Source organism: Cygnus olor, chromosome 1 (genome assembly GCF_009769625.2).
Source record: "Cygnus olor isolate bCygOlo1 chromosome 1, bCygOlo1.pri.v2, whole genome shotgun sequence".
Classification (NCBI taxonomy): domain Eukaryota; kingdom Metazoa; phylum Chordata; class Aves; order Anseriformes; family Anatidae; genus Cygnus; species Cygnus olor.
The window spans coordinates 60,006,349-60,495,772 of record NC_049169.1 but is presented as its reverse complement, the minus strand read 5'-3'; the positions used below and the strand labels follow the sequence as shown (position 1 = coordinate 60,495,772).

Genomic DNA, 489,424 nt, shown 5'->3' with positions numbered 1-489,424 from the left:
CTGATGATATTTTTGCCTTTAGGGGATGGTATTTATCAGGGAGAGAGAGATTTTATTCTCCTGCTCTTTTGCTGTTGCTGAAATATGTGAGGAAACAGATCTATTTATTTATTTATTTATTGTGCATGTCTCCAATTTGATGAACCACACATTGAAAAAAGAATTCAAAGGTAGTGTTCTAGCTTAGCTTAGTGAGGACCTTCAGACATCTACTTTTCTTATCAACACTTGTGTCTAATGGAGGGAGCAGAGACTGTTTTTATTCATGATGGCTTTTCTTTTACTCTCTGCAAAGCTGCACGCTGCAGAAAGCCACATGGTAAGTGACATAAAAAAGACCCAAAGCATTCCCAGATCAATATGGTCTAGTCTTATTGTGCACTTCTTCCTCAGAATGGTTACGCTGATTGCCTCCTCTGACTCCTTCACTTCCACCACATGCCAAAATCCTCTGCCTCAAATTCCTGTCTCTTAAGTTCTGCAGCAATGTGTTAGCTTAAATGGACTTAGTGGTGTTCTTCCAGTGGAGAGGTATGTCACTCTCTGATGCTAGAGTCTTCTTTTCTTCATATCTGCAAACAATCATGACCTTCATTATCCCATTTTGTTCTAAAAATGCAATTTTATAACGCACAGACATACCATATACAGAAATGGCACTGCAGACATGTTTTGTACCGTCAAACTGTCCTCCATCCTTATACACTGAGCTACAGAAAATAATTCCATATATACTTTGCTAACTTTCCCTGTTAAAATTAATGCATTTCAAGGTACAATAGTATTGATCATGACAACAATTACATTATTTCTCTCTGTTACAGGACAACGCACAAAGCTGAGCAAGCCAAGTCTTGTCTATAGTAAATTTGGAACTTAAGTAAGTTTCAAGTACAGTGACTTTGTTATAAATTATCCTTGGTAATCACATCTTAAACAGAGTGCTCAGTAAAAAGGTCCATTATGTTCACATCCATTAAAGTCCTCCCACAAAACAGAATCAACAAACCTTCCTGCCTTTTTATGCAATGTCAATAAACACTTCTAAAAAAATATCCAGACTTTGCAAAATCCTCCCCCACATCTGTTTCCAATCATCACTTCATAATTGAGGGTGCATCTCCCATTCCGAAAACCATTTGGGCTTCATTTAAAAAGATAAGGCTTCCTCCTGTCTGGCCCAGATATAGATTATACCAAAGATTAATCAAATGCTATCCTAATTTACATAACGAAGAAGGCAGATCAATAGATTTTGCAGACTCAGGGATCAGTGGTTTTGGAAAGTAAAAATAACTAAGCCAAATAGTCAATGAGTAGATGCTTTGCTAGATTTCAGCAGGAGCAGCTGGAATGAATACTTTTAAAATCTAGCCCATGCCATTCACCTCTAGAGAGCTTTTCCTCCTGCTGATAGATGATAGTAGCTTGACCTTCCTAAGATAAAAGCTGCAAGAGCCCTTCTTCCTTATAAAAGCTGTGAGAACCCTTCTTCAAGTCTACTTTGGTTTCCTACTGCTAATGGTTTCTGGTCCCTCCAGAAGTTACAACCCCAGGCTCCCTCCCATTCAATACCTGCCACAAAATACCCCTGCTTCTGTTGTCTATTCTTTTCTTTATTCACATTCGTCTTCCTACAGTCTTCCTGTCTGTATGTCACTGTTAAGACCTTTTCTTCCCACTTTGCTGCCCCATCTCTCAGCAAAATGTCACCACCCAGATATCTGTATAGCAAGAAACTTACCTTATATGACTACGTTTGAGGCCCAAATTGCGTGATTCCTACACCATATTTCGCATTATTGTCCTCAAACAGCATTATCCCTCCCCAATCACCCTTGTTCGGCACTGAACACTGCAGTCAGAGCTACGTACAGCTTTCTCCTACTTTCATCACTCCTCTCCTTTTCTGAATGCAAAGCTTACAAACCCTGCTCACAAACCAGGACCTCATTGTATTGAGCTGAACAGACACCAAATGGAGCAAGCCAGAAAAGATGGCCCTTGTCTCGCTGCACTAAATAGCCAACGCCTCAATCCCAATTTCGGAGCCGGCTCATTCAGCTTTGCCTCAGGGAAACATGCACCACGGTGCGTCGCAGTGCAGCCGTGCCCCAAGGAAGCTCTCAAAGACCATTGTACAGTCTTGTGACAGGCAGACGTAATAAAGAGACATAAAACGCTTGAAAAGCCTTAATTGTCAAGAAAAGAAGAGCTTGTTAAGGGCAATGTTTGAAACAGAAAGAATTTAATCCAAAAAAAAGGAAAACTTGAGTCTGGATCTCCACATACAATTTCTGCCAGTGGGATACACCAGCACGGTAATGGACTGTTGAGGACATCAGCAAAAATCCCCTCTTTTGGAGTTTTAAGGCTCACATAGACAGGACACAAAGCGGGATCCAGGGAGCTACATCAGATGACATGAAAGGCTTACCCCACTGCTAAATTTAGTGACAGAGAAATGAATCGGAACTAAGGGACTTTTTTCAGGACTCGACCGCCTTTTACACTTCCATTCGTTACAGGATGCTGACAGGGTGCTGTCTTCTGTACTCTGATGCAGAGTTAAAGCTGAAAAACACAAGTAAAGAAATTGAATTACTGACCACAGGTACCCGAATTGATTGTTTGATATCATATTCTCTGATCATCACAAACGTAATTAAAATTATTTCCCTTAAAATTATTCCCTATAAAATTATTTGAAAACAGGAGAGAAGAGGCAGGCAACTCGGAAGTTGCTTCCAAACCCCACAGAGATGTTAGTGACACGGGCATTCCCCTTGGCAGCCCAGCCAGTCATGTGGCTGGCACATGCTCCTGAGCATCCAAGTATTCAATAAAGATAAAAGCATAATTAATTGCAGTCCTCCTGCTCAGGTACCACGGCAGTAGGCATTAGCCAGACTGAGCTCAAAGCATTAGGATAATTAGCCCGGGTCAGCGGTGAGCCAGCATTTCTCTGCTTGGATGACTCGAACGTGCTGAAGCTGTGCTTACAAAAGCCACCTCTGAAACCATCCTCTGCAGATGCTCATTCCAGACGCTGAGTTCGAGTCACAGGGGTGAGTGCAGGGTAAAAAATAAAGGCTACGAAATTAAGACAAGGGAGGATTTGGGACATCTCTGCTGATAACCTTTTTTCTTAGCTAGGGGAAAGCCACAGGACTGAATAGTCCTATGCCACGGAGGAAGCTGAAAAGGCACGAGCTGCAGCTACTGCTGACATTCAGTCAGGAGAGCTGCTGGAGCGAGCAGCTGGAGCCAGAAAGTCCTTCCTTCTCCAGTTCTTAGTGATATTTCATGCAACGTTATTCTAAGGTCAGCTAAAGGACATGTTAGTAACGTCCTTGCCAGTGAAAACCAGCACTATTACATTATGTTTGTTTACTTACGATTTTATGAAAAGAGTTTCCCTTTGAAAGTCCATTTGAGTAACCTGTGAGATTGAGAGCAGTATTTGGACAGAGCTGGATTTGGACAGAGAATGGGAGTCCTCTGTGCTCTGTCTGAAACCAGTTGTCATTCCCTTTTTAGCGCATTAGTTGAATGTGTACAGTGGGAATATTTTACTTTGTTTTATGTTACTGCAATTTGCAAAAATTACACTAATAGCCCAATTTCATGCAATTATCTGAATGCAGAACATTGTTCAGTTGAATTCCCGTAGCCTAAACCTACTACTTCCCTTGGCTGTCTCACTATCAATTATGATCCAAGGTCTGCACATCAGATGAAGTGCTGCCATTGTAAAAACAGATCCTTTCTTTAAAAGTTATTTTCAGTGGTCTTTTGCCATACAAGTTGTTGTTATTGTCTGCAACCAAAGGCACTTTAAGGAAGTCTGGTTTTAACATCACAGGCCTGCAATACACATACTTTAGCTAGAGCGGTTTGTTGTGTTCTTGTGGTAATAACCCTGTTACGTTTGCACCATAATTGTATCTCTGAATGTCTCTTGAGCTGCAGTACGGGGCAAAGTGTGGCTTTATGAATACACGGGGGATAGGGAAGAAAAGAGGAAGGCCATTCAGAGAAGTACATTCTTTTTTCCTTCCATCTGTACCAGAGCTGACACAGTGTTGGAAGGCAGGCAATGCAAGATGTTAACACTATGTTAATGCCAGCTTGGTGGTCAAGTCTGAGTATTCAGAAATCATAAGGCTGGCTAACGGATCACTAACATCTGTTTTTGTGTCTGCTTTTCCTTTTTTGGAGCCTTTACAGTTCACATCTTCAAGTCTTAGTCCACAATCTAGAAAAACACAGAACTTTTTTAAAGTCTGAATTTTTATTAAATGACGTGACTCCAGGATCTAGGACTTAAAGATAAACAACGAAGATGTTGTGACTTATATAAGTTGGTGATAGCATGCTAGTTTCCCTAAATCAAGTTAATGAATTAGCCCAGCCAACTGACCTGCCTCTCTGTAAGGAAGCACATTTAGTACATCTTAAAAAGGTTGGATAATGTCACACTGGGAATATTCTTCCTTTAACCTCCAGAAGGCTTGACTCCTACTCTGGGACGTCCCTCTCTGTTTCTGTTCCTCTGAAATACTTATCCAGCATTTCCTCATTTTGGCTTAATGTTCCACATCCTTGACGGCTTAAAGACCTCTCATTTTCAGTGGGATGAAACCATTCCTACATCTGCTTTGGAAAGAACTTGCATTCCTTAACTCAGCCAGGACAAACGTAGTAGATCTTTTTAAACTGAAGTTACGTGCATACATTTCTTTGAAACTCAGTCTCTATGTTATATTTCTTTGTTGTGAATGGAAAGAAATGATATGCATAATATGCATTTCATGATAAGATAGGCAAAGCCAAAGGCCGATATCTGACCTATCTCTCTCCTTTGTCTGTAGAGGAAGGCTTTGATAACTAGTTTTGTTCTTTTAGATGGATAACATTAGATGAAATGAATCCCAAGCTTGATGTCTCATTTTGGGTATCCATGAATCAAAATAACAGAATTAAATTCCTTTTTCATTTTATTTCCCTTAAGTTTCTTCCATCTTTTTTTTGCCCTAAAGGAATAGCTACCTCTCAGGGAAGTGAAATTATAAAAACTGCACATTCAACTGACATCACTATTCAGGTCTCCAAATGACATTCATCAAAGAAAAGGATATTTTGGATATTAATAGGGTGAAAAAATAAGCAGTAAAAGATGAAAAAAAAAAAGCCACAAGATTTTAAAAAGGAGAGCAGTAAAGAACTAACGCACTGTTTTTAACTTTGCATCCTACATTTTACATGCTAATTATACGGTCACACACCCAGATACACACACATATATACCCCATTCCTAATTGCCTTTAAGAAATATGTCAGACAGGAAGGCAGGATTCTTCCGTCTTATTTTGGCTGGCATGCTTTGTAGTAGCCCCCTCTCACTGCGCTCCAGAACATGGCCATACTGACACATTACCGACACAGTATCTTACTCATGAGTACTCAGTGCCAGCCCAGAAGAAAGTCTCAGGGAACATAAATTTCGTTTTGTGCTCTACACCATCCTTCTCCATCACAGAGAGCAAAGAGTAAAAAAAAATATATACCGGCTCTCTAAGGATCCTTTCATTTTTTGCTTTCTCAGAACTGCCACAGCCACTAGCTCCTTGCGGAGAATCAGACAGACACATGTAACAGCTCTACTCATTCGTACAGGGAATCACTCACAGAGCTGGTTTCCTATCATTAAGCTACTCTGAGAAGTAAGTGGTAGTGATGCAGGCATCGGCAATTATTTAACATCATGATCAGACAGAAATAAATGGACCAGCTGCCTTGATGCTGCAGTGCTTCTTTCCAACATGACTGTCTGGAAATTCTGCTGCTCCAAATCTATAGTTTCTACTCCAGGTATAGTAATGTGCCAGCATCTTGCCTGGGGATGCCTTTCACAGGCATGGAGCAGTACATTACGCTCTCCAGCATTTATGCATCAAATATACAGGTGTCACAAAAGTTTACATTGGAACTGACAAGGTTGTGTATTTATTACAATTCTGATTTAACCTTCATATGTCTTTTGTGACTTTGCAACACCCGTGTTTATAAATAAATATATATATTCATGTATACATTTATAGATATACAAGCATTTGATGATGCTCTATTTTTGGAGCAGAAATCAATACTAGCTGCCCACTGCCAAGTGGCTCACCAGAATGCATGGCCATGAAATTCTGCATTAACAAATACTGGTATATGGGACATAGAGGAGAAGGAAAAAAAAAAAAAAAGAAGTGTTCAAATGAAAGCATATTTCCATTTCATGCTTGCAAAGCATTATATAAACAGAAAATTGGAAAGGATCAAAATCCACATTCTTAATGCCCTTAAAGTTATGTATCACGTTATATTTCATTATACATTTTTTAAAAGGCTCCACCTACTCTCTGGGACCAGAAATCTTTTAATAGCATGAAGTTAGTCAATCTTGCTTTCATTAATATTCATATCTATGCCCCAGTTCTTACATGAAAATCCCCTCATGGAGGCTCACTGCTGCTGCAGCAGAGCACTGCGCAGGACGGGGACCCTTTCTGCTGGTGTTGCCTGCGGAGCACAGCCCTGCGTGGTGGGCAGACGGCACTCATTGCACAGCGCCTGCTTCGCCTGCTTCTCACTCCCTTTGCCATTCTGCTACCTCCTTGTGCACCATCTTCAGCACACCCTCAGCTGAGGGGGATGTGGTCCCACTCCAGTGATGAGAGGGACAGGCAGAGACTGGTAACGTGCTTGCCCTCCGCATTGCCAAAGACATTTAATAATCTTTGCCAGGTTATTCAATCTTCTCATCTTTTGCTTTAAAAAAAAAATCCTCATTTTATAAAAGGGAGACAATGGGGCTTCTCTTCCCAAGGGTCTCTTACAGCCATACAGCTTCTGGTTTCCATTTAGCACTGACTCGATCTCTTTATGCAGCACCACGCTGTGATGTGTAAACCTAGCCTGCAACAGTCTGAAGGCAGAAGAGACCATTGTGATCATCTCGCCCAGCTTCCTCTAGGATTTCTGTCAGGGATTCCTGCATGAGGCTCCACGGTTTCAGTTGCCAAGGAAACAATTATTAATCTTTCCCATCCCTCGCCACCCCTATCCTTCCTTTCCATTTTGTCATTCCTTCTCACAATGAAAAATCTTGTCAAACGTCCTAGCCCCTTGCTCTAGCATCCTCACCTCCACCCCAAAGACAGAAGGGAAAGGGTGGAGAGGATTCTTGGCCGGGAGGTCAGCCCAAAGCTTACCTCTTATCCGTGGATTCTGTACTGCAGGTGGATGACCCTTTGAAAACGATCCTCTCAGCAGTGCACAGCTTATCAAATGCTCTATTGTTTGGCTAACACAAGACATATTAGTTTTTAAATTACCCAACAGTGTACCTCTTGATATATTTTTAGTATCTTTCCTTTCACCACAGCCCAAGCTCCAGCACAGCCTCATGTGGAAACACGTTAGAAAAGCACACTTTATTGTAACATGCAGCTAAAAAGTAAAAGCAATAATGAGGAAAAGAAAGGAAGATGCAAAGAGATGGAAAATCGTGCAGAGGGAAGATAGAAAGCAAGAAACTTGCAACCACTAGAAAATAAATTAGATGCAGTCAGAGCAGCTGGAGATAAACTTTTGGAGTCTCAGGAGATTCAACTCAGGTATCTTCAGGCAAGTTACAGGAGAGCTGCTTGATTCCCTGAGGTCTAATGAGTCCCACCTCCATAATTCATAGCTTCTGACAGTTACACTGATTTTACACCCTGAAATACAACAGTGGTCAGGGCAACTGATCGAAGGACAGAAGGGTGACTCACCAGTATAATTCGGAAAATAATCCCCTCAAATTCAGTGGAATTATATCAGTGTAATCAGTTAGTGCACACAGGAGAGAGGATAAGCACAGCAACTACAAGGAAAAAAAAAAAAAAAAGAACCAAGTACTGACAAAAAGCTAATGGGGAGGAGGGCTGCTGTTTGGCATGTTTTGATAATTCACCACTTTGGGTAATTATCCCCCTTCATAAGTAAGCCGACAATAGCGCACATACAGGAAAGCAGAGTTACCTTGCCAGCCTAAGGAATATCAGTGATCAAGAAAAGCCAGGGGTATGTAGAATCTGAAACATTCCGCTGGGTGAGCCACTGTGGGGAGAGAAACAAGGTAGGCCACATCAACAAGGCAACCCCTGCTTATGATGAGGGAGCGATGCTTCAGCCCTTCCTGAAATCCCAGATAGTTTCCTATGGAAGCCACTTGCTGATGGTTTAAGGTGGTTTTAACAGAAGCAATAAGGTAAATCTGTCTGTGAAAAATGATGGAGAAAACAAGTTATTTTTATGAATGTCGATGATATCTCAGTTTTCCTGTTGGCTATTTTCCTGCCTGGCTGTACAGAAGAATGTTGGAGAAAGGAAATAGGAAGCAAACAGTGACCACATACCAATGCCATTTCAAATAGCACAGAGCTGTTAAAAAGCTATATCAGGAAACATCTACCCAGATACCTTCGTGCAGGCAAGTGTTAATTTCTTATAAGTCCAGGGAGAATCCAGAAAGCCCTGAACTGCTAAAAACCACAGATGAAACAAAAGAAATGGATGAAAAGCAGTGTTGGAACAAGCTAGAGAAAACCAACCTTTGAGAGAGAGCTGGGTTTTCCACTTGACCTTGAACAGGTGTCTATGTTCAATGGAAGTTATTGAAAACAACTGTGCTTTCTGGTAAGACTTAATGCACAAGAGCTTTTTTTTTTAATTATTTTTCTAAATTTTGTTTCATCTTACATTTCATCTTTGATTTTCTTCCTTTGACTGAAAAAAACATCTTTTGCTCAAAAAAAAAAAATGTTCTTGAGTCCCCCCGATCAGCGGCTGGCTGGGTTATTACGCGTTACTGGGTCATTATGGTGTAGAGCAGGGGCTACTGGAAAAGAAACTCTGTCACCTGAATGCTACTCTCAGGGCTTAGCAAAAGGTACCTTTACAATAGGCCACACTGTCCAGATGTAGCCTGGGCACTAGGGGAAAAAAATCATAGCAATGGCATCTATTCACATTTTGAGTGCTGGCCTCAACTGTCTTGGAGAAGACTATGGTGGAGGTGAAAAAATGTCCAATGTCCCTGTTTGGCATGGAGGTACAGGGACTGAACATGTGGGCTGCCTCAGAAGCCCGTGCTTTCCCCGCTCGGCAGTGGTACAGAAACGTGAGAACTCATTATTCCCAGATAAGAGAAGCAACAACAACCAACAGCCATAACAAACCCCAGGTAAACCTGAGAAGGGCGCTGTCACTTGACCCTGCTGTTTCTCCCCTGGGATGCACAGAGCAGTCCCCAGGCAACGCTCCCCTGCTGCTGCCTGCCCGTGCCAGGCTGGTGGCGGGGCAGGGGGGATCGGCTTGCAGAAAGAGCGTGATCCTGCTCGAGCACACACAGTGCAGTCTTCCTTTGCAGCAGACCTGAGTACGTCAGTAGAGCAAATGGTACCAGGAGGCTGAATCCACTGACTACGTCTTCTGTTCCTCACGTGGACTTTAAGCTACTCAGTGCCCATTCGCATTATAGGGCTGCTGGCTGTGGGGTGTCCTCTCCACAGCCTGGGCTGGAGGTGCTCCTGGTTAGCTGAGCTGGGGAGAAAAAGGCTCTCTGCTTCCCAGGACAGGGAGCCAGGAGGGTGCTGATCTTGGAGGTCTTATGTCCTGGAGAGCCTCTGCTGCTTGCCTCTGGGTCCAGGACAGGTCTTCTGTGCCCTCAGAATCCCCAGTATTTAATGTCTCCAAATCTCTAGGAGCTGGGATGTTTCAGACTTGCCAACATCACCCACAAAGCTACAACTTTTCAATCTACTCCCGGTTGCAAACTCTACCTTTCCAAGAGTAAGCAGCCCTTTGCTATCGGGCATGCCACTCTGCACAGCTGACTTCGTTACGCTCTTCTGTCCTCCTAGTCATTGCCAGCCCTGGGTGTTATCAATAGAGATTTCATATTCATTTAGATCATAGATTAAATTGATACATTAATAGATTAAGCAGCTTCCAGCATAGTCCTGATCCCACAAGCCTCTCGTGGAGTCCTCATTGACTCTGAGGTCTGTCAGTTGGCCTCCTGCTGGTGCAGCTCACACAAGTTGTATTGATGCTGCAGAGTGTTAATTTTTAGAATCAAAATGCACTGCACTACTGACTAATGTGCCCAGCACAGTTTCATGTACATTATCACTATGCAATTACCTTTGTCAACCAAATACATCGTCTCATAAAAGCACAAATCAGGTTTGACAAGTTTGCTTGTAGTTACCATATAACTATGTCAGTGGCATTAATCATGTTCTTTTCTGCAGTTCTTTCTCAGCTGAATCCCATGCAGGTCTTCCTTTGTTTTCCCTGAAACTGAGCCAAGGCTACCCAGCCTGCAGTTACTGGGCTCATTCTTCTGGGAAAAAATAATATTAGTCTTTGGCTCTGCTTTGTACCACCTTTTTTGGGTCCTGACTCCACTTTTCTCTGACCATCTCTGCCCTGATCACCTGCACAGAATAGGGCATCCCTCTTTTCTCCAGGAGAGGCTTAGGGGCAGGGCTTAACCCGTGCCATGTCCCTTCCCTCTCCCTCGATGTGCTTTTTCCTCTCACTTGCAGAGCACTGCAGAGCTACCACACGTATGAAACTCGGTTCTGGGAGGGCAGTGGGCAAGAGAGGGCTGTGAGGGTCTGCGTGCCCAGAGTACCACCTGAGTACCTCCACCGTGTGTTGTTCTGCCCCGCAGAGACAATCCCTGGCCACCAGAGAGACCAGGCTGCCCGAGAAGTTAGGGATGAGTGAGGGGGACCAAGCTGGAGAGTTCTCCTGACCTTTGTCCAAAAGGTTTGGCTACTGCCATGATTGATGACAACATAACATCGTCCTTCTGGTTGTTATCAGCAGTGATGTTCAAACGGTATCATTTCTCCTTACCTGCGGGTCTACTCAAAAGTCTGCTGGAGCCTTTTCATTAGCATCAATTAGCACCAGATCAGAGATTATGATTGCATTTCCCTGGAGGTACGAAAGATGCGTCACACTCGTTCTCTTCCTCGTTGGGATGCTCAGCATGATCAGAGGGTCTCCTCTGCAGGAGAGCAGTAGCAGTGCATTCGTTTCTCCAGAGGAGTTTCAAGGTTTCCTTGCACTCGACCAGCCCCTTTCACACAGCCTGCAGCTTCAGAGCGACTTGCGGGGCTCCTTCACTTTAGGATCCTTCACAGACTCTCCAATTGCAGGATTTCCCAGAAAATTAAAATGGATTTTCCCATGTGTCAATGCTTACTCACCAGGAAACCAGCAGAGTTAAGATCATATGGCTCTCCTGCCAGGGTAACCTGTTGCATAAAGAGCACACGGCAGGCCACAGAGAGCAGAGGAGAAACACGTGTTTCACTGCTCAGGAGGAAAGGATCACCCTCAGACAATTGTTGTTGTATTCAGAAATGTACTTCGAGTTCCCTTTGCTGGGGTTTCTCTGTAAATAAATGGAGACACGGGCCATAATAAAGAACAACTGCTTCACAGTTCAGGGAGTAAATGCAGTGCCCTGGGCAAGCAAATGGGGTGGCTCAGTAACAGAGAGCTCAGCACAGACTGGTCAGGACCATTGTTAACTCTGCTCATATGTAAAATCAAGAGGATGGGAGAAAATAAAGAAAAGAAGGAAGAAGAAAAGGGAGAGAGAAGGTGGCCAGAGAAAGCTGAGCTTCTTAGTAAGTGTGCGCACTGCTCTGTGACCCCATCTGCCCGCAGTCAGAGGGCAAGGAGGCACGCACCCTATTGAAATCTCTTGAAAAAACACATCCGTTCTGTGTAACCTCTGCTCGTAGTGAAGAAAGGTCATAAATGACAAAGCTGGTCCAGGAGCATTATGAAACATTAAGAAAGGAGCCAAGCTGCTTACGTTGTAAACTGCACGCACTTCACTTGTCAGAAATTACTTACCAGCTATTCTTTCCCCACGCAGCAGATCATTGGCTTCTCCAGTGTCTGCACATAGCTGAAAACCTTGCAGTATTTCCTGGTGAAAGCCCCGTCCCCTATGAAAGCTCTGAAACTGATAATGAGGAGAGACAAAACAGACACCCTTCTCCGCTCAGTTTTCTTCTCATGGGGCTGAAATCTGGATGCTGACTTAGCATACTGAGGTGGAGTATTCTGGGGGACGAGGACAAAATACCAATCTGAACAGCCCCTCACCTTCCTGAGAAGTGATATGCTTCATCTTCCTTACCATAGCCAGGAGCAGTTGGGCAGCATGGGTTTAAGAAGCCAGAGGACTCCCAATTCCGACCAAGGGAAGGGCAATGGGATGGATGAGCAGACCCCCATGCCCTTTCATCCAGATTTTCAGCCCTTTTCAGCCAGATTTTGCATTCAGGTATCTCCATCGATTTGTAGGGAATCTCAGAGGCAATGGTTCCAGCACTGGATGTGTCAGCGCTGTTAACACTCGGCATCCAACTGCGGCATTACAAACCCCTCTGCGCAGGCACAGCACCGTTCCCTGCCATCAAAGGCAAGCCCTGCGATCAAAGGCAGGTATTTGAGGATCTTTGACTCCTAGAGGAAAGCACCAGTGATATCCTCACTTGACTGTTGAATGAATATTCCGCTAACTTTTGCTTTCCCAATAGTACCAACTATTTTTTTTAAACTGAAATCTTTGAATATATATCTAGATATATATTTAATTATTATTAATATTTTTCTTTTTGTAGTTGTCTCTGCATCCTCTGGATTCCTCTGCTACCACCGCTTATTGCAGCGTCTCCAAGGTTCCCAGCCGCACCAGGGCTGGCTGGGATGAAGTCGATTTTCTTCACAGCAGAGCTGCGTTTTGGACTTGCGACCAAGGTGAGGAGGGGGGAGGATTTTTGGCCAAGCTGCCATTGCATACACAGGTCGGCGAGCCGAGCCGAGCCGAGCCGGGCCGAGACGAGGCGCGGGCAGCGGTCGCCCTCTGCCGGCCGCAGGGAGCGCATGGCTCCGGGGCGCCCATGGGTGCGGTGGTGGGCCCGCTGTCGGGGCGGCTGAGCGGCAGCAGCCCCCAGCAGCGGCTTCCGACCTCTTCTGGAAAGGTCAACTTTGAGGATGCAGCCCCGATAGATGTGTTTTTATTTATTTGTGGGTTATATGCATGTAACACTGTATATGATGCACTTTATAAAATGTGAACAAACCCAGAAATTATATTAAAAAAAATCATAAAGATGAAATCTACTCTATTTTAAAAATATTTTTGTTTTACTTATTAATGGTGCAAGGAATATTTTCTCCCTGTATCCCAAAGAACTGTCTTGTGTACACCCCACCTTGGAGTTAACTGCTGTCGAGGCTGGCTCGAAAAATCTGGTTGAGAAAGGACCCGATTTTTTGAGGGGTTGACACCCTCTCTGTGCCCTCTGTACTTTGGTTACAGCACTGGAAAGTCATTGTTTCTGAAAATCTCCTCTTCTGTGGAAGATCATGTCTACATCACCACTTTCTTCTCTTGCTCTTCAACCTGGTGCCCAGTTTCTGCCCAGTTCTTTTTTGTTCCCTCTTGTGTCTGGTCTCGGGACACTTCCCCCTTCCCAGTGGCACCAGACCCTCTCCCACTCTTTGCTGCCCACCACCTCTTTGCTCAGGCTTTTTTACTTCCCTCGGGTTATAAGTCTGTGCTGTGCGCCTCCATCTCCGTACTTCAGCAGGCAGCACCAAGGTCTGCTGGTGGAGAGGACAGTGACAGAGCTGGGGGATTGCACGGCTGCAGGGAAAGGGCTCCGGCCTCTTTGTTTCTTCCTTTCACAATGCTATTTTAAAGCTTAAAACAAACAAACAAAACAAAACAAAACAAACAAACAAACAAAACCCACCACTAATAGGATTTGCTTTTCCCATCACACTCCACTACAGGCTGTTGCCTGTCACAAGCCATGCCTGCTCTCCCCGCACCCCCCAGCTTTCATGCACCCTGCTAAATTATGCACACACATGCTGGGGTCAAACCAATACGGAGAGGAAATAAAGGAGGCAAGGGGAGAGGTGAGGAAATGGGGTCATGCAGGACAGGGGTCATTAACAACTAGAAGGGGATGTTTTGAGAGGGGGGAAGGTAGGATGAAGAGATCCAAGCAGCAAGGGAGCCCTGACATGCTGACACAGCGGCGAGCAGAGCTCTGGAGTCTGAGGACCGTGCGGCATGGGAGGGTTTTACCGACAGTGGGTCAAATGGCTGGTGTGTGCAGGTGAAGTGCTGCTGTCACAGTGTTTTGAATTAAGGTAAGTCCTTCTTTTTAACCACACATTATTACAAGCTTTATATATATCTTTTAAACAAGCTTGGAACAGCAGAAGGGGAATAAAGTGACTTTTAAAAATCTTCCTCCACAAGACCCCAAGGGGATGGAGCTGGCCTGGAGTCCCCACTCGTGGCCCTGTCAGCGCGGGCCTGGAGCTCCCGCCATGCTGCCGCCCCGTGAGCATGAGCCCCAAGAGGCAGAGTCCTCCCTATGTAGTGCAGGGGCCTTCAACGCTCGTTGTCTGCACAACCACCTTGTGGTAGAAAACAAAGGAAAACAGCATGAGAGGAAACGCTGATGTGGGCATGTTTGCCCTAGCCTGGCTGGCATGGCGAGGGTGAGTGGCTTCAGAGATAAAGAAGTGAAGAAAGGAGAAATGCTGAGGCGCAGGCCCACAGCTGCAGCCTGGGCGTGCTGTGTTGAGCTGACACACGTACACAGGGACGGAGGGCGGTGGTCTGAGGTGCCTGGAGCAGCACCGATTCCCTCCTCTCCCTGCCTAAACTTCCAGTTTTGTTGGAAGTGAATAGTGACCAGAAGGGCTGAGCAGCGCTGGAGATCAGAGAAGTTCTCCTCATAGATATAAATACAAACTTAGGAGCCAGACTTCAGACACCAAAGATACGTGTATGCCACGTCCATGTACCTACCACCGTCTCAATTTTAAGCAAGAGCCATCCCCACCTGGAATGAACCGGTTTTGCTGAGGCAACCACTTCCAGAGCAGCAAGAGGGATTCCTTCTGGCCCAGAAAGAGCTGGCGTGACCCAAAGCTGGTGGTGCTCATTGGTACCAGCTGCTCAGGCTCATGCTCTCCAGGTGCTGGTGTTCCTGAGGCCCCAGCAACTCACCAACTTTAGTTTTAAACAAACTCAGGAGTATTTGCAAGTGAATGTGTGGATAAATGATCAATGGAGAAACCCGGGAAATGGCTGCACCTTCAGAGTGTGGGAAGTCTGGAGGCCAGATTTGGGTCACTGGTGGCGTGTCTGATTCTCCAAGATGGTTCTCACCTTTTCATCTGCTGGCTGAAAATCCTCATTTCCTCCTGTGAGACATCACAGGTTCCATCAGAAGCAGCCCTGCTCAAACTGAGAAAGTATTTTCCTCTCCTGTGGATAAATGGTCAGAAATAACATTGTCCAACTGCAATGCAGTTTTAATCTGTTCTGGTCTTGGACAACGGAATGACAAACATTTTTTTTTTTTACAGTTTTGTAGATGCGTTACCAAACAAACAACAAAACAAGATAGCGTAACACAATGCAAACATGGAGAAACTCTACCATTTATTCTAGCTCTTTATGATTTATAGGTGTTTCTGAGATTAGACCGTTCACCAATGTCTCCTCCTTATACCATAACCCAGTAAACTCCTCATTTCCAGTAAAGCACCTACCTATGCAATTACCTGCTAGTATATGATTAAAAGCTTGACGTTTATTAGGATACACAATTTTAAATTAAACACAAACTTAAGTGGCTTGTTAAATAGGCACCGGCAGTACAGCTTTAATTGCTTTTGCTGAATTGGGGGTCTAAGCCGGTTTAAGGCAGCTAGGTCTTGGGTCCTCTTGTTACCAAAGGTTTCAGCATCTGCCTAGAAATCCAAAGCAACGCTTATCTGATGTTTCATATAGCAGGCAACCCAGTATAAACCACTGTGAATCTCACTGGCCACCCATGGGAAGGCAGAGGGCAAATTAAGAAGCTGAATCCTGCATGCCAAGAGACTTGGCAGTTCACACACAAGTCCCTGTGCTGGACAACGTCAGCAACAAAAAGGAGGAGGTCTTGCTCTCCCTCTGGCACAGGGAGTAGGTGAGGGCCCACTCATCTCCTGCAGGGTGGCACTGAGTAATGAGGGATCTTCCACAGGTATCCCGCCTGAGTGAGTTTATCAGTGCAAATGGGGCACTGCCCAAAGGGCAGGCACTGCTGGTGGCAGCGTGTGGCTGTTGAAGCGTTTTGGTGTCTGAGTAAACTTCTCAAAGGTCAGCTGGGGCTTGGCAAAGAGATGAAAGGGAACAAATGAAACAGGGGCTCAGGCATAATGCAAAGAAAAACCAGGCTAATATTTGCAGCTGGTGCCCGCACCTCTGTCAGCATGCCAGGGAGCTCCAAATGGATGTGTAAGTTGCAACCCTGCTGTGCTTCGGTGAAGCTCCAAATGAATATCCGACCATAAACACACACTTTTGCAATAAGAACAAACCGCTAGTCTCACACGTGTAAAAATTCCACCTCAAAGGGAAAACTATTTACTTATTATTAATGATACTGTTAGCGATGTTTTCCAAATAGACTTGGGAGATTAAATAAAAGTAACTGAAAACTAACCAAACATTCAGACCAAACTTTAACTAGCGATAAGACATACAGACACACAAACTTTGCAGTGACTTAAAACAGTTTAATGTAATTCCAAGACAAAGTGTGATTACATTTCTACACATATACAATATGCATATGTGAGTTTACAAATTCTGATTAATAACTCGTTTCACCTCAGAGACCGAAAAAATGATCAAAAAGAAACCGTGAATAACAAGCTATAACATAGTTCACCACAACGGGACCTCCTTTCTCACCCTACAGTTAGTAATATTACAATTAAAATAACTATATTCTTCTATAATGTATTTTCTGTTAAAATCATCTCATAAATTTACAATGCTATTATTAGTTTCCAAGACTAATATAAATTCACTCCATTTTTCTACAACGAAAATGATTATTAATTAGAAGCACACAACGTCATGATGAAAAACACAAGCATTTTTTTTTTTTTAGTAGCAAGAACTTGATTGGTTAAGAATTAATTTTCTTGTAAAACATTCTAAAGCCAAGTAAAATATCCATTCTTATAACATACCTATAATATGAGACTAAGGAATAGGTTACATAGAGGTCTACAACACATCAGTTTTTTTTGTTGTTTTTTGTTTTTTTTTTTTTTAAATAAGAAAGACATATTTTCCAAAAGAAAAAAAAAAGGGGGAAAAAGAAAAGAAATGAAGAAAAAAAGGGACAATTCACATAGGAAAAAAAAAGCAGTACACAAGAAAATACTGTTGCACACAATAATTTTCACAAAGATTAACATGGATTAACACTCTTATTACAGAAACCGTACAGTGAAGGAACACAACGGCTCAGGGCTTTCATGGGGTATCTGGGCTGAGATGATGCTGTAGAGAAAGAACCATTTGAGATCCAGAGCTGGGGCAGGGGCATCTTTTCCCTTGCAGTGGTGATAGCATTTCACAGCTTTTCCTCCCATCTCTCCCCCTCAAGAATTTTGGTTCAGTGTACGTTAACTTCCACTTTCCATCCAGGGTGTGCTGGGCTTGTGGGCAGTCGAAAGGTATAAAATGCTCCCTCCACTTCCCCCTTCCTGATTTTAAAAGGATTTTACTGTTTGTAAATAATGTTTCACCTCTTGGTTCATTTTTAACTACCCGAAGTCTAGCCTTGTCAACTTCCTAGATGCCCCTCTTTCTTCTCGCCATCTCGCTCCCTCTCTTACTCTCTCTCTCTCTCACACTCCTTTAATAAAGCTATTAATTACACTTCCGCTCCTTTCAGAAATTTGGTTTGGTATGAAAGATACAGGCTACATTCTGATTCTGCCCAAGTAGAATCGGTACCCAAAAAGCCTTGGTTTCTTGGTTGGTGAAACAGGGGATGAGGAGATCCTTTTTACACCTGAAATGGTTGTGCCCTGGGATATCCATGGAAGTTTCATTTTGAAAAGAATACAGAGCAAAAAATAAAATTAAATAAAACACAAAATCGAACACAGAAGGAATAAAGGTGGGGGAGAAGGGGAGCCAGAAGTGTCGTATGTAACCATGTGACATGGAAGTATGGCAGAAGCCTGTTTTTTCCTTTCCGAGGGCAGCGGTGCTATACATAACCATTCGGATTCTATGGGATGTGCGTTGCCAGTGGCCAAAACCCCTTCTTGCCTGACAAGTTGCAAGCCAAAGAATTCGAAAGGACTGTCTCCTTCGCTTGAGTGTGCTGGTGTTTGTGGGTCTGACCCCCCCTTAAGAACAAAAGGTCGTGCAAGTGCTGAGGGCAGCAAAAGGCAATGAAAGGGGGGATGATCCCCGCCAGCCCCAGCGCTGCTTGTGGGCTGCCGCGCGATGCGTTGTCGCTTTGGTTCCGTGGGTTACGGGGTGGGCACAGCAGCCCCAGGCTGCACTGGGGGATTGTATCAGCAGCCAGTGGCACCACGAGCATCTCCAATGCTCCTCTGCAACACCGCTGACCCTGGGGTCGCTGGGACCAGTGCCTCAGGCATGGGGCAGAAATGTAAGGGGCCCCCCTAGGGCACCCAGGCTCCTCCACAGAAGCTCGGTTCTTCAGACAGACACAGATTTATGTTTTTAAATGCCAGTTCCTGTGCTTCCATGACCTAGCAGTACCATTTTGCCCAGCAGACATTTATACCATGTTCATTGGTTACTCAAGTGACAGAACACAAAAGAGCAAGCTAGACAGCTAGGCGAGACTGGGGAGGGGGTAGTGTGACATACCCAAATGCAAAGTACACCGTAACAGCAGCAGGGAGACAGCACTGATGGGAACTGACGCTGGCTAAGAAAACAAAGTTGACAACGAGATGGTCAATGAACTTTGTATTTAGTTTACTGGTTCAAAAAGTTTCTGCGGTGGTAAGCACCGTTTGTAATAACGGGGTGAACAGACGAAAGCCAAATTACAGCATTGCCTCTGAGTGGCTGTCATACACCACACACATACACACACACACACACGCACAAAACCAAAATAAAACAGGCAATCACTAAACTCAGGAATTAATCATTTGGCTAAAGATTTATCAAAAGTACAATACAATCCTTCCTTTGAATATCCTTCATTCTCTTACATGGGTATCTTCATCCAGATGAGGATCCTACACAGAACAGTGAATTTGGAAGTACTGCGCTCCCTGCTTCAACCCAAGGAGTTTGATAAAGTATGGTATTAAACGAGCACACAAACAAATAGCTTATCTGTTGGACTAGAGGTGCTAAATCCACAAAGTGGGTGGAGTGTTTTTCAACCAGACTTTGGAATACAGTGGATTACTTGATCTCTGGACTGACTTTCCAACACTATGTTATATCTCAGAACAGAATATACATATTAAAGACACACTTGTACTTTTCCATTTGTAAAGGGCAAAATTAAAAAGAGGCAGCTGTATTGAGTTTTTGAAGGTGTCACTTACAAACACAAGATTTCCCTTAAAAAGTACCAGTTTAAATGTAAACTATAAAACACTGTAATAACTATAAAATGTAGCCAGAAAACTGTTTAAGTAGCCACGGTCTATTATTCAGTTCATATTGGTTTAAAATGTGACTCATTAAATATCTTCTAGAAGGCCAAAGCATTTTACAGTAGCTATAAACATATATACTTACATGTGCATTTAACATCACAATTGATTAAAATACATAAAAGAGTAATCTATTCCTTGGTTTAACTTTTTTCTCTTTAAAGATTCACTGTCTTCAGAATTCACTCAAGCAACAATGACCAGGGTGGGCATTTATCGCTATTCCGCCCATACAGAGTTTAGAGTCTTTGAATCAAAGTTCAAGCTGGCTACATGTTTTCAGAAAGGCTAAAACCAGGATGAATGCCCACATTTGAGGTAATTATTGCCATTAGGTCACAGTTTGCGTAATATAAGTGTATCTAAATCCTTCTGTAAAAAACCCGAGGATACCCCTAAGTCTGCTGGCATACCCTCTGTCGCCGTCAGGATCCAGAATCCTGACCGGCGGCGGGTTTGCTTCCAAAGGAGTCGGCGGTCCCTGAGCACCAGGCGCCTGGCGCAGCCGCCGACTGACCTAGAGCCCAGGCCAGCAAGCCTGCAGCAAGCCAGTTTTGGAAAAGAAAGGAAAAACAAAAATCAGAGGTGCCATAAAAGAGACAAATAACATTTCTGATCAGAATTCCAGACCAAAGCTTTTCTGTCTTATTCCTTTCCAAACAATTTGCTGGAAAAAAAATATATCAAAACACATTGGCATTAAATATTAACTCTATGCCAGCACTGCAAAAACTCCTTGGCTATGTTCTGAAAATGGGATAAGCTTTGCTTTTGCTCTGAGCATTGTTGCCCCATTGCTTTCTGTTTCAAAGAGGAAACCTTGTTTTAAAGAAAGAAAAAAATTAAAAAAAAAAATCCCTGGCTGTCAGAAGTACACGCAAGTATTTACAAGGTTTGTGTGAGTCTGCACACGGTTCCCCTCACAGCGAAAGAGTTAAGAACAGAGATGTCACAATATTTATCAGTGCAGTAAAAAATATCATTTTTGGAAAAAAATATACCTTTAGTATTGCCTTTCTTAGATTAACTATGATAAGCAAAAGATTAAAAACAAAAACTTTATCCTCAAACACACATGAATAGTCTGTTATAGCAGCACTGCTAAAACTGGAAGGACAAAGCTAACCCGTAAATGAGAAACAGGAGTTTCAAACTAGAAATGCAGAAAGCCAACCCTCCTAGCATGCTTCATGAGACCTCTGAGGAACCGAGCTCGTTAGCCATTCGAGCCCCACTCCTGACGCATGCCAGCGCTGTAATGCATGGCCGGTAACCCACGGAGCCTGGCGCCTGCAGGGCCTAGCCCGGCCGCCCGCAGTGGCCTGCCCTGCCTGTCCTGCAGGCCGTCACACGTGCCAGCAGCTTTTAACAGACTGCCGGGGTCATCCCCAGACACTCAGGGAAAAGCCACCTCTGTCACAGAGCCCTGGCTGGTGGCTCTCGCCTCACACTGCCCCGGCGGACAGCGGTGCCACCTGTGGGACGGGGACCCACCAGGAGAGGCTGGTGCCATGCTCCTGCCAGCTGCCCCAGCACCGCCATGCCACAGGACCAACGCACCAGCTCCAGGCGCTGCCGGGGTAGATGTGGGGATCCCCGCAGTGGAGACCCCCACCTCCTCCTCCCCACATGCAGGGGATGAGCAACAGGCCACGAGAGGCCAGTGGGGGCCAGCACGTGCTTTGGGCATGGGCTCTCCTCACAGGAGAGCCAGGGAGGTTCGGGGACCAGGAGGGTGATGGGGGCAGGTGTCCAGGATTGGGGACCAACTGCTTTGACGTTCCTGTGGGACAGGCAGGGCTACGTCAGCAGGAAGGGGGAAAGCCTTCCCGTCCCACACTTTTCCTGTCTGCGTTGCCCACCCTGAGCAAAGATCAGTTATGTGGACTTTGCGTACAGCTATCCCGAAACTGGCAGACCTCTCCGATGGGCTGATTGCCAAGCCATGGAAGAGCACACCGGTAAGTCCAACACCCTCGCCCAGCCGCACAAAGGCCTGATGCTGCAGTGCTCTTTAGGGTCTGACGCTCGGAACAAAACCAGCATCCCAAATCCCGAGAAGGAGGTGCTACAGAAGCATGCAGAACACACAGAAGCTTATCCCCACCACACAGCTCACAAGTTCAACATCGCATTGTTGCCACTGATGCATCTTAATCAAGGTGAACAGTAATGAGAGAAGAATAACGTTTTTGACATCCCCTAAAGTTTAGGATAGCAGCAATATTTAGTGTGAGTTTCTCTGCTCATCAAGCTAGCTACTTGAGACAATGATAGAAACTTGAGAGAGAAAAAAAAAAAGACAAAAGAGGCAATTCCACAGTTTATCACTGCTGCCTGGCAGCCGTGACTTGTGGCTTGGTTTAATTTCTGTAGTGGGTGGGGGTCTCTTTCTCTCTCTTTTAAAAAATAAAGTTTCTTTGGTTAAAGAAAAAGCTGGGTTTATCGCCCTTCAAGTTTGCAGATGGAATTTCCTTCAAACCAAATTGCAAGACATAATCCCTTGAAAATATAAAAAAGGAAAAATGTCAGATAGAAGTGTCCCTTCCTTGGAATGTTTTCAGGTATTATGACAAAACCACAGAACAAAGAGAGAGAAAGAGATCTGACAAGGCCTGATTTGTTGGGTGCAAGCAGGTACAACTGCTGAGGACGATGCAATTGCTTGTGCTCTCTCAAATTACTGGATTTGTTCCAGTCTGTAGTGGGAAGTGCTTCCATTCAGGTCTTCCATTCTGATCATGTCAACTGTTTTCTCCACTCCCTTCTACAGTCTGGTTTCACAGCAGTAGTCTGACGATCCACCCCTAAGGAGAGGCAATGTCCGTGCTTCTTTCTGCTTCCCACATGAGAAGGAAGCAAGATGAGTTGATGGCGAAAGGGACCGCCTTCTTGCCATGCCAGCCACAAGCCACCCAAAACACTTCCAGTATCTAAACATTCGCCTCCTCTCTCAAGTTTCCACACAGTTTACTCCACATACTCAAAGAGCACCAACCCAACGCAAACACGTCAATCCTCTTTCCTCCCCAAAGGACTTTGCAAGCAAAACAAGCTGGCTGTTATTATCTATGTGGCACCGACAGCATGCAAAACTTTTGCTTCCTCTGCTAATCTGATCAGGTTTCCCCTGTGACTACCAGCACCACACTTTCCCATACCATGCCTTTGTACAGGTGTGAGGGAGGAGGTGTTGCTCAGTTCCCCCGTACCCACCAGAAAACACAGCCCTCACTCGGTGTCGCAATACCACAGCAATTCAACAGCCACGCTGCCCATCCCTTGCCACCAGCGTCCCATCACCGTGATCATCTGGCCACCTCCAGCTGGCAGGTCAGCGACTCCAGCATGGACAACGTGAAAGGCCACCTCCTCCAACACGCAACGCATCGCTCCTCACTGCCAGCATGTGCCGCTCTACCAGCTCTGCTGCCAAACGCCCCCGAAATCAGATTCAAGCCTGCGTGGGAGAGCAGGTCAGATGGGTACACAGGGAAAACACAATTAATATAACTAAAACACATTTGTGATTGAGATTACAGCCTTCCATGCTTCAACAGTCCTAGGCCAGAGAAGCATATAAACAAGTAATTAACTTGAAGGGTTTAAGTCTATTCTTCAGTAAAGCACTCAAGTGCATGATTAAGTCTCTGCTAAGTCCTATCATTTTTTTATGGAGTTTCAATTCAGCCACTGCTTCCCCCCATTCTAACAGAGCAGGTGATGCAAATCGAAAACATAAATACCTACATTCTAGAGACTAGAATAGCTTAATTAATTTTCACAACAAATAATTATAAAAGAAAGGAAAATCTACATCAGGGACAAAAAAAAAAAAAAAAAAAAGGCAAACCAAGCATCCTGGCCCTGTGGACACCTGACTAATCTTCAGTGAGAGTGGAAGAACAGGTGAGGAACCTGCTCTTTCTGCTGCTGTGTTTTACCTAGCTAATGCCTGCTGTGTGCACCAGCACTGTTTATCCCATCCGTGACAGGACTGAGAACCACGTGCACTCTTCTACTGCAGTTCCTCCGTTAGCCCTGTTTCTGGAGAACCACGTATCTGCTTTCTCTTTCAGGAAAACCCAACCCTTACAACATCGTGTGGCCTTGGATTAGTCAAAAAGGCCAAATAATCATGGCCTGGAGCACAAATAGGGCTTGATCTCAAATAAATGTCCTATCAAAGTGATAGTGAGCCAGATCCTAAGGCCCCAAGGTCCTCATCTGCCTTTAATCCTACTCTCCTGATAGATCATTGTTAGCTGGTGTTTGGTTTTGGCCTCTGAGTGAATGTTTCTGGACTTACTCTGAAATGCAGATGGGACATGGAGGAACACTGTCCCTCAAGACTGTCTCCCATAGCCACCCCACTCCTCCTAGGTTCTCATTCTCAGGACAACCTTGTTTCCCCTTTCTTCTGCAGTGTTCACAAACACAGCAACCCTTCCGATGCCACTGATGAAGAGAAATAAAATTAATAACAACAACAACAATACTAAGAGAAAAAAAAAGATTAAGGAATGCGTGTGCAATTAAAACCCAGAGTAAAATATAATAATAATAAAATAATAATCATAATCATAACAATCATACAATAAAATAACATTATCTTTCCTTTTCATGACACAAGCAGCATGACGCTCTCATTCCTGAACTGGTGGGACAGGAGAGGAATGCACCAGAATTTTACAGTGAGAATGGGGAATTATTTTCCTGCCCCAGATGAGAGGGGATGTGTTGTATTTCCAAAGGGAGGGGTAAGGTGCACAGACTGCTGGGAGATCACATCTTCATCTACAGTATATTGAGCTGGAATGAAGGACAGGCAGGAAAAGAAAACTGTGCAAGGATAGCCCAGGAATCAGAGCTGGCAACCAGGAGGTTATTTGGTGGTTTGCCAGAAGACAACAGTCTTGTTGAACCATCTTGTTGAATCTGACATAGCAGGATCCCTTTCTCTTCCAGGCTAGCCAAGTGCTCACCACAAGAAAATGTATTTGTGCTTGTCTTTTTGTCATCTTTTCCTACTTGAGAGAACCTCCTTCCTTATCACCACCCAGGGAACCCATCCCTCGCCACTCTGTCAACGAACCTGCTATTTTCCAGCATCTTGTGAAACACTTAAATACTTCATGCTCTAGTTACAAGGAATCGTGGAGTGGAGCTGAGCAGCCATGTAGACTTCATGGAAACTTTCTGTCAAACTTTCTTCTTTCTCCCAAGCCCGACCATTTACATGGGTACTCTAGAGACACTTCTAAATATTGATGCAGCAGTGCAACTGCTGTTACTAGCAAAACTTCCCTCCTAACCAAACCCAACTGTAGGGAAGGCTCTCTTCAGAAACCTTCAGAAAACAAGACCACGTAGTGCTCCTCAGTGTGGAGGACCCACAGTACCAACATGCTCCCCCAGTCAAGGGGCGCTACACCACTGCAGGAAATCTTTCACAGAATAGGTGTGAGAGGAGGAAGGGAAACTCATACTGCCACAACCGTGTTGGAGTGGGTAAGGCCCAATGTCTCGCAATACTGTCTTTCATTTAAGAAACCTGAGTTTGACTCTCTCAACTGGATTTTCCCATGCTTGCTTTGGGACTGCGTTTAGCCCTTTCCCAACTCCCTCCCACTGACAGATGTAGTGAGAGATGATGGCAATGGCTAGTGTTTCCCCCTCCCATGGGCTAAAGTTTTGTTCCCCTTTCAGATGTACAACTGAGACAACCTGACTACTTGGGAGGACTCCGTCCTCCTACTCCACCGAGAACGTCGGCAAGCAGCAACATGAGAATTCAGTTTCTGAGGAGGAAAGCTGTTACTTCAACAGGAAAGAAACAGACCAATCCACAAACACACCTTCAGACCCTTTGGGAGTCATGCTGGGTCTCACAACCAACCTGGTCACTTCCAGCCCATCCAGTGCTAGAGAAAACACCCAGATATACACATTTCTAACCCCTACAAGCCTCCCCAACACCTTGCCAAGTGAGCTAAGATTGACAACGTGGGGAAAAAAAAAATAACACCACCATCACCAGAAGAAGAAAATCAGCAATAACAACCTGAAAAGAAAAAGAGCTGAGATTAAATTCCGACTAGCCTCAGTCAGTTTCTAGGAGTACCAGTGGAAGTAAACCCTTAAACCGCGTCTGTAGTTCGGTAAGGCACTACGAGGGAATGATGTAAAACTAAGACTGTGACAGTTGTAATGGCTGTGCCGAGGAACACACCACAGAGAGAAGGCAGCATCTGCATACACACACACGCACACACACACATACATACCTGGACAATCACATTTGTTACATGCCTATGTTATATCACTTTTCTTTGTGCAATCACATTGAGGAATAGTCTATTGGTATCGTTGAAGTTCAACACAAAATAGTAAAAAGGGTGTATGACCTGTATAGTGCTACATTCTACCAGGGGCAGCTAAAATGTCTCCTCCTATACTAAAACGGCTAGGGATTAAAAGGAAAAACTCCAAATAAAACAAAATAAAATGAAACTGAAATCCGACATACATTATTAGAGATCTCATTTAGGAATAGCATTTCTCAGGGATTTATCCAGTGTGTTTGAGGAAAGGGAAAAACAACCCCATTGCTTCTGATCTCAACCAGTGCTGCGTGGCCTGTTTTGCCCTGTTATGTTTAAGCAGATCAGTGCTAATCAGAATTTAGAGCACTGGGACAACATTTCCTCCTCCTCCCTCCTCCTCCCTTACCCACTTTCTATTTCCAGAAAAATCCCAAAGCCCCACGTGTGCTTTGGGATACAGAGACCACAGCAAGGATGGGGCATAAACCTTTTGAAATGCTGGATAAATCCCTAATTCATATACCTATTGGATTAAAAACCTAATGGATTTCATTTTAGGTGTTCTGGACAACAAATTTCTAAATGTAGCTCACTATTGGATGAAAATAACCTTTAAAAGTCTATTGGTGAAGTTCTTCAAAACACAGGACCCGCTGGAGGGTCCTTCTGCTTCTCTCTCTCTCTCTAGTTTGGTGTAGAATGGTTGTTTTTTTGTGGTTTTATTTTTTTCTGTTCTTTTTTTCCATTTTCTTTATTTTTTTTTTAAATAAAAATTGTAGAATTGGTTCTCCCCCTTCTTTCCTCTTTCTCGTTTCTTCCTGAAAGTCTCCTTCGTTCAAGTTTCACGTGAGCCTCCCATTGCATTGTTAGTTTGTCATGTTCTTCAGTACAAAAGCAGCCGCCTCACTCCCCCGTTGCGGGTGTGTCTCTCGCTCCTTATTCCAGTGTTTAGATGTAAGGGTACTGGTTGACCTTGGTGGGGCTCAGTGGGTATCCAGTGTAGACTGTGGAGGCTGGAGAAGCACTGATATAGGTCTGATGGGCAAACTGAGCCTGGTACTGACTCGGGTGGATGGTGGGCGAGGGCAGAACCCGCGGGCCCATGCTGACAGGGACCTGGTGGACGATGCTGGCGGGGTAGGTGGTGTGCTGCACGGCGTGCCGCGCAGACCCTTGGGAGGCCACCAGGTGCGCGACGGTGCCCGTGGAGCCCAGGGCGGCAGGGGCGGTGTATGTGTAGAGGTGGGGTTGGGTGGGCAGGTGAGCAGCGGCAGCCGCGGCCAAGTGAGGATGAACTGTACCATGGCTGGGACTATTGTGCGGGAAAGAGTACGGGGCCTGAGCTATCGTTGGAGTGATGTAGGCTTGCTGTCTCCGGTGACTCCCTGTGCGATCGGTCGTGATGTGCTGCTGGGCCTGGATAAAGACAGCAATAGTGATAAGTGGTTACAAGACAAGAGACGACGGCTCTTTACTTCCTCAGCCGTGCCTGGGAACCTCCCTATGAAACCAGGTTGGCCTCAGGAAAGTCCCTCGTGCTCCTCCTGAAACCCTCAGCATCACCACGACCTTCCCTCGGAAACAGGCGATGGCAAAGGGTCCCTCCCAAGCCTAGCAAGACCTTGTAGCTTCATACATTCACCTAAATGGCCCCCAGAAGGAGAGCAGAGCCCCCCACTTTGAGCAACGACCTGCTGACGCAGCTACTATGAAGATCCAACCTTGGATGCTCGGGTCCTAAAAACGTCTTCCACAAGTCCAGTCACCTGCACAACGCCCAGCTTCTGCTACTGAGCTCTCTGCTGATGAAATATAGCGCACTGATAGCTCAGGGGAATGAAGTCACTTAGCTATGCCTGGAACAGGCAATTTATTTTTGTTCAGTTTGGGTCTTTGAGGTTATCATGTCTGCAGTAAGTAGAATAACTACTTTATTTTTTAAAGATAAAACCCTCAACTCAATCAGATCTTGCAGGTGCCTGGTAGCCTCGTGCAATCAACTATAATTACTTTAGCACAGGCAACTTCTTGCAGTGGGACAGGAACAATGTACTTTTTCAGGGATTTTCTAAGTTGTTTTTCTGCATTGCACAATAATGTCAAGGAGCTTTCCCAGTCATTTGTAATTATGGTGTAGTCAGAGCATTAAATAACCAATAAAGTAGGAATTAGCAGGCAGGAAGTACAATGCTCCATGTTATTTCCTTCTATTTTTCCAATTCTTTTCATCCTTTTGAGCACTCCCTGTGCTGTCATTGTGGTCTAAAACATGGCAGCCACACTCCTCCCCCACTCTTGGAAACAGCATTTTACCCATTTCGTCTATTTTCGCTCACTTTTATTTCAAGTTATTTAAATTTTTAAATTTCAACTAAATTTTGAGGAGGGGGAGTGTTTTTCTCCTACAGAGTATTTCTCTTAAACCAGTTCTGCTTATATCCAGCTCTGGATGCAAAATGGCACTGTCCTCTGTGCTCTCCACATGGTCTCCTCTGGAAATGGTGGTAGCTGCTCTAACTTCCCCACTCTCATCACCTCACCTCAGGGAAGAGAAAGGCTCCAGGTGCAGCCCATGAAAAGGGCATTATTTAAGAAGGGAATCCCCTGGGTGTTTTGGTCACAGACTATGAAACATCTTGGGAACTGCATGATGCCAGGTAACAGTATTTTGCTCAGATCTCAGCCCAGATTTATCATGGAATGGATCAAACTCATTACATGACAAGAGGTAACGTATGCACACAGAGGCTCAATTTTGCTTTGTCACATCTGACGGGGACTTATCTCCGACTCCTGCAGCTGGACTGATGCACTCCATTCACCTGAAGGATACTCCCCCCATGGTTACCTACAGCTACAGAGAATTCAGGCCTTCCTGCATGGTCCTGTCCCACTCCTTTGTGTCTGAGCCACAACACCTCCTCTCTTACATTATTCCCACTCACACTGTTAGATCATCTGACCCCAAAACACGCAGTAAGAGTACTGCCAGCCCACTCAGGGGCAGGATCTGTGCTGCCTTTACTGCCTGAGCTAGAAGATCAAGGTCTGCAGTGATGCTGAAACAAGTCGATCTAACTCAAATGGGGCCCAACTATCATTAGGCTAGAACAGTACAGCCCACGCTGGAGGAGCAGTGGGTTGCAGCTGGATGACACACCACCAAAATCTGTCTCAGTTGACTTACCTGGCTTAGATTAAGAGGCTGCTGCTGCTGGAAATGTGCTCCTGGTCGCTGCTGCCTATAGGCAACGGCTCCAGACGAGCTCCCTGAAGAGTGACCGCTGGTGGAGGTCACGGTGCTGGAGGACTTGGACTTGTAGGAGGATGAGTGGTGACTGGTGGTGACTGTGCCAGGAAAGGAAACACATTTGTAGCTTATATCACATTCTTTAATCGCTCACCCTACCTTTTCCTCACTGCATCTCCTCCAGAGTGGCTTTTGGGAGGAGATACACAACAGAAGCAGGATAAGAAAATGGTTTCTCTTACTTAAGAGAATATCTCAGCAGTGCTTCATATACACAGGCCAGCCTGTTATCCTAGAGGCAGACAAGCAGACCTGACACCTGGACCCCAAACTGGGCCCAGAGGAGGTTTTATAGATACTTCAGAAGTGTGAGAAACTGTTCTGCCAGCAGAACTGTATGATGCAGGTACAAATCCCAAAGAGAGGAAGGAAAGTATAGTGTGCACAGCATATAAAAGCCCTGGCTTGGCTGACCTCATGGTGAGTAGGAAGGGAGGGAGAAGGAGCTAGCGGGAAGCTCACCCTCTGAGCCTTCGTGTTCACCAGCATTGTGTCAAAAGAAAGGACTGCCAAGTAGCTCAAAGCCAATTGCTTTGGGCCAGACTTCCACATAAGCCCCTTTTCAACACATTGTACTATCTAACATTGCAGAGGCTCTGGATGAGCAAACCTCATCAGTCCATAATGAAGATGCTGAGGAAATGTTCTTCCCAGAAACGTCAACAAGTTTGGATGAAAATGCACGTGTTTTCAATCTCTTACCCATTTTAAAGTAAACCTATGGAAAGGCAAGGAAGCAAAGGTTCACACTTGCATTTGGGAGCCTTTCATGTCAAATGTTGAGCTACAGGCTGCATTCTGCTCTTGGGTTTGCACAGAAGTAACTAGGAATAACACTTGCCCCCGTGACTCCTGAGTGTACCAGGACACATAAATAATGCAATATGGCTCCCAAGAACAGATGTGTCACTTGAGAGAAGGGCAGGAGCACGGTTTCTTTGAAAAACAAAACAAACAAACAAACAAATGAAACCGAACAATGAGATTCTTCCAAGATAAATCATTTATTTCTTACTAATTTTCTTGACGGAAGAGGTGCAATTTACCTGGTGCCAGGCTATCGCACTCTACCAACACCTCACTGGCCTGGGTTTTCAGTGGTGGCACGATGATTGTTCGGGGGTTCCCACTGCAGTGAGTCTCTGGAACCCCTTTGGTGTCGTAGGTGTTCCCGTTATTCTGCCCTGCGCGATGCTGCACGGCGTAAGGACTGTTGTTGCTGGACGAATCGGAGTAGGGGGAATCATGCACGGTGACGCAGCTGATGACATTCTTCCTCTGCTTGGACAAGGTGCTGAAACACAAGCACACGAATGGAAAGAGTGAATGGGGAACGATCGACTGGGAAGCCACCAGAAGAATCTGCCCACGACAGCCTAGCTCTGCAAAGGCAAAGCGCACCCTCGGTCCTTAGACAGAGGCTGCTTAAGCCAAATCCTAGGCTTCAAAACTCACATATTGCTATTCCAGGAAAGACTTTGTGGAGGTCAAGGAGTGAGTAAGGCATTGTGGATAGATCTTACATTCACACCGCTTAGAATAGCACTGAACCAGACTGCCAGATTTATTTTCAGACTGCTTTTTATATATGTGTGCAGTAGAGGCCCAGCAGTTATACTATGCTTTGTTGCAAGTCTCACCACCCACACAAAAATGTGGCGGTTTCTTCCAGCCTTCCAGCAATGATTTAATAATAGATGTTACGAATTTTCATGATTTAATCCCAGGAATCTACAAAATACACTCTGTTCTATTTACTAATATTGCTACAGTGGGCATATATTCTCAAGAAGCATTTGAAACTGAGGAATGAATGAAGAGAAAATGAGCTACGTATCGCCATACGGAAGTTTTTTGTTTTCTTTTTCCAAATAAGCATTGAATCTCTTGACTCTTGTGCAGATTATCAAGGTCCTGCTGCAGCTAATCTATCTATGACATCAAAAAAGTGATTAAAAAAGTAACATCAACACTTCCAAGATTAGTGCTAGAAGTTCATTAGACTAGACTGCATGAGTACGATTGGGATTTGCTCTGCTATTGTGTCTAATTATTCCTGATGGTTTCTCCTTCCTGTTACGAGCTTGTTTAGGGAGAGAAAGAGAGAGCAAAAAGAGGAGGGAGGAAGGGGGATGGTGAAGATTTGCTTAAATGGCTCACATCCTTGACAGTGCACAGACCTTGACTACAGAAAATAGCTGCTATGTTTCACTGATTGCATTATGTTGTTATGGCAACTCAAGTTTTTAAAATGATGAAAAGAAATTGATAGCACATAAAAAGCTAAGTAATTAGGCTTAATGGTGGAAACAGCCCCAACAGGAACAGAAATGCCACGGAGAAAAAGGATTCCAACTCTTAACTTTTTGAGTGCACACTTTAGAGAGACAGAGATCCTTTTCCCACTGAGTCTCATCTCTGTTCTCTCACTCTGGCAGGTCCAGTCCAGGAGAGAGCTGGTGAACCTGGTCTTAGCCTGTGACATGGCTGTTTGTCCTCTAGTCTCAGCATTGCTTCATATCCAGGGAAAGGTTGAGCAGATGCTGAGAACAGTTTCTTTGCAAGGACTTTTTTGCCTTGTTTCTCACAGTGGTAAAGGAGCGCTGGTGGGTTCCCTTCAACTTGTCCATCCCAAAGCCTCTCCAACAGCATTCACAAGCTGCAACTCACTGCTTAACTCCCAGGACTTGTATCTGAAAGCTGTCTTTTCCATTAGAGAGTGCTTTGGAGTGCTGCATTCACAAAAAAGTTTCCATCACCGACTTTTCCTGGGCTATCATCACAGGGGCCTGGCATACCCCAAAGACAGTACAAGACCACGTTGACATTCTAGGCACTGTGAAAAATACCTCAAGAGAGGCCCCTGCTATCCAAAAGTATTGACACTTGCAACAGGGAGACAGAGAAGGAGGGGAATTTGAGGAACAAGCATCTGGAAACTGAAAGAAATCCTTGCAGGGGCTGGGATCTTTCAGATGGGGAAGGTGTATAACAACAAGTCCTCGTACTCTAGCATTCCACGAGGAGCTGGGTTAGGAATGAAAACAGCAACAGCGTATCTTAGATGGACAGCTACTGTATGTGAAGAAGGATACAGCAGTTTGGATATGGTGCTACAGAAGAAGAATATTAAACCAATAAAAATGACTAATATTGCATCAATATTCCTCTCCCCTTCAGTAGAAATGCCTCTAATAACACATTTATGAGTATCCACACTGCCTGCCCTTTGCAGCTACCCTTGGCTGCCAGTTGGGAAGAGATATATATTCTCTACCTTTGACAGTTATTACATTTTATAAAGAAAAATCAAGTCACTAAAGAGTTTTCTGACAACTGATAAGGTCTAGCTATTCTTTTACAGTCCCTTCCTTACATAAGGGGCTGAGCTGCTCAACTGGAAATACTTGCTGTTGGCTGATACTTGACATGGGAAAGGTTGAGCTGTAGAACTGGAAGCGTATTTTTTTTGTGAAATCTGTGCTATTTATTGTTTTAGACTGGGCATATTTTTCAACAACTTGACTTAAGGTTTGCCAAAGCAGGCTCCATGAGGAGTCTTCTCCTTCAAAATGTTATAGCTCTTTGGTCACAGCAAGAAAATCAAGTAAATCTGTTTGGTTAAACAAGTAAGTGACCCCAAACCCAAACCTTTCCAGAGAAAGGGACCTTAGCAGGGTATTAAATCAATTTCGTGGATGAGAAACTGAGAAGGACCTGAGCTATGGTTCTGCCAGACCCTACAGAAGTGGTTAGTCCAACTAATACGTGTCATTCCACTGAAGTCAGCTGGACTATTCCCAGTAACGGAGCTAAAGCACATAGGTAAATATTTGCAGGATTAGGGCCCAAGTGATTAGCCTTTTGATTTAGCAGGCTGCATCATTTCAAGTGCACGAGGAGTCCCATTGAAAGCAGCCAGATTTTCTTCTTTAGAAAAGGTAACAACTGCAGTTAATGCTAGAGAATGCAGAGAAGTCAATTGGGACTGTTCACACGCTTAAGAGTTAGGTACCTGCTGCACCGCAGCCTGCCTGAGAGATTAAGGGTGGGAATTTCAAAAGCATCAAAGGCCCAACTCACGCTGAAAATCAGTTGATTCACAGGCTTAAAGACACACGTTAAGCTGAAATGGGGGCTTTTGAAAATTCAGCCCAGAAGAGCTAGCGTTCCCTCTTCTCAAAGCCTTCTTGCTAGCCAGCACCTGCCCTCCTTCCAGCTCCCTCTGAAGACTCAGCTGCTTTCCCCACCATACAGAAATGCAGGAGTTATCTGTGTGGGGTCCAGGCTGATGTATCGCCTTCCCTGCTCACAAACTATCAGGGCTGAGGGCTTTTACCTGTTGACACAGCACTTGCCTACTCAGCAAGCTTACTGTATTCCTATAACTCAGCAACAGCTTTTGGGGATGTTTGTGCTTACACAGAAAAATACTATTAAAGTCTTGCCCCCTTCCTATTAAGCTCGCTCCAACCCTGGTAATTGCTTTCCCTCCTGCAAGCACAGTAGCAGCAGCATACGTGATTTAGTAGCATTGGGAGCCAGTGTGTGTTCCTGGTCAGCTCGTGTGCCTGCCTGCATTACACGGGTAGGTGTATTTTAATTCTCCAGAAGAAGGAGGAGGGAAAGATTACCAAAGTGGCACCAAATCCATCTACACAGACTGAAAAGCAGGAAGTCAGGAAGGCTTTTTTAACCCTTAGTGGCTGGAGCTGTGTCCTCCCTTTCAGCAGCTGGAAAAAATAAGCATTGCTTTGTAAGCTTGTTATTTGTTCCTGAAGGGCTTGTGCTCAAGCTCAGATACAAAACAATTCACGTCCATCCAATGTGCAGGCACAGAGCAGCCTCAAATATGCAGGAGCAGCTCTCAGAGACAGCTCTCTAACATATATCACCCTCGTGAGCACACAGTGGAGAGAAGGATGTGGGTCCCTATCCCCACAGCAAGGCAGGATTTCAAAGGAAAACCTGACGGAGGAAACAGAAGATACTTTGTGCAAAGGCACAGGGCAAGGAACTAAGGTAGGCATCCGGGATGCTGTTAATGGAAAGGTGCCAAAGGCAAATGTTGAGAATGAAACTTGAGAGGAAATTAAGGAAAAGAAGATGCTGAGTTAGGTGCTAAAAAACACCAAAGCCATCTAACCACAGACAAGGACAAGGGACAACAGCACTTGTAACAGCGCAGCTCAAGAGGAGATGATTTCTAGTTGCTGAAGGCTCAGCCAAAAAGCTTGGTAATTGATAGCATTGCATGAACAAGATCTTTCTTCCCTGAATACCTCAAGTTCCACCAGAATCCCAGAAAGAACAAATGGAGTCTAGTGGGGGCAAGTCTTCAGTGTTCAGTTTACCTGCAGAGATGCAAACCCTTCAGGGTGGCTGAAGCTATGGCAACAGAGGCTTCCAGCTCTCAAGGTCACCAAGATGGCCCTCCAGTTTGGGGAAAGAAGGCAGCTGTCCGCCAGCCCTGCCTCTGAACTGGTGGGCATGTACACCACAGTATGTTAACTTCACATCACAAGAATTTTGTTCCAGGTCTCTGAAAACTCATTAAGATGAAACTTTTGAGTTTGCTGCTTCAGAATAATTCACCTATTCTAAGAAAGCATAGAGTCAGCCAACAAAAACTCGCACTGCCACTGCAATCTCTCTCTTCACATTGAAATCCTATGCCACGCATTGCTCAGTGCTGAGAACATACCCCTCTCTGTACAGCTCAAACTCTGTCCTGACCTGTTAATCTGCTCTTACCTTCTCTGTGAGTATGTGACGGTAAGAAGTATTTATCAAGTACTACACTGAGGCCATTTTATTAGGCTACACAGCACGTGCTGTAGCTATTTAAGTCATTATACTGAATTGCTCAGCAGGTTGTAAAGGTCCTGCTGCTGAAGGCTAGCTGAGAGAGCTACTGTCTATCTCTGTTATTTTAAGTATTAGCTGCATGTTGGTGTGTCTTCTGGAGATGGAAGGCACTCATCTTTTTACCAGATGACTGTGGTTAGTCAACGTATTGCTATGCAGAGTCATGCCATTATTATGCACAGCATAACACAGCCACAATAGGCTAGGTGTCAACAGAGAATTACAAACCATATTTTGACCCGCACATACACACCAGCTAGTTGGCAAAAACACCTGGTTTGTGGCTGCTAGCAATTTGTGTGTGTAAGGGGAATGAATGCCCTCTGAAGTAGGCTCTACTGCCATTGCAAAATAACATGAATAAGGTAAATACGTGGAACTCACACAGAGACTTCACTGTATAGCTTAGCATCTTAAGGAAAAGGGAAAAAATCCCAACCCTGCAAGAATTTTGTGCCCATTAAGATGGGCAAGGAGGCAGGTACTCAAGTCTGTTTTCATGATAGCTACGGTCAGTCTTTCTTTCTTTCTTGCCCAGGAAGACAGTGATTACCGCAATGGGAAACCAAGCTAGAGGAGTGTTACTTATGATACTAGTGACAGAGCAGACAGTAGAAAAGTGAGAGGCTCTGCTGTGTCTTTGGGTTGGAAAGCAGGTAAAAAAGGTTTCATTCAGTCAAAGTGTTCCTTTTTTATTTGACCTTTTCAAAACTTTCCTATTGCTTAGTTTGAAAGAAGAAAAAATTCCATTAAACCAGAAAACAAAAGTCTTAGCCTTAATTAGTTAATCCCCTAACATTTTATTCCCCTTAAAAAAAGTCAAAAACAAAGCAATTTTGAAGCTTCCCTCCCTAGACTACACTGCGTGTGTGATATTACAAAAAAAACCACCTCAGTGTATCCTGTAAAAAGTCTTGGTTTTGACAAATTGACTGTTTAATCAGGAGTTTGACTCTGAATCTCTGACCATGCCTCAAGATGGTTCCTGTGGAATTGTCTCTGAGGTCCCTCCTCTGTAATTTCACCCCCGGCACAGGGACGGGGCCCAGTAGATGGCCCCCTTTGACAAGGCTCCATCGAGCAGCTCTTCCAGAGCCTACCTCAACGCCACCTCCCCAGCACCTTCACCCAACAGGACCACAAAATTTTTAGATGACAACTGATTTTTAAAAGATTGCACCAAACTACTCTCATCCTCAGGGCAAAATACATGTGAACGAAGAACGAGCGAAATGCTGGCCTGCCTGCTCTGTCAGCTGGTATTGCATAAACATCCTACTTGAACATCTGTGTTTTTCATTAGCTAAAGGGAAGTTCTGCCTGTATCACACAGAATTCTTCACATTTTTCTCTTGACAATAAAAGAGTTGCATCTCCTGTACTAGAAAAGCTCTCTTTGCTACTCTGCTAAGACTGAAAGGCTCTTCTGTCTGAGTAAATCCAAACTGCTACAGCAGTATCATGTTTTATCAGTATCACCAGTCTTTTTCAAACTGAGACTTATGAACTCTTGCATCTTTGAAGGATCTACTACTTCTCACAACCACAAGTAACTTTAATCTCTCTTCACCGAACAATCAGTAAAGCAAACATTTTAGTCTCATGGGTCAAAGAGAAATTTGTAACCCCATAGGAAATAAGTGAAGGAGGTGGCGTAGCCAATTCAGGAGCTGATCCAACCTCAATGAAGTTAATCCAAAGACACCACTGGTATCAAAAAGATGGAATCAGGAAGTTAACTGTGACTGATCCACTGCCATATTGTTTCTCTATTCTAATCTTGAAAAAGATTATTAGTCTAAAATTATTAGGCTGTCACTCACAGCATGTTTCAAATTATTCCTTATTTTTCACCCTCCCACCACAACCACTGCCCAATATTTGCATAAATATGGGCAAGACAACACATTCTGCACAGTTTCATTTTAGACTCAGTCGTGGATCCTGAACATTTCAGCACCAATTACGACAAAGCACAGACCCCACTGCCACTCCTATTTTTCTTGGAGACAAAAAATACATGAGTAAGAAAACTAGGAGATACTTTCCTAAATGTGATGCGCTTTCAATAAAACAAACAAACAAATTCATCTTTGGCAGGGGCAAAGTTTATTGGCATTAAATGCTGATACAGCTTCCGTGACTGAAAGCGAGACTCTTACTCTGAGAATCTGGTCTTGTATCTACCAGGTCAAAAGGCTCTGAGCAGGCCGATTTTGCTCTCCCGGAGACTTTAACCAAAAATTCCCATTCTGACATACTGTTTTCCATCTGTGTCCCTACCCCTACTTCTCCAGTAGCTCTGGTTATATCTGCACGGACAATTTAACTCACTCTGGAGTTCCAAAAAGTGCCTTAGAGCAGCCCGTGTCCATGCAAAATGTCTCTACATTGCTTAGAAATTAAATCTAGCTCTTAAGCTTCGGCCTTCCAGGAATGCTGTAGTCCTGGCACTCTGTATAGGTATGCCATATGGATACAAAAAGTAGCCAGGGATCTGATCCCAGGCAGGAACGTGTCCTGAATATGCTTTAGTTATATGAAAGCCAGTTCATTTATGTAAGTCTGGCTCCTGGGACTACTTTCCTAACCCCTCGGCAGACCTTGCCCAAACATTTAAACACACCAAACTCCCAACTTGATTTCCAGACATTTTCCAGAACTTTGTTCTGCCTGTCTCCCTGGAGAGGTGCTGAGTGAAGAAGATGGTCAGATGGCAGCCAAGGTGAGGCAGAGGAGACAACTGTTAGATGAAATGGCCACGGGATCACAGCCCTTCCTTCCATCCGACTTTGGGTTCAAGATGATACCCAGACAGTAAGTTTAAGTACTTGCACATGATTTCTCAAAGCTTGGGACCAGCACCATGGAGCTACAGATAGCTCCCATGACCCTCGAGATAGATGTCTGCCTCCTTCTTGCTGCCCAGCTTCAAAACCTTAGTCCTTAGTTTTCAGCAACAATTCTGTATTGACCTCCTTTTCCTTTAAAAGCCCTGGAAAAGGGGACTCTCTATTCTAGTCCTGATTTCCACTCTGACCTTTACCCCACCCTTTCTGGAAATATACTTTCTTCTGCCTGCCAAACTAAGGAATACTGCAGCAATTATTATTTTTTAAGGTGAATTGTGTGATGCTGTCCTGTGATCAGTTCCCCATGATAATGATTTCATTCATGGTGAACTTGAATTTGGGAGGCACTGAGCTCACTCCGCCTGGTGGAGTTCACTGGTAGGGGGAAGGGGAACGAAAGCAGAGGTGGTCGGTGGGAGGCAGGCTGAAATCACAGTCCTAGACACCTGAATCAAATGGCTCTACTTTACAGGTTTTTAGCTCCTGGAGGCCAAATGCATCTCATCTGTTCTGTGCACATTTGCAGCATTCCACTTTTTACTGCAGCACAGAGATGCAGAGATAAAGATAACACCAATGATAAAAGTAAAATCTGCCATGGAGCATGTCCTAAATAAGAAATAATAATAACTCTCTCCTGACAGTACTGGAAGGATAAGGTTAAAAAATTCCTAGCTCAGTTACCCGCATAAAGATAGTATAATTATTCAGCTGTTTGCACAGCTACTTCTCCGCAACTTAGAAAACTGAGTGATATCTTGTGACTGGCATCAGATGGGAAACCTAGAGCGCCTGCATGTGATGAAAGGTGCTGAAAAGACAGTCCTGGAAAATGAAGTCCTGTCTCATGCACAGCAGATGATCAGCAGTGGCAGCTGTCCTGTGCCGCACTGCTTACTTGGGAGAGCTAATTCTCTGAGGAGCAAACTCCTCACCACAGTCTTTATAGCCTCATCTATGCCTCTCTGCAGAGTCAGTCAAAAAGCCATCAGTTTCTGCCACTTAGATGACAATGGTTCTGGGATGTTTTGAAAACACGATCAGAGCTGAGCAACCCTCATGCAAATGTGTTTACTCTTATTGAGCATTTATACCACAAAGTTTAAGTGTTTTCAGGACCTTTTTATAGAAAATACCATGTATTGAAGGTGTCATTTAATGCTCTTTACAGATGCTTTGATCACATAGAAAGAGAAAAGGCCATTTTAAACTACCTTCCTTTCAAGCCCCTCTTATTGTCTTTGCTTTAAATAGCTATCTGACTTAAAGGGGATCATTACCATAGAACTTCTAAAATAGCCTTTGAATAGTGCTGTGAAATAGAAAAAATATTATTTGCTCTTAGAGATGAGAAACCATGGCACAGGGAGACTATGACAGTTCTCCAGGGTCACAGAACAAATGTATGGTGTGGTAGGGAACACCAACTAGATCTGCAGGCTCCCCAGCTAGTATGGTGCCGTCCTCATTATCTTTCCCCCCAGATGAGACTACCTGGGTGCTAGGATGCAACCATAACTCCTGGGACCCTACAGCACTTCTCTGTCTCTTTTTCTCATCAACAGAGAGAAGAGCAGAGCTGCTGCTCACCTGGTGGGTGCATGCTTCTGCTCCTCCTCTTCATCGGTGTCGCTGCTGATAGTGATGACACTCACTGCGGGGCTAGGGGTGTCGGGAATGATTATCGTCTGCCGCTGCCGCTCCCGCGTGGTGCTGGTGGCCACGTCGCCCCAGCCGCAGGTGACGGAGGTGCTGCAGGCAGGGCTGTTGTGCACCATGGCACAGCGAGGAGGCGTGTTTTCCTTCACTCGTTTCGACCGCTGAGGCGAGCTGATGGACTGAGAGGATGAAACTTCGTAGGTGGATGCATTTCTGGAAATGGGAAAGGCCGTTAGTTGGTTAAATCTCAGCTTGCTCAGTTGCCTGTTTCCACAGCTTTTGATTCCTGGCCTCTCATTCTCTCACATTGATTTACGGAGTCTGGGAAAACTGCAAAATTGGCATGGTCGCCTCTTCAAAGGTCAGAGTGCCTCACATGACTTATTGTTATAACTGGCTGAAAAGTACCTTCTTTTAGTAAAAAACTCAATTTTGTGTTCCCCATAAATTTCCAAATGAGAAATGCTGCCTCCCAGGAGTCCCTGGCTACAGCTTGTGCTGGGAAGTAGAGGCTGCTCACACAGCCCAGACGTACAAAACACAGGCAGGCATAGAATGCCTGTCACAGCAGGAAAGAGTACACAAATGATAGATAATTCCTTTCTCCCGTACCTGATGAACTGCAAGGATGCATTGTGACCAGATATTTGTTTCTGGCCAGAACAAGCTAAAGGTAAAATTAGAATTTATTGTGGAAAACAACAATCATTTATCAGGAAAACTGATTTTCTTAGTTGAAAATTTAAATTTCCATTTAAGATTTTTTTTCAACAAACGTTTCCTGCCCAGTGCTTCATCCTCTAAAGTAGTGGAGTCCCATGGATTAGAGTACCCAGATGGGAAGGCAGACACTCAGTTTCATTTCATTCCCATGTGAGGCAGCAGATACAGCACATATAAATCAGAAAAAAAAAAGAACAACCTTTTCGTTAACACAGTGAAAAAAAACCTCAAGCCCTGTTTTTTTCCCATTCATCCTACTTCAGCATCCCTGCCTGAAAGTTGTAAAGGACCCACCTAGGTAAGAGATCTAAGCACAGAATCTGTCCACCAAACAGTGCAGCATAGGTTTGCAGATGTATTTACCAAAGCCCAGTGACTAAAGCTCATTTCACTAATTTCCCACAGTTTCTTTCTTCCTTTTTTTGCCTTTTTTTTTAAACTTGTATTTATTCTGCTCATTGCAGAGCATTTGCAGATTCAAAAAAAAAAAGGAAAAAAAACAAAAAAACAAAAACAAAAAAACAAAGTTCTTGTTTTGTTCTACAGTCAGGTCTGGGTTGCATTTTCAGTGTGGCCTGAAAGCTAACAAAAGGAATAGGTAGCATCTATCACAAGGAAGTCATTATGGACATATCGCACTACACCAACTTACACAGGGTCTTTTGCATAACAAATGACTGCACAGTAGCATTTGCAGTGCCTTCTGAATACCAATGAGCAGCGAGGAGCACCCTCCGCTCCAAAGGAGCACGTTCCTCATTTGGCTACAAAAGCTCCATAATTAATGAAAACGTACAGCCGTAGAAATCCACTGCTCCGTAAGTGTCCGACTCCTCCTGGACACAGGCACCCTGCCCCAGCAGAGGGAAGGAAGAGGGGAGGCCCTGCACAGGCACGTTTGTTGCAACAGGCGCGTTCTTTTACTGGCTTGCTGGGGCTATAGCTGCCTCTGCTCTACATTACGAATGGACTAAGACAGCTGGAGCCCACCCAAAGTAAATGCAACATTAGAGAGCAGATAAATGAGAAGGATTTAAATAGTGGCCTCTTAACTAGAGTCAAATTGGTTGTGAACTCCAAGCTCTTCTGGCCCCAGTCCAGTCACCCAGGAAAACCACAAGCTCCTGTTTTGCCACTGCATGAGTTGTGACCCATTTTGGTTCTCTCCCCTGCACTGTTTCTTTTTTGCTTTTTTTGAAAACAGGAATCTAGCTCAGTAGAGGTGCTAGTTTCACAGCCCGGAAGACTTTCCCCTGAACAGTTGCACGTAACTCTTAAATGGCCTTGTCCTCTAAGCAAGACCACATGGCTGTGATAGGCACTGCAGTCATCCCACCATTTTAGTTGTACCACATAACGTAACGTGAACAAACACCCACCCTCCTTCTTGCAGAGCCAAACGCTCCTACCTACAATTGAGAGACCCCAGCATCAAAGGACCGCCCCTGCATGAGATGCCCTTATAAAATGATCTCTGTTTTATCACAGAATCATCTAGGTTGGAAGAGACCTCCAAGATCACCGAGTCCAACCTCTGACCTAACACTAACAAGTCCTCCACTAAACCATATCACTAAGCTCTACATCTAAACGTCTTTTCAAGCCCTCCAGGGATGGTGACTCAACCACTTCCCTGGGCAGCCCAGTCCAATGCCTAACAACCCTTTCGGTAAAGAGGTTCTTCCTAACACCCAACCTAAACATCCCCTGACGCAACTTTAGCCCATTCCCCCTCATCCTATCCCCAGGCACGTGGGAGAATAGACCAATCCCCACCTTGCCAGAGCCTCCTTTAAGGTACCTGTAAAGAGCGATAAGGTCGCCCTTGAGCCTCCTCTTCTCTCTTACGGTGCCATGATTAGAAAATGGCCACTGTGGGTGCCCACTGCTGCAATGCGCTGTTGTTGGTAGGGACCAGCCAGCTAAGCAGCTAGAGAGCTTGAAGGCAGCCTACAGCCACCCCAGTCCTCTGCTCTATAGGGTATCAAACTCAGAAGATAGATTACAATCCAATTATTTTTGAAAGGGCAGATCTTACGTGCAGACATTAGGTACGTGTTCCTGGAGTTGCAGTCCCTGCAAGTACACTGCCCCATGGACTGGTCGTCACAAAAATAACTTGTGGGCAGTGGAACGAGCTGTATTTTGCCTCATAGGCATCAGTACGCACCACCCCTGTTAGCACGCCTGCCTTTTGGGGCTGTAACCAGAACCAGGTGGGCAGAGCCTCCCACCTTCTGCCCCCTGAGGACCAGCCTCCCTCCCGCTGCCCACCCAGGGCACACTCACCGTGGCGCCGACTGGTGCTGCTTACTCTTCCTGGTGGAGGTGGCGGCAGCGGCGGGCGGCTGGCGCATGACGTGAGCGACACCCACGTTGACGGGCTGGGCTGCGGGGAGAGTCACATGGCTAGCTAACAGCGCGGGCTGCTGCATGATGGGGTTATAATGGCTGCCGTGAGCGTGGGTGTTTCTGCAAAGGGGGGAGACAGGGACATGTTTAAAATGCGACCGGCGGCTCTTCAGCAGGCTCTCTCGCAGGCTCCCACTACCTTCACTGAGGCCCTGCCTCGGGGCTCTCCAGTCCCAAGGGTTTTCCCCAGAAAGGAGTGTTTCCCCCCCAAGGAAGCGCCATGGCACAGCGCTGGGCTGCAAGGATGGAGGACAGAGAAGCTGTCCGCAGCTCTGACTGGGGAGGTCACAATTTGCTGTATGGTTGTGGAGTGCTGAGGGCACAGACTGAAGCCCCCATCCCTTCCCCTCCTGCTCCGCAGCCTCACAAGGCCATGGCCAGTGGTGTTCTCCAGCACTGGTGACTGCTGCACAGAGCCCTGAGGTCTGACTCAGGTATCTAAGCAAAACCAAACAGACCCAGGGCAGGTTACTCCATGTACAGCTTTTCACAAAGGCCATGAGGAGTAGGAGAAGGCTGGAGAGGATGGCAGGGCCGGGAGCAGGCTGCTTAGCTTGCTGCTAGAGCAGCCTGGGAGATAATTTAGTCCTACAGTGCACTCTTATTTGTCCACACAGGATACCCAAGAGCACTACATGACAGCAAATAAGCTGCTGAATCTCCACTGTCAGAGACAACCCTCACACCCTCAATACCAGCTCCTGAACGCAGCCGCTACCAGAAGCTGGCCCAGTCCGGAGGCCACCGCTCACACACACGCACACGCTGGCTGTCTCACGGGCACATACGCACGTCCTCCACGTGCCTCCGGTTTACCTCCAGTCTGCCAGCGGCTGGGTGCCTGCCATGGACTCCGGGATGACGGTCGCGTGCTGGACAGAAGTGTGGGTGGCCACCCCGGTCAGCTGCTGCCAGGCGGGGGGGAGCAGGATCTGCTGCGTGCCGCTGGGCCATGCTTGCTGTTGGCCAGAGGAAAAAGTATTTCTTAACAAGATTCGCCATACGCTGCACGTAAGTGATCATCCATACCCAGCTGGGGCTCCTCGCAATAATCATGATCATAATACCTAGCTCTTAGTGCTTTTCAGTCATAGATCAAGAATACTTTTATGAAACATGACAAAACAGTAAAGTTATCAATACAGAGAGCACAAGAGACAGAAAATTCCCCTGCCTTCCAAAGCAGCAGCTGTGTTTCAGGGTAAACTAGGAATGGGAGGGACTGAAACTGCATTTCAACCCAAACATCCAACACATTAGCACCTTTTAATTTTGACGGTTTGGATCAGCTGGGCACTACAGTCTCACTAAATGCCACTTTCACCTCTTGCTCCATCCAATTTCCCTTTTCACCCCGACAGACCCTAAAGGACTTCAGGAACCTAAAGCAGCTAAAAACAAGAAAACTTTCAGGGATCAGAGAATAAGGGGTTGCAAGGCTTGGAGGCTGCTAGGAGGAAAAGAAGAGGAATTTGGGAGTACTGAAAGGGGGGGCATATCGGCCACCAAGCACTCCACAAAAGGGACATCTTGCTGCATGGGCTAAGGCACCCAGTCACCTGGTGCAGCTCACCAGGACCCGTGGCCAAAGGAGAGTAGAGCTGTGCACAGCTACCATGTCACATGCCTGTCCTCTCCATGCACTCTCTGGCTTTTTCTTAGCGGGTGCCCTCCTTGCAGGGTGGAGATCTCTGCCCTGAGAGGTGAGCCATCGCTCTGCTATGCCATCATCCCTCTTGTCATCCCACTCCAGTGACTCCACACGCGAGTCGAGTTGTTTTTTGGCTTGGTCACATTCCGGTTCCTTCAGAGCGAAACTATCTTTGCTGTGTGCTGCCAGGGCTGGGGAACGCAGGGGCACTGGCTACAACCCTCCTTAGCCCATGTTGTATAACCTCCTGAGGAGGCCAGATTTTAATGAGGGGAGTCTTTGTCCAGGCATGCATGCGTTTGTCCTCATCTCCATCCTCACAAGAATCCTGTAACTTATCCTCCTAATCCCCCTCTGCCACCCTCTGTAAAAAAAAAAAAAAAAAAACTTTTCCCAGTTCTGCTCCAAAGTTTGACCATCTTGTAATTATCCATGTTGCTAAGTTAGACAAAAAGGCTGCTGTGATGAGGCTTCTCTGTAATACCTAAAAAGAAAGGGCTGTCGCAGGGCTCCTGAGTGCTCTGCAGCTCAGACACTACAGCCACAGACTGACAGACTGGTGCTGGTCAGAGCAAGTAGGAGGAAATGGCAGAGAGGCAAAAGATCAGGAAGAAAAAAAAGCTTTTTTTTTTTTTTTAATCCAGCTTTGATTTAAAAATAGAGACTCAGCTACTGTTGTGCTCAGTCCCAAGGGGCTACCTGGATCTACCTGCAGAGAAAAGTGCTTCCTCCCTTTTCAGGAAGAGAACTGAACATATCTAAACTCCTTTCCCTCCTGCAGAGCATAGATTTAGATTCAGTGTCAGGGTCCAGGCACAAATTCCTCACTTATTAGGTAAGGACCACTGAATCATTTAATCTGCAGATAAGACTTGTCTAGGCTGATCCACCAGCACGGCGCGTGGTGCTTACACACGGGAGGCTTGTGCCTGCAGCCTCAATCTGTTCCCAGTTACTGCATTATTGTGAAATTGTGCTGCCGTGGCGGAGTGCAGCGCTGGCCCCTGCTCTCCGGAGGTGGTACGTCCCCTGGTGCGACTGAGCTCCCGCTCCTGGTGTAAACAAGAACAACTAATGGAATAAACGTGTTTGTTCTGAAAGCTGGTGGTAGGACCTCCATGGGAAGAAGCATCGCTGGGAAGGAGTTAAAACACGAGAAACTCAAGAATTCAGGGCACTATTCAAGGACAGGGGACAGTTCTGGGTCACATCATGGAAGCCTGCCAAAAAATTGTATGGCTTTGTCCCTTTTGAGATCTGAAGCTGCAGAGAAGTACTAGTAAAGACAGGATCAGTCCTCTTTCACTAGTCTTTGTGCATACAGTATTTGGATAAACTTGCTTGGGAGGCTGGAAACAAACCCAGAGAAGTAACGAGTTACTTTCACCACTGGCTCAGCACCTTGCAGGCTGCTTGCTTTGTCTAACTCCACATCACAGGCTGCACACATGCAGCTGCCAGAGACAGTGCTCAAGATCCATCACTGCCTCTGCCGTGGGTCCATCCAGCTGCTGGAACCCCTTCCCCTGCCCTGCCTCCAGGACTGCCAGCCTCACACAAAACACACAGGGAGCTCTGGATGCCAGCTGCACTGGGATGTGGCAAGGCTTTGCCAGCCGCAGCCATCGTGATGTGGGCGAGCAGAGCAACCCACGTCGCATGCTGGCTGGTGGGCAGCAGAGGAGGGCCTGATGGCACCGCACAGTGCTAAGGCACAAGGAGCGTGTGGAAGGACAGAAGTGGGCTCTGGAGGCAACAGGCTCTTTGCTGGGGACTGTCTCTCTACTAGTTGAAGCAAATGCACAGTCCGGGCTGAACAGCGTTAGATAAGCAGCTGTGCATGAGAGGAATAGCTCTCAGCTGAGAGAGAGACGCACAGCCATCCAGAGATCAGATGTGACTACAATGCATTACAAAGGAGCTGTGTTTTTCCATTCAGGAAACTGGAATTGGGTACAGATTTGTTTATCAGCCCAGCTGCTCAGCCCAAACCGAGTGAGGCCTGCGGACACCAGATGCCACCAGCATCAATCAGAGTGCCTTGCCATCAGAGCAGAAGCTAGTGTTTCTCATCGCTTGAGACAGACAGATATATCAACAGACAGACTGCCTCTCTTCTAGTAAATGAAAAATAAAATCTATGCGAGTGATGAGCATTTCTCAGAAACAGCTTAAATTCCATTGTCTAAGTGACAGTGCATAAAATGTCAATATAAAGTACCAGAGGGCAGCCCAAGCAACCAGAGTTGCTGTAACTGGGGCAGGGCAGCGATCCGTAGCAAAGCTTCTCCTGAGCTTCTCCCAGACTGAGCGGTGACCCAAACAAGGCCACCTTGAGGAGAAAAAGGAACTGCAGGGCACAAGATCTTTCAGGATCCTGCTGTCTTCACCGTGCTTCAGATCTGACCCTCCCCTCTGTAACCATGCACACCAACGCCACGACAGGCCAGACTCTTGCAGCCCTCAGGTCAACTGCCTCTTAGGCCCTCCATTCCCACCAAACAAGAGAGATGGTCCATGTAGGCTGTTATGACAGGCTTCAACCGAGGTAGATTCAATGTTTCAGCAGCCTTATGTCGAACAGACAGCCCTCTGACAAAGACTCTTTTCTTGGGAGCAGGCAGGGCATGTTAGCTAATGGAAATTATGGAGGCTGCAAGCCGGGTTCTGATCTGTCTTCACCAGATAAGTGCAGTTGGTGGCTGGTGAATAATCACAATTCCAAGTCTTATCCTGGCAGCCCAGCACATGGACATAAACCTTGAAATCTGCTGGTACCTGACTGCATATGCTGGCATTAATGACAGCATGGCAGATGAACTAATCCCGAGGCATGCATTTTGACTTGTAGGTGATCTTTTCCAGGCCACACAACTTAATGCTAAATACAAGTTGTTTTTTATTTGTTTGTTCGTTTTTTTCTCCCAGAAACACTTATTATTCTGCCTGATATTGGCAGAACTACCATGGCACCAGCTGAAAAGCAGTAAGGACAGATGCACTGAAGGCAGCACAAGAAGTGATAAACTACTCCTCCTTTTTGAGGAGCTTGGGTTTCTTTTGAGAAAGTGTACGTGAACAGTGATACCTATTCCCATTTGGGTGTCTTCCTGGGAAGAACCATGCTTTTTCTGTGAGGGCAGTCTGGGGAATTGTGCCAACAGGTGCTGATGACAAGATGAGCTCCTTGGCTGTCAGGCCCTTGCCTCTGCACCCTAAGTCTCTCTCATAACTTAAAAATAGAGGCACAATTCATAAAAGGCTGAAAAATTAAAGCATGGGAGATGTTTTTCAGTGGCATACAATTCACCAGCACAACTCCTGGCCACAAACTGCCACTGAGACCACAAGTTCGGGATGAAGGAAGGTTCCTACTGATTCTTCCTCAGTAGAGGCCTGACATAGCTTTCTCTGAGGTTTCCACTGATTTCAGTGGAGAAGCAGAAGTAAAGACAGTCTTTCCAGAGACTTTTGCAACTGTGATGCAGCTTTTGAGCAGAACAATGAATTGGGTGAGGTTTGGACATATCAGATAAAGCTGAAGGCTCTTTATGGCTGCACAAGTCTCCAAACTGCATCATGGAAGACCCTCAGAAAAAGCTACTCTCCTCATCTTCCAAGAGCTCTGTAACACAAAAGATACTTGCTCTGCTTGGTGTCTTCAGAGCTCATTACCTGTGCGAGAAGTCCTGGCTGGATCTGCAGAGGCTGGGCCCCAGGAGCCTGAGTGACAATGGGAACGGCGTTCTCCATCCGAACTGAATACCCAGCATGCTTCGAAGGGGAGGCTTGTAACCCTGTTGCATGAGCACAGAAAGTACAGCATTAGCCATCAACAGCATTGCTAGGAGTGGGAGTCTGGTTTTCAGAGGCACCTAAAGGCACCCACTGATGTGCATTTATATCACAGTACATAGTCCCTCTGAAAAATTGGTCTCTAGAGTCCCACATATTCCACCCCAGTCCAAAAATATCCATCAGATGCTAATAAACATGGTACATGCATGAAGGTACAGAAAAGACATTTTCAAAGATGTTAAGGGAGTAACGTATTTCATATTTTTAGTTTATCTCAAATCCAGGGGAAACAACTGAATACGATGAGAACAAGGAGAAAAGGAAGAGAAGGGATGGAGTGGTTTCTCTTACCTGATGTTTCTCTGGTTTGACAACAGAAAATGGTCATTGTCAGCCAAAAAACATTGCTATGTGAGAATGTTCTCTTGTGACCAAAGTGGGACAGTGGGATGGGAATCCAGAACTGTGCAATAACTCAGTCTTGTCTGGGATGAGTGGTTTTATCTTGCACAGCTTCCCAGGAGTTATATTCAGAAGGCTCTTATTTGGCTGTGTTTGACCTAGTGCAACTCAAACTCCAACCGTTCCTGACTTAGCTGGGCTTTAGCCTGAGCTGGGGAAAGCTCCCTAACTCTACCACCCTCGTGCACGGCACAGCCTATGCTACCTCCTCTCTTTTAGAGCTTTCTCAAGACAGCAAGCTGAAGATGTTAGCTTACATGTTCTGGCAATACGTTTCTGAAGTCAAACCCCTGAGATGCATTTTAACTATGTAGAAGAGGTCTAACTAAACTCCCCCAGTTCAAAAGAGCTTTGATAATCTTGCAGAACATTTAACAAGTGCCTAGAGACAGATGTACAGAGAGGCTTGGAAAAATGAATAGCAAAATTTGCACCAGCTGAACTGAGGTCTATTTAGACCACGTCCTACAGATAGCCAGCTAGTTTTACAAAATTACTATAGCGTGTAGTCAAGAGAAGGACAAGCGGCTACGACTGGTCATCAACCAATTTGTCTGACGGGGGGGGGTCTGTACACTGGGAGTACAGAGGCATGATATATCAGTTAGTTGACGCTAGCTGGTACTCTTAGTGAACATGCTAGTACTCCTAAATCAAAGCAGTAACCCATCTACAGAATTGCTCCTGTACAGTTATTGGAGTCACTACCCGTGCATGTGTCTAGTCCAGAAAGGAACATCTGGTATGCAAACCAAGATCTTCAGTCTGAGAGTGAACAGCAGTACCTTCCACTGGTATACACAGGCAGAGCTGTGTGCAGCAGGGAAGTGTCTGTCATGGGTGCAAGCCCTCATCCCTACCAGCACCATGCTCTGCACTGCATTAACTTCCTGCGTTTCCCTTTTAACATCTGAATTAATGAGAAATGATGAAGCAGTTATCTATGTCCTAATTAATTGTTATTGTGGGGGAAACTTTTCAAGTTCACCAAGGTAAGGCAGAAGATCCTCAAAATTTCTGTTCAGGGCAAAGGATGACAAATATTACAAGTTCTCCCTCACTCCCTACCCCTCCCACTGGAGATACCAGTGCCTGCCCCATTGTTTTAGACCAGCCACCTCCAACCCATGAGGTGAAGGCAACATATTGCTTGCAAAATCCTCTGCTGTTGCAGACATTTCACCCTGTTGACATCCAAGTAACCTGCAACAACCTCAATGCTCATTTTTTCTTCCATATGATCTGCACTAAGGAAGCTTGTTTCAAACAAGAGCTAAATAAACGAGCAGTGGGGACAGGGCAGGGGGTGGCCAAGACCTGGTGAAGCTGTTACTTACCTTGGAAGCCTGGTGGGCAGACGATGAGAGCTTGCTGGAAGGGGTCAGGCCGGGCACAGATCTGCGCTGTTCCTGTCTGCAGGGGCATGCTCCGCTGGGCCACCGCAGCCATGGACGCTGCTGAGGGCTGGTAGAGTGCAGATTGGTAATTTAGTATGGAGACTTCGGGGTTGGCTAAGGAAATAGTGGCACTGGAGGAGGTGGGAGCCAGGTTGGTGGTCTAAAGGAATGATGGGAATTAAACAAAAACAAACAAAAAAATGAGGGAGATGGGAAAAAGCAAAATCCAAAACTAAAATAAGAAAGTAAAATAGTGTAAGATAAAGTAAAAAAAAATCTAAATAAAAAAACAGCAAACTGAAAACAAACAAAGGGTAGAGCAGGACACTGAGGAGCACAGAGGTGAGGGCAGCAAGGGGGAAAGGAGCATGGTTTACCTGAATAATAGCAGCTGTACCATGCCATGGGACCCATGGCTACACAGCGCTGTTGTGGACTGCTCAGAGACATAGCATGTTCTCCAAAGCAGAGCTGTAGCCCCAGCCAGCCCCCAACTGGCTCTGATTTGCAGCATGAAGAAGATGTGTTCAGAAAATGCTACTACCCTCAAATCACGTTGTTCTCTCATCATGCACGCTGCTCAACAAGAAGCTCACGCTGCTGAAGTAAAAGAAACTCGGCACCTCCGTACCCTGTAAAGCCTCACCCTAAGAGGCGGATTACAGCCTTTCCTCTACCTTGTATCTAAGCTGGTACATGCCCCTCAAATTATGTTTGAATCTGGAGGAATCAAAGTATAACATTAGATAGCAATAATACTTTCAAAGTCCAAATTTTGCTTGGCTTGACTTTAAAACCTCTCAGAGCAGAAATTCCAGCAGGGGATGTTGCACAGTCACAAAAATCAGCACGATGTTCTGCAAAACGTTTAGAAATCTTATGGTGACTTGTGTATTATTTGGACTGAGTCTGCAGCAGTTGCATACAAACAACCCCTAAACAGCTTTGCCACCGCTCTGTAAAAATATGCCCTTAGCATTCAGGTCCATGCAAATAGGATCTACCACAACAGAGCGCATCTTTCTCCTCCCTGCTACCCCTCCCATCCAAACACAGCAGCACCACTGCTGGCGACGGGTCAGACAACACTTATCTTGTAGTGAATGTATGAAGAAGACCGAGATGAAGCCTTGATCCCGGTTGTAGGAGGCAGCAGGCCCAGCACTATGCACTGCCCTGTTTGCCACTGGGCTGGGCAGGGGTACCCATGCTGCACGGCCACAAGAGACGCTATGGTGAAACATTTCTTCTTCCTCCTCCTTTCCGCTCTGTGCAGAGGCAGAGAAGTGCGATCTGTTCCCCTGTGCAACACACCCAGCAGCAACCACAACAGCTCCCAGCTGATCTGGGGAGTCACAACCAGAAGGAGGCAAAATCCAGAGATTTTGCAGAGACAAGGATCACTGGGGAGCCAAGACGAGTGGTGTGTTGAAGAGGATGGTAAAAGGTTTGGAGCTTGTTCAAATCAGAACGCCCTTCCTGGAAACATTTTTACTACTTCTTCCAGGAACACTGGAGATACCAGTTCTGCTCACAAAGCACATCCCTTATGAAAATTGAGATTACCACAGACCTCCCCAGCTCACAACCGATCTGAACATCAAGTGAGCTGTGAGGAAATGAAAGCAAGTCTGCATTTCCTACTAGCAACTGTGGTACAAATGGTGTCTCTGCCCTGCAGCTGGGGCCTAGCAGAGCATGTAGCATGAATTTCTGTAGTCAGCATCTCAGAAATAGTCAAGAATGGGAACTAGTGTTTGTAACTAATACTCTTTCACACTGAACCATGACCTATCTCTGTGTGCATCTGCTTAATGAATTGCTCCAAAAGACCTTCTGTGATCACATGCATCGAGAACTGAGGCATGAAGTCTGGCTTTCTGAGTGACACAGGAACACCCTGAACATCCGCACAGAATCCTTTAGTTCCTTTGCTTTTGAAATGCCAAGCGCCATTTCCGCAATACCACCTGCAATCTCTAGAGCGAATCTCAAGCAGCCTGTTCCAGAAGGGCTTAAAGGATAGCTGCTATTTCGTCAGCATCAGTCTCCTAGAGTGCTGTCCCTGAAGAGTTTCCTTTTGCTGTTGTAATACAGCCCCACAGTAAACAACTTAGCTTGCTAGTCATAGCAGATTTGTCGGCATGGCACTGCCCAACACTGGGGTATGTAAAACTAATGCAGGAGTCCAAAGTGTGATTACAAAGCCAGAGCCCACCAGTGTGGTTTGCAGTGCGTTCTCTAACACGGTGCCCGTGTCTGCTGTGGCACCTGGAGTGAAACCAATGAGAGAGAAGAATAAACATTACTCCTAAAATCTTCCTTCCTGTTGAGCTGTTACAGTGCCATGTCTGTTATAGAAGGGTTTAAATTCTTTTTGCCTAATGCCAATTTGAAGGAGTGCTGTAAGATTACAAATACTTCTGCCTGATCCACTGAGTGCAGTCCTGCCTGCTTGCTGCATTAAGGAACTAATGAGCTTTTCCCCATAGCAACTTCCCAGGTAAGCAGGATTTATCACCCCCAACAACAACGTAAACAACAAGGGCAACATTTCACAATCACATGAAAGGTCATGAAATTAATGCTTGCCTGAAGAAAAGAATGAGGAAGAGCTGAGGAAGGACAGTAGAAAAGTATCAGCTTTTTGCTTGGAGAATGAGATGCTGCCTTTGCGTTTCATCTTTTAGGCCCCAACTACATAAGCGTTTCAAGCACTGGCTGCTACTGACCAATGCTCTTACCTGGTTGTGCACTGTGTTCAGCTGGTTGTTAAAAGTCATGGTCAAGTTGGTGGATGTGCTCGGGGCTACGTGGGTGATGAATGGCGTCTTGCTCTGGTTCACGGTGTCATACATATTCACCCGCCGCTTGCAGATCTCCATATTCTGGAAGCAGGACTTGACACTGTGCAAGGAAAGGGGAGACAAGGAGAAGAGAGAAAATCACCCAACCAACCAACCAACCAGCAGAGGCAACAGCTCACCACAGCAGCCCTGCATTTGCTCTTTTATGCAGGTCTCTTAACCAGTGAGAGTCAGACTAACCCTCCCTGCACTGAAGAGGGCCAAATGGGTGTCAGGATGAGAGCGGCTGCTTGGGGACTCCTGAGTGCCCCCATGGAACTGAGCATAAGTCACAGAAAGCAAGCAAATCTGTCAGTCTTCGGACATCAGGAGGAAAAAAACAAAACAGCTAGTTTGGAAGAGTGAAAGAGACTGAAGCAAGCAAGTGAGACACTGCCTTTATTCTGATCTGATTGAGCCTGAGAGGAAAAGACAACTAATGCTTCCTGTTCAGGTGTATGCCTAAAGGTATTTTTAGAAGTCTTTAGCAAGGAAGAATTTTACTGTTCTTGGTCATTGAGACCCCTGAAAAGTCTTACTCTTTCCTTTTAAAAAGTAGCTCCTGATGGCTCAGTCCAGACAAGCGGATAAAACATTGCCCCTGTCTGGCTAAACACTTCCGCAGATGCTTATCTTAAAACGCACAAGCTGTCCTCTTGCAGTGAATGGGACGATTCATATGCCAAAAGGTTATGCCAAAACCAGATTCATCAATACCCTAAGGGAATCAGGTTCTGAGGTTATCCTGAGCTGAGAATCAGATCTCTTGGGAGAAAGATTACAGCCTCTTCCTCTATACAGACCTCACTTGAAATGTTATTGATAAGGCAACAGAAATTTTGAGAAGCACCATATTTCGTACCCTCAATAAAGCAGATGAAATACTCTCTGCATTGCTAGAGCACTCTAGGTGTCTGGTACATGAAACTGTCAATACTTCTCTTTTATAATTGCCATACCAAGACGTACAGGGGTTTAAGAGATAACAATACAGTGGTCTTGAGCAAAACTATTTTTAATAAAATCTAATTTTTCTAAGGCCTATGCATGATTTCCACAACTCTTTCACAATAATTGTGTTTATTACAAATGTGTCCTCAGAGTCTGAAATACAACTTAAAAAAAATAGGAAGGGTTTTATTTCATTTCCACTATCCCAACCAAGAAAAATATAAAATACAAGCAGTGAAAATCAGCTGTAGCTGTAAAAATTCAGCCATGTGCATAACCTCCTTTGTAATGATCTAAGTTGTTAAAGGCAGGGCAAGTAAAGACAACTTCATGTCACATTCTTCTTTAGGAAAAAAAAAGTCCCTTCAAAAGGAACAAACTCATATGATTGCTAGGATTGTTCAGGAAGAAGACCTGGATCTTTTTATCCCTGTCTCATCTCTTACTCACATGATCATCTTTCCTCTCTTACAGGTAATTTCTTGATTACTGTATCTGTTCCATAACCACTTCCAGACAAGGGAGACTCGACACTGTGCATAGCTGCTCATTATGTGCACTCTTTTAAAGAACTATGAAATACCTGTAAGTTGCAGAACATTTAGAGAAGTCAAACACTTTTATCAAATGAAGGTAGAAGACTACTCGATTGACTTTTCCCAGTCAAGTATGAATCTAACTCCCCATCCAAAAAGCAGAACGCACTGAGAAGAGTACATTTTCTGTACATGGTAAATTGCATGTTACCAAAAGGTTTTATGTAAAACGGTATAATCTCTACTAATGTGATACTGTATTCTGCGTCTCAAAAAAAAAGAAAAAAAAAAAGGTTAGAAAGAAAGGCACAGAGCAAAACAGGACAGAAAGTACCCCCAAATTTTTAAGAGCCACACAGTCAAATATGTTTGACAGGGAACTAAACTCGCTTTCCTGCTTGCTTGGAAGTAAGCAGAACAGCCCCTTATGTGCTGCTCAAACTTACAGCCTCTCTGAAGCGTGCCACAACACTGATTCCTTCCAGAAGCTACATCTTCCATATATTTTCACTTTCTTTGCTGCCTGATTTACTTTCAAGAGAGATTACAAGTCCCTGCACCTCTAGAGGCTTTGAAGTTTCTATTCTCAAAACCGCAGGCAATCACAGACAAAATTTCCATCAACCTGCCACGCTGGTTACAGCTTATTGCTCTCTTTACCAATCACCAGTTCCAGCATGGAGGGGCTATGGAGGGTTATGCACCCAGCTGGCACATTTAATATTCAGAGACCCGATGCTGAATTTTTTATTCAGATAAAATTCTCACTGATACTGGTCCCAATGACATTTTAAGCATTTCTGGGGCTTTGCCTGAGCAGCCATGAGTGAGAACTTCAAAACTGAAGACCTGCCTGTGGTGTTAGCAGAAAGATTTCTAAGGGCAACGTATTATGCCACAAATCTCTCCTTCTTACACAATCAGCTGTTGCAAATGAGAAGACTTTTGTATATGATACTAATGCTGTTAGAAAAGACTGTCATTTTTAATGTTTTTATATGAAACTCACTTTTTCTCTGTTTAGCACAACAAACCTCCTGCCTTGTTTTCATTACCTTTATCACTTAGTATTTACTTATAGATAATAACACTCAGAGATGTCTAAGCAGAGCAAATCTGGGTCTACACAGATCATGAACCCACTATCTTCTGGTACACAGCTGCTCTTGTGATAAATGCAAGAAAAAAGCAGCTACCTCTCCTTCACAGAGAGAAAAATACCTTAAATGAGCTTGAAGTACTGAAGGTACATAAGAGCACAGATATGGGCAGGAGAGCTGATGCACCGTAACTTTTTGCTCTGCAGTATGCGCACAAACATCTTCTAAAGTATTTATGCAGCCCTCATTACTTTTGTACCCAAGCTCTTCATGGCCTTTAAGCACCCATGCACCTAGCACCCAAGGAAGCATGGTGCTGTGCCAGTAACTAAAGGGACAGCCTCTAAAACCACTTTGAACTGCAAAGAGCCATAGAGCAGGATGTTCAAAGGTAGGTGTTTTGAATGCTTTGGAAAACTCCCACTGTGCGCCTGCCTTTTGCACCTCAGAAATCTGGCCCTATTTAAATTTCCCAGGTGGAAGACTATGATGGGCTGGGTGCAGGTTTCCTGCATTTTAGGCTGCTACACTCCCTGATACAGCATTACGAGAATGGAGAGTCAGGCTTGAAGGTATGATGCTTCTTCTCATCTCCATCAGGCAGAGAAGTCCACCTCCATTATACAAATGCTGCAGCTGAGAGCAACGTGTTTAAAGTTTCACAGGTAGGCAACAACAAATCCAAAAACTGAACTTTTTTTCCTGCTGCCTGTTCCCGTAAACCAGACTGCTGCAGAAAAAGCTCTTCCCTTAAAAGGCAAACAGCCCCAGATTGACCCCTGCAAGATGGGAAGGTTCTGGGAGGAAGGGTCGGCTCCCGCTGCAGATAAGGTTGATTACTGCACTAACAATCAGGGCTATATTACTTGGAGATATACTGATACATTCAGCACTAATTGCATAATTTCTTCTGCATTTTAATGCAAACATATGTAATTATTGAATATTTACATAATGAATGTAGTACACTCTGCTGTGTTTTAAATGCCAAGCACCTACAACACAATTCTTACAACCTTAGATTTGGCAATCATCTTTTTTTCTTGACCAGAAAAAGATTAAAACTCAGGGTTTAATTTTTTTAAAAAATATCCCTCAGACACATTTGGTTTCAGTAACAACCAATTCTTTACCCCTCAATTCAAAACCCAAGGGAAATGAAAGCCACATACTGTGTGCTGTGAGGGAAATCAAGCAAGTGTGTCATGGTGACAAAAGGATGGTTCAGAGTTTCAATTGGTGTTATTCTCTTATCGGCATCTATCGTCAACATCTTCTTTAACAGATCTATAAACTCCCGTCGGTCCGCCTTTTCCACCAACATATCACTTCCTTCCAAATCTGTTGTCATATTCACCTGAAACAGAAAGGACAAGGATGAGCACCAAGGGGAAAAAACAGATGGCCAGCTCCTCAGCAAACTGTGTTTACTTCTCATTGGAGCACAAGCCCTTTGAGCCTCTCCATATCTGCAGAAGGAGTTGCTGAAGTCGCATGGCAGACTCTGGGGTGGCTAGTCACGCTGTCATCTGGCTTGTGCATGTCAGATCTCCAGACAGACTGTTAAGTGTTCAGCTGGCTTGGGTCAATGGCTAATGAAACACTTAGTCACCCTCCACTGAAGATGAACAGCTTCCATGTGGTAGCAGGCAAGCTCTGGCCATCAGTATATTTGTCATATAAAGGACTGTGCTATCAGATATTTTACTATGTGTACTGTGAGCAAAATATATATATAAAATAAATAAAAATTGACAGTAAGTTTATGGGAAATATTCCACTCAGGTATCATTAAAAAAAATTTATGTTAATGAAGTCTTTCCTGATTTCATTCCTCAATTTCTGAACGTTTGCTTGTGAATGCTACAATGTCTAGCCTTTGATAGCACCAACTCCAGACATACAGTTGCAGGAGTGGTTATGCTGGAATTAACTTTCACAACCACATGGAATTGACGCAGTGAATTAGTACTCCTCATTCCCCAAAACAGTCACACTTCACAGAGCTCTGTTACAGCCAGGCTATTTCCAACGTCACTGTTTTACAAATGGAAATATTAAAGCACAGAGAAGTGAAGTGATTTGCCAGTAGTCACATGGAGGGGCAGTGGAGAGACAAGAGAAAACGCAGGACTTTGACACTCAGCCATGTGATTTAGCCATTTTCCAAGGCTGCTTTACTACAGCACATTGAAGACACGTGCCCCTGTTCATGTGTCCCCCTCCAAAGCAGTACATAATGAGCTGATTTGGTAGGTAAAATCTTTTTTTTTTTTTTTCCTCAGAAGCTGGCACAAGAATGGGGTACATGCAGAAAACATGTAGTTCCTCTTTCCTGGTGTTGTCCAAAAGCATGCAAAATGGCCTTGCTTGTTACTCACCAATGTTCTTACCTGTGCCATATCATCCAAACAGTTGAAAATATACTTCCTTGCTTCCTTCGACTTAATCCCCGTCTCTGCCTCATGATCATCTGGTGTCTGCTCAAAACAGGAGAAAGGCTTTGACCAGAACTGCCCAGCAATCAGCTACGAATTATGTGCTACTTCCAGCTCATGCCTCATCCTGCCCTCGTTAGAGACCACTACATGTCTCTTGCCTGAGCAGACACCATTTACGCTTTCTCCACTCTGATTACATGACAGATGTTGCATCATTTGGAGATCTCTCTCCTCTTTTTCACTTCAGAGGATGCTCCTCTGAAGGAGGACCATCTCCCAAATAAGGTTGGTGTCCCAAAGGTCTTCTACACCCTCCCCCACTGTGAGGCTCAGCATCTCATCCTTACAGCCAGATGCCCACTGCCTCTCTCCTTAGGGAGCGAATACAGCAAACATGCTGGTACAAGAGATTCAAGGCCCACTTGCATTACAAATGGATATGACTGTCAGAAGTAAAATCCCTTCTGTTTTTTTTTTCCTTCTTTTTTTCCTTTTTTTCCTCAATGCAGTAGATATTAGAGCAAAGTCTGCCTGGGGCATGTTTCATTTAAATTACACATTAATTCATTGAGTACTTCGAGGGAGATTTCCAGGTGAACTCTGGACTTGGATTTCCCACAGAGCGGTGCCAAGCAGGTGAGCTAAGGGCTGCAGACTTCTGTGATGGCAGCTTTACCTCAGGCCATACCCACCCCAGTGTCTGTGGTGCATCACAAAAAGCATACACCTAGGCTCTGAGGTGACCCAGTTGTCTCCCCACTTCCAACCAACAACTGCAAGGTAAAAGAAACGAGGGAACGTCTTCCTACCTTCAGCCTCCACAAAGGATACGGTGAGTCTGTATCCCTGTTGAAAAACCTTGTAGTCTTTGTCCCTGCACTTAACAAATATTCTGCTGGTAAGCCCTGTGTCTGTGAGATATAGCGAATCTGTAAGAGAAGGATGAGAGGTCACTGTTCATCCTGTGAAGATCTCTGGAGGTCTTCCTTGAAGGAGGGCAGGAGGCATTTAAAACAATGGAACAAAGAAAGAAAGAGAAAACGTAGTGCACTGTTAGACTTCACCAAAAAATAAAAAAAATTAAACAACCCACACTGAAAGGAATGACAGGAAAGAGAATTCCCATACGGCATTCCTCCATTTATCATTTACATCTATGGAAACTTACCCTTGCGATATGCTGCCACAGAGTTTGTGGATGAAGGAAAGTCCCTAGGTTTTAGAGGTCAGAGGGGAAGACCAACACAGAGATTTCAGTGGTGAGTTTCAATGATTTGCACCTTTTTATGTCACACTCTCCTCTCCAGGAGGTAATTTCAATAATTTGATATTTGCACTCTGATTTTTGCTGTTTTTATCCCCAGCTGAGCACACAGCCTTTCCTAGGAGCAGTTTGAAGTTCAAAAAAGAAAACTATGAAGTGACTATCTTTGAACTTAGATGAAATATACACTCAAACACATTGACACCCTCACGGTGTGTAAAATACTTCATCTCTGTTGCCTACATGACTTCATTTGCTATTTGGGTTACTTCCATGATTATGACCTCGCTGGCATTCAGACAGCTATAAGATGCTACACATGTGTTTTCAGAATCCCAGACTTAAATTTATTTATTCAAAGGAGAAAGGGTATGTGATTACATAATTAAAGACTGATATAACACACGCCTGGGGTGGCACATGAAACCTGAACTTTGGCATTTCCTGACTTCTGAATGTTTCACTCTGCAAAATTACTGCAGACTCTGCAAAATGCATAAAATGTTCATCTACTCTAGAAATTATATGGAAAAATGGAAAACTTTATTGAGAGAAGAGACAGAGAAGAGTAAAAAAAAACAAACACAGAATAGAGGCATAAAAAGCAGCTGTGGTTCCAACATCTTTCAAACACTCACGACCCCGGCCCATTGAGCGTGCCTTGCTTGGCTCAGCAGCTCCTTACTTCCGTGGGAGCTCGAGCACCTGAGAAGCTGCAGGAGCCTTCCTGCAGCCCAGCACCAGAGCTGCAAGGCAGCACACGCTGCAGTGAGGGGCCAGGCTTAGCCCCTGCCCCTTCCCAGCTCCCCAGGAGCCTTCACGGCACTTCAGCAGAGGAAACTTTGCACTGTGCAGTTAAGCTGGGCAGGTACATATGGTGATTTCTTTTTCAGCTGTGTGTTTTACGACTTTTTGGCAGGGGGTGGGGGGAGGAGAAAGAAATCTGCTCTTCATGCTTGGTATGTGATTTTCAAACGCTTCGAAGTTTTTCAGCTACATCTGATTTCCTTTGGAATCACTAATGGCCCATCTCTTCACTGCGGGATATTTCCCCTGCCAAATACCACTCAGGCTAAAAAATACTGTTTGTGAAAGATGAGTCAAAGAAACATTTTCATATACGAAAAAGTTATTTACTTATCACCCTCTTTTTTTTCCTCATTTTTTTCTAAAAGTAAAAAGACCCTTTTCAGGCTACATTTGCAGAAAGCTAAGATCATCTGGAAGAAGACTATCAGAATGGAGATTGTTCTGCAGCCCTGACTCTAGAAGCCGCTGTGCTATCTGTTTTAGGAGTACAAAAGAAGCATAAAAGCCTATAGGGAGAGAACCACGACAACTTATATTAACTAGAAACCTACACCACTGTGAACATTCTCTTTCTTGTCATTGCTTTTAATATACACCCTCATAAAAGGGATTATGAAATGCAGTAGAGTTCATGCAGTTTCTTCTAACAAATAAACCTTTATTTAATACTTGCTGTTACAGCAGAGAAAGGGTGCCTGCTCTGTTCAATGATTAGAGGCATGTACAGAGCTCTCTAGCCAACGGGAACGTTTACTCTTGATTGAGAATTCACTTAGGCAGTCAGTTCTTAATAGTCAGCATGCTGAATAGCACACTGGCTACCTAGAGTACTCCGGGTGGATAATGAAAAAGTTGACTTAGGAGGGTAAGAATCACATGCAAATATCTCCTGTTAGCAAAACAGAAAAAGTTGGCATCTGTTCACTGTGAAAAAAGGGGAAAAAAAAGCCACGAACATTTTGGCTCTTATCAATAGCCAGGGCGACATCAATACCAACCTGATCATACTCTGAAGCTCCTGGGTACAAAGGCCAGCCCAAGAACAGCTCTGCAATGACACATCCCAATGACCACATATCGATTGCTTCACAAAATGGTAAACCAAGGATGATTTCAGGGGCTCTGCAAAGGAATAGGTTAGAAAACATTAGCCACCGGAACAGATCCACTCACACTCAAGATGCTGCTTGCTGTCAACAAGTGTTCCTGCTCCTACTGTAGGGCTCCACTGCCTGCTGACAAAGTACCTGCTAACCAAGTATTAGTTGGTGAATATTTATCTTTGCCTAAGTCCTCTGGCACCATTTAGTCAAGAGACAGCCCTGCTGAGGCCTTATGTTTCACAGCAGTTTAAGAAGGAGAGAGCTGCCATTATTTTCCTTCGACAGGAGGAAAGATGAAGCACCAACAAGGACGTCACACGTTCCAGGCCACTCAGCTAAGATCCCCACTGGAGGCTCCGAGGCCCAGCTTGCTGAGGAACCACGCTGACTCTCTGCTACAAAACAGCCTCCATTCACTGAGCTCGGAGGGCTTCACAAACAGCCAGACATTAAATAATCATTATAGGACTGGTATAAAAGGATTACTGACTTTTTAAACAAATGGATGCAACCATAAAACAGAGATATAACCTAATTAGATCTATTAGATCTAAGTCTGTTCCTCAGGAGGAAGTAGCCAAGAAGCCTTTGCTTTCCAATCTGTCCCAGACACCTGATTAAATTTCCTCTTCTCTTTCAGCTGAAACGGGCAAAAAGCGGCGGCAGTCCCACCACATAGTTACTGTCTGCTTCAGAGGATGGCCACCGAAACACCTCTGCTCAGCCGGTCTCGGCGTTAGCTAGCCCCACTGAGGAAACCAAGGAGGTAAAAGCTTTAGCTCCCTCTCTTCATGAGGATGAGGCCGCAGCAGGCAGAGCAGCTTTCGTATTGTAGTGGCAGGGACGTCCGCATTGTCACGGAGAACCCAGCTAAGCCACTGCAGTCTCTTAGCTCAGACTTCCCCAAGTCGCTTTTCTTACTTTCCCCACCTCGGCTCAGATTTCCGCATGCAGTTCAATGCTATAATTCCTGTTTTACACAGGGACCGCCTAAGGCTTCTCTCCTGCTCTTCTTGCAGATCTTGCAATGCTGTCTTTTAAAGCCTCACCTCCTGGAGTCAGAAGATGCACAACAGGGAAACTTACTTTCCCATCCTCCTCTAACTATTAAAAAAAAAAAAAAGACAGATAAGAGAAAGAAACACACATTGCTTTAAAACTTTCATCATTTTAAAAATAGCCTTAGGATTTCTTGGGCCCTGATGCATATTTTGGGAATGTCTGAGGTTGACTACTGAGCTAATCAAGTGCCACCATCCAGAACCAGAAACAGGACCCATGGTTCCTAGTTTCCCATCTGTCATCAGGATAAGATCTGACACCAGTGAGATCATACTAAGGATTACCGATTGCAGTGGAAAATATTATGTTTTAATCGTGCTATTACACAGTCATGTGAAGACAAGTCTTTAGCTAAAGAAACCAAGCAAAATGGTATTTTTTTTTCCAAAGAAACAAGCAAAGGCCACGTAACAAGAATCTATGCCTTATCTTTAGTACACAAACTTCCCCAATTTTGGGGTGACCTGTAATGATAAAAGCCCCAAAATATTTGTTCTCAAACTAGTGACACGGAATGTAAGAATTAAGGGAATTTCTAGGGTTTTAAGGCTAGTCTGCTTTGTGCCATTCCCAAAACAAACAAACAAAAAACCAACAGCCACATGCCAGCAACTTAAAAAGCAGCTACCTTTAGCCCTTCTTATTTCAGCTTTGATTGCCGTTCTCATATCCCACTGCTCTTTAGCCTATCACGACAAACTTTTTATTCTAACACCAATTTCTACTTAGGAGCAAGGGGTTAATTTTCTTCCTTTCCTTCCTATTCTGTCATCCCTGCACACTAGTCGACACCTAGACAAAATGCAGAGAGAAAAGACAGCTATGGTGACCTGAATCTCATTACTATGTAAATCCTGCATTCAAAGCCATCTGCCTCTCCCTGTCTGCCTTCCACATTGTGAACGAAATGTCCCTGGTCACTAATGAGAGCTCAGCCTCTCGTCGCCTGAACTTCAGATCCCTCCCACTAACTCAAGTGGAGGGAGCAGAGGGGTGGACTAGCGGTGGGATATTCCCAACGTGATATTGTCTAGAAACCTCCCTGTTCATAAAAAACACTTGCACTGCTGTCATATGCAGCACACACCTCCTCCCCTCTCTCCCTACACTTATGCTGCCAACACCTCCAGACCCCTGCAAGAAGGGATGACCTAGAATTTGAGGTTCCAAAATTTCTCATTTTTTATTGCGAGTCTTCAGCTGTCCAGTTGGTTTTCCATAAAGCTCCTGCTTTTGGAGTGTAGCAATTAGATAAGAATTTATTTTTCACTTAAAAAAACTTTTGCATCTCCACTGCTGGGAAGTAAAACAGAAGGCCAGCATCCATACCATTTCATCCATACCATTTAGACACATAAAAGGCAACTTAAGATAATGCCATTCATTATATTAAACCAGACGTATCATTGTGGAGAGGGGAGGTGGTGATGTATTTTTACTTTATTTTCCCTGTTTGAAAGCTGGTATTTGTAGTACTCTATCAAGCCTAAACATTACTTTCAATCAAAGCCCAAACAGAAGAATGCCGACGACAAATTTGGAACAGTGGTGAGAACCCCTGCGTGAACAGGGCCAGACCCAAGTGCCGCGGGGCCATGCGTACACCGATGCCAGCGTTTGTGTTACAGCTTTCTCACAGCCCTGCCTCCGTTTCCTGACTGCAACTCTTCCACAGAGAGGGAGCAGCCCAAAGACAAAAGACCTTGTTAAGTTAATTAACCAGTCATTAGGACACCAAGAGAAGGACAGGTATCGTGCACCAAGCGGGCTTCCTGACTTTCCGCTAGCAGACTCCTCCCGTTTGTCACACGTAAGGGAGAGCTGGAGTCACCCCAAAGGAAGCAACGCCTGTCTGTCCGTCCACCCAGCAGTGGCTGCTGGCACTCCCTGCTGACAGCCAAAACCAACTTTGTAGTGAAGATGCTACAGGTTCTGCACAGGAACAGCTCGTCCTCTGATAAAATCTCCTCCGAACCTCTGGCAGGTGGAGATTGGTTTGCATGCAGAGATCCTTCTGCATATGCACCTTTATCGAACACACAGAACTCCTCCCTTTCTTAGCAAAAGCACATGCCAGCTTTTTAAGACGAGGTGAGATCTTGGCTTCAATCACACATCGTGGCACGGAGTTCCAGAGACAACTTTTTGCTTTAATTAACATCTCAAGTCTGTTGTTTAAAGCCTGATTTTCCTTTATCAGGTTTAAATTTGTCACCTCTCACTTCATGCTCACATGAATTGGCCTAAAGGTGAAAACCTAAGATCTTGAATCACCTTTCCTTTTAGCGCAAAGTATTTTTATCTCTCTGCTTTGTTCTCCCTTGCTTGTCTTCCTTCTGAATGAAGCAACTTCTGGCTTCTCAGCTTTCCATCCTGTGGATGTTTCAGTCCCCCTCCCCTGAATCTACAGCTCCTCTTCCTGACATGACTGCCTGGAGACAGGCTGAGCACATCTATAAACAGTCTTAAACGCAAGGATATTCCCCAGACTTATTTTGTGCTATTTGCAGAATGCTTTGGCATTCCAGTCTTCCCTGAACCTAGTATTTTGTTTGCTTTTGGAGTGACGCTAGGCATTTCAGCAGATGTTTTATCTGGGAGATCCTCTGAGATGCACAGTCCTTTCTCCAAGGGAGTTACAGTTAATTTAAGACGTAGAATTATGTAGAAATAATTCAGTTTTCCTCTTCAAATGTTTACTGTGCTGATCTGGAATAAAGTTGTTTGTAATCCAGATCAAATCCCTTAAATGTTCCTGCAGCATAACTTAAACAGTTCTGTGGTATCTGCACACTTGGGCACTTCACTGCTGACCCATCATTTTTTACAGATAATTAATATATTAAGTAACTCTGTCCTAAAATGCGTATGCAGGCCGTTCCACAACTGACCCTTTTATTCCTAAAAGCACTCAGATTTAGCTCAGCTGCTCTAAGAATGTTGTAATTTTCTTTTCCAAGGGGAAAGAAAACATTTTCATGTCTTAGCCAGTTGTTATGTGGGATTTCTCCATTCTGCAGCTCGTAACACTATATAACAGGGTAAAATACTCTATTAAAGTGTGCACATCACAGTATTGTAATTATAAACCCAAGTTCACGTGGCGGCAGGTTCTCCCAGAACAGCAACGTGTGATTTACACTGTCTTCAACAAATCTCTTCATGGCTGCCCAGTGAAGTGTTTTCCATCCCAATAATACCGCTTGTTTTAAACACAAACTCACCAAACCTTTCAATTTTGGCGGTGACCTCGTTTCAGACCACGCAAAGGCAGCTCGCTGCCAGATACCTTGGTATGTGCAGGCTGTGCATCTGCAGTGCCCTCAGCACAGTAATTCCAGCCTCCAGTACAAGGCACACAGAGGGAAACCAGAAAACTTCACCCTCCCGTCCTTCCTTTGCCATGAGCTGCCTTTGGTGACTCTCAACAAAACGTGCTCCTGTTCAGCACACAGGCACAACAGCCTGGTCTACAGCTCATGCATATCTCACCAATACAGACCAAAGATTTAAGGAACACTTGCAACCAACCTGGGAGAGACTTAAACAGCCCCCACGAGAGGCCCATATCTTAGAATCACAGAATCTTTTAGGTTGAAAGGGACCTCTGGAGGCCATCTGGTCCAACCCTAGGGCCACCTAGAGCAGGTTGCCCAGGAGTGCATCCAGACAGCTTTTGAATATCTCCAAGGATGGAGACTCCACAACCTCTCTGGACAACTTCTGCCAGTGCTTAGTCACCCGCACAGTGTTTCCTGATGCTCAGACTTCCTGTGTTTCAGTTTGTGCCCATTGCCTCTTGTCGTGTCACTAGGCACCACAGAAGAGAGCTTGGCTCCATGCACTTTGTGCCCTCTCTTCAGGTTCCACCCACACACCTCCAAGAGAGAAGCAGCTAGCCCATCCCCAGTTCCCACATCTCCTGTCCCTTTCCCAGACAGAATCACTGCCCTGGCCAACGAAGGATGACCTGCTCCTTGGCTCAGCGCTGGGTCCACCAAGTGCCCCGGTACCTTGGAGCAGAGCCTGAAGGCACCTGTGTCCTGCAGAGAGCTGCTGGCACTGGTGTGGGACCACACATCTCCTCTCTGTCCATACTCAGGGCATGAGGGTCCCTGCAGGTTCCCAAAGACAGAAGCACCATCTCATCATTTGCTTGCACCTCACATATGACCCTGTCCTACTTGCAGGCCTTCCGCTGGCAGAGTATTTACTTTAGCAACCCGGCTTTGTGGCAGTGTAATTTCATTGTCTGGTGTTTCTGTCAGCAAAATTAATTACCAGTCTAGCTCACCGGCTTTTTCACCCACACATCACAGGACATTAAAAACAAATGCCAAAAAAAATCATTTCCACAGACTTGGGCTCAGAGAGCTGGGCTCTTTCTGAATTTTAAAACAGACCCCCTTGGGAATAATTCTCCGCCTCTGGGAGGGCCCTGTAGCTGAGCATCACTGTCTCAGCATAGTCCTTCATGGGCAAGTATACAGATCAGGCAAAAACACAACTTAAAACTTGATGCTGGCTGGCACCTTCAGCACAGAGTGTGCCTGCTCCTTGCCTTTAGGTGATGGTTGTTGAAGGAGGCTGTAGGCAGCTGTTGGTAGTAGAAACTGCTCGCTCACCATCTCCACACAACGGGCCTCTAAAGCTCACATTAACATGCTCCCTGTTTTGCACGTCATACACAGATGCACCCAGTTTCTGGAAAGGACTCGGGGTAGCCAGTCATTTCCCAGGCCATCAGACCACCAGCACAACCACCACTAGAGGGTAGCTCCAACACTGCGTTGCTCACACTGCCCTCTCCCATCCCTGAAGATTAGTTTGCAACACACCAAAAAATATCTGTATCTGCTCAGAGGACTGGAAGCTGTATCCACTCAGCCTTCGGTGATGGTTTATGTTACAGGACATAAATATAAACTGGAGGCCGGTAGTAAGTGAGGTACTGCAGGGGTTTATCCTGGGACCCTTCTTGTTTAATACCTTTATCACTGGCCTGGGGCAGGAGGCAGAGTGCACCCTCAGCCAGTCTGCAGATGACACCAAACTGGGGGGACCTTGCCACAAGGACACACTGCCACCCAGACGGATCCGGGCAGGCAGGAGGCATCGGCCAACGGGGACTTTGTGACACTCAGCCAGGACAAACGCTGAGTCCCACACCTGGGATGGGTGAACCTGGGTGATGATAGCTGGGGAGAGCTCGGATGGAAACGCCATGAGCTTCCTGGCTTGGGGGGCAGTGGGATGAATGCAGGCCCAGGTAGCAGCAGGGCCAAAGGCCTCACAGGCCGTGCGGTGAGCAGTAGGGCCAGCAGATGGCAGGTGGTGGTTACCCACCTCCAGCCATGCTTGTGAGACCGTATCTGGTATCACTTGCCCCAGCAAGACAAGCTCAGGCTCTGATCTCAGAGCTGACCATACCCGGAGCAGCAGGCAGAACTCAGTGGCCTCCCTCTCGGGCCCCCTCCCACCTCAACCACTCCGACTCCATGCAGTACGGTAAGTACACACTTGTCAATAGCAAGGTCACCCTGATCCTCCTATATATCCAGGCAAAACACTGCGTAGCAGGGAGCATCTTGGGGAGTTCACGTGTAGGTCCCAGGGCATTTTTATCAAGTGCACACACAGTTCTTTTTGTCTTCTCAAAACAGAGCAAGTTACACCAGAATTACTTCTGGACTTGAGCAGTATAATTATCAAACAAGCTTCAGGAACCTATCATTACTAAGGGTACTTAGTAGCAAATAAATCACAGAAGCAGACCAAACCACCCATCCCTTGACACTGCTCAGGTTCCACCAGTGCTGACTGTTATGGGTGAAAATACGCCAGAGGATCGTGCCAGAGACTCCCTGGGCTAGACCGGACCCCAGGAAGCCACCCGCTGCCTCCCTGTCCCAATATAGGGCCATCCATGCCTACGTCCCTCCTGGCAAGCACTCAGCCAGCTTGTCTTACAGACCTCCCATGGTGGAGAGACCATAAACCTCACTGTGCCCCAAAGGACTTCACCCCTTGTAATTTTAAGGAATAATACAGCTGTGCATAGCTGACTTGATGTCATGCTTAATTACAACTTGTCAATCGGACGTTTATGTAATATATATGGAAAAAGAAAACTTGATACATCTAATTTGACTTTGCTTATACCCAGTTTTCTGCCAGGCTGTACTTCTTTCCCCTCTTCCTCCTCCCTTTGCCTGAACACAGATTTGGTACCTATAAACTTGTCTCTTCTTCTCTCCTTTTGCTTACTTCTGTCACCTCTTCTGCTCTCTTCATGCACTTCTCATGGATAGACAGAGATGGGTATCATGCACAGAATTTAGGAGAGCTAAAACTTGTGGAGGGATGCACGCCACGTGCCACAAACACAGCCCTGTGCTGCTGCAGGGGTGAGCTGGGTGAGTACAGGTCATGTGCACCCATCTTCAAAAATAGGGTTTCATGCAGATACCTATACACTAGGCACCCAAATGGGGTCCTGACACCTGCCATGACTGTCAGCACGAGGCTACTGTGAAAAGGAATTTGCATGGGTTAATCCTGGAAGAGCTTCAAGCACACCGCAGCAGCATGCCCCAAGCACATGCCATCGCTACCCACCTTTCCTGGGATTAAGAAGGCTGGATTCAGCCAGGAACGCAGAAGCCTTTAACGCAGGGTTTAAGTGGGGAAGGAGGGGTGACTGCTGGGAGGATGTGCACCGCTCTGCTCTCATACATACATTGCACATATACATTCCGTTTAGGTTAGGGCTGGAGAGAAAACCTCCAGCTCCCTTCAGCAAGAGCAAATGACTGAAGCCCTGAGCTGGAGAAAGCAGCGCAGCTGTTTGTGGAAACAAGACAAAAGATTTAGAAACAGTTGCTTTTTTCTCCTCTCCCATGTCAGGCTGTTTACAGAAACCAAGGGATGAAATTTTGCAGACAAAAACACTGAGAGCAGCCTGTCAGTCTTGGAGGGAGGGAGAAGGAGAGGGAGGGGAGCGTAGGCTTCTTTCAGGATTATGGATCATTGCTAAATTGCTCTATCAATTATTAAACCCATCACTCAAAGCGCAGTAACCAAAATAAAGCAGATAAAGCCTTTCTCATCCACTCTCCACCAGCTGCTCTCCTCCTCCTAAAGCCAGAGGGGAATGAAAATTCCCGTACTTTGTGTTTTATAAACATCATTTTCCCTGTGCCTTGAAAATAAAAGCTTTTTCGGACAAGGTACAAAAGAACCAAGGTCAGGCCAGGAAAATATTAAAGGAGGACTTGCCCTTTCAATTATCAGACCCAAAGAAAAAAACACAATCAATATGATTTCCTAGCGCCAATAGGTGAAACCATTTGCCTGTGGATAAATCAAGAGGCACACAGCCATCAGTAGCTGTTAGCTGCCATTTGCCTTTGCCCTTGGGTGGACCACGGCAGGGTGACTACCATCCCAGGAGAGGACGTGGCACGGCTGAGAGCTCTGCCTTTGGTCTGGCCAGTGGCAATGCGGAGCGATCATGGATCAGAGAGGGGGCACTCTGACTGGCCATGCTGACACAGAGCAAAGCCTCACAGACTAAAGAAGAGGTTCAGGCTGGACATTAGGAAAAATTTCTGTACTGCGAGGGTGGTCAAACACTGGAGCAGGCTTCCTAGCGAGGTGGTTGATGCCCTGTGCCTTTCAATATTCAAAAGGCATTTGGGCAATGCCCACAATAATATGCTCTAACTTTTGGTTAGCCCTGAAGTGGTCAGGCAGTTGGACTCGATCTCTGTGGGTTCCTTCAGCTCAACTATTCTAATTCTAAAGCAGAGAGGGGAACAGGACCGATCTGCAGATGGCAAGGCTGTCACGTGGCTGCTGCTGTCTGACCGACATAACTTTCCAGCAGCACTATATGCGCTTGCTGGAGGCTGCGGCTCCAGTTCAGCAAAGCCCTTTACCATATGGGTAACCTGAAGCAAATACTTGCTGGAGTCCCCCAGAGGGCACTGGATACAGTTAAAGTTAAGCACACATTTAAGTGCTTTGCTGAATCTGAATCCACTGGCAAGTCTTTGTTGCACTTGAGCTGGAAATCTTAAGAGGCAAGAAAAGCTATTAAGCCCAATAATGGAAAAGAAAGCCGGGTCCTGGTTCAGCCAAGAGACACACTAAGCTTGTCCCAGCCAGGCGTGCATCTTTGTACATCCCCAGAGAAAGCCCGGCTGGATGGATCACGAACACGCTCGTCAGCTTGAGCTCTGAAACGCAGGGCTCTGTGCACTTCAGAGAAGGGGCTTCACCAGCATCACCCTGAGGCACAGCAGCTTCATGCTGACCCCGAAGTGCAGAAACATGCATGTGGGGTGGTGCAACAGCACACTGTGACCTCTGGTTGTTCCCTCAGACAAAGGGTAACGCATGGCAGGGCGAGCTGGGGTTTTCCCAGGTTATGGAAGAAAGCAGAGAATAGAAAAATCGTAATTTGAAAACAAAAGCCCTATCCATGCCAGGCAGCGAATGGATGAGCCGCAGGGTGCTGGGTGCAGAGATCCCCTGAAGGAGGCATCTGATCAAGAGGGGAAGAATGCCAGTTATGTGCTTCCATTCATGCCACTGCAATGCAAGCATAATTCTGACTGCTTTCTGACCCACAGTATGCAATTTATGCAAATCCAAGCTGTTCTCGCTTCCCTCAGAGCCAAATGTCCACCAATGCCAGAGTTGGCTTGAACTTTTTGTTTTCCTTTTCGAATCTATTGTTTTCATTGCTGAATATTTAAGACCTTTAGTTGTTGCTGTTGCACTTCTTTGGAAATGAAATAATCATTAAAAAATCCCGCAGCACACAGATGCAGTCAGGAGTTGACTTCTTGCCTCCAATGGCCTCCCATCCAGCCACTCGCAGCTCCAGCCCAGTCCCTTATCATTCCAGACCAGAGCCCTGTCACGTATCGGCCAAGCGAAGCTCCTTGGGCCTGATCTGTAATGTTCCCCGAGACTTCTGTTCGCAGCAAATACCCAAAGTTGCACCAAGCTGTATGGCGGTTTTATGGGATTAGGCTGACTACCAAGCCAACTGCCAATATAAGGCTTCAAACAATTTCTACCCTGGCAAACAGGGATACAAACCAGGCTCTGGCCATGATCCTAAGACTGGCTTCACAGAGCAAGTAGCAGGTCTGAGGCTAAAAGTGTCAAATTTCTGCAGCTTTCCTTTATTTTTTTTCCCTTTTAATCATGTCCACTGGCTGCTTTTTTTAATTAAAAAAAGACAAAGACAAAAATAAAGTACTTATCCTGCTTGCCTCTCAGAGAAAGGAGCACTGCCCTTCACTTATCGCTGAAGAGCCACACAGATTTAATATTATTATTAGTAGCAACTATTTGTATTTCTGTAGCACGCAGAAGTCCCAGTGGAGACTGGAGCCCCATAACGCTAGACATTAAAAGATGACGTGCTAAAAGACTGTGTCTGTTCCAGAGAATTTATGATCTAAAACGACGTGTGGTGACAATGGAACAGATTGGGGAAGCAATTTGCCCAAGATCATATGGAGAGAGTGTAGCAGCGCCAAGAAAAGAAGCGGGGTCCTTGAGAACAGCGTGCCATCGCTACTAGACCACCGTGTCTTCTATTTATGACATTCGGGAATCACATTAATAATACATGGTTTTGTAGGGTCGTTCAAAAGAAATGGTATTACTGATGCAAGGCAGGTTTTAAGGTGAAATGACCTGTAAATACCATCTAGCCAGGTAGTAGGGGGCTGTGTCAGGAACCGTTCACAAAATTCAATGCCCAGCTCAGTGAGTCGCAGCACCTGACCTCTGCTGGGAAGACCTGCCCGGTCTACAAAGTCATTTTGGGAAGGGCCTGGGCATGCCAGCCCACCCGCTGACCCAACCCGTGGAAGTACCCAGAGCACACTGAAATTGGCTATTTCTGCAGCAGAGAGCTGAAAATTTCCAAATTTAACTCGAGCTCTACGAGGATAAACACACGCCACGAAGCAAAACGTAGAGCATGTGATAAAAGCTCCCTGTACAAATAGCAGGGCACAGCGCTGAGAAAAATCAAAAAAAAAAAAAAAAAAAAAAAACACCACTGCTCTTTCACAGAATTAGGGAAACATGAATCCACTCAGAATTTAACTTTTTATTGTACTGATATTTGGGCTAACATCTGGAAGGGTGAAGCTGGGCCCTACCATACTAGGTGCTGTAAAAAATAAAAAATAAAAAAATAAAAGAAGAAAACAGTCCCTGACCTAAAAGACTTGCAAGCTGGCTACAAATCCCTGATCACCCTGGAATTACAGACTCTGGGACTTGCTGCTCAGCATCCGCTAAGCCAGGACCTGCAACCAGGCCGCAGCCAGTGGCCCAGTGGGGTACCCACTCGCAGCCTGGGCCCCGCAGGCCATGATGGGACCTGCTGGGACGTGCTGCTACCCCACTGCCGGGTATCAGAGGGACACAAGGCAGGAAGGTTTCAGCAGATCTTCAGGAAGGGCGAAGGATCATCCCTAAAATCTCAGGCTGATGTTGCACACGGCTCCCCTGAGCAAGATAACACATTAACATCCCTCCAACATACACAAGGGCCTGAGGCTTTCCAGCCCAAACCCGATTACCACGGGGTCACCGGGTCCCTCTGCTCTACACGGAGAACCCAGCTCAGGGCATAGCGATGGAGACGAGGAGGGATCCTGACGTCCCCTGGCCACATCTCCCACACCAGCTCCCCCATCCCTGCCCTTCTTGCTCCCCTATCAGCCCCTGCCCGCTCCAACCACTGGTTTGTTTCCTCCTCAGCTCTGGCTTTACCCGTTGATGCCATGCATCTCACAGGAACCGGACAGAAGAGCAGGATATCAGCAAGAATGCATGTGTGCGCGAACAGTTCAGAAGGAATCGCAGTGCTTGTGGAAGGGCAACAGAAGGGAGACTTTTAAAATAAAAGTCTTCTGCAAAGTAAGTTCATTCTTCATTTAAAATCATTACATGGAAAATTCAATTGTTCTCCAGCGCATCTCTGTACCAAATCAGGAGACTAAATTCAATCATTAAAGTGTGAAGCAGATGAATTTAAATCCATAGTAAGTGCAAATTTCAACACAATTTTAAGTAAGGAGTCGCTCCCAACACCTTCATAACATGTCAACACATAGTCATATATTTGTTTCTGGGACTCTTCAAATGTCTCCTTTTACAGTTTCAATTTTTTCTTGCCAAAACAAATCCTTAAAGCTACCCTGATCTTCTGAAAAAATATAAACATTTTCTACATGTTAAAACTTTAGGTAGCCCACGAGAGAGACTTTGGAGAGACAAAGCCTGCAGAAAAAATGTCATACAAAAGAAACTTTTCCTCCTCTTTGCTACACAAGAGTAGAATTTGGAATGATTCCCGTCTGATTAATTTTAACTTTTAATTTGTCCTTGGATCTCACTGCAGTATGGACGTCATTTCTTAATTTGACTGTTTTGCAAGTAGCTCGGACTGTCCTTGTAAAGGGCGAAGAAATCCCCATATATCAGGAACAGTTTTGGCTGAGGGGAAGTTTGGTAATTACTCCAGAGGAATGAACACAACAATCAGAAGTACTTCCCAGGACATGAAGACAAAGATCCACCCTTTCTTGAAAGAAAGGGCTCCCTTATGTACACATTCATATCTTCAGTTATCATGACTGCTTGTAACCATTTAGCCCTCTAAGTCAACTGCACAGTTCAAGAACATTTCCTGGCATTCTTCACATTTTTTACGTGTCGCAATTTTATCTGGTGTATATCATATGCTTTCCTCTGAATTGCCTCAACCAAGCTATCTTCCTCCTGACAAAAGAGTTTGAGGTTTATAAACTTCAGAACTGCAACTCTAAGAAACCCGATCACTCGAAGGCTGCGTTGGAAATTATTGAAAACAGAGCAAGTTTGGGTTTGATAGGTAAAACCGGAGCATGTTCCAGCAGCCGGGGGATGCAGATGGACCGACCTCTTCCCTTAAAGGGGCTTTTACCTAGGCCTGTGCCACCAGTAACAGTGTAAGCACACAAATTCATCGTCCCAGCATCTTGGTGTCCATAGCAAATCTTAGGTCTTGTCAACTCCTTTGCTGCCCCTTTCCCCATCGCTGTCCCCAGTGCTCCACCTGCATCAATTTCAGCCGTAGAAATTGCAGTGCTCGGTTCACCCAGCATGGCAGCAAAGTGGGCACTGTTTCCAGCAGCAGTACCTGGCCAGGTGGGCAGCCCGAGCACACAGAGGATGCTAGCAGGGGCAGGACGGTGATGTCCCTGCACGAGGTGTAACTAATTACCTGAAATATGATGTACTGCCTGCACATGGCAAGACTTAGGGTGCAAGAACACGGCTGGACATGAGCGCTTTCCTAACAAACAAGACAGGGAAGGGAATAACTATATTTCCCCTGTTATTCTAAGGGAAGGTTCATGGAAAGGTTAGAGGGAAAACAATGCAGGCCATCGATCACGCAGACGGCTAACCTAGAAAGGTTACCGCACGTTCCTGCCTCATTTTTCACATCTGTAATTACCCCGCGGCCTCCTCCCACCCGCCTCTCCCCGCATCCCACCCACCGCCCAGCACCAGATACAAACCACCGCCGCTTTATTAATTATGGATTTTGTTTACTCTGCCTGTTGCTGCCCTGTTGGAGGATTCAGCAGCATAGCTCCTGCCATCCCCGCAGAGCAGCGCAGCTGGGACAGGGGAGCTCGACGTGTTTCCTGCTTCGTGAGGAGCTCCCACCTCTCCGCACAGGTCGAGGTGGGATGGAGGTGGGAGGGATGCGGGTCTTTGCGCTTGCAGCGTGATGCAGGGAAGCAAAGTAGGGGTGTGTGAGGGAAGACTGTTTCCATTCATGAAAGGCTCAGATTTGCTCTCGGATCTTCATCCAACCGAAACAAAATGCCAATATTGCTGAACATACTTAGCACCTCCTGAAGTGCAATCCTACTCCGAACAGTGCCTTGTCTAAAAACAGCATCGCCGGGCTCCTTGTTTACTGCGTTCCCTCCGATGCCTGAACAGTATTTCTCAGTCTAAAAGAAAAATTACACTTTTTTCCCCTATCTACCAGACCTGCAGACTCAACCAAGGCTTTGAGAGCCACTCTGGACCCATTTCTCGTGCATTTATGCATGCATTTACGGGCAGCCAAATTAGAGTTATGTGGAGATGGGCAGGGGAAGCACAAGGCAATGATTTGAAGACAGTGAATTTGCAGGGGACTCGCTATGTTTCTACTCAAAGTACAGCATCACATTTCAGATGCAGGGAACCCTGAGGGTCTTTATATTCTTTATTATTTTACTTTTTTTTTTTTTAAACTATGGGGGAAACCCAAAATAGTTTCCTTTGAGAACTTGCTCTCTGTAATCACCGTTTCTTCCTTCTGCAGTATTTTTGGAACCAGGACTTTCAGTTGTAGAATAGTAGTAAATGTGTAAGGAAAGAAAAACTGCTGCTGCAGCAACAATAGTGAGAAATACTTTAAGCCATCGATCTGAGAACTATTTTCTGGTTTTGCTCTTTTTCTATCCCACCAGAAATTATAATTAATTCATCCTCTAACAATACTAAAAACCATTATTTTCTAATTGCGACCAAATCTGTAACAGAACACTGTGCTGATGCAAAGCGGGGAAAAAAAAATATGCTGACGAGTGAAAATCCTGCACAACAAATGTCACTCATTGATACAAAGGTGCATGAACTTCCTGGTTTGGACCCCAGAAAACTTCACACACAATTGATGTTTGTGAAGAAAGAATCACACTGGAAAAGCCGGCACTAGTAGTCTCAAGAGGAAATGAAATATGGAATTGCTTTTGAAAAAGAATCCTAGAAAGGGGAGAACCTTTGCAATTCCTTTGAGGCTGATCCTGATGGAAAACAAGGTACCGGGAGGATCCAGGAAAATCAAGGAGCTGTAGACATCCTCCACAAAAAGTCGGAGAACCAAAAGCACGGCGCTGCTCCCCTCTGAGACTAACTCACTGTATCGACCGCAACCACATCCAACCGCACCAAAATACTCCGAGGCGTTTCCAAATGTTTGCCATGGGGACAAAACCACAGAGCATCAACCGCCCCTAAAGCTTTACTTCTGAGCTGGATTCGCAATGGACGTTGGAGAGGATGCTGTAGAAAACCTACAGTGGACATTGGTTTTCACGTCCCAAAGGTGCCATGCAAAATCTCTCCTCCTAACACAGAGTGCCAAATCCTTTCTCAGCCAAACTCCCCACTTCCCAACGCTTAGGAGCACCTGCTGCATTCAGATGAGGCTTCCCTTAGCCAAGACCTGAGGAAAGCAGCATGGGATGGCTGTAGCAGTGACCTGCCACCTTGATACTGACCGTGACACAGATATTCCAGCTACAGGCACCTCCAGTCGAGCTCTCACATCAGCAGCAAGACTGACAACGCACCCTAGTACAGCTTGCCGGACCAACGGGGGAGATCTGGACCAGATGTCTAAAACTTCTGGTTTTGAAAATGCCCACAAGATCCTGAGGGACATTAGAACAGAAGAGCTCTAAATGCTTTCAAGGTAATTTCTAAGAAAATTTGAGGATCTAATGTGTACGGGTTCAACAATGGGAATTTTCTTCCCCTCCCAATTAAGTCAATTTACAGCTTTTTCAGGTCGATGAGTTACCCATAAGCTGTGCAATATGTGTTGGGGGACATCTCTCGGTTGCTTCTAAATTCCATTATTTATTTACTTGCTAGAGAAACAAAGCACAAACGGCGACGCGGTACGGAGCCGTGCGCTCTGGCGTGGAGCAGCAGGCGCAGACCCATCAGGACTCCGATGGGCCCTCTGAGAATCCAGCTCACTCGCTTTCAGAAAAAAATAATCCTGCTTTCCCACTCTTCCTTGAAGCAGCCAACTAGATGAGGGAACGGTTAATTAGCTGATGTTTGTAAAGCCCTTTGAAGATGAAAAGTGTTATTTTTATTTTCAAGTCTCAAAGAAAAACAAAAACAAAAAAAAATAAAAGGGAAAAAAAGGCCACGGGAAGACTCATGCTTTAACTGAGTGGTGAGCAGCAGAACGAAAGGAGCCTGGTTCCCTGCGGAGTGGGGCCTCAGACCAGAGCTCAGAGCTCCCGCACGGAGCGGCTCCCGCAGCAGTACATTAAGTGGCAAGCTGACACTGCAGCCTTTCCCCCGGGGCGTGCATTAACAGGGGCTCTGCCCAGCTGCTGATTTTCATGAAACATGTAGGACTCAGTGCCATTGAGACCCCTCCCCCTGCATCAAATTTGCTTGAATTCGTCCACTGGATTTGAAAGCTAAGGGGAACGTAGAGGCAGTGTGATCACACACGTCTCATTTCCTTAGAAAAGCAGGCTAAAAGCGAAATGAGGAAGGCCCCTGAACACAAAAAGGTGCAGTGTCTGGCTAGCCAGAACCCAGGTGGGCTATTTTTTTTTCCTTCAAGTGCAAACTAAGGAAGTGGTTTACCTATTTTAAACACTTTGCATCTATGGTTGGAATTTCTGCATCTCCCTTTTGTTTTTTGTGCTTTATTTTGTTTATTTCCCGTGTCCTTGGCACCCCGAGGATGCGCTCGCAGCAGAGGCACGTTGTGGTGCAGCACAAGGACTCCCTGGCAGCTGGGGAGCAACAAGAAGCTTACAGGTGGGTGCCCTGCCCTGGGTGGACACGAATAGCAAGAAGGCAGATGAGGATTGCAGTGTATTAGCAAAGCTGTGCTTAGCACCTGAGACAAGAAGGACAACAAGCTGTGACAGGTCAGGCCTGAAGTGACCCGGCAGCACAGATGGGGAAGACTTTACTTTGGTGTACCCCATTAGAGTTCCTTCATCACCGTCTTCTCATCAAAATCCCACGGCCATCAAAAATAAACAGGACGCTCGCTTTGAGTTTCCCTGTTAGATAACATCTAAATATTCATCCTGATGACGATACCTCATGTCTCGCTCCAGATAGGTTTGTTCCCCCAAGACCGGGACGAGCAGCCCTGTCCTGAGCCTCCTTCCACCTGTAATTCCTCCTCCTGCTCTCAGATCAGCCGTGCACCAGAGCTGCAAGGTCCCGCTGAAAAACAGCCATCTGGTGAAGGGGCAGGAAGAACCAGTTAAAAACAGAGTAGCTCCACCATATGGAGAAAATAATTCTGTTGGGCAGTGTAGGAAGAAGCAAACCCTATTATAATAATTGTGTTGCCAAGCAATGTTGCAGGCTTGTTTTTCCCCTCACGGCTTTGGCACTGACGAAGAACAGAGCTTCCCCCGTACCATCCCCACGGAAAGACGATGCCGTTCCCCGTGTGTGCTGTGGGATTACCAGGTTACACCACCAAACCTCCACAGCGTGAGCCAAGCACGGGGATGGGAGCACCGCATGCTCTGCTTCCCTCTACCCCTTCCATTTTGGGCAGAAGCACCAGGAATTTGGGAAAAGGTGATCCACTTCAGCTGCATTGCACCCCAAGAAAGGCGGCTGAGGCCTCAGAGCTACCGCAGGAGAAAATTTCACTAGAGACAAGCTCAGATTTGAAGGATGGCCTGCCATTCCCAATGCCAGGCAATGCACGCCTTCTTGGGCTAAAACGTATCTGAACATGGGAATCCTGGCCCTCCTGTCCTCCCCAAAACAACCTGGACAGTGCAACCTGGTAAATTAAAAAACAAAAAAAGCTGCAATCAGGTCCTTCCAGAACAACTCCCCTTGCTTAGACGTTTCTGGGCTGTCATTAGGGGGGTACCTGGTGTGCCAGCCCCAGACACGCTCCTGGCTGCCTGCAGCACGATGGCAATCCCTCCGTGGAGGTCATGCTGGGCAGTTCCCCCACGCCAGCCATCCGTTCTTGGCCTCCTAGGGTCCTGTAATCCCATTATCGTCACGAGGAGCTAACGACACACACCACGGTGAGCTAACCCAGGGCATAAGGAAGGACCTGAACTTTGCCACCACCCAGATCGATGGCAGGTACCTGCAGCCCTCAGCCTCCGAGGGATGTCCCTCCTGCTGAGCCACGTGTGGCAGGCGTGCTCTTCCAAGCACAAGGCTCCTGCTTTCTCTGCATAAAGACCTTGCTCTTTTCCCCTTTTTCCTTTGTTCCCCCGCCCTGTCTCCCTCTCATCCACTCCCGTGCTCTGCCTTCACACAAAGCTACGTTTATTTCCAATGACAGCCCTGCAGCCGAAGGTGGACAAACCCTCTCCCGTCTCCAGCAGCGTGCAAGGTGGAGCGGGCTGCACAGCCTCTGCTGCAGACACCGTTCCCAGGCAAGCACAATCCCACTCTGAGGCCAGTTAACGTATTAGTCATTAATTCTGGATAAAAGGAAGTTATTTGCACGGCCTTGCTTAGACAAGACTGAAATCGTCACGTGTCCCTCCCCCTCCCTCTGCTCTCCTTTAATACCTTATTAATATTGTACGCCAGCACCAGCCAATATGCAAATGGAGCTCTATGCAAATACAGCTCCGCGTAAAGACAGCTGCACTTAGCTCAGTGCGTCCTAACGCGACTCCAGAGGAATAGCTGGGGGGAAAATAAATCATACAGATGATGGAGAAAGCATGTCCTAACTTCCAAACTTCTGGGGAGAAAGCTGTGCTTGTGCATCTATCTGAGCAGAGTTTTTATGAAGTTTTGTCGAGGAGATAAGGTCATTAATACTCTGCTAAATTACGGGCTACAATGCTTTTTCTTTTTTTTCCAGTACACCAAAAGGATTGCCCTCCTAAGTATCTAAGGCTCTGTCTTGGAAAACCTACTTCTCAAGTGGACGTAAAAGTGCAGCTCTGCTCTGCAGAAATGGTATTGTCAACTTTCCTGTTCATTGTTTCTCTGTAACTCCACATCAGATATGCTTAGTTTCAAGCCAGAAACCTTTTTACAGGTTTTCCCCTAAGCACAGCCCTGCAAACAACAGCCCTGAATCTGAAAGTCAATCGCTTCCTCTCCTTCCCAAGCACTGCTACCTGCATTGCATTAAATGCTGTTGGCAATCAAGAGGTCCCCAGATATGGCATGATGAGGGGCAGAAGTATTTCTGCTGAGAGCTTGGAAGAGAGACCTAACAGAATGAAAACTTTACCTTGATGCATACGCTGCATGGTCCTTGGGGTAGGGTTTGGTCAAGAAAGTCCACAAGAGCTGCTGCTAACTACGGTACTTGGCTGCAACCAGAACAAACTTTTATTGGACTCTTGCTGCAACAAGCCAGACAACAGGTCAGCCATTTGGGCCAGACCCAAGCACTTTGTATTCCTATAATTTCTATAGAGAAATTTCTATAGAGAAATCTGTTGGCTTTTCATAAACTTTAATATCCCTGGCTAAGGAAAGCACAGTTTATTACTCCCATTTTATAGCTGGGAAGACTAAGCTGTAGAAGACAAATAATTTAGACAAGATCACACAAGTAAACAAGAAAATAACTTCCTTTCTCCCAAGTTTGTACGTTAGCCACAAGCCCATCTTTAGATAAAAGGGCCAAGTTTATTAGTAATACATTTCATTGCAATTGGTGACCCTGCCTTCAGAAATAGTTAGCTGTAAAAGACAGCCGAGAACGTGTTAAGGTCACTTGGAGCACTTTTAGAGAACAAGGAGCCCAAGGAATGTCATCTTTGTTGAAGAACTATTTGGAACGAGGTTCCCATCTGGAAAGCTCATCTGCTAGAAGTGACAGAGGAAACAGGGCATCTGCCTTGCCCAATAAATACAGAAACAACATGTCCCTGCTCTTGGCATAGGAATCATGAGTCTCCAAGGAGCCACAGTTCAGGAAAATTAAAGCCCAAGGCAGAGCAGGAGCACCTTGCACCACTCACCAGCACCTCTTCCTGCTGACACTGCTCCAGCGGTGAGCTGGGGGAAGGATTAAGTCATCTTTCCAGATTCAGCAAGAGAAAAGGGGACATCCAGAAGGAACACAGACAATCCCCTTGTCCTCAAACAAAGCCACTGGGCCGAACTTGTGCAAGTTATCTCTGCACGTTTCCTCCATGCAACGAGCTTTAGATTTTAATATAAATGCTAACTTTAAAATGAGGGAGAGGGGAAGGCTACAAAACAATATAACAAATTAAATCTTTACGAAGCACTGTACTACCTTCAGCAATCTTTGATTCAAGCCCAAGATGCATTATTTTCAACTGTACTCTGTACTATTACCTGATATTCAGCTCACTATTGCAGATAACATTATAGATCCACACCTGCCACCTGGCAGTGCTTTTATTTGGAAATAACCATCGGCAGACATCTGGCATGTAGCAACACATCAGAAAGGGCCTTAACTCTCAACTTTTTTTTTTTTTTTTTTAAATTTAAGCGTGGCCACTCTTTTAGCGCTTTTCCTTCTTTATGTAACTGGGAAAGGGCTGAGGTGAGAAGGATCCCACACAGAAAAAGAGCTGGCTGCAATGCAGAAGAATGAAGGCACTGCTAGGAAAATAAGAAGACAGCTGGCTTCCACAAAGGGTGCCAGACCTTGTGTCTAAAATTAAAGAATCTTATGTTCTGAGGAAAGCACCTAGTTTCGCCCTTAAGTAGAAAATTAAAAAGCAAGAACTGGAACACACCATGTGATTATTAGTGCCCTATAAAAACCTTACACAGGTTGGGAGCCAGATTAAATCCTACGCATGTCGGTAGTACCTCATGGGTTTTATTTTTCGGTGGTTTGTTTCAAGGGCTGAATGAATGGAGTTCAGAAACTGTTGGTCAGCAGCCAGGAGCTGGACCCACCTTTCAAAAATAGCTGCATTTGGTAGCGCAGTTACGCAGCACTAAAGAAGCCAAAGACTGAAGTAGTCATGAGGCTGGTTTAGCCCTTTACCTAGATGTGATCTCTCCACACCATACAAGAAGGGAAAGAAAAAGGGAAACAGGCATTTCACCCCTGTTTCAACACAGGTCATGCTACCACGCTGCCCACCTTCCCCATCTAGCTCCCCACCACATGCCCACCTTTCTTGATCGGAGACAGACACCCTGATTAATGAAGATGGGAAACAAACTGGGTACACGTAGGGGTGACTTCTGCATTGCTGCAGGCCAATGTCAAAAACAGGCACCGGAGTCCCACCTGCACAGGGCTAAGGGGGTAGCAAACCCTGTGTGCTGTTCTGGAGGCTGTGCTCTCCAGGTACATCTCCTGGTGGCAGTGCGGGTTTAGCCCTGAACCCCGGTTCCCAGCCCTGCGCTCTCGCTCAGGACACGCAGGCACAAATGCTCACCGGGCTGAGAGGAGCACCGGATCGGATGCACCATGTTGAGAGGGAGGCAGCACTGCTTAAGCGGCCACCGTCACCGAAGGAGACATACGTGAGCGTGCCCCCAGAAGGTAACCGCTGCCTCGGTGAGCACAAGGACAAGTTATCACACACAGATATACACAAAGCAAGCCAGAGCAATGAGCAGAATGAGAGAGATCAAGGTGGGGGAACACACCGCCGGCCTACAACTCATTTCTCCTATGTTCCCTGCAACATAATCTTTCAGGTGGCACTAGGTGGTTTGGACATTAATCGCACATGAAGGCTATTTTCACTCAGATGAAAGCAGCAACCCCCCAGCAAGCCCACCCACTGCTGCAGTCACTGACTTGCTCGGCAAGGCAAGGGGGGGCTGGCAAAGGCAGCACCTCGTAGAGGACCACGGACTTTACCCCCGCCTTGGCCCTCCTCTGCGGAGCCGTACTGGGATGCGCTTTGCTTTTCGTATTACCACACACTAAATTAATCTCCTTCTTTTAAGAAGGGAGAGGGAAATCGCATCACCTCCTCAGTTTCCCAGCGCTCCACTTCCCACCAACACTACAAGCCAAGTATCTCACGTCCAGAAGGCAGAGAACAGCACAGGCAAGAAAACGGAGAATTTATCACTCCCAGTCAGGTAACAAACGCAGGAGAACAACATCCCTGGCAAACAGCTACAGGACTTGGGAGCAAATCTCTTCTGTTTTACCAACCCTTTCTCAGATTGCCTCCGTTTAAGGAAAAAACAAACAAACCACCATTGTCTTTGAAGTAATTTTGAAAAATTAGTTTTGCACCAAGCCTTCCTGCACTGCTGTTGTGCTTGCTAAGGAGACCGTCATGCCACTTCAGTCTTTGTAGATTTTCGTTTCTCTTTAAGACACACATTTTCTCCCTGGCTTTGGGCCAAGCCTTGGTATTCCTTTAACTTGGGGGAACTCCTCAGGGAAGTCTGTCACAGTTTTGTCTAGAATTGTGGGTCTTTGCCTGTAAAGATTCATCTCTTCCCATCACTGACTAACACATGAAAACAATCCAGAGCTGGTTCTCGGGAGTTTGGTAGGATTACAGAAATTTCTAGCTGCGGGAACCTTGGCTCAAACAGGCTGTGGAAATACCCTTCATGCTTGATGGGTTGAGCTACGAGAAGCCACCTGAGAATTAATGTATGCTGTTATAGATATTAATATGGGAATCCAACATTTATTTCCCATGCTCCTACTTCCCAGGAAGCTAGCTGTGGAGACAAGGCCCTGTACATCTTCGTGTGCCTGCTTGGTGGGCGACCGGCAGAAGGTGGGTGCAGACCCTCTCCCTCGCTCCCCATCCCGCCGTGCCCCTGCCCAGCCACCCCCCAGTTCAAAGTCGCTCGAGGCCTTGGTTCTTATCATGAAATGTTCTGCCAAATCAAATGTAAACAAATGACATGCACAGTTGACATGGCAACAAAGCAGCCCTGCACGCAACGACGGCAGCAGCATTTAACTCTGCCGGGCTGGGCACAAATTTGCACGAAAGACCAGAGCAGCAAGGTAGAAGATAGAATCTCCTCTTCTTTCCCCAGGTGCCCAGAGAAATAAATACACAGTTCAGCGCCCAGAGGCTTGCTGAGAAAACAGGTGATCCACCTCCTGCAAGACGTCTTCAAATTTCTGGGCGGTTTTGGGCAGCATGAGAGGAGCATCTGCTTATACATCCTTACAAAGCAGTTCAGCATCTTAGACTAATCTTTCCTAGTGAAGACTGAAGGCCTATCTCTCTTTCCATGTGGAAGTGGAAGGACCCACCCTTGTGCAAGGGTCATTTGCAGGAGCAGAGCCCAGGCTTCCACCATATGCACAAGAGTGATAAAAAAGCAGCACAGAGAATGAAAGGGGTCAGGGATGGGACACAGCAGTACACCAGAACGGTCAAGTGTTATACAAAATTGTGCTATTTGCCTCTTTCGCAGACGCCACACCAAAATACAGCCCTAGGCATATATATATATTTAATAAAAGCAGCCAGAATAAAAGTCACAACTGCATTTTGGCTCACACTGGCTTGTGCAGTTTCATCAGCTCTCATATAGTAAGTTGGATTCAACAAGAGCTTAGGACAAAGGTAGATATTTAACTGCAAGCACTTTGGGGCAGGGATTGCAACTGCATGACTTGACGTTGCTTTTCCCAACAGACTTCATCATCTTCTAATTTTAGATGCCCAGGATAGCTTTCATGCTCTGACCTATTAAACTATACTGGGTGCTGGCAAAGAGCATCGTTTTACCATGGTGGCAGCACTGTTTCAGGGATGGGGGTAGGAACCCCTGTGAAGCCTGCGTAGGGTGTAAATTCACTGGGAGACTCAGCACTGGGAAGCACCGTATCTGAAGCACAATATTTGATTTTCTTCTCTCTGAGGAATGCGGGTGATCTCTGAGCACCCATCCAGGACAGCCTAGCAAAGAGCATCAAGTCTGCAAGGCAAAGGCCCTTTAAATAAAAGCGGCTGCTGATGTTAAGATAAGCATCCAAGCAGTAAAAATAATGAAGCTGGCTCTTAAATAATGAGTGCTGATGGCCCCCTCTGCTTGCATTCCTAGCCTAATTACTTACATGGTTAGCTCAGCCCTATATGCCTTTCAAATGCTGGCATTTGAAAATAAAAGTTAAATCCACTTGGAGCGAACACGAACTAATGGAAACTACCGTGCATGCACACTGCTGCCAGAGGTGAGGGTCTTGACACAGGGGCCTTTCCCCTCGGTCTGTGCTTTCAGCAAGAAAACAAAATTAAAAAAATAAAGTCAAGTAAATAGCCAGCCTACAGATGGAAGAATAGCTCTTTAAGATGGAGGAACCTGCAGCTTGTAAGCTTGGGAATTGAAAGCACTGCTGGTGGGCGAGACATTAGCAGGCCCAGGTTGTGGTGCTAATACTGGGAAAGGCAGGAGGAGAAGTTCCTGCTGAAAGAACCCCAGACTCAGGGAAGAAACAGGACTGTGACCCCCTTGTCGGTACCTTGTTCAGCTCTGTCCATTGCCAGGGAAGCACCCGTGGCAGTCCTCGCACCACGCAGCCACACGGACAGGCCACCCACTGCGTACACAGGGGTATAGCGGTCCCACCAGCGAACCTCTCGGGTTCCTCACACAGCTTCCGAGATCGAATGACCGGAATAAGATGGGAACGAGCACACTGAACGTGGCCAGGAAGTGGTAGGAAGGAAGACGGCCAGATAATGGCTTTGGTGAAGAGGTCAGGGCCCGGAGCACAGCACCACCCATCGCCACACCACTACAAGAGGGGAGCCACCAGCAGGAAGGCCACAACCGCAGCCCCATGGGGTCGCTCCCTTACGTGTCTCTCCAACGCGCTCTTCCCGTTTAGCTTGGCACCAACGGTTTGGCTCCAGAAGCTATCCTGGCAACAAATTCTTTCCTGAAAATTTATCACATGCCTTTATACAAAGCTGCCAGAATCATTTATAGCCACTTATCTAACAATATCTGCTTTCGCTTCAGTCATTAAGGAAATAAACAGAGGCTGGAAAAGAGTCAGTGTGAGAAAGGGGCCTCTGCTTTGGAGAAACAACAGCCTAGGACTATCGGAGATTAGAAAATGCCGCCCTGCCTCAGGAATATGCTAGCATGACAATAATGATGGATTACAGAAAGGAATTGCTTCTCAAAATGACGTCCAATTACTCTTCATGCCCAATCAAATCGGTTTTTAGTTGTCCCTCAAGTGAAAGAAGCATTCCTGCCCTGCAAGGGAAGGCAAGGGTTATGCATGTAAATAAATAATTAGAAATAACCATAGGCTGATGGTGCAGTCTGTGAGAAGAAAAGAGAAAAAGCAGCAGTAATGGATTGCTTTCTGTCTGAGATCTGTGAGGATTTTTTCAAGATCTGCAGTTTATGATAGATTGTTTTTATGAACCAGCACACAGTGATTTATAACATTAATAAGCAGTGATGGGTAAGGCCCCAAATAAGATTCCCTTGCGTACTTCTCCACGATGAGGACAGAAAATATTTTCCTTTAGAATATGACGGCCGAGCCTCACGAAAACACGAGCAAGATGGTCACTTGGTTGCAAGACCTGGTTGCAGGCTGCCTCCGTCCCCATCCACAAGCATTCACCCTGAGATGCGAGGAGGGAAACTAGGGCTCAGCTCAGCCATGCACGAAGTCTGCAGGACGAGGGCTCCTGGACTGCAAGGTGTTTGGGGCTGCGCTAAGCCTTTTGTAAGCGGAGCACCGGCTATACATCCATGTCCAGGGATAAGTAATGAGCTCGTTGAACGCACTGCCTATCTCTAGCTCCAGTTTTCCTGAATGCCTTCCTCCAGAATGCCTCTGCCCATTGCAAGAACAGATACCACACCTGACCTGAAATTTATTTTTCTTTTACAACCTAGCTTTAGAATAAATGGCTTGGTGGAATCCAGATCAACTCCCCCAGCCCTTTTCTCACAACTCCTCACAAATTTCGTACCTCAGTAAAGCCCCTGTGACCGACTGGAAGTTCAGACATGAAACGCAGTCGATAATGAAGATGTGCCTCTACTTCCAGCATGCAATTCGTTAGGACAGGAGCGAAGGGGTGGACAAAGAGGGGGAAATCAAACACAGCTCACACAATGTTCAAAATTACTCCACTGAACCAGGAGTCCGGTTCTGGGGAATATGAGCAGTAAATTGCTGAGTGGCTTTCTAATCTAATTATTTCCCTTGCAATTCAAATTATTTTCCAATTAAAACCAAGCTAATACATTCTGAAATGTAAATCAGACTCCATTACCTTTTTTAATTGCAATGCCTATACTATTCCCCTTTTCCCTTTAATTGATAAAAGTCAGGCAGAGATTTCCATACATTCTTCTGAAGTCCTTTAGGGTTATTTCACACAGGCCTTACTGGTCTCATCATCCTTCACCCTTGTCTCCACCACAGAGGAGGCTGATGCCCTCTGCTTAAGGAAAGCACAAAGCCTCCAGAACAAGGCAGGGGAACAGCTCTTTGCTCTTTACACAGCAGCAAAGCCTCACCATTGCAGCAGCACAAAGGCAGGGACAAAAGGAGCCCATCAGGTGCCAGCTCTTGTCCTAGAAACATGGTGTTTGTCCCTGCAATGGTGTGGAGTGGCTAACCCCGGTGAGGTACACACCATGAGTTCCTGCAGCTTCAGTTCTCCTGCACTCAATGATTGCATTCTTCCGAAAAAAGAAGAGGAAATAAGTACAGAACATTTTGTCCATCAAGCCTCCCCAGGTCAGACATAAATATATAAAGAACAAGCAAGGAAGCCTCTTCCGCAAAGGGAAGCTATTTTCAATTTAGGCAGGGCGCTTTCCAGACTGACAACTTCTGAATAAACTTGCAGCGTCTATATTACTTCCCTTTTCTTCCTTATTGACCAAACTCAAGGGCAGATGTAGTCTGCAGGATTAATTTATCTCACATCCTACGCTCTCCTCCTTCTTCCTGAGTTGCTTGCAAGGACCGATTCCACTTCTTTTACCTCCACAGGGGATAGCGAGGCACCCCGTACCCCTATGCCAAACTGGGGCAGAGCTCAGCCCCGTGGAAACCCATGAGTACCTCTTGCTCGAGGCTGCAGTGTCTGCCAGACCCGGAGCCCTGCTGGTGACCTCTGCTGGAGCAGGGCCACCAGACCCAATGCGGGGAAGTGGCTGCTCACAGCACACCCCTGCCCGTCTTCCTGTAGTGCTCAGGGCAAACTGTTTGTTTGCTCCTGTTACTTTATCTGCACAGACATCCTGTTACTTTATCTGTTCATCATCTGCTTTGAGATCCCCAACACTAGACCATGTCTTCTACCTTTTTCACCTTGTAGGACCAGGAAAGCTTCAGGGTATCTTCCCCGGGAGGACCAGGAGCAAAGCATCCCCTGGCCCACCAGCTGCCACCCCACGTGACACAGCTTCCACCATAATAAATTTCTGGTCCATAAATAAAGATTTTTTTAAAAAAAAAAAAAAGGGAAAAAAAAAGAAATAATAAGCATTCGATCTATTATTATTCTCACAAATGCTAGAGATTATTCCACCACTAACAGAATAAGCTAACAGTGACTGCAGATGTGAAAAGGCTCGTCACAAATCCAAAAGGCTCCTAATCCAAATTCTGTGTGGATTTGTACTTTGCACAGTCACATCAGCTTCAGCAGGGTCAATGGAGATATGTAGAAGATATCTACACTCCTCTTTGGTGCAAATATTTTCTCTTCTGTTGTCTAAATTTCCAGCATTACTTCTACCATGCTCTGGAAAGTCTCAAAATTCACCTTCATTCAGCAAACATCCATTCTTTACCTGTGCTTTTCCTACGGCTCGATATAAACATCTTAATTCTTTTTAGTTTATGTCACTGCAACATACTATAAGCCGTTCTGAGAATACAATCTATAATTGCCCTTGCACAGACAAAAGTCCATGGCTGTGATTTGAATCACCATCCCTGGAGGTCTTCAAGAAACATGTAGATTTAAAACTTACTAGCGTGGTTTAGTGGTGGACGTTAGTACTGGGTTAAAGGTTGGGCTAGATCATCTTAGAGGTCTTTTCCAACCTGAATGATTTATGATTTTTTTCTACATTTGCACTCAAATGAAGTTTTATCTGAAAAAAATAATCTCTAAAGTATTTAATATATTCGATAAAACATTTAAACTATATATTATGCATGTACATTAAGGGAGAACTAGCCAGGCAGTTAAAAGGGAAGATACCTTTTGTCTGAACTACCAACATCCTTTAAAAAAATTACGTGGAGATGCTTTAAAAACCTGGCTACAACGTACAGTTTTCTATAAACTGTATCATCAGGCTGCTGTTGATCTTTTATTCCAATAGAAACTTTTTCAGACTTCAATTATACTGTTTAAGAGAGACACAGAACAGATCCAAATCTTAGATGTGGAAATCCGGTCTTAAAGTACTAGGGGAAAAGAAGAGAGACAAACATCCAACAGGAGGATTTTTTTTTTTGAAGTGTCAAACCTAACATTTTCTTTACTTACAAATTCATGTTATTTGGAGTAGATTCATCTCCAGCAGAGCACTGACAATTCTAGTAACCTGTCACACTTCAGAGACTAGAATGATTTTTTTATGTTTTTATTAACTCAATGGTAATCCCTTAATCATTCAGTTGACAATAATCTAGCGTTTCCCTCTCAAAAAAAGAGGCTAGCTGCAGCTCTCAAAGACAGCCCTCAAAGCAGCTACACTCCACTTTGCTTTTATTGTCCTCAGTTCAAAACCTTGAGTTGCCTGGTGCTGGCCAACCAGGAGATGAAATAAAACCACGTTTACCCGAATCCCTCCTCTCCAGCCAGCAGGCAGAGCGGGGTGGCTTTGCGCTTGCCGTCCCTCCCTGGTACCGGTACGTTCTGCATTTTCTTGCTGTGATCTCTGCAAAACCCTCTTACTACAAGCAGGTTTCCAGCAGCACGACGAAGCAGAAGCACGTGGGTGTGCTGGCGGGGAGGGTCACCTTCGTTCTCAGCGCCTAGGGGCAGCTCTTGGCTCCTCAGGGCAGTGGGCTGCGCACATACACCATAACCCCTCCGGCAGGGGATGTCCCCAAGGACCACTCAAAGGAAGAGGTGTCAAAAGGACACTGGCCCCAGAGGAAGCCTGAGTGCAGGCTGGGCCTGTAAAGTTAGAAAAGTCCGGGGCGGGGGGGGGGGGGGGAAGTCTGGACTTCTTTGGCAGCTCCACGTCACAATTTGGGGAAACTGTGGAAGCAGATTTCCAAGAGCTGTCGCCGCAGTGACCTTAAACCACAAGTAACTCCACAGCTGTTGCACCAGAGAGGCAATGATTTAAACCAAAAGAGGCTCAGCTCCTCTGACTTCAGTATCAGAGACACAGAGGTATTCTCCTCCCACCAAGACTGCTCCTGCAGGCTTTCTCCTGGGAAGGGACAACCTAAGAAGTCACTCGCCAACCTCCAAAATCATGAGGTCTTCTTTTTTCTTTTTAAAAACTATATATTTAAAACTATATTCAGTTTAAGTTTAGCTTTCATTCACGTTCATTCTTGAAATAACATTGAAGTCTAGAAATCCCCCTCCTCACCCCATTCCATCCCCCACTTTTTTAGTTACAAAACAGATCCTCCTACAAAGGTAGGATATCAGGAGCTGGCACTTAAAAGAAATATATATATTATACAAAGTGTAAGGAACTAACAAGACTGGGTACAAATAAACCACTGCTTCAGTTTCAGCCCTTTCAAGGCAAACTTCTCTGTTGTTCCCATTGTTGCATGTTCACATTGCAGGGCGGTTTCAGAGTATTAGCAGCTATTCACCCACTGAACAAGACCTAGTCCAAAAGAGCCCTCACCCAGGCCAAAAATATGGGTGTCAGGTCCCTGGCACCAAGTATTTTGCTGTATAGCTCCTCTCCCACTGGGTCATACTAATTGCTAATGTGCACAGAGCCTGCATCTTCTGGGCTCTTGCACCTTCAGCTTGACCTCTGCTGTCATCCCTGGAGAGTGATTTTATGGTTTGCATCTCTGTGTTGACTTCTGGAGCAGTGCAACTTTCATCACACATTCCTTTAAATAAGGAGGATAAAAGCACAGGGCTAATTTATCACAGGACCATTTGTTAAGCCAATTAAAGTGTTAAGAAAATTAATTGAAAGGGTTAATACACATCTGTAACAGGCTATTCTGGTTATGACATTTACCTTCACAGCCACAACCAAGTTATCTGGTCTCTTCTCTGGAGTAAAGATAAATGTCAGCAGAGATCAACAATCATGTATTATAAATATACAATGCATAATTTTTTCTCCTGCTGTTTTGAAGCACTGAAACTGCTTTAGATGACAGGCATGAAATATTTAGAAACCGTTGGAAGAGAATGTTCTGAATCCTCCTAAACTTTTAATAACTTGCAAATCGTGATGTCACCCACAGGACAGCACCAGGAAGGTATCTGCCAAGCAACCACTGCCAAAAACCAGCCCCGCTTGCACCGCACCTAGTGGGTAGTGTTTCCTACAAAGCAGGCTTTGTAGCCGCTGGATGTTGGCTTGTTATGCCCGGACAGTGGGGTGTTAAATGCAGAAGAAAGTTTGCAGAATAACTGCCTGCACTCAGTGAAATCCTGCCGGGAGCTCTCAGCTCAGCGGCAGTAACTCCTCACGGCCCGGAGAAGCACAGCCCGTGCGGGAAGGATCTGCTTTACGGTAGGCACACATGTGCTCGATAGCTGTTGTTTACTAGGTCATGTTGATTTTGCTTTCAGCTATGTTTTCTTAGGCACCCACGTCTCTTCATGTAGGAGTGCCTTAGAAATTACAAAATATTACTCCCACTCAACATACACGCGTACGTATACACTGGGTTTGTGTGTACATAGCTAGAGAGATGCCCACCACAAACAAACATTTGCATCCATCGCCAACCTGCAGGAAAGCCAAGGTACTTTCGCAGCCCTGTGCAGCAAAGCTCCGCAGCCAAGCCAAGGGAGAGCTACAGCCTCACCGTCCCCTTGTCCCTTCGGGATCCACATGGCTACGGCTCCTCCAGCCTCCTTCACACAGGGACCAGGCTCAGCACAGCCCTGGTGGCCACCTCTCTCCTGGGCGGACCGAGGAGCAAAGTGGGGTCTTACAGCCTTTTCCTGCAACGTAACTTGCTTGCAACTCAGCATTTCCCCACAGAGGGGCCTCCAAACGCATGGATAATTTCGCTCTTCTCCTTCCCTCGCCTCCAAAGCATCTCTCCTGCTAGCCCAGTTTCTTGGAAAGCAGCAGGTTCTTGCTTCGCAGAGGAATTCCTGCTAAGGAAGCTGAGCACACTTGAGCCCTTCCCCTCTGTCCCGACCTCCACCCTGGTTTAGGAAGCTCACCTTCCTGGAAATACCTCGGCCAGAAACACAGCCCCACGACATTTCGCCCTCACAGCACAACCCTCGCGCTTGCAGCAGCCACCCCAACAAGACCCACACCAGGACCTAAGCCATTAAAAGTGCATTTTACTGAGAATGGGGGCTGGCAGAGGCACGGGTCCGCAGGCAGACAACCAGCACACATCCCTACACCAGGCTGTAACACAAACCACCCCAACGAGTCCCCCTGCCCACGTTGCCCCTTCCTTCCCCTGCATGCCGCAGAGCTGCCATCACGCCAGGTTTGTTTTCTTCGGTAAGCAATGGCTTGCAGAAGCCACTCGGCGGAAGTTATTAAAGCTGCTTTGGTATGGGGAAAAATCTCATTAACGTCAGCAAAAGGAGGAAGAGTTCTGAAAAGCTCCCAGCTAATTTGCTTTCTTTTAATTTTCTTGCAATTACAGTAAGCAGCGTAGCGCTCTCCCAATAAATGAGTCTTTAGCGCTGTGACAGGAGGTTTCTCCCCGAGTCACTTCACGCTCCAACTTTTAACCCTTCAATAGGTTAAAGACAGAAGTGACTGCACGGTGCACCTTCCTAGAACAAATGGATTTCAGGCATTTCCAGTAATTTATCTCCACAGTGGAAAATCCCTGTTTTGTCTGTACAGCTTTTTTTTTTTTTTCTTAATTTTTGCTTTGCAGTCATCGCAGCAGTACTGAGCTGGTACTTCCCACATCCTTTACTTGCTATAAATTCAGTTTCTCTTACAGTAAACACAGCTCCTAAAGGCTGCAATCCAGTTCTTTTCTGAAAAGAGGCTCAGTGTAGCATATCCCACACACTGGCTGATTTTTAAAACTCACTATGTATGTAATCTATTTTCCCTTACTGCTTTGGAAAGTTGAAGAGCAACAATTCTATTTCAGACTTCAGCTTATTATTTTTACTCTGCCGTAAAAAAAAGAAGGGAAAAAATGTTGAAGAATGTTTAAGAATGCAGTCTGGAGATTAGTAAGGGGACAGGATATATATATTTAAGAAAAAAGGAAAACATGTCCTCTATATGAAGTAAAATTGGATTGGTTTTTCATCTGCCAGAAATGTTACATTAATGCCTAACACCAAAATTTCATAGTGGCAGGTTTTTAATTAGAGTAAAAAGAGGTTATTTTTTGCTAAAAAAATTGGAGAAGTGCATTGTGGAGGGAAATTTTGTTCTGATTAGACCAAAATGGAGCCTTTATATCACTTACCCACACCAAAAGAACTCAGGGTAGTCCAAATACCCTTATTATTTGACAAGTCTTTAAATCATTAATACTTTTTTTTTTCTTTATTCTCAGCTGCAGATTCAACTAACAATGTTAGCTTTCTATTTTGGTTAAGTTCCTAATTGCCAGAGCTCCAATCAAAATCTTTACAGTATCAACCCTAAAACCTCAAAAAAATACCCCCAAATAAATCAGAATTTCCTGTTATTTTTTTTTTCCAGCAGTCTCACCAATGTTTTCTACGTGTTCCCATGCTACCAGGCAGGGCCAGCTGGAACACCTGGGACTTTGCATAACTCCTATGGGGACATTTGGATCTTTCAGCCCATTTCTGAACGAACACCTCAAAGGTCTAGCATCCCCAGCAGAGCACACTGCTGATCCTGTAGTGGAGAGAAATGGTGCATCAAGCTGTGTGAAAAGCTCCCTGCCCTCGCAGCTATGAGAGTCCCCTCCACAACAAATGGCTTGCTTTGTGAAGTCCCCAGCACAAGCAAGAGGAAAAAAGCCTCTCCTGGTACATGCTACAATACACTGAATTATTTTTTTCTTCCCGAATTCTAATAATCTCAGCAGTACATATTGAAAAAAAGGCTGTATTGATTAAAAATTGCATTACATGTGGAAATTAGGTGATTGGTAAACTGGTGTTTGACTGGACCCTTTGCTGAATACATTTCAGCCAAAGGAAGCTTCTTGCACTGATTTGCAAATTGCAGAAAACCCCACTGCTGGCAACATTTGAAAATAATTAAGAAGGACCTTTGTTGTCTGAGGAAAGAAAAGAGGCCAATAAAGACATTTTTCACTTCTTTAACGGGTATGTGATGATCACAAGCTTCTTGCATTGGTAAGACAGCATCTGCACAATGAAGAAGGGTGCCCACCAGGACGTACTTACACATACCAAGCACTGTACTGCGAAATGATTCTTGCATCATTTATAGCTACTCTACATACTTTATAATGTATGCATGGATGAGCCATACTGATTATAGGATACTGAAACTGTCTCATTTGTCCAGGCCAGTCACAATCTCATAATTAAATGATAGCCATAAAGAAATCCTTACTCAAACTGGGACAGCACGAGAAGGTTAATTTCCTTGTTTGTTAGAAGCTTTCCCATGCCATGTGCAAATGGAATCCAGTGGTGATGGAGATTTTGAGCACTTAGAAATCAAGAGACCTGAAGTGGGTCACAAAAACCGAAATCGGAGAACTTCTCTGGGAAGTCGCACAGCCAAATCCATGAGCAGCACCACAGCAGAAGTTGCTGTCAGGAACCAAACGCCAGCTCAGGCTTTCCTCCCGGCTACGGAGACATGAATCCATCATAAACACAACTCTTCCTTTCCACTCATCAGGCTCCATACTCAGCTGACAGAATCTTAAAGCTAACCCTGTTTGGCCAGAAGAACACAGGACACTGAACAAGCACGCCTTTCTGTAGGAAAGTCCCCTTCTTGCCACCCCTTCCTTTTCGGGGCAGAGCTTCTCAGCTGATGGGAACGTTAGAAAACCCATTCTGTCATACAGCCAGAAATTTCTGCTCTCATTCAAAACACTGAGCTCGCTGTGCTCCAACAAAGCAGTGTTCAAAACAAGTGTTGGCATGTGCATTTATGCGAAATGACTGAATGGCCCTGCAGGTTGATAAAAGGTTCTGGAGTCTTTCACATAAAACTAAAGCCACTGGTTTGAACCTGACCCGTATCAGTAGTGTCTGAAACTGGCTACAGCTGGAAGGCTGTTGGCATCCCGTCTAACAGGGCTGGTAGTATCAATCTGATTCCTGGAAGACAAATACACTCGCTGCGTTGGTAGTTTGCACAGGGACATCAAGACTCAACAAGGAACGAATTTTGAACTTCCTTTCCGTACGTGCTCTTTGTCCTGCCAACACAGCCGGCGGCAGTGGTTGGTAGGCTCTAAAGGCCAGCAAGTACAAGGTACTTTTTCATGGATCGTGATAAACCTACTCAGCTAGGTTTTAATTGAGAATATTCTGTATCATTTAATCCACTTTCACAAGCCATCTTCCACAGCCTTGTAAAACCAGGGCTTACAGATGACACTGGTGTCTCCAAGAGAACATGCTAGAAGAGTCCATCCCTCCCACACCATACAATAGAATATTAAATCTGATGATTATTCCTGAAGAAGTAGGAAAAAAAACACCAAAACCATCCATCTGTAATCTGCCCTCCCCCCATCTCCCTAGGCCATAAACAATTCTGTCAGTTGAGTTTCCCAGACAGCTCAGCATTAGTGAACGCATTCCCCCACAAAAGAAAAAACACGGGTACACAAATTCCCCATCCCCTTTGTTTGGGTACAAACACTTAGCTTGGGCAAGGCAAGAACTCATCCCTGATGCTACACCTCCCTCTGAAACTCAGCTCAGAGACAAAAGGTCTCTGACCAGGCCACAGCAGGAGCAAAATGAGGTGGGGAAAACCCAGTTTTTAACTGATATCAAACTAAAGCATGGTTCAGATCAAATCTAATTTTACTGGGATGTTCAAACCTCCTGCCAGCACTCAAACTGCTCTGGCTTTAGTCCATTGTACAGCAGCATGCTGATCACCTTAAAAATCTTATTAATCTGATGAAGAGTGCTCCCTAGACCTTACTTTCTGCAAAGTGCTGAGCTGCTCATCAGCCCTTACCAAAAAATCACAGAAATAAAGCCTGATCCTCCCAGTGCGATTTACAAGCTTTGCCCCTTCCTCACTGAGGCAGCAAACTCTGCTGGCTTGCTCCTGTTCACACAGCCCTGCACATGCTCAATAACACCATTGATTTTGTTTGTGCAGGCAGAGAGAATCCAATTTTAAAAAGCCACATTGATTCCCACCCATTAAAAACAGAGCAAGCTGCAGTATTCGCTAAATGGATAGAAAAAGACTGAGGTCAGGGTGGAGGGGTGGGAATAATGTCATTACTACAAGCTCGTTCTGAAGGACAGTTGCAGAAACAGACAATAAAATAGTAACCGTTTGACTTCACATTATTTGTCGTAGTTTCTAAATTACAAAAATAGTAATTCAACAACCTGGGAGTGCCCCAGCACGGAGAAGGAGATGCAAAACTGAAGGCATCCAAGAGCACGTAGCTGTGATTAGTTGATTTGGAGCATGAAAACACACACACACGCAGCAAGAGAGGGCACAGATAACAGGAACTGAGACAGCAGCAGTATCTGCAAGGGCCCTGTCTGCTTTTCAGTTCTTTGTTTTCATACATTAAACAAACACAGCCATTGCACAGGTCACTGAGGACCTTCCTTCTGCATCCGTGGCCCCAGCTGCACCACAGACAAAAACTATTATTATTCTCTAATGGCTGCACCTTTTTGGACAATGATTCAGTGTTTTTTTCCCCTCTTCTGTGCAGTGCCACTTAGTCTTTTGCTTCATTTTATGTTTTATTCGCACACTCTTGAAATCTTCATGTAGCAACTAAGCATCGATGAGGAAGCTGTGAGTGGGAGCTCCTGCTTTTCGATGCAGCTGCTCGCTGTGGGAAGGTCCTGGGAATGGATGGATGCTGCTGCAGCAGCGGCGAGGGGCTGGGAGAAACTGCCGAGTAGGGAGGGAGGTGGTGGTGCAGCCCACCCCAAAGCTGGGAGCACGAGCTACAGACAGCCCCGATGCAGAGAGCCATGGCTGGTCAGTGACCAGCAGATGCAGCCCAGAGCGTGCACGCATCCCATGCTCGATGTGGTGGCTGAACTTCAGTCAAACACCGCACGCCACCAGGCTGTGAGGCTGCCCACATGTTGCAGAGCAGTCACTCGTCTTCCCAACTTAGTCGGAGGATGTGAGCAGGCAGGCGCTTGCTAGCACCACTGAGGCTTTCGTAATTGGTCCCAGCTGGTTAGTCGTAACATGCCTTGTTGTTGAGCAACCACCTACTAACGCTGTCAGACATTCCCTGGTTGCATAAGGAGGGTTAGTTATCGTTATTAATTACGCGCTGCCGTGGGCCTGTGCCACACCGCACAGATAAGAAAGCCCTTAAGCTCCCAGCCAGTCATGTCCTCATCGTGCAGGCTCCCACCAGCATCAAGGGAAGCAAGCTCAGGCCTTGCAGCAGCCATGACCATCTCCTACCCTTTGTACCACACCATGGTTCTGAAGCAACTTGGTCCTCCCTCCCCTCCTGGTGGCCAGCATGGGCCAGGCCAGCTAGGCCACCGCACCGGCCATCTTGTGGAAGCCATGGCACGCTGTAGGGTTGTGTGGGCACGCAACCAAGAGCACCGCCGCCATTTCAAAGCATCGTGAAGGGATATACCCCACTGCCTGGCCGCACCACTGACAGAAGACACGACAGCAGAAAGCACGAGAGTGCAGCACAGCCTGAAGCCTAACCTTAAACCTACATGAGGTAACGACATAGAAATGTGCTATTCCTGGTGTGGAAGGGAAAGACCCAACAATGTGGATCCCTCTCAGGAGGGAAAATGAGGCAGAAGCATGGGGGAAACGCAATGGAAGTGGCTATTTTACAAGCTGCCTGAGCATACCAACAGCTTGGAAGATTTAAGTCAGCATTTGCAAGCCTCCCTGCTTCCCCAGCTCTAGGTCCTCACTCACCATTCAATTTGAACTGTGCAAGACAAAAAAAAAAATCACAGGCATTTTGTGCAGGAAAAACAAGCATCTTTTTTCTGCTCTGTCAGTGGGCTGCCTTGACATCCCCCTTGCAAAACTGAGGACTGTAGTTATGTGCTGCACACAAGGTTCTTACATGACTTAAAATGCCATTTTGAGGGCAGTAATCAGTTACTGTAGCCACAGGCTAAGGTGAAAGCTGTGAGTGTGTCTAGGAGCTGGAGCTCCAGGGCTGCTTGAAAGCACACACCTTGAGCTGGAAATTAATCTCTTCAAATCCCACGTAAAACCACACGGCAGAATTGGGCTGAGAGGAGCAGTTCACGTTGCTATATCAGCTGCCTCAAGCAACTCTGACCTTTACCATCCATGGCTTTCATCAGAACCAACCTCTCTTGCCCTGGGTTTGCTCCTGCTGCTTCTCTCCCAACTTCCGTATTTGCTGCCCTCCAGACCCAAGAAGAGCATCGAGGCTGTTAGGAAAATTCCCTGACCACTTACAGGTAGGACAGGCACTGTTGCACTTCTCCAGCTGCTGTGGAGAAGCAGCTGGGGAGATTTCTTCAACTCTCTCTGAGGAGGAGGCTGAAGGCTTGGACTCGTTCAAGGTCCCCATGGCAGGACACCCACCACCAAGGTCAGAGGTTGGCAACCGTGTCACAACACCGTGCTGCCAAATGCTGCAGGTTGATCCTTCAGCTTCAACGCGAGCTATCTCCCTTTGCATGCACAATGCCTCCGATTGCCACACAGGAACGCTTCACACCCGTTTACCACCACTGCTCGCTTTAACACCAGTTCAGATCATGCTTTAATGTTACCCATGCCTTTGGAAGCCAAGAGGGCAATTTGTAAAAGCTTAAGTTCAGTTTCTTTTGTGCTAGATCATAGGTACTGATGCTGGAAGGTAATTCTCTAAATCTAACATAAACGCTTAAAGTTTATTCTCAGTGGATTTATATAGATATAAATATACAGATTAAAAACAAGTAAGACTTTGGGGGCTTTTTATTACCTTCTAAAGTAGCCAGGAACATGGGCATTTTCCCTCTCTTTTGTGTCTGCTTTCTTCCAACTGCACAGTTCAGAGACTTCATACAGATCAGAGGCAAAGTTCAAACTAGCACTGACAATTTCATTTAAAAAAAATTGTGTTTTCTTATGTTCTTTACTCTTTTACTGCTATTTTCAAAATGAAGAACAGACCCTATCAAAGTGCTAAGGGCTGAAAACATAACTCTAAACCTGTCTCTAAATGATACACGAAACTCAACTTCGTGCCAATCCATTTTTATCATCTCTTTGTGGCCATAACAAAGCTGAGAACAAGAGCTAAACAATAGAGAAAAAAGAATAATTTCAACATATTTTTTTTCTGAAAGTAACAATCGGTGACAATAACAAGAACCCATTCAAAAGACAAAATGTTATCTTCCAACCCAGTTAGCATGTCTTTCTTCCTCTCACTCATTATATATCTTGCACATCACACTATATTTTGACCTCACTTACAAAGGAATACGCTTGGAACCGACATCTCCATACGCGTATCAGCACAGCTACATAGACTCCAGCCCATGCTACCTCTCCCTTCCTGGGTCCCTCACACACCTGCTACGAGGAGATAGGTGTTATCAAAGAAGCCTCCAGAAGAGCTTTACAGGAACAGCGACATGGCTAGCTTATCCTTTTGTTTGTACTCATGCAGCCCTCCTGAACCACTAATTTACATTGCTAACAATGGCAGGAGCTGTATTTTTGACAGCTACGGGGACGAGATCTCTTAGGTAAACTTTATTTATTTCGTTTTAGATACAGGCCTGCACCATTACTTCCTTTTACCTGCCGAAACAACTGGCAGCATTTCATCACTAACTTTTTTAGTGTAGTAACCAGGAAATTCAGCTAGCCTCAGCTGAATCTGTTTACCTTTTAGATTTCATCTGTCCCTCTTAATATTGTTTTGAGAGTCAGGGAAATATTCCATTACCCTCTTGGATGACTATCCTATTTGCAGCCTCCCACTGGCAAATAAAACATTCTTTGGGGGAAAAAAAAAAAAAGTTTCCATTTATTTTGTCTAAGACATCAAATCCTCCTTCTACCCCTACCACCCTGGACTTTCTTCTGAGTGCCCAGCTCCGTGTGGAAGCAACTGGTTGAAGCAGGAGCTCTGACCGTGGTGGACAGGAGGAAGGTCAGCAGCTCTCCTCCTGCACGTCAGCTGTCATGTAAATGTGCGTGCTAACGCCTGCAGTCACGCGTACCAGCACTACCTTTCTGTTTGTACTCTGCTACCCTTCTGTTTGAGGGCCTCAGCCACAAAAATGGTTGTGTGTTAGGTGCTGTAAACACAGCCGCCGCTGCAGAAAACACAGCTTCTGGGGAACACAGCCTAAGGTAAACAGCAACAGACACCTACGGGTGGACGGGGAGAAAATGTGGTATTGCTCAGCAGTACTAGCACAAGTGATCTCATCCTAAGACTTCCAGTTAAAGACACCAACTCATTGCAGTACCGCTCCTGTTACCAGGCTAACCGAAACCTTGCTAACTTTTTGTTGCCTGCCTCTACGTGAGCACCAGCTGCTGGAACAGTTAGTTTTCCCAATTCTCCAATGCTTCAGGTGGTGAACGTCCTGGGTCTGGGAGCTGAGCAAGTCACCAAAGTCATCCAAGACTGTTCCAAGCCTTCTGCAAAGGGAGCAGCTCAGTGGTGACACTAAGAAACTTTCAGCACTTCTTACGTCTCATCAGGCCCACTGCACTGTGCTTATGCCTGAGAGGTTCTACTTGGAACCTGCTACAAATTGCAGTGGCTGGCAAAAATAAAAAGAAAAAAGAAAATATGAGGAAGAGTTAACCCAAATTCTTCGTTCAAATTCTCTTCAGTCAGACCCAGGTCAAACCCCACGTACCTTACCCTGCATCCACCCTCCAAATGGAGCCTTTCAAGGGGTACAACAGGTTTTGAAGTAGGTAGAAGTCTGCCACACCAGGTTAATACTAATGCAAATCAGCAGATGCAAGGATGGAGGGAACAGGATCTGAACGTGCCCCTAAACAACAATACAATATAGTCATAGCAAAATATAGGCAAAACCTGTCAGCGCAACGTAACTTGTGTCTGTGCAAGTAAAACAATAACTGAAATTACTTCTGTCCTTCAGTCAGGGGAAGGCAGAGGTCAAGCTGCCACTCAGAGACTCACAGTTTATTTTCCAGCTTGTCACAGAAGAAGCACACTGTTCTGTTTGGAAATCAGCTATCCTGTTTTTAAAGCCTTCAGAGAGCAAGGAGGGTGAAACCTCATCTTCTTTCCTCCTACGCCTTTCCATACACAGGGAATAGTGACCCCCAGGTAACCATCATCTGTAACCGGATTTCTCCCCTCTCTGCCCACACCATCTCCAGGTTCCTAGAGCCACCTCCCTTTTATTTACTCTCTTAGAACTGAGGCTCTCTCTCGGTATATATGCATACCTCTCTTCTCTTTTTTTTTTTCTTCTCCCCATTGTAAAGTACTGAAGAATAGCCTTTTTTATGATCTGGCCTAAAAGGAAGAGGATATCGAGCCTGCCAGAGTTTGAGAAGCATTTGGACAATGCTCTCAGACATATGGTCTGATTTTTGGGTGGCCCCACGTGGAGCCAGGAGTTGGACTCAGTGATCCTTGTTGGTCCCTGCCAACTCAGGATATTCTGTGATTTTCTTAAGCTTCCTACTTAAACAGGTAACAGCTGTGGCTGTACCTCAGCTTAAGCCAGGCCACAAGACTAGTGTTTTTCGAGCAAGATAACAACTCTCGGGTGCTTGAGAGGTGCTCGTTTTCCCCAGAAGGACCTGGAGAAAGAGAATTACTGAGCCCCACCTGAAAATCAGTTGCATTTACATCACTTAGGCTAATTTGAAGTACCACCAGTGCAGCAGCTGGCTCAGGAAGTTAAGACACAAACTTTGGGGACTGAAATGACAGCGTTAAGGGATCTGACACTGGGGAACCCACTGCAATTGAAGCATCTTTAGGTCATTTCTCTCTTCTTGTAATGACTCGTTCATGTATAAACCATCGTCAGTCACTTTCCTAACTTCACAGCCCATACAGCAGAGCAGAAACGCTTTCCAATCAGAAAATGCTCTTCGGTGTAATACAGCTTCTCAGGGTCACCATGCTGTGGCCTAAAACTTGTGACCCTAGTGAATGCACAGATGTACTCAGCCAGCTTCCTCTGTGATACACACAAATCTCTTGCCTGCAGTGAGCAAACGTACAGGGGAGATGTTACAGATGCTAAAGCCTGATAGGATTTAAGTATGTGGTACCTGAGCAAAGCATCCCTGAAAGCCTGTGCAAATTGTGTTGCTAATGCCCCTTTCATATTTGCATGTGTGGGTGATGAATCTTCTACTAATTCTACTTATTTTTGCTCTGGGAGCACTGATGGCAAGCCAACTGCCCGTCACCTCTTTCTGCTTCTCATCAACCAGTGCTGCTGTGAGCCAGGCAGTGCATGGGCCCCAACAGGCCCCGACACAAGTGCAGAGGGACACAGGAAATCATACCACAGTGTGCAACCACAGTGCTTTCTCCTTCGCTGACCACTGTGAGTGGAGCGGGTGCCCGGCCAGCCCAAGTGAAGAGCAGGGCACCTTCTGCCCCACTGCGCTTCCTTTGCGTTCGGTGAGGAAGCGGCGTGGGTGGGAGAAGAGAAAGGAGAGTGAACCCAAGCCACAGAAGGAAGCAACTCGGGGCAGAGACCAACCTGTAGGTCTTTAGCACACACAGCTGACACCGATGGCAGCCGGTCCCTGCTCCAGCCCTGCTCACCGTGCTGTCACTCGCAAGCACCACTGCAGGAGCAGCAGCTTGTCACCGCACAGAGCCAGGGTACTTCCCAGCCCGTGGCCTGAGCGCAGGTGTCTTTACCAACAGACGGTGTGCCTTTTATGTGGCACACAGATGGCGGCTCATGCGCTACGGCCAATCGCTGCGGCAGGAGGGTTGTCTTTTCTCTTAGGTAAATAGCTCTTCCCCAGTAAAACAAGCTGGCCATTTGTAGCCATTGCAGGTCTGCCGTGGTACAGTAAATAGGAGTGACCTTTATTTTTCACATCATTTCACCAGGATGCAGCCTAAAAGGGCCTTACAGTGCTTTTACAGCTTGCAAGGAGAAAAATAGAAGGCAGGAAATCCTGTGACAGTCTTGTTTCGGTGATGATGTGAGAGACGCAGCAGCAGGAGACAACAACAAAACAAAAACCCTCTAACCCCCAGAGCACACATGGGCAACCTCCAGTGGGGAGCCTGGCACTTCCCAGCCCCTCGCTGCTCCTCCTGGGGCTACCAAAACGCCTCTGGCAGCGGGTGCAGAGAAGGCAGGGATCAGTCCAGGAGTCAACGCTGGGTTAATCAGAAAGGCTCGTGGAGGGCTGCGGCAGGAGCTCTGGGATTGCTTCAGGTGGAAGCACGCAGATTGGTAAGGGAGTGTGTTTGCACACTGCCTCCTTCTCGCAAGCCCTCTCGAAAGCTGGAGCTCAAACGTGGCCACGTTTGAAGTGATATTTCCACACCAGAAAGTGCCACTTTTGGGGGTCAGCCCCAGGCCTGGGCCTGTGTTGCCGTGTGGATGCCCAGAGGGAAGGGAACGGCACGGGAGAGGGGTGGAGGGCAGGAGGAAGAGCTGCTCCCCAAAATCGTGTCCTTCCGGGGCTGATGTGGAAGGAACCTGTGCCAGGGCTGAGCCCTGGTCAGCAGCCCTGCCACCAAAGGTCTGCTCCTGCTCCCTGCCTGCCCCACGGTGCCTGGGCTGTGGGGTGCCTGCACCCAGCGGGTGGAGCACCGACATGCTTAAAAAGTGGCGCTGACCTTAGGAAAAAGTTCCTTTCTTTAGAAGCACATTTGCATTTACCTTCTTTACCCTGTGTTTTGTTTGGTCTTTTGTAAAACTGCCGTTTTCATAAAAGAGGGATCTTTGCTCAGCGGCTCACCTGCTCCTGGTGCTTATCCCTGCACCCAAGGCCATAATCTATCCTTTCCTGTATCTGCTGTTAATGGAGATTGTAATTTCAGGTGGGGAAGATAAACAGCTGGAAACGAGGAACTCCTCAGAAACAAACACTCTTCTCAATGCAAATCTCTCTAGCAATGATGAACAAGGGAAAAGAAATGTGGGAAGGGCAGGGTATGGTTAACAGGTGGCCTGTAGCCCAGATTTCAGGGTGCTCTTAGGGTCTCTGGCTGTTCCAGCAATTACCGGTGATTGTGGCAGCCCAAAATCTTTTTATTTAATTTTTTCTTTTGATCTGTGCTTAGCAGGACATTGCCAACCTTTTCCTTGTGCCTTTGAGCTGTGGTGTTTCCTCTTGCTGGATGAAGGCAGAGGTTTTGAACCTGCAGCTGACTTGTCAGGAACTGGTCCCTCACCCATGGGCTGGCACAAGCTGATGCCAAACTGGACCCTCTGAGCTGCTTCTGGCTGCCACTCGGGCCCCTGTCCCTCACCTACAGCCACTAATGGTCCCTGCCTATGGACACACAGGTTCCTTTCCTTCCAGCCACCACCATGAGGCTGAGATCTGCAGGAGAAATCATTACTGTCACTCGCCCGTCTTTGCTGTATAGGAGCTGGATTGAGGGAGAGCAGTGGGGACAAAAGGAACCAGCCCAGCACTCAGATGAAATATTTGAATTTTCCACTGTTCAGACATGGATGAGCCAAAAGGGAGCAGCACAAGACTTCTCCCTCTCCTCAGCCCATCCACAAAGGGGACGGTGGCTTCGCTTTGCTTGGGAAAGCCTCCCAGTCGTGTCCCTTGCAAACAACCCTTTGTTACAAATATTCTTGGGCCTGGCAGTCAATAACTGGGCCTACTTCATAACTTGATTAAAAAAATAACAAAGCCCCCTTGAGACAACTGCTCTGACTCGGGGCTCCTCTCAAGCACTGTCAGCATCACGAGCAGAAGAGGCAGGGGCAGAGAGGGGCAGAGAGGGGCAGATCGGTAACGTGGACAGGACAAAGGGGCAGCTGCGGTATCTGCTCGGAGCAAAAAGCCTAGGGAAACTGTTCGAAGGTTTCAGCAGGGAAAACCCTGGGGACGCTCCAGTCTGAAGAGATTGTTTAGGCTGAAGCATAGGCTTTTCTGTTTTAAATTAGACCCCAGAAAGGGAGTTATTTTGGAATACACACTGCGTATCTTCTGCTGCATGCATCATGGGCACAGCACCTGTTCACCATCCCTGCTCTGGGGTGATTTATACACAAAGGAACTTGGCAACGAACTATCTTGCTTCACTTTTGTAAAACCAAAAACCAACCTGGCCTGACTATCACAGAGATGGGACAAAGCCAAAAGCTTTCAGCTGAGTGTCTGTTCCCTTCCAAGACTTGGTGGTCTGGATACAAAGAAACCGAGATTCAATTAATCCTGGTGTTGGTTTCGCAAAAAAAAAAAAAATCTGCTGGATTTTGGTTCCGAAAGAAACAACTCCAAACTCCGGCGTCCTTGGGAAAGAAATGAAAGACTGCTTAAAATAGTACAGTTGGAAGGCTTCTTTCCTTCACAAAGCCTTCCACAGTGTTCTGCAAGCCTGTAACCCTAACAGGCATATCACCACTGAGTGAAACCGAGTCTCCGCTGCTGAAAGAGTATGAGTCTGTGTGCTGTCAGATGCTCTCATGCAAAGTGTTGTCATACTTCGGTCAGGAATCTTCGCAATGCAGTAAGAAATTAGAAGGAAGAGGGGAACTGCCTGTGTCAGTGCATTTTCAGTCCTCCCCTACATACAAGCGGGGAGAGGTCAGCTCGAGGGGCTGGGCAGGTGCTTGGTGCTGGAGAGCCGTAGCCCTGTGCCTACCATCCGTCCATTGGACACACCTCTTGGCCAAGACATGGAGTCAGCAATGAGATGTGCAACTCCTTCATGATCCTTTTGGACCAGCAGAAATGACTGCGAGATTCTCAGCCCTGGAAATGTGCAGCTGAACTAGACATACATGAGGGAACTCAGCGCTGCAGCAGTGAGGGCCAGGCAGCACCCAGGGTGCAGTGACCACAGACACTGTGCCCGCAGTCTGGAGCTCGAGCTTCAGCAATCAACCTGGTGGGTTCCTTCCAGTCCCCAGAGGGAGCTTCCTCCCTAAAACCATCTTGCTATCCTGCTCTTTACCCTGGAGAGACAGAGCCAGCAAAGCGGTGAATGCTGCAGGTAGGATTGAAGCAGACTGGCACAGCAACAAAGCTCCCACAGTCACATATGCAGTCAAGCCTTAAACAGAGATGATTTTGCAAGTCCAGAACGGCAGAAGATTTTGAAATTTAAGTGCATTAGCACTGTTATACAAGGACTTAACAGATGCCAGCTCACTGACTAACCTAATAAGCACAGCCTATCCCTGCTGCCATTACTGCTGCCTCACTGGAAGGGCAGTTTTGGCCAGAACGACGTGTGCTCTGAGTCACACGGTGGGGAGGAGGTGGTGACGTTGCTCAGGAATCCACCTTGCTGTGTGCGGCTGGAGGATGATACCTGAAGCGCACGTGCGGCAGGACAGAGAGGACACAGCTTAGCGCCTTGCATTCCTCAGGACCAGTGCTCACCTGACGAAGCATGCACAGCTATAACCCACCCGCACAGCCTCACCATTTACTACACAAGGCACTCAACAGCTGACGCCATGCACAGAGCACTTCATGCCTGTGTATCTTCTTGCAGTGTCTGAAATGAGACCAACAGAGATAACCACCTCCTCAAACTGACACTCAGCTTCTTTCTCTGTTATCAAGCCATCTGATCAAAGGCCACTTACCTACACTGCAGACGTCTCAACCCATGGCCAGACACGCCACATACCAAAGCCTTTGGAGAACAAGGCATCAAAACTACACTTACCCATTAACAGTGCAGGGGTGACAGCCACTATTTACTTCGCAAATTCTGAAAGACTTAAATCTCATAAGGTGATTATGCCATTAATTAGTGAAACGCAGTCATCTCTGGGGTGTAGCACAGCAGCTGCTTCAGCTGAGCAGCAAAGAAAAAACAAGCAGGCAACGTAACATGGTGGTAGTGCCCCAAAGAGAAGTCATCCCCTCTCCCAGAAGGTATCCCTCTTTTCATGGTAGTGTGTGAATGTTGACTCCAATGTCTGGGGGCATCTGTGGAAGCCTGAGCTGTGTATTTTGCAGGGTATGAGTTTTCCTGGGAAGCTATCCATGCAGGGATTATAAGACCAGAAGGCGTCTCTGGTTATTCATACCTCTAACCTCCTGAAAAACAGATCACAGAGCCTACCTGAATGATTTCCCCTTCAGACTGTGTCATTTTTTAGGAAAGAATAAAATCCCATGAAGACAGCCCATGATGCAAGCACTATCGCTGCCTTTTGACCTGTTGCACTGTGAGAACAGCACACCATTTCTAGCCTAACCATGCCTGGCTAAACCCCCTGCTGCAAAGCTCTGCTCCTGCACTGCTAGCTGGGCAGAGCAGCCATCCAACAGCAACTTCTGCCTCCGTGCAGGTACTTCCAGACCATGTCTGAGCTGCCACTTACTCATCTCCTCCAAGAGTCACTGATCAGACCCAGACCAACTTGGCTGGAGATACGTGACAAGAAGAAGAACTACAGTGACCTGGAGGCAGGCTGAGACCACTGTCCTTTGGACATCTGAATGGCCACCAGCCACGTCCTATATGCAGGCAAGAGCACTACATGACAAATGCAGGTCTGAAGAAGGCACGTTTGTACCATGGCAAATTTACAGACTGAAGATGCACAGGAGGAAGGAGGCTGCTTCCCGAGGAAGCCCATCTCCTTTGGCTGAAGCCTTCAGCCTGCGAACGGTCCCTTGTCATTTAGGTGCGGAGTCAGTGCCAGCGCTGCTCCAGCCAGGTGCTGGCTGGTGCTCATCACCCTTCACCAAGCACGGGTCTGGGGCAGGCACTGGGGATCCGGCGTTCCCAGAGGAGGATTCTCAGAGGCGAGGGCGTTCATGCGAGGCACACATTAGTCCAGCACGGACCGCCTCTCAGGTCCCCTACAGTCAGCAGAGAGAGAGGAAAATCTCCAGAGTATCAATTAGGGCAGCAGATCTAGCCTGGAGGAGGCTATGTCCTCTGAGAGGGACGGGAGAGAAGTTTTGCTAACCTACAGACATTTTGCTGACCTTTTCTGATACCTTCTGTTTTGTCATGCCACCTCACAACATCACTGCGATCCTTCTGGAGAGAACAGGCCTAACCCGATAGAAATATTCCTGATGTGACAGAAATGTTCCTGATGCGGGAGCACTCAGTGAGGGCTCTCGAGCTGCTCCAGCAGTGCCATACACCATCTCCCCACTGTCCTGCTCACAGGAAATCTGCCTGGGGATCTCAGCGTATCTTCAGAGCATGTTACATGGCAGCAATGGCAAATCACTCCTGTACTATCTGCAAGTAAAGGAGAGAGCAGCCCTGGGACTGTTTTAGTGTATGCTGGAACGCACAGATTCTGGTCAAGAAAGAACACAAAGTTTGTTTTAAGTCCCTTCTGTCTTCCACCTCAGGGAGAAGGAAGCATGCCTGTCATTTATAGGAGCAGGAAATGTCTTACACTGCTGTGAGAATTAACAGGGTTCCACAGAACTTTACTCACTTGAAAGGAGTTGGCCATCACATTCCTGAAAGTAGTGTTAAAAAAAATAGAGGGGAAGTAAAAATTTGTTACTAAAATATGGGGGATGATCTGGGAATTTGCTCCCAAAAGCTCATAATAAAAAACCTCCAGCTAAGAACCAACCTCTGTTCTATTTCTTAGAGCTCTGCCTAGTTTTTCCTTAAATGTGCAAGTCACTTCTCTGGCATGTCTGCTTAGAGTGTAAAAGGTTTTACTCTCAGGAAGCTTTTCCTTCACATTCAGCTTAAATGTGCCATTTCTGGAAGTCATCCCCTTGTCTTTTACACTCTAGCAAGCAAAACAAGTGTAAATTAAATGGAAGACACATGAAATCTTTATAAAGTCCTGTGTTTCCCCTAGCATGAAAGTTCCTTCTCTTTGGAGTAGAATAGGTCTTTATTCTGTGCTGTATTTTTCCCCATCAGAAAATGAAGAATATAAATTTTCCTCATTACTTGAATTTAGCTTCATCAGCAGCCCCCTGCCGATGCAATTCATCCCAACAAGATTCTTTTTTTTTTTTTTTTTTTTTTTTTTTTTTTTTCCCCAGTGAGCCGCTGCCCCTTCTCCCCCTCCTCCCAACAATTCAGGCATGGAAAACAAGAGAGGAATTAGACAGACAGAACTTATTATCTAACAAGCTGCAACTTCAGACCAGGCAGGAATAACATTTAAAATATAAAAAGCAAATTTTTATCAAGCCTTTTCCTCCCCAGAGACTGCCACAAAAATATTCCTTGTTTGTCACTGAGAATGAACCATTTTTCTCTTTCATTTCTGCTTTCTGTCACATATTTCATTTTGGCTGCCCCTTCTGTCTTTCAGCTTGGGACCTAGGCTGCTAATGCAGAATCACAGATAACTCAACAACAAAATGCCTGTATTATCTTTTTTTTTTTTTTTTCTACTAGTCTGCCAGGTAATTGCAACCGTAAAAGCTTTTGCATATTTACCACAGAAACATGTCTCTCCTGGAGGATGGGACTGTCATCAGGTAGAATATTTCATTTAATAAGCCTCTTCTGAGGTACAAACTAGGGCTGGGGATTTTTTTCTGGCCTCCTTCAGAGTAAAGGACAAGCAGATAAAAATCAGCTGCTGCAGTGCTACATTGTCAAAGTTCCTGTTCCTGTGAAAATTAACTCTTACTAAGCTCAGAGCTCTGCAAGGCTTTGTCGGTGGGATGTTTATGAAGCAGGAAAAGGGTCTGATATCAACTCGTACTATATTTTTCCCCCGTCCTCCCCAAGCATAAGACAGAGTTCTTTCCTATTTACAAAGAGAGCAACTACCCTGCTTTTCTGTAACCCGGCTGATGAGCTGTGCACTATGCCAGGACAAATTTTCATTAAATCGGTTCATCAAGAAGGATTACATTTTCCCTATTTGCCCCTGTTTCACAGAATTACAATAACAAAAACACGGCCTAAACATTTCTAAATTCAGCTGTCCTTTAAAGACAAATACATTTTTTTCCCCTACTTTTTCCCACCCAAGCCTGACCTAGCAGTAGAATTGCTTTTCTCAGTCCTTGGGATGCTAAATCAAGCCGAGTAGTACCAAAAGGAAGGTCTGAGGAGAACATCTATGAAAGGAATTTGTGTCTTGGAGTCGAGATGATGACCTTCCAGGCTTATGAGAAGAGACTCGTTTGCTGAAATGTTTAACAGACTGAAGGGGAATACAGCTGGTTCACACATTTGCTTTGCATGCACCTATGCAGAAGTCATAAACTCTATCCTAGCATGACATACTTGTAGTTAAAATCACCACGAGTGGGAATCAGCAGTCTCTGACAGGCCCTCAGTCCAACCGCAAATTACTGACAATACTCATTCATCCCTACCAACAGCATCCCGCGTGGAGAAAAAGTGTGTTTGGCCAACCTTGTTTTTGAAAAATCCCTGCTTTCACTTACAAGCAAAAGCTGGAAGATACAGCTAACATATGAATTAACTGTTTAGGTTAAGGCCTTTCTGAAACCAAGAACCTACTTGTATTGACTTGGAAAGGAAATGTGGGCTCCCCAGATCCAGTCCCTCTTCTGGAAACAGTCTCAGAGAGAAGGAAGCACAGACAATGGTGAAAGGCTTTCTAAATTGTAAATAGCAAATTCTTTTTTTCCAACAGTAAGTATTTTATGGTTATTTACAAATTGACTATGGTTTTCAATGCAAGTAAACTCCAAGAGCTAAGAACACCATTTTTTTCCTATCACTAACAAGCCTTTCTAAGAGCCATCCCAGTTAAGGATTAAGGGATGACTCTCAGCCATTTGCAGCAAAGAAGGAAAACTCCCATAGGTAAAATACTTCTAGTAATGCTACTTGAGCCCAGTGTCTTACCTGTAATATCTGGATTGAAGGTAGGTAGAACACACAGCTTTAGACACATGGCTAGCTGAACCGAAGTCTATGACCTTGACCCTATATGGCTGTCGGGATGGATCTACCAACATGATGTTCTCTGGTTTGAGGTCAGCATGAATCAGTCCCAGGCTTTTCAACTTCATTAGGGCAGTTGCTACCTGCTGGAGAATTGGTCGAATGTACTTAAGGGGCAAAGGACTGAATTTGTTTTGTTTTAGGAAATCATAGAGGTTCTGCTCCAACATTTCAAAGACCAAGCACGTGTGATTTTTGTGCTGGAAGCACTCGTACGCGCGGACAAAGTTGTAGTCATCCGCACTTTCAGTGCTCAGCCGAGCCAGGATGCTCACTTCAATCTGGCCTTGCCGGGCATAGGAAGGATGGTTCTTTAGGATCTTGATGGCCACAATCTCGTTAGTGCCACGTTTCCAGCATTTGACTACTTGTCCGAAGGTCCCCCGGCCAAGAAACTCTAACACTTCATACGTGTTGGTCATGGAACAGAGCACCTCATGTTGCACCAGTTGGTAATCCCCTTCACTGTTGGAGCCACTGTTTTTGGAGGTGGCCGTGGAGGTGGTGGCGGTGGCTACGGTGGCCCCACTGGCATTGTTCTGAATCATTGGTGGATGCTCTTCGATGATCTGCACGCTGCTTGTGTTCTCTATCTCCTCACTCTTCCGCTTAAGTCCACATTTTTGGTAGGTGTCCAGAAGGCTCACAGTGCTGCGACGCATCAGGTTGTGTGGCCCACCCAGTGTTTGCCCAGACACTGCAACCACACCAGAAGTGCTGTTGGCGGACGTCACCACGATGTGCCCCGTGCTTGCTGGGAAGATGATGGTCTGTTCGTAAGGGATGCTTGGATTGGGGATCTGGAGGGAGGCGTTGACGGCTGCTGCGGCGGCTGCTTGGGAGGACTGCACGTTCTTGCTCTGGCTGTAGACTTTGCTGCGTGTGCCGTACCCAGTCATATCCCAGTTTGAACTCGGCTCCACTTTCAGTTTCTTCACGCTACAGAAGGCACTTGACTGAAGGGTGTGAGGAGAGAAAACTTGCACATGCGAGGCCATACCTGCAATAAAACATCAGAGTGAAACCACAGTGTCAAGATGCCTTCCCCAGCTTTTTCCATTTGTTCAGTGGCAATAAGGGAGAATGGGATACAGACTTCAGATACAGCACATGCACAAAAATCAAGTTCTTCCAGAAATATGTATTCAACACAAATAAAAAATTATGCTCTAAAATAAATCATTACTCCCAGCTGAACTATACTAACAAACACTGAGACTTCTGCTCTCTTGCTCTTCCCCTTCTCATTTTTAATAATGAGAATGTAAATGTTATTTTTACCTCCTTTGCCTAAGGAGACTCCTATTCCCATTGTCTCCAGGAATATACCTAGATCTCTTTTGCTGATATAAAATACTGCAAAGCATTCTGCCTCTGGAGGCCAAATCTCAAATCCTCAGGCTCATCCTGTATTAACAAGTTTGGCAGATATGGCTTAAGACCTCCGTTTACCCCCATAAAACCACTGCGTAGCTGCTGGCTTGCAGAGAGCCAGGATGGGACCAGGAGATGACACACCATGACAAGTGGAGGTGCACTGACAAAGCTGAAGAGCCAGGACAGAAGCAGCAGATGATGTCTCAGGTTGCTTGCCAAGTCTGTGTGTGGGAATCGTGCACAATGCTTGTCTCTGCTCAGGGACACTGATGATGGGAGTTAGACAACACGAGCTTCACCGTGTGCTCTTAGTTGTCTCAGATTTGTAAAACTGTGTTCATCTAATCTTATTCACAGTGACAACACTGTCACTGCAAAGCAGATCCCCTGGAAATGAACGGCATTGTTAACGATACAAGGTACAAATTAGCATGTGGTGGAATCAAGTCCTAATATAATTTATTTTTTAAGAAAAGAAAAAAAAAACTATTTTACTGCAAGCTTCTTTGCCCGTAGGAGAGCTAATGATCTTCTACACCGTTATTCAAAAAAAAAAAAAAAAAAAAAGAAACCCACAACCTCATAATCAAAGTCAAAATAAAGCATCATTGAGACAGGCTGACTGAGGAATCTGGGTAACATCCCACTGAAACAGAAAATGTTCCTGTTCAGAAGGTGGTCCATGGAGAAGAGGACGCCTAGGTCCCAGCTTTCTGCTGCCTCTCCCTTCCCAGGGCAGGGATGGTACCGCTGGGGCAAAGGTACCAAGAACCCCACAAGTCTACTGGGATTCCTACGGAAAAAGCCAGTGCCCGGCAAGAGTTAAAGCAGAAAGGCACACGCTCCTTCAACCCTTCTGTCTGTCGTCAGTGTTTCCTTTTAATAAACCAGAATGACTAGGGAAGAAAAAGACAATATGCTGAGCTGGCACCGCTGCTGAATTATTGAGCACAAACATAACCTTGACTTGTTTGCAACTTTAAGAAGTTAAAAGCTGAATGAATGCTTCAGCAACAACAACACAACAAACTCGGCAATGCACATGGATGACTCCTTCACGTGGAGACCTGGGAGTACCACACACCCAGCTCCCTTTCCTAAAAGAAGCCCATTCTCCACTGGTCCCTGTTGTCCTTCTGAAAATGTTCTGGAGTCCGTACGCACACAGGTGCACTTACACACATGCACACGTACACATACACACCCACATCGAAAAACACGAGCGTTACTCCTCACTGCCAGAGCCCTGCAAACCACAATGTGCCCTCCATCAAACACCTTTAATGTCATTTTTGATGCCGTTTGCTGTGATTCATGTTAATTCCCCCCCAGAGCCTACTGGGCAGCAATTTCCAAGGTCCTTGCAACTCGGTCCTCATCCCCAAGCCCCTCTAAGAGCTTTCTCTCCTCTCCTTTCCACAGGGTGACGACGTGGCCACAGACGCTGTAGCACACAGCGGGCTCGGAGAACCGCAGCAGTATTACTCAGCTTGTCATCCCGGACACAAATGTCGTGTGTGAGTGAGCTGAAGCTGTGTTTGTTTTTCCACTGATTAAGAAGAGTCACGGTGTTCTTTCTAGTACAGTACCAACCTTTCTGGAGAGTGGGGTTGGCTTGATGTATGTTTTCCCCCTGGACGCGAATAATAAAGCAGATGTAATTGGTAACATATTGTGGAGCTAGCCGAGGTGTAATTTATAGCTTTATGGCTTTCATTTCGTGGTGTGCTTGAGCAATATCTCTTCAAATAAAATAAAAAGGGGGAAAAAGGATTGACGCAGAAGAAGGAGAGAGGTTCTTCTCACATGCTCCCCTGGAAATAACCCCAGAAGATTCAGTCTCCCCCAAATTAAAGTCTTGGATGTGGAGCACAGCAGCTGCAACTTTCTCAATGCTGCTGTAAAAACCAGGATAATCACCACCATTAAGAGCCAGACTTTCAACTGGTGCAAACTGGCAGAGCTCCAGTCGATATCAGCTGACGCTAAAAACAAGGTCAGCAGTCACTCAACATTGTCAACGTCAGATGGCTGTCTGTGCCCCTTGGTGAAACGAGTTGTTGTTAGGGCTTGGTTTCCACATCAACAAGCCCCTTGCTGTCCCTGCAACACTGTTCACGCAGGAACAGGACACCCTGTTACCCCAAAAACGTGGGAGTGGAGGAAGCAGGGCTGTCTGGTGGCTGACAGGAGGACTTTGGACTCCACTGCTGCCACTGCCACCCTTCTCAGAGGTTGTACTCCATTGTAAGAGAAAGATTTTTTTTTTCTTCCTGTATGAAATCCTCTTCCTTCCATCCAAAATGATTTTTTTCACATCTGAGGTTTTAGGGGCACATGTTGTAGGAGAATAGCTCGGCTAGCTCTTCAGCATAGTCCGATACCAAGAAATTACAGTCTGACTGACAGCTTGGTGATGGGAAAGGAAGGCTTCTGCAGCAAAGTCATTTTTATTGCAAATTTGCCTGTGCAGCTAACGTGAGAAAAACACAACCTCAAATTTCCTGAGGACATTTTCAATTCGTGCTGGTGGCATATTCTTTTCTTAAAAAAAGATCTTTACCCCACAGCAATGGCAGAAATAGTAGTAAACGTGCATAGGAGTTGGAGGGCTTGTTACAGGGATCAAATTCCACCTTGCAGCCTGCGATACGATTTACACCTTCAGCCTTTTGATTACTGGCGACGACGCCAGTGAAGAGACAAGCTGGCTGCGGCATGGTGATTCACGCCAGCCCAGCCCCGTGGCCGCGATGCCCTCGAGCATCCCCCAGAGCCAGCCTCTGGGGAAGGAGCATCCTCCTCCTGGGCTTTGGAGAGCATGGGGCTCATTTTGATATCGCCCCCACGCTCGCCTGGCGAGTTTCTGGGCTGGGAGCTGAATCAAGGCTGGGTGCATTGCATTAAATAAAATTGATAGTTCCTTTCTTTAATAATGAGTTTTAGTGTGGCCATTTAAAGCTCTCACACAATTGATAGTAACTGGATTTAATGGGGCCTTCCCTGCCCTTGATATGACTTAGGTAACTCCCTGCAGCATCCACATGAGCTGAAGTATGTAGTGTGCAGCAAGGGGGCAATATTAAAACGGACTGAATGACTTTTATTAAAAGACTCGACTTTTTTTTTTTGTCTTTCCCAAGAACTCCTCCCACGTCGGTTTTCACTTAATAATAATTTAGCAGGTGCTATTTACAATTCAGATGGCCCTCTTCTGCATGCGTGCACAAATCACGCAGCCGCCTCACCACAATTTCCAGCAGGTTTCGGGGAAGCGAATGAGGTAAAGTTCCCTATCCACCCACCTCAGCCCAGAGGGCAAAAAATACACTTTGGGGACTAAAGACGGAACAGTTTGAAAGTCACTGATGTTTTCTTCTGTTTCATTCACAGCACTTAGTGCTGATTTATAAACGTGGCCTTTGCAGTGGCAGGAGACCAAGCCCCTGCCCTGTATTAAGTAGGCAGTAAGACCTTCTGCAGTACCTGCAGAGCTGCCAGTGCGCTGTAACCAGAGGCTGCTTGCTGACTGCTGGGAGAACGACAGAGCCTGCTTGAAAAATACTGTAGAAAGCACACGGCATGTGTTCAGCATATAAATGATGCGCACAAGACACTCCTGAAATAAATATCTTCCACTTCTCCCCAGAGAGGCACAGGCCTGAAAACTCATATACACACCCGGGTTAAGAAGGCAATGAAAAGGGGATCTGCCAGGTATGTCTAATGTATTGCACTTTCAAAATAGCTGTGTCTAAAGCACAGCACTCTTTGTCAAGGTGGCCTCTGTGAGGCCTCTTTTGAGGCATTGTCCCCGGTACCACACGCTTCTGGAACCTCCTTAAAACTGACGTCCCTGGAGGCTACACAAATTCCTTCCCCTGTGCTACCAAGTGTCTGGAGACAACCTCAAAGAAGAGTTCAGACCTCAACAGCCTCGGCTCCTTCCTGTCTTTGGTGAGCAGAAGATGTCAAGAGGGCCTCCGTTCCCCGTGAAAATCCCTCTACCTTCCTGCTCTGCTTTTCCTGTCCTGCTACTAAAACTGTCTCGTCCTAATTAGTAGTTTCTTAAATGCTTCAGCAGAGCATGGCAGCTCTCAGGGAAGTGACAGAGCCTGCCTCCTGCACTGCTCCAGACCTGGCTTCATGCAGCTCTAAGCTGCCTTGCTGGATCCACGTCCCACAGCCAGGGGAAGAACACTTTCCAACACACAGAGTAGCCATACATAAAACCAAATGAACAAAGTCGAACAACCCTCACCCCCACCTCCCTCCCACCCAAAAAGCATGTCTCGCCACAACGAGACAGCGGGAACCTCTAACAGCCACCATCTTCACACCCCCTGTCCCCCAGCCACCTTTACTGCCCTCCTACAGAGGTTGTGAGGTGGGTGAGCCATCCACCTGGGGGCTGGTCCCTGCCACCCCAGGTGGGAGCCGTGGTGAGCAGCTCCAGGGGAGCTGGGTGAGTCGGAGCCACCACACGTCCCGCACAGAGGGACAAGGCGGCAGGCCCCACGCTGCTGATGGAAACCTGGAGGCTGCGCCAGCCCCGTCCACCCACAGCCACCACATCTGGTGGGTCGCTAGACGGTGCCATGAGAGCTGGCTTCAGACTGTGGGCAACGGCTTAAATAAGCCTGCTATACATCTGAAACACCATACTCCAAGGAATTAGTGAACAGAAGCCACTGCCAGCCACAGCCCTCCCTCTGAACCATCTGTGCCGTCTTTTATTTTGTCTCTGTAGACCAAAGTCAAGTCCCTGCAATACGGAGCCTTCCCTTCAGAACTCAGTGACCACAATCCCACTTCTCACCACTACAAAACTCCACTCTCCCGTATCCACTCTAAGCCACAAGACCCTACTATTAGACATCTTCTTTTATCTAGAAACATCGTGATTCCTATTCATCTTTTTAATGTGGGTTCAGGTGCCCATGAACCTGAGTAACAAGTTGTGGGCTCTTTGACATGTTTCTGGTTTTAGGCACATGAAGCAAAATCTCAGAGACAAACATATACACTATATTTAAGTCCTTAATTACACCTCAGTGAAGGATTCTTTCAGGGTCACCTCCGTCTCCCACTTTAATGAATTGCAGTAATGACAAGAGATATTATAGATTTCCTCCGTAAATCCTGTGGCTAGTTTATGTTTCACATTACAGTTCATTAATGATGCAACACCTGAGAACGCAGGTTAAAATATTCCTCACCGGAGGCTCGGCGGCCTCATTATTTCCCTGCAGATGCTGCAGCCACCAGACCGGACACTGACTTTAGGCCTCGATGTGAGAGGGGCCAGCAGTCATGCTGCCCTGAGCTGGTGGGGGCTAAGACATTGGATACGCTCCTGGAGGAAAACCCAGCACAATGTGAACAGTGGAAAACTTTCTCTTCAGGACCTAAGCATGGGAATGGAAACGAGGGCAGCATGTGAATACATGTTTGTTTTGACAAAATTGAGCTACACCCCAGTAAATAAACTCCCTTCAGCACACCTGTCAAAAGGGACAGGAATACTGCCACCTCTACGGGTATCGTGCAATAACGCTGCAAAAGCTCTGCCAGGATATCTCCAGACATACTGTAAGAAAGCTGGGAGTCAGCAGTGCCTGAGGCGGGTCCCAGCAGCTCGAGACGGCAGCTGAATAGCCCTGCCTTGCGAACCTTACTGAGCGAAAGCCCTCCCGAGCCAGGGAGAGAAGTCTCCAGCTCCTGTGAGGACTGCTGGAGTCCCAGCAGCAAAATGAGGTGACAAGCGATAAGGACAGAGGTGACAGCAGCACCTGCAAGCCTTCGAGATCTGCCTGAGAGTGTGAAGAAACTTATGCACAATCTCAATGCAAAGACAATTTAGGAAAGTAGGTGTCAATGAAGTCAGGAACAAGTTTCACAAACAAACACTCAGTACTCCCAAGAGAAGCAACCCTCCTCTGGAGACAGAGGGGGGATGAGAAAGAAAGAACAAGGCCACACCGGGCAGGTGGGATTGAGAGCAGCCCTGCTTTGAAGCTCTGTCCTCTAAGGCACTGATGACTGTCTAACAACGCTCTGCCAAAGAAGTCCCTCTTCCCGGTTTCTCCCAGACAGGCAGGCAGAGGAGAGGCTGGTGCCCAGCTGGGGGCTGTGGGCAGGGTGCTGGGAGAACCATCAGCCCAGCTGCCGGAGGAGCAGACCATGGTGACACTGCAGCGCCGTACCGAATGAGGCACGGCACACATCTATAATGCCATGCTTCAGCCAGCTCCTCAAGTGATGGGGATGGCCAGAGGAGATGGGAAAGAATGCTACCAAGGAGTGTTCTGTGGCTGTCCCACCGTGAAGCCAACGTGGTGCCAGATGAACCTACAAGTGCTGATTTACATCCATGCGCCAGGTAGGACTGTTTGGCAACAGCACGTGTTCTGGGCAGCCTCCTCCCCGCCATCATACATCCTCCACGGAGGGTGAGTGGAGCACATGGTAACCACAGCATTTCTACAGAACCCGAAGCTTCCTTTGGAGATCTGTACAAGATAGACTGAGCAGTAAATATGACTCCGGCCAGGGCTTGCCCCGCACTGCAGCTTAGCACGTGTGTGGGTCCATACGTCCAACCTCCAAACAGATCTGTAACATGAGAGTCTCTGGGCTCCCACCAGCTCCGTCTCTGATTACTACTTGCTGACAGAGTTGCATCCTGGAAGCAGAACTGAAAATAAGAAGGCTCTCTCTCAGTGTGACTCTGCTTTCCAGGCAGTGTGGGTCACGTCACTCAGCTGGGTCACTTCAGCTTCCTTCTTCCAAATAGGGGGGACAACAGTATCCCCATATTACCAGGGAAAGAGAGGATTTGTGTCATTTCCAACCCCATATCCCACAGACTTCACTAGCTGCCCTATTTGGCCATCAGTGATATTAGTTCCCAGAAAAGGGCTCCAGGGGCTCTGGAAAATGGACCAAAATGAACCAGCATTTGCCTCTGCTGCCCTGCCTGTGCCCCCATCACCCACACAGCGCTGGCACACTTGTGGAAAGGATGTTTGGGCTTTTTCCACCACTGCTGCCTCTCCACCTGGATGCCTTCCCACCTGTAAATATTAGCTTTGTAATGTCAGTGACTCCAACTCGCCCGCAAGTGCAGTGAAACCACAGGGAATGGCTGGCACCTCGCATACTTCACTCGTCAGAAGCAACCCTACCTGTGAAGGCAGGACATGGGCAAGGCTTGTTGGAGTCTCAGGCTGAGCCTCTCACTCCCACAGGATTTTTTCATAAGTGTTTCATTTGCAAAGAGGCAATTGCATGACATTCAGCGCTTGCTTTGTTTACGAAATCTGAAACTCAGATCAAGCACTAGCTGGGCTGAAAAGGTCAGCTTGCCTGTTCGCAAAGTCCCTCCCTTCATTTCATTTCCGTCAGGATACAGACATGTTGGAGAGAAACAAGCCTCTGGTGAGGTTTGGATGAAATACACAGGATCTGAGCTGCAAAGGAAGATGAAGATGCGAGGAGAAAGGTGGGGAAGCCGGGCAGGGAGCTCTGCCGGATCAGGAAATTGAGATAGACTGATTTGGTGACCTCCTGACTATCCCAAAGCCAGGGTTAACTACATCACCTCGCTTCTGCAGCAATATCTCCCTTTCAAATAAGAATGACCAAAGACACGATTTACAGCACCCTACATCGAGAGCTATGGGTTGTTCCAAAAAATTGAAAAAAAAAGGCTACTTCAGGTTGATTGTTTGACCTTCACTTTAAGTAGTTAAAACAATTGTGTAAATAACCTGTCTTCCACAGGCACAGAAACACACACCTACACAGAGAAAAGCCCTTCAGTTGTGGAAGGACAACACATCTTGAGCATGAGTTTTTCACCCTGCCTTCCTGACTTTAGCCTTCCCATTGCTCAGGGCCAAGAAAAGTTCCAAAAGTGAAAATGGTGGCCGAACAGTCACAGTTGTTACTGTTATCCACAGCTCTTGATTTGTATTCTGAAGTGAGTATAAAACCAAAGATGTATGAAATGCGAATGGCTGGGGCCTCCAGCACAGCTCAGAACTAGGACAGGCAGAGGTACACGATGGGATGGGGAGGCACTGGGTTTAGGGTTTGGATGTGGATGCATTTCTCGTCAAAAATCCCAACTCAGTCATCTCTCTATTTCGCAGGCAGCATCTGAAAAGAGTGGCCCTGCAGGAAAGTGCCACGTTACAAATCTGTCTTGATCCCTTCTTCTTTGAGAATGCCAAGTAGTTTGGAGCGAACCAAAGTGACAGCAAACCACAGTGCTCCCCATGAGAGCACCTAGCACTATCACGAGTATCCTTGGGAACCCTTGTAACTGTGATCGTCCAGAAACCCCAATGATTTTTTTTTTTTTAATCTGAGGTTGCATTGATCTCTGTCACACAAAACACATGACCACACTCAGACACACATGCACATGCTTGTACTTGCACAGCCACAGAACGACCCAATGAATCTCTCCTCCAAACGAAACAAGTGAAGTTATTCAGGTACCCCACGCAATCCTTCAGTAGTGCTTCCGGACACCGCTCTGCCCCACACCGCTGGCTTGCTGTGGGCGATGGGGTCTGGCAGCACCTGCCTGGTCTCCCATTGTCTTCACAACAACTCTCTTTTTAAGCAAGGTCCCATAGGACAGGGGGCCAGTTCAGTGTGCAGAGAAGAAGCCTGGTTAGCCAAGGATGGGCAGCCTAGGTGATGCTCGAAGCTCTTGTTAACAGAAAAAGAAAACCTGGTTTAGGCATGGGGATAAACTACATGAAAGATTTCAGAGCCCTGAAGAGTAAACATCCAAGAGCTCAGGAAAGGATATCTGACTTGAGAAGGAGGGATATAAGGCCCTTGTGTGTGATGAAGAAGCTGAGGGACACCAGTAACTGCCTACTCCCCCTCAAAGCTCTAAAACAGAAGAAATCAGAGGAAGTCATTAAGAGAAAAAAAAAACAATAAAAACCTCCACGTGTACCGGCAGAACTCCCTATCTACCATCAGTCTCTCCCCCAGGTTTCTCTTTTGTGCAGGATATGATTATTTATTGACATATTTACTTACTCAGCTCTACACTGCTTAATGCCATGGCTTCAAGGCTTCTTGCACTAGCAAGACTAAAGAATGACAGAAGAGGAACAAAGCTGAACCTGAAGATCCAGCACAATACATACCAAATGCCTTCTGTGGTTCCTTCCACTGCTGTGATGGGCTAGAGCTTCAAAAGCAGGGCCCTCAGCTGAGACAGCCCCACCATCAGACCTGCTGTACATGCTCCTCTTCAACCAAGAAAGCGCAAGCACGTGACAGCCTTGGTGGGGTGTGCAGAGAAAGATAACCCTTGGTGCAACTTTGCTCCCGTCCGCCTGTGCTTTAGAGATGACAGACAGTGCCCTGAATGGTACCTTGCAGAGACAAAGGCACCTGAGCACACCTCAAGCCATGTACGACTGCCTTCATTTGTCACTGCCAGTAACATCTCTGTGGTACTCATGGGCACGGCACAGTAGCTGAAGCAAAACCTACCGAATCAAAAATCCATATTAGAAAGGATAGTTAGCTACAGACCACAGGCTAGCCAAATAAAGGTGCTGTCAGGCCTCCTTCTCATCCATGGTCCTACATTTGTGACCTGATGTGTCACTATACACTTTTAACAGGTTGCAGCCACTTACCTAATCTCTTCCGTAAGCATCTTCTTGGCACTAATACAGCTGTTTTGCAGCCATGTCCTTTAAACCCACAACACACAGCTCCTTCCTTTCCATACAGCAAAGAAGTTAGAGAATTCAGGCTAGATGATACAATGGGACGAGTTCAGCATCATCAATGCATCAGTGACAGCACAGCCAAGCTGTCCAGTCTCACCTACTGTTTTTGACCAACGATGAAAACAAAGTCAGGCCAAATGGAGTCAAGGGGAAAGAAGAGATTCTGGGAAAGTAAGCTCTGTATGATTTCTCACAAGAAGCAAATACACTTCTGTTTCCACAGGATCCAGAAAAACAAATCAGTAACATCTTGTAGTCAATCACAAGAGCTTTTGATAGCTCTATGAGAACCTTGGACACCTTATGTCTAACATAAGAATGTCTGGAGAGAAAAGCTGCCTGAGGTGGGCCTATGGTTGTTGCTATAGTGATTATGAGAATCCCAGTAAATGATGAGAGGGGGAAACTGCCAAAAAAACAAACCCAAAAACAGCTAAAGGAATTTAGTACCAAAAGCCCCGTGAGCATTCATGAGGCCTTCTGCACTCAAAACTCATGCAGAGCTTTCAGAAACTTTCCCAAAACAAATATCCCTGTGGATGAAGAGGCTGGAAACTAGACTCAGCAGAAGTACAGTAACTGGGGAAAGAATTTCAGTGGGAAGGGGGCCAGTTTACACCCCATATAAACACACAATTAATTCAAAGTTTGCAGCACTCCTTTGTGGACATAGTCCCCGGGTTTGGTCATTATTCATATCTGAAAATAGCCACGCTTCCCTCTTTAGTCCTTCCTGGGCTCATGGGAGATTGAAATGAGTCACCAGAGGACCAGCTGAGTCATCCAGCCAAAGCTTGGGAAGAGATGCAAAATTGGTCATCACATCCATGATTAAAATGTGGATGACGGCAGCTGTCCTAGCAACCAGCCATGCACGAAGCAGCACGGGCTGGAGACCGCTACCAGACGTTTCCTGAAGCCAGATGGAAAGAGGCCTTATATGAAACTAGTACAAGGCTGAACAAGCACTGACCACCGGTTCTGCACCTGACACAAAGCCCTTCTCCTCCCGTTTCCCCACCCTGGACACATTAGGGAAAAGGGGGTTCCTTCTCTCAGAAATGCCCTCCTCCATCTTCCTGATCGCTGGCAATTTAGAGCTGCTTTTCCAACTTCTACGAACCAAAGTCCCAATTTGTTCCGTTTCCTTAGTGTATCATCAAATCTTAACAAAACCTGTTTCAATATACAACCTACCTGAGGGCCAACAACTATGACCTTTGAAGAATACAGCTCTGTATTTCATTTCGATGTCTATTGTTTTCAGAACAAAAGGGAGCGGGGCGATTGCTTTTGAGCACAGAAAATGTATTTACCTCACAGTTTTTTTTATGGCGATTGCGGAAGTTTTGTGAGCGAGTTAGTTCGGTGTTCAGGACTGTGGGAGACTGCTAGGCCCAGCCTGGGTCAGGCAGGCTGTGAGCAGATGCAGTGCAAGCTGCCTCGGCCTGGACGATGCAGTACAACCTCGCATTTCGGCACCCAGCACACGGTGCTGATCCTGACCTACTGCCAGCCCGGCTGAATGTGGTATCACACTGAGCACACACACACCACCACGCACGTCTCTGGCTCACCAGGATGGGTGAGAAGTACAGGGTGGGACCTCAGTCCTACAAAAGTCAGTCACGTGCATAAAGTTTAAAATGGACACGTTCATACCAGCGCCTACAAAATCAGCGCCCTGCAACACGGAGTTTGTCTTAATCTCTGTTCACATTTATGGTATTCTGGCAAAAGTAGAAAAAAATAGATGTAGCTGAGTGACAAAAAATCACTGGGGGCTATGGAAAGCCCTAATATTAACTATTATGGAAATATTTACTTCACAGAGGAGACAAATAAAAGGGAGAAGATGTAGCTCTACAGCAAAATGAATAATAGGTAGATCTCCAGGGAACATCTGTTCTCCCCGTGTTGTCATGGAAGAATAACATTGACTTGAAAGGACTGGAGCACATTTCACAGCTGCTCAGGGAAACCCATCTCGTACGGCTCACCATCGCCCTCTGAAACGCACTGCCACAAGCCCCCACCGAACCAGCAGCCTGCGGGACTCCAAAGCAGTTATGGGGACAACTCATGGGGCAGACAAACAGTGCAGGTTCCTGTGGCCCCCCTTGAAAACCTACTCTCAGCTGCCCCTAGCAGCAGCGGTGCGTGGCACCGAGGGACAAGAGGTGAGATGGCACAGGACAGGTTTCCACAGAACTGCTCCGTATTTCCCAACTACTGATGCCACTCTTGTTTTTTTCTCAATCCTTCCCTCCAGCCTGTTCCTGGGTTTCAGTCTGGCCGCCATGCATCTGTGCCTCTGCTCCCAGCCCTCTGCACCTTCTCTCCTTTTTCCTGTACCAAAAAAGAAAGAAAAGGGAAGGAGAGCCGAGAGGTTTGGATGGGCACCCGCGAGTGAAGGCCCAACCAGCCAGTGCAATGTCGGAGCCCTACGGAAGACAGGTGTCAAACAGAAGCAGGTGTGATGGACATGGTCTTTTAAAGACTCAGCAGTAGAGACTCCGAGCTGTTAAAAAGAAATGATAACACAGCCCACGCTCTGCAGGGACAGAAAATAAATATGAAATTGGATCCTGGCAGCACCGCTAGATCCCCAAACTGACCCTCCCACTCCTTGCTCTGCCTGCTCCAAGGAACAGGCTATTCCTGGAGGTGTTTTAAAAAATAAAGTCCAGGCAAGTGTTCTGATGTCCCCTCCACTTCCCAAAGCCGACACGAGCAGCTCACTGGAGCAACCCCTGCACCCAGAGCCCTCCGGGTCCTGGCACAAGGGGCTGTGCCCGTACCAGCCGCGAGTGGTACAGCAAAGGGAGAGTGTGGCTCGGCACACGCGAGCTACAGAAAACTTGTCAGACTGTGCAAGACATGAATCATATGGATTGCCACAACAGCAACAGAGTGTGTGCAGCCCTGTAAAACAAACAAACAAACAAAAGAATCCAAAGACATCCCAAAACACAGATTTAAGGAAATGGGCACTCTCCTGAGGCTGCCAGTATAGTTATGCCACAGGGCTTGCCTGAAAAATATAGATACCTTCCTGGCTTGTGACACTTTAGAAATGCTTCTGCATGGGGAAAAGCAAGAGTAACACTCAGGCTCTTCCCACTGGGCACCTGGACCCTGACCAAGTAGACGCCTGGGTTGCCTGGGATGCTGGAAGTGGGTAAATAGTTGCAGCAAAGGCTGCTCATTAGTCACTGGGGGCTGTGGCTGCAGAGGCTGCTCAGGATCTTTTGGAAAACACACCTCTGAGTGCACTTAGCCAGCTGGTCGTAGGTGCTGGCTGCCTTATACCACTCCTGCAGCCTGTGTTTGGATGTAGGCAGGAAAGCTATGGTGGAGAAACAGCAACAGCTCTTCTGCTCATGGAAGTCCTCTTCCTCCTGGAGCCCTCGGTGCAGTCAGAAGACACGCCTCACCTTCTAACCAGCGACTGCGAGACTGTGACCCAAGAAATGAATTAAGCTGGCAAACGTAAAGGTTCAAGGCCAGTTTGTTTGTTTTTCCTGGAGGACCCAGGCCAACAACTCCAGCTTTTCCAGGTCAAGCCAGTGTCTGCATTAGAAAATATTCAATAAATTCTTTATTTAACTGTTCCCCTAGGGCAGCCAGCTAGACCCTCATGCTCCAGGCACGTGGGTCTGTGTCTGAGTTTAAGCACATGAATTCTTAACTGACTTCAGCAGGATAACTCACACATTTAAAGCTAACCACATGTGTAAGCGTTTGCAGGATCAGCGCATTAGTCATCTTCCCTTGTTTTCTGCAAGGGGTTTTGTGTAGAAAAAGCAGAAAAAAAAAGCAAAAACCCCCACAAAACTTGCAGATACAGTTTAGGTACCCGAGTCATACTTGAAGCTAAATTAAATCCCTCTCTCCCACTCTCCCTTTCTTTAAACTAAGTCATTTTCTACCAGTTAAGTATTTGGTCTGCTGAAGCATTTAACTGATTTAAAAAAAAATCCTGGGGAAGGTTTGGTCTAGAGAACCGATGCTGACTCTGTGAGTTACACGCCTGCAGAAGACCCGCACAGGCATTCAGCAGGTGTCCTTATCCCGCAACATCTTGTGGATTTTCCCTTTCCTTCATTCCCCATGACTGGTGCCGTGCACATTCAAACAGGCTCCCTGGTCTGGCAGAGCTCATCTGCTCCTGCTGCGCACTCTCCACCTGGAGTGAAAAATCCTCTTTGTGACACAGCGCTGTCACTGCGGCCAACGGTGAGGTCACAGACCGAGTATTGTGACTTCAGCTGGGAAAAGAAGCAGCAGGAACAGATGAACTCTAAAAACAAAGATACTGTTTTGATGTAAACAGCCTTCACAGCAAAAAAAAAAAAAAAAAAGTATTAATAAATATATGATAGTTTTTTCTAGGCAGACCTCTCAAAGTCCCAACGAGGTACTGAAAGGTTTTTCATTTTATTTCTGTTTTGCTAAAAAATGCAGCTCTATTAGGTTTTGAAATAAACATCTTCTATCCTTTTTATTTTTTTTTATTTTAATACCTTCATGTCTCATCATTGTCCCAGAATAAGCAAACACCATTGCTGTGTAAAGAAACAGGTCTCAGGAAATAATGTACTGCATGTTTCCAAAACGCTCCATAAATCCACAGGCAGCTTGCAAATACCACCTGGACTCCTGTGTGAGGGTTGTTGTTTTTCATAGAAGTCACGTATTAATGCATTTTGAAAAAGACCTTAGCCCCATTCAATCACAACCCTTCCACCTTCACATTGAAAACCAGAGGTTATAATTACACCCAGGAGCAGGAATAAATTAAAACAAGTGCTGGCGCCACCTTGTACTCTTTTTCTGAAAGCAAGGTGATCCCTTCTACCACGGCAGATGTGCTCTGGCCCAACGCAGAACAGCTCAGGCTGGTGCGAAGGGGCAAAGAACAGATTTTCAAGAAACTTTTTCAGAGGTCAGAAATGGAAGAATGCACTCCGTGTCCTAGCACGTATCAGGTCTTTGGAGGGGGACAATACCTTCACCACCTTTCCTTCTGCCACCCAGGATCTCTAAACTCTGGTGCTCTGCAAGCTCTGTAGCAGGGAGGTAGGGCATACAAGTGTCATGGGTCAGACACTTTCCACCCCTTAGTAATGGGTATTCGGGAAGCAGCAAATCGTGACAAAGTCAACACCCTGCAGTTAGGTTGTGGAGTACAGGAGGTGAGGACAACAGACGGATGAAATGCAGTGGACTCCCAAAGGGCTATGTTCAAGTACTCAGCCTCTTCATGCAGGTACACGCCACATGAAGCAACATCACGGGACCACAGTCTCCTTGTTCCTCGCTCACAGGGTCCTCAGGTTGAGCAGGATCACCTGCTCCACCCCAACTTCACCAGCACGGTTTCAAAAGAGCTGAGTAGGGCTGAGAGATCTCACCCAGATCTCTTCTGCCATCAAAACGTTTGGGGTGAAAAGGCATCCTGCAAAAGAGCAACAGCAGACCTGCTGAAATGAGCACTAAAATAAAAGAAATTCAGTTTCAAATAAATTGATGTTCCTTCTGCAGTACTGGGCTGTGCCACCAACAGTTGCACAGCGGTCAGACAGAAGCCCTGCGGGGTGAAGGCTACACGCTGCTCCCCAGCTCCATACTCCCTTCCAGTACACAAGCCCCTGAGAAGTGCCTGAGATGCCAAGGGGTCCTCAGGTGCCCAGGGAAAACAGAGTGCTGGACGCCTTATTCCATGAGCAACAACAGGCCCACCACTCACTTTTAAATTATATTAAGTCATTTTTAAAGTTATACACTTAAGAGATGTCAGTCCAAATGCGTGCCTCCTTCTGGATGAGTCAATAGCAGGGAATGTGAAAGGCATTTGCTATTAAAAAAAAAAAAAGAGCAAGATAGAGAAATAGAAAGAGAAACTATGATTGCTTTAAAAAATTGCCTAATGCTTGAAGAAATATAACAACTGGCCACTGCTGGCAGACCAACCCGTAACAACCCTTTGTGAAAGCTCACGGATAGAAGGGGAAACATTGGCAGGACCTCAGTTATCAGCTTCTCGGGGGACATCACAAATAATAAGCAGTTCCCTCCCCAAAGTACCCTTTCGGCATCCTATCTTTACAAAAAACGATGTCTAAATATTCTTTCTAAAATATAAACTTGCCACGTGTAGTCAAAATTAAAAAGAAATACAGGGCATTTTTAAAAGAAACTCCATGGGGAAAAGCAACCGTGGAATAACCAAACATCAATTATGGAAGCCACATCAAGAAGAGGCTCTTGTGCAAAGGTTTTAGGGTTTAGGGATTTGAAGAAAATGTACGTTCTGGTTTGACTCATACGGTAGGCAGAGAACAAAACAAGTTTCCCCAACTTGCACAGCTCAGTGATTTGCTCCTGTGCTGAACGGTAACCCTTTAAAGTCAGAGTACCTATACAACTCTTGTCACATCCAGCTCCTGAGTCACTGCAATCTTTGCTCTCCGTTCCCACCTGCTCTGCAGCATCAAAGCGACCAGCTCCCTCCCACCCAAAGTCAGTGCAGAAGCAGCAGCAAATACCACTGTGGCACGGGCAGACTCCTGCCGCAGCATGCATCCCAGCCTCCCAGTAGCTTGGTCATCTGTAGCATGATCATGATTTGAACTTAAAACCCTCACCCAGGGCATCCTCCTCCCCTGCAATTGCCCACACACGACTCTGAACTCGTAACAGGCTGTGGGCAGCGCTACTTCATTCTACCTGAGGAAACACATATGGGCGGAAAAGCAAAATGTAAGAAAATAAGCAAAAGCAGAGGGATTTGGGATGATTCTGCCTATGAGTCAGGGCAGGGTCATTTTCCTAAGTGTAACAATGCCAGTCTCATGTGTGTATGAGAATTTCCCCAGGGCAGGACCTGGAAGAGGGAAAAACCAGAACTGTGAATACCCAGGGTAAAACAAGGAAGCGCCTTCCCACAAGACCCACAGCAAAAAGCAACAGGATGATCTTGTCCCAATTTAAAACAACTTTCAAGTCTGTTGGTTTGTGGCATTACTGTTTAATGGTACACAGAGTTACTGTAGCAAAACAGCATAAACTGAGTAGTTGTCATAAGGGAAAAAAAAAAGACATCTTGGTCTGTTTGCTTTTGTACCATCCCTGACTTCTCTCTACCTTGAGGGTCACACATGCTCCGATACGCAATGTCTGGACAGAAGACTTCGCCAAGAATATTCTTCACTGATGACCGATGGCACAAGATGTTTCTGTCTTTTCTTCCAAAAGCAACAGCTGCTTATTATTCCTCATGCCCGCTCCATGTGACAGACAATTACACAGAAAACAAAACAGGTGAAAGCAAGATTATTTAAAGCTGCGAATCAAGATGCAAGGCTTAGGAAACTTCATGTTTATGACTGCCCGTGCGATCTTCCTTCACCCCCTTTTGCCTGGCTACGGTGATAGAGCTGTTAATTGCATAATAACAGGCTATTTTTCTACAGGACCTCGGCCTCACCCGGTACACAGGATACACGGTGCTCATTTCGTGAGCAACTATTCAGTATTTCACCCCCTCCGCATTGGTCGAGGTGTGGCCCCAAGCCTTGTTTACTAGGTACCCGTCAAACTGTTCGGCAGACGGAATTAGTAATTTACTCATGGGCTTTCCTACCATATGCATCATTAGAGTAACTGAATGTTTCACAAACATAAAGGAATGTATTTTCACAATTGCCCTCATAAAGTGAGACACTGCATTATCCATATGGCATGGGCAGGGAATTGAGGCACTGAGAGATTAACATGAAAAGCTTCCACTAATTTTAACTGCCTAATTGAAACTCTTAGGTCCCAATTCTTCAGAGATTTGTTTTGTCTGCTGAGAATGTGACAACAACAATTTTTTGTAAAGCTTAAAACTTGGCCAAGTTTGGGCTGATGCTCTCAAAGACAGCAGAAGGGGTGCATCTGACATATATACTATGTGAATTTCCATGGGGCTGTTAAGGTGGGGGGTTGTTTTCTCATTTATTTGTACACTTTTTATTTTTAACGTTCAGCAAAAACTTCAGTAGGTGTAGCAGAGAGCTGTTTTCTAACTATTCAGTCTGAGGCAGGTAACTGGGATGGAAAATTTTAGCCTGGAGAATTTCGGTTTGAAAAAGTGGTTAACAATCCAAAAGAGGGTTTTATACCACCGCCATAACATGTACTTTTCTTTCTCATGGATTATCTTATCCAGCTGCTGAAGAAACCACACGGGGCAGATATTACACTAACAAAACCAAGTCCAACTTAAATGCAAACTAACTATTCTGGTTCTGTTCACATAAACAAGATTCATTTATTTTTTTTAATCTTAATGCACAATAAAGTCCTGGTACTCAGTTCTAAATAGCAACTTTTGCTTAGAGCATAAGCCCCAACTTTCCTCCTGTTCTCCCTGTAAGAGGAAGGAAGTTGAGTATCAGGCATTGTAGGCTGCAGTGGTCATAAGCTGGATAAAGGACAGACAGACAAACTACTTAGAGGCAGGGACTCTTACATTGCTACCAACCAATCCTTCCCCTGATTATTTACAAGGAGATTTAGAAAATCCTAAAAAAGAACCATCTGAAAATTTCAGGCAGAGATTCATCTGTGTTAATAGCAGCAAAGAAAGACAGAGAGACAGACAGATAAGGGGGGAAAAATCAATCAATACATGGTGCCAGCCTTCTTCAGAGCAGTAAATTATTTTCAGAGAGACTTTTGTAGCAGTGTTAGATCCAGCCTTGAAACTGTCCACTGACTTGGGTGGAAACTGTGTGAGACTGCATGCGAGCTGGCAGGAGAATTGGTTGCTCCATCACCTTGTGAGCATGCAAGGACAGCCCTGGGATAATTCTGATGATTCCTCTCTGCCACCCAAGCTGTATTCCTGGTGAATGATGTTATAAGCTGTCCCTCCCCCTCAACACATAACACACACACACAGGGATGAACACAGACCCAGTTTCTCTGTCCTGCACTGAAACTCTTGCCATATATTCCTGCTTTCCAGCTAGTAACGTCTCCTGACTGCATTAACATCGACTAATTTAGTGTTTTTAATTACAGAGGGATTTACAGCACTGCACTACAGTGCTCTCCTTTATTATACCCACTGTTTCTACTGGATCTAGGTACACTCTACATACAAAGTTGCACATTAGACAAATTACACTGCACATTAAGTAAATCTCTCTCTGGAAACAGGATTAGATGAAGAGGCAAATCTTCCTCATTCCTAGTGCATAAATTAATATCTCTGAAATCAGTATCAAGAAAGAGTTCCGCACCAATTTATGAAAAGCAAAAGATTGTTTAAACTTTCTCCACAAGGAATCAAGTTTATGTAGGAGATGCAGTCTTTTTCTCCTATTTTGCTTAATAAATAAAACAGCTGGTCCGAGGAATCAGGTCAATCAGTGTCTGGAAAAAGCCCCATTAAAGCTGCTATATAACCTAGTTTCTCAAGCTGTACGAGGCATTCTAATATTGGAGAGCCAGGAGTCCATGAAGAGATATCCCTTATGCCTCTGCTTCTGGCCCTTCAGGATTATGCAGTATATTTACCACAAAATACGGCAGTAATTGAGGTATCTCGTGAAAAGATAAGGAGCTGGGCTCTGAAGGAGCACAACACAGACAACCTGATGCATCCAGACCTATACATCAAATATAGATTTGGAGTGAGCCATGGCCTCGTGAGCAATTCCCACACTGCTCTCCCCTCACCACCACCACCTTTCTTAGGAGGGCTGCAGGCCTTCATGGCCATGAGGCCAAACACCTGCAACAGGTCTCTCTTTTAACCACAGGAGAGAAAAGATGGCACCAAGGAGAACCGTCCACTGGGTATACTGCAAGTACCCTCCTTGAAGAGCCCTGGTCGCTTTGGAAAACGTAGCCTTTCCTTTCATCCACAGCTTTGAAAATGCTCTCCAAAAAGTATCACAATCCCCACCCCACAGAGACAAAGATGGAACCAAAAAGAAAGTAAAGCGACTTACCCAAGCTTACACAGCAAGGGAGCAGAACAACTGGGAAATGAAACCTCCTGACCCACAACCCAAGGTTTTAGCCTCTTAAATAAGGAATCTCCTTCCTCATTAAAAAACTAAGAATGGGAAGAGAAAGAGGAATATTCTGAAGATACAATGAACTTGGCCCTTAGAGGGCTAATGACCTGAAATACTTTTCTTTTTTTTCCTTCTCACCTCCATTTCCCCTGGTAAAGTTACTGTAACTTCAAGGACTGTCATCCTTTACTGGTCTATTTTCACTTAATGTGTCGACTTGACATCATTTTCCCAGCCTTCTGCAGCCAGAGACTGATCTTCCCAGGGAAGAAGTTACCTCCTCTCTTCCAGCCTATCTGGATGTCCTCTCAACACCCTGGACGGAGACCACTCCGCTTTCTGTATCACGTCGAGGGGCACCAAAGCCCCATCCGCTGGTCTCGGCCTGCATAAGTGGCAGCCTAAAAGGGCACCCTGGAGGTAAAACCTGGTTGTTCTCTATTAATTTTTAATTTCAGTAATGGCCCCAGGGAAAGGAGGGAGATATAGGTCAGAGACTTAGGGGGCTGAGGAGTAACTCGATGTCTTCTTTCTCTTTCTCTTCCTCCCTTTTTTTTTTTTTTTAAATCTTCCAAATTCAGAAACAGAGGGGTTTCCCTCTGTATTTCTCATTTACTCCTCGAACATTACAGGCATTAGTCAGCAAACTCCTGCTCTTCCTTCAGTGAGTCCCTGACACCTGCAGAGTGACTAACCCTCCTCTCTGCACACTTCAGCTCAACAGTTGCATCTGTTTTTTCCTCACGAAGAAGGGACCTCCACGTTACACGTGTGGTGGTCGCTGCAAGGCTCACCCCTACCGCCCCACAGACCACACTCACACACACAGCTGAAGAGCCAGGAGGTCATGGTAAGGCCTGCGTGCAGGTCACTTCTTAGCTTTCCAAAACTGGCAAGCAGTTCTTGCCCTAAGCACTGGGATGTGGAGAATACCACAGAAGCAGACCCAAGCAGCCAGGGATCTCTGGGGACAGCCTGGCCTGCGTAGGTCACTTTGCCTCCAGGTGCCTTCCCGTCCCAGGACTGAGACCCTCTGGCCTCGCTTAGGCCTAACACAGCACACCCAAGTTGGGCTGCTGAGGCAGGAAGGCAGGGAAAGTGAAAACGCAGCTCCTTGTGACTCAAGGCCACCTCATCAGAGCATGACAGAAGGCTCCTCACGGCCAGGTGGGCTTGCACAAAATGTCCACCCACAGCCACCCTCACGGGGGACCTCGCAGGCAACTCAGGCTGGTGTAAGCACATCCGCAGACCTGCCCACACCTTGCCCTCGGCTCTGTGCTCCAGCAGACAGCGGGTTTGTTACATCCACCTTTCCAAGGAGATGCCGAGACCTCCCCTAGGTCCAGCACCCAAAGAGTGCCCCCAGGGCCAGCCCATGCCCAGGGGCTGCAGCAGGCGACCAGTCCCACCACCCCTGACGGGCACGACATGCATCCAGAGCAGAGCACGGCAGCGAGGGTCAGTCGGAAGGCTTGCCAACTTGGTGCCGGAGAAGCCCGCTCCCCGTTCGGTCCTGGCACCCCCGCCACCCACCCCACTCCCCCCGGTACCTCGGCGCCCATTCTAGGAGGGTCTTCTGCATCGCCGCGTAGGGAGGCATGAAAACAAATCGCCGGCTCCAGTGCCACACTCCCTCCTGGCAGATCTGTTTCTCTCTTCTTAACTGTTTCCAAGTGCCTGGCTGTTTTATAATCCCCACTGAGCAGTCCCTTAACTCCTTCCTCGCTGAGTCCTTCCCACCCTCCCTCGCCTGCTCTCTCTTTAGAGGCAGAAAAAGCCAAGCTGAGGTAGGGGGTACAGAAAGTGGTGGTGGGGGGTGAATCAAAGGAAGAACAACTGAATCAAACTGCATGTACAACAGAACCAGTAAATTAGTCATTTCCCCAGCCTTTGCTTACGCAGACAACTGAGTCTTATATTAAGTTTTTTTTTTTTCTTCTGTGGACATTTGTGTACAGTAGAAGCTTACTTCTTTGCTAATCTCCTCCTGCTTATTCATACCATGAGGTCATATGTTTCTGCTGGTAACACAATTTTAAATCACACAGCAGCTTGCTCTTTGAGGTCTGAACTGAAAACGCTTTCTTAGATCACAAGTAAATATGAGTCGATGGCTTCACACCCAGCGTCACCACCACCCCATTTCGGCATATTGCAAAATCCTAGCAGGATCAAGCGCAGGTATCGCTTCTCCATCAAAAAGACCTTGGACATCTCAGTGAGGGTGGCAAGGAGGAGCTCAGGCAGGACACGGGACTTTGAAATGGTCCTGAAGTGAACCAGTGCAAGCCACACGTGCTATCGGTGCTACAGGTTGTGTACTGCATGTCTGTGTGTGTGCACATGTGTAAGACAGTGCAGACGAGGAGGAGAGGGAGATTCTTGGCCTGAGACATTTAGCAGGCCCACGGGACAGGGCCGCAATAACCACAAAAGTCTTGCAGGTTGCCCTGCGCTGAGCTATGCCGGCAACACGGTGTGAGCGGGATGAGCACAGCGATCCAGCAGCTTTGGATTTCACAACCCTGATTACGTGCAAAACAACGTCACAGAAAACTCTTCTGAGAGAATGAATAAAGAAAACGGGGGAAAAAAGACATGGCTTTAACACGTCCCCTACCAGGTGGGAACATGGCACCTGCAGCTGGCTTCTGCTCTTCTCTCAAAGCCCACGGCTGCTTCTTCCAGAGTCTTGAGGTTACCCTGACAGCTAATGCTCAAAAGTTTGCCAAGGTATCTCTTTCCCTGACAAAATGAGCTATTCTGTCACACAAGGCTGGGCTGCAGGGCTTTTAAAAATGGTTCTGCTGATGTTCAAAGGGAGCAGCTTGCTGTGCAGAGGAGTGGTAGAGTTAATAGTAGTAGGATCAGCACAAGCTCCTACCCTGCCATCTGCCTTCAGCTCAGCCAGGCCTTCTGCTGAACAGCCAACACGGGCTGGGGCCACTGGAGTGAGAAGCAACTCAGCGACATGAAAGCCTGCCTGGGTTAGTTGATTAAGAATAAGATTCAGAGCACAGGAATTCTGTACAGTGCTGATACTGACTCAGTCCAGGGATTTCATGGGGGTTATTTAAGCCTGTTTTTTCCTAAGAAGTCTTTTATTTCGAGCAGGTGGGTGTTCGCATGCCTGCTTAAACTGGCCCCAGGAACCAATGATCCCAGAAACAGGGGTCATTTCTGAAACTGCTATGCTTTCTTCTTCAGTCACCCCCTGGTAGAAAGTACGGATAAATAATACTTAACTGCCTCATTCCCCTGTCATGTTCAACTCCTTCACATTTATAAAAGTACACAGAAAATGCAGTATAGCCCACTGGAACGCATGGGCATCCCCTCGCAGCTGTGGGTCACAGATCTCCCCCTGCTTTCTCTGTGGACTTCTCCTTTTAAGCACTGGACCCTGCTATGGGCTGCTCAGCTCTCTTCCTGCACCTCCAGATTGACAGCTGCCTCAAGAGCTTTCCTTTTTTTTTTTTTTTAATAAATAATAATACTACAAGAGTCATATAAGGCTTGCAGATTGCCTCGAAGTACTAAACTGCTGTCCCGTCCCCATATTCTTACTTGCCAGTGCAACCACAAAGAGGAGGGCTTTCCGTGAGGGACAGTGGGGCAGAATGGTTTTGCAGACCTGTAACAAAATGCTATGGTCCTCTCTGATGTCCTATCACTCTGTGGTGATTTCCTACAAAAATCTAACAAACTGCTCTGGCTGACTTCCAAACCTAGACCCTGTCATCCACCTTCTCCCTGAAGACAGGCAGGACGAGAAGTGGGAGGGTGCAGGTGTGGAAGGGGACAGAGGAGCGGGGATGAGAGAAGGCAAAATGCAAGGAACAGAGAGGCCCCTCCTCCCACAGACGGAGGATGGGAAAAAAAGACAGGAGCAGAAAGCCTGGACTTAATCATGAAAAACAATAGCTCATCATTTATTTTCATATCCCCTCGCTAATGCTGGAATAATGCTAACAGTGGAATTCTTATGGCATGCATGTCATGTCTACAAATACCAAGTGAATTACTTCTCGGCAAGGCTATGGGCTATGGCACTGAGCAGCACATTCGTTACAAGTGATTGGATGATGAACAACAGTTCCCAAATTCCTCCTTCACAATGCTACTTGCATTAGTTGTAATTTAATGAGAGAGAGAGAGAGAGGCAGAGAAAGTTTTGGCTCAAACCACTGAAATAACACTGCCTGCCGCTGCTTCCCACTGGGTCTTGTATTAACTCACACCACTGCCATCATCTCCACCTTCTCCACCTCCTCCCTTTTCACACCTATCCTCAGGTGCTAAAAGAGGTGTCATGAAACCCATCAGCATGGCGAGAGAGCATGGCAGGAAGCCCCAGCCACAGTGATCACAAGCACACCACATTCTTTCCAGCTGAAAGGCAGAAGAGGACACAAAACTCTCCCTCACCCCTACAGACGGTAATGGAGGGGTTGAGGGGGGTCCTCCAACAGCCAGTCTCTACGTGGAAGAGCCTTCAGCTCTGTTTTTTCCCTCCAAGAGAGTCTGTGCAGGTGAAAGATACTTAACTGACAGCTCTGGAAATAGAGGCATCTCTCCAGTAAGCACACACAGCACAGTCTGTGTCCGTGCAGAGCTCCCACCGTGTGTCCTCGCCAGCATTTTCCTACGGCCTCCTGCAGGGAGCTGCAGCAGGGTAGTCCAGCCCCAGCCCAGCCCTGCAGGCCGTCTTAGCTGGCTTGCTGCTCTTTGTAATGATTTAGAGGTCTGGTAAACAAGCAGCAAATGTGAACAAAAACTTTGTTATAGGTAAGACATCCAGTGGTATAAATGTGCCGTTGCTGCTGAGCCCAAACGAACCTGGGAACCACTGCTTCAGGTAGGTTTGGACAGAAACGAACCCCATCTACTTTGCTCCATGTGCCCCCTTGAATAAGGGCTGGCCTCTTCCAAGAGGCAGGGGCACCTTGGAGGCTTCTGTGCTGGAAGAAGCCCAGCTAGCCAGCATCGGCTCCCTCTCCTGTGGCAACCTCGCCACATAGCCTGTCCCCTATCACTTGACAGGACATTTATCCACCTCATGACCCTACGCTTGGGTTCACCCCTGTAACACGACCCAGTGTGTGGGGTCTCACAGGCTGGGCCAGAAGAAAGCTGAGAGGTCTGATCTGAGCAGCAGACCTACAAGTAAGAAGCCGCAAATGTCATTACTGCTCTCCTGGTGTAGCCAGTCTCTCCAGTGTGCCCCTCTGACAGGGCATAAATGATAAACATCCACCAGTTCCTGCCCCTTGGAGCATCCCGAATCCTCTTCATCCCCTCTACGCCAAATGCACTTTAAAAGCCCCCACCCCTGGCCATATTTTGTGGTGATTTGAAGGAACAAATCCCAACTAAATTTACATGTCTCTAAAACTAAGGCATAGGCAGGGGAAGGCAAAACGCCCCGAGGATTGGAACCGCATGTATTTGTGCAAATGAGAGCTAGGATTTATGGTTACCTCCCAGCCTCCAGTCTGTGCTACACTTGTAGCTGCGGTTTAGAAACAATCTGTTTCCTTGTAAAGGTTGACAAACACCACCGGACGTTTCCCCAGCGTGCTGGCCAAAGTGCCGTGGACCTGACTGGTTAGGAAGGTAGGCAGGACACCAGAGGATGCTCCCAGGCCCTTGGCACATCGGCAGGCACAGGTCTGTGTGGGCACACTGGTACCTGTGTGGGCTTCACAGAAATACAGCAGGCACGCTGCTGGGGGCCATCTTCAGGAGCCATCCGAAACCAAATCTGCCCCTCACCAAAGTGCCCCATACAAGCCCAGGGGTAGCCTGGCAGCCTCTGTGGCTTTCCTAAAACTACAGCTGTGTTTTACACACTGACAGGGCTCTGAAATAAATGAAAGCACCCAGTGCTGAAGTCACCCAAGTGAATGCAACAACAATTATTACCGATTAACAAACAAGGATCAAGGCCTCAACAGCAGGAAGAAATCATGAGTCTCGGCCTGCCGCGACTACCTGTGCTTGGGGTGTCTCGCCCCCTTCAGCAGCCTGCAGAGCCTGGCAGCCCCAGGAAAGGGGCGGCTGCGTGGGGAGCTGGGGGGCACAGGCAGGCAAGGGAAGCAAGGGGCTCCCCCAAATCATGCCTCCCCAGTGGCTAAGCGGCCTTTAGGAGAGAGCCCGCTGCCCTGGGCGAAGCAACAGGGGGTGATCTGTTGCCCGCCACAAGCCGAGCCCGGCTGCTCGGGGACAGAACTCCAGGGGTGAAGGTACGTAACCAGATGTACGAAGGCCAGCTGGCTTGCAGGCAGAACGAGCCCGGTTCTTCCGCTTTGGGCATCCAGCGAAAACCACATAGGTCAGAATCGCTAGCCACAATTAATCACACCTAGAGTTTAAGAGCTGACCAAATCTAACGCTTTTGCTGGGACAAGAGGCTTTGCTGGGGCCTCCTGCCCAGGGCCGGCCTCGCAGCCTCCACAGCCCCTCGATCTCCTCTCCATGCAGGCCGTCCTGGTGTACCACGGGTGAAATCCAGCCCCAACACAGGGTTAGGTCTCACACCTCCACACACGCTGCTGGCTTGTCACCCATGACCCTACACGGGATGACCATCCCGCAGGCCGGCCCACCCTGAGCAGGGGATTGAGGGCCTGCCCTCCCTGCACCCCCAGTGGGCACAACGGGGACCGCCACGAGAGCCTCCCGCTTCCTTTGCCCGGCTTAGCCGAACCACTCCGATATCTGCCTTTTTAGCAAGCGTTTCACGGTAACCATGGAGTGTTTTTGCCACGCCTGCACTCCCACTCCCCCACACACCCACTGCCCCACGGGCCGGGAGGCCGTGGTGGGGGATTCGGCTCCCACAGAAAGCCAGCATGTTCCCAGCACTTGGCTCGCCGCGTCCTCAGCCACGAAAGCCTCAGGTGGGCTGGTAACCTTCAGCCAAGCGTGACCGAACACGACAGGGTTGTGGTAGGGAGGGGGCGGCAGAGGAGCACAGGCTGGCAGGGAGGGAAGAGAGGACAAAATATGAAAGCCCAAACCCCTTTGCAAGTCCTACAGTGACAGCGAGTGAGGCAGACAAGAGAACCAACTGCAGCTGCAATGCATTTGGGGAAACTTTCCATTTGTTGATGGCTGCTGCGGAGAAATAATGAAACCCAAATGAAAATCTATGACCTGCAACTTGTTCCAGTGATGCCAAATGACATAAGCACGTTCCTAGCTCACCCCCAGTGCTGCCACAAACATCTGTTTTATCGCGCCCACTATCAAAAGCATCAGGCACCCCCACCTGAAACCCTGCCCTGCCTTGCCATTCACCCACATCCCATCTTCTTCTCTCCCACCTTATTTTCTACAGGCAGGGGCTTTTTGGCAGGAGACTTGGTATCTGTTTGTGACAGGGTACTACAAGGGAAAGCAGACATCTCCTTGCAAAGCATCCTCTTCCTGAAACCCCTTCAAATCCTTCCTGGCTGAGAGGAAATGCAGGGACTGATAATGACTCAAGTGCTCCTCTGGGAAACAGCGATGATTTTGGAGGCGCACAAAAGCCAAACCCATTCCTAAAGAGACGAACTCCACAGCTTGTAGCATGAGTTCCCGTCTGAGTAAGAGCAAAACCAAGGCTCAGACACCTACCTACAGGGATGGAGAGAAAGCCACAGCTACTTTACTGGTCTCACCTACATGAGAGACTCTGAGTGGTATGGTCAACACATCTAAATGGGTACAGATTACCTAGGAGATACTGCATTTGCATGAAGGTGCCAGCTACATTGTAGGACCAGCCCACTACTGAAATAACTGAGGCTACAGCAGGCAGGACCTTAGAGGTATCAGCAGAGCTGCAAGGATAACCCAGGAAGCGGGCCAGTAGAGCCACCAAAACCTGGTGCCGGGAGAGGTGTGTAAAAGATGCCAGGCATGCAGCTGTTCTGGCTCAGGATGGAGATGAGCTGGTAGATGTGGATTACAGATCACTCCCAGTCAAAATGTCTTGGATTATATTTTATTCCAGCTCGTATTTCTAGTAACCCTTTTCTTCAGCCTGAAAGAGTCACATTGCTTCAAAATCTTTCCCTGCCTTGTACAGGCAGAGTGGCAGTGTCCCCTCCTGAACACGCCGTGATTTACAGCCTTCCACGCTCACACAGGCTGCACAGCCCCTTATGCAGAGACTGCAGACAGCGCTCCTGCCAACACACACGCTGCCACGGCATCGCTCTACGTAAAGACCCTGCATTCACCTTGTATATAGTTCCTCCTGTAGAGGCTGAGACAGCTCACAAACACACAGAAGGCCTAATTTATACTTACGATAAATCTCCCTTCTTTATTCCTTGCAGTGAAGAAAAGCCTTGGTGCAAACGCAGTTTGCTGGGAGGCTGGTGTAACAGCTCTACGGAGAATCAAACCCACATGGCCTTCAATAGACACAGCCACATGTGTGCTCCTACACATGCCTGCAAACATGGGAAGAGTCCCACACGTATGCACATACCTATATACTCTCCCATTTGTATTCTCGCACACACAGCTCTGTAACAGCATCCACTGTCCCTTCCGCCTCACATGAGCTTTCAGACAGCGCAGGCATCTGGAAGCTGCACTTTCATTATCCAGGTGCTCACAGCCTCAGATAAGGGATGAGAAAATGACACTGCAAGAAAAGTATTGTCAGCATCAATGGGATATGCCTGTGTCTGGGTTTCACATGTCCTTGTCAGGTGGCGCAGCTATTTTAAATGGGGTTTGCAACGTGTTTCTTATCCCCGCTTGCTAAATACATACATCCTCTGATGTTGAGAGAATGCAGAGGGGGAGTTTGATGGGAAGGCAGGTTTCTGTTAGAGCCAGTGATAGTGCCAGAAGAGATGAAGGAATTTATACTTGTACTCATGACTAAATGCGATCCCCACTTGCTCTGCAGGCACATGCCTTGGGGGAGTTATGAAGGCTTGGGTTTCTCCACGGTGCCCACAAACTGGCTGTAGGCAAGAACTGTCCTTTTTAAAATCTGGGTTCAGAGAAAAGGTTGCGATCTCCCCTCCCTCTGCAGAGGACTTGTTCGAGTCCCCGCTGCCCCACCACCACGAGCCCTGGCGGTGGAAGCGCGTTCCCCGCAGGGCGACACTGTCAGCCGGCTCAGAAACGGGGCTAGCCTCCAGCGCTGGAGCCTGTCATTACATGGAGCTGCGCACGGGAAGCACACCAAACCAGTTCTCTGTGGTCTGGACTGGTTTCCAGTACGCTTCCATGAAGGTGACCTAACTATTAATTCCTGTTGAGGTGCTCTGCGCGCGCCCGTGTTGTAACTTTAACCCCTGACAGCATTACCGAGTTTGAGCACTTTGTGCGATTCCTCCCCCTTGCCAACATCTCCCCAGCCTGGCTGCACTAAGCCAGACCAAAAACTCTTCACTCAACACGGCCACAAAGCCCGCCGGCAGCCTGCCCAGAGCCAGAGAGCTGCTGTGCACCGCTCTTCTGCCGCCCCAGGGCACGTCCCGTGCAAGGCACCAAGTCACCCTCACGGAACCAGGCACGTTACGTACCCTCCTGCCCCATCGCATGGCTAAGGTGAGCTGGTATGTTACATCTTCCTACCTGCTTCTTCCGCTGACAGCTAGCCAAGTGACCTTCCAGCAGGCTGGTGGCATATCTGAAGGAGAAAACTAGAAGGATACCCTTTGTTTGGGAGCCAGCAGCACTGATGGCTCTAAGTGGAGGCAGCCACACCTCGTTCTGCCCTGCTCAGGTCCCTACCCGGCGTTTCTCCCCGTGGCATTAGAGTGCCTAAGCGCAGGATCAGTACAAAGTGTCACTGCTCAGGTGCTCGACAGCACCACAAGGCATTTGCCATGTTAGACCAGACCTACTCTGGCTATTTTGAAGGCTAGCACCAAAGAACCACGCAGACGGTCACAAGCCAGGCCCCCAGGCCGCTGTCAGCACGGCTCTCCCAGAGGCACCACTGCAAAACGCCAACACGGGGGCAAGACTCAGCCCACCTCTGCCACGACCACTCTGGGGGCAGGCTGGAGCTTTTTCCAGGGATCACACTTCTGCCACCATTCTTCTTTTGCTTCCCTTCCCCTGCTCTCCTCACGCCAGACGTGGTGGATTTGACCACCTGTTGCATCCTTTCTCAAATACAGGTTGTGAGCAACCTGGGGCACTGCTGTGCCGCGTTTGTCCATCTTTTGGAAAATTTGCAGCGCAGGGATCCTAGACTTGGGATCCCAGCAGATCCCATCCCAGTGGATATGAATAATTCGTAATTAAAATAAAAGTGGAGCCGCGCCAGGGGATTGTTGTGCTTCCAAGTTTTTTCCAGACTAGATGACTCTCAGGGGACAGGGGAGAGCTACCACTGAGATAAAAAAAAATAAATCTCAGCCTACTAGGTTTACATAGAGACGATCAAAAATATGTGTCCGTATTATTCTGACCTCTAGCTCGTCTTTATTTTTTTTTTAGCTTTTTCCTAACCTTTAAAAGGCACATAAGATAAACAGAGAAGAAACTAGGCAGACAACATCCTCGGAAGAGATGTAGGAATATAATCAAGCCCTCAGCCACACGCACACAAACACCATAATTTATCTCTTCCTCCTCCTGTTTGATATTATCCTCTGTTCTAGTATCATAATCTGTTGCCGTGGAAACTGCTATGATGTCACCACGAGAGGTTTATGGATGCCTTCAACAGGAAGGAAAGGTACATGGCGATGGGAGAGGAAAAAAAAAAACCACCTCCAAACAGCTGCCGAGCAGGAGATGTTCCAGGAACAGCAAGTGTTAAAAGGAAAGAGATAAATACATCGACGGCGCTGGCGCTGCTGCAGACAAGAGCAGAATATAAACCGTGTTTTAAAAATAAAGAACACTTACCAATTTTGCCTACAAAGTAAAGATATTCTGGGAAAGCTATGGGAGCTTCCTGAAAAACTAAACTTTCTCTGAAATGTTCTGCAAGTTTTCTGGGACTGGATGTTTTCTGAGCCTTGCTCCCAGAGTCCAAGTCTCCATCATCCCAGTCCGTCGTCTGCTGTAAAATTCCCTCCAGAAGCGTTAGCCTAACACCCCACCAATGCAGCTGACAGATAGGGAGCTCGCTGGCTACCTGCCAGCCCGTGTACCTTTACGACCTTTGACTAGGAAAAAAAGTCATGTCTTTAAGCAAAAATAAACAGAGACACGCTGAACCCACTGGATCGCATCCAGTAGCAAATAAACGCCCTAACGCCCAGCTATAAGCAAGAAATAGCTTTTCTTGCTCTCTTCGCCCAGGAGAAAACCCATAATCTTACGGACTCACTGCCAAACATCCTGAAATACCTGGCCTGCTACTGGAGAGAACAGTACGTGGACCCACACACTCAAAGCACACCCAGCCTCAGGGCCACACACACACACACACGAGTAGGGCACGATGCCGGTGTGATAGAGGTTCACCGCTGGCAGCTGCCCTCCGTGTTTGCAGCCGTTCCAGTCACCTGGGCTGACCACGAGAGGACAGACACAGGGACAGAGGATGACAGCCACGCACGCCCTTAAAGCCATCGTGTGCAGGCGCCCGACTGCAGGAGCACCCAGCACGCAGGGTCTGCCGGGGAGGAGTGAGGACGGCGAGATCAAATTCTTCCTGCATAGCTGCTGTCATCATGGAAAGGGCAGCGGCAGAGAGGGAGGAAACCACAGGAATCTCAGATCAATGAAAAGTACTGGTATTTCAGCTAACCTCTGCCAGATCAGGATTTCCCCAGCATGGAGAGCAGGATCAGAGATCTTCTGGGAATGTTACAGCATCATTTTTGCCTCCAGTCTCAGCTCCAGCAGGGGAATCCCTACGCAGACTCTCCTTCCTGCCTATAAGTGTTAGGATATAGGCAGTACCTCCCATCCTCGCCTGCCTTCCCTTCCAAAGATGCTAGAAACAACTGCAGGGAAAAGAAGTGGGAGAGACTGAAGTCAGTAAGAGCAGCTGCAAAAACAGCCCAAGCAGGAACCTTCAGCAATTCACTGAACTTTCTGTTCCTGACGGCCTTGGCTGTGACAGCCTCAGACCTTAAACTTTGCAGGGATCTTCTCCCTCTCCCGTTACAGTCATTTGCCATCATCTTTCTTCCCCACCTGTCTCTCTCATCCTCTTCTGTCTTGTCCCTGACCTACTTCCTTCCTTCCTCTCTCCCTTCAGCTCACCCTTCCCTTCCCTGAATGAGCCCCCATTAGAGACGTTTAGGCAAATCCATACATTGTGATTTCCTATCTCCACAGAATTCATCCTGTTTGCATTATCCACTATCCTGTGTCTGCAGCTACAAAAAAAAATAAAATAAAGAAGTAAATTCTTTAGGATGGGAACTATCTGTCACTTCATGTCAACATCATGTGCAATAAGGTCCTGCTTTTCTTTGGCACTGGTGCTATAACAGCAAATACAACTGTTGTTGTTAATACTTTAAAAGCACCAAAGAACAGGAGGTGTGAAAAAATGCCAAGTGTTTTGTGATTTTTTTTTTCCATTTCTTCTATATTTGGGGGGCAAGGCTTTTTTATGAAATAACTTCTCTTTTTCTGCGCTTTGTATTTGGGACACTGCAGAGTGGAAAACAAAGCTTGGTGAATAAACAGAGACTGTGCTTTTTTAAAATTGGCAGGTGGCACCGAGCAGGAAGGGGCTGCAAAGTCAGTGGAATTAGATTAGAACTCCAAACAGTCCTGACAAACGGGAAGGTGCAGGATGGAATTCAGACAGGACAAATAAAAGAACCGTACGCTTAGGTAGGAGAGGCTAGCTCCGCGCACACGGGATGGAAAACAGCTCACGGGGCATCGGACTTCTGGGCACGAGCCGGGAGCCACGGCACATCACAAGCTAAACACAGGCGAACGATGCTGCGGTGCACAAGGCAGACCAAACAGGAGCACTGTCTGTAAGGCACAAGGAGGGATATTTCTGCTCTACGTGGCCAGCGTAAGACCCCGGGTAAAGCACTGTGCTCTAACAGCGCCATTCAGGAGGCGTGGGCTAGCTGAAGGGAACGCAGGGAACAAGAAGAACGGCCAGAGCAGCAGCAAACAAGACACAGCCAAAGAGCTGAAGGATGGGTTTGAGAAAGGATTCAACCTAGGGAAGACAAGACCAATGAGAGACGTGACAAAGAAAAAGGAAGAACTTTCCACATCCGCTGTCAATAGAACAAGGAATCACAGCAAGCAAAGCGCAGCCAAGTCACAGAGGAGGTAAAATCTTTACATTGACAAAGATAGCTAAGGGCAGGGATCGGCCGGGCAGGCTGCGAACCCTCCATACATGGGCAATATGCTAGACAAAGTTGTTATGGAACAAGCTGGACAAGCACACGCTTGGTACAGCACATACTGTTTTGACGGAGGGGGAAGAACCTCTTGAAATCTTTGCTGTGCCCACTTCCTACGATCTCTATGATTTTGCTGAGAGCTAAGTTTCTCTGGCATTTCAGCATAGCTCACAGAGTAAGATAAACCTGTCAGCCTTCAGAACTGAAGGAGACGTTAGCCTGCAGGTTAGCTCAGTGTAAGACTCTCGTTCCAGGTCTTGCTGATGCCTTTCAGGTTTAAAGGTTACAACGAACAGGGAACACGGCTGCCCTTCTGAGCTTCCCAAGTACCTCTGGCAAATATCACTGCCTCGTGGGGTGACCTTTCCCACTTGTCATGGTAGGAACTCTAAGTGATTGTTCTCACTTCATCCTTCCAGAGACAGATGTCAGTACGGGCACTGGAAGGTGAGCAGGACCAGGCATGAGGCATGAACGAAGAGCGAGCTTCTGCTTATCCAACCAACATCCCATTCAGCGGGAACTGCTGGAGAAAAAGGAGTGAATTACACCATCCCTCACCCAGCACGGAACCCCTTCTTGCTCCAGAACATGACCGAGACACCGCTAAATGCACGGCCACGGCATCGCTGGCACTGCCACTGGTCCGTGCTGCGCTGCCGTCAGGCCCCAGCCCGGGGGCAGCGTCAGGGGCTGGCATCTGAGGACGCCTGTCTCCTGCTGGCTGTTTTGTGCCCCCACTGTGAATAAGTAAAAGACTCCATTCTTCGGCATGCTGTCAGTGGCTTTATCAGACAGCCACTCTTTATACACTACTTTGAAAATACGCAGCTCTGTATAAACACACAGTATTACGGATTATTATTACTTCCATTAGATAAATAAATTCTAATGGCATGGCTTTTTAATTCTTTTAGCCCTGACCCTGGACTCTCCATGGTATTTTGTGATGTGGCAATGCCCTTGCTGGCCTAGGAGGACTGGGCCTGCTCCTCCTCTCATTTGCCCTGGAAGTCTTATAAGACTGCAAGTCTCAGAGGAGCGATTTCTGCTGTAGAAATTACCTTACTCAGAAGGCTATGTGAATCTGAGAGCGATCCCAAAATACATGCCCTTGTGCTTTCCAGAGGAAGGATCTCAGCTCTTGTTGTGGCCAGACGAAAGAGGATTCAGATGCACTCGCTGCCTCCGTGTTGTAAGCAGGTGGAAGCGGTACCGTGCCTCTGCTCTCCCCACACCACAAATAGACAAATTGCTAAATGCCCTATCTGGAGCGAAATTATCACCTGGGCTTGTTTTCAAAACAAAAGCTGAACTCTGTACTGCTGGGGGGAATAGTTTCAAAACAGAAGGCCTCACTTTAAATACCTAGGTCCACATTAGGGTATGTAAATAGCTGATGAGAAAACCCATTCTCCAAACAGTGTTTAATTCTTGCTTCTTGTTTTCCACTAGCTAACCTTCCAAAAGTCAGAAGAAAACATATAAACAATATTTCACATTCAGAGGGCAGAGATTTCCTAGTAAGGGTGAGGAAACAGCCTCATTTTTATAAATGGACTGATTAAGCTATAGAGGCCGTGAGTCAGAAAGGTACTTAAGCGTGTGGCCAGCTTTAAAGACATAAACAATTCTAATGAAGTCAGCCGCACCGCCTGTGAGCTTAAATTTAGGCACAGGCCTTAAAATATCTTTTTAAATTGGGATCAGAGAGGAAAAGGGTGGAACTTACAAAAATACCCAGCCTCACCTCTCATCCATCTTGTCCTCTATGGATACAGGGATGGGGACACACCAAGTGCCTTTGCCAAACTCCCTTTCTCAGCTGTCCCACCCAAAGGTACGCTCTATCCCAGCTGCCTCGACACCCGTGCCTAAGAGAACTGGTCTAATCTGCCTCGCACTGGTGTCTCAGCCCAGCCCGAGCAGACCACATCTGAACGTGCCTCTGACCTTGCTGCCTGGCAGGACTGCTCTAACACCACCGCCTGGGGCCCACTTGGTGAGGACCACAGCTGGGACGAGGATTGGCCTCCGCTCCAAAGTCACCAACCCTTCCGTGATTTGGCTTCCCAGAACCTTCCTCCTGAACAAACATCCACATGCCATCGCTGGGATGTGCCCAAAACTTAGGCTTATTCCATTAGCCACCTAAGTGCATTACTTGCCTCTGAGTAAATGGTTTAACTTCCAGTGGGTGCCAGGAGTTCAAAACCGTGACAGGCACCAAGGAGTGCTCCAGGCTGTCCCCCATCAGCGGAGTACCTGCTCCCCTGCCAGCTCTTATCCAGTCTGCTCATCTCGAGCTTTCAAAGCACCACATCCAAGTGGGCAGTAAATAGCAACCACTTGGTAAATGGGAAAACGACTCTCACAAACCCTCAGGCCTTGTCCTAGCAGCCAGCGGGATTTTTCACACGGGGGCTCGCTCCCACAAGCGGTGAGGGAAGGGCTTCGCCCCCTGCAGACCAGCTGAGGTGTCCAGCAACTGGGTTTCCACACCTGCTACAGCCACATAGGAGCTCGTCCTGCTCCGGGTCCGAGGGCTGTGGCTGGTAACTGCAAACTCCTCTCTTTGTCCTGGCGCGCTGTTTGTCTGCTTGCCCCTGGTCGCGGCAGTGCTGTTTCCGCTTCCAAAAATAAAACGGCATTTTTCACCCATCACTCCTAAAAAACATTTAATCGCTAGATGCTGCAGCATGATAAGAACAATAATTATAACTGGAGGGGGCTTCCTGTTATCTTGGCGATAGCCATATCCTGAGCTAATAAAAACTTAGGCTTTTGGTCCCAGCATTGATTTAGCTGAAGTTATGGTTATGGCTTCATAAACAGGAAGCGCCTCCTAGTTATCATCGCAGTGCACAAACTTTGGGGTAAGGACCTTTCCTCAGTGTCACTGGAGCCGCTTCCCCGCTGGGAAAGCTCTGCGCGCTTTAACGAGATCTGATGACCCCCTCGAAAACGAGCAGGGCTTGCCTGTTCCTGCAGCCCTGGGAGAGAGCCCTGGCCCTGAGCAGGACCTGAGCTGTGACACGGCCGGGATCAGAGCTTCAGGCCTCCAAAACCCACGCGCACGATCCAGCACGGAGCCGAGCACAGGCAGCTCCCCGCCAGCACGTAGCTCCAGCAGTGGCACCAGTGGCGAGGTGCAATTTACAAATATTACAGATATTAATTCCATAAGCCACCCACATATAAAGCTACCGACGCTGCTGCTAAAAATACGCTGCAAGTTGCAACAAAGTTGTCAGGAATAAGAAGCAAAGCAAAAAGGAACAAAACCAAAACAGAGGTAATCACAGTTTAGAAAATAAAGGTTAAGGCACATAACCACCTCCTAAAGACCCAATTCCGAAGGATGCCAGGTAGGAGCCATCCAGGAAATTGCTGGAGACATCCACCTAGGGCAGACAGCTGCTCAGAGGCCATTCTCTGGTGGTGCCTGGTGGCAAGCCCTCTTACAACAGGGTCTCAGTTGGTCCGCAGGCCCTGGATCTGTCCTCTGCACAGGAGGAAACCATGCACATCAAGTGCACTGAGGATGATTCTGCACAGCAAGGGCAACATGGCTTAGAGGAGGGTCCGAAGAACCAGATTCTCACCCGTCTCAGGCCGTTCGCTCCCTCTGAGGCCAGCACAGCCGCCCCTGACCAAGCTGCGTTTCCAGCGCTCAGCAGGCCGGCCGTGCTTCACCTGCCCAACCTCAGGCCGTGCAGAATTACACCTGATGAGGCCTGCTTTCCAGCCCAGTACATTTCCCTGTACAGCTCACAACTAAAACTAAAATCCAGGTCAAGTACTGCGCAGCAGTGTTATTTCTGTTTTATTTTACTTGGAAGGTTTTTATGTCCTTCATTTTACCGCTCAGCTCTGCAACACTTGGAAAAGATGGAATGAGAAAAAACGGTAGGGAAGAACACGACAGCAAAACCTCTAAATTCCTTAAAAAGGATAGTAAAATTCTCCTAGCACGGAGGAGGAAGGAGGATTTAACACCAGATATTTATTTATTCATCATGCCTCGCCTATTAATATCAGGTGAGGCACCGTTCTACTTCCCAGAACTGGTATTTAAGCCAGCTGCGAGGTACATGCAGGCACAAAGCTCGCCTAAACACCAAGAATCGCCAGGGATGCTGTGCGTGTGCTCTGTGTTATCACTCACCTAAAGTTCCACTGGAACCATTTTATAAGGCCTCCGAGGTGTCACATTTCCTCCTGGGTCACCTTTTCCGCAAAAGAGCCTATGTTCCGAAGCCTGCACGGCAGATACATTGTTTCACGTACCCCTGCCTTCCTTGCGGTGGCGGTGGGCGTGCATATGTGCCACAAGAGATCCCTCCATCCCTCGCAGCGCCGGCAGGAACACAGCAGCTGCCCGCCGCAGCGCTGAGCCAGCCGCTCGGCTCTCCTCTCGCGCTCTCCTCAGCGGCCTAAATGTCGCCGATGCTCCAGAGGAGGGCCACAGACCAAGCTGCTACACACACGTTACGCTCCTGAGGGAGGATAGCAGTCCTCATCTCCTTCCAAGGAGGAAATTGCATCCCCTGCGATAAGTTTTTATCGATGCGCTGCGATATTTCAGGGATTTCTAAGGACCTCTCACGGCAACTCGGAGGCGAGTAACATTCATTAACCCCTCCTCCGCCTCCCTATATCCTATCCAGAAGCAACTTAACCCGCAACCACACTGCAACGCAAGACACACAGCACAATCCCTATCCACCTTCACGCTATTTTTTGGCTCCTGGGGACTGGCGCAGTCACCTACTTCAAGGCTCGAGGCGTGCGGGCAGAGTCCGGCTGCAGACCCTGGGGGTTTTTCCACAGTGTTTCCAGGGAATCTGTTTTTACAGGTTGCTTTTCAGAGCGTTATTTTTTCCCCCTATACACACACGCCTGGTTTCCTCTCCCAACCAGGCTGCTGCCGCAGAAGTTCGGGTGCTCCCGGGCACCGCCAAACTTCCAGCGCGCGCTGCGGCACCACCGCCACCACCTCCCCGGGACCCACCGAGGCCTCGCTCCCCGAGCTGAGGGGAGAAAGGCCGCCGGATCCCCCCGGCTCGCCCACGGGCACGGCAGCGCCCGGAGCTCCGCAGGCCGGGCCTAACCAGCCTCGGGGGCCGGGCAGGTGGGCTCCGGCGGCGGCGCAGCGGCCGCGGCCTCCCGCTGGAGGCGGCCCGGGCTCCGGGGGGCTGCCGGGGCCCGGGGCCGCCGGGGGCGGCGCGGCCAGCAGAGGGCGCCGCCGGAGGGCCGGCACCGAGCGGCACCCCGGGCCCGCCGCCGGCACCGGCCCGCCGCCGTCACCGCCGTGCTGGGCCCCGCCGCCGCGGCCCCTCCGCGCCCCCCGGCGGCGCCGGGCTCCGGCAGACGGGGAGGGAAGGAAGGGAAGGGAAGGAAGGGAGGGGAGGGGAGGGGAGGAGAGGGCCGGCCGGCCTCCCTCCGCTGCCGAAAACGCTCCGTCTTTGTCTCCCGCGGGGTCCCGGCCGTGCGGGGCTGCCCAGGAATAACCCGGCGGGGCGGTAACTTTACACCGCCCTCGTCCCGGGCGCCGCAGCCCGGAGTCGGTTTTCCCCTCGGATTAAGTTTTGCCGAGCCTCGCCGCGCAGCCCCGGTCCCGCTGCCGGCCCCCCCCAGCACCGGCACCGGGCGAAGGGAAGGCGGGGTGGGCTTCCCCCCGCTTTATGTAATGCTCCCCCGGCACCCTCCCGTAAACGCACCGCCAGGGGATTTAAACCGAGCCGTTCACACGCACACTGACAGACGCACACCTAATTTATTATTTTTTTACCCCAAAACGTGCACCACCACCCCCCCCCCGAGCCCCAAAGAACTAAGTTAGGGCACTTGGGCTTCGCCCCGCAGGGCTCCGGCACAAGCCGGGGAGCTGACAGGAGGCTGCCGGCAGCCCCGTGCCCCCTGCCCGCTGCCACCGGGGTCCCTGCTCCCCCGGGGGGGGGGCAACTCCGTGCAGACAGGCGAAAGGAGCCGGCAGCGAGAGCCACGCCGAGGCGCAGGGCAAGCTCCGGCCACCTCATTGTTCTGCTCGGCACCGGCACGGACTTCGCCCGCCGCCCCCCGCCGGGGCCCGAGAGCCCCGAACCGCAGGACCGGGGGGTAAAGGGGGTGCCCGGGGCGGGGGGCAACCGGGCGGCGACCCCCGTCCGTCCTCGCCGCGGTCCCCCCGCGGGGCGCCGGGCAGGGCTGGGGTGCCCCGGCGGCAGCCTCCCCGGGGCACGGCGAGCTGCGGGCGGCGGGGGACCCCCGGTCCCGCGGGGAGGGCGAGGGGAGCCGTGCCGAGCCGTGCCGGGCTGGGGGTGGGGGGGCTTACCTTCGTACATGGGGGCCATCGGTGCAAGGACGCCTGTTATTCATGGCAACGCCGCCACGAACGACGCGAGATCGCAGCCCCCCAAACTCAACACACATCTGCCATCTTGAGCGGGTGTCTCTCGGCGGAGGCGAAGCTGCCGCCTGCCTTCTGCATCGCCGCCCGCCTCAGCGCGGGGGGAGCCGGGCACATCCAGCCCCGCTGCCGGCCCTCCGACGCGGCCGGGGCGGGCGGGCGAGCGGGCGGGGGGCGGCGGCGCCGGGCCGGGCCGGGCCGGGCCGGGGCCGGGGCGAGGCGCGGCGCGGGGCCGGGCAGGGGCGGCGGGCGGCGGGGCCCCCCCGGCTCGGGACGGCGGCGCTGGGGAGGGAGGGAGGGAGGGAGGGAAGGAGGGAGGGAGAGGGAGGAGGGAGGGAGGGAGAGGGAGGGAGGGAGGGAGGGAAGGAGGGGGGCTGGCGCGGTGCCCCCGCTCTCAGCGCGGCATGGCTGCGTGTGCCGGGGCGCCTGCAAAAGTTGCGCTGGGGGCGAGAGGAAGGGGGAGAGAGAGAGAGAGACGGAGGGAGAGAGAGGGGAGACGGAGAGGGAGAGGAGGAAAAAAAAAAAAAAAAAGGGCAAAAAAAAAAAAAAAGCGAGCGAAGGGAGTTTGCAAATAATCAAGCGCCGATGGCACTGATCGCGGCTTCCCAGAAGGAGAGGGAGCGAGCGAGCGAGAGAAACCCTCTGCTGAGATTATGTGGGATCTTGTTTAACAACACATTTCAATCAGGAGAAAAAAGGAACAGTCAACAGAAGTTGGTGAAACACTTCTGTCTTCCCCCCCTCCTCTTTATAGAAAAGAGAGGAAGGGAGAAAAAAAAATAAAAAAGGCAGCTGATTGAAGCTTTGCAATTCACTGGCTGTGGGGATCATATAATTTGAGCTCATGTTTTACAATAGCATGGAAAATTCCTACCTCTCCCCCTCTCCCCAAATAAATCTTCTATTCCCTCAAGGCATTTCACAATCTGGTTCACTGACAAAAGTTCCAGTTTTTCCTTTTTTTTTTCGTTTAGCTTGCTTTCAGTGTAAATATTTAGCGGATGCATTTAAAATAAACATACGATGTTGCTTTTAGGATTTGGGTTATTGTTTTTTTTCTTTTTTTAAAGAACCACATCAAAGAAGTGTTTACTTATTGAGATTGACAGCCACTGCTACCCCTCCCCCCGTTTTTATTTTGAAGGATCCATCTCCCTCATTCAGCTCTTGCTGTAAGAGCACCAACCCGACCGGCATCGTTTTTGTCGATTCATACGGTAAAGCTATAGGCAAAGCCACGTTATCCAGAACCCTTTTTTTTTTTTTCCCAAAAGTGGCTTTACAAAGGAAGTTAAGTCACCAGGTACCATGACACAAGCAAGGAAGCCGAGACCCATGCAAGACACACAGCGGCAAAGCCTCTGGCAAAGGTGGAAACAAAACCTCGGGCTGCGATCCTGCATTAGCTGCGTCTGGATCTGCCCGCCTGGAGCTCCTAACTGGTGAGCAGTCTGGGACCAGACTGGGAACGACGAACTTGCTTCATGCCTGCTGTTACGGCCAGTCCTAAAAACGCTGCCGCTAGCTGCTGCTGGTGCCAGCCCAAACCTCTCCTACTGCAGCACTGGGTCACGGCGGGGCTGGACACCCGGCTGCCGCCTTTGGATGTCTTGAGGAGGAGGAGGAGGTACACAGTAACTTTTATTGAGGGATTTCAGTGAGGTTCAAGCTGTCCTGACAGCCTTGTGGCGCTCAGAGCATGCCGATAGCAGCAGACAGATGCAGGCCGGGGGGCAAACGGCGCTGATCACCCTACAGAGCCTGATGGCCGTGCCCACACTGCGGAGGTCTTGACCCCCGGCTCCTGTGGGCCCCACTGTGTGTAAGGTATCCTCTGCATTTTGCATGATTTTTCCCGCTCTTAAAAATGCCTGAACCACCATGGGGGCTGCCTCCTGTTTGCATTATGTTTACGACACGAAGGTGAGGATGCGTGCAGACCACATTGGGGCTGGGGAGCAGCCAACAGGGCAGGTGGAGGTGTTGGAGGCAGCTGGGGCAGCACTGGAGGACTGTGTACAGCAGAGGGAGCAAAACCTGTTGCAGTCTCATCTGTGCTTCATTTTGAGAGTGATCCCCAGACCAGACACCACCAAACCTGGGGAAGAAACGGAGATGTCTCCAGCTGGACCAGTGGAAAGTCTAGGCCAAAGCTGGAGGGCGAGTGGTGCCAAAGGCAGCAGTGCAGTCCTTGAGCTTGCTTCTTGCCCCTCTTTTCTCGAGCTGTGCAGACCCTCAGTGTTTGGCTCACGTCACAAAGCCAATAACCTCACATGTTCCCAAAACACGTTTCTGGTCATTGTAATTCTGCGCCTCTCTCTTCTCCTGTGATTGAGGATATTTTCTATTTTTCGAGGCCACTGATGCTTGTGATCCCGGCCTGTCTCCTTGCCCTTGATCAGAGCAGCAGCTGTGGAGCTCCGTTTCAGAGCCATGAAGGAGAGGCAGAAAAGTATCAGAGAACAGCAGAGGACAAAAACACAGTAGAGGAGTAAGAGAATAAAGTGCCTGGCTTCCTTCCTCGTCATTGCATTTTGCTGCAGCATGGCTTCAGGTTTGCCACATCAACCTTGCTTTCCTCAGCTGTAAAATGGGGGCAGCGGTCTCCGCTGCATGAAGGTGCACTGATGGTTTCTTCTCTCTGCCCTATCTGTTTTACCCTGAGCTATCCTGTAGCCATTGGGCCTGCGTTAAACTGCACTTCCATCAAAGCTAGCGTGACACCAGAGCTTAAAACATAAAACAAATCCACACCCCAGCAGAACAAAAGAGGAAGGGGTTGGCAGAGGGCTTCTTGGGACTCACTTTGTGTTGCCTGGGCATGGAAATGGCAACTGTGGCTGGCTGGTGGAGCATGGAGGGGGATGCTGGAGCAGCCATGTTTAAACCTGTGTGTGATGTACCTACACAGCTGCTAAAGCTGCCTGGCTCCATAGCACAGGTTATTCTGCCTCTTTTAGGGCAAAGTGCTGAACTTGATGGGCAATGTGGCTGGCCTAGGACAGCAATTCCCATTTGCCTTCAGGTTCAGTAATGCCACAAAAATTATAGATGCTTACCTGCTGGTAACGATAAGAAAGCCAACTGAGATATTTTCACTGACTAAGGCCATTCTCTATGTGCGTTAAAATGCCGAGTGAGGTCGTGGCACATGTGGGTAAATAAAACCAGCCCCAACAGGTCCTGACCTCGGCCCAGACCGGCTGCTGAAGCCCGGTGCAGGGAGGAAGCTCACAGAGTGTGGGCATGCAGAAGGAGCATGCCTTCACCCTCCTGGGCACAGCCTTCCTCCTCAGCTCACCCAGGGGCCTCCCTGTGAGAGCCTCCTTCTGGGGGAGACTTGAGGCTTGTGGTTTGGAGCTGGGGGTGCAATCCCTTGCTGCCCTTTGCCATTGCTGTGCACAGATAGTGATATATTCAGGAGGTGGCCCAGCTCTACCACCTGCTTTCTGTTCTCCCCCAGGCTGAGCAACCACATAAGGACGTTTGCATTGGTCATCTGCACCCAACCTGGGTCAGACCATGCAGAGGCTGTCTTACTGGCATGGGAGAGAGACATTGTCTGCTCTGTGAATGCACGCGACCAACAGGGCACAATGCTAAAATTTTGAATCCACGGAGGTTTTCCCACCCCAGCAGAGTATTTCTTCTCTTTAGCCCCTTCCCCCAGGAGAGGATGGCGAGCTGGTGCTGGAGAAGCACATTTCAATGTGTCATCACACGATTTTTCACTTCTCCATTCGCCTGCCATAAACACACTCGTGGTCAGCAGGCAAGCACGCAGCCTGCTCGTAAGCAGCACAGCCCCGTCAGGGAACGCTGTGCACCTCCGGGGCAGCGGCACCAGCAGCTATGTCCTCCGTGAGCATCGGGCAGCAGTGGCCAAGAGCGAGCCTGGGACAGGAGGGGTGGCCTTTGTGCAGCACCGGGCCGTGGCCCAGGGGCACTTGCTTCTGTTTCTGCCCCACACGGGCAAATCTTGGTGATCTCGGACATGTTACTCACTTCTCCAGAAAGGTGCATGGTGCTCGGCTGGCATGGAAGACTGAGAGGGTCTATGGCTCCCAGCTTTCTCAGCTCATTGCCATAGTCAAGTCTGTCCACTGCATTTTCTTCTTTGGAAAGATTCAGCATTAAAAATGTACTAATAAAAGACTGTAATGTACACTAAAATAATAATAATAATAATAAATAAAGCACAAGAAAAAGGCTGTAAGCACACAGGGTGTGCAAGTCCCTGTCAGTAAGAACCCTTAATACCTGTTTGCCTTCATGAAGGAGCTGGAAGGCATCATTTTGTTAACGAGAATCAGGTCCCAAATCTTTCACATTAAGCAAAGCAAAATATTTTTGTAAACACCAGGGGAAGGTTTCCCAGTGAAATACACACAGATGTTTTCTTTTTAAATGTAAATCAGCACGGGAATGGACAGTTTAATTAAAAGCAAAATTATTAGGTAAGTGCTGAGGGAATCTACTTTATTTGCTGGGTACACTCACATATTTTGAATGGTGAGTCAATGGCAATTTTTAATTTCATTCCTCCTAGTACAATCAGCTCAGAGACCAGCCGTTGTGATGTGGAGTATTTGGGGGAGGATTTTTTCCATGGATGGCAGGAATGTCTGCTCTGTATGCAAGCTGTGGGCACTCAGGCAGCCTGCTATGGTATGTCCATTCCCAGCCTTGTGTCTCTGCTCATCCTTAGGTAACGCTTGGTGGAGGCTGCCTCTGTGGAGGCATCACCTGGCGAAAATCCTGACCCTTGTGACTGGGATCTGGTGTCACTGCTGGCAACCCACTTGTGCTTGCCGCTAGCTGGGGTACTGAAGTGGGGTTGGGGACTGATGGCCCCGTCATAGCTGGTGTTCAAAATAATACCACAGAAACCTACAGCGAAATTACCGCATGCACCAGAGAGTGTGACTGTACAACAACGTGGATATTTTTACTCTGAACGTCAGTGGCATCCTCACTGCGGCTGGCGTGATGCAAATGCCTCGTGCGGGGGGCAGCAGCTGGATTTATGGTGCAGGCAGACAGCTCCAGCAACAGGGAGAAACGAGACTGCATTCCCACCACGAAACCAGATGATGCTGGTGTAACTTCAGCGGCTTAAATGTACGTACCTCGATCAGAGAGCAGCGTGTCACCAAGGGACAGGGCAGATGTTGGTAGAGTGCTTTTGGTACCGCAAATGGCAGCAAGGTGCAGTGCCAGCACGCGGTCTGCTCAGTGCCCCAGGGAAGGCAGAGATCTGGGTCACCTCCTCCATGCCTTCAACCATGTCTGGTCACCCTCCTGAACCTCGCTTCCCCCCCAGGAGAATCGCTGAAATAAATGCCCTAAAAATGATGTGGCCTCTGCGTTTGAGGGGTTAAACACAATTTCCCATCATCTAGCTTTTGCAGATGGCTCAGGTATTGTTGTCAGGGTCTTGGATCCTTTTCTTCTTATTATTAAAAAAAGAAACTTTGAAATATATTTTTAAAAAGTGCTTATCAGATAATGAAATTCTAGCTGTGGTCAAGTCTTTCAAACAACCAGGGCCATGATTTAATTGGAAGTAATTATAGTCTTTTCTGAAGTATAATTTTTAGGGTATTTTTTCCCCTGACATTTGCAGTGTGGAAATTAAAAATAAAACGATGTCAGAATCACGAGATTTCAATCTGTCTTCAAACAACAATGTGGGCTGGTGTCAGAGGTTTGTCCTTGGCAGGAAGGAGGAAGAATTCACTGAAGAAAATTCTCCTGGTGAAAATAGCCAACAGCACCTCGTTGTGTGCATTTTCTGTGCTCTGAAATTCCTGAGAGACTGCTGTCTCCCAGAGCTTGCTAGAAATCCTCCTACCTCAGCTGCAGTGGGAGAGGGCACATCAGTACCTAGCTCCTGAGAGCACTGCATTTGCGATTCAGGCTTGGTTAATTATTCCACGGTGGAGGCTGTGTTAAGAGACAGACTTAGAGCAAGAAAAAAAATCCCCATCCTAAACAACAAAGATGAATGTAGTCCTTATATCTTGCTCTAAACAGCCCAGTGTGTAGCAAAGTTATTTCTGCTTTTTTTTTTTCCTAATATTTCCCCATTTTTGAAGTATTTTTTTTCCAAGTGATGCTCTTCTAAATTTTGCTCTGATTTCCCAAAGTAATTCATTGGCTTTTTTTTTTTTTTCCATGAAACCACCGATGTGTCCCATAAACTCCACCTCACACACTCTCTTCTACACAATCTGCTGCTCTCATGGCTGGAACAGACCCCGCCAGCACAAACAGCCTTTCTGGTGGAAAGCTGGCCAGCACAGCTCTGCTGGTACCAGTGATGTTGTGAGGGCTGTGCCCATGGGCAGGTATGCATGTCCCTAAACACAGCTCCTTGGAAGGGCAACTTGGACTGGCCAGACTCCAAGTAATCTTTGTAGGGGTGTGTGTGCATGAGGAATCCTCTTGCACTCCGAATCCCGTGCTTCTGCATTTGAAATTTCAGATTTAACACCCATTTTAAGTCCATTCCCGAACACCGGTGGAAGGGAAAGGAAGAAACTATTTCAGATCTAAAGGGCAACACATAGAAAGGAATCTCATACAGGACAGGCTGTGATGATAGCATTGCATAAAGTGCCGTAGAGGACTGATGTGAGGGATGCTCTGTCCTGCAAAGTACGTTGAAGTTGATCTTCCACACTTTAGGGACAAGGACATATATGCTGATGGGAACCCCATGGCTTCCGACCCATGAGCTGCAGAGAGCCTCTGGGGATTTTCTGGATAGCAACTGCTTTTTCTAAGTTAAACATTTTTATCCCCACTCCCCAAATGACCATAGGACTAGCAGTGTTTCAAAGGCGAGCATGGATGTTTAATTTCACAAGTTCCAAGCTGACAATGGAAAATACTTGAAATTACAGGGAAAGTTTTTAGAGATGGAGATCTTCTTTGCTTAGATTCAGTGCTCAGATCTCTACAGCAGTGCTTTCCCTGCCTTTGCACTGCACCCTTGCTCAGCTGGGAACCCGGAGATCTAAGCGTAGGCTTGATCACTGGTCTGCCAGGGGACTTTGTGCATTTGGGTGGGCCAAGGGTTACAGCTGGTGCATGCAGAGCCCACCCTGACACAGCCCAGACCTGGGCTGAAGCCCTTGGCCAGGATAGGGAACCTTTGTGATATTTACCCTTATTTGAATATTTAATGGCAGTCATTTGCATTTCCCACTCATGTTTCTGTAAAAGCCAAACCTGGCCATGAAGCCCATCACTGTTAATGTTTTACCAATGTTAATAGCGAAGCTCTGAGGGATGGGTCCGCACAATTATCCTGGGTCTTGCACAGCTCGGTTAGCTGCAGTCTGTGACTATGGCTTTAAAATTTGTGCTGAGGAGGTCTTGTCTTGAGACCCCGCTACCCACCCACTTCCATGCTGAGAGAACTGAATAAATATTTACTACTTCTCATAATAACACCCAGCCGCACTCATCCTCACCACTGCATCGCAGTTCATCTAATTGAAATAAGAATATAAGTAAGCTGTTTGTCAAGGCAGTTTATGAGGAAAAGCATTGCTGTGTCAGGAGCTCTCTCACTGTGAGAGATGCTGTGTTGTCTCTCTTAATATTTAATGCCATTTTAATAATATTTCCCAGTTAGGGGCTCAGGCTGATGCTACAGACTAAAGGCCAAGGCTGGAACATGGGGAGGAAGGAAATCTCGCAGACTGAGGCTGGCTAAGCCCCCTGGACAGATCTGCTCAGAGGCTGGGCACGTAGCAGTCCTGCTGCCTCTTCCAAGGGGCTGCGCCACGCCGTAGGCCTCTTTCGACCACTTTGCCTGAGATCTGTGGACACGACCCAGCCTCACCCAGAAGGATGCTTCAAAACTTTGGGGCCCCATCCAGGGATTGTGGGGCTGAGATGCCCATACTTTTCCTTTGCTGAACCCATTTATCTTCACAATTTCACCCCTGTTGGGCTCATTAATCAACCTCTGCTATGAACTACTGAATTTCTCCCAGGCTTGTGATTGCAGCTGTAGCTACAGTGCTCTTGCCTGTGTTTGGGAACCCTTGTTTTGGAAACCTCTGGACTTCTGTGTTAAAGTCAGAGGTGTTGCAGCTCAAGGAGTGGGGACGTGCAGCTTCGGCATCAAAGGTCCCCACTAGTGAAGTGCTCCACCTGTGCTGCTCCTGACTCTCCCCTCAGCCCTTGCAGGCCCACCTTGGGGTCCGCCATGCTCCTCCAGCTGCTCCTGCAGGGGTGTCCCCGTCCCCATGCCGTACCCCAGGCCTTCTCCCTGCAGTGATGCCCAGCTGGGCCTGCTCCTTGCTGTGAAAGTTTCCTGCTGAAGGACCGGAGAGGCAGTCTTTTGAAGCGGCTGCATAATAAGCTCTATTTTTTTTTCCAAACATCACTAGACGGTTCAATAATAATTACATGAACTTTATAATCAGTCAAACCAGCACAGACATCCACCTGGCCTACACGTAGCATTTGTGAGTAATTTTACATAAAGGGCAGGTACTTTTGAACTTAGTGCACAGGACTTGGGCACAAATAGTTATAAGAGGAGGGCCCTATTATAAATAAAATGTCCTTAGTTGTCACTTTGCTGTCTCTGACTTCCCACGCATTCAAATGCTGAGACTGATTCATTTAATCTTACTCTAAACCAGCAAGCCACAGAGGCAGTTTCCTGACAGTTGCTTAAAAAAAGCGTATCTGAGCTCTCTTAAACTGTGTTCCCTTGTATTATATTTAGACATCATGATTAGAGAAGCTGCCATGATATGTTTTCACTCGAAGGAAGGAGTTAAGGCTGGAAGCCGTCGGAGGCACTCCTAGGGACCGAAACGTGCCACAGGTCAGCCTTTGGGAGCAGCACGCCTGAGCACGGCTCACACTGCCTGCTCCCCCAGTGCTGCCAGCCCTGGGAAACCTGAGTTTTCAAATAACTGCGGCATTATTTACAGCAATGAGACTACTGGGAAGGACGGAGGCAGCGAAAGGCTTAGCGGCTGTTGCTGTGTGTTTTTAGCAGCATCAGCTGAGCAATGCTGATGGCCTTTCCTTTCCCTTCCTTCCCTCTTCCCCCTCAAACCTGGCTTTCCTTGTCAGAGACTCAGCTGCAAAACCTGGACACTCCTGTCATGTGAACAAGAGTTATGTATGTTTGTGTCACTGCAAAGCAGATTGTAACAACAACACTTGATGCATTTTACTCTGACTAAGTCAGTGGAGGTTTCAACAAATAAATGCTTCAGCACAGACACGACCTCGACGTGCAGCTCTGCCCTTCACAATTGCATACTAAAAAGAATACCTGAAAGCTCTGGTTCTGCTAAATGTACTGTTTAGCATTTTGTAATGCCCAGGTAAATATAGTGCTCTTTGCACTGAAGGAGCTTCCCTTGCTGCATGACTTGCTTTGCCGGCCTACTTGCCCAATACTGCAGACTCCAGTCCTGCTGAGCAACACTTGAGGTGAGAAGACCCCAAATTCTTGCAAACTCGCAGCCACTGGTCTACAGCAGGGTAGCAGATATGGCAAAAGGCTGGCAGAAAGGACAAGCTGAAAGACCCTCTGAGCTCTAAAGTACACAGGGGAGATGGAGAGGGGTCTCTGTAGACAGAGAAAAGCAAGGAGCAGATACTGTACCTCCTTACGCATTTTGTTAGCCTGGAATAAATAATGCTGTGGAAGCTAGTGGAGTTTAATATGCTGAATGGAAAGGTGAGTTTCTCCCATAGGTCATTTGCTCAACGTTATGTCTGTGTTTTGTCTTCCTCTATCTGATCTACAGAGATCTGTCATTCTGTTAGTGCTACTTTCATTCCCTAAACTAAAACCTGTGCGTTTAGTTTAGAACATGCATAGAAAACTCGAGGTCCTACATCCAGATCTTAATGTTGGTCCAAGTGTAATTGGATTACCACTTTTTTTAGGATCTGCTCTATTCCTTTGCTCTCAGATAAAAACATCACACTAGAAGCTTTCCATCTTCTCTGTGTCTTCAGAGAGAGTCAAGGAAATTCTTGGAGACTTGAAGGTGACTTTTCTGTGAAATGGTCTCAATATAATTCCAAAAATACTTCATAATTTGGAGCCTTCTCCTCAACCGCCAGCAGAGATCAAAGGGATCCCAGAAAAAAAAATTAAGCACCGTGCATTCCTAGGAGCTGAGCCTTTGGCTGTAATGAATCAATCAAGTACCCTTTTATCAGCCAAATATAAATTGACTTGGGGCACTTTGGAGCCTAAGGCTACTATAAGACTGCTGTTTTAGGCCTTATTTCCATGAAAAAGTTTGACTCCAGAGGAAGACCTTAGTTTCCAAATGGTGTTTTTTCCATCTACTTTTTATTTTCACCTTCAAGCTTGCTTGGCCAGTTGGGTATGAAAAGCTTGTTATTGCTTCCTAGCGGCCAGATTATCTGTTGATGGTATTTATGGGGTGCTAATTACTATCTGTCACTGGTATTTATGAGGTTCCAATTGCTACAGTACCTAGGCGCCAGGTACAATATTGAGATAAGCATGAATGTTATTGAACGTGGACTCTGCTCTTCCCATCTTAGTGCTTGGCCCCCTTCGCTTGAATACTTTTCTTTGTTCTCTGCCTCTCACTCCTTTTCATATTTGTGTGGCATCCGAGGAAAGGTGAATTTTGCGCTCTGCTCCGAAAGCAATCGCAGCTTGTATTGTCACCCAGCAGGGCCCTGGTACCTTCAGCTCTGGGCTTCTGGCCCCGAAAAGCTTCACCCATCACAAAAATCAGAGATGGCTTTTTTTTTTTTAATCTCAAGTTATGATAGGTTTTGCTCTCATTTTGGCCGGGAAGTGCAGCAGTGATGCTGCAGGGAGGATCATGGTGCGGGGATTTCCTTGGGGACTACTTTAGAGGGGAGGCAGGAGGGGAGCACTGTGGAGGACACGCTCCCGCTGGCAGGCACCGATGCAGTGCACACCGGAGCAGAGCCCTCAACATACTCCAGTGTTGCCTGGGTCTGTTTTGCCTGCAGACTGCGCAGAGCATATACTTGTGCACAAGATGATTTTTGAAACCCGGCAAACTGCAGCAAATGGTACAGCTGAAATCAAACCAGGTGCTGCTTCCAAGCCTTTGCAGTGTCACAGAAGGTGTCCTGGTCTCAGAGCGATGAAAGCTTTGAACTCCTAGGACCAGGAGCTGCCTAGAAGCAAGCAGAGAGCTGTGGGAGCCTGACTGGCATTAACAGGAATAATTTCTTCTGGCTCTTAGTACTAAAGAGACAGTTTGGTGCTTAGACAAACTACAGCCTTTGCCCAACTTGATCAAGTTGCTCAAAGAAAACTTGACCAACAGCTGTGGCCAGAGACAGTCTCAGCCTGATTCTGAGAAAAACACAGACTTGGGACTCCCTTTCTACCACTACAGAGAAATTAAAATGATCCCACAAGAAAGTTGAGATGAGATGAAAAAATGCAGATCACAGTTGCAGCTAGTTCCTAAGTGGAACAGACATCAACTTTTTTAATGTGGATATAGAAGGGGGCATATGTTGTTTCTATTATTACCCAGCTATAGGAAAGTAGAGGGAAATTTACTTACAACCTCAGAAAGAAGTGTTCAAAACACATTTTGAAAACCTGTGAAGTTTAAAAAAAAATAAAAAAGGATATAGAAAAGAAGTTTCTGTGAAGATTTTTCCCTGCTTGTTGAACAGCTCTATTGGCTCTAATTGCTGTCCAAGGATGAAGTTGGAAAATCCTTCAAAATGCAGAAGAAAGGAATTATGCCCTCAGTAAGTGCTGCCTATGGGACAGCAACCCCAAGACACGCTGAAAATGCAAAAATAAAGAAGGTGCTGGGAAACGAGATTTATCTCCTTAAAGCTATTTCCTTATCCTAAAATTTTGGGAAGGCAGAGCTGTGAATATCAGTAATTACACAAAGACTTTTCCTTGATGTATCACCGCTCGCTCCAGCCCGTGACCCTCCCAGCAGCGACGTGCCACCCGGCAGCCCTCTGAAGCAGGCACCGACGATGCTGCAGGCTTGGCTTCCCCAGCACGAGAGGACAAGAGGAGCAGGGGAGGGAGGCGAAGGGACCGGGCAGGAGCGGGGCAGGAGGTGCTCGTGCTCATCCTGCTCTGCTTGGCTTTCTCTTCTCAAAACCCACCTGGTGATGCCCCTTTTGGAAGAGCATCCATCATTTTGCTCATGCTGCAGGAGCTGAAGGTCACGTAGATGCAATCAGCCCTTGCCTGGCTTCCCAGGCTGGTGGTGGCTGCGGGACAGCACCCAGCACCCAGCACCCATCCAGCCTAGGTGCTGAGTGCCGAGGGCAGCCGGAGCCGGGCTGCGTGACGCCAGTAGGTTTGCAGAGAGAGAGGAGGGCTGGAGTCAGGTTACACCAGCTCCGAAGGAGCAGGCAGCACCGTCCAAGGGAAAATACATGCCCGCATAAATAAAGAGGGAAATAATTACGAGTGCCTAATTAACTGAGCAGAAGTAAAAACGGAAAGCAGAAGCAGGACTGAAAGGCAGAAGGAAAAGAAGAGCGCCGGAGCTTTTTTGTAGGTGCAGAGGTCTGCGTTTTGCATCTAAAGAAACAGGGAAGGAATGTAAATACATGTTTAAGAGAAGAAAAAAATTAAATGAGAAATGCAAAGAGCTTTGATGAGGAAGCCATTGAAGAGATAGAGCTATAAGGGCACAAATCCAAACATCAACATTTGTTCTTTCAACAGAAAAAAATAGTAATTTGTTTAGCACAGACTGAAAGTAAACTTTAGGGGAAGTACCCGAGGCCAGTGCTGGGAATTGTTTACCCTGTTATTGTTGCTCCAGTCAGCGGGCAGCATGGATGTGGTAGTTGTCCAAAGTATTATTTATTCCAGTAACTATTGCATTCCTTTCCTCTCAGCACTACTTTGCTATAGCCAGGTGTATTTACTGAAATGTGCTCGAAGCCCCAAGCTGCACCACCCCTGGTCTCCCAGCCTGCTCAGCTGGCCAGCAGAAGGGGAAGCACCACTCTGCAATAAGATACCCATCTTCCCCATCTACATTTTGTTCTTATTAAGGAAAAACTGGAAAAAGGATAGGCCTCATGGCACATCCCAAAAGTCAACAGACACCAATGACACCTCCCCAGACTCAAACACATGAGATGTTCCTGGTCCCTTTCCGGAGGGACCTTCTGCCCCTTCAAAGAGCGGTGCTGGTGGACATGGGGCATGGAGGAAGCAGGACTGGCTAGCCAGGGAAGCATCATCTAGCTTAAACAGATCCTGAGCTGAACATCCAGCCCTCAACTTTCTCCCAAAAGGCTAGAGAGGAAACAAATCTAAACATGCTTTCTTCACTCAACATCACAAGGTACCTTTTGTAGTCTGCTCTCTCATGTTTCCGGATGAAAGGAAATCTAGCAGGCAATTTATCACCAAATTAAAGCTGCTGTTATCAAAATCATCCTGGATCCAAAAGAGTGGAGTAAATGCGATCTCACTTGTAGAAATGTATTTTGGGGAGATGATAAAGAGCCTGGACCAGCTTCTTCCTTAGGCAATGGAGGCAACACCTGCACTGCTCTTGGTAGCAGGTCTGCTGAGCAGGGACTGGCTGGGGAAATGCAGAGCTGGGGCTGGGACGGAGGGATGCAGCGACACCTGTGCATCACCTTCAGGTCCTCAGCTTGGGACGTGCCACAGCCCCTAGAGACACTGCGGCAAGGCATCGGCTGCCTTTTTCCAGACTGGTTAGGAGACACTAGGAGAAGATTTGGGCAATGATTTTTTTTTTTTTTTAATTATTATTATTATTTTTGAGAGAGAGAGAGAGAATATCCCTGTATGATTTTGTGGCTCTTGGAGTACACTGGCTGATGGGGTTGGAAGTACGTGAACGCCGAGTGACTTTATTAGTTTAACAAACTAGAGTAACTTGCATATTTTAGCATTCAGTCACTGTAACTAGCATTTGGTGAGACAGGGTGTTGGGCCAGTGCTGCTGCTGAAGAGGCTCTTGTGCCCTCGTGCTCCCCTGGGCCCCCAGCAGACAGAGGCAGGCGCGGTGTTTAGCCTTCCTTCCCCTCCTTTCTATTCCCCATTCCCACACGGCCCATAGGCAATATCGTACGGCGTGAGTCCCCTCCCCCAAACTTTCCCTTTTTAAATCGGTGTCACCGCAAAGGAATAGATTATTACTGACACTGATCCCAATTTAATCCTCCCAATAATCTGATTTTTCCAAGCCTATTTATATCTTTGAAATGACAGTGGGGTTTAAAGTGGTGCAAATACCTGCTATCCACATCAGCCTACTTCAGTTTTGACCCTCCAAACAGAGTGTGTTCCCCCAAATTACGTGGTTAATCCCTCCCAATGAGTCAGTAGTGTTAGTCCTTGGTCCCTCTTTTTGGCAGGCAATTCTTTTCATGCCGCAGGCTTTCCCTTTGCATTACGCTGGTAACAAGCTGAAGTCCCAAAATAAGTTTTAGAGCTCACATAAATGTAGAATTTCTTTTTCCTTTGTGGATTTTTAATAACCTTCTGGTGTCTGGAAATGATCAAGAAGCAAAGCTTTCATAGCAATGTAAGAAGTATAAACCGATTCTGGTTTGTTATTTCATCCAGCAACTTGAGAACTTTTTTTATTTTCTCGGGCTTTAAGGTGATCAGCCAGTGTTTTCTCCCATCCCCAATCTCCTTAAGAAGCTTATTAATGTTTTACATTCAAAATAAAGCAATCTGAAAACAAAACCATACTTAGGGCTGCATATTCTAAATGTGCTTGCTGGACTATTTCCACAATTTGTAACCAATTCATTTTAATATCGCTCCTGCTTCTTGCTAGATCTGCAGAACTTCAGTTCACACATAGCCAAGGAGTAGTTCAACCAGCAGTCAGCAGGTTTTTGTTCTTTTTTTTTTTTTTTTTTTTCACTTTTATAATTCAACACAGTGACTTGTTTATATAACCGAATCCTTTTGTTTCTCCGAAGGGGACTTGGATATTCCACTGAGCCACGACACCCGTGGTAGGTGATTGTCTGTTTTTTCCAAAGCAAAGACCTCAGTTTTCAGCACAATTTACATTCCAGTAATAAATATTTAAAAGAATTATAATGGAACTGAAACAAAGAATGTCTCTCTGAAACACACGCACACACTCACACGCTGTCAATTGGTCTGGGGTCGCTCCCGTGCAGATGGTGCCTCTGTTCAAACCCTTAAATATTTTACTTTTTCCATCAGAAAACTTGGCCACTTTGGATTTTTAATACCCCATAAAAACCTTATAAAATGCTATTCCTTACTGTCTACCCAGCAGATCAGTCAAACTTCTATGTCAAACGCATTTTCTGCAGGAGGAACTCTTTCTGCCCCTAGAAGAGTGTAAGACAGAATATAAATCCTCTTGATTTCTTGCTGCTCTTTCTCAGATATGAGCTTTTAGGATTTTTGATCATCTCTGTTTTTTTTCTCCAACAGGCAAAAATAAATGACATTACTATGGCAGTTTTGGAACATACCAGGGCTACACAACTACGTTTTGGCTTCAAATGTGTAGGCCATTATTAAGCAAATGAGCTACTGATGTACTTTACAAAGCTTGTATTTGCCCCTGTGGGCATAACACCAGGTGATGTCTTAATTAATGATGGTGAAGATCACATATATGACATAAACAAAAGAACTGCTTTTGAAAAATAAAGAAAAGAAAATACTCCCAGTCCCCTGAGGAACAATAATGAGCTGGTTTCAGAAAGCAGAATAATGAAAACCAAAAGGGAAAACAGGGAGGAATGTGGCGTAAATAGTGAAGTTACCTGCACACGTCTCTCTCTGCAAATACGTACATGTTCTGTAGGGTATGTTGCACCCTGCACAGCACTTCACGTTGCTCATAGGATAACCTGTCACTCTTTATGTCTGCACTGAAGCATGCAAACGTTAGCAGCACTGTGTTTGCATTATCCACTGCAATGCCCACCGAGCGCTGCGTGCTGAGGAGGAACCAGAGCTGCTGTCCCTGCTTGTGCTGTGGATTGCCTTATTTCTTGACCTTCTTTGCCACAGCGAGCCCTGCTACCTGCAGTGGAGTTACCTGTGGGGAACTGACACGGGGTGGTGGGCTCTGACACATCTCTCTTCACACTGGCAGGAGAAAATGCAGCTGTTGGTGCCCTCCTCACCCGTACCCACCACGTTATCTGCAGCAGTCATGCGACGGGAACAACACACCACTGCGTGCCAGTCGGGGAGGGCTGCTATCTCTGACTTCTGAAGCTTGAAATGTATAGGATGGGTGGGAGCTGCAGAAGGACCTGTGCCTCTTAATGTCACAACACAGAGAAAGGGGCGAGGAAACGGGTGTCAGAGGGGATCCATCTTGGAGAGGGGCCCTAAGGCAAGAGCGAGGGCCAAGAGCTAATATTGTCTTTTTCCATTCATTCCTGTGTCCAGGGCTAAGCAGGAAAAGAGTAATTCATCTCCATTTCCAGGCCCATCTCTGATTTTTCACCTTGGGAATCTGGTCATCCTTAGCTCTGTAGGTTTAATTTGCTGAACTGACACACACATATCCATCTTTCAGGCTGACCCTGGTTTAAACTCAACAGAAACAGAAATGAGTGGAAAATAAGCTCTTTGGCCATTGCAGGTAGTGGCACTGAACCAGCTCAGGAGAAACGGCAGGTTAACACAGGTATGTGGAAGGTCTCCATCTACCCAAGGTGGTTCACAGCCAAATTGCAAAAGGACAGGTGTGTGTCTGTGGGCATGTAAGCATAGACATGCATGCACCACTGAAGAAGAGGTGATAAACACTTCTGTAAACCCCTTCTTGCCTTGTTTAGGTTTCTGCACGCACCTGTGTGAGGAGGCAGCCCTGGGAGGGGTGTACCTTCATCCTGGCAGGGCTTTGGGCTGGATTCTCCTGCCAGGGGAGGAAAGGAGGGAAACCTCCTGGGTGGGAATGGTGAAACCCCTCCGTGGAGGAGCTGCTCCTGGGAAGGGGCAGCATGGAGGCAGGAGGGCCTCCCTGCAGCTTGCTCTTCCCATGCCAGCCCTGCTCCATCTACTGGCAAGAAGAACGCGGAGCCTCCGAAATTCACCCGCCGGGGTGCAGCTGCTCCTGAGGCTTCCCCAGACCAGGTTCCCCCCCATGGCCTCCTTTCATCTGCCAGCGAGGGCCAAGGGTGGGAAGAGCAGAGGGCGAACATCGCTTTCTCCCTGGTCACAGGACGAGGAACTGCCCTCCCACGAGCTTCCCTCTGCTTTGGTTTCCAGCGTGTCATCAAGGTCACAAAGGAGCACATTAAGTATTGTGCACACGCTGCATGTTTGCCATTTCGTCTGCCGACTGAGAAGCTGATTTCACTGCTTACTTGTGGTCAGTCAAACCCCAGTGAAAATGCCCTGGAAATTCCTTCCCAGAGCAGAATGCTACCAGGGATGGGGTGGGACGGCAGCACCAGCTCCTGTCCCAGCAAGTGCCCAGGAAACCAAGATGCAGCAGCAAAAGGTATCCATGGGAAACATCAGCACTTGGGCTCATGGTTTGATGCTCAGCACTGTGCAAGGTTATTACTTTTACACCCATTTTTTCCCTTGCCCACTAGGTGTTTAAGAGGACTTGCTGGGGAAAGCTCTGGTCTTTCCAAAATACGGAAACCACGCAGCAAGCTTTTGCCATGTATGTAGCTGAATGGTATTGCAAACTTGCTCGGCTCTGTGCAAGGGGACAGGCTGGGGCCCCAGTGCTGTGCTGTGCAGGGGGTTTAAGAAAGCTCCCCTGTGGAAAGAAGTGGGATTTTTAGCTCTGGCACCGTTGGCACTAAATCGTTTTTCCTCTCGTCCTGCCTTCTGCTGTTGGGAAATCATCTGCACCTGGACTTTGCTTCTCTGGTCCGTATGGGAAAAGCATCCTGTTCATCCTCCTGTGATCCTTACAGATGGCATCTCTTCCCGCTCTGTGCTAGAGGTGATCGGGTGAGTGGGGTGGGCTGAGGTCCCCACGTCAGCCGTTCCCTTGGGGAGGGAAGCAGGGCGTCCAGTGTCAGGCCAGTGTTTGCACAAAGTTCAGTCTCCAGTGGATTTCCCTGCTCCAGTGAAACAATAGGAAGGTCTGGTGCTATATTACCCATGCTTCCTCTTTATTCAGATTTTATCTGTGAATTCTTGCAAATAATAGAGGACTGAGACCATTATTGTTCTGGGAAATAGGAAGATGAAAACATTAGACAGACCTTAGCAATTTCAATGGACTTATTCCTGGTGTATTTAGTTATGCAAGTCTTTGCAGAGTCAGGGACTACCAAAGTACTTGTTGGAGTAAGTAATAATTCTGTGTGCTCACAAAAGCAGTTCTTTTACAGCTCATTTATAATAAGCAATACTGCCTCAGTCAAGCAAATGCTACAGAGTTCAGAACAAAAAAAGAAAATAAACATTGCTCCACCCTTAATGAGACAAGATCTTAGGAAGCAATCCATCCCAGCTTTTCTATGTCTCTGCTTTAATACATTCTCAATGTAAATTGCATGCCAATGATTAATAGGTTTTGTATCAATTGAACTTGAACTGAAGTCAAAAGAACATACTCTTTTTTTCTTTTCTTTCTCTTTTCTAAACCCGCATTAAAAAAGATTATTCAGAAATATTAGAATGAAAAGTGCCAGGTCAAAACTCACATATTTCTAGCAAGTCTATGAAACCTTACTTTTGAGAGTCGCATGTAGAATCTTAATCATCCTGGAAGACTTATTGAGGTTATGGACTAAGCCTGCTGTTTGTGTGGTGCCAGCTTGTTCTGGAAGTACAAGATGAGATGCAGCGCCTTGCCATGCAGCTAAACCCTTCCCTGGGCCAGGTGGACTCCAGCAGTAGTTTGGTGGCTTGGCTGGAGCAAAGACGTCCTGCGGCCACCCACCAGCCCTGCGTGGTCTCAGCACCACAAGCCGTGGAGCAGTGTGGGTCCTCTGCACTTGTGGCAGGACTCCTTGTGTGCCTCCGCATCACGTCCTGGGCTCTGGGAAGTCTTCTTGATGTGGGAACATTGCCATACAACTGCACAGAGCCAACTGTGTGGTGCTGTGTGGAAGCTAAGAGGTCTTGCTGGGTACCACCTGTCTGTGTGGTACGACCTCCTGCATCGCTCCTGTATTATTATTTTCCATTATCTAGGAAAACAACCTTTTCTTCTCCTCCTCTTTACCTCAGATAATGGAAAGCTCTTTGTATATCCATGAGCTTAATAACTACTGGTCTTGGAAGAGCTTTTCTGGCTGGTTGTACATTAACATTATTCACATTTTTGATGCATGTGCAATTAATAAAACTTGGGCAAAACTTTAAAGCTTGGACTATACTCTGGACAGATTATAAGTTTTATGTATGCTCTCCACAAAGTATCATTAAAACTTGCTGTGCACACGGAGTAATTACTGAGAGGATATTTTGCTTTGAAAGGAGAGCATTCTCCCCTCTGCACAGCCTTCCTCTCGGAGTAAGAAAAACAAATACTTTGATTCTACTTATGCAAATAGGGCCATGCTTCCAAAGTTTTTTGGTTTTTTTTTGGTGGGTCTCCGGGCATTTAGTGTTCCTATAGATCTCTCAAACTGAGGACAGCAGAGATTGCGTGAGAAAGTTCACTTCTGGTCTTCAGAAGAAATACCTAGCTTTGGAGAGAAATGCCTAAAAAAAGGCTCAGACACAAGCTAAAATAGAACATAAAGTTTAGGCTCACCTTGCACAAGTCTGTCAATTCAGGCAAAGGTAACTTGTGAGCTGAAAGCCCAAATGGTGCAAACAAATGCAGAATAAAGCAGCCTGAGTGCGAAATACATGTCCAGCACAGGGGAGGGGAGTTACGCAAGCGAAGCTTCTGTGCAGCAACTCCCACTGTGGATAAGCCCTTAATTACTTCTAAAATCTCACCATTACTAAGCCATGCTTATAATTTCTAGAGGCCTCAAGTTTCTGGAACAACTGGAGTATGAGATTCAATTGCATTCACTTCAGTGAAGGATACAGTTAAGTACAGGCACGTTTGAAGGCTTGAGGCCAGTCATTAACTAATTAGCGTATGGGAACATTTGAGTTTCTCCCATCTGATTTTGCAAGTTATTTGGCAATACTTGCTTACGATTGTGTTTTCGTTCTTTTTCCCCTTCCCTTCCCAGCAAACCAAATCTCCACCAGAATCAAAAAAAAAAAAAAAAGTACACAAACTTCCCATTTTCCCCTTACTGTAGACAAAAATACTTGCTGACTCTTGTTTTTGTGTACATATGTGTATATATATATTTAAAATAAATACATTTATAGGTTTAGAGTGCCTGCTTCCTTTCCCCACGCAGCCACGCACCCAGCAAGGGCACGGAGCGTGGGGAACTGCACGCCCCGCAGAACTACAACCCCCACAGTGCGTGGCGAGGGGCAGCCGCGGGGGGCAAGGGCCGGCAGGCACGGGGGCTTCTGGGAGTTGTAGTCCTGCGGGTTGTGCCCTGACACTGCGCCGGGGGCAGCTTTCCAAGCACCTGTCCGCTGGGTGCGAGGCAGGATGACTACGTGCTCCACCGCTCCCTTCGGGGTGGTGCAGTGCAGCTGCTAGCTGGCAGGCCAACCAGGAACCGCTGGAAGAAGCATAGGAGACACGTCAAGGTAAGGATCTCACAGCGACTGCTGCGGAGTTGGAGGAGGAAGGGGGCTGTAAATCCCGCTGCCCCACCGGCTGTCCTGGCGTTGCGCTTTCGGCCGGCAGGTTTTGCCATCTCGCCCTTGTGGCACGCCGTTGGGCGAGCCAGCTTTGTTTGGGTTGGCTCGGGGAGGCGTTTGCAGTGTTAGCACGTGGGAGCCGCTGCACAGGGATGCCATTCTCCCCTGCAGCTGTGGTTGGAAGTGCGGCTGCTGGCTCCGCTGGGTGAAGGTTAGTGGGGATAAATATTCATTCAGCCTTAGAAGAAGGCGGGGGAAGAAATCCCACTCCCTGTAGGGACTGGAAATCTAGTGAATAAGGGTCTTATGACATCCAACTTCTTGCTGAATTTAAGCTTGCTTTTCTGAGTCCACTTTTTTTCCCCTGTGTTTTTCCTTTTTCTCCTTTTATCTTGACTTTCTATGCCTTAATAGAAAGAAACAGCCAAGTACAAATTTTGGGTAAGCGGCTGCAAGAGCATTTGCCTGTGTACATTTCCTTGTTCCAGCGTTTCTGCTGTTTGTTGCAGGGTGGCTGGGCTGTAGGCAACTGACATTCTCAGGCTGCGCAGATCACCACGGTCAGCAGGAGAAATTCTTGGAAAGAATTTCATGCTGCTGCTCAGCGAAACAGAGCAGCAGTCAGGACAGTGCAGGGAGGAGAAGCAGCTTCGTGTATTTCACAGTTGAGGTAAAACGCTCCCGAGCATTTTGGCGGTGGTCCTATGACAAGTGGCTTCCTGGGGAACTCTTTCAGCCTTGCTGTTGGTCCTTTCACCTGAGAGCAAATTTGCCGGAGAGTTTTCGGAAATCCTTGGCACGAGGATGCTCTGTGGGCCTTCCAGGGTTGAATGTACATCATGTGGACAGGGGCTGGGCTCATAGCTACTGCTTCTGGGGTGGCACAGCAGGCAGTGGGCATACTGTAGGAGCAGAGTGGATGTTTTTAGCTAAGGCTGCTGTTGCAAGACTCTGTTTAAATGAAAAAAAGTGGAGACAGACAGGAGTTAGTCCTAGTGAAGATCCCACCCAAAGGAAGATGCAAGAGGCAGCTCTCAGTTCTGCTGAGAACTGCGTTGCCCTTTTAATGGTAATAAAGAAGCCTTGCCATTAATCCCCACAGCTGCTGCCAAATGCTGAACAGGTCTGGATGATGAGGCAATTCCCCTCCTCCTCTGAGGTCGATGTGGAGGTATGGCTTTTGGGCGGGCTGGGCTCTGCCCCATGGGCTGCTGTGGTATGGAAAGCTAGAAAGCACACAGCTAACGAGCAGATGCCCTTTGTGAATCAAATGAGGGCAGAAACATTAAGCATGGTGCTCCTGAATGCTTGCTCACAAGGAGGGGTTATACATCTGAAATGAGGATGCTGTAGCTAATGTCAGAGTGGCAGGCAAGAAGCACCAAACTTAAGTGCTGTTACCTAAAATCCAGCTGCTGTAGTGGGGAGGGCTCATGGGTTTCTTCTCACTTGAAGTATTTCATACACCTCACAGGCTTCTGGTGTATCCAATGTTCTTACTGTTTACGGTAACAGACACTGCTAATGTGTATGTAATAGAAAATAATCTGCTGAGGCAGTGGCACTGAACCTGAAAGCATCCCATACACATTCAAGAACCTTTCCCAAGCATGAGTAGCACTAATAGCAAAACCATATTTGCCTACAGCCTCTTTGCATTTCAGGCATTTCCCTACAAGCCTGTGTCAACTTAACCTGGGTAACAAGAGCCACTGCAGTACCAGCAGCATTGTCTCCAAAGCAGAGGCATGGCTAGGGTACCACCGAAACCCTGGGGCAGGGCAGGTGCTGGAGGAAGGAGGGTGATGGTGGTGGGAAATCCTGCTACACTGGGCCCCGAGCAGTGGGTGCCTCTCCATCAAAAAGCATGACCCCCCTCAGTCCTACCTGCAACGTCTAAAACAGGCATGGATTTCCCTGTTGCATCTGTCGTCAGTGTGCTGCACAAAAAGCAATTGTGTCAGTTTTGTTTTCCTTTCCTGGTACATATCAGAAGTCAAACAGCATGATGTGGCTAATGGTATTATATTGACCCACCTCTGTGGTTGCTATTAATATCTGAAGAAATTCCTAAATGTCACAGCCCCAATAATAGCACGGTTGCCTGCCTATCTTTCTCTTGCCAAACAGATTGGTGTCCTTTTATGTTATCAGGTCCAGTAATTGCTAGTCCAAATTTTGCTCCTTGCTAGTGTTAAGATGCTAGGGAACAAAAATATGTATTAGAGGACTGATATACTTGTAATTGCTAGTGAGGTGGTTTGCAGCATCATTTGAGTAGTATCCAAATTGCCAATTCTTTTCAAAATAAGGAGTCTGAAGGGGCTTGGGGGAGAGGTATCCTTTTCTTCTCACTGGCTGCAAAAATATAACCCACCCCTTAAAAAAAAAATGCCTTCAGAATCCAGCTGTAGCGCACAGGCTACTAAATTTCAATTGCTGTTTTTATGTCATTATTGCAATTGTAGTGACTCTGTAAAAGACAAGACAAAAGGTTGCTCTTTTCACTTTGAGCTCTTTCCATCCTCCACTTTTACAGCAAAGGTTACCCTGAGCAATGTGTACATATGTCTGTTGTAAGTGTAGAAATACATATTATTCATACCTTGTCAATGTATATGCTGGAAAACAGAAGCTGAATTTATAGCTATATTTCCTCTCTGCCGGGGCTTTTAGAGTTGAGTGTTTCAGTGTTTCCATTATAAACCCCTGTTTTCTCAGGTTTATAACAGTCTTGAAGAGCATAGCGGTCTTGAACCATAATAGAAAACATGTAATGTTGCATTTACAATACAGCTGTAACTGCACGTTAAGGAGTGTAATCTTCTCAGTGTACCCACAATGCTCCAATAAGGTTAATTGGAGTTACATATACTAAGAGAAAAACAATATTTTACCCTTGAAGTGGGTGCTCTCCACCCAGAGAGCTGCGAGAACCACACAAGGGCAGTGCCTCTACCTCTGCCAGACTTACAGCTGCATTGTTCCTGGCTGTGACATTAAAACCCCACATGCACTGCAAGGCCCCAGGAGCACCCGCCTCCCTCCTGTGATGCCTCGCTGCTTCACGGACTTGCCTTGGAAATCAAGGCAAAGATGACCAGCAGATACTGTACCTCACTGAAAGTGTGGTGAGGCCTTCGTCCTGTGCTTCTCTGCTTTTCTGCCCTCGGCTTCTAGTCTTGCATAAAGATAGGTCCCTCCTGAAACCCCGGGCATTTCTCCATTTCCAGCCAGCTTACTCCATCTGGCATCTTGTGTTCATGTGTCACTCTGCTTACTAGGGTAAGGTAAGTAAACTGAAGTTCATCATAACATCCCATTGCCCCTGGGCTGTCTGAATTAGTCCAGCTCCTCTGCAGGACACTTGGGCGGTTGCTGTTGTTAGCCTGAACTGCCACGGGTAGAGCTGGACCTCTTCAAGAGGTGCCCCGTAGCACGGGGGTATCTGCATGGGACTTTTACTTCAGGAAAAAGTGTGTCACTGTATTATTCACATGCAGCAATTCCAGCATACCTGGGACAGGGAGGTAGCTGCTCGTGCGTGTCTGACAGGTCTGACTCTCAGAGCTAGCACCTTGCTTAAATTTGGCTGATAGCTACAGGGCTCCACCGGGCCCGATGTCTCACTGGGCCAGTTCAGTTGCTTTGCGAGGTAACTGTGAGAGCTGGGTGAGGGGGCAATGTTGGCAGATAGTGGTGGTCTGACTTAAAATGAACACTTTAAAACTGGATAGTGAGGGAGAAGAGCTGAAGTTAAAAGTGGACAGTCGCCAGGGCTGCTGGCCGTGCTCATACTAGAGCCGATTTATCATTGCAATTGCTCGCTTGAGCTTGTTGGACTTAATTGGCTGAAGGTAAAGAAAGCAGCAGCATGTTCAGAGTAGAAAGAAACTTCTAATAATTGCTAAAAAAAAGCAAAAAAAAACCCAGCCACATGACCCTTGGAACTTGAAGACTTTGTTAGGTTCTTTGGTGAGTACAAAGCAGTCCTCTCAGATTGTCGCAGGGCCGTGGTTTTCAGGTTGAACCTTAGCTTTGATCAGCAGCCAGTAAAAAGACAAAGTATGACGGCTAAAAGGTGTTTTCTGTAGGTTTTTTGTTTGTTTGTTTGTTTTGTTTTTGGTATTTCAGTGAAACTGAGAAGAATACCTATTTCCTTTTTGCATTAGGCCAGCCACAGTTTAAGGCCGGGCTTATCTGCCAGCTGGTAGAAGGCAGCAGAAGGTAGGAAGGAGGTAGGAGGCTGGGCTCCCTGTGAACCTTATGCTCAAATACTGTCTGTGCATCAGTATGAGAGAGCAAGTTAGCATGAGCATCAACAGGGTTGAAATCTTAGTGAGACTAAATTCTTCTTGCTGTTTCAACTCACATGTCACCTTACTTAGTCTTCCACTTAACCTTTCTTCCCATGGCTAACAGGTCAGCTTATTGGGTTCATGCCCTTTTGGAAGTATTGCTAACCTCAAGCATTCAGAAATCACAAATTCACTCCCAGATTCATGAGACTGCAGGAAAAACATGCATTTTTTTAATTGAGCAATTAAAATAGCTTAATTAGTATTTTAGTCCCGATACTCTGAATTTCACAGCTTTGGAACATCGTTTTCCTTGCTGTGAGGGCTTGACCCTTTTTGCCCCCAGTAAAACCTGTATTTGTCACAATTGCACAAATGAAGAACTAGTGCTCTAGCAAAGCCAAAAACAATAAAAACACCAGCTAAGCCAAGAGTTGCAGGAAGAACTGAAAATCTGGAAATGCTGGTTTTGTTGTTGTGCAAGTTTGTTTTTCACTTTTTTTTTCACTTTTTTTTTTTTTTTAATTTTGCCCCCTCACCAGTTATGCATGCGTGTGTTACAACATATCTGCTGAGAATGAGTGGGAGGTAGCTGAAGGGAATTCTGATTTGGTGAATTAGTGTACAAGGGGCCAGCAGAAAGGCCTGCAGTAAAAAAAAAAAGGCAAAGAATGGGAAGGTACAAAAGGCTGAACTAGAGTAAAAACATCTGTATGTTACATTTGCCCTTCTGTAGCATTTCAGGGGCTGCAATTTGTATGTTAGTTGTTTGTGCTCCCTTCATATGGGTAAGAAGGCCTTTGGGAATATTGGGCATGATCTACCAAGAATCATTCATCATGTGATGCATGAATTTAGGTAGAGAATATGCCCTGGATATGTGGCAAAAGACAAAGCTTTTCAGTGTTCTTTATATTGCCTTATTATTATTGCCAAACACAATCTTCTTGCCACAGCTCTGTGTGTTCCAGTGTATCATACATTTTGTGTTATCAGGGCCATCTGAAATAATCTGACAGGATTGTTCACACCACATTTATTGGTGTTTTGAAATTTTTACCATGGGGAACATCTTCAAAGGCAAGAGAGGCAACAGGACAGCAAGCTCCCTCTGCCTGTCTACAAAAGCCAGAGCAGAATTACCAAACCCGGCTGGAGAAGTTCCTGTTCCCCATGAACAGCTGTTTTTGCAGCCTACAGGAGAGGCTCTGTGGATACCGCTAAAGAGATGCTGAAGAACTGGGGACCTTAGTGATTGCTTTGAACTGTCAGGCTGAGTCTGTCTGCAGTTGCTTAGTTGTATTTCCTTTCTACATGTGGATGTAGACTAATAGCTTCTGGGCTTCTTGAAGTTTGATAAACCATTACGGTGGCAATAGTATTAGTCTGACTTGCTTGATTTGACCTTTCTTTTTCTTTTGTGCCAGTTTACCTCCTCTTCCGTGGTGAGACTAGCTGGTGGTAGTGCCTGAATTGTAATGCCTGGCCTTTTTTTGTTATGTTCATATCGTCTAACCCATTGTACATTCTTTTGCTCTTTCATTTTGCTTTCTTATTCATCTCAGAGGGTTAATTGCATCCAGTCACTCTGATGTTAGACAGTTAGAGATAATGCACACAGGCAGAGCTGATACTGTCTGCAGTTCCCAGCTGGGACTTGATTCTACCACTCTTAGTCAGCTTGAAGGCCTTAACCCAGGGGAATATTCTCTGTTCACATTTGTGGGGCTTCTTCTACAAGCACATGCTTTTTGAAAAAATAGTGGCAGACCTAGGGTGAAGAATGGTTGCTTTCCTCATCCGAGATTCAAGGTTTTTGAGACTTTTGATACATTCCCCTTTTTGTTATTTTGAGCTCCGACAAGGTATTGATAAAGGCACGCTATTAGTGAATTTATTCTTTTAAATAAAAGAAAGCAATTGTACCTGTCGTTATCTTTTCACCTGTTCCAGGCCTTAGTACTGAGCCTGCCAATTTCCTGAGGCCACTAGTAGGTCTTAATCATCCTGAGTGGCTTTACCTGAGGCCCCCCCACCAACCCCATCACCCCCTGCACAGGAGCCCCACTGAAATTCAGACCTGGGGGTTCAGCTTTTCCTGAGGCCTGCTGGAGGTATGCTCGTTTCTAGCCATCCTTCCTGTGTGGACCATGGCCCTATGGCTAAGAAAGCCTGTCTCCAGCCCTGTCCCCTAGATTGGGCAAATGTTGCAGCCCCCTTTCTAGCCCTTTTTGCTCCTGACTGGACCCCTGGGTGGCACACGGTCCTGGCATACCCCTTGGTGTGCTGGGGCCATTGGTGGGCCCCCCTGCTGTGTTCACCTTTGTGGGGCTGCACCTGTTGGTATGGGCTGGTCAGGGTGGAGGTTGTCCTCTGCTCCCTTCCTGTCTCCCATCTTGGGGCAGCCCTGTACGTGGCCCCTGGAGCCTACCTGTGGGATAGGCTACTGGTGGCCCATATCTGCACTCTCTTTTGACAGAGATACAGAGCAACACAAGCACCCAGCTCTTGGCTTGTCCTTTTCCCAAGCAGAATGCAGGGCAGATGGTGGCGGTGGTCCCCCTGCAGCAGCCCTGGGATGGTGTGCTCAGACCTGCCTCTTCACAGCTGCTGTTCTTCCCATAGTCTATGCTATTTGTTTCTTCGCTCCCTTTCCTTCTGTTAGGATGACTTGAAGGATGCAGCGGCCAGGATTTCTCCAGCTGGCAATTCAGGAGCCACGTTGCGCAGAGCAGTGCAACGTTGAGGCTAATTGCCTCCAAAGCTGCTGCCCCTTTTAAGGAGGCTGCGTGTAATCTTTCTCTGAAGGAATCTCTTTGTATCCTATTGAAAGGATTCCGTAATAAAATTATTGAACTGCAAACTGGAGAGGTAAGGTGGGGGATGTAGTAGCTACAGAGCACATTGAGCTCTCAAAGTGTTTCCATTAATTGGAGAAAACCAGTGTTCTGTATCTTCCTATCTGCAAAGCACAGAAAAGGACTGGGCTTTGTATGTTTTGGTGTCGATTCCACGGGCTAGTGGGTGAAAGAGAAGTTGATAAGCACGATTTAGTTAATTAAATTATAGAACACGGTGCTTCTGTTAAGTTTTTCACAGTTCTTTCGATCTGTGGTTCAGCACTAAAATGCAGCTTGGAGAATTCAAGCCTTGAGTTTGCTATCTGAAGTAGCTTTTCAGTCGTAGAACGTTAGACATTTTTCTTGGTGTTTAAAAACCGAACTTCATACAAGGAATTATAACTTACTGATTCTTATCACGATATTGTTACAAAGGCAAACTTAATGTGGCTTTGTGCTGCTACAAGACTAGTCTAGGCAGGGTTCTTTGGCTTTTGCTATCAGCGTGGAACTATTGATTCGTGAACATAAATCCTTACTTATCTCCAGTCAACTTTATAGGGTAATGAAATTATAGGATTGCTTGAATCAATCAATGTTTCTAAAGCAAACTATAGAAATATAAACAAGTTAGAGATTATTTAATAATGTCAATTTGCTTAGAAATACTTGGACATGGGCAGCAGATGTTACATTAATTTCTGCTTTCTCTGAAATTTCACGGGGGCTGCAAGACCTTAATGTCACTATTAGCAAAGGTAACTTTATTTTAGAAACTCATTCCAAGCTCTCACAGCAAGAGGAAGAAACTGTCATTCCTTTTGACCACAAAATCTGTGCTATTTCTAAGTGGAGTTCTTTGAAATAACTAGGATATCTCACAGCTTGTTGCTTTAGTGAGGACTTAGTGCAGTGGCACTACATTTAGTTAGCATAATGAGTTTTTTAGCCTCTGTGATATTGACTGAGTTTGAAGTACCAAAACTTTTAGTCATCTAAGATTAAATTTGTTAGTAAAGTGCAAGCTTGCATTTCATCTTTCCTAGAATTTTAAGTTGGGTTCCTGTTTTCTGAGAAGCAGTTAGGTTAACATAGCCAGGTTCTGACTTGGGGAAACAATTTAAGTATAAAAGTCTGCCTTTATGTTTCTCAGTAGGAAGTGTCATGAAAGCGGCTTCCTTAGCGTGGTTTCACACTTGCAGTGTAGGTCTTTTGGAGATCCAGTTCATTGGAGCCATTTTATTCAAGGTGGTTCAAGAATCTTCCATGAGTCCACGGTGTCCTTTCAATGCTCCTGTCTGTTTTGAATGCAGAGCAGGATCTTTATGCCTCCTTTATGCAGACTCCGATGCCTTGGTGGTCTGTCCATTGAGTAGTTTGTCATAGTTTCTCATGTGGGAGGTTAAGACCACCTGATTAATCTGCTTGGTCAGTCCTTAAGCAGGGATAGCAATAATGGAGTCATACAAGCCAGATGTAAATCCCTCTGCTCTAACACATTAATATTCTCAGTACTTTGGCTATTAAGGTCATTTTAAATATATATAAAAAACTCTGAGAAATGTACCTTTGATCTTTTTGATTGGTCTACCTTAAAAATGTTAAGAATTCATTTTTGCTTTGGAAAGGTTTTTGTCTTTAAATTAATATCATATATACTTATACAGTTTTGTACATGGGCTTTGTTAAAGCTTATATGTAAACTGGTCTCTGATTAATCTCATGTTTTTTAAGCTGTTCTGTGGTATTTCATTTGCTGTATTTTGTGGCTAAGCTGTCTGTGTAACAGACTTCCTTGATCTGAAGACTATGCTACAAATTTCTGCAGAGAGAAACTGCTATAAAATTTAAGCTTAACACCTTTCTAGACTTCCTTCATCTATGGTAAAGTTGGTGTGGTTCAGCCTTAATTAGATTATTATAGACCTGAAACAGATGAAGTAGAATAGCGTGAGAGGATTTGAATTTGGTCGTTAGCAAGAGCTCGTGGTTAGTCTAGCTGGTTAGCCATTAGCCTCTGAAATAAATGAAAGTACATTTTCCATTTGATATGCTTTGAAGACTGGTCAAAATCCTTAACATGATTTAGGTCTTCTAAGAAGGCCTATAATCCTGCTTTTTTAATAAGCTCTATATTTCTTGTCTGAGTGATAATTTGTTTACGTCAAGCATTGCTGAGGCTCACTGCCATGCCTGTATTAATTTTGAAGTTGAAATGCATTGTTTTGGAAGAGCATTTATAAAAATTATTCCTGGAATTAGAATGGACAGGAATTTAATGTATGAATGCTTCCTGGAAAACCTGGGTTTTCTAGATGCCTTTTTTTTTTCTTTATCAGTTGAGGAGCACTTCAGCTGCTCATACTTTGAATGCACTAATGCACTTCCCTTTTTAATATTTACTGCCGTGAACATGTGTGCAAGCTGAAGTTCAATCCTGAACAGCCAGAGCTGCTTCTGTCTTGTAGGACTGACTTTCGCTGGGGAGCTCCAAGTCTGCGGTTATGGCAGTGCTGGGAAAAAAAGGATGGATGGGTATCTTGAGCGTAAGTTTGCGTTGAATGAGGTGGAGATCCATGGACTTTCATTGCTGCAGAAGAGAAGAGCTCAGATGGCACCACATCAAGGAGCTGTGAACCTTGGTAGATATTATCTTGAGAGAAGCCTTGTGAAAGCAAATGCAGATAGTGCTGCTGACTCATAGGAGATGGACAGGAAAAGGCTACTTCCACTTCTGCTTATCTCTGGCTTCCTTCAGCATGCGGTTAGTGAGGACTTTGTGGCTGTCTCCGTAGTTCTTTAATATCCTTATAATCAGCGTGCTCAATGTGTCTCCATAAAAACAGCTGGGATGTTGGTGAAAAATATTTGTGCTATTAGCTAGTTAATAAGAATGGCATTTCTTATGTAAATGACCTGTAAAGAAAGAGGGGACACTGGAAGTAGGACTGATAAATAGCCTGTTTTTATTGCTGCCTACATCCCTGATTCCTTTCCCCTGTCCCGCAAAGTATTTTATGGATTTTTCTGACTCTTTATGCAGCTGAAGTACTTAACTATGGGGTGGTAACTGCAACCATGTGGGTCTGCAGTGAGGAGCATTCCAGGTAGGTTTTGGAAATAATGCTGCATGCCACCCTTCTTAATGGCTGGAGGTGCCGTGTTAAAATTCTCTAGTAAGAAACAGGTGCTGAGGATTAAAAATAAACCCCCAACATCAACAGCAGAAAATGACAATGGTTGTTGTTGGGTGCTTGATTATGTGTTCTTTTCCAAATTGGATGCTGATGTGAGAGCCTGTTTTCTTTCATAATGTGTGTGTTTAAGAATTGTTCATCCCACCTACCTCCCAGTGTGACTGGGACATGTCTCCAGTGCAATTCTTAAAAAAACAAGCAAGGTCTGTACTTGGCTCTGTGTTTGCTGAACTTAATAGGAGTTCAACCACAGTCTTGAATAGGAGAGTATCAGTCTTCTGTATGCAGATAAATATGACCTGTAATTAAAAAGCCAAGTAAATGAAAGCACAGTGAAACAGGAATATTATTTTGTAGCTTCTACATTTGTGGTGGTTGGTTTTATTTCTTTTTCTTTTTTTTTTTTTTTTTTTGAAGAGACTTTAATGCATGTAGTTATTTGACTTTAAAAAATTATTTTCTTTCTTAAAGTCCCACAGGATCAGTTGCTGGTTGGGATTGGCTTGTGCCCACTGATTAATTCCGTGCGTCACTGGTCTTGAATCTTATTGCAAATGTTCTTGGAGAACTTGGCAGCAGTAAACTGGCAGAGCTGTTATGGACCCAGAATAGCAATAGCAATGTTAATATGTTAATACAATAAGCAAGGTTTTCTGTGATCTACTGTGCTATTCTGTGGAGCTGATGAGCTGGTTACCACCTTTTACTTATTCTGCAAGGATCTGAGGCTGGAAGGGAATTAATGCAGTTGTGAAGCACAGAGAACCAAAATAGCAGTGATTCAGTTAGAGTAGAGCCAAATCTTCTTAAAATTAAACTCCATTGTGTTAGAGACTTTACTTTTTTGATACCTATATTATTAACTTCTCTGATAAGAGCAGGAAATGTAATACAGTGATATTGGAGGAGCCTTGCACATTAAATCTAAGCTATTATCTTGGGGTCGTATGAGAAGAAACTGCTCTTCATCTGCTGTGTTACAGGAATCAGATGTTGCAGACTGTTTTTCAAGGTTACCATGTAATTCACAAACCTAGGTTTTTGGAGTAGTTTTAGTTTCCTTAACTTTCAAACAGGCTGTAAGGAATATGTGGGAAGGCTGCAGTGCATATATGGGTATTTATAGCTTCATAAGTAACAAACTATATACTGCATAGTTTCTGGGAATTTTGTCATGGGCAAGTGTTTACCCCAAGTTGCAGCAGTTCGTGTTGCAATCTGGAATGTTTTTTATACTGGTATTAACTAACTTCATGTGTGACAGGTTGATGGTCTTCTCTCATAGACGTGCTTCAATGTTTGTATTTATATTTATGTTAACCCTGATACTAGAGATACAGTACAGGGGTAGGCAGAGTATCTCTGGAGAGGCTGGTTAATGGTACCTCCAAAGGGGGCACTGCATTGAGCCAGGAAAATGTGCTGTAGTACCTGTGAAACTGAGATGAGCCAGTCAAACAGTGCCGCATGAGTGAATCGACTAGTGCGGCTGACCTGACTTACATGCCTGGTACTACAGTTGGGTTTTGTGTTCATTACTTTCTCTTTCTATATGAGTCTTGTACTAGTGGCATTAGAAGAGCTTTTCCCTAGTTCCTCCTTTTAGTTGGGAAAATTTAAAGTTTATTGGGTTCTGTTCTTTTAAAGTATAACTGGTTTGGAGATTTAGTGCTAATGAAATTGTCTATTGCAGAAATGTTCTGTTTTTGCTACTTCACAGAATGCCACTCTTTGTATGCTAGAGCACCACTGACAAGTCTTGTATTCTTCTTCCGCAATCTGTATCGTGGTCAGGCTCTCCTTCCCTCTTTCTTTTTCCCCACATTTTCCCCAGTCTCCCACACTTGATGTCTAAGAACCTATTTGACCACACTGATGTCTTAAGCAGTGGATGTGTAAATATTTACTGACATGACGGTCAGCAAGAGGGAGGGAGGGAATTGCTACATATTACCCATTCAGTAAACCTTCAAGTTTTCTCTCTGTGTGCAGTCGATGAGAACAGGAAAGGTTTGCAGTTGGTGCTTGACTTGGTGTATTTCTCTCTCTTGGTTCCTGTTTTTGTTGCAGATGTCATTCATATAGCTGTGAAAGGCTTTATCAGCTCTTGAGGAGACCTTCCCCTGCACACACACACTCATACCACTCAAGGCTGGCACTGTAGCAGAGGAAGATGGAGCTCGTAGATCTCCTGGCGTTTTCCTCCACAGAAATGAACAGCACAACTCTCACTCTGGCTTTGCTGGCGGTCTTCATGGTTCTGCTGTACTGGTAAGTGATAACAATGATGTGGGCTGTGCGTCACACACAAAGCCTGCTGAAGTTCCCCCAGCATCTACGGAGTCTTTCTATTCTCGAGGTGAAATTGGAAGATAATTGGCTGGAAGGGATGTGGAGGACGAGGAGGTTTGGATGCAGAGGTTGAAATGAATGCTCACAAAACTCATGTTGCTGTTTAGAGAGTTCTGTCTCCTTGCAATATTTTCTCTTAAGTGCTTTACAAACAAACTGTTCACAGAAGTTGCCATCAAAATTAAGAACTTATTACTGTTAGTTTCTTGTTAATTTCTGCAGGCAGCAGGAACATTGGTGCTGGTCAGAAAGAAACAGTACTTGTTGCAGGGTCTTGTTGGACTCTTTGTACTATGCTGCACACTTGTCACTTACCAGTTTTCTTGGCTTAGGTTTACAGGCACTTTAACTGCTGCTTGAATTTCTTCTCTTGTTCTTTCCACACTGAGTAATAGATACAAATCAGAATAACAGCAGCCCTACTGGTAAGCACAGTAAATATTGCAATGAGCTATGCTGAAATGAGGGGGGGAAGAATACTGCCCTGTCCAGATAATTTATTTTGGAAATTAAATTGGCTGATCTGGGAATGCTTTTCTGGCTGTTTTTACTTGAATACCTTTTCAAATCCTGCTTTCCAGTCAGGAGAAAAAAAAATAGTTTTGTTTTATTTCCTCATTTATATGCGTGTTCGAGAAAAGGTTTTAGGGACAGTGGCAGGAAAAGAACCTCATAATAAAACACAGAGCTAATCTAGAAGAAAATAATGATGGCACCATGAGTTCAGCACAATTGTTGTAGCAGTGTAAGTGGTGGATCAGTTCTGTTTGTGTTTCTTTATTCTTTGATCCTGTCAAACTTTGTTCAACTTGTGTGTCAAGGGAGAGTCTAGAGAGATTAAAAAAAGAGTCAAGTCAAGCCCCTATTTGATGTGCATTGCCATATCAGGTAGGTAGATGAGCCTGCTTTCTTAATAAGATCTGCTCAAAACTCTGGCTCAAATAATCACAAAAGTCAGTTACACTGGCTTTGAACTTTATTTGGGGAAAAAACATGGCAAGGCTACATCTTTCAGTAAATCCACGCTGTTAAACTGCTGACCCATGGATGTGTGTAAGCTGAAAGTGGTGGGAGAGAGGCCAGAGGTAGAGGCACAGTTCAGAAATGCAGCACATGGGCTGGTGAGCTCTGGCAGCCTGTGAGGTGGCTGGGAGAGCCTGATGCTCCTCAGTAGTAAATGTCAAGATGTGCTAAGGTCTGTGAAGAAACAGAACTGTTCTGTGCAAATGTACTGTGTGTTCTGGTGTACGCTTCTCTAGAGCCTCGCTTTAGGGCTCATTTTAAGGAAGGCTGTTCTTCGTGTTGGAGGGAAGACATGGGAGCTCTGTGCAGAATCCGGTCTTGACATAAACAAAGCTGGATCTAATGGCAGACTGAAATCAAACTTGAACCAGACTGTGGTCAGTCAACTGCTGAACTGAGTATGTGCCATAGAAGTTGCAAGAAGTCCAATTTAGTAGTGAGGTGGGAAATTGCTGTACCGTAGAGATACACCATTCAGTGTTTCTCCTTTCTTGGCTGAAGATGAGTTCTGTGAAGGCATTGAGTAAAGGAAGCTCAAGTTGTACGAGGAGAAATTTTTTATACTTTTACCTGTCAGTGGTTATTGCTAACTGATTTTATTGATCTGCAGGTGCAAGTTGGTTTCAGGATACTTTATTAGTTACGGCTGCCTTTAGGCCACTCTTCCAATGAGAAGCTGGCATTGCTTCTTAAACTTGCAGTGAAGCATCTTGGGCAACATACTTGGGCTTATTGGTAGGTTTGCCTAGTTGACCAAGCTATTCAGATCCATTTATTTCAGTAAAATGCAATGACTGAACACACAAAGTTAGTGGCTTGAAGCATATCTACAAGCATGGTGCTTGTTTTTCTAACCTGTCAGTCTATTCATATAAGATTCTATTTTTTATAAAACTTGTTTTATATTGCAGTTCTATTTGAGCGAATGAGTTAAATCCAACTCATGTGCATAGCCTCCTTTATTCTCAGCTGAAAGCTTGGATTCAAGGAATTGGTTAAAGAGTAAGTAAGGGGTTGCTAATAGAAAGGCAGGTCTCTCATTCTAGAGATTTTTTTTATTACAATCGTATTGCATGCAGAATTGTGTCTCTCTTCTAGGAGTTAGAGAACACAAGTGTTACGTATGTCAGGAGTAGTAATAAAGTAATAACTGCTCAAGTTCCTTATTCTAAGCCTTACTCTCATATTTTAATAACTTCTGAATCCCTCTTTTTTTTTTTTTTCTTGCCTTTTTCTGCCAGCATTGTAACTTTTCAGAAGGGGAAGGGAGGAATTAATATTTGCTGTTGTAAAGTTTGTTATGATAGTAACTTCTGATTGATCAGGGTTTTAATGTGTCTACTGTTTTGTGAGTACAAAGAGAAGGCATTTTGTCCAACTTTTTTGCTTTAAAAGGCTTTCAGGCTAAACAGAAGGCAGTTGTAGGTAGAGAAGTGAGTTGTTACAATTCTAGCATGTGTTAGATTTACCATGGTGTTGTCAACTGCCATGTTATTGAGCTATTTCCTTAGCATGATTATTGTGGATGGGTGGTACTCAGTGGTTTAAATGATACCCTTGAGTTGCTGCCCATCAGCTAAGCCTCTGCAGCTGCTAGTGTGTGCATTGTAAGGCCAGCTGTGATTTATCACAGTTCAGCTGACAGGTGATATCTTGCTAAGTTGTGATAAGACCAATCTCTTCACATTTCTGGGTAACATGAGGTCATATGAAACGGGGGGAGAAGCAAGGGTTGGTTGGGAAAGGGAGGAGAGGCTGTAGCGGTTTAAAAATAAACTTTTGAAGAAGATACAGGTCTTGAGAGGAAACTTGGATGCTTTGGTCATTCCTTAGACTGTTCTTTGTAGTGCAATTCAGATCATCAATGATTCTTTATAAAATATCCTCTAACAGCACACCTGATTTCTTATGTATTGTCATCAGTGAAATATGAGGATTGTATTGTGTCAGCCTTAATTCAGTGACTGTAAGCTGTGTTTATCTTCCATATGGCCTTAAATCTGCTATAGGGAGAGGCTTTTTAAGTCAGCCGATCTAATTTTGGGAGTGGAGAGAACAGAAGCTTTTGGGTACACAATCTCTTTGGATTTAGAACAGGGCGAACGAACATGAAGCTGCTTTTTCTGTCTTCTGTTAATGTAACTAATGTGCTCAGGTCTGCCTGCTGTCCTCCACTTCTGAAGGACTTACTTTTCCATTTCCCTCCTCATCTTTGCTACTTGCTATCCGTAAAGTGTTTTCCCGTGGACCTCATACCATGGGTTCTTCAATGGCTGTTGCCACTTCCTTACTATTGTGGTAGACAATGAAATTTTACTGCTTTACCGAGAACAAAAAAGTGGTATATGGCTGAGTACATAAAGCCTGGTGATACCAGAGACACAACACTGAGTGCTCTTTAAAACAAACAAAAAAGCAAAACAAAAACAACAACAACAAAAAACCCTCATGTCTATGTCGTTCCCACCCTCTATGATTTCTGCTAGCCAAGCTGATTATCAGATCGGTTTCTTCTAAAAGTACTTCCTTTCTCAATTCCAAGGACTACTGTCTCTATTTGTTTAATCTCTGAATCTCAGGGTTCTTTTTCAGGCATGAAATAAAAACAAACACTTAAGGTAGGAATGGGGTTAACATTTACAAATCCTAATGATATTAGAGAAATTGACTGTATCCACTGTACTGAAAAGTACAGTGGTGTATCTTTGCAACATATTGTTCATTTTCCTTTCAAGTGTATGCTGAGTTGGGGATCCCATGCTTGGCTGTAGCTGCAAACATTGTTTTGTGTCTTTCTTTTTGCTGTCTGGGGAGATGTTTGATAAAATGAAAGCAGGAGTTTATCTTGCTTTAAAGTTTAATGTACCATAAGCTTAACATTATGAAGAAGCTGTCACAGCATTCAGATACCTGTGTTCAAACTGGATTATCAAGCCCTTGTCTAAACAAACCTGTTTTTTTTTTTTTCAAAAACTTGGAGGTTGGATGGGAGGTGTTTGTTTATGTTTGTAAGATACACGTCTAATTGCATGCTTTCAAACATAGCAAAATATATACCAGTAATGTCCTTGTCTGTTTCTGAAAAGCTAAATTGTTCAGAAAGATGCCATTTTTACATTGAAGTAATTTTATGATCACTTGTGTAACAGAAATACGTAGACAGTGAGAGACTTGGGTTGTCCTGGGTCGAGACACTGTCCACACATTGCATAACAAGTCGATTTCAACCCAAAGCATTTGCTGTCACTGATCAACAAGAATGAAAACTAAGCCTTCTTTTTTAAATTCTGTCCTTAAAGCCTGGACACTTGCATACACTTAAATGTAGGTGATGCTAACACATGGAGGACAACGCGTAAAAGTTCACCGGCTGGAGTAGGCCACTTTAGAAGTTACAAGTTAATTTCAGGACAGTAGTATTTTGATACAGGTGACTTCAACACTACTGCTTGTTTGGCATTACTTCACATCTGTGGTTTGGGAAAACACTATGCAAGAGAAAGCTTAGGTATATCTGTCTCCAAATAAAACTCTGCTCTGGTTTTGCAGAACTTTGTTGTTTGGGCTTGAGTTAGGCAAAACTAAGATCAAATACATACCTATGCTTATGGTTTGAGTGCAGGTCTAGGGTGAGCAGGTTATTCTCTCTGACTCATGCAGATATAGCTTCCGGACAGATCCATCATCAGGCTGTACAAAACTTGGATCCTTTCAGAAAGAAGCACTGGTTGTAGATGGGTATGCCCAGACTATTCTAGCTCTCTCTAAAGCCATCAAAGGTGCAGTGCTACAAGGTCCGCTGTCTCTGGAAACCAAAGCTTGGATATGGAGCACCAACACACATCCATAATGATGTATTGTTCTGCTCTCATGTCAGGCTCATTAACTTGAGAGGTTCAGAGAGGCATCCTACTCCTTAGATGTTTAAGCAAGCTCGTTTCACCTGCTGTCAGAAAGCAGGGCTTTGCAGACAGTGAGTGCTCAGGGGCTGGTGCTCCTGGGCTGCAGCTGGGCTCCGGCTGCACGTTCACCAAGCTCTGCCTGCTGAACTCTTTTCATCTTGTGTAACCCTCCCACAGCAGTGGCTGACTTCAGGTTTAGGCTATCAGGCTGTGATTCCTTCTCTTTTAGCTAAATCAAGTCTCTGGGTGAGCCTGAGAAGGAGCAGGGTCTTTGCTTATTACAGCTTGGTAGTTTCTCAGTTTCCATTGATTCCAGCATTAGTTTCACAGGGGCAGAAGGCAGGGAAGTTGTGTGTTTGGTGTTTTTTTTTTTTGGTCATCTTTTTTTTTTTTTAATATTCTGTTAACCCCAGCTGTTTTTTTTTTTTTTTTTCCTAAAATGGCCATTATGTCAGTGGAAGTCATTCTGCTCCCCTTTATTCAAATGGCCCATTATGGAAGCTAGAAGGATCTGACTCAACAGGAAACATCAGCAAACTGCTGTTGATGACAGAAAAAGCTAACAGATTCCGAATGGTCTTTGTCACGCAGCTTTACATCAAGCAAATCTGGAATTCCCACTAACGCGTCAAACATAATTTGATCCCACAGCTGTGCAATATACGACCTCCTCTTCCAGCTAAATCATCTCTAGGTGAGCCTGAGAAGGAGCAGCATAAGCTGCTAAATTATAATTTGGAGAAGTGCCATACCACAAATGACTAAACGCTTTCTTCCTTTGAAAACAAGGTAGATTTGATCATCCAGAATGAGGTTCACTCGCTGCCCTGATTATGCTGCTTTTAAGTAAACAAAGTTCTCTATTTTGGGGGAGAGGTAAAACAGTCTTCCAGAACTGCAGTTGTATCTTCAGCTTTATTCTTTGGGGTTCCCTCAGGGGCTAAGTTGTAACACCTCTGTTATCCTGTTAAAGGTGGTTCAGCCTTTAGTGCTGGGAAATTTGGTTTTTGCTTGCTTGCCTGCCCTTCGATACAACACTCGGAGACCTCTTACATTCATTTTTAAAAAAATTTAGAGATTGCATGGCTAGCAGTGTTTATTTGAAGGTCCTCAAGTGCTTGTTGGTTGTGCTGTTTTTTCCTTTTTTTTTCTTTTTTAAAGGTGCTTTATCCTAACACACGTGTAAAGGCATCAGTCTCCAGCCTATTTGTTCCTCATGGTCTTCGCTTTTGCCTAAACACTTTCATTCCTCATCCCTTAAGCACAAATGGATTTTAGTGCAGAGAGATTATAGTGTTAATTGTAGAATAAGGTAGACCTACAAGGATAAGTTAGCTTCTTTTCATGAAACAAGTATATTCACCTCTCTCTCTTCTGACATCATATCCAGATCTAGCATCCACTGGAGCATAACCAGTGAATGCTGTGAGGTTAGCTAATGCAAGCAAATGCCACTGGGTGACAGGAGCTGGATCCAGCCCTTAAGCAGTCCCATTTCTGCTTTCCCCTCCTGCAGGGCTGGAACAGACTGGGTCTGATCTCAAGTGGGTTACATAGACGGGAGAGACTGGCAAGGGACTGTGGAATTACTCTGGCCTCTCCACCAGGCAGCTTCTGCCTGGGAGTCTTCTCTGGTGTTTTGTTTAACTCTCCTGGACTAGCACGTTGGGTTTAGCTTCTGATCTGCTGTTTAGCTTGGGGCAGGTTGGTTTGTTTATCTTGGCAATATGCAGATACCTCACAATGTAATTTTCGGTGCTCTGCGCTAACTTCTGGGAACTCCTGCCTCCATCTACTGACTGTATGAGGAACATGAGGAGCTTAACACACTGTCCTTGGTTCACCAAACGGAATTGAAATTAAAGGAGGAAAGAACGCAATGAAAAATCTACCTTAGCGAGAAGGCTCCGGCTGCTTGAGCAGTGAGGCACTCCATCCCGCTGCGCGGAGGCTGTCTCTTGCTGTGTCTGTGCAGGGAATTGAGACTCAGAGGCGTCTCTCTGGGCGCCTGATTTCTCTTTAAAAGAAAGCTGCCTACTATTCTTTGTTTCATTTTGTCTTTCCATCAGGCTTCATCAATGACAGTGTCGGGTCTGTGTTGTCCTCACTGCTGGCTCACTGTTAACTAATGCCTTTGACTGCTATGTCTTGCTCCTCTTTAGGGAAGTTTTATACAATATTTAATGGAGCTGCCTGAAAACTATTTTAAAATACAATATTGACATATTATTGAGACATTGTAATTAATGGTTTCCCTTGACATACCTGAATCCCTTAGATGTTTTTTTCCCGTTATCTCCTTAGGTTTGTTTTTTGTATTTCTTCCCCACTGAAGACAAAGTTTACTGTTCGGTGAGCTCGCTGTGTGCTAACTGCTGATAATTCACCAGCAGAAAAAGATTGAAGTATTTTCTGGTTTGGGTCTGGAAGTGCATTTATTTCACTTTTGCAGAAATGGTGAATGAGTTTGAGAAAATGATGTTCAATGTCGGTCTCTTCATTCTTTTTCTTTATGCGCCATCGCATAAACTGGTGACAATTTCTTTTAAACTCTGCTTGTTCATTTCACATGCATTTTCTATGGCTGAAGTAACTTTGCAGGTCAACATGGATCTGAGAATTTTAATGCAGGGGCCATCTAACATATGGGAGATTGTCCATATAGTAGTTTCTTCCATGGCCAGCCCTTTCAATGGCTCTGCAGAATGTATACCATTGGTCTGGGATAGTTTTCTAAGGAAGCAATAAACAGGTGAAAAGGGCAAAAACTTATATTGGTTTGGTGGTGGTTGTTGTTGTTTTTAATAGGAAAAGAGGCTGAATGAGTCCAGCAATGGCTGGAGAAGGACAGGAACAAAGGGCTGGGAACAGAAGGATATGACTCCACATTAAGTGGAAGGGGGCTGTTACAGATTGAGGCCAAGTATGTTTGGGAAAGTTGAGGCTGGAGTAAAGGAACTCAACTGAGATATATGTTGGGAGCAGGAGGGCATGGGGTCAGTGGCTATATGCTTGTGCAGGCAAAGTCTACTTCCTTGGAAAGAATAGTTCCTTTCAGCTGACAGAAACCTTGTGATACTTGTCGGCAGTTGAGGGATACGGGAAGGATGAAAAGGCAATGGACTTCAGAAGAGATGGGTAATTGGTAACTATATGATCACAAGCTTCTTCTGTTTGAACGCTATTGGATGGGAACTACTGGCAGAGTTTTGAACCTGTAACCCAGAGTATTCTTTTAAGTTATTCAGTAGCAATAAATCTGATGTAATCTGTGCATGTATGTTTGTGGTTTCTCGTCCAAAAAGCTCCAAAGAGCTTTTATGTAAACACCCTCTCAGTAGAGCTATAACAAGATGAAGAGGTTGTGGAGGCACGTGGTTTGAAATGTGGGAAAGACATGAAATATAGCCACCCTGGGAGAGGAAGGAACAGCTAAGTATGTTGCATGCTAGCGGGAGGAAAAGAGTGAGAGAAGAAATGGTGGTCAGGACTGCAAGGGCCCTCTTCCAACTCTTAAAATATCAATGTGATTTCTGTGTTCTCCAAAGACTTTAACAAACCTCTGAAATACTCATCACGGGTTGAGGTACAGCAATCTCTCCAAGAGATCTCAGTATAGGCTTCATGAAAGGTACACCAAGAAGCTAAACATCTATGTAAGGGTAGAATCATTAAGATTGGAAGAGACCTCCAAGATCATCTGGTCCAACCATCCCCCTACCACCAATGTCACCCACTAAACCATGTCCCTAAGCACCAGATCCAACCTTTCCTTAAACACCCTCAGGGACAGTAGATTTCAGTGAGTAAAGCACCACTATCCTGGATTGTTTTATGTCTCTAAAAGTTATGTGAGGTATTGCAATATCCAGTGTGGGATTCTGGGTTGTCCAAATATTTTCTCAGTAGCCAGTCAGATCAGACCTCTGGCTGAGAGAGACAACACGGCTTTAAGGAGAGCAAACGTCTATTGGTGGTTCCAGAAAGACTTCAGATCCAGCCTGTAGATAATAAAGTTGGGCTGTTCTGGAGTGATACTCAGCAACCTTCATTTCTAGATATATATCTGGCCTGCTCTCATCTCCTCTTAAGAGCCAAGAATAGGTATTACAAAGATAAATGATCCACAGTTTTATGTTAAGTCTTCCTAGCTATGATAACAAACCTTGAGGTCTTTGGAGTTCAGAAGAATTGTATTTTAAACTTTGTCTACCAGAAATGTTTAGACTTGAGTTAATTTTTCATATTTTGGATACAATGCACAGTAGTTACATTTCTAAAGTTTAAAATTATAAGCAGTAGTTAATTAGCGGTTTCACAACTTATTTTCTTTCCTGAGAATATGACTTTTTCTTAATACAAATGGAAGTCATATCAACTGGAGTGGAAGGCCAGCTGTCTGGTGTACTAGGACACAGAGCTCTGTTGTTGAAAGAAAGATGATCAGATCCTGGGTGTCAGTCCTAGAGTGAGGAGGCCTCCCCAGAGCAAGGTTATGGAGGGAGGCTGGAATATTCCTCTGGGTACACAGTGGTTGTAGGACCATAAGAATCTGTGTCTTCAAAGGCCATAAGGACTGGTGTATTTACAGTGTAAGGCTATTCATTCAGCCAGGATGCAGGCTGCGATTTGAGATCTGGGATTTGAGTAGTTTGTCCCTTAACCTGCTTCCTCAGTTTCAGTAGAAGTGAGGTATTAACAAGCACTGTAGGGAGGACCTCATTTCCATGACAGCTGGTAACTCAGTTCCTCTTGCAAGCCTTGACTGTATCACTGATGGACATTTTTCTACTTAATTTTTGACATTTCTGGGGCTTTTGTGCAGTAAAGCCTTTTCTCCCTCCTTCCCCCCTTTTTATTTACGTTCCTGAGTGAGAGTGGAGCCAAGCAGCAAGCTCAGTGCCATGGAAGCATTTTATATTTTGAGCAGAGATAAAAATCTCATTCCTTCTATAAACAAAACAAATCAACAGATGATGCCCAAGAGAACCATTTCTCTATAGCCATTTTCCTCCAGCTGCTTTCTATTCCGTGCGGCTTGCAATGCACCATATGAAATACGTGTGTGCCTTTGTATGTGCAGAACACAGGTTTCCTCCAGACAGTGGCAGCTCCACTGAAAACAAACAAATAATACTACCTCCGCTATTTTTCTTCTACAATCCTGTAATAATAAGATTACTAATAAATAGACTACTAATAGAGTTATTTGGTCGTTTCATAGCATATAGTTTAGCAATGCAAGAGGATATGCTGAAGGAACTCTGCAGTTGCAGATGCTACATCTTTATTCTGAATGAGTCTGGACTATTGTCTGTGAAAGGATGAGGGGCAGAAATAATCTGAGTGAGTCTGAGTGCCTCATAAACAGGTGGGGCTGAGGACACAGCCAAAAGGCTTATTTGGAGTTTGCTGCTCTGCATGTGCTTTCATATGCCTGTGCCTGTGAGGAGTTTGTGTCTACTGCTGGAGTGGCTTTGTGGCCAGGTACAAGCCTGTTGGAGGAATAAGCCTGGTGGAAGGCATGAGAAGTAGCCCTTCTAGCCTGTTGAAAGCCCTTGGCTGTTGACACCTCTTACTTTCCTGCTTTTGTTTAGTGAACAGTTCAAAGGCTCAAGTGAATGGCCAAAAGCCGTGGTAGAGAGGGGTGAGACCAGCAGCACCATGGAGGGAGATCAGAGGGTGCTGGATGAGGACATGGCAGAGAAAGTGCACAGTGAGCTCCCATGTGGTCAGGAATAGTTGCAGGTGAGTTCCTGGCAGAGGGGCAGCTGCAGGTGCCTCTTATCTCAGCAGCATCTTGCTGCTCATCTCCTCCCTTCTGTACAGGAAGCGGGGGGCTAAGCCAGATGTTCCTCAGCTAGGGCCTGGAGGAGTAGCATTTGTCCTTGCAGGGGGATAATCAGTGGCCTCTGAGACTTGGAGGAACTTGGAGCTGGTGTGGGGGGAAGCGATAAAACTTGGCAACACCTCTTCTTGTTTCCTCATAAAGTGTGGTTTAGAACTGATGGGAAAATGCTGTGGCTTCTCATCCAAAAAGCTACCAAGAGTTTTTATGTAAACAGCCTGAATGTATACATGTATGTATACACATGCATACATGTGTATTTATATATATGTGATTAGGAACAAACAGCTTCTAAGAAGAGAAGCAAAACATAACTGAGCTCATCCATGGATAGATCGTGCTAAGTCCCCAGAGCAACCCCCTTATCCCATCTCTAGCCAAATGACTTCTGGCAGCCAAGGAAGTAACCTTCGGTAAAAACAATAGAACTTTTACATTGGGGATGTTAGCTACTGACCCTGAAGGTATTTTATGACACCACCTTGGTTTAGTCTTGTTTATCTTTGTTCTGTGGTAGATACATTGTCCTGAGTTTCTGGAAAAAACTGCAGCCTGTGTGTGCAACTCCAGCATCTATCGTTAGGCTATGCAGACTGTGCTCTCGTGTTCATCAGCACTGGATCAGTCCTCAAGACAGATCTAATCTGGACCAGGATGGGCATGCAAAACAGTTTTAATTTAATTAATTGGAGTAACTTATACCATTTCTGTTATGCTATTGGGAGAAGGCAAGCTGTACCCGGTCTGGTTCAAAGTTCGCTTTTCCATATTAACAATTTGGAATTAACAGAGCTTGTTTTACTCTTACCAGATCAACACTTCTGGATTGTGTGCCTGAGATGGTTTTGATCAAATGTTTCTTGTCTAAAACTGGATTTACTGTATCATTAAAACAGGGTCTCAAAATTACTTGAGAACTTGATTCCCTTTGCTTTGTGCAATTGCCCAAATTAACTATTTTTTAAATTAACTATTGCCCCAATAGTAACGTTAAGGAGCAGAAAGAAAAGGTCAGTAGAAATATTACTTACCACCATGTGAAAATTAATCAGTTTTGTAAGTAATTAATCAATTTTTTAAGTCTTGTATTTGTGAATGAGTTTCTCAAGGTGATTTTTTTGTGTCCAAGCATTTAGACCGGTAATATCATTCAGGTTTAAACTCAGAGCTTTGAGGAGATAAAGTGTTGTAACATAGCTGACTCTTTCTCCAAAGAAGTAAAATATTTTAGCTGCTCAGTTCTTCTGAAAAATTGTCTTTAAACAGAGATAGTTAACAGTCAGGAATCTTGCCCCAGTTGTTGGTGGCAACCACTGGTTATTTTTCTTGGTGATGTTATTTTGTGTCAAGTTATAGAGCTGACTGTAAAATTTAAAAATGTTTCCGTAATGTTTACGTAGAAAACTTGTCTAATTTGTAAACCAAGAAATTATGAATTTTTAAATAACTCCTGTAAGCTGATTTACCAATATAAGTCCTTTAAATTCTTAGGCTGAATTTGGCTTGCATTGTTTAGACCAGTGATAAAGCATGTTGTTCTTTTTCTTTCCTACCTGAGAAAAGTTAGAAATAAGTCTCTTACCTCTTGACTTTGACATGGACCTTTTTCTGGCTAAAAGTGTTGCTAAACATAATATTGATAGTGTAAAAAAACTAACCCACACAGAAACCCAAGCTGCACCATAAATCTTTCTCTGACACTGCTTGCACTGGTTATGTAAATAAAAGAAAATTGATGCTGTTTGCAGAATTGTGATGATACGGGAGAAATTGCTCTTGCGTGATAGAAATTTTGTGTGTGCCCTCTGTCTGTCCGTCCACCCACCCACCCAACTCCTGTTGTTCTGGTTAGCTCTGGTGCTGGCATACATACCACACAACCACTAACTGAAGCTGAAAAGGTCCTTTCTCAAGGTTTCTGAGAAGATCATTACAGTGTCTGTTTTTATCTTTTCCTTGCTTAGCAAAGACCTTTTGATTGAAAAATATATTGTCTGGTTTAGAAGGAATTACTGTATCTAGTCAGACACTAATGACTTTCAATTGAATGTGGTGGATTTGGGTTCCTGTGCCGAACAGTTCATAGAGATGTAGTATACTAAGGGACGTTTCAACCCTGTGCCTGTTGATCCTCAAGGATGCAGCTGATCCATCTATCTATCTATATATGCACTTTTTTTTTTTAATTACACTGCATCTGTCAATAACTGATGGCCAAAATCATTATCAATCTGTTAATTTAAAGATCAGCATTTTCAAAGGCTGGGCAGTTTCAAGAGCTTTCTCTGAGCAAGTTGGAGGCTTTGTCTTGTAGGCTGTGAGCAAATTGTTACAAAACACAAGAGAGTTGGTAGGAGTTTGTGGAATCATAATTAATTGACAATGGTTTTTCAAAAACCACTTCTTCCAATTTGAAATAAGCTGTTAAAATAATTTAGAAGTGTTATGATAGTCCCTTGATACATGTTGGTAGCTTTGGGTTAAACACATAAATAATGTTGAAAGAACTATATTTAGTTCCAGACTGATCCAAGGACAAACTGAAAAACTGAAGGTCAAATAACAAAACAAAGAAAAGAAAATTATAGCCCTCCTTATTCTCTTCTGCAGCATGCTGCTTGGCAGCTGTGAAGGTTCAATACTGGGGAATTTGTCACTTACAACTCTTTATGATTTGTACTTTAAGTAAAGCAAGTAAGCCCGGAGTGTGTGTACTTATTGACAAAAGCACATCACTGAATCCTGTCAGGCTGAATCTAGACTGGAGCTTCTGAGTATTGCATAATTGCTGGGGCCTGGATATTAAAAGGTCTACGAGAGAACAATTGCTCAAGGATGACTTCCCCCATGCTCTGTCTTGACCCTTGTGCTCTAGGAGCTTCTGCCAGGAACTGAGCCAAAGTGTAACCAGGTACTAAACATGGGACTAAGACAATTGGATGATTATTACTTATTTATTTTGTTCAAGCTATCAAAAATGTCGAACTACAGGAACTTCAGATCACTCCTTACTTGAGATAGCTAGAAGTCCTTGCTGGAACAGGAGTTTAAATAGTTCAAGTGCAGAGCTCAATACTTCCAGTCACAGAGAGAGGGCAATAAGCTTCAATCCATGGGAGACAACTCTGAGCTGGGAGTGCTTTTTTCCTCCCTAATGGGGGGACCTATGCAGCTTGCTGATCCTGGCAGCACCTAAGGTAGGAGCTAGACTACATCATCTCTATCTAGGAAAAGCATCTCACTTGCATGGCTGCAGGCCACATAGGCACTGTTAGAGCCGTTGGACCAGATCTCAGTGGCCGTGACTGTTTGTTCAGCTTAAGATCTGCACAAGGTTGGTTAGACTCTGAATGCTCAGGCTGATGCTAAATTGATGATCATCAGTGATGTGATCTATGCAATCACGTTTATGCTATGTTACACTTGACCTAATCTTGCCAAGCCTGATCATGCCAGCCTGTCATCTTTCCAGCTCCCCAGCATGCCCAAAGCACTTGCCTAGTGGCCAACCATGCCACAGCGCCTGAGGACAGATCCCTTCCCTGGGGTATCTGCTGACCAGTTTGCTCCAGCCAGGTGACAAATTCAGTTTGCCATTTTTTTTTTTAGGGAATATAAGTAGTAAATGGTGTAATTAATTCTTTTCAGAGGCTTCCTTCCTTTTAAACTAGTTTCATGCTAGCCTTTCCAATCATGAGCTGCATATGAAACCTTTCATTCAGTTAAAATAGCAGGGTAGGATCTCACAGACTAACAGTGTTTTAAAATTGGGTAGTACACTTTATATCAAATATGTGCATTGTATGGACAATGTTTATTCAGAAAAAAAAAAAAAGGCTACTAGTTGGATAAAGATCAATGAATCCTTAGCAGACCTTAAAAATGAGCGGGAACACATGTGATACAACTTGGCTGGCCAATGGTTCCTAGGTGTATGCATTCAACTCTGAAACAGCAACATTCAGTGCAACTGGCTTGTTTTTCTAAGATGGAAACCATTTTTTTATGTAATCTGTGTTTTGCAATTTTATTCCAAGTCTAGGATTTGCATTTCAGAGGTAATGGGAAACAATACCCTTCTTATTATCAGCTGACTATCAGTCAAATTTCTTCTGTGGCAATCTCTTTTTTTTTTTTTTTAAATCTTTTTGTGGTGGTGTATGTTGTGTCTAAAAATAAAAGAAATCAAATTAGAGGCCCAGTAATTAGGGCTATCCTTTCAGCAGTCTCTCTGGAGAAGTGAAGAACAAATTGGGATTGTCCTCAGGGTCCCAGCTGATGCCTCACTTTTGGCCTGGTTGTTTCTTTGGTTCCTGAATTTATATGTTTAATCTTGACAATGCTTTAGAATAAGATGTAAACTGAGTTGTGGTTTAGAGGATTGGTTGAAGTCTTATCGTGGCCAAGGCTCATGTAAACTGAAACTTGAAACTCGGCCTTAGAAGAATTAGAACACTAATTCTTGCAAATATGTCTATTACCAGACATGTTTCTAACAAAAGGTTGTTTGCCCACTTGTTTTTTTGCTTCAGCGTTACAAAGAACACTTACACAAGCAGCATATCTTTTCATTAGTTTAATTGTGCTGTACATTTATAGGTACGCTTTCTTTACCTCAGACTTTTACAGATTATTTGCAGACTAATTCTGAGGTCATAAGCTTAGATATGCATACATATTATTATTTTTTTAACCACCAGATGGGTTAGGAATTTCTGGGTAGAATAGAGAGTTCAGCAGTGCCATGGGTGAATGTGAGTACAGCTCTGGTTTTGCTTTAATAGAAAAAGAATGACACTTCCATGTGCATGCACAAGGAGGAGGAATAAACTTCTATTTACCTCACTGACTACCAAAAAGAATTAAAAAGGAACTCCCAACCATCACTATTTATGGTATGTCACCATGGCATCGTTTGGAGTTGTTTTTGGAGGGCCATTAACTTCGCTATCTAAAAGCAAGCAAGCAGCCAGCATTCTTCTATCTGCCAAGAGCAAGTTAAATAGATGCTTTAAAATTAGTTTTCACATACGAAGAACATTTTGTTGTTCTTGTTTATTCTGTAAGGGTGCTCAAATGCCCAGGTTGAAGCCACAGCCAGCCACATCAGGAGAAATAATCTTTACGCAACATGCTATCTAACTATGTGTGCCTTTGTGATGAGAGGAATATACCTTTCCTAGCAAAACCAAGTAAGAAATATCTTAGGAGCATAGAGGGCTCAATTATGATCTTTATTACCTTGCTGTAAAGCAAGAGCAGCACCACTGAACTCCTTGGAGTTGCCCTAAATTGAAGTGTGAGCTCTGAAATACAGAGCAGAATAAATTCACTTTATAACATGTTAACTTGGAGAAGACAAGTCTCTGTGGCAGTCCCAGCAGGATTACCAGCATTCAATCAGTTTCAGGGCTTGTATATCCAGCATTGTAGGTAGGCTTGGGAAGCTTATTTTGCAATAGAAATGCCACTGCTCTTCCACAGAATTCTCCAGTAACAGCCAAACCCCCTAAATAATCATCATCCCTACTGTTCAGTGTGTCAGTACTAGAAACAGAGGCGCAGGGGAATCTTTTGCAGTTCTGGCAGAAAATGTGTGCCTCAGAGAACAGGAGACTTTCCACTGGCGCAGGTCCTTACTTTTAGTGTCCTGCCTCTTTGGTGAGGGATGGCAGCTTATAGCACAGTTCTGTAGGGGGTGTGTATAAGCTTTCCATGCGGCTACGAAAGCCTCTGGCACTTGTGTTCCACTGCCATGGACAGAATGCGGAATTGCAGAATTTCTTAATGCTTAAATTCATTATTCAAACTCCAAAATATTGCACAGTTAGCTTGGGGGCGAAGGGAGCCCTAACCCTAATGACTTTCAGTTTTGCTATTTAAGTCATAAACAAGTGTTAACTTACTCATAGATTTGAAGACTTTGAGATTATTTTCAGTTCTATGTAGCAACCACAAGCCTAGAAATAAGATTTAGTTGGAGCCCTTTACCCATGCCCAAACTCTACTTCTTTATGCAATCATGCAGCTTTAAAACTGATGCTTTCAGAAAAATTCAAATAATGAGGGATTCATGATAAAGCCGAGATTGTTTTGCCAGACTTACTCTTGCAAAGCAGAACTAATAAAACTTTAAGGAAGAAGCCTTAGCCAAGTTCTTGAAAGTAGGCTATTTTTATTGTGAAAAACAAAATAATAATAATAATAAAAAAGCTTGAAGATTGAAACTCAAGTTAATTTAATTCGTGTGGCCAGTGTAGGCTTTTTGGTGAGCTGGAACCAGACGAACAGGTGTCAGGTGCATGGAAAACAAAGTAGTGTCAGTATGTTGGCTACGAGCTCTGCTTCCTCCTCCTTGCATACATAATGCTATGATGAAAGTTGGCAAAAGGAAATATGATTGCACGTGATTAAATGTTGACAGCTGAGGAGTTTGGCTTTCGGTTTACAGAGGTTAAAATGACAAAAATAAGCTTGGGGAGTAAAGCATCCTATGCGTCTTTCAGAGTTCCCTTTGCACAGTCCTGGAAAATATGAGCTGAAAAAAAATATAACAAAGGCTGCAATAGCAATCTGATAAGGGAAAAAAAGTTTTAACCCCCCCAAATGTTCTAGTGGAAAAATTCTAATGCAAATTGCAAAGGAAAATCACTGTTTCCACCCCCTGGGTGTGTACTGTATCCCAGAGCAGTTGGGAAATTCATGTTAAGGGAAAAGGGGGACAAGTTTTCCCCTTTCCTGGACTTTCGATGTAATTATTTAGCCAACTCTGAGAGAATCTCTGCATACTCTAAAAATTCAGTCATTTCTGAAATATTGATCTGGGGAGGTCACCGAATTCCAGAGTTGGTGAGGTCAGGGTAATGAGATCAAGTGACAGGCCCAGTGGTACCCACTGATTTAGTTGTTTAGACACTGTAACCAAACCATGACCTTCTTGCTCTGCAGCCTCTTTGATCTAACTATGTGAAAACACAGCTGCTTTGTGGAGATCGCATGTTAGTATGCATGTAGGCGTTAGGGTAACTTTTCATGACATTTACTTCAATTATTCTGGCGTCAGTTTATAACAATGAGTATCGTCCACCTGCCCAGCCTTATCTGTTACTCAGAGCCCTGGCTTGTTCTCCCCTGGTGTAACTAGTGAGAAGACCACGCAGCCTGTGGGATAGCTCCTTGAAGGGGCTCCCTGCCTGACCTGGGGGTGCGGGTAGATGAAAGCCCTCTTGAGTGAGGCAGGGAGATAGACCTAATCTCCATAGCCCTCCAGAAATACATTGGGGCAGGGGTGGGAATTGCTGCTCGTCAGACCTGGTGGACTTGCCAATGGACTCGTCCTGGTGGCTTCAGGTGGCCGTGACTTGCACAGTGGGCTCTGCCCGAGGACCTGCTGGCTTTTACAAGCTTTGCGTGATGAGATTCACCAATTCCCCAATCCCAGGCCCAACACTGTTTCCTCAGTGCCTGCTTTCCCCATGCCTTTCCATGCAAGGATCCTGTGGAACTGGTGATCAACAGGCAGGGTGAAGCCTCCGGTGTAGGGGACACATCTGCCTCTGTAGAAGTGCCTGCAGTGTGAGTCTCTCACTTTTGGGTATCTGTTTGGTTTGTCATCATCTCTGCAACACAGTGGTTCCCTCTGCAGGTGCTCTTCCATCAATGCCCCACTGCCTGTGCTGGAGTCCATGTGGTTATTGCCTTCCCTGGGCAGGAAAACGTGGGTATAGAGCAGAAATTAAATCTGCTAAAAGCTGTACCATGCTCCCATGGAAATACCTACCCAGACCCATATGAGATCATATGCTGGAGGCCAGCTGCTTCCTGCCCCAAGTTTAAACACCGTAAGCACAATAGTAAAGTTGGTGATGTATGGATGTGACCTGGAATCATTTAGAGCAGAGGAGCTGGATGCAGAATTTATGTCTAGCCCAGGGCAGAGCACGTGGGCTCCTGGCTATTGTGTACTGTTGCCTTTCCACTCGCACACAAGCTTATCAAAATGTTTTTGCAGGCTTGCTCTGACTTCCCTGTGCAGCTTTTGACTCTTCATTTGCGGACCTCTGCATCCTTTGTGAGCTCAGCTGTAACAGGCGGTGCTTGACGAGCGGCTGTGGTGAGAGCTTGGCCAGAGCCAGGCTTCTGCAGAGCTTGGCAGGAGCCAGGAGCCCACAGTGCTGTCTCTGCAGGCATGCTGGCTGCTCTCCTTGCCCACAGGCACAGGGGTAGATGCATTTAAACATAAATAGAAAGGCAGCCCGGAGTGCCACTGTGCCTGTCCCGATTTGAATGCATCCAGGAGGGGAGCATGGAGATGATTTGATGTATGGGCTGGCATCAGAAATACAAAGTGCGTGTGGAGCAATGCCCTACAAAGTCGAGCAAAAAAATCTCACTGATTTTGCTCCCCCACCACACACACTTCTGTGAGTGGCGTGGGGTACAGAAACCCAGCCCCATTACATTAGGTGCTGAAAAAATGATGAAAAGATGCTTGCTGGCCTAATAATCTTGGATGTATTGGAGTCTACTTTAGTTCATGTCTTCAATGAACATGGTAGCTATAAGGTTCAGACCTTTAAAGTGTGCTCTGTGTTTCATAGGGAGGTGGTTATCTTTTAAGGATGATAGAGAATACTTCAAACTTTCATCCATACTGAAGTAAAAAAATTGAAGTACCTTCTTTATATGAAATTTGTGTTTGTTTTTAAAAAATCATCTCCTTTTTTGTATGTAACATTTGCACAGTGCATGCATAAAAGGTAACAATCAATCTAGGCACTGGCAGATTTTTGCAGTGTGTGCAAAGGTCTGGAAGAAGCAGTTTTGGGAACGTCCTCCCTGCTGTCACAAAATGTTCCTTAGCTGCAGAAAAATAAATTACTTTAGGGTGTTTTTTTTTCTTTTTGAATCAGAGTGTAGATGTTCTATGGCAAAATTAAGTAATGGAAATGCTGTGGGTTTTTTTGTTTCTTTTTGTTTGTACTTCTTCCTTGCTGTGGTGACCTGTCAAGCACCAAACCAAATTGGTAAACATGGTACAACACCAAAGCAAAGCTGCCAAACAGTCCAAATTAGATGAGGGCAGCAAGTATGTGTTTGTGTTTTACTGTGGATATCTGCGAGAAATCAGCTGAGCATTTGTAAAGTACCTGTCTGGGCTTTTATTCAGATTGATTTTTAATGTGGATTTATATCAGAATTTGTTTAATGAATGCCAGTGGAAGGAGTTTTTTCTGCTGCTTAGCATTACCTGTGTGAAATACTCATCTAGAACAGAAGATCTAGCTGAACATTTCAAAGAAAAATAGCTTTCAACACATGCACTTTCTGTTCTAGGTTAAAAGTACTATGCAGAGGCTTAAATCGCTAGCTGTATTCTACCCTTTCATATAATGTGATAGAAAATAATAATTTACTTTTGTGCTTAATACTGTGCAGCAGTGACTTGGCTGTAAAGACTGGGAGCAGGCTTACGAGTGTATGAGTGGCGTGCTGCAATTCCATTGTATGTTGGAGAGGTGGAAGAAGGATTGCTAGAAACCTCCACGGGCTGCTATAAAACTGTGTCAGGAGTGCGTTGCTGCAGGGATCAAATAACTAAACCTGCAAAAAGCCATTGTCTGTTCTCCTGATAGGATGTGTAGATAATAGAAAGCTTCTAAGAGAAAACTCTGAAATGGCCGAATTTGACAGGATCCGGAAAGTCACCTTGCAAAACGATGCGCAGTTCAGATTTACGTGCTTTGTTACTTGTATGCAAATTGAAAACATTCACACGTGTACAGCAGGGAAGGCATGGCCAGAGCATTTTCATATGTGGCTCCTGAGGTGTTAAATCAGCCAGCACCTTGAATTTCTGAAACGCAGGAAATTGGAGTTGGATGCGGCTGCAGATCAGGGTGAGGCTGGTCTGCCCGGGAGACCACTCACGGGAGTCAATGGGAGCATTCATGGAGCGAGGTACTTCCGTCTGTAATGCACGGTATCGCGGCCCTGTGCAAGTCAAGGAAATGGATTTCAGAGATAGGGTAGCCAAGGGAAAACTGGGAGGAAGGAAGAAAGTCTGTCGATACGGAGGTGTGTTAGTAAGCTGCTGAGAGAAAGCTGTTTCAGTAGAGGGTGTTAGGTAACTGGGGGAATGCTGGTAGTATTTTGTGCTTTACTGAAGATGGAAACACTTTGTTAAATTTAACCCCCTCTCTAACTGCTAGCTATCCAGTTATTACAGCAACCCCACGAACCACATACATGGCATTGAAATGGAGCAGATGGATTGTGATGGAGACTGGGACTGGAGAGCACTTTCCCACAGTAACCCTCTTGCTCTGGCTGGACTTCTACCCCTTGTGTCTCGGTACGGGCACGCTCCTACCCAAATGCTCCCTTAAGTTTCTCCCAAATTGCTGCAGTTCTGCTGGTATAACAGTGCCAGCTGTTCTGTGCGTCACCCCAGCAGGCTGTCAGAGCAGGTTCTCTTTCCTTAGGATCCTGGTGTTAAGGCAAGGTGTAACACACGCAGCAGGAGCCGGGCAGGGGGGATGCTGAGGAGGGAGAGGGTGCTGCCGTGAGAGATCACGTTTCTGTAAGCTTTTCTGTAGGCTGTGCTCTTTCCCAGCTTAAAAGTCGTGCCAGAGAGGAGGGCTGATGTCCAGAAATGTCAGGCTGTACCAGAGTTGACTCGTGTTCTTCCATAGTTCAATATTATGCTATATCTGGGAAGAAAGCCTGAATTATTCACTCTCTTGCATAACTGTGTGTAAGAGTGTTTATAATCAAGGACTTGGGTTCCGTCCATATTTATGAATGACCAGGGCTTGGTCTGGGCATAGTTCCAGCACTGATACTGTGTGTGAATTGCACAATGATTGTGGATACATGACATTGCTGCTCCACACTAGGCCACGGGCTGGATGGGACATCTGGCAGTCCGTGTTCTCTACTTGGATGAGTGCACGCACAGTGAGGACTGCTACTGTACAAGCACGCCAGCCCAGCACGCTTTGAAGTCCTTCTACTGATTTAGTCACTATCTCTGTTTTTTTCTCCTTCTGATCATTTCTTGAGTTACAGGCCGTGTCTTGAGTATACCAGAAGCCTATCTCCAGCAGAAACAGTAATAAAGAAAACACCTATTATGTTCCTTGAGTACTAATTGTTGAATTCTCCTTTTGCCTTTTATTAATGGCATATGGATACAACATCTTTACTGTATCTGATGAAATGTTGGACAGTGCTGCCATTAGCTCCATAGCTGCTATGGTTGTTGATGTTGAACACTCATACTTCTCTAGAGATCACTTTAAATGGGAACCTGATCCTGGCCATTATTGCCAACTCCTTTTGCTTTTGCCTTCACTGAAGGAGTGGAAGCCTTGATGTTACCTTGGGGGAAAAGAATAGCAAAACTGCCGTGTGTCTGTTTCACTCACACCTAAGGGCTCTGTTCTGTAATGTGCTCCTCCTGCACTAGTATTATTTCCTCATTACCATTTCATAACAAACTAGTCATAGGCTGTCTGTAGTATTTTCCTCCTCTTCAAGATCTCCTGTCAGGGTACAAGCCCCTGCTCACAGGACTAGCTCACAGATTGGTCTTCAGCCGTTCCTGGAAGTAAGCAGGATCCTCTCTGCCTGCATCTGATGGTGCAAGGCACAAAGCAGGGACAGCTTCCTGCCCTGAAGATCCTATAGTCTGAAGCAGAGGAGTGCTGGTACTGCTGCATTCATCGCCAGCTAATAGCTCTTGGCCAGTGTACTGGATGAAGGCTCTGCCTGCTGTACTGACATCCATCCAATTTCGGTAAATACTGGATTAAGCAAGAGAGAGGCAGCAAGAAAATGTCACATTGATCTCCCAGAAACAGCCTGTGATGTATGACTCCTTTGCCTCGTCCTAAATGAATTAACACTGCTGAAGAAGTAAATGGAAAAAAACAAGCCTCTCTATGCTTTCTGTTTGTACGTAGTAAGAGGGGAAATTTTCCTTCCTGACCACACTTTGGCAGGTCAGTAGATCCCTTTCGAAATGACACGGAATTAAGGATGTAGAATAATGTTCCTGTGGCAGCATAAGATACTCCAATTTCACTTCCCTCTCCAAAGTAATCTCTTTTTCAAGAAACGCAACTTCAAGTAAGTGGGAAGTTGCCCTATTTATTTCTAGCAACTAGGAGTAGCTACTGACAACATAGGAGTTTGTTTTGAGTGTGAAGTATCATTTCCCATTGCAGCATGTCATGGATCATTTGGTCTTAGGAATCTTCTGTTGTGTCTCTTCTGGACATACAAGGGCATTCCCATGTTGCTTCTAGAAATGCGCATGTCTAAGTGCAAGGCACGTACCACTGAAGCTCTGGAGGAGCTCATCTTTCAAAGGAGGCGTTTGAAACTCCTTTTCAAGTTTATTTTTGTCCAAAGCCAGGATGCAGCATGTTGGTTGTGCACTCTGCTGGAGGAGTTTGAATCCTTCCCAGTTCTCTCCTGGCTGGACCAGGACAGCACCATCCCCATCCTGCAGCAGGAGCACAGTCTGGCCATAAACAGTTAACGTCCGTGCTGTGGACTGTCACCAATTGTCAGGAATGGCACTTTGCTTTGAAGACTGGCTCGCTTTGGAAAGAAGATGGTGGCTGCTGTTTTTAGAAAGGTGGAAAAAAAATGCAATTACCTTTACCAAAGGAAGGGAGCAGCTCTAATAGGATTTTTTTTTATCAGACTATTTTTTTGACTATTTGGGTAAATCAGTGATTATTACTGCACAGCTCTTTTTCCTTAGGGGATGCTACACTGTTCCAAAAGCGTTTGTTAGTTTACTTAGACATTAAAGGGGTCCTTATGAATTTAGATTATGCTAAAGTAGTTCAAAGTGTCCCTAGAGGTCCAAGCTGCTTTGAACTTAACCTTTTCTGTCCAGTCTTGTCATATGTGCAAGCCTGAAGATTGTAAGCAAGAGGTCGGTGTTTCTCAGTCTTTTTAATACTTTGACCTATGTTACAACAGGAAAAAATAAACAAACCAGTATACCCTCTGATCTAGCTGGGAAGAAAGAGAGAGGACAGTTTCAGTGGGCCTCTTTGTGACCCTCTTCTTAACCTGCTCACTCTTCTGACCCATTAAATAGGACAAGCAGGAAAAAAAAGCAAACAAAACCCAACTTTAAATACCCATTGCTTTACTTCTGATTGCTTTCCTTTAAAATATGTGCTTGGTCTTCAGGGCTCCTTGAGATCTTAAATAAATAAATAAAAATGATAAAATGTGGATAATGAAGCATGTGAGACTCTTGCAATTGAAAAAATATGAATTTTAATAAGCTGGTCACACTCCTTGTGAGCTATGTATATCACCAAAATGTGTGGCTTGATCCTCCACTGGGGCTGTTCGAAATAACTGCAGTGACTCCAGTGGCACTACGCGGATTTACGTGAGGTGAGAATCTGGCTCGCATCCCTTATTATCTTCCAATGTGACTCTGCAGCTGTAATGCAATCTTATTCAGCTCGTTGGGTTCGGGGGCAAAATAAGTGCCCGTGGTTATTTTTAGAGAAAAGCATCATCACAGGGGTTCATATGACTCTCTCACTCATATATTTATTTTTTATTGCTGTTGACCTACCTGAGCTCTTCTGGTGTTGGAAAACTTTAAAAAGAATAATTCAATATTTTTCTCCACCAAAGCAGCTGGGTGATGTTTTTTTTCTCCCCCTTCTGTTGCTTCACAGTGTTGAAGGCTATACAGGCAAGGCATTATTTTGCACGTGATGCAATGCAAGTCTTGCTTTTCTTGAAAGGTGGGTCTGACTGCACCTCTTTTCAGTTTTCAGGTGTCTCCACACAGCCTGCATTCTCCTGTGCTCTTTAAAATAGAAATTTGACTGTTTTAGGGTTTTGTGGGTCATGCACTTCATATTTTCTCTTCTGAAATCTGAGCCCTCAGACCTTATGGTTGTCCTGGCTACAGATAACCATGATGGTTGTTTTTCCCATTTTGGCCATTTTTATTTATTTTTTTTTTGATCCCTGGGCTACAACAAAGGAGAGTATGAGGACTATTGGTGTCCTTGATTGAGATCAGGGTCTTTTGCCCATCAAAAAGCCTCTTGGATGTGTTCATCCTGTTTATACCTCCCCTAATATTGTTAAGGAGGAAGAGATTGGGAGCGTCAGTTATTTTCTTAAGCAGAAAGTGCTGCTGATTTCCCCCAAGGCATCAGCAGCTTTTTAAGAACGTTTAGAAGCGCAAAGCCACAAGGTACCACTGGGCGTTATCACCAGCATTCTTCTTTAAACTATTTTTATTTGCACGTACTTTATCTCCAGCACTTCTTCAGTCTGAGAAGATCAAGCAGACGCCACATGTACAGCGTAGCCCAGACAGGCAAATGACACAGTACTGTTTTGACTCGGAAGGCAGACTTCTGCTAAACATCAAGGGGCAAACCTTTATCTCTGCACGTAGTGTGAGGAGTGGAGGGAAGAATTCATTCCCTCAGTTAGAGGAGCTGATCTAGATTTTCCATTGCAGTCTTCAACTGCAAGCCTACGAGCTACAAGGCTCTTTTCTGTAACATATCTCTGGGACTGCTCCACTTCCCCCCACAAACTTAGATCCACAAGCCTTATGCAGCTTCATTTCCCTCATCTATTTCTCCTCTGAAGTTCAATTGCTGGGGAAAAAAAACCTGCAGAAGCCTCTGATCGATGCTCCCATAAGGGTAAATGAAAAGACATTGCATTCTCTATTTGTCCCACCTGTTAATGAAGTCTAATCACTGCCTTGGTCCTGCTGGAATGAAGATTGCCAGTGCCCCAAAGGAAATGACTGATTTGCCCCCAAGAAATATGTAAACTGTAAAGGTGTTTCTTGAAATGAAGAGCTTTGATGTAAGAATTTGTCACTAGATTGTAATGTACTGAGTCACTTGGACTGACAGGTTCTGGGTTGCAGCTTGCTGTTGAGGGCGAAGTCTTGTCCCTTACAAAAATCCTTTTTTTTTTTTTTTTATTAAAGCATGAGGTCACCTTGTTCTGTGGAAAGTTTAGTTCATTTTTCTTCCCTGCAGTAAGGTATGCATAAATCACACTGTGTTATGATAGAGGTGCTCACTGAAACAAATTCCTAATAAAAGAATAAACATGGAAGTAATCCATCTGTACCCTGCACATTCCTCAGTGAAGCCTTCCTAGAAACACGGCTAGGAAAGGAACTGGTGGAGTGGACAGGGATACCACTTGCTAGCAAATGCTGACAAATTAGAAGAGGTGCATTGAAGACATCTCTGTTCCCCAAAAAGTAAGTCAGATTCCCATTGTAGATTTAGGTTGCCAGCCAAGCTAATCCACCCCCACCAAGCCTTTGCTTTCAAAAGCTGGGATGCTAATGCATTGTGCTGCTTGCTTTAGCTCAGATGTGCATCATCTGGACTTGCTGATTGCAGTATTGTTCTGAGTTTGGCTATTGAAACTGGCAACCCTGTATATTTATAAATACCGTTATTAATCCCCGCCCCTGCCTACCCTTTTTCCCTTTCCAAGAAAACCCCACTATCAGAAACGAACCACCTTTTAACACATCCAAATCCAAGTACGTTATCTAGGTTAAATTTTGCATAGGCTTTGCCTAGGTTTAATTCTGGCTTGCAGTCTGTCTTGTCCTACCAGGAGATTACATTTAGATAATACTTGATAAATGGATACTTATGACAGATACTGAGTGCTTAAGAGGAGTATCCATAGAAGAAGCATAGAAGAGGCCCGACCAGTTTCATCTACAGTTCCAAGTTATTCATCCTTAAAACTAAGTCAATTATTGATCAACGTTTAGACTTGAAAAAAGAGGGGAAGAGTGGCTCTCCTTTACAGAGGAGTTACTCTAACACTGCTTCAGCTCAGAGGACTACACTTTATACTGGTTTCTCCAGCTCCTTTTGTTTCAAGCCCTCGACTGTTCAATAGACAAACCTGGAATTTTTTCAAGAGCGTTGTTTTTCCCATCTAAAGGTAGGAGAACTTAAACACAGCGAAATGATTTGCTACTGGTGCACCAGCCCATGTCAGAGCTAAGAAAGGACCTAAAATTGTAGGCTTTCTTGGCAGCATGCTAGCTCTTATGCATTATATCATGCTCTTGTGAAAAATGAGTACCATGAAACTATCTCTCCTCCACAGTGTAGCCGCAGTGTTTCCTGCGTATTGATAACAAAGCAAAGCATCTATAATAAATTCCAGGAACTTTATTCCAATTGTTCTGCACACAGTGATTACAGAGCAAGGGGAAAGTTGTGGTTGCAACAACTGCCTCGTCACCATCTGAGAGCTGACTTGCCTTGTTTGTGCCTTTCCTGCCCTGCGGTGTGAGCACTTGTGTGGTTGCCTACATAAATGACTTGGGCTGCAAGGAAGAACACACAGCTTTTATCTTGACTTCATGCCCAGCCTGGGCCATTTTTGAAAGACAGTCAGTCCGCAACATTAGATGGCTGCTGTTACTCTGTACTCACAGAGACAACGTGCGTTCTCCTCATGTTTCATTGTCTGCCTATCTGCTGCTGCTCCCTGTAGCTTGTTTGGCCATGAGACCTTTGTGCTGAATGATTAATGCTGTTGTTTGCCCTCCAGCTCCTCGCAGACTGGAGCACGTACCCAAAAGAGGTGGTCTGGAACCACAATGGAAAAAGTGGGGAGGCTGGGGCCGAGGTTTGCTGGCTTACTTCGTGTTTCCTCAGTCATGTGTGCACCCAGAGGAGCCACCAGGGAGCTGCTGACCCTCTGTGGTGCCCTTTGTGCTGTGCCTGTGGCCTTGCTGGCTCTCACAGCTCTGTCAGTTCCTTGGTACTGTGATGCAACTGCCAGCTCAGCACCAATCCTGCTGCATCTGTCCCTTTGTAGGATCTGGTGGTGCACGTCCAGCCATGCCTTACAACAACACCACGTTGACCATTCAGAAACAGCACGTGTTACTGCTGGAAATAAGGGGTATGTCTTAAACTGTTTCCAAATAAAGACTTGCTCACACTGTGCTTAATATTGATTTAACGTATTTTTGCTACAACTCAGTTTGGTATCTACTCTCATCCATCTGTGGAAGCTCCTTTTGTGCATTTCTTTCATTGTATGCGTAGTGTCAACTCTCACCTAGCCCATCACCTGCTGAAAAAATCCAGAAACCCTCTTTGTTTTCATTTGCTCTGTTGTGTATACACGTCAGTGTTTTTGTTTTTTGTTTTTTAAACAAAAATATCCATGAAAACAATTCTGTAGTGTTACCTGTATATCCCTCCTTCCTTCCCCCTCTCCCACACCCTTCCATTCTTCCTAAACCCGTTAAAAGCATATATAGTCATTTGGCTTTCCTGGCTTATTGCCATATTTATTACGTGAACAGGAACGTACAACAACACCTGTGAGCATTATAAAGGTTTTATTGATCTGATGGGCTTCCACAGTACTGCGAGGAGACGAAGGCTATGTACAAATGGAGTGGGAGGAAATAGTGGAGTCGTGCTTATAGGAGATGCTACAAAAAGCACAGAGAGGACGCCGGGGGGATTTGGGGAGTTCAGGTGTCTTTGTGTCTTTTTTTACTGATTGATTAAGGCAAACGCTCACCCCAGCCACAACTCACTCCCACATATGCTCACATCCCTGATAAATCACGCTCCCTTCTGTGTGTAGGCTTACAGGGCAATTGCAGCATTGGGGTCTTCGTGCTGTCTTGTGGTTTTGGGAAAGGAACTGTCCTCCTGCCACTGTGTGTTTGAGGGAGGTGGCAATTTCTGAATTTCTGTGCACACAGTCATGGTTGGACATCAGCAAAATGGACATTAATATTTTCTGTGCCTTTTTTTTTTTTGGCACATAAATAGTGAATTGTGTAAACAGGTGAAATAGTTCTTGGAAACTTCCTGCAGGTATGCACATGCATCTGCACAGGTTTGTCTCAAAGTTTGATGTTCTTTATATAGAACTAGTAAAATTCTTGCAAGTTTTTGCTGGTAATTTTGAGAATTTTTCTTGCACTTTTTTGTCTCTCCCTTTAGAGAAAGGGATAACGTATACCAAGGGAAATTGGTATATGTTAATTTTAAGAGGTGTAAAGGTTGTCTGTAATGAATTAAATCAGTGGAAATTTATGTGAAAGTCAAGATCTACTGAACTTAAAGGCTCAACATCCTCCTCTTGTATTCCTCTCAGTTCTCCTAGTTTACATGTGGGTAACCTTTGTTTCAAGGTCAGTGAGATTCTCTTGGTTGCAGACAGCATGACCAGTTAACTGAGGGCTAGCAGTTCTGTAATCACTAACCAGTGCAAAGCTTTAGCTGGCCAGATTAGGCTTCCTGCCTGTGTGTCCTCTGGAGCATCACTGTGGACATCTCTCCTTCTAAGAAGAGAGCCTGCATGGGTGCTCTGGGGCAGCAGAGTCTGTTTCTGACACAGAGCAGAGGCAGACATTGCCTTCACCGAGTAGAAGCCAAGCACAAACGTGAAGCTCTGCAGCAATGTGCCATCCCTCCAGTGTGAGTTCAGACTTTGATGGACGAGTAGTTTAATGCTAGGTGAAGTGGTTAGAAGAGCTGTGGATTTTTTCTCCTCTTCGCCAGAAGAGAAGCACTATCTGGCCAAGACAGGGTATGGCCTGCTTCTCCATAGCAGTGCTCCTTATCTGCTCTTGGAGGAATAAACCAGGCTTAATGCATAGTTCTGTACTACAAGATGACAATGTTCAGGGACACAAAGAAGTGTGGTCCTAGGCTGAGGCCAGCTGCAGTCCTGGGTTAAACTCACAGCAGAAGAGGCGAGATTGGGCAGGACAGCAAGTTAGGTAGTATAAGGGTTGTAGAATTTCTCAAGGAGCAGTTGTGCTTTTGTTTTCCATTAATCACAAATTAGTTTGTTTTTTTTTTCCCATAAAAGTCAGGGGAACTATGTCGGTAGAAAATCCTATTAGGGAAGATCATTCCTGAACACCGGCTTCTGGTTTTAGTGGGGTTTTCTGGGTCTTTCCTAAGATTATTTTCCTTTTGGCATGTCAGTAACAAAGACATGCATTTGGAAGCTCATGTAGTTTGAGGAGCTTAAAAGGTATTTCCTGCTTGATCAGGTCCATTTTTGAGAACATAATGTGTTTATTACAGGTTATCAGATCACATCACTTATAATTTGCTCAGAAAAGCGATCAGTTTCTTAGATTAAAATGGCATTGAAGAAAAAAATCAAGTATTTCTTGATATAGTGCCCTTTAGCCTATCTGTAGAAGGTTTTTTTTTCTTTTTCTTGTAGTACCTATTTCCACAGTGCCTAAGTGCTGAAGTCTATTTTCCTAGTGCTATGGTTTGCATGAAATGTAACTCAGAAAAAGTGCAGTTTGCCCTCTACAAAGGCTTAATATAAGACCTAAGCACTACTTAGAGTTCAACGTAAGCCCTGTTTTGATGGGCTGAAGTAGGATACCTGCTGACTCTGTGCACAGTGTTGAATTTCACCTCTACAGTTTGATTTGCAATTGATGTTAATAAGGGGATGGCTTACAGGGAAAGCAGTCAGCGTGAAGAGAAGTGTGGAGGCCCTGCCTTTGGCTGGAAACGATAATAGGTGTGGTGCTCTAAATTTAACGTGGCTTTTTTTATAGCTTGTGAAATACAGGATTGAGTAGGCCTGTCAAAAACTAAACAAAGGCACATTTTCTGCTTTCCACTGCTTATGGGACAGCCCAGCAATAAACAGTAGTAAGCAGGCAAAAGGTGGCGAGGAGAAAGCATGACAGGGTGAGTCTGGAAAAGACTCATGAGACTCTGAGCCCCATCCCCTGCGACTGCAGGCACCTGTGTTATCCCGTAAGTCTTTTCATAAACTGGTAAAGCCTTAAAGCTCTATCTTATTAGGTGATGTTAGCTTCCCTGTGTGAATAAGCTCCATAACACATGCTCTTGACTTTGTGCCTCAGAACTCATTAATTCAAAGTTTGTTTGGTTGTTTTTTTTTTTTGAGACCAGTAAGAGGTGGTGTTAGGTAAGATGCAAAGGAGCCAGAAAATTCAGCTTTGCAGTCAGATTTTGGGAAAAGTTTTGCAGAGAGACAGAGGGGTGGATGGCTTATTCATATCTACGGAAACAGGAGAAAGAAAAAGTGAAGGCTGATGTCTTTGGAAGGACAGAAAAGAGGGGAGACACAAAAAGAGACTGAGAGGTGTAGCAAAGCATGTGAATTTTCAATCTGTAAAAACAAAGATCAGAAGACTTTAATTTTGAATTTTGTTTATAAAACATAAATGCCATTTTAAAGGCTTTTTATTATTTTATTCACTGATTGTAACTGGAAATTTTGGGACAGCATTACAAAGCCAAGCACTGAGCAGAAGCCAGCAGTGCTGCGATACAGGGACAACCAGCACATGCAGAAAGCAAACATCTGTTGTGCTGCCCAGCTTCCTGACAGAACAAGCCAGGGGCTGCGTGTACATGGTTAGGGCTTTGAAATGTCATTGGCAATGAGGAAAGGAACATGTCTGAGTCCGCTATGGCAGTGGTCGCCAAAGTGGGGTGTGTGCAGGGCAAGGGGTGCCCAAGACAATTCATTGGGCTGCAGGGAGAAATGTTTTATGTATCATTAATAAATAAATAAGTATATAAAAATACCATTTACTTCATCTTATACTTTCTTAATTTCTCTTTTTATGTGTTTTATAAGGTATGTAATATATTAGTACAGTAATACATGTATATAATTTAGAAATAAATAAATATACATATATTGGAGGTGTATGCTCAAAAATATTATATTGATAGTATGTGTGATCAAAAAAGTCTGCAGGCTTATTTACATTATTCACCCTTGATCACATTACTGTCCTACTACAGGAAGGGCAAAATCCTTATGTTACCTTTATCATGTTCAGGCCTTGCTTCTGATTTCTATAAGTCAGATTTTGTCAGCCTTTCTCATGCTCTGTAATGCTTTTATTCCAGCAGTACAGCTAATTAACACAACCATATAAAATGAGATTACTTGCGGAGTGGGTCTGATCCAAAACCCACAGAGGTCAGCTGAGGAAATCCCATGGTCTTCAACACATGTGGGATAAGGCCCGGGGAGAAATAGCTTGTTGAAATTGGGTGGTTGAACGAGTCCCTAGCTCTTTTCCATAAATTTGATTGAGCTGTGCTAACTGTTTTTTTTCTGCGAGGAAATAAATAGATAACAGCATGTTGGCGTACGGGTTTGTGCTCTCCTCCTTTCTCTCCTCCCCTCCCTGCACACCCGCAGATCCAGCACAGAGCAGACGTGCCGTGGCGTCAGCGTCCCTCTGATAAAACTGGGGCTCTGTCTGATGTGCTTGCAGTCGATCGTGCTTGATTTGAGTACGAGATTTTTTTTTGGAATCTATTTTTATGCAGATTTTAAAGCCTGTAAGGTAATGAGTCCATAAGGCAGCTATTAATGCTTCAATCTTTCTGATACCCTGAATCTCAGAAGGAAATGGGTGAGATCTGGCTGCTACAGATTTGTCCAGCCTTTTCTTGCTTGGGTTACATTAACCCTGTTTTATATGCTGAGTTTGGTACTTGGGTAGTTCCAGATTTTTGCAAATGCGAGATTCAACTACATGAAAGACTGTTCAGGTGTGCATAGTGATATCTCCCTACTGCATCTTTCCTCCATTTCCACATTTATATTTCTGTGATAATGTCCCTTTTTCAAGGTAATCACAGAGTAACTTTTACTGACCTTAAAAACTATGTGCTAGGTCTGCCTGCTCATGACTCTGTCCTCATGTTTTTCTCCATAATGATCACAGCAGGCTTGAATAATGAGCTTCAATTTCTGTTGTTAGTGCAGGTCATGGAAGCACTGTGTCCAATTATTTAAAAGAAAAAAAAAAGAAAACTGTTGATTATATATTTTAGAAAATGATTTTCTGTTTTCATATGAGGTCCTGGGATAAATGACATGTACATTAGATCTTATATTTATTTTGCTTGCCCCTCTGAGGGTATGATCTTGGTTACACTCAGTGAGAGTTGCCTGTGTACAAACATAGGATGCTATTGAATGTATGAAAGTGTGCCTAACATTCCCATATTTACGATTCCTACATGTTCAGGCTGAATAATTATACACGACGGTGCAGATAATTAGGGGTTCATGACGGCACACACTCGGTAGAATTGAGCAGCCAGTTGTGCGTCTCAGCTGTGTGAGAGCTGTGTCTCTGCTCTTCAAATTATAGCTTTTGAGGGCCAAGGTAATTTTATACACGGAACCAGTAGGGCAAAGCCTGCAGTTCAGTTTCGGTTTTGCCTTGCAAGGCGCAGGGCAGGCAGGCAGGCAGCAGCCTGCTGGCTCCATGCTTCTCAGGGCTGAGCTGTGCATTGGTGAGATGGGGCACCAGGAGAACAGGAGCCTTCTTCCCCTTTCTAAGGTGCACACTTAATGCATACACCTCTGTTCACTCATCCTTCCTCCCTTCTATTTCCCACCCCTATATTTCTTCCTGTTTCTTCCTAGAGTTTCTAGTACAGCTTTAGGCTGTTGCAGCTGGCACTTCTGTCATCTTAATTGCTCTGGCCTTTGTGGTCAAAACTTCTTTGCTCTGCTGTCCTCAGGTGTCTGTATTTGGACACATATATAAATAATGTGACAACTTCTTTTTTTTTTCTTTAGAAAAAATCGAGCACCTGCACCTTTGCTGCTGGGGAATTCCTGTGTAATGGCTGGTTAAGATAGAGCCCCTTTGCTTGCATAGCTAAATGTGGATTTAGGAACTTTGTATTTTGAAACCCCAGTTTGAAAAACGTGGCTGCAGGCAGCGATGCAAACTGCATAATGTTTCTCCTCTAAAACGAGAGAAACACCAAAATGCATTTCCACTAAGCGAGATAATGTGGAGTATGCAGCCCCTGGGTTACTTTGTCTTGTGTTTTTTAATTAAATCCAGGAAAGTTTGTTTTGTTTAAAAGTTTCCTAACCCGGGAGTTGTATCAGCTGAGCGCAGAAGTGCCGTTTTGCTGCTTGAGCAGAAGCAAGGCCCTGGCAAAGTCACTGGCAAGGTGGGGGAGCCTGAGCAGCTAGCTTGGATGCTGCAATTACCACGTACTCACAGCAGCTCAACTGTCTGAGCTGACATACCATCTTTCCTAAGCACTGAATTACCTTTATAAACAAACAAACCACCACCACAGGCTTTAGAGACGTGCAACCTGTGTTCTCACCAGCCACAACTTGCTGGAGGAACAATAGGAGCAGCGGTAGCCCGGGCTGACTGGTCCGCTGGTGTTTCACAAGGGCCTCTGAGTCATGGCCCCGCTGTTCCCTGCAGTGCTTTGCCAGCCAGGCACAGGTACAAGGCACAGCTACCCTTCTGCCAAGGTGTCAGCAGCTGCAACTGTGAAATCCTCCCTGCCTGAGCTCAGTCCCAAGCACTCCTGATAGCCCAGTCCCCAAATTTTGTCCCACCACCAAGTCCCGCTGTCAAAATCTTTTTCTTTTCCTTTCTCAAGTGCTATGACTCCGTTCAAGTAGACTTGTTTCAGATTCAAAATGGCAACTCTTCTTCTGGCTCTGATCTGTCAGGAAAGAAGAATAATGACAAAACCTTCATTTTCAGGAGGTCTAAGCCCACAGGTGGCCTGCTCATTGTAGAAAGTCTCAGTTTCATCATCTGTTACTAATGGAATAAATAATCCTGCCTGCCTGCACCTCACTGAGTGGTAAACCATGGCAGGCACAGCTGCTGATGGATACATGGTCTCCTCTGGGTGCTGGCATTTGGAAGTTGAGAATGTACTTTTTCAAGTCTGGCGGTTAGGAGTGGATTAGAAAATGAGTTGCTTCTCAGTTTATGTTGGAGAGGGGACTTGGGTAGAGGTTCTTCACATCAGTGTGTCTTTTAGAAAGTACAGTACTTATTAGTGAGTCTTTTTGGGTGCAGAGATTCTGAAAGGGTAAGGTTGTGTTGTGTTGTTTTATTTTGTTTTGTTTTTTCACTTTTTCCCCCTCCTTTCTTAAAAGATGCTTCAGGTTGTTGGCAGAAGCTGTGGATTGGAAAGCATCCTTTACAGCTACTCGCATGTCCACATGTACTCTTCTCTCTGTCCAGAGGCTTGTAGAAAATCCTGCAGTGATGTGCTATAAAGTTCCAAATGGTAGTGGTGTTGTGGTCGTGCATCTGTTTGTGCTTGTACCCTTTTAATAAGGTCCGCAGATAGAAGGCTCTATACTCTAAAACATGTTTAATGAAACTACATTGTAGGGTAAGGTACTAAAATAAAAGTCAAGTGCTTGATCCTAATAAACCTTTCAGTTCATAAAAGCCTAAACATGTCTGGTGCTGCTTTGCTAATCGTTAGCTTCCTTGGTATCTCTGCTTAGTCTCCCATTTAAAGAGGCAATGTATTTGTCTTCGTAGATAAGCTGTTGCCAGTTTCTAACCAAAGCTTTTTTGTTGCTGTCTTTACTTGTGTGACTGCATTGGTGTGGAAGGGGCCAGTTCCGTGATTTTATCACTGATTTGTATTGGTAGCACAAATCCCTCCCTGATGGAGAAGGAGGGAAATAGTCCCTCTTCCATCGATAGCAAGCAACAATTAGAGTGATAGTTAATCACTTGTTTATTTATAGACCAGAATGAGCTAGGCATCCATCTAGTCTGACTTCCTGTGTATTCAGGCTGTTTTCCTTCAGACTTGCTAGGGGAAGTCCTGTTGTTAGGTATGGTGTGTGGTGGGGCTTTTTTTTAATTTATTTTTTTTATTTTAAGGACAGAAAAAAGGCAGTCTTCTAAAAGCTGAAAGCAACAGTGAGTCCCCTGGCTCCCCTGGTTAATTGCTTTAATCTTAATGCATCCCAAGACATGTCATCTTAATTCAAGGTTTTGCTTCTGTAATGGCTGTACCGAGCTCCATGCATTTGTTTTGGCTTTGTCAGGGAGGATGGAAAGCTGCTCGCTCTCAGAGCACTTCCCTGCTTAAGTCTTTGTAGGCTTCAGCTTCTTTCAGTGCTGGAAGTACGATCTGTGTTTCTGCTTCCTAGATGTATCGCCAGGCTGCCAGATGACTTCATTTCCCTCTTCTGTAGTTGCAGCCTGTCCTTGTTGCTCTGTGCCGTCCTACCAATCTTTGTGTCAGTGTTAACTTTGCCAGGAAAGAGCTTTAGAGACGCGGTGTCTAAGGGAAACATTTCACACAGTAACTGAGCTGACCTCATGGCTTGCTGCTGCCAGAAGGGATATTCCCCTTCCCATCACCCCTGTCTGGTGCTGACTCTGGCACTCACTTGACCGTTCAGTGGACCTGTCTGGCTAACTATATGGGCACCCTTTTCTTTCCTTCTAGATACAATACCACCAGCAAAAGAAGTTCATTTTTGCCAGTTTTGTTTGCTGATCTAGTGGTTGCGTCAGCTCAGGCAAGGATCAGATGGACACAGGGAAAGCAGCAGGAGGGGATACGTGGAGGTGGGTGGTAGAGGGAAGGGAAACGCTTTTCAGCAGTCTACTCTTTCAAGCAAGCACTTTGGGTTGCCTCAACTGTCTCCTGCAGCCCAAGTCTAATAGGTGACCTGCTGGCTGAATTGTTCCCCTATAAATATCATGGTGAGGACGGGATTCCTGAAGTTAAAGTGAGCAGAACTGTTGCTGGTGGATAATTTCCAATTATCAAGTCCCATGGCCACTCCAACAGCTTTACAGGAGCAGGATGACAGAGAGCCTGCTGGACATGTCCCTTGGCACAGAAAATCTGGGGTCAGATTTATAATAGCTGTAATTCATGATTCCTTTTATTAGTGAATGGGAAACTATCCCTGCAAGTCATGCTGCTGAGGCACCTGCTGATAAATACCTTGTGGTTATCAGCTATGTTTTGTGGCCAAGAATTGAGCCAGTTTTTAGTTTGTCTAATCTAGTATCATATTAGTTCTCCATGTAGTGTGAGGTCTTTTAGGCAAGATTTAAGTGGTCTAGTGCTTCTAGTGCACTGGACTAACCCAAATTAACTCTATTGAAAGGGTTATATTTATCAACCATAGCTGTATCCCTGCTCCCCCCAAAAAAACCAACCCAAAATGAAAGGCTTGTCTGATAATACTAAAAAGCATTAATTAAAGTTTTCATCTTTCCTCTAATTCCTTGTTGATGGCATCCCAAATTGATAGTACCATTATTTTATGTAGGGATGTTGTCAAGCTAATTGACTTGTTACCTCTGCTTTTCTCCTGTACTTTTACGTTTTGGGATTACGCTGGCAATCCTTCTAATACTCGAAGTGTTCTGGGATATGTTAAATTCAGTATTGTTAGCATAGAGAGTCTTAGCCGTTTTGTTAGATATAAGTTATGTGAGGCTATTTAATTTTCAGACTGTTCACCTTCATCAGGATGCTACACTGTGCTTTCCTCAGTTACAAATTCTAACTTTCCTATTGCATCTGTTTAAGAAACACTCAAAATGTTGTTTGTTCAGACACAGATAGCTGTGGATGCAAAAGTGAAACCAATCAGTCTCATAAACCACTTTGAGTAGGCAGCCACTTGCTTTCTTCCTCACATACTTCCATTTTCCTCTTTCCCTTTCTGAGAATCCTTAGAGTTTATCTTCTTCTATTTTCTCTTGAGGGCAGAGAGATATTACACCAACTGAGAGGTCACTGAGCTAGAATGGTGGTCATGGGAGGGTTCTGGACCTTTGCATGGTTGTGAAATAAAAGAGATTGTGAGGGGACCAGGTTCTGCAGCAGAGAGCCAAATGAAGGGAACAGAACAAAACTAACAGCAACTACTAGGATTAGTGTAGAAAATCTTCAGCTTTGCATGTGAGGTTTTCCCTGAGTGTTGTTCAGCAGGGCAGCTTCCCGGGGGGAGGAGAACAGCCCTTTCTGAAGGGTGCCAGTGTGAGTGCACGGTAGCAGAATGTCATCATAGCTCACCTCTGCTGCAGATACACCTTCAAGGGATACGTGAAAGGTGGATGCTCAGCATGCAGGAAAGCACGACGTACAGAATCCCATGTGGAAAACAAACAGCAAGCAAGACACACAAAGCAGTTAAATACTCATTTTGTTCTCTGGGGAACTGAGCAGTTACAGTGTGTGGGTGTGTGTATGGATGTACATATATGGATGTATACATTAATATAAAAATATGGTTTCTTGAATCAAAAGTAGTCTAGCTTGAGTTACCTACTCTGCAACTAAACTAGGAATAGCTAAATAAAAGAGCCATTATGCGGTGTGGTATGCCATCATAGGAATCCATCATCTTTGCCAGGCGTTTACATTGCAGCCACTGTTTCACTTACTGCTTTGAAGATAAGCTTTAATATTAAAGAGTTCCCGGAGCTCTAGCAGTGGCCAGTGAGGGTCACTATTTTCCAGTTTACCTCACTGGGCACATGGTACGTTGTGTACTTCTACACTTCATTTGGTTTGTGTGGATTGTGCTAATACTTTCTCCTCAGTGTCTTTTTTCATACTCATCCAGTTCAAAGCTTGTAACCCATTGCCTTTTTGCTGTGACCAGGTCTTTCAGCCTGGCTCACTTAGGAGAGGCCCCAGACTCAAACTCCCCAGCAATACATGTACATATTTGTCTCCAGACCTCTAGCTTCGTGTTTATGGTTAGCTCCTTGGAGACAAACTGAAGCTGGAAATAACAAAACAGGTCTGAAATGAGCATAAAAATAAATAATCATTGTTTTAGTTAGCGCTAAAAATACACAACTGTAATAATTACTGAACCTATTCCCTGGTATCTGAGTCTATACCTTATCTGAGGTGTGGTGAGGATCCTGCATCCCCTGTCCAGTGTGTGACTTCTGAAACTCTGCCTTTCCTTCCTCTCAACAAGAGCCTTTCTTCCTGCCAGGATTTCTGTAGTTTGTATTGGGCCTTGCTCCTGTGCTCGTCTGTTCTAGATCTCAAGTCTCTTGTTGGTCCTGTTATTTTTTTCAACTTCTTAACCTCTTTCAAAGCCTCTAGTTTCTTTGTTCTGCCTCTGGAAAATATCTGATCTGCACCTGGGCTCTTGCAGGGAGGGTGAAGAAAACTGGCTTCTCCAGGCTTCAGCTGTCCTCTTGCCTCTGTTTGAAGGTGAATCGTTCACAGTAATGACTCACTATCGTTACCTCCCTCTGGAATTTTAGTCTGTGGTGGTAGTTAAAAAGTAATCGGCTGATAGTATGCAGACTTCCCTTCCCATTAGGGGACCCCGTGACGATGATTTATTTATCGTTTTCACTTTAGCAGGAGCTAGGAACCCCTGTCAACGATCAGGGCTTCGCTGTGCGCATGAAGGCTGTGTAGTGTAATGGAAAGATGGTCACCATCTCAGTGAACTTGCTGTTGAGGTGTTGAAGCCTTTTGCTTTTGTGTGCCAGGAGCGTTAGAGGCCATTTAAATAACGGAGAGAAGGTGAGCTGGGACAGGAGTGCAATAGTGGGTCCTCTGAGAAATGCTGTATGTGTGTGTCTGTAATGCATTCCTATGGTACATTACTTCTGCAAGGGCCTGTCATATGTTAAAGGCCCAAGAGTCGAAGGAACAGGCAACAGTAATGGACTTTCCTTTGTTAGCCGAGAGCAATGGTTACAAATTGCATCCACCAGCCTGCCAGATAAACAGTTCAAGAAAGAACATGACTGATACGCGAGCAAAGACACTTCATTAAAATTAGCTCTTCCTGTCATGTGCACAACTGCTTCATGGAAAAGAGGACTGTTAGAGGATTATGGATGATCCAGATGAACGGACTGTGGAGTAAGCTGTCATGTGCTGTGACGCCAAGCAATGCAAATCAACTCTGTTCCAGGAAAACCATTTCCCTGTCAGCCTGTACATGAAAATTATCTGACTTGAACAAAGGTTTCTTTAAAGTTAAGAGAATTATTCTTAAGGATTGGAGCTTGTCTGTGTCATGGAGGAACGGACAGAATGGACTTCAAAGTGCAGTCAGAAGATAAAGTGCAACAAGCATTTTTTTTATAACCACCAGCCCAGGGAGGAACATATCAGCTTATAAAGTACACTTCTGTCTGAACAGTCCAGCCGGCTGTTTTACAAGTAATGCACAATGCTGCTGCATTTTTCAATGACTAAAGAAGGAAAGTACCTTTCAGTCCATGCTGTTCTAGGTTTAACAGTTTGTGCATACCCAGTGTTGCTATTCCTGCCTCTACTCAGTTGCTCGGTCGCCTTGTTGTTTGAATGGGTGATTCAGAGTTCCAGGAAACCCTGGATGCTTTTGTTCTGCTTTTAGTCTGGATGGTACTTGGGAGCAATGCTTGAGTTCACTTTTTCTTTTTTTGGCAGTTTTTTGAGTTCAGAGTATCTCCTTAAGTTTGCTTTCTGTGATCCTTTCATCCAGTCTGTTTGAAATTCTGCTTTTCCTTTGGCTTTGTTTGGCATTAATTCAACTACCTTCTGTTTTGTAGTAGTAGTTATCAGCCTTGGCTAGTGGCCCACGATGGCTTGTGCAGGCTGGGGATGGTGACTGCCTCTTCAAGCACACTAAAAGTCAATTAAAATAGTTTCACTGTTCTTCCTGTCTCATGCCTACAGTTGCTAAAGGGTATTCTGCTGCTGATGATGTAGGCAATAATATTTGCGCATACACCTTGCTCCTATTCACATTATCTCTTATATGATGAGTTGATGCTATGAGAACGACTGAGCTATTCTTCCTTCACGTGGGCTCAACTTTTGTCAGCCCATAGGTACCTCATGGAGGCATGACTAAGGTGCAAAGAGGAGGCTGGAGTTATTTGTGTGTGTCTGTTTGTATTTCCACAAGCCTTTGAACCCAACTTCCAAACTTCCACTTACTGTTTGTGTGTTCAGGAGGATGAAAGGATCACCTCTTCCTCCATCCAGGAATTAATTACATTGTTTTTTGGTGACCACAATGCCTTTCTGCTTTTCACTAAGGGAGCTCCAGACACTCTTCGCTTTAATTCTAGTGGTATTAAATCATGCAGCAAAATACAAATCTCTAGACTTGCACTTTTTAGATATGTGTGTGGTAGCTTCTCTTGCTTAGTTCTGGGGCTTTGCTGCCAGCTCTGGGTCTATTTCATGACGTAGTAGATTAACATTTGTTCCCTGAAGCATTCTCATTTTCCAGTGGCTCCTTCTATGCTGCTTAATGTGGCTGCTTCAGCCACCTTCTAGGCCGTGGGTTTACTCCTCCAGAGGTGTTTGTGCCTCCTTTGTATCTGCATGGTTTGGAAATAAAGTGGAGGGAAAAAATGTACTTTAATCATTGTGATGTCTTTGAGAATGAAGAAAAAGGGAAGAAGAGGAGGAATGAAAATCTGGACAAGAAAAGAAAACCAGAGGCAACCTTTCTCCTTGTAGCTTCAGAGTACTCCCAGTTCCCAAGACTTGGGGAGCGGGCAGTGTCTCCAATATTAATTTCAATTTTATCTTAGACTGTCTGGTAATGTATGGTATTATAGCATCTTTCCTGTAATTAAAGGTCAGACAATGTTGTCATTGTCACCCTCTACTATAATGGATTATAACTTGTGTAAAATAACTAACAATGAGCTGAGATTTTTATGTGAGCTCTTGGTCTGAGCCAGCACTTCCTTTATTTCTAATCTGGCATACTTAATTATAAGTGGATCTGAGAGCACCACAAATTAAGGTTGTGTGATGCTCCCATTATACAACTCTATTCTTCAATTGTCTCTTGCTTTATCAAATGCTGACCAACTGGGCTTGAAGTTTTCTAGGGTTGGTGTCTTAGGTGGAATTATTGAAAAATCTCAGTTAAAATGAGCTCCATCATTTCTGACAGAGAGGTTTAAGAAAATGTTGTTTTGCTTGTTTTATTTTGGGTATTTTTCTGGGTTTACTTTATACGTCTTAGAGGTCTTTTTTGGCTCTTATATTAGTTTCCCCATGCTTTGATACAGGTGTGCAATATTTGGTGGGAGCAGGTGTTTTTTTGTGTCAGTGGATGTACCCTTTGCCTTTCTCATGCAAATTTGGGTAAATTGGAAGCCTTCAAAAACTGCAGTTAGCACACATTCATTGGAATCTTGCTTTTTACCTATTTATAATGTTAAGCTAATATTTCTGGTTCTGTCTTTGCTAAGCATATTCCTACCTTCTGTGCAGAGGGTTGACCAGGCAGGCACTCCCTGCGAGCAGCTCAGCTTGCTCCAACTACAAGAACTCAGAAGAGACTTGTCTGTAGCTGATCCCCTGTGCAATAGCATCAGTGAGGCTTGGGCACAAAAACTGCAAACCACGTGCCTGTCTCACCTCTCAGCCAGCCCTTTTCCCCTCCACTCGCCCATCACCTGTTTGCAGTGTGGCTGGGGAGGAGGGAAAGATTGAGTGAAGTGACTGTCAATGTGATGAGAAAGGAGGGGACTTGTGCAAGTGGTCTGGCAAGAATGGGTCTAGGGAAGGAGAAACTAGGCAAAGAGCTGCATGGAGGAGGATAAATGGATGAGATGGAAGAATGCAGGACTCTGATAGGCAGAGATCAGTTGGGGAATGCTTCAATTTTGCTGCTCTTTCTCCCTGAGGAAGTATTGGTGAGACCCTGTGGCAGGCTGTGCCTTGCAGCTCCCTCACATGAAGGACAACCCGCTTCTTCTGTCAGCTCTGCCGTTCACTCACTTGGCAGAGGCCTCTGCTGCAGTCCTAGGGTCTTTTGATGACCCCTGGGGATGCAAAGTGATGCAATGTGATGGATTTTTAATGAGCTTTCTAAAAACCTGAGAACTTGCATAGAGAAAATTGCATTAAAGGCACATTATGGAGGTTGTAAAGTCAAGCACACAAAAGTTATGAAATGACGGAACCAAGATGGGCTGTAGACCATTAATTCAGGCACTCTGCACATTTTGAAATGATCTCTGGCTCCCTGATCACATCTGTTTCTGCTCGGCAGGACCTCTGCAATGTTCCATGCACAGAATGGGTGGTGCCCCACTGATGTTAACTTTAATAAATAAGTTTAAAAAATTATTTCATGTGCAGTGTAATCATGAGGTCTGTCTGCATTTATCCAGAGCAGTCTGAAGGGAGGTGAATTGTCCCAGCAGTCGGTCAGAGCTGCTTATTTGAGATTACAAAGGGGGAAGATGCCTAGAGGTTTGTTCCAGAACCACCTTGTCTGTTTTGGTGCATGCCAACAGGCTGGTCTAGAAAAGGGAGGTAGGACTGTGTTCCTCACCTTGTCTTCAATCAAATAAGCCCTCTCAGGCCTAGAAGCACTGGGAAGCATTGATCCTCTTGAAGCAGTTTTGTCCTTCACCTCTCCTGTGCAGCCCTCATGCCAGCTTGTTGTTAATGGCACTGAGTGGCTCTGCACGTCCTGTGGCTCTTGAGGAATGCGGTACCGCACCTGAACTCTAAAACCAGTTCCCTGACAACAGCAACAGACGTCAAGAGAGCTGTCTGATAGACCAGAACAGCATGGATTTGAAAGTGACAGCTGAGGTACGAGTGTGCTATTGGGAATACGACTTGGCTTTGCCTGCGTGCTGTGTTGCCGCTTGATGTGTGTGCTAGGTAATGTTTCGGGAACGCAGCCACCGTAGCGCTGCAGACCATGTCTGACCCTATGAAGTAGTGGGTCAGAGGCCTAGCGAGTGCTTACTGTGTGGCTCTGAAAACCTGAAGTGATCAGGCTCCCAAGCAGGCTTTCCACCCTCTGTTTAAACAGGAAACTACATCCTTTGTCCTTACCATTATTCCTGGTATGTAGGAAGGGTTGTGGTGCACACAGCAACATGTGCCATGTTGTCTGCACATGGAGTTACATCATGACGAAAAGGACCTTGCATAACAATTAGCAAGGCTAATTAAGCTGAAACTTCTTGTCCTTTTAATTATGTAATTAAGATGCCTAATTACAAAATTAAGATATGTGGGGAGGGAGGAAAAAAATTATGAAATTTTACTCATTTCTGAAAATCATGATTGTAACACCACCCTTGTTTGTGCAAACTTCAGTCTTCATGGCTGAAGGAAGAGCACTTGTGGCCTGGAGGTGGTACCACTTTCATGCATGCCACACGGTATCTGTGTGAAGAAAAGGTGGGAAAAGGAAATTGAAGAGGGAGGAGAGATGGTGCCAGTCATCCTGGGGAGCAAAAGGAAGGCTAGTCCTGCAGGTAAGGTAGTGGGCTGTGACATGAGGACTCAGCTCTGCCCCAGGCTCCCTGTGGACCTTTTTTATGGTCACCCATACTCAGGAAACCTCACATCTGCTGTGGACACTCCTGCTTCGTGCCCAGAGCGGGATGTAGGTCGCACCTCCCTTCACAGGGATACCACAAAGATATAAGAGTGCAACGAACTCAACTGCTGTTGAGCCCACTGTGAAAGGCTGAAACTGTGGATTTATGACTCGTTCGTTTGCTCTTTATTTGGGAAAGTTGCTGCCCAGTATGAAAGGGCTGCACTCTGAGAGAGGTGATGAAATACTGTCATTGGCCTGCTGCACGGACCATCTGTCTCTTCCAGGGCTACACCAGAGCATGGTGAAGCATCTTGCTTTTCTATATGGGCTTGTTTGTTTGTTTGTTTTTATTTATTTGGCTTTGATTCACTGCTATATTTTTATTTTTGAAACCAAAGCAACCCCCCAAACTTTAAACACACTGTGACAACCTGCAGCCTTATTACAACTAGTCGCTTGAGCCTATCGGTTCTCTTATTATAAGAGACACTAAAAGAATTGTTCAGCAGACCAGAACAGTATGGATTAAAAAATGATTGTTAGCAGATAGATGAGGGATAAATGTGATATTGGGCATATAATTTGGCCTTTCCTGCACATTATTTCATTAAAGCACTTGCTAATGCACCAGGAATAATAATCCTATGGTCATTTACATTTCGCAGCTGGAAAACATCTGCCCCTGTGGAGGCAGATGGTGCAAGTGTGTGTAATGTCTGTCTTATTCTTGTGCAATTATTTCAAAATTCAAACATTGGGAGTGCAAACAAGGGATTAAGGAGAGAAAGCATTATATGGAAGTTCTCATTATCTCTGGAACTGGTATTACTGTCCCACAAACTCATAGTTTAAAAAGTATATATTTTTTGAGCTTGAAAATGAAATTGCAGTACTCAGCCTTATCTGAAACTGGCTAAAGTCTCTTTTGAAGCTTATCTCAAGAATATACTAAAACTGTACTTGTGAATATTCTTTTTTCTTAATAGTAGTCAAACATCCAAGTGCACTTCTCAGCAGAAACCTTCATTTCCACCAGAGCTAGCGATAGGTAACAATAAAGGGCAATTTGGAAGCCTTTGACCAAGGTTAATAGAACAGGTTATAAGAGAGTATTCCTTTCCTCAGTTTTCCATCAGCTTTGGGAGAGAGTGCTTCAAGACTTACTTATGTTCTGGGGTTGGCTGGCTGACTTTTTTTATTCTGTGAGTTCAGTTGCTGGAGGTAATAACCAGAGGTGGTATCTGCCTTGGCTGGAATACTTCCTGGAATACCTGCTTTCAAGACACGTGTTCTGTGTGTTCCTCTGTTGGACCAAATCATGATTTTCTGTCTTATGTGTCCTGAGTGTCGGATGAGAAGAAAGACTTGTGTGATGGCAGCTCTCCAGTGATTGTGCTGCAGTATTCATAATGCAAAAATTCCCAGAGAGAACTAAGAGCAGAAATTTCAACTCTGTAGTGAGACCAGGGATGATATCAGTGCTTTGGTGAGACTGCTTTCTAGGCAGGGCTCCCAGGAAGGCTTATATATTTTATATGAGCCATCACTGTAATGTTTGGGAGGCTACCATTATTTTCTGTATTATCACTACTTTGAGCAAAAGTACATCCCAGTGTTAACTGGGACCTAGTGTGGGTATACATAAATAGAGGCAAATAGGTGAAAAATGCATGATTATGTCTTACTTGGCAGGAATGTTTGCCATTATTTCAGCAAAATGCTTTGTTTTCCTACTCAGTCTTCCAAAATAACACACCTCCCAGCTCCCCAAAAGATTAAAAAACATTACTTTTTTTTTTCCTTCTCTCTGAGTGTCCTAGTTTATAGCTTTCAGATATTATTAGGACATGCATTACTTAGATGCAGAAGGAATGACGCACTTTCTATTGAGAGAGGGATTTGGGGTGATTTCAGTGGTATGTTGAACTCTGTGATGCAGATTTGGCAACTTGTGAATATTATCTGCTGTATGAATTGATTGCAGTTAGTGGTAGGCTGCATAATACTTTTTCTTTCAGTAGTGATCAGTACTGGACTGGTGAGGCAGATAGCTAGTTCTGTCACATATATCCATCGCAACTTATGTTAATTAGATGTTGGTTTGGATTCCTTCTCAATTTTTGCATGGTGTCTCGTGGTGGGAAGTTCGTGTTTCAGATACCTTAAGTCAGCCTTGCAGGCCTACAGGAATGTATTTGGCATGCCAACTTTCTTTTAACAGTTATGTTTAATCTGCACAGAGATCATCTAGCTCTGAGAGGCCATTTGAATGTCTTCAAAGAGTTATTGAATTGTTTATTGATCCACCTCATTACTGCTGTTTCTCTGGTTCCTTTCGATGTGTTGTCACTTCGTTCAACGTATAATGCCAGGGTTTTAAATTAATAGGTGCAGGAAGCCCTACATGTGTAAATATTAGGGTATGTTTCTTCTTTGAGTGAAAATGTGGTAGGTCGTCCAGTCAATACTGTTGCCATCAGAGTCCTACCTTTATTATGCCCCTCTTTGCACAAAGTCTTCTTCCTCCCATCTTCTTTAGAAAACTTGAAGTGTCTGAAGTTTTATTTGTGAGGCTTTGTAGCAGTCTGATCTCATGCTGCCATTGGGAGCCTACAGACTAGTTCCCTGCTTATGAAAATATTTTTTTCTCTCCTTCCCTTTAATCTTTTTCCATGTCTCTCTGTTACATTTGTTAAATTCATGAATTAAATACCTGCTGATTTTCCTTCCATTAATTTCATCACTTTTTGAAGCTTTTTAAGCATCTAGAATAGACAACATCCTGTAGCAAGGAGTTCCATAGTTAGAATATTGATTATTTGGAAAAGTGCTTCGTTTTAATCCTGCCACCTGAACATTTATTTGTTGTGTGTGGCTTTTTTATTTAGTTAGTTATTTTTAGCAATGATAAGTAATAATTCTTTATTTATCTTCTCTAAGCCATGCAGGATTTTATATGTATTTGTCATGCAGCATCAGTTGCTTCTTTTTCCAAGGTTAATATTATAATCTAGATATTTGTTCCTTGTAGAGAAGTTGCTCTGTATCTTTGGACATTTTGGTCATGTCCCAATATCTCTTCTATTTCTAGATTCTTTGAGATGAAGTATCAGAACCGCAGGTAGTATTTAAGACGAAAGGTGGAAATGTATATTTTTGAGCAATAATGTAGCTGTGTATATCTTTTTTTTTTTCTTTCATTTTCCTTATAAATACTCTTCAGCCTAGGGAAAGGCCAGTAGTTTTTAACTTTGTCCTTTCTGTTTGCTAGTCTGATCAATAAACTTCTATCGTTAGTGTGCACACAGAAACAGCATTTTTTATTTTGGAAGTTGCTTGCTATCAGATAAATTAGGGGGGATAAATTAACACAGAAGTGCGTTAAGTAGCAGAGTGAGAAATAAGACTTCCTGCTGGTGATAAGGCAGATTCAGAACCATTTCATTTAGATGTCAGCTTCTCGAGATGAACATAGTGTGCCTACCTGCATGACAATTCTGCCTGTTTGCACTCTTCATCTTCTGGCCCATCTCCCCTTCTCAGCAACAAAACGTGGCCACTGTGTTCCCCGGCACTACTTAGCGCACAACTCTGCAAGCTACTGGCCAAGTGTGTGTCATGGGTGTGCTGAGTAGCTGAATCACATAAATTAGCCTGTTCCAGTTATCAGATGCTTCTGGCTGAAGAGGCAAAGGTTTGTGCCATGAAGCTGTCAGAGGCATGCATTGCTGGTGTTCATTGTGTGTTACACAGGACAGACTTTTTTTATAATTTGCAATTATTTTTTTAATGAACTCCAGAACACCCCTTCCTCTCCCTCCTCCCACCCTCCAGTTGGTAGGCATGAGCTGAAATATTGCAGAGGTGGGGGGTGGGGGAGAAGCTCTTAAAGTGATGATTAAGGTGCAGAACATAAGCTGTTATGTTAGAAATGGCTAAAGTCAAGATTACCTTTGTAATTCTAAATATTCCTTCTTCTGTGCATGCAACATGGTCAGTCCTGAAGCACTTGCATGCTCTTCTCTGCAAAACTACAGGCATTTCAACAGTACCAGAAATGCAATGAAATCACAGATACAGAGCTATATGTGTTTATTGATGAGATTTATTTTATTTTATTTTTATTGCTGACCCTGTCCATTTGTTGGTATACTTCAGTGACTACAGTGCTTGTTTCCCACCTCATTGTAAACCATGTTTCTCTACGTTTTGAAAACCTACTTCAAATGTAGCTGAATGAAAAGTACCAGAGAAAAAACTCTTAGGAGGAAAAAGGAAAGCAAATTATTGGTATGGAGCTGCCAATAAAGTTCAGAAGCTAACGAAGATGAACTGCTCATCTAAGCATAAATGGTCCACGGAGTCCAGGTGTGCTCTTGTCTTATGAACCTGGGTGCCGAGTTTCGAGCACTATACTCATTAATTTTGCTCCTTCTGAAATATTTGGTGATCACATCAATTAATTGTGCTGTGTAAGACTGTTTGAGCCTGCAGTACAAGAAGATCAGGGGTCTACAGTGTCCAGTCTACAGTGAAATTAGTAGTTGGCTGCAGCTCTGGCTGCTGTTTTGTAACCTGTCATGTATTCCACGGTAAAAACATCCAGCAGAAAATGCTGCAAAATTGACTGGTTTCCATTGAGAGAGATTTTCATCTCTTCCACTGTTTACATACAGAAGATGAGGTCTTTGCTGTGACACAAAGACATTTTAGGCAGATTTCAAACAGCAGCAAAAAAAAAATCCTCTCTTTGGGGAAGAAAATGTATCGTGTAGGCTGTTTGTCATTTTGAAGTTAATTTTTTTTTTCTTCCCAAAGAATATTAGCTATTTCAGCTTTTAAAAAAACAAGCAAAAAAACCTTATTTTTTTAAAGCAGTTATGCAGCCAAAAAGTCAATAATATATATAAAATGTGTAATAAATTTTGACTTCTGTGCCTTTTTTTCCCACAATACCCTGTGATACTGAAATAGTACTCCTGCATAGAGACATCACTTCTATTTAGAGGGTTTGCGTTTGGGAAGGTTTGTATTGCCACATAGGAAGCACGTTGCTGATATTTAAATATATTCAGATCTGTATCTTCTGATTATAATTTTTGTAAAGTATCTTCACAAAAGAAAATCCATTAAGAGAATAGGTACTGTGCTGCAGGAAATCTCAAGAAACAGAAGTACAAAAAGCTGCTAACTAGATACGCAAGTCCTGTTCTGTTTTGCTGGTCACGTGAGATTCAATACTCTTAATTTCCTGTATTTCACTTCACAGCAGCATCTTTTCCCACCTGCTGAAGGGAAGGGCCTTTTTCTGCCACTGACTCTTTTTCTCCACCATGTTCCCTGTCCCACAAGAATTGTGCGCTATTTGCCCATTTAATTAAGCCAGGACATTCCTGCCTGCATCGTGTAGGGTGTTTCAAATGAGGCGTTATGTAGCTTATGGGATCTGAAAGCAGACTTGTCCAAGTCATAGCAGTGGGTTAAGCACGGTCCTTGGAGTCATCGAGACTGTCAGCTGGGCTTAAGGGGGAGTCAGCTCACTGGGATCCCAGGGCACTGCTTCTGGCTATGTCTCTTATGCAATTCAGATGAATTGCAGGCTCAGCAGACTAAGGCAGCTGACATCATGATCCCTATACCTACACTATATGCAGTTCATGATTTTTACTTTGGGTTAGATTTAATTTGATCTCCAGGACCAAACGGTCTCACCGTGCTTGCGGTTCAAAGCTGAAGGACCACTAGTTAGTTCAGAACTGCCCTGTTAATAGATGAAGTATGAGAGCAGAGCCTCAAGTTCACTTTCTTCTCGGTTTCCTCTCAAAAAAGTGTAGTTCACATGTAACAAAATTGCCCCAGATATCGAAACATCATGCAGTAAGCAGGGGCAACTGGGAAGGTTCTTTAAAATTGTTATTGCTCTGAGCTGGGATGCTAATCAAGAGACAGCCTTTATTAATGTCAATGATCTTTTGCCCTGGTCCTCCTGGTGATAGTGTTCAATGTAATAATAATCAGTATTATTGTGTCTTTGGCTAATCAAAACTGCTGCTGTTAGCTCCTGTTCTTCCAGGTTTCACCACCTGAAGTCCACTGACTTAAACCCATGGTATATATTAAGAAAGGAGGAGAGGGGGTAAAAGGGCTATGGGGTTGTTTCCTCCCCCACCCAGTATTGTCCCTGCCAACATGCCACAGTTTCATCTGAAACAAGGGATGCACGAAGCTTTTCAGTCTGGGTTTTGTTTCCATGTATTTTTTATCTTTGTTTAATTTGCTGACTGGCAGCTGGAAAATCACTTAATCAGCATATCTGGCCCAAATACTAGGCTTGACTTGAAAACACTGACAGTGTCTTGGCTCGCTCACAACTGCAACTAGTTTGAATTCCTGTTCTGTGATCTGTATAGGTAGTGGTGATAGAAGAAAAAGAAAATAATCATGTGAAGATCTGTCTTGCTTCTTTCCCAGCTGTGCCACAGTGGTCGGAACCCAAATGCCCGTTTCAATCTCGTAACCGCATGTAGCTTTAGCAAGTTGCTTCTGATGCACACACAACCTTCTGGGGAAGAGGAGCAGCTCTCCATTTCCACTGCCCAGTTTGCAGGCCTGTGTTTGAGTCCCTTTGTTCTTCTGTCCTCTCAGAAGCACCAGTGCTTTGTGTTTGCTCCTGTGGCTGAGCAGTGCCACCTCACTGATGGTTCTGTTTGGCCAATACAGAAAGCATCTTCTCCCTATCTGAACCCAGGGAAGCCACCTGAACCAGTTACTATGGGAAATCTTATCCTAACAAGGTCCAAAATTAACTTACTACTTTATTTTTTCCAGGTACTCCACCTCTGCCTTCTCCAAACTAAGCAAAGTAGGGATCAGACATCCTCCACCTCTTCCTTTCATTGGAAACCTGCTCTTTTTCCGGGAGGTAAGGAAGAGTTTTATTTGTGTTTATCCAGAATGTTGGGAATTTTGGATACAAGGTAGGAGGGATTGAAAAGGATCCTACACTTCAGTAGTACCATCCCTTTAAGCGTCCCCCTCTGAAAAAAACAAGCAAAACTCAGTTCTTTGAGTGAATTGGTAGAGAGTTGTGTGCAAGCAGCACTAACTCCAGGGTAAAATAAACTTGAGGGGAAAGAAAATGCATAAGCTCCTGCAGTTAATTACTTGAGCTTTTCCAAGAAAGTTCATGCCCTCAGTGAAACAAACTTAGTTATGTGAATAGAGCAGATTACGTTAACTAGCCCCAACTGGTTTGTTCTGAGTGGTTTTGGCTTGCACGACCTTTCTATTTGTTTGTGTTTTTGCTGATGGTACACATTTATTTTAAAGCTTGTAGCATTGCTTGCTCCTAAGCAGTAACTGGAATTGGCTACCACTGAATGCTATTGTTCTGTGCCCCAAATGTTGCCATCCCGGACTGGGCGGGGAAGTACTGGGGATTCTTGCCACCGGATTTAATTCACTCACTCTTCCCACCCTTCACCTTCTGTCAGCCTGTTCGTGCTGGTGTTTTTTGTTCCTTGCTCAACTTTTATAAAGCTTCTGATTGACCAGGTTATGTTAATAATGAGGAGCTGCCATTTCTCTGGTTGGACTCTTACAGTAAAATCTCCCAAGTGTGTCTCTGTTATGTTCCAACAACTTTTCAGGAAATCTGGGCTAACTCCAGCTACAACCCGATATCCTCTTTTAAGTGCATAGTCATCAATATCCATGCTGAGATTTGAATTATTAATGCGATTATAGTGCTTCTTACCTTGGTTTTCATGGTGATTGTTCCGTCAATATCTGACTCATTACTAGGTAAAACCTATTTAAATACTGGTTTTACATGTACATCTGATTTCGTTTAGAAAATAGCATAAAAGGTGGACTTATTTGCTCTTGGTTCATTTGAAAAGGATTGACAGTTTGACTTTCAGATACAGGAGATGCTGATTGTATGGAATATGGACCTGTTCACCCTGATTCTTCTGGTTGAATTCAGCTGGATGGCATGAAGTGACTTGTTCTGTAGGTCTTTGCTGACAAAATCCTCTTATCGTTAGTTACCTGCTAACACTTGCTGTAGGAAAAGCTGCCTGGAGATTAAATTATTTTGATATGCTGTGGATAGGTTTACCCTGTAATATTTACTGTATGAGTTGAAAGTTTCTGAAAACTATTATCTGTGATCTGCTAGGCAAATTTCATTACCAGTGTTGCATTCATAGAACTTGCTTAAAGCAGGCTAAGGAAGAAAATGGACATAATTTTAGTAACTTCTGGGGAGAAAATAAGTAAAGGTAGCTATGAAACTATGTCTTGCAGTACCAAGAAATAAGAATTTCAGTCAGAGCTTTTAAGCAGTTAAGCACTGCAGGAACACAAGCCCCACCAGGCTGTATGTCCAGCACTACAACGTTTCGCTGTCTGTCCTGTCTATAGTCTTATAGTCAATAGGAACAGGCAGGGATGAGTCCAAACTCTTTGTAATTTTTCTTTCTTTCTTCTCTCACGTTTTACCATGTTCTCTGGATCTGTTCCTGTGGCTGCTTTCTTCGAATTAGTGCCCAAAGCAATGTGCTGGTAAGAGGAGGGGTGCTCTTATATTGCTGGATGTTCGTGACTAGAGCATTTTCAAGTTACAAGTGCTCTCACTGCAGGCAGTAGAGGACAGCTTCCATGTTCACTCCCTTCCCCAGCAGGGGAGAGCTAGGAGCTGCCTCCCACCTTCATCAGGACTGGAGTAGGTTATAGGGACTTTAGGGATTTAGCTGCCAGTGGCACAGTGGTGCAGGAGTGGCATTTTTTTTGTTTTGTTTTGTTTTTTTTAGGAAGTAGCAAAACTACATCTATAATATTAAGAAGTTCTTGCACTTGCACGTTCATGCAGACACGTCTTTTCACTGAACTGGATATTTAAGGGTCTTCTCTATTAAATAGAGCAGCTCCTTCTTGCTCTGTGCATTATCACCAATGTTGTGCATCGAAAAACACAAGCCATAATCCCACTAAAAGGGTCTTTCAGCCCTTGAACCATTTATGTCAGAGGAGTTCATGAATGGTGGCTAAGAGGAATGAGTTCTCGTGTGCTGTACAGGAATCTGCATACATGGAACTTGTACATTTCCAGTGTTGAATTTGAACTACAAATCAACATGGGTTGAAAACCTCTGCGTGAGAATGAGACTTAGAAATCAAAACACTTCAAAAATATATTCTTCCAGGCCAAAGAGTGAGCTCATCTCGTGGTTTTGGGCTTTCATGATTGCTAGAAATTTAAGGGGGAAAAAATGGAGAAGGAAGGTGAGTCCGTCCGATATAATTGAGTAAATCACAGACCCGGGGATTTTAGGGGAAAAAAAGACATAAAACATCAAAAGGTATTGAAAAAATTGTAGGAGTAAGCAGCATTTTTTCAGCTTCTAATGGCATAAATTCAAGGATTTTCTCGCTTTCTCCCTTGCTTACATGGGTGTAAATCAGTTCTACTGATATTAGTGGAGGTTCTCATTTTACTCCACTGTATATGTGAACAGAACATCAGGCCTCATCATTCTCTTTGTTGTCATTATTATTCCGTAAGTGTGTCTGAAAATGAATGAACAGTGCAAGCAAGATTTGACCAATAGTGCTGGGCTGTTCTTTCCTTTTTCTTTTTTAATAAACTTTCAAATGTATTTCAAATGAGAAAATGTTTTCTCCATGAGATTTTTCTTGAAAGAGTTATTTTTCTCCAAGAAAATATATTGCCTGAGAAATGCCCAAAATAAGAGATGCTGTAATGTAGTGTCTCAGAAAGGAAGGGGAAGTGCTGAAAGTTAAGGGGATAAGGGAAATGCAACAGGAAAGACCTATCTCCATCACAGAAAAGTAGACTTTAAGAGCTGTCTTGGGGAAAACAAGGTTGGTTTACTGTAAGTTGCCCCTTTTCTCTCAAGTAAAATAGAGAGAGATAATCGCAGCCTGAAACTAAAACGTATCCACGTTAATCGGCTTATCTCAAAAATGAGAAGATATGAAATTATTACAGTTCTGCAGCTGGGAAATTATCAGAGTCCAAGATATTAGATTAAAAATTCTTCATTGCATGAGAACAAATTGTGGTGGGCAAGTCTGATGTAATAGTAAATATGATTAGGCTGTTCAAAAAAAATAAGCAGCATGTTCAATTTTCCTGGTAACTGAGCAGACTTGCAGCAGACAGACTAGCGTTGTGCTAGGAACTCCTGACTGTTTCCCCCATCTCTCCACATACTGCATTTTTCCTGCTAATCTGTGGAATTTTTATTTATTTTATTTTTTTGTCTCTGTAGCAGCATAACAGGAGACACAAAGCTATACACAGCATGGGCTTTGACTTTGAAGCCCATGCAGGTGCATGAGTGAGAGGGGCAGGCTACAGAAAAAATAAGCAGAACTATCCTATTAATTCCTAGACTAATGATTTTGTGACAAATGCTCTGAAAATCAAGAAAGTGCCCATGCCCTGTTAGCCTTCCTCCCAAAGAACCGTGGCAAACCCTTGACCTGTTGCTATGGCTCTGCTGTGCTTTTCTCACTGTTTCCCATCCTTCTCTTAAAAGGCAGCTGTGCTGTTTTTAAATGTCACAGGCTCTGACATTTGAGCGGCTCTGGTCACCTGGTACCGTACCTGCCTGCGCTGCTCAACCTCCTGCAGAGCACTGCCCTGCCGCAACCTGGGGCTCGCCTTTCTGCTGTTTTGGGGTGGTGGTAGGTCTGCCTCGGCTGCCTTGTTTGGGGCTTGGTAGGCGGGCAACATGTGTGCAACTGGGTGATGTGCTTTGGGTACCTGTGTTGGCGTGAACATGTGTTGCTCTCCTCTGAGTGCTCCTAGCAAGCTCCAGCGATGCTTTTGACTGGCTGCGTGCTTGCATCCCTGCCTTGCATTTTAATGGATGACATCACTGTCTTTAGCCCCTCTCTGCTTGGACAGGATACTCTTTGTTTACTCTGTTTATTTCTGCCTGGCCTACTTGTGGATCCTGGGCTACCCTGGAGCGGCCCATTTCTGCTGAATGGAAGTGGAGGATGTGTGGATGCTTTGTCTTGCTTTCAATTTGGGATCTAGCTGGGCTGTGTTGTTTTATAGCTGATGGGTGGGAGTGGAGAAGGAGGGTGTGTGTGTGTGTGTAGGGAGGAAGCAGAGAGCAAACATCATCTTTTTCCACTACGTATCTGCCAAAAGCATCCTTTGACTGGGAAGTAAAGAAAAATAAAAGGCTGAGTCCTTGCAGGAATGAATTTAACCCCACGTCTAATTTGCAGCCTAGAAAGCAGTATCTCAATGCTTGGAGAGAGGCTGCAGCACTTACTGTACTGGAATTTAATGACACAGCACGTAAACCCAAACAAGGTTGGAGGGAGGCAAATAGTCAGGGTCGGGGAAAGGCTGTGGACCTGGATTTAATTACAAGAATAATATGGCTTACACTGACAGTGAAAGCCTGCATATGGTTTTCTGTTGCTTTGCACAGATAAATGAGAGGAGTGGGGTAGGGAGTGTGTGCTTTGCCTCTTGGTTGCCTTTTCTGGTTCCACACAGCTACCATGGCACCACGGACCAGCCTGGTGCACCCACTGTGGGCTGCTGACTGCCCCGACAAGCCTCACGGGGTGCTTCAGGTCTTCTCTCATGGCCTGGAAAAATTCCTTCTTGACTGGAAGGCCCATTTGTGTATTCATGTCAAATGAAATGCCCGCACGTGGTGCAGCTCTGAATCTAGCCACTGCAGTTTGCAACATGACAGAAAACCTGGGGTTAAATGTGTTTTTGCACGTATCTTCATGTGTCTGTAAAGCCAGTCTCTCCTTTTCAAATATGTGTGTTTTCCTAGTCTCAGCTGATACCTGTGCCACCTCCTTTGATCAGACGTTAGCACTGTTGGAAACCCTGACAAAGTCAGTGTGGTACCTGGCTGTGGGAGCCTAAAGCAGGAAATCGAGACGTGGCAATTAGTTGACTCCTGCTTGACTAAATGCTATTAGCACCCCTCAGTGGGAGCGGGACCGCTGGTTTCCCACAAGAGCCTCAGGCAGAGCTGTGCTAGGGCTCATCTCAGCTATTCCCTGAGCCTGTGGGACCTCAGTAGGGAGAGCAGCACATGTTCCTGAGAAAGCCTTCTGTACAGACATGATGTCCTTGGTGTTCCTGCACTTGACATTTCTGATCGCTGTGCTCACAAGGTATCCCTGAATGCGGCATCAACAGGTTCTCTTTAAATAACCTCTATGGAAGCTAGAGATGGTATTGTAGGGCACAAAGCAACAGGCAGGTCTTTTGTGACAGAAAAAGAGGGGTCAATCATTGCTGCTTTGTTGGTAGGTAATGGTGACCCGAGGGCAGTGGTCATGAAAGATGGTTTTGCTTTTTTGGAATATAATATTTCTTGGAATAATATGTAATGTTTCTTTTGGAATATAAGAGGAGAAAGAAGTCTGAACTGTCCCTTTTGTATTCCAAGGAACAGCTCCTTGCTGTGTGCCCTCTGACGAGAGCACGTCCTGCTGCTCTTTGCGCCATCCTGAAGAGGCCTGGATGGGCCCTTCCTGTAGAGACGTAGAGTTATTGCCTCTCAGAAGAGATGAAAATTTCATTCATGAGCAACACCACGTCTTTGGTATTCTGTAAGCCATGTTTTGGTAGTTCCTTTTGGCATACTTCATGCTTGCTTGTGATAAGGAGGCAATAGCTGAGGCAATTGCTAGCTGTATGAGAAGGCCTTTACCTGTTAAGTGGAAAGGGAATGATGTTTTCAACAGCAGCACAGCAAGTGAGAGCAGAGACTTTCCAGTCATGCTCCCAGCTTTCCCCAGACTCCCAGAGTGATTTGAGGCAAGTTTGATTGGGACAAAGACTCCTTATTTTCTGAATAAGCAGATCCCCTTCTTTTGTTTCACCTTGTGCCTCTTTTTACCCGCCTACAAAATGGCTGGCATAGATGGTGGTCTGGTACATACATCTTGGTGGTTTTTTTGTTTTTTTTTTTTTAATTTATCATGTTATGGTGAAACACTCTGATCGATGCCTAAGTGACTTCTCTGGGGACTTTCTGTGGTAGATCTGGGGACACTGATATCACTGCTGTCTCTAATAGACTGGTCAGTTTGAAGGCAGGAGGAAATTTAAACGGTCCATCAATAGACACAGACCAAAGAGAGCTGTGAATCAACTCCAGCCTGAGCTTTGGCCTATAAATGAAGGTGTCTGAATAAGGTGAGTCCCCAAGATCACCATGCTGATGGACATTTCTCTGCTATTCCATTCCATTCCATCCTTGATCAAAATCATTGCTCTTTAATTGTTTTTTGGTGTCAATGGAGAAATGGCTACCCAATATCCATCAAAGTAGAGGTCTGCATCATTAAAATGGCATCTTGCTGCTGGGAGTGGTTTAGGGGAAGTTTGCAATGCGTTGTGCCTCTTGGAGACTATATGTTCAAGTTCATCACAGCAAATTCCAGAGTGTTATCAGTAGCCTACTCTTTAAGAAGTGCATACTGCTAGGTTAAAGCCAGCTCTGGCATGAAATCTAGCAGCAGAGAACATAAAACAGGGATCCTACACAATAGTTGGGTTAAGGGAATGAAAATAATGCAGAGTTTGAATGGTAGCAGCATATAGATAGACCCAGTGTAACTGCTCAAACTGGAATTTTCCTTGGACTCTGTGGTCATGCAAAAGAATTAAGATTCCTGGAAGAAATATGGACCTTCACCTTGAAGAATGGCTTCATAGTGATGTGACTGAACAAGAGGACTTATAACTGTTGTGATAAATTTAATGGGCTTCTACACATGGTCTTAAAAAAAAGGGGGGAATATTTCTTAGATCTGATTGTCTTCCATTCAGTTTTGTCTATATTTACATCAGTGCTGGCTTGGAGAGAATTGGATTGGAGTAAATACAAAATCTGCTATGCCTTGAAATTAAAACAGAAAGCAATAGACTCAGTGCTGCAGTTAGTAAGAGCAATCTCTGTTGTTTTAGATGAAGCTGTAACTTGTTCATATTACATGTAGATCTGGAGTTTAGTGGTATCATATGCTGCTCACCCTCCTACTGTGACGTGTAGAAATCCATGTTCAGAAAAAGTTCTGTGACAGCAACATCAGTACTTAGAATAATGGCCAGGTATCAGTTGTAATGCTAAAATTATAGCCAGCTCAGATTGGTTGTTGAGAATAGTTGTTATCCATGAGCCAACAAATTTAGCTGAGTCTTAACTTCATTAGCAGTGTCTAAATGCGTTAGCCATATGCTCCTCAGCATATGGGTAAATACATAACAATTTATTTTCATTAGGGTTTTCTTGCAAGTGCTGCTAACCAAAGCTCCGCTAGACATGTTTATAGCATGACACGTCTCTTCAAATAAGAAGCTGGCTTTCTGCATATCAAGTCATCCTGAAAGGGTAGCAAACAAATACTTCCCCTGCCCTTTTCTGAAGTAGGACGGTACAGCTGCTGTACGTCTGATCTGCTGCAACTAGCTGTTCTCAGTTTTATGTTCAAATGAGTGTGAGAAGGCTCTGGAGAACTGCCTGTTCAAACACGTGCCATTAAATCCCCAGTATTCCTTGTGTGCTGTCTTCTGTCTGACTATGGTGCACTTTGGGTGACACCACCTGCTTGTGGCTTTACCTGAATGTAAGACTTACAACCCACTGAGTTCTTCACTTTTCCTTTCCTCTCCTCCCCAAGAAGGAATTGGGGATGAATTTGAACTTTCCCTAGGAGGAACGGTTTCTGAAATTAGGTCTTAGTCACGACCCTTAGTCAAATGGATGCAGTGTTGGGAAGGACAGCATAAGTTTGCAGAATGGGCACTGGGACAGAGCCATGAGGACTTAAGTAGCAGTATCTGTGGTACAGGTGCAAAGCAGCTGTTGCATGCTTGGGCTTTTGTTATATTGTCAGAAATAGGTGAAATGTTGTCTTCTGGAGTGCTCTTTTTTTTTTTTTTTTGACAAATATTTATGAAGTTTAATCCAGATATTAAAGTTGCCTAGGTAGATGTGGAGATGTAAGAAACGGCCAATGTTGTCTGGGGGCTATAAAGTTCAAAAGGAATCTAACTCTCCACATACTCAGAGGCCTCAGCACTTGTCTAAGTGTAGACAATAAAGTGAAACCAGAATCAACCAGATTTGCTCTTGAATCAGGTTTGTTTGAGGAAGAAAAAAGCAGTTTTTCAACAGGAAGTCTAAACAAACCTCTGTACTTTAAAACCAGGTATCTCAACTTGCTATTGGCTTTTCTTTCCGTTTTCACTTTGCCGTGCAGTGGAATGACTGATATAGTCTTGGGTTGTCCTTGTACTTTTTAACTTTTCATTTTTTTTCCTTTGCTATTATCTTTGTATTTTGTAATTCTTAAATATTTCATGACTATTAGGTGACTTCTAATAATATACAGGGAAAAGTGAAAATTTCTTTGAAAAATTATATTGGGACACTTCTAAATATTCAGGCAGAGGAAAAAAAAAAAAAAAAAACGAAAAAAAAAACCAAGCTGCTCACCGGACATTCTTCTTGTCATGGTGAAATAGAATTGTGAATGAGAATTACAAGCAAGAGAAAAAGACATTGAATCCTAGGTATAAGTTCTAAAATACTCCCAAATATATCCATAATAAATGTTGTGGGGTGGGGGAACAAAACATTAAAATAAATGCAAATTACTCTTTTTTTTTTTTTTTTTTTTTTTGTGTGTCACATTCTAGAGGTGTTGTCCAAAGTGTCTGATGACCTTTTCTAGTTCTGGGAAAGTCAGACTTCCCAAAGTCTTCATTGTTTTGGCTTTTATTTGATTTTACGTCTATATATTGAAACATCAGGTGGAAAGCCCTGGATGGGATAAAACACCTTGTGGCTTTACATGGTAGTTAGTCTAGGAAATATGTACATAGAGGTATGAACAAGAAATTGGTGATTGATACATGAATTTTACAAGGGTTACAGCTTACAAAGTGATGAACAAATCTGCTTTGATAGGTTAATACTCAAGAACATATAATGTTCTGTGAAAAACATGAGGCAAGGCAGCTGGGGAAGGGTGGCATTTGAGTTATCCTTCTTTATGCTGCACATCTGAGGACAGTCTTGGACAGGATCACCTTGCAGACAAAGTGTGGTGGAAAAGGCTCTTTATCACACACAAGAAGGGAATTGGAGACCTTTGAGGGGGAAAAAGATGCAGTTGGTGACCTTATACTGGAGGTCTCCATTTTAATAAAGAGTCTCATATAGTTCATGACAGATAGAATTAGGAACCATGCAAGTATCTTGTAGTTATATTTGTGTTTATATTTTTCACTATCTCTTTTTTTCCCCCCCCAATGCCCCAGGGAACCATCTCAGAGACCTCATAAATGTGAGATTTCATTTTCTAATGCTATTTCATTTCCTGGATGGAGGACCTGCCACAAGAAGACCAGACCTCAAATTATAATAGCCCTATAAATAACTCCCTAAGGCAAAAGGGAAAAAGAAGGCCTTTGAAAGACAACTGCAAATACAAACATGGAGGTGTTTGGGTTCTTGCAGAACCAGACTAAGAAGCTCCTAATTAGGACATCATTTATTTAGTGTAAGGTTAGTGGGCTTTTTGGGTTTCCGTGTTGTTTATCTCTATGCTCTGTTTACTTAAACTTGCATCTCAAAAGTCCTCTGAGTATTTTGCTCAAGTTTAATTTTCTACAGTGTTTTGGTGTCTTTTGGCCTGTCTTTAGAGCCTGCTAGAAAATGGAGTTCCCAGGCAAAATTGAAAATGATCAAACTGGCTAAAACAATTACAAATCAAGTAAAAAAAATAGTCTGAAAATGTAACTTTCTTCTTTCTGGGTGAAATCATTTTATTTCGGAAGACCCAGACCCAGGCTGTCTGCCTGCTTTCCACTGGAAATCTGTGCAGAATTGGCACATTGACTAGAATAAAAACATTCCCGAGGAATCGGCATGTTCTGTCAAAACATTTGAACAGCTCCCGTCTCCCTGAACACAGCACTGTTACGGAGCCTGCAAAGGGAGCTCTGAGACTGCGACGCGGTTGTGCTGGCTCCTCTTCCAGCCTCCCGGCTCAGATCCACCTTTTTGCATAGTTATGGGCAAAGCGCTGTAGGTTAAATTGTATTTAGTGGTGGTGGGAGCAGGGAAGGAGGTCCGTGAGAGCCTTTTGCATCCTGATGTGACCTGTGGAAGGGCTGAAGATGAGTGTGGTCTTTGTGCTTTCTCCGTTCTTGTGAAAGCAGCGTTTGTGTGTGTGGAGAAGTGAGGAAGGTGAGGCTGTGGGACTCCAGTACCTGCCTAGAGCAGCTTGGGTCAACATAATGCCCAAGGACAGCTGGGCTGGCAAAGCTGAGCTCTAGGGGAAGCTCTGCTGCACAGGGGCAGGATTCTCCTGTGGTGGATGCCTCTGTGGTGCCTCTCGCTGCTGCACAGGTCTCCACTATGCATGGGCTCAGCCAAACAGCAAAGTTTGATCTTTGTGTTGTGGAGTAATAGTGAGTTTTCTCATGGATACCTTTTGGGACTTGGATTGCTAAAATAAATAATAAAAAACGTAATCTTTGACTAGAAGATGATATATAACAATTACAGAATGTAGCTAAGCAAAGTGTGCCTAGTGTCCATCCTCGCAGCAGGACACCAATTGCTTTAATTTTGCTAAGAAGTATCTTACTCCTCCAGCACTGAGGTGAAGGGGGTCTCACTGGTGGGTTCTACTCAATACAAATGAGCATTAAAACCAGGCCTGCAGCCAATTTACCAGAGGTGCTGTCTATCTGTTGTTGAAACTAGTTGCTTGGGAATGTAATTTTATAATTCTTGTTACCAAAACTGATATCCCCTGACTGACCACAGCTAAATTAGTTTTTATTTTTGCTGAATTTCTGTGTAGTTGCATGATAATTCATTGTGGGGGACAGCATGTAGTCAGTGGTTTGAACCAAATGAAGTTTTTCTTTATATTGGAAACAATGATGTGTACTAAGCAATGCTTTACTGTGCCAGTGAACTAGCAGATGGTGCCTTTAAGGCTGCTCATGTGACAATAGCCCGTCTGAATGAGTATCGTACCTACTTTTCTAAACCCTGTCTGGCAGAAAAATCCTTTGTAAGGTAGCATAACAGTAAACAAGGTGGAAAGGCAAGCAACCGTACACATGTGCTTGTCTTGTACATTGTGGCACATGGCCACGCAGCAGTTCAGACAGAGTGTTTTTGATAAAAGCGGAGTCATTCAGAAACATGATGGAAGAGAATGATCTATGCCATGCAGACCAGGGAGGGCAAAGGTGGCTTATAAACAATCCCTGCCTCTGTTTGGGTTAGTGGCAGCACGGCGATCTTGTAGAGGGGGCGATGTGAATGTGAATTCCTAACTCTTTTACTTATCCCCTGGGCCAGAAGAGCCAGATGTGTTGCACAGGCAACAAATTTAATCTGTGAATGATCATTCCTGATGGATTCCCTCCATTCAGTCCAAAAGTTACATTACTGGGCCACAGCCCACTTCAAGTAGACAGACAAGACCACCCAATCTGATGCCTTTAGGGAAAGGAGAAGGTGGAATTACCGTAATGAATAACTTTATGCAAGCAGTTGTACACACTGTGGCCAAAGTTCATATACGGGTGCCTAATCCAGCTAAAGCAACACAGGAACCTAAAAGTGTAACTGCATGACTCTCAAAAGTTAATAGGTGTTGTTACCTTCATGTGCTGCTGTAACTCCTCTTATTTAATTACCCCATGTTTAGTACTCTGCACTTGTAAATTCTGGCTTGAGCATAAACCATGCTGACAAAAATATATTCACCTCTGGAACTGAGGGGAAGGGAATTTACCATTCCCACAGTCGTATGGGAGGAGAAAAAAACTGTGAAAATCCTTCTGTGGACAGCTATGGGAAATATATGTTAAAAGGCTTTGAGACCTTGCACAATGATGAGCTCAGCTATTTGTATGAGAGCTAACTGGCTGAAACAACCTTGTCAGAACTGAAGCCTCTTAACATACTGTATTACTGCCTTCCAAAGGTCTGACAGACTCAGGTTCTTGCAGGCTCACCGTTGTCCAAATGCAGGAGTAGTTGCTTGATTTGCTAAAAGCTCATCTGCAGAGGCAGACCTGGAAGACAGATTCTGGCAGTTATGCGGGTAAAGAAAATGAGGGCTCTGGCTACACCAGTTTTGCTTTACCACCCCTTGAGACCAACAGCCAAGTGTCTGCTGTCTACGTTGGCCATGGGAGCAGCTAGTGATCGCCTCCTTCCAGACTGTGCAGAGAGAGGCTGTGGCAAGGCTGTAAGCTGCGTTTGCATCCAGCGGGCTCTTGCTCAGCACCTCAACCACGGCTGCCTTCTCAGAGCCTCTTGTTGCTGCAGGAACAGTTTATATTACACAGAGGAGGATAATGGCTCAAAACATCCCCACTGGAATAAATAAGCATCTTAAGTTGAGAGTTCAAACACAACTCGCTTTTCCACTCCTTCCTTAGTCGGTCTGGTTATTTTTGTTTGGCTTCGGAAAAAATACAAATAAGTGTTAAATTCATGTTTAAAAGATTGCCTCTCTTCAGATAAATTTGTTATCCTTTTTCTCATTTTCAACAAGGAAAACTTGCTTTTGCAGCAGAGATTTTGACATTAAGTGTCTTGATAGAATAATAGGCGTGAGATGGATTGCAATCTATTGCCTCAAGACTTTGCCAATCATAAACTAAAATCAGTTAATGCATTGAGTTAAATCTTGCTATGTTGTGAAATGTGCTAGTAGTATTAAAAAAATCAATCCAGAAAATATATTGATTATATTATCTCCATAGCAACAAACAATAATGGGATAACGTTAGCTTAATAATTGTGCTTTGTGAAAACCTTTCAGAATAATTACTGCATTGTGGTCTTTTCACGATGTGGAATGTAATAATGTTTCTTCCTTGACTGCAGTCACCATCAGCACTGCGTCAAGAGATGCTGTTTTTGTGTGCATGCATATGTATCCATGGGTAATTTTGCTCCGGGTGAAACAATTTAGCTGACTATTTTGGGACCCATTTTTAAATGGTCAAGACCACTAATTGGCAATTGTTTTCCGTGTGGTTTGTTTTCCCCCCACCTCCTCCGACAACTGGCTACTGTAAAAAGAGGCCGTTAACATTCTTTCTCCTGCCTCTCTCTTTACACCCAGAAAAGGTTTTGGTAGGTAACCAAGCTAAATGTCCAGCTACTATGTTAAAGATTTGGGGGAGAGAGGAAAACCCTGCTCTGAAGCCAGTGCTTCAAAGCTGTTTCTTTAATTGAATTTAACCTGTCATCCTCTAGAAATAACCTGTTCCACAGGAGCAGAGATAGCTGTCTGTGTTCTGGAGGATATGATTCTTTTTGGCATCCTGCATTGTCATATAATTAACCTGGGGCTGTTCTTAATGAGCATATAGAAATTCTAATATATGTGTGTGAGCACAACAGTTTTAGCCTGAAATTTAGTGGGATAGATACTTACACTCTTCATCGGGGCCTTGATTTTTATTTTTACTTCCAGATTGACCCCATAATTTTGCTCCTAAATTAAAAAGAGGTATTGACCCAAGACTTCTGAAGAGGCCAAGTTTTTAGAGTGGTCAAAACAAACAACAACAACAAAAAAAAAACAGCTTAATCCCTGGAGTATAAGCAGCTCTAGATGGTCCTGTCCCTATGAAAGCCCTCGGGGGCCTTACAGTGATTCAGGAGTCCATTCACTTTCTGGTCATGCTGGATTTTCCTGATGTTTTGTCCAAGGGCTGGGCTTAGAGCTTGGCTAGTAAAGAGCAAGCTGCTGCCACTTCTCTTATCAGCAGGAGCTTCCTTATAGCTTTGGTAGGGTGTCCTGCCTCCCTCAGTGGTGTGGCAGGATGCCTCTTTACTTCCCAGGGCACAAGCAGATGCCTTATTCTCTGATATTGACTCCTCCAGCCCTTTTTCTGGAGGACAAACCAGAGACAAACAGTGATGTTAGGTTAAGTTTTTAGGATAATTTCTTAATGCTACAGTGTATTATTTCAGCTCTTAATTCCAAACAGAATTTGTCTTTCTAATATCAATTAATTTGGATTCTTACCATTTACCAGACTGTACTCCCTTTTTCTTTGAGGACCTGCAGGAGAAAGCCCTTACCTTGGAACTGCTAATGAGTATTATAGGACCACCTTGGAGCCATGAATGTCCAAACCCTCAGCGCTGTCAGGGATGGCAATTTGGTACTGTATCCGTAAGAAATGCAGTACAGTGCAAGAGCAGACGGTTCTCAGTTTGAGATGATGTCTTCATCAGGAGCTTGATTATGCTGCTGTTCCCTGCATGTTGTTTTCCTCTACAGTCCCTCCAGGTTGTTGCTTTACAGGGAGGGTGTAATGGAAGAGTTGACTCCTGTCCCAGGCAGTGCTTACTTTCTGCCAGTGTCCCGGTCCTCTAGGAACAGAGCTAACTCAAAGGGAGAGAGAAGAGCAGTGGTTGCTCTCAACTTCATGCCTTGTGCCAAAGTATCCAATTCTTTAGCCACTGTACTGGATGGGGGTGCCAAGTGTCTCTCTTCTCTTCTGGGTGTAGATGAAAGCAGCTGTGACAGGGGAACTAAATGCATCAGTTCTCTGGAAAATGCCTGCTATTTGCAGGTGTGTAGCATCATTCATTCATTCATTCAAAAAAAAATGTGGTCTGGACGGATTGACAAGGTGCATTCGAAGCTATGACTGTGCCTTTGCTGTGGTGCCCTGTGCTCACTCTGGGTTCTAGCCTTGCTGATCGTGAGATCTGTCCCAAATTCTTGCTCCGCTGAAGCCTCCTGTTTAGTTTCCTTGTGCTATCCCAGCTCTTGCTGTTCTCCCTGATTCTCTCCCCAGCCTGCGCTGGGCTTGGCACTGTGTGTTTCAGTCTGCATTGTTCCAGGGAGGCCCAACGTGGCTTTCCAGTGCGTCTGTTCTCCGTGCTTGGATCCCACCAGCTACCACCTGGGTGGCTTGGGTCTTGAACAGTGGTTGGCTTCAGAACAGAACGTGAAAAGTAACTTACCTTAGGAAAACAAGGAGATTTTATTGAAATAATTATTTTAGGCTAGGCAAAGAGTCAGCTGTGTGGTTTGATGTGGCTTTTGGGGCTGCAGCTTGTCTTATTCCAGAAGGAATAAAACTATTCCGTTCTGCACAGGATCTCACAACACGTTTCTGTCTGTAGTGGTTTAGGCTAAGGCTGTCCTACCTGGTCGACTGTGTGTCTGGGAGCAGGATGAAGCACATAAAGTGTTTGTTCACATGGGTAGGGTGAAAGATGCTCATAGCTCAGCAGCCACATGCCCCCTTGTGCCCTGCTGAACGTATGGGCTCACCTTGGGGCTTGTGTGTGTCAAGCTGATTTGTCTGCCCTTAGCCTCGTGGCTTTTCCAGAGGTGCCATGTGATAGATAGGAGCAAAAATGGGTCTGTCCATGCTACAGATAGCAGCATGCTCGGTTCTGCATCAGAGGGCACTACAATCTATAGGGACATTTTTCTGCTTTCATGCTTGAGAGCCTGCATCCATACAAGGTGGGAATTCAGCAAGAGGAAGCTGGGCTTGTCCAGCTATGTTAAAATACGGAAGTAGTCCCGCTATCCTCCAGTAATGCATTAAGTGGCGTGATTAATGTGTCACATGTAATGCTCTTTCCAGCTCTCTTCCCTTTATGGAATACTTTGCGTGCAGTGCTTTGATTTGGGCACTGGTTTGTGTGTTAGAGTTGGCACAACATATGATCAAAATATGGGAGCAGAACATGGATGGAGTTTGTGATACTCTTTAGTTCTTTCAGATTTTTTTTTTTATAGTTTCAGACTTGATGGTTACAGATAATTAAGTGGTATTGATTTTTATAATCAATTCATAAACCACAGTAGAGACCCCTGGCCCTATGCAAGGGAAATGTCTCTGAGGAGGCTGAGATATTATCACCCACTGAATGAGTAATGTTGCTTCCTAAAGCTGAGGGTTTTCTTGAAATCCACCTGTCTAAATAACACCTGCTTGGGTGCTAGTGAGTTAAGACAATATGAGATAGCCCAGAGTTTGAATCAGAAAAGAGCTTAAGCACTGTGACTCCAATTCTGTAGATGAAGAAATAAGATTTGCATATGGACGTGTAACTTTTCTAGTATTTTTTTTGTGGTGCCAAAGAGAAACTGTTACACAATGGGATTGGTTAATGCCTTTTATCCTGAAAAATGACATTTTCATAACCTAAAGGAATCTGTTATTGCTGGAGCTGAGAAGAGGAACACTCTTCAGTAGCAGAGAAAATACCTGAAGGAAAAGAGTCCCTGCCTCCCTTTCTTGGGAAAGAAGTCAACTTTCATTTCTCTAGATGCCAACTTGATGCCCCCTAAAACAGTACTGCATTGTCAGAGTACTCCCAAAATGTTTGTTTTCCTTAGATTTAACTAGCATGTCTGCCTGTCTGTCCTACAAGAAGTTTTTCTCATTTGTTTAGACCATGCGATTGCTGTTTTGCTCCTCTTAAGGGAGGCCAGCAAAGAAAAGTAATAAAACTCATTCACCATTAGTGATGTGCTGAATGCTTACGCTAATCCATCTGAGAGCCATTGAGCGCACAGTGAAAATACACATTGCAATGGTCTTCTATTGCACAATGAATTCCCTCCTATAGAGAGCACTGTAATTCTCTGTTTTCCTGTTGTAATTTGAGGATGTAGTAATATTAAGAAAGGCAACAAAGACAGTTAGTGATTCAGTGGAATTACATACAAGAAGAGAGAAAATCTTATTGTGTAGGAGAGAATTGTCTTCTTTCCAAACTGAGTGCAACTTAGAAGAGATTTAGTTGAAATTACATAGTCTAGTAAAAATAAGATCCATCATTCCTTTCTCTCTTTTTTTTTTCCCCCCAATTTCTTGACTTCTTATAAATGTATATTTATCACAGGATCAGAAATTGCAGTTTGTCTGTAAGACCTCATGGAGCCTTTCATGAACAAACATTGCACAAATTGTATTTCTCTTTGTATGTGTCTTCATAATAACATGTTTTCTGTTTTTGATAAAGGTTCCCAGAAGCTTGCATAGGTGTCTTCTGTGACATTTGCTATTCAGTAAAATAAGGGCCAAGCAGGTTTATATATTATCTAGACAATAGTCTTAATAAAAATGGTAAAGCTGCAATTATAGTTCTACAGCAGATATAAACAAGGTCTAAGCTAATGGCAGGCAACTTCCAAATAGATAAAAGGAAATATGACTTTTGCCAGTGTAATCAGTCTGGAGAATTCATCACTGCAAGAATCAGGGAGTCAAGTACAGCAGCTGGAATAATTTGGGGGTCTGAGTAATTTTATGACTAATTACATTTATAGCTATGCATATTATGATAAGAGTAATTGAATCTTAAGCTAACAGTTGGATGAGGAAGAAACCTCCTATTTAAAACATTTTAGAGTTAACTGCGTATTTGTTGGTGGTGTGTTTTTTTTTTTTTCCTCTTGCCTTTGTCTGAAGCCTCAGGCATGTGATATGTCTGAATGTTCAGAAATAGATCAAATTTGTTGATATTCCTATCTCATATACTGTCTGTGTTTCAGTGGCAGAGAAGGAATGGTTTTGTAAGATATCAAGAAGGACTGAGAAACTTGCAACTCATCTCTGGCTCTTCCATTGACTTCTTGTGTGGCATTTGGCAAATTGCTTAATCTCGTGTACGTCCAATTCCCCACCTGTGACAGATGGGCACTTACCCATCTTAGGCACATACAGAGATGTTGTGGAAATGAAGTTTGTAAAGTGAAATGAGATTGAAAGTAGAAAGACAAAAGGAAAGTGAAAATCTTACTGCAGCAGGCCAAATTAATGTTTGAGGCCGTATCTACGTGGGAATGCTTTGGAAAGTTAAGGTGAATCAACTAGAAATGTGATTGCACTGTGCATATATGAAATTTTCACTAGAGAGGAGTCTCTTTTATTCTGGAAGTGGCTGTATGACACCTTAAGATGTGTAGGACCAGAATAGACAGGCTAGGTCATTGATCCTTCACTCTATTTTTCTAAGTATTCCCATCCAGCCATGTCCTCTGCATCAAAACCCTCCTCGAGGTTCCTGCCTCCAGTATTCTGGCTGGGAGGCTGCTCTAAAATCTTACTACTTTGATAGTCTGTAACTTTCATCTAATTGCTAGCAACATTTATCTATGGCCAGTTTATATTCATTTGATCTTTTAGTAATGTAGGCCTTTATATTAAATAGATATTTTCCTTCCCTGATGATTACTCCCAGTACATTTATAGACAGCAAGCATATCTCCTCCCTTTGGTCTGCTAAAATGAACCTTTGGTTTGCTAAAATGAACTCTCCTAATTACTACTTGTAAGACAGGCCTTCTGTTCCCTGAGGATCCTTGTAACCCTTCTCTCGACTTGTTCCGTTTTTAATTCATTCCTTTTGAATGTGGCTCATCAGATTTGCATGCAGCATTCCAGAGAAAGCATACCCCAGATTTACTGTGATTATAGTTTTCACTGTACTTGTTGTTCATTGTTATCCTGTGGTTGATGTGTCTATCCAAGGGTTTCCTTCTCCATCGTTTTCAAACAATCTCTTATTGCAGAAAGTCTTAGAGTTAACGTAGTCCCTCTAAGGGCATGAATTCTTGCTTTGAAGTAAAGACTCAGTCATTGCTGCTGTTCAGGTTCTTCAGCTCATCCAGTTCTTCTGATATGACAGTCTCAATCTTTCTACTTGCTGAAGATGTTTTTAACACAGAATCATGAGCACACTTGGCTAAAGTCTCTCTGCTTTCTTTGCCAAATTCAAGTCCTCAAAACATTGAGCAGAGTTTGTCCCAAGACTGACTCTTGAGACACATGTGGATTTCTTACTTTCATGCCTGTACTTTTTTTTCCTCATCCCAGTCCATATTAATTTCTCTGTATGCCACCAGATCGAATGTATTACCGACATCTGTGTACATCTTCCAAAGTACTCTTACCTAGAAAATGTGTTATCTTCCCAAAGAAGGATACACAGGGTATATCCCATTTCTCATTCCTCTCTCTGATGCTCTTCCCATTAGGTGTTTCTTGCAAAGCAGGAATGCCAGGTTGTTACCAGTGGGCCAGAAGTGGTGCACAAGGGAATGTTACCCAAGTGCAGCTGCTCTGCTCAGCCATGCCTCTTAGGCAGTGCTGGGGCTTACAACTTAGATGTTAAAGCATGTAGCGGTGCGTGTGAGAAAATTAGAGGACTGCATGTGTTCCATGCACTGAGAAATCTTGCATGCTATTGAGGTCAAGCTTGCAATTGTGTATTTACTTGCTTGGCTTCCCCTCTCTCCCGCTGTCTCTTCGGTTACCAGCCTATTCGAATCAGCCATTAACCTGGTTAATGGGGAGAGACAGCAAATACCAGAAAGGATGATGTGCTTTTCTTAATTCCCTCTTGGAAACCTGACTGTTTTAAACTGTAAATGTCTCAAGCAAGGGCTGAAAAGGGTCCAAAACATGTCTATCCTTTGTAATGCAGGCACACCCAGGCAGAGGAGAACAGGAAGAGGCTGTTTTCTCCTTGGGACTTTACTGGGAAGAGATCTTTGGGGGTGAAAGGGTAGTGCCTTGCCAAAACTGCCCCAGTGGCTTCGAGCTGGCCATGTGTGCAGGCTGTGGGGTGGGGAATTGGCATGACTGAAGTGTATTGTGCCATCTGATCCTTTGAGATGATTCAGTCATCAAAAAGATGAGTTGAGGCCCCTGGCCTCTCTGACCAAGGAGCTTGAACAGGTTTTCCAGATTCTGATATGAGAGCTGTTCATTGAAGATGGCAAGAGCTAGTACAGCGTACAAACAGGAACCTGTCAACTTAGATTTTTTTTTCCTTAAGACCTGAAAAGGTAAAAGAAAATATACAATTAAAAAAATTACCTGAACTAAATACCAAACAAATTATATAATGAGAACACATTGTCCAAATTTTCATATGCAGATTCAATTAGTGTTCAGTTAATTAGCCTTTACAGATGAGGATTAACTTAATTACATAACACTAACCTCTCTTAATAACTATTAAGGCTAGGAAGGCTGCTTTTAATAAATTTGGAAGGGGCTATATGTGTTTTTTAAAATCTGAAATGGCATACACATAAATTAAAGCAAATTACACACAGAGGACAGCTATTAAGGGCAACGATCAAAGGAAACAAACTACGTACATGGCTTGAAATCAGGCTGGTTAGAAGTTCATGCTGTTCTCCTCCTTATCTGCTGGCATCCTAGTGTTTTCACTGGGATTATTACTGGAGATGATGTACAATCTAGGGGTCATTCCTTCAAAGTGGGCTGCAGTCAGATACCAGTTTGCTCTAATTAAATGTTAGCTTGTATTTTGAAAAATATATATCTATATATTGATTAGGGTACTACGCTGTTAGCACTTACAAGTGGTCTGAGGAAAAAAGACACACAAAGGCCATTGAATAGTAAAAATCCCATCTATAAATGTTGTCATTCATTGTCATTATGTACTATAAGTAATTGTATAGATTTTTTTTTCTCTCGACAGGAGGTGTGGGTGCTCAAACACTGATATTTCAGCTGATATCATAGCGGAACAGAACATCACTCCTGACTACAGGGAGGTGAGGGTGGGGGTTGGAGCATATATGGGACTAGTAATTGGGATGTGACGTCTTTGGCTTCTAAGTCACAGGTTTGAATCCAGGCTTTTTTGGCAAGTGGCCTTGGGGGAACCTAGGTGAAATGACTTGGTGCTGCCAGTCTGGATCCCTGTGAGTGGGTACTGACATCAGGTAACACTACCACTGGCATCCTCAAGCGAAGAGGTGCTCACGTGTGCAAATACCGCCTTACTCCCAGCCCCAGTGCTCTTTTCAAGTCATGGTTGAGATGCACATTGCTGCTTAGTAGCCCTCACTGCATTCTGGAAGTGACTTTTCTAGAGTCCATATTTTGAGCTTCTGTTGGGAGCATTTTCTGGATACCAGCAATGTAGTCCCCTTGAAACAATTTATCTAGTGACCCTTGCAGACTCTAGCTAAGTTCATGTAAATTATCTTCCAGCTGCAGCAAGCTGAAATTTTACAAAGCATCCTTCATGAACTTTGGGTCACCTTAAGCTTAAGTTTAAGCTTAAAGTCATGCAAGTGCTTATTTTCAGCTCATGAGATTTGTAGGTGCTGAGCAACTAATGAAAACAAGTCTGATAAGCCCCATGCTGGCACTATTTAATATCTTTATCAATGACGTAGACTCTGGGATCAAGTGCACCCTCAGCAAGTTTGCAGACAACACCAAGCTGAGTGGTGCAGTTGATAGAAGGAAGGGGTGCCATGCAGAGGGACCTGGACAAGCTTGAGAATCATGCCCCTGTGAATCTAATGAGGTTCAACAAGTCCAAGTGCAAGGTGCTGCACCTGGGTTGGGACAATCCCAGACGTGAGTACAGACTGGGAGAAGAACCCAATGAGAGCAGCCCTGCACAGAAGGATTTGGGGGTTCTGCTGGATGAAGAGCTCGACATGAGCCAGCAGTGCGTGCTTGCAGCCCAGGCCAGCTGCATCCTGGGCTGCATCAACAGGCCAGCAGGTGGAGGGAGGGGATTGTCCCACTCTACTCTGCCCTTGTGAGGCGCCACTTGGAAAGGAGGAAATTCTTCACTTGGGGTGGTGAGGCACTGGAATGGGCTGCCCAGAGAGATTGTGGATGCCCCATCCCTGGAGGTGTTCGAGGTTGGATAGGGCCCTGGGCAACCTGATCTGGTGAGTTGCATCTCTGTTCATGGCAGGGTTGAAATTAGATGATCTTTAGGGTCCCTTCCAACCCAATCAGTTCTATGATGATTATGTGTTAGATACCCCAAAAATTAAAATGCATAATGCTACTAGATGTTTCTGAAAACTTTGGCTAAGTGCCTACACCCATTTTCAGCAAGGAGGGAAGATGACATTGCTGCAGATTTTTGAGACTGTGAGGCACTAGCAAGGTGAATATGCAATAAGGAGGATATTGCTGAAGGATCCATCTTGGAGTGGCAGAATCTATTGAAAAAAGGGATGGGGGTACTTGAGCCCCCCCAGTCCCTTTTTGAAGCCCTTTGATTTGCATGCTGCACAAGCTGAAGTTTCAATACCCAGTGTCTCAAGATATATGGTTGGCAGGGGCCAGATTTTGCTCTCTCTGATGCAGACTCAAATCCTTTTTCCTTCCATAGGGGTCACACCTGCATCCCTCAGAGCAGGATTTGGCCTTGCGAGTGGTTCTGCCCACAGATGCAGCCGGTGATGCATGCTCAAAGGAAGGGGAGAATGCAAATTCCCTATAGGGAGGCAACTGCCAGCCATGTAAACAAAGAAGCCTTCTGGGTGTGCAGCAGTCAGCCCACTTGAGCTGCTGTTTCCATGGTGTACCAGATGCTATAAAATATGCTTTCTTCAGGGGAAAAAAGCTTTTCGTACTCCTGCATTATCTTGTTTGATAATGCACTATCATCAGGCTGGTACCTCGCTGTAGGAGCCACATGCAGCAAGTCGTTCCCCCCTGCCCTGCCCTAACCCTTCTCTGAGTTGTTGTTGATGATGACAATTCATATTCTGCAGCTTCCGAAGAGAAGGTCAAGTTATTTTTCTGTCTTGGAACAGCATTACTTACTGTGTTTTTACACTTCATTGTTACCAATCTCTGTTTAATGTGCTATAGTTCCTCCTGATGTGCATGGTGTCATCTCATAATATAGTGCATTGTTTTGCTTTTCGGTTTCTTTCTGTTTTCCTTTAAAAAATAAAAAATAGAATACATCTGTTTCCATTTTTCCCTGTTCTCCGTTCCCTAACCCCCACATTGCATCATTGTAGCTCCTGACTTATGGCCATTTTAACCGCTGGGTACATGTCCAGCAGGCACAATTTCTGAGTTTGCTTCCTCGCCGTTGTGCTCACCCACTGGGTGGTCTTTGGGAGTTGAGGAGAGGTCTCTTACCTCCATTGTCATGTAGAACAGTTGCTAGTGTTGGTCAGATATTTAGTTATCCTGTAAGTATTAAGTACAATTGCAATTGTAAACCCTTGGAGGAGATTAACATTGGCTAGTGTTTAAAAAAATTAAAATAATAATAAAAAAAAGTTGCCAGTAGCAGTTATGAGGCTCGCTGTACTTCAAACATGACTCATAGGAGGAGGTTTTCAAGGTACCTGTCTACTGGAAGCCGTGTTCAGGGAAGATGCTGCAAATCTGTCAGGGCTTTGTGGATGTGGCATATCCCCTGACTGCATACTTGAGATGGTCATTGGTTGATTGGCCTTCTCCATGGCTATCTAGGAGAAATGTGAGTGCCTTCGTATGCCCCCATCTCTATGCAGTTGAAAGGTTATGCCTGTGGCAGCCAGCTGAAAATCTTGCAGGGACTTCAGATAAGGCTGTTGATTTTGATTTATATTTGCATATTATAACTGAATAAAAAAGAAACACTAAAAGAAACACTAAAAAAATCTGAAGTTTTTATCAACTGTAATGAGGCTTTTTTCATCAGCACTTTCTTCTTCCCCCTCCACCTTTCTCCTCCACCCTCTCTTTCCCTCTCAACAGCAGCTCCGGACCACATCCCTGGCCTTGTCCCGCCCTGTTGCAGACAGGGATGCGCACACACCTTCCCTCAGCTATGCTCTGGCCACCGCCACCCACCTCTCAGGTGCACATGCAACGTGCTGGTGTTTTACCTGGTGAGATGTGCAGCTGGGTGCTCACCACACCTTACGTGCCCTCAGAGCAGGGCCGAGACAGCAGCGGCACCAGGGCAGCTGGTGGGGACAGGCACGGCAGCACAGGACGTCGGAGTGACCAGGGCTGCGGGGAACAGGGGCTTCTGCTGCTCCTGAGGGTGCTTTCTCGTGGTCTCTCCTGGTTACTTTTCAACTCCCTTCCTCCCCCCATCCTGCAGGTTTGTACTTCTCACTTTGTGGAGGGAGGAAAATAGGGAAATAAGTTAATTTTAACTCAGTGCAATCATTTAGGAGACCTGGAGGTGGAAGAGCAGTTATTGGTTAACAGGCCTGGTCTGAAACAGGTTCTGCCTGACGGCACAGTAGTGAGCCAGAAGTGCTTCCAAGAAGTCAGATTTCTGGAAGGTTTCTTTACTGAATTGTTTAAAGCACAGGCTTCTTGTAAATAAATGGTGGTAGCCTGCCGGCTTGCCAGAGCGCAGCTGGTAGAGGCAGCAAGGGCAATACGTGCACGTGTCCTCGTGCTCCAGGGCGAAGCTTAGCCAGGGGGCTTGGGCTGCAGCTTGGGGTCTCCCTCCCTTGTGAAGGCCCAGGCCACGAAGAAAGTGGGCTGAGCACAGGCCTGGTTCTGCCATGCCGCCACCGTGCTTTACCTCATGTGCTGCCCTGGTGTGTTCATGTAGGCTGGGGATGCTCTCCAGAGCAACGTGGCCAGCGTGGGCCCATGAGCCGGGCCTGCGTTATCTGGTGTTGTGTGGCTGCTGGCAGAATGGTGCTGGGGAGAATCTGCCCTGGCATCACCCCGGCTGCCCTGCTGTGGGCAACATCACTGTGGCAAAGCACAGGTTGGCATGGACGTGTGCTTGTCTCTGCCCCTCTTTCAGTGTCTGCTGAAAAAAAGCCTCTTTGAGTCAGCTGTGTGGAGCTGCCGTACTGCAAAGGCTTTGTCCCACTTCGTTGTTGTGTCATAACAGAGGAGGCTTTTCTGCTTACCTTAGTACCAAGGTATTTTTCAGGTAGGAACATGAAATTTTTCCAACAATCCTCTAAATTACCGCTTCCTTCATTTTATTCTTTGTGTTGGTATGTTTTCTAACATGCCATACAGTGTCTTATCTTTTTGCTTAAGAAAAACCTAAAGATCTTACCTTAACCTGAAGACATTTTGTCCCATAAAATAAACATATACAATTCCAGGATTAAAAAGTAAAATAAACAAAAATCAACAATCAAACAAACAAAATCCCCCATCTATATTAAGTATAAAAAACAATCCAAAGGCTCTGTGAGAGGAGAAATGGAGGTGGTGGCACGTAGTTTGCTTATTTGGGTGCTAAGTTAACACCCGAGAGTGATAAGTGAGGCAACTACCTTTGATTACCAGATTTTTTGCTTGTTTGTTTAGTGTGGTAAAATGTTCTCAGTGCATTAACAGGTTACGCGGTCTTGTTTATTTATGTCTGTGGTTTATGTATTTATAACAGTTCATATTGTTCTAGCTAATATTCTTCAGCGTGTCTTAAAAATAAGAAAGCTTGAATATGAGACTTAAGTATTCTGTTTTGTTAGTTGAGTTTTCTCTAAAGAATGAAGATAGAGCACAGTAGTCTTCCTTGAATTAATATAAATGCAGATTAATGCAGTCAAATGTGTTATTTTTCCATAGACAAGTTACAAACACAATGCAGGATGATTTTCAAGTATTGCAGTTTTGTTAAAACAGATTTCTTTATATTCACTTTTGGGGATAATTTTTACACACCTTCTTTCAGATTAATCAATTTAAATTCATTTAGGACAGTAACAATTTAGTACAGAGGCAGACATGTTTATATAAATGGATACCAATTTTCATCAATTATGAAAATGAAACACAGTGAAAATTCTAAAAGTTTGTTAAAATGCATCTGCTTACTATTCTGCAGAATCTCCCAGGGGACTGCCTTGTGCTAAACTCCAATTTTGCTGGGTTGTTTTGTTTTTAGTTACATTATTCAAAAAAAAAAATCCCCACCGCCACCAACAAAAAAACCAACCCACAACCTTTTCAACATTCCCTCCATTTCTCTAGTGTGTTATAAGTCATACTTATTCTGTTATTAATTTCTATGTCAGTTTTTCCATCTACACACGTATCAGAATAAAATTATGAGTCAGGACTCTGATCATGAAATTAATCAAAAATATTGTGAAATGGTAACATATTTTGGACTGTAAAGCTCTGAAAACATATTAATGGCTTTCCAGATTTTCTTTTTCCTTCAATCATCATTTGTAGACTCTCCTTTCAGAGATGGACAATAAGAGAGAGATGAGATTATCAGCTAATGCAGTGTCTCTCTTGGTTGAGGTTCAGAGCTTTGATGTGAGTGTTAGCAATACCGTGGAACAGGGTTTCTGGGTTTCTGTTAAGCACTGTTCTAAAATATTGTGATGTTTTTCTTTTACCCAGGGCTTTTGGGAAAACCATACAAAACTCATAAAGGAGTATGGACCTGTTTGTGGGTAAGATTAGTCGTACCTTCAGCTTTCTGCTTTTGTGGGTCTTGCTGTTTGCTTTGGTTTGAGTTTATTGGGTGGGAGAGGAGAATATACGACAATAAGATGCTCATTGAAATGCAGAGTGCAGTATTTCAGACTGCGTGATAGAGGTGGAGGTTCTTTGACCGCATGAAGAAAGTATCCTTGGCTTATTTTAGTTCAGCATTTGGTGCTGGACTTCTTTCCAATATGCACAAAAAATTTATTTTTTCTCAGAACGATACAAAGCTACCAGCATCAATATTCTCTTTATATTTATAATTAAATAATTATAACATATTATAACATATATACATATAACATAACATATATACATGTAATTATAACATAATGTATTCTTTATATTTATGTGAAGAGTGGAAATAATAATTTAATGTCTTAAACAAACAAACAAAAACAAAAACCTAGTTTATGAAATAGTGTGAATTTGGTTCAGCTATTGCTGGCTATCTTTACGCAAAAATACTAAACTTAAAATACAATGAAGTACAGTTTAGAAATGAAGCATTCATCTCTCTATATCTCAGCTGTGCTCCCTTAGCAGGTTATTCAGAGTAAAGAGGGTTTAAGTGTATTTCTTCATCCAGCACTTCCACATTTCTGTGATCTTTATTTCTTTTCTGAGAACTACTTTCCTGTTGTCATTGCTTTAAGTGGAAATGCACTTGTTTCACGGTAACTTCTATTGTTTTGGTGAGTTGGTGTTTCTAGCATAATTATTACTTCAATGTGTAAGTATCAAGCAATATCCATAAAGTAATGACAAGATCAAAATTTTTTCCTGTGTTCTTCAGGAGTTTTAAGAAACTCTGTAAAAGAGCATATATGAATGTGTGTATGTATTTGTTCAAAAATACTACAAATACACTTTGGATGTTCTTCCAGCCAAAAAAGCTCTATCAAAAGGAAGTCAGACTCAGCCATACAGAGCATTTGATGCTCCAGTCACAGCCTTCTTGTGGCATTTATGCTCAGCCCTAAGGACAAAGTGCTGCAAGAAGCAGTGGAAATAATGAATTCCAAGGGTTAGGTACTTGTCTAATAGGAAATAATACATTGTCTTGGCTGGCCAGGAATGGAGAAATATATTCATTAACACTGTGGTAATTTGTATGTTGTGTAACAAATGCAAAAGGACTGAGGCTTATTATCTCCGTGACCTTTGGTGTGATGCCCTTAAATGACAATAATGCAAGAACAGTGGCATTCATTGCTCAGTATATTTCCCTCCTTATTAATATCGTGCCTATTTTTTCTAAGCTGAACTTGAGACAAGTTGCTATTTAGTCATCTGTCTGTTCACTTGGCCAGGCAGAGGCAATGTCATGGGAGAAAGAGGTGTGTAATTTCAGTCTGTGAGTGGATAGATAGAAAATTTCATTTCTCCCATCTACCCATAGCTGACAGGGGATGAAACCTCTGGGATACTGCATGGGCTGCAAAGCTGGATGGTGGTGGTAGTGGTCAGCCAGGACAGCTCTGCTTCCCTGCGATCCACTAGGTAGGAGGAGTAAGCAGATTGGGCATAACTGCATACCATTTATTGTGTGCTTGGAAAACTTCATTTGTGAGGGATCCGGGATATTGGCAGAGAATAAATGCTGCTTTTGATATCTCCCAGGAAAACAAAGCTAAGCTCAAATATTGCTGTGCTTGAGGTAAGCTTGATTTGTAGTTGAAGGAAAACATTTTCAAACCTTACTTGTTGAGCTGGTGTTCAATAGATGTGTGTATGTGTTGGGGGGTGTTTATCATGGTCCCGTCAATTACAGAAATTCCTTCTCTGTGCATCTGTGTGATTCTTTCTGTGGTTCTTTGAAATAGGCAGTAAATGGTAGGTGTGTTTATGTGCACGGCCCCAGTGAAGTATTGGATCTGGCAGTTGGAAGAAGATGTGGCATTTTGCTTTTTCCAGATTGAAAACTGCTTTCCAATAAGCATAAAGAGCAATAATCTTTATTTCTACAGTGGTGAAGTGAGTTGAATACAAATCTTTGGAACTGAAGCCTTTTTTTTCTTTCTAAGGTCACTTGAATAGTCTGAATGATACCATCACAACTGTTTTCTTTTGTGTGTGAATTGGTTTCCTTGACAACAGGATGTCAAATCAACTTTTCAGCTTTAATCAAGTCAAAACAATATATCCCTTCCATTCCAAAAGGCCTCAAGTCGTAGAGAATTATTTCAAGTAAGGCTTTTGTGGGTCACAAAAGCATTTTTTTTCCTTCGCTTCTGTGTGCTGATCCAAAGGAGAGGTGATGGTATTACTCTTTTATATAGAGAGACAATACGAATTGTCTTTGGATGTGTGTGTGCTGTGCAAACTGTCTGTTTTCATATAGAGATGGCCCAAGATGGAGGCCAAGTGGTGCATTTGGTGCAAAAGCAGAGTTGGAACAAAGGGAATTCAAGCCATTGACATAGTTTTTGAGTAGATCATGCAGCAGAATGATAGCTTTTGGTTCAGCTGCATTTTGGAGCATCTTCTATATAAGAAATCTGTCCTCTAAAATGTATGTGCTGGTTCCCATATCAAAAATAGAAAGTGAAAGACATCCTGTTTGGAAAGCAATCTAGTCTTGGTTTCTGTGGAACTTAGTGACTTCTGTCACTTATTTTTTGGATGTACTCTTGTTTTGATGCTTTGTTTTCACCCTGCAATATCCAGTTGTTCCATTTCAATTGCAGGCTTTGACTACTGGTGAGAAATAGGTGGTAAGAGGAGGCAGGGAAACAAAGAACTTCTGATGAGAAATGAATAGGGAGAGTATACTTGATAGAGTAAGAAAAGTGATTGCTACAACGGTAGCAGAGATGTAGTGGCTGAGTTGATTTTACTTTGTATACACACTTCATATTCATGTAACCACTTACTGCAGTTGCATTATTATGACTTTACAGCGCTGTAAGTGAGTATTAGTGATTTGGAGTGGGAAAATAGTGCCAAAATAAGTAACAGACTCTTGGCCCAGCAACACTCCACCAGTGAATGATCAGAAAATGCAATACAGCCACAAGAAAATAGGTGACTGAATGTATTCTGCCTTCAGCCATAGCAATACATTTGGATATGGGCAAGAGTATACGAGTTAATAAAATAGACCTCACTCTATGTAATCAAAGAGTAAGAACAGAAGAGTGAAATTCAATGTAATTTGTGGGGTGATACTCTTTCTTCATGTCCTTTTGCATCTGAAACAGCTTGCAGCAGACCAAATCCAACTCTTGCTCTTCATTCATTTGAACTCTCAGCTTCAACCTGCTGTGAGAAGTCTGGCCAACTATGTAGTAGAATAAGTGCTAATGAGGACAAGAACAATGTATAAGGAAGAGGTAAAGGGATGAGTCCAGGGGAAGCAAGAATAGGGTGCTTGGATTAAACCTGCCCTAGAAAGGAGATGGCAATCAGGGCGCTTGAGTCCAGGGTTGGACTCAGGAGGGTTGTTGAGCTGTGTACTGCTAAAGGGAGTCAACAAGCTCAAAATCTGCATTCTCTGATGGTGGGGAGGAATTAACGAGTCTGTTTCTGATGAGATCCGGTTGTAAGCCATTCTCATGCCCCAGTAAAACCACCAGCAGCAGACTGCATCTACCCATGCTGACCTTCTGCTGGGCTCCAGCATAAGCATCCCAGGATCAGCACAACATCACGGAAAGCATGTCAAGGTGCAGGTAGAAAAATAGGTACATGCATGCACTCCTGAAGCACTTTGTGAAAACACCGATGTGAATGGAGCTCTATTCCCATAAAAAGAGCATCTTATTTTGCATCAGGTTACTTCAGCACATTTTAGAGTAATATACAGAAAGCAACTTAAAATAGTGTAGAAAATTATCTTAAGGTGTTTATGGAATTACACATTGTCTGATCTTTTTTGTTTGTTTTTGTTTGCTTGGTTTTTGTTTTGTTGTGTTGTTTTTCCTCAAAGACTTCCTAATATTCCTTGAATTATTTCCTAATAGGTCATTATTGGAACCAAGATTGAGTCTGGTCATTTAAATGGTTGGGTGGTTTAAAGGATTAGGATAGATCATGGAGTCAGTCACTAACTTGAAATGTGTCCAGGGCTTAGTTGTGATTGTAAGCTACACTGGCAGTTGAGAGCTTTTCAGAAGTCTATACAGCTGGAGTTTGTTCTGTCTTAATGCTTGACTTCTCCTCTCCCCCCAGAAATGGTTGCTGCAGATGGGACTAGTTAGCATTTCTGCAGATGAGTCCAGAGCCAAATGGCAGTGGACAAGAAACAGGCTTTTCTTGCTGCTGTTCCTGGCCTCTGCATCAGGGCTGAGGCACACTGGTTAGTCCCTACAGAGGTCTGGAGCTTTCCCCTTTTCTGTGCAGAAGAGGGACGTGCTTTTCTGGGATTTGGAAATCTGGAGCTTTTCCTAAGTTGTTATCCTTACCAGCTATTCCTCCTCAAACACCACATTGAGAACCTAAAGTGGACTGGGGCAGGATCTCATCCTGCAAGGAACAACTGATATCTTCATCATGCACTTAAGTTACTTGAGGAAGCAGTTTCTTTACTGCCATTTTAATTTCACAAACTTGATCTTTGTTTGTTTGTTTGCTTTGTTGTTGTTATTGTTGTGTTTTACCTCTTGGTTTCTAACCTTATTCTGCTGTACGTGGCAAGAGTAATCCTGGGACGGGTATTCTCATCTTTGTCTCTGAAGACTCATGTAAAGAAATAATTTAGTTTTATGAAACAATCTTATCCTGCTTGATTTCCTCTTTTACACTGGGGCTCTAACGGATTTACCACCTCTCCTGTGGTCCTTCATTTATTTTGATATTTTAAACAATTTACTTTTCGTATTTCAGTTAGAGAAAATCATTGCTGGGCAAGCATAGGGGAGGGAAGAAAACCAGGCTTTCTATTTCTGATCTATAGCTCCTCATAATCTCTGTCTCACATTTAATCTAATAAAGATTTTTGGTAGCCTCACTTGCCTGGATTTTTATTTTCTTAGAGCAATACATTTATTATTTTTTTTTTTTGGACCAGAGTTAGGTCTTTCATAACCAGTCAAGATTTTTTTTTCCTCACTTTGTTTCCTTATTTGTCTGTTGTGATAATGCTCTTTGACTCTGCTGGATTGTTGATCACACCTAGAACTGCTACTCTGAATTAGTTCTCTTTCCTTTAAATACTTGCAAATCATGGACACTGTGCAGGAGAACCCTTAAATATGTGCCTAACTTTGAGCACAGGAGTAATCCCATTAAAGTCAATGGTGCTACTCAACATGCTTTGAGTTAGGCAGAAGTTTATCTACCCTGATGAATCAGGGCTGTAAAAGAAACAATTGCATTTGTGCTTGAAAAATATTTTAACTGCTGTTGGTACACATAAACACCTAGGTTTATTGTAGCTCAAAGAAGTTAATGCAGAGAAAAATATTTCTTCCCCCTCTCCACCCTCTCTTTTGACAGCACTCTGCATGTAGAAAATTTTATTGTTCCTCTGTGTAATGTGCTAGCTGTTCTCTCTGAAATGGAAGAGATTATCTCAAAAATTGACTGAACAATGGGGGAATCTTAATATTCTTAATTTAAACTCTCAGATTCCCCTCTCCCTACTTTTTTAATTAACACTTTTGGAATTTGCTAATTCTTAAAAGTCTTTTTAAGAAGAACCCAAACTTAATGATATTCCTGGCTAAAAATTAGTGCCACGCTAAAATGCTACATCTCCATCCGACTCCCCACACTTAGCCATAATTAGGCATTGGTTACAGTTAGTTCCAATAGTTAAATCAAGCTGCTGTAATAACTTGTGAGTTACTTAGGGGTATATCATCACCAGTATCTTTTCCCTCTCAAGCTAATTGGTCTTGAAAACATAGCCTTTTGTGGGACTGATGTCTAGAGATTTACCCGAAAGGTGACATGTCACACTGTTTTGAGAATTGGAGTCTGGTGTTACTGTTACAGTTGTAATAGGTTTGCTGCCTAATCATTGTGAAGGGTTTAAGCTCTGTGTACAGAGACCTGTGGGATGCAGTTTATAGGCTGAATTTGTAGTAAATTAGTTGAATAGTTTAATTCTGGCATGATTCAAATGTACTTTGGTCTCTGGGACCAAAGCAAAGTGATGCTCAGTGTACTAGTAACGTGAAAAGCGTTCATTAATGAGCTCTTAGCCACGGACAAAATCTTGCATGTGGACTATGACCTCCCACAAGAACCATTCAACTTGAGTTTGTCTGCTCTGTGAAGTTTGGTTTTCACTTTGTCACTGTAGCCTCTTGCAGTCCAAGACAGGACTTTTTTTTCTAGGTATTCACAAACACAGGACCCAAAGGCTCACCAAAATGTCATGGTCCCAGTCCTCAGTGCAGGCAAAACCATTTGGATGGAAAAGTTTGGTGCAAGTGATGAATTCTTCTGGGTGCAAAACCACCCATTTCCTGTGAGATTCTAGACGTAGCCCCGGGGTGGCTGCAGTGCAGGTATGTGCTCCCTGCTGCATTTTTTCCGTTTCTTTCCTCCACCCATGACTGCACCATGACTCCACTGCAGCTGTCCAAGCTGACATAACTCAAAGACCTGATGTAAGGTTTTACACCTCTGGAAAGGGAGTGTGAAATCCAACCAAATGAGGCTGATATTTTATCTGCACTTGGCAAGGCACCAAAGGACAGTGTCAGTCAGCTGCACCACGTTCCTCATGCTCATTTCTGTACTTGAAGAGCGTGTGGCCTGATGTGGTTGTAGCTTCAGTGAGTTAGTGTTTGCACAGAGGGAAATTCCCTGGTCAGTACAGCTCAACTGAGGCAGCATTGGTTGGGTGCAGAAAAGCTCTGTGAGACTGGCTACAGCTATGTCAGCTCTGATGACTGAAACAGTAGTGCACGCCCTTGCACCATATCTTAGCATGTGAGGAACCTGATTAAATTGAGGTCTGCTTCTGCATGTGCAGGTACCAGCTTTGGCTGGCTGGAGGTTGTACCTCTGCTTGCTCCCAAGGAGGTGTTTCTTAGTACCCATGTTTCCTTGCACACCGGTAGTGCAGTACTCAGCTGTTAAAGCGTAGTCCTCGTGAGCTTCAGGTTAAGATTATTTGAAAACTTAAGTTTCTTTTGAAAACATGTTGCCTGAGTAGCGTTTTACACCTAGTATACAATACAGGTGATCTTTGATCTGCACTGCCTGCTTCTTAGCTAATTAATGCTTAATATCATCATTTTAAAGGGTTTGGGATAGGATTGCTTAACAGATTGCCTCCTCTTAACTGTGTGACACTGTTATGATCAGCACCTGCATACCAGACTGTGGCATCCTAATTTAAGGGAGGAGGAGGGGATGTTCTGAGTGAGACCCATAGTTATAAAAACTAGTTTCCTAGACTTAGTTTCACCTTGAATCTATCCTTTTCACCATCTACCAGAGCCTGCATTTGTTAATCTTAACAGGCTGTAAAGTCCACCTTGTAATTTTTTCCCCCCTTTCTACCGTTCGGAAAGAAGTACGCTGGGGCCTTTAACAACTGAAAAATATGGGACGTTGTTTTAGTATACCAATCCTATTTGGAAGTATAGGAAATCAGCAGTGTTATATAATATGCACAGCAAAATCAATGCTTTTATTAGAATTTCCTATAGCAGCCAGAAGCATTGCCGCAAACCTGAAGCGGATGCATACGATACGTAATGTCCAGTAGCTATTAATGGTCGCTGACTTCACCAGCTATGTATCTGATTGTGAATTGGTGTTCCCAGTGCCACACATAGCAATTTTTAAATGAGGCTCTTGAATCATTTCCCCCTCTCTCTACACAGAGGGAGGAAAATGCATCATCCCTCCGATGTCCCCACCCCTTCCCTCTCTTGGCAGCCTTTGAAGCAGAGCAGCTTTACACCAGTGCTGCAACTCAGGAGCTCCTCCTGCCCTCCTTGGTTGCCAGCACCTCACAGGAGCTGTGGGTTACTGACTCTCCAGGTCACTCCCTACTGCCAGTTTACCCTTCTTTGTGGCAGCCCAAAGAAATCCAAAAGTGACTTCTGGCTTCCTTCTCATGTGCCATCAGAAGCATCAAGCAAAAGGGATTTCTCTTCCCCACAATTCCCCCACTGGGAGCTGGAGGAGAAGGTGCAGAGATGGAACTGGAAGCCAGCAACCAGTCCGCTGCATGTCTCAGTTCGCTGCCAGGAGCTCCAGGAGGCAGGTGCTGGTGCTGGTCAGACCCCTCTCCCCATGCTGGGGGGGAGTCCTGAGCAAAGACCTTGTGCGGTCTCTGCCCCTGAGCACACCCAAGTGTTGTGAAGGACTGGGTTTGGGTTGACTTTCTTAATTTCTTGGAAATTGTCACGTTTTCCTCCTCGAGGATTACTACAGCTTTGCCCAGGTATCTATGGAGGTGCCTCCTATTCCATTACTGCATCTTGTCCTTTGATGGTTCCACCACCCTGGCTCTGGATTTTATTTTTTATTTTTTTACCTTAATAGATATGTCTTGTGGGCATTGTTTTCATGCTTCTAGCTGCATTCCGTGCCCCCCCCCCCCCAACAACATTTGCCCTTGCTTTGTTTTCTTTCTCTTCCTTCTCCCCATCCCCTTCTACCCTATGCTATCTTCCCTCCATGCTCTAATTTTTATTCCTCCCTTGTTTTCTTACCCATGTTGAGCTGAAAACAGTAACATGACCTGACAATTTTACGTCATTCCAAGGTTTTTATGTACTTCCATAAATCTCTTCATTACCTTTTTATTGTTTTGTCATATATAGGTTTTAGTTTTTCCTCTACCTTATTAGTCTGGGGATCAATTTTAGTCTACTATGTTTTATTAGTAATAAGGGAAACAAAATATCTCCTTTTTCTTTGTTGGTTTGGCACCATCTTCAAATTACCCTTTTTTCTGTTTGACTACTTCTCTTCCTCCCCTGGAGAGCCTGCTTTATGTCAGACCTTCTGCTGGTAGGGAATTGGGTATGATTTCATCAGGCAATAGGCAAAAGTATAGCCCACTGCAGGGAAAGTTGTTGTTTTCAACTGTTAAGCTTTTTTTTTTTTTTTTTTTTTCCTGTTTTCCTAGTTCGCTGAGTGTGGAATGAGCTTGAGCCCCCATTACCCTGGGGACTGGGAATCTTTCTTTCCTTCATTTAAATCTGGTGGCTAAACCTGAAGGCTTGTCTTGAAGGAGGATTTATTTTAGTCATCCTGATAAAATTGTACTGGTATAATTAAACAGCTATAGTAACGTCAAAACACATCCCATGCACAGACACAGCTGTTGTGGAATGGCACAGACTAAATCATGGAAAAAAGCGACCAACTCCCTCAGCAATTATTATTTTGATAAGGCTTGCTCCCATAGGAGTTTTTCCTAGTCTGAGTTAAGATTCCGGCCATGTCTTGTCCCAGAATCTCTTCTCTTCACCCGTGTAAACAAGCCTGGAAATAGTGGTCTGGACCTTCAAGCTGTTGTTTACCTCAGCGTAGCTCCATTAAAGGCAAAGAGCCATGACTATTTGAGGGTCTTGACCCAATGTTTTTAGGTCTCTCTCATGTCATATAACTTTGATTTTTGGATGATGGTACCTATTGAATAAAATTAGGTTTGGTACAGCAAATGTTAAGACGTATCCAGACATCTTAAAGTAGCTTACAGAAAAAGGAGTGAGTTGGGAGCAATGTTCTGACTCTGTAAGGGCTAGCAGTAGACATTTTATCACTCGGCAATAATCCAAGCTTTTCTTTCAATGTTGGAATCTGTTTTATTGAAAAAGGATTTTGGCAAGGACACTGGGAATTGCTGCAGTGTCTTTCGAAAATGACAATATGAGAGGATCTTGGTTCTTTGGGGCCTTTTATCACATAGAACATCTTATGAAATACTCTGTGGGAAGGACCAAAGTAAAATATTATCAAATCAGCCTAACAATTTTCTATGTCCACTGGCTGTCCATTTGGCCCTACAGGTAATAAGCTACGCGTGGGGCAGGAGAATGAGAAAATCAGTCGAAAAGTGCAGCACAGAGGCAGGAGTTAAAACAGGTCAGATGGTAATGTAATATCATGTGGAAAAGTGTTGGCCTTTAAATATTAAATTATTTTCTGTTAAAATAACTTAAATTCTGATTCTGAGGCAGAGAAATGTATTGTAAAACTGCAAGATTAAATACTTGAAGTGACTAAATTTATTCTTGCTGCAGACCCAACTTTTCTCTTAAGTCAGTGGCATTTTATTTGCTTTTGTCCAAGACAGTAACACAACTGGATTTTCATCAATAGTGAAAAATGGAATTGAGTTTGGGAAACTACTGTACCTGTTGATTTCCATAGCAAAATGCTTGAATAAATACACAGTCCCTGATGCACCATTGATACACCATTGTGTTTATACGTGCACCTGACTGCTGTGGGCGTTGCATTCAGAGCAATTCCCCATCCCATGCTTCTTTTGAACCTGCTATTTTGAATACTGCATTTCTGTGAGTGGCTACTCCCATGATCTCCTCCGGCTGTCACCCCAGAAATCTGCGGGCTGTCCCTGCCTGTCCCCTCCTGCCGGAGGAGCCGGAGCAGCGAATTGTTCTGAGGTCAGAGGAGAAGAGGCTTTTGCTAGCAGCGCTGAAGCTGCCGTGAAGGCAGCATTGAATATTTAACTGTGAGGTCTCTGCTGGATTAAAAGGGCTCCAGGTGAGGAGAGCATGATCAATACTTACAAATATTAAAAGTGGTGCCTTCTCCCTTCCTTCTTCCCCTTTCTTTCTTTGCCTACAGGACACGAAGTATCTGAATCCCCCAGACAATTGCTCACGCATTTACATTTTCATTTGCTTGGTTTATAGCAAGGCTGTTCAGGCTTTTGGGAGGGGCAGCTATCAAAGACGTACAAGCACTGCCATTGTGTTTTATTGTTCCAGTCCATTTTTCCCTGTGAATGCAGGTGGGAGTTTTTCAGTGGGTTGGGTTTTGGTTTTTTGTTTTTCCCTCCTCTATCTCTCTCTCTCTCTTTTTTTTTTTCCTTCTGAGCATTTATAACCCTTTTATTGTCAGTCTTCAATCATTTTTGATAGATCAATATATTTACTTCAGTGATGGTTCATCCTACAGTTGTGCCTGTATTTTTTTGCCTTTTTATTGGGGTTATGGATAGATTCAGTGGGTTATATCTCTGCTATAGCTCTGTTGCTGCATGAGGATCAAGTCCCTTGATCTTGCCCCAGCACCAGCATGTTTAGAAGGAATATGTGCTGTTTGCATTGGCCTGCTTTCAGCTTGCTTTCCCTTTTTTTCTAAGTAGACCCTGAGCAATTAAAAATGCAAGCTTTTGTTGAGAAATGTTCTTCCCAAAAATATTAAGTACAAATACTGGCATTTCATGTGCACTCTACTGTCTGGAGGGAAGGGCTCTAGGAAATAGTTCCAGCAGACATCAGAGACCCAATGGGTTTTGGAAGTAATATAGCAAAGCAATGTTGGATGATAACATTTACTCAGCTCAGAAATGAGGCAGGTCCCCAGGAGTCCTGAGGCCTTTAGCCAAGCAGCTATGACCAAGCCAAAGAGAAATTCTTCAGCCTACGTCTCACTAACATCCCAGGGCGGCCAAATGTGGGCTGGGGACAGCTGACTAAAGCAATCATGAGCAGAGCTTGAATGTGTACAGCATATGCGTGGGGATCGGGTCTCAGCACTGTCATGATGCGCCGTGCTGGGGCTGTCCTTCAGGAGAAGGAGGTGGGTGAACAGGGTGGAAGGGCAGCTCCGCTGAAGAGGACTAAACGAGCTCCATCATCCTCAGGGATTCAGGCAGTCACAGGATAAGATAACATAAATGTAATTTTTTATAAAATTCCACCCCCACCATCTGGCTCCAAAAAAAAAAAAAGGCAGCAAAAGAAGCGTATTTGTTACAATTGATAATACGTACAAGGTGGTCAATGAAAAAATAGGTCAACGGAGCGGTGCTCTTAGTAATATTACTATTTGAAATACGATCTGTGTTGTATAACTACACACTAAATATTGGGTCAATTCCTCGAACTTGCATGGATTTCAGTGAGGTTTAATAATTTAAACCAGGTGCTCACATTAGCTGATTGTATAGGATATTATCCCCGTAGTTGTCTTACCAGGACCGTATCTGCCCTGTGTCCTTCAGTACTTCAGTTTTTAGGCTGAAATAATTTGCAATGTTATGAAAGTTGTGACTCAACTGCTTCCCAGCAGCGTGTTGTCCATTCGTAACAGCAGATTTTCCTGGAAGTCATTACTTTGGAGTGCCATTGTCAGCTGTGCACATCCCTTCTGCTCCTGCCATCCTTTGTGGCGTAGATTCGCCTGTTGTTGTGAGCAAGGATGTTACCACTGATACACAATCTATCAGCTTTTTCCATTCTTTTCTCCCTTTTCTCTGTTGAATTGCAGTTTCCTTTGTCTTCTGCGTGGTGCACTGAAAGAGGTTGGGAAATTTATCACGGTTATTTTAATGGGTTTTTAAGGTCCAGCACGACACAGATTGAATTGATTGAGGAAAATTTCCTGGAGCTGCAGCTTTTTTTTTGCTATTAAAAATATTTCTATCTTTAGATTTTTTTTTCTCTAAGAAAATGTATCTATTTTTTCCTTCTAGTCCTATAACAAAGCCCAGCTTTCTAATGTTTCCACATGGTCAGATATTAGCCATTTCCCGAGATAATTTAGTTTGGTCATGTGTACGGCTAGCATTTTTATTGTAAAGAATTCTGCTAGTGGTTTCATGATAAATGCATAAAGCTCTGGGAAATGACTTTTATTGGGCTTAGTGCGCATTTAATAATGCATTAACAAAATTAAATGATTTTGTGTGTGTAGGTCTTAAAAATGTATAGAAAAAGTATACACTACCATAGGTATGCAAGGACTTTAAAAGAAAAAAAAAAAAAAGAATCTTGCCTGAATGCATTTTGTATGCTGTAGCATAAAAAAAAAGTCCATTCCCAGGAGCTCAGTAGGTGGTTACTATCCTTTTTTCCTTTGTTTCAACTTATTTTTAAGGCAGACCAGGAAAGAAAAATGAGTCCCAGTGACTGCCCATCTTGTGCCAGCCTGGCAACCCTTTCCTTGCCAGAGTGAGGCTGCCCGGTGCTGGCTGGCAGCTGTGAGCACAGGGCATGTGAACCAGCTGTGTGGTGTGCCCGTTGTTTGGACTCAGCAAGCGCTGCTTTTGTTTGCTTAAACTTCAGATATCTTCAGGCTGGTAGCTATGGCCGAGTTGAAGTCTCTTGTTTCTTATTTAAGAAAGCATCGTACTGTATGTTTGTGTAGTTTGTTATGCAGAAGTCAATATGGCTTACTCATTTCATCACGGTGTTGTGTACACGGCGCAGGAAATCAGTGCATTGAGTCCCATCTATCTTGGAGGAATTAAAATATTCTAATATTAAGACAGGATGATACCAGAAGTGCATGGATCTGCATTAACGTAAGCAGAGCAAAGGAATAAAAAGTGATGGTGCACAATATATTGCAGCGCTCTCATTGATTTAAGATCCAAATGCCACTAAGAGGGGGTAGGCTGATAGAAAATTGTCTATGTTTATTTCAAACACATGGAAAAATAAAATATTGTGTTGTCCACGACTGCTGATTGTATTTACAGGAGGCAGATGAGCTGTCTTGCCTGGGAAGAAATAAAAGATAAAGTACAGAATTAAAACAAACAGAAACAGCCTACTGATTTTGAATGCCTCTGTTCTGAATGCCTCTTTTGAAGATATGTATCAGGACATGACTTTTCAGCAGATAGAGATGCTCAGTGTTTTCTGAAAGCTGTTCCTTTCCTTTAGGGCTAAAATGGATAACCAAAACCGGAGATATGAAAATCTCTAGTCACACTTGAGTCCTGGCCATGACATGCAAACTATATGTGAGATGAAGGTTGTAGAAATGCAGTCTTACACATGGCTTTTGTTTGTACCCTGATGTCAGGTCTCAGGGAGGAAAAATAATAAAAGTTTCTATTTTATTGTGGTCAGAAATGCTTTAATGAGAGGCAGAAGTTAGATCACACAGGTTTTGTTTTAGTTTTCTTGAAGTGTTTGCTTATATGAGGTTAGTGATGGGCATGTAACTAGCAACTTTATTACATTGTGGTTTTATTATAGTCAACCTGTTCTATAGATTGCTGTATCTTGCCGCATCATAATATCACGAATTATATTTAAATCCTTCCACATCTCCCCAATTTCATTTTCTCTGCATGGTTGCACATGTTTTTGTCCCCCACCCCCAAATTTTCCCTGGAGCCTGCACCATGATGCACACATGCTCTCCTGCTTCCTGGGACACAGAGGATCCTCCCTGGTTTTCCTGCTGTCCACTCAGATGGGTCCTCCCTGCTCTGCTAGAAAGCAGCAATGCCCTGCACGCCCCGCTTCCGCATGTTCTCTAAGCCATATTTTTCTGAGTGGCATCCCAGTTGTATCCCTCATCTTCAAGTACACTGCACTATCTCCATTTATCTTGTGTGAAATGACTGCAGCCCAGCCACCCTCACACTTCCTGTTGTTTCCTAGAAATTGCTCACCTGTCTGTCAAGGGAAGCTGCTTCCAGCTTCTGACTAGAAATCAGAATATGTGCATCTCCCTCCCTTTTCTTTTTCTTCTTCTTCTTCTTTTTTTCTTAAATAAAAGACAGAGAAAGGGCTGCCCTTTTTTAACCTTAGTAATATTGTCTGCTTATCGTCCTCAGCCATCTCGTAGCCTTTGCTTTTTCTGCACTGATAAAAACAGGTAATGCTGTCGAATATAAATAATAGACTCACACAAATCCATATAAACGAACACTGTGTAAATGGTGGCAAGTAAAGTTTGGAGAAACAGAAAGTTTGCTATCTCCCAGATGTAGCCTTCCCTGGAAATAGTAATCCAGTGTTCTGGAAATAGTAACCTGGTGGTTTTTTTCACAGCGCATGAAAAAGGAATAGTTTGGTATTGAATTAGGTGCAGAGAGCCCAAGATGAGACTGCTCTCACGCTGTGTCTCGCAAGCCCACAGAAAGGCCAGGCACACAAATACGCTGAAACACACAGGAAACGTCTGCTGCAACATCACATGAGGTCAGTCAGGCATACTGTGCTTTAACGAGCGCAGACAAAACAAGCTTTGGTGAAAATGTCACAGTCTAAACATGGGTAACAAAACACAGACTAATACAGTCCAAGCTTGGTGGGAAACACGGTGGGAAAAGATTTAGAAACCTTCTTCTGGTGAGCTTGCCAAGTTGAGAGCTACAAGCATTTTGAGCATCACCCAGTCACGACGGCACCCTACTTCCAGGCAGGAGTTGCTGGCTTCTTAATAATGTCAGAGCGCTTCTCATTTCCAGGAGCATCCTATAAAAAGGGTCCCTTATTTATGGCTTTCACTGGGCATTAATGAAGTGGTGCACTGATGAAGCTAGTCAGCAGGAGTGACGTGACGCAAAACGGCGGCGCTGCGGTGGTGGCAGTCATTTTCGCCCGGACGCTGGCATCAAAATAAACCCTCTGGCCCTGGGAAGGGGAAGCTCCCAGCTGTGGAGGAGCACAGCCTGCACCCCGCCAGGCCCTGCTCTTCTCCCACTGCCTGCCCAGCACAAGAAAATAAATGTTTCTTCTACTCACATCCCTCCCTTTTGCTGCTTCTCTTCCCCATCCGTGAACACAGGCATGAGTTTGGGGGCTTGCTGTGACCGGACTTTGCACTTGGATCTGGACTAAAATTTCCTCAGGAAACCAAATGGATACAGATTGCCCAATATGCTTGTATAATTCAGAGGGTTGTTTTTTCTTCCCCATGGCACTTTGTGAGCTTAATTTAATCCCTTGTCATTCCTTATACGTGGGTAAATGTCAGCTACTTCTTTTCATGAATGAATTAACACAGCCATGTGGAGTCTGCATCTCCCACGCTGCTCACTTGGAAGGGGGCTGGTAAATGAGGGTGAGACACTCAGGTTGCTAAACCCTAGCCCAAGTAAGAGATGCCCAGAAACAGATCTTGCTTGCAACGTGGTGTAAGGTACTTGAAAGGCTCTACCAGCTCTGTAGCTTGCAGTGGCCCTAGCCAGCACCCCTTTTCCTTACCGCTAACCCTGCTCCTGTGCCACAGGTCCTTTGTTGCACCTGACAAGGGAGGAGCTCCTTCTAATGTAGCTATGCTTTTCGTGGTGGAGAGAATATAAATAATCCCAGCATTTTCCTCCTTTCTCGATACTTCCTTAAGCAAGTAGGAAAGCAGAGGTCTTTTGGCAAGGTGCAAGCCTGAGATAGCGCCGAGGTTCTTGGTATGTAGAAGATAGCATTTTTAATCCAGGGTTTGTGGACAAAGAGGTGGATGCCGAGCAATACAGGGCAGCACAGACAGCGTGTGCGAGTGCCTGGGCATCTTGTTACGGGATATTTTTAATGCGGTCAGGAATTAAATTAATAGTTTTGTGTGCTTATTTTGAAGCTTTCATGCCATGAAAAGAAGTACAATTCATAGAAAAAGGAAATGAGGAACTATTTATTCTTAAGTAGAAATCACTGTGGCCATGTCTTCTTCATGAATTTATACAATGGGTTGGATTAGTCTTAGGCTAAGGCATGTGGGCGCTGGCAGAGCTGTGGTTGGAAACTTTTCTTTGTGTCTGAGACTGCTTAGTGCTACCAGTGCTTCATTTTCATGTGCAACAAGATCACCTGTGTCTAGGGTGTCTTTTTTAAATTTTTCTCCCCTCTGAAGAAGCCATGTGCATGTCTCAGTTCGCTGTCTGGAGCACACCGAGTGTCCAGGAAGGGCGCTCCCTTGGTTTGTGTCGCAGCCTGGGATGCAGGAGAAGAGGCACAGGAGCACTACAGATGTTCCAGCGAGCTTCCTGAATAAGCCTGAAGAAAGCCAGCCCCAGATTTTCAGATGTAAATGACAGCCGAGGAGCCCTGGTCCTGCAGGGAGTCAACAGGAAAAAGAGCTGATGGCTGGCAATTCCCAGCTCCTCCATCCCTGCCTGTGCCTTGGTCCTGCAGCTGGAAAGTACAGGACTTTATTTGTTTTCCCTGCTGTTTGTTGCTTGTGGTTATTTAAATCTGGGGCTCTCCAGGCCTCCTATTTATGTATAACTCTGACCAAATTAGGGCCCAGGGACCTTTGAGGACTCTCACTGCTAATACAACACAAATAATAATTGGACTCATGGGTACCTGGCAATTTTTTGTCCCCTCCTTTTCTTTCCTCTTGGACTAAAGTAGCCATTTCTGCGAAGGCTGTGTTTGGGCTTTGCAGCTGTTAGTTATGTATCGTTTAGTCCTGCACAGTCTGAGCTGCCAGCAGGAGCCAGGAGGGGACAGTGCTCGTGACAAATCAATTTACTGACCTCTGAAATAATTAACCAAGTAACACCAGCCTTGAGTCCTATTTTACACAAGCAGTGTGCTATTCATTTTTTGCATTTTTCTGCCTGCGGTGAATGAGTGTTTCTAAATAATAGAGGCAGAGTGATCGAGGATTTTTATTTTTTTTTAATGTTTCCTAAGAAAATTAGCCTTTTCCACTGTATTTCTAAGTATGCAAACACATATATATATATATATTTCTTTTTGTTCTTTGCTCTTCCCTGAGGAAGATGGAGATAATAAAATTGGTGCTGTTCTTTTTTTTTTTTTTTCATTTAGCTTTCCAGATGATCTTTGTGTACTTTACCAGACTGCAGCATAGAAAACAAAACCTTGTTTATTGCCTAACAACATATATGTGATTTATGATGAATGTGCTGTGTTTGTAATCCACAGGACTGATAACAGATAGGGAGATCAAAGTCTTCTGTGAATTGACAGAAGCGCTATAAACAAGGTGAAAGGGTTGCAGGTGTTTCCCATGCAGGTGTTACCCAAAAACACGTGGCCCTTTGCCATGGCGTGCCCCGTGTGCTCTCTGGCTTTCCCCATGCAGTGAGGTGGCGCTTCTGTGGATTTGCACGCAGCTGGTGGATCCGCTACATCACCTGGGAACAGCAAGCTGTGCCCCCAGGAGTCCCGGGTCTGCCTGGGTGCTGCAGGGACTGGGCTGTCCAGCAGGGCCCTTATCTTACCGGGGCTGTAGCTCTTCAAGAAGCACTGGTGGGGCATGTGGCAAACAGCAGAAGTCATAGCTAGATTGCTGCATGTCCTGGAGGATAAAAGAAAAGACGTAGCTACTAAAGGACTAAGTAAGTGCAAGGAGGAGCACAGCGTCCTGCGGGAAACCTGAACCAGGTAGAAGTCTGTGTCCCTTTCATGAGGTGCTATATGAACGGTGACTGCTCCTACAAACCAAACTGCTGCAGGTGACAGGTATTTGTAGCCTCTAAAGTTGTTAAAACACTCTGGATGCAGATTAACTTCCTTTGCTCAATACACCACAGTGTAACCACCCCCTTGACCTTTGGTAAACACGCTGGAGGGCAGCCTGGCTTCTCCATGACTTCTGGGAGTGAATCTATGCCCTCTGTTGAACATTTCTGAAAACCATTTTGCTCAGCCCTGCCTGGGTCGGTGCACCACAGGCTCCGTGCCTCTTGCACCAGCAGCCTCTGGGGTGATGGCGCCTCGTCGCCTGGTGCAAGCCCACTCTGTCCTCGGGCTGATGGACCACGTCTGCTCTGTCTTGTCTTCCAATGGATCTGAAACCACTGGTCTAAAAATGGGAATGTTTTCCTCTAGTTTGGAGGGCTGCATTTTAAACTAGAATTTAAGAGAAATTGCCCCTGCAGCGTGGCTTAAAAAAGTGAGACCTCATCTACACTTGAAAATCACACTTATGTGCGTCATGAGTTTTTGTTTTTACGGGTGTCTTACAACCGATTCCCATGTGGACAGAGTTGTGTTGCTCTAAGGACACCGTGCTATATTCACACATTTGTGTTTCTGTGCAGGAACGAGGTAATAGCCTAAGCACTTCTATTGCACGCTGAATGCCCTGCATGAAAATATGACAGAGGGTTGGGTTGAGCAGTGTAGTGGTACTGTAGTGCTGTAGTTAAAGGCAGGACTTAGGCATGTGGACAAGCCCTGTGAAAAGATTAACCTAGAGAAAGTTAATAAAAAGTGGTGTCCTAAATTATTCATGAATCCATTTGTAATGCACTTGCTGGGAGGCTTTTGTTTTTCTCAAACTCTTATTTATTAAAATCTGACAAGAATATCGGGTTTTGTTCAATAATAAATCTAAGTCTGTGCGAGGTTGGTGATATCCTCATGTAGTAATACAGAATAAAAATGAAGTAACATGGCAGGGGTGAATATGTTATTTACTTTGGAAGAATAGATTATTGTTCAGGAGGATTTTATCTTTTATTTGCCATTTCAAATCAAGTAAAAAAAATCTATAGTTGGGAGATACCATTTTGGGTTGAGACTGAGGCCTTGATCCTGCAGAGGATTTTAAGTATATTAAAACTCAGTTAAGTGTATTTCTGGTGGTTTTGCAAGTTCTAGACCTGTGTTTGGTAAATGAAATAGCTCATACAATCTTGTTTCATACGTAGCTCTTATCCTTTTTCCTTAACTTCAGGGGAAGAGCATGGAAGTCATGCTCCTAGTTTGTGCATTTTGACTTCCAAAGTATGTCCAAACATGCCCTCTTCTTTCTTTGTCCCAGAAAACAGTAGAAAGATTATACTCAGAAAGTAGGAGAACGGAAAAAAAGGCAGGAAGAGATCTTCTACTGCTTGGGATACAATAGACGATTGTCATCTGAGTGTGTTTTACAGCAGTTGTTTCTTAAAAGCAGGCAGAACTTGGTTTAAAAAGCAATATAAGATATTTTTTTCAGTATTTTCAATGTATTAATTTTAAGGGATTTTTTTCCCTTCTGTTCTTTCTTCTTCCCTGCCCTTATTTATAACTGGATAAGGAAGGGGAAAGCGGATGCCTATAGACAGAAAGTTAGAGAAGACTAAATAAAAAAGAAAGAGCTTAGCTGTGGAAGCAGAACTGGGAGTTCGGATGACTGGTCTGAGCCGGAGGATGATGAATAGATTTGTTTGCATAAGCTTGGCCTGTGAGTCACTTTCTTGTAAAAGCAGCTTGAGCAGGAGATGCTCCTGTCCCAAATTTTAGTCCTGAATACCTTCGAGCACAAAGCGTACTGTGACATAAGGGCTCTGACTGTGAGTACTGTCCCCTTGTTCCAGCAGAACAGAGCAGGCTTTCTGCTACTTCCCAGGACTGAAGTAAGCTAGAGGTGTCATGCACACACACAACATACTTTGCATGATATATAGTGTGGTGTCTCTTGGTGCTCAGGGTTAAAAAAATATCTGGGTAGACAACTGGCTTCTGCTTGAGATTTGGACTCTGTTTTTAGGGATTTGGCCCCTATGGAAAGTTGTGTGTTGGGGTACAGGTCACTAACCTTTAAATGAAACACTGGGGAGGGGAAGAGAAATGTAAAGTGTGAACAGACATCAGCAAGAGACACCATTATTCATGGCTGATCATCCTGGGTAGGCTTGGAGGGGTGAAGATTTTCACCCTGGGAGCCTGCTTTGCCTCTCTGACATCAGAGAAGTTGTACAAAGTACATGAGGAAGGGACATGTTGGGTATTATCATCTTTGCCAAAGGTTGATCCAAACTCTATTGAAAATGAGGCCTCAGCTCTTCCTTAGGCAACTATCAGGACTCTGAAGAAAACTTTGTCCATTAATAGGCAGATACTTTGCTATGGTTTAGCAAACTGGGAGAGGTGAGAAAGGTTTATTTTAATAGAATATGTCGAACCCATGTCTAAGGTACAAGTGGAGCCTGTGGGTTGAATTTGGGAAATAACTGTTCTCTCTGGAAACCCACCAAAAACAAAGAACTCTTCCTTCCTGAAGATTTTTTTCTTACTCTTCTGTGCTATTTGTTTCTTATGAGTTTTGGTGGTATGGAGGTCAAGGTGGACTGTGAAACCCTGCTTTGGAATCAAGATATTTGTCTGACTTGTTTGCCCCTGGTGGAATCAGTGCTGCTGCAGCTTCATTGCCATGGGAACCTCCAGTTACTAAATTTAATTCAGCCCAGGGTTTGCTTGTCTGCTCTGTTGCTGCAATGTAGACAGGTGATAAGCAACATATTGATACTAGGCTGTATCGTACCAAAATGATCAGGCGTTGATATTACCGCAGTGTTGCAGCATCTGTGGTGCTGCTCTTGTGCTGTGCTCTGAGCTGCAGAGCCTTCCTGTGCCTGCCTCCAGCCTCCTCTTCCTCTCTCCTGGCAGAGCAGAGGCAGCACCACCTGCATAGTCTTTCTGGCCCAGCAACCGGCAAAGGTAGGGACCGCAGGAAACCTCTGCTTGCTGGCCGTGCTCCTTCCACGCCCTGCACAGCAGCCAAGCAGTCATGGAGTGGCCATGGGCCTTGGGGGAAATCCTGCTGGAGAAGGGGGCTCTGTGGCCCTCAGAGCTATGGGGTGCGGGGTGGGTCTCTGTACTTCTGTAGCACCCACCATGGTGTCAAGTCCCTCAAGGGACAGATCCTGGCACCACGAGATCTGATCAAACTGGGAGCAGGGAGATGGAAGGTGTATGAGCGGAGAGCAAGACACCCCTGTCACCCAGTCTTGCCCTAAAGTTTTATTACTGTCTTTATGCTTGGTGAACCTTGCAGCTTTTTTTTTTTTTTTCTCTTTTCATCCCTCAGTATCTGTTAGATGGGTATGTTCACGGTGATGATGAGCCTGTGGTCTGAGATGCGCTCAGTTCCAGTGCTTCCAATAGAAGTGGTGGAAGTGTGCCTTTACTGCAGCCACACCGGGGGGACATTTTGTATGACTAGCTGCAGGATAATTGATGTTGCAAGTCTTTCATGACTGTTGGAGTTGTTGGTTACTAATGCTTTGCCTCTGTGTAGTTAGGTTTAGTGATACTGCATCACTTTGTCCAGAATTCACAAGTGAGTGCAGGGTGTGTAAACCATTAGGTTAAAATGCTGGCTAAGTATTGATTAATCAGTAAAAGGTTTTAAGCTGTTTCCTTTAAATTCCAGGATCATGCATCTTAATTTAATAGTTGAGAGGGAGGAGGAAAGATACTGATCTACACAAGGGAATACATTTTCTGTAGTACTTGCTCATGACAAGTATTTTCAAGCCAAGAGAGAGATTTTAGAGAAGGTGATGATTCTCTCATTGATGTTATCTGCTAAAATGGTTCTCTACTTCCTTTCTTTTAGATACTACATTGGTCGCCAGATGTTTGTGGTGGTCTCCACACCAGAGATGATCAAGCAAATCCTAGTGACAGACTTCAGTAACTTCACCAACAGAACTGTAAGTAGATAGAAAGGTCCTCTTTGTGGCCAGAGGTGGTAGTACTGCTCATTTGAGCTCAGACAAAAAGTGACTGCAAGACAGCTGGAAATAGAGGTGGGGAGGAGTACAACATGGTTCCTAAAACTTAAAGGTATATAAACTCACTGTATGCATTTCAGTCAAAGGCTCCTGTTACCAGCACACTCTGTGGATGAAAGAGACCATCTTTAAAAGAAATGCAATGCCCTTGTGACTGAGGCACCGAATGGATGCTGAAGAGAGAGGGTTTCAGTATCCAATTCTGCCACTTGCTTCCTGGGAAAATCCCTTGCTAGCTGTCTTCCTTGGTTTTCAATCTGTAATATGGGGACAATGCTATTTGCTTTCTCCCACCCACGGTCTGTTTTGTCTTTTTAGACTTTCTAGCAGGCTGCTGGGGACGTGGGCATACCTCTCTCGATTAATATATATTGCTTTGCACTCTGAAAACAACAAATAGAAAAGGATGAAGTTGGGGTTAGCAAGGACTTCTTTATGTACTGTCGGTTACTTATTTTAGTTTTATACATGTATATATTGAAAAGCGCTTTTCTACACATTGGTTAGAACAGATAATGGAGGGCGAGAGGGGGGTGGGGTGGTCAGAGGTATAGTAGATTTCCATCATCCTCAGCATTTTACAAGGAAATACTATCATGCTGACCACAAGCTGCCTCAGTGTGGCATCTATTCCTTTCTTCCTCCTGGCCCCTTTGTATGCTCAAACCTTCTCACATAAACCTCTATGTATTCAGGAGGGCTGTTTGTGCCCTCAGGGAAAATTTCATCTCTGATCAGCTGTCTGTCTCCTCTGCCCCTCTGATCCTCTCTGCAACCAGTCAGTCTGTTTGCAGATCGCTTGTTTCCTTTGCTTGCTTCTTCTGGTACATAAGGTTCATCTTGTGACTACCTGTATCTTATTTAATAACCACTTGTACCAGTCAACCTTTGTTCTGCCTGTAACTCACATCTGAATGGAAGAATCCCAGCGTGCAAGCTTCTTAGGCTGAAGTAGTTGCATGTGGAAAAGGCCTATTCCCAATTTTCTCTGTTTTTGAAGGAATTTCCTTCCCCTTTCCTTCCTCCGTCCACAAACAGGAACACTGTTTCTTCCTGTCTACAACTTTCCCATGCTTTTCTTCTGTATATTTGATGTGAGTAGGTCGTGTGCGATATTCATAGTAGTAACTGCTGCATGAATAACACCTCCTGAAATTAGAGAGCATTCCTTTGAGAGGGTATGTTCAAATACTCATTCTGCTCTTAATTTCAGTCAGCCTCATCATTTGAATATATTTGTCTGTGCATTGTCATCCTTCCTATATTGGCCAAATTTTACTTTTTCTTCAGGCTTTGATGGTGAGATATTTATCTTTCTTTTGTTTATACAACCTTTTGTCATGGTCTGTAATATTTGTGTTCTTCTCAAACTAAGGTAATTCAGGTCTCTATAACCAGTCTCTCTCTTCTTTTTTTCTTTTTTTTTCTCTTTATCAGAGACCAGTTAGGTATAGTTGTCTGTGTAGGTTCATATCTTACCCTTATCACTTTACTGTCCGCTGAACAATCTGTGGGTTTTCTGCACAATGCCCTCCTTTATGCATGAGGAACGGAGGTGCAAACTGAGTGATATCCCTGCCACCAACCAGAAAGCCTGTGGCATAGGGGAAAATTTAATTCCCGCCTCTCTCTGGAACAAATGGAGCAGTTTCCCCACAATGCACTGTTGCTATATCTAGTTTGCTTAATATCCATAGGTCTAATTCAAGTGAACTTTCTTCATCTTGTATGCTTTTATCTGCACATACCATGATCTTCTCACCCAGCTGCACACTTTGGATGTTGTTATCTTTCACTTTCCACTTTTTCCCCCTCTTCCACCCATTGTTCTTCATTAGCAGAGGATAAACAGCCTTCCGTTTCTGAGTCCTTCCACATCTGACTTGGGAATCTATTCCCCCTCTTGAATTTTCACACTGGAAGCTGCCTCTCCTCTTTAATTCACCGTCAACTCTATCAATGAAGTGGTCTGTTATACTCTATACTAAGGATCCTATGTAATAATAAATAATGCTGTATAGTATGTAAAGAAGGGCAGTGGGATTTTTTCAGATGTAATTTTGGTTGTATGTGAATAATGGTTGAAAAGTGAGAGTGGGAAAAGCACTTTCCAAGTAATAGATTATTTTTTCTCATATCAACTGAATAAATGTTATTTTAAAGCTTTTAATAGGGTTGCTTCTGTTTCTACTTTTAAAAACTACTCAAAGCAAGCTCCTCTGCTTTAAGTGAGAGTGTCTGTTTGCCAGGGAAGAATTCAAAACACAGAATAGATCCCTCTGCCTTATTTTACCCATTCCTTCCCCAGATACTGTGCTGGTGAGTGGTTATAGAACTGGCTTTGGAGTTAATGCTGTTCGCAGAGTTAGGCTAATATATTTTGGTCCAGATGTGGCATTCACTTATGTTGTGGTTTAACCCAGCAGGCAGCTAAACGCTACACAGCCATTTGCTCACTCCCTCTGCCCAGTGGGATGGGGGAGAAAATTGGAAAAGAAAAGTGCAAAAACTCATGGGTAGAGATAAGAACACTTTAATAAGAAAGGAGGAAAAAAGGTAAAGAAAATAAATAAATAAATAAAAAAAACAATAACAAAAACAAAACAACAGATACACAGTGCAATTGCTAACCCCCAGCTGACCAATGATGCCCAGCCAGTCCCTGAGCACTGGCAGCCCCTCCAGACAAATCCCCTTAGTTTTATTTTTCTCCAGGATGCCACATGGCATGGGACATCCCTTTGGCCAGTCTGGGCCAGCTGTCCTGGCTCTGTCCCCTCCCACGCTCCTTGCTGGCAGGGCAGCACAAGAAGCTGTAAAGTCCTTGGCTCTGTGTGAGCACTGCTCTGCATCTTAAACATCAGTGTGTTATCAGCATTATTCTCATCCTAAATCCAAAACACAGCACCACGACAGCTACTGGGAAGAAAATTAACTCTTTCCCAGCCAGAAGCAGGACAACTTATTATTTCAACCCAAAGCCTTTTCATTGGCTTGAAAGTGTCAGTTTTTCCGGGTGGGAAACACGGGAAATGAGGTGAGCCCAGTGGGTTTGAACAGGCCTTGGGAAAACCCACTGTGATCTTTTCTTTCTTTTGCCTTTCCTTTGCCCTTAAATGCATTTCCAAAATCTAGATTTGTGCCTTATCCACCAGAGGGAAATGTGAGTTGTCTAACCCAGAATACCAAAGAGAGATTATTCACCACACTCTATAACAGTTGTATCAATCACACTAAGTTGCAGGATGCATAGGATGAATTCTAAAAGCTAAGTGTATTAGAGAGCAAAAAAAGTTTATATTCCACATATATTTTGCTGCTCTTTCAATTGATCTAAATATATATATATTATAATTAGAAACAATGGAAAATTGAATTTGTGAAGGGTTGCAAACAATGGATGTACTTGATAGACAAGAGCGGATAAGATGATGATTCGGTTTTTATTAAAGCTGCCCACAACGTAACGTCATGCCTTTGAGTGCTTGGAAGAAGAATGACCTTTATCTATGATTCTACACTTGCTGGCTACTTGCTGGGAAGTAATCAGAAAATCTTTATGGAATCAGGGTGGTTTTAATCTGCTGAGAGGACTGGAGGAAGAGTTTGCTTATTTTAATACCTAGACAAGAGATCGTGTGTTACAGCGAAGGAAACAGGTAAAGGGCTGTGCTACCCGCGGTCTGGATGCTGAATCTAAAGTGTAAGAAGACACAGTGTGCAGCTCTGTTTCTGTGAGTGCCAGTTTATGGCATGCGTGGGTTCCTGACCCAGAGCAACTCTCGTGGAGTTGGGAAGGCCATCTGCCTGGTTTTCTTCTGGAGGAAGGGGGAGGGTTTGCCATTCCTATTGAAATAATGACAATCTCATGTTTCTCCGTTTTCTGCTAAAAGGGAGCTGGCATGGCATTGTATTTGGCCTGAAGGGACCTGGTTGTGGTTGTACTGATACGGGGAATGATTTTCAGTAACTTGATTTTCTGTTACTAGATTGATGGAGTGCCATAAGAATTTCTCATGTCAAGGGGAGCTCCGTGCTCCCAGGTGCTGGGCAAAGTTCAGTGGGCCAAAGCATGGCAATAGCACCACGTACTGGGTGAATTGGCCCTGTCTGTGCTGGCTGTGGGTGGCTGTGCTTGAATGATAGTGTGGAAAAGGCAGCATCTTTGTGTCCTCTCTCCACATCCAGAGAGAGCTAGATCACTTGCACGCTTCTCCCGCATTGAACCAAACTGCTCACTTATTATATGGACAAAGTAGATTTTGCATGTGAACAGAAGCCAAACAATTGCTCATTTTATGCGAATATGTTTCCCTTTGATACTACACATTTCGCATCCTTGCTACAAATCTCTTTTGAATATTGCTTTTAAAAGCCTTTTAGATTCCTTTGCCCTCTTCCGTTCCTTCTGAGCTACTGATTAGTAATTCTTGTGACAGAAGTGTATGGTGACTGCAGATCAAATCTGCATTAAGGTTCACTTCATTTTAGGGCAAGCAACCAGGTCTTGCACACAGGATGTTATTCCCCTGTAGGCATGGGGTATATTTTAGTGTTAACCATACAATCACAGAAAGGCAGTAATGACATCCTATTTTCCCACTTAATTTTGACTTGATTAAGGTGAGCGTTGTAGCCATTTAAAAACAGAAATGTCTACTGTAATGTACCTTCATACTTAAGGCATATGAAGCCCTTTCCCTATGTTTTTAATTATAGTTGAAGAAGAAAAGATGAAAATTAGCTTATAGACCTTCTGCCAAAAAATATGGAATTGATTTTAATTTAGGTTAACCATGGAAACCTCAGCCAGAATCCTAGACAGGGCTGTGCTGCAGTAAATGATACCTTCTTCTCACAGCCCTGGTAAGTCGTTTCTTGAATAGAAGTTTTCTTTTAAAAGCACTAGGAACGTTCTTTACCCTTTTTAGCTGCATTACTGTGTTGCGTGTGAAACAAGTTTATGATGCTTGTTGCATTCTGCCAGGCAGGATAATGATACATAATCTGTTTTCAGATTGTTTTTAATTTCTGCAACGAAAAATTCTTTCTGAATTAGTATTTTAGAATCATTGAAGCGTACATTTAAAAACATAAGAGCAGAATGTTAGGATGGAGCAATCTGAAGAGGAGATTATCTGGTATCTAATATAAATGAGAATTTTCCTAAAAGTTGCAGACCAAAAATGTGGATCAGTGTTCTCTAAGGCAAAGGTAAGCACTGGCCAGTTGAGGTTTGTCGGGCTGCTGGAGTCAGTGTTCTGCCAGAATTCATGTGGCTATCACAAGTGGAAACTAGTAGTTGATCCAGACCAAATCCTTAAATGTGTGCCAACCCACTGGAGGAGGGTGATGTTTTTAAATACACAAATCTGCACCAATTCCAGTAGCTGTAAGAGAACAGCACTGTTTTTTCATTAGAAGTTTTGCTGTTACAGTGGAAAAAGTAACAATGGGATAATAACAAATAATAATGAAGGAGGAAAAATAACAAAAAGCTAGCAAGAAAGTTGAGATAACATGGCAGTACAAATTCTTTGTATCCCTCTTGAAGTAAAGTAGGGTTTCCCAAGCTCCTTTTCTTTTCACTTCTGTTTATCCTTCCCCTTTCCCTCTCCTAATTCATCCATGTGGGACACAATTGTTCTCTTCACAGACAGAAATTGCCAGTTACACGTAAGCTGTTGGCTTCATCCTTATTTTGTTAAATCTGTAAAGCTCTAGGCCTACCTGTGGCATTAAACAAACAAACCAGTTGCCAGATAGGATGGTGCAGGATGGCCGATATACACACACATCAGCTGATCTTTCTGATCTCTTGCTTGGGGACAGAGTACCAGCAAGAAAAGTGTCTGTGTACATTGCTCTGTCAAAAGGTCTATCCAAATTTGATACAAGATGCCCTCCAGAGGTCCCTTCCAGCCTCAGCCATCTGTGATTCTGTGAATTTTGGGCCAGGGACTCAGCCAGTGTGAATCAGCATACTGCCATTAACTTCAGACGACCCTGCACTGGCTGATAGGAATTATTCATCTCCAGAGCAGGGCTTGGATGCATGACTGGCTTGAAACAGCTCAGTGTGGTGCCTCAGGAACTGACTGTGTGTGTTCTTGGCCTTTTTCAAGTGAAGGGTTGTTGGCGTGTCTTGAGCAAGATCTTACTGGAGTCATTCTGCCTTGGTTCTCAGAGCGCACGCACTGCGGTGCGCAGCAGCCCAGCCGATGTGCTGTCATTGTGTAAACAGTGGCCATGCAGTCATGTATCCAAACGCATGGTCTGGTCCAGCTTAGGGGCTGGACTTGCTTCTTCAGTTCCTCTCTGACAAATATGGGTTTTGTTTTGAAAAATAAACCCACTCATATATTCATCTGGAGACAAGTCATGCAAAAATAGTTAACGAAAAGTTGTGTATTGTTGCCAGAAATGTGTATGTGTGCTGTCTTGACCCTGTACCCGTGGTTGTTTGGTTTAGAAATGCTTCTTTTCTTCAAATTAAACGTCTTAAGGTTATTTCCTGTTGTGTCAGTGTCATCATCATCATCTCATGTGAATTTCTTAGTTTATTTCCAAATTGTTGTTGCAAAGTGCAATAAACTCGATCTGTAAACAGCTGATGAGCGTACTTTGTTAGGACGCTCACCTTCACATGGGCGCCTGGTTTGGAGCAGCAGAGACACACACACTATGATGGTGGGAAAGTCAATATTTGGGAAATGATGCAGACAATTTAAACAAGAGAAAGAAAATGTTGAAATATGTCATGAGAGCTTCAGTTTACCACACTCTAAATGAGTGTTCAGTGGGATGGTATTGTACACAAGTGATGTTCCGGTGTGTGCTAATAATTTGATTGTAATTTTTAGTTAAAGGCAAGCTGCTCTTTGAGGGAGTGGTGAGGAGTGAAAGGGCTTTAAGTTCACTTATCACCCCAATCTTTTTCAATATATTTCTTTATTTTTCTATTCCTTCCTCTTGTTTCATCCCGTTTTTTGTTGGGTTCGCATAGGACATGCAAAGTGAACGACATAAGGCTTCTGTCTCAGAATTGTTGTTACTCCTGCCTGTGCACACAGGTGTATTTGTACGTATTTCTGGATGTGTACAGATGCACATGTATTTGATTTGGGGTTTCTTTGCACTTTGAGGAAATGCTGAAACTCCAGTCCTTGCTACAGTCTTGCAGACCTCAATTGTGCCAAACCGTGTTAAGGAACGTCACAAAATGTGCCTCCTCCAGTGCCACAGTGAGAGTTCGGTTCATGATGCAGCAAAGCCATTCCACCCGAGGCAGGCCATGCCTTGAACGCGCAGCTCTTTGTGACAGAGCTGCAATTTTCTCTCCTCCCTCCCTCCCTTTGTAGGACAAATTGAAGCAAGTGTCGATCCTGCCACATGTACAATAAGGCTCAGTCTCGTTGAGCTGAGAATATTCAGTGCTTCCAAAAATCGCTCTGTGCCTTAAAAGGATAAGTGAAAAGGTGTCCAAGCAGTGAATTTATTAAGATGTACTTTTTTGCCTAGCGGTTTTCTACAGCTGCTAGATCATCGTTGGTTTGAAATCTTGGCTGGTATAGCATGATTATAGAAAGGGAATTATGCTAGGAGGGAATGTGTTTGGCTGTATAGCACTTAACTGTTTAATATTAATTTGTTTGACTGCATATCTCTGGGTGCTGTTGTACAGCCATGTGAGCCCAGATGCCTGAGAGATTTTTTTTCAGTGTCGGTGTCTGCCAGGGAGCTGGGCAAGGGCTCTTATCCCTGTTCTGACCTGGTTGTTCTCATGAGGGTTTGCTGGGGCTGGAGCTCCTGGGCTCAACCACTGCAGTGAAATACCCACTTTCCTTCCCTAGTGTGCCTCTGTGGCTATCTTCTAGGCATACTGGTGCACCTTTCTAGCCTGGTCAATGTGTGTGTAACTATTTTGCCTTCTGCTTTACTTTGTAAAATAACATTTAATTTTGTATTTCATTTTTTCTTTCTTCTTCTTGCTTTCAGAGCTTGGTAGTTAATTTTTCTGAGTGATTAAATCCGGTTTTGTTTAAATGTTTTAAAGTAGGAGTGCATATGCTCGCAATAGACACTTTAAAAATTAAAATAATAAATATTGAGAGGGTCATTTCTTTCAGGCTGTGTATGTCTTTTTATGCATGCACAATAAATTACCCCTTATTCCCCATCTGTTGCAGCTAATAGCACAAAACTAATGTTGTCAAATGATCGCTGCTATTGACTATAAAATTAATCAGACTTTGGCTTCAGTTATCCTGAAAGAAAAACTTAATGTATTGGTAGGCTATGTTCTGGAAACCACCTGATGCTCAGAATCCCAGTGAGGTGAAGTCTGGTTTTGTGATTAAGGCTCTAGGTGGGGATTTAGGAGCTCTGAGTTCAGTTTTTGGCTTTGCTACAGAATTCCTGTGTTCACAAGGGCAAATCATTTAGGAAGTGCTTTGTCACCTTAACAAATGTAAAAGAGTGTGTTGGGAATTTCCAGCTGAACATTGCCATTAGTGAATGTTAGTGCTTCAGAACTGATGGCTGCTAATGTTGGGTTTTGGTTTTTTGGTTAATTCCAATTGTTGTACTCTTTTCTTTCTCTTCCTTTTTTTTTTTTTTAAAGGAAGAATTTTTTTTAAAAGTAGCTTTGGAATTAGGGGGAAACGTTTTATTTGAAAGCTTGCTTTTTTTTTTTCAAGTAACTATTTGTTTTGGGGTATTTAAAAAAAGTAGCAAATACAGTATTAACAGGTTCAATTGACTCTGTATTTTGAGGATTATCTTCTCTTAACTTTGTTGTTTTTATTTTGTAAATCTGATTCAGAATAGAAAACCAAGTGAAAACTGTCGTGCAAGGTTGGAAAGCTGATACTTATCTTGAACACCTGGCGTTTGCCTATGGTGACTAGTCATAAAAAAATGTTACCATTTACTTCCTTCTATGCATATACTTGTCTCATTTAATTCAGCGGGCCATGAGTGTGTATTTACCTAAGTATTTTTATTAATAGTCTGTCCAGAATGAGGATGTTCCCTTAAATTGGAGCCTATGTCCTTCTGCACCCCTCTTGGTGAGGCGGGCAAACAGTCTCTTCTCATATGTTTAAGTGTTTGGTAATGACAGGTGCCTGAAGCTTTAGGGAAGATGCTAAAAACAGTAGTTCAGAGTCTCACAGAACAGCTTACTAGACAGCAATTTAAAAACGCTGACTGTAGTTAATGTAGAATCATTATACAGAATCATAGAATCATTTAGGTTTGAAAAGACCCATGAGATCATGGAGTCCAACCATGCACCTAACCCTACCAAGTGCACCACTAAACCGTGTCACTAAGCACCATGTCCACACGTCTCTTAAATACCTCCAGGGAGGCTGATGTATGTAGGATATTTCCCTATATAGGCTTAATAGCTTAGTGACCAAGGTAGATCATGTGAATTGTTTGCTTAAGATTTATGAATGTCTGATTGAGGAAGTGAACACTAAAGTTGGTTGTATTTCTGGGTAAGATAGCAAAGAAAAATGGCTGATTCCTTCTGTACGAAAGGCTAGTAGAGATAGTGGGAACAGATGGGTTGCACACAGATGGAATACTAGAATAAAAACTTTCTACTTTTGTGTATGGCAGCTCTTTTTCAGAATAAAGAAGGACATGGGTTGTCTGTTTTCAGATGCCATGGGCCATAAACCTCAGCAATATAAAAGCAATACAATTGACTGTAAGGAGGCTAAAAGGCTTAAAAACAAGTTTCATCTTCCCTTGCCCCCCATCAGGATATGATGAATCATTAGGTTGAGACCACGGCTGCTGTTGAGATGGACAGTCATCTTATTTTTTTGCAGGGTTTGTTGTGATATGAGTTGTTTTTCAGCATGGGTCTAAGTATTTTAATCTATCCCTGAGTCTTTCCCTGGTTTATTAATGGGCTGCAGTGCTCCCATCACCATGGTATCCTGATACCTCTTCCTTTATGAAGGCTGCAAAGCTGAACGTTGATGAAATTTACATTTTTAATTCTCCACTCTCCACGCCTATACATAGAAAATGATTTGGAAAACCATTGGGGGAAACAAACACAAGGACAATATGGCATGGAGAAATGACTGGGGTTGCTGTGTTGTTTTGTTTGTTTTTAATGCTTTTTCTTTCTGCTATTATAGTGCAGCCATCGTTGGTTCAATACCTGCTCCTAGGTAGACACCAGAACACCAGATGGATTACGTACTTTACAGCACTAATGATAGTGGCTGATAATGTGTGCAAATCTCCCTTTCACTGATTGTTCAAGGCAGTTAAGAAATACTGAATACAGCTGTACATAATTACGCTTCTTTTGAAACTAAACCAGCCTGTGAAATTTCTGTTCCTGGAAAATGGTCAAAATTAGTCAATAACAAAAACAAAACAAAACAAACAACAAAAACCTGAACCCTTTGCATGTACTTAGCTAATAGTATATTGTGACATTCTGTTTCTTAGATGCAAGGCTTCCCTGCCAAGTCTATTGAGACTTAAAGAAAAAGGGGAAAAAAAAAGAAAGCTGCATAATAAAACTACAAAAAGGTGGTTTTGCTGCAGGTGTTGGAAGATGCTAATTTGACAACACTATGCGTATGCACTTGTTTATGTCAGGAAGCATTTGTGTAGGACTAAGTATGTGTGTCCTTAGCATGTGGCAGGTATGTGAAGGGGGAGCCCCTCTGTCCACCCACTCTCTTGTTCTTTCATATGTTTGAGTTACAGCAAGAGCAACTTTTGAAATCATCTTTATTGGTTTATTTAAGCCCACTTTGTTTTTTCCTCTCATTCTGCAAATTTCCTATTTTAAATGACTGAAGAAGCCAAGATCAGTTTTATTAGATTTTCTCTTCCCTTCCCCCCAGTTTTTCTCCTGTTGAAACTTGCCAATCACTTTTAAAGCCTACATTGGGCTTTTCTGCAGCACAGGAGATATCATTAAGGCTTTAAACCCACTAATGAGGGAAATGTGCACTGCTTGAAGGCTCCTGCAATATTAACTACATCCAATTATGTTAGGTAAACGTATGAGTATAGTCAAAACAGGATGAAAGCATATCTTTCTATTCAGGCCAAAAGCAGTCTTCTGAGCCAATCTTTCATCAAACTCACATTGGCTATTTATTTACTGGTTTTGTGGCACTTTGCTTTCATACTGCAAGTCCTAAGACAAACAACAGTTACAGACAGGAAGGGACTATCTGTTCCCAGGGCTCTGTTCCTTATTTAAAGAACACATTTTATTGCTGGATAAAATATGTGAAATCTTAAGGCTGATAAATAGATTTTCCTGGTTAGATACAGTATTGCTTTAAGCAACGTGACCTAGTGGGAGGTGTCCCTGCCCACAGCAGGGGGGTTGGAGTTACATGATCTCTAAGGTCCCTTCCAACCCAAACCATGCTGTGATTCTATGATTCCCCATCTAACCTTGTCCTTAGCTGGCTGCTATGAGTAGGTGTGGTATGTGTGCAGAGGAGATGCAGCTTGAGTTTGTATTGCTGGTCCCCGCCTTTGTTTTCTGTTGTTGACTTTTTTTATTATTATTTTACTTTTAAGGGAAAGTCATCTTATCCTACTTCTTTGGGCATATGCTGTGCAGATTTTTTTTGTTTCTTTAAACTTATTTAGTCCAATAACATCGTTTTTACAGTCTGTCACTTCTGACTTCTGAAACTATTATTTGTCAGTAGCAGATCAGTTTCTTTGTTTACAGTTTTCTCTCTTTACCCTATTCTTGACATATAATAGAGTGTCACGTCCCTTAATTTCTGCCCCAAGAACTGATTTCCATGTACCTACCCAGAAGCCTAAAAGTTCAGCACCGAGCACTGGATCAGATGTGACCTGGAAAATTGTGATAGTTTGAATGGTTCCCATCTACCATGCCTCAGATCTGTGTAGCCTAGCTGAGCATCCTCTTCTCAAAGGTGGCCAGCAGCAGAAGCCACAGGTCCAGCATAATAACAAGGCAAACAACGACAGTCATCTTCCTTCTGGATTTTCCACCCAGTCTCCAGCAACCAGCACTGTGGTGACTACCAGTGCCAGAGGATACACCTGGGCATCATTTCTCCGAATGGGTCTGCTGGCTATGAATCAGCTTTCCACCACTGCTGTACCGTTTCTCTGATGGAATGTGAGCAGGTGGATTTTTTTTTTTTTTTTTTTCTGTGGATCAACTTTCTGCTTAGAATATGATAGGAGTTATATCTGGGGACTTGTGTGTGTGTAGGTGAAGTTCATTCCTGTTCAGTGAGAGTTAATGTGATACAGGTGGGCATTATTATACTAATCCTTGGAAGCCTCTGCTTTTCATTTTAAGTAGTGTGAAAGTAAGTCATCTCAAAAATAATTTGAGAATAATTCACTCTTTAGTCATCCCTTCAGATGGCTTAATCCATTCACCTGTCTTTATATTTATATTTAAACTTAAACATATGAAGGGTTTGTTGCTTTTTTTTTTCTTTGTTGTATATATATTATTATTTTTTTAAGATCATGGTTATATTCTTATCTAACACAATGATAACTCATTCTTTTAACACGTCTCAGCTGGACTTCCCATTCCCACAGCAAGACCTATAAAATGGATCATGTGAGCATTCCTCATCTGGTTCAATGCAGACTTTTTCAGAGCCATGCAGGCTGACTTGATGCTGAAGCAGATGACGAGAGCTCACATGGGCTCTCCACCAGCTCCATTGTGATGGTGGTAATCCTCAATAGATGGGGAGTGGTGAACCGCTGATAGGGTACTGACATCTTAAATTGATGCCGCTGTTTTTTCAGTGGTTCCCTGACTATGGCCTGGAAAGTTCTCTTCTGATCTTTATGAAATTACCTAACAGTTAACTCCAGTAGCTTTGGTCTGGGCAAAAGATTTTTGCCATCCTTTGGGTTTTGTTTGTTTGTGATCACATGCAATTTTAAGTTCATTCTTCAAGAGTAAAACCTCTATGGGAAAGGGCATTTAGAGATGATGCACTCCTTACCACTGACAACATGTTGCAGCTATAAATCTTACGGATCATAAGTGAAAAATGAGTCGGCAGGGCTTATTTTAGTTTCTAGTGAGAATTCTTTGTTTATATAGCAACCACATATCTTGGCACCTTTTGTTGTAAATAGTCGACAGCAAATAGTTGGCTGGTCTGAACCTTAGGAAGGGAATACACTGCAGGTGAAGCTCAGGGCTGTGCACACGGTGCTCCTGGTCACGACTGAGGAAAGTTGCAGAGCACTTGCCGGAACTGTGCCATGGACAGTCACTGTTCATCGGCTTTAAATTCACCACACTTAAGAGAAAAGAAGAGGAGAGGTGTAAAATTCAAGTCTTCACACTGCATGGCTTGCTCCCTGCTCTCCAGCGTAACAACTGCTCGCTGCTTTGGGCCGCTGATTCACATCTTTCTGAAAGCTCAGTGATGGCTAAGGAAGACTTCATTTAGGCATACGGATACATATACAGCAACAGGCATACACATGGATCAGGATACAGCTATCCTGAAGCAAAAGAAAAGGATTGTTACTCACTGTTAATTATTTACTCCTGTCCATCTCCTCTCACAGGTGCTGAGCAATAGTAAAATAACTGCATTTGTTACCAGAATGTGTGCCATTCTTCTTTTCCTTTCATGCCTGCTCTTGCAAAACTGATTTGGGGAAATAAGTTGTAAAAATAAAAACCATCTTGCACTGTTCTCCTCTGCCAGGTTAGTTGTAAGTTTGAGATGCATGAGATATTCTTTTTTCCCTTTTCAAGGCAATTGCAAAGGACAGTTTCACCATTTCCCTTTCCATTTTCAGTATGCGCATTTAGATGAAGCTAAAACTGCACTCTTGCACTTTTTATGCAGGTTTCCTAAAATAATTCTGAATAATTTAACAATGGCTCAGAAGCATCCCAGTTTAACCAGTCATTGACCTTCAGTCACGTTTTAATGTAATCAGGACTTACTCCAGTATTTCATCAGTTTCCAAAGAAGCTGTATTGTAGCGGAGGCAGAGGTGATATCTATAATTAACTTTGCCCACTCTGTTCCATTATAATGTTTACCTTTCAGGAGTTTATCAGACTTTAACTCCTTCAATTAATATTTTCCATTTAGAATTTTTCAGTCAAAATGGTCTTGGTATTTTGGAGCAGAAGCCTAGGGAAAAGATAGGGCTATTTATCCACTGTGGGGAAAAATAAACACAATGTCCTTTTCTTTGACTTTGGCTTTGATCCCTCTGGTGTAAGGGCTGGATATAAAAAAACACTTTGAAAATCTGACCAAACTGCTTAAGTTTATAAGCCCCTGAAGAATCTCAGTAAACATAGACTCAATAAAAACTATTAAAGACTGAGGAAACTCACTTGCAAGTATCGCTCTCTGGTGACAGGGCTCTACAGATCACTAACTTCTTCTACAAGTTGTCATGTGAGCTGGATGCCTAAAGGTTGAGAATCCTGACTTTGTGACTGATTCATTTCACATGAAAGATTTATATATATATATATATATATATAATGTTATATATTTATGACATTAAAACCTTTCAGAACATTTTTTTCATCCTAGTATAAACTTACTTGACTGCAGTTTGAATATATGGCATACTATATTGCCAGTGTTAAGAATTAAAAATGTATGTATACCTAACATTTCCTTATCAAATCTCAGAAAACATTGAGGGCAATGTGGGGAAGTTGCATGTTGTGGCTGATTTAGAAGAGTCAAAAGCTCAAATAATAATAATAATAAAAGTTAATTGGAGTATTTTGTTTCAGTTAAAACTTTTAATGAAAACTCACAGCCGTTTCAGTTTGCAAAGTAAAGTTATCTTGTTCCAAAACCATACATAGCAAGATATTTTGTTGGAACTTTTCTCCATTTTTCTTCCAAAAACCCTGGAAAAGCAAATTGATTTTGCAGTATTTCCAGTTTCTCTCAACCATGCAGCTATAAGCTTTTCTAACTAGCTCTGGTTTTATTTTGTTTAATGTTTGATGTCAGTTTTTGGATCAAACACCTCCTCCCTCGCTGGTGTTTGACCGTGTCAACTCAGATGTTCCCTGGATGCCCTGGCTGCTGGATGGCACAGCCTTGGTTTTTCCCTCCTCAGCGGTCAATTGGGGCAGCTCTCATTTCCTCACTTCTTTCAGCTATTCCCTTGGTGCTCGTGGTGGCTTTTATATTATGTTGGCAGTGCACAGGCAGTTTTGGCTCTAAGATCTTAGGCTGGTCCCAGGGTTAAGATTTATTCTAAGGAAAAGTTTTACCAGGGTTTGAGACATGTTGCAGAGGGTTATTATTATTATTTTTTTTTTCTTTCAGTTTCGAGATCCCTTTATCAGGCTGTTGGATACTGGGGGGATTCAGCACTGACCTTAGATGTGGAGAAGCAGCTGTGCAGATGCCAGATCAGTTCATGTGATGTGGGAGCACACGCTGCACCAGCCAGCACTGGTGGCTGGAAACTATAGCCCCTTCCCTTCCCCTTCTCCCGCCCCCCAAGTAAAGCCGTGCTTGGATGTGCAGGGGCTGATAAATGGCAGAAGAGTTGGGGCGTGCGGTCAGGCGTGGAGCACGCAGTGTGCGCAGCCTGGCAACCTCACTGATGTGTGGGCTTCTGGAGAAAGAGGCCTTTTTTCTCCTTCCTGGAGGAAGAACCGTGGTGCTCTCAGCAGGCAGGGCTGTGGCAAGCTCTGTGCAAGTCACCTGCATTTATAAATGTGCCCAGCTATTCTGAGGTTAATACTCAGTGAAAGGTTGCAGGTGTTTCCCTCTGAGGGCTGGCACTTGTTCCTTCTCTGGGCACTTGATAAAAGGGAATCTGAATTGCAGACACTCTTCTGTCCTGTTGTGCTTTTGCTGAGCTTCCAGCCTGTCGAAGTCTGAAATGCTAGCGCTGGCTTTGGGGGCAAGTAAATGGCAGTCAGGGCAACATAGGGAAAGGAGAGTTCAGCATCCAGCTGACCTCTCTAGGTTCATGCCATGGAGGGAATACAGTAAAACTGAAGCAATGCGGTGCTGGAACAGGCCCTCCACGCACAGCATCACCAGGAGGTGTCTTGGTTTGCGGGAAAGGGATCAGTGACCTCCGGGATGGGGTCTCCGATCTGTTTTGTTTATTTGTTTTATTGTTTGCTTGTTTGTTTGCTTAATTTTATCTTGTCCTAGAACTCTTCAGATTACAAGATACGGTGACGTGCTTTATGCTTCATAATCCACACTGCTTGCTATCACAAACCTAATATGCTTAAGAACGTGAAAGTAGCTGATACTGTTAATTTATTTTGAACGAGGTACTTGCTGATACTCAGAGGAGCGTTTTAACTCCTCTCCTTGAAGAAATCAAACACGAGTGATATGAAGAGCAGTCTGGTTACAGGTTGGTTGTGAAGTGAGGCTGTTCTAGTGAAATTGTGAGCTCCAGGCAACTCATGATAAGTCTGTAGGTCCTGTCTTATTGTCTGTACACGATAGGACTTTATTTGTTGAAATTATCTTGTGACAAACACTTAATTGTCGATGTCTTCAAATTAATGTGAGTGTCAAATAAAAAAAAATGCTATTTCATACAAGCGTGCTTTGACATGCTTTAATGAGTTCGGTTTCAATCAATTGAAAAAAATCCTAAGAAATAATAACAAATGTGAAATCTGGGAAGATAAAATCCTGAAAGTGTGCTGTGCAACTACTTACAAAGTTTTATAGCTCAGCTCTTCTTGAGGGACAAATAAACGAGGAACTAAAGCAGCTACTACTATCAGGAAAATGCATTAGTGTTTTGACAGATAGATGTGGAGATCTTAATATACGAAGTTTGTTTTTTCCCCTGATGTGTAAATATTCACTTAATGTAATTAGAAACAATTGTGAAGTGGCAGGCAGGGAATTCAAATTCTTCAGCTAAGCGGATATTGCAAATGCGATTTGTTGACAGCTTGTTGTGCTGCCATTACAGCTGACCTGGAGTTTTCTTTCTGAACAACTTTTCAAAGGAAATCTAGGATAAAAAGAATCATATTTGGCCAGGGAGTGTTCTGTCTCTGACTAGCAGCAGATGCTCAGAGAAAGAGCACAAGAACATAGCAAGTGTTGAGTGGTATTTCCTTTAGCATAGCCCCCTAACTTTGACTGTCAGTGGCTTTTGGACTTGTGGCGCTGTAGGTTACATCCACATTTTTAACTTCTACTAGCCCTTTTCTTCCAGTAGTTTGTTTTAAATAGCATCTTGAACCAATTTTCATTTTTGAAAGTCATGAAGAGTCTTCACATGCAACCTTTTATTTCCTTTATTTGGCATTGTTTTTGAATTTTCATTTTGGCATCGGGGAAAAAAATAGAATAATTTTCTGCATTTGTTTTGCCTGAATTGGAGCTTTTCGATCTGAAGATATTCTGTTTCAAAATAAGTAAATGAGACTGAAGTGTATTTTGTAAATCAGGATTTTGTCTTATAGGAAATGTGAAATTCAGCAACAGCTTTTAGGTGCTATATAGGAATTTAGAAGACTGACAGAAGCCCTTTGAAAGGACTCTCGGGTTTTGGACATAATCTACTGCTTACTCACATGTTTTATTGTTTCTCAGTGCTCTAAGATTTTAAGCTAGACTGGCCAGTTTATAATTTGCTTTTATTACAACTTTTGAGTGAAAGAATTCAAACTAAAATTGTCAATAAAATACAAAATCAGTAAAAAACTGTCATTTTTTATGTACTGTGCTCTGAAGAAAAGTTTTGCCTACAAGTAATATTTTTAAAGTAAGCCACTGGAAAGGCTCCCCTTCACCCGGCTAGCTTGGCTCTGTCAGCAATCAGAAATTCTTAAGCATTTAAGTCCGATTCAGGGAGCTTACACTGAAGATACAGATCCCTAAAACCCTCGCTGGGCCATACCTAATGCTTGGAAGTGCCTTGAGTCCCTTGGGGCTGGCAATTTCATCACTGAGGTTTCTTAGACACCTGCAATTCTTCTTCTCAGCTTGGTCAGAAAAACTTTGGTGCTAAACTGCTTAGCAGTTTTGAGACCTGTTTTGTGTCCAGCCTAGGAGACCTATGAATATGATGCTGGACCTCACAGGTATGCTTCGAAACTGCCTGGTGGTTCAGGCTCTGAAAAAAAATAGCAGCAAACAAATTCCTTTGAGTTGCAAGAGAAGGCAACAACACCTCTCCTTTTGTACAAGGAGAGATGCCCAGAGTGCAAGAAAAAGGCTTTCATGCTTTCCTCTGCTGGAAAATGTGCCAAGGCACTCATCTCATCTCTCTGGGAAGTGCCCTACCTAGCAACCTATAGGTGATTCTTGGGGAAGATGCACTTGTAGCACTGTGTGGAAGCAATTCCATTTTCTGTGCAGTCCTTGGCATTTCTGGTGGAGAAGTCAGCACATGTCCTCAACCTCATAGGGTAGTCATCTGAATCAGGGAGGCCAAGGTTTCAGATACTGCTACAAAATATTGCTGATCACAGAGGCCAAGGTTTCAGATACCACTGCAAAAAATTACTCGCGTACCTTTATCTCACGATAGTTTTTATATAAACAGACCTTGGAGAGGAACTGGGACTGAAGCCCTTTTCACAAGGGGAATGAATGCTCTAATTCCAGTCTCAGTTCACTCCTAAGTATTCCCTGGAAAGGACAGGAGGGTTTAGGAGTAGTACCCCTCCCCACACCTTCCCCTCACCTGTACTCCTGCTGTGATGGTTCATTCCTTCTTCATTATTCTTATTTCTTTACCTTTCTTCCCATCTCTATCCACAAGAAGGAATTAAAACTTTTTCTCCTGTGTGTGAGTTGGGTTCCCTCAGTGATGATGTGTAAGAGAGTCACCATCATGACTTCCTTCACTTTTCAGGTCAAAGAAAGGCAGTAACCCCTGATCACAGCTGTAGTGGCCTCTCTTCTGGACCCTACTCTGCTATGATGTCAATCAGGAGGGAGGTGGCAAGGCCCTATGGAAGTGTAGGACTCTTCTTGCATTGCTGTCATGGCAGCTTGGACAACTCAGTGCTCAGCTTTGGTGAATGCAGTTCTGAGGTATCTAACTGCAGATCTAAGGCTTTTGGCAGGGGTCAGCAGCCTAGAGGACAAGTAATGGGAGGTTGGGTAGTACTTAAAATCTGTTTTAGTATTCTCCAGAATCTCCAGGGGTGCTGCAGAGATGTCCTTCAACAAGCAGATTATAGAAGGATGTCCCTGAATGAGCAGATTATAGAACATGATGTTTCTATGTAACAGAGATCTAGCTTGACTTCCTATGGGCATCACCTGCAATTTCTCTGTACACTAATGACTGAAAACATGGGAATATATCTGCTGCAAAAGTTATTGGGAGCTATTTTTCTCCTAATTCACCTTACAATCTGTAAAAGGAAACTTTTGGTCCTCAATCTTTCCTCTAGGAAAATTCTGCATAAACAGAGAGGCTTTTAATAATCTTATGACTTTATCCAACACTAAATAGTCCAGTTACGTCACCTGGAAAGTAGATTTAAAGATTTAAACGCTATGCTTAAAAAATGTTTCTCAGCACAGCAGAAACTGAGTATAGAACACAGGTTCTCTAGTACAACCTGAATTTGTTTATAATATCAAAACTCCTAATTAATTAACAGTAAATACTTTTTTGACTGTTTTGACCCCAAATATCCAAACTGATCCCCATATGCAAACTGATGAAGGTGTGGACTTAATTTTGATCTTGTTTACATCAACATATGGAATGATGTGTGTCTTGCACCAGTCTAGGTCAGACTGCAGGAGGCCATATGTGTTTATTTTAGCATTTACGAATGGTTGTATTTGCCTCATAGCAATGACTCGCTTTGGTTTCTATTGACAAAACCATGACTTAAGAGAATGTTTGCAAAGACAAGAACAGATGTTTCCAGGCAGCTTGCCACAGAAAGGAAAAATGCCAGTATTTACTTGTAAGCTGGTCTTGGCTGTGCCATTTTTCCAATGAGTAATGATGAACAGTAGCCATTAGTCAGTTGTTGAAAATCCTAACTTGACAACAAAGGAACGGGCTCAGAGATGCTTTTTTGTATAGTCTAATCTGTACAGTAGAGTGGAAGACAATTGCTGCAATCACTGCAACCAATTCTACCTTGTAACACTCTTTTGAAGTCATTTAATGACCAAGGAGAACCTAAAAGCCTAATAAATATATAATACGTGGATATTTCCTTCCCTTCTCCGCAAGCATGTTGGTTTCAAAGTAAGCTTAAAAAGTGTACCAGACGCTTTTATGAAAGTACAAAGCAATACAAACTTTCTGGAGTTAGTTTGGTGAGATTTTTTTCTTCTTCCATCATGAAGTGACCTCCTAAATCAGAAATACTAAACTCAGGTTAGTTTTAAATGGACTTTAATAAGGGGAGAAATAGTGCAATAGACTTTCAGTAGAGATAATGATGGTCTGGGAGGGCTTTGGGGAAAATTTATGTGTAAGTGTGTGTGTGTCCAACTGTAATGGGCAAGAAGGGACTGAGTTCAGTCACGCACATGCCACAGCGTGTGGTGTGTGGCTTCTGAGGACTTATATAGAGAGTTCAGGAAAGGCAAATGAAGAGTGAGTCTACTTGGGGAGACACTATACCTGTGTGTAGCAACCACTGCTGGTGTGATACGGGTGGAAAGACGCCTGCAGACAGCAGAGGGGTGGGAGGGACTTGATTGTCTCCTGCACGGGGGCACGGTTCTTAGTGGGCAGTGCCAGGCCTTTGCCCTCTATGAACATTGTGACCTTTGGGAGGGGAGCTGAGTCCTTCTCCAGCTATGAGAAAATGTAATGATTTGTGAAAAGTGATGCATGTCTGTTATGTCCGTGTAAGCAGGAACTTCATAGATGCAAGCGGTAATGAACTAGAGTATATGACATAAACCGACTCTGCTTTTTTTTTTTTTTTCTTTAATAGCACGTAACACAGTGCTCTCCTCCTGGTGCAACCAGCAGTCACTACACGATATATTTTTCAATGTCAGGAATGCAGAGAGAGCTGAGCAGGACTTTTCCTCTTACAAATCTCCAAGCAAGTTTAAAGGAATATCGGTTTACCAGAGGGGAATTTTTTAAGCTAACGTATGGAGGCATCCTCTGCAATCCCATTTTCGTAATGCAACTCTTAGATGTTTATTTTTGTTGTGTTTCTTATACATTTTTTTAGTTATAATGATGATTTATTTATTTTTTTAAGAGGAGGTGCTGTGTTGTTCCTTAAGTGTCATGCCACTCCCACTGCCTGGATGAAACACTGTCTCAGTATTTCATGGGCTTACTGGTTCCACCTGCTGGTTGAACTGGTGGTGGTGACCTGTCAATCAAGTGCAAGCAGGGCTGAAGAAGTAATCTTATGAAAAGATTTTACAAATAATTCATTTCTGAGGGGTGAGGATAGAGCCTTGTCTTCCATGGTACAAGCCTTCTCTCTGTTATCTTGTTAAATTCAATTTGAAAATGCAATTTCTTAGACAGGCTGGCATTACCTGATCACAAGTGTGCTTTTAGCAAGAGAAGGACAGAAACCCTCCTTGAAAATAAAAAGATGAACAAACCAACCCACTGGTATGGCAGCCCTGCTGCCTGCTTGTTCCTTTGGGGGTCTTCTGTAGCTCACACAGGGAGAGAAAGCCCAACCCCGTCATTCTTAGAGCTATGACAGATACTGCATGGCGCATCTGAGGATTAGACCTTGCATTGGGAACGCACCTCGGAATTGTCCCAAAGAAGGAAAAAGAGGGGCTGGGGGGGGGGTCTACAGCTGGATTCATCTCTGGACACTGCAATGCCTATGAACAAAGGCTGGAGGTGAGAGGAGAAAATGGCTCTTGTCAGCATGAGCTTTAGGGTTGTTACCAGGGCTAGATTTTCAGAATAGTGTGGGTATGCGATTCCATTTACAGGGCCAGGAGAAAGCTGAATACTTACATGAAGGCAAATGGTGTTTTCTAGATGAGACTATTGCCAGAATTAGTGCTGGATTTGGGATTTTGGGTGCTCTACAGCTTAGTTCATTGTCTGAATCTTACCTGGATTTCAGTGCTGAGGGTTGATTCCAGCAGAAGTGAATCATTTTTGGTTAGTTTTTAACCTGGGAACACTAAATTATGGTTAAGACAAAGTTAAGATAAAGTTTCTGAGATCCCATTTTGCAGACTTTAATTTCGTGCTGTGTTGTCAAAGCCCATGGAGTAGATGAGCAGCTGTTTCTACAGAGGTGAATGGTTTATATATTAGGCTTTGGAGCTAGTAGGTTCTTAAGGATCTTCAGAGATGCCCTTTAGGTCCTTTTGAACCTTCACCTCTTCAGGATATTTTAAGAGTGCATGGCTGCATTAACCTTCTTCTGCTGGTTGCAAACCTTCATTCCTTATTTTTCTACCAAAGGAAGAAAGCTGAGAAGGTTTCTGAGGGATCATCATGGTGCTGCTACCCTTCCTGCTGCTTCAGGCAGTCGTTGCTGGCTGCCAGTGATTCAGACTGGCCTTTGAGTGACAAACTCAGAAAAGGAGAAAATGACTTTTGAATCACACACACAAGGCTTAAGTTATAATCCTGAAAAAAAAAAAATAAATAACCATGTCAAGATATTAGTGCGTGAGTAGGTCCTACAGACGTCCATACTGATGCAGTTCTTAGTGTGGTTTTGTATTGTACTGATGAGTCCTTTCCCAGGCACAGTCTGGGCACAGTTCAGGAGATTAACATATGCTACTCCCAATAAGCAGTTTGGATATGGCCATTCTCTTTGGGAAAGTGATTTAACCTTGGGGACAGGAGGCGTGCTGTACCACTTGCCCTTGGAGCCAGAGAGTAGTTGCTGGCTTGAATTATTTAGTAATACACAGCAAGCCAAATTGACTTGGGGACAAACAAGCCAATAAGTGGGTCTGAAGGGTCAGCCTAAGGAACAGTTTAATGGGAAGGGAATTCTTGCATCAGTTGCAAAGATGCTGCTCATCTGCAAACATTTGCTTTCCATTTTAAAAGCACTGGTCTTTCAAGAATCTGTTTAGAAGGAAACCTCTCCAATTTTCTTTGTTATTTCTCATGACGTGTCTGTGACTGTGGGAATTCAGTAGCACTGTGCAAGTATGCTGCAGCAGATTACCGTGCTGCCAGTAGTTTTCATGCAGCATTACTGTACCACAGTCAGAAATGGCTGATTACACAGGAGAAGGAAGGACAGAGCTGTTGTTGGGTATTTAGATAATGCCAGGTGAAATATGAATCTGATTGCATTTGACTTAAAAGCAACCTCCTTCCTTGCCTAAAAGCCCTAATCCCACCCCTGAAAATATTTCAGCTGCCTTCCATGGTAATTTATTTTAATGATTTTTGTAGGATCAAGAATTCTCTGAAACAGCTTGTACTTTGTCCATTCACAGCGAGGTGACACTCCATCTTTCACTAAGATACTTCAGGCTGATTCTCATACCAAATTCATTTCCATTTCTGCTATATGAACCTGCAACATAGGTTATGCAATTAGAAGGAAAGTGTTTGCAGAAATGATAAGAAAAACTGGTAAATGAAGTCCGCTATACACTTTCAGTCACACTGATGCTATTCCAATAAACACAAACATCTTTTTGTGTTTCCAGTTTAAAGAGACAGAGTAAAACAATGTAAGTCCAAAATTGTTTCTCTTTCCTTTCAGTGCTTAAATACGTATAATGTTATACACACCAAAAATATGCTAAGTGAGCATTGCTGACATAAAGTAGAGTGCTAAAAAGGCAATGCTATGGTTAGTGTCATAGTTAACGCATTATACTTAACAGGCTTTCCATCCAGTAACAGGGCCCCTTTCTGTGAATGCACTATATACAGTCTTTATGCAATTAGGAGCATTTTTTAGGGTAAGTGTTTGGTTTTAGGAAGGGGTTTTGCCTTCAAGTCAAATGCAGTTAGATTTATATCCCATCTGTTATTATCTAAGTGGAGCCTTGTCCTCCAAAGGAGATTTGTCTTATAGAGTGTACAGATTGGGCAGCCTTCAATTTAGAAGTGGATGCAAAATACTTTTCCAAGTGTTGCCCTATAATTTTTTCCTTCTTTTATTTTTTATTTTTTCTGTGCACTATTCAAACTTTGCTTGCAAGACAAATCAGTCATTTCCTTGTGGGAATTGTTATTCTGTTCTTTCACTGTAGTTTCTGAGTGCTTCAAAAACGCTAATGTAACAGTGGCAGTTCAGAAGAAGTGATGTGATATCTCTACTTAATAAATCAGGAGAGAAGGCTGGTGGTTGAAGTATATGTCCAAGAGTGTTTGCTAATTTGAGGGGCCCACTGTGATGACCTAATTTCTTGGACCAATGTATTTTGCATGATCAAGTCATATTCTCTGTTGTTGATTTCAGTGGCATCAGTAAATGCTCAGGGACTCTGTAATCTGGGCTTCTGGGATTGAAACTAAAGAAATGAGGAATACTTATTTAGTGACCTGCTGATCCAAAATTTAGTGTAAAGGGCTTCTCTAACATTATGTAAAAAGTGTGGGGCAGAGGCTTCCATACAGTGCTTTCTTCAAGGATAATGTTCCTTTCTGTAATCTGGAGGCTCTCTCCTCTGACCCTACAATGCCTTTGAGTATCTGTAACAAATGTGACAGAACTCTAGTGAGTGATGGTCTCTCTAGCTGCACCTCTGATCCTTAAAACAGATACCCACTGACAAGTTAGAAGACAGATAATTTGCTTAAAGGGAATACTCAGAGAAAACAGTCCAAACCACTTCAGCTTTGACAGCCTGTCCCAAATTTTCCCTATTTTTTGCATGAAATAGGATGATCTATGTGTACATTAAAAATGCACCCATATTTTATCTTACAGTAGTCATCTGCTGAGAGTACTTGACTTAATGTCTTCCTTCAGCTTAATTTCCTATTGCATACTCTTCTACTTGCAAACAGCTCATCCTTGCTCAAAGCTGGTCTGTAGTGTCAGCTCAGTGACATTAGTTTACTACACTGGGTGGTGTTGCTGAGTATTTAAAACTATCCATTAGCCTGCTTACAATACATAATGAACTTACACTTTAAAAGCTTATGCAGTGTAGCAAGATTCCTGGCAAGTGTGGAGGAAAAAGGTGTTAAGGAAAGCTGGCAGCTTCTTAAAGAAAAGATATTAAGTGCAAACTGTTCCAATATGGAGGAAAGTTAAGGATGTGCAGTAGAAGACCAGTGCAGCTAAATCATGATCATTTCATTGCCTATAAAGAGAAGAAGTTTTCTTTTTACAAAGTGGGAAGTAGGTCAGATTTCCAGGAATAAGGATAAAAGAAGAGCATATAGGGACAATAAAATCAAAAGTCTCAAGGAAGAAAATGAAACGTAGGTATCCAGATGAGTAACAGGTGGTAAGAACTAGTTTTTTATGTACATTTGTAATAAAGGGAAGACTGAGGAAAGCATTAGAGGGTGAAATGGATCAATGGATGACGTTGGGAAAGTCAACATATATTTTTTCGGTTTGCTTGGGTCTTTCCTAGGAAAATATAGGGACTTTGCTACTGCTGTTAATGTGGGGGGACTGTACTGCCACCACTACCCTGGGTAGGTGGGCAGGTGTCTGGGTGCCAGATCTCACATGCACAAGTGTTTCTTTACAGCCTGATATCTACATTGTGGTGTACATCTCTTATCCCAACCCACCAATTTTAGGACGGTTTGTCTAGAGGATATGGTTGTACAATACATGAAATACTGATTGAAGAAGACTTGGAAAGTGTTTAGGGACGATCCACTGTCAGAATGGAGGCATTAGCCAGGGGGATCCCAGAGGTAGCTGCTTTGCAAGTGCTGTTCAGTACTTTTGTTAATGGCTTAGGTGGCAGTGGCATTGAGTGTGACAACAATGTGTAGAGGGCACTAAGCTGGGAAGGATGAAAGGCAATATGAAAGGAAGGGCTACAATTCGAAGTAGACATGATCAGTCAGAGAAGTAATCATAAAATGAACAGTCACATTTTAACAGGGACATGTTCTATATACCACTCTTAGGAGTAACAAACTTCATAGATAAAGCTTGGGGAATAATTTCCTAGGGAGCAGTTATTCAGGAAAAAAGTCTGAGTTACAGTAAACCACAAGCCAAGATATGAGTCAACAATGTTATGCTGTGGTATGTAGCATTCTGGGGTGAATAGAGAGGAATATATACTGCAGGACATAAGAAAAAAAAATCCTTCCTTGGCTGGAGTAGCATGTCAAGTCGCAGTACACTATACCTTGAGAAATATGCAAATTGTATACAAGAGTATGCAAAAGAGAGAAATGAGACTGAACAAATGGTCCCAAAAAGCATGACTGATAAGTATGTATTGAGTGAAGTGGTGTTATTGGAGGTAAATAGCAGCAACGTGGTTAGTGATTGTTATAATCTTCAATATGGGCTGCTGAAGAAAGGGAGAGAATAACCCATTTTCTCTGTCCGTGTTAACACTAGCGCTAAAGACCATAAGTTTCAGCAAGAGAGCTGGTGCTGCCACGTTAAGAGTAGTCCAGCACTGGAATAGTTTGCCTGGCGAGTTTATTGAATCTCCATCTTTGAGTGCCTTCAAGAACAATTAGGAAAATATCCTCTGGCTATAATATAAGTTGTAGTACACTTTGCTGTGGGGAGGGGCATTTCCTGAGGCTTCTTCTAGATGTAATTGTGTTGTTTTCTGACATGCTTCCTCTCTCTCTCTCAAAAAATCCTTTTAATCCTTGGTGAATATCACTATTCTACAGAAAGGGATTTCTTAAAATTTAGTAAATCATAGCAGTCATCTTGGTACAGAACCTCATGGGGCAGTGGTTTAAACTACTATGTGTGACCAAGAGCTGAAGCTGTAAGAGTCCCAGGCCAGTACATCTTAGCTGGGCAAAACTCCATGAGTGTGTTCCTTACAGACAGAATAAGGACTGGAACTTGCTTTCTAATCAACATATTTTCTGAAGACTTTGAAAATGCATGTAACAGTCTGACATACCAGCTGTCACCAGAAATCGTGTCCCCCACCAACACCCGCGTGCGGTGCGTTGTCACTCATGTCACACAGAGAAGGAGTGTTGACAAGCCCTCTTGCTAGTCACCTTAGAAAGGGAGAAAAGAAACCAGGGTTCAGCAAAGGAGAGCTGGAAATCACAGGAGAGCATCAGAAACAACAGAACCAGAACAGTCTGAGCAAGGAGCTGGTGGACTGACCCAGGGCTTTTACAAGCCCAAGAGGGAATGCAGGCAGCAAAAGGGAAATTTTCTCTAGCCTTATCCGTGTTTAGCTTGGCATTCAGGACTTATTTGAACCTCTCTCATTATGGGACAGAGACACAGTACCATTCATGGCCAGTCTTACCAAGTTCCAGAGCCTCAAGTAACTCTACTTGCATTTGTGTTAAAAGTGAACCATGTTTTCTTTTGACTTAGAAGCCGAACTTGATTTCCAAGCCAATGCTCGACAGCATCCTTTGTCTTCGTGATGACAGATGGAAATATGTCCGGAGCGTGCTGACCCCAGCCTTCAGCGATACCAAACTGAAAGAGGTAAGCTGTAGGCAATGTTGCTTTCCTGATTTAGAAGACATAATGGTTTTCTTTTGTGCGAGCATCTACTTATATAGCTCCATATTAAGGATAGCTTAAAAAATCTGCTACTCTTTGCCAGTTTACTTAGATCTTAGTAGCATGTCCAGTAGAGAATGTATAGAATGTGGTTCTGCTCACAGACTGGTGTAAATCAGAATAGCTAATCTGAAGGTATGATCCTCTGTCTTTCTCTGTATAAGCTAGTTTGTCCATAAAAGTGTAGCAAAGTCGAAAAAGAGCCTTACCCCAGCCCTTTTAGGAGTAAGCTAAGGTACAGAAAAGGTTATTGCTCCCAACTGGAGCATAGCTTTTCATTATTTGCAGAGTCAGCAGCTCTCATGTTAACACAGGAACTGCTGTCAGTCTATTTTCATTTCTCCATCTCGTTCCCCGCTCCTTCTTTTATTCTTTAATCCTTTCATATAATAAAATAAGTCACTGGAACAGAATGTCATTGCCAGATAAATACCTCTGACTGAAAATAAATGTCTCCGTGCTGACCTGCTGCTAATTTCCTATAAATGTCTCAGCATTTCCTTAACCATGGGAACCCATTACCCGGTAACAAAGTTCTATTCCAGTGACACGATATCTCTTAATTAAATGCAGATAAATGATTGACTGCTTAAAGTCGCCTTTCAAGGGAAAGAGAAAAAAAATAATAATAACCAACAAACCACCATCTCTTCCTTTATGCATTTTATTCTGAAAGGGAAGCATGCCTCGCTCCGGTGCCCAGTCCTCGGCTGTAAAATTTTCCACTGGGCAGACGCTTGTGTTGTTTTGACATGCCGCTGTCGAAATCCACAGTAACATCTAAATGCGTCTGGCTCTTTCAGCTCTATAGACAGCAGTCGCTTAGCAACGCCGGCTGTCACCTCCTTATTATGGTAAATTCTAATTGGCCGCAAGCCTGCTGGAGATGCTGATTAATCACAACTGACAATACCATTGGTTATGCGCCTCGACATTTGCTCTGTCACCGGCTCCATCGCCAAGTTTCATAGACGCGAGGATTTTTGAATATTCAGGCGATTAGTCGCTAATGGTGTGGCGGGAGAGGGGAGTTCTGCATTTTCCGAGCTGAAATTAATCCGCCTTGCTGCAGGTCATCGGCAAAGCGTGGCTCCCGGCTTCGGCTCTTTGCTGTCAAACTAACAAAAGATAAAGCCGCACTCCCCTCCATTTGCGCAGAGCAACCTCTGCCGGCACTGGCAGAGCAAGGTGAGGGCGAGTGGGCAGAGGCCCCGTGCATCCTGCTTTGGGGCCTGGCAGAGGCAGGTTTGCAGGGTCTGACTCGTGAAACTGAGGCGGGAGAAGTCCCATTGCTTGCTTTGCGCTTCTTGGTGGCGGAGCTGCAGGGCCGGAGGAGATGGAGGTAGAAGATAAAATGGCGGGCCAGCCAGCACCTTGCACCTAGCTCACCTGTGGAAATTGAGACCTTTAGTTTTAGCTCGATGGTCAGCTTTCCCTGTGCTGCCTCTTCCAAACTCTGTATAAAGGTTGGAGGCTCCACGTTACCCAGAAATGGTAATTTTCTCCTCCCACGTCTATAGAAAGTGGGAAAACAAGAAGAGAGAGAAGGGTCTCACTAAAAGGCCCGACTTCGTTTCAGTCTCATGTCTTCACCAGAAGACCGTCTGTCCCTGCACAGAGTAAATTCGGCAGTAAATTGCCGGCAGTAAATTTGTGTTAGCTTAAGAACCTCTTTTGAATGGATGTACACCTCAGCCTTGCATTTCACTTTCAACCCAAATAGATGAATAGTCCTGGGATTTGAAGTTAATGCAACTTAACTTTTCGCTCATATGCTTCTCTTGCTGTTGCTTAATTTAGAAGCCATACCAACACTTCTCAAAGGAAATCAATGCTCATTAATTATGATCCCACTTTTTAACTCTCCCATATTTAGTACTCTATCAGAACCTCTGCAGCATGGAAATGGAAATATTGTGTTCTAGTATTGGCCATACTACAGAGTATTCACGATTATGTAGAAGTCATCCTGTTTATAATAAACTCTTCCTCTCTAACCCAAAGGAATTAGAAATGAGTTATTTTTGCTAAGAATTTGTTGCATAAGAACCTGGGTTTGTTGTTTTATACATATTTATAAACACTGCCAGACCCATATCTCATTTCTTCTCCTGGGATACTGATTCCTTTGCCACAGAGATCTGAAAAACAAACAGAAAAACCCACCACAATCTTCCTACCACCCTGTTCACCCTGGATGTCTACTTTGCCTTCACATAATACCAGAGTCGCTCTAGAGAATGGTTCCCCCCAAGTGTTGCAGCTCCCAGCTCTTCTCTGAACATAGACTTGCCTGTCTGGATGCTCTGAGAGAACTGGGAGCTATTAGCCTGTGACAGAGCTATAAATGTTAACAACTCTTTGTGCTCCCCATAGCAATCCCTTCAGACAAATGATGTGCAGAGTTGGATACAGACTCCTGATATCTCCATTTCTGAAACACAAGAATCTACTATGAGACTGAAAGACAGCTTCAGTACTAGCAATAACGAGAAGCTGGTCATCCACTCCTTGAGCTGGCTGCTGTGGGACAAAACCCAAGGCAGAGATAATATATATTTGCTAGGATTTGAACTGTAATGCCCCACAGAGACATCTAGCTGCTGTGGCTGGGGGTGGAAGTGTGCTTTGCGCTTTTGTCTCAGTGGTATTGGTGTAGTGTCACTGAGAAATTCACTAAGCGTGAGGAATTTCACTTCAGTTTGGCAAATGTCTCCAAGAGCTGGTCACCAAATGAGGAAAAGTTGATCCCAGAAGTTTGCAAAGTTATGAGCAATTAATTGAAACCAGAGGTTATAGAGCTGTTGGGGAGCCAGTGCTATGATTGCTGCTTGCATGAAGAGAATTGATTCCCTAACATTTTTAAAGAATTTTCTAGCATTTTCTGTTTTTGCTCTCTGTACCCTCAATTTCTCACTTTAAAAGCTGTGCTCTGCTACTGTTGTTTTTTAACTCTATAAACTGTTGTTTTTATAGAGTTCCATACTCTCTGTTCCCCTTTTTCAATTTTCTTTTTCAAATGTGTATGCAAAGATTAATAAGGTAGTCCACTCCAGCTGAAGGAAGCTTTGGATCCAGATAATGTTAAATTCAAGTACAGTAATGGTGAGCATAGCGTAAGTCAACAGACTTTTAGGCTTGATCCTGCAGTAAGATTTAGTAGTCTTGTCCCCTGTGAAATGCCACTGGGGTCGGTAGCAGATCTGATAATAAGCTCTTCACAGTGAGCCCCCTTAATATACCATACAGTGCCATTGCTATGGGAGCACTGAGAATGAGAAATGAGAGAGAGGAAGCAGGAGAACCAAGAAGTTTCACTTCCAGCTTTGCCACTGACTGTCTCAGTGTGATCTGGTAAAAGCTGCCTAAATTCTCTCTACATGAAACATCTTTCATCTGTTAAATGGGAATGTTACCAACCACTGAAAGTTGATCCAAGGTGTAATGCATGAGGAATTTGTGAAGTAATATAGCTGGAGGTTCTCAAGTAAAAGATGCAGTTCCCTGTGTTCCTGTCATGCTCTCCTCAGCTATTATATATTGAAATGAGCTGATATGTTAGTGATCGTGGTGTACTGATCTTGATTCCCTATTTAGTGTTTCTTATTTAGTTTCTCCCCTTTTTGCTGTGGTGCTTGTGATGATCCTGCAGTTCTGGACCCCTTGTCAGACTTGATAAATAGCTTGACTCTCTTTTACAGCCAGCACCAGCAGAAAACCCATTGATTTTTATTTATTCTGATGGTGCTGCAGTACTCTTGTCATCTCCTATCAGTATGCTGGGAGTCCTCTCCTCCATTAACTAACCATTAAAACAAAACAGAACACAAAAATTAAAGAAGAGAGTGCAACATAATGTAGCATTGTCCTAAATAACCTGTGAAGTGAAGTTTGTATTACGGCATTTTTTTTCAAATGAAGGGAGACACAAGGCAGAACTTGTGATAAGTTGACAGAACAATGCAAGAAAATCCTCTAGTATCGGTCTCAGGCACATAGATCTTCCAGATCCCACTAGTACATAGGATCTGGCAGTGCAGCTGTTGAGATTTCCTTGATTTTCTCTCTACTCTACTCTTGCACAGTGGTCAGAGGCATTTTGGAAGAGTGTCTGCAAGTTGAATTTGCTATTCAGCAAAGCAAGTGCACTCACCTGAGATGATACAAATCACTAACTTAAGAGCTGATATGTGAAATGTGCATATCCTAGAGCCAAGAGTCCGTGTCTGCTTGAGTTGCTCTTCTTGGTAAGTTGTGCCTGTGAGTAGCAGAGCCCCACTGTGAGGTGATGGAAACACACCTCTGCTCTTTTCCTGGTTTTAGTCAGTGACTCGATATCTGGAGCAGAAGAGATTCTTATGCTGGAGGTGTATCTTTTTTTCCTTCTTCTTTCCTTATATTTCATACCATTTGTGGGACAAGAGGCCTGCCATGACCTTGCTGTACTATATGTGAACAGTAAAGGTTTCTGGTGTGTCTCTCTACAGTGAATACAATCCAGGCTTCTTGGATGCTAAGAATAAGGGGAATAATCATGGTAAATACTGAGGTCCACGTCTAACTAGAGGAATGTGACTCCGATGCCTTTGAACAGTGCAAACATCCCCATGCACCATGCATACGCAGAATCGGAAACTAATTGTTATGTGCCAAATAGCAAATTGGCAGGATTTATACAGCAAAGCCCCTGGCATCATGAAAACCCTAACCCCAAATGCTCTCCTTTGGCAAAAGAAAGAAATTTGGACTCTGGGCTACTCTTGCTACTAGATAACTGGCAGATCAAATATTTACAGGGACCATATTGTTTAGATTTTTCTTCATCCTGTTACTCTCAGCCAATCTGAACACAGAGCAGCTGGGGTTTGTTTACCCACCAAGAACTGAGTCTCAGGCAGGTTATGCAGCTTTTATGTTCTGACTGGCAAATGATAATGTATAGGAAGTTAGTGATACCCAAGGCAGTGTAGATCAACATGTCTGTTACCGTGCCTGTTTTCAAAGTTTGCTGTGGTTCACCTCCCCCAACACTATTTTATTTTTCTTGATGATTGAGCAAAGAGTTTAAAGTATTAAGGGACTTGAGTACATTTCACTCTGTGGTCTTTGTAGTTGGCAAACTTGGATTAATTTATGTCCCTCAAGGGAATAGAAACCCAAACCCAAACCCAGGATTCCTAAGTAGATATCCCCCGTAGCTTTCATATGCAAATAATTGTCTCATTGATATAACTCTGTCCTATAATGCTAACAATAAATCAAATCCATGTGCCCCCCTCCCCACTTTCCTGCTTAGATGTGCTAATAAAAATATCTTTTTGTCTAGAAATAAATTGCTACGGCATTTTGAAAGGCTGGTGGAATGTGGAAAGTTCAGAGGTGCTGCGAGATGCCCTGGCCAGGCGTATGTGCCCCTGCCATCCCTGCCAGCTGTTGGAAAGCAATAGCAGCCAGCTGGGTGGTTTCAGGTCTGGTGATGTGCTGAAGAATGAAAGAGAAAATAAGGCAATAAAAGGAAAAATTTGAAATGATCACAATCTGTTTAGAAAACATCGTACCTGTTAAAATACGGATTTTCATTTTGTTCTCCTTGACTGACTCAGTTCATTTGAAGGGCTGGACACAGAGATTATAAAGCATTTTACCCTGGTTTGATTTGTTGAACAGAAATGTGTTAATTTTGTTGAATCATTTGAGAAGAAGCTCACTGCAGGGGACCTTCTTTAGAAAGCCAAAAGGGGCAGAAAACTGCCACATAACATGGTATGCACCTCCCAAACATATATACCAGCTGCTTTTACAGAATACTAATCTGGATTCAGAATTGTTTTGTGAGATTCCTGTTGCACAGCCCAAATCAATCCAGCTTTGAACTGAAAGGGTGACATCCTGCTCTGTCCTGTATAGGTACGGGACTTCGAGAACAGCTAGACACATTCTTGACTAAGACTTCTGCCTTTGGAGAACATGTTGGATGCTCCCGCGTTGGCCTTTTGACTGCGTACAGTCTTGCCCATGTGTTGGGATGGCAGCGTGCCTGTGCACAAAGTGTTATGCCAGTTTCACAGAGGTAGAAGTGCCAAGCAAAATGGACTTGGCTGGGCAGCCTACATAGCTTTTGGAGTGTGCTGAGAGGCTGCAGTAAGTCTTTTTTGGTAACAAGAATGTCAGAATAGTAGGACAAGTCTGTTCTCATATTTGTTGACATCCGTATGCTGAAGGAGGTTGCTCAGGAAGGAAAGACTGGTTGCTGTGCATATGTCTGCTGATGCTTGGCATAACTGAGGCAAGACTTGGGTATTAAACTGCAGGAGGATCTGTCACTAGTCTCTGTGGAGGAAGCAAATAATGCCATTAGGGTAATGGCTAGATTGCTGCTATGCCCTAACTCAAAGTAAGCAATTAGAGTCTTCCTCTGCCCCCCTTGAAGGTGTAATCAAGGTAAGTGTCTGGTGCTGTTCATATGAAACAAGTTATAGAGAGACTTTAAGGAGGTCCTGATGGTTGCCTATGTCTGTTTTCCATGAAGTGCTGAAGAGGAAGACTATTTCACTGTTAGCCAGACAGGGTGTGGGTAGGTCTACCTGACCATCATTTGTCAGCAAATGGAAAGAACCACTAGCTGAACAAATTCACACGAGTGTCCACTTAATGACGGTTGCCACTCCAGACAACCCTCTCCTCAGCACTCTTCCCACAGCACGGCAGTATTCTTCCCACAGCAAACTGTAGTGATATACATGGTGCTTTCCTGATGTACTCCTTAAATCCCTCAAACTGAGGGATGGCAAGATGGAAATACTAGGCCTCTGGTGATGACATCTTTATAAGACTTCGAGACCACAGAAAATATTATTCCTTCCGCTCAGTAGTATATGTAGCCTAAATGTGATGGCCTGTAAATATGGATCATGATAGATCATCAGCTGGGACAGGGAATGATTAAAAAAAGAGAGGAATGTTTTGCTTAGTCACTCTCCGTGTATATAGCCATAAGTGGACAAGAACCAAAGGTCAGGTAAGCAACAAGGCCTCTTGAGTTTAGGCCCAGAGCTGGAGAAAGGCATCCCTGTAATAGTGCAGGCAATCCTAGCATTTCATCTCACCTGTGCAAAAGTGCCTGACCACACCTGCAGAGGGTCCTGAGAGCTCCATCCCATCTACTGGATAAAACTAATTTAGAATAATTGATTTGTTTATTATTATTATTATTTATTTTACATTTTAACAATTTTCACAATAGAATGCATTCCTTTCTAGATGACACCGCTAATAAACCAGGCCTGCGATGTCCTGCTGAGTAACTTGAAAGTCTATGCAGATTCTGGCAAAGCTTTTGATATCCAGAGGTACGTTCAACATACCAGAAATTAGTAGCAGATTAAAAAAAAAAGAATGTCAACAGCAGCAATTATTCTAAATATTCACTTACTGTATGTATAACGAGATTTATTTTTTTCTCTTGCTTTTATAAGTGGAGATCATAAGATAGAGGATGTGTCTGATGATAGATGCCTTTTCTTCATGGGGAGAGCCATTGCATACTTGAAAAGTAATTTTGGGAATGCATCTAATGTATTTCTAGCTGTTTAATGGAGTTTTAACAGCTGGAAGCAGAAAGGAAAGCTGCACCAGTCCCTGTCCAGTCTGCCTTGTACCATCTGCCAATAATGTACAAATATAGGAATTGATCTAGTATCAAATCCCTCTAGTCCATCACTTTCTTGTTTGTTTGTTTGTTTTTTGTATGACTTTTTTTTGAGCACTTAATGATTCTTATCACATTCCTACTAACCCTGTCTAATAGCACGCTAGCCTTTTGTGAAACAATGAGATCAGTATTCCATATGAGAATGCACCATTGATTTATAAAATGACACTTTAATATTTTCCATACTGTGCTTTCTCCCATTTGTTATGCATTTAAGATCCTATTATCATTTTTTGTTGCTCTTTCAGCAGAGATCTTCACTGAGCTGTTCACAATACTGTCTAGCCCCTTCTCTGAGCACATACAATTCTTCTAGGATCTCTGTATGGTGAATGAATAGTTAAAATGTATCTTTACTGTTAGGCACTATTTTGTGTACACTTCATTTGCTAGGTTGGTCAGCACCTTCTGAAGTTCCTCATGATTTTTCCCTTCCTGGAACAGTGCAAATAATTTTGTTTCATCTAAAGGATTGGATATTTGGTCACTGTTCAACCATCTCTTGTCCAGTAAATGTATATGCGTGCATGCAAGTGTCTGTGTGTGCACAAAGATCTCTTTATATTAAATATCTGAGGAGTTACTATGAGACTCTGAGATACATCGCATTTAGCCTAGTGCTCTGATGAAAATTGACCTTTTCAGTCCTTCTGGGTTTTTCCCTTTTTTCCATTTGTCCTTTTTCTTTGCCTGGTCTTTTAGCTATTGATCCATGATAAGGTTTCACCTCTCAAGAGGCACTTTGGAGAAGACTTTGAAAGTAGAAATGAATGATGTTGACCATCTCAGAATATGTTCTTCCAGTTATTTTATCAAACTACCATTTCGGCCAGTTTGACATATATAAATGTGATTCTCTGCACTACAGTTTCCCAACACTGCCTTGGGAGCTATTTTTTGGCTGTAGATACCCTATTTGCAACCTTCTGTCTTCTTGTACATTAGTTGGCTTTAGCCATTTTGTGTTTTGCCAACAACTCAAAGTGTAGGGTTTAAGCTTTTTCAATAACTTGGTGAGGTAAATGATTGAGGGCTTCTGAGATTATTGTTTTATTGCAGAACCCCTCTTTTAACATTTCAACATCCAGTAGTGCCTTTTTGTTTTGTGTAAGAGTTGAAAATCCAAACAAGTTACTTAGCTTTGCAGCACTGTTGTTATCTTTAAAATCAGCTTTGGTGTCCTCAGAATGACGGTGATCCAAGGATTACAGTTTGAGATGTTCTGCTTCACAGTATACACACAGGATATACTGGGCCTGAGTCCTGTCCTCTTGATTCATGCTTACTTAAGTTAAAACATCAGAGAATTTGATATTAGCCTTCTGTAGAAAAGAACAGTCATAGAAAAACATAAAAAATCAGTCATTGCAGACTTGACCAACAGATCAGACTAACCAAATTACAAGGATATTTCACATTCTTAGTCTGTTATCTCAAAACTAGTATAGCTGCGAAGGGACATTAGAAATAAAAACGGTGAGACAGCTGGATAGATAGCCAGGTATGTGGGGAGAGATTCAATAAGTTCTAAAATTTCAAAGCCAAGGTCTACAGATCATTTGTAGTTCTCAAAGCATTTGCTGCCACTCTGCAGAGATACAGGCTTCACTTGGAGTCAGTTCACCTTGGTTTTGACCAGGATTTTGCATTAGAAAGGAGCTATTAAGAACACAAAGGAAATCCTTAATAGGAAATTTTACTTAAGGACTTCTTGTGACTCTTGTGAGAGTTCAGACTGGACTGGTAGGAGACATTGTTTCTGCAGTTTTGAGAAAGAGATTACCTCTTTTGCATGTATACTACAATAATGCTTCTGAATTTCTGTTGCATTAGATTTCTAGATAATAACAACTGAAGTTTTTTTTTTTTAATATATAAATTACTAGAAGAATTATTGAGCTATATGAAAACATGTTCACTTTGTAGAGGGAGAGGAGGTGATAGTTGTTATTAAACATCAGCATTTGTCAGAATGATGGAAATATCCATGGGCAAAGCTCAAATCTGAAAGCAAAAAGAAAATCAGAGACAAAAATTAATGTTATGTGGTGTTTGTAGAAGCAAGATATTCATGGATATGTAAGTTGTAGCTAATGATTTGTCATTCTTAATGCAGGTGTTACAACTGCTTTACCTTGGATGTTGTTGGTAGCGTAGCTTTTGGTACGCAGGTGGACTCTCAGAAGAATCCTGATGACCCCTTTGTTAAGAATTGCAGAACATTCTTTGAAATGTCTTTGTTTAAGCCTCTTCTTATTCTAATCCGTAAGTACAGTCCACCTTTGTCTACTCCATTATGGTAATTTTCTGAAAGTCATTCTGAAATTGCAAAACATCTGGAAGCAGGAGCAGGAAGATGTCTTGTGAGCTTTATTTCAGAAGTGTTCAGAATTCAGCCTACAGTCCATGAGACCCTCTAGATTTTCATGGTATGCTTTACAGCTCCTGTCATCATTAATGCAACTTCCTCCAGAAACCAAGAGTAACAGAAGGCAACATTCCAGCTTGATTTGGGAGGAAGGTTTCTGGCACCTGTAGCCTGTGGGCTACACTTCTGTTTTCAAACAGAGTTACAGCAACCTAATCTATATGTTATAAATAAAGTGTGGCCCTTGGGAACCTGGGAGCAAAGTTTTTGTGCGCTCTCTTTACTTGGTAGAGATTGAAATCTCACCCATAAACAAAAGAGTGCTAATAACCAGAAGAGAAGTAGAGAAGCATAAGCAGATAGCATAAGTCCTCTAAATTCTTATTTAAATAGCATCAGCAGCCTGGCTGATAACTATAAAGGATAAAGATGGTAAGTGCCAGCACAGGCTGTCTTCAAGAGAATGCATATATTTTCCCAGTGAGTAGACTGGGAGTACAAGAATAGGGTACGAAATGATTTAGTTCTAGGTCATGAATGCTACTAAGGCTTCGTGGTGATGGAAGCCTTGTTAACACAATGGCAGTAAGAATTATAGCTGAATAAGCTGTGGCACAATCAAGGTTGATAAGTTTTTACTGTGTTACTATCTAGACCTGTTCACAGTAGTGTCAGGTGGCGCAGTGGCAAAGTTTCCTGTGCCCATCTGATCCTGCTGGCATTACAGATTGCACCTATACTAGCAGCACATGAACTGTTTCCTTCTGGAACTGTGTATCCAAAATGTCCTGGGGTTAATGTTTAACCTGATTGCAAAGTGGGATTTATGACTAATTTCTGAAGGGACAGAAATTTGTCCCTAGCCTCTAACAGCGTCCTCCATTAAAGAAAATTGCTGTGTAGGGTTTGGGGTTGGATTGCCTGAAAGTGTCTGATTTCCTTCTGTTAGTAAATTACATGGTCTGAATTTCAACAGTGTTGCCCCGTTGGCAACAGGGGTTTTCTGAAAATTGACTGATTTGTTAGTCTTAAGCTGTTCATGATTTAACAAGGGGTTTATTCAAGTACAAGACTTCACTCTGGTATCTAGTTCCTGACTATAAAGGCGATGGACTGGAGACCATCCTTGTAGTAGCATCCTACTTTAAGAGTCTTTGGTCTGTTTAGAGAAGCAAAATAAAGTAGTAAACCAATATCCAAATACTGAAGAGCTGGAAATGGGAATTACTACTACACAGTTGTATGGATCAGTGCCATAACTTGCTAAATGGGGTCAAGATCCTCCACGTTCTGTATGCAACTGCTCAAGTAGGCAGTGAAAGTAATTCTTCCTTTCGTTGTATTGGCTCTATGGCATCAAGAAGCTGAACTGAAATCTGGAAGCATTGTGGAAGACTTGCAAGTCAGGGCAAACTTGGAAGGCAACTATCCAGCAGGGGAGTTCCAGCCAAAATGGAATTTCTAAAAGGAAACCCTGTACCAACATATAGAGGTGGAAGAAAAAAAAAAGAAAAAAAAAAGTGAGAGAGAGAGAGAGAAAAAGTGGAAAAAACAGCTTTCACAAAAATAATGCATCCCACTTGATGAGATTTGTAATATTAATGAAAGGAAAGGGATATTACATGCTTTTTTTCACTCTGCCTTAGTGTTTTCTCCTTTAAAATCTCTTACAGTTTCTTTCCCATTCATAATGATCCCACTGCTTCGAATTCTGCCAAACAAGAAACAAAAGGAACTGAATGGATTTTTTATCCAAACTATAAAAAATGCAATTGTCTTCAGAGACCAGCAAGATGCAGCTGAGGTAAAACCATTTGTGTGATAAATATATGGATAAGCAAATGCTTTGAGGAAAAACTGGAAGTGGCATAAGCCTCAGTTGAAAAAGTGAACTCAGTCTGTTTGAACGTTCAAAGCAATTTAGTGAAGATTTTATTCATTTTTAGCTCTATGTACCATCAACCAGTCTTGGTGCTGATGCGGAACTGTTAACGCATTACAAGAAAGACTGCTTCTCTTGCTTTATCTGTCCAACTAAGGATGCAGAAAATGTTGCATCTGGGATGGCTTTCCAACCCAGTTTCTAGACCCAGAAGGATTCATCTTGTAAAATTTTTTTCTTATCTTCATCAGGTGTCTTGTCTGTGCTGGCTTTCCTTAACAATAAGAGAAAGGGGAGCCTCCCACAGAGTGACTCAACCCAGTCATTACCTGTGAGCTGACATGGGTTTTATATAGCCCTATGGCAGTTCCTACTATTTATGAAAATGAAAAGAAAGAACCTACATGTCTAATTAAGAACAAACATTTAGTATTGAGATGGTTAAAGAAAAAGGTAGTAAATTCTGCCCAGTATGCAAAATAATTGATATGTAGTAGTAGCAATTCATCTGTGGCCCATCTCTTTCTCATTCATCTGGACATACGGCAGTTCTGATTTTTTTGTTGTGTGTTAATCACTGTTATTTTATGAAGACTCTGAAGGCACAGATATTTTTATAAAGGTCTCTCTATTTTCAATACATGACGCATTGGGAACATAGGCACGTGCTTAAATTTTGATACAAAAGTTCTTTGGGTCTGCTTGTCCTTTTTGACCATTCTTTACTTCAGACTGCACATAATTTCCCTGAAAATAGGTTAACCAATTAATTATGGATGTGTAGTGAGAAACAAAGAATATCAAAGAGAATTCCATTGTAAAGGTAACAGACAAGTGTTGCATATCAATTGACATGAAATACGCCATAACGTACCTATTAAGAATCTGTTAATATTGAAATAATTGAAATGTTTCTTTCCACTTTGAGATGAACAGCAGTTCTGATGGGATAACAGCACAGGTGAGGATGGGTCATCCCAAATTTTTCTCAGAACTTAGTCCCCCAGCTGTCATCTTTCAGGATAGTATGGATTTTAATTCGCATGGTGTTATATCTAAGGCACGTTTAAAAATCAATTTGATTTTCAAAGGTATTGCTGCTTTGCACTGTGTTGCATGTTCTACTCTTTTTCTTTGTCACTCTCTCCAGTGAAATCTCACTTCCGTATTTGTTGTCCTTTATCGTCCCCTTATTCTCATCTTTCTTCAATCCTATCTTTATGAGTCTTTCCTCCCCAGTAGCCTTTAGGTCTTTGTATCCATCCTTCTTTATACCCAAAAGTTTGTACGCACCACTGCATAGTCACAGAGTAGTCACAAATAATTCATGATTCAGAAACATGGATGGTGTATCTAAGCTGGTTGCAGACACCTTATTTCTAGTGCACAGACCCTGTGTGAGCTTTTAATAGCATATTGATGGGGCTGTATATATGGAGAGTTTTGACTCAAAGATTTATGCTGACAGGGTCTGCACGAAAAGGCTATTTATTCTGTGTATCAATTATAAAAGGGGCAATGAAACAATCTAATGTGAATTAATGGTAGTTAACGTATTAACTGCTATGTGTTTTGTATTAATACAATGTATTTCTGTGGCAGTAGCACTGGCAGCATCAGTTAGGGGCTAAATCCTTGATTATAGTAGAGATGGTCACCCTCAAATTGCAGACTAAGATAAAGGACAACAGGTGGGTATGGTAAGGAGAGAAAACAAAGAAAAATGAGATTCTAGTGACAAGAGCAGGAGTCAGCATTCTGTCCATATGCAGTGTGTTTTCAGCTCTCAGTGGCTGATAGAGCAGAAAGGCTTATGATTGTATTGGAAGGGATATTGGGAGACTCATTAAAAGATAACACATGGCAGTAGCTGCCCAGTATCAGGACAGTGTGGAGGAAAGTACAAGGTCCATGTTTACCTTAACAGCGTATGCACAAGTCCATGACTGGCAGTGGTCCCACCTACTCCTAGACTTATGCCTAGTTTGCAAAATTGTCATATGGGAACGATTTCAAGTACTGGGAGTTAGACATTTTAGGACCAGCTTTCTGAGAGCATATTAAGTTCCCTGTGCAGTTCAGGATCATTAACACATTAACATGGCTTTCAAAAGTGACTGGAAAGTTTGGATCTTCTTTTTTTTTTTTCCCATCTTCACCGCCTGTCTTGTTATCCATTCGTAGAATTTTGACTATTTTAGGTTGGTGGAGCACGAGTTTTGCTACAAGTATAGGCAACTTAGTAATTTGCCAGGAACATAAAAATGGTATGTGAAACAGATCAAAATGCAGCTGCTGTCCAGTTTAATGCAGAAAAGTAATCTGCAGAGATTAGGTGTCCCAGGTAGCCCTGTAGTTGAAGAAGAATTATGACCTGCATCCTAGGTCTAGAGTGATGAAATGTACCTACTGAAGTCAGTAGGAGTTTTGGCATTGAATTTTAATGAGTCCAAGATATAACCAGGAGCTACTGGTTCCTTGTGCTAATAACGGGAGCTCTAAGCAAAGTCTTAAAGTCTTCAAAAGCTGCATTAGGCCAATGGGTATTCCTTAGATTGCCACATTCCTCGATGTTACATTGTGTGCATCTTTTACTCCTCATTGATTTTATCACCATTAAAAATGTTTTTATCTCTTGGGGAAAAAAAAAAAAAGGAACAAACTGTAAAACAATGAAGGGCTCCATGAAAGTGATTCAGCTGAAGCTTGTCTTCCTCTCATCTGCAGTGAACATGAACAAAGAATAAAGAAAGGCCAAAAAATAATGTGACAAGCAAAGTCAGCCTGTTATCATCCTCGTTCCATCAGTAAATGAAACAATGCTTCTGAATGCCTAAAGATAATCCCACGGGCAGATAGTAATTTTACAGCCAGGTTTAGATCTAATAATATGCTTGCAGCTTATATGAGATCTGTGATGTCACTTTCTCTTAACCCATCGGTTAGTGCTGCAGATGTCATTTTAATTATATATTATCTTTCTGTGGTCAGTCAAATAATTTCAGTCCTGGATATTCCACTCATTTGGCTTATGTACAAAAACACTTAGTGGTCGTATTTTAGAAATTTTAATATATTACATTTATTCATGAATTCAAATTATTGTAAAATGCTTTTCCCACTATTTACAGGAGAGCAAATTAACCCTGCTCAGAAGAAACAGCACAAATTTAATGCACCACTTAACACCTACTTTGAAGACTCCAGTAGGATTTAAGTGTTCAAATACCTTATCCTGATTATCTGCCCAGGTTTAAATTTTTCCCTTAGGCAACATGTTTCCAGAAACAGGGTGGATAGACTGTTTGTTTCAATAAATGATAGTTTGATAGATTTTCATTTAATAATCTGATATGCAAATCATTGTTCATGGAAGAGTTTTTCTGTCAAGTTATAGCTCAGTTCTTAACTTGCCCATCTGTTTTAATGATGATATCTAGATGAAGAAGTCTTTCATGGTGCTCAAAATTGCAACTCCTAAAACTGCGGGATGAAAGTGACAGCCTCCCCTTAACAGAAAAAGGCTTGAATTTCATTTTTAACCCATGGTGATAACAGTGGGAATATAACAACATAAAGATATTTCAAAACATTAATTTTGTAGCATCACAACAGATATTTGGGAAAATTTGGCTTTCAAACTGTGCACCATTTAACAAGAATTGGAGAGTTCATGGTGGTTGCAACACATCCTTCTGGCATCTTCTGATTTTTCCAGTCTTGGTGTCAGCTGTGAATGCATAATTCAAGATCAATGATCCGTGCTAGGGAGGTAGTGACCTGATGATGTTTCTGATGATGATCAGCTGTTTCTTGGTGGTCTCAAGCTGATTTGAAATGAGAGGGTGATAAAGCAGAGAGAAGTATCACCAGAACTGTATTCAATGGCATCTCAGTTGATGTTCTGGCCAGCTTTGCTGGAGATGTACGGGCTACCCAAATACTTTTGTTATAAGTCCAGAGCAGGCAGACAGAAAAATGAAAAAAGTGAAAGCTGCACTGTTAACCACGCTGTCCTTGTGCCACGTGGTGTAAAGCCACAAAGAAGCTGTATGGTGCTGTCAGTCCTGAAGATGACCTGGCCTCCCAGAGACTGGTATGGCCCTGGGATACTCTGTACTCACTTGTGCTAGGTCTAAACTGAAAAAGTTTTTTAGTCAGCAACTGCTAGTGATGAATTGCAGCCCTCTCAATTTTCCTGCTGCTTACATGCCCGGGCAGGTATGTGTGGTTTCTGCTTAGTGGAGATCCTTTGGTCTTCCAGCACCAGCCATGGGAAGCTAAAATGAGGTGGTGGGTCAGGAAACTGAATTTTGAGGAAGTCTGAAATGAAACTATTTAAGTGCTTGTAAAGGTGAGGTATCTGTCCTTCAACTGTTATAGTAACATGCTATAAAGAAGTGGTATCTTTTAGTATCTTTCTGGGAAATGATGGCCTGGTTACAACTTTAATCTCTAGAACCCTGATTCCCAAGGAAGAACATGCAATGAGCTCCCCTAAATGTTTTACCTAAGGGGAAGAGGGACATGTGTGTATGTACCTGCATTCTGGAGGATAAGGGACAATCTGAAAACCTAATTACTGTGGCACTCTGTTCTTTTCTCTTCCTTCCCCAGCAGCTCCCTGGAGTCTTTCCTTTTCGTGAACTAATGAACTATTTTATTCAAGAGCTGCTTGAAATGAGTTGAGCAGAGGTAATCCTCCTGAAGAAGTCTGATCCTCTTCTTGTCAAGGGAAAGCTATACAATTACTAAGAAAACTTAGTTAAAAATTTGCTAAATACTATGTACGTTCCAGGAGCTATGTGTGTGTTTGAACTGTGGAAAATGCAGTACAGATGTTTAAAAGTAAATATTTTTCTAAGGAAACAGCAGATGGGAGGATTAGACACTTTCTAATAGTGTGCAGTTTTCTTGCCGTTGTAGAAAACGAAGCAGAACTTGTTTATATTTGAATGAGAGTGGTGTCCATTTAAGGATACATACGATATGGCAATATTAAATAATTTATTTGAATTGATTAATAAAGTCAGTAAAATGAAGGATCAGTCTGGTCCTTTTGTTTAGCTAAGCCTGTGGGAGGGACACTGCGTTTCTGTTCCACAAGGCTGTTCTCACAGTTTGATCTTGTTCTTATCCTCTGCCTTTGTCGCGAGGAAAGTGAAATGAGTTTCCAAGAACAGTAAATGTGTTTTAAAGATACAGAGAGAATCTGTGCTTAATATGGGGTCTGAACACAAATCTCAAACCTGTATCTCTGCTGTTTTAAGCAGAAGAGTATCATTCCTCTGGAGTATATTAAAAATCTTCTGAACGCTAAGTCTGCTTTCTGTGCTTGGGCAGCACATGGTGATTCTAACAGGATAAAAAGTAGCATTATGGTAAAAGGAGTTTTAGTTATTCAGCGGCTTTTAAAAATCCATCCATTAATGCTTGCCTTCAAAGTTGCTTTCCTTCCCAAATTTGAAGAAAAATATCTTTCCTTTTCTTTTTTTACGCTGAAGTTTTTAATGAATTTTATAACTTCCTCAGGATTTCTTAAGTGGGCATTTAAACACAGCAAGGCCTCAATTCCTCAGAGGGAAATGAACTCAAAGTCCTTATTACTTTTGGTCACTAGTTGAAATTTCTTGGTCAGTATGTTGTTATCTTTCCAAAGATTAACTGCCGGCCTACAAAACAGGATCTTTTGGTTTCAGACTTGGGCTGACATGTCTGGCTGAGGTGCTTTCATCAGGAAATGCAGTTCTGCAGTCTCTCTCCTCAAAAGAGATCAAGGACAGAATAAGTAAGGAGAATGGTGACTTTCTCACCTCCCTGAGGCGTGATGGGGAATCAGGAAGAATTTTGCATTACTGATGCATCTGTCCAGTTCTGCAGCCCAGCACACCTGTGAGCCCAGCACTTTACGAGTACTGCAGTCACAAGGAGATAGCAAATATCTGCTTGATTACCTGCATCCAGCCACTACATACTAGATCTGCTTGCTATTACCCTTTGCTCTTATCACACCATTTCTACTACCTCTGTTATGGAGCAGACAGAGTACTTTATAGATCCTAGGCATGGAACAGGCAGGTGGCATAATGTATATTATGGTATATTATTTGCCTCACTCCAGCAAGACATGCAGCTACCATAACAAAATAACCTGACATATGGGACACTCTTCCCAATACCTCAGTCTCCCTTTTAGTTTTTTCAATCACTGCTGTTTATCTTCAGTTCTTCAGGAGCAACATCCCTATCTGATATCTCACATGTCCCACCTCAGCCTCCAGTCCAGGCTCTAAACTGTCATCATGCACCTGAGCAACATTGGTGACTTCTTGGAGCACTGCTCACATGCTTCAGTTTGCAAGAACATAGACTTGTACCAAAGGATGGGAATGAAATCAGAGAACCAGGATGTTCATACTGACTAGAGGGGTGACATTTTTGGGGTATCTGGAGTTGCTAGGAATGATCTTGCAGACAATGCTGAGAAAATGTATCTATGCAGAAAAAGCTAATCTCACTTGCTAAGTAAGACGTGTGGAGGAGCTACTTCAGACAGCCTTCAAAAAAAAAAAAAAAAAAGGTATCTTTACCACTTGCTGGGCAGAACAAGGGAGGTTCAGATGCACCCTGCAGCATCATAAATCCACAGAAAGTCCTTAGGCCAACTGGATACCTTCAGAGTCACAGGGAGGAAGGTCTTAAACACTTCTGTCAATAAGCCTTGCATGCATTTTCCTCCTATTTTCACCAGCCAGTGCAGGAAGTGATATGGACATTTGGCTTTGCTGATCTACAGCATATGAGAAACATCTTTTAATTGAGAAGGTTTTTTTAGTGTTGAAGAAAGGCTTTTTTTCAACCAGCGTAAAAATAAATAAACCCACATGCTCAGCTGTTGGTAATGTCAAGGGTTTTAGTGACTTTTTAAAACTGTGTTTATATGGTAAAAGCAGTCTCTTAAAATACTGTTTATCAAAAATCCAGGCCAAAAGATAGTGTAAGGAGTCTTTCAAATTACAGCTGCAGTTAAATTTTTCTGAAAAATTGGAGGAGGGAAGAATTAAATGGCAAACCTGTCTTTTTCAAAATCCATTGTTCTAGGGGAGAGCAAAAATCCTCTTCTTGATTTGTACCCCTTTTTTTTTTCTTCCTTTTGGACAGCTTGTTCACCTTTTGGACACCTCCTGTGTGCTGGCTGTTGTGGTTATACCCTGCTCTTCCTGTTCTTAATACCGAAGGAGGGGGAGTGGTCACAGCTCTGGTTTTGTGTGTCCGTAAAAATAAGAGTAAGCGCTTATTGTGTTTTGTAGGTGAAGACTCAGTGACTGTTCAGTGTCACTGAGCTTTGTGGTGGCTTGACCAGCACGAGTGGAAAATAGAGGAAGCCAAAAAGAAGATGGTTGCTCCTTGAAAGGGCCTGGGTCTCTTGCTTTTCCCCTGAAAACTAGACCTGGCCCACCCCTCATGGATTTTTTGCTTTACCCTCCCAGGCTTCCCCTGTGATGGCAAGGGGACCCTGTGCTTGTCATCCAGAGAGAAGCTGAAGCATTGAAAAGCCTGTTTATGCCCGTGGTAATTCCCTGTAGGCAATAACGTCAGTGCTGGCCACTTGTCCCAGCCTGATCCTGGGCTAGTAATGAGTATTCGCAGCATGCGTTTCAGTGTCTGATTAAATCTTTCTGAAAGGCCATCTGTTTGAGGAGGATGTGGCATAGGTTTTAATACTTTTTATACCTAGTACTCAATACTGCTGTTTCATGACCTTAGACATAAAGTTTGTCCCCTGCTTAGTTAGAATCTCTCCTGATATTCCAGTCAGAAAATAATTGGATCAAAACTGTTGTAACCTGTTGGCTTCTTGTGTGTCTTTGGGGAAATGTTGCTAGGTATCGAGTCACTGAAGTTGCACATACCCGGTGAGACTTTGCTATGTCCATGGCTCCATTCCTTGTAGGAAGGAAGTAGAGCATCTCCAGCTGCCTTTCTACCCTAGCACTCAGGGCAGACTCTGATGTAGTCATGTATCTGTTGATACATGCCAAATCAGTAAGTAATCTGGCATGTTCTCATCTGTGCAAAATACCCAGCCTAAGCAGCGTTACATGTGTCTTTTAAGGTCATTTTCCTATAGGCTTGGAAGCACTGTTCTCCTTTGCCATTTATTCAGCATAAAGTAAAACTTTCTGACATATCTTTTCTCGCTTTCTTTTGTTTGCTTTCCTTCATGTTACCGTGTCAGTATTTGTCCCTTTGACTGAAAGGAAAAATCCTCACCCTGAAATTGTGCCCATTCGCTTTCTTTTCTAACTCTGCTCTCTCTCGGTTCCTCCTCTCTTTTCTGTATTACTCTTTTGGTCTGTTCCTCCCAAGTTTCTCAGAAAACCCTGCTTTAGGTCACTGAAGGCCCTTCCTTTTTCATGTCTAATCTGTGATCTGGTCTTCATCCAGAGTGTGGGGTTTTCAAACAACAAACAAAGGGAATCTTGTCATAGAACAAAATCATCTGGAGATTAATTTCCTGCATAGCAGGGTGGTGACCTTTAATGCCAAGGTGGGATGTAACCTCTAATCTTCATTTGCATACACCTTTTTTTTTTTTCCTAAACCTTACTCTTGATCTAAACCTTCAGGGGATCTGTTGAAGCATTTCATGTACATGTTTTACTTTCCATTCAGAGCAATAGCTTGCTTGGGTATTTTGCCTCTATAAAGAGACTTTTTTTGACATATGTAACTAGACAGAAGCATCTGAATTCTTAATTTAGAAAAAAAATCATAGATTTACTGACCTAACTGCAATAGCAGAGTTTTCCCTTTCTCTGTTGGTTTTATCATTTTCAATTTTGTTTCATGTTTTGTCTTTTCTTCTTTTATCTGTTATAGGTTCACCTTCCTTCCTCCCTGACTCACTCCCAGAACTGCAAGGGGAGTTGCAGCACTTGTGGTATTGCTGGCTTGATCTTGAAATGTTTCTCTGTTAGTCTGTCTGTGTCTCTATTTGCCTATGGTAACCTCTCAGCCCCATGCACTGTCTTCTTTTTGCAATACAGCATGACCTTTTCTGAAGCAGTTATGAAAAAGCTGTTCCATGATATTTCATTCTGGTTCAACCGTCTTGTCCATTTGTTGGTATGTTTTGATCTCTGGAGGCTTTTTCCCTTGATCTGTCTCAACTGTTGGTTTCTACTTTGCACTCCTTTGATATTTCTTCGTTTTCTCTTCTGTCTACTTACCTTACCAGATCCATACTCCTGCTATAAGAGACACTGACAGCCCATCTTGCCAACAGAAGAACCATTTATGGGGTCTGCATTTTGTTGCTAAGTGCATGAAGTTACTTTTTTTTTGAGCCTGGTGGCCACTTCAACACACAAAAGTAAACCTCAACTTTGTTTGCTGGGGCTCTTCTCTTGCCACCATGCCCGGGCTGCCCTGGAGCTGCCTCTCTTTCCTCAGCCTGCTGGAGCCAGCAGAGATGAAGGCCTTTGATAAACCCCAGCCGCTCATGACTGTATCTGGATTTTGAGGGTAATTTAACATTTGAGTCCCTTATTATGGGAAATGACAGATTCTCTGTCGCTGGAAGCCTTAAAGAGAGGTTTTCTGGAACGTGCCCTCAGTGTCAGCTGGCTGCGAGGCAGGAATCTCTGTGTGGCATTCCTTGCTCTGACTTTTGCTAAAGAGCAGCCTGAATGATCGCAGCAATTCCTCTTCCTCTCCAAAAATCTTCCTACGAGATCCTGCACCACAAAAGTCAGTGGCAGCCTTGCCCTGACTTCGCATCCTTTGGCTGCTCAGGGCTTTCTTCACTTTCTTTGGAGTGACTACCCTTCGTTTTTTCCTCCTGCTGGGATAAGCAAGCTATATCTAAGAGAGAGAGAGACTAGAGGGGAGCCGAGCATCTCCTTTCTCTCATCATTAGAAACGTACACTTTTTAATAATGTAATCTCAATTAAAAACATACCAATTAAAATGAGCTTTTTAGCAGGTCTCTTGGGAGAGGGAGCCATAATTCACATTAAAACGTAAAGCTTCAGAAACAGGGAGAGCTAGGTGCACTGCAAGTGCCCAAATATTCAGTGATTTTAATTACAATGGAAACTTGATAAATTGCTTTGTGCCACAATCCATTATTAACAGCTTAATGAATATCACTGCTGCCTGCTTTAAACTGCTCCATGGTGAAAAGCATTGTCAGTATTTCAGTTGCGAACTCTGATTCTCAGTGTGTTTGTAACTTGGCCCTTTAAAAAGAGGAGGAGGGTAAAGTCTGCATGCTTGGCTTTGGGTCAGGGTAAGTTCTGCTGGCTTGCAGCATCCTGAGGGAGAGAAAGCAGAAAAGATGGACCTTCTGTCTTTCACCAGTACTGGGACTGGCCGGGGCTTAAATCTGCTCCTTGCACAATTTAGAGCGATGCCACAGCTGCTGTGTGCTGCCACAAGGTCTGGGCACACAAAGGGCCCCTGTGCTAACTGAGGGGTCCCCAGAGCATGGGGCTAGCCTTGCATGCCCTGTTCTTCTGCTCAATACCTGTTAGGCTGGAGGACTCTTAGGGGTGTTTGCTAGCTAGTAAGGGGAAGCAATAGTGTCAGAGCCCGCGAGTTTGTTTTGGAGTAAGCAAAATGTGGATCGGTACAAATTTCCAATTTTGAGCTAGCAAAAAGCTGGTTTGAGGTATGGCATTTGGCAAGTTCTTTCAGAGCATTGAAATGTAAACAGTGGTTGTGTGCTGAGCTTTGAACAGGGCCAAAACATTTATTTTTTCACTTGACACAGTTGTTATTATGGTTGTAATTGTGTTAATGTTAGGATCTCTAAGATATGTATTTATATATATATATATATTTACATGGATGTTTATACTAAACTGGTGCCTTTTCCCCGTTTTTCAAAGCAACTTAATTTTTCAAGCATAAATGTTATTATTAGGAATGCTATTATTCTAAATGCTAACAGCAGGTATAGTGGGCTTATAGTTGTGCCCCATTGAAGTGTGGGGATTTAAGCTGTAGCGATTTAAAGTGTCATGGTCTGGCTTCTATGAGATTTATTATTTATTGTGGGTGTTCTGTTTTCACTTTTCACTTGTGTGGTCTGACCAGGAGGTCATGATCCCTAAACTGGGGTCACTGGCAGGTGTTTGACCAGATCTTTTTGAGATGCGAGATAGATCTCAGAACAGAAAAGACTGGGAACTGCTCTTCTGATTGAGGGAAGTCACAGTTGAATATCTGGGATAAACATGGTTTGTCTGCATGTAATTAATGTTTCAGGTTTTGCTATTCTTATACTTGTTGTGTTTTTCTGGAAAACAACAAAAGCTTATTCACTTTCCCCATCTCAGAAATGGCAGTGTTACTCATAATGATATTAACTTGCACCCTGTGGCATTTTGCCAATTACAGAGAGCTCTCCTGGTTCATTATATCAATAATTACACATAGGGACTTTTTTTCCTTGTGAAAAATCTTTCATTGACAGAGGAGTAATGATGCCTGTAAGTTGCTTAAGTATTGCTCAGTCAGGAATCTGTAAGATATGGAAGATGTCCTCATATTTTCGGGGAAAAAGACGGCTGGTATTCTGGCATTCTGTTAATATTCATGTGTTTCTGAAGTTGTATTTTTTTTTTAGTGTGTGACTTTACAAAGCGTTCCAGACCACAGTGCTGCCTGCCTGTCATTTTTCATTTATCCCTGTACTGGCAGAGGACAAAGTGGCATGAAAATATATAAAATACCATCTAATTTTTCTTTTGTTCTTTCATTCATGCACACACGCTTCTTCTGTGTGTTTATCAGTGTGAGCAAAATGCCTATATTTGCAAGATAATGGATGTGTAAATATTAGAAAGTCAAACTGAAAACTCTCCGAAGGGAAGGAGAGCAGGGGAAGAATGCTTTCTGCTACTGAGGAGCCATCTATTGGATAAAGCTCATAACTGAACCGAGCATCCATGAAACTGCAGAGGATAACACAATTTATTATCGGTTACCAGGTAGCTGAAAATAATCCTTTCCTTCCCAATGCTGCTTTCACCCACTGCACCAGGAACCAGTACCCCTTTGTGCACAGAAGTGGAGATCCACATGTAGAGGAGATTTATGTACTATTGGTAAGGCCAGTTTAATGTAGCCAAAGATCCGGTATAAATCTTACTGTAGAGTGCAGGTGTGATCATGAATGGATAAACCAGCAGTGGGACTACCCACCAGCAGTGAAGAGCAGTTGCTCAGAAAGAAACAATAGTAAAGGCCAGTGTTTTGTTGGTTTTTTTTGATTGTTAATAAAGACCATAAATAACATTGTGCTTTTTTCTAACAGCGTGTATTGTTTATATCAGTCTAACAGTTACAATTAGTTCAGTTAAAAAAAAAATGACTCTTTTTTTGTTACCCAGAATTACTTAAGGCCTTCACAAAACTGAATAATGAGGTGTTCCTTCCCACAGAATGTATGCAATATGTATGTAATGTGATGCAGAAAGGGAGGATCTTGAACAAATCATAGGAAGAGATGGGGGAAAACAGGAGGTGTACAATAAAGTCCCAGGACAGCCCCCAGACATCTTAATGGCCCTTTGAAGTGAGTGGTGGGACTTTGCAAGCATGGTGAAGAGAGCACGTGGGGCAGGAAGAACAAAGAAACAATAATGATATTTCTGTGCATAATCTCGAATATCAGGCAACTGCTAAAACCAGAACTGGTTATTAATCAGAAATTAAATTTAAGTAAATACAATTATAATCTGTGGGGAAAAAAAAAAAAAAGACAGAGGGCTGCCTGCAACAGCAGCCTTTAGTCAGCAGTTTGAGTCAGTAGAGGGTCAAGCTGCTGGGTGTCAGGCACTTATCCTAAAACACTCCCTTCCTGCATCCTCCCTTCCTCCTGCAAATAGAGGAGGGGAGGAGTGTCAGATGGTTCACTAGGAGGCCAGATAAGCCCTGGGAGAGGATGTGTGCACAGTGTGCAGTGGAGTGGTCAGCTCTGGGCTGACTTGGAGTTAGTGCCAGTTCCACACACTGGCGTGCATGGGGGGGCCCTGGCCCAAGCTGTTCTCCTTCCTCAGTTACTTCTTCTCTTGCTCTATTTGCTCACTGTGTATTCTGATAACCTCACTCCTCCACCTCCAAGCAGCAAAACATTTGTGGGGCAGGAGAAGCTTAGCTACTGCACGTGCATATCCAATATTTACTGTTTGTACTGTGATAATGACAGGCGCTGTTACCAGAGTGTTGTTATACTGAATGTTTTTCAAATACAGAATAAGGAGGTTCCAGTCCAATGTCATTTGTGTCTTGCTCACCGTGATGCAGGCTGGGTGACACTCTCTTGCCATTGCATTTTGGGCTGTTTTCTGAGCTGTCCCCACATGTGCATGACACAGAAAGAACCATAGTGGTTACGCCGTTGTGCTGGGCACTGGACTGGGGCTGCCAACCAGCTGCCACAAAGTGCAGGGCACTCATTTGCCATAAAACTGAGTTTCAGGGAGAAATTTACTGTTTCTTGTAGACACCCAGCTCATTTTGCCCAGCCTGGTATTGAAAGGAAACCCCCCAATGTCACAGATGGCAGTCAGTTCATTAGGGGTGTTTTCTACTGTTTGTAAAAAGACCAGGCTGCAAGCAGTCTCTTGGTTTTATGCAGAACTACTGGAAGAATTTCCAGCTCTCCAGGCAAGCTATAGATTTCTCTGTGTGTCCACGTAATTAATGAAAGAATGAAATAGATATGTACCCTATTTTCTCTCTTCCGTGTTATTCACCACCACCCATATGTTATCAAAGTACGCCCAAAGTGACAGATTAATGAAAGGCTAAAAGTGTCATCTTCTCAGTAAGAACAGTTCCTGCTGTTTTCCTGTGTCTGTAGCTAAGCAGGAAAGACGTCAGATACTTTGCTCTGAATTACTTTGTGTGGCTTATTCATTCCATGGCAGGTCCATGGTATAATACTGTTTTATACTGTCTCCTCTGCCTGTTTCATTGGCTTCCTAAGGTTCCTCTGTGGGCTCCCCAGGTTGATCCCATGTACCATGACTGTTCATGGCTTTGCCAAGCCCCTGTGTTTGGGTATCACTTCCAGGAGGGAAGCCTCCAGGAGGGAATCATGGCTGAAAACGTGTCAGCAACAGAAGGTGGGGAGAGCAAAGACAATTAAAAAAAACAACAACCCAGAAATATATTATCTGGCTGATGTTTGAAATTGAGGTTATGTTTTAAAACTCTGGTATAACTCTAGGGTAGTGGGAAAAATGTGTGAGTGACTACATTCAGCGTCCTTAATTGTAATATCTCTTCATCCCTTCCCTCTTCAGCCAAGTCAGGCATCTAGCTAGGATCTCAGGCAAGAGGTCCACATGTTTAAGATTAAAAATAGCCTCCTTCTACATGAGCCACAAAGACCTATGTTCAGCTTGTCTCAACTAGAAGTATTTCTTTGCTCTCTCTTCATTACCAATGAGAACTGAAATTCAGATTTATTTTCATCCCTGGATTACGTAGCAATACAGTGAGAAGGCAGCAGTTGTCTTTCAAGACGTAAGCCCGTTAGTGCCACTTCTGGCAGCATAAGGAGAAAGTAGATGGGTCCCTGGCAAATTGTTCTTTATAAGAAATTCCCCACACTTTGCTTTCAGGTTAACTTAGGTTTGCCTGTGCCTCTGCAGATTAATAAAACTCTTAGTTTAACCTTGCTTTTTGGAGGTCAGAAGAGTCTGAATATCAGAATGAAGATGTAAACCAGCTGTGAAATTCTGTGTGTCCAAAACCCAAGTGAGGCTGCAGAGCCTCAAGCACCAGGTTTTGTTCCACTGCCTCAAAGCTCAGCTTGTATAATAGGAGCCAAAGAAGGTATTGTGATCTCTTTATACCAGAAAAGATGTTCCTACTTGTGCAAATTCCTCGAGGAAGAAAACAGCAGTACCTGAGCGCTCTTCTCCTTCACCTCTTGAATTGAGACACTACCAAGCGAAAATGGCTTTGTATTTTTCAGCAGTGTGATTTGTTGTTGTTGTTATCGGCATGCTTTGTTAGACCTACTGGAGTAACATATCTTATATATATGCAGACACACATACCTACAAGTTGTGGGGCTCCAGACATTACAGGTACAGCTGGGTGCCATCTCATGATCTGCAATGTATGCAGCGACTCACTGGAGGAAACCTCTCTCGATGAAAACAGTTCAGTGCCTGGGGAGGCTGTGGGAATCTGGAGCTTGGCTGAGTTTTTAAAAACAGGTTGGACAAACAGCTGTCAGAGCTGGTTTGGCTGATCCTGCCTTGTGGTGAGGGGATGGAGTAGATAAGTTGCTGAATTCCTTCCAGGCCTTTTTCCCTGATGCGATGGTGCTTTCTGCCTTAAACTCTTTGAGTCCGTAAATCTGTTTTCATCCTAGGTCTTAAAGGAGTTTCTGAGATCATCATTAGCTTTTCCTCATGGGGTTTTATAAGATTTGATGTGTGTTGTACCGATTTTACAGATGGAGAAGTTATAACTGTATTTTAAAAGCAAAAAGGGGAGTGCAGCTCTAAGCATCCTGGTTTCTCTGGTGGTCAGTGCCTTAACCACTAATTCATACTGGCCACTCTGTAGATTCAGTAGCCAACTCAGCCAATAAAACCTGTGTTATACTTGGATTTATACTTGCTCTTGGTCCCATGCAGGAGACATGTTTTACACTTTCCATGCTGAGGTGCTTTCGACAGTTTGCTGACACACCTGCCCCTTCTGGGGCCTGCTCAGCATTTCAGAGAGCATTTCTGTGATATTGTTGGAGGGACATTTCTTTTTTCTTTCAAGTAGAAAGCAAAGGCATTGGTGTGGCTTCTGACATCAAATACGGTGTCATTCAGTACTCATAGTGCTCTCTTACTGCAGTGAACTACAGCCAGAAACTCCCATAGGGGTTTAGAAATGGTAATGTATAAAAATATCAGAACAAGCCCAAACTTAACAAAACCTTCCAAGTCTGGGGTTTCACTACAAATGTTAAGATCAGTCCAGGCTGCTAAAGGTTGCTCCACTTTCCAAGTGGCACTCAGTGAGTATTTTTTTTTTGCTTTAAATTTATGCAGGTTTTTAATGTAAGTTATAGTGCTTTGTAAGACATGCCTGCCCTCAGACACTCAGCTCATTTACAATAAAAACATTGCAGTGGTTCCGCCAGCTGATGTTAACAAATGCAAACAAAACAGGTTTTTTCTGCCAGACTGAAAACCTCCCAGCCACTCTCGAAAAAGGGCAGGACCCTGCAGTTCATCAGTCTCCAGATCCTTCCAGGGCTGAGCATCATCCACAGGAGCATGATGCCCTCAGTCTTCAGGCACACAAATTTGAGGGCTGTCAGCTCTGGCCTCCCAGTTAATTCCAGCTTCTGGGTTCAAGCCCAAGGCAAAAGGAAGAGCTCTCAGAAAGGTTTTGGGGCATAGTATATTTGCAGAGAGATTGGCTTTTTTCATGATTTCACTGAGAAACCAAATGAAACCTGCTAGTGAAGTTGAGTGTGACCCTTTCAAAGCAGTTTGGCAAAATGATAGTTTTAGTGGGAATGCATTTTGTGTTTCAGTTTCAAGAGGATCTGGGTAGCTTCTGCAGTACTTTACTGATAACTTCAGGGTGATACCAGGGTTCTTACCTAAAAAGATCTTTGTCAAATCAAACTTATAAAAAGTGACCTGGAAATAAACTAATATAGCAGTGTTTTTATGAGTTTGTAGAAAGCTAAAATAATATTTCAGAGAGATGTGAGTTTTATACCAGTCAGATAAGGATTCTGAAGCTTAGCTTCTGCTTTTCTGAGCTGCCATCAGAGCATTTCAGAAAGGCTAGGAGGGTCTGCATAGCTTACTGTGTGTGGTATTGTATTAACAGCATCACATTTGTATGACTTTTGCACCACAGCGAGTGCTTTACAGAATACTAATCAATCACGTCTTCTAATTTGGTTTCTTACTTCATCTTTAACTTGCTTTTCATAGTTCTGGGCTCAAGATGGGAAACTGAACTATGAGAGTGGTACAAAATTTAACTATAGTTTGCAGAAAATCCAAGTTAAATTACAGTGTTAGGAACAAAAACTCCAACTGATATACATTTACTAGTTTTCCTTAAGTAATTTTTCATTTCACCTTGCATAGGAGTCACATGCCTCAATTTCTCTGTTGAAAACATAACCCAAGGGTCCCCTGGATCCCCAAATCAGCAGTGAACTTACCAAAAGGTTGGCCAGTATGTCAATCTTTGATATGAAAATGTGGTTCCCTGTTTAGGATGGGAAGAGCTGGAGACATCCCCTTCCCCCCAAGACCCATGTCTCCTGTGAGAAGAGTCACGAGAGTGATACCTTTCTCTTCTTTTGACAGCTGCAAAACTTAAAAGCAGTGACTTAAGGAGGGGTGATAGATACTGCCTGACCGGCCTTCCCCAGTATAGCACACATCTATTCTTCCAGTATATAGTGTATAGCTCGTTACGGTTCTGTGCAGAATGATTTCTCTGCATGGCCAGGTGATGCTTAAGGAGACTAATGAGAGAAATGATACAGCCCAGAACACTGGTGTCAGGAAATATATTGCAAGGTGTCTATCTCAGGGAAGCTGAAAGCAGGGCTTGTCTTATTATATATTTCAAAGGGGAAGTCTGTGTCACCACCAAGTTAGACATGTACCCTGTCCCATATTGCATTGAAATTACAATTTTTCTAATAGTATCTTTCCATTCGATTTTCATTTGCTTAATGATAAACTGTGTTGTACCAGAGCAAAACAAGAGTCTGTCTCACTGACACACCATTCTTTTGAAGCAGAAACTTTTTTTCTAATGCCATTGTAATGTAACTATGCAAGTGTCAGAGGACAGGATAGAGCCTATTATGGGCTTTTGCTTTTTGTAAGGAAAATCAAACAAATGTCCCTGATGGAAAAAGGAAGCCAGCAGCCATATGTGATGACCAGAGAATGTTTTTGTGCAGTGACACTGTCAGTACCTGGTTTGTTGTCAAACTGAACTGGCTTTTTTATTTTTTATTTTTTTTATTGCTGTCAACCTGAGTAGAGAAAAAAAAACGTGAATTTTCATGAGATACCTTTTTCTCATTTCCAGCACTTAACAATCCAATTATATTTGGTTTTATGCTAGTGTTTGCCTCTATTGCCATTGTTAGGTTTTTGAGTCAGAGTGATTTTTCTATCCTGATGGTGCGGAAGAAAAATATGTTTCATTATGACTGGTTATAACCCTGGAAATCTTTTCTCTCACTTGGGTTGATGACTATTTTTTATGTTGCATTCTATACTGATGCCTAAAGTGAAGTAGAATGAACCATAAGGAAGAGAATCTTTGCTAAAATATAGCTCCTTGAACGGTGTAGAATTTTCTTGAACAAAGCTTGTATCTTTCCAATTTTATGCTTTTTTCCTCCCACTATTGCTCAAGTAGTTTTTACAAATGAATGTGGTTTTTGTAAGGATTGTTTATGAAACCATTGTTCTTAGCAACCTGTGCTCACCTGTGAACAAATTGCATAGCACCGATAAGGTAGCTAGTGGTTTCTAGACTGGGTGACCTTACAAGCAGATTCTGTAACAAGACAAGCTTTTAAATTCCTAACCAAATATATTATGTGAGTAATAAAAAGAGCTCCTCAAAATGGCCACAGAGGCATTTCGGAGCACATTCTTGGGAATATTCACTTATGCTAGCATTCATTAAGTTTGCTTTCAGCAAAAATTCTCATGAATGAAATTTCATTCACTTGTCATTATGATTATGACTGTACTATCATGGCAATAACCAGATGCTCTGTATAGGACTGGGACCTGATTTTGTCTAAGGCTGGAGAAACATCTTCAAGGGTCTCCAGAGAATGTATTGTCTAAATGTAAGACCAGTCTCAGCTTACAGTTCATGACTGGGGACTGCAAATCCTTGGAGAGCAATGGATTTGTTTACAAGAAAATTCACACTTAGAGAAGGATGAATGCAGACCTACTCCAAATGTTATGCCATCTGAACAATATTATATTGCAGGGGTACAACTCCAACGAATATAGATGTAATTAGACTGTTAAAAAGGTAGTTTAGGTGATGACGACTAGTTGTATGAATAAAAGGGAATATCTCTACAGATGCAGTTCATTACTACACTAGACTATTTTATCCACACACTGATGAACACACTAACCCAAATATATGTACCAGAAAGCCCCCTGAAATGTTGGCCATGCCTAGGAGCTGGACTGTCTGTCGTATGGTTTGTGGATTCCTAGCTTGTTAATAAAGCCCCTCCTTGAAACGTTGCATGAAATTTTTAGCTGTGCATAGCAGAAGTATGCATGGAATCTTGTTTCCTCCAGTCTAAAGGAACATACATGAGTAGTGGCATGCTATCACTGGAGCAAAGTGGCCAGTTTGAATCTGGAAACTGTGCCTAAGTCTAGGCACAAGGATTTATTTTCAGAGCTGTAGCTTGTTCACAGAGCTCAATGGATATAATGCTGCTTTGTGTGCCTTCACTTCTTGGGAGGAAAAGCACGTATCCTGTGCCTTGAAGGTAATGCCATTTGTCCAATTTGTAGAGTCCTTCAGCATGTGATGACTAGCACTGGTTACTATCTGGATTATTAACTCTTAGGTGTAGCATGGTACAATATGCACTGTGGACATGGGTACAAGGTACATACTGTACACATGCAAAATGAAAAGTTCCTGTGGAGAGGAGGGAGGGAGCAGTTACAGGCACAATGTATTAATTCCTTGTATTACTCAGACCCCAAAATAACCAAGTCCAAACAGTTTGTTGGCAGCAGAGAAAAGCACAAGACTAAATGTTTCTCCTCTTTTGTTGTCTCACTGCTCTTTTCCCACATCATGTCGAAAAAAAAATCTGATTTAAGTCCTCTGACATTTGTAATTAATTACTCCTTCCTTACTTTTATCTTGTTTGCCTGTCCTTTACTCTGGCTTTCCCATTTCTTCTTCATCTCTCATCAGATCCAAGAAATCATTGAAATGATTCCTTTTTAATAGATAAATAGCTTTACAGCATTTTTCTTTTTCTTTTGAAGAAAGACTTAGCCCTTTCTTTTGTCCATCCCAGTGCACAAGTTATCATGTTCTGGCACTGCAGTCACTTCTAAGTCCTTGAGCTATCATGTATTCTGTTGGTATTTGAGGAATTGAAAATCAATCACATAGTCTTATGGCTTAGGTTCAGCACAATTCTATTATGCCCACTCCCAAAAGTCAATTCAAACCTTTTGGGTTATATTTCAAAGCCTAATCAAGCTTGCTGTCCAGGCTGGTTTGGAGTCAACTCGTTCTTATCCATAGGTCTGTTTATTAGAGTTTTTCTGTCAGAAACTAGTGCAAAAGAAAACAGTTTTCATAACAGTAGAATCATTCAGTGGACATTCTGCAAAGACAAGTCACCCAAACAGGTTTTTGTAGTAGAGGAATGCTTACTGTTGTAAAGCATTTCTGCAAATACTTAAAGAAAATTTAAAAAAAAAAAAAAAGCTGCGTTGATGTGCATTGATACAAGAATATTTACATCTGTACTTTCTCATTAAAAGCACTGTTTATTGAGATCAGTTTGTAGTCCTGTCTTATGAAATTGGTACATAAATTATTGTAGATGCAAACATAAACCTAGGTGACCTTTCAGACTTTGGACCATGTGAACAAATGGGTATGGTGCCTCCAAACAAATGGGCCAAAAAGGTGATGGCATTTCCAGGGGGTTTATAGAAGTCTCTTTTTTCAATGAAAGGTTGGTGGCCATTCTGTGGGAGCTGAGCAGGCAGTATAAACAAAAACAAGAGCAAACAGCTCTTTCCTTCCACCCCACATGGGAAAAGGCACCACTCTGTTTCTCATTCTCTGTGCTTCTTCTCATCCTGTATTCTGCAGAGACGCAGAGATTTTCTCCAGTGGATGCTCGACTCCCGCAACTCAGCTGACTCCTTGGCAGCTGGATGTTTTGATATGATCAGTCCAGCCACCACTTCCGGCCAGAATGAGGTGCCTCCTGCTGGCAAGACCCCATCTGAAAAGGTTCAGAAGACATTAACGGAGGATGAGATAGCAGGCCAAGCTTTTCTCTTCCTGATTGCTGGGTACGAGACTACCACTAGCACCCTGTCCTTTGCCACGTACTTGCTAGCCACCAACCCAGAGTGCCAGGAGAAGGTGCTTCAGGAGATAGATGAATTCTCAGCAAAGCACGTGAGTACAATGCACTGGTGTGGACGGAGCAAGGCAATGTGGATATCATGCCAGTACGGCACCTGAATGACCCCTGTTTGCCTCATTTGTATACACATCTTTTATTAACATATTATCAATATTTTGCATGTCATTACTTTAGTTTTCCTCATTTTTAAGTGAAGGAAAAAGAGGGGAAAGTTGTCTTCTCAAGAGTCGGGCTATGTGTTGCTTTGAAAAGAATAGCATTCCACCTTTGCTGATGGTATGTCTTCTGGTTTTCTGTCAGACTGGCTTATGAGAGAGAGTACCTATGTAAAATAGAGATTTTTTTTCAGGTAAAAATTCAAAATTGTTCTATATTAGGGGGTTCTTTTTGTGCTTTTACTTATTTATTATTGTGAAACTGTTAAATGATGTCACTAGAGCATCTGAAGAGATGACTTGGGAACTTTGTGTCACGATGGAAGTTTAACCTTTACAAAACATTTTACTATGTTGAAATAAACCAGCTGTGGGTGGATTCTAAAACTATACATTTTTATATTTTCCTGTTTTCCAGATACTTTTGTTCCTTTTGTGGTAAATTTTATTTATTGATCTTTGTAAGGACACAAAAAGAGTTACTATTAATCATAAACGTCAATGTCTTGCTTTAAATATTCATATTTTATCTTTTCCTTTAGCAGCAGAATATGTGTACACTTTTAAAAAAATCACAAATATCTAATTATCTTATACTGGCTTTGAATGGTTTCTCCTTCTCTTTCTGTATTTATCAAGGATGTTCATATTTTCTGTAGTCCTGTTTTCCAGTATTTTGTGCATCTAGTGGACAATGTTGCAGCCATTCTTCTGCCTTACACTCTCTGCACAGGTTGTTAGTTAAGAGAATTCAGATTGATTGGCTTTACCATCTTTTTGGTGAACTCTTTTATAATGGATTAAGAGACTAACATGAGAAAAATGAAACAAGGATGAGTGCCTTGCAGGATTTTAGCTACTGGATTTGCATACAGAAACCCTTAATGATACAGTTTTGGGAGTTTCATATTTTCCATGCATTCCATGCACTGCGCTGTACTTACAGAAATAGAAAAGTGTTGCATGATTATCTGTTTGGTTGGTAATACAAAGTAAGTTCTTGATTATGCAAGAGCATGCCCATTCAAAAGCTACTGTTTCCCTCCTTTTGCTTGGGTAAGCATAGAAGCCAGGATTTGTGTACACAGAAAACATGTTTTGTCTTGCATGAAGATGTTTTGAAAGTGGTGGTTCTCCATCAAAGATTCCTTTTGCTCTGAGGATGCAGATATTCAACAGCAGAGAGGTTACTACTGAATGATCTATCCATAGAGCTTTTCCCCACTGCATGCTTGATATATCTCTGGTAGGAGTTAATACAATGAAACCATTGATGTGCTATGTTCTAACTTACAAGACTTGGTTTATATTCTTAGATTATTAGCTCTACAACACTCAACCTGAAGTATATTTACTTGTTTCATTCAAATACAGACCTAATTATGCCCTCATGTCCAGTTCAGTTGACTTCCTTTAGGCTTGCAAAGCTGTGAAGGTGCAACCTGGCCTGAAGTAAATGCAGTTTACTGGTTAATGCTGATGGTAGAATTGCACATAGAAATTCCTGTTATGTAGCCCCAAGAACAATATGTTTTATCTCTTCTCCAATTCTTGAAAACTGTCAGCTGAAGAAACTAAAGTGAAACTGCTGGGAGAGATGTCTAAATATGATAGGTACATGATGTCCTTCCTATGCGTGGTCCGTAGATGAGTAGAAGAATTAGTATACTTTTCCACGTAAGTGCATGGAAAGCTGACGAGCTATATTTGCCCTGCAAGCTGTCATTAACTGACTATTTGCAGACATTTTGTATAAGGAGACCATCTACATGGCTACATCTGCATTAACAAGTAGTGTGCTCTCGTAGACCCAGATTCAGTCAGGCATAGCTGGCAGCAAGGACTATTGGGTGCACACTGTACACATCTCAGGAGAGTTTATTTTGGGTTAGTTCTAGTTTGTCCTGTGTACCAAAAGCCCTTTAGCTGTTGGAATGATCCTGTGGTTTAGCCGTCATTAAAGGAACCCTGGCTGTGCCCTTGGAGACTGCAGTGAGAACCAGTGCAAGAGACTTGCTTGTATTTGTGCTCCTGATCCAAGCTGGAACACTAACCTGTCCCTACATTGCATGTGGTCCATCTGAGCTGTCACTCATTGTTATTAGTATTTCAATAATAATCCAATTCAAATGGGTAACACTTGACTCTCTCGATTTTCTGACAGAAATGTTTGGCTAATAATTTCAGCCTTGCAGCATCTAGGAGACATTGTGGAGCTACGAATAATTGTGACAGAGAAGTTAAAACTTGATGTAGAGAGATGGCACTCAAATGAGTGATTTTTTTTTTCCGGTCTGCACTGCACCACAGTCTCATCCCAAACCATGCTGTTCCATGCCATGTATTGATTGGAAGCAGTTTTAAATCACTTCCCCGTACTTTCCTAATTTTCAGATTTAGCTGAGAATGTATGTGGCTGTATGGCCAAGGAGAAGAGGGAGAGAAGGATAAATATTCATGTGCTGTCTTTTATACCAGGAAATTCATGGTTCTAATCTATGTAGCCCCTTTCTTCAAAATATTTCTTTTTATAAACAGTTTATGATTTGAGGGGGGACAATGCACTGTTCAAGAAGCCTATTCCAGAATAAAGAAAAGGCAGCAGCTCAGTCCCCTCAGTGACTGTAATTAACTACATTTAGCCCAGAAAAGAAGATCTATGCGGACAGTCTGCAAGTTACGGGAGCAGAAGCTATTTTAAAACAGGGAATATATAGATGCTACGTTCATTTGTCATGCAAGGGAGAGGGAGGGAGGGGGAATAGCAGCTACAGGCTCACAGTTCGTTATCAAGTCAGTTGCTAAGAAATTTGATTAGGTTGTAGTCTGTGCTCAGCACATCAGCTTTGCTCTTATCAAAGTGCTTTGCAATTTTCCAAAAGGGTTTTAGAAGGCCAAAACATGGAGAATGGTACAGCCAAGTTGTTTTGACAGGTGACGGAAGACTGCTTTGATTTGCAGATATGCAAGTGTTAAACACAGTACCCTCTCCATCCAAATTTATACTCAGGTAATTATAACGACTAAATGCTCTCCACCATGTGCCCCTTCCTTCCTCCAGCCATTTCAGTTGCCTCATGCAGCATGTTTTATTGCCCTAATTTGTGGTTGTAGAGCTGCGGTCTGATTTTACAGCAGCTGCTGCGTGTCGTCCTGGGGATGGCTGTACTTTGGTGGTAGACAGAGTGATTTATGTGTAGATAGATCTAGTTTATACGCTAATTTACTAAAGTTTATAAAGACATGTGGGAGCCATCTGAGTAAAGGTGCTATAAATGACAGGCTCAGTTCCAGTTTTTCTGACACACCAGCCAAAAACTTAAAGCATGGTGACTCTGCCACAGCCTGAAGAAGAGCAAGGTCAGCACATCTGGGCATATGCAGTTGTTTGGTGGCTCTGGGTTTCATGCTTGAGGATACCCCTGAGTTTGCTCTGATCTCATCTGTCTTGCTTGCCTAGTGGTTACCTTAGCAGAGCAGGGCAGCATGAGCAGGAAGGAGAAAGCTGATGCCCTGCTGTGTTGGACCCCTGTGCTAGCATGGTTCAAGCTGCTGCAGTGTGGAGCAGGAGCAGTAGGTTGGGTGCTGGAAGCAGGCTGGCGCCAGTGCTGTGCTGGGAGCTGGGAGCCTGGTGGAGAGGCAGGTCCAACTGGCCATATCGTACCGATCTCCTGTGTCCTGCCACAGGAGATTTAATAAAATTATAATATAATAAATAATTATTTTATTTTATTTTACCTCCAAACCTTCCTCATCCATTTGTTAGAAGGTGTTTTTAGGTCTTTTCTTGGCTGATGATGTCTCTTTCCCTGGAAATGAGGAGAGGCACCTGGCCCATTTCAGAGTCTGTGGACCAGGCAAGCAGGAGAAACCTCTACTTTCAGCTATTGTGGAGGCCAGTAAACACATGGTATTACCCTCCACACCCCAGCCTGGATCTTTGGGATGTAGGGAGGGACAGCGCAGTGCTTTTCACCATCTCTGTGGAAGGACAGACACAAAGCACTGTGTGACTGCTGTTACCACGCACCACATCTTCCCTTGGAGGTGATGTAACAGGCACAGTCTTGGAGGGCTCACAAGTACCTGGAACATGTTGCTGGTATGGGAAGTGATTAGTTATTCTTGCAGTCATGTTAAGGTGTGTGTGGAGGCAGCGTGTTTCAGGTGCTGTGCACTGATTTAGGAGATCAGGAGCCTTGCTACTAACTTCTTATTGAGCCATCTGTTGGGCTGTTTGTTTCAACTCTATCTGTACAAGGGGCACAGTGTTTCTAAACACCAGTGAAAAGTACCGAGGAGAGGTAGAGATTCTTGTTTAAAGTGTGTATTATTAAATATCTAGCTTTCCATATAGCTCTTTCCATATATATTAAAACTGGTTCTGATTAGTATGTGATTATTTTAGCAGTAGTAATTTCTATTTGTTAGTCCCAGTGTCTGCTCCAATTGCATTGGGAAAGATGAGTTTAAGCATAATTTCTCTGACAAATAGACTGAAATTAAAATCATAGCAACTGACATGACTTGGTCCTCTTCCTGAATCCTTTAGGGGTGTAGTACGTGCCCCGTGAAAGGACATCCACTGAAGATAAGATGGAAGTATTTGCTGCAAGCTTGTTGCTGAGTGTGCATCTTGCTTTGATACTGTGAAGGTAAAGATTGAATAAAGAAGATGAAAAGAGAGTTAAATATGAGCCAGTGGGGGCAAGACACCTACACGTGTATTTGCATGAAAGAATGTGACTTTCTGCAGAGACCAGAGGTTTGGTTCCAGGACAGCAGAGAGTTGCAATACGTTTGGTATTCATGCAGGTACGATGGTATACATGAGTTGAGAAACTGGCTTTTAGTTTGTATATACCAATAAAAGAAGACGGAAAAACAAACAAACTGGTTGCTATTTCAAGGACCAGATTATTTTATAGGGTTTGTGGCTGACCATCCCAGAACTGTTAGTGGCCATATGATTGTGAAAGAGATGTTTTTATCCACATTAACCAGGTGTGAAGGAATACACCCGTGGTCTTCACCCTCTCCATTTCAGTCAAAAAGGATCCCTGTGCGAGCTGTTAAAGAGCCCTTCAGAAGGCATGTACTTCACAAACAGGCTTTGCACTTGTGGCTGATTATTTGGTTGTAAAAACAAGCTGCTTTTTACTTATTTTGGTGTATGTGTGCTTAGCAAAAGCACAGCGAGCTTGCAGCAGACATTCCTTTTGGACAGATGGACGCTTCCTTCTGAGCCCCACTGCATCCTGGGCTGCTCTGCCTGCTCACAGTCTTGCACAGGGGAGAGAAAAATTGCTTCAGCTTCCATGTTGGGGATTCCCTTTAAATGAGGTCTCTTTCCCACCTCTTTTCCCATTTTAGCATTTTAATGTCTCCATTCCTCCCTCTTTCCTCCCTTTTCTCAAGCCTGAGTCATTCACAATTTTAAATTAGTACCTTTTTTTTTTTGGCTTTACGGGACTACACAATTTTAGAAAGAACAAGTAATGGCACAAAATAACTGCAAAAACATAAGTGATCAAGTTAACTTCTCATAAGAAGTTATTTGTTGCCCTTGGGTGAAATGTGGTAAGTGGCTGTGTATGTGCTCCTAATCTGTTGCAAAGTAAACAGATCAGGTTAAACCACCAAAATGAGGTCATTATTTTCTTGAGGTATTGAAAGCAAGAAAAGTTTGAGGAAGGCAAAAGAGATGTAAGAATGAAGTTCTGTGCCTCCGTGTAATGAAGAAATGCATACTTGACAGTGCCAGGCGTAGACAAATCTGAATTTTTATCTCAGATTCAGAAATAATTTAACTTCTTGTTCTCAGTAAGAGACAGCTGTGTCTTGCGTTAACTTATGGGAAGACCTGGTGCTTACGAGTTTTGTTTGTTAGGTCATACCTACACAAACCTTTAGGTATTACCTAAAGCACCATGTGAAACGGTTGTATTAAAGGCTTAGTGCTGGTTACAGACCCTTGCTCAAATATGTGAGAAATATTTTGCTGCACCAATATGCAAGGCTGCAGTGGCTCTGTGCTAGTCAGGAGAGCTCCAGAGAGGCTCAGGGGGAACAGACTCGCTCCTCCTTGCTGCTAATGCCCAGGAATACCTTCAGCTGCCCCAGCAAAGGCGAAGGGGCGAGCAGGAGTCAGGAGGAGTAAAAAAGAAAATAACTGTAAATAAATTAAAGGGCAACTATTAAGGTAAAATGTTAATTGAAGACTACAAGACCAGCAGGGTTTTCCCCTCTATTTTTAAAATGCTGTGTGCAGCTCTTACTTATGAATTATACAAGAGCTGCAGAGATCCCATCTTGGGTTAGAGGGCACTGCCATGGACTTTCCTTTGAGCTTTCTTGAGTCTCAAAGAACAGAGAAGCATGGCAGGCCCCTGCCTTTGCTGTGCCATGACTTTAGGACAAGCAGTGTGAGGAGGAGTTGCTGCACACCTTGTCATGTCAGGCATTTATAGAGGATTGTAAAAACTCCAGAACACTGTTGCACATGTGATAGGAAGAGGGACAAAGACAAGCAGAACAGGAATATGCCCAGTCTACGGATAAGGGTAGGAATGCATGGTTTGTTCAAAGTCCGTATCAGAGCCATAGATTTAACTGATCATTGAAGTTGGGGCCCTAGCAGGTTTTTCTTACAATCTCTGGTAACCGTTGATTCATGAGACTTAGAAACATCAGTGTGTGGAGGAACGAAGAGCAGAATAAGTCCCAATATGACTACTCCATCCAGTTTCCTATTAACACTAGTGTAGCTATTCAGCGCTGGAGTGACTTATACTGATGTTTTCACCACTGGCAAGAGTCCATAATTTTTAAGAACACTTCAAAGTCCTGAGATACTCTCTCACTATTTAAATGAAGACTTGGAGGTTCTTCTTTAATGGAAAGAAATATTCCTATTCTCTTAAATATTCGCTTTTCTATTGCTCTATGACACAGGAATATTTTCAATATGTCTAATTGAAAATGTCGACTGGACTATATTTAAATTGCATTTCCTGCTTGTCAATAATATTGAATGATGCCAGCCCACAGCCATCACAATCCATTGTTTCATTTATGAAAAGGTACAGCTTAATTCCATTATAACTGCTGTGTGTGGTCAGTTGTGACTGGACTGGGTTGAACTGGATTGATACATAAGCCCCTCCTCTGTGATTTACAGCTATAAACTGTGCTGTAATTTATCAAATGGACTGGGTGTGGGCAGTGGCTCATCTGGGGTAACTTGGCTCATCATCATTGTCTTGAGTGCAGTCACACTATCTTACTCTGGTTTATGATTCTCTTCATCACATCGAGGAGCTCCTTCACTGATCTCCCTGCAGTCTAACAGATATGTCACACTGTAAAGGAGAGTGTGCATTTTCAGAATTTTCCCTTCCCATAAAATGCCCAGAGAGCAGTGAGAGGTAGCACCATTTTCATGGTGTCACTGTGCCTGATTGAGTACTTTATATTTTTAAGCTGTTTATGCAAAGAATCTCCTTGGTAGCACAGACTGCTTTCTCTGAGCATTAGTGAAAATGAGAGGTGAAAGTCAGAGAGATGGCACTGTCAGGGAATTACCCACAATTTGCATGAATTTGGTGCCTTTCATGCAGTGTCTCAAGGCACTGTGCTCTCAGAAGCTGGCAACTACAGAGACTAAGCTCCACTAAGCAAATATTGCTGACGGTGGAGGCTTGCATTTATCAAGGGAGCATGAATTGTAAGTAGTTTGCAAAAAAATTCCACAGAAGAGAGTCACTGCTACACATGCATACACATGTACACACACAAAACATACAGAAATAGTAAGCACAAGCAATGTTTTATCATGTTGCTGTTTATTCTGTTCCAGGAAATGACCCTCTTTAATTTCTTTATTTGTGTAAGGAAATGTTGCAGGGCCTCACAGTCTTCACAAGTGTCAGCTGTCAGCAATCAGTTTTGTTGTTAACAAACAAAAACATGCTTTTAAAAGTGTAGGGACTGAATGCTGTTGGGTTATATTGCTGCAGTTCTTCACACAATTGCTTGATGTCTGAAATCAGTTAATTAATCAGTCAAGCTCACCTCTTGGACACCCACTTTGACACAAGCTTGCTCCCAGACTCAAATGCTGAGGGGAAGCACCCAGGGAGAAAGCTCAGGCTCAGTGTGCCCCCCTGTGCAATCCTTAGCAAGTATTGCTTTGCATGGGTTGCCATCTGTCCCAGGTACCTTCACAGTGCCTGCCAGAGAAGTTGTCCTGGGAGCTTTCCTGGACCCCGTTGCCGCTCCTGCTGTGGTTTGTAGGCACCACCATTGTCCTTTGGCAGAATTCTGGGCAAACAGGAGCGTGTCCAGCCAGCAGACACGTGAGGGCATTTATTTTTGCTATGCATTAGTAGTTCTCACGTGGTAGCTACAGATCTCTGCTCTCCACAGGTACCTCTTTAAAAGATAAGTACCTCCTCAAGATTCAGGTTATTTATAATATGGAAAGAGTTGAGCCAGTCAGCTGGTAAGTTTGGGTGTGTTTTAGAAATGCTTTGGCTTTGCTTTCTTGAAAAGTCTACTCTTAGCTTATAAGAACAAAGCCAGTGTTTTAAACCCCAGTGGTATCTTGGCATTGTCCTTCCTTGACTTTTCCAAGAACCCTACTGAAAAGACAACCTGGGTATGAAAAAATAAATAAATAAATTTATTTTCTGGGGAAATCCTTCTGACAGCTGAGAACTGGTGATTCTATATGGCCAGGAATTAGGTGCTGTCGAGACTATATTAATGTGCCCATATTTCAAGGAATTTTATTTATTTTTTGACATTATAGGATTCTTTTCCTCCTCTCTTCAACAAACTAATACATATATATATATTTTTTCCATTTGTTCAGTTCAAGCTTATCAGTCTCTTGCCCATGAAGTCTAATTTATCTTTTGCTTGCAATGTCACATGTTGCTCAGTAACTCTACCTTATTGCTATTCTTGAGCAGAACTGAGTCTCAGGTAATGTATGCTAGACAGATACTCATTTTCACCCCTGAATTTTCCTGGTATTTTGCCATTCTCATAATAATTGACCCACTGTCTTTGCTGCAGGGTTCATGTTAAGGAATAAATTTTTTTAGTGACATGGGACATTTAATGGTGAACATCTTAATGATGCAGTACTTTGAATGCGATTAAACAGATTTTAAAGAACAAGTAAAGGGAAGGATGCATCTTCCCCATTTCTGTTTCCCCCCCTCCTCCCTATCTGAGGCTTTTTTGGAGGAAAGAGCGTATTTGGTTTTAATCTAAGGAAAAATATGACTGCTGAGTAAGAAACTGGTTACAGTTTTCTTCAAATTTGTATCCCAGCTGCTCCCGAATACCACTGTGGGCATTATATAGCAATCATCGTGCTGCCCACAGGGACAGAGAAAGCCATATTCACACCAACATCAGTGTTTAATCAGTGCTAACTACCATTATCAGTATTGTCTTTTTAGCTGCAGGTAGGTAACATTATTTGCAGAGTAGAGCGTAGTTCCGGGTAGAATTAGTAGATCAAATTTTGCACTGGGCAGTTGAGCCTTGCAGAAGTGAATAAGGAGATAAGCCCAAAGCATAGTTAATAGCATCCCTGCCATGTCTTTGAGACAGACATACTCTTATCAGTCTTGCCAGAGGGGGTATGTGTGGCAGAAAGAGAGGTGTACACTGTGTGACTTCTCAGGAATGGGGATGCCCTTCAAAGGTGCAGTTGCTTGATCTTTTGATGGCAGTCTATCTAGCAATTAGGAGATTTATGTGTGTGAAGTAGGGAAAGTACAGAAAGGTGTTTAGACACATACATCGATTTTTGTGGGAGTTAGGCAGCAAAAAGTTTTCCAAAAGGTATGTGCTGCTGGACTCTAAGTACCTAGCAATGAAAGGGAGGACAGCCAACTGCAGGTACAACATCAGATGCAAGAAACTGGAGAAACTAAACCATCTGGTCTCACTGAATTTACAAATGAGAGAGGGTGACCTTGGATATTTGTGTCAGGACCCCACGCTGTATCTCAGCATTAACAGCCAGTATCATTCATCAGGCAGGAACTTGTCTCCTGGGGAATTTTAAACACTAAACTAAACAAAAAGCATTTCCAAGCTCTTTATTAGTGAGCATCCAGTTGGAATTAGATCTTCCATGTCCCCAGGTTAACAGGCAGGTTCTTCAGGTAAAGAATACCTTGGTCCAGCCCCAGCATCTTCATCTGCTGCAGAGATCACCACTGAATTTTCTATTTCTGAGATGCTTTCAAGACTCAGGGATAAAATCTTACTTTAAAAATACTGCTCAGGACAATCGTGACTCTTGAGATCTGTGAAAACAAGTAGCACTTTCATGGTAAGGACTTTTCATGGGCAGAGGAAGAGAGGAGAGGAAAGGTATTGCTGAGCAGCTCATAAACCAAAAATGACTAACAAGTCATGTGTGTGCACACATGCCTGCATATGAGAGAAGGAGGGAGAAGATGAATCATGGTTGAAGAAAAGAAGGTCTTTCATCTGAAAGTTCAACACAGATTCCTGAATTGTACATATTATATGTGTAAGGTGTGAAAGCTGAGCTGAGGAGAACACATGCCTAATTTGTTAAGAAACGGCAAAACCCCAGCAGCAACCACGATGAAATTAAACTAGTATTCAACATATTCATAGCTTAAAAATGATCTTAGCTTGTATGAATGTGAGATCAAAATGGAATTTTTCCCGCAGGTATGTACATAAATTAGGTAGCATTAATAGGAAGTAACCAGTCCATTTATTTGTCAATAAGCATTCAAAGTGAAGGCTGAATGAGCCTGTGCCAGAAGGAATGGAAACTAGTTTGCATTTCATGATTATGTAAAGCAGTTCTTGGTAGGATGAACTTCTTGTGACCTCCTCTACTTTTTTTCCCCCCCTTCTCCTACCATCCTGGCAGCACATATATATTTAAATAATTTCCATTCCTAACAATGTGTTTGTATGTTACTTTTAATTAGCATGAGATGGCTTTTGTATTGTTTGTCATGTTTATTTTTATATTTCCCTTTTAATGTGGAATGAAAGAAAAGGTGGTATTTCTGGGTGTTCCCTTGCTCTAAAAATGTAGTGGTTTTCCAGTGATATGAGGAAATGCTTCCCTGCTTAACCAGATATGAAGACTGGTGCAGAGGGAGTAGTCAGGAAGATGCAAATAAAAGTAGGAAACTCGTTCTATTTGAGGACTTTTCATACCAGTTGATAGGTTTTACTGTCTCAGAGTATTGAATTCCACCAATTTTTTTTTACTGGTATTGCAAACAAATATAATGCCCGACTTTCAAAAGAGAGAATAAAGGTCTGTTCCAAAATCAAATCCTCTACAGCAACTTCAAACTTCTAATTCAGTATAAATAGTCATGTTTTGAATGTTTTGATCACTGCCCCAAAATACCTTCTGTGGAAGTGGGCTGCTCAGAAGTAGAACATGACTGCTATAGGAGCAGATGAGATAGGTGGTCAGATCCTTGGTCAGTGGAGAGAGAATTTTTGTACCCTAAAACCTGTATAGACTGAATACCTGTATAAACTGAATGACAGTGTAAACTGAACTGATGGTTTCTAGCTAAGTTGTAGTGGATAAATAAATGTTTGAATGAAGACTCGTTTAATATCTGGTACCAGATCCTGTCATTTCCTTCATCAGGTTTCAGATGTAGTGAGACTGAAAACTCAGTTGATTTCTCAGTCCTTGGAATTATCCTTCCTGGCTGCCACTGAGGCACGGTGCATTAGGACATGTTGAGGACACTGCATTAGGACAAGCAGAATTCATTGTTTCTTACTGTTATGCCACTGCTTTCCACCTGTATGAAACCTGTGCTTTCATAATTCAATAGAATATTCATATTGTTTTCAAAATAAAACATCTTGCTTTTGTGTGCGTCTGAAATAAAAATTTAACTTCAGAGTAGTTTCTGTTAATAAGTGGGAGAAAAAAATACGTAGTTTTTTGTTGTTGTTGTTGTTTGGTTTTTTTTTTGTTTTTTTGCTTGTTTGTTTATTTAATGCTTAGCACACCTTCCGGTCAAAAGGAGAAATGGGTTAAAATGATTTTGACCTTGTGGTGCAATAGAAATTTGAATAAGCTTTAACATCTTTCTCAATACTCAGACTTTAAATCTAAAAGAGAAAATTGAGAAGAACTGGAGAATTTCTGAGCATTGGGCAATTATCTGCAGCCCGTTACTGCTGTCATTGATCTAAATGAAGGAATAAGGAAGTAACAAGATGTCAGAAAGTCATTGTATCATGAGCTGGAACAAACCACTTCTAAGAGCTCCTGCTTTTTGGAATTTGTTTTCAAGACACATCAAGTTTATATGCACTCAGGATACAATATGAAGAAGGTTTTGTGCAGTCAGGAATGAAGATTTAATAGCCTGATAAGTAGAGAAGCTTATAGATAATTTCAAGGTGTTAATCTAACCTTGCTGTGCCTTTAATCTTTTGGCGTTCTGGAGAATGTAAAAAACAAAAGCTGACTGTTGTAATATCACAGAGTAGTCATGGAGAAAAAATTTCTTCCAGCAGAGCAGCTTTTAAATAAATTATTACTTTCTTTTTCCATGATGGGGAAAAATAACTGTAAAATGGATTTAAAGGAAAGTGAATTTACTAAGTGTCCTGCATCTTTCTTTTTCACTAATTAGTAACAGTCAAGCGCTCTTGTTCTGCAGATAGTGACTACAAAGGAAAGGATAAAGAACTTGGGAAAGACTCTAGAGCTGAAATAATTAGGCAGTTTATCATTTAGGGTAATTGGACTTGTGCAAAGCAGTGTTATTTACCGCTGGTTTCCATTTCTTCTAACTGGGTGTGAAAAATACGGCTACATTGATTGGGAAATGCTCTTGGTGCTTTTTCCAATATGCATTGTGCCAGAGACTTTCAGTTCAAAGTGTGGTGTTCCTCCCAGTGATTTCTTTTCCCTCAGTGATCTTCAGAAGCAGCGTTCAGCTTCTAAAACCTCAAACTGAAATTAGATTAAAGTGCCCAATATGGGGTCAGAAATGGGAGGGAAAGAGAGACGGGTTTCCACCAGGGAATTTTCACTTAACAAATGAAAGCCTTTGCTTTGTTTCAAAGGAAAAATTGCCAAGTGGAGGCACATCTTAATCACATCGGTAGCCAGCTGAGATGTTTATGCTAATTTCCAAAGGTATGTAAGTATAGGAATCAGGGGGTCCAAAACTCCTGCCTCTGTGATGTGAAAAACATGCATTTAAGCACCACTGGCAGATAGCTCTGATGTTGTTTCAGTTTAAGGGAGAAGTGGGGGATCAGTCGTGAAGGCTTTACTTGAATTTCACCTCACAGCTTGCTGGCAGTATGAATGCCCCTTCCCTTTGATAACCGGCAAATTCTGGGCATTTAGAGTGCCACTGGGTTCAGCCTTGCCAGAGGCTGAGTTTTCCCTTCAATCTTTAAGGTACAAGGCACAGCTACCGCTTTGCACTGCATCAAATCAATGCGCTCTCCCAGCTTTCTACTATTGCCCTCTGTTCGTGAAGATTTTGTCTTCACAAGCAGCTTTGTTTGTGATGGATGCTCCAGAAATGCCCAAAGTTTCTGAATTTCACCCACAAAAACATCTGGTACATGATGCAAACCCGGTGCTAAATTTCCACCAGGCCTCAGGGGTGGCCCAGGATGTCACATTGAGCTCCGTGGTGCTGGCACCCAAGTGCTCAGGTATGTGTCCCCAACCTTTGGGTAGAGGAGGCGAAGTAGTAGGAGAAATTGTTATTTAAAAGTGATTTTGCTCTACCCACCTGGTAGAAAGCAGCCAGCAGAGACCCCTGCTGGGAGGAAAAGTGGGGATTAAAAAAGGTGATGTTTAAAAGCATTTTGCTCCCTGTGAGACATTCACAAATATCCACTGCCGGGCTCTTGTAGGTGGGTGCCACACAAGTGTTTTTAAGTAGCACAGCTTGACACCAGTTGCATGCATGTCTTCAGAAAGTGTCACAGGTTATGCGTGGTTTTTTGTTTGTTTTGTTTTGTTTTTTTCTTAATGGCTTGTTATTTTAAAACAGTTGTGTTTCATATTTTCTTTAACAAGAAGAAAGTCATGACTAGAGGAATTTCCTATGGAGATGCGAGGAGAAAGGAGTAATAGTAGATTGTTACTTAAACATAGCCTGTCACTTGAGCAAGCTGAACGTGTGATGAAATGCAAAATGTAGATGCAGCTTTGGTAGAGCTTGATCCCTCGCCAAAGGAGTGCGGTAACTCAGATACTGAAAGGCACACCTCTGCTGACATGGTCAAATTGTCAACCGAGAAACTCTTCAACATTTGACAGTCAGTTTTTGTGCCAGATCGTGATTTGCTAGCTATTGACGTTGATTGCCTTTGTTGAGCAGAGCCGTTGGCTGGAATTCCAGGGCCTCCTTTGGGTTATTTGGCTTAGGGCTAGGAGCCAAATATCTTTGAAGTGACCCTACCAATTCACAAGGGCTGGGCAAACTCTCTTTTTTGCCTAGGACAGTAGGAATCAAACAGCAGGAGGGCACGGTTCCTGCGTTCATGGCTCTGCGGAGCAATGTGGACAGTGGAGGTCTTTCTCCAAAGCTGTTTCTCCAGGCCAGGTTAGATGTGTTTCTGAGACCATGACTGCTGTTTCCTGCTCGCCTTCTTTGTTTTCCTTTCCTGTTCTCTTCGCTTCTCTCCTGAGCATACAGGTCTTTGCAGAGAACCACCTAGAGAAACCACTCTGCCTATATACACCTTATGCGTAACCTTGCTTGTTGTTTTGCATTGTGACAGTCTCATGTGCTTTGCCCGGGGTCAGTAATCCTTATTTGATTCTGTAATGGAGCTTATCTGTTTCTCATATTTACCCAGAGAGATGGGTAGTCACTTTACATACAAGTTGGAACAATGTTTAGCCCAAGCTCTTACTGTCAGGCAAGTGACATTCTTTCCTTTAGGTTAGCTCCACCACTTCAGCACTGCAGGTTTCTGCTGGTGGGAGCAAGATATTGCATCTTTTCTAAATATTTTAAGTTATTTTAGCACTTTTAATACATTAGCACCCAAATGATACGTAAGTACTAACCTATAAATGTCTGTACAAGGCTTGTAATATTAATGGCCCTGCTTTTAGCAGTGATCTCCAGGAGGCACAGAGAATTTAAAAGTTTTGGTGTGGGGAAAAGAGATCTCATCGTGCAATATTTGCATGTCCTTGTTGATTTAAATGCCACAGAAATCTGTTGTAAAATAGACCGCTGTTAACCCCATGTGTTTAAGTAAAATACGTGGATTTTCATCACATAGAGATCTGAATCACTAAACTCACTAGGTCTACTAGTGTGCTCAGATTAAAGGATGCGCATCGCCCTATGCAAGGACAGAAATACGAATAATCTTTTTCCTAGTGTTTTGCATAGTCCCACAAAGCAAACATTTCCATTCTGTAGGAATAAAAAAAGAGATATTGTCTATGAAATTAATTAAACCATAGATTTTAAGTTTAAGAGTTCATTACTGTGCAGTCTAATCTTGTGTACAACCAAGGGCATAGGACTTTACTGAATTAAATCTGTTTAAATTAGTATATCTTTCAAAGAAAACTCCCAGTTGTTTTAATTAAATGGTGTAAAATGTCTTTCCTGACTTTGAAAATGAAGAATCCCAAGAAAAACAAGTGAACAAAATGCTGTGGTAATCTTTTTAATTATTCTTTTTCCTTTGTTGCAAGTTTGGCTGTTCTGGAAATGTTGGACAAACCTGTCTTCAACATATTGTCCTTATAGAATTGTGGAACCCTGCATGTTTTGCATTAATTAAACATATAAATCCTACAAACTGTGTGCTGGGTAATTGCAAACCAAGAGCCTGCTTCTCGGTTTCCATTTATGTCCTTTCATCACTCCTGTAATGAGAATGGACTGTCAAGGTGTGCGTACACCATCCCTGCACTTATCTGCAGTGGTATTGCCATCACCTTATTCCTGCGTGATACCATCTTGTTATCACATAAACAAGCGCTTGCAGCTGTGGCAAGGCTTGTTTATGCTGCTAGAGTAGGACCTTAGTGTAACTGAGGATTGGGATCCAAAGACATCCCTTGTTCTTACAGTCCTGTTACTTAAAGGAAAGCAACAATACTCATCTTTGCTGGCAAGGAGCACAAAGCAAACCAGTAATTCAAAAATGCTAAGAGAAAGAAAAGACAAAACATGACAAACACCAGCAAGTTTTCCTTCTTTATTAGTGGAAGGCTGTGTGTGCTTTGATATAAAAAGTATAACTCATGCAAAAGAAGGGATTGTCTTATAAAAGTTAAAGATGGGGTGGAAACAATTGTTTTATTCCTTTTGGTTCACACTGCCTTCTTTTATATTCTCAGTTGGACTGAAGTAGGAACCTTGATAGAGGAATGCAGATTATTTGATTAAATTTTGGATCTTGCTGGAGGTTAAATTCAGTTTGTAGAGTGGTGATATCCAGATGCCTGTAACTTAGGAAATCTGAAAAGACTTGACCCAAAGCCTTGGGAGAGTGTTGCTTTGGTTCAGATCCTAAGTGAGATCAGTGCTGTGCTTTTGTTATCAAGCAGCTGCTGGAGCTGGGCTCAGGGTTGCCGTTGTGTGCTCAGCCCCCAAGGACCAGCTGCTCCGCTGTAAATTGGGGCTGGTACTGAGGGGGAGTGAGAGACATAGTAAACATGCAGAGTAGCAGTAAATGACAAGAGGGATATGATATGTAACATTAACCAGGCTCAGTGTTTGCTTAGGTTGTAGAATGGTCTTTTAAATCAATCTTTTATTATCAGTTGAGCCTTAGCAGTGCACTTAAATGGAGAACAATGCAAGGACACAGAGACTTGGTGCAAAGTGAGCATCCTGCTTTCTTTCCTAGATCTGATTTTATAAGAAGACCATAGATAGATCCAGATCATAACATGCAAATGTGAACTTTTTCCATGTTTGGCAGTATTTGGAACTGGGCTCTGATTTCATCCCCGTTCCTACCATAAGGATTCATCTCAGTCACCAGTCCTGACATTGTGCAAAAATCAGGCTGGGAAATGTCACACAAGGAATCCTCCTGCTCCTGCTTGGCTTTTCTGGCATCAGTCAATTTACCACAATTTTGTTTAATCTCTACCAATAGTTAGTAATCCTTCTCCTAAATAAGGATTATGTTTGTTTCCATTTTGAATGTATTGCCCTAAGATTCCCCTGAACTTCCATCTTTGACTGCTGGGCAAAAGGCCTTTGGATATGAGAGGTATTTTCTCTTCGCTGTGGAACTATAATTGTATTCTGCGATGTTATCACCTGTTAGTGTTTTCTTGTAAAATTGTAAGTGCCTAAAATTTCCTTTTGTAAAGTTTCTTTTGTAAAAAAATTATTTATTTGTTTATTTATGTAAGAAGTTAGACAGTCTGTGTGCCTGTTTTCAGAGGTTCACCTATGTTTTTTTAACATCCTTTGGACACTGGAATTTGATAGAGTATTCTAACAGGAATCTCCACCAATGTGAAATATTACCCAGCTTATTTCACAGACCTAGTTTTGCCTAGTGCTCACTTGTTTCAAGTACTGTAGCTGTCACTGGAGTTCAGTGTTTCTAAGTGTTTTTAGATCTTTTTGTCAAGGTATTATTTTCCTGTTTCTGTAGTTCTATAAATACACTAAGAGAAATTAGCTGTAAAGTGTTCGCACAAGCAGTGGTTTGGGGTTTTGATTTTATGGGAAAACAATGACACCAGATCTCTTAACTCCCACCAAGTCAAAACATTGCTGTAATGCTTGCTTGAAACTGAATTGAAACCTGAATTCTCTCTTTTATATTTTTAGTGTTTTGGATTAAGGAAGTAACAATTTTAATCCCACTAGTGCTCAGTCTTTGCAAAGATGTGTGGTAGCCACGAGTCACTTGCTGTGCATACGCAGATATGCAAATTCTAAGCAATGTATTGGCAAATGCTACCAAGCCCTTATGAGCATCTTTATACATCTAAATATGTGTGCACTTACATATCCTGCAATGCTGAACTATGCTATGGGCTGGTAAGTGTAGGCCAGGACACCAGCAGGTGTTTTTTGAAAAAGTCTTGGGAGAACTTTCTTTTTCAAGTCAGCCATGGGGAGCATTCAATACCCTAGCGTTATCCAAAGGGTGCAGCTCTAATGGTGCAGCATGCCTTTTCTCCTGGTCCAGCTCTGCGTTGCTGTCAGCTGTGCAGTATTCAAACCAAGCTAGGGGGCTTTAACCTCTTTGTTTCTGGACTGCACAAGGCAAAAAGAGAATCAAGCAAGCCCACATCTGAAACTAATGGGTTTTCCCTACCATGGGAGGAGATACTAGACTCAATTCTGGTTCATCCTGCTAACCTGGAGATATTAAATGGAGCTGCTTGGTTTTGCTGTAGGAAATTAATTTACATTGTTCTTCAGAGTGATGTATGAAACAGATTTGAAGTTAAAAATCCATCAGGGCTTGTGGATGTGTTTTGTCTAGACTTGGAAAAAGGAGAGGCAGAGCTGCAAAAACAACATGCAGAGATGTAATGTGCAGCTAAACCCACAGCGCTGGAAGGACTGGACAGTCACTAGTTAAAGGTAGTTAATTATTTAAGAAAAAAATTATGAAGTATAAAATATTCAAACTGCCTGTGTCTGATGCGTGCCATCGCCACAATGGCACACACACCTGGATTTTAAATTCTTATGTGTTTATTACATTTTTTAAGTAAAGATATTTTAGTGCTATAGATGGAATAATATTATTTGTCAAGCATTAATAATAAACAAAACAGATGGGAGGAACTTTTTGATTTGTTTCTTCCAAAGGGAGATATGCCTGCTTCCTTTAAAATGAAAATCATTTACAACGTTTCTTAGCTCTCTCGGAAATGAATAACTTACTAAGTGTTGTGATAATTGTGTAGAGAACCCATTACGGTAACACAGTGTAGCTACAAACTGACTGGGAAATTGGTGCCTTGAGTCTGAAATTACATGTTGCAGTTACCAGGCGTCATTTCAGATTAGTTGTACCTGTCTCGTGGGCAGCTTATAAGGAGCCACGTTGGTGAGTCAGAGACCTACCATTTTCCTCTCTTAGAAGCTGGCCTGGCATAGAGGGCTTAACTTAGAAACAAAGACAAAATAAAAATGAGGCCACACCGAGCTACTGAGCCCAGGGACAGGGTCTGCTAGAGAAGCAGTTAGTTGGAAACCTCAGCAAAAAAAAAAAAAAAAACACCTTCTGCAAAAACTTAGAGATGCCATTCGGCAGCTTGCGTACCCAGTGACAACTCTCAAGTACCTGGCACTCGCCTGAGCCCTCTGTCGACATGTGTACACCTGCTCTTAGCAGGCAGAAGGCAACATTTCTCCTACTGTATCTAAAAATGTCACTTCTCACCAAAAAAAAAAAAAAAAGAAAAAGAAAAAAAAAAGGAAAAAAAAAAAGGGCTGTTAGTCATGGTATCTTTGCCAAACTCCATTTACATGTTGGCTGCTTGAAGTCCCATCTGCAGCACCGATTGCCTGACATCAGTTCACTTCCTGTCCTAAACTGCTGAAAAATCCCAGCGCACAAAATGCTGGCCCCATGACTTTTTGCCGAATCAGTGACCATCTCCCCACCTCTGCTCTGCCGTCTCTCAGCTCGCATTCCTGCGACCTGCCATCCTAGGTCTCCATCGCCATGCGATCAGCGTCTGCCGATGCGGGTAAAGCTGCTTTGGGTCGGACCTTGGGATGTGGCCCAGCAGACCTCAAAGCTGGCACTTCCCAGCTTCTCTGCTTGTGATACTTGCATTCCTGCAGCTGTGATCTGAAGTCAGGTCATGACCCGTAACATCATAACCACTGCCTGGTGTGCATGAGTGGTTTGAGTCACCTTGCTTGGCAGGTGTATGTATGGGGAAGCACACATTTTGAAAGTGCACTGAGATCCTTCAGGGTATAAGTGTTATAAATGGCAGATGTTATAAATCCTGACTGCCTGACGGCAGGCACCAGAGTGGAACATTTTGTCATCAGTGCTTATTATTTCAAGATTCTTAATTGGTTTCATTGATAATTTTGTTGCACTTGAATGTTCCAAATGCTTAATATTTTGGTGCAATATTGTTTGGTGAAAAGTCTCTCTGTTGTATCCAGCAGGACATAATACCAAACTCCAGATAGTGGGGAAGTGGTGGTCACCGTCCCTTCTGCACCTCCAGATGAGAGCTGCTGTCTGCGTGCTTATGTTCCCTCTCATCACAACCAGTTGCAGAGCATCAAGGTGTCTGGTTTAGGAGCACCAGAAGGAGGAATGGTGAAAAGGCCTAGTTTCCCCTCTCTGTTATGAATGCAGCACTTTTCCTTCAATCTCTAGCCTACCATTGAGGCATCCCAGCTGAATGCACAGGGGTGGTTTGGAGCAGCCCAATTCCCACGGAGAAAGATATTTTAACTAGATATGTTTTCCAGTTTTAAACAATTATACCTGGAGAAGGCTACCTGTGGTGCTTTTTTCCTCTCCTTTCCACTTGTGCTGAGGGCAGCAGGTTCCCATGTCACGGCTGGAGATCGGTGAGGTTCCCTTTTGTGTTTAATGTGCACATCTCAAGCTCATGCCTGCCCTGCCCACCCTGGTCAGATGTGCCCCCAGCATCTGGCTGCTGCCTGCGTGTTTTGCCCCCACACACGGACAAGCCAGTGGGGCACTGGGCCCATTTTCATCCTTCAGAGCCCTAACAATAGCTCATGTCCAGGCTAAAACCTGTCCTCAGTCACAAGGGTTTTCACCAGAGAATATGCTGTGTCTAGTTTGTATATAAGAATAAAGAAAACCAAACCACCAAAACCCTTTAAAATCCCGCTTTGAATGACTATTTATTTAAACTATAGGCCTGATGCTGAATGTCTGCTGTAAATTGATGGTATAAATTCCCTGTTTGCTTCAGCAGAGAATTTGGCTCTGTGCCCCGAGACTTGTAAGAAGGGAATGTTTTAAACCTACGGTTAGGAGACGCAGCACATTCATATCATTGCTTTAATCAGATAACTTTTTTCTTTTCTCTCTCTTTTTTTTTTTTAGACCAAGATGTTGTGTTTTTTTTCAGAGTCCCATTCCTTGAATGTTCCCCATAGGTGGAATGTAATTAAACTCCACTGGCATCTCCCCCTGCTGGGATTTAGACGAGGGACAGATCTTTAAGAAGCATAAAACAAATACAGTGAAAAAAAGAAGCCTTGTTAGAAGAGTTGCCAGAGGATCAGCTCTGCTCCATTTACAAGCTGATTTTGAAAATCTGCCCTTTCTCTTTTTGTGAATTAGTTTCTAGAAATCGTTAATTAATCATTTAAGCACCAGGGGCAGGGGGGGAGCCCACCAACCTTTCGCAGCTCTAGCTCTGCTTGTGGGCTGAGAGTTCACACATTGAGCAGCACTTTCTGCCTCAAAGCCTGGCTTTTGCTTAAAATAACTCAGTGGGACAGGCGTTGCCCTGGCAGTGTCGAGGAGGTAAGGCCCTGACAGCAAATGGCAACTGTGACGGCCATGTTGGCCCTCAGCATGCTGGTGTGAGGGGTGGCCTACCCCAGGCCAAGGACACAGGGCTGCTCCATCCCTGGCCAGCTCACAGCTGGTTCCCTCTGCATGGCCCCATGATCCAGCACAGTCTGGCCCCAATCTGCTCCTGCCCATGATGGCTGCTCCCCAACCACTGCTCCTAGGCTTTGCCGCAGCTGCCACTGATGCACGAAAATAAAATGTGGGACCTGCTTCTTGCTTTGGGAGGCCTACTGCACTGTAACAAGGATGAGAATCTGTCCCCAGATATTGCTTGACTAATGGCTATCAGAGGCAAAAGCGAATTGATGATAGTTTGAGATCAGTTCCTAGTGAGTTGGTGTTTACATTGCAAAGCAAACTGCACCCTAACTGGGACTGTGTTTGGTGGTCCTCCCACCTCAGGATTTAAGACATTTTCCTTGGGATTGGGAAAAGGCCTAATGCTGGGAATGAGTTATTTCTCACCTGCCTGATACAGGGTTGCTTCCACTTTTCCACGGAGTACTGACGTAGATGGACCATTGATCGAATGTGGTGTGACAACGTCTGTGTAACGTGTGGTGAACAAAGCAATCAGGGCATGGAAAGCGAGCAGCTTTCTCCCCCTGCCAAGAGTGAGAGCGGACATCAGGCTGGGACTGACATCACCATGACCAAACCCTTTGTGGTCAGGTTGTCATGATGCTGTTCTGCAAGAAACAGCACCAGGTGCCTCTGTGGGATTTTAGTTATGGCATCGTGGAAAGCCCTGCTGTCTGGTGCTCTTCAGTGCTGCGATAACCCTACTGCCGGCCTCTGCTGGGACCTTGAGGCTTTTACACACTTCTGACATGTTTATCTTATGTTGTTTCATGTTATATACTTCGCCATGCATTTGCAACAATGAAACAAGAGTCCTTATTCACTGCTTGATGTCTGGTGCTGCAAATGATGGAGCAGAGCTCTTAGTCCTGCAGGGGAGCAGTGCCCTCAGCTCAGGGCACCGGCTGTGTGCTGAGACACAAAGCAGGTGCAGCCCCTCCTCAGGTGGAAAGTGCACCCTCTTGTAATAGCCCTTTGCTAGGTGGTGCTTGGAGAAGCAGTATTTAGAGATTTTTGAAACCATCTGGGAAAAACCATGCAGTGTGCACCACAACAGCTAGGAACATTCATAGCTCATGGCCCAGCCAAATGCAGTTTTTAGTGGTGTATGTATTAACATAATTAATTTGCCTTTTTTTTTTTTTAACCCACTGTCTTTTTTTATCTATGCCTATTGCTTTAGCATCTGGGTGCGTGATTTACATGTAATTAGGACACTGCCATAGTGTAAAGAGAATGTAAGACACCATGAAGTCCCTGTACCCCTTTTCTCTCGTCATTATCCATCCCCTCTTCCCCTACACCTTCCTTCCTTCCTTGTCTGCTCTGCTTTGTTGTTCTCTCCATGAGCCATCATGCACAAGGGTGCTGGGCCTCTGAAATGCTCCCTGTTTTGTGAGGGAGCTGTGTTTGTGTTGGTCATGTTTGGTTTTGGAGGGACCATGTAGAAACTTAGGAGCTTCTGCTAAGTGTGGTGATCAGAAATCACACTTACCCCAGAGGCTACACATAATTTACAAAAATAAGTACTAAGTTTGCTATGGAAAAAACAATCTAGTCTGCATCTGTTCATTGCTATTAAGAATATTAGTTTTCAAGAGCAATCATTATTCTGTGAAGTACCTTACTTTGTTAGACAAACAAGAAAACCCACACTTTTAATCTCCTGAAGCTTTTAATGGCATCACAGGATGCAGGTACTTGAGACACTGGTACCTACAGCAGAGGGATGAAATGGCCTTAACTTCTCCTTGCTGTTGGCCTGAAACCAGCAGAAAACAGCACTGTGCCATTTTAAGAGGATTTTGCCAGTGAGGACATTTCTGTAAGCACATCAGGTGCATGCACTTAGGCAATAAAGGCTATAGACTAGAGAGAGGTCTGTACTTTGAGTGCTCTGAATTTTCTATAGCTGTATTTTAAATTCAGAATAGCTGTCTAAAAGCATACCTTTGTTGGCAGAGACTGCTGACAAGGGGAATAACGATGTGGTGGGAATTAGCTGAGGCCTGATCACCTCATCGGGGAAGTGCTAACCATGGGTGCAACATTTTGGGCACTAGCAAGGCTTCAGCAACAGCTACTGAAGTACAGCAGGAGAAGGAGATGTAGCAAGCTAGGAAGCAGGCTGCTTGCCTCTCTCTGTAGCCAGAGATAAATTGCTGTAGCAATGCTGTGAGCAGTGTCTTGTGAAGGAAACGGAGCTGCTGTGCTGGGGAGGTGTTTGCTGGGGCTGCCTGGAGCAGGTGAAGTCGGGGTGTGTTGGTGTGCTCCAGGCAGCAGCAGAAATGCGGAGTTGGTGGGGGGGGCGCTGCACCCACATATATGCATATTGTAGTATTACCATTGTGCTATATATTTGCTATACTTAATGAATTGCTTGTCTCTTCATGGTTGTGAACATCCTGTTTGCGTGGCATGTGCATAGTGTAGGGGTGCGTCTGGGCACACAGAGCGTCAAAGCTGACGTTCACTGCCATGCTTCTGCATCTTTGCTAACGATCATTGTGTATTTGCCTCTTTCCTTTTGAACTACACAGCCAGTGCTGTAATAAAATGCTCTTTGTGAAGAGAATATTGAAGAGAAGGGGGGAAAAAAGGGGGCATGGGTGTGCTTAATAAAAAAGATCCTCTACGCTATCGCAGGTGCAGTTGATGCTGTTTAGAGCAGTCACTCATCTTGCTCCAAATAAATAGTAATGACTGTTTCCTGTGACTGTGCTGTGAATCATATTCAGTCCATGCAGGGGAGTAGAAAATAAAGCTGCATGCAATCCACACGAGATGATGGCTCTTGTAATATTCAGCAGTTGGGCCTGGTTAGAAGCGTTTCATTATCTCAGAATTAAGAGAGAGCTTCCTGCTGTCGCAAAAGCTTGTTTATTCTTCTGCCTTCCCTCTCTGCCTCCCTCCCCCCTCTCTTTCTTTCTTTATTTCCTTAACATGCAGTCTTTCTCCTGTCTCTGAAATGTTGACTTTATGCTTTTAAGCAGAACTGCAAGGTCAAATTAGGGACACTAGCCCTGGAAGTACTGTAGTTATTAGTTTATTGCATGTTTTTTGGCTTAATAGAAGGGTGCCTGAATTTTCCTTTATCTTTTGCCCTCTGCCCCTCTTCTTAGCTTATACTCGAAATTTGTCAGGAGAAAGCTGCTGAAGAAGCAGATCTTCCTTATTTCTCAGTGAACTTCAGAGCTTTACTCTTTACCCTTGGCTTGGTGCAGAGTTAATCAGTGGGAGTCTTTTGGTGAACGCCAGTCTCTGTTGCCATCTTAAGTCACGACACTGTTGCCTGTGATAAGTGGCTGCCCTCTGCATGCAAATCAGTTTGTGCTTAAGCTGGATGTTTGAGGTCCACTAGTAAGCTGTTGGTAAAACCAGTCAGATTCTCTACTTGACTAGAGGGCTGAGATAGAGCTTCTTGCCTCCACCCTTAAAGAGGGACACCAAGTACCAGAGGTGCTCCACTATCTACACAGAGTTGCAGTGTGAGGCAAGTAAACCTTGTGCAGCTCATGTGAACCCATATCATGGGCTCCCTTTGTAGTTGGTGGAGGTGAACATCCATAGAGGGAATCGCGTCCTTTCCTAAAGTCTGAATGATCTGCTGGCTTCTAGCATTGGTGCCTTAGTTAAGAGCCTCAAATAAGATGCAGTAAAGCTGCATGTACCTTGCTGCTTGAGAGGCTGAGAGGGATGGGACAAAAAGAAGTTCCCCAACTCATTGTGTGTCCTATTCAGAATAAGCATGCATAACATGCCCTGTGTGCTGTGCCTTGCTAGAGTCAGAATCACTGGGGAGGCCCACTTGCATATTAGCCGTTGTCAGCAGGAGCACACAGCTGTAAAGATGAGGGACAGTCTCAAGCCAGGCATGATTCAGGAAGCATCTTATCCCAAGAAATGCTCAGGTGTTCACAACTGGGTGATTGCTTTCCTTCATTATGGGGGAAGGAGGGCAGGCTGGGCTGTGCATCACTTGGACACGGCCCTGCCGTGTTTAGCGGCCAGCGCCTTTGGCACTAAAGGGGTTCAGCCAGGACCTTTATGAGATGTCCGACTTCAGCTCATAGCTGGAGCAATGGAGGGGCCTGTGTGATCCTTCCTGGCTCCTCTCCAGCAAGTCCTGAAACCAGACGAAGAAGCGTACTGCCCTAAGGACGCTGGCTTACATGGACGGTGCCCTCCTGGAGGGTGAATCCGTGAATAGTAATGAATTAATTAAACCTCCTAAAGCATCCCTGTTTAAGTAGTGTTTGCCTCAGCAGCAGTCAAGATGGTTAAAAGGCAATTGCAGCCCCTGAAATATGTAGCAAAACTATTATCAGAAGATGTCATTTTTCGTAAATGTCAGTACGTAGATTTTTTATGGGGATATGGTGACAGGTAGTGAATAATTTAACATAAATTTACATAATATAGTGCAGCTGTTAATTTATGGCCATATTAGACTACAAGGTTATGTATCTAATGGCTTTTGGTCTCTTCCTTTTTTTTTTTTTTTAAGTTAAAACTTTCCCCAAATTGTCCCACTTTACTCATAATTCATGAGACACCCGTCTTCCCTCCCTTGTGCTGTGCTGAAGGCTGTGCATGTCGTACCCTTTTTGTAGCCGTATGATTCACAGTGAACTCATTCCCATCTCCAGCCTCAATCACTTCACCCCAGTTTGTCTGTTTCTTTTTCATAACAGGGACAAGGAGGGCAAGAAGCGCTGTTACTACCAGTTGACTTGTATTCCTCAAGGCTGAGCTCTTGGACATTACTAAAGACACACATTGCTTTTTCCTTCTTCAAAAAGCTGGAGAAGTGCAGCTGAAGTTAACTGCTCAGTAGTTCAAAGTATACTTTGTATACTTTGTATACAAGTATAATTCAAATCCACCTGCCTATCCTTTCCAAAACAGTTGAGATAGCTTCAACTCAGTGCTTGGCATCTGCAGTTGAGGATAGATTTCTCCAAACATTTATTTGGTGACTTCCCAGGATACAAATAATACTGGCCTGAATGTTAGAAAGATGTCTGTGAATGGATCCTTGCAGGATGCTGGTACAGAGGTACGACTTGAGTCTACAGGTGCTTGTCAGGGCATAAGTGGTGGCAGGGCCTCCTGGTGTACTCGCTCCCTGGAGTGGAGATTGTGAGCCATGCTGCTGCTTACAGGCTGGCCTGAAACTCCGTTCTGCTGCCATTTCACCCAGCTGATGTCCAGCGTGTGGGGCAGAACAGGAAAGGTTAGATGCCTAACTGCACTTGATGGCTCTAAAAGTTTTCTCCACTCAGGCACTTGAGTATGACTTAGGCTTTCAGGATGGCTGTGCGCATCTAGCAGCTTCCAGCGTGATACTAATATGCCAAGTTGTTTGAAACTCGGATGTTTGGCTTCCTCTTGCACGGCATTTAGGTTGGAGGTGAGCTCTCCTTGAAAACCTCCTGCAGAAATCAAACCTGAACTTCCAAGCCCAGCTGTACAACTTGCAGCTCAGTAGTAGAGTTATGATTAGGAAGTCAGTGTTCCTAACAAGACCAGAGGCCTTACTTGAGAGGCAGGTAAATTTCTACCTAATTTGTTAGGGAAATTATTTGAAATATCTGTTAAGTGTCCATATATACCTTTCCCCCTCCTCTGTGGATCTCCAAATGTAAATGGAGACGTGGTAGTTTTACACATAAGGAGATTGGAACAAAGGGTGAAGGTTTATCTGTCTGTTCTGGGTGATGGAGTGTGGTTTTTTGTTCTCTGCAGAGAAAGTAATAATTGGCAACATGTTTCAGATGACGTGCAATGTGTACAGCTACTCCCCCCTCAGCAGAGTGACATATGCCCTTTCTTATTTGCAAGCCTGTATAATCCTGGGGTAGTGGAAAGAGAGTAATTGTTCCATTTCATCCTTGTCCTTGCCTTGGTCACTGTGTCCCTCTTGGGGCTTTTGAGGATGAAAAAGTCCTGTGTGCCTTTGGCCTCGGGGACTATGTCCATTCGGTGTGGAATCAGGGAAGTCATCTCCCCTGCAAAGGCAGGTAAATAAAGCTCTAAGTGGAGCGTGATCACTGTTTGTTTTTCTGTACAGCACTGAAAAATGATGAGGGTTTTAAAGAGCAAATAAGAGTAATTGTACAAGCAAGTATAATTGTACTTGTACAGTCTCACACCGGAGGGAAAAGTGAAGGAAGCATTTGGTTACACATGACTTGGTTCACATTCCCTAAAATGAAGTATCGCTCCTTTAGTTCCAAAGTCTCTAGCAGACACTAACTTATTGTCTCTCCTCTTCCAACCAGGAAGCGCATTGCCTTGTTTTCCCAAGATGCTTCTCCATATGCCTTGTTTCCTCATGAAACATTCAAGCATCGTGTGCTCTGTTACCTCACTGAGGCCGAAATGTTACACCCGTGGCCATATCCCATGCTCAGCGCAGAGTTAAAGCAGCACAATGGAGCCCTAAAGACCTTGTCTTGGAATTCACCGCAGCATAACGATGGCAAGCAAATGCCTGCTTGCATCTCTAGGGAAGGGTGTCTGTTAAATACTCGGTATTTTCCTAACTTTTCCAGCCTGCTGTCCCACCTCCAGTTTAAGCTCCTCATCATAGCCAGATAGCAGGGCGAGCTGTTGTTGCACAGGAAGATCTCCCTTCCCCCAGCCCCCTCCATGCCTGCTGTGTTTCCAGAACTCCTGATTCAATAATATATTAGGTTTATTCATAGAAAAACAGTGGACCAAATGCCTACCTCTCTTCTCATGTTTCCACAGGGCTTCCAGGAATGAAGAGAATTAGCACACAGACAGCCTATTTCTCTAGCATACCACAGAGCTGTATTTAGTATGGCCTCAAACCTAGACTGGATTCCCACTGGACATGATATAAATATGTTTAATAATTAACATGTCTTTTTAAAAAATCAAAGGGGGTGGAAAGAGGTTGATTTATCCCAGCAGTTCTTAACAGAGAGATGGTAATGGATTGAAGAAGCCTAGATTCTGACTGCCTTCTTATATTTCTTCCAAGAAACAGTAAGCAAGCCCCGCGTTTTGGGGGTAGCAGTGCTCAGCATTCCTGGAGTGCTAATTGGAATATTAAGTATAAACCAGCTATGACTCACTGTGGTTCTTATTCAAGTCAAAAGCATAAATATCACTCCTCATATATCCACACCATGTCAGTCAAAGATACTGCATTTCCTTTCCCCTCTGCCTCTAATAAACATCCGCCGACCTTAAGCTGCTGTATACAGGAAACAGCCTGTTGGTTATTGTGTAAAACTGGTAAGGTCCCCTGGGATACTTTATCTGTCTCTGTTGTGCATATAAATTTAGATTCAGTCATTGTATTTTTTGTTCTTTTACCCTTTTTCCTCTTCTCTCTTTTTAATGCCTCCTAAGTAAACATGGCATTGTGGAAAAGGGGATAAAGTAATTTTTTAGCATAACAGGATCAACATCCAGAGACTTGAGAATCCATCAATATACCTTGCCTGCAGTTCTGACTGCATCTTTCTTACAAATAATGGGTTTCTCTGTTTTGAAATCTCTACCTGTTATTTGCTACTGTACCCTACCCACTCCCCTATTTCATGCAACTGTAAACTGCAGCAGACCAGAGTGCCTGTCACTGTGATTTTGCTCTGAGACATGATGGTATTTACAGCAATACTGTATTCCTGTCTGTGTTTATGGCAGGTTATGGAGCTCTGCTGCTCAGCACAGTGTTGTGAGATGGCAGCCAGAATTATCTTATAATGCAGCTCTCTCGAGAGGTTGAGTTCTTGGAGCTGTAGAGCAATTAATGCTCTTAATACTTCCAGTATTGCTTAAGGGCTTGGTGTTGGGAGGGTGGAGCAGGGTTTGGGGTTTGTTGTTCTGTGTTTGAGAGTCCTATCTCTCATTCTTAATTATTGATACATGTGTCAAAAATATGGCCAGTGGTGTCTCAAAGGTGGCTGCAGCTTCTGGGTGGGAACTGTGTGGTGCAATACCATTGTTCCTCACTTTTGCCTGTGGTGTGCTCCATACCGAAAGCATGTTGGAAAGCTGAAGTACGTGGCTGGATGTAGTAATCCTTCCTTACTCTGCAGCCTCTCAGAGGCCATTTGAATTGGATTGTCCTGAGGTGACTCAAGCTCTTTTTAAGGTTCACTTACTGCCTTCTGTTATCACTCTTCTTTCATCCTGGAGTTGTGGAGAGCCTCAGTCCCTGTGATCTGTCATTTGTGTAATTGCTTCTTATGTAGCTCTGAGGTAAGCACATAGGGGAGCATTTTATGCTTAGTTTGTAAAACATATGGCAGGGTGCTGGTCAGAGAAGGCTCAGGCCAGACATTTTACCAGATACTCCTGAAAGGCTGAAGTGGTAGCTGGGCAAGCTAGCTGCCGTTTGTACCTTGGAAAATCCCCTCCAAGTGTTCTAGCCTAACTCTCCCTGTCCTTCTGTGGAAACGTGCCACCCGTGTACTGTTTTCATCTTTCAAAATCTCCTCTTTGGTCTATCTCTCAAGAAGACTGAGTGGCTCCCTTTACTGCAGGACAAGCCATTGGGATCTTGATGCTGCTCCTGTGAATACTGTTATGGCTGTATATGGGGCGTGTTGAGAGCCAGCGATGTATGTTACTCTTGGTTTCATGGCAGAGCATCTGATCTTTGCTCCAGGAAGCCAAAAGCCTACAGGACAAACAAAACAAGAGAGAAGTATTCAAAGGCACATGTCTTTACTGAACCCAGACACATAAAAGATGCTGAGTAGGGCCTCCTATGCATATGCTCCATATTTGATAGTATGGCTGGAACATATAAAGACATAACCAAGATAATGCTTTTGCTTGGCTTTTGGTTAGCAAAGTAACCTTGGCAGCCCAGACAACAAGATAAGTTAATTATCTGAGCATTAACCTAGTTACTCAGGCACATTTCAGCTCTCAGTGACATTTCTGCTGCTGGTGACCCTATAATTCTTAGCTGGCCCAAAGCTAACTCGGTGGTTACATCCACGTTAGTGGCCTTAAATGCAATATGGAGTTACTCTAAGGAGCTTTTCAGGACAAGGGAGATGGAATCAAAGTGTCTAAAAAGTTACATGGTAAAAAAGCCAGAGAGCATCCTTTTGGAACCTTGTTCTTGCCTTAGCTTCTCCAGGCAAGGGCTGCTCTAGCTTTAATATTGAGAGTCTTGGGAAATCTAAGTGAAAGCAGGAGTTTCAGGGAAATACCAGCCAAAGTCTTCACAGCACTGATGCTTCCCAAATTTCCCTAGCCCAAGGTAGCTGTTGTCTGTAGGCTTGCAAGGCAGTTGTTGGAGGTCTTCCATGTTGTTTGGCCAAGGAATTTGTCCAAGCCAGCCAGAGGTGAGGCTCTTGCTCTGGTTTCTTCAGAGATGATTTTGTCAAAGTGGTGCATAAAAATGCATTAGCACTTTTTGTCACTAATGAACTTCTTTGTTCATTAGGTTAACATTGGCTGCTGTCACTAGTAAGTACATTTTAATGAGGAAGAGAGCATTCTGAAATCGTGGAAACCTGGCACTCTTGGGTCTAATTCACAGCTCATTGAAGTCAGTGAACAGATAGACTCCCACTGAATTCAGGTTCCATTCAGAGTGAGGGCAATTTACCCTGGTCGAGGACCTGCCCCTGGTTTCCCCGTGTGGCTACTCAAGTGTAAAGTGCAGCTGCTGCTGGCAGGTTTTTTTCTTCCATTTAGAGTTCTGAATCCATCTGGTATTATTTTCAAGGCACCAACACAGCAATTGAAGTTTTGTTCTACCTCCCCAAATTAAACATAATTCTCTTACATCATTTACTTCCACTTTCTGGTTTGCTTTCATTTGACCGGCTAACCATGTCACACAGCATTAGCTTTGTAAATGCTGTCACGAACTTGGTTTGAAGTTTTGTGCCAGGTCAGTTGTAATTCCCTGTTTTTCTCTTGCATGCCAGAACAAGCGGAGAAATGTATATCATGGGTATGAGCCCAAGTTTGCAAAGTTTTGGTTGTAAGTAAAATGAACTGTTAAGAGCCAAAGAGTTTTCTGCTAGTAAAATAATTGAACAGGTTCTCAGTTACTGTCATACTTTTTAAAGCTGTCATTTCAGCTTACAGGTGTCTCAAACTTTCTTTGTATCCCCGGGTGTTTCTGATCTGAAAAAAATATATATATATGTTCTTAAAAACCAACAAACTATATTTTCACAGTAAGTAGTTCGGTGTACAAATCCCACTTGTTGCTTTGTGAAAAAATTATGGGCATGTAAGAAGTTCCTTCTTCATTATTTCCTTCTCTTCTTAAACAGCAATTGTACTTGTTTTCATAAGAGCCCTTTTTCTGCATGGTAGATTTGAATAATTTACACATCCCTATTGCATGGAAATCAGAGAGTGAAGCAGACTTCCTGAGGGAATGTTGCTGCAATCCTTATTCCTGTGATTATTACTACAATACCACTGAGAATTTCCATCCTCGATCTGGGTTTTATTGGAGCATATGATGTTCAAAAGCCTAATAGGACATAGTTTCTTAAAAGCTTGCAGTGTTTACTTAAACTGACAAGACAATGTGGATTTCAGTTTGTATTCCACGTTAGAGACATTGGCTTCTTTCCCAGTACAGGAGCTGCAGATGGGTAGACCATTGCTCTTCAGTGAAACACCACTGAATTGGTTAGGACCCCAAATAAGCACCTGGGTTCCCAGTGTCCTCTCTGTTGGACTAGAACCTGGAAGCTTCCCAAGGTCATCATCAAAGCTTCTGACTGTGGTCATACAGTCCTCTAGGTGCACCAGAGCTGGATGAAGAACAGCAGCAGCTGGTCAACCAACCTTTTGCCTGCACCACAGGTTATATTCCCTTCAGGTATGCAAGCCTGAGTTGTTGTCCCCACACCTGCCTCAGCGAAAATGCCTACCTTTAGCATGAAGGCTATTAATCCAGTGTAAGACTTCAGCGTAAAGTAGTAGGGATTATGGATTGAATGAGCAGGGGGGACAATTACCCGAGCAGATCTGCTGTGAAGATCTGAGGGGTGGGTAGTTGTATGTGCAGGGGCAGAGGTGAGCAATGGGAGCAGTAACTTGGTCCACCTCAGTTGCTTGCACAACGCGTAGTGTGCCTCAGACACGGCTGAGTGCTAGACATTGACCTGCCAACACACTGCCACGAGGCAGCGCTATCAGAAAGTCGCTCCCAGCAGCTTCTGTGGTGCACTCACGTGATTGTGCTGCTGAAATGAATCCACTGCCCGTTCCAAGTAAAATTCAAAAAGTTAAAGAAATAATATGAAGGGGAAAGCCAAGGGGACTCCTTTCTTAAGAACCAAGGGAGACCAAATGGGTCATCACAACATGTGCCTTCACAAGGAAGGAGGGGCTCAGAGCCTCGTTTGAAAGGCTCCACAAGGCTCCTTGTGCACACAACCAACACATTGTAGGCCATGGAACCTGTCCCAGGCCTTCACAGCCAACTTGAAACCTCTATTAAAACATCACTAGCTGCAATTATAATGTACCACAGGAATAAAGAAAGAGACATCAAGATCTTAAGCCCTGGCAGTAACAGGGCATTTGTTAAATAAAACTCATCTTTAATGATCAAAGCTGTTATTAGTACATGGGTGAGCACAGATATCCTTTTAATGGTTTTCATTTTCACATTAAGCTTTTAATAGTGAGTGAAATCTTTCTAAACTATAGAAAGAAATTATATTTTCACAGCTTACCTTGTTAGAAGAAGTTGTAAAAAGGGGACCTCTTCCAAGTGCTAATTTTTTTTGAAAATTGATTTTTTTCAGGACACTTCCATGAGACAGTGGTTGAATCTGCCATCGTGCAATCGAGGGTCACTTCCCCAAAGCTGTCAGTTTATGCAAGGTTTCCCTTGGATTCCCAGGGACAGCTGCTGCAATGGATTCTTTCTTAACTTCTTCTTAACTTCTTTCTTAATTTCTTCTTAAAGGGATTCTTTCTCAAGTGTTGTGTTAGTAGTTTGGTTGCTCTTTTAGTACAGCCTTGACCTCCAAGGTCTTCAGATAGGGATAGTGCACATCACAGATGGGATATGTTTTCCTTCAGGGTATTGTATTGTGGCCCTTTCATATGAGTGGATTGAACTTGTTATAGGGGGAGCAGGGGTAGAATGAAAGGGATGTTTCAGTTTCCTAAGGGAAAATGAAGTGAGCTGTATAATCTTAACTGTTTGTTTTAACTCTTTCTGCAGTCTCCAGCTTTCTCTAAAGAAAGTCCTTTGTCTGCTGGCAGTGACTGCAGAGTGGTTTATAGCTTCCCATGCTTTAGCTTTGCATAGAAGTGGTACATATAGGCAGTGCTGTAGGCAAAGCCTTTTATGTCTTAGTGGAGAGAGTTTTCTCCTTTAAAAATGTCAAGATTAATACTGTGATGCAAAGGAGCAGGGCCTCCATTAACCCTCCCCAACAAGGAATGATCCCAAGATCCTACTAGTTCTTTATTAGAGCAGTGGGTTTCCCCATAAGGCATCATTTGTTATATTACTTCCACCTTGTAAATTACATTTTTCTTTTTCTTTTTCTTCCCCTCCCCCGCTCCCACCCCCCCTTTTTTTTAATTATGCTCTGGGGAGGAGAGAGGAGGGAAAGGGCAAGGTATGTCTCTGAATTAGGGTTTGAGGGAGTAAAGAAAGGAGCACAGCAGAATCCTTTCCATCCAGAAGAAAGGAATAGAGCAGGCTCCTAAAGGAGAAGGTGTCCTGCAGAGACTTGCAGAACAAAAGAATTATAGGAGGGTTCTTGGATCAACTGCGTCGGGATTATTCTTGTCAGGCAGATTAAGTGCTTTTGGAAACCTGTAGTGCTTGTACCTCTATTTTCCATCTAGTTGATTGTTTCTTATATTTTTGGGAGGGATCCCATCACCCGTTGCATTCTTGAATACAGCCGGAAAAACAGTGATGCTTTGTGCTAAAGCATTTGATCCACCTTGGAATTGCTTTGCTGTCAGTGGTGAAATCTGTGTGATGAATCTGTCATTCCTCCGCCCCTCTCATGAAAACCTGCTGAAGTCTGAGATGATCAAGGACTAAGGCTGGGGACACCCGTTATCAAGCCAGAAATGAGGGAACAAATGCCTTAAGAAAGAAAGTGTATGTAACATCTGCGAGCCTGAAAACACTTCTTAACAGCTTCTTTTGCTGTTCGGCATCTCTTCATACTTCCTTTTGTAAGCAGAAATGAAAGCAACAGGACTGAAACCTAGTCAGTATTTTAACAGTGTCTGTCCCTGTAAGATATTTACTTGCATAAACATGCTCGCTTCCTTATGCTCTTCCCGGATACTATTAACATATCTGTGACACTGTGATACGGTGTGATATAAATCAATCCTTATGCGTCCACCATGGATCAGTTACACAATGACTGCTCAATATTTTTCTGGTATTTTTCAGTTGACCCCACAACTTCAGTGTCCAGGTTCCTTACAAAGTGTAAATAACCTAGGTAACCCGCACAAATATGCAATTAATTTGAATTTATTCCTATTTGTGTTGCTGGCTTCAAAGGAGCTCTGCTGCTTTGCACCAGTAGATGCCCTGGCCCAAAGCCTCAGGCTCACATCCAAAGGGCTCGCAGTGAAGGGGGACGTGTAGCCCAGAGGCAGAGGGCAACAATCTCTGTTGATGCAGGTTGGTGTGTTGATCTTAATGCGATAGGAAGGTTTTGCCTACCTTTTAACTACTTCTAGTAATCACAGTGTTGAAATTGTGAGATTTAACAGTTAGAATTTCTCCGTATTTATTTCATCATTGTCATTGAATGTAATTAATACTTCATTTTTAAAATTCTGCTAAGGCAGGTAAATTGTAATTAATCATGAACCCTTCATCAATAACTAATTATTCAATTACATTAAAGATAATCTTGTTTTCAGCAAATATCAATCATTAGATGAACTATTGTTTATTTCTAATTCCTAACATCAACACTATTAATTCTATAATTGCGAATGTCATGAAATGGCCGAAGCATAATAAAATATATATGCCCTGTAACCTCCATATTAAATCACAGTGACATATTGACAGATACTGTAGTGTTGCAGATAAGTCAACCTTTTTGTAGCCACCTTTTTCCAGTTGAAATAGCTGGGATAAAATGAGAAATAAACACTGCCTGTGTCATAGTTAAGCCCATTTAGAAAAATCTAAAGAAGCAAACTAATACATAGCACACTGATAATTATAGACATTTGAAAATAATATGTAGTTATTTATGCTGCCTAGAGTATTAATAACTTTTTAAACAACTAGAATAAAGCTCAGCTGGGAGAGCCAACTGCTAGGTTGGATGGGGCTTTGAGCAACCTGGGCTAGTGGGAGGTGTCCCTGCCTGTGGCAGGGGGGTTGGAAATGGATGGTCTGTAAAGTCCCCTCCAACCCAAACCATTCTCTGATTCTCTGTGACATTTCTCTGTATCATCTGGGAGCAGAGGTGGCACTGACATTTAACTAGTGTAGATTTCACCAGAAAACCTTGCAGTGGATGCTGCATCTGTGTGCATGCACAAATAACATGTTGGAGGATCTATGTTGTACAAAACAAAACCAGTGTAAGTTATTCATTATCGTAACAGTGCATACAAGATGAGACTATTTTGTTGCAATACCCTGGAAAACAGGAAAAAAAAGTAATTAACACCAATTGCCTTGTGAATGACCTTGTAAGTTTTTGCGAGGGCCAACTGACCCTGCCAAGGGCTCATGGACGGGTAAGAAGGACACATTCATGCAGGATTATCAATGCTTAATAATTTGGGGTTTCAGAGGGTAATATGGGTGAGCCAGGCATTCAGGTCAAGTGTTTGTTGCCTTGGTGCGAGCCCCTGGCGTGGGAGCCAGAAGAGTGCCAGCTGCTTGGTGCCCTCGGTACCAGGCGCGAAGGCGGTCGTCTGTTCAAAGGCTGGTGCTGGTGATCTTTTAATTCCTCTGTGAAATGGAAGTAGACATTCCAGTCAATGCGGGGCTTTGCTGCTTCAGCAAGGCAAGCTGTTTATGTTATTGAAAGACGGGTATTTGAATTTGCAAAAGCAGTTTTTCCCTGTCTCATTCAATCTTTCTGCTGCAGCGGTTTCAGTCACTGAGCAGTGTGTGTGTATTGTTAATTGGCAGTCCTCGAGCAGGCTGGGGGAGCGGAAAGGAGGGGAGGGAAAAAGGAAGGGCTAACCCTTTCCTACCCCAAATCCCCGTAACCCCAAATGGCCCAGATTTAATGTGGGCTGTCAGATGCCATGCAGGGTAGCCCTGTGCTCCCAAAGAGTTGTTGGGGACCTCTTTGCAGCCCACTCCCTGTGCTGCTTGAGGGCACCTGCAGAGAGTGGAGTTCAGAATCCTCCATTTTCGTCAAAGGGAGAGGGCCTGTCCAGCAGCAACATAAATACTGGTAGAAACAGGGGTGTGAGAAAATGGTTTGCAATGGGGGAATGCTGCCTGGCAGGGCTGCCTCTATCCCCAGGCTGACCTAGGACAGTCTCGGTGACCTCAGACAGGAGGCCCATCACACCTAGCCCTTCCTCCTGGTAGAAGGCAACAACCTGGAGTGGGATCCTGCACTTTGTTTTGACAGTCAAACTCCTGTTATGCAGCTCCAAGAAGAAAGAGTAAGATTTCACGGGGAGTAAAACCCTGCATCTTGTGTTTCTGGAGGATTTAAGAAGTCATGTAACTGTAAAGGTAATGATTACTGAGACATCCCTTAGCTCTCTACTCTACCTGATGTGTGCCACTTTGGTACTGTTGGTATATCAACAAACAAGAAGAGCTTTGTTTATTAGATTGTTACAGCAGCGTGTCGTTTAACTGCTTGATCGACAGTACTGCAAGTGAAAGAGTAACAGGCTTGTCCTAATAGCTGCTCTCTGCTAAAAGCTGAACAGTTACTCCTAAGGAAGAGAGATGGCTGCATGGTGGAGTGGCAAGTCAAAAACAGGCCCACCATGCCATGGCTCATTGTAGGACATTAGAGCTTGAGTGGGTGACAGAGATAACAGCATCTTCAGAGTCAGAAGAAGATGTGGGCCAACCTTTTTGTGCATGACTGCCATTCTTACCCTCTGCCGGCTGGCACTTGGATCATCTGCAGAAACATATGTTTGACCAGCCCGGCTGCCAGGGCAAGGTGGTAGCTCTGGATGATTGAAGAACAAATCTGTGAGGAACACAGTGAGTGGCGCAGTTGTTTCCTTTATCAATATGGTTTGGAGTTTTCTTTTTGTAAACTCTCTCCTGATAATATTGTTCCCTTCTGATTCAACTTTGATGGGCACTCAGACCTGGCCTATGGTGTAACATTCACCATCTGTGATGTTGGACTTCTCAAAAGGACCATAGGAAACAAGGTGGGAGTGATATGGCATTTGTCCTCCTCTGAAGAGAGAGAAAAAGGCGGGTTTCTTGCTTGGGGGATGGATGTTGTGGAAAAAGGGAACTTGTACTTCTTGTTTCTGACTTTCTTAACTTCTGACTTATCTAAGACTACAGCCTTTTCACATGGTAAATGGAGCATGCTTATATTTCTGTTAATGGACGTTTGAGATTCTCAGCTGAAGGGCATTAGGTAAGTGAACATATTATTATAACTTTATTATATCTCCTACTTTTTCATGTCATTAAGGAAAGTTCATCGCAGTATTTCAGCATCAGCCCACACAAATGGTATGTAGCAGTGGCATTTTCAGACACAGGTGCCTAAAGTTAGGCCCCTAACTCTATATTTAAGCACCTAAGTAGGTCCCTGAGTAAATTAGGGGGACGAGCTTCCAGCAATCTCCGGCAACATGAATGAGAGCTTTGGAGGTTCAGTGTCCTTTAACATCAAAACATTTATTTATGAGGGTTGTCCTAATCTGGCATCTCATTTCAAGCATTAGAGTTTGAATACAGTATGTCATCGCTGATTTTGTCATCCTGATTTTGTAATCAGCATCTCACTGCAGAGAAACAAGAACTGTCAATGCAGTTTATGCAGTTATCAAAGACAGCTGGTGCCTCTCTGGGACCTGTGCTTAAATCATGTACTCCATGAAAACACAATTCACGTGTTTAGCGGTGTTAATGTAAAAAACACTGTGTATTTTTTGAATTAAACCAGGCCCTGAAGTGTTTTCTGGATCTAGCATCACTTATCTTCCCCATCAAGGTGCACAGCAGTGAGCACGGCCAGGCTGTTATTGCTTGTACTTTATTCTAAACACACACACACGTGTACACAAACATCTGTATTGTCAAATTTTGGCAAAAGTATTTGTGGCTATCTCTGAGAAGGGGTAATACTCTCCTACAATTTATAGGCACTAGTTTTTGCTGCCTCTCATTATAGAAACAATTCATCTCATTGACGAACGTGTGCTTAATTATAATTTGCTAATGCCCTTGAGTTTTTTAAAGTCTAATTTATTGCTTGTGTGTACTGTAGCCAACATTATCTGGTAACAAAGCAGGGGAACTAGCTTAAGGAACTCTGATTTTTCTAGCGCTGAATTTGTGATCTGTGACCCTATGCAAAACATTTCACCTTTTGCATGAGTCAGCTTCCCCATCTGTTTTTTAAAAAATGGCTAGAGACTACCAGATGAGAGGTGCCATATTTTTATTTCTTTAAGTGTCAGAGCATTGGAAGCATTCGGCGCATTATTTATAATGTACCACTCTGTGTTTGAAACACCTCATCATATTTATGCTTTTAATTTGGCTTTACTTTTGCTATCGTTGCTAAACATAAACCACCCACAGATTAAGGATGCTGGTGTTCATAGCCGTCTAAGTCATACCAGTGATTCAACTGTAGCTTAGTCGTAGAACCACGCCAGTCAATATTGACAGTGGTCATGTGGCTCGATCACAACAGTGCTGGAGTGAAAACCCTTTTTCTCATGGCATCTGGTTCAGACTAAACTGACCTTAGCCTGCCTGTATAGTCACCGAGGCACATGGGCTGCGTCCTTGTGCTGTGTGGCTCTTGTCTGCACTCCTTATTGACTCCAGAGATGCTGTATGGGCGATGCTAAGGGAGAAGAAAAGCCAGGCATGTTGTGTGTGATGGGAAGGGGCAAGAGAGCAGCTCTTTTCTCCAAAGACAAGAACTTTCTCTAGTTTGTGGCAACTTCAAGTAGCCTGCTAACAAATCTGTGCTGCTGCTTCTGTTGCAGAAGGCTGTGGATGTCATGTCAGTGACTGCTTTCAGAGAAACCCCAGGGGCATTTGAGCGAACGTTTCCTCCAACTGTTGACATCTTGGTGGCCTCAGAAAGCTGGCCCCCTGTGGCTCATAATGGGATGTTGGCTGGATGAGATGAAACAGGGCGTTTAAACAAACCACTGTTGCTTTTCAGTTCTTGCTTGCATTCCTGCGTAGCTGTGTATACATCACATCACATAATGCATCTACATCCTGTGAGGCATATGTAGTCGATAGAAAAATAGCTTTGATATAAGTATGCAAAGAAACTCCACTTTTTTTTTTTTTTTTTTTTTTTTTTTAAGCAAAACTGCCCCAGAATCTTTTCCTTGCTGCTGACAGTGCTGAGATGTTTTCTTTAACAGCTACAATGCAAGTACCATTTGGGGAACGTTGTGTGCCCTAGGGGTGCACGTAAACTCCAGACCCCGTTTAAACTGTGTGGCACATGACCCTGGGCACGTCAGCACCAGTTCTGTGTTCAGCACCACCATACCAAACCATGTGTTGTAACACATCATTCATATCCATCTGACCGCGGGTCCAGCAATAATGTTGCAATCACTCGTCCTGATCACGTCCTGCCAAATAACAAACACAGCCTGTCCTCCCTAAAAATAGAGATCTGCCTTACTGTGCAGCAATCCAAGTGCCGGCACCAGAACCATACCTCTCCACAGTCTGCTTCAAGTCTTAAAATATTTTTCTCCTATGTACTTTCTGGCATAAAGCACTTTGGGAAATCTCTGAGAGTTAGTCGTTTTGTTTTGGGGAGTGCAGGGGGGCTAGTGTTTTATTAACACAGTAGCTCTGCTCAATGGCAACATCTGGTTTTCACTGAGGTTTCAGGGCTTTTTTACTCCATTTTCCAGCTGTGTTGACTCAAGTCAGAAGGCAGTCAGCCACTTGTGAGAGTGAGGTCTCCAAACACTTAAAGAGCTGAGATATTCTCTGAAACTCCTGAATCTTGGAAAATTAGGGCAGAATCTGACAATACCAATTTTTCCTCCTGAGGCTTCCAGCACTCACACTTCTGGTTCCAGCCAGAACCAGGAAATTAAAAATCACATGGAAACTATTGCAGCGCTTTCAGGATGGCTGTAGGTTTGATCTGCATGCAGACAGAAAGTGCAGGAGGGAGGCTGAGGTTTCCCAGGTCATTTGCGTTGCATTGTTTGTTTATCTTGAAAGATGATTTACCCTACTTGAAGAAAGGTGCAAGTCAAAAGAATAAAATCTTGGTTGTCTGGAGCAAAGAATGAAAATGCAGCTTTGGTGTCAAGACATTAACAATTCATTATGCTTACCTGTGTCCCAACAGTGGGGCCAGCCAAGAGGCAGATTTTCTTATGGCTAGTACTGGCTGTGCATCTGATGTATGCTATAAATCCCATCCCTTGGGGACTGTTGTTAGCCAGGTGCGGGTATGCGCCTGTGGTTTGAGCTCCAACAGAGCAGGCAATGAGTGGCAAGAAGGACCCATAAAACGAGCTCCTCCACGCTGCTGGCTGGCTCTCCTGCTCGCTGCTCACCAGCACAGCCTGGCCCCTGCCTTCCCATGTCCCCTGTCTCTCTTGTGGCACCCTGGTGAATTCCAACTAAAGGACGAGGAACCTGAAGGGTACCTAACAGGGTATCTCACCATTGCTTCTGTCCTTGCTTCTCTCCACCCCACAGTGCCCACTTTGTATTCTGCTTACCCTGCATAATTCAGCTTTCCTTCTCTAGCACAGTTTTTGCCTCCTCTTTTTCACCTCTGAGCTCACCGAGCTCCTAATACAGGAGGAAAACAGCAAGCTGTATGAGATGGCCCTGTAAGCCACGACTGAAGGCACGCTGAAAGGAAGAGGAGGGAAAGCAGCCTTAAGAGTAAGCATCTGAAATTTGAGTTTTTGCTATTTCTGTGGGGGTTGGTTTAGGTAAAGGGGCTCTGGGATTCCTTGTTCCTGCCCTGGCTACCTGACTGAAGCAGGGGCTGTGCTGGCTTGGGATGGGGACTTGGAGTCCAGATGCTACCCCTGCAGCACTGAGTAAGCCCAGAGTAACTCCACTGATTCAGCAGAAACTTGTCCAGAATTAAGCTGGCGTAGGTGGTAGCTGGGCTGGCTCCACTGTTTCTGACTCCTCATGTTCTTGTTTTTAAGTATGTTTGCCCTATTTTTGCCCTGACTTTTGCCCTATTCTCAGCCCTTTTTTTTTTCTTTTCTCTTTTTTTTTTTTTTTTCTCTGAAAACAAGCCTAGTTGAATCTAGGAAAGTCAGTCTGTGGAACAGGAACTCTTGAGTTGTTTTAGGGTTAAGTTACAAATGTTTGTTTCTTTTTTTTCCATGCATGTATTTTTTTTTCCTTTCCCAGACTGCTCAAGTCCTAAATTCCCCCTGTAAATCTGCTTTCTGTACCATCAGTTCTCAGAACAATGAACCACTTGATATACCTGATAAGAGTTAACATGAAAAATGAATAAATCATTTGCTACTCCCTTTTTTTTTTTGCTTTAACTGGGTGTTGGTCTATAAAATGAAGGAAGTTACATTGAGCAGGAAGTTTAAAAATGCTTAGACAGATGTCATTAAAAAAAAAAAAAATCAAAATTGGCTTCCTGCCAAGTGACTGTAATTAAAATTATTCTTCTTAGTGAGAAAAAAGCAGATGCAAAGGGAGGTTTCCTGTCTCTCAGAGTAGGAAATATAAATAACTGTTAGTCTCTCCTTTGTGTGTGCATGTGTGCTCGTGAGAGTGCGTATCTTAATGTAGGACTCTGTTGCTTATTCATAAAGTGGCTTTTGATTGAAAACTTTAGTCAACACTTTGCGGATGGGCGCTTTATTAATCTATCCCTTTTTTGAGTCTTGTTTTTAAATTAGATATTTGTTGCAAAATAATGTATATAAATTGCAGTTGCCCTTTCCATATTACAGATTACTCATATGGCTGCTCTCACAGAAAAGAACAGTAAATTTCTGTGTATGGCGTTGAAGGGAGAACAGGATGTGGGTGGCTATACACGTGTATATGGCTATATAGATCTGTACACATCATATAGCTATAGCTGGCAGCTATATTAATTTAGAAACCAAAGTAGTTAATGCCATGCAACTTCCTAGCATACATGGAAGTATACAAGTGTAAAAGTGCTTCTCTCAGCATAGCTTCCTTTTCTCTGTACAAGCATCTTTAGTTTGATATAAGGCCTTTACATTAGACTTTAATTTCATTTTAATTATGAAGGTTTCTCATCTGATATAATTATACAAATCCAAAAACAGTCTATTAGCAAAATTAAACAAGTCTATCATCAGGGGATGTGCTCTATAGCTCCTTTCTGTAGTCACTGTTTAAAGGTGGCTGATGCCTTTTCTCTCCTATGTATAGATACACTACTGATTCATGTAAGTTGAAGAAATTGTCAGTCCATTACAGTGGGTTTTTTTAGAGGTTGCACTGAAGGCCATCGTTTTATTTCTTTTTAAAAAGAAATCCCTCTTGAGAAATTTCACACAAAGCATGGGCACGTGTTTCAGTGCTGATCCATGTGAACTCATAAACTTTGTTGGAGCAATAACCCTTGAGACCTGCTAGGGTTACTACCTAGAGCATGAGTTTGTGTAGTGTGCATTTTATATACGTATCTGAATGGGACATTGGTTGCAGTATTTAGGGTCCTCACATTTACACAGGTCACGTGTATAGAGTGGTTGTTTCACCAAAACTCAGTTATGAGCCTTGGTTGTTGCATGTCTGCAGTGAGATGTATTATAGAATAGATACAGCTCCCTGGCAAAAATGTCTACGTAAAATTGTTTCTTTTGCTCATGGTATTGGGCTAAATGGGTCTGGTGAAAGGAGTTGGTTCAAGTGCAGTTGTACTGACATGGGTTCTCCTGAACTATTATGCCATCTTATGCAATCTAACCTTTTAAATAGACTGTGCTTGAATTTACCTGCACTTGTGAAAGCATGATTCAGCCCCAGCACCATTCTAGCATATCAATACATAGTGCTCTAACGTGTGACAAGTAACATTGATGTATCTGTGCTATATGCTATACAAATGGCACAGGGCACAGGTGTGTGGGTGCGTGGCCTTGGTTTAGTAAGAAGCACATGAAATAAGGGTTAGGAAACCCAGTGTGTGTGTTGGGGGTGATGACCACAGGCAGGAATAACTCTCCTATTCCATGGGTGCACTACACAGGGTAAGAGCTTAACTTTATTGCTGCTCTCTTCAGGACTCTGCAACCACTCAGCTTCTGTTTGTGGGCTGGCTAGTCTCAATATGATAAATTTGCAACAAAAAGCACCACTTATATTGATAAACCCTGATTGAGCTGAGTATCAGGAGTTGGGTGGCACACTGGTACAGCGTGTACTGACCTCTGTAAATGTTTTTGGCATCTATGAGTGGTCCTGGAAAATAAAAAATTCTTTGGAACAAATAGCAGAACTCACTCCTGGTTTTGGATTACCAGATTATCTGGCAAGAAACCTGCCAGAGAGCTTATAAGAATAGCTGAAAAAGAGCAAGTACCTGCCTGGTGCCATCAATAGAGCAACTGGCACCCAGTGAACGGAGGTATCAGTGATCTGAAAACATGTAAGAGGAAGATGAACATGTATATTGTACGGGTGTTACAGTGCTGGGAGAGCTGAAGAGAGCTCTTAATAGCTCAGAGAAAGAGAGGAACCAGGCTGCCTGAAGAGTGATGCAGGCTTTGGAGATGAGATCAAGTTACAGCAACTGTCCTCGAGAACACTGTTGGAAACTTTAGCAACAGCTAAGCTTGTAGCTCTTTTAGAAAATGAAACGGAAACCTTTTAAACTCACAATCCACTTTACAGTGCAGCCCAAGGCCGTGAGCAATCCGTCTCTGCCAGTCCTAGGATGTCCCCAATGAGCACGTTCTTAAAAATTGCATTGCAACAAACCTCGTGTCCTGAAAAGCGATTCCTGTCTTTTGAAATCCAGAAGCCCTGTGAAGAGGTACAGAAAGTTAAATGTACAGCATAAAACTATGAGAAATCCCTTGCTGTTCTTCTGATCCTGACTCTGTGCTCTTCTGGAAGGCAGTTTGCCTAAATCTGATCTGGTCGGTTATGTCTGCTACTACTATGTCTGCTACTAGAGGTCCCAGGCAGTGCGCCAGAGAGGTTGTGTTCCTGCTTCCCAAGTGGGAAGGGGAGATGTTGTAGGATTAAGTGGCCATTTTTGTGGCAGCACCCACAGCTCCCAAATTCTCAACTGATGTCGTAGGCCCCAAATAAGCAAACGCTTAAACTTTTGCCTTTCTTTAGGCTGTGGAGCCATTACGTGGAGAACATAAGACAGTCTCTGCTGTTGGCAGTGACATCTTCCTTGCATGCTTTCCCCAGTAGTGCACTGATGTTTGTGTATTTGGGGACAAATGCTGTGAGGGGAAGGGAACTGGGAAATTTATGTGGGGCAGGTAGAGGGAAGACTGATCCTTCGTCTACTAATAGTTTCAGAAAATACACCAAGGTTTTTCACTCTTGTGCTGCTCTGCTGCAGGCATTTTGTGAGGAGAACAGCAGTGCTTTTTTTGTTGGTATTTTGGCAAAGCACTTCCATGAGCATGGCTGCCTGTGGAAGACATCTGTTTAAGTTCCTAACCCGGGAGAGCAAGCAGATCCGGGCAAACGTTTGGGGCCACATTTTTCCAACAGGTTCACTTAGGTTATGTACATGTGACGGCGGGGATGAGTAACAGATGCCCAGAGCAGGTCTGGCCGGTGCTTTCAGCTGAAATGTGCGCTTCGTGTCCAGCACATGGGAAGGAGACCGCATTCCTGGGGAGCTCTTTTGAGGAGTGCTAAGTAAACAATAAATCTCTCCACAATGGAATTTATTCTGAGAGAATTATCCAGGGTTAAAAAAAATACTCTGTGGCTTTCAGCTCTTATCTTTGTTTACCATATCACCAAGGACAGTGACCTGCCTTTGTGCCCCGATACTGAACTGTCAGCAAGAGAGACGGGAAGTGCTGCCTTCTCTATAGGCTCAGCGCATGGACTTAATGAGAAGAATAACATCTTAGCAGCGGTGGTTGTTTTTGCTCGGTTTGGTTTATTCCCTTTTGTTGTCTTCCTCCCGCAAACCTAGGTAATCTCAGAGGAAGGCCTTTGTGCCAGATTTCTGCGGTCTGTAATTTAGTGACCTTCAGATATTTAAACCTGATTAAGACCAAGTCGAGCTGACAAAAGAGCCTATATCCTTCTCATTTCCCACTGAGCCGAACACGCTGTGTGCTGTCTGGAGCGCGGTCACATGCAGCACTGAGCACCAGCCATCCCTCAGCTCCAGCGAGGAGCAAGCACACCGGCACCGAGCAGGAGCTCGGGCTCCCCTTGTTACTGTGGTAACGCTGGGATTGCTGAAAGCCCCACCACTTGTGGGGCACCTGATTAATAACTCCCCTTAATGAAATAAGAAATGCATGGTGGAAAAAATAATCAGAGGAGCCCCGTCCAGGCTGCAGCAGAGCGCTGGTGGCACTGCAGGTGGTGGAGCAGCATCCCCACAGCCTCCTCTCAGCTTTCGGGGAACATAACACGTGAGAAGAGAGTGAGCCTGGCTTTGGCAAGGGTTTCTGCACCCCGATGTGAGCTCCAGGAGCCCTTCAAGGTGTCTGCTCAGGGAGCACTTTTGGCTAGGGAGAAGAGGAGCAGCTCCGTTCGCTGTGGAGGAAGATTGCTGCAGTCAGGGATGAGGAGGGGAGAGCAAGGGCAGGCAGGAAGGCAGCAAGGGCAGGAGTCTGCGGTGGGTGGTGCAGCCCCTCTTCTACAGCAGCAGCAGTTCCCCTGCATAGTTCCCTCTTTCTAATTTCAGAGGGCAGAGGTGTGGGGAGCAGGCAGCGTCCTCATGGATCCTAACGTCTGTTTGGGACCCAAGAGTGTCATAGATAGACCTTTATAGCAGATCCCCTAAACTTCAAATTACAACAATTTTTTTTTCCCAAAAAAAGTAGGAAAACAGTGAGTTTCTTTACCTTTAATGTTGTGGTGTGTGGGTGAGTGTATGCACACCTATTACCAATTTTTTACCCCAGTAAATGTGCATCATAAAGCAAAGCTTTAATGGGGGATTAAGTTCACTTCTTTATTTATATAGAAGGAAAGTATAAAATTTCTGTCCTTGTAGTCTGTCTGCAATTTTCAAGATTTCAAGATCTGTTCACAATTTACCCTTGTTAAGTATTATATCAGGGTTAACAGCCAAGACTCAACTTACCCATGACATAAATAATTTTTTAAAAAGCAGTGGAGTTGTTGTTAGTACTCTGTAATGGCCAGGCTTTGAACAGAAGCTTCATATATTGCCTTCATCTGAGCATGCCAGCAGTTTCCACACAATCTCCTTATTAAAAGCGCTGGAGGAGAGGAAGTGGCTTTCCCAAATCTGCTTGGAAAGCTGTGTCAGGACTTGACCTCCTGACTGCAAGCCCTGTAGCTTCGCTTCGCAACTGTTCCTCCCCGCGCTCCTCCTGCCCTCGCAATTATGTGCCTGGAATCTGACCGTGCATTGCCAGTGTCACACTGGTATCAGCTGGAGAGAAACAAAGTCTTTTGTTAATTTGTTTCTGCCTTGCAGATGTTTTTTCTCTTCTGGTTATAAGAAGATGCGGTGGTGATATGGCACTGAACTCCTTCTCTGGCTATGTACATGCGCTGTCAGCACAATATTTGTAATATCCTGGCCATCTCAATATCCATCTCTTGGGGTAGAGATGAGACAAGACTCCATTATAAGGAACACAAAAGGGATTTTTCTCCCAAGCCCACTGGAAGCAGAAAGCAATCTGTAGTCTTTCCTGGCTCTTCAGCTCCTAGCCTGTGTAGTACCAAGGAGCAAAAGTGGTGACGTGCATATATGGAATGCAGAAAAAAAGTATTCCCACAGCCTGACCTAGATAAATAGGACTTGGAATGGATTTTCTGACTTCACAGCACCAACACTTCAAATCTTCTGAGATTTAAAGATTGGATATTTTTTTTTAGTCCTTTTCTTACCATTTCAAATTGATGGATGTGTTACAGAAAATACACATGCACACATGTGTGCGCACATGAAGAGAGGCCAAAAGTTCTAATACTGATCTCTTTCGCTGCACCATAATGTGAAAGGCATCGGAGGAAAATGTGTTAGGAAAAGCAGTGGGTATGGACAAAAGTGCAAGATGCTCTGGCTCTTCTGAGCTGCATTGCAAATGCCTTGGGAGCTAAAGGAGGGAAAACAGCACGGTTGCTCTAAGTTAGGCTGACAGAAGGCAGGACCAAGTATGCAAGAGGTGCAAAAGAGAACCGCATCCACTTGCAGTTTTTCCCAATGCTTTTCCTACTAGAGGTATAGCTCCAGCAGAATACGATCCCAAGTAACCTGATTTACAATGTCTTGTCCGTCTAAATTCCTCAGTCCAAACCTTTTTTTTTTTTGGGTTCATCATAGGTATCGTATGAGTGGGACTACCGTGATGTTACACGGTGTCACTTAAACTAGAGAGGCAAAGTTTGGATAGCAGCAGTGTGCTATTGGCTTTGTGATTATCTGCTTGCTCACTAGAAAAAATTGTACGTTTCTTTACACACATGGAAGCTAAAGAATTAATAAGCACCCTTCATCAGTCACATAGTCTCTATTTATATATCAAGCTAGGTGCAGGAAGCATGAAGTCCTGTTTTTTCTCTTTCTTTTTTCCTTGCTGATTTTCATTTTTGACTTTTTAATTAAATTTCTTCATTTGCACTCACACAGCTGTCTGGGCTTCAGCCATAGATAAGTGGATCTCTGTGTGACAGCAGCAACCCAAATTTATCTGTTTTTTTTCCCCTCTCCCCCTCACTTCCTGCCTTCACCATCCCCCCTTCTCATACCCAGCAGAAACGAAATGCTATATATAGCCTCAGCACAGTTCCCCCCCCACCCCCCAATTACTTTGCCTGCATGTTTCAGTTTCATTCGGTGTCAGGCTTTGCCAAGGTACCAAGTTTGGCATTTTCTGAGGAGGTTGGATGCTTAATCTCCGAGGCCCTTCTCACAGTAACCCCCCCAAAACACATGCTGTAAAACCATGGGTGTTGTGAAGGGCAGCATACAGCAGGGATCAGCTCATGCTTGTGTGATGCTTATTCACGTGAAGTTTGTGCTCCTGTAGACTTCTTTTTTTAAAAGGTCTGTGTGGCTTGAGCTGAGCACTCGCAGCAGATGGCCAAAGGGCAGGCAGGGATGGCCCATGGTGCTCTATAAATGGAGTATTACCGGCATCCTGTGACTGCAGTGCAAGTCTCTGGGTTTTGTATTCTCTTAAACCACTCAGTACTGAAGTCAGGTGTATAACCAGACTTCATCTTTAGTTATTAAAACAAAACCAAAACAAACAAAAAAGGAAAAAAAAACTCTTCTAACCCTGATAGTTGAAAAGGTAAGACTGAAAACATGAATCCTGGTTCAGAAGCCAGAAGGCAAGTGAAATTCAAACTATTATTATTATTTGTCTTAAATCTCATGTTTTTCAGCCACTTTCCAAGTACGTTGGGGCCTAGCTCATAATGTCTGAGCAATCAGGATTGATGGTATTCTGAGTGTGCCTGGCTGCTCTTCTGCGTGTGACAGGGCCTTTACAGAAAAAGCCTACAGCTGTGCTCCATCTTTGTACTCTAGGAAAATCCCTCCCCCCAGATTAGCCCATCTATAGGCATCCATAGATCTTTATGTCAAAACTCGTATTAAAAAAGGGCAAAGGATACAGTGTTTTATTGGGTATTTTATACGGGCAAAATTGCTAGCGAACCCCCTGCAGACTGCTATGGCCTTTGGACTTTTCTGGCTTAAAAGTGCTCTTTTATGCCGAGTGGTTCAGCAACACATCACTTTGCAGGGGTCACCTTTGTGTCTCAGTGGCCTCTAGATCGAGTGGCCCTCACCTGGGGCTGGCTCACATCCAGGTGGGTACCCTCTTGTTGGCTGGGCTCTGCCGGGTCTCCACACTGCACCCCTGAGCTTTTGCAACATGCTGCAGGGTAGAGCTTTGAAAAAAAAAAAAAAGAGGAAGAAAAGATAAAATGCCAAGTCTTAAAGCAGTGTGTCCGTAAGTGAAATGACAGCAGAGAGGTGAGGTGGGGGGTATGGTAAAAATAACGGTTTCCTTGGAAATACGGCGAGGTAAATGAGCAAGTTGGCCAGGGACTGAGAGAGGAAAGATCAGGTTCAAGGAGCAAAAATATCCTTGCAAAGCCAGAGAGAGAGAACAGCAATTGGTCTTCACACCAGGATCATTATGGGACTGTGAAGTAATAAATAAATAAAGGCCAAAGCAGCTTACTCATAAAGCAGAAGAAATCGTGAGCAATACTTTCCGTTTGCCTTCCCCGTAAAGCCTTATATCATCCTAAAACGTGCTAGAAATGACCTTGTTCAGATTACAAATGAATTCTGTATTTCCTCACTACTGACCCTGTGATTTCATCCTGCAGCTCTTGGAGTTGTTTTTCTCATCCCTCGCTCACACACGCTCAGCGGTGACTCTGCGCGTTCGGAGGGCTCCCTACCAGCAGCTCCCCAGAAAAGCTGCACTTTGCAGGCTCCATCCTCAGCTGGTGCAAACTGGTTCAGTTCTACTGGCTGTGTGCTTCAGGACCGTGCTAAAGGAGACCACGAGGGATGTGGCTTCCTGAACCAAATGCTGTTCTTTGTAATCTCTTTTCCAATATGCATCTTTACACATTAGCAAGACCTGGGGCTTAGTTTCTCTTCTTGCCCTCCATTTTATTTTTATGGACCACTTAGGTACCGATAATTGCAGAATAACTCCAGATTAAAAAAATGCATCTTTGTTTTTACTTGCTGGGATTAAGGACAGGAAAGCTGTCCTGGGGGAGGCCTTGCTGGAGTTCGTCACTGTGCTTTTCTTGATTGGAAACGTTCCCACGATTTGGGTACAGATTGAGTGTCATTACAGAGATCCAGTTGGCCCTCAAATAACCTACTGTGCCTATCAGTGTAATCAGGACCAAGTCATTGTGTAAAGTAAATCATAAACAGATGGACAGCCATGCCATGCTGCTCTACAAAGGGTAGAGGAAAGCAAAGACACAAAACGGCGCCAGAACATGACACCATGATGGCTTCACTAAATCTAAGCGTGAACAGGCTTAGGGAAATTTCTGCGTTCCCAGATGGAGAAGAGAGAGAGCAAGGGGAGAAAGAGAGAGAAATCCTTGACTAGACGTCTGCCAGGATTCGTCGCAGACAGCTTTATCTGAGTATCTAGAGGGGCTTGTCATAGGATAGTGTCATGGTAGCTGTGCGCCAGTGCTTGCAGCCAGCTCCCCACTGAGCTTGGGGTCGTGGGTTTTGGACTGGCTTCTAGATTTTTTAGAAGGATCCTCTTCATATGTTGGAGAGAAAAGACACAAATACTGTTCTAAGTGCCATCAAGTTTTTTTCTCCGTACCCATTGTAAATTGCTTTGTTATACCCATGGCAGTCAGCGCTTTCCAAAGGGAGCAGAAGAGAAAAAGACATTGCATAGCTTTGGTCAGAAAATAAGTTTTTCCCCTTTTTTTCTCCATATTTGGGATTTTCAGCTAAAATGTGAGAAGTTTCAGCAGGACCAGACTTTTCCCTCATATCTTGTAAAAAGGACATATGCTAAAATTTAGAGTTAGGACTGGATGTGGCACAAGAGACATCTCCAGTCAAGAAATAAGGCAGAAAGAGGGAGTAGCAGAGCACAGGTCCTGCTTAGGAAAGAGAGCCAGTCTTTGCTAGCATTGTCTGGATAGGGAGAAAAGGGAGGTGGAGGTGAAGAGTTGCCACGCAGACTGGATGTAACTGTGCCCCTCTGCTCCAAGGTTCCCTGTGGCCCATCAGTTTTAACTCACGTGTTAAAAAATAATTTCTCCCTTTGGCTCTGATCCGTTGCTATGGGGAGAGTAAGGCGAGAAGGGCTAAGCTGTTACCTGATTTAGGTAGGAGGTGCAGGAGTCTACAACTAGGAACTGGAACTTTGACACCTGAAAAGCTGCTTTACTTGCTACACTTTTGGTACCATCGGTTTCTCAAGGACAGGCTAAGCCCTGAATTACAGTCTCGGCAGCTAAAAACAAACAAAGCTCCTTTTTGTTGTAAGTTGTATTTGAATGCCACACTACAGATTTCTTTCTTTTTTGGTCATTTTAAGCCTAGGCATTCAGAGCAGCATTTGCCTGCTTGCTCACAGGAGTCATGTTGAGGCTGAAAATAATCAGGCTACTTACGCAGGCTGGCGTTGGTGTGTGCTCAGTTCTTAAGGTTGGAAATTGTTGGCCTCAGTCTTCAGCGTTTCTGCTGGCCCCCTGTGTACATGGAGGGAGTATTTACCAGGAGCACCTCACACATGCGTTTGGAAGATGACCAACTAATTAATGCTTGCTAAACGCTTCGCGAGCCTCAGGGGAAAAGCAACTATGGAAAGGCAAAGTTTTATTATTGTTGTACTGCACTTAATGTACATAAAATGTTTTCAAGGCATCAGGCACTACATAAATGTTGTATGGTATTAAAACTGACCTGCCCTTGTCAGAGCAAATAATAATTACACTGAGTGATGGGAGAATCTTGCAGTTTCTTTGCTGTGAATGTTTGCCTGTTTACTAATTCAGAATAGGTCTCCTCCAGCAACTGCTGAAGCCAGTGACTTAAGCAGCCGCTGGCGCAAGCCCATATTTAAGTATCTGCAGCAGGGAGAATTACCGGAGTAATTTATTTTGCGTAAAGCTCTGCTCTCCTTGCAGGTCGAACTGTGCTCTCTAGGGCATGTTTCCCCAAACTGCGTGCTCGGGCCTGAGTCATCTCTCAGTCCGTAAGGCTGCCAAGCACACGAGGCCATAGAGATGAAGAACAACTGATGAGGACCTCGCTACTTAGCCCATGTGATAGTCTCTATTTGCAGCATGAAAATTCATGGTGATGTCTTTTAATATAAACATAACATGAGGAAATGAACATTTGATTAAACTAAACACACGGACCTTTTATATACGAGGCCCTAATTTAAAGCACTGTCACCTCTATACAGAAAATACCAGCTGGAGCAGGAATGATTAAATTAAATCATCTGGCTCTTATGTGATACCATGAATGTCTGCTGAGAGGGAAAAAAATCCCTCCTCTTTATTCCTGTAGATCTGCAGCAACCACCAAGGGACACTTCTATAGCAGGAAGGATTAAATCTTGCACGAACTTCAGTGCTTAATGTGCTTTGGACTGGTGACATGCCCTTCGGACAGACCTACCCCAGTTTTATAATTCTCTTTCTCAGCCTGTTGGGCCTCTGGCAGTCCTTTCTCCAGTTTAATTTCCTCCTTGCCTCCCTCCCACTGGGATACTTCACCATTCAGAATTTCTGCCACCCAAGTAGAAATTTTGATTGTGTCAGACAAGTGTAGAGAGAGACTTTGGAGTCTCAGTGGGCTGAGGCGAATGGAGGGCGAGAACCAGGGGGCATTTGTGGGGGCTGAGTGCTCTCTAAGGAGACAAGAAACGGGCAACCCCCGTGCCTCGAGTGGCCACAGATTTTACCACAGCCACAAGTAGCCAAATAGCTGGAGTTGGGCACTGGCTGCATACAGGTAGGGAAGCACTTCTGGAGAGGAGCTATTTTTCCCTACCAAACTTAAGAGTTTTTTAAAAAAAAAGGAGCTCTAGTCACCTGTCGAGGGTATTTGTGTATGAAAATTTTCCTTGCTGGGCACTGTCAACATCTCGAGACCTCCCCACTCATTCGTGGCACTGCAGAGCCCACGATACCCATTCTCAATCCCAGGTATTTGCTCATTTTTCCCTAAGGGCGCCCACTTCTCTTGGCACAGGAATCTGGGACTAACTGGGACTGACAAATTCACAAACCTAACGTTGACACGTTTGTTTTCTCCCGTCTTTTAGTTTGTAGCTGGCCATATAAAGGATTTTCTTCTTTTCCTGCCTTTTTTTTTTGTCAGATCTTCTACCTGATGGCACTCATTCTGTTCTTGCTGATCACCATGTGTCAGTAGTAATGTAGGTGGAAGCAAATTTCTGACTGTTTTGGTTACAGATTTGTGTTTATCTGTTTGGTTTTGGGACACTCTACAGTTTCAGGAAATATTTTTATCTCACAGAAGTTTCCTTGCAAACAGTGATGCTACGAAGACCTTGTTTTAGCACCACAAAAGCTACTGGAGTTAGTGCAGGTCTGTCTTCTGTCAGAAGCTGAAGTCTTTGACTCAAAAAGCAAAACAGCATTACAGAGAGTTGACACTGGTGCAACCTTATACTTTCTGGCTCTTTCCCCAGCACTGTTGGGTGCGTACGTAGAACCACATTTTCCTTCCCCTTACATTGATACAACCCCAGGGAGCTGTGTGGATTTGCACCGAAGTACCAGAGGGAATTTGGCTGCAAGGCCTGCGTGTAATGTGGTTATCGGCGTGTAAGTGGTGCGCCAACTTTTCCCTCCACCTCTGAACTTGGCCTGTGAATTGGCACCTGCGTCTGCACGTGCTCCTGTAAATTGCATAGTGATGGACCAGGCAGAAGGGGGACAAGGGAAGCCTCCAAACAGAGAACCTGAAAGGTGGAGATAGAGGAGACGCGAGGGTGTATGACAGGTGGTTTGAACAAAAAGCTGTGATACTAAATTTGTTTGGCAGGCATGGTCTTTAGGAGGGGCTGGGGGGTGTTTGCTTGATGAGATGCGCTGAGTGCTGGAAGTTTGAGTGCTGTTGCTGCTTGGGAAATTCCTCAGCGAGCAAAGTAATGCTCCCAACCCCAATGAGCCGTCAGTGCCCCACATCCACCAAAGGTGGGGGCAAAAGCTTTCATTCTGAATTTCCATTTGAATGGCATGCCAGGCAGATGAGAAAGATAACAGGCAACCCACATGGAACAAAGAAATAAAGGGAAAGCTTGGGAGTACGTGCTTTGGATAGCCTTTGCTATCTGGGGAGAGAGGTATGAGGGGCTGGAGCTAAGGATTTACTTTAATGTTTATTTTGGGGAGAGTGGTGAGAAGTTATAAAGCTGCTGGTGAGATTTTAGCGCTACCAAGACGTGCTGTAAGAATTTGAGAGGAGAAGTGCTAGGCAGCTCAGGAAGCCTCTTGTTGTTGCATCTTACTCTGGAGATGAGGCTTGTTGTCCTATTTTTACTTCACACCTTGTTCTCAATTCTGTAATCAGGAACTAAATATTTTTCCAGAAAAAAAATAAACTTCATCTGTAGGCCTCCGGCATTGGCCAGTGGGCACTTGGTGATTTTAGATACACTCCTGTGTACCTTAAAGCAGTGTCTTCAAGCAACAAATGTGCTGCTTCTGCCCTGCCCTGCCCTCTGGGGCAAGTGGGACTCAGGAGCTGTGGGGTCCCTTTTCCCTAGCAGCAAGGGCTGCTTCTACCTGGTGCCATGCATCGGGGTGACATCTCATTTGGTAGATAACAGAGAGAAATTTTGCAATACGTATTGCATGATGACTGCCCTAAGCATTTTTTTTTAATAGTATTTGACTGGGTTCTGAGAATGAAGCAAAGAAATTTTACATGGTCAAGTTTGTCCCTGTTTTGCTGCCTTTGTAGGGAGGTTTTAGTTTGGTGCTTACGGTTATTCCAGCGCGTTGTTGTGGAAATGGTAAAACTCGAGGCGGGCTTTCCTTAGAGGAGTTATAGATAGGCAACTGTTGCACCACCCCGCCCTGTTTTTCACTGATCTGTATCTTGAGCCTGTTCTGTCTCTAACCTTTCCTGTCTTGAGATGGTTGCTAGAAAGGCTGCCATGGGGCAACCCTAACTCGACACTTGCATTTCTCCCTGCTCTCCCAGCCTGAGCAGGGCACGCGGGCTGTCTCTCGCTTAGTGGATTAGCCGCTCCTAGCAGTGACCAAAGGAAGGTCAAAACCCCAGGCAGATTCTTTGATCTATCAGCAGCTTTTGATCCATTTGATCAAGAGACATTGCTGACCCGTTTGTGAATACTGACTATGGCTATGGGCTGAATAGCTCTTGGAATTTGGGCGGCGGGTGGGTGAGAGTCACCAGGGACAATGCTGACTTGTTGTTGACTCACCTCCTCCTATCCTGTTGCCTTCCTAAATCTACATTCAGGGGAGGGCCGATGTGGGCTGCGTAGCTTGACGTGCACAGATAACTCATGGATCTGCATCTGCACTCAAGCAGATGTATGTGTCAGCTCTCTGACATGGGTGTTGTCGCAGTCACACCTGCCCGCGAGGCATTTGATTGAGATTTGCAACTTCTCAGAAACCACAGCTGGTTCAGCCCCGGCCCGTGACTCAGCAGCACTGGTTGTGAGCAATGTGGTCTCTGCAGCCTTCGCTGCTTCCAAATCGATTTCAGGTACACATCACACTCTGTCAGCTACATACAATTTTCTCTGATTTTTTTTTTTCATTTCTGGCTGCTGAGCACTGCCAGACCATGACCAATAGGAGAAGTGGAAATCTTTTATTCGCTGATGTGTGCTTGGATTACCATTCCCAAAACAGAGGTGGTAGGGGAGGATCTGTGCCTCGCTCGACAGCTACTTTGGGAAAAAGTTCGTATCTTGTCTTAAACTGTCGCTGAAGATGGGGTTCATGCTGGACGTTGTATGGAAGCAACCAAGGTGCAGGCATATGTTCCCTTCTGCTGACTTGGCTGTGGCGTTGCTAACCACAGCCAGCAAAGAGGAGCAAGCAACTGGGAACAGTAGCATCTCAAACTGCAGCAGAAAGATTGGCCAGACCTCTCCTGTCAGCACTTTGATTCCCTTGGTGTTCATTGAGGAATTAAAAGTTAGCTGAGGGTGGTGGCAAAAAATAGGTTTGCCAGCCTAGAAAATGTTAAAGCCAAAACTGAAAAGCAGAGGTGGATCTGAATGCAGTTATCTCTCTTGGAATTTATATGGGGATTAAATCATGCATCATCCTTGTAGCATGTAGGGAATTTTGTAATCGCTGCTGTTATTTCACTGCAGGGTGCTCTGTGGGGTCAAGAATTAATTTCCCACCTTTTCTGGGGATTTGAGGCCTCAGATTTGCTGCCAGCCATAAAGGAGAGTTTGTTTGTGGCCAAACTAGATATTTCCTGGACTTCAGAAGTGAGTGAATGGTCTGGGACAGGTGAGGGCATACCACCACACCTCTGGAAGTCAAACTGGGGAAACATGCACCCAGAGAAATGGCATAAGATGTTACATGGCTCCTTTACTTCCAAGTCAGCAGGAAGAGGTACTACAGGGCTTTACAAAGCATACAACAAACGGCTGTGCAAAGCAGCGGCTGCAAAATGAAAATATAGGAAGTTTTATTACATGCAGCGTGGTGCCTCTTTCTCCCCCCACATCTCTACTTGTTACAGAAAGGAATCTCTTAATGAAAATACACCCGATCCTGAGTAAAAGCCAATGTAGAAATGTGGTTTTTTTTTGCAAGGGGTTAAAGTGGCAACTTTACACAGCAACACCCCCTCACCACAGCAAACCTGCCAGCATTTGAAAGATATAAATAGGGACATTTAGGGAGAAAAGCACATTTAAGTTCCTTTGAAATGTGCTTGGCTAAAGGAATATTTTGAAGAAAGGGAGTGGAAAAACAAATGGAAAATATTTTCTTTGATAGGGGAAAAAAAAAAAAGCAGCAGCAGCAAACTGTCCTTCCCAAACAGGGATACTTGGCTGGTGTGTACTTTATGCAGCCCTGGGTCAGACCTTGCAAACAACTACTAAATTAGGTCCGGCTACTTTGATGTTAAAAGCATGGAAGTGTCAATAATTAAGCTGCATCAGATGTAGGAAATGACTGATGTGTCTCCATGCCCAGGATAGCAGAGTTCACTCTGCTGCCATTTGACTGACCCCTTTTTCTTTATGCAAGCAAAAGGAATTTTCTTCCAAGGAAAATCAGCTGGTTTTGCACCTTTGCTTTGTTTTCTAAACTGCTAATCCCCGCAAGGTATAGAAGCAATTTGAAAAAGCAAATCAAAGCTCCCATAATTTAGTGTTATATTATTTGTTGATGTATGGTTTGATTTAGTGGCTACTTATTATATCAGGTTACCGTATAATTATCTTAATTATTGACTCCAGAAGTAAGTAGAGGGATTATGAGAGAGACAGGAAGGACCAGTGGAGAGCGCATGGCTCAGGGAATTGGGCACATCATGGTGTGATCTTGGCTCCAACACTCCTTCCCTCTGAGCCTGAGCTCTTTCTTCAGCCAGCCCATCCATGAGATGGGCAGGGAGAGCAGGAACAGGGCTGAAGTGGTGACCCAGGATTCAGAGAGATGCAGGAGAAGAAGGAGAGGGGAAGGGTCTGAAAGAGAGATGTAAAATTAGTGGGGGGGCGGAGGAGGGAAGACTACACACCACAGCATGCATTTGCATTAAAGCCTGGAGTGCCTACGCTGTCACGAAGAGAGGTAACTTTGCCATGAAAGCCTGAATATAGAGTCTGATCACAAGTCATTTCCAGCTTCTGCTACTGAGCTCCTGAGTGACCCTGGGCATGGCAGGTAGCCTCTGAACCACAGGTCCCTTTCTGCAAAACACAGCTGATAAAACTCGTCCTCCTGTCTCTGGTTTTATATAAATTATTGGGGCACAGCATTCTGCCCTAGTTCTCCTGACATTGCTGCCATTTGTGTGTTTTAGTCTCCTAGTCCTTTGTCTGATAACCATCGACCTAAGCCAAAAGTTTGACTTAATAGGCATTGCTGCAGTATGAAAATAACACTGAACTGCTGTCACTGTAGTCATACTTCCTGTATTGATAATATCTGACATATACTGACAAAATACTTCATATATTGACAAGCTGAGTTGCTTTTTTTTTTTTTTTTTTTTCCATACGAGAGGAGCAGACACACTGGTTCTTCTCAGCATGTGCAAATTATTTTCTCTGTTTTTGCTTTTCCTCTCCTGAGCCAAAAAAAAATGGGGATAATAGAATGTATCTATTTCCTTCCTAGAAAAGATCAGTTAATGTGAAATGGTGCATGGTGGCTTAGTTCTGAATAAGTGGGATACCCTAATCCAGCAAGGTATCCTCGCTCTATTGTACGCCTTTTCTGCATACCATCTGGAGTTGTTCTCTGCTTAGTATTTGCAGTATGTACCATATGTTTTTGCATGAAAATTCAATAAAATATGCATTATACATGAAAAGTGCTGTAGTAAATAAAGGAAGGATGGAATCCAGTCCTCTTTGTGAACGGCAGGGGCCCCAAATCTTCATAAAAGGTTTAGTCTAGTCTGACGTCTGTGCTTTTCTCCAATTTACTCCGTGTCAGTCTTTAGGAGATGCTCTAATTTAAAACAAAACTCTGCTCGCCTGACGAGGTTATTAGATGTACTTTGGCTGCCCTCTGCTGAGAGCGCTGAATAATGACAGGAAAAATGTCCTTTTTCCAGGGAAGGCAACAGGGATGAATTATCCATGCATCTGTGTGCTGAGTTGTGTTATTGCTGCTGCTGGTCACCCTCGGTTTGCTGTCTCCCATCGCCTGTTTGCTGCTTGTCCAAGGGCAAAGCCTTCTGAGCTATGCTGCTCTTTGGGTTTTGGTGCTCACTACTCATTGTCATGGGTCGGGAAGTTTTGCAGTCTGATGAAAATGTGGGCTCCGGCATTGCACCCCAAGCAAAATGAAGCATTGTCCCACAAGGAATGGCCACAGGGAGGAACAGCCTCCACCACTGCAGTCTTGCTGGGCAGGATTCGAGCTGCCCTCACGCCCCGCTACCTGGCAGAGCAATTCGCCTCTGCGTGCCGTTCCTTGTCGGCTGCCGGCCGTCCCAGTGCCATCTCCCACCCCTCCGCAGACCTCACGGCGCTCTAGCACTTTGCTTGAGTGCCTGGAAGGGGCAAAGGGTTGGCTCCAACATCGACAAGGAATAACCGATTTGCTGTTTCTTACAAAGAAAGTGCTCCCAGTCTGCCATGCTCCTGGCCTTGGGAAGGAACCAGGGTCCAGTGCGGATTTCAGTGCATGAATAAAACAATATCACTGCTGGAGCTATTAATGCTCCCTGCAATGCCCTATTTAAAATACTTTCTAGCAAGTTGATTTATTATTATATCTTCAGCTGGGCTGCACACCAAAGTGTTTTGATGATGAAAGGAATGTTATACACACATTTAATTACTGCCCACATTTTTGTATAATTTTATCATTTACTGTTTTAGATGAGACATCGAGTTCTTCTACAGGAAAAATGCCCAGTAAAAATAGATGATTTAAAAGCTAATCTGAGATGAGTTTGGCACTTAAATGTGAGAAAAATGTAATTGTTCCTTTCTTCCTGCTTTTTCAGATGGTCCCTGATTATCAAAATGTACAAGAACTCCCTTATCTGGACATGGTGATTGCAGAGACATTGCGCATGTATCCACCTGCATTCAGGTACTTTTTTTTTCCCCTCCACATTCCACCGGGTATATCCCTAGCTAAATAAAATGGAAATCTGCTGTTGGAAGACCAGTGTGCCCTTGATCTCTGTGCCAACATCAATACTGCTTGTGCATTTGAAAGATATAAAGTGGCCTATTGCAGGAGAACTGGCTAATCCTAGTATTTCAAAAGTAACTTTCTTATGACAGATTGGCCAAGATTGCTTTCTCAACATTCTTCACATCCCCCAAGATTGGAGGATGGAGCCATTCTGCAGCAGGACTGGCCTGAGAAAGCCAGATGCTGCTGCTTTTTCAGGGACAGGGAGCAAAGAACTACCCTGGCCTCTTGGTTGGTGGTTAAGTTACCCACTATTCATTAAGGCCCTGGTTTGGAAGGTTTGCACATTCAGAAAGCTGAACTCTATTTTACATGTCTGTTTGACTTGGTCCGATACTGTTTCGCACTAGTGCTGTGTTATAATAATATCACTAAGCTAATGGCTACATCCATTAAATTTTGAAAGTTTTGTCCCAATCCACCCAAGACTAAGCTTATTAAGTTATATTGGTGAACTGGAAGGAAAGTGTGAAAGAAATTATAAACTGTATGATTGTCAAATTTCCAAGTTATCACAAGTGTAAATGTTGAGAGTGGAACTTTGCAAAGCAGTTAGCTGGTTTTGCTGCTTCTCATGAAGCCAGGGGGAATTTCAGAGGACTGGAAATGAGCCAAAGCTGAGCTTACTGTGACAGCCTTTGAAAAACTTGACCCACAATTGCAAACACCTTAAAATAAAAGGACTTAAAATCATGTTCTCTTTTATACATTCATAAAGACTGCAAGTCAAGTTTTTTTCTATGGACATCGACAGGGCTGCTCAGAGAGTAAATGTCAAAGATACTTGCTCCTAGATGAGGTGACTGGGTTTTACTATGTTATACGTGGTATACCAGTGGAAATCGTTTCACTAGTTAAAGCATCAGCGATCTTTGAGTTTCAGGTGAAACACAGGGAAACAATCAATGTCTGTCAGATGGGAAACCAAATGAGAATGGAGCAATGTTGTTCCAAATTTCCACGGGCATTGGTGGTTTATTGGTCTGGCTTTTACTCTGAGGGATGTGCAATGGATAGGACAGCCCAGTACCTTGTAAAGTTGCTAATTGCCTATGACAAGGATAACGCTGTATTCTGAAGAAAATTCAGTAGCAGCCAAGCATTCTATAAAATGAGATTCTTTTAAAAAATTAATTTACTAGCCAGAGAATTTTCTTCCACAAAACTCGTGTTTCCACTGTCACCAAATTCATGTAAGGATGAGAAGGATGGCTTGTCAATGTGTTCCTTAACATGTCAGGATTTTGTTCCAGGTTTGGAGTCTCTGCTATTTATTTGTCTACAAGAAAGAGAGAAACTGGGTGACAGTGAGGAAAGAATGTGTTTCTATAATAACACTCGACTGACAGCCCTGCAACTGAAATCTTCATTCAACTTTTTAGGCTCAGTGCAGAGAGCAGCAAAGGGAGCCCCCGTGCTCCCAGTTGGTGCTGGGGAATAGCTGCCAGCTGAGAGAGCCCACAGCTGCTTGCAGCTGGGCTGGGGTCTGCAGTGACCACCCAAGCTCCAAAAGAGCCATATCAAGATCTATCCCTGTACACATGCACACCCACACGGCATTTTTACAGGGTTTACAGACCCAAGCTCGGCTGCAGGCAGGCTGCTTGTCTCAGTCTTGTTGTCACGGTGAGGTCCCTAAGGACAGTCCCACTCCATCACCTGCCACCGCACGGTGGGAAGAAACTGGACAGTTATGTTGCTGACGTCTTGCCTATCCTTGATGAGTGCATGTGAGCTGCAGGTTTTCAATGGTTTGTGAATTTTCTGTATTTCTGTAGCAGCAGCAGAGCACCTAGCCCTAACATTAAAACCATTCCTTGCTAAGTTTCAGGTGCAGTCCCAGACTGGGGGAGCCTCTCAAATAAACTCGAAAACTGTATTCGATATAACTTTTCCTGAAGGCAAAACAATATACTCTTTCTGCCTGTTATTAGTGATGTCTGACGCATTTCATCTGCAATTTTCATAAGAAATGGGTCTGAAGCTGACTTTAGCAGCAAAATTGCAGTTCAACAGTTAACGTTTCTGAAAATAATAAGCAACCAGAAATTACTGTGAAAAGGACAAAAGTTAGCTAGCTGCACTGGGGATGTGTGTTTATAGGTAGCTGGAGATGATAGTAATCTGCGAAGACACTAGCACCAGTAATGGTTGCTGTATTTATATACTGGGAAAGTTTTACTCCCTAAACTGCAAAGTCAGTCCAGCTGAAGAGACTGAGTTTTATGGTTCCTTCCTGCTGTGTCTTCACATTTATTAATGTGAATAATGGGATATGTGACACTTACTGTTGCAGATTCACTCGGGAAGCTGCTAAGGACTGTGTAGTGCTGGGACAGCATATTCCAGCCGGGGCTGTCATTGAAACTGCAGTTGGACATCTCCACCACAACCCCGAGTTCTGGCCAGAGCCAGAGAAGTTCATTCCTGAGAGGTATGTGCTGTAATGCTTTCCATTCTTAATCTGCAGGCCATGTTAGGACTGTTTGAGACCAAAGGCCTGCCTTAAATGCTATTCACATATCAGAGTGGGTGCAGTACTCCAGCCTGTCCAGTGGAGACACCAGGTACTGCTGCTCCTTCACAGCCACAGTCTCCCCAAATTCACCTGAACCAGTATCTCCCTCAAGAGGAGTGCAGTTTAATTTAGATCATAAAATATGTTCTTTCTACCAAATCAGACAACTGGTAATAGTGGTGCATCCTAGAGAGAGTGCAAAGTCTGGTCAACAGTTGAAACAGGACCCAGGTTTTTAGATGTTTCCCAATCAGATGCTGCAAATAGTGTTACTTGTGGATGTAGAAGTTCTGTAGTAAGACAGTATATTTACTGGCATGCAGCTATACGGGAAACTCGTACAGTGCCTGGCTGATTTAGAGCAGCCTTTTCACCTCAGATCTTGTTATGTCTTGGATATGCTGTGAGCGGGGAACCTATCCCATCTCCCACTGGGAATTTTCTCTCTGTCATTAAGCTAGGATCCTGGTTTCTTAGGTCTGCTTGGCAAGACATACTTTCACACGGAACATTTATTATTTTCAGCTGCAGGGACCCCTGTCAAGTTGTGTTTGTGTTACCTTCCCCTACTCTACAGTTCCTGCGCTGAGCTTATGGGGAAGGCCCACAGAGCTTTAGCTGATGTGGTGCTATGTAAAAGCACAATTTTGTTTTGTAGACAGCTTTATTTTAAGCTGTTTTATGGACAGCTGTATTTTAAGATACCACTGTGTTGAAAAGTCTACTAAGAAAAAAGTTTACGCTCTGCAAAGGACTGAGTGTGATACAAGGCAGACCAGGGCCATCCTCACCAGCAGGTCAACACGCGTGTAGGTGGGCTTGCCCAGTGGATTCCGTCTGGAGCAAATTTTGGTGTATGCTGTACCAGGCACCTTAAGTCACGAAGAAGAGCAATGCCAGGGTTATAGAAGCTCAGAGCTTTTTTTGAGGAGGAATCTTAGCAATAACTGGAAGTCTAGGTGTTTTTTTGTTTGGTTGGTTGGTTTTTTGTTTTAAGCTAAGTTTATCTAGAAATGCTGGCTTAACTGTTTATTCAACACCTTAACAATGGTATGAAAGTGCATTATGGGTTAAAATGGTGGCTGCAGTCCCGTTGACTCATACTATGTTGTACGTAATGAATCTGAGATGAATTCCCTTTGGAAATTTCCCTGAGGAATGAAGCATAATTACTAACACCCTCCCCAGCTTATATCAGTTGGTAATGTTAGTAAGAATTAAAAAATAAGAGCTTAACAAATAATAAATTAGTTCTGCTATGGTCATTTTTTTTCCTAATATTTCTTTTTGAAATCTGCCTCAGGAATAATATAAGGCAGGCTTTAAATTTACCAGAATGATATATGAGGGTGAGCAAGGCAAGAATCACATTAACCTATTTGCATGGAAGTATCCATGGAGTAGTATACAAATCTTATTTAGGGTATCTAAGCATGGGGATAGGGTTAGCAGAAATATATAGTGTTATTTTTTTTTCCAGACCTCAAAATCGCCCGTATTGCTTCACATCTCTAAATACTGCAAGAGTTCTTTGGGCCTTAGCAGTCTAAATTTCTTGCAAACTGTATGCAAGTGGGCAAAAGATTTTCAAGAACGCCTATAGAACCTTTATCTGCATGCAGAACTGGACAAGCAGTTCTCTACTACCAGAACAGCTCCAAATACCCTGTGAGCTGGGAGGACTGTGTAGAGTTCCAGGGTAATGCCACCTCTGTGAAGGTTTGCTCGTGTTAAGGAACTTTTCTGACCAGTGACTTATTGTGGGCCAGGGCAGAGCCTCACCTTGTTGATTATTCATTGACCCTAATAAGTTGCACTGATTCAAGAACACTCTGTCCATTATACATCCATCTTTGTAGATGTTAGCTAACAGAGTTTACCTTTTTCCTTTCAACCACTGTTCAAATAGTAGTTTTGTTTCCTTCCTTCTGGGGAACAAAAAAAAAAAAAAGCCTAATTTCTAATGGATTGATATAGTATTTTAGAGCTACCTAGTTGATGCAAGACTGCATGCAAACTGTCACATTAATCAGTCTCTCCAAATAGACTGAGGTACTTCAGCTCTAAAAACAGAAGGGTCTGCAATTTCAATGCTTCCCAGCTGGGAACCTGGTCTCTTTGGGTCAAGAGCAGAAAGAAGGGCTGCAATGAATCATAACAACTGTCTTCCATGGCCTGTCCAATCCCATGAGATGATTTCATCACCCCTTGCAAGCTTCAAAGACAAATCAGGAAGGCTAAAACCAATTCCTGTTGGTTTGCTTCTGCACAGCAGGGAAACACCATTGCTAATTCTGCATAGTTTGCATTCCAGTCTGTTGGCTTCCTCTTAGCTGTAATCTCTCCCTGAAACATGCACAGGTCTACACATCTAGCATGTCATTCTTCTGAACATGGTCATTGAATGAAGGCATTTCATTAAAGACAGGTTGCAAATAATACTAGTGTCTGTCCTCTCCTGGAATCACCAGCTGAAAAAGGCTGATGCCCGTAAATCAGTTATCAGTTGATTTAAAGGCATCAGCCCATCAGTACATAATCTGTTAATAGTCCCATTGGTCTGTCCATTAAGAGCACTGCAAGTAACCACTTCTGAGATGTGAATAAAATAACATAGAATCAGGAGTAAAAAACATTTCTTGAACTGTTTTCCACCTCTTCACCTTCTAGGTTTACAGAGGAGGCCAAAAAGGAACAACATCCCTTTGCATATCTGCCCTTTGGGGCAGGGCCCCGTGGCTGTATCGGCATGAAGATGGGTTTGCTGGAGACCAAAATGACTCTGCTAAGGATTTTGCAGAAGTTTCGATTTAAGATCTGCCCAGAGACTGAGGTTTGTACATGCAGAGGCTTAAAAGTCTTATTTGTCAACTTCAGTGAGTTGGCAGTGTGTCCTAGACAGGACAACTGACTTGCCTTTATGGCTCTCTCTTCATTAGAGAAAACTGCTAGAGCCAGTTCCATAATAAGGAGGGACAAGAGACCTGGACTGCATGTTTTAATCAAAATGTGTTTGCCCTTATTATTTTTGCAATAAAACAGAAGTTACACACCTCTGTCTTGGTGGAGAGCAGTGTAGCAACACTGCAGTCAAAATTCATTGATTTATATGGGGTGAGGGTGGGTGTGCATCTTTCCTAGGATCTTAGCACTTCAGTATACACCTATTACTATATATACTGCACCTGCCACTTACTCAGCAGCTCGAGAGTTTACGGAGTTAATTTCTTTCTGCTCATATCTACAATATACCTGGGCAACTACTGCCTCAGCCTCTGGCTGTAAATTCTATTTAATATTATACTACCACAGCTGACGGTAAAACAAGCACTTTACAGCTTCTACAGTAATCCTGGTATGAATTGGTCCCCCAGCAAAAATGGCTGTCTGTATGCGGGGCTGTAACGTACACATAAACTAGTACATACAATCGTACATAAGATGTTCTTTTGCCTTTCAGATTCCATTGCAGCTGAAATCGAAAGCCACGCTTGGACCAAAAAATGGAGTCTACATTACACTAGAATCTCGCTAAAAGAAAATGTACATCCTGAAACCTCTTGGGATAGGACCCCTTGTTTAGTGACTCACTGGGTATAATTATTTTTCAAAACCCCAATGACAGGTAGGAGCCTAAGTCCCAGTGAAGGTCAGCAGGTGCTGTCTGACTGTCCTCCTATGGGAGAGCTTCAAATCACTTTTTAAAACGAGGTCTGGGCTTCACAGTCACTTGGTGGTTTTCAAACTGCTGTGAATAGTGTATGTAAAGAAGCAAGCCACTCTCACTAGCTTTTCTACATTACACTTCCTTTCACTCATCTGTAAGAGGCTTTCTCAATGCTCAAATTCAGTGAACTGAGCAGGTGTTAAGTGTACACTAGATTTACGATAGGTTTTAATTACCATTCATGATCTGACACGTTCTGCTGATGCACTTATAAGTCCCTACTCCAGAAAAAGCCCAAGAGGCACCACAGTTGTAGCAAAAGAGCTGAAATTCAGTGCATTGGATTTTATCCTGAACTGTACTGAAAATCAAAGCTGTCTCCTGCACACCTAACCTCTCCTTAGGTCTGTAAAGTGGAAAGAGCAGCACCTTCTTCATGCTTTTGAAATGTTTTGAAATATACTTAAATTAACAATTTGCACTTGGCACATTGCATTGACATGACTGAAAAGGAATGAAGAATTCCCCTGTTTGCCAGTTAAGTTCCAGTAACTAAGACCAAAGAAATGAGATGGTAGCCATTTCGCTGGTTACTGAACTGATGTTGGAAAGGTGGAGGAAAATAAGAGATGAATTTAAAGGAAGCAGGAGGACTGGAGAAGATTTAAGGGTAATCACAAGATGTTGGTATAATGTCTGCTTCACTGCTCTGAGGCCTTTCTTTTCCAAGCATTGCAGCTGACACCTTTGACTAGATCATTGACTCAAGGAAATTAACAGTGCTGCATGCACTAAAGCCAATGTCCAGGGAGTGGGATCCAGGACGATCAGTCTCAGCAGCTCTCTTGACTTATGTGACTCTGGAGCAGGTCATGTCCCAAGTGCCTCACTCTACTCAGGTGGGATTACCAGTTGCTACAGCAACAGATCAGTTCAAGCTGTATGGCTGTGCACATCATTTTCACAGCCAGAGCAGCAGTATGCTTCCTGTCTTCACATTCCCTCCATGCTCTTTCCTACTCCTCTACAAAGCCATTCAATCACCACATAACTCGTAGGGCACCATACAGCAGTGACTGATTGACTCGAAAACTTCAGGGGGCTGTAAAGCAAGAAAACAAAGCCATTATAGGAGATTATCTCAATTAGAGGGTCTTTTTTTTTTTTTTTTTTAGGTGTTGGTTGGTTTTTAGTTTTTATAAACAGAAAGAAAAAATCTTCTGGAATTGTAAGGACAAGGAAGCACCTTTTAGTTCCTTACAAGTGTTGACCTTCTGCCTGTTGATATACTCTGCTAGAGGTTTCCTTAAGTACAACATGTCTCTTGGTGGGATGCACAGAGAAGTGCCATGGCAGCAGTGGGAAGAGACTGACTGCTCAGCTTCTCTGCAAGGATTGCTGGAAGGAGCCATCTGTTCGCTGATCCCTAGCTGTAGTTTCTCTCCAGCAAGCACCTTTTGCTGCCTTCTTCCCACATGCTGCCTTAACGCTGATCAAATTACTGTATCTTGCTCCTGGAAGACGTTGTCTTTTTCTTTCATGGGATTTCTTTTTTTTTCGTGAGAACTGTAGAGGTAGCAGTGAAGTACTAACGTGACATTCATGGATTTGTCCCTATTTCCAAGGAGCATCCCTGTCATGCTAAACAGAAGTGCCCCATTACAGACAGTGATTATATGGATTAGTTATGGAGTGACTGCTAGTTGTAAAGCAACAGGGTGTATATATTCTAATTTCTACATGTTATTCATCACTTTTTTCTCTTGAAAATGGTGTGCTTACAGCTGATTTTCTGGCCAGCTTAGGTATACCAATGGCAAAAAGTTGGATGATCCTTGCCTAAAAACTTCCTACCTACCTGACTGAGCAGAAAGCTCATGCCAAAGTCTAAATAACTCAGCTGTTAAAGGCTTGTTTGTCTCCTCTTTTTTTTAATTTTTTTTTTTTTTTTACTGTCTTTCTTCCATATGTAAATTATCAGGTCTTTGTGTGCTTCATTTTGGAATGATTACTGCAACGTACATGAAACTGGTGTGTGCTTTTGTATGGGCTGCTCTTATCTGAACAGCACTTATCTTGCCTTCTTATCTGAATCCTGTCTGTACTCTCAGTATTTATCTGAGACAGCGCCACTCGTGTAGAGTAGCTGAACAACTCGTTTCTGGGGCTGAACAGAATGCTATCATCTTGATTGCTGTGTTAACTCCACTGGAAAAACAAACAAACAAACAAAAAACAGTTCTGCTGTGGCCACAACTGTGCATCACATTTTACAGGCTCAGAAATTGCACTGCAAGTCTTTCCCAGCTACTTCTGAGTTGAACTCAGACAGTACTCATGCAAATAAACTCACTTGAGTGTGAGCTAAAGTCATTATTTTCCAGCTCCCTTGCAAAATTTTTGGTTACCTTCTCAAAAAGGGAACAAGCCCAAACTGTAGAGGCTAAACTGTAAAGGAAGTAGTATCTGTTTTCACCTGTCAACCTGTAGTGGTATAGAACACAGGAAATATTTTTTTTGCATCTGTTAAGTCAAGGCAGATTTCTGAAAGTACGTCATCCCTTGTTCTACACGCAGGCCTAGTGAGCCAGTTAGAGAAGTAAGACAGAGAACAGGATGCCAGCTTTCCAGTAATACAGCAAGAGCCCCAAACCATTTCTTCCTCTTAAACAACAGCTGCTGATACAGCCACCAGACACTGCACTGTCTTCCATTTCACCGGGATACTTAATGATGCTGGGCCTCTCTCAGGCTGCGTGGGCTCAGCAACATGCCTAAGGAAAGAGTTGTGTTGAGGGAACAGCCCTGCTCTAGTCCCCTGGAAGCGTTGGCAAAAAGTGAGACAGGAGACTGACAGCAGTGCTCCAAAAAGGAACTGGTAACAGCATAGTGATCACAGGGTGTTTGGGCCCCGATATACCATGTTCCCAAAGTGATCCTGAGCAGACTTGCCTCTAGAAGTCCATAACAATAATATATATATATGTGTGGTTTTTTTTTTTTTTTTTTTTTAAAGGTACATTTATAGTTGCAACATCAAAACATAACCTTGTATCCTAAAGTTAGGGAGAGTTAGCATTTCTGGTGCAAAAATGCTTCTTAGAAAGCTAAGTACAGCAGTTCATTCTGGGGAGGAATAAGGAAAGTGGTTTAAAATAATTTCTCGCCTCAGAATCAGTAAGTGTGTTGTCTTGCATTGCTGAGCTGTGGGTATGTTTAAAATTGGGCATGTCTGTTTTACAAATGGGTCTTAGTCAGTCTCTGACATGATATGAAGCAAAGGCTGCTTGGTAATGGAAAGCTTCTATTAAAAACATCTTCTGGGACTTTGCAATCATTACTGAAATCTGTTGGTATAAAATAGTATTTTTAATGAGACTGCTGAGATGATAGAAAACCTTTACAGTTTTGTACTTCAGTATCCTTGGAAAAACAGTCAAGTATTACAAATTATTATGCTGGATTGATTGCAAATGTGAGTGCTCTATTCTAACTTGGCATTAAACCGCTGCATTTCTTCTGTATGTGACACTTTCTTAAATGACCAACTTCTCATTTCCTTTTGTTAAATGATGTTTCCATCTTAGACACAGCTTCACCTAGTATCAGATCCTTCTGTGCAATTACAATAGTAAATATGCCAAAAGAATCTCAGACTGACTTATGAGCTCTTTATTTCATTGCTTGGTTCACACTGGCCCTGCTCTGATGTCTGATCGGTCCCTAAGAAGTTTGCTCCCTGCACTGCTGGGTGCTGTGGCTGTGTCCAAGGCGGGATGCAGGTTTCCCTCCACTGCTAGGATTTTTGCAAGGAGAGGTGAGTCTGTGACCAGACCTGAAACGGGACGTGCCAGGGAGCTATTTAGGAGCGAGTTTGACATGGTCTGTGAAGTCTGTCTCCTGGTAAAATGGGTGAATACCAATAACCCTGGGTATGAAACAGCGAAATGAGTAAGTACGAATCACCCTGGCTGTATAAGTCATCCCTCCTGGATTTTGTGTTGGAAAAAGCATACCTGGTGAAGCAGCATTTCCACAACTCTCACTTGCCCTTCAGCTCAGAGCCAGCTCTGAGCAATGGTTTCTAAGAGGTGAATGTAGGTGCAAGTCCTCTCCAAGCCACGCAGCACTGAACACACTATCCCAGCTGGTGTCGGCCACCGAAGTTCCTTTTATCCACCACCCCTGCTGCAGGTATCGCGACTGGCTGGTGCGCTGCCACTCCTTTGCTACTGCCACTGATAGACAGGACTTTACCACAGTTTATAAAATCTAGGCAGAATATCCTGACACACCTGATTACAGGTCAGCCTCATAAGCAGTGTGGTGGGTTGACCTTGGCTGGCTGTCAGACCTGTGCCCAGGCTGGTGCAGGGGCAAGCCATAAGCTACCATGCTCTGCACTGCACTACTGACATGCACAGGAAAGCTGTTTGGCTTCTGCAGGCTTGCCATCTGTCTTAGCAGAATGTACCTGTTACTAGGAGAAGGAAACAACCTCCACAGCTTATCTGTCTCCTCTTGTGGCATGGGAGTGAGTGAGGGTGAGAGAGAGTGAAAGACTATTACACTGTTCATGCTGTTTCCTTTGTCTTAAGTAGTAAAGAGAGATCCTTATCACTCAGAAAAGAGACTCAATATCATTTTTTGCTTAAAGTTTAGCTTTAATGCAAACAACTTTTAACTTGGTTCATTTCTAAATTCAATCCTGACAGCTGTAGAGGGATTCCAATACTTAACAGCAACATCTTTAAGAAGTTTCCAAGAACTCATAAAGGTCATCAAACACAGTGCTCTTAGACAGAGGAGAGGGGAATACAAGAAATTTAGTGGTTTGAATGCCTCTTTATTTGTCATACACAAGAAATTTACCACTGCAGTTTCAAAAGTAGAAAACATGGTGATTTTTCTCTTTTGGGTGTTACTGGAGAAATTAAGAGATGACAAAGTAACACACCCAGCCATTTTCTTCAAGTTTGTTACTTTACTTATGCACACATTTACACACATGCACGCACACGCACAGACACCCACCTCCCCTTTTATTTCCCCCCCAGGAATAAAGGTTTTAAAAATATTAATAATTTTATCCAAATTAGCCATCAAAATTGTTATTAAAAAATCTCAACTTTTTGCATGAAAAATATTTGTTTCCGTTTTCTGGCAAAAGTGTAATGACTTTTCACTTGGTTCAAGTATTCAACAACGACTTTAGCTATTTCAGAAGAAAGGCATATGCCATCAGTATTCTCATTTGCCATAAACATACTGATGAACATGTCTTTGTTTTGGCAGAAAATCTTTTCTGCACATGTAGCTCAAGCTTTCATACATCATACAGCTGTGTAGATTTAGAACTTAGTAGCATGGTATAGTGGTGGACTTTAGTACTAGGTTAAAGGTTGGACTAGATCATCTTTTCCAATCTGAATGATTCTATGATTCTATATTGTCTTCAATGAATTATTATTTGCTGACATTAGACTCATCATGTATGTTCTATTACAAATCTTTCATGAGAAAGAACATATTCAACTTGCTTTTCCACATACTTACTGGATCTTACTGGGTTTAAACATGAAAAGGGGTATTTTCATTCAGGTATCATGCTGCTAAGTTTTACAGTTCATATAAAAAGGAGTTCTGCACAACCTTGTTCCGGCTAATCACGGCTCAGCTCCTGGTATACGGCACTGAAGTAATAAAAAGTTGCCTGACAGACACCTGTCAACCAGCGTTCAGAAGAATTAAAAAGTGCTTATAGAATACAGGTAGAGAGAAGCTTTTTTTTGGTCACAGAATCACAGAATTTTTGTCACAGGTTGGAAGGGACACCTGGAGTCCAACCCCCCTGCTCAAGCAGGATCACGTCCAGGCAGGTTTTGAACATGTCCAGAGAAAGAAAGAGACTCCACAACCTCTCTGGGCAGCCTGTTCCAGTGTTCTTCACCCTCACAGTAAAGAATTTCTTCCTCATGTTTAGATGGAACTTCCTGTGTTTCAGTTTGTGCCCGTTGCTTCTCATCCTATCGCTGGGCACCACTGAAAAGAGTGCAGCCCTAACGTCTTGACACCCTTCCTTCAGATATTTATTATATACATTGATAAGATCCCTTCTCAGCCTTCTCTTCTCCAGGCTAAACAGGCCCATCTCTCTTAGCCTTTCCTCCTAAGAGGAAGGTGATGAGGTCCCCTTTTTGTCATAGACAAAACCTATCTTAAAGATTTGTGGTAAACTATAGCTAGCAAGTACTCTTTTAGGAGCATTAAAGCAGTGGTAAATGCAGGATGTAAGTATCTATGCATCAGCAACTTTAATCTTAAGAAAGACCTGACAGTTCAAGATTTTTGATTATCTGCATATGCCAACCATACAACAGTAATAACATACAACATCTTTTGCTGAGAACAATTAACTTATTCAACTTAATCTTGAGATTTTAGAAGTTTCAGCTCATTGGCTGAAGACTACTCACAGTCAACTACTTTTTTTTTCTGGCAAGGAAGTCCTGACACCTTGATTACATAGGTAACCAGCGTGTCTCCTGCAACTAAAGGGGCAGTACCCCTAATGAGAGCAGGAGATAGTCATTCCCTGTCTTTCACAGCAGTTATAAAAGAACCATGAATATACTTCAAAGAAACAGTTTATTGCTAATCAAGCAGTACAAGCACTGCATTTCACTCCTAAGCATGATAGTCTTAAATGAGAAGTTGCCTTCTCTTTTCTTCACCCCACACCTGCCAGCACTCTCTCATTTGTAGGCACAGCAAAAGGCATGAAAACTTTGTGCTCTCACAAACCTAAACAAAGAGGTTAGTTACTTGATAAAAGTCAGCTGCTTAAGTATCACAGCTCAAAGCAACCCTTGTTCTGGTTCATATCTTTGCTACTTGTTTTAAATGAGGAAATTAACAAGTGAAAATAAGTCTCTGTTCCTGTTCAACAAAGGAAATTTTAATTTTCAAGGCTTTCTTGGTTATGCAGAGACAAAAAAAACAGTGCTGCTAAGAATTTATGCAAAGAGTTAACTACAAGAAACAGGCTGTACAGTCTCATTTGCAAACACTTTAATGTCTACTGTTGCAGGAGACGGTTAAAAAAGCAGGTTTTATCAAATTTTGAGTTAAAAAGGTAGAAGGCGACAACCTCTGAACTATGAACATTGGTAAAGATCTATCCTGAAACAATTGTAACAAAATGTTATTTAAACTTGGCAGTCATAGCCAATCTTCATGTTACAACCATCAGTGGCTCCACCTAGTAAATGCATAGAAGCCTCAGAATGCTAGGCGTACAGGAAAAGCTGACACCTGCTAAAAACAGGAGACGGACTGAGGATTTTAATTCTAAAACATCCTTTGCGTCTTTTTACCCTTTGTTTTCTATTGCACAGGAAGGATAGAGAGAATAAACATCTAACTGCTCACCTGCCCAAGTACATAACTTACAAAAATCGCTTTTCTCGGTTATGCCAACACTAGAAAAGTGTTCGTAAGAGCTAAACATAACAGTGATTTGTTTTGCTGCTACCACAATCTTGCACTTATCTGGTCAACATATTCTATGAGATACTCTGGATAAATCTGCTGCTTCTCAAAGATGACAAAGATAGAAGGGTTTGAAAAGTTATTCACACAACTGTCATAGAAGTTCTGGTCGTCCTTCAAGGGAGGACGAACATAAGAAGAATTACCAAGAGTGAACTCTCCCACCAGCACCCGTGCCAGAAACATGGTCTTGGGGGATGAGTCTTCCCTGCAGTAGTTGTCAGAATAAGATGCATCCCTTGCAAAATAGCTTCCTGCAGAAAAGACACCAAGACAGTTGGTAAGACACCAGAATTGCAGGCAAAGATAGAATACAATGTAAAAGCACACTCACGACCATGGAGCAGTTCAGGAATGACCCTTCCAAAGCCTTCACTTGTCCTGTATGTCCTTCTTAGTGAAAATAACCACTATGTATTACCTACGCTTTTATTTTCCATAACATACATGTTAAAAAGCCACACAAGTGGCTTTTTAACATGTTTTAAATACGGTCATATTCCTCAAAGGCTTACCTCCTCACCCCCAACCTTCCACCTTCCCCACTCTCACCCAAGTTCCTCTTTTGATAGAGGCTACTAAAAGTCATTAAAACTACTTCAGATAGTTTCTAAGTATTCAGCTGCATGGGTGGATAGTCAGCATGTCTCGTGACTGTTCCACTTGATAAGTTGATCTTTTCCTGTATAAAGGACAGTGGGTAGGAATATAATTTTCTAACAAGGCAAAAAGCTTGTAACCAGGATGGCATTTATGCTTCTGGCAAAAAACAATTAATGCCACATTGCATTTGCAGGAGCTGGGAGAAACTGCAACAGAAGTAGGCCTGGACTAAGCTTGTTTGTTTTTGTTCAAGGACAGAATGGAGCACAGAGGCCAAGGCCTTTCATTATGCCTTAGCTCCAAATGATCATTGCCAAAGTCACACACATTGTTCACAACAAGCCCCAGAATGGTCAAGTGCCCCCTTTCTAACTTTACACCTCTGTAGTAGCTACTGAGATTTTTTTTAGCAAGCCTAAGGTTAATGAAAGAGCTGAAAAACAACCTCTGCCATAGACTGTCCCATGAAGGCCACAGATCCTCCAGTCAAAGTTTTGTTGACAGATGGCATCAATGTGTTTTTTGCTGGTCCCATGAAATAAAAAACGCTCATCTGTCTTTCCACCATTGCTCTTCTGCATTTGTTCCTTCTGCCTGCAATGAGAAGCAGCATCATTGTAGTTCTACAGTGACTAGACAGGTTCCAGCTGTACTAGCAGAGACAAATTCTGAAAATGCCTAAGTTTTGGGTGGACACAGTACAGTGTTTTCTCGCCGGGTACAAATATGCTTTCATTGTACACAAATGCTTCCAGATATTTAAAAAGTAAAAATGTTTTGTTCCATTCACTGCTTGGGAGCGGGGGAGATTACCATTACTTGCTAAACGCAGAAGTTCATGTTAAGGCTTTCCCTCAATGAGTGTTGCACTGAGTTGTAAAAGCTTTCAGTTCTGACCAGCTTCAAAATAGTGTTAGCTCCAGATGTGACTGACTTCCAGCTTCAAGGCTTTAGTGGAAAGCAGCTGGCCTAGACACAGGCCTGGCCAACATCAGAACTATTTGCTCAGAAGAAAGGTTTCCTCCCACTGAGCTCATCTGATTATTCTGAGCTCTACGTCTTGATTGAGTTCTGGTTTTGCTGGTACATCTTTATCTATGTGTTGATTCTGGCTAGGTATTTCAGTGGGGGAGTGCGAACAGATTGTGAAATGCAGCTGCATTTCAGGAATGCTTGTCTATCTTTAGCATACAACTAACTGCAGAGACAACAAACTTCATACACACATACCAGAGCAGTACTTTACACGTACCATTGATACAGTTCCCAGAGAGATGGGTTCTGAACTCTACGAATCCTTTTAATAACTGTTTTTGGCATTGTGCGTTGAAAGTCTGCCTTGACTTTCTTGTATTCATCAGAAGAACTGTCAAGATCAATCAGCTGTAGGGGAAGAGATTAAAAAGCTGCTCTCATCTTTTACTAAATCATAACAAAGCCACCCTACCTAGTGCACTACTCAGACCTTTAAAGTCTTTTCTGTGAAATGGAGATACGAACAGCAAAAATACTCTTGGATAAAAGGCAGATTAGAGATCCCTACTCTCTAAAAGTGAACTCAGCTAGGGAACGTGAACTACTAAGGGTTAAGACACCCAGGTTGCTTGCCCACAGGACACTGAAGGAGCTGCATACTTTTGTGCAACCAACCCCTTTTGCTCTCTGCGCCAGATACATGTGCATGCACTTATCGAACAGGACCCAGATACATAGAAGAAATGAGTACATAAAAACAAAGAATGAAGAATTTATGTTGCAGCAAATCAACGAGTACCTCTACACCCATGATCCTTAAATCTTTATAGTTTCTCACTCTACAGCCAGTGAACACAACCTCCACTGCTTGTCAAGTTTTGAAATAAATTGAAAAGGCCTTATCTATCAACCATTTTAGGGAAGAGTAGGGACACGCTGCCAAAAATCAGTTCCTGAAATAACAATCCTGAAATCAAGCAAAGTTTTCTACTTGCATGTTTCCCTGAAAAACATCAAAAACAGGGAAGGCTAATGCTGACATTCTTTATTGACAACTTGTTGAGGACGTGCACCTTACATTTTTCAGGTTAGCCATTTTAATGATTCATATCAGAACTCTTCTGTAGGCATAATTACTACAGTTGACAGAGATGGTGGTGGAGACAGGCAAAAAGTCAACAAAGGTAAGTCATGCAGCTATTAACTGGTTGTGTTACAGAGGTAAAAAGAAGTTCACTTCACTGGAGTTATGCTAACATCCTCGTGCCAACCTGATTTCAGCAATTCTCCATAGATGTACAGCTGTCTACTTACATAAACCTCAGGGACTGGCTACCCTTAAGTTCAGAGGCACAGTTCATCTCTGATGTTTCAGGACATGCTGGACTGCTTTTAAAGCTAAGCATCTTGGGCATCAGTAACAGTCTTGCTAATATGTTAATTTGCCTTCAGGCCAGTTTGCCAAGGACTGGGATTAATATGTAGCAGTAAAAATCAATGCTGCCATAGTTACACTGTCACTATTTGCTAGATTAAACTTGGTTCCAGTTTCACCTCTAGGCTCGCCCAGTGTGTTATCAGGCTCAAACTCACCAATACCTCTGCATTATGTTACATATGAAACAGTCATCTACAAGGGCACTGTGACATAACAAACCTGCATACGCGAACAAGATGGAGAGATGAAACAAAAACCTCCAAACCTTGAATCCCAGATCAGGCAGGGCGGATTTGTCCCAGTGAGCTGGAATACCCTTAAATTCTTCTGTACGCTTAAAGCCCCTGTACATTGCAAGACATTACAAATAGGCAATTAAAACACAACAAATACTTACATTTTATATGCATATGATACTACATGTTTTTGCCAAGTTTAGGGAAAAATACAGGCAACTTAACATATTCAGAAACATTTCAAAATTGTCTTTTCAGTTCAGCAGATGAAAATATTTTTCCAAATCATTATGTCAAGACTATGGCAGGAAGGAAGATGCCAAATGAGCAAAGAATTTAGATATACACTGAACTAAAGATGAAACTAGTTCTCGTAGTTGCAAAGAGTTGAATGTACACATTAAAGCCTTGATAAACTGGGTACATAAAAATGCATCCACTATCATATCAGTATGTCAGAAGCAGGACAGATACAGCCCTCCCCTGCTACTTCCATCCCCATTTCAGTTAGTATGTTTAACTGTTCTTTCATTTGTTGTTTAAAGAAACCACTGTGTGCTGCAAGAGAATGCATAAAAAAAAAAAAAAAAGCTGTTTGTTACATGGAATTACATAAAACTTCTTTTGCAGTATCCCACCTTCTGTCTCCACCTGTGCCGACTACTATGTACCTCTCAGATCATATGGTTGTTCTCACAATAGTTGTTTCTAAACTCATACCTAGCTTTGAAAACAGATCTCAGATGTCAGAAAAGGCTAGTGTGCATAAACTTTATTGCTTCCATGTGTATCAGCTGCTTTAATACAACAGCTCCCTGTAATAAGCAGATCCTCACAACATTGCTACACGTTGAATTATCTCCTACTTTCTGTGGCCGTGCCCAAAATTCCTTCACCCCCAAGGCTTCTGAGTTGCTTTAAAACTGTTGGCCAGGCTGGAACATTGACCTGCCTACACACTGATGTAGGAAAGTTATGTCCCTCCTCCAACTGCCTTAGCAGCTGCTCCTTCACCTTAACACCCTTCAAGATACTACATTCACAATGCACTACTTATTATCCATCACCCCAGAATGAGCAGTTGCATGTAGTTTACCTTGCTCTTGCCTTTTCTACCTCTGTCTGACACACAAATTTAGGCCTTCTGCAAACTTCTCTCTCTGTTGTATAGCGAAGGTTTTTCTGAATCATGGCTGGGGAAAAAAAAAAAAAAAAGGGAAGAAAAAAAAAGTTGTGGTTTAACCTGGCATGCAATTAAAGCACCACACTGCCATTCACGCACTCCCCTGCAGTGGGATAAGGGACAGAATAGAAAAAAAGGTAAAAGTGCAAGAACTCATGAGCTGAGATGAGGACAGTTTAATTGAAAATGAAAGAAAACAATAATATTAATAATTAAAACAAACAGGTGATGCACAAAACAATTACTCACCACTCACCAAACAATGCCCAGCCAGTCCTCAAGTAATGGCAACCCCCCCCAGCCAGCTCCCCTCCATTTTATTGTTCAGCATGATGCCATGTGGTATGAGATATCTCTCTGGTCAGTTTGCGTCAGCTGCTCTGGCTGTGTCCCCTCCCAGCCTCTTGTGTGCACCCAGCTTACTTGCTGGCGGGGCAGCACAAGAAGCCCGAAGTCCTTGACTCAGTGTAAGCACTGCTCAGTAACAACTGAAACACGTTGTGGTATCATATTCTCATCCTAAATCCAAAACACAGCACCATACCAGCTACTCTGAAGAAAATTAACTCTATCGCAACCTGTCCTGAAACCTGGACACACAACAATCAGCACGGTGTTTCAGAAAGCCTTTGCAATGCAGCAAAATTTGACAAGGTGTTTTGCCAAAAATGCTGAAAAAAAAGGAACCAAGCTTTTCTTCTTGTCACACACAGGGAAGCCAGAGGAGGATGTGGAACCCACGGTCTATCTCTATAGCTCAAAGAGAATTCAAGTTTCCATGAAGGATTCCAGTTTCAGTTTTGCTTTATAAGCTTTACAAGGAATGATAGACACTGGATGAATATTTTCCCTTCATTGTTCCTTCATCCACTCTTAACCAAAAATGTACTTGGTCACGACAGTGAGTCATGTTGATCTTAACTACTTTTTTCTTGACACATCAGTGTTTGTTTCACATTTATTCACAATTACAGCAGTCTGAGGCAATATGAGTTGGGGAAATTATGAGGAAATATGAGTTGGATCAGCAAGAGGTGCATGTCTTGAATGGAGAGGAGGGATGGATCTCTCACAGGCCTGGGAGCCAGGGCTGGGAAATTAGGCCCTAAAATTCATGAGGGTGTGCCAGCTGTTGGAGAAAATCATGTATTTGTTTTTGAGTAATTAGAATATGTTGAGAATGTGTGGCCAGTCTTTTCCTCACTAGGCCGAAGGCTTCAAACTTACTTGCTTTACTCAGTTGAAAATCTCCTATCTTAATGGTCTCAAGTAGTGCCAGGGAAGGTTTAGATTGGACATTAAGAAGAATTTCTTCATGAGGGGGTGGTGAAGCATTGGAACAGGCTGCCCAAAGAAGTGGTGGAGTCCACATCCCCGCAGGCGTTTAAGAAATGTGTGGATGTGGCACTAACGGACATGGTTTAGTCATATCAGTTGATGGTTGGACTTGATGATCTTGAAGGTCTTTTCCAACCTTGATGATTCTGTAATTCTATGAAAAGGATCACTGTAAAATAACTATCTACTTTTGCTCCATGGATTGTATCCCCTCCTTCTCAATTTGCAATCAAGATATTGTCTTCCTACATGTATTTGTAGATTTCCATCCCTATAAATGAAAGCTAACAGGTAACATAGGCCATTCATTTTTACTGACCACCACCAGCACCAGCCACCTCTGGGCAGTACCATGCACAGAAAGCAAACTTTGGAAGAAGTCGTCTCCATTGCATTTATTTGCCTAGATTACTAAAAAAGACAAAACCTTAGGAAAGGGATTAATTTACTATGCAATTTCCTCTTCTAAGCCAACAAGTTTCCCCACCCTGTAGAGAAGATTCTAGTACTGCTTTCAAGTGAATTGCAAACAACATATGCCCTTTCTGCTTGTTTTCTTGATGCAGAATGAGATAGTAATGGGGAGCTGGATCAAAGGCAACTACAGCAACATGACAGTCCAGGCAGGTTGATTGTTTTCCACCGTCTCTGAAAAGGATACTTAGGAAAGCAGCTGCATTAGAGAGGACAGCTACACATTCTTAACAAATGGCTTAAATTTCCCGAACTCTTGGGAAACACATCTTTGTACCTTGACACACTCAAGGTATTTCCTCAGCCCTTCCAGACAGGCAGAGATATGCAAAGAAAATGTCTGCACAAATCTTGCCAAGCTAAAGAATCACCTCACACCTTGCCCAAGTATTCATTTTTCTGCTAGCCATTGATTAAAGCAGAACAAAAGCAAGCTTGCCAAGTCTCCAGAAGCTTCTCAGCATCAGTGTTGGTACTAGTATCAATGGTAAGTTACCCTTTCACTTGCTGGTAGACATTTTTAAGTCTAGCACAAGAACTCGTAAAAAAAATAAAGGTTTGGAGGAATAGGGAAGCCATTGTTCGTATTCTGAGAACTTTGACAGGAGCTCTGTCTCTCTGAGCAAACACAGATCGAAGTTACAAGAGGAAAAATTCATCTCCTGCACTAATGTACTTTAAAACCATAAATAACCTGGCAGAGAGGAAAAGAGAGAGAAATGAAACAAACAAACAAAAAACAACAAAAGGCAAATGGAACATACCTCCAAATTGAGTTCATATTCATGTTTTCCAGCTTTGAAGTACAGTTTTGGAGAACTTTTGGCTATATAAGCTTTCTCCAGGTCATCACTGGAGACAGTGGCAGCTGCATGATCATCATCCTGTCAGGCCAAAACCAAAAGAAAGAGATTCTCCTGGTCTGTTTTATACAAGCAAGTTCAAAAACCAACAACTGTCATAAGGTGGTTGCAGTCTGTACCAGACTTCATGAGTGACAGTAGCTCTCATGCAAAAAAAATCTATTAATCAGTTGAAAACTGTGGAAACTGCCCCTAAGACAAAGCAAGGAGTATTATGAAGCCTGAAGTTACACAGCAAAGAGTTGGCAGTGACCACTATTACTGACACTGCACATTCACCAGCAGACCTTAGCAAAGACACAGAGTGCTGCTGGAACCTCAGAAAGGAAGTTTTAGTTTGGAGCAGTGAGAAGAATGTATTAATGTGATCCTATCTGACATGACTCACTGAAGAATTATCTGTCAATAACGACTATGACTCACCAGTGACTATGACTCACTCTATCTGAACCAGTCAAATACACAGGGAAGCATCTCATTAGACCTTTAAAGCCCATCTGTGAAGTGTGTGTGAGAGGGAGGGGGTGACAAAAGAGAGGATATAAACAAACACTGTGCACTACTCAGTAATTCTGCACTCATTCTCCCCGGTTCTCCACACTTACTTTCTTTCCATACTCCTTCCACAGACCATATTCGTCTTTCCAGTACCAGATCCATTCTGTTGTAAGAATGAAGTGAGGGGGTTTGGTCACAGAGGAGGCTGTAGAAAGACGTCTAACCTTTCCGCACCCACAGTACATATTCAGAAATGAGATGCAGGACAAGACAGAGCCACTTTCAGTAACCACGTTACTACATCTGTTAAGAAAAAAAAAAAAAGTTCGTGAAGCTTTACACATAGTTTCAGAAGCCTGCCACAAATCTTCAAATTAAGTCAACATGACTCAAGAGCAGAATACAAACCTGTCGTTTCCACAACTATACCAGTTCTGTATTGTGTTTGTACATATTTTCCTCTTCAGGTATACAAGGTACTCTAGCAGTTCTACAGTGGGGATAGGGGTGGGTGAGGAAAGGGTAGAAAAAATCCCATGCTACCTTCACATCCTCCACATCAAAAGGTGAAAGAGAACATTACTTCTAATCATGGGGTCAAACTGTATTGACAAGTTCAACCAAAAACAGATTTTAAAAGTACATGTGACAAGTCATCATTCATCTGAGGTTTTCCTTAGTGAGGAGTAAGACTTCCTATGGCATCAGCAGTAGGAACTATTTATCTACTTTTTCAGAGCGAGAAATACTAGAGTCAGATAATTCCGTAAAATAATCGAGGCAGGTTGTCCCTGGCCAGCAGCCAGGTACCCACAGAGCAGCTTGCTCACTCCCCCTCCTCTTACCTCCCCTCTTCAACAGGACAGAGGGGAGAAAACAGGAAGAGCAAACGCAAGAAAACTTATGGGTCAAGGTAAAGGAAGCTTACGAAGTGAAGGGAAGAGGGGGAACATAATAAATAACTAATGATTTTTAAAAAAATCAAAGAAAAGCAAATTGCTCCCCACCTCCCACAGGCAGACTGCCCAGCAAGTCTCTGAACAGCAGGCACCTTGGAAACCCCAAAACTCAATCAGTCTTCTTCTAGGCCTGTTTTTATGGCTGAGCATGACATTATTGGGAAGGAATATCCCTTTGGCCAATTCAGGTCAGCTGTCCTAGCCGTGTCCTCTCCCACTTTCCTGCCCACTCCCAGCAAACTAATTTGTGAGGGGGAATTGAGCTGAGAGGGGCAAACAGAGAAAACCTTGACTCTGTGCAAGCGCCGCTCAGCAAGGACTAAAACACTGGTCTATCAAGAGTGTTTTAGTTACTAATCCAAAACACAGCTCTGTATGATCTGCTAAGAAGAAAGTTTTAACTCCATCCCAGCCAGACCACATGTGGTAACCCAAGGGGTCCTATACAGACTTTCAGCATGAATAAATCACAATGGATCAGATCTCGAGCAACAGCAGATCAATGAAGCCAGGTCAGCAGAAGAGTGCCAAACAAGGCTAGTTCTGTAATGACTGCAATAGAATTGCAGCAATTTATAGCCACTGAGGACCTGGTCCAATATTGCACATCCAGAGGGCAAACTCCAAACACTATTAAATCTTGTAAGAGTTTATACCTGATGTTATTGGGGTCACAGTATGCTTTTTCTATTTCTTCCATATTCTTGAAGTCCTTCCAGGTATCACCATCAAAGACCTGCCATCTATATGGCAAGTGAAAATGAGTTCTGATACACTTGTCTATGGAAGTAAAATGAAAAATAAGACATGCATTATTTTTAGAGTCTTTGAGGAAGACTCCAACATTTGAGGCACACACATACACTTAGCTGGTGAAAGTATCAAATGCACAGCTATGGCAAGTGTTCACCTATGGAATCATTACAAGCAGTAGTTCAGAAGTTTTCAGCATGATCAAGAAAAACTTGACCCAACTTTGTATGATTAACCACCCAGTCCCACAAAGATATTACTGAAAAAAACACTGTTCAGTTCCAGGACAGCAGATAGCTCATTTAAAGACATCAGGAAGTCAATAGGCTTAAGAGTCCAGTGACTATTCCACTAGCAACAGAAACAGTGGTTGCAGTATCGCAGGAATCACAGGTGTTACTCAGAAATCATTCAACGAGTCACTAGGCAGTCCTTCCTCAACAGCAGAGAAGAACAAATCACCAGTACACATACGCATAAATTTCAGGCTAGCTTTCATGGTAGAGGAAATGGCAACATAACAAGACAGAAAGTCAAGATGACTGCGCCACAGTTCACATGCGAAGATGTGCAATACCTCAGAGCTATCACAAGTCAAGAACATTAAGAAGGAAAGGATGACAAAAGGACATCCCAACAAAAAAAGTCGCACTGTGGCATTTTTCTGGAGAAGTCAGAACATTTTCAAAGGGATACCGAGCTCAGACAGATGAAACAGAAGAATGCTGGACGAAACAAGGGAGAATGCAGAATTCAGAGTGTCTTTGTAGTTATTTGGCAACAGGACGCCCATCTTTCAGCAATCCCTTAGGTTGAACCCAGCTAAAGTAGCCAATCTCCAACACAGGCCAGCATTAGACACTTCAGAGCAGGACAAAACAACTCTTTCGTGTGGTAGATCGGGTTGGTCAAACACTTTCTTACCAGCACTCAGCATTACGATGCGATTTAACTAAAGATAAGCATAAGCTCTGAAGTTTCCCTTTTCTATGGAAAACATCTATCACTTTCGGTTTCTCAGAAAACGCAAATAGACTGGACTTGCTACAGTCACGACCTACCTTTAAAACCACAGCTTTTGTACAGATGATACAAACAGATCTGTTCTGATTCATCATTATTTGTAGATGAAGACTCCTGGCTAGAGCTGTGTTTTCTCTCTAGAGGGGGAAATTATAAGCCTTATTAATATACTTAGTTTCAATAAGCCCTTTTACAAGTGCAGCTATAAACATGTCTTTGATAACCTCATATGCACAGGAGTCCTATCCCTTATCCACCCTCCCTAAACTTGACTTTCTTATAGCTGCTGAATTCCACAGACGCAGTTGCTAGCTGTCACCACAAAATAAGAATAGAATCCAATGCCTCTGCATTTCTTGATGGACTTATCTGTCCATTCCACACAGTTGTTCAACATAGGCAGCTATAAAATTCAAAGTCTCAAAATTTGATACTTCTGTAAATCAAAGGACACCTAAAGAAACTATAACTGCAGGGAGAATAGCAGAGATGAACATACACACACTTGGATTCTCCATTCTGTTATCCATTTTTTTCCAGTTAAATTAGAGTAACTGACAATTCTAAGGAACTTCAAAAGAAAAGAACAAACAAAATATTGTATCTCTGAGAAGCATCTAGGATACTGCTCTGTGAGTTCTTGTGCTAGGCAATGGCTATATAAAAGAAAAAAATAATGAGAAAATAGTTTATAATCACACCAATGCGACTTCTATTCTCAAATGGTTCTCTACCCTCGTTAATGTGCTTTCACGAAGAACACATCAAAGATCTCCTGATCTCCAGTTACAGTTATGGTTTTCTAACCCCCATTTTTAATTTCTTTTCTTTTAACAAAAAATCCAAGGACTATATTTCTCAGACAACCATGCTTTGAAATCCACTCCACTTGAATTTAAGACAAGTCTCTGCCAATGACTTGGGTGCAAGGTCCATCCTAAAAGATACATCAGGATGTGGAATTCAATTTCCTCTTTCTTAATGGCATCTGTGTGAATATTCACTATGGTGACTCTTCCGGTGTTTTCAAAAGATGATATGATTTACCTTTGCTTGGTGAAGACTTGTTATCTTCTATGTCATACACACTTCCATTGCTATTTTGTATGGCATACATATTCCTATAAATGGAAGGTAGTTTCTGAATAATGTCTGGGCTTATTCCCTGTCTCTTCAGTTTCTTGTAACATTCTGACTTTAACAAGTCATGGGATCTCTTGCAGCTGCTGCCAAATCTGCACTGTCCCCGCAAAAAGTACTGGCAAGCATGCAGCTTGGCGCAGGTCTCTTTAAAAGTACAAGATCCATAAGGTCCGTCACCTTTGTTGTAATGCAAGCAGACCTTGAGTAAGGAAAAAAAAAAAAAAAGACAATTTAAAGATTCAAGTATAACATGCACATATATTCAGACTGTTTGAATTCAAGAAATTTTACATTTGCATTTAGAAGACATAAAAGTTTTTCTTCTTGTTTTCCAAGTGATTACTTGATAGTTTTTTCCTTTCCCCTGCTAATGTCCAGAAACATCTTTCAACAGAAAACAGCCATGTTATTGACATTCTCAAGCAAATAGTATTTTGGTCTACATCACATAAGTGTAGGACAGCAGATTTATTCTGTCACTACCCTAAATCTCTGGTTTTTCTAGTTTAGGAATAGTGAAATTTTTCAACCTGAATTTGACGGTAGAAGTCCTGAGTCTGGCTGGCATGGAGTTAACTTCCATGTTCCAGTTTCTTCATAGCAGCCTGTATGCTGCTCTGTTTTGGATCCAAGACCAAAACACTGCTGATAACATACCAACATTCATCAGTAGCTGAACACTGCTTGCACAGCCAAGACTCTGTCTTCCTCCCACACCTCAGGAAGGCTGTGGACGGGAAAGAAGCTGGGAAAGGACAAAGCTGGAACTGCTGACCAAAAGTAGCCAAGGAATGGCCCATACCTTATAACGTAAAGCAATAAAAACAGAGGGGCTGAGGGGTGTCCTCTTACCAGGTGGTTGTTGCTTGGAGACTGGCTGGGCATTGCTCTGCTCGTGAGCAGGGGTGAACATGCAACACTTCATCTCTTCCCCTCTTTCCTCCACTTACTAAACTGCCCTTAGCCTGACCCTCACTCACGTTTTTCCACTTTTGTTCTTTCAAACTTTCTCACAACTGTCCTGCGGGGGGCAGGGGAAAGGGGAGTGAGCAAGTGGGCTGTGTGACAGCTCAGCTGCCAGCCAGGGACAACCTTCTGTGTAAGAGAACAAAAGATTTAAAGTATTACATTGGATTATGCTAACTAAACTGATACCTAACATCTCCATCTAGCATCGAGCCTCTTCCACTTTGTGAGGGTCACCGAAACAGGCATAAGAAACCATCACACCACTGCTCACCTCTGGTAGGAGGGAGGGATCGGTTTTGAAGCAGAAGTTGATGAAGTTCATTACTGCTAAAATTCTCAAGTCCATATTGTTTTAAAACACGACGATTGTGGTCTGAGTAGAAGTCGTGAACAAACTTGCATTCCTTCCTACAAGTTAAGAAAGCCAAGTGCAAAATGAATGTAACGTACTGGCACAATTGTGCTACCCCATCTATATTACACTAAACATTTTAAAAGCACATCAAATTAGTTTCAGAAAAATCTGCAGCACTGCCTTATAAAGTATTATGTGATTTGCACAGCAGACTACGAAATTACCCTGAGGATAATTACCACGCTATTTCTGATTTACAGCCATTACAGCACTACCGCTGCCTGACACTATCGGCGTATTTGACCTGCAGCTCACACCTGTGCACGGGGCAACACCGAGAAGCCAGGCAGTGTTCGCTCCAGCTCAATCCCAGCACACACACTGCTCAGCTTTGTGGGCACGAAGCGCTCGGGTTTGTTGGAGGCGACAGCCTCTGCGGGGCAGAAACTAAACAGCCTTTTCACCCTAGCCCTACAGGGAAGTGGCAGAGGCTCCAGATAGGACGGTGGGCTGGAAAGGAAGTGTTGCAACCCAAACAAGTCTGAAACCTCTTGTGTCTGCCTTGAAAAAGACAAAACAAGAGCACTTAAAGTACCTCGGCCGGCACGGAAATGGAAGGAAGGGTTTTACCGAGGCCTCTCCGTGCCGGGAGGGCACGGGCTAGCGCAGGGCCCCTCTCACCTCACCCAGGAACCCCCGGCCGGGCCCAAACCCCCGACACTCCCGCCCAACGCAGCCGCAGCCCCCCGGGCCTGTGATAAACATTAATACCAAACTTTATCCTCAAAACGCCTCTCCTTCCACCAGCCCCTACCAACCGCAAGGCGTCCCCAGCGCCCCCAGCCGGGTGCGGGGCAGGGGCGGCCGCCGAGACCCGCGGCCCGAAGCCGGGGGTCGGGGGGGGCTCGGGGCCGGGGTCTTCCGGCATTCAGCCGCAGGACCCCCCGCCGCCCCCCCGGCCCCTCACCTGGCCTGCTGGTTGCGGCAGAGGCCCTTCAGGTGGTACTTGCAGAGGTGCAGCCGCCCCGCAGCGCCCCTGGCAGGCCCGCGCCGTGCTCCGGGCACAGCCGCAGGGCGCTGGTGGCCACCACCACCACCACCTCCTCCGTCTCCGCCGCCTCCTCCGCGGGCCGCCCGCAGCAGCGTGAAGCGCTCCGTGTCCCGCTAGCACCGGCTCCAGCTGCTCGGCCCTGGGCCGGCCCGGCAGCTGCTGCCGGAGCTCGCTCAGCTCCAGGCTGCCGCCGCTGGCGCACAGCACCCGCAGCGCCTGAGCGGACAACGCCATGGCTGGGGACGGCTGGGGCACCGCCGGCGGTCCCGGTCCCGGTCCCGGTCCCGGCCCCGGTCCCGGTCCCGGCCCCGAGCCGCTCGGCCTGGCCGACCCCGAGCGGCTCCTCCCCGGCCGCCCCACCCCGCTGTGGCCCGGCCGAGGAAACGAAAACGAAAGCGGAGCGCGGCCGTGCCCGCCCCGGGGCTGGCTTCGTGGTGCCGCCTGACGGCGCGGGGGTGCGGGCTGGGCGCCCTGCGCCTCCCTCCTCCCGCTGGGCTTGGGGGTCCGTCCCGGTAAAAAGGGGCGGCCGGTGTGGGGTGAGTGCCCCGGGGGGATGGCAGGCCGCAAACAACTCTCCCTGCCCGCTTCAGGCACAGAAAGAAAGGCTGGCCTGTGAGTTCGACCGCCATTAGGCGCCAGGAAAGCCTCTCACCAAGGTTTCTGACCTGTGCCGGGTTTCTAAGACTTTGCGGAGGGCAGTCTTATGCTCCTCTCAGTTAAAAGCTCAGCCGTGGGCACGCTGGCTGGCAATGTCCCTGCCCTGGCTGCAGTGCTCACAGAACCAAACGCCTGATAAACAGGGTCACCTCATCCCTTTGTACCACAGCCACAGCACCGGAGTGTGGCCAGGTAAAGTGCTCACCTCCGGGAGCTCACAAACTCTGTACTGTGGGAGCACGTTTTTGTTTTTTAACGTGCTTTCCTTGTTGGGTCGTTTGGGCACTTCATCACCGTCTTTCAGAGGAGTGCCTTAAGCGATGGTGAAAGAATGGTACCAAACACTGTTGTTTAAGCCGGGGTGCCCGCAGCAGGTACAGGCACTGACAAAGCTGATGGTGAGTCGCATCGAACGAGCATCCTGCCTGCTCCTGCCAGTCAGGTTCTGCTGCGTGCAAGGTTCATCTGGCTGCCTTTCCCCTTGTTTCTTCTTATTTCCTGCTTCCCCTGTGAGACCAGGAAGGGAGTGACAAAATGAGAAGCTACACGAGTACATCGAACAGAACAACAGCTATGCTCTGTCACTTAGAGGTTCATATAGATCTGTAGCCTGCCTCTGACGAAGGATGTCACCAGATGCCTAGCAGGCAATGTGAGAGGCTGTAGAGTCACTGCCCTTCAGCCCTCCCTCCCAGCCTCGGCTGATTAGATTTCCTGAACCACAGAAAAGCGCCATGCACTTTCTTGATTCAATTTCTGATTTTATAGCCACTTATATCCCCCTTTGTTGTCTCTTTTCCGAACTGAAAAGAGTTTGAATCTATTTTAGTTATTCTTGGCATAGAAGGCATCCCATAGCTTGGACTGTCTTTGTCCTCCTTTGTTTGTTTCCTGGCACAGTCTTTCCTTAAGGGGCGGACATGCAGATGATATGCAAGATGTGAGCGCATCAAATGTCCACAGTAGCTTTTTAGTGTTTTTTTCTTTCATCTATTGCTTTCCTAATAATCCCTGCTATTTGATTTTGTTGATTGCTTTTGAAGAGGGAGTGTCACGGTTCATTTGGATCTCTTAAATATACAGGGACCTCTGTACCCTGTAAATGAATTTTTATTTTATGAGCTGATCAGGAAAGAACACAAACAAACATGGCAAACAAGGGCTCAATCGCCTTTTGTCCTAAGGGAACTCTAAAAGACTAGTCTAAAATGTGAATTTACTATGTCATCACTCCATTAATTCATGAAGTTTCTTGCTCACAGATTCTCTAATTCGTAACTAACTCATAACTTGCACACCTATGAGCAAAATAGTTACCTAGCTGGTGGCAAGAGGGCACGTGCCTTCTCTGTCACCAGGAAGCACAAAAGCCTTGGCAGCTTGGCTGCTGTTGTTGGATCCACCTCAAAAGCTTTTCAGGGAAGCTGATGTATTTATACCATCCAGCTTGGAAGCAGAATAGAATAGAATAGAATAGAATAGAATAGAATAGAATAGAATAGAATAGAATAGAATAGAATAGAATAGAATAGAATAGTTCCAGTTGGAAGGGACCTCCGAAGATCATGAAGTCCACATCAAGTCTACAAAGATCATCAAATCCATTTGGTCTATGCCATTTCTATAAGTTAGTGGATACTGAAGAAACCTCTACATGGTTAATATGCAAGAATGCAGGGGGTGATGGCTGCAGGAGACAGCAAGCTGCAGGGGATGACAGCTGTATAATGACCAACGTGTTGCTCAACTTTGACCAAATGGCTCCCAGTATACGCCAGGCCTTAGCATGAGCTGTGTGTTAGGCTGAAACGTGAGCAGTAACTGAGTGAACTGCCACATCGGAGCTGGTGTTTTCACAGAATTATCCCATTATTCGTAGATCTCATTCCTGACTGGTAATAGCTCAGAAGCCATTCTGTCACTGAATAGCCAGACCTATAATTCTGTCAGTTTTCCCAGGAGCAAAAGTTGAACTAGAAGAGAGGCCGGTGACTGATGCAGAAGGAAGATTTGCAGATCTTCTTTTGAATTTAAGTACCTTCCTGTCCCCAAACGCATACCCGAAATAAATCATAGCTTTTTCCCTCTCACATGAGTTTCTTTAGTTTGTTTTGTGGCATGTTCCTCAGGAAGAAAAAAAGTACCTCTTTGATTTGATACAACTTCCCCACCTATGAATTATATATAAGCAAAATTGTATTTTCTCCTTCAGAAGGATTTTCTGCTAATGAAAAAGTCAGTTTTCATTTGTAAAATTAAATATCTCCAGTGTAAGAATGGATTTCATGAGACCTCAGGGGCACATAAGGCAAGTGGCTTCTCTTCACCTCCCAAATACCCTAATTAAAGGTAAGGCTGGAACTGTTTTCTTAAATGCCATTGTAACATAATTGCTTATGAGCTATTCTACCTACCGTTTATGACTGCTTTGTGCATTGGCCCTGTAATAAGCTCCCTTTAAGCGGTTCCTATGGTTTCAGAACAGCTGCTGGACCTGCACATGGATTTTTAATATCTGTGGGACTTCAGGTATAGCAGTTTCAGTGAGCCACCTCTGCTAACATATGCTGTATTGTATGCTATTGTGCTATGAAAACTTTACCCTAGAAATTTTCAAGTGTCAATCATTACATTAATATCTTTATTTTTAGTAACAGTTGAAGGATAGTTTTGTTATTTTGAATTGCAACATCATTTCATAATCTTGCATGTGTTGGTCTTCAAAATGGAGTAATGTAATGACTTTCCAATGAATTTGAGCACAAACCTTTAAAAAATCCCTAGTTTAATCGTAGGTGGTGCAATCCACTTCCCACCCCATCCATCTGTTTTAGCCTTTCCCCTACCTGGCATGGAGAAGCTTTTAGCTTTGGGTTGTATGCGTTGGATGGAGACATCATAGTGAGCCTTCCCTACATTTTTGTAGAACTTGTAATTACACAGGTAAGGAAAATGAGCAGGAAAAGGTAGATTTTGGACTTAGTTGTGAGCTAGAACGTTTGCAGGTGGAACGTTACCTTCTGGTCAGTACAGCTGCACAGTCAGTACAGCTTGGAAGCGCGGTATGTTTGTTTGACAATGTTTTTGATCACTTCTCAACCTACATTTAAACATGTGTTCAGAGGGCTAATCCTTTCTCCAGTGATGGTCTGACAGCATGGTTACTTTTAAACACTTGGCTAAACCTTTGGTAATGTTGTGTGCAACTGGTCCATTCATTCTGGCTTGTAATTTTTGTATATTACTTCTATGCATTACACTAATTTCTTCACTTATCACTTGCATTTCTGAAATGTGGATTAATTGACAAGATCTCTGTATAACAAACTTCCAATTACAATCCCAGGAATTTCCCAGAGGCACACTAAACTAAAAATCAACCAACCAGCAGATGACACACATACCTCCAAAGCAAGAAGCAAGAACTCAGTTCTGGTGCAGTACATGATTAACACCAGACAGTGGGGCTGTTGGCTGTCCAAGAGATCTTGCATCCTCTGCAGAAAGCAGGACAAATCCTCGTTTTCTATAGTTGCCTCAGGACTGAGTTTATTTTCATCATCTAACTGTATAGACTGGATGGGATATAGAACACCCATTTTTTTAAATCAAACTGTTTATTTAATAAGAATAAAATAAATAAATTATTAGAAAATAAATAAATTATAAGTATAGTTTAGCCTAATAGTATATGCCAGAAATTGCATTTTTTACAGGTTACATTGTTGCCTAAATACTTCATAAGTGGCCTTGCTTCTGAAAAGAAAAATAACTTTGGACTGAAAACTCACAGTACAGTTAGTGATATAGTTAGTGACTCTTATTTGTCATTGGCACAGCTATAGTTTTATTCTGTTGAAGCTTTAGCTACTAGTTGCAGGTGTAAATGTCTGTTTATTGTGCCAGCCACAGGCTTTTATTCTTCTCAGCATTATAACTTCAAAAAGGTGTTGTTTTCATACAGACCTATTGCCTTTTACACTGGTTTCCTCCATCATACAGAAACCACATCTTCTGGATTCTTTTTTTCATCTGCAGATCACCTGTGTCCCCTACTTTATTCTTCTAAGGGCTGTCAGGCACTCTTCTCCTAGGTCTGGTCCCAAACTCACTGGAGTTTACGTAGACAGTAATCTCTCCATTGCTTTTGAGGCCACAGTTATCATGTCTCTGGTGGCTGTTTCCCTAATCTGCTATTTCATGAGGCTCACTCTTGTTGGAAGAGCAATACAGAGCCCTTTCAACTCACATGTAAATACATCCCTAAAATTTGCAGTGTATTTTCTGGAACCAAGTCTCTGAAGCGTATCTTTCTCCCAGGACTTCTTAATTAAGGGTTAATACAATATTTTTAATACAATATGGATCATCAAATGAGCAGTGAGTGAGCAACATCCTGAGCAGCAGGATTTTGATTTACCCCTGGAAAGGCTGTGTGAATGGGAGTATATATGTCAGCCACAGATATACAGAATGTCCTTAACAAGTGGCTCTGCATGGCTTTGTCCAAATTTCTTGCCAGGACCCTTTTTACAATTGTGAAAGTTTCTTAGACCACAAAGGGACTCCTATAAAGACCAGGGAGGCTGTCATGATCATGAGGGGAAAAAAACACCAACCCATTGATTTTAGCTTAGTTTTTATGCTTCTCATTCTCTTCATTTAAAATAATTAAAAAAAAAAAAAAAAAAGGTGAAACTTGTGTGGCATGGGAAGCATGGGAACCAACCAAAACAAAAAGTTTATTGAAATAGGTACAAGTAGAGATGCCCGAAGTTTAGAAGCCTTTTCTTGTCTCAGAACAGTTTTGCCTTCATTTGTCAATACATCACCCAGAAACATTTACTGCCCTAATATACATATATGGCTGCTAATTCCTCCTTTAACCCTTCCACTTTGAGATAGGAGTGGCTTCTCTGTTGACAAGTGAATAGCAATTCTGTTTTCTTTAATGTGCCACCAAACCACTTATCTACATATCACAAATATTTGCTTAACATAAATTCATTCAAATTATCAGTTCCAACAGTTCAAACTGTTCTTTTAAAAGCTCACTAACTTTTCAGAGTTTTTTGTGATAAAAAAAATTCAATTTGTCAGGAACCAGAACAATTACTGAAGCCCATGTCAGTTTTCATTTTGTATTGTAGTCAGCAACAATGCGAAAGCTGGCCTGATTGTACGGTGCTTCAAAATGTGTTAGACAAAATATGAAATTTCATTGATAAGGACTTAACCTCTGATGTCTCCATGAGTGGTAAGAAGAGATGTGTTTATGACAAGAAGAGATGTGTTTATGACAATGTGTAGCACATACAAATTAAAAATCTGAACATACTAGCTCAAAACAAACAAGCAAACAAAAACCTTGCTATTTTTTGTTTATATTTTTGGTATTTTTATGATAATAATCATGGTACGTGTTCATCAAACCAGTTTGGAGCACAGGACAGAAGGGATCACTTAGATCAGCAAGTCTATTCCCTCACAGTCACATGCACCTCGTTTTTTAGATATCCAGTTCAGAAAAGTCCACAGCATAATCAGCAGGTTCCTTGAGCCCAGAAAGCTCTTCTTTAGCACTTTCCAACAAACTTAAGGCATGTACCCTCTGAAGACACCCAGGAAAAAGCAGGATCATTAAAACTATGGAAGGGACCAATAGAATTCAGAAGAAGGATGTCTATTTTTCAAAGCCTTTAAAAATAGCAGTCAGCTACAAATTTGAAATGAAATTTACAAGCGAATCTAAAACAAAAATAAAAACCAACCAAACAAAAAACCACCACCACAACAAAAAACTACCTTTGTAAGGAATAAGAAATGTGTGGCTTTATTTTGCAATTGCTATACCCTACTTTCAGCTGAAGCTTCTTTACTTCAGTGCCAACTTTCTGAAGTTTTCCTGTGCCTTCTTCCTCTATGGGTTCATTTACTCCTCTGTGTGCTCATCAGCTAAATTCAGTTATTCATGTGGTGTGTCACGCAGCACCTGGAATGTCACAGGGAAATGATTCAGAGATCAGTAGAAGCTACTTATGGTGGCAGGGGATAAACATAAGGACCAAAAGACCTCATCAAAAAAAAAAAAAAAAAAAAAAAAAAAAAAACATTGTGTGCTTTCCAGAGCTTCTTGCAGTAGTATAATAAGGTATAAAACTAACCTATTCATACAGTCTTTAACAGCTATCTAGAATCCCAGCTAAAATAGATGCTTGGTAAAGGGAGGCCTAAATTACACAGAATATTTATGCGTTTAATTGTAACTACAGTTGTGAAATGAGAATGTATTCAGACATATTAATCAGATACAGGACATACAGCCAAAGAGTACTTCCATTAAGATCAAAGGCAATATGCTCTATAATACAGTTCACTACTGGTATAGACAAAAATATAATTTCAAAGACTCCTTCATCTTCAATTCTTTGGTCAAATGACGCAAAAGAGAGGTGTTTTGGCCAGGTACTCATTCCAACTGGCAAGATACACTGACTAATTGAGATTATCTGCTGTTGATCTGTGCAAGGCAAATCTTCTACATTGACATAGAACAAAGGATGTTTATCAGCTTAATTGCTTTGGCCTTGTTCTCCTTCTTGCCACACAGCTCTGTCTGTATCAAACTATTTATTGGGCTATCTACCCATGCAATGCCTTCTAATTTCTGTATAAAAATACTTTCAATGTATTTTTGTGTAATAAATGCATACACTTCTTCAAAAGTTTTAAAATAAAGCTGGTATGTCTGCTGAAATGTAGGATGTGGAATTATTGCTTTTTTTCTGTGAGAATGGTGCTACTGTATGTTAGCAAGTTTCATGTTCTATTAAAAAATAAAGAGGAACTTATTTATAATAAACATTATGCTGAGTCAAATAAGTCTTCTAAAAGCAGATTTACAATTATTTTCTAGCATTCTCATAAGAATTCTGTACTTATAGGTTATTGATCATAGGGTTGATGACATTTTCTTCAGCTTATTTTCCTTTCTTTTGGTTCCTTTCACTTTGAAATTTGGTTCAAAGTTATTACTGGTCAGTGTCATCTTCACAAAGAAAAAATTTTTGATCAGACTTTGTACCTTGAAATAGCAAAGAAAAACCTCTTCAAAAGGCAACTTGTGGTATTTATTGTCAGTAATATTTAATACTTAACTGTTGGCAAATAGGACTGAATGAGAGGCCTTTTAAGAATCCATCAGTCTTTAAAAAGGAAAATAAGAGTATAGTCTAAAGTAGGAAACTGGTAAAACACAACCCTCTTGTCTATGCATACAGTTTTGAAACTACTTTGAAAGGATAATGTGATTACAAATCAAGTACTCAAAAGTTAGTTACAATATGGCAAAATTTGGTTGAGTGGTACAGTTTTAATTTGCCCTCCCTATATACATGTGTTAAGATAGTATCTGGACATCATCACCAACTGTTCCTGCTACAAGACCTTTGCCGTGCATGCATGGATTAGTGCTCATTTAATGACTGACTAACCAGTGGGATTTCATTACTAATTGCATCCCCATGCATAGCTTGCTACGTGCTGTCATATGTTGTTTTCAAGAGACCGTTGCTAACCTCTTTATGGACTTTTTTATGCTCCTCCCATTACAGCACATAAATGCTGCATAAGCATAGACATTTATGTTCATAAGAGCTTTGAGTTGTGAAGATAATTTTATTGTCCCTGCTTTATACATGTGAAACAAAGGCACAAAGAGATTAAATTAGGGAATACTCATTTTTTTTATTTGATATGAGATACCTAAGAACTCTTGTTTTAGAGAGTTCAGCATTTGTGGGTAGTTTACGGGCTTGGCTGGTGCTCAGTGACAACAGTTGCAGCTGGTACTACTCAGCATTTCTGCAAATCTGTACTGAGGTCTCAAGTCAGACATCCAGAAAATGAGGAACACACAGCTAGTGACCACCTGTGAAAGTTTGTTCAAAGGGACTTGCCTAGCATCATTTGGGAACTCTGTGGTAAAGACAGGGTCAGAACCCACTTCTCCAGGGCAGCATTCAGCTGCTTTAACTTTGAGAGCATCCTCTCTCTTCCTTAATCACTAGAGAATTTATAACTTCTGCAACAGATGCAGCAGCATTTCTACAGATGACAGTCTTGTTTACCCAGTTCAGCGTTAGAGTAAGATTTATTATTTATGCCATGCACAGAAAAAATTAGCGTCCTTGAAAGGAAAATGTTCAAATATGCACCCAGGGAAGAGGGAAGGGACATGATTATGTTTTGATTTTGGCCTTTTCTCTCTTGGGATAGTGCTTCTGCAGAGCCGTGATGAAATCTTGGGCTCCGCTGTATGGGATTGGGAAAAGGACGTTTGCCCTTCCTCCTCCATTCCTCTAGCTCGACACCTCCTGCCCTTATCTTTTACATACAAGTCTTCCCCGGCCCCTGTCTTTGGCTCCTAGTCTTCTTGCACCCCTCAACCTAAGGCTTTTTGGCTCAGACTTCTCACTCCCAGTCCTACTCTCTTAATCCAGGCCCCACAAAATTGGTTCAAATTCTCTTCCTTAAGTCTTCTTGCTGAATTTGTTCCAAGACTCTCTTCCCAAGTCACAGTGAAATCTCTTTCTGGCACCTCTCCCCATCACTCCAGTGAGCTCACTGGAGTTCAGGGCCAGTGTCTGTGCAATCACCTACCATCTCCTGGGACCTCTAGCTCCCAGTCTTATCTCCCAGCATCTTCTGCTTTTCTAATTACCAGTCACAATTTACCTCTTGTACAGCCCCTGGCATCCTGTGTAGCTGGTACAGCTTCCTCCTAGATGAGCCCATCCTTCCTTCAGCACAGCCTGTATTCCAGTCAAACAGCTACTTGTCCCATGAAGTTGCAGTGCTGTCCAGGTGATGGGAGAAGAAAAAGCTGATTTGAAAGAGCACAGAAAAGAATTAGAGATCATCTCTTATGTTGTTGTAACTGCCTGACATGGGATGCAGTAAAACTTGATCTCTCAGGCTGTGCATATGAAATATGTAATCTTTCTGTTGTGCTTGATTTAACTGAATAGGCTATATATTCCCTGACTCTGAAAGTTACTCAAGACTCCAACATATATTTTGCAAAAATAATGTTAACAGCTTGGCTCGAAATGACAAAAGTAATTTCTCAAAGTCACGGGTCAAAAATACTATTTGATTTGAAGAGTCATGTGGCACAGTGTTTCTTGGTTTTCCTTGCTGCATCGTGTTAAAAATGTGACTTGCGAGCTGCCTTCTCTGGGATTTTATATGTATTTATTCTTTCAAGATGTCTGACATCATTTGGGGGATCTAATAAAATACAAGGGATTACCTCTTAATATGTAGTAATCTGGAGCTCAACTTTTGGATGTGTTAAGCACATACTTAGTTTTAAGGCAAAATGTACTTCTAATTAGACATGAGTTTAAAATTACATCTGAATATTTTCTAGAGCTGGATCCCTAGCTCATAAAATCTATGAAGTGGTCTTTAAAGAAGTAACTTCTAATTAAACCTCTCCTGTCTTTATTCTGGGTTCTTGTATATGACTGAGCTCAGTAGTTAGCCTCCCAACAGCCTAATAACAATTTCACGGGAGGCAACCAGAAGCCTTAATTTGTAAAGCCACAATTCCATTTCTCAATCTGCTTCAAGCTTTTTGATGTTTCTTTTGTACCTATCATATACATCCTAGAAAACTTAACTGAGCTAGACTTGCTGAGATTGTATTGTATGGCGTATCCCTGTGTGGGCCGGGGGAATTCCGTGGAAGACATTTACAGCATACATGTGAGGCTAAGGTGTGGCGCAGCCACCAAGATTCTTGGTTCTTTGTTGAATTCAATGATAATTCAACAGGCATTTTGCCTTCTATTGTAGGTCTCTCACAAAGAAATTTGATTTTAAAATATTTATTTGGATCTTTGGGCTTCTTTTTGGGTGTTGAGTGGATGTAGCTATCAAGCCATTCCTAATTTTTTATTTTACCTGATCTCTTTTCCCCTTATATTTCATTTTTCTAACCCTTTACACAATGGAACATAGAAAAGAAAAAAATAAATAAAATAGACCCACCTCTCAGACAAGTTAGTTGTTGGATTTTACTACTTCTTTTACCCCAAAAGAAACTGAAAAGAGTGTGGCCAAGTAGAAGCCATGACAAAAAGACAGTTTCATTTGAAATGTAAACCCATAAACCACTGTTTCAGAAATTCCCATTCAGAAAAAGGTTCCAAGACAAGAAACAATATTACCAGAATGCCTCCTACCCTACCTTCAAGGTACACGTTTTCTTTAACATCAGATTGTAAAAACCCCCAAGGCCTAAGTGCTTCTTCAACGCTTCCCTGGTAATATAGGAAGCATTTATTTGCTAGTCATAGCATTTTATGCCCATACAAATGTTTGTATCATCAAAGCATAAAAACCCATTATTTGGACAGCTTGTTTTTATGGTCATTTTCAGAGCATAGTAATGAGAGGAAACCTATTTTTGAAGAGTTTCCTTTACCACCCTGCAGTTCCTTAAAATGAGTTTCTCTTATCTAGAATTCTGGCAGAAATCTGACTTCATTCTACCCCTTCAATAGAAACAGAATGTGCTGGGATTTTTTTTTTGGCAATGTGACAATTATAATACCAATAATAGCTTTAAATAGTTCTTGTGTTTTAATTACTTTTATTCAGTACTTTTGACTGTAAGGACAGATGTGTTTTCATGTCTCCAACGGAACTCTATCAATAGATTACCTCTCTTAACTATTTAAAAATATCTTCCTCTTAACCATACACCTTCCTTTCTTTCAGATTAATGGTTTTCAAGTCTCTACTACTTTATTTTTTTCTTCTCAGCCCTATGTAGGAAATAGATGTCCACCTTCCTGGTGGAAAAAGGCCATTTTGTCAGAGGCTCAAACTGCTATGCTTCTGATGTTTTTTTATATATAACATATATATATATATATATAATATATATATATACACACATACATATACACACACATATATACACACATTTTCTTAACTTTGTGGAACCGGTCATAGAGTATAGTACTAATTCACATGAGAAAGACGTCGAAATGTGATCCCACATTGTAAAAGCCTAATATTGAAAATATTGGCACATTCACTTCGTGGTGCATCTGCCTGTGAGTGGCTCTTGGCCTTCCTGTTGCACATTGCACAATTTGGGCCAGGCTATCAGGTTATCTTATTTTTAATTATTTAAGATAAAAGTAACCTGCAGCAAAAATATCTGGAGGAGAGTTCTTATGAAGCATTTCATCTTTTGGTTGAAAGCCCAAACTGATTTCTCTTTTAAGTTTTCAGGAGATGAGTGTCAACATACAGTTTTTATTTCTGGTTCTTGACCTTCTGATTAATTTGCACACTTGCTATGAAAATTTGAATAATGCAGAAAACTCAGATTTCTTAAAAATGTTTTTCTCTTATTTAAATTGAAATGTATTGCTTTTATATAGTCTCCATACTTTTTCTGCCTATTTCGAAGTTACAAGGGAAATAAATACATTTTGTAGGCTTCATACTAGTATCCTCAACAGTGTTTAATTTATTTTAAGATAAAGATCAGCTTGTACTCTTATAACAAATAAAAATGTATACTTATAATAAAAAAAAATGGTATTTTCATTAATATGACAATGATTATTTCTATTCTCTTGCACTACAGACTTGGTAATCCCAGGCTGATTCTCTTCTACTGCTTTCTGTTATAGGTGTATTTTGCTAAGGCTGGTAGTTTCCAGAGGATTTAAATATACTTTAGAGCTTGCTTAATAATATATGTTGATTTTTCCTCTTGTACAGCAACAACAGATGTGGCACCTCAAGAAATGCTTAAGTGGTCTCTGCTTGAACCTCGTATGTGTCTTGTCCACTAATAACGTTAAGATGACATTACATTTATACTGTCTGCTTCTGTGTAGGTCTGCTATAGGTCTTTTTATTTATTTATTTATTTATTTATTTATTTATTTATTTCATCTGCCACAGACTTTCTAGGACCTTTTTTTCCTTACTGACACATCTTTCTTTAAATCTCTGTCCTTATTTTGTTACAAATACTCTGTTTTGATTTGTACAAAGCTGTCGTTGCATTCAAAACTTAGGTACAGGTACTTCAAGGTCAACCTGAGGCATATATAATAACTATCAGTGACTATTCTGCCTTTTTTTTTTTTTTTAATGAATGTTAAAATAAGAAACTCATGGAAGCAAATACGTTAGCCACAAGGAGCTCTGTGTGCAGTCGATTGCTGGAAGCTCGATCTCCATGCTTTTCCTCTTCTCATGCTTTTTCTTAGGCATCTAATATGAGCTACAGAGACAGGATACTGAGCCAGGTGGACTTTTGGTTTGACCTAGTGCAGCCTCTCTCTCTTCTTAAGCCTTGTTCTCTGATGTTGTCTCTGCCACCTCACAGCTTGTGGAACACATTTTGCTACTCTTTTTTTGAACTGCAAAATGTGTCCCACCAACAATCCCAAATTCTTGCACTGCAGCCAGAAACCTTACTGTTACATACTTATATAGGTTTTCTTAGAAAGCATGTATCTATTCTGAGAATATTTCCTTTTGTCAAATCATCACCACCTCAGACTTGTTTCCAGGCTCTACCTGGATGTATTATCATTAGGAAATAGTTTTGTACTGTTACCCCAACTGAGCTAAAAAGCGCTGTTCTGCAGTTGCCTGACTCTGTAAGCATTTAATTGTATCAACACCTCATTTGCTTTTCAGGTTCAGTAGATGATTAGATATCTGAATGTAACAGAAAAATGCTGCAAAGGTCAGTACATGCAGACATCCTGGCATTCCCCAGAGACTTGTGGCTTAAAGAATTTGATAATATGTATTTGATTATATTTAATAGCCTTGAGTAAATTTTGCTCGTTTCTTTTTAAAAAGGTATTATTTCTTAGTTTCTGCAACATCCTGTAGTTAACATCTCTACGTTAACCTATTTTTAAGTGAAGTACTGTAGCCTTTGCTGGTTGGGTACCTGCCTCCTGTGGTGTCCCTTACTGCCCCTTCCGATACAAGGACTGTATTCATATTCTTTATTCATATTCTCTAAGTTAATACTAATTCTATAGGTTTTTGTCATTCCACCTCCTTTTTTTTTTTTTTTTTTCTTTCCAAACTGAAGAAGCAGTGTGACTTTTATTAGTATCTCGTAATGGCCCAGTCTGAAAAGATCAGTGTCTTTCTTCTTCCTTACACTGCCCAGGATCCAGACACTATAGTTCTTCTGTCTGAGGTCCCCTGCATGGCTCAGGCTGGCTGCTGCTTCTGGATCACTCTTAGTCCTAACGAACAGGCCTTTCACCTCAAGCGATTTTAGATGTTTCATTTCAGGTGAGAGCTGCCTAGTTTTAGCATTGTGGTTTAATGGTGAGAACGCTTGCTATGGAAATAAGAGATTTGGGTACAGTCCCTTCAATGGCTAACAGAGACTCCAACTTAGATGTCCCAGCCTGAAGGTGAAGTGCTGTAGCTGCGATCTAACATGCAGGCCTACTGCTTAGGGCATGCTCCTGAATGATGGGGAATGTGAGGTTGAGCTCCTGAAACCGAGGAGGGAACCATTGTCTGTGGCATTCCTGCAAACATTCAGCCAGTCTGTAACACATTTGATTTGTATACCACTGCCATATCCCCCAGCAGGGTTTTAAAAGGAAGGAAGGGGCTGGGATTTCAGCCATGTTTTCTCTAATGTTTCTTACTAGCTAGATAAAGTGCTTTTATTTCCTGTGTGGTGCTGTGCCTGCTGGTTTGGATCTTACAAAACTGTCTCCAAAAGCTTCAGAGGGGGCCTAAGGAAAGTAACATACTGCATACTGGAGACAAGGCACCAAAACCATATGTATTTCAGTGCCTAACTTGTAATGTCTGCTTTTTATTGATCTGGCTGTAAGTGTAAGCAGTGTATAGAATCAGAGAATCACAGAATATCCCAAGTTAGAAGGGACCCATAAGTATCATGGAGTCCAACTCCTGGCACCACACAGGTCTACCCAAAAATTCAGACCATATGACTAAGAACACAGTCCAAATGCTTCTTAAACTCTGACAGGCTTGGTGCTGTGACTACGTAAAGTGTAAAGGCTGTGTAAAGGCAGTGTTTCAAAGTTGTGATATGGATGCAGATGCTATAGTAGTTATTACATTTCTGTCCTGTCCTTTTAGCTTTTTCAAAATAGACAAAAATTCTTCCATCTATTCTTTGGAGTCAAAAAGTCACCTATTCTTACCATTTGTCAGATCTCAGCTTAATGATCTGGGGAGAACAGTGTTGAAATGGAGTATTGAATTAATCCCAAATGATCTGAATGCCACTTGAATGTGAAGGCATGTTTCTTCCACAGATAACTGGAAAATGACTAGTTCTTGTTTGGTTTCCCCAGCTTCACCATTAAGAAGGTTATTAAAATGTAATGTTCTTTCTATATGCTTTGTCTTTAAGGTTTCCACTTTTACCCTTTATCAGGCTCACCTGCTAATGACAATCTTTCCTTTATCCATGGCTATTTTTGTAAAGTTCTCTCATATTTCGATTCCTGCTTTGCTCACTTCACACTGCAGTATTATTACCTTGTAGGTGTTTTAGCTATTCCAATATTTAAGGGAGTACTCATTATAACTATAGATTAATCAAAGTCATTGTTTCATATGTCACTTTAAAATCTTTAATTTTGTTCTTCAGTGTACTTGTCATTATTAGTTCCTTGTGCTTCTGTTGTGGTTTTTGGTCTTCTGTCTTCATGGGATTTCCCAGCAGAAAGTCACTTCCTTTGGTTACATGGAGCCAAAGAAGAAGCTTCCTGAGAAGGCCTGCTGATACGAACAACTGGACCAATATATTGGGCCTAGTTGTAAAGTGGAGGTTTTAGATGTGGGTTTTCCATTGAAGAGCTTATCTGTCCACACGTATCTCCATGGTACAGTTCTCTATTTAGGCCCCAGAAGAGATAATTAAATTTTTATATCTAACCTCTGCAATAATTTATCCAAATACCTAATTTTATGACTCTAATTATTTGATTGACCTAAACAGAATAAGTTACAGGTGTAAAATTAGCCAATTATGCCAAGTAAATATGTCTTTTGTGATTGAATGATAAGTTCTCAAATCAGAAATACATCAGGATTTAAACACTTGAGGGCTTCTATTTATATCCTTTACATTATGATATTCATATGTGATTCTGAAATAGCCTAACAATAGAGAATATCTTCTTAAGAAATAACAGGACAATTTTTTTTAGACCTAAAAACTCCAGAAAAGAATTAAATTCCTCTGAAAAGATTAAAGTGTTATTTATAGCATTTTAAGGAAAAATATTTTAAAACAATATTAAAATGAAAAACATGATTCTGAGAGAGGAATCCCAATAAAATATTCAAAGGTAAGGAAATGAGTTGGACTGAGATAATCTCTCATTTTTAGTTTAAAATTCAATTTTTAAAACATCTTTTGGACAGAACTCAAAAAAAAAAAAAAAAAAAAAAAAAAAAAAGGTTGCCCAATAAGTAAGAGTTTTGAGAAGGATTAAAATGAAAAAAAAGCTCTTCTTTCTTCCTGACCAACTGTAGTGCTTTATAAAGTAGCCAAAGAGACAAAACAAATCAGGAAGTCAGGGAAGAACGTGCAGCAGCATTAGTGCTGGCACAGCAACTTTCCCCTTACTGTACTGAAAATAATACCAGTGTCAGCTGCAAGACAGAACCTTTGTTTATAGAAATCGTAAGTGATCTTTTGGCTCTGGTGGTTCTATACCCATTTCCACCAGCTAAGGAACTGATACTCTAAATCCACCAATTACAATAAAACAGTCTATTTTTTGTATTGCAGAAATTTTCATTGCCATTTGTAGAACAATTTGTAAGACAAGTGAAGAGTTTGAACTTAGGATATATTCTTTCATCTTCTGGTATTTGAATAAATTTTGTTTGTTGAAACACATAGAATAAAATGTACCAGCACAAATGTGATCTTCAAACACAGTTTCATTATCTGATTTGCTTAAATGATATGATGCCATAATTGTGGTTTTCGTTTTTATGTTGGCATTCATTTTTCCCCCTCTGTATTCTACACTAATTAGCTGACCAAAATTATGGTAAACAGTATTAGGCTGGTAATTAGCAGTGCTCATTTCTGGGTTTTGTTTGTTTAGTTTGGTATTGTTGGTTTTTTTTGTTGTTGTTTTTCTGTTTTCAGGAGAGGTTTCACTGTATTCTGGGGCTGGGAACGTGAATTTAGGCATTTTCTGAGGCCACTAATTCTTATTTCAGACCAATTCACTATCAAACAGTCATGACTGGATGATCACTGCGAAAGAGGAGATCTCTCCCTCTGTTGATCCCTGTTCCTGCTCCATAGAGAAAAGGCTGTGTCCTTGCTGCAAGAAACTTCCCAGCTTCTTTCAAACCTTGGATGGAGTAGACCAGAACCAGTATACTGGCAGAGATTTGAAATTTTTCTGGTCAATATAGTTAGGTTAAGGAGGTGAGCACAAGCATGCTATTTCTCAACTCTTCCACTTTCAGGGAGAAAGTGGTTGTGTGCAGCCATGTACACAAAACCTACAGCCATGAGGATTCATGACAAAGATTATTATAGAGATGCGAGGCCAGGAGAGGCATGGAAAAGGGATCTGTTGAAGGCCAGAACAAGTATGCAAGGACAGAATTTCTCTGTGGCTGTCACATTCACCAACTAACTTCTGAAGACTGTTCAGCTGGTAGTCAGTCTGTTATGTATGGGGCAAATGACTCCCCGTGACAGAATCAATTCTAAAAACAGAGGGTCTTTTTCTATTAAGTGACTTCAATTGTGAGTGGGCTGTCTTTCAAATTTGTGCACTTACAACTTGTATGACATTCAAACAATTCTGAGAAAGCTGTAAATACGTGGTGAGAAAACTTGTCGAGTTTTACATTTCTTTAGGAAAGAGGGAGACTGGTCTCTATTGTACGTTTGAGCGATGCCTCATGAAAGAGTCTTCATGCTTTCTAGAGCCTTCCAGCAAGTGCTGTAATATATGATAGAGATCTGTCTTTTATTCAAAGAGAGGTGAAAATTCTTCTTCTGTAGCATTATTACGAACTAATTTTCAGTGCCAAGCAAGCATGACATAACTTTCTGAAATTTAAACAATCACTCTACTGTTGAAAGTTTATTTTGAAAGCATGGCAGAAGGAGAAAATCTTGATGCTGTGCTTTCTAACTGATATTAAAATTTTGCTATCAGACACAACAATTGTTTGAGACACTAACATTTGAATAGTATGTTCTCTTTTTCAGGCTTTTGACTGAAATCCATCTACCCATCCAATGCAAAAATCAAAGCAGGCTTTCTACTGTAATAGGATTTCTTGGTAGAGGTCAACATGCTGCCTGTCTTGACTGTACTATGATTTGAAGAACTCCTAGTGGCTTCCCAGGGTGGTGGACTGAGCCCTCGCTCAGAGCTTGTGACAAGCCAAAGACACAATGTACTGGTGGGTTAAGGAGTTTCAATCTACCTTATGAGACAGCGATTGCTCTTGTTTTTATGCTATGTGATTGTGCTATGCTATCCTTCCCATTTCCTCTAAAAACAAAACTTTTGCTGACCTTCCTTACATTGTAGCCTCTTACTTGAAATAAGAATGTTGTAACTGAGCAACTTAATTTAGGAAGAATGATTATTGTAATGACGTTAATACCATTAGCTTTAATCTCCCGACCTTCACCCTCTTTTACTACTAGGATGTGTTGGCCCTGGCCAGCAGCCACATACCCACACAGCTGCTCACACCAGCAGAGTAGGGGAGAAGATAAGAGGAACAGGAGCAAGAAAACTCATGGGTCATAATACAGGCAGGGAAATCACTTACCAATTACTGTCACAGGCAAAACTGACTTGGGGAATTTAACTTAATTTACTGGCAGTAACGTAAATATTTAAATACTCACTTGGGTATTAGGAAGCAAAGAAGACAAACTTTAAAACAGCCTTCCTCCCCCCTCCCCAGGCTCAGCTGCACTCCAAACACCTCTCCTCCTGCCTTGTTACTGCCACAGGCTACGCTCGGGCCCTTTGGAGAGGTAATGGAAGATGCGGGGGCTTGGGGACAGGATGCAGTGGTTTATCTCTGCCTCTCCTTGTTTATCACTCTTTTCTTCCACTGCTCCTTCCTTCTTACTCATCTTCTCTGCTCCAGCATGGGTCTTCTATGGGCCACAGTCCCTGCAGGGGTGTGCCTGTTTGGTCATGGAGCTTCTCTCCTTGTCCTCTTGCTCCTTCATTGTCCCCTCTGGTGTACCCTCCCTTCTTTGTTTCCTCCCCTTTGGCATTTTCTCCCCTTTCCCAAGTGTATTTTCATAGAGTTGCCATGCATGTGGTCCATGGGCTCCGCTTTGGCACATGGTGGATCCATTGTGGAGTGAGCTGGAATCAGCTGTGAGCAGCATGGTGCAGCTCCGACCTCCTGACCTGCACCTGCACAGCCAGGAGGAGTGGGGAACGTAGGAGGGCAGAGCAGAAACTGCCTGACTTCACACAGAGATGTAGGGGTAGGGAGGTCAGGTTGCATCGTTGGATTGCTTATTACCACACCACACCCATCCCTGGGGGGGTACTTACAAGGGATCTTGAAGCTCATCCATAATTTTAAATCCGATACATATTTCTACTGCAGAACTGAACCATACAATCTATGTTTGTCCACGTTACAGAGTAAACTGGACTGTGTATGGAGAGGGAGCTATTGCATAACCAAATTTTGGCCTGAAATCCAGTGCTGAGTCACATTTTGTTATTTTAAGAGCACTGTTACTGGTTCATTTTTCTTTGTAAACCCACATCACACCAGAGAATTACTACAAAGTGGAATTTGTACTTTGGAAAGACATATGTGTGTATTAATGCTTTTCACTCAAAAAAGATATTTTGAAAGTTTGCGGTGTAAATTTTGAAAAGGCAGCTTGAATCTGAAAGAAGGAAATGATGGCTAATGCTAACACTGGCTTCAAATTACTTCCACTCAGCATTCATAGACAGGTACACGCCAGTTCTTGACTGTGATTCTTGGTTAAAGGAGTATAGACAAATGTTGTAAGAGATGATTACTATTTTACAGGAATTTCATGGCATATGTTAAGGAAAGTTTGTAGAATGTGCCTCCAAAATACTTGGCTGCATAGAGCTATGCCACAGGATAGATTATGCCAGCAGTGAGAAGTTTTGTATTGAAAAACATGGAGAGTCCTCATCCCAGAGGATGTATCATGTGTAGCATGAGCAGCTTGTAGCTGCTCAGGAAGTGTGTGTCAAATCAGCAACTACAGCTTGACTGGATCTTTACTAAATGGTTTAGTAAATGCTTTAGAGCTGGGCCTGGGCTACAAACCTGAACTGTGAAACAGACTAATGAAATTCCCCCAACCTCATATTTTGGGGTCTAGTTTTGTCCACTTCCTACACTGAGCTAAACAGGAGGTTCAGCTAAAACTTAAAGATCCACTGCAGTCTGTATGGGACAGGCCAGGGATGTAGGTTTTTGCCCTATACATAACATACCAATGACTGATCCATTAGGATGTTCCACAGCCAAAAGGAATCTCTCCCACTGCCTAGGATCTTCGTGTTTTGGTTAAATAGTTAAAATAATTAATTCTATTTTATTTTCAGTATAAATCACCCTTCCTTTGTCCTGGGCTCTTGTGAAGGGCCATGCTAGCACTGTACTATACCTTTACTGTTAAAAAAAATCCCTCGCCAAAACACTTCCTTAAAATCAGCTATTTAATGCAGCCCCTTTGCCAGCCCATTGCTGTGGGAACCCAGACCTTCATTTATTTATGAAACCAGACAGTTTCTTCTATTGTGTGTGGAGCTGAAATTCTAGGTAAGTGTTTTTATTAAACTTACTTAAGGTGTAACATATTTTTTTTCCCCTATGAATTCAACAGTGTAAATGGTATGAACATTCAACTGTGTCTTGCTGATACTGATGTCTTTACAGACTTTGAAAGGCAACATCGGTAGCTGCTGATGTTTTGTCAAGGTTACCATTTGTCATTTTGGAGTTTGAGTTAGACAAATGCATTTTAGAGAAAACAGTAACTCTATACTAGGATATTTAAGGAGATTCATATCTTTAATTTATACAGCTCTATATTCCAAGAATCTGGGGCCAGCATTGCAGGTAAAGTATTAATTTGGTTTGTTCCGGTTTTATAATTAAATTAGTTTGTTGAAATACTTGCTGCACTGAAATCAAAGAGAGAAATCCCATCAACTTCAGCAAGATCAATTGACTGAATCACCAAGATTTCACTTCACATGCTGATATCCTTCAACCAGGTATTCCTGGTCATCAAGATTTAAAAAAACTTTAATAAATGTTGATAGTACTTTATAATGTACTTTAAGATATTTGTATGCTATGTAAGGCATAATTAGCCAGTTAGAATATTTCAGGTGAGTCTTGGCTGAAAATATTTCTCGTTTATATTCAACCATTGTCTCTTCTTTGCATTTACAACATCACACATAGACAAATTTTGTCTGCTAAAATTACTACCAAAATGCCCAGTATTTTTCAATAGACTATAATCAAATCTTCAAATAATAAAATACTGATTTATTATTATTATTACAACTTTGAAATAAAAATGTAAGTGAGAACAGGAACAAAGATGCAAGGTAAAATAAATAAATAAATAAATTATTATAGACAATGCCAAGAAGAGTTACTAAGGAATTGTTTCTGAGTAATATTGTATATAAAAGTATACTCCATGCTAAGCTTGCTGAAAATTTGTCTATTGTCACTGTTTATTAAAGAACAACATTTGCTCCTGGAACTCAAAATTACTCTGAGGGTGTATTTTCATATATATTCAGATGCTAAACTGCGCTATGGAAAATGCAAGCTTGTTTCTACTAGGTCTGAAAAACAAAGGGATTTAAACACTTGATTTTAATTCTGGTCAGTATTTTTTGGAAGAAAGGAGTAATTGAGCTAACTAGAACAGAATGTCAGCAATAACTCATTTTCACTTCATAATATCTATAAATGTTTATACAATGGTGTGGATAATAATTTAAAAGTTACAAGGTTAAAGGTTGGAAACATTACTAATGAAAAATAGTATGAATTATAAAAAACACAATGCTACAAGAATTTAATTGCCTTAAAATGCCACTTCCTACGTAGATTACTTTTATCTGTATTATTATCTTTAATTTCATCAATGGAAATAATATGGAGGTATTTCATTTAGCTAATTTTATTTATGCTGAGGTAATTATTATTTATTTTGAGATATATAACAATAATAATGTTTATTTTAAACAGGATTGAAGCTTTGATATCTAAATAATGGTAAGTCTACAGAGCCTCTATTCTTTCATTACTGAGAGCTTCACATACCCTATAGAAAACTTTTAGGCAAACTCAGATTTTGGGGGGATTTTTTTAGCTTTTACTGAAATTATGAACTTCTAGAATGACAATACAGTTTTCTGGAAATCTACATTGATTCCTATAATGGCATAGTATAGCATTATGTCTACGTAAGCAACTCCTATTTTTTTTTCATGTCAATGTTACTGAATGATAGTGTTGGCTTCATTCATCACATTAAACAAGTAACACACACCTCTGTACTAAATACTACAAAGCAGTCCAATAACAGTAACACCCTTTAAGTGAACTTCTGCTGCAAATGAAGGAAGTGAACTTTGAAATATTTGCACGAGTGAGTAATGTTACCCATGAGAGCTCTCCCACTGACCTCAAAGAGACTACACAAAGGAGTGAGAACTTTCTTATAACAGCAATGATTCTGGTAATGCTTAATTTTCTGCAAAATACATATTCCAGGAGGATGGCATGATACATATGTATTCCGTATAATCACTATATTTTCCAACTGTCAATGTTGAAGGAACAAGCCTGGTCTTTTCTGACTCTTGACAGAAAAAATGTTCTTGCAGAATTTTCCTGATCAAGACATACTGGGCCAGGCTTTTGAAGATGCACTAGAAGTACTGCAGCAGCAATCTGACAAAGAAATGCAGTATTCACAAGGTAAAAGGGGCCATTATTCCCTTTCACTACAGCTTTATACTTTTACAGGAAAGTATGTCTTAAAACACGTAGGTGGGAGAGGAATTTCCCAGAGGTGGATTAATGCACAGCTCAGGGGTACATTGAAGAAAAAGGGGAAGAATGTTTGGAGGGTTTCTGTCCCTCCCACCATGGCATGCATCTTCCAAGTCACAGTACAGGGAAGTTGTTGGACAGCTCCCCCTTTCCCTTTCCCTTCCCCAGGTGTACTGAGTTCAGGTTTCCTACAACCAAAAGATATAAGGCCACAGTGCCACAGCCATTTTCCAGTTTTAAAGTTTTAATTGAAAAAATGCCCTTCTGTTACGCTGTAAATTGCTGTAAATAAACTCATATAGCAACAAATTCCAGAATAGTATTAATAAAAAAGACAAAGAATTCAACATACAAAATTCACTTCCACAATTACTTCCTCAATTACTTTTTTTTTTTTTTTTTTTTACATTAAAATACAACTTAAACATTTTTAGGCAGAAATGTTAGTTTGAGTCTGGGTAATTAGAAGAAAAATTATTTTATTGACTTCTAGACTAAGATTTTTACTTTACAAAACTTAAAGTATATGAAAGCTGTATAAGGTTCCAGTTCAGGCAAGACTGGCAATTAAAATGCTGTAAAACTTAAAGTCTGTCTGTGTTTGGTGTTTTCACATCGTGAATAGAATTGGGAGGAAAGCAAAGTAAAAGGCTACATCATGAACGCTCTAAGTCCAGAAGAATATGCCTACTGTCTTCTGTGTGAATGTGTTTCATACAAGGAAGGTTATTTACATATTTATCTATGATATACTGAAATGCAAATATGAGCAATCAGGCCACACCTTCAGCTGTTGTAAACAAGTTTTTGGCCCCACTGCAGTGGTAATTTACACACTGAAGGATCCTCTGTATATAACTTCTTGCAATGTTCTGGCTTGTATCTGTTGTCAGGGCCAACAAAGAGATGTTTAAACACTTGCAACTCAGTGTGTAGTTATGTCCCATTGCTCACACATATTTCCACTTGCAACAGATGTGCCCTCCAAAATCTTCTGACCACCCACAGTGCATAATGTCTTCCAAGTGCCGTGGTCCAATATCCTTTTCTGCTTCTTTTAAACATCCTGAGGTCTTGGGCTCCTTCTGTGTTGTTCTTTCAGGCACTGCAGGTACTCTGAGATTTTTTCTCCCTGTAGCTGATTTGAAGTAATCATGTTTTTGGACAGCTGAGACAGTATTGCCCAGAATCATGTTTACCAGCTCCTCTCCTTCACTTCATTCACAATTCTAGACTCTTACTTGCATTGTACTAATGACCTGCTGAAGAATTGCATGACATTCCCTTTTTCTTTCTAATACATGTATTATAATCTTCAATAATTCTCCCATTCCCTAAGCTTGGTGATCTGTTTGGCTCTCCCTTTTTCTATTTACCAAACTATTTCACGATACTATGAAATAACTGAAATTTTATCTTAACAAATATTTCTTTACATAATGAAGGTAAGAAAAACCAGCCTAGGGCATGGTTAGCAGTACCACTATACATACCTCTGTGCAAATTATATTGGATAACCTCCTGGTTATATATTGGATAAACATCCTGGCTCTGGAGAGTTTATTATTTAGACAGCAGCAACAGGATAAATGCATTTTGACAGGCCCAGTAGCATGTTAGGTTGTTTGCTGCTGCTGTTCTTGTTTTTGTTCTCGCCTTCTTCTCTCCCTTTTACTCACAAAGTTTTTGCTCCTTCCTCGTAATTCTCAGGTTATAAAAATTGCCTGACTCTGATCAACCATCACTCTCACCTCCGAGCAAGTCCCAGCTACTCTGCAGCACCATCTACAGAAGACCCAGGATATAGCTGGAGAAATATGATAGTAAGTGAACTGATTACTGCAGACATAAATGGAAAATTAGCTGAGCATCTATGATTTCTAGTAGAAATCATTATGCTAACTCTAACACAAATTTAGTCTGGCCAGGCATAATTCAGATAAAACTGCACTGGGAAATATTTGCAAAACATATTTAATAGACTCTTTTTAGGAATCATCTTAGCTGTTTGGTGCTATTCTGTGGTTCATCACATAAAATGACAACTAACAAAAAAACCTACTAGTACAGCAGGGAAAAGGTCTTCTCTCTGTTACCCAGAGAAGAAGAATATTACACAGAAGAGGCAGAGAACAATAAATTCCAGCCCCTACACAGCTTCTGCCCCTGTGAGTAAGAACCATGCTTTTGATTTCTCCTCCAGTGGTCTGCTTTAAGTTGACTGGAAAGACCAGCATGGTTTGCACATCGAGCTCAGCTTCAGCCTGCAAAGCCCATCTTCATTCTTAAAAGCACTGGAAATGTGGCCTGCAGGAGTGATGGAAAATGGGTAGTGCAGGGGAGAGAATTTCAGGTAAACAAATTCCACAAAAGCCCGTTTTCAACCAGCAGATTAGCGAGAACGTTAACACAAGAACTACAAAGCCTGTCGAGAGGCACAGCCCAAGTGGCCCTTGTCTTTTATTAACTCTGGAAAAGGAGTTCACAGCTCCTCCAGCAGAAAGGTTGAAGCCTGCGGAGTGAGGCAATTACTCTGTTATCCCTCTTAACTTCTCCCCTAAGGGCCATCATTCCCGTTGGACATGCTGGTGGTGCTCTTTACTGATAATGTGCACTGCAGGCCTTTGTGGGTGCGAAAAGTCTTCTGTGGGTCAGGTGATAAAAGATTGCATTTCTTCAGGCTTCAGGCAAATAATTATTACAAGCTTCTTTTTCCTCATAGATTGTACACTATTGCTAACTCTTCATTGTCTTAATTCTTGAAGAACAGTTCAGGGGATTTTTATGCAGATGAGACTGTCTACCGTATGCTGCAGAATACTCCAGAAAGCCAAGTGATGCATGCTGCTGGTGGCCAGCCAAAAGCAGGGAAAGGTGTGTAGAAAGAATATATCTTGACAAGTGCATTGCATTAATTTAAAACTCCTTTGGTGAATTGTGCTTTCTCTGTATCCTTTTTTTTTTTTTTTTTTTTTTACTTTTAACTGGAAAAAATAAGTCAATTTTTAACAGTAACTAGAATACAACTGCTAGTGTTCAGTTCCTATCTGCTAAATCTCATACAGTAAGATAAATCTGCTAACTTCTCATTCTCTCCTCTTGTTTATTACATAGAGAAACAAACCAGAGATGGGTTCACTCCAAATCATCTGGGTTGAAGTCTGATGCGAAGAATTACAATAACATCTTTATCCACTTTAATAACTCATTTTATTTCTTTTGGTCAAAGCAGTGGTTTTCTTGAAGTTTTTCCATATATGTTAATATGTTTGTACTAGATTTTATGCCTTTCTCTGTTTACTGTTCAAATTACTTCTTAGCTTTTGTCATTTCCAGTGAACACTTTGACAGCTGTTTTTATGCTCCTTTTGGTTGACTTTACTTGAGTGGATATCTGTTTTGCCAAGAGTAGGTCAGGTGCCATTGGCCATCACTGTACTTCAGTTGTTGCATTCATTCTTTGGCTTTCATTTGGGACTCGGCATCCTTTGTATGACTCTCCTAGATGAGATTTCCACAGCTTCCACTCCGAGTGTTGTACCTACTTCTGACTGTGAGGTCTTTTTGAGTAGCTTCCTGATTTTATTGCTTTTTGAAATCCCCTTCTCTCAATGTTAACCACATGGTGTCAGTTTTTGTATCATCCCTTACCATTGATGCTGAACACTGTGGTTTCTGTTGCTTAATAGCTCAGATACTATGACTACTACAAGTTCCTTGGGACAATGGGAAGACTAACCTCTCCTTTTAAGTTCTGTACTTCTAACTCTTGAAGTTCACTACTACAAATGCAAATATGCCAATCAAAAAATGTTACTTTTCTAAGTCTTACCCAATTTTACATGATGTTAGCTGAGGCCACCTTCAGTTGTTACTGCTCTGTTAAACTTAATTTCCTAATTCATCTTCCTTTTATATTATTATCAGTCTTCTTTTCCAGAAGGCTATACTGCACAGCATTTCATGGCTGCCTATTCTTATGTTTTGTTTTTTTTTTTCTTTCTTCTTCCTTTTTTTTTTCTTTTTTTTTTTCTTTTTGTCTCCATGATAATATCCTGCCAGAAACTATGATTTGGGGAACTATTTCCCCTATACCTAGATAAATTTAGTCCTCTTGTCCTCTTATTTGTGCATGAGAGGTTATCTGTACACTAGCATGTAGTGTTACCCTTTAGGAACAGATCTGTAAATGAAACAATTAGCACTGAGGATGCAAAGTCTGTGTTTAAAGTGTTTCATGGGGGTTAGGGCTATCTCTAGGATGGCCACAAGTTCTGAAATCTGCAGTGAACTAAATATGCTTCTGGAAAGCATCTCTGAGTTTGGTTTCTTCTGAAAGGAGTCCGACTCATGCATTTCAAGGCCAGTCCTTGATAAGAACAAAAGCTCAGTAAGTGGAGACCATCAAGAGATGTATTTCAAGAGACATACACAGAGAGAATTAGGCTGCTTCAGGCCAATTTAGTGCAGTAACCTAATGCAGATGCTCTGAAACACCTTCTGGAGGAGCTTCCTCTCTCCAGTGACTACATAAGCAACCTGCAGAAACCAGGCAGCTGGCTTGGACTGATGTTGTGCAGTGGTTTAAAGGCAGGTAATGAACACTGCTGGCTTATGCAATGCTATGCAGTGCAAAGATCCAAAGAACCCCACCTCAAACAGGTGTGTCCGCATGCTGTAGGGCTTTGGAAATAATAGCTGGAATCTAGAAACATAGCTTCATTAGCACATATAAGCCCATATGCCCTCTCAAACCAATGCATCAGCTGGAGAAGTCTAGACAGCAGAACTGAGGCTGGACAGCATGACCTCTGAGATGCTGGTAGAGAAGTGGCTACACTATTGTTTTCCTGCAGAAACTCAGTCTGCAGTAGCATGAGGCTCCGATGAACAGCAGAGACATCCAAATGTCCCCCAGGTCTTATTCATTCTAGCATTGGTTCGTAGGATTATGGGATGATTCTGGTTGGAGGGGACTTAAGAATGTCACCTTCTATTATTCAGAATTGCTTACTGTGACCAGGCAGTCTCCTTCATGTTTCTTTTAAGCTTTTCATTTTGAAAGTATTATAGGTATTTCTAGTAGAATATGTGCTTCTAGCCACAGGCCAATTTTTATTTAGATCGTGAAACTTTATTATTTTTTTGGAAAGTACCTCTGATTTCAGGATCTTCTTCTTCCTAGTCTGGCTGTCACTTCTCTCCTATTTCCTTATCACCAGATGCAGAGTTACTGTCATCCCTAACAGATGTTTTGGCTTGACCTCAGTGTTCCTTAGCTACTGCCGCTTTTCCCCAGCCCCTGTTTTAAAATAGCCATGCAAGACAAGACTTTATGAACTTTAGGTGCAGCTGCTTGTATCCACTTTGGTTAAAGTGGAAGCCGTTCTTCTGCATAGACTCTTCTTCCTGCAAAATGTTCCTCTTTGTCTCATAATCTTCAACTCTTCCTCCTTATGGCAGCTTCTTGGTCACCCTTTGCTCTGTGAAGGGAACTGGGAGCACTTCAGAGAGAGGGACCCACAAGACCTAAGTGAAACTAATAAATCTCACTAGTAAACTTCAGTGTGAGAGCTGAACCTGTGGGGAGAAGAACTTACTTGACTGACGAATATTGCTCACTGAGCTTCCTTTATTCTGCATTGGATGCAATTTGACATTTCTGCATGTGTTTAGAAAAATACAGTGTATGAGAAGGTCTAGCTCCTTAGTGACTAGGTGAGGTTTACAATTCAAAACTAGCTTGCTCTTCCTGAGCATTCACTCCCTCTTTCTTATATCAGAGACTACCTTGCATCCCCAAAACAGTCCTGAAATGAATCTGACAAAATCAATTCATCTCAAAGTCTTTGAGTTTCGATTAAGTGGGGTAAGCATTTATTAAAAAGCATTCAGATTGGCTCTCCAGGGTCTCTTTCCAGCACTGCCTGAGGACGTGATTCCCTGCACAGCATGTGTCTTAAGATTGCTAAAAGTGGCTCCTCAGTCCTAACACACAGCAAAGTCAACACATATTTGTCATGATCCACTAATAACCTGCTCTTAAAACTCTAATGACCAAATCCCTTCCTGTCACCACAGATCTGTACATTGTTTCAGAACTATCATCCCATTTGCTACTGGTAGTCTTCTGTTGAATAGTTTATATCGATCTTTTAATTTCAAACAGGATATTAGGTTTACATATGCTTTTTTCCCTTAAGATCCTTTCCAGGAAAAAAGACAACTGCTCATCTTTTAAAACCAGCATGAGTTCTATTCTGACCTTTTGTATTTTATTTCTTAATAGGTAGAAAAAAACTCCGTCTGTTTGAGTACCTACACGAGTCTCTGTATGATCCAGCTATGGCAAACTGCATTCAATGGGTGGATAAGCCCAATGGTGTCTTCCAGTTTGTCTCCAAAAACAAGGAGAAACTTGCAGAGTTGTGGGGAGAAAGGAAGGGAAACCGCAAGATCATGACATATCAGAAAATGGCCAGAGCACTGAGGAATTATGGAAGAACAGGTGAAATAATCAAAATTCGAAGGAAGCTGACATACCAGTTCAGTGCTGTTGTTTTACAGAGACTTGCTCCAGCCTATTTCTTGGGAAAAGAAACTGTTTATCATCCATACATTCAGCCTAATCAAGAATATCAGTGTGCAGACGACTGGATTAACTACAACAGTTACATGTATAACAATGGTTATGCATTACAGCATGCTAACAGCTAGACATCTCTCTCATATAACCAGGTCTTTGTTAGCTTGCAATACTTTTCAGCACAGGAACTCTTCTCTGCACATAGCTTTTCCTATATGATATCATACAAACAAACGAAGAGGAGGGTTTTAAAAATTATCTTTACCTAGTTTTGTTCCTTTTGAAGGTACTGATAAAGAGCCATTGAATATTGAAGAAAAACAGCAGCTGTAGAGTAGCTTCTGTCCTGACATTAATGAAAGGAATGCTTCAGATTCAAGCTCGTATATCCAGAATGGGGATCAAGACTTTTGTCTGCTGTCTGGATCAAAGATCCCATTCTGATAACACTCGCTGCCTTCATTGGAAGCTCTGTGTATATCCTCATCATTTCCAATCAGAAATTAGGTGCGGTTGTACCACAGAGCACGTGCTCCCTATCAGTTGGATGCACGTGAATTATAAAGGGGAGAGATTTGCCAACTGCATGGAGTTACTGTCTGCTTTTTCATCAGTGCTCTTTATTAAGAGCTGATTTCTGAGTAAATGCCTGGCTGAACTATAGAGTCCACATGAAGGTGCACCTGTTGGCCAAGTTGTTAATCCTTAATCGCTTATATTAACATATTTTAGCATAGATCCTAACATATGGTATTAGGATAGCCAGGTGTACATTTCACTGTTGGCAGTGGATTCTTTGGGAAACTCACCATACCATGACAGGGTTAGTAAAGGATTATGCTTTTTATGAAGTTATTTACAGTTCTGCCCTCACTAATACATGAAGCTGCACTTTCATCCATCAGTTCTGTACTCAGCTGACAAAGACAGCTTTGTTATTTATAACCTCTTTTGGAGTTATAACTTTATATATAGAAGATCAGTTTCACTTCCCCAGCTCTTTTTCTAGACGGTAATGTTGCTGAGAGGCTCTGATTTTACACTCTCTTCATAGGAAGAAGGAGTAAATTTAGGTAAAAAGAGAGTACTATCCCCTTATGCCAAGATGATACCTGTAAGTCTACATTTTCTGATACTTCTGTTCCTTGATCAGCTTGTATCATCATATGAATTGGATGTTGTGCCAAAATGCTTCCATTTGACTGCATTCAGTTCCATGTTCTGCATTTTGCTTCAAGTGACTTCAGGTCCAGGTAGAAATAAAGGCATAGCTGATTGCTGTAGAGAGATACAAATGGTGTCCTGATACGTTTCGTGAAATTCACTGATTTTGATTGTTACCCCCTGTTCTAAATCCTGCTTACTTCTATAGGAAAATTATTTTATGTAATAGACACAATGCAACACACTCCACTCAAGCAAAATTCAAGTTTTGTAAGCTTGAATTCAATGCTTTGTTAAGATGAAAGATGTGTACTCTCAGAAATCTGAGGTTTGTTAAACAGCACTAAAAACAGGCCTAGATTTTATGTCAGTGAACATCTACCAAAATAAGGTCATAACTGTGTTGGTAATACTTCAAGTATAGTATTTCATAACATGTAAATTTTCTACAAAATAGATAAAAGATGTCTCTGGTTTTATAGAATTAAGCCTTGAACATGCTGTAGAACTGAATGTGCTAGGATTTTTACTCTTTCAAAGGACTGAGAAATTTAGGTTGGGATGCCTTCACTGTGTAAGCATGTACCTAACTATGACTTTTCAAATAATCATAATGTACATAAATTTGACAAGAAACTGCACATTTTGGTTACTCCACATCTGTCACTCATTGCACACTGACTTTATGCTTAAGGCTGGTAACACACACCAGGATAAGAGTTTGCTTTGTGTAAAATGTTTACTTTATCAGTATGTTTAGTTTCACTTTCCTCAGCCTCATCTACTTGTTAAGGAAATAAATACCTGTTCAGATTCTGTGTTACCTTTTTAACCTGTATATAAACATTAACATTTGCTTGCTATAAAACTGGTAACCAGATGAGAAGTTACAGCTGTAGCTGGGAGAGCAGTACAGAACTGGAAGAGTGCAGGGGTAAGAAGAACTGGCAGGAAGTTCAGGCAGAGAAGAAATGAGGGAATCATGGTATCGGTGGACAGAAAGAAAGGGAACTTGGAGTTAAGTAAAGCTGAGGAAAGAGAACAGTACGAGCCAGAAACCTAGTGGGAGAATCAAAAAAATAAAAATAAGTAAAAATAAATAAAAAATAAAAACAGGGGAACGTCAGGGTCTGCCTTTCTCAGCTTGTGATTGCAGATATGCGGTAGGTAGGAACCAAAGAGCTTAGGTATGTGGATACTATTGGAAGGGAAGAAAGATAAAGGCTACAGTGCACACAATGGAGAGGACTGATTTCAGTCACAGGAATAACCATGTGGACTGGCACTGTTAGAAAAAGATTTATTTGAAAAAAAATATATATATAAATATAAGTACCTCCCCAAATTAAGTACCCGGAGAGATTTCGGAAGTTCCTACAGTAGTTCTGTGGCTATACAGCAGGATATTTAACTGTACAATAAACCAACATTGGGCACACATACAGAAAATATTCTTGTCTGTTAGCAAGTCTTTAAACTAGCAAAAACAGGTTAAATCATAAGCAAAAGCATAATAAGACCATATAGAATCATAGTCTATCCCGAGTTGAAGGGCCTCACAAGGATCATCGAGTCCAACTCCTGGGTCCCCAAAGGACCACGCAAAAAAATCAGACCATGCATCTGAGAGCATTGTCCAAATGCTTCTTTGAACTGCGGCAGGCTTGGTGCTGTGATCATCGCCCTGGGGAGCCTGTCCCAGTGCCCGACCACCTTCTGCGTGCAGAATCTTTTCCTAACACCCAGCCTGACCCTCCCCTGTCCCAGCTCCATGCCGTTCCCTCCGGTCCTGTCGGTGTCGCCAGAGAGCAGAGCTCAGCGCCTGCCCCTCCGCTCCCCTTGTGAGGAAGCTGCAGGCCGCCATGAGGCCTCCCGTCAGTCTGCTCCAGGCTGAACAAACCAAGTGACTTCAACTGCTCCTCGTACGTCTTGCCCTCCAGACCATTCAACATCTCCATAGACATCTCTCTAACAGTTTTATATCTTTCTTACACTGTGGCGCCCCAAACTGCCCACAGTACTCGAGGTGAGACCACACCAGTGCATACCAGAGCAGGACAATCACTTCCCTCAACCAGCTAGCAATGCCATGCCTGATGCACCCCAGGGAAGGGTTGGCCCTTTTGGCTGCCAAGGCACACTGCTGACTCATGTTCAGCTTGCTGTTGACCAAAACCCCAAGATCCCTTTACTGCAGGGCTGATCTCCAGCCTCTTGTTCTCCAGTCTATATGTATAGCTAGGGTTGCCCCTTCCCAGGTACAGAATCCATCACTTGTTTTTGTTGAATTTCATATTGCTAAGACTTAACTGAAGTCTGAAGTAAGGCGTATCTATTTCTGAGTGTTTAACTACCAAAACAACACACCAAAGGAAGTGGTGGATTCTTTGTTGAGAAAATCTTGAAATAATTTTTTTTTTGAAATCTTCAAACCAAAGCCATATCCATTTCTGAGATGTATAGTAATGGTGTTATCCAGGAGTTAAATACACAATTGGTGGTGCATAAATCTACCTGGGGATGATACATCTACCATTAAAATGGAGGGCTGAGATGGCTGGGTGGCAAAGTCATAGCCATATCACAAGACACAAGATTGAATGTAGGAAATTGGATTGCTACTAGTCTCAATATTTGCATGAGTCTGTCATGTAACACCATGGAATAAATCCAAGGTTACACACAGAGATCTAAGCAGAACCAGGATGGGTGCTTGTAGCCAGGTAAGTCAGTTTGATGCTGGAAAAGACAACACCCCGTGCATCTCTTACCCTCCAGCACTGTCCTCCCATCCTCAGCCTCTGCATCCATCCCCTCCTTCCTGTCTGCAAAGGCTTGGACACGAGATGTGATGGTGCCAAGTACCCAGAGGAAACAAAAGCAGCAGCTCCTGGAACAGCAGCTTTATCCCAGATGTGTAACTCTTGATAACTGGCCCATTGCTGCCACTGCTGACTTCATTTTTATCTTGCTCTTGGCTCCCTCCTCCTCACCCCAGCAGGCAAACTGGGCCAGAAAGCAGACTCTCTGATCACCCACCTGCCTAATTTATGCACACACCTCTGATTTAGACACTGCATCTTGAAGAGGTTTCCTTGATTCAGAAGAGCCTGAAATGGGGCCTAAGGCCTGGAATAGGGCCTAAGAAAGAAGCTGTGCTCCTCCTGTCTCCCACTCTCAAGGCTGTCCCAGGCAGAGCTAGGTGCTGTAATAAAGTAATGTGTGTGCCTCCTGATGCTTCAAGCACTTACTGAGGACATGAGCCTGCCAGAGCAAACTATGCCTCTTAAAGGGATGACAGAAATCCTCTCGTGCAGGTGTGACTAAGCATTTGGATGATCATCTTGCTCATCCCCTCATTCTGGGCCAGTGCCTCTCTCTGGCACACATTTCTTGTTCGCTTCAGCGAGCCTACCTATGGAGGAAGCATATCACAGGTAGGGTGTCTTTTCTTTTTTATTTGCTGTAGCTTCAGCCTTGTTCCCTGATGGAAGGTCCCTATGCTACGAGCCAGGATGGTGTTAGGTGGGGTCATGGCCTGTCCGGAAGAGCTTTGCCTCTTTGGCGTGGGGGTGGCTCTAGGCCCACCAGATGGCACCAACACACAGCTTTTCACACTGAACTTGCAGTCATTGCAGTCCTCATGGTCATTTGGTCTTCCCTGCGCGTGAAGAATACATGAGGAATAAAAGAATAAACAAAGCTATTTTTTTCAGATTTAGGCTTCTGAATTCCTGTGAGTAGGAATTGCAATTGATAGCCTTACAAACTCTGTGAAGGATACAGAACCAGACTATTATTGTTACATACTATATTTACTCCATCTTGCTCTTACTATGCCATATATCCTTTTCAGCAGACAAAGACAGGAGGGGTTCTTAGCTTCCAGGTGAGAAAGGTTTTGGTTTGATTTGATTTGATCTGCTTTAATTCAAAGTTGATTTCTGTGAAACTTTTCCCTCTGGCAGCACTTTGGGCATGCATCACGTACTTACCTCCACCCTTTCAGATGCTTACCAGATGTGTGTTCTGGTGGCAAATGGATCACACTTGCCCACTGTGCCAAGCATAGATGGATGCACTGGGTTACCAATTCCTACCTTTACAAGCTGAGATATTCTCCTATCGCATCATACAGCTGCATCCACTGGTTTTCCATTAGTACATTGCCAGGTGAGTATAAAAAGAATGGAAAATACTACAAACAGTGATGGGCTTCTTTACAAGAAACTGCCTCATGGATTGTTTAAAAAAAAAAAAAAAGTGTCCTGGCTACCAAACACAAATCTATTAACCTTTTTTTTTGGTTAATGAGAGCTGCCCCTGCATTCTTGACAACATCTAAACAACCAAATAGAAGAACGACTGCAAACACACTGATGTATCGGGATAACACTTGAGACCAACTTGGTTGTTCAGGCTCTTCGCTAGTTAGGTTTTGTTGACATTGGCAATTCTTATGGTTTCCTAGTTTAAAAAACATTCTTTTACAAACAAAGTCAAGACAAACTCTCAGACTCTCTCTAATCCACAGGAGCAGACTCCTGCATCTGTGCACAAACTGAGGGTAATGGCTTTGCATGTTCCTGCTGCTGTCGGCATGAACAGATTCAGTTGTGGGACTGGAGGGACACTAAGACCATAAAACACAATTTGTATTTTTTTAATCTCTTTTTGTACAGTGGCTTTCAGTTCTGCTTTCAGTCAGGTTCACAAAGATGCTGTATTTCAGACTGAAATATTTCCTGTAATAATACTCTGTTAGACAATGCAATTAAGGACTCATATTCTACAGAAAAGTTGGAAAACTGGAGTCAGTGCAGCATGAACAAAATCACTTGACAGTGACAGCAGAGGGCGCTTGCCCAAATGTAGCATTTTCTTGGTGTTTTGTTGTTGTTTTTTGTTTGGTTGTTTTTTTTATGCCCACCAGAAGTGCCTCTGGGTTACCAACTGGCCTGCAAGTGGCACTTCACATGCAGTCACTACCTGCCTGAGTAAGGAATTCTGCTGAAATCTGCCACTGACATATTTTATCAAACTTCTATCTGTTTTACATGGAGGCATACTGTTAATTTCCTCTGGTGTGTTTTGGACCAAAAACTGTCAGAGTTACCTATGAACTTACCATTGGTTTACTCAAAAGAGGCCTAGATTTTTAAAACTGGAGCAAAGTGCCTCGCCACCACTACAGTTACTATCTTACATATGGTAGTTTTATCATGTCTCTTATTATACCACTTTCACCAGGAGATTTCACAGTGCTCTGAAAAAACACCATTATCCCCACTATATATGTAGTGTTAGAAGAGCATACTTGAGGTAAGGTCTGTGGGCTCGTGGCAGGTGAGCAATCAGGCAGGAAGGAGAATGCCAAGACCTTGGGCCCATCTTGCAGCCAACAGCCAGGCTCAGTTTGTCCTGGTCTAGCTTTCTGGTGTTCCTGAAGCATAAGAAGAGATAAGTAAAATAATTAGCAGAATCCAATCCATTTGTTAAAAGTGCCCAAAAGAGACAGTAAGCAGCCCTCCACTGGCACACCTGGAAGCAGTATAATTTTTTTCATATTACTCAACAACACACCCCAGATTTGAGTTGCTGGATGCACTAGAGAAGAAGGGAAGTTCTGGAGCAGATGGGCACTTTTTGCCAAAGCAGCATTTCTTCTGCTTTTTCTGATAAAGGAAGATATTTCCACATGTCCAACTATGACAGCAGGGAGCTTCAAGTCAGACAGCCTGGGTGTAGGGGGAACATCTTAAAATGCCGCTCTCCCAAAGCACTATAGCGCCTAAGAAACACCAGCCACCTTGTTAGGAAGTTGCACATTGAACAGTCAGTGTTGATACAATGGATTATAAGGTGAATTACAGTGCAACCAGGCTGTATTAGCAAGATGCCATCAAACTGCATGCAGAGTGTAAACTGATGGATGGAAAAGTAAATTCCTTATTTGACATTCCAGAAACACATAACCTAATCCAAGGGTTCAAGAACCACAATGAAATAAAAAGAAAGACAGCTGGTAGTTTGTCATGATATCTCTTTGTAGATTTAGAGACATTAATTACATATGGGGAATATTAATGATAGTTTAAAGTGGAATGTAGCTAATCATTATGATATGATCTCCAAGCAGAATGCTGGTGAAGCCATGTAATATTTTTCCTTCGGGCAAAAAGAAAACTCAGCAAATCTATGTGGAATACTATCAGCTTGTACTGGCCCAAGGGTCTAGGCTGACTTCTTTGCCTCATGAGAGCAGAATTCAACCACAATTAGAAGACGTTTCTTACAGATTTGGCTAAGCCTGTTAGTCTGGCTGAGATCCAGAAAACACAGGAGATGGCTTAAAAACCTTGAGAATACCTTAAAAATAATAATATTTGAATTATTTGATTTGTCTTCCAGTTTTTAAGCCCCTTGATTTTAGGTTTCCAGTCTGGACCCAACAATGTTGAGGCTAAAATCTTTTCAAAAAACACCCAGACTCTCGTAGAGTTGGGGTGGTTGGAAAAGTAGCACATTTGGAGAGATGCAGAGTAGTAAGGAAAACTCCATCTCCTGTACAAACAGCAGTGTGCTTCACAGTGGAGATAAATCCATCTGCCACAATGGGTTAGCTGCTTGCAGCCAGAGACAAAAGCAGAAAGATACAACTGTGAGATGGTGAATGGCCAGTAGAAGATACTAATTGCTCCTTACAGTGGTTCAACAGTCCACAGTAGTTAAACCAAATGAGAATCAGGACTAAACATTTCAAAAGGCCTTGGAAGGTCTAAGCTTATCACTGAGAGCAGTCCTGCAGAAAAACTGTAGTTTTCACTTGGTGTCACTGAAAGGTTATGCCACGTCCTGTGAAAAGACCAATAGAGCATTTTGAGAAGATGCTGAATGAAGTCTCAGCAGGTGCTCCCCTCTTTATCTGGGAGTTGCATTTAAGCTGAGCACCAAACTCCCGGGTTCTGCCTGAGCTGTGCTACAGTCATGCCCTGCCTGGCCTTGTACCTTGCTGATCCAGATGCTCACCCTAATCCATAGACTGATTTCTTGATGTGACTTCAGACCTTCCTCATCTCCATGAACGTGTCTGGCCATCACTGAACTGTCTGACCTAGTTACTGCCACCAACCCTGCTCTGCTCACCTCAGTTGGGTGCTGTCTGGTCATGTCCTTGTCTGTGAGGTCCCTTCTTGTCCACCTTGTTATGCTAAGCATCCCACTCCCGTTCCATTGCAGATTGTTGTCATACTAATATTATCTTCTCCTCTTGAGAATTCTTCTTCCTCTTAGGTCTCTGACAAATCCACACTTGCTCTAGAATAAGCATTACAGGAGTATAGTTGTGAGTAGTGTAAGAACCTCCTTATGTACAGTAACCAAAGAGAAGCTCTAAAGAAAAAGCTCTGCAGGATTTGGGCTGTTGCAGGCTGTAAGTAACAGGAAACGTAAGCCTTTCTGCTTTCTGAATCGATTTCACTCAGATACAGCATGGTTTAATTTCCAGTGTGCATCCATCAGTTTGATTTCTTCTCATGTTTTGGAGTCCCTGGGTAGCTGTAATTCACCCCTTGGCTTGCCCTCTGACATGGTGAGGACAGCAGCATATAATCAATGGCAGACTTGCTACTATTAATCTTGTTCAGTAAGGGCCTGATCTTCTTTCTGCAAAAAGCAAGAGGACGGTTCATGCCGACGTCACTGTAGGAAGGACAGTGCCCCAAACATTAATGGCTTCAGCAGCAGGTGTTCCAGGAAACCCACATCAATCTTCCCTTTTGTTGAGATTAAGACTTTTGCCACCCTTTGCTGGGCTGGAAGTCAAATACCCGTGCAACCTGACTCTCCAACATTAGGTGTGAAAGGTGTTGCATGCAAAGCTCTCCATTCATTTTAATTGAAAGAAAAATGAACAACTAGCCCTCTTGAAAGATGAACACCTTTGAAAGTGATCACAGTTACCTACAGCTCTTATATTTAATGATATTTCAAGACTGGAAATAAGAAACACCATGAGAAAGCTGAATTTCCTATTTTCCAATGGCAAAAATCTCCCTTTCTTAGTTTCTTAGGCATGAAACCAGGTAAAGATGTGTTTTGGGGAACAAAGAAATGACTTGATTTTCTCAACCTGAGTCTTGGATTACAGCAATTTGGAAGTACAGGAGTCCTCATTTTAGATTCTCAGTCTGCCAAGACTTTGAACTACCTTTAGTGGGTCTGGATGTAAGTCTTTGTGCTATTGTGTCATAGTTATTTTTTTAACAACAGCTGTTCAAAGCTATTCAGAGGCCTGGAATGCTGCAGTACTTCCTGAGAAGGTAGATTAAGCTCGTCATACAGGGATATTGGTCTGCAAGTCTTAATTTTTTATTGCATAAAACTCATGTGAGTCCTTCCGGGCACGCCCTGGTACAGAAGATACCCATGGAATCAGTTAAATGTAGATCAGCTAGTTAGGAGCTCAAGAAATATGCAAGTTATGTCATTACACAGCAAAACATGCCATTTATTGCAAATCTGTAGAGTTCTAAACATTTAGGGAAAGATATATATATATATATTTATGCATATCTTAATCATACACGGTTTTGGGTTTCCAGTTTTTGTAGGCTTGTATCATTTATATAATAATAATGCAGAATGCAGAACGTGTATGCCTGTAGAAGTTTGTGTACACAAACAGGCACTTATATAGTAAATATTTTAATTTGCTGTATAGATTGAAACAGAAAGAAAGAAAAGTATGGACTCTGCAGACTACTTTTACTCCTTTAATATGATATATGATTGTTGAGGTTTGATTAACTGTAGGGAATGAAGCAGACAGGTGAACTGTATCTCATAAAAATATTTTTCATATCACATTGCCTTTTGAAAACAAATCTATTTAAGATTTTGATATGATTTATGCCTGGTTGACAGGATCAATTTTTAATTTCAAGGTAGTGAGAGGTGTGAGTGACTGCAGAGACATAGTAATTTGCTTAGTTGGGCACAATGCCCACATGTGAAGAAGCTGCCAGGTTTACTTTTATTCCCAAGGAGTATTTAAGTAATGGTCACTTTACTGCTCTGCCCCTAGATCCTGCATTGGCCCAGAGAGACTCTGGTTGCCCTCCTCCACTGGGAGAGGGCTCATCCAGCACCAGGTTTGTAGGCAGGAAGGTGTCTGAGAGGGGAAAAGGTCCAGGCTGCACTAAGATGCTCTGTGTCAGGGATGTGGTGAGCTGAACCCCCAGATGTCTTCTGATGACTTTTGTTCAGACGCTAAAATAGAAGTAGGAGCTTGCTCCGGTTAACTAAGTGTTTTGGAGGCACCAAGATATTAGTTCAGGTCATGTTTTGGGAAAGAGATGAGATGGTAAATATCCAGTTGTGTTTCGTGTCTCCCCAGGATGCTGAGGTCCCCAGCAGCACTGACAGGGCTCCCAGGGCAGCCTGTCAGGGTCAGACACTGCAGTTTGGGGATACACAGGCACAAGCATTATTTTTCAGTTGTTTTTTTCTGTATGTCAGCAGTTGTGACCTCCTCTTCATGCTGTAACCAACTCTCATGATGGGTGTCATAGAGACTGTTAGTCTGGGCTGCTTCTGTTTTTTCCTTCCAGCACTGGCCCATGCCAAGACTCTGGGGAAAGGTGCAAGAAATGCTGGCAGTGGTTGATGGCAAGGACAGCCTCTTCATCAGTGCTATTTAGTAGCAGCTGCATTGCAGGAGGGTTGAAGTTCCTTCCCAATTCTGGAGAAGTTATGATTATTCCATCAGCATATTTCATAAAGAGATGTGCAAGGGCTTCATATAGTGCTTAGATCATGATCTGAATGATCCCAGTTAATTAATTCTCTGGTTACGACTATTTGGCCTAGAAGTCACAAAATCAGCATTCCAAATTCCAAAAAGCAGTGTTGCTCAGGCTGCTCCAATTAGAGATGAGCATGCCGTGAAGTCTTGTTATAGACCCACTTCCCTTGTACTCCATGAGATTTTGAGGGGTATTAAAAATTGGTATTTGCATTTGAGCCACTCTTCCACTTAATTTCACTGTGGAGCACTCTTTTAGATAGGGGTGTTTATCGCTGTTTGTTTTTCACCCTTTTCCTCTCTTGCCCCGTACTGACACTTGTCGTGTTCCTAATACCTCACAAATATACTCACTAGGTAACAGAGAAACAATGCAGACTCTTGCCAGTTGTCAATCATATGATCAAAGAGCACAGCACTGTATGTCCCAGGTCAGTGATGAATTTATATCCAGTCTTGTCTAGCACTTTGTTACTATGGATAGTAAAGAGAGTATTTAGATGTGGAAAACTGGACCCGAGAGTCTTTGTCACAAACTTATGAGCCTAAATTATTCACAGGTTGCAGAGATCATCACTTTTTTTCCCTGAGCCAGGTAGGAGAAATAATGTCACCTTCACCACCTCATCCTGCATGTGACTTCAGTTGATCTTGACCCACAGCCAAGATGCTAGCTTTATGATTCAAGCTATGGCATGCTAAAGATGGGAACAAAAATGTAAGACTTCAGATTACACTTTGGCAAGGCCTGTAAAATTCAACACTATCCCCCTTTAAATCCTTTTTGCTAAAGCTTCATTTTTTTAAAGCTTAACAATTATTTGATCATCAGAATGAGTTGCTTTGTAACTGAGCATAAGTCAGGTCACAATGAGGTAAATAGCTTTTCTTTCATGTTCTTTGTTTCTAATTCAAGCTTTAGCTTTAAATGATTCTTTTACTCAGCTGGACTGAAGACTTGCTCTACTTTCCTCTTTAGGAAAAAGGCATCTAGCTACTTGACAACTCCTGCTTGTAGTGAGCTGAGAGCTCCGTTACAAGCTATTGTCTGGTGACCTTGGCTTTAATGTATTTCCAGTACGTAGGATGGATAGGGTGCGAACAGTGCTCCTTTGTTTTGCAAAAGATTTAGCTCAGAGGTTTAGGAACATAAATATCTGTGGCAAGGAAAGATTCTCCTTTTGGTGTAAAGTAATTTTTGCAGTGTTATAACTGTGTCCATGAGCTCATGTCTATGGCACTTCTATAAAGAAACTTAGGCTAACGTATGCTTGGCTCACTGTACTGTTAACATTGCTCCTAACAGCTTTCCCTCCATCCTTTCCCCTCTGCTCTGGTCATCTCCCATGCTTTGACATTTCCATTCCAAATCCCCTTCCTCCAACACTAGCTCAAGCTCGCTCTCTGCAGCTCTCCCCAAAACCCCTAGTCTCACTGTCGCCCAGCCTTCAATAGTATCGGTTCATGTTCAGCATTGGATGGACAAAGTTTTAGCATGTCTTTTATCCACGACAAGTGCTTGGTGTACTAGCAATGCTAACATATCAGCTTTTTACTTTTCCAGTAACTGCATCACATATCTATGTGTAAGGTACACCTCATCTGTTTCCTCTTGCTAGACATGAATATTTTATAGCTTTGTGCAGAAATTTTTCAGCAATAAAAATAGAAACACTGATGTCAGTTCTTGATAAGTAACTCATATCAAATCACATCCCACTGGTAATCTGGCATAGCTCTTTCTTACAAAAGTATTATGTGAATGGATGTCCAAAATAACATTTGGTGTTATTAGGAGTACCAAGGTCTCATCTGTAATAACAATAACTGCTGAAAATCCTGCAGGAATAAAACAGATGATGGTACTTATATAAGAAAACTCATGAGTTTCTTTTTTATTTCCTTGTGCAACACAACTTATTGAGATTATTCAAAGTTCATAATTAAATCATTAAAAATAATCCTTTGTGAAGGTTTTCAGGTCTTTTCTCTAGTTGTAAAAATATACATAAAAGGTATTTCACAAATACTGAGATGAAGTAAAAATTGCATTAGTCACCTTCTTTCATAGTTCCTCCTTAAGTTTTCCCTGAAACCATTATATCTGCCACTTATAAATCAAAATTTACCACCATGTTTCCAGGTATGTTAGCACAGAAGATTTAACTGAGACATTAGAAAAATGGTGGGAGTGTGAGGGCAATGAAGCAATGCAATACATCTTCAAGGAGGGCATACATTCTTCACCATTGGAGGATTTTATGGTCAGTTTAGAAAGAAAACAATAGGAATAATACTAGGGTAGGTGATCTTGCTTTAGCATAGAAGATGCAGGAAACCATCCTTTAAGATTTTTTTCAGCTTTATTTTCTTACAATTTTATTTTGTAGCATTTCCTGTCATGAATACGTTATAGGAGTAATAAAGTATTTCTGGACAGGAGCTGTCAGTAACCATTGAAACCTCTCTAGGTACTAGAGAAAAAGTGCCAAAAATATGAAAAGACTGTAATTAGTTACTAGTGTAGCTGACTTGTTTGAAATGAAATGAAATCCAGCCCAAGAAAACTGAAATATAATTCTGAGGAGACCTCTAGAAACTAATTGGTGCTTTTTTAAGCAGTCACTGGAATATGTGTACACATATATAGGGATTTTTATTTGGACCAGATGTAAGGATGTAATTATATGAACATAGGTCTTGTGAGACACCTTTGATACCAATTTGGGTCTCAGATCATAGGCTGGAGAAATGAATATTCACACAGTTGTGGTTCCTTGCTCAAAATACACTCAGGCCCTGCTCTACTCAGCTGTGTGATACATGTAAGAGAAGGCTCTCTTAAGCCTGGCAGGGCTCTGACTACTTAAGGATGGTTGGGAATCAGTCTGGGGTGAAGGCTTAGTTATTTAGGGAAGGTATTGCTAGGCTGCAGCTAAGAAAGCAACTTGATCTTACTTGAATTTGGCAATTTAATTTCCATCATTGGGCTCTGCAAATGACAATGTACCGACAATGAAGGAGTCTGCTGCTCAGAAATTACTAAGCAAACCTTGGTGGAGAGGTAAAATGCAATATACCTGTGTGGTTCATGGTTATTCTTAACTGAGTACTTGTAAGATTTCCTAGAACAGGGAAAAACTACACTATTTTTTTGCCAGCTTACTATTGTTTTGGCTTCGCTACCAGTTTCTGGAATAAAGTTTCCATCTGGAAGCACTATTCAATGTCCACCACAGCCTCTAGCCTGAACTGTCACTTCCGATTTTTACCGTGTTGCAAGTCCTGCACTGAAACTGCTAAGCAAAGAAAGCAATTTATGTTCACACCAGGGCAGAGGACATGAACTTTCCTTCACGTACCATTACATCTGTTACAGCTGTGACAGCTGCTCACACTGTGGTTCTGCATTAAATACAAGACAGAGGGCACCATCCTGCAAACGTTTGCTCTAGTCAGCATAGCTGTTCCTATAGAGAGTCATTAAAGCTGATTTTGCACAGGATTGTCTGCAATAAAGTAACACTGTTACATGAGGCAACCAGATGGAAGAGCTCCCAAGAGAACCCATCCCAAGGGTTTTCTGCAGCTCTCTACAGCGTTCATAGAAGCAACTGCTGTGATAAGTCACTGCATACATTTTGCAGGTGCTGGTGGGGATTCTATTCTCTGTGGCAGACAGAGTAATTTTTGGAACCTTTTCCTGTTATTTTTTTTTTTTCTTTCATAAAGGGCAAAGAAATTGATAGGCAGAGATTAAGCACAGAATTATTTCTAATCAGACAGTCTCTATGTATTAGATTTCTGTATACAAATTCATAAGCAATGATGACAGTTCAAGGGGTTTCCTAGAATTTCAGTAACCTTTCTGTCTGGATTGACTGTGTATGCCCGTGGAGACGTGAGTATACTCGCTGTAACACCAGCATGGCCATTCTCCGGTAACCCTGTCCGTGGTTTCACCCGTCTAGCCTTTAGAGGTATCCAGAAATCCTAGAGAAATATATCAAGCTCTCAGACTCTCTCTGGGCAAAAATACTAGAGCAGATAAGTTGTGTCAAAGAAAGCACAGATATACGAGAAACTCAAGTGTTCAGAAATACTTAAAATGTCTTGCACCTCAATAATGCAGGTGTAATTACCTTGTAAAGAGAAAGCAAAGCAGAGCACCTCAGAAAGAAGGGTAACCTCCTGGAGGCCTGCTGTCCTTGTGGCTTTGTGTGAGGCACCAAGCTGTACCACACAGATAAAGCTTTGTTTGAGGAGAGTGGGGTGGGGGAAACTAGCAGGCCCATGGGTGAGCTATGGTGGCAGCTGAGGCCAGTGCATTCCTTTTCGATTGAATTTTCCTGGCATGCAGCTTCTAATGCATTCTCCTCTAGAACTGCAAGAAAAATCAAAGTGGTTTTAATAACTTCCAATATGAATTCAAAAAAAAAAAAAAATAGAGAGAGAGAGAGAAGGCATTACCATGCCATTCCATTGCTTTATTGGCTTAGGAAAAGAAAGAAGAATTTCTTTTGATCCCACACAAGAAGAATCACGTCTGTTTCTCATTTTGAATTCAAAACCCATGCAAAAGGAAAAGGAAACTAAATTTACCTTATCTCTGACCAAGCATATGCAGAGTCACGCACACAATGCCTGATTTTACTAGGAAATGCTTCCCTCTGATCCCCTCCCATACAGAGAAGAGCAGAGGCTGTCCTGACTTAATTCTGAGTCACTTCAGTAATGTTGTGCGTTTATCTTAACAAAAAGTTTGGTATGGCCATTGTATCCTCTGGGTGTAATTCCTTAGTAAATTATACGTTGATTCCATCTCTTGAGACTCTGAACACTGAGCTTCTCTTTATCCCGAGTTCTTGTAAATGTCAACCTTTACTGTAGCTGGTCTCAACAGCCTGCAGCCAGCATCTCAAAAAAACTACTAACACTTTTCTGTCAGGATAAGCATGAAGGTATGTGTTTATATGCAAGAGTGTGTGAGAGAGGGAAAGTAAGAGAGGAGTAAGACAGAAAGAGAAATGCTGGGAGAGTGGGAGAGTCTGCTGTCTGTGGCCTCTGTGTTTATTTGCTGAATTATTTCGAGTAAAACCCATTTTGTCTTATTGTAAAGAAAGCACCTAGGTAAAAGGAGACTATTTAAGGAAGTACAAGGACTTTCTGTAAGGACACAGTATGCATGTGGAGTTCTTGCTAGTCCCTTTATTGAATTCTTGTCTAGGCATTATTTAAGCTGTTTCCATATGGCACAGGTCTTTTAGAAAAACAGAAAACAACAACAAAAAAACACAACACCCACTCAGATTCCACATTAAAAAGCCTATCAGATTTCTTTGGCATTGTCTGATTTACAAATCCCTCATGGCTTTAAGCCAATAGGTTTGTCTGCCCTGTCCATCTAAAAATAGGTGCTCCTCTCAGGTTTTGCTAATATTTTACCTGGAACTGAAGTCAGGTTGCCAGAGCTAGAGTTACCCAGTTCTCTCTCTAGTCTTTTTAAGGATTGAATCATTTATTTCGCTTCGTATCTTTTCCAGGTTTTGAAATTTACAGAAATTAAGCATTCATGTGGGTATGTTTAGAAATGTTAGGGTTGCGAGAATAATTGTTTGATATCACCTCTTTTGTAAGAGCTTTGGCTTCTTTTCTTCATTATTAGAATTAGAGCTGATGTGTTCAAAGTCTCCTATTGTTGTCATCTTCCTGTGCCAGTGCCATGCTGTGCTGTTGTCCTCCTCAGAGCAGCAAAAAATCTTTTCTGATTTCCCAGTGCCTGTGTAATGTAGGAGTTTCCACCCTTTTTCTCCCTTTCCCTTTTTCTGATGTAAGTGGATGGTACTGTAATTGCAGGGCAGAGCTCTGGGGAACTGATGGCACCTAAGCTGGGCTGGGACAGGAGAGAGGTGGCAGTCTAAGCTGGAGGCAAACCTCCATGCAGGAGGTTCCTTCTTGCATCATCCTTGCTCCCAGGCGTTACAGAGAAGAGGGGAGTAATTTGTTACTAATCTACTTTCTCACGCTAGCTTAGCCACTGTGTGTGGCAGATAGTGGGGAGGGGACGGAGCCAACCATTGCCTGTCTTACTCACCAGCTCCAAGTTCACCCCGTTAAAGTCTGCTGTCTGAATTCATGGACACAACTGCCTGTGCTGAGTGGAGAAGGTTTCTCATTTCTCTGTGTAGATATTCAGCGTGAATTAGACAGCAAGAGAAGTGTCTAGTTTACGTAAGTGCCAAAGTTGCAGTGCTTATTCAAACCTTATCAGAGCCTCTTGATGGGAGTTACCATGAAACCTCTCATGGAATAGTTGATCTTGTGTTTTTGGCATGGTGTGTGCTTTTGGCTTCTAGCAGGGAGGCCAGAAATAGCTATCCTTCCTCCAGAGCTCAGGCTATGGCCAGCAGTGGGGAATACAGAGATAAAAGAAAATTAAAGACCTTTAAAACGGAATGCAAGAATGCCAAGGGGTATTTTGAATCTATTCCTATTTAATCTGACTTCAGATATATTGCCTCTGATTACTCCATTTCTAAGAGTACGGTGGCTACTATGCAAGTAGCAGCCCTTGCCTAGAGCTGCCCAGAGAGCAAGTGCCTCCTGCCTTGCAATTCCAGGGACAGTATGAAGACTTCCATCATGCCATCACCTTGACGTCATCAGGAACAGCAACTGCTTGTTTTCCTTCTGATATATTACTCTGAAACAACATAAATGTCAACTTGCTGTCTGCACATCTTACTCCAAGAGACAACAGTATTGCTCTGAACCTCTAGCTTGGTTTACTTATTTCTTGTGCCACTTACCTTTTCACACTGCTAGGATGATAGAAACTTTCCATACGTTCTTACCTCTTGATTCCAGCCAGTTTCACCTTGCTTGTGCTGGTCCTGACCATCAGCAGAAGACTGTATTTATTTGCCTCTAAGGAATATTCATTTTTGAAAATTACAGTCAATTCCATCTCAGAGAGGATACAGTAAACTAAGTTGTTTTTTCTCAGACCTCTTTTAAAAAATGCCGTCTTACCCCCCTCACTGTAATGGGTATCTTGAAAATCCATTTGATTTTATGGAAAATGGCTTAGGAAAAAAAAAGGTGAGAACTAGTTTCTGTATTAAACTTCAGAAAGAAAAACAGCCCAAGGCTCGGCTTGAATGACAGGATTCTCCTTGGCAGGAGAAAATATTAAATCACTGAAATTAAATAGGAAACTTTGAATGCTCTGGCAAATACTTGTTATATGGTTGTAATGCCTCTCATAATTTTGTAAAGGAAATGTTCTTTTTACAGAAAGATGTGTTTGATCCAGCATTGTTACCTTAGTTTGAAATCGTGTAAATAATCGCACATGATAAATGCAGTTAACTTTAAAGAGTGCGCTTTGATTCAAAAATATTTTTAAAATTAATTCTTAAGAAGGCATAATCTGTCTTCTAGCTTTGAAAGTATGTCTGTCTTCTTTAAAAAAAAAAAAAAATCTGCCTGGAATGGTAGAAATGGATTCAAGACTATTCCTAGGAGAGTTTAGAAACAGAAGTTAGAGGTGAACCACCATATATTCAAGGATGTATATACCCTGTTGTGGCTGCAGTTTTAAGAAAACTAATTCAAGGGCTGATTGTGGTAGTCACAATATCATGGAGCTCTGTACAGCCTGCAAAGCCCATCCAAATATCTATTCAACCTCTTGTGTGGGTTTTGCAGCCTGTGTTGTGTTGCTGGCTACCACAGCAAAGCCTGCTAATGCTAGCAGGACCCATTCTTGCAAGCCAAGTTCATACACTTATATGTTTGCTAGAGACTGATATTATACATGGGTCTCTTTTTTAATAAATGGACTTCTTCAGCATTTCTTGGAGTGCAGTTTTCATGTACTTATCTGTAATGTATACGCATATGAAAACTTTCATTCACTATACATAAAAGAAAGATATTAAGGCTTCCAGGAATTACGCAGAAGGTAGGAATTGTTGTTTGTCATTGTCCCCTTAAAAGGAAATGATAAATTAAAGGAAAAAATAGTACACTCTTGAAACACTCCCAGTGTACAGTTAAAACATGTTCAAGTAATAGCAAAATATTCAGTTGTAGATGGCCACATTATACTATACATTACATTATGCTGTATTATATTTTGCTGTTCTACTGTTATATTTTGTCTGAGTTGTTTTTCTCTTCACCCTGTAACTGGGTATTCACTTTTGGTTTGCAATTACTGATTACGGTGCAATTGCTCAAAGTCAAGCAAATATGGGGAACCATGACCTTAACACATTGCAAGAGACTTCATTTTTTATGCCTTTTTTTTTTTTTCTGATAACATGGAGGCTGTGTTTAATAAAATAATTTAGTAAGTATAGTTTTATCATAATGTTTCAAAGTAACTGCAAACCTCTGACAGCTGCAGCTGTTTTCAGGGCCCTGTAATGAAATGGAAGATGAGTCAGACTGACTCTGTGCCAAGGGATACTGCCAGTGCAATACAACCTCCGTGATACCTCCAGTGAGGAAAGCAATGTCAGTGAAGAGGAGGTGTCTAGAAAAGTTGAGCCAAAATATGCCTCAGTGACAGATCTCAAGAAAGGAGCTACATCCCCTAGAAGGGATGTTGGTAGATTTAAACCTCTTAATCTGGGTTTGACACCGTCAGCCTCATCAGTCAAGTAGCTTCTGCTAATGATCAGACTGTATCTGCCACACAGTGCTCACTGTGGAACATACTTCGAGACGTGCACCTCTGCTGGTAGCAGGAACAACGAGACTGAAGGGCCCCCTGACTTAAAGATGTGTCCTCCTGTGCCTTCTTCCAGAAACTTCACTGGGTATAACAGTGTGAAAAAGAAATGTGGATAGATTTGGAAAGTAAGGCAAGTGAACAGGATTAAAGTGGTGGACTGGGCACAGAGTATAGAGGATTCCAAGATGGAGATTTTTAATTTTAAAAAAAGCAGAGGAAGGAAACTGTAAAAAATGACCATGATGGGTTCCATCAATAACAGAACAGCATATAGCAAATTAAATCTGGGAAATTCTAAAGCCACAACTCCATAATATTTGCTAAGTAGAAAATCTAAAACTATACATTTTTTGAAAAAATATTGCTCAGTTCTCAGCATTGTGAGATTTTATCAAATGGCATGTGTGACCTGTTAAACAACTCAGTACGTGTAATCTGAGAAATATATGCAACTGTCCAAAGGGCATCCCAGATGGGAATTCCTATAATTTTAGATATTAAGTTGATATTAAAGGAGAGAGAAGGCACATTTTGTTCCCCCAGTCACCTCCACCAAGCACACTTTGCGCTTTGATGTACTCTCACTTGCTGAGTAAGTAAAATTGTAACTTGGTGGGAGATTTCTGTCCCCTGGTAGCACCCTTTACTAAGTAGCAACAAAATGAAAGGCTAGTTTTATTTACAGGGGACCTTTTCTCAGTAAGTTAGTCAGTTTTTCCATGCAAAAGGCTAAGGGCAGGAAGGGCAATTTAGTGTCTAAGACAGGATTAGAAACTCCCTGTATGAGAATGCAGAACTTGCATCGTATCACATTCAGTCTGCAGTGTTTGCTAGCATGAGATCCTACAGAGAGAGGGTTAAAATCCTGTCTAAGTCAGTCTCTTTCCAAACATGGGCAGTTGGATATTCCTTTACGTCTTGAAACCTGACAACTGATATACCCTGGGGGTCTTAGCTTGTGGATGAGACTATTTTGACTTCTAGGGAAATGGGCAGCTTCAGGGCCAGCTGGAATTATTTTGACAGAAACCTTTCTGCCTGTGCAAGGATCAAGAGCTGGACACCTCCTCCCTACTCTCTGCAAGTGCTAGGACATGACACCCTTGCCTAGAGGGTAATACTTTTCTTTAGGGAATGATGGATTTTTACGTTTTCCCAGAGGTCTCCGCATTCACCCCCACCCAGCAACCGTGTCAAAGGACACTAAGTTCTGTGGGAGAAGTACTTGGGGCACAGCATGGTTTTGTGCAGATAGGATTGCACACCAGCACATCATGAAAGAGTGTGGTTAATCTAAAGTGTTGCTCAGCCTCATTGTGACCTACACTACAACTATTTCAGTTATTCAGTTGTTCACATCATCTTCAGACTAAATATCCCTTTGTGCTTTAGTCTCAAGTAACAACCCTGAATCAGCCCACTCAGGTACTTTACGTCACTTTGAATCTCTTCACTGCCTCCTCCTTCTTCACCATGGCAAATTACATTTCGTGTTCTTACCCTCTGAGCTGTGAAAGTGCCATAATCCAATGTTATATTTCTTTATCTGTAGCTCTTTCATCCTACCTATGACAACATGCAAACATTTTCTTTCACTACTCCTTTTTCTGAGGCTTCTTGGCGAAACAGAATTACCTGTTAGTTGTATAACACTGTCTTCTTCGTGTTCAAATTCTTCCTTAAATTCTTATTGTCCTGATATCACTAATTCCTCTATGTGTGTGACACTAGCTTTCTTACAAATTTCAGAGTATCTTACCAAACTGTCTTATCCTGAGATTTATACAACTCCAAAAGATCAGAAATTCTTGGGGAAAAATCTACATGGGGAGGAATTCAGAATGTTCTTAATATACAGTCAATGTTGTTCACCTTCTCTCTTTGTATTTGAGTTAGAACAATAGACACAGGCCAATAGAGCTTTAGCAGATTTGCTTTAGCAAATGTAGGATACACATTGACCTGTGTGATGTGCCACAGAACTGCATGGCAACAGGGAGAAGACACATGGGATTTTAAGCTTCTTGTCCATTGTATGTTTAGCTCAATTCCTGAGGATATCATCTCCGCTCTACTTGGTGGGCTAAGTAGCTTTAAGTGACCACAAAGCTGGGGGTGGACTTGTGCCAGTTAAATGGTTTTAATTGTCACTTGCAAAGGGAGTGGAAAACCTCATTCTTTTATCTTAATTCCTTAAATATGAAAGCTAAAGCAGAGAGAGACTGGCTTGCTTAAACCAAGTGTGGGGTTGCTTAAACCAAGTATGGGATTAGAAATTCAGGTCTGTGTATTCTTAATTAAACATTATGAACTCTTTGTGTACCTGTTCAGTTTTAGTAAAGTAAGACCAGTACGTTAAAATCTAGGCACCTGCATTCAGGTTCTTAAGCCTGTATTTGGATTATTATGACTTTGACAGCACTGCGTAGACAGCAGCTCCCTTCAACAACATTGGGTTTCTTAAAACTAGACTAAAGTTTAAAAATTGTACTTAGTAGACATCTTTAAATTCTCTCTTTATTTTTTTTTTCTAACCTGGCAAAAACATATTCAGGAAATTATGTGACATTTATCCCTATTCATAAGCTTTAATGCCAGGGAAAAATGATAGTGCTATACACAACCTACTGGCTGATCCTTTTGACATTGCAGAAATCTGATAGTTTGTGTTTTTTTCCCCCTCTATTTTTATAGTTCTCTGCAGCTTGATCCTTGGCAAAAGCACATGACAGACAATAATTGCAGAACACTAACAAAAGAAACAAGAGAGGGACAGAGATTTGAGACAGGAGATAAGAGTGAGCTGGAATATGAAGGAGAGACTTAATAGCCTCTCCTGGAACACCCTGCAAGACCCTGGACATGTTAGCCAGGTGGAAGTTGATTAAACTAGTAGAAGGGTTTAAGAAGTGATCATTTTCAGGTACTCCTAAATATTGGACAGCCAAAGGTTGTCATTGCAAAGACGAGAATATGCAATGGAAGATGATAGTAGTGCTCCTGGTCCACTTCAGAGTGCAGCTAGTGTTATTAACTGCAAGCACTGCTGAAGCTGCCAAAGGAAGGTGAGAAGAAACCCGCAGAGATAGTAACTGCTTGAACTGCTACCCATACCTGTGAGAAGGCAGTAGTAGAGGGGGTGTTGAGTACCATCCAGCTGACTTGGCCAAAATGCCTGCAGGAACAATTCAGGGTGTGAATCTCAAGAGGAAGAAGCGTTGTGCCTGACAGTCTGGGACCATGGCTGGTTCCTTCTGGGCAGGGCAAGGGATGGACTGCCACTGGCTGCCTGAGAAGTTCATACAAAAAAGTATTTTCAACCATATAAATGATATTTCAGATATTTTGCAAGCCACAAAGCTTGCTTGCTTATTTATTTATTTATTTATTTCACTTAGAATCACAGAATGGTTTAGGTTGGAACTTAAAGACCACCCAGTTCCAAGACCCCTGCCATGGGCAGGGACACCTCCCACCAGCCCAGGTTGCCCAAAGCCCCATCCAGCCTGGCCTTGAACACCTCCAGGGATGGGGCATCCACAGCTTCTCTGGGCAGCCTGTTCCAGTGCCTCACCATCCTCATGCTAAAGAATTTCTTCCTAATGTCTAATCTAAACCTACCTTCTTCTAGTTTAAAGCCATTACCCCCTGTCCTATCACTACAATCCCTGACACAGAGTGCCTCCCCAGCTTTTCTGTAACCCCCTTTAGGTACTGGAAGGTCGCTATAAGGTTTCCCCGGAGCCTTCTCTTCTCCAGGCTGGACAACCCCAACTCCCTCAGCCTGTCTTCATAGGAGACATGCTCCAGCTTCTCATCTTTGTGGCCCTCCTCTGGTCCCACTCTAACAGGTCCATGTCTTTTTTATGCTGAGTGCTCAAAAAAATAAATAAATCGTACTTAATTTGATGCCAACGGATGGCACATATTCTTCCTGCTTATGCAGTTAATATGCAGGAGAAAAGTCCCGAGAAAGCAATCCCATGAGGATTATTGAACTGGCAATAACAAAACAGTGACAACATAGTGCACAAATGCCATTCAGCCCCATTTGGGCTTCTCAAATATTTGTATTGTTGTGGTTCCAGGCTGCTAATGCCTTAAGCCTCAGGCTCTAACTTGAGCAAGAAGGGTCTATTTTTGGATGAAGAATTTTTCCCATAAATGAGTGCCTGCAATACCAACTTAAAAAAAAAATACAGTAGAACTTACGCTAAACTAAAAAAAAAAAAAAAAAAAAAAAGGCCCTAAACATCATTTTTCCACCGAGAAATGACTCGTCAGAACCCAGGCAGTAATGTCTGTGCACCGAGATGCATTGGGTTGCCAACCAAGAGGAGGTGTTGGGAGAAGAGACACATCTGGATGGCTCATATGTGCATAAATGAAAGACTTTGGACAACATGTAGTTCTGTGGGTGCACAGCCACCAGCAGGGTGAAAGGCCAAACTGATCTACTGTGGCCACAAGGGAGCAGCCCCACAAGCCCTGGGGCTTGCTGCATGTGAGGCAGCAGAGGGGAGCAGCCTGTGGAAGAGGGAAGGAACAGGAGAGAGCCCGCTTTTGGGCATCCAAGAGCCAAGTGGTCTTTCGTAATCACTAATCTCTCTGGATATCTAGAGTGGAGATACCTATCAGGGCTCTCTGGATATCTAGAGTGGAGATATTATGTGGGCTGGTCATTATAATGGATGTCACCAGTAAAATACAAGATGTGAGACATCTTTTTCTAAATTCACTTCGGCATTGCCCTCTAAACCCCATTTGTTAAGGGCTTAGTTCAGCTCCCTAAACATATGTGCCTAGTGCCATCAGAGGTGCTTGAAGTTACTAAAACAGTCATATGGAATAGGTGGGTATGACAGCAAACCTACTGATGGCCCAGATGTTCTGCAGGGGCAATGGGATGCTAAAAGGAATACCAGAGGGCACTCTCACATGGGTCTGTTTAAGCATCTGAACTGAGCCCAGTGGCTAGACCTCTACTGTCTGCAAGTCTGGAAAAATGAGTTCAGGTACAGAAAATGTCTCTGTGCTTACTAAAATTTAAACACAAGGGATCTCACCCAAAAAGTCAAAACAAGAGGTATCTGTCCTGAACTCTGTATGTGCAGTCCATGGCAAAAGAGAAGTATATTCACATGGGATTCCTCTTCCAGGGTTCACAGATCCAGAACGAAGGCTATTCCTTAGAGCCAAGGACGAGGACTGAAAGCTATATCTCTGGGATCCTGTTCTTCAACCCAATACCTCACTGAAGCTGCAAATCTCACGACTTGTCTCTGTTTGTTCCTTTATATATAACATATTCTCACTAGCCTACTTTCTTCAGACTTTTCATCTTAATTAATGCAGTAAGTCCTTGTTAAGTGATTTTAACAGTTTTTTTAATATTTAATCTTACCCCTTCATGTAATGTTTTGATTTACAGCCAATCTTTAAAATTCATGCTGGATGTTTTCCAGAAAATTCAAACCAAAATCCTCCACACACAGGGTTTTCCCCAAGAAAATCTACTCATCACTCAATTAAAAGACATCATTAATTTCCAGCCCAGTGCTGACGGAGTGACTGGAGGTTACAGTGACTTTGGAAATATTAACAGAAACCAGCACTGTATTCCTGTTACAGCCAATACTTGTTCCTAAATGAAGCGAGGGTGGTGTGAGTATGTTCCTGGAATTCAGACATATTAAGTATGTTATGTAAAAGATTATATTTGTTAGCTGAGAGAGGGAATACGCAATTCCTTTCATTGCATATTGTTCAGAGGAAGAAGGTAAACCTACAGCATCTGATGAGTTCAAGGGTAGCCATAAAGTTATAAGGCCTGATTAGGCTTGCAGAACAAATGACAAAAATAAAATAAAATAAAATAAAATAAAACTAATTTCTTAGTGAGAAGGACAAGGACTCCTGCTATTAAAGTGGAGGTTTGTAGCTAATTATTGCATGTTTGCTCTGTGCTCCCAGTGGATGGTGTTGCCTTTGCAGTTATGTGTCAGGCAGCCCATGCCCACTCTCAGTGCATCTGAGAGACCCCTCAGTAGTTCACTGAAGGCTGAAAGGAATTTGATTTATTTCATCCGAAACAAAGGAAGAAAGA

General features: G+C 43.5%; 4 protein-coding genes and 1 long non-coding RNA gene across 24 annotated transcripts; 3 read left to right on the top strand and 2 right to left on the bottom strand.

The window, feature by feature from the left end:
* Nucleotides 1-13,432: 13,432 nt before the first annotated feature.
* On the top strand, nt 13,433-20,501 carry LOC121063953. The gene is made up of 2 exons (XR_005816240.1): nt 13,433-14,298; nt 14,411-20,501. It is a non-coding gene; the product is annotated as an uncharacterized LOC121063953 (long non-coding RNA).
* On the bottom strand, nt 16,711-152,502 carry HIPK2 (homeodomain interacting protein kinase 2). 13 transcript variants are annotated; one of them, XM_040544958.1, is made up of 16 exons: nt 152,242-152,485; nt 124,727-124,864; nt 111,267-112,365; nt 61,076-61,199; nt 58,813-58,932; nt 57,944-58,042; nt 56,735-56,919; nt 52,874-53,036; nt 50,070-50,289; nt 48,148-48,269; nt 43,638-43,780; nt 42,699-42,881; nt 39,618-39,899; nt 30,354-30,601; nt 29,185-29,345; nt 16,711-27,413 (listed from the first exon to the last, which is right to left on the bottom strand). In XM_040544958.1, the coding sequence occupies exons 1-16, from the start codon at nt 152,258-152,260 to the stop codon at nt 26,946-26,948; spliced, it is 3,774 nt and encodes a 1,257-aa protein (XP_040400892.1). In that variant the 5' UTR covers nt 152,261-152,485; the 3' UTR covers nt 16,711-26,945. The 13 variants fall into 13 exon arrangements, with proteins under 13 accessions (XP_040400892.1, XP_040400889.1, XP_040400893.1 ...); XM_040544955.1 differs by lacking the exon at nt 152,242-152,485 and adding an exon at nt 126,549-126,697; XM_040544959.1 differs by lacking the exon at nt 152,242-152,485 and adding an exon at nt 126,549-126,697 and having other exon boundaries at nt 50,070-50,196.
* Nucleotides 152,503-172,525: 20,023 nt separating this feature from the next.
* On the top strand, nt 172,526-416,440 carry TBXAS1 (thromboxane A synthase 1). 3 transcript variants are annotated; one of them, XM_040544946.1, is made up of 15 exons: nt 172,652-172,963; nt 174,120-174,188; nt 185,423-185,623; nt 236,495-236,588; nt 262,869-262,921; nt 285,108-285,204; nt 312,719-312,835; nt 320,174-320,262; nt 322,741-322,889; nt 324,666-324,796; nt 345,792-346,106; nt 406,406-406,494; nt 408,899-409,036; nt 411,791-411,953; nt 412,581-416,440. In XM_040544946.1, exons 3-15 carry the CDS (start codon nt 185,526-185,528, stop codon nt 412,653-412,655), a joined length of 1,608 nt encoding a protein of 535 aa, XP_040400880.1. In that variant the 5' UTR covers nt 172,652-172,963; nt 174,120-174,188; nt 185,423-185,525; the 3' UTR covers nt 412,656-416,440. The 3 variants fall into 3 exon arrangements, with proteins under 3 accessions (XP_040400879.1, XP_040400880.1, XP_040400882.1); XM_040544945.1 differs by lacking the exon at nt 174,120-174,188 and having other exon boundaries at nt 172,526-172,963; XM_040544948.1 differs by lacking the exons at nt 172,652-172,963; nt 174,120-174,188; nt 185,423-185,623; nt 236,495-236,588; nt 262,869-262,921 and adding an exon at nt 280,784-281,118.
* Nucleotides 416,441-417,430: 990 nt separating this feature from the next.
* Nucleotides 417,431-438,455, bottom strand: LOC121063987 (protein mono-ADP-ribosyltransferase PARP12-like). The gene is given in 17 exon segments (XM_040545040.1): nt 417,431-420,592; nt 421,387-421,535; nt 422,194-422,324; nt 423,620-423,698; nt 424,687-424,788; nt 427,354-427,469; nt 428,054-428,249; nt 429,562-429,685; nt 430,720-430,818; nt 431,729-432,023; nt 433,065-433,085; nt 433,087-433,201; nt 434,116-434,189; nt 434,192-434,267; nt 434,269-434,312; nt 434,314-434,844; nt 438,261-438,455. Coding segments are annotated over 17 exon segments (2,622 nt in total). The 3' UTR covers nt 417,431-420,317.
* SPIC (Spi-C transcription factor) lies at nt 437,073-465,881 on the top strand. 6 transcript variants are annotated; one of them, XM_040544949.1, is made up of 7 exons: nt 437,073-437,205; nt 455,021-455,055; nt 456,211-456,237; nt 456,835-456,945; nt 458,731-458,843; nt 459,786-459,894; nt 463,310-465,881. In XM_040544949.1, the coding sequence occupies exons 4-7, from the start codon at nt 456,840-456,842 to the stop codon at nt 463,735-463,737; spliced, it is 756 nt and encodes a 251-aa protein (XP_040400883.1). In that variant the 5' UTR covers nt 437,073-437,205; nt 455,021-455,055; nt 456,211-456,237; nt 456,835-456,839; the 3' UTR covers nt 463,738-465,881. The 6 variants fall into 6 exon arrangements, with proteins under 6 accessions (XP_040400883.1, XP_040400885.1, XP_040400887.1 ...); XM_040544951.1 differs by having other exon boundaries at nt 437,074-437,205; nt 456,852-456,945; XM_040544953.1 differs by lacking the exon at nt 437,073-437,205 and adding an exon at nt 452,931-452,953 and having other exon boundaries at nt 456,852-456,945.
* Nucleotides 465,882-489,424: the final 23,543 nt, after the last annotated feature.

Bases quoted from the DNA above. Each gene is read 5' to 3' on its own strand.
- HIPK2 (XM_040544955.1), bottom strand. From the start codon at position 126,648: ATGTGCACGGCACCAGTCATGGGGAATGAAGGAAAGGGAAAATCCACA. The intron at 43,781-48,147 runs GTAATGAGCTCT...TCTGGCCAACAG, and splicing joins AGCCAGGACTTCTCGCACAG to CAAGCATGGCCCAGCGGCAC. The intron at 42,882-43,637 runs GTAAACCGGAGG...CCCCCTTTGCAG, and splicing joins CAGCCGCTGGCAGACTGGAG to AAACACCCACGCTCACGGCA.
- TBXAS1 (XM_040544945.1), top strand. From the start codon at position 185,526: ATGGAGCTCGTAGATCTCCTGGCGTTTTCCTCCACAGAAATGAACAGC. The intron at 185,624-236,494 runs GTAAGTGATAAC...TATTTTTTCCAG, and splicing joins TTCATGGTTCTGCTGTACTG to GTACTCCACCTCTGCCTTCT. The intron at 324,797-345,791 runs GTAAAACCATTT...TGTATTCTGCAG, and splicing joins ACCAGCAAGATGCAGCTGAG to AGACGCAGAGATTTTCTCCA.
- SPIC (XM_040544949.1), top strand. From the start codon at position 456,840: ATGTTCTTGCAGAATTTTCCTGATCAAGACATACTGGGCCAGGCTTTT. The intron at 458,844-459,785 runs GTAAGTGAACTG...TAATTCTTGAAG, and splicing joins ATAGCTGGAGAAATATGATA to AACAGTTCAGGGGATTTTTA. The intron at 459,895-463,309 runs GTGTGTAGAAAG...ATTTCTTAATAG, and splicing joins CCAGCCAAAAGCAGGGAAAG to GTAGAAAAAAACTCCGTCTG.